This window comes from Pseudophryne corroboree, chromosome 2 (assembly GCF_028390025.1).
Source record: "Pseudophryne corroboree isolate aPseCor3 chromosome 2, aPseCor3.hap2, whole genome shotgun sequence".
In the NCBI taxonomy this organism is placed as follows: domain Eukaryota; kingdom Metazoa; phylum Chordata; class Amphibia; order Anura; family Myobatrachidae; genus Pseudophryne; species Pseudophryne corroboree.
Window position 1 is genome coordinate 656,001,231 of NC_086445.1, and position 576,716 is coordinate 656,577,946.

At 47.3% G+C, this 576,716-nt stretch overlaps 1 protein-coding gene and 2 pseudogenes across 2 annotated transcripts; 1 reads left to right on the forward strand and 2 right to left on the reverse strand.

Moving 5' to 3' along the window:
- Positions 1-29,545: 29,545 nt before the first annotated feature.
- On the reverse strand, positions 29,546-483,839 carry STRIP1 (striatin interacting protein 1). Of its 2 annotated transcripts, XM_063955026.1 has the most exons (21): positions 483,591-483,839; positions 416,013-416,082; positions 365,387-365,461; positions 365,094-365,228; positions 364,830-364,950; positions 310,365-310,433; positions 310,153-310,259; positions 254,202-254,329; positions 253,945-254,127; positions 253,243-253,460; positions 233,025-233,090; positions 232,842-232,905; positions 232,303-232,374; positions 226,744-226,818; positions 167,698-167,795; positions 167,387-167,513; positions 114,494-114,594; positions 114,343-114,409; positions 67,612-67,716; positions 40,564-40,768; positions 29,546-40,478 (listed from the first exon to the last, which is right to left on the reverse strand). In XM_063955026.1, the coding sequence occupies exons 1-21, from the start codon at positions 483,714-483,716 to the stop codon at positions 40,231-40,233; spliced, it is 2,460 nt and encodes an 819-aa protein (XP_063811096.1). In that variant the 5' UTR covers positions 483,717-483,839; the 3' UTR covers positions 29,546-40,230. The 2 variants fall into 2 exon arrangements, with proteins under 2 accessions (XP_063811096.1, XP_063811097.1); XM_063955027.1 differs by lacking the exon at positions 416,013-416,082 and having other exon boundaries at positions 483,591-483,680.
- A 54,284-nt stretch (positions 483,840-538,123) lies between these two features.
- LOC135052543 (5S ribosomal RNA) lies at positions 538,124-538,243 on the reverse strand (annotated as a pseudogene).
- Positions 538,244-548,092: 9,849 nt separating this feature from the next.
- On the forward strand, positions 548,093-548,212 carry LOC135052544 (5S ribosomal RNA; annotated as a pseudogene).
- Positions 548,213-576,716: the final 28,504 nt, after the last annotated feature.

Genomic DNA, 576,716 nt, shown 5'->3' on the forward strand with positions numbered 1-576,716 from the left:
AGTTTGTTATCATTGTCACAAAGAGGGACATTTTGCAAGAGATTGTAGCTCAAGAAATATACAAAAGTCATATCAACCCCCTAGACAACGACATGACCATGATATCCAAAGAAACAGGGAAGCACAGGGAGGTAAGAAGCCTCAGATCCCTGTGGGTAAGTCAAAGGTGATAAGATGTTATAATTGCCTGAAGGAAGGTCATTTTGCACGAAGTTGTAGGTTTAAAGATCCACAAAAGGTATATCAACCTCCTAGACAAAAAACATGAGCAAAGTCATGATACACGAAATTGTAATCAGGAATCACCTAGGAAGAAGTTTGGGCCGCACCTGTAATATGCAGTCAGGAAAGTTGATCATTAGGACTGGTAGTAAACCTGAGGTTACAGTTAATGATATTGGGAGGTCAGTTCCTTGTAGACACAGGAACGGCCGGGTAAACTTTGTAATTTATCTGTAAATGTTTATTTTTCCCCATCTCTGACGTTCATCGGCAGAACTCAAACATCACATAGCTACTTGGTCTTTGCAGAAGTCTACCTAACCCCAGTGTGACCTACCGACATCGGTGTGTCCTGGCCAGGCACAAAAGGGTGGAGTGTGGAAATACTGGTGGGGGAGACTGCGCAAAGATACCAATGGATGTGATGGTGTGACAGCCTGATGGTGAACGGAAGATCTGACAATGTTTTTTTGTTTGTTGTTTTATGTAACATATATATGAATTGTTCTCTCTCTCGTTTTTTTTTTTTTTTCCTCTTCTCTCTCATGTTCTCATGCTTTACAGATGGTATGTCACACATCAGTTAGACAAATGGTAATGCAAGATTTTTGCTCCTTACAGAAAGATCGCAGATTTGGAAGGAATATTGTATCACCGGAATGTTCGTTTGGAAGATTGAGAGACAGCACCTTTAAGATGACAACAGAGCAAGAAGAACAACAAGACTAGAGGACAAAAGCATCGTAACATTTTTCTTTCCCCTCAAATTATTTTTTGTACCCCCATAACAAATTTCTCCTTCTCCTCCTGTAAGATGGACTTGCCCCAAGAGACTGTGATCCGGATTTTCCTGTTGACCATGATGTTGACCAGAGCAGTCTGTTTCGGTGAGAGTACCATGGAGGTCGAGAAAGGATCTGGAATGGGTTCTGATGACCAGGATGGAGGCATAAATTTTCAAGAGCAACATAATCACCGAGTAAAGGCGAGTATCAGAAAACGATCTGGTAGCATTGACAATAGAAGGAATTGTGAAGGATTGTTAGCTGAAGAGAACTGCATCTGTAGGCATTGTGACAATATAGTTGAGGATGGATGCATCAAGAAATGTCAGTCCAGTTTTAATATCCACATGGACCGGCATCCATTGAGTGACTATCACTCATTAGTGGGTAAAGTGTTAAACCAGACAGACTGTTGGGTGTGCTCTCAAGTACCTCAAGGTCATAGCAAATCAGGACTAGTACCATTCCCTTTAACTGTAGGAGAGGTACTTGAGTTAAGTGGTGGGAGGCCGGTGGACAAGAGGTTTAATATCTCTAGTCCTCCTAGTTTGAAGCTCCACCAATATCATGTGGATAGGTCCTTAGTATGCTTTAACATTTCCAGTCCCCGAAAGCCGGGAAATTGGGAAGTGTCATGGAGCAATCAAACCATGACCTTTTCACACAGAGCCGACAGAATGCCCATAGACACAGAACTTATACACCAGATAGCCAACAGTGGAAGATATTTCCGGTATAGGTACACTCTAGGAAGTAGGACCATGCGAGTTGGAGAAGTATCACCAGGATACTGTGCACATATCGTACAACCAGATACGTGTACTAGACAGATGGGAGAATTAGGGTTAGGAGATTTCACATGGAAAGTTTGTAACATGGTTATGTCATACTCCGTCCCATATGTTCTCCCCGATGATGCATATTTCATATGTGGGAGAAAGGCGTATAAGTGGCTTGCCCCAAACTCAGAGGGATTGTGTTACATTGGAAAAGTACTGCCTGAAGTAATGACTGTATCCCATATCAAAATGAAAGACATTCACCGCGGTGCCCAAGCTCCTTATACTCACACTCATTACGAGCACGTCGTTAAACGGCACCTGATAGAGAGGACAGAGCATCCAGCCTCTGATTTGATCCATGAATCCACCGGGATTCAATTCCTACTCGCGTTAGACATCACTCGTACCGCCAGAGGAGTGATAAATTATAGATATATATCTGCGCTAGCAAACTTATTAGACAATATCACCGAAATGTATGACGACACGTTCAGGTATACTAGGAGAGAGTTACAAGCCTACAAAACAGAGCTGGTTCAGCATAGGATGATTCTCAATTATCTCACAGCAGTGACAGGCGGGTATTGTGTCACCTTAGCAACTCAGTATGGTGTAAAGTGCTGCACGTATATTACAAACAGCACTGAGGACCCGGCCGAGGTCATAGACCAAAAGATGGATGACATTTTGCAATTAAAGTGGGAGTTCCGAAGGAGACATAATCTCACACTCGCTGCTGTGGGTAATGAGCTGACCAGTTGGGTGTCATGGTTGAACCCACGAAATTGGTTCTCTGGTTTAGGAGAATGGGCCCAAGGCATTATAATGGATGTAGGGAAATTTCTCTTGTGTATTCTGGGAGTCGTCATATTGGTTGGTCTGATATTTAGATGCGTTCGGACTTTAACGAAGTGTAAAGGTAGTACCAGAGTGATGAGTCTGAGGAGCGAGGACACTGTAATAACAACAACTAATTTAATTTATGACCCAACGATAGAGACAATGTTGTGATGAAAATGTGATTCCACGGTCCGTTTCTTTCACCCGTTTCTCCTTTGTTTTCCTCCAAGGTACAAAGACATCCGCTTGGAAGAAGAATTTGACAACCTCTTTTATACAGACCATTGATGAACTATGTCACAGACCCCCAATATCCCTAGTGACTTTAACTATCTACTGGAAACCCAAAACTTTAGAGACTGTAATTTTATGGACACTGGAACAGCTTTTGCTCGCCACTTACAGCAAAAGCACCGAGAGACATCAGACAACATGTACATCAAGACAAGACATCAGACAAGACCTCAATCGGCGACTGTCTATTAAAACTCACATAGTTTTACGACTGCATTTATAACGATTGTTTCTTATCTTCATCTCTACAACCTCCAGGTAGTATCTCACATAGTCGACAGTTTATTCTCACATATTAGCATCCACATATTCTCCCCATTCATGTATCAACTAAATGTGCTCCCCCATTTGTTGCAACCAAAAGCCGAAAAGAGCTTGGTAGAGTTTGACAGCCCATCCACAGACCCTTAATACGGGATAAGAAGGATTCAAATGTATACTTCGCAATACCTCGAAGCTTGATTTAGAACACGTACGGCACGATGACACATGACCCCTCAGACATGGATTTCATACACACATGCTTTTACTATCTCACTAGGTCATATCTTTCCCACCTTCTCCTCTCCTCCCTTTACCCAATCATAAAAAAGTATTTACATGATGACATATATTTTTCTGTTTGAATTGTTTAGGAAGTGGCAGTTATTGGTGACTGCCAAAGGGTAGACTGTCAAAGTCGGAAAAATATCATGCTACACATTGCCTTGTACTAACCCCAATGCACGTGCCCGCTGCTCGCGCACCGACTCCCCGTGCGTACGCATCCCCTCAGGTTGCGTAAGGGACGCTCTGACGTCGCCTGCGCATGGAGATGGGTATTTACGGCGGTGTTTGTGTGCGACTAGCGAGCGACTCAATCGCTACATATTTAACCAATATAATGCGTTTTATAGTTAATATTCCCCTTAACAATGTCAGCAAGTATGGTAAGTTTAAAACTTCTTGGACAGAGAGATTGCTCTTTGCATGCTGGGAGGGCTCAGACAAAGGTTGGAGGGTAGTGTTTGGTGTCAAGCTGTGGGGTATTGAAGGGGTGTTGTGCCTATGATAGTTGGGAGGGATTCGCATAGTTCCTGCTCATGGTTATGCACAGAAGTAGAAAATAAGATTAATTGCATTCCGAATAAATTACACATAAGTGCAGGGTAGGTGAATGGAATTCAGTCATTTCTTTCCCACAGACTGAATACAATAGCCTTATTTACACTAAGCTTTGAGATTCTATGAAGAGGGCTTACACCTTTGTTTATGAATAGAACCAGGTTTCTCTCCAGAATAATGAGTGCTGAGTAGTCAATTGAATTGTCTCAACTGAAGGTGGGGTAAACAAAGCCCAGAGACAGAGTTTGTTTGGAAGATCCAAAACAATAGCTTTCCTCAATATAATCAGACAAAGAGGAATTTAGAATACTAACAAGTCCTAGCCATCGCCCACTTCTTGAACTAACCAATGATCCCAGGTGCAGTACATGTCCCACCCCCTAACCAATGGAAAGAGAGCACACAGTATCTATTGTAGTATGTCTTGAGTTAGTAAATAAATATAGCTTGCAATAGGCTTGGTCACACAAGACTCTGCAAGGTTTTCACACTGAAGGCTAGAGCCCTGGTCCAGGTTGCGCCGGCGAAGTCATTCCCACGTGTGTAAGTTCTCTGTAACCAACTTATTCTCTGTCTGTATTTGCCATACTCTCTCACTGTTATTGTTTAGGATTAAGAGGCTATTGTATATTTATGTCTAGTATTCTGTTTAGGTGTTTTATGTTAGTGCTGTAGTGTATAAGCTGTTAACTGTATTTTCCCTTTTTACATAGCTAAATCTCGTTAGTAAAGGTGTTGGAACCTCAGCAAGGTGTCTGTGTTTCTCTAGCTAGTACAAAGGGTTTCTGAGTATCTCAATCACTCAAACAGCTTGCTTAAAAATCCAGGTTAACCAGTGGTATATCATTACAGTATCTCAATACTAAGACTTACAGTATAATCATACTCTGTGTTTAAGGTTTAAAAGGTTATTATCTGTGTGTACGCTCGCTGTGTGTATTCCGTACACTCAGCGCAGCGTGTGTACGTAACTTGCGTACCACGTGCGAGGTCTTTGTACGCCAATAGCGTACGGAGTGCGTAGCACGTGCACGTGGTTTAGCGGCCATTACGGCTTGAAGGTATTAGTAAATAGCTTGTGTTAAAAGGTAGAAAACTGACTATCAGTACGTATAAGACGCTTTTTAGAAAGATCACTCAAAAAATATTGAGACTATAAAAACAGGATTTTAATACCTACCGGTAAATCCTTTTTTCCTAGTCCGTAGAGGATGCTGGGGTCCACTTCAGTACTATGGGGTTTAGACGGTTCCGCAGGAGCCATGGGCACTTTGAAAAAGTCTTAGAGTGTGAACTGGCTCCTCCCTCTATGCCCCTCCTCCAGACCTCAGTATAGGAACTGTGCCCAGGGATACGGACATTTCGAGGAAAGGATTTACTTTTAAGTTAATGGTGAGATTCATACCAGCTCACACTTCAACCATGCCGCACACATGGCATTCAACAAAGTACATGCCAATGAACATTACAGCAACCATGCTGAAAGATTTTTAACAAAATAACAACGGCAGGTAAAGTACACACTGGGTGAGGAACCCAGCATCCTCTACGGACTAGGAGAAAAGGATTTACCGGTAGGTATTAAAATCCTGTTTTCTCATACGTCCTAGAGGATGCTGGGGTCCACTTCAGTACCATGGGGTTATACCAAAGCTCCAGTACGGGCGGGAGAGTGCGTATGACCCTGCAGCACCGATTGACCAAACTGTAGGTCCTCATTGGTCAAGGTGTCAAACTTGTAAAACTTAGCAAACGTGCTTGCCCCTGACCAAGTAGCTGCTCGGCAAAGCTGTAATGCCGAGACCCGCCGGGCAGCCGCCCAGGATGAGCCCACCTTCCTAGTAGAATGGGCAGTCCCCGAATTCGGTACCGGCAGTCCTGCCGTAGAATGAGCGTGCTGAATCATACCTCTGATCCAGTGCGCAATAGTCAGCTTAGAAGCAGGACACCCAATCTTGTTGGGCGCATACAGCACAAACAGAGGCTCTGTTTTCCGTATCCGAGCTGTTCTTGTGACATAGCTTCTCAAAGCCCTGACCACATCCAGAGACTTTGAAGCAGCAAAGGTGTCAGTAGCCACTGGCACCACAATAGGTTGGTTTATATGGAAAGAAGAAACCACCTTTGGAAGAAATTGCTGACGAGTCCTTAACTCAGCCATATCTTCATGGAAAACCAAGTAAGGGCTCTTTGGCGATAAGGCCCCCAACTCAGACACCCGCCTTGCGGATGCCAAGGCCAACAGCATGACCACTCCAAGTGAGAAAGTTCAACTCTATCTCCTGTAGAGGTTCAAACCAATCCGATTGAAGGAATTGCAACACCACGTTAAGATCCCATGGTGCCACAGGAGGCACAAATGGAGGTTGGATGTGCAGAACCCCTTTCACGAACGTCTGAGCTTCTGGAAGGGTGGCCAATTGTTTCTGAAAGAAAATGGACAAGGCTGATATCTGGACCTTGATTGAACCCAATCGTAGGCCCGCATCCACACACGCCTGGAGAAAATTGAGAAAACGTCCTAACTGAAACTCTTCCGTTGGAGCCTTCTTGGTTTCACACAAAGACACATATTTTCTCCAAATACAGTGGTAATGTTTAGACGTTACTCCCTTTCCTGGCCTGAATAAGAGTGGGAATGACTTCTTTGGGAATACCCTTTCGGGCTAGGATCCGGCGCTCAACAGCCATGCCGTCAAACGTAGCCGTGGTAAGTCTTGATACACGCACGGCCCCTGCTGCAACAGGTCCTCACAAAGAGGAAGAGGCCGAGGATCTTCTATGAGTAACTCCTGAAGATCTGGATACCAAGCCCTCCTTGGCCAGTCTGTGACAATGAGGATCGCTCGAACGCCTGCTTCTTATGAGCTTGAGAACTTTCGGAATGAGGGGAAGTGGAGGGAAGACATATACCGACCGAAACACCCACTGGGTCACTAGTGCATACACTGCTATTGCTTGAGGGTCTCTCGACTTGGAACAATATCTCTGAAGCTTCTTGTTGAGATGAGATGCCATCATGTCTACTTGAGGAACTCCCCAAAGACCTGTCACCTCTGCGAAGACTTCTTGGTGGAGGCCCCATTCTCCTGGATGGAGATTGTGTCTGCTGAGGAAGTCTGCTTCCCAGTTGTCCAAACCCAGAATGGAAATTGCCGACAGAGCTTTTGCATGTCTTTCTTCTCAGAGGATCTTTGTCACCTCTGCCATTGCCGCTTTGCTTTTCGTTCTGCCCTGACGGTTTATGTACGTGACTGCTGTTACATTGTCCGACTGGATCTGTACGGGTTGATCTTGAAGAAGATGGACCGCTTGTAGAAGGCCGTTGTAAATGGCTCTCAATTCCAGAATGTTCGTGTGGAGACAAGCTTCTTGACTTGACCACGTTCCTTCGAAGCTTTCCCCCTGTGTGACTGCTCCCCAGCCTCGGAGACTTACATCCGTGGTCACCAGGATCCAGTCTTGAATCCCGAACCTGCGTCCCTCTAGGAGGTGAGAACTTTGTAGCCACCACAGGAGCAAAATTCTGGCTTTGGATGACAGGATTATCCTCTGATGCATGTGTAGATTGAACCCGGATCACTTGTCCAATAGGTCCCACTGGAATACTCTGGCATGGAATCGGCCAAACTGTATGGCCTCATAGGCCGCAACCATCTTTCCCAACAACCGAATGCATTGATGAATCGACACTCTTGTTGGTTTCAGAATTTGTTTGACCATTCTCTGGATTTCCAGAGCCTTTTCTACTGGAAGAAATACCCTCTATACTTCTGTGTCCAGTATCATCCCCAAAAAGGACAGTCTTGTCGTCGGTTCCAATTGTGACTTTGGAAAATTTATGATCCAACCGTGATGTTGAAGTACTGTCAGGGAGAGTGCAATGTTCTGCACCAACCTTGCCCTGGACCTTGCCTTTACCAGAAGATCGTCCAGGTAAGGAATTATATTGACTTCTTGCTGTCGAAGGAGGACCATCATCTCTGCCATCACCTTGGTGAACACCCTCGGTGCCGTGGAGAGTCCGAACGGCAACGTCTGAAATTGGTAATGACAATCCTGTACTGCGAATCTCAGATAAGCTTGATGCGGAGGATAAATGGAAACATGTAAGTAGGCATCTTTTATGTCCACTGACACCATGAATTCCCCCTCCTCCAGACTGGAACTCACTGCCCTCAGAGATTCCATCTTGATCTTGAAACTTTGCAGGTAGAGATTCAGATTTTTCATCAGGTTTAGAAATGGTCTGACCGAGCCGTCCGGCTTCAGAACTACAAATAGGCTTGAATAAAACCCTTCTCCTTGTTGTAACAAGGGAACCAGGACAATGACTTGATCCTGACACAATTTTTGTATTGCTGCTGCAACCACTTCCCTGTCCGGGATAGAAGCTGGTAAGGCTGATTTGAAAAATCGGCATGGCATGGGGAAATGTCTTGAAACTCGTTTGTACCCTTGGGACACTATTTGTACGACTCACCTGAGCGGACTCCCGCAAGGGAGCCCCAGAGTCATGCTGAAGCTTTGGCAGGAACAGAGGTTGATTTCTGCTCCTGTGATGCTGGAGACACTGTGGACTTTTTTCCTTTTCCCCTTCCTCTACCCGCAAAGAAAGGGGAACCTTTGCCCTTTTTGTATTTATTGGGCCGAAAGGACTGCATCTGAGAGTGATGTGTCTTTTTCGCAGGTGCAGGAGCATAAGGCAAGAATGTCGACTTACCTGCGGTAGCTGCAGAAACTAAAGCATCCAGCCCATCTCCAAACAAGGCCTCACCTTTGTACGGGAGAGCCTCCATATTCCTTTTGGAATCTGCGTCAGCATTCCATTGGCGAATCCACAACACCCTCCGTGCTGAGATTGACATGGTAGCGGTTCTTGATCCCAAGAGACCAATATCTTTCATGGCTTCTAGCATATACGCAGAAGCGTCTTTAATATGACCTAATGTTAGGAGTATCTCGTCTCTATCTATTGTGTAAATTTCTGATAAGTTTTCTGACCACTTTTCAATAGCACTACTCACCCACGCACAGGCAATGGTAGGTCTGAGTAGTGTCCCATTGTCCACATAAATAGATTTCACCGTAGTCTCCAACTTGTGGTCTGTCGACTCCTTAAGTGAAGCCATCCCAGGCGCAGGGAGAATCACCTTTTTTGTTAAATGTGACAGGGCACTGTCCAAAACGACTCCCACCTTTTCTTTTTCATCCACTAGGGGTCACTGGAGTACTCTTGGGATATGGACGGCTTCCGCAGGAAACAGGGCACTGAATATTTAAATTTAGAACTCTCCACCCCTCCATATCCCCGAGTACCTCAGTGTTTTTTCTGTGCTCATGCACTAACAGAGGCTTGTGTGGGTTCCCACACTTATCTTTGAATATTTTTGATTTTAATTTTTACCTTTTTATTACTATTTCAAGCACATCCCTTCCCAGTTTCTCCTAAAAACATGGGTCCGGGATAGTGCCGCTGCACAGAAGCAGCGCATGGCGTGTCGGTCCTCACAAAGAGCACCCTCACAGCCACACGCAGCTCACTGATTGCTGCTACAAGAAAGAAGCCCCGTCACAGCCATGAACAAGAGCTGGACGGAGCTTACAGGAGAAGCCCCGTCACAGCCATGACCTGATGCAACAGCTGGACGGAGCTTACAGACAGAAGCCCCGTCGCAGTCCTCCCTACAGGAGACAAGGTATGCTGGGGGGGACGGGGCGGTCAGCGCACGCTGCCGCCCCGCAGTGTGGGGTCCGTGTTTAACCGCAGCCCGCACCCGCCGCTAATAAACCAGCCGCTCTGTCCGCCCGCCCAGCCGCTCCGTCCGCCCGCCCCAGCCGCTCTGTCCGCGCTGTATCCAGCGCTAAGAGGGGGACAACCGCCGCAGCTGAGGATGCTCAGCGCTCACACTAGCACCGCCGGAAGCCGCTAGCTCCAGCCAGCCGAACTCCGTTCGCTCAGCGGCTCTCCTCACAAGCGTCCCCCGCCTCCCTGCAATGAAGGTCAGCTTCCCGGCACCCGCTCCCCGCTAAGCTACACGGAGCACAGGGGGAGGGGGGGGGAGACAAGGTCTGATCACAGACAGCGCTGCTGCAGGGAGAGAAACTTATAAGGCTGCATGACAAGATTTCATATTCAGGCACCATAGGTATATTAATAGACTATTGAGCCTATATTATACACAGGAGTATTGTACCCTAACCTGTGATTATCAGTGTAAGCATGGCATGGGGGCCATTTTAACCATGCTTCCTGTTTTCTTCCTGTTTGTAATTCCAGAACGTTCCTGTCCTACATCTCTAACTCCACCGGAGGCGCAGGGGTGTTAGTGGGAATTTTGGTTCAGGTTTCACATAGGCTGGCCATGTGAACTGCAATTCGGCCATATATATATATATATATATATATATATTACACACCTTAAGTAATAATTTTACTGAGTCGTGCAAGTGTCTGTCTTTGTCTATTGTGTTGTCTGTCTGCATAATGAGTAAGGCACCAGCAAAGACTAAAAAGAAGTTTTACTGCAATGTCTGTACATAAATTTACCACATGTTCAGTATGTTTTGTAGGGGCCGCCGCTCGACAGAAGCGGCAAGATCGGAGGCTCGGGTGACACCGCCAGCTCTAACGGAGGAGTCTCAGCCTTTGCAAAGGTCCAACTTCACTTTGGGTAACAGGGTGTTAATTTAATTGGTCTTATAATTTAACCATTTCTGCTATGTTGCAGTCTGACAATTCTATGCCAATCCTCACGGCGCTAAATAAGGGTGAGGAGGGCACATTAGACCAGCAGTCAGATAGTGCGGTTTTTGACAACCAGACATTGATAATGACCAGGGCGTCAGTCTCTGAAGTTTACAGAGACTAAGGAGCCTCTAACATATAATCAGTCGTATTTACTAAACGACAGAGATCTCCAATGGGGTTCTTATTTAGGATATCTTACTAAGATGTTAGTAGAAAGCGAATAACCCGTTCTATACCTCACAGATTTAAGTCTATTTACCCGTTTCCACACAGTGACATCTACATTGGAGAATCCACCATTGGTGAATTCGTCTGTGTCAAACCTTATAAAGACCCAAGATACATTTGGGTCACTAAGGCGCTCTATGTATGGAAACAATGACGATCACGTTATACTTATCGTTAATCAAATCTGAGAAGCTGCTGAGTATCTATGTACAGCTTCTGCTGCCGGCTGTTAGCTCGCTTCTCGCTTTTCATCGTCGCTAGTTACACAGAAGTTGTTTGGTCCTAAATTTGACAAATGCATTTCTCAGGCCAAGGCGGTGGGGGGGGGGAAAGTCTAGTTTCCTGCCATTGCCTCCTCCGGTACCAAGACGGAAATACTCTGGTCCGGTGTTTAAATCCTTTAGACTTCAGTCTTTTCAAGGCTGTGGTACAGAAATTGTAACGCCAGGGCGCTAAAGTCACCAATAAGCCAGTGGCTTGACGGGCTCCCAGGTCATCTCGGATTTCCAATTGTGGGAGCGGGCCTTTAGACGTTACATTAGCCGGGATTCCAGACATCCACTGATGGATGTATCCGCAATTTAGGGTTAAAAGAAAGCTGTCTCCCGCCACTGCGCTTTTTCAAGACAGGACTGCCTCTGTCGGATGACAAGAAGGCGTTTTGGCAGATTGCCATTCAGTCTCTGCTGGATTCAGCAGTTTTTAATTCCAGGCCTGGTACACCAACAAGGTCAGGGTTATTATTCCCGTCTGTTTGTGGTACCGAAGCCGGAGGGCTCCGTCACAGTCTCAATCAGTAAGTCACTTACTACAGATTGAAGATGGAATTTCTGCGGTCAGTATTTGCAGATTTGGAGCCACAAGATTGCATGATTGCACTTGATTTCCAGGATGCGTACTTACACATTCCGATTTGGTCACCTCATCAGAGGTTCTTGCGTTTTGCAATACGCCACACCATTAACAGTGTCAGGCTCTACCGTTTGGCCTCTCGTCAGCGCCACGGATATTCACCAAGTGATGTTTGTGATGATAGCTCATCTCAGATCCCTGGCAGTGACAATCGTTCCGTACTTAGACGATCTGCTCATAAGAGCTCCGTCTCAACAGATGCTCCTCCAACTTGCGCTGCTAACGTACACCACGGTTGCAGTGTCAACTTAAAGAAATCGCATCTCATTCCGTCTCAACGACTTCAATTCCTAGGTATGATTCGAGATACGGTAAATCATAGAATTTACCTACTACATCTGGTACAATTAGTGTTCAAGCCACGCACACTCTCGGTACATTTGTGTATTCACCTATTAGGAACTGGTGGCTCCGTGGTGGCTTTCGAAACGCTTCAGTTCGGAGGTTTGCACTCGCGTCCATTTCCACAGCATGTGCTCGCACAGTGGTTGCCCTCGCATCGGCAGATTCCCCACAGGGTGAGGTTGTCCCCAAGGGCGAGGGTGTCTCTACTCGGGGTGAGAGTCTCAGAAGTTGGGGAGCTGTAGTTTAAAATGGTCAGCGACAGGGTCTCTAGGCGGATCACGACAGATTGCAGTCTTTAAATGTCCTGAAACTCCGCGCAATTTACAAAGCACTACATGCTTCGCTCTCAGACTGGCCAAGTGCAATCAGACAACGCGACGGCAGTCGCAGACATCAACAACCAGGGAGGAACGAGCAGCTGCATGGCAATGCGGGAAGTAGCTCGAATCCTCAATTGGCCAGAATACCACCAGGTGATATTGTCGGCAGGGTTCATTCTGGGAGTGGACAACTGCGAGGCGGATTATCTCAGCAGTCGGAATTTTCATCCAAGAGGTGTTTCACATGTTGGTCCACAGGTGGGGTTACCCTCAGGTGGATCTGATGGCACCTCGCCACAATTACCAAACGCCCCAGTATGTGTCCAGAACCAGAGATCCAAAGGCAGTGGCGGTGGATGCTCTCACAATCGCGTGGCCGTACAGCCTCGTGTATCTGTTTCCACCGTTTCCGCTACTCTCTCGGTTGCTAAAACGGATCAAAAGAGAGTCCGTCACAGTCATACTAGTGGTGCCTCATTGGTCTCGGAGAGCTTGGTTCTCGGATCTCCGCGGACTACTCGCATAAGATCCTTGGTCGCTCCTACTACGTCCAGACCTGTTACAACAGGGTCCATTCTTTTACCCCGGTTTAGCGCGGCTGCGTTTGACGGGGTGGCTGTTGAGACTGCCCTCTTAAGAAGAGAGGGCATTCCAGTATCGGTTATAACAACCATGTTACGTGCTAGGAAGCCGGTTACGGCAGCTCATTATTACAGAATTTGGCGTGCCTATATAGGTTGGTGTGAAGCTCGGAAGTTTCCGACATCATCTTTCAAGTTATCCCGTCTTTTGTTATTTCTACAGACGTGGTTAGATGGAGGACTGCGTTTATCTACACTAAAGGTGCAGGTATCTGCGTTGTCAATTTATTTTCAAAGACGATTGGCTCTATTGCCGTCGCTACACTTTTCTACAAGGTGTTCTCAGAGTACAGCCTCCATTCATTCCACCTACAGCGCCATGGGACTTGAATCTGGTTTTAGATTTCTTACAGTCTTCATATTTTGAACCCTCACAGCAAGTGGATATAAAGTTTCTCACTTGGAAAACAATTTTTCTTCTAGCCTTAGCTTCGGCAAGGCGTGTTTCACATTTGGGTGCCTTGTCATGCAAGCCACCGTATTTGGTGTTTCATGATGACAGAGCGGAACTTCGGACGAATCCAGCTTTCTTACCAAAGGTAGTGTCATTTTTTTACATCATTCAACCAATAGTAGTTCCTGTGTTAACAACACATTCGGGAACTCTGAATGTGGTACGCGCATTACGCGTTTATGTATCCCGAACGTCTACAGTTCGTAATACGGATACGTTGGTTGTTCTCTATGATGCTGCCAAGTTGGGTTGGCCAGCTTCTCAGCAGACCTTATCCAGATGGATAAAACTGACTATACGTCAGGCTTACCTTAATGCTAGGTTACAGCCGCCTACATCAGTAACAGCTCATCCCACACGTTCTGTGGGAACTTCATGGGCAGCTGGTCGTGGAGCTTCTATGACGCAGCTTTGCCGTGCGGCTACATGGTCTTCAGTGCACACGTTTGTGCGCTTTTACAAGTTTGATACGTTTTGCGGCATCAGCATCTAGCTTTGGCCGTCTAGTGTTACAGGTGTCAAACAGCTCTCCTGCCCACGGGGGAAGCTTTGGTACGTCCCAAGAGTACTCCAGTGACCCCTAATGGATAAAAAAGAAAATAGGATTTTGGTACTTACCAGGTAAATCCTTTTCTTTGAATCCATAGGGGGCACTGGACGCCCACCCAGAGCAGTTTTACCTGGTTTGTATTAAGCTCAGGGGATCTTATGGTAACAAATTTTCACCGAATGGTTCAAATTATAAGGTTCTATCGGTTATGGTGTCAACTGTTTAGTTGTCAGTAACGTTATGTGTCAACTTTGTTGTTGTCCGTTATGTTATATGTAATTCTCCATTGTTAACCTCTCTATAGTTCCTGTTCGGCTCAGTAAAAAACACTGAGGTACTCGGGGATATGGAGGGGTGGAGAGTTCTAAATTTAAATATTCAGTGCCCTGTTTCCTGCGGAAGCCGTCCATATCCCAAGAGTACTCCAGTGCCCCCTATGGATTCAAAGAAAATGATTTACCTGGTAAGTACCAAAATCCTATTTTCCTGTCCTCTGCAGGGAAAGGATAAGCTACCTAAATTCTTTTGGGAATCTGGAATTTCTTTTCGGGATTTGCCCAGACACCTGTTCATCTCATGAGAAGGAGGAAAAGTTACATTAATCTTCTTTTCTTTATAAAAGTAAGCCTTCTGTGGTGAAGGAGGGGGCTCTGTAACTTCTAATACCTCCTTTATAGCAATAATCATATATTGTATGTTTTTTGCTAACTTTGGATCTATTCCCCTGGAATCACTAGTGTCGACACAGGAGTCAGAGTCCGTGTCGGTATCAGTATGCATTACTTGTGCAAATGACCTTTTATGTGACCCAGAGGGGTCCCCTGTGGATGCAAAAGCAGAACTCTGAAAAATCACATCGTCGACAGATTTTCTCCAACTTTCTGCATGAGACTCAGACTTATCCAATCTCTTACTGATATGATTTACACTATCACGTAATTCTTTCACCCATTCAGGCTCATGGTGTGCCGGCAGCACCACCACATTAAAACTCTGTGTCCCTAAAATGGCTCCCTCAGGGGAAGAGCTCCCTGCCTCAGACATGTCACACGCGTGCACAATCACACCACAGACACTCCGGGGCTTATAGGGGACAGACCCACAATAAATCTGTCAGAAGGACACAGAAGGGACTTGCCAGTTTACAACTCAGTGCCAATGTAAAAAATCGCTGTGTATCTACAGAGACCTTTAGCGCTTTTATATGCCAATTTAAGCACCACTTTTCACTCTGCCCCCCTTAATATACACCCTGATATTTGATTCAGATGTGGAGGAGGGCCAGCATGTCTTCTCCCTGCAGCTTGCCTGGAGAAAATGGAGCTGAGCAGCGCCGGCTGACTGAGGAGGAAGCCCCGCCCACTGCAATGGCGCATTTGCCCTCAGAAAACATGAGGTAATATTTATACTGGCGGAGGTGTAGGATTGTGCCACGGCCCAAAATGCTACCTTTTTGCCAGAGTAGGTTTTCATGCTGCCCAGGGCGACCCCCTGCTGTGCGCTGTGTATGGATAGCATGTCCGCGCAGCGTTTCTGCTCGCTGCGCGGTACCTTGAGCCGTCATGATGACTGGAGGTCCCTCTTGCAGACCTCCGGTAATACTCACGCGTCTTCTGACTTCTGGCTCTGTTAGGGGGGTGACGGCGTGCTGTGGGAGTGAGCGCATAACCGCAGCTAGTGTTCAGTACCCTTCAGGAGCTAAAGGGTGTCCTGTCAGCAAGAAGTAGAGCCATGAAACTCTTTAGGAAATGGTTCCTACTTCTTCCCCCTAAGTCCCACGAAGCAGGGAGACTGTTGCCAGCAGTCTCTCTGAAAATAAAAAACCTAACAAAGTCTTTTGGTGAAACTCAGTAGAGCTCCACTAGAGTGCGACCAGTCTGCCTGGGCATATTTTCTAAACTGAGGTCTGGAGGAGGGGCATAGAGGGAGGAGCCAGTTCACACTCTGAAAAAGTCTTAAAGTGCCCATGGCTCCTGCGGAACCATCTATACCCCATAGTACTAAAGTGGACCCCAGCATCCTCTAGGACGTATGAGAAAATAAAATAAGAAAGCTTATGACTGCTAAAAACCAGCAGCCCATTGACCATGGTCCGGCTCCTGATATATGGACGGGACCATGCTGGGAGGCCGAAAAGCTTTGACAGATTGGTGCAAATCTGCTGTCGCTTCATCATATCCCAATCTTATCCTGTGGATAACCTGTGGACCCTGCCGGAGAAACCCTTGCTTCCTGTGAAGCTGGTAAGCCTGACCTGAACAATCTGGGAGGAGGGAGTTCCTGGAATTCCAGCCGGTATCCTTGGGATACAAGGTCCCTCACCCAATGATCCCAGCAGGACTCTGCCCCCATGCAGGCAAAGTGTTGAATGCGAGCACCTACCTGAAAGTCACCTTGCTGCTGGGGCCAGCAGTCAGGCAGAGGGCTTCGTGGAAGAGAATCCTGACGCCTGGTCTGCAGCTCCAGCAGCAACTGGTTTACGGTACTTACCGCAAGATCCTCTGGCAGCACTGGAGGCACCTCTGGCTTTGACTCTGAATCAGAAAGGACTTTAGGGAGGGTCCAGGATAGGGACGCCTGGCAGGTGGCGGGCAGACATGTAGATTTACCTGCAGTTGCCTGAGATATCCACTTGTTCAGTTCTTCTCCAAACAGGGCATCACCTGTAAAAGGAAGGTTTTCAACCCCTTTTTTAGAATCAGCATGTGCTATTGACGTAGTCACAGGGCTCTGCGAGCCGAGACTGCCATAGCAGTAGTACGCCCATTAATGATACTTAGTTCCTTAACAGTCTCGCTCATAAAGTTAGCAGCATCCTGGATGTGTTGCAGTAATGTAACTCTCTCTTCCTGAGGTAGTGTGAGTAACCCTTTCAAAATGTCATCAGACCATTTTACCATGGCCCTGGAAATCCAGCCGCATACTATGGTAGGGCGTTGGGTAACACTCACTGCACCGCGGTAACCTCAGTCTTCAGCATCTGTTAAGGGGTGGCGGCATGCTGCCGGCGTGGGCTCACCCTCTGGGAGCGTGAGAACAGCACCTCAGTGTCCTGTCAGCTGGGATGACGGGCTATTAACTCAAAGGAAGTTGGTCCAGTCCCCCCCATTAAGTGCCACGATACAGGCAGACTGGATGCCAACCAGTGTGCCTGAATATAATGATCTAAAACAAATTTCTGAAGAAAACTCTCTGGCGAGCAAATAGAATGCACCCGGCTTCTTAGGCACATTTTCTAAACTGAGTCTGCTAGGAGGAACATAGAGGGGAGGAGCCAGCACACAGTGAATGATTTCTTAAAGTGCCAGGCTCCAGTGAAACAGATTTATACCCCATGGTAATCTAGACTTCCCCAGTATCCACTAGCATGTAAGAGAAATATCCCAGGATACAGCATTTAATTAATATAAAAACTATAATACAGGTTGAACTCGATGGACATTGGTCTTTTTTCAACATCAACAACTATGTAACTATATCCCAGTGTTTATCCTGTGGATAATCTGTGGATCCTGCAGGACAAAGTCTATTTGCATACCACTAAAAATAAGAATTTACTCACCGGTAATTCTATTTCTCGTAGTCCGTAGTGGATGCTGGGAACTCCGTAAGGACCATGGGGAATAGACGGGCTCCGCAGGAGACTGGGCACTCTAAAAGAAAGATTAGGTACTATCTGGTGTGCACTGGCTCCTCCCTCTATGCCCCTCCTCCAGACCTCAGTTAGGGAAACTGTGCCCGGAAGAGCTGACAAACAAGGAAAGGATTTGGAATCCAGGGTAAGACTCATACCAGCCACACCAATCACACTGTACAACTTGTGATAACCATACCCAGTTAACAGTATGAACAACAACTGAGCCTCATTTAACGGATGGCTCATAACAATAACCCTTTAGTTAAGCAATAACTATATACATGTATTGCAGAGAGTCTGCACTTGGGACGGGCGCCCAGCATCCACTACGGACTACGAGAAATAGAATTACCGGTGAGTAAATTCTTATTTTCTCTGACGTCCTAGTGGATGCTGGGAACTCCGTAAGGACCATGGGGATTATACCAAAGCTCCCAAACGGGCGGGAGAGTGCGGATGACTCTGCAGCACCGCATGAGCAAACTCAAGGTCCTCCTCAGCCAGGGTATCAAACTTGTAGAACTTAGCCAACGTGTTTTGAACCCGACCAAGTAGCAGCTCGGCAAAGCTGTAAAGCCGAGACCCCTCGGGCAGCCGCCCAAGAAGAGCCCACCTTCCTTGTGGAATGGGCTTTTACTGATTTTGGATGCGGCAATCCAGCCGCAGAGTGAGCCAGCTGAATCGTGCTACAGATCCAGCGAGCAATAGTCTGCTTCGAAGCAGGAGCGCCAACCTTGTTGGCTACATACAGAATAAACAGCGAGTCAGACTTTCTGACTCCCGCCGTTCTGGAAACATAAATGTTCAAAGCCCGGACTACGTCCAGCAACTTGGAATCCTCCAAGTCCCTAGTAGCCGCAGGCACCACAATAGGTTGGTTCAAATGAAACGATGATACCACCTTAGGGAGAAATTGGGGACGAGTCCTCAATTCTGCCCTTTCCATATGGAAGATCAGATAGGGGCTTTTACATGACAAAGCTGCCAATTCTGACACACGCCTAGCCGAAGCTAAGGCCAAAAGCATGACCACTTTCCACGTGAGATATTTTAGCTCCACGGTCTTAAGTGGCTCAAACCAGTGGGATTTCAGGAATCCAACACAACGTTAAGATCCCAAGGTGCCACTGGTGGCACAAAAGGAGGCTGAATATGCAGCACCCCCGTAACAACGTCTGAACTTCAGGCAGTGAAGCCAGTTCTTTTTGAGAGAAAATGGATAGGGCCGAAATCTTGACCTTTATGGATCCTAAGTTTAGGCCCATAATCACTCCTGACTGTAGGAAGTGCAGGAATCGACCCCGCTGGAATTCCTCTGTAGGGTCTTCCCGGCCTCACACCAAGCAACCTATTTTCGCCATATACAGTGAAAAAGTCTTGCTGTCACGTCTTTCCAAGCCTTTATCAGCGTAGGAACAACTGCATCCGGAATGCCCTTTTCCGATAGGATCCGGCGTTCAACCGCCATGCCGTCAAATGCAGCCGCGGTAAGTCTTGGAACAGACAGGGCCCCTGTTGCAACATGTCCTGTCTGAGAGGCAGAGGCCATGGGTCCTCTGAGAGCATTTCTTGCAGTTCCGGGTACCGAGTCCTTCTTGGCCAATCCGGAGCAAAGAATATTGTTCTCACTCCTCCTTTTATTACAATTCTCAGCCCTTGGGTATGAGAGGAAGAGGAGGGAATACATAGACCGACTGGAACACCCACGGTGTTACTAGTGCGACCACAGCTATCGCCTGAGGGTCCCTTGACCCGGCGTAAAACCTTTTTTTAGCTTTTTATTGGAGGTGGGACACCATCTAGTCCACCTGAGGCAGTTCCCATCAATTTGCAAACTGCGTGAAGACTTTCTGATGAAGTCCCCACTCTCCCGGGTGGAGGTCGTGCCTGCTGAGGAAGTCTGCTTCCCAGTTGTCCACTCCCGGAATGAACACTGCTGACAGTGCGCTTACTTGATTATCCGCCCAGCGAAGAATTCTGGTGGCTTCTACCCTCGCCACCCTGCTCCTTGTGCCGCCTTGGCGGTTTACATGAGCCCCTGCGGTCTGACTGGATCAGAACCGGTTGGTCGCGAAGCAGGATCTCCGCTTGACTTAGGGCGTTGTATATGGCCCTTAGTTCCAGGATATTGATGTGAAGGCAAGTCTGTTGACTTGACCACAGACCTTGGAAATTTCTTCCCTGTGTAACTGCCCCCCACCCTCGGAGGCTTGCATCCGTGGTCACCAGGACCCAGTCCTGAATGCCAAATCTGCGGCACTCGAGAAGGTGAGCACTCTGCAGCCACCACAGGAGAGACACCCTGGCCCTGGGGGATAGGGTGATTAACCGATGCATCTGAAGATGTGATCCGGACCACTTGTCCAGTAAGTCCCATTGGAAGGTCCTCGCATGGAACCTGCCTAAGGGGATAGCCTCGTATGATGCCACCATCCTTCCCAGGACTCGAGTGCAGTGATGCACTGACACCTGTTTTGGTTTTAATAGTTCCTGACCAGTGTCATGAGCTCCTGAGCGCTTTCTATCGGGAGATAAACCCTTTTCTGGTCTGTGTCTAGGATCATGCCTAGGAGAGGCAGATGAGCTGTAGGAACCAACTGCGACTTTGGAATATATAGAATCCAGCCGTGTTGCCGTTACACTTCCAGAGAAAGTGATACGCTGTTCAGCAACTGCTCTCTTGATCTCGCTTTTATGAGGAGATCGTCCAAGTACGTGATAATAGTGACACCTTGCTTCCGCAGGAGCACCATCATATCCGCCATTACCTTGGTGAATAATCTCGGGGCCGTGGAGAGACCAAACGGCAACGTCTGAAATTGGTAATGACAATCCCGTACCGCAATTCTGAGGTACACCTAATGAGGTGGATAAATGGGGACATGAAGGTATGCATCCCTTATGTCCAGATTCACGATAAAGTCTCCCCCTTTTCAGGCTTGCAATGACCGCTCTTAGCGATTCTATCTTGAACTTGAACCTTCTCAGGTATATGTTCAGGGATTTTAAATCAATATGGGTCTGACCGAACCGTCTGGTTTCAGGATTACAACATGGTCGAATAATAACACCCTCTTGTTGAAGGAGGGGACCCTTGACCACCACCTGTTGAAGATACAATTTGTGAATTGCAGCTAACACTGGCTCCCTCTCTTGGGGGGAAGCCCGCAGGGCCGTCGGTGAGGGAGCATCTTCTCACAGTCCAGCTTGTATCCCTGAGACACAATATCTATTGCCCAGGGATCTAACAGGGAGTGAACCCACTTGTGGCTGAATTTACGAAGGCGTGTCCCCACCGGGCCTAGCTCCGCCTGTGGAGCCCCAGCGACATGCAGTGGATTTTTGTAGAGGCCGGGGCGGACTTCTGTTCCTGGGAACTAGCTGTGTTGTGCAGCTTCTTTCCTCTGCCCCCGGCTCTGACAAGAAAGGACGCACCTCAGACTTTCTTGTTTCTTTATTCGAAAAGCTGCATTTAATAATGTCGTGCTTTCCTATGCTGTGCAGGAATATAAGGCAAACTAGCAGAATTACCAGCTATAGCTGTGGAGACCAGGCCCGAGAACCCTTCTCCACACAATCCTCAGCCTTCCATATGCCTCTTAAATCGGCATGATCTGTCCAATGCATATTCTACAGGACACGTCAAGCAGAAATCGACATAGCTTTGACTCTAGGACCCAGTATACTCATGTCTCTTTGAGCATGCTTTATAATTATATATCTATCACTTAAGACAGCATCTTTAATATATTTATATCTATATGCATACTAGGGTCTCAATCTCTGCTGATAAGGTACCTGTCTACGCTGCCACAGCGCTATAAACCCATGCCGACACAATCGCCGGTCTGGGTAGTATACCAGAATGTGCACACTATCTGCAGGATCCCTGAGAATAGCTAGTGCAACCGTCTGTGCAAACAGGACACCCTAGGGGAAGATTCTCAACACATCCTGGCCCTAGTGGGGAAGGATACAGCCTGAGAATTCTCTTGTGGGAAGCTGCCGTCTCTTGTCTGGAGATTCCCGCTCTTTTTCCTCATGAGAGGAGGGAAATTTACCTCAGCATTCTTCCCCTTAACATGTGTACTCTCGTGTCAGGGACAGATGAGTCATCAGTGATATGCAAATCATCTTTTATTCCAATAATCATATATTGAATATCTTTTAGCCCTCTTGGCTGTAACTTTGCATTATCGTAGTCGACAGTGGAGTTAAACTCCGTGTCGATACCAGTGTTTGTTATTTTGGATAGTGAGCATTGAGAGACTCTGAAGGTCTCTGTGACATAGGGACAGACAAGGGTAGATTTCCTTTCTGTTCTCTAACCTTTTGTGCAATAAATTCACCTTAGCACTTACACATATCCAAACAGGTGTCGGCGTTGTGGACGGAGACACCCTCCCACACATATCCGCTCTATCACCTCCTTAGAGGTGCCTTTTACCTCAGACATGTTGACACACGCGTACCGACACACCACACACACAGGGGATGCTCTATTTGAAGACAGTTCCCCCACAAGGCCCTTTGGAGAGACAGAGAGAGAGTATGCCAGCACACACCCCAGCGCTATATAACCCCGGGATTACACTACAACTCAGTGTTTACCCAGTAGCTGCTGTATATACAAATTTTGCGCCTAAATTTATGTGCCCCCCCCCTCTCTTTTCACCCTTTGTGTACCAGGATACTGCAGGGGAGAGCCTGGGGAGCCTCCTTCCAGCGGAGCTGTGAAGAAAAAATGGTGCCGGAGGCCCCGCCCCCACAGCGGCAGGCTTCTGTCCCGCGTTTTATGTACTTTAATGGCGGGGTTTTTTACACATATACAGTCCGGAGACTGTATTATGTATATTTTTGCCAAAAGGTATTTATAATTGCTGCCCAGGGCGGCGCCCCCCCCCCCCCCCCCACCCCAGCGCCCTGCACCCTACAGTGACCGGAGTGTGTGGTGTGCTGTGGGAGCAATGGCGCACAGCTGCAGTGCTGTGCGCTACCTTAATGAAGACAGGAGTCTTCAGCCACCGATTTTGTCGTTCTCTTCTGTCTTCTGGCTCTGCAAGGGGGACGGCGGCGCGGCTCCGGGAACGGACGATCGAGGTCAGGCCCTGCGTTCGAACCCTCTGGAGCTAATGGTGTCCAGTAGCCTAAGAAGCACAAGCTAGCTGCAAGCAGGTAGGTTTGCTTCTCTCCCCTCAGTCCCACGTAGCAGTGAGTCTGTTGCCAGCAGATCTCACTAAAAATAAAAAACCTAACAAATACTTTCTTTTCTAGCAAGCTCAGGAGGCTAGTGGGCTAGGTGCATCCAGCTCTGGCCGGGCACAGATTCTAACTGAGGTCTGGAGGAGGGGCATAGAGGGAGGAGCCAGTGCACACCAGATAGTACCTAATCTTTCTTTTAGAGTGCCCAGTCTCCTGCGGAGCCCGTCTATTCCCCATGGTCCTTACGGAGTTCCCAGCATCCACTAGGACGTCAGAGAAAAGGACAGGACAGAAGGCACTTTGTTAAAATAAGAATTTACTTACCGATAATTCTATTTCTCGGAGTCCGTAGTGGATGCTGGGGTTCCTGAAAGGACCATGGGGAATAGCGGCTCCGCAGGAGACAGGGCACAAAAGTAAAGCTTTTCCGATCAGGTGGTGTGCACTGGCTCCTCCCCCTATGACCCTCCTCCAGACTCCAGTTAGGTACTGTGCCCGGACGAGCGTACACAATAAGGGAGGAATTTTGAATCCCGGGTAAGACTCATACCAGCCACACCAATCACACCGTACAACTTGTGATCTAAACCCAGTTAACAGTATGATAACAAAAGGAGCCTCTGAAAGACGGCTTCCTACAACAATAACCCGATTTTTGTAACAATAACTATGTACAAGTATTGCAGAATAATCCGCACTTGGGATGGGCGCCCAGCATCCACTACGGACTCCGAGAAATAGAATTATCGGTAAGTAAATTCTTATTTTCTCTATCGTCCTAGTGGATGCTGGGGTTCCTGAATGGACCATGGGGATTATACCAAAGCTCCCAAACGGGCGGGAGAGTGCGGATGACTCTGCAGCACCGAATGAGAGAACTCCAGGTCCTCTTTTTGCCAGGGTATCAAATTTGTAGAATTTTACAAACGTGTTCTCCCCCGACCACGTAGCTGCTCGGCAGAGTTGTAATGCCGAGACCCCTCGGGCAGCCGCCCAAGATGAGCCCACCTTCCTTGTGGAATGGGCATTTACATATTTTTTGCTGTGGCAAGCCTGCCACAGAATGTGCAAGCTGAATTGTACTACAAATCCAACGAGCAATAGTCTGCTTAGAAGCAGGAGCACCCAGCTTGTTGGGTGCATACAGGATAAACAGCAAGTCAGATTTCCTGACTCCAGCCGACCTGGAAACTATATTTTCAGGGCCCTGACAACATCCAGCAACTTGGAGTCCTCCAAGTCCCTAGTAGCCGCAGGTACCACAATAAGCTGGTTCAGGTGAAACGCTGACACCACCTTAGGGAGAAACTGGGGACGAGTCCACAGCTTTGCTCTGTCCGAATGGACAATCAGATATGGCTTTGTGAGATAACGCCGCCAATTCTGACACTCGCCTGGCCGAGGCCAGGACCAACAGCATGGTCGCTTTCCATGTGAGTTATATCAAATCCACAGATTTGAGTTGTTTAAACCAATGTGATTTTAGGAATCCCAAACTACGTTGAGATCGCCCAGTGCCACTGGAGACATCAAAAGGGGGTTGTATATGCAGTACTCCCTTAACAACTTCTGGACTTCAGGAACTGAAGCCAATTTCTTTCTGGAAGAAAATCGACCGGTCGAAATTTGAACCTTAATGGACCCCAATTTGAGACCCATATACACTCCTGTTTGCAGGAAATGTAGGAATTAACCTAGTTGAAATTCTTCCGTGGAGCCTTCCTGGCCTCACACCATGGAACACATTTTCACCTAAGCAGTGATAATGTTGTGCGGTCACCTCCTTCCTGGCTCTGACCAGGGTAGGGATGACCTCTTCCGGAATGCCTTTTTCCCTTAGGATCCGGCGTTCACCCGTCAACGCGGCTGCGGTAAGTCATGGAACAGACATGATTCTTGCTGAATCAAGATCCTTTCTAGTATCTCTTGAAGTTCCGGGTACCAAGTTCTTCTTGGCCAAACCGGAGCCACGAGTATAGTTCTTACTCCTCTCCTTCCTATCATTCTCCATACACTGGGTATGAAAGGCAGAGGAGGGAACACATACACCGACTGGTACACCCACGGTGTTACCAGAGCGTCCCAGCTATTGCCTGAGGGTCTCTAGACCTGGCGCTTCATGTGGGACGCCATCATAACCACCTTTGGTCTTTCCCAACGGTTTACAAACATGTGGAAACTTCCAGATGAAGTTCCCACTTTTCCGGGTGGAATTCATTCATGCTGAGGAAATCTTCCTAATTGTCCACTCCCGGAATGAACACTGCTGACAGTGTTATCACATGATTTTTCGCCCAGCGAAGAATCCTTGCTGTCATTGCCCTCCTGCTTCTTGTGCCGCCCCGTCTGTTTACGTGGGCGACTGCCATGATGATGTCCTACTGGATCAGCACCGGTTGACTTTGAAGCAGAGGTCTTCCTAGGCTCAGAGCATCGTAAATTGCCCTTAGCTCCAGTATATTCATGTGGAGAGAAATCTCCAGACTTGACCACACTTCCTTGGAAATTTCTTCCCTGTGTGACTGTTCCCCAGCCTCTCAGACTGGCATCCGTGGTCACCAGAACACAGTCCTGAATGCTGAATGTGCTGCCCTCTAGAAGATGAGCACTCTGCAGCCCCCACAGAAGAGACACCCTTGTCCTTGGAGACAGGGTTATCCGCTGATGCATCTGAAGATGCGATCCGGACCATTCGTCCCGCAAATCCCCCTGAAAAGTTTTTGCGTGAGATCTGCCTAATGGAATCGCTTCGTAAGAAGCCACCATTTTTCCCAGGACTCATGTGCATTGATGCACTGATACTTGGCCTGGTTTTAGGAGGTTTCTGACTAGGTCGGATAACTCCCTGGCTTTCCCCTCCAGGAGAAATACCTCTTTCTGGACTATGCCCAGAATCATTCCTAGGAACAGCAGACGTATCATCGGAAAACAGCTGCGATTTTTGGAATATTTAGAATCCACTCGTGCTGTCGTAGAACTACTTTAGATAGTTCTTTTCCGACCTCCAACTGTTCTCTGGAAACTTGCCCCTTTCAGGATATCATCCAAGTAAGGGATAATTAAGATGCCTTTCTTCTTTTAAGAATCATCTTTTCGGCCATTACCTTGGTAAAGGCCCGGGGTGCCGTGGATAATTCAACGGCAGCGTCTGAAACTGATATTGACAGTTCTGTATCACGAACCAGAGGTACCCTTGTTGAGAAGGGCAAATTTGGACATGGAGGTAATCCTTGATGTCCAGGGACACCATATAGTCCCCTTTTTTCCGGTTCTCTATCACTGCTCTGAGTGACTCCATCTTGATTTGAACCTTTTTATGTAAGTGTTCAAAGATTTCAGATTTAGACTATGTCTCACCAAGCCGTCTGGCTTCAGTACCACAATATAGTGTGGAAGACTAATACCCTTTTCCTTGTTGTAGGAGGGGTACTTTGATTATCACCTGCTGGAAATACAGCTTGTGAATTTTTTCCCAATACTGCCTCCCTGTCGGAGGGAGCCGTTGGTAAAGCAGGCTTCAGGAACCTGCGAGGAAAAAATGTCTCGACTCTCCAATCTGTACCCCTGGGATAATACTTGTACGATCTAGGGGTCAACTTGCGAGTGATCCCACTGCGCGCTGAGACTCTTGAGACTACCCCCCCACCTCACCTGAGTCCGCTTGCACGGCCCCAGCGTCACGCTGAGGACTTGGCAGACGCGGTGGAGGGCTTCTTTTCCTGGGAAGGGGCTGCCTGCTGCAGTCTACTTCCCTTTCCTCTATGTCTGGGCAGATATGACTGGCCTTTTGCCCGCTTGCCCACATGGGAAACGGAAGGATTGAGGCTGAAAAGACAGTGTCTTTTTCTGCTGAGATGTAACTTGGGGTAAAAAGGTTGGATTTCCCAGCTGTAGCCGTGGCCCCCAGGTCCGATGGACCGACCCCAAATAACTCCTTCCCTTTATACGGCAATACTTCCATGTGCCGTATGGGATCTGTATCACCTGACCACTGTCGTGTCCATGACATCTTCTGGGAGATATGGACAACGCACTTATCTTGATGCCAGAGTGCAAATATCCCTCTGTGCATCTCGCATACATATATATAGAATGCATCCTATTAAATGCTCTATATCAATAAAATATTTTTAGTCAGGGAATTCGACCAAGCCAACCCAGCACTGCATCTCCAGGCTGATGGCGATCGCTGGTCGCAGTATAACCACCGTATGTGTGTATATACTTTTTAGGATATTTTTCCAGCTGCCTATCAGCTGGCTCCTTGAGGGCGGCCGTATCTGGAGACGGTAATGCCACTTGATAAGCGTGTGAGCGCCTTATCCACCCTAAGGGGTGTTTCCCAACGCGCCCTAACTTCTGGCGGGAAAGGGTATAACGCCAATATTTGCTATCGGGGTAAACCCACGCATCATCACACACTTCATTTTATTTTATCTGATTCAGGAAAAACTACAGGTAGTTTTTTCACTCCCACATAATACCCTTTTTTGTGGTACTTGTAGTATCAGAAATATGTAACACCTCCTTCATTGCCCTTAACGTGTGGCCCTAATGAGGAATACGTTTGTTTATTCACCGTCGACACTGGATTCAGTGTCCGTGTCTGTGTCTGTGTCGACCGACTGAGGTAAATGGGCGTTTTTTTAAAAACCCCTGACGGTGTTTCTGAGACGCCTGGACCGGTACTAATTGTTTGTCGGCCGTCTCATGTCGTCAACCGACCTTGCAGCGTGTTGACATTTTCACGTAATTCCCTAAATAAGCCATCCATTCCGGTGTCGACTCCCTAGAGAGTGACATCACCATTACAGGCAATTTCTCCGCCTCCTCCAACATCGTCCTCATACATGTCGACACACACGTACCGACACACAGCACACACACCTGGAATGCTCTGACAGAGGACAGGACCCCACTAGCCCTTTGGAGAGACAGAGGGAGAGTTTGCCAGCACACACCAAAAAACGCTATAATTACATAGGGACAACCTTATATAAGTGTTTCTCCCTAATAGCATCTTTATATATATATTTATATCGCCAATTAGTGCCCCCCTCTCTGTTTAAACCCTGTTTCTGTAGTGCAGTGCAGGGGAGAGCCTGGGAGCCTTCTCTCCAGCCTTTCTGTGAGAGAAAAAATGGCGCTGTGTGCTGAGGAGATAGGCCCCGCCCCTTTTCCGGCGGGCTCGTCTCCCGCTCTTTAGTGAAGTTTGGCAGGGGTTAAATATCTCCATATAGCCTCTGGGGGCTATATGTGAGGTATTTTTAGCCAGTATATAGGTTTACATTTGCCTCCCAGGGCGCCCCCCCCCAGCGCCCTGCACCCTCAGTGACAGCGTGTGAAGTGTGCTGAGAGGAAAATGGCGCACAGCTGCAGTGCTGTGCGCTACCTTTAGAAGACTGTCAGAGTCTTCAGCCGCCGATTCTGGACCTCTTCTAACTTCAGCATCTGCAAGGGGGCCGGCGGCGCGGCTCCGGTGACCATCCAGGCTGTACCTGTGATCGTCCCTCTGGAGCTGATGTCCAGTAGCCAAGAAGCCAATCCATCCTGCACGCAGGTGAGTTCACTTCTTCTCCCCTCAGTCCCTCGTTGCAGTGATCCTGTTGCCAGCAGGACTCACTGTAAAATAAAAAACCTAAGCTAAACTTTCTCTAAGCAGCTCTTTAGGAGAGCCACCTAGAATTGCACCCTTCTCGGCCGGGCACAAAAATCTAACTGGAGTCTGGAGGAGGGTCATAGGGGGAGGAGCCAGTGCACACCACCTGATCGGAAAAGCTTTACTTTTGTGCCCTGTCTCCTGCGGAGCCGCTATTCCCCATGGTCCTTTCAGGAACCCCAGCATCCACTAGGACGATAGAGAAAAATTGTAATATATTTCTCACACTGGCCCTGATTATGAGTCGCATACACTTGCTCATGTGTCTAAGTTGCACTGCACATGCATCCCGATTGTTAGGACAGAGTCACAGTACTGATTCAGATGTACGGTCTATGAAATATATTAGAAATGTATTGGACATTGCCAGGTGGTATAGGGAAATGACTAATCAGATGCATGAAGAAAGTGGTTGCATACAAAGACACTCCGCTGTTCACATTGGCGACCATACTTGCTCAAACGGAGAATGTTCACCTAGCACAGAGTTGGTGCAAGTTTCTAAAGACGCACCAAGTCGTATTTGAGAATCCACAGACACTCAAAGTGAGCGTATCAGTAGTTGCATATTCGGACGCATGGCTGTACAGCAGGGAAGGAGTTTTGTAGCGGCATCAGCATCAACTCTCATGTGCTACAGCAGCTAAAGACACAGCCAGCTGTGTCTGAGTCAGAATCAGCCTCATCATAATTGTCCAATGAAAGCAGCAGCAGCAGCAGCTCCACCATCCAATAAAGCCACATATAGTATAGCTTTCTTCTTTTTGATTAGTAAAGGCTGCCGCAAAGTTATTCAAAAAAAAAAAAAGGACATAATGGTCTTATACAGTATATCATTTATTTATGTAGAGCCAGCATATTCCATATCACTTTACAGTTAAATTAATTCGCCAAACATATGCCAGTGTTTATATTAAATTTATATGCACTTGTTTATTTACCAAACAGACGCCAGGTGCAATTACTATTCATATCCACCAAAGAAAAACTTCAGAAATAACCAAATAAAGGTTCTTCTTTTAAAGTTTTCAAAACCTTTACCACACTGACCGCCTCCCTATTCTACTCCTGCCCAATTATAATTGTTCGGCGCTGCCCTTACTGTAACAAAAGGAAATCTATATGTCTGTGAATATATGATCACCAGAGGCATCATTAGTGGTTGCGGACTGCACCTGAATGCAGACTCCTCCGCAGTGACAGATAGCTGGGTAGTGCACTGTGACATTTTCGTATAGTGCTAGGCTCCTGTCACCGAGCAGAAGCAGACTGTGCAGGGACAGTGTCCGGGAGCAGCCTAGCATCTCCAGGAATGCTGGGCACCCCTCCGAAGTGATGTAAACGTGGCACGCTTGGACCACCATTTACATCGGGTGTCAGACTTTGGTGCAACCACCGAACAGTAGAAATTGCTTCTTCTTTCTCTTTCGGAATAACAGACCAGGTACCCTGATTGGAGTGCAATGCAGCAATCTCAAACACATAATTATATTCTGACCAGTCATAACAATTAGCTGCTCCCGGCTGAAAGAGACAACACCATAATAGAATGCTAGATGTAGTACTATACAGGGAAACATAAAATACTAAGCTGCAATTTGGGTTGCACCTTGCACTGGATGAAATAATAGGATTTTGGTTACCTACCAGTAACGTAGTCTGTAGAGGATGCTGGGGTCCATATCAGTACCATGGGGTATAGACGGATCCACCAGGAGCCATTGGCACTTTAAGAGTTTGAGAGTGTGGGCTGGCTCCTCCCTCTATGCCCCTCCTACCAGACTCAGTGTACAAACTGTGCCCGAGGAGACGGATATCTTCGAGAGAAGGATTTAATACAGATAGTGGCGAGATTCATACCAGCTCACACATACTAGGCACATCAATCTAACTTAGCTTGAAAACTCAGCAACCGCTGAAAACATAACTCACCAAGTAAACATAGTACTTAACTAAAAACAAAGTTGTACTGAACAAGATAACAATTGCAGGAAAACGAAGTGCTGGGCGGGCGCCCAGCACCCTCTACGGCAGGCATTCCCAATCACGGTCCTCAAGGCACACCAACAGTGCAGGTTTTAGTGATATCCAGGCTGCAGCACAGATGGTTAAACCCCACCTTACGTGTAGAGTAGGCCTTGGGATCGTACAGGACAAACAAAGAGTCCGATTTCCTGTGACAAGCAGTCCTTTTCACATATATCCTCAGGGTCCTTACCACATTCAAGGACTTTGATGAAATTGAGGGGTCAGTAGCCACTGGCATTTCAATAGGTTGGTTGATATGAAATGCCGACACAACCTTTGGAAGAAACTGCTGACGCGTCCGGAGCTCAGCTCTATCTTTGTGGAAGATCAAGTATGGGCTTTTACATGATAAAGCCCCAAACTCCGACACACGTCTAGCAGAAGCTAAAGCCAACAAAGTGACAGATTTCCATAGAAGAAACTTGACGTCAACCTCCTGTAGAGGCTCGAACCAGTCCGACTGGAGGAATTGCAACACCACGTTAAGGTCCCAAGGCGCCGTAGGTGGTACAAAGGGAGGTTGGATGTGCAGAACTCCCTTCAAAAAGGTCTGAACCTCAGGGAGGGCAGCCAATTGGTTTTGGAAGAAAACGGATAGGGCCGAAATCTGGACCTTCACAGATCCCAACTTTAGGCCCAAATCCACACCAGCTTGTAGGAAAAGGAGAAACCGTCCCAGTTGAAACTCCACCGCAGGAAATTTCTAGGACTCACACCAAGATACATATTTTTTCCAAATGCAATGGTAATGTTTAGATGTTACTCCTTTCCTAGCCTGTATCAGGGTAGGAATAACCTTATTCGGAATGCCCTTCTGAGCTAATATCAGGCGTTCAACTTCCATGCTGTCAAACGTAGCCGAGGTAAGTCTTGATAGGCGAACGGCCCCTGCTGCAGCAGATCCTCCCGAAGAAGAAGAGGCCTCGGCTCTTCTTGCAGTAGATCCGCGTACCAAGCCCTTCTTGGCCAGTCTGGATCAATGAGGATCGCTTGAACCTTTGTTCTCCTTATGAGCTTTAGAATCTTGGGATGAGTGGAAGTGGAGGAAACGCATACACTGACTGGAACACCCACGGAGTCACTAGGGCGTCCACTTCCACTGTTTGCGGGTCCCTCGACCTGGAACAATACCGCCAAAGCTTCTTGTTGAGATGAGAGGCCATCATGTCAATCTGGGGTACGCCCCAAAGATCTGTTACCTCCTTGAACACCTCCGGATGGAGACCCCACTCCCCTGGATGGAGATCGTGTCTGCTGAGGAAGTCTGCTGCCCAGTTGTCTACTACCGGAATGAAGAATGCTGACAGCTCCAACACGTGTTTTTCCGCCCAGAGGATGATTCTTCGTTCCGCCCTGTCGGTTTATGTAAGCCACTGTTGTCACATTGTCCGACTGCACTTGAATGGCCCGATTTCTCAGAAGATGGGCCGCTTGGAGGAGTAGACGGCTTTTAGTTCCACAATGTTCTCGGCAGGCCGGCTTCCAGACTTGACCACCTTCCTTGGAAGGTTTCCCCTCGAGTGACTGCGCCCCAGCCCCGGAGACTTGCATCCATGGTTAGAAGGATCCAGTCCTGAATCCTGAACCTGCTGCCCTCCAGAAGGTGAGATAATTGCAGCCACCAGAGGAGTGAAATCCTGGCCTTTGGCGACAGGCGTATTATCTGGTGTGTAGATGGGATCCCGACCACTTGCCCATGAGATCCAGTTGGAAGGACCGAGCGTGAAACCTCCGGTACTGCAGAGCCTCGTAAGAGGCCACCATCTTCCCCAGAAGGCAAATGCACTAATAAGTTGACACCCGGGCTGGCTTCAGGACCTCCCGGACCATCGTTTGAATCAGCAACGCCTTTTCCTCTAGGAGAAACACCCTCTGCACCTCCGTGTCGAGGATCATTCCCAGAAAGGACAACCTTCTGGATGGTTCCAAATGTGACTTTGGAAGATTCAGGATCCAACCATGTTTCCTGAGAAGCTGAGTCGTGAGTGTTATGGACCGTAACTGCTTCTCCTTGGATGATGCTTTTATCAGCAGATCGTTTAGATACGGAATTATGTTCACCCCCTGTCTGCGGAGGAGAATCATCATTTACGCCATCACCTTGGTGAAAACCCTCGGTGCTGTGGAGAGACCGAATGGGAGAGCCTGTTACTGAAAGTGACAGTCTAATAGTGCAAATCGCAGATAAGCTTTATGCAGCAGCCAAATCGGGATGTGGAGGTACGCATCCTTGATATCCAGGGATACTAGAAATTCCCCCTCCTCCAGACCTGATATCACTGCCCTTAGGGACTCCATTTTGAACTTGAACTCCCTCAGAATGGGGTTCAGTGATTTTAAGCTCAGATTGGGCCTGACCGAACCATCCACTTTCGGTACCACGAAAAGGTTCGAATAGTAACCTTTGTTCTGCATGCGAGGTGGTACTGGCACAATGACCTGTGCCTCCACCAACTTCTGGATGGGTTCTTACAGGACCGTCCTTTATTCCAGCAGAGCTGGCAAGCCTGATCTGAAAAATCGGTGAGGGAGATTTTGAAATTCCAGCCTGTACCCCTGGGACACAATATCTTACACCCAGTGGTCCAGGCCGGATGACACCCAGACATGACTGAAATGTCTGAATCTCGCTCCCACCTGCCCCACATCCGGGACGTGCAGTCCACTGTCATGTGGAGGACTTTGGTGTGCCTGAAGCAGGTTTCTGTTCCTGGGAACCTGCAGCCGCAGGTTTCTTGAACTTGGCCCGACCTCCCCGAAAGAAGGTGTTGGACGGCTTTGCTTTACTGAGCTTGTTAGACCGAAAGGACTGTGACGTAACTTAAGAAAAAGGTTTCTTAGGAGCAGGTGTAGCTGAGGGAAGAAAGGGTGACTTACCAGCCACAGCCGTGGAGATCCACGCATCTAACGCTTCCCCAAAGAGAGCCTGACCTGTGTAGGGTAGGGTCTCCACACTTCTCTTGGATTCCGCGTCGGCAGACCACTGGCGCAACCACAGTCCTCAACGAGCTGATACGGACATGGATGAAATCCCCGCAGCCATGGAACCCAGGTCATTCATGGATTCTACCAGAAATCCTGCCGAATCCTGAATGTTACGTAAAAACAATTCAACATCACATTTCTCCATAGTATCCAAGTCCTGAAGTAACGTGCCTGACCACTTTACTATAGCTTTGGCAATCCAAGCACTGGCAATAGTGGGACGTAGGATTGCCCCAGAAGCCGTGTACATGGATTTGAACTTATTATCAATTTTACGATGAGCCGACTCTTTCAAGATCAACAATAGGCGGGTTTTCCCATTTTTTCCTATCCTCTACCGGGAAAGGAAAAGCTACCAGAACCCTTTTAGGTATCTTGAAATTTTTTATCTGGGTTTTCCCAAGCCTTTCCAAATATAGCATTAAATTCCTTTAAGCAGGGAAGGCTTTCTTATTTTCAGTGAAGTAAGCCTCCTCAACTTGCTCGGGTGTTGTACCAGCAATATTCAACACAGGATGCTGGGATTTATTTTAGTACCATGGGGATATACCAAAACTCCTAGTACAGGTGGGAAAGTGCTAATGTTCCTGCAGAACTGACTGACCAAATTGAAGGTCGACAGCAGTCAAGGTGTCAAACTTATAAATGTGTTTGCACCCAACCAAGTAGCAGCTCGGCAGATTTGCAATGCCGAGACACCCAGGGCAGCCGTCCAGGATGAACCCACTTTCCTTGTAGAGTGGGCTTTTACCGAAGTCTGTAACGGCAATCCTGCCGTGGAATGAGCGTGCTGAATGGTACCCCTGATCCAGCGCGCAATAGTCTGCTTAGAAGCAGGACCCCCCATCTTGTTGGGGTCATAGAGGACAAACAGAGATTCTGTTTTCCTTATCTGAGCCGTTCTTGCAACATAAGTCCTCAGCGCTCTGACAACATCCAAGGACTTTGAGACGGCTAAGGTGTCAGAAGCTACTGGCATCACCACTGGATGGTTGATATAAAAAGAAGACACAACCTTTGGAAGAAAGTGCTGACGTGTTCTCAATTCAGCCCTATCTTCATGAAATATCAAATAAGGACTCCGTGACAGAGCTCCTAACTCAGACACTCGTCTGCCTGAAGCCAAGGCCAACAGAATGACCACTTTTCAAGTGAGAACTTTAACGCCACCTCTTGCAGAGGCTCAAAACAGTCCGATTTCAGGAACTGCCACACCACATTAAGATCCCATGGCGCCGCAGGAGGTACAAAGGGAGCTTGGATGCGCAGAAACCCTTTCACGAACGTCTGGACCTCAGGAAGAGAAACCAATTGTTTCTGAAAGAAAACTAACAAGGCCGAAATCTGAACTTTGATAGATCCTAATCTCAATCCAGCATCCACACCTGCCTGTAGAAATAGGAGAAGTCGTCCTAATTGAAACTCCACCGCAGGAGACTTCTTGGATACACACCAAGATACATATTTTCTCCAAATACGATGGTAATGTTTGGACGTTACCCCTTTCCTGGCCAGAATAAGTGTGGGAATGTTCATTGGGAATACCCTTACGGGGTAGGATCTGGCGCTCAACAGCCATGCCGTCAAATGCAACCGTGGTAAATCCTGATAAACTCGGCCCCTGCTGAAACAGGTCCTCGCAAAGAGGAAGAGGCCGAGGATCTTCCATTAATAACTCATGAAGATCTGGATACCAAGCCCTCTGAGTATTGCTCGAACTCCTGTTCTTCTGATGATCTTGAGAACTTTTGGAATAAGTGGAAGTGTCGAGAACAGATACACTGACCGAAACATCCACTGCGTCACCAGTGCATCTATCGCTATTGCTTGTGGGTCTCTTGACCTGGAACAATATTTCTGAAGCTTCTTGTTGAGGCGTGATGCCATCATATTCACTTGAGGAACACCCCAACGATCTGCTACCTCTGCAAAGACTTCTGGGTGGAGGCCCCATTCTCCTGGATGAAGATCATGTCTGCTGAGGAAGTCTGCTTCCCAGCTGTCCACTCCCGGAATGAAAATTGCCAACAGAGCTTTTGCATGTCTTTCTGCCCAGAGGAGTATCTTTGTCACCTCTGCCATTGTTGCTATACTTTTTGTTCCGCCTCGACGGTTTATATAAGTTACTGCCGTTACATTGTCTGACTAGATCTGTATGGGACGACCTTGAAGAAGGTGTGCCGCTTGATGAAGACTGTTGTACACAGCTCTCAACTCCAGAATGTTTATGTGAAGGCAAGTTTCTTAACTTGACCATCTTCCTTGGAAACTTTCACCCTGCGTGACTGCTCCCCATCCTCGGAGACTTGCATCCGTGGTCACCAGGATCCAGGCCTGAATCCCGAACCTGCGTCCCTCCAGGAGGTGAGAAATTTGTAGCCACCACAGGAGCGAAATTCTGGCTTTCGCTTTAAAGGTTATCCTTTGATGCATGTGGAGATGCGACCCGGATCACTTGTCCAGTAGGTCCCACTGGAAAACCCTGGCATGGAATCGGCCATATTGTAGCACCTCGTAAGCCGCTACCATTTTCCCCAACAGGCGAATGCACTGATGAATTGATACTGTTCTTGGTCTCAAACGTTGGGTGACCATGCTCTGGACCCCCTGAGCCTTTTCCACCGGTAGAAATACTCTCTGTATCTCGATGTCTAGTATCATTCCCAAAAATGATAATCTCATTGTCTGTTCCAACTGCGATTTTGTTAAGTTGATGATCCAACCGTGCTGTTGAAGCACCTTCGGGGACAATGCTATGTTCTGGAGTAGCTTGTCCCTGGATCTCCCTTTTATGAGGAGATCGTCCAAGTATGGCATTATGTTGACTCCTTGATATACTCTTTTTTTTTTTTTTTAGCCAGTGTAGCTGCTGATGGCAGAAATGCTGACTTGCCAGATGTAGTAGTTGATGTCATGGCATCTAGTTTCCAAAGAGGGCCTCACCATTGTAGGGGAGCGCCCAATATTTCTTTTTGATTCAGCGTCAGCATTCCATTGGCAGATCCAGAGTGCCCTGCGGCTGAAATCGCCATAGTAGAGGCCCAGTAAGCCTATGTCCTTCATAGCCTCAACCAAGTAACCTGCAGAATCTTTGATATGACCTAGAATTTGCGGCATGTCATCTTTATCGACTGTGTCAATATTAACAATTAAACTGTCTGCCCACTTTTCCACTGCGTTACCTTCCCAAGCAGAAGCAATCGCGGGCCTGAGTAACGTACCCGTAGCAATATAGATGGACTTTAAAGTCGTCTCTAATTTGCAGTCAGCAGGTTCTTTTAATGAAGCTAATCCTGGGGCAGGTAAAATTATTTTCTTTGACAACCAAGAGACTGAGGTGTCTATCATTGGGGGTGCCTCCCACTTATGCCTATCCTCTTCAGGGAAAGGGTACGCTATCCTTAGACGAAGGTAAAGTCACCACCTTTTTTTATTTAATTTAAAATAATCTTTTTCCTCAGGTGGAGGTGTTGTGTCAAGAAATTCCAACACCTCTTTTATAGTGACTATCATACATTGAATGCTCTTATCCAGTTTGGGATCTACCCCCCTCAAATGTCCAGTATCGACTTCAGTGTTGGAAATTGTGTCAGTGTCCCTTGCATAATTTGGGTCAGAGACCTTTTCTGGGAACAGGAAGGGCCCTGAGTGGGTGACGTGGAGGAATCAGCAAACAGAGCATCCTCCACAGACTGTCTTGCTTTGTCTGTTGTTCAGACTTAAAGAATTTACATATTACTCTGCAGCTTTCTCACCCACACAGGCTCAGAACACTCTTGTGCCTCCAAAATGGTTTCTTCTGGGGAAGAACTTTCTCTAGACATATTACACACGTGTACAGTCACACCACTCACACACACGGGAGCTATTGGGGACAGATCTACCTAAAGTCAGTCAGAGAGACCAAGAGGGGATTGCCAGTCCACACCACGCGCCCTATATGTATTACATACAATGAATATACATATATACCAAAACAGCGCTTTTTATCCAGTGTGAAGCCCGCAGACTTCAATAAATTATGTGCTCCCCTCCCCTTCTATAACACTCTGGTACTTGTATCAGCGATGTATGAGGAGAAGCAGCCTGTAGGATCAGCGCTCCGGCGTCTCTGTGAGGAGAAAATGTCGCCAAATGAGTGTTACAAGCAATTCTGAGGTGAAGCCCCGCCTCCTGTAATGGCGCGGTTCAGCCACAGTAATATTTATACTGGCGGGGGTAGTGTACATCAGCGGCTCACATGTATGTACATTTTGCCAGTGAGAGTAAGGATTTATCATGTCTCTCAGAGCGCGCCCTGTGCTGAGAGACATGTTGCTGTGCACCGTCCCGCGTTGTGCTGGCACATTTATGCCGCCATGATGACCGGAGGGCGCCCCTCTGCAGGTCTCCGGTTCATACTCACCAGCCTTCTGGCTCTGTTAGGGGGTGGCGGCTGTGCTGTGGGAGTGAGCAGCAGCCAGGCCAGGGCTGTGTTCAGTACCCTTCAGGAGCTAATGGTGTCCTGTCAGCGAAAGCAGAGCCATTAACCTGAGAAGTTGGTTCCTACTCCCCCCCCCCTAAGTCCCACGAAGCAGGGAAACTGTTGCCAGCAGCTTCCCTGTAAAATAAAAAACCTAACATAGTCTTTTTCAGCAAAACTCAGTAGAGCTTCACTGATGTGCAGCCAGTCTCCCGAGCACATTTTCTAAACTGAGGTCTGGAGAAGGGTCATAGAGGGAGGAGCCAGTTCACACTGTTGAAAAGTCTTAAAGTGCCGAAGGCTCTTCAAGAACAGTCTATACCCCATGGTACTAAAATGGACACCAGCATCCTCTAGGACGTAAGAGAAATCTTAGCTTTGATAGAGGACAACCACTCAGGCTCCCTTGCTGGAATTTGTGCTAAACCAGTGCAATCCTGATTACATGGAATGGGATCATCCTGAGAGGACATATCTGCAGCATATGACACAAGAGTCCATGGACATTGCTTAATGGAGACCACGGACACTCCACACACACACACACAGGGGAGGGCAGACAGAGTTTCACCCTCAAGAATAGCAAGAGAGAGACAGAAACTGGAGCCAACCCACACACAGCGCTTTTAGTATAAAGGGAGACCCCCGATCAGTGCTGACTGTGCACCTTAATAGGCTACAGTCGTTTTGCAGCCTCCCCCCCTTCTACAACCCTCTGGTACCATGATAGATAGCTGGAGTTGCTGTGGAGGGACTTGCTCTTCACTGACAGCGTTGTGCAGGCAGGAAAATGGCGCTGAACGCTGCTGGGTCCGCTGACAAGCTCCGCCCCCAAAATGGCGCTTCCCGCTCTTCATAGGATTATATTGGCCTGAGGATTGATGCTGGCTGAGATCCAGGGACCCCGACAGATTGTGTGACCAGTGTAGGCGCTGGCTCAGGGCGCCCCCCACAGCGCCGCACTATGTACCGCTGAGCCTCCGGAGCGCAGTTAATACTGCGTTCCTACCCTATTGCCGCCATCTTCACACCGACCCCCCGCTTGCTAGGGGGGTCGGTGACTCACTCGCCACGAATCTTCAGCTCTGTAAGGGGGTGGCGGCATGCTGCTGGGGTGAGCGATCCCCTGCGGCGGGGAACGATCTATCCCTTCTGGAGCTCAGTGTTCAGTCAGCGGAGACCGTGGCTCAGACCCCGCAGGGCGGACACTGCTCCCCCCCTCAGTCCCTCGATGCGGGGAGGCTGTTGCCAGCAGCCTTCCTGTAAAATAACAAACTCTAAAACTAAACTTTACTAAGGAAACTCTGGAGAGCTCCCCTAGCTGTGACCGACTCCTCTGGGCACATTTAGGGCACATTTACTAAACTGAGTCTGGTAGGAGGGGCATAGAGGGAGGAACCAGCCCACACTCTCAAACTCTTAAAGTACCAATGGCTCCTGGTGGACCTGTCTATTCCCCATGGTACTAATATGGACCCCAGCATCCTCTAGGACGTAACAGAAATTACATTTAAACTTTAATATACAAACACAATTATAAAAGCACACTTCAATTGTTAATAACAAGATACACAAGAGGAATGTGACCTTATTACAGAGCCTATAGTTGAATGCCTATATGAACTCTGGGTCAGGTATTTTACTTTTACTAGATGGCAGGTCCCTGCCAAAGCAATACACAACAGCCTAACCAATGTAATTGATCTATAGTAGGAATAATCTTTATTGTTGCATCTATGCTTAGGGTATTGAAGTGCTTGCCTCAAACCACAATGTTGATGCTACAATTAAGACCAAATGCAAAGTAAGTTAGGTTGGAGAGTGGTTGACGTTGTAGCACAAAAAGCATAAAACTGTTATTTCATTCCTGGATTCCTTGATTTTAAAAGGGGATATATCCATATAGGTTTCTGGCATGAAACCTAGCAAAAGAAGGTTCTTTATAGTATTATCAGATGCCTACAATAGGATAGGAACATTTGGGATAGTAAATAGTGTTATACGCAGTGGTGGAGAGATGCTTGATTGACTATTGCAGCAACTCTTCCCAAGATATTGGCTTAGAAAACACTTCTCTCTCAAGCCAAAGGTCATAGTTCATCTGAAAGTCCTCTGGCAGCTCCACATGTTGACCTAGTACACTCTGAAGACAGTTATCCACAGGAAGGAAGTCATGGTTCCTATGCGTCCGATCATATCGCCGAGAGTTAAAACGTTCAATGTTCGCTCGAAGCGCACATTCCTCTGCTTGAAAATCCCATGGACGAGCATCAAGATCTATGACAAAAATAGCATCAATGTAATATATTCTGTGAGTGTGCACATGAAATGAACTTAAAACTCTAGCTTCCCAAAGACATACCATTCCCATATGCCCAGTCATCATTGAGGCGATGCCTGACTTTCTGATAAATAGCAGACATCGTTTTCATGTTGCTCTTCCTCCACTGTCGTCCAAGGTACTTTGTCTGGACTTTCAGCAACTTAAGTACATACAGCTGCATCATTGCTTGTTTAACTTTAAGAGCCCTTTTTAGGATGGGGGCAGACTTAAAAACCACAAGCATCTATTAAAAGACACAAATAAACATTCAATTTAAATAAAATACAAACACTTTGTGTTTACTAAAAAAACACTTTATGAATATTAATAAATTAATATTTATTATCTGAAAAGCTGATTCATTGAAGCGGTTTTCATTGGCTGTGTTTAAAAATCAAAATTTCAGATGGGTAACATATTGTTTGTGCTCATTTAGAGCAGTGGTTCCCAAGGACCCCTAACAGTTCATGTTTTCCAGGTCAACTGGAAAATGTGAAATGTGACAGATGGTGAGTGTGTGCAACTGTCAAGATACATAGAAAACGAGAACTGTTGGGGTCCTTAAAGGACAGCGTTTGGGAACAACTGATTTAAAAGTACAGTAAACATTATATGCGAGTATAACAGAAGAGAAAAATGGCTAAAGAACAAACAAAAAAACAACAACTGTATTTAAGCCTAAACTCCTCCTCTCAGCAACTCCCAACAGGCCAGAGCAACATTAAAAGTGCCCGGTAAGGAGAAGCAGTAACCCAGTGAAACTATTATAAACAGCAAAACATAACTAGGGTAAGAACAAAACACCACACGACTGAGGGATTTCATGACTCAGAGAACATGGTAAGTAACCAAAAAAAGGAGCTTTTTGGTAGACTTTCCATAATTAAATCTCTTTCTGCGAGGTACACTGGGATCCACAGGGAATACATTGGGGGTGTAGAGTTGGATCTTGATCCAGAGGCACCAACAGGCTAAAGCTTTGACTGTTCCCAGGATGCATTGCATCCGGACACTGGAGCTCAGTTTCGTTAACCAGTCCAATGCAGTAGCAGGTAAAAGAGAAGGCAGATGTTAGTCACATAGAATCACATTCTCACAACAGGAGAAGGGACCAGTGGCTAATGTCATACAAACCCAAAGAATCTAAGTGCGTCAGGGTGGGTGCCCTGTGGAACCCAGTGTACCTCGCAGAAAGAGATTGCACTATGGTAAGTCTACCATAAATCTCCTTTTCTGCAGCGGGGTACACTGTGTTCCACAGGGAATACATTGGGGATGTCCTAAAGCAGTTCCTCATGGGAGGACCGTAGCGGGCACAAGAACCCGGCATCCAAAAGAAGCATCCTGGGAGGCGAAAGTATCAAAGGCATAAAACCTAATGAACGTGTTCACTGAGGACCACGTAGACGCGTTGCACAATTGTTCAGTGCACGTGCCTCGGCGGGCCGCCCAAGAAGGTCCAACAGACTGAGTAGAATGGGCTTTGATAGCAGCAGGAGCTGGAAGACCAGACTATGCATATGCTTGTGCAATCACCATTCTAATCCATCTGGCCAAGGTTTGCTTATTCGCAGGCCAGCCATGTTTGTGAAAACCAAAAAGTACAAAAAGGGTATCGGACCTCCTGAGAGAGGCAGTCCTCTCCATGTAAATACGGAGAGCCCGTACCACATCCAAAGACCGCTCTTTGGAGGACAAACCAGAAGAGATAAAAGCCGGAACCACAATCTCTTAGTTAAGATGGAAAGATGACACCACCTTAGGTAGATAACCGGGACGAGTTCTAAAACAACAGGACAAAGCACCTAAGTCTGACACCCTACTAGCAGAGGAAATAGCCAGCAGAAACACGACCTTAATCGTAAGATATTTAAGGTCCACAGACTCAAGAGGTTCAAATGGAGACTCTTGTAGGGCATTCTAGACAACAGACAGATTCCCATGGAGCCATAGGGAGGCTGAATCCGTAAAATGCATTGAGTGAAAGTATGAACGCCAGGAAGAGATGCAATCTTCCTCTAAAACCATACCGACAAGGCAGAAATATGAACCTTGAGGGAGGCTAGACAAAGGCCTAAGTCTAGGCCTTCTTGCAGAAAAGCCAAAAGTCTAAGTTCTGAAATTGTACGCATCGTAATTCTTAACAGCACACCTGGTGAAGTAAGAATTCCAGATCCTGTAATAAATCTGTGCAGAAGCCGGTTAGCATAGTTTGGATAAATCCTTTTGCCCTCAGGAGTGATGCTTCAAGAGCCACACCGTCAAAGCCAGGATGGCCAGATCCGGGTAGACACAAGCGCCCTGAACGAGGAGGTCTGGGCGTTGAGGAAATAGAAGAGGACGCTCGATCAATACACTCTGCAGGTCTGAGAACCAATGCCGTCTGGGCCACGCTGGAGCGACTAGAAGTAGTATTCCTCCTTCTTGCTTGAACTTTCGTAGTACGCTGGGCAGGAGTAACACCGGAGGGAACACGTATGGCAGCTGAAAGTTCCATTGAATTGCCAGTGCGTCCACGAACGCTGCTTGAGGATCCGAAGACCGGAACCTTGTGATTGTGTCAAGACGCCTTCAGGTCTAAATCTGGTAGGCCCCACTTGTCCACTAGGAGTTGAAAGACTTCTGAATAAAGACTCCACTCTCCGGCGTATACGTCCTTGCGACTGAGGAAATCCGCTTCCCAGTTGAGGACTCCGGGAATGAACACTGCCGATATTGCTGGCAGATGGCGCTCTGCGCAACTAAGGATTTTTGACACTTCCATCATTGCCATGCGGCTTCGAGTACCGCCTTGATGATTTATGTATGCCACTGTGGTGGCGTTGTCTGATTGTACTTGATCAGGCCTGTTCTGTATTAGAGGCAGTGCAAGAGTCAAAGCATTTAACACTGCCCACAATTCCAGAATGTTTACCGCGAGGAGAGATTCCTCCATGGTCCACCGACCCTGGATAGAGTGTTGCTCTAGAACCGCGCCCCAACCCCGCAAACTGGCGCCCATAGTCAGTAGAACCCAGTTGGGGATCTAGAAGGGACGGCCCCTGCTCAACTGTTGGTCCTATAACCACCAGCTCAGTGACAGACGACCCTCCGGAGTCAATAAAATCATTTGAGACATGATCCGATGAGGCATGCCAACCCACTTTAAAAGGATAAACCTCTGCAGAGGGCGGGAATGAAACTGAGCGTACGCTACCATGTCGAAAGCCGACCATGAGGCCGAGTACTGGCATCGCCAAGTGTCTCGGCACTCTTGGGCGAGAAAGGAAGTATCTGATCCTGTCCTGAAGTTTCAGGACTCTCTCTGGAGACAGAAACAGTCTTTGGCTGTGTGTGTCCAGCAGTGCCCCCAGGTGCACCATGCTCCGAGCAGGGACCAGCGAGGACTTTTTCCAGCTGATGAGTCACCCGTGAGCTTGTAGAAATTGGACCGTCAGTTCCAGATGACTGAGGAGAACATCTTGGGAGATCGCCAGGATCAGCAAGTCATCCAGAGACGGCAGGATCCTGATTCTCCGACGGTGGAGAGGGGCCGTCATCATGGCTATGACCTTGGTGAAGATCCGAAGGGTCATGGCCAGTCCAAATGGCAGAGCCTGGAATTGATAAAGTAGGTTGCCAATAGCAAACCACAGATATTGCTGATGCGATATGGCAATAGGTATATGCAGGTAAGCATCCTGTATGTCCAGGGATACCAGATAGTTTTCTGGTTCCATGGCCAGTAATACCATATAGTCTTCGGGTTCCATGGCCAGTACAATAGAGCGCAGAGTTTCCATACGGAATTTGGACACACTCGCAAATTTGTTCAATGACTTGAGATTGAGTATAGGCCGGGAGGACCTATTGGGTTTCGGGACCAGAAACAGGGTCGAATAGTACATCTGGGACAGAGGTACCAGCACTATCAATTCTGTATCAAGGAGGGATCGCACAACCAGGTGTAGAGCTTGCGCTTTCAACGGATCCAATGGAATAACCGTCGTGCAAAACTGGAGAGGGGGACGTCTCTTGAAAGAGACAGTGTACTACCCGTGAGAGACAACTTCCTGCATCCAGGCGTCTGAAGTGGTCCTTAACCAGACCTGGGCGAATTGCAGAAGCCGGCCTCCCACCCTGGGATCCCAGGATTGTTTAAGTTTGGGCTTAATGGTTTTGGAAGCATGAGCCTGTCTCGGGTACACCTAACCCTTTGCTTTCCCTGGAGGTCAAATGGTACTCTTTGCCTTCGGTGCAGAAGGATTAGTACTTGGGAGAAACGCACTCTTAGCAGTCGCCAAGTCAGTCACAATCTTATTCATATCTTCCCCAAATAGGACGTCTCCCTTAAAGGGGAGCACCCCCAAGGTCTTTTTGGAGTCCAGGTCCATCTTCCTCAACCGCGTAATTCGGCGAGCCAGTATAGACGTAGTGGACGCCTTGGCCGCCATTACACCTGCCTCAGAGGACGCCTCCTGAATATAGTGGGAGGCGGTGGTAATATGAGACAGATATTGTCTGGCAGTGTCAGAAATATCCTGAGGCAGCTCTTCCTCTAATGCCTGAACCCATGCTTCAATTCCTTTTGCAGCCCAGGAGGCTGCTATAGTGGGTCTATGTACAGCACCTGTAAGGGAGTAAAAAGACTTCAGGCATCCCTCCACACGCTTATCCGTCGGTTCCTTCAGTGAGGTGACAGTGGTGACAGGCAGAGTAGATGACATCACAAGACCGGTAACATGAGAGTCCACCGGCAGTGGATTTTCCCACTTGTTACTCAACTCCGCAGAGATAGGATAACGAGCTAGCATCTTCTTAGACAGGGAGAATTTCTTTACCGGAGAAGACCAGGGTTCCCGACGTATGTCTATTAAATGGTTAGAATGTGGCAAGACTACTTTAGCAACCTTCTGACATTTGAACTTATCATGTTTCTTAGGCGCAGTAGTGGGATCTACCCCATCATCAATTTGTAGAATCAGCTTAATAGCCTCCACTAGGTCAGGAACATCAACCTGAGTTGTAGGTTCCTCGTCAGAAGCAACTGTATCAGTGTCTAACGGATCAGTATATTCCCTATCCTCATCAGAATTATCTGAAATATTAGTGGTTTAAGGAGGAAGCGGCCCGCTTAGATGACCCCTTGACCTCAGAGGGATGTGGGGTAGACTTTTGTCTAACCAAAGATTGATTTAATTGTTGTATCTGTGTAGACAGTGTCCGCCCAGGGCGGATTAACTACAGGGACAAATATGTGGCTGTAATAGCACAGGAGGTACCAAAGGGGGTGTAAGACGTGTTACAAGCGTATTCAGCATACTTGAGAATGTTGCCAAAGGTGGCTCCTGATTGGCTACAGGGGCTGCGGGGCTGACTGGGAGATGTATGACACCCAGTACACAAACCATCAGTTAAAACTTCACCCTCAGGTAAATCCTTGGCGCAAGCACTACATGATGCAGGAGCGCCCGCGGGTTTCCCACCCTTCGTGGAAGACATTATAGTGAATGTAGCCGTAGAGCAGTACAATACAGCCAGACCAATACAATACCTGCAAAACACTCCCTTATTTATGTGACAGTAAATACAGAACATAAACAGAGAATAAATGCGGTATGAGGTGACTGAAGAGCGCAGTAAAATACACTTAACAGTATATACTGTGCAGCACTATATATTTGACCCTGACCCCCCTAGGGTACAGAATACAGTGATAGCTGTGATACACTGAAAGTGAATTACATACAGCAGAAGCAGGCACACAGTCACAGTGACAATGCAGAAATTATTTTAGACACAATAAAACTGCACTGGACTAGTAAATATATATATATATATATATATATATATATATATATATATATATATATATATATGTATATAAATGTCGTGCAGGACCGGCACTCACCTCTCATGAATACTTTGCTCAGGTGCCTTCTGCGAATGATCGATATCCAACTGTCCCAAATATACAGCGGCACTCAGAGACTCATGGTAGGTGAAAAAAAAAAACGTGCAAAATTTATTCCATGTTACAAATTGTTCAGGCCAACGTTTCGGGGCACATCCGTCCCTTTGTCAAGGTGAACCACAAGGACTTGTGGTTCACCTTGACAAAGGGGCGGATGTGCCCCGAAACGTTGGCCTGAACAATTTGTAACATGGAATAAATTTTGCACGTTTTTTTTTTTTTTTTCACCTACCATGAGTCTCTGAGTGCCGCTGTATATTTGGGACAGTTATATATGTATATATATATATATATATATATATATATACACACACACCCCAATGCACAGCCAGAGACTGGATGTATATATCAGAACACTTGAACCTAATATTCTGGTAGAGATACACTTGTTCTTAACTAACACTTTCTTTAGAATGACATTAAGTGACTGTACAATCACAGCGCTGATGAGGCAGGCAGATTTACAGAGGATACTTTGCCCTGCAGTCCCGGAGACCAGACTCAGCTACTTGAGAAGATGGCGCCAAAATCTCAGTCAGGGAGTGAGGGAGAGTGATAAGCAGGTCCAGGGCGGGAACACCAGTAGTAGATCGCGCCTGGTGCTGGGAGAGAGGCTACAGGTCAGCGCCTTATCCCCTATGCTGGTCCTCCCCACCGGGTACTGTGAAGCCTTATGAAAACGGATTTTACACAATCCGACCTGTGCTCCCTGCCCTGGTGGACATAGTGGGGTACCTGTACTGACACAGTGTCCACGCCAGCAATTTAGCGGCGGGTCCCGTCTGGGGGACCCTCTTACCTCCTCCCTAAGAAGCAGCCACGCAATCCACAAGAGCATCTGCGGTGGTGTGCCTGGGAACTACAGCGCCTCCGCCGCAAGTATCCAAGAACTCGGCCAGCGAGAGTATGCAGCGCTGCTCGGGCGGTGATGGGGCAGTATGTCACAATGACATATAAAGTGCTGCAGCCCTTGAAGTCTTCTAATAGCTCTTTTCAGGGCTGCCTAGCGCAGCCCCCGTTAAGTGACCTGCTCTACAGGCACCAACTTACAAACTGAGCTCCAGTGTCCGGAGGCAGTGTTATAGAGGAGGCCATGTAATGCATCCTTGGAACAGTCAAAGCATTAGCCTGTTAGTGCCTCTGGATCAAGATCCAACTTTACACCCCCAATGTATTCCCTGTGGAACAGTGTACCCCACTGCAGAAATCCTCTTTTCTCTTACATCGCTGCTGGGAGACACTGGACAATGGGACGTTCAACAGCCGCCTCCAGGGGAGGGAACGCTCGGGCTGCCTGACTGGAGAACTGTACGCCCAAAGAGGCAAAATAGGCACTTTATGAGCAACAAACAACTAAAATTCAGAAGTAGAGCCAGGTATGCAGCCGCACATGAGTAGCAGAGAAGAGGAGCTGAAGCTGGTCCTAAAACCTGTAGCCGGCCCAGAGTGACAGAACGCACAGGAAAGGCGTCGGTGGATGTGGTGTGCAGTTACAAAGCAGACTGCACACCACATCCACCGGGGAGATCAGCCATTTACAAGCTCCACCACACCCCTTCACAGCACCTGCTAAACTCCACACCCCAGTGTACTAACCCCCCAACCTCCCCACGCGTTGGGAAAAATAAGAGTTATGGTATAACTTCCCTTCGTTAACTCTTTATCTTTGAGATCCATAGAGGCACAGGGACATTGGAGTATAGGTTGCAGATAGGATCCGGGGAACCAGAAAGAATAGGCTTTGAAACTCCCAGAATGCTCCGGTCCTCTGTCCCTATACACCGCACCACGGCCAAGGGACTGTCAAGTTTTGTTAGCAAGCCCAAGGCGGAAGCAGGATCAGAGAGGAGAAAGATCGGTACATACAAGAAACACTTTCTTACTGAAAAAAAGAGGGAACTTGATGACCAACAATAAAAACCCTTTGGAGCCAGGTGCGTCAGGGTGGGTGCTCTGTGAGAAGGTAAGTTATACCATAACTCTTATTTTCTTCTTCAGGGTCCATAGCTATTCACAGGAACATCAGGGATGTCCTAAAGCAGTTCATTTACAGGGTGGGAACACTCCAGAGCTGAGTTTAGAGGAGTACCCGACATCCTAATGAAGACTCCTGGGAAAAAAGTGTCCAAGGCATAGAACGTTAGGAAGGTGTGGACATATAACCATGTGGCCGCCTTGCAAAGCTGTTCTGCAGACGATCCACGGCGGGCTGCCCACGACAGACCCACAGACCTAGTGGAAGGTGCAGAGACTGCGTCTGGCACAGGAAGGTCTGCTTGCTGGTAAGCATGTGATATGGTTGTACAAATCCATCTGGCCATGGTTTGTTTATTAGCTGGCCAGCCTGTCTTGTGGAATCCATAAAGGACAAAGGGTGAGCCTGTTTACCTGATGGAGCTTGTTCTCTTTACATAAATCTGTAAAGCTCAGACTACATCCGGAGAGGCCTCACCTGATGAGGGCCGGAAACCTAAATGCTGGAACAACAATCTCCTCATTCAGATGGAAGCTAAAACACACTTTTGGAGGTAGCCTGGTCTGGTTCTGAGCACAGCTCTGTCCTTGTGAAAAATTTGAAATGGGGATTTACATGTAAGAACACCTAAATTCGACAACCTTTTAGCTGAAGCAATTGCCAGAAGAAAAAGTGTCTTTGTGATAAGCCGTTTAAGATCCACGGAGTCCAGAGGCTTATATGGGAACTCCTGCAAAGCCCTGAGTACCATGGATAGGTCCCAAGGGGCTACTGATGGACTAAATGGAGACTGAATTCTAAGTACCCCCTTCGTTGAAACCAAACAGAAAAGGCTGAAACCTGCACCTTTAGTGAAGCCAATCGTAGTCCACGATCTAGTCCTGCCTGAAGGCGAGAGGGTCATAGTTTTTAGGAGCATATCATTAGAAATAGGTGTGCCACACTATGTAGTAAATTCTTGCTGAAGCTGGTTTCCTTGCTTTAAGCATTGTCTGTATTATTTGGCTAGAGAATCCTTTAGCTCTCAAGAGGAATGTCTCAAGAGCCACGTCGTCAAAGACAGGCGAGTTAGATACGGATTCAGGCAGAGACCTTGAGACAATAGATCTAGCCACAGAGGAAGTGGCAGAAGGTCGTCCTCTGAGAGACTGAGGATGTCTATGTACCAATGCCGTCTGGGCCACGCTGGGGCTATTAGTATTACCATGTCCCCTTCCTGTTTCAATTTGCGAATGACCCTTGGTAGAACAGGTATGCTAGCCTGAACCTCCACTTTACCGATAGAGCATCCAAGAATGCTGCCTGGGGGTCTCTTGTGCAGGGGTACATTGTAAGTCATTTGTTGTCACGAGAAGCATGAGGTATACTTCTGGAAGGCCCCACTTGCCCACCAGTATCGGGAATATCTGTGGGTGTAGTGCCCATTCTCCTAAATGACTTTCTTGTGGCTGATAAGGCTGATAAAATCAGCTTCCCAATTTAGGACTCCCGAGATTGCTGGGAGATGGCGATGCAGGAAGTAGCACACATCATCAGGTGGGCCAAACGCCAACTGACTGCAGGTTCCTCCTTGACGGTTTAGAAAGGCAACTGCTGTGGCGCTGTCGAACTGAACCTGTACCCGCTTGCCCTGAACAATAGTTTTTGCCCGCTGAGGGCTCTGAGGATCGCCCGTAGCTCTAGGACAGTGGTTCTCAAACTCGGTCCTCAGTCCAACAGTGCATGTTTTGTAGGTAACCTAGCAGGTGCACAGATGTATTTATTACTCCTTGACACATTGTAAAAGGTCCACAGGTGGAGCTAATTATTTAACTTGTGATTCTGCGAGGAGATCTGCAAAACATGCACCGTGTGGGGTCCTGAGGACCGAGTTTGAGAACCTATGCTCTAGGATATTGATTGGCAGAAGGCTTTCTGAGTGGGTCCACATTCCCTGAAAGGAGTGAGTGCCTGTTACCACCCACCAGCCTCTTAGGCTGGCTCCCATTGTCAGGAGTACTCAGTCTGATATCCAGAACAGATGTCCCTTCTCCAGGAGTGCCTCTTGCAGCCACCAGAATAGGGATATGCACCCCTCTGGGGAGAGGACCATCGTCTGAGCTCTGATGGGCTGTAGTTGATCATTCCATCTGGACAAGATAAGATGCTGAAGGGGTCTGAGTGGAACTGGACATATTCCACCATGTTGAATGTTGATACCATGGACCCCAGAACATGCATTTCCGAGTGTACCGAGACTCTGCGGTTGTCCAACAGTCTGCGTACTTGTCCCTGTAAGGTCGTTATCTTTTCCAGTGGTAGAAAGATTGTATGGGCCTGTGTATCAAACAGGGATCTGAGATGCATCATCCGTTGAGAAGTTGTCAGTGGTGACTTCTTCTGATTGATAATCCATCCGTGTTTCTGAAGAAACGTTATAGTCACCTGTAGATGACTGCGCATGATGTCCAGGGATTGTGCTAGTATCAGTAAATCATCCAGATAGGGTATTATTTTGATTCCCTGGTGAAGAAGATGTGCTGCCATGACCACCATTACTGTGGTAAAGACTCGAGGAGCCGTGGAGAGGTTAAAAGGCAGTGCTTGAAACTGGTAATGCTGTTTCAATACGGCAAATCTGAGATACTGCTGATGAGCAGGAAAAATAAGCACAGAGTCATGCATCCTCGATATCCAGTGATGCCATGAAATCCCCTGGTTCCAAAGCTAGTACTATAGACCGGAGGGTTTACATATAAAACCTGGGCACCCGAAAAAATTTGCTCAGGGTCCTGATATTTAAAATAGGACAGTATGATACATTGGACTTCTGAACCAAGAAGAGGGTGGAGTAAAACCCTTTTCCTCTGTTTACGGAGGGAACTGAGATAATTACTCCTGCCTCTAGGAGTGATAGCATTGCTTCTTGAAGGGCCCTCGCCTTGGTTGTATCTTTTGAGGGGGGTTGCTGCAAGAATTGCAGAGCGTACCAGTGGGACACTACTACTACAACAAAGGCAACCGTGGTTGTATGAAAGCAAGTGCTTGCGTACTGAAAAAGTCGGCCTCCCACCCTGGGGTTCCCCAGGAGGAGGCCCATCCCATCAAGCTGTGGGCTTGTCGGAGGACAAGCCCACATTTGCTTTTGTGATGTGACAGGCCTGTTTGAGGGCGCCTGGCGTGTGAAGGGCTGTCCCTTAACATTTCCTTGAGGGCGAAAGGACCTGGAAGGATTGGCTCTTTGTTTCAGGGTAGCTGACGAGGGAACAATGGCTGTCTTCGATGCTGCCATAGTGGCTACTATTTCATCCAATTTTTTACCAAACAGAATATCACATGTGAACAGCAGAGTTTCCAGAGCCTTTTTAGACTCATTGTCTGCCTTCCACGTACGAAGCAAAATAATACGTCTTCCTGCAACAGAAGTAGCTGATTCTTTAGAGGTTAACAACCCTGTGTCTAAAGTCACTTCCCCTAGGTAAGATGCTGCCTCTCTAATAAACAACTGCTCTAAGGGTCGCACCACGGTGGGCCACCCAAGACGGTCCAACCAACCGAGTAGAATGGGCTTTGATGGTAACAGGAGCTGGAAGACCAGCCCGTACATAAGCTTGTGCAATCACCATTCTAATCCATCTGGCCAGGGCCTGCTTATTTGCAGGCCAGCCAAGTATGTGAAAACCAAAAAATACAAAGAGAATCAGACATCCTAACGGAGGCTTTCCTCTTCACATAGATACGGAGAGCCCGTACCACATCCAAAGACCGCTCTTTGGAGGACAAATCAGGAGAGATGAAGGCCAGTACCACAATCTCTTGGTTAAGGTGGAAAGAAGACACCAACTTAGGTAAATAACCAGGGCGTGTCCGAAGAACCGCCCGGTAACGTGAAAAATCAGAAAAGGTGACCAACAGGATAAGGCACCCAAATCTGAAACCAGTCTAGCAGAGGCAATAGCCAGCAGAAACAAAACCTTAAGAGTAAGCCACTTAAGGTCCGCAGACTCAAGAGGTTCAAATGGAGACTCTTGCAAGGCCTCCAGAACCACCGACAAATCCCAAGGGGCCACAGGCGGGACATAGGGAGGTTGAATCCGTAAAAACACCCTGAGTGAATGTATGAACATCAGGCAGAGTTGCAATTTTTCTCTGAAACCATACAGACAAGGCAGAGATGTGAACCTTGATGGAGGCCAGACGAAGGCTTAAGTCCAGGCCCCGTTGCAGGAAGAGAAAAAAGTAGGTTAATACCGCGCTAGAAAGTATATAGCTGGTCCGATTTGAAATTGGTTAGAAAAAGTGCGTCTAGTTTAGGCTGCAGTGGGTCTCCGGTGAAGAAGCACTGCTTCTTCACCGGAGACCCACTGCAGCTTAAACTAGACGCACGTCCAGGCTGAGCCCTTGGGTATATTTAATACTCACTAGCGCTCCCATATCACTTTTTCTTCCGTTGCAGGAAGGCCAAAAGTTTGGCCGTACTAAACTTGTAAGCGTCATGATTGTTAGATGTGCACCAAGCAAAGTAAGAATTCCAGACCCTATGATAAATCTAAGTCGAAGCCGGCTTACAGGCCTTCATCATGGTTTAAATGACCGCCTCAGAAAAACCTTTGGCCTTAAGTACTAAAGCTTCAAGAGCCACGCCGTCAAAGCCAGCCGGACCAAATACTGGTATACACAAGGGCCCTGAACGAGGAGGTCTGGGCGTTGCGGAAGTAGAAGAGGACGCTCTATCCAGAGACCCTGCAGGTCTGAGAACCAATGCCGTCTGGGCCACGCTGGAGCGATCAGAAGTAGGAGTCCTCCTTCTTGCTTGAACTTCCTTATTACCCTGGGCAGAAGTGACCAGAGCGAACACGTACGGCAGCCGAAAGTTCCATGGAATTGCCAGTGCGTCCACGAACACTACTTGAGGATCCCTTGCCCTTGCTCCGAAGACTGGAACCTTGTGATTGTGTTGAGATGCCATCAGGTCTACATCTGGTAGGCCCCACTTGTCCACTAGGAGTTTAAATACTTCTGGATAGAGGCTCCACTCTCCGGCATGTACGTCCTGACGACTGAGAAAGTCCGCTTCCCAGTTGAGGACCCCCGGAATGAACACTGCCGATATGGCCGGCAGATGGCGTTCCGCCCATTGAAGAATCCTGGACACTTCCATCATTGCCATGAGGCTTCGAGTGCCGCCTTGATGATTTATGTATGCCACCGTGGTCACGTTGTATGACTGTACTTGAACAGGCCTGTTCTGTATGAGATGCTGGGCCAGGTTTAGAGAATTGAACACCGCCCGCAATTCCAGAATGTTTATCGGGAGGAGAGACTCCTCCATGGTCCACTGACCCTGAAGAGAATGTTGCTCAAACACCGCGTCCCAACCCCGCAGGCTGGCATCTGTCGTCAGAAGGACCCAGTTGGAGATCCAGAAGGGACGAACCCTGCTCAATCGATAGTCCTGTAGCCTCCAGCACAGTGACCGACGAACCTCCGGAGACAAGGAGATCATGTGAGACCTGATCCGGTGAGGTAAGAAGTCCCACTTGGCAAGAATCAGCTTCTGCAGAGGGCAGGAATGCAATTGAGCGTACTCTACCATGTCGAAAGCCAACACGACGATGCTTAGTACTTGCATCACCGAGTGTATCGGCACTCTCGGGGGCGAGAGAGGAAGCATCGAATTCTGTCCTGAGGTTCAGGACTTTCTCCTGAGACAAGAACAACCGCTGGCTTTGAGTGTCCAACAATGCCCCCAGGTGCACCATGCTCTGAGCAAGGACCAGGGAAGATTTCTTCTAGTTGATGAGCCACCCGTGGGTTTGCAGAAACTAGAACGTCAGATCCAGATGACGGAGGAGAATATCTGGGGAATTCGCCAGGATCAGCAAGTTGTCCAGATAAGGTAGGATCCTGACACCCTGACGGCGGAGTAGGGCCGCCATTACCGCCATGACCTTTGTGAATACTCGTGGAGCCGTGGCAAATCCAAAAGGTAAGGCCCAAAATTGATAATGGAGGTTGCCAATAGCAAACCGCAGGTATGCTGATGCGACATGGCAAAAGGAATATGGAGGTAAGCATCCTGTACGTCTAGGGAGACCATATAGTCCCCGGGCTCCAAAGCCAGAATAATAGAGCGAAGAATTTTCATACAAAACAAATTTGTTCAAGGACTTGAGGTTGAGAATGGGCCGGGAGGAACCATTCGATTTCGGGACTAGGAACAGCGGTGAATAGTACCCCCTTGCCTCTCTGAGCTAGAGGCACCGGCACTACCACTCCTGTGTACAGGAGGGACTATACCACCAAATTAAGAGTTGTTGCCTTCACCTGATCCGAAGGGATGTTTGTCAGGCAGAATTGATGAGGAGGATGATTCTTGAAGGATATGGTGTATACGTGAGTGACGACTTCCCTTACCCAGGCATCGGAAGTGGTCTTCAACCATACCTGGGTAAATCATAGAAGTCGGCCTCCCACCCTGGGATACCCCAGGGGGAGGCCCGCCTCGTCATGCAGTAGGGTCGTCTGATTTGGAAGCAGGCTTACGGGTAGCCCAGGCACGTTTAGGTTTGGGCTTAGTAGTTTTGGAAGTGCGAGCCTGTTTCGGGTACGCCTGACCCTTTGCTTTACCTGGAGGTCGAAAGGAACGAAAGGAAGTACTCTTAACCTTCGGGACCGAAGGAGCAGGTACTAGGGAGACATGCCGTCTCAGCTGAAGCTAAGTCAGCAACAATCTTGTTGAGATCCTCACCAAAAAGGATGTTCCCCTTAAAAGGGAGCACCTCTAGGGTTTTGTTAGAGTCCAGATCCACAGACCAGGACTGTAACCAGAGAATCCGGCGAAACAGAATGGACGTAGTAGAGGCCTTGGCCACCAGAACACCGGCATCAGAAGCCGCCTCCCTAATGTAATGAGATGCTGTGACAATATACGAAAGACATTGTCTAGCATTATCAGAAAAATTGGACTGCAGCTCTGCTTCCACCTCCTGAGCCCACGCTTCAATAGCTTCTGCAGCCCAAGTAGCCGCAATAGTGGCCCGATGCACAGCTCCCGTAAGGGTATAAATAGCCTTTAAGCAACCGTCCTCATGCTTATCAGTCGGTTCTTTTAGAGAGGTGACGGTAGTTACAGGCAGAGCAGAAGACACCACCAGCCGAGCTACTTGCGAATCCACTGGCGGTGGCATTTCCAAATTTTTACTTAACTCCGCAGCGAGGTGATAGCGAGCCAGCATCTTTTTGTGAGGTGTGAATTTCTTTCCTAAACATTCCCAGGATTCCTGACGTATGTCAACCAAGTGGTCAGAATGAGGTAAAACTAATTTAGTAACCTTCTGACGTTTGACTCTATCAGGTTTCTTAGAGGTAACAGGTTCTGGGTCAGCAGCCTGATAGCCTCTAATAGGTCACGAACATCCACCTGTGAAACTGATTCCCCATTAGAAGCATCTGGAACAGTCAGTATACACGCCATCCTCATCAGACGACGTGTCTGAAACATGGGTGGACTGTGAGGAAGTAATGGCCCGCTTAGAGGATCCCTTGGTCTTAGGTGGACGAGGGTTAGGTTTCTGTTTGTTCAATGAGTGATTCAATTGATGTAACCGAGTGGACAGGAGATCTGCCCATGGCGGATTAACCACAGGGACAATATGTGGCTGTATAGGCACGTGAGGTCCCATAGGGGGCCTAAGTCTAGATACCAGCATATTTCGTAAAGCAGAGAAAGAAGTCCAAGGCGGGTCGTTATGTACCCCCGTTGCTAAAGACCTACTGGGGGGTAGGGAACTTCCAGAACCTGAACCCTCCGCTGCTATGTTTTCCTCTAATGTGTCTGTGACATCACCACCGTGTATTGCGGGATCAGCCACAGAACCGTGGCCCCTTGAAGCGGACATAATATGAAAGCGTGAACCACGGGCAACATAGTACAATATCAGCAGTATAATACCTAACCAAGAACCCCCTGTGCAGCGTGATAGCACAAACAGAGGATTCAGGAGGTATACAGTGACTGAAAATCACAGAGATAGATACACAAGAAGTATATCCTGTGAATACCTATATCAAACAATAACCCTGATGCACTTAGCCCCCCTCAGGGTACAGAATATAGGGATAGTAGTCTGAGTGAGAAATCACACAGCAGTTACAGTATATGCACTCACACAGTCACATGTATAATGCAGAAATTATGACAAGCAATAAAACTGCACTGGACTAGCAATACTAAGTAAAGCTATGTAGACATATCAATGCACAGTAAAGACTAGATGTATATCACAGGGTACTTGTACTACATAACCCTGAAGTAATGCACTGTTTCTTAACTAACACAGTCAAAAGGCATGTAGAATAATTAAGTGTCCTGTAAAATGCAAAGCGCTGATAATGCAGGCGGCTTTACAAAGGAGACTTTGCCCATGCAGTCCCAGGATCAGCTCAGCATGCAGTGATGGCGCCTAAAAGCTGACAGGGAGTGAGGGAGAGAGAGAGATACAGCTCCAGGGTGGGAACATTTACTCTAAATGGCGCCCTGGAGCTGGGGGAGGGGCTACAGGTCAGAGCCTTATCCCCTTGCTGGACTTCACCACCGGGTACTGTGGGCAAAAATAAAACGGTTTGTACAGAAAACGGACCTGTGCCCCTACCCTGGTGGTCTAGTGGGGTCCCTGTAACAACAGTGTCCACTGCAGCGCGCGCAGCCGCATCCTAATGGCCACACCGGATCGCGATTTACAGCGCATCCCACCTGGGGGACCCTCTTATTTCCTCCCTAGATGCGGCCACGCGATCCCGGAGAGCTGCGGTGAGTGTGTGTGCCTGACCAGAAGAACCGGAGCCCTCCGCTGTATGTACCCGCCAACCAGGGCACGGGAGTATACAGCGCTGCCGGGGGAGGTGATGGAGCTGCATCATGAGATGTCAGAATGACTGCCTATGCTGCAGCTCTTGAAGTCTTCTATCTTCTTTAAAAAAGCTCTTTTCAGGGCTGCTGCCTGTTAGTGTCCTGCACTGCAGGCACCAACTTACAAACTGAGCTCCTGTGCACGGAGACAGAATTATAGAGGAGGCAGCGCTGAGCAACTTGGGAACAGTCAAAGCTTTTAGCCTGTTGGCGCCTCGGATCAAGTTCCTACTCTACACCCCGATGTTATCCCTGTAAAATGAGATTTGTGGTAAGAACTTACCGTTGTTAAATCTCTTTCTGTGAGGTACACTGGGCTCCACAAGGAATAACATCAGGGTGTAGAGTAGGATCTTGATGCAAGGCACCAACAGGCTCAAAGCTTTGACCTTCTTCCCAAGATGCATAGTGCCGCCTCCTATATCACCCCGCCTCCATGCACAGGAGCTCAGTTTGGTTAACCAGCCCAATGCAGTAGCAGGTATCAGAGACGACAATCGCTCGTAGCCAATTACACCACATACACTCACCGCAGGAGAGGGTGTCAGCGGTTATGCCAATAGCAACCCAAAGAAGCTAAGTGCGTCAGGGTGGTCGCCTTGTGGAGCCCAGTGTACCTCGCAGAAAGATTTAACAACGGTAAGTTCTTACCATAAATCTAATTTTCTGCTGGTGGGTACACTGGGCTCCACAAGGATTAACATTGGGGATGTCCTAAAGCAGTTCCTTATGGGAGGGGACGCACTGTAGCGGGCACAAGAACCCGGCGTCCAAAGGAAACATCCTGGGAAGCGGCGGTATAGAAGGCATAGAACCTAATAAACGTTGTCCCTGAGGACCACGTAGCCGCCTTGCACAAATGTTCAAGGGTCGCACCACGGTGGGCCGCCCAAGAAGGTCCAACCGACCGAGTAGAATGGGCTTTAATGGTAGCAGGAATCGGACGACAAGCCTGTACATAAGCATGTGCAATCACCATTCTAATGCAGCTGGCCAAAGTCTGCTTGAAAGCAGGCCAGCTACGTTTGTGAAAACCAAACATAAAAAGAGATTCAGATTTCCTAATGGAGGAAGTTCTCTTCACATAGATACGGAGAGCCGGTACCACATTCAAAGACTACCCTTTGGAAGACAACTCAGGAGAATTAAAGGCCGGAACCACAATTTCCTGGTTAAGGTGGAAGGAAGACACCACCATAGGTAAACAACCTGGCCGCGTTCTAAAAACCTCCTGGTCACGGTACAAAATCAAATAGGGAGACTTACAGGATAAGGCACCCAAGTCTAAGACCCTTCTAGCTGAATCGCCAGCAAGAAAAGGACCTTAAGGGAAAGCCACTTAAGATCAGCAGAGGCAAGAGGCTCAAACGGAGACTCTTGCAAGGCCTCCAAAACCACCAAGTCCTAAGGGGCCACAGGTGGTACCTAAGGACAGGGCCGTTTCTTGGGGCAGGCGAGCAGTGCAACCGCACTGGGTGCCGGCCGCGGCACTTACTGTGGCTCCCTGCTTCCCCCTCCTATTTCTCCCCGAGTAATCCGCTCGGGGGCGGAGTTTCACGGAATGACGCGGTTGCGTCATTACGTCACGACGCAACCCCGTCACTCCGCAGAACCCCCCCCCCCCTCCCCCCGAGCGGAGTACAGAGGGGGATCCAAGTTAGGAAGAGGGAAAGGCCGGCGCGAGGAGCGACTGGTGAGGCGGGCCAAAGAGCGGTAATCGCCTCTGTAAGTATTCTCTCTCTATCTTTCTCTCTCAATGTGTAAAATGGGGACACCTGCCGTAATGTGTGAAATGGGGACTCTTGCCTGCCGTAGTGTGGGGATTTAATGTATCAAGGGCATTGCGGTGTGTGGCATAATATGGTGCAGGGGGCATTACTGTGTGGGGCTTAATATGGTAGAATTTTTTTTTCCTGTGGTGGTCGTGATCTGTTGGAGCAGGGTCAAAAACTGGATTGTGAGGTAGTCTTTTCAGACGAGGCCACACCCATTTAGATGAGCCCACGCCCCCTTGCCGGGTGCGTACGCAAGTTTTTTTTTTTTTTTATCTAGGTGTGTGTGTGTGGGGTGGGGGCACATTCCTCTCGTAGTATAAGAGGCACCTCTGGCTTTGCTTCTGAATCTGGCCACCCGAAAGGACTGCAGAAAGGGCCCAGGATAGGGACGTCTAGCAGGTGGCGGGGCAGATGGCAGATATGTAGATTAACCTGCATTTGCTTGAGATATACACTTGTTCAGTTCTTCCCCAAACAAGGCATCACCTGTAAAAGGAAGGTTCTCAACCTCTTTTTTTTGAATCAGCATTTGCTGACCACTGCCGCAGCCATAGGGCTCTACGAGCCGATACTGCCATAGCTATGCCCGTTGCAGAGGACGGAAATGAAATTGCACATACTCCACCATGCCGAACGTTGACACCATCAGGCCAAGTACATGCATCGCCGAGTGTAGACACACTCTGGGGTGACGGATGAAGTGTTTTATCCTGTTCTGGATTCTCAGGACCTTGTCTGGAGACAGGAACAGTCTTTGACTGTGTGTGTCCAGAAGCGCCCCTAGGTGCACCATGCTCTGAGCTGGGACCAGCGAGGACTTCTTCCAATTGATCAGCCATCTGTAGGTTTGTAAGCATTTCTCCGTCAGTTGTAGATGACTTAAGAGGACATCGTGGGAACTTGCCAGAATTAACAGTTCGTCCAAGTACGGCAGGATTCTGGCCCACTGGCGACGTAGGTGCGCCGTCATCACGGCTATAACCTTGGTGAAGATCTGAGGAGCCGTGGCCAGTACGAACGGCAGAGCATGGAATTGGTAGTGACTGTCGCGAATAGCAAACCACAGGAACTGCTGACGCGATATGCTGGGCCTCACCGCCGCTACTATGGAGCATTATCAAAAAGGACGTTATTACACCCAACCTGTGCTCCTATGCCCTGGCGGATATAGTGGGGTCCCTGCTCGGTAGCAGTGTCCATGCCAGGATCACAGTACGTCTCCCTAGACTGAGACAGGAATGTGATTTAGTGGCGGGTCCCGTCTGTGGGACCCTCTCACCAGCCACGCGAACAAGGAGAGCATCTGTGACCGTGTGATTAAGCCTGAGTGTCACCACCGCAAGTACCCGGGATCTGAGCCGCGGGAGTATGCGACGCCGCTTGGGAGGTGACGGAGACGCATCGCTGAATGTCACCCTGACATAACAGTGCTGCGTCCCTTGAAGTCTTCAGCTTTTTTCAGGGCTGCCCAGTGCAGCCTGCCTGTTAGGTGACCTGCTGCCTGCAGGCACTACTCGAAACTGAGCTCTCAGTGCCTGGAGGCAGGGTTATAGAGGAGGCCCCAATGCATCCTGGGACAGTCAAGGCTTTGCCTGATGGTGCCACTGGATCCAAGATCACGATCTACATACCGATGTATTCCCTGTGGAACACAGTGTACCAGGCTGCAGAAACACTGGTTTAGCGCACTACTCAGGACTGCTTGCATGTGCTCTCCCTCACAGGGAAACTGATACTGAGACCCAGTACAATGGCGGCAGCCTGTACCCTCTAAAAGGTTGAGTGTGAGCACTTATCCCCGGGTCAAGGTGGTCTCAGTGAGACTGGAGTGCCAGCAGAGAAGAAAGGCCCTTCAGCTCCCTACCGCTGCAAGACCTTCAGCTCCCCACCGCTGCAAGACCTTCAGCTCCCCACCGCTACAAGACACAAGCTCCTGACAGCCACAGCACTTCCCACTGTTCACCTAAGCTGAAACAAATAAATATTAAATGACAAAAAGAAATAAATGTAAGAAGCAGGGCTGCAACAGCAGCCCCAAGAAACATGCCCAACTCCAGAGACCACTTTAACTGGCTTAAAAGCATAGTTTCACTTGAAGCGACAGCTCCTACTGCACACAAGCAATCCAATTATTCAGTGTCCTCAGCAGTGGCGTAAGAGAAATAAGGATTATAACGCTGAAGATAAAGGAAAAATAGGGGAACTAAAGTAATGTACATTTATTTTACAGGCAGAAATACGAAGCTAAATCTTCAACAAAATTAAAGCTGGGAGAACTGGACTGGGGAGAAAAATAGGATTTTAATACCTACCGGTAAATCCTTTTCTCCTAGTCCATAGAGGATGCTGGGAACTCCAAAAGAGAAGTTATCACTTCTCTTTCTGGAAAAGAAGCTGGCAAGGCCGACTTGAAAAAGCGGTGGGGGGGGGGGGGGGGGCATCTCCTGAAACTCCAGTTTGTACCCTTGGGACACTATGTCCAAGACCCAAGGCCGATTGAAACCAGACCTGACTGAAGAATCTGAGACGGACCACCACCGGTACGGACTCCCGCAGGGGAGCCCCAGCGCCATGCGGTGGATTTGGTAGAGGCGGGGGATGACTTCTGGTCCTGGTAGCCTGACACGGCGGGCGACTTCTTTCCCCTTCCTCTACCTTTTGAAGCGAGGAAGGACGACACCAGGTCAGCAAGGCCGTTACCAAACAAGACATTACCTTTAAAAGGGAGAGCTTCCATATTCTTCTTGGAGTTGGCATCAGCATTCCATTGATGAGTCCACAGCGCCCTCCTAGCCGAGACCGCCATGGCATTCTCTCTTGATCTCAAGAGGCCCACATCCCTCGCCGCATCTTTCAGGTAATCTGCGGCGTCCTTGATATAACCAAGAGTCAAATTAATGTTATCCCTATCAAGGGTATCCATATCAGAATCCGAATTCTCAGCCCACTTAGCAATAGCACTACTCACCCATACAGACGCCACCGTAGGCCTGAGTAATGCACCAGTATTAACGAAAATGGACTTCAATGTCGTCTCCAGCTTGCGATACGCTGGATCCTTAAGTGAAGCCGTGTCAGGGGACGGAAGCGCCATCTTTTTGGACAATAAGGATAAAGCCTTGCCCACATTTGGAGACGACTCCCATTTTTCCCTGTTATCAGAGGGGAAAGGATACGCCATGAAAATTCTCTTGGAATCTGCCACCTCTTGTCTGGCGACTCCCAAGCCTTTTCACAAAGAGCATTCATTTCATGAGAGGGGGGAAACTTCACCTCAGGTTTTTTCCCTTTAAATAAGCAAATCCTTGTGTCCTGCACAGCAGGTTCGTCAGAGATATGTAAAACATCTTTAATAGCCACAATCATGTACTGAATACTCTTAACTACCCTTGGGTGTAAAGTAGCCTAATTGAAATCGACATCGGAATCAGAGTCCGTGTCGGTATCCGTATCTACCATCTGGGTAAACAAACGTTTTTGTGACCCTGAAGGGGTCTGCACCTGAGCCAAAGCATCCTCCATGGATTTCCTCCATACTTCTGTCTGAGATTCAGATTTATCCAGCCTCTTAGACAATAAGGCCACATTTGCATTAAGTGTACTTAACATAGTAACCAAATCAGGCGTCGGCTGTGCCGACAGTCATATCCAACTCCTTTTCTGTGCCCCCAGTACCTTCCTCCGGGGAGGAACACACAGCCTCAGACATGCAGACATGTAGTACCTACACACCCACACTGGCCAAATCAAGGGGACAGACCCACAGGGAAGCCTGGAGAGAGAAACACAGAGGGAGTATGCCAGCTCACACTCCAGCGCCCATATATCACACAACAATAACATATGATAGCGCTGCCCTTAATGATAAAAAAGCACCAATTTGTCCCCCCCCCTCCCCAGTAGCCGTGGATGAGAGCAAATGGCGCTGGTGAGCTGTGCGGCTAAGCCCTGCCCCTTCCCGGCACGCTGTAGTCCCGGCTAAAATTCTAATTTTTATGCTGGCGGGGGTATGAAATACGGTGCACCGAATATGCCTGTTTGCCAGCCTCAAATGACCCCAGTAACGTGCTGCCCAGGGCGCTCCCCCCCCAGCGCCCTGCACCCTGTGAGTGCCGTTGGTGAAGTGTGTGGGAGCATGGAGCACAGTGCTACCGCCGTGCTGTACCTCGTTACTGAAGTCTTCTTCCGTCTGATGTCTTCAGATCTTCTCATACTCACCCGGCTTCTTTCTTCTGGCTTCTGTGAGGGGGGTGACGGCGCGGCTCCGGGAACAAGCAGCTAGGCGAACCAAGTGATCGAACCCTCTGGAGCTAATGGTGTCCAGTAGCCTAAGAAGCAGAGCCTTTAACTAAGAAGAAGTAGGTCTGACTTCTCTCCCCTCAGTCCCACGATGCAGGGAGCCTGTAGCCAGCAGGTCTCCCTGAAAATAAAAGAACCTAACAAAAGTCATTTCTAGAGAAACTCAGTAGAGCTCCCCTAGTGTGTGTCCAGTCACTCCTGGGCACAGAGTCTAACTGAGGTATGGGGGAGGGGCATAGAGGGAGGAGCCAGTTCACACCCAGTCAAAGTCTTTTTAGTGTGCCCAAGCTCCTGCGGATCCCGGCTATACCCCATGGTCCTTTTGGAGTCCCCAGCATTCTTTAGGACATAAGAGAAAAAAGGATGTGAACCAAACAAAGCAGTGAAGAAATGTGAATGAAGTCAAAGACTCTTGAGCTGATTTACACACTGGAGAAATTGGTATATAAATTGAAAACTTGAGGGAATTGGTATATGCATTAAATGAAAGGTATATACAGTGCATCCGAAAAGTATTCACAGTGCTTCACTTTTTCCAAATTTTGTTATGTTACAGCCGTATTCCAAAATGGAATAAATTTATTTTTCCCCTCAAAATTCTACACACAACACGCCATAATGACAGCGTGAAAAAGTTTTTTGTTTTTTTTTAAGATTTTTGCAAGTTTATTAAAAATAAAAAACTAAGAAATCACATGTACATAAGTATTCACAGCCTTTGCCATGAAGCTCAAAATTGAGCTCAGGTGCATCCCGTTTCCACTGATCATCCTTGAGATGTTCCTACAGCTTAATCTTCACCTATGGTGAATTCAGTTGATTGGACATGATTTGGAAAGGCACACACCTGCCCATGCATGTCGGAGCACAAACCAAGCATAAAGTCAATGGAAATGTCTGTAGACCTCCGAGACAGGATTGTCTCTAGGCACAAATCTGGGGAAGGGTACAGAAAAATAGCTGCTGCTTTGAAGGTCCCAATGAGCAGTGGCCTCCATCATCCGTAAATGGAAGAAGTTCGGAACCACCAGGACTCTTCCTAGAGCTTGCTGGATGTGTAAACTGAGCGATCGGGGGAGAAGGGCCCAAGTGAGGGAGGTGACCAAGAACCCGATGGCCCCTCTGTCAGAGATACAGCATTCGTCTGTAAAGAGGGGAGAACCTTCCAAAAAGACAACCATCTCTGCAGCAATACACCAATCAGGCATGTATGGTACAGTGGCCATACGGAAGCCACTCCTTAGTAAAAAGCACATGGCAGCCAGCCTGGAGTTTGCCAAAATGCACCTAAAGGACTCTCAGACCATGAGAAGCAAAATTCTCTGGTCTGATGAGACAAAGATTTAACTATTTGGCGTGAAAGCCAGGCATCATGTTTGGAGGAAACCAGGCACCGCTCATCACAAGGCCAATACCATCACTAAATTGAAGCATGGTATTGGCAGCATCATGCTGTGGGGATGTTTTTCAGCAACACGAACTGGGAGACTAGTCAGGATAGATGGAAAGATGAATGCAGCAATGTACAGAGACATCCTGTATGAAAACCTGCTACAGAGCACTCTTGACCTCAGACTGGGGTGACGGTTCATCTTTCAGCAGGACAACGACCCTAAGCACACAGCCAAGATATCAAAGGAGTGGCTTAAGGACAACTCTGTGAATGTCCTGGAGTGGCCCAGCCAGAGCCCAGACTTGAATCCAGTTGTAAATCTCTGGAGAGATCTGAAAATGGCTGTGCACCAATGCTTCCCATCCAACCTGATGGAGCTTGAGAGGTACTGCGAAGAGGAATGGGCGAAACTGGCCAAAGATATGTGTGCCAAGCTTGTGGCATCGTATTCAAAAATACTTGAGGCTGTAATTGCTGCCAAAGGTGCATCAACAAAGTATTGAGCAAAGGCTGTAAATACTTATGTGCATGTGATTTCTTTTATTATTTTTGATACATTAGCAAAAATCTAAAAAAACCTACTTTTTTCACATTGTCATTATGGGGTATTGTGTGTAGAATTTTGAGGGAAAAATAAATTTATTCCATTTTGGAATAAGACTAACAACAACAAAATGTGGAAAAAGTGAAGCACTGTGAATACTTTCTGGATGCACATGGTAATACCAGTCATTGTGGATGTGGAGCCAGGTAATAGGTTTTGCAGTTTGTATAGACCAGTGATAGAAGAGATTGACACTTTGTTGGGCCTGTGTTGAATCAAGTCCAGAAGCTTCTGTTGTGGAATGGGTTTGCTTGGTCGACGTTATTTAGGTTGACAGTCATTGGGTCGACCACTATTGGTCGACAGGCACTAGGTCAACACATGGGAAATATCGACAAGTTTGTCAGGTTGACATGGAAAAAAGGTCGACATGAGGGTTTTTGTTATAAAAGTTTTTTTTGTAACGTTTTCTTTGTAAAGTGACCAGGAACCCCAATTAGTGCACCGTGTCCCTGCGCATGGCTCGTGAGCTTCGGGCAAGGAGTACTATTCTCAATCATAGTCCACGTGGATCGTAAAGTATGAAAAAGTTTTTTAAAAAGTTTAAAAAAAACAACAACAACAACTGTCGGCCTTTGTAATGTCAACCTAATGGCCCTTTACAGGTGTCGACCTAGTGTGTGTCAACCTATAGGTCGACCTAATGACTGTCAACCTAAGTAAGGTCGACTTAAGGACAGTATACCCTTTTGTTGCAAGGACTTTTTGAGATAGCTGTATCTTAGCATGAGAATGCTGAAGCTTTGAGAGTCACCTGACCAATCAACAGGTGAATGCAAGGCTGGTTATAAGATCAGCAGCATGGTAGGTCTTTTTTTTTTTTTTTTGTATATGGAACACGGGAGGCCAAAAGGCTATGGAGTGCCTGGAGCAAAAAAGTCATAAATGTTCTAAGCTCATCAGTGGGAGGAGTTTCTCCTGTGGTGGATGCATCAAGGTCATGAATGGTCTGGCGAAGAGAAGGCAAAAATGCATGGGTCGGGAAGGTCATGAAGTCTCCAGGAAGTATTGGGTAGATTAAGGCGGACTATCGTGCAGCCAGGAGAGCAATGGTGGGGTGGATGAGGAAAGGCCATGGATGGACTCCTTCTCATACTTGCCAACATTCTGGCTGCTCCATCCGGGAGGGGGGCAGCCAGGATGGCACAGCGGGGAGTGTGTCACGACATAAGGGGGTGTGGTGGGGAAAATTACGCTCTATAAGGGTGGAACAGGGGGTGTGCAGCGTGATTAAGGTTGTGGCCCCGCACCGCAACATTATCGGCATTGTGAGTTAAGGGGTGGGGCTACAATAACGTGATTCAGCACAAACTGAGTCATCGGACTTCTCGTACAGCAGCGTGGTTGCTGGACGATGAGGACAGACGGCACCTGGCTGGGAAACTTACCCACTCTTACAGGAGGACCACCAAATTTTTGGAAGCCTCACAGCAGTTTCGGGAGAGTAGGCAAGTATGCTCCATCTTTCAATATAATGTTCACACTATATTATCCTATACGGTTTCCGAATAATGGATTTCCCAAAAAACATTTGATTTTGTGTCTCCAGTTCACATAGTACTCTTGAACGCTACAAACTGTACTCTGTAGGTTTACATGTACTGGTCTATTGCATATACATATGTTTACCATGAGTGAAATTGTTTGTCATTAGATTATGAGGTCTTGTAAGCAGAGGCGTCACTCACCTCTGACACCCGGTGCGGCAGCGAGGATAAAGGGGGTGGGGCTTCACGGGAATGGGCGTGGCTTAGAGGGGCGGGGCTTCACAGGCAAAACCCGTTTTAGACGATTGCAGGCACGCAAAGGAGGCGGGGCTTTGCGGAGGGGCGGGGCTTCGCGTCCTGACACCCGTTTTGTTTTTTTCACTGGGGGGTGTGGGAGGTGAGGGCTGACTCCCAGGAGGTGCTGTCCCTGCAGTGCTGGCTCCTACACAGTGACAGGAGCCGAGTGCTGCACATAATATAACAGTGCAGCACTCGGCTTCTGTCACTCTGCAGGAGCCGGCATTTTGGTGTCACCCCTCGGCGGGTGACACCCGGGGCGGGCCGCACCCCCCTTGTGACGCTAATGCTTGTAAGCAGGGATTTCACTATAACATTAACTCTAAATCTATAATAATACGTCCACTTTAAATAATATTTTGTTTAAATAATTTATACATTTATTAATAAGCAATATCCCAATGATTTACTAACCATAGTCCTGGAGTGTTTCCATTTTGTCAGCTTGTTTAAGATACGCAGGAGATTTATGCAGGAGAACAAATTTCTCCAACAAAACCGATTATTATCTCCAGCCTCCTGCAAGAATATTGTACACGTAAAAGACTGATTTATTAATAAAGTTAAACAATTTTTCTCCACAAATCAATTCACCTTTAGAGAGACCAGTGATGGCTGGTTTAAACAAACTGTTTTTCTTTTTTTTTCTTTTTATTAAAAAAACTATTTTTTTTCTTTATTATGTTGTGACTACAGGCTTGGTGCAGTGTCTTCTAAAAAACCCAAATTAAGAGTTATGGTAAAACTTACCCATTTTAATGCTTTTTCTTCAAGGTCCATGGGATCCACAGGTTTGGGGTATGCTTGACGTAGACCAGGATCAGGCACTGAACAGCAAAGCTTTTCGGTCTCCCAGGATGCACTGTGTCCCTCTCTCCTCATACTCTGCCCACAGCTCAGGCTCTTCAGTTTTAGTTAACAAGCCCAAAGCAGGAGCTGGAGAGGAGAGAAGGAAACACAGGAACACACTTTCCCATTATGGGAGAAGGGAACCGGTGACCAAGAAAGCAACCCATTGAAGCTAGGTATGTCGGATGGGCGCCTTGGGGATACCATTGAAATCAAAGAAAAAGGGTTAACAAGGGTAAGTTTTACCATAACTCTTATTTTCTTCTTCAGGGTTCAAGGTCTCTACAGGGTTAGCCTTGGGGATGTCTGGAAGCAGTTGTAACAGGGAGGGAACGCTCCTAAGCTGAAAGGAGGACATTGCGGCCAAAGGTTGCATCCTGAAAGGCAAAAATATCAAAGGCATAAAAGCTATGAAACGTGTGGGCAGAAGACCTTGTATCGCCCATGCATAGTTGTTCAGCAGATGCAGTGGACTGCCCACAAAGGACACACAGAGTGAGTAGAGGGAGCAGAGACTGTACTTGGAACAGGAAGATCAGCCTGCGTATTAGCCTGTGAGATGGTCATGCGGCGACAACAAGCCAACGTTTGATTACTGGCTGGCCAGCTCTGCTTGTGGAATCCATAGAGAACAAATAAGGAATCTGTTTTCCTAATGGAACTGGTACAGTCCACATAGATCTTCAGAGCACGGACCATGTCCAACAAAGCTTCCGCTTGTAAAATGTCAAGTTCACGTAAGGCCGGTACAACAATAGGTTAGTTGATATGGAACTTGAATACTACTTTAGATAGGGATGTCGTTCGGACTAAGCAGGAATACCTGTCATTATGAAAAATAAAAAAGGGGGCGCTGCAGAGACCCTGCGTGCTGAGGTTCAAAGGGAGGCTGTTGCAAAGCCTGAAGAACCAAGAACAAATCCCAAGGAGCCACTGGAGAAACAAAAGGAGGTTGTTTCCGGAATACCCCTTGCATGAAGGTACATACATCTGGCAAAGGAGCAAGTCTCTTCTGGAACCAGACATTCAGAGCAGAGATCTGAACTCTAAGGGAGGCCAGGTGGAGACCCATTGTGAGGTCCGCATGTAGAAATGCCAAAAGTCTACTAATTATAAATACCAGAGGATCATAGAGGCGATGAGCACACCACTGAAAGTAAGAGTGCCAGACATGGTAATAAATTCTAGCTGATGCCAGTTTGCAAACATGAAGCATGTCTTGTATAACCGCACTGGAAAAAGAAGATTTATGGTAGACTTACCATTGTTAAATCTCTTTCTGCGAGGTACACTGGATTCCACATGGAATAACATTGGGGTGTAGATTTGGATCTTGATCCAAGGCACCAACAGGCTAAAGATTTGACTGTTCCCAAGATGCACTGCACCGCCTCCAGGCACTGGAGCTCAGTTTTGTTAAGCAGTCCAATGCAGTAGCAGGTAAGATAGACGGTAGATGTTAGTCACATAGAACCACATTCTTACAACAGGAGAAGGGACTAGTGGCTAATGCCATACAAACCCAAAGAACTAAGTGCGTCAGGGTGGGCACCCTGTGGAATCCAGCTTACCTCGCAGAAAGAGATTTAACAATGGTAAGTCTACCATAAATCTCCTTTTCTGCAGTGGGGTACACTGGTATTCCACAGGGAATAACATTGGGGATATCCTAATGCAGTTCCTTATGGGAGGGGATGTACTGTTGCGGGCACAAGAACTCGGCGTCCAAAGAAAGCATCCTGGCAGGCCGAATTATCAAAGGACCTGATGAACGTGTTCACAGAGAACCACGTAGCCGCCTTCCACAACTGTTCAGCAGACGCGCCATGGCGGGCCGTCCAAGAAGGTCCAACTGACCAAATAGAATGGGCCTTGATAGCAGCAGGAGCTGGGAGCCCGCCCTGCGCATAAGCTTGTGCAATCACCATTCTAATCCATCTGGCCAAGGTCTGCTTATTCGCAGGCCAGCCACATTTGTGAAAACTACAAAATACAAAAAGGGAATCTGACCTCCTCATGGAGGCAGTCCTCTCCACATAAACATGGAGAGCCTGTACCACATCCAAAGATTTTTCTTTGGAAGATAGACCAGAAGAGTTGAAGGTCGGAAACACAAACTCCTGGTTAAAGTGAAAAGAGGATAGCACCTTAGGCAAATAACCAGGGCGAGTTCGAAGAACAGCCCAGTCACGGGGAAAAAATAAGATTTTAAACCTACCGGTAAATCTTTTTCTTCTAGTCCGTAGAGGATGCTGGGGACTCCGTAAGGACCATGGGGGTATAGACGGGCTCTGCAGGAGACATGGGCACTCTAAGACTTTAGATGGGTGTGAACTGGCTCCTCCCTCTATGCCCCTCCTCCAGACCTCAGTTATAGAGCTGTGACCAGAGGAGACGGACAGTACGAGGAAAGGATTTTTGTTAATCTAAGGGCGAGATACATACTAGCCAACACCATACATACCGTACAACATGGTATATACTAAACCAGTTAACAGTATGAACAAAACAGCATCAGCCAGAGACTGATCTCAACTGTAACATAACCCTTATGTAAGCAACAACTATATACAAGCCTTGCAGAATTTGTCCGCACTGGGACGGGCGCCCAGCATCCTCTACGGACTAGGAGAAAAAGATTTACCGGTAGGTTTAATATCTTATTTTCTCTTACGTCCTAGAGGATGCTGGGGACTCCGTAAGGACCATGGGGTTTATACCAAAGATCCAGACCGGGCGGGAGAGTGCGGATGACTCTGCAGCACCGATTGAGCAAACATGAGGTCTTTATCAGCCAGGGTATCAAACTTGTAGAATTTTGCAAAAGTGTTTGAACCCGACCAAGTAGCTGCTCAGCAAAGCTGTAATGCCGAGACGCCTCGGGCAGCCGCCCAAGAAGAGCCCACCTTCCTAGTGGAATGGGCCTTTAACGAATTTTTATCTGAAACCACACCGACAAGGCAGCTATATGAACCTTGAGTGAGGCCAGACGAAGGCCCAAGTCTAGGCCTTGTTGAAGAAGAGCCAAAAGCCTGGAAGTTTTGAAAGCATATGCATAATAATTCTTAGCGGCAACACCATGTGAAGTAAGAATTCCAAACCCTGTAATAAATCCGAGCTGAAGCTGGTTTACAGGCTTTCAACATAGTTTGAATGACCGACTCAGAAAATCCTTTAGCTTTCAGGAGTGATGCTTCAAGAGCCACACCGTCAAAGCCAGTCTGGCCAGGTCCGGGAAGACTCAGGGCCCCTGAACGAGGAGGTCTGGGCGTTGAGGAAGTAGAAGAGGACGCTCTATCGAGAGACCCTGCAGGTCTGAAAAACAATGCTGTCTGGGCCACGCTGGAGCGATTAGAAGCATTATGCCTAGTTCTTGCTTGAACTTACATATTACCCTGGGCAGGAGTGACACTGGAGGGAACATGCATGGCAGCCGAAAGTTCCATGGAATTGCCAGGTTGTCCACGAACGCTGCTTGAGGATCCCTTGTCCTTGCTCTGAAGACCGGAACCTTGTGATTGTGTTGAGATGCCATCAGGTTCACTAGGCATTGAAAGACTTCTGGATGAAGGCTCCACTCTCCGGCATGCATGTCCCGACGAATGAGGAAATCCGCTTCCCAGTTTGAGGACTCCCGGAATGAACACTGCTGATATAGCTGGCAGATGGCGTTTCGCCCATTGGAGGATTTTTGACACTTCCATCATAGCCATGCGGCTTCGAGTGCCGCCTTGATTTATGTATGCCACCGTGGTGGCGTTGCCTGATTGTACTTGAACAGGCCTGTTCTCTACCAGAGGCAGGGCCAGTGTCAACGCACTGAACAATGCCCGCAATTACAGAAAGTTGATCGGGATCCAACACCGCGCCCAACCTTGCAGACTGGCGTTCGTTGTCAGGAGGACCCAGTTGGAGATCCAGAAGGGACGGCCCCTGCTCAACTGTTGGTCCAGCTCAGTGACAGACGAACCTCCGGAGTCAAGGAGATCATTTGAGACCTGATTCGGTGAGGCAAGCCGCCCCACTTTGAAAGGATTAACCTCTGCAGAGGACGGGAATGAAATTGAGCGTCCTCCACCATGTTGAGTGCACCAACACACTCTGGTGAGAGAGGATCATATCCTGAAGCTTCAGGACCTTCTCTGGAGACAAGAACAATCGTTGCTTGTGTGTGTCCAACAATGCCCTCAGGTGCACCATGCCCTGAGCAGGGACCACCGAGGACTTCTTCCAGCTGATGAGCCACCCGTGTGCTTGTAGTAATTGGACAGTCAGTTCCAGATGACTGAGGAGAACCTCTGGGGATTTCGCCAGAATCAGCAAGTTGTCCAGATATGGGAGGATCCTGACACCCTGACAGCGGAGAAGAGCCGTCATGACTGCCATGACCTTGGTGAAGATCCAAGGAGCCGTGGTCAGTCTGAAAGGCAAGGCCTGGAATTGATAATGTAGGTTGCCAATAGCAAACCGAAGATATTGCTGATGCGACATGGCAATAGGAATGTGTAGGTAAGCATCCTCTATGTCCAGGGATTCCATTTAGTCCTTGGGGTCCATGGCCAGTACAAAGGAAAGCAGAGTTTCCATACGGAATTTGGATACCCTCACAAATCTGTTCTAAGATTTGAGGTTGAGTATAGACCGGGAGGACTCATTTGGTTTTGGGACTAGAAACAGAGTGGAATAGTAGCCCCTGCCTCTTTGAGACAGAGGTACCGGCACAATCACTCTAGTATCTAGGAGAGATTGCATAACCAAGTGCAAAGTCTGTGCTTTCAGCAGATTCGAAGGGATAACCGTCGAGCAGAACTGGCGAGGGGGACGTCTCTTGAAGGAGATTGTGTACCCGTGAGAGAGAACTTCCCGCATCCAGGCATCTGAAGTGGTTTTTAACCAGGCTTGGGAGAACTGCAGAAGTCGGCCTCCCACCCCTGGGGTCCCCCAGGGGGAGGCCCACCTCGTCATGCCGCAGGCTTGTCCTGTTTGGAAGCAGTCTGATGGGCGGCCCAAGATTGCTTAGACTTGGGATTGGTGGTTTAGGAAGTACGAGCCTGTCTCGGGAACGCCTGACCCTTTGCTTTACATGGAGGTCGAAAGGAACGAAAAGTGGTACTCAGCCTTTGGAGCAGAAGGATTAGTACAGGATGAGTATCCCATATCCAAATATTCCGAAATACGGAATATTACGAAATACGGACTTTTTTGAGTGAGAGTGAGATAGTGAAACCTTTGTTTTCTGATGGCTCAATGTAAACAAACTTTGTTTAATACACAAAGTTATTAAAAATATTGTATTAAATGACCTTTAGGCTGTGTGTATAAGGTGTATATGAAACATAAATGATTTGTGTGAATGTACACACACTTTGTTTAATGCACAAAGTTATAAAAAAATAAGAATTTACTCACCGGTAATTCTATTTCTCGTAGTCCGTAGTGGATACTGGGAACTCCGTAAGGACCATGGGGGATAGCGGGCGCCGAAGGAGGCTGGGCACTCTAGAAAGATTTAGGACTACCTGGTGTGCACTGGCTCCTCCCACTATGACCCTCCTCCAAGCCTCAGTTAGGACACCGTGCCCGGACGAGCAGACATAATAAGGAAGGATTTAGAATCCCGGGTAAGACTCTTACCAGCCACACCAATCACACCGTACAACTCGTGATACTATATCCAGTTTGACAGTATGAAAACAACTGAGCCTCTCAACAGATGGCTCAACAATAACCCTTTTGTTAACAATAACTATTTACAAGTATTGCAGACAATCCGCACTTGGGATGGGCGCCCAGCATCCACTACGGACTACGAGAAATAGAATTACCGGTGAGTAAATTCTTATTTTCTCTAACGTCCTAGTGGATGCTGGGAACTCCGTAAGGACCATGGGGATTATACCAAAGCTCCCAAACGGGCGGGAGAGTGCGGATGACTCTGTAGCACCGAATGAGAGAACTCCAGGTCCTCCTCAGCCAGGGTATCAAATTTGTAGAATTTTGCAAATGTGTTTGCCCCTGACCAAGTAGCTGCTCGGCAAAGTTGTAAAGCCGAGACCCCTCAGGCAGCCGCCCAAGATGAGCCCACCTTCCTTGTGGAATGGGCATTTACAGATTTTGGCTGTGGCATGCCTGCCACAGAATGTGCAAGCTGAATTGTACTACAAATCCAGCGAGCAATAGACTGCTTAGAAGCAGGAGCACCCAGCTTGTTGGGTGCATACAGGATAAACAGCGAGTCAGATTTTCTGACTCCAGCCGTCCTGGAAACATATTTTCAGGGCCCTGACAACGTCTAGCAACTTGGAGTCCTCCAAATCCTTAGTAGCCGCAGGCACCACAATAGGCTGGTTCAGGTGAAACGCTGACACCACCTTAGGGAGAAACTGGGGACGAGTCCTCAATTCTGCCCTATCCATATGGAAAATCAGATAAGGGCTTTTACATGATAAAGCCGCCAATTCTGACACTCGCCTGGCTGAAGCCAAGGCCAATAACATGACCACTTTCCACGTGAGATATTTCAGATCCACGGTTTTTAGTGGCTCAAACCAATGTGATTTTAAGAAACTCAACATCACGTTGAGATCCCAAGGTGCCACAGGAGGCACAAATGGGGGCTGAATATGCAGCACTCCTTTCACAAATGTCTGAACTTCAGGTACTGAAGCTAGTTCTTTTTGAAAGAAAATCGACAGAGCCGAGATCTGTACTTTAATGGAGCCTAGTTTTAGGCCCATATTCACTCCTGCTTGCAGGAAATGCAGAAATCGACCTAGTTGAAATTCCTCTGTCGGGGCCTTTTTGGCCTCGCACCATGCAACATATTTCCGCCATATGCGGTGATAATGCTTTGCCGTAACATCTTTCCTGGCCTTAATAAGCGTAGGAATGACTTCTTCCGGAATACCCTTTTCCTTTAGGATCCGGTGTTCAACCGCCATGCCGTCAAACGCAGTCGCGGTAAGTCTTGGAACAGACAGGGCCCCTGTTGTAGCGGGTCCTGTCTGAGCGGTAGAGGCCACGGGTCCTCTGAGAGCATCTCTTGAAGTTCCGGGTACCACGTTCGTCTTGGCCAATCCGGAACCACGAGAATGGTGTTTACTCCTCGCTTTCTTATTATTCTCAATACCTTTGGTATGAGAGGCAGAGGAGGGAACACATAAACCGACTGGTACACCCACGGTGACACTAGAGTGTCCACAGCTATCGCCTGAGGGTCCCTTGACCTGGCGCAATATCTTTTTAACTTTTTGTTGAGGCGGGACGCCATCATGTCCACCTGTGGTTTTTCCCAACGGTTTACCAGCATCTGGAAGACTTCTGGATGAAGTCCCCACTCTCCCGGGTGGAGGTCGTGTCTGCTGAGGAAGTCTGCTTCCCAGTTGTCCACTCCCGGAATGAACACTGCTGACAGTGCTAGTACATGATTCTCCGCCCATCGGAGAATTCTTGTGGCTTCCGCCATCGCCATCCTGCTTCTTGTGCCGCCCTGTCGATTTACATGGGCGACTGCCGTGATGTTGTCTGACTGGATCAGCACCGGCTGGTGTAGGAGCAGGGATTTTGCTTGACTTAGGGCATTGTAGATGGCCCTTAGTTCCAGAATATTTATGTGAAGGGAAGTCTCTTGACTCGACCATAGTCCTTGGAAGTTTCTTCCCTGTGTGACTGCCCCCCAGCCTCGAAGGCTGGCATCCGTGGTCACCAGGACCCAGTCCTGTATGCCGAACCTGCGGCCCTCTAGAAGATGGGCACTCTGCAGCCACCACAGTAGTGACACCCTGGTTCTTGGAGACAGGGTTATCAAGCGATGCATCTGAAGATGCGATCCGGACCACTGGTCCAACAGGTCCCACTGAAAGATTCTGGCATGGAACCTGCCGAAGGGAATTGCTTCGTAAGAAGCCACCATCTTTCCCAGGACCCGCGTGCAGCGATGCACTGATACCTGTTTTGGTTTCAGGAGGTCTCTGACTAGAGATGACAACTCCCTGGCTTTCTCCTCCGGGAGAAACACCTTTTTCTGGACTGTATCCAGAATCATACCCAGGAACAGTAGTCGTGTCGTCGGAACCAGCTGTGACTTTGGGATATTCAGAATCCAGCCGTGCTGGTGCAGCACCTCCTGAGATAGTGCTACTCCCACCAACAACTGTTCCTTGGACCTCGCTTTTATTAGGAGATCGTCCAAGTACGGGATAATTAAAACTCCCTTTCTTCGAAGGAGTATCATCATTTCCGCCATAACCTTGGTAAATACCCTCGGTGCCATGGACAGTCCAAACGGCAGCGTCTGGAATTGGTAATGGCAATCCTGTACCACAAATCTGAGGTACTCCTGGTGAGGATGGTAAATGGGGACATGCAAGTAAGCATCCTTGATGTCCAGGGATACCATGTAATCCCCCTCGTCCAGGCTTGCAATAACCGCCCTGAGCGATTCCATCTTGAACTTGAATTTCTTTATGTATGTGTTCAAGGATTTCAAATTTAGAATGGGTCTCACCGAACCGTCCGGTTTCGGTACCACAAATAGTGTGGAATAATAACCCCGGCCTTGTTGAAGTAGGGGTACCTTGATTATCACCTGCTGAGAATACAGCTTGTGAATTGCCGTTAGCACCGCCTCCCTGTCTGAGGGAGCAATTGGCAAGGCAGATTTTAGGAATCGGTGGGGTGGGGACGCCTCGAATTCCAGCTTGTACCCCTGAGATACTATATGCAGGATCCAGGGATCCACCTGTGAGCGAACCCACTGATCGCTGAAATTTTTGAGGCGACCCCCCACCGTACCTGGCTCCGCCTGTGGAGCCCCACCGTCATGCGGCGGACTTGGAAGAAGAAGCGGGGGAGGACTTTTGCTCCTGGGAACCTGCTGTTTGTTGCAGCCTTTTTCCCCTACCTCTGGACAGAAAAGACCCGCCTTTTCCACGCCTGTTTTTCTGGGTCCGAAAGGACTGAACCTGATAAAACGGCGCCTTCTTAGGCTGTGAGGGGACATGGGGTAAAAATGCTGACTTCCCAGATGTTGCTGTGGAAACTAGGTCCGAGAGACCATCCCCAAATAATTCCTCACCCTTATAAGGCAACACTTCCATGTGCTTTTTAGAATCTGCATCTCCTGTCCACTGGCGAGTCCATAAGCCTCTCCTAGCAGAAATGGACAATGCACTTACTTTAGATGCCAGTCGGCAGATTTCCCTCTGTGCATCTCTCATATATAAGACTAAGTCTTTTATATGGTCTATGGTTAACAGGATCGTGTCTCTGTCTAATGTGTCAATATTTTCTGACAGTTTATCTGACCAAGCAGCGGCAGCACTGCACATCCAAGCTGACTCAATAGCTGGCCTAAGTATAATGCCTGTGTGTGTATATACAGACTTCAGTATCGCCTCCTGCTTTCTATCAGCAGGTTCCTTGAGGGCGGCCGTATCCTGAGACGGTAGTGCCACCTTTTTAGACAAACGTGTGAGCGCTTTATCCACTCTAGGGGGTGTTTCCCAACGTGACCTATCCTCTGGCGGGAAAGGGAACGCCATTAGTACCTTCTTAGGAATTACCAATTTTTTATCAGGGAAAGCCCACGCTTCTTCACACACTTCATTTAATTCATCTGATGGGGGAAAAACTACGGGTAGTTTTTTCTCTCCAAACATAATACCCTTTTTAGTGGTACCAGTAGTTATATCAGAAATGTTTAACACCTCTTTCATTGCCTCAATCATACAGTGAATGGCCTTAGTGGGCATCAGGTTTGACTCATCGTCGTCGACACTGGCGTCAGTATCAGTGTCGACATCTGGGTCTGCTTGAGGTAGCGGGCGTTTTAGAGCCCCTGACGACCCATGCGACGCCTGGGCAGGCACGAGCTGAGAAGACGGCTGTCCCACATTTGGCATGTCGTCGATTTTCTTATATAGGGAGTCTATACGTGCACTCATTACTTTCCATAAGCCCATCCACTCAGGTGTCTGCCCCGCAGGGGGTGACATCCCTTCTAAAGGCATCTGCTCCGCCTCCACATCATTATCCTCATCAAACATGTCGACACAGCCGTACCGACACACCGCACACACACAAGGAATGCTCCGAATGAGGACAGGACCCACAAAAGCCCTTTGGGGGGACAGAGTGAGAGTATGCCAGCACACACCAGAGCGCTATATAATGCAGGGACTAACTGAGTTATGTCCCCTATAGCTGCTTTTTATATTATATATGTATTGCGCCCAAATTTAGTGCCCCCCCTCTCTGTTTTTACCCTGTTCTGACGTGTAGACTGCAGGGGAGAGCCAGGGAGCTTCCTTCCAGCGGATCTGTGAAGGAGAAATGGCGCCAGTGTGTCTGAGGGAGATAGCTCCGCCCCTTTTCTGCGGCCTATTCTCCCGCTTTTTTCAGGATTCTGGCAGGGGTATTTACCACATATATAGCCTCTAGGGCTATATATTGTGGTATTTTTGCCAGCCAAGGTGTTTTTATTGCAGCTCAGGGCCCCCCCCCCCCAAGCGCCCTGCACCCTCAGTGACCGTAGTGTGAAGTGTGCATGAGAAGCAATGACGCACAGCTGCAGTGCTGTGCGCTACCTTGGTGAAGACTGATGTCTTCTGCCGCCGTTTTTCCGGACCTCTTCTTGCTTCTGGCTCTGTAAGGGGGACGGCGGCGCGGCTCCGGGACCGAACACCAAGGACTGGGCCTGCGGTCGATCCCTCTGGAGCTAATGGTGTCCAGTAGCCTAAGAAGCCCAATCCGGCTGCAAGCAGGCGAGTTCGCTTCTTCTCCCCTTAGTCCCTCGCTGCAGTGAGCCTATTGCGAGCAGGTCTCACTGAAAATAAAAAACCTAAAACTATACTTTCTTTCTAAGGGCTCAGGAGAGCCCCTAGTGTGCATCCAACCTCGGCCGGGCACGAAATCTAACTGAGGCTTGGAGGAGGGTCATAGTGGGAGGAGCCAGTGCACACCAGGTAGTCCTAAATCTTTCTAGAGTGCCCAGCCTCCTTCGGAGGCCGCTATCCCCCATGGTCCTTACGGAGTTCCCAGCATCCACTAGGACGTTAGAGAAATATTGTCTAAAATAACCTTCAGGCTGTGTTTATAAGGTGTATATGTAACATAAATGCATTCTGTGCTTATATTTAGGTCCCATCACCATGATATCTCATTATGGTATGCAATTATTCCAAAATACGGAAAAATCCGATATCCAAAATACCTCTGGTCCCAAGCATTTTGGATAAGGGATACTCAACCTGTACTTGGGAGAAATGCAGTCTTAGCTGTTGCAAAGTCAGTCACGATCTTGTTCAGATCCTCTCCAAATAGTATGTCAACTTTCCAGGACCTTAACCACAAAATCCGGCGAGCCAAGATAGCAGACGCCTTGGCCGCCATTACGCCTGCATCACAGGCCGTCTCCTAAATATAGTGAGAGGCTGTGGTAATATACGACAGATTTTGTCTGGCAGTGTTTGAAAAATGTAGAGGTAGCTCTTCCTCAATTGCCTGAACCCATGCTTCAATAGCTTTAGCAGCTCAAGAGGCTGCCATAGTGGGTCTATGCACAGCACTGGTAAGTGTGTAAACAGACATCAGGCATCCCTCCACACGCTTATCCGTCGGTTCCTTCAGTGAGGTGACAGTGGTGACAGGCAGAGTAGAAGATACCACTAGACAGGCAACATGAGAGTCCACCGGTGGTGGAGTTTCCCACTTGTTACTCAACTCTGCAGGGATAGGATAACGAGCTAGCATCTTCCCTGGAGATGACCAGGATTCCTGACGTGTTAATTAAAAGGTAAAATGTGGTAAAACTACTTTAGCAACCTTCTGACGTTTAAACTTGTCAGGTTTCTTAGACATAGCAGGGCGCTCAATATCATCATCTATCTGGAGAATCAGCTTGATAGCCTCCACTAGGTCAGGAACATCAACTTGAGTTGTAGATTCCTCATCAGAACCAACTGTGTCAGTGTCAGACGGATCAGTATAATCCCCATCGGAAGAATCATCCGAATTGTTAGTGGATTGTGAGGAAGAAATGGCCCTTTTAGATAACCCCTTGGCCCCAACAGGGCAAGGGGTAGGTTTCTGTCTAACCAAATATACGTTATGGTAAGAACTTACTGTTGATAACAGTATTTCTCCTAAATCCACAGGTATCCACAGGATAACATTGGGATATGATGGAGCGACAGCGGATTGGCACCAAACAATCACAAGCTTTCAGGCCTTCCAGAATGCAGAAGGCTGGTCCATATAATCCCGCCCACTGACTCAGTCAAATCAGTTGTTTCCAAAGCATGTAGGCAGCAGCATTATGTAGAACCCTATTCAGGCGAAAAACCCACATGCACACTCTTCCATGCAAGAGGGAAGAGTTTAGTGAGTATACAGATTCTCAAATCAGGTGCGTCAGGGTGGGATCCCTGTGGATACCTGTGGACTTAGAAGAAATACTGTTATCAACGGTAAGTTCTTACAATAACGTATATTTTTCCAGCAGGGTCCACAGGTTATCCAATAACACTCGTTATTAGGCGCAAACTTCCTTCAAGTATAAACTGAACACTTAAGAATAAAATAATAAGATTTTACTCACCGGTAAAGCTATTTCTCGTAGTCCGTAGTGGATGCTGGGACTCCGTAAGGACCATGGGGAATAGCGGCTCCGCAGGAGACTGGGCACAACTAAAGAATGCTTTAGGACTACCTGGTGTGCACTGGCTCCTCCCTCTATGACCCTCCTCCAGACCTCAGTTAGGATACTGTGCCCGGAAGAGCTGACACAATAAGGAAGGATTTTGAATCCCGGGTAAGACTCATACCAGCTACACCAATCACACCGTATAACTCGTGATACTATACCCAGTTAACAGTATGAACAATAACTGAGCCTCTCAACAGATGGCTCAACAATAACCCTTTAGTTAAACAATAACTATATACAAGTATTGCAGACAATCCGCACTTGGGATGGGCGCCCAGCATCCACTACGGACTACGAGAAATAGATTTACCGGTGAGTAAAATCTTATTTTCTCTGACGTCCTAAGTGGATGCTGGGACTCCGTAAGGACCATGGGGATTATACCAAAGCTCCCAAACGGGCGGGAGAGTGCGGATGACTCTGCAGCACCGAATGGGCAAACTCTAGGTCCTCCTCAGCCAGGGTGTCAAACTTGTAGAATTTAGCAAATGTGTTTGACCCCGACCAAGTAGCTGCTCGGCAAAGTTGTAGAGCCGAGACCCCTCGGGCAGCCGCCCAAGAAGAGCCCACCTTCCTCGTGGAATGGGCTTTCACTGATTTAGGATGCGGCAGTCCAGCCGCAGAATGTGCAAGCTGAATCGTACTACAGATCCAGCGAGCAATAGTCTGCTTTGAAGCAGGAGCACCCAGCTTGTTGGGTGCATACAGGATAAACAACGAGTCAGTTTCCTGACACTAGCTGTCCTGGAAACATATTTTCAGGGCCCTGACTACGTCCAACAACTTGGAAGCCTCCAAGTCTTTAGTAGCCGCAGGCACCACGATAGGTTGGTTCAAATGAAAGGCTGATACCACCTTAGGGAGAAACTGGGGACGAGTCCTCAATTCTGCCCTATCCATATGGAAAATTAGATAAGGGCTTTTACATGACAAAGCCGCCAATTCTGACACACGCCTGGCCGAAGCCAAGGCTAACAGCATGACCACTTTCCACGTGAGATATTTTAATTCCACGGTTTTAAGTGGCTCAAACCAATGTGACTTTAGGAAATCCAACACCACGTTGATATCCCAAGGTGCCACTGGAGGCACAAAAGGGGGCTGAATATGCAGCACTCCCTTAACAAAAGTCTGAACTTCAGGTAGTGAAGCCAGTTCTCTCTGGAAGAAAATCGATAGAGCCGAAATCTGGACCTTAATGGAACCCAATTTTAGGCCCATAGTCACCCCTGACTGTAGGAAGTGCAGAAAACGGCCCAGCTGAAATTCCTCCGTTGGGGCCTTCCTGGCCTCACACCACGCAACATATTTTCGCCAAATGCGGTGATAATGGTTTGCGGTCACTTCTTTCCTAGCTTTAATCAGCGTAGGAATGACTTCCTCCGGAATGCCCTTTTCCTTCAGGATCCGGTGTTCAACCGCCATGCCGTCAAACGCAGCCGCGGTAAGTCTTGGAACAGACAGGGCCCCTGCTGCAGCAGATCCTGTCTGAGCGGCAGAGGCCATGGGTCCTCTGAGATCATTTCTTGAAGTTCCGGGTACCAAGCTCTTCTTGGCCAATCCGGAACAATGAGTATAGTTCTTACTCCTCTTCTCCTTATTATCCTCAATACCTTGGGTATGAGAGGAAGAGGAGGGAACACATAAACCGACCGGTACACCCACGGTGTCACTAGAGCGTCCACAGCTATCGCCTGAGGGTCTCTTGACCTGGCGCAATATCTTTCTAGCATTTTGTTTAGGCGGGACGCCATCATGTCCACTTGTGGCCTTTCCCAACGGTTTACAATCAGTTGGAAGACTTCTGGATGAAGTCCCCACTCTCCCGGGTGGAGGTCGTGCCTGCTGAGGAAGTCTGCTTCCCATTTGTCCACTCCCGGAATGAGCACTGCTGACAGTGCTAACACGTGATTCTCCGCCCATCGGAGAATCCTTGTGGCTTCTGCCATCGCCGTCCTGCTTCTTGTGCCGCCCTGTCGGTTTACATGGGCGACTGCCGTGATGTTGTCTGACTGGATCAGTACCGGCTGGTTTTGAAGCAGGGGTTTTGCCTGACTTAGGGCATTGTAAATGGCTCTCAGTTCCAGAATATTTATGTGTAGGGAAGTCTCCTGACTTGACCATAGTCCTTGGAAGTTTCTTCCCTGTGTGACTGCCCCCAGCCTCGAAGGCTGGCATCTGTGGTCACCAGGACCCAGTCCTGTATGCCGAATCTGCGGCCCTCTTGAAGATGAGCACTTTGCAGCCACCACAGCAGAGATACCCTGGTCCTTGGAGACAGGGTTATCAACCGATGCATCTGAAGATGCAATCCGGACCACTTGTCCAACAGGTCCCACTGAAAAGTTCTTGCATGGAACCTGCCGAATGGAATTGCCTCGTAAGAAGCTACCATTTTTCCTAGGACTCGCGTGCAGTGATGCACCGACACCTGTTTTGGTTTCAGGAGGCCTCTGACTAGAGATGACAGCTCCTTGGCTTTCTCCTCCGGGAGAAACACTTTTTTCTGTTCTGTGTCCAGAACCATCCCCAGGAACAGTAGATGTGTCGTAGGGACCAGCTGTGACTTTGGAATATTTAGAATCCAACCGTGCTGTTGTAGCACCTCCCGAGATAGTGCTACCCCGACCAACAACTGCTCCCTGGACCTCGCCTTTATCAGGAGATCGTCCAAGTAAGGGATAATTAAAACTCCCTTTTTTCGAAGGAGTATCATCATTTCGGCCATTACCTTGGTAAATACCCTTGGTGCCGTGGACAGACCAAACGGCAACGTCTGGAATTGGTAATGACAATCCTGTACCACAAATCTGAGGTACTCCTGGTGATGATGGTAAATGGGGACATGCAGGTAAGCATCCTTGATGTCCAGTCATACCATGTAATCCCCCTCGTCCAGGCTTGAAATAACCGCCCTGAGCGATTCCATCTTGAACTTGAATTTTTTTATATATGTGTTCAAGGATTTCAAATTTAAAATGGGTCTCACCGAACCGTCCGGTTTCGGTACCACAAACATTGTGGAATAGTAACCCCGTCCTTGTTGAAGGAGGGGCACCTTGACTTTCACCTGCTGGGAATACAGCTTGTGTATTGCCTCTAGCACTGCCTCCCTGCCTGAGGGAGTTGTTGGCAAGGCAGATTTGAGGAAACGGCGGGGGGGAGACGTCTCGAATTCCAGCTTGTACCCCTGAGATACTACTTGAAGGATCCAGGGATCCACCCGTGAGCGAGCCCACTGATTGCTGAAGTTTTTAAGACGGGCCCCCACCGTACCTGGCTCCGCCTGTGGAGCCCCAGCGTCATGCGGTGGACTTGGAGGAAGCGGGGGAGGACTTTTGCTCTGGGAACTGGCTGTATGCTGCAGCTTTTTCCCTCTACCACTGCCTCTGGGCAGAAAGGACGCGCCTTTAACCCACTTGCCCTTATGTGGCCGAAAGGACTGTACCTGATAATACGGTGCTTTCTTTGGCTGTGAGGGAACATGGGGTAAAAACGCTGACTTCCCAGCTGTTGCTGTGGAAACGAGGTCCGAGAGACCATCCCCGAACAACTCCTCACCCTTATAAGGCAAAACTTCCATGTGCCTTTTAGAACCTGCATCACCCGTCCACTGCCGAGTCCATAATCCTCTCCTGGCAGAAATGGACATTGCACTTATTTTAGATGCCAGCCGGCAAATATCCCTCTGTGCATCTCATGTATAAGACTGCGTCTTTTATATGCTCTATGGATAGCAATATAATGTCCCTGTCTAGGGTATCAATATTTTCCGACAGGGAATCTGACCACGCAGCTGCAGCACTGCACATCCATGCTGAAGCAATAGCTGGTCTCAGTATAATACCTGAGTGTGTATATACAGACTTCAGGATAGCCTCCTGCTTCCTATCAGCAGGCTCCTTTAGGGCGGCCGTATCCGGAGATGGTAGTGCCACCTTCTTTGACAGGCGTGTGAGCGCTTTATCCACCCTAGGGGATGTTTCCCAACGTGACCTATCCTCTGGTGGGAAAGGGTACGCCATTAGTAACCTTTTAGAAATGACCAGTTTCTTATCGGGGGAAGTCCACGCTTCTTCACACACTTAATTTAATTCCTCAGATGGGGGAAAAACCACTGGTAGTTTTTTCTCCCCAAACATAATACCCTTTTTTGTGGTACCTGGGGTAACATCAGAAATGTGCAACACAATTTTCATTGCCTCAACCATGTAACGTGTGGCCCTATTGGAAGTTACATTAGTCTCATCGTCGTCGACACTGGATTCAGTATCCGTGTCGACATCTGTGTCTGCCATCTGAGGTAGCGGGCGTTTTAGAGCCCCTGATGGCTTTTGAGACAGTTGGGCAGGCACGAGCTGAGAAGCCAGCTGTCCCACATCTGCTATGTCGTCAAACCTTTTATGTAAGGAGTTGACACTTTCACGTAATTCCTTCCACAAGTCCATCCACTCAGGTGTTGGCCCCGCAGGGGGTGACATCACATTTATCGGCATCTGCTCCGCCTCCACATAAGCCTCCTCATCAAACATGTCGACACAGCCGTACCGACACACCGCACACACACAGGGAATGCTCTGACTGAGGACAGGACCCCACAAAGCCCTTTGGGGAGACAGAGTATGCCAGCACACACCAGAGCGCTATATAACACAGGGATTAACACTGTAACTGAGTGATTTTCCCAATAACACAATATTGCGCCTAAATTTAGTGCCCCCCCTCTCTTTTTTACCCTATGTAGTCTGGAAACTGCAGGGGAGAGCCTGGGAGCGATCCTTCCAGCGGAGCTGTGAGGGAAAATGGCGCCAGTGTGCTGAGGGAGATAGCCCAGCCCCTTTTTCGGCGGACTTCTCCCGCTTTTTTGTAGGTATATCTGGCAGGGGATTTTACACATATATAGTCTCTATGACTGTATTATGTGTAGTTTTGCCAGCCAAGGTACTTAATATTGCAGCCCAGGGCGCCCCCCCCAGCGCCCTGCACCCATCAGTGACCGGAGTGTGAGGTGTGCATGGGAAGCAATGGCGCACAGCTGCAGTGCTGTGCGCTACCTTGATGAAGACCGAAGTCTTCTGCCGCCGATTTCCAGGACTGTCTTCTTGCTTCTGGCTCTGTAAGGGGGACGGTGGCGTGGCTCCGTGAACGGACGATCGAGGTCGGGCCCTGTGTTCGATCCCTCTGGAGCTAATGGTGTCCAGTAGCCTAGAAGCCCAAGCTAGCTGCAAGCAGGTAGGTTCGCTTCTCTCCCCTTAGTCCCTCGTAGCAGTGAGTCTGTTGCCAGCAGATCTCACTGAAAATAAAAAACCTAAAATAATTTTTTTTCTAGGAGCTCAGGAGAGCCCCTAGTGTGCATCCAGCTCAGCCGGGCACAAGATTCTAACTGAGGTCTGGAGGAGGGTCATAGAGGGAGGAGCCAGTGCACACCAGGTAGTCCTAAAGCTTTCTTTAGTTGTGCCCAGTCTCCTGCGGAGCCGCTATTCCCCATGGTCCTTACGGAGTCCCAGCATCCACTTAGGACGTCAGAGAAAATTGTAATTGCAGCTCCCAACAGGTGATTTGGATTATCACCTAATTAAAGACAATATGGTTTGGGATAAATGAGAGCGCAAATGCAATTAATAAAATTGTATATACTTTAATAAATGCACATCATATTATAAAACAAAATATAAAACAAAATTATTCTGAAAAATAATAGTGCTCGACACAACCCCAGAGGATTCCACAGGATGTAAATGATCCGGTAATTGCCTGTAAATCAATTGCTGTCTCATATATTGGTAGCTTTTTCCACTGTGTTTAAATAAAGTTCCACAGAGTAATATACGATGTTTTAAGGATAATGTCTAATGCTCACCGCTGCTGGAGTTAAATAGCAATAAACTTCCCAATGTCTGGTGCAGCGGGGGGAGGAAGAGCATACACCTCTCTGGATCCAAATGCCGTATGAAGAGAGGGAGAGCGGCTGTCAGCAGCACCGCTCGCAGTGTCCCTGTCAGCCCGTACTCCGGGCTCCACAAACGGGGGCGGGCTGGTACGATGTTTCCCAGGGTACACGCAAGAAGGAGCGCGGCTGTAGACTGGCAGTGGAACAGTGGAGACAGAGACCGGAACAATGATGTGGTCCTCACAGGGGTAGCCTTTACGCGTTTCTCCGCTGTCACAGTGTAGCGGTTTTCTCAGAAGGTATAATTAAGTGTCAAGCTGGTCTGATATTTAAGTGTGCAGTTGGCCAATCCACAGAGACCATTTAGCAGCAAACAGGTGTACACGATAATCTTAAAACAAGTGTTCAGTATAATAAAGTTTATCTTTAACTACATTTCTTTTAAAAATCATTATTATGAAGCATCAACAGTCTTTATTTATACAAACTATCAGTTTTTTAAGGTTTGTTACAAAAAATTGATGTTTTATTTGATATAAGAAGGCATCACCGCAATTTGTGTTTATAGTAATATACTTCAACTAATAGAAAACATCCGATATAGATACTAAAAGGTCAGTGGCGCAGCAGGATAATGCCGGAGTCACGCATACTGCGGACCCAAGTTCAATTCCCATCTAAAACCAGATCACATCACCGATATATATATATTTTTTCTCTCTCTCTTTATATAACTTTTACTTTAGTACTCTTAATTATAAAACATAATCATATACACATACAGTTATACATAAAAAAGAGAGAGGAAATAAAGGATTATATTTAGTCATCCCAACAAAATATATATAATCATAAAAAAAAGGTGATTTATCGGAGCTTAGCTTAGTACTATCCTCGAACTGATTCAATCATAATTTTTGGTCCAGCCTATCGGTTTATCAATTTTTATGTTTCATAAATAAGTATAATTCTATTTTTTCATAAGTACATATATATACACACATACTGATGATCAGTTCGTAGCTATAAATTCCTATCCAAATAACCAGTGTAAAATATAAAAAATATATAAACAGAGATCTTCCTAGAACCAATACAGCTAACATATCATAAATATAGCTCCTTAAAGTAGCTATAGGCACACTAGAGGATGGACACACAAATCATAAATCACATCCTCCAGTGGGCCATCTTATGTTAAAGAGACATTAGAGGCTATTTAATTCAACTGACTCATTTAATCCTGCAGGGAACAATGATCCTAAAGAGAAGATCCAATACGCTTCTCTTCTACACAGAAGATTGAAGCGATCTCCACCTCTGGTCGTGTTCCCAATGTGTTCGATACCTTGCACCTGTAGTACACTAATATTACCCTTGTGTTTTGTTTGTACATGGCGGGATAGGCTATGCATACATAGCCCTTTCAAAACATTCCGCCTATGTTCCAGGAATCTTGTATTCAAGGAACGAGTTGTCCTTCCTACATATTGTGCTCCACATTGGCATGTTATCAAATATACAACATATGTGGAGTTACAATTAATGTGATGATTGATATTGAAAGTAGTTCCTAATGCAGTAGAATTAATTGTGGTACTTTTGTTTATTAAAAAGTTACAAGTAATGCAACCTATCCTACCGCATTTGTAGCATCCCTTGATGTTGGATATCTTACCTAGCCAAGTTATAACAGTATTTTCCGTTTTCTTTTCAGTTTTGAAATGACTGGGGGCTAAAAAACTCTGCAGATTTCAGTTTTTTCTATAGACTATTTTAGGTTCCTCCTTCAGACATGTGGATAAAACCCTGTCTGTTTTTAGGAGTCCATAATTCTTCTTAATAATTCTCTTAATATCTTTAGAGCAAGAATTATATTTAGACACAAAGATCAATTCATGATCAAATCCTTCCATCATAGATTCATGTTTATCCGTAATTGTTTTACCCAACAACAGCATTTCTCTTTCTTTAGAGCTAGCTTCTTCAAGTGCAGAGTTGAGTAGATTTGCTGGATATCCTTGCTCCGATAGAGCATTAGTAAGATCTTTAGCTTGTAATTCAAATTTCTCGTATTTAGAGCAATTCCTCCTTAGTCTAAAGTATTGGCTTTTTGGTATATTGTCCAACCAAGGCCTATAGTGACAACTAGAATAATTTAAATAATTATTAGAGTCCACTTCTTTCTTATGTGTGGAGGTCACAATGCTATCTTTTTCTGCTTCTAGGGCAATATCCAGGAAAGTGATGTGACTAGCGTGGATAGTGCTCGTAAATTTTAAACCAAAAGTGTTATGATTTAGATAAGTGACAAACTGTGAAGCTGAAAGGTGATCCCCATCCCAAATAAAGAATAAATCATCTATGTACCGGTTCGCCCCAAGCTTTGCCAACTTATATATGGGCCGCTTTGAAGAAAAATATATTTGGGGCGGCCCATTTGGGGCGAACCTTGTGCTCTATGGGCGGTACATAGATGATTTATTCTTTATTTGGGATGGGGATCACCTTTCAGCTTCACAGTTTGTCACTTATCTAAATCATAACACTTTTGGTTTAAAATTTACGAGCACTATCCACGCTAGTCACATCACTTTCCTGGATATTGACCTAGAAGCAGAAAAAGATAGCATTGTGACCTCCACACATAAGAAAGAAGTGGACTCTAATAATAAGAATTTACTTACCGATAATTCTATTTCTCGGAGTCCGTAGTGGATGCTGGGGTTCCTGAAAGGACCATGGGGAATAGCGGCTCCGCAGGAGACAGGGCACAAAAAGTAAAGCTTCAGGATCAGGTGGTGTGCACTGGCTCCTCCCCCTATGACCCTCCTCCAAGCCTCAGTTAGGATACTGTGCCCGGACGAGCGTACACAATAAGGAAGGATTTATGAATCCCGGGTAAGACTCATACCAGCCACACCAATCACACTGTACAACCTGTGATCTGAACCCAGTTAACAGTATGATAACAGCGGAGCCTCTGAAAAGATGGCTCACAACAAATAATAACCCGATTTTTGTAACTATGTACAAGTAATGCAGATAATCCGCACTTGGGATGGGCGCCCAGCATCCACTACGGACTCCGAGAAATAGAATTATCGGTAAGTAAATTCTTATTTTCTCTATCGTCCTAGTGGATGCTGGGGTTCCTGAAAGGACCATGGGGATTATACCAAAGCTCCCAAACGGGCGGGAGAGTGCAGATGACTCTGCAGCACCGAATGAGAGAACTCCAGGTCCTCCTTAGCCAGGGTATCAAATTTGTAGGATTTTACAAACGTGTTTGCCCCTGACTAAATAGCCGCTCGGCAAAGTTGTAAAGCCGAGACCCCTCGGGCAGCCGCCCAAGATGAGCCCACCTTCCTTGTGGAATGGGCATTTACATATTTTGGCTGTGGCAGGCCTGCCACAGAATGTGCAAGCTGAATTGTATTACACATCCAACTAGCAAAAGTCTGCTTAGAAGCAAGAGCAACCAGTTTGTTGGGTGCATACAGGATAACAGCAAGTCAGTTTTCCTGACTCCAGCCGTCCTGGAACCTATATTTTCAGGGCCCTGACCACATCTAGCAACTTGGAGTCCTCCAAGTCCCTAGTAGGCGCAAGACACCACAATAAGCTGGTTCAGGTGAAACACTGACACCACCTTAGGGAGAGAACTGGGGACGAGTCCGCAGCTCTGCCCTGTCCGAATGGACAAACAGATATGGGCTTTTTTGAGAAAAAAACCACCAATTTGACACTCGCCTGGTCCAGGCCAGGTCCAAGAGCATGTTCACTTTTCATGTGAGATGCTTCAAATCCACAGATTTGACTGGTTTTAAACCAATGTGTTTTGAGGAATCCCAGAACTACGTTGAGATCCCACAGTGCCACTGGAGGCACAAAAGGGGGTTGTATATGCAATACTCCCTTGACAAACTTCTGGACTTCAGGAACTGAAGCCAATTCTTTCTGGAAGAAAAATCGACAGGGCCGAAATTTGAACCTTAATGGACCCCAATTTGAGGCCCATAGACACTCCTGTTTGCAGGAAATGCAGGAATCGACCGAGTTGAAATTTCTTCGTGGGGCCTTCCTGGCCTCACACCACGCAACATATTTTCGCCACATGTGGTGATAATGTTGTGCGGTCACCTCCTTTCTGGCTTTGACCAGGGTAGGAATGACCTCTTCCTGAATGCCTTTTCCCTTAGGATCCGGCGTTCCACCGCCATGCCGTCAAACGCAGCCGCGGTAAGTCTTGGAACAGACATGGTACTTGCTGAAACAAGTCCCTTCTTAGCGGCAGAGGCCATAAGTCCTCTGTGAGCATCTCTTGAAGTTCCGGGTACCAAGTCCTTCTTGGCCAATCCGGAGCCATGAGTATAGTTCTTACTCCTCTACGTCTTATAATTCTCAGTACCTTAGGTATGAAAAGCAGAGGATGGAACACATACACCGACTGGTACACCCACGGTGTTACCAGAACGTCCACAGCTATTGCCTGAGGGTCTCTTAACCTGGCGCAATACCTGTCCCGTTTTTTGTTCAGACGGGACGCCATCATGTCCACCTTTGGTAATTCCCAACGGTTTACAATCATGTGGAAAACTTCCCCATGAAGTTCCCACTCTGCCGGGTGGAGGTCGTGCCTACTGAGGAAGTCTGCTTCCCAGTTTCCATTCCCGGAATGAAACACTGCTGACAGTGCTATCACATGATTTTCCGCCCAGCGAAAAGTCCTTGCAGTTTTTGCCACTGCCCTCCTGCTTCTTGTGCCGCCCTGTCTATTTACGTGGGCGACTGCCGTGATGTTTTATCCCACTGGATCAATACCGGCTGACCTTGAAGCAGAGGTCTTGCTAAGCTTAGAGCATTGTAAATTGCCCTTAGCTCCAGTATATTTATGTGGAGAAAAATCTCCAGACTTGATCACACTCCCTGGAAATTTTTTCCTTGTGTGACTGCTCCCCAGCCTCTCGGGCTGGCCTCCGTGGTCACCAACATCCAAAACTGAATGCCGAATCTGCGGCCCTCTAGAAGATGAGCACTCTGTAACCACCACAGGAGAGACACCCTTGTCCTTGGATATAGGGTTATCCGCTGATGCATCTGAAGATGCGATCCGGACCATTTGTCCAGCAGATCCCACTGAAAAGTTCTTGCATGAAATCTGCCGACTGGAATTGCTTCGAAGGAAGTCACCATTTTTTTTTTTTTTTTTTTTTTACCATGGCCCTTGTGCAATGATGCACTGATTTTAGGAGGTTCCTGACTAGCTCGGATAACTCCCTGGCTTTCTCTTCCGGGAGAAACACCTTTTTCTGGACTGTGTCCAGAATCATCCCTAAGCACAGGAGACTTGTTGTCGGGATCAGCTGCGATTTTGGAATATTTAGAATCCACCCCTGCTGTTGTAACAGTATCCGAGATAGTGCTACTCCGACCTCCAACTGTTCCCTGGACTTTGCCCTTATCAGGAGATCGTCCAAGTAAGGGATAATTAAGACGCCTTTTCTTCGAAGAAGAACCATCATTTCGGCCATTACCTTGGTAAAGACCCGGGGTGCCGTGGACAATCCAAACGGCAGCGTCTGAAACTGATAGTGACAGTTCTGTACCACGAACCTGAGGTACCCTTAGTGATAAGGGCAAATTTGGGACATGGAGGTAAGCATCCCTGATGTCTCGGGACACCATATAGTCCCCTTCTTCCCGGTTCGTTATCACTGCTCTGAGTGACTCCATCTTGATTTGAACCTTTGTAAGTGTTCAAATTTTTTTAGATTTAGAATAGGTCTCACCTAGCCTTCTGGCTTCAGTACCACAATATAGTGTGGAATAATACCCCTTTTCTTGTTGTAGGAGGGGTAATTTAATTATCACCTGCTGGGAATACAGCTCGTGAATTGTTTCCCATACTGCCTCCTTGTCGGAGGGAGACCTTGGTAAAGCAGACTTCAGGAGCCTGCGCAGGGGAAACGTCTCGACATTCCAATCTGTACCCCTGGGATACTACTTGTAGGATCCAGGGGTCCTGTACGGTCTCAGCGTCATGCTGAGAGCTTGTCAGAAGCGGTGGAACGCTTCTGTTCCTGGGAATGGGCTGCCTGCTGCAGTCTTCTTCCCTTTCCTCTATCCCTGGGCAGATATGACTCTTATAGGGACGAAAGGACTGAAGCTGAAAAGACGGTGTCTTTTTCTGCAGAGATGTGACTTAGGGTAAAAACGGTGGATTTTCCAGCAGTTGCCGTGGCCACCAGGTCCGATGGACCGACCCCAAATAACTCCTCTTCCTTTATACGGCAATACACCTTTGTGCCGTTTGGAATCTGCATCACCTGACCACTGTCGTGTCCATAAACATCTTCTGGCAGATATGGACATCGCACTTACTCTTGATGCCAGAGTGCAAATATCCCTCTGTGCATCTCGCATATATAGAAATGCATCCTTAAATGCTCTATAGTCAATAAAATACTGTCCCTGTCAAGGGTATCAATATTTTTAGTCAGGGAATCCGACCAAGCCACCCCAGCTCTGCACATCCAGGCTGAGGCGATCGCTGGTCGCAGTATAACACCAGTATGTGTGTATATACTTTTTATGATATTTTTCAGCCTCCTGTCAGCTGGCTCCTTGAGGACGGCCCTATCTATAGACGGTACCGCCACTTGTTCTGATAAGCGTGTGAGCGCCTTATCCACCCTAAGGGGTGTTTCCCAACGCGCCCTAACTTCTGGCGGGAAAGGGTATACCGCCCATATTTTCTATCGGGGGGAACCCACGCATCATCACACACTTCATTTAATTTATCTGATTCAGGAAAAACTACAGTAGTTTTTTCACATCCCACATAATACCCTCTTTTGTGGTACTTGTAGTATCAGAAATATGTAACACCTCCTTCATTGCCCTTAACGTGTGGCCCTAATAAGGAATACGTTTGTTTATTCACCGTCGACACTGGATTCAGTGTCCCTGTCTGTGTCTGTGTCGACCGACTAAAGTAAACGGGCGTTTTAAAACCCCTGACGGTGTTTTTGAGACGTCTGGACCGGTACTAATTGTTTGTCGGCCGTCTCATGTCGTCAACCGACCTTGGCGCGTGTTGACATTATCACGTAATTCCCTAAATAAGCCATCCATTCCGGTGTCGACTCCCTAGAGAGTGACATCACCATTACAGGCAATTGCTCCGCCTCCTCACCAACATCGTTCTCATACATGTCGACACACACGTACCGACACACAGCACACACACAGGGAATGCTCTGATAGAGGACAGGACCTACTAGCCCTTTGGAGAGACAGAGGGAGAGTTTGCCAGCACACACCAAAAACGCTATAATTATATAGGGACAACCTTATATAAGTGTTTTCCCTTATAGCATCTTTTTTATATATTTCTAACGCCAAATTAGTGCCCCCCCTCTCTGTTTTAACCCTGTTTCTGTAGTGCAGTGCAGGGGAGAGCCTGGGAGCCTTCCCTCCAGCCTTTCTGTGAGGGAAAATGGCGCTGTGTGCTGAGGAGATAGGCCCCGCCCCTTTTTCGGCGGCCTCGTCTCCCGCTCTTAACGGATTCTGGCAGGGGTTAAATATCTCCATATAGCCCCCGGAGGCTATATGTGAGGTATTTTTAGCCAAAAATAGGTTTTCATTGCCTCCCAGGGCGCCCCCCTCCCAGCGCCCTGCACCCTCAGTGACTGCCGTGTGAAGTGTGCTGAGAGGAAATGGCGCACAGCTGCAGTGCTGTGCGCTACCTTAAGAAGACTGAGGAGTCTTCATGCCGCCGATTCTGGACCTTCTTCTTGTTTCAGCATCTGCAAGGGGGCCGGCGGCGAGGCTCCGGTGACCATCCAGGCTGTACCTGTGATCGTCCCTCTGGAGCTAATGTCCAGTAGCCAAAGAAGCCAATCCATCCTGCACGCAGGTGAGTTCACTTCTTCTCCCCTAAGTCCCTCGTTGCAGTGATCCTGTTGCCAGCAGGACTCACTGTAAAATAAAAAACCTAAGCTAAACTTTTCTAAGCAGCTCTTTAGGAGAGCCACCTAGATTGCACCCTTCTCGGCCGGGCACAAAAATCTAACTGAGGCTTGGAGGAGGGTCATAGGGGGAGGAGCCAGTGCACACCACCTGATCCTAAAGCTTTACTTTTTGTGCCCTGTCTCCTGCGGAGCCGCTATTCCCCATGGTCCTTTCAGGAACCCCAGCATCCACTAGGACGATAGAGAAAATTATTTAAATTATTCTAGTTGTCACTATAGGCCTTGGTTGGACAATACACCAAAAAGCCAATACTTTAGACTAAGGAGGAATTGCTCTAAATACGAGAAATTTGAATTACAAGCTAAAGATCTTACTAATGCTCTATCAGGACAAGGATATCCAGCAAATCTACTCAACTCTGCACTTGAAGAAGCTAGCTCTAAAGAAAGAGAAATGCTGTTGTTGGGTAAAACAATTACGGATAAACATGAATCTATGATGGAAGGATTTGATCATGAATTGATCTTTGTGTCTAAATATAATTCTTGCTCTAAAGATATTAAGAGAATTATTAAGAAGAATTATGGACTCCTAAAAACAGACAGGGTTTTATCCACATGTCTGAAGGAGGAACCTAAAATGGTCTATAGAAAAACCGAAATCTGCAGAGTTTTTTAGCCCCCAGTCATTTCAAAACTGAAAAGAAAACGGAAAATACTGTTATAACTTGGCTAGGTAAGATATCCAACATCAAGGGATGCTACAAATGCGGTAGGATAGGTTGCATTACTTGTAACTTTTTAAGAAACATAAGTACCACAATTAATTCTACTGCATTAGGAACTACTTTCAATATCAATCATCACATTAATTGTAACTCCACATATGTTGTATATTTGATAACATGTTAATGTGGAGCACAATATGTAGGAAGGACAACTCGTTCCTTGAATACAAGATTCCTGGAACATAGGCGGAATGTTTTGAAAGGGCTATGTATGCATAGCCTATCCAGCCATGTACAAACAAAACACAAGGGTAATATTAGTGTACTACAGGTGCAAGGAATCGAACACATTGGGAACACGACCAGAGGTGGAGATCGCTTCAATCTTCTGTGTAGAAGAGAAGCGTATTGGATCTTCTCTTTAGGATCATTGTTCCCTGCAGGATTAAATGAGTCAGTTGAATTAAATAGCCTCTAATGTCTCTTTAACATAAGATGGCCCACTGGAGGATGTGATTTATGATTTGTGTGTCCATCCTCTAGTGTGCCTATAGCTACTTTAAGGAGCTATATTTATGATATGTTAGCTGTATTGGTTCTAGGAAGATCTCTGTTATATATTTTATATATTTTACACTGGTTATTTGGATAGGAATTTATCTATAGCTACGAACTGATCATCAGTATGTGTGTATATATATATGTACTTATGAAAAAATAGAATTATACTTATTTATGAAACATAAAAATTGATAAACCGATAGGCTGGACCAAAAATTATGATTGAATCAGTTCGAGGATAGTACTAAGCTAAGCTCCGATAAATCACCTTTTTTTTATGATTATATATATTTTGTTGGGATGACTAAATATAATCCTTTATTTCCTCTCTCTTTTTTATGTATAACTGTATGTGTATATGATTATGTTTTAGAATTAAGAGTACTAAAGTAAAAGTTATATAAAGAGAGAGAGAAAAAAATAAGAATTTACTTACCGATAATTCTATTTCTCGGAGTCCGTAGTGGATGCTGGGGTTCCTGAAAGGACCATGGGGAATAGCGGCTCCGCAGGAGACAGGGCACAAAAAGTAAAGCTTTAGGATCAGGTGGTGTGCACTGGCTCCTCCCCCTATGACCCTCCTCCAAGCCAGTTAGGTACTGTGCCCGGACGAGCGTACACAATAAGGGAGGAATTTTGAATCCCGGGTAAGACTCATACCAGCCACACCAATCACACCGTACAACTTGTGATCTAAACCCAGTTAACAGTATGATAACAGCGGAGCCTCTAAAAAGATGGCTCACAACAATAATAACCCGATTTTTGTAACTATGTACAAGTATTGCAGATAATCCGCACTTGGGATGGGCGCCCAGCATCCACTACGGACTCCGAGAAATAGAATTATCGGTAAGTAAATTCTTATTTTCTCTATCGTCCTAGTGGATGCTGGGGTTCCTGAAAGGACCATGGGGATTATACCAAAGCTCCCAAACGGGCGGGAGAGTGCGGATGACTCTGCAGCACCGAATGAGAGAACTCCAGGTCCTCTTTTGCCAGGATATCAAATTTGTAGAATTTTACAAACGTGTTCTCCCCTGACCACGTAGCTGCTCGGCAGAGTTGTAATGCCGAGACCTCTCGGGCAGCCGCCCAAGATGAGCCCACCTTCCTTGTGGAATGGGCCTTAACCGATTTAGACTGTGGCAGGCCTGCCTCAGAATGTGCAAGTTGAATTGTGTTACAAATCCAACGAGCAATCGCCTGCTTAGAAGCAGGCGCACCCAACTTGTCGGGTGCATACAGTATAAACAGCGAGTCAGATTTTCTGACTCCAGCTGTCCTGGAACATATTTTCAGGGCCCTGACAACTCCTAGCAACTTGGAGTCCTCCAAGTCCCTAGTAGGTGCAAGGCACCACAATAAGCTGGTTCAGGTGAAACACTGACACCACCTTAGGGAGAGAACTGGGGACGAGTCCGCAGCTCTGCCCTGTCCGAATGGACAAACAGATATGGGCTTTTTTGAGAAAAAACCACCAATTTGACACTCGCCTGGTCCAGGCCAGGGCCAAGAGCATGGTCACTTTTTATGTGAGATGCTTCAAATCCACATATTTGACTGGTTTTAAACCAATGTGATTTGAGGAATCCCAGAACTACGTTGAGATCCCACAGTGCCACTGGAGGCACAAAAAAGGGGTTTGTATATGCAATACTCCCTTGACAAACTTCTGGACTTCAGGAACTGAAACCAATTCTTTCTGGAAGAAAATTTACAGGGCCGAATTTGAACCTTAATGGACCCCAATTTGAGGCCCATAGACACTCCTGTTTGCAGGAAATGCAGGAAACGACCGAGTTGAAATTTCTTTGTGGGGCCTTCCTGGCCTCACACCACGCAACATATTTTCGCCACACGTGGTGATAATGTTGTGCGGTCACCTCCTTTCTGGCTTTGACCAGGGTAGGAATGACCTCTTCCGGAATGCCTTTTTTCCCTTAGGATCCGGCTTTCCATCGCCATGCCGACAAACGCAGCTGCGGTAAGTCTTGGAACAGACATGGTACTTGCTGAAGCAAGTCCCTTCTTAGCGGCAGAGGCCATAAGACCTCTGTAAGCATCTCTTGAAGTTCCGGGTACCAAGTCTTTCTTGGCCAATCCGGAGCCATGAGTATAGTTCTTACTCCTCTACGTCTTATAATTCTCAGCACCTTAGGTATGAGAAGCAGAGGAGGGAACACATACACCGACTGGTACACCCACGGTGTTACCAGAACGTCCACATCTATTGCCTGAGGGTCTCTTGACCTGGCGCAATACCTGTCCCGTTTTTTGTTCAGACGGGACGCCATCATGTCCACCTTTGGTATTTCCCAACGGTTTACAATCATGTGGAAAAAACTTCTCAATGAAGTTTCCACTCTCCCGGGTGGAGGTCGTGCTGAGGAAGTCTGCTTCCCAGTTTCCATTCCCGGGATGAAAAACTGCTGACAGTGTTATCACATGATTTTCCGCCCAGCGAAAAGTCCTTGCAGTTTCTGCCATTGCCCTCCTGCTTCTTGTGTCGCCCTGTCTGTTTACGTGGGCGACTGCCGTGATGTTTTTCCCACTGGATCAATACCGGCTGACCTTGAAGCAGAGGTCTTGCTAAGCTTAGAGCATTATAAATTTACCCTTAGCTCCAGTATATTTATGTGGAGAAAAGTCTCCATACTTGATCACACTCCCTGGAAATTTTTTCCTTGTGTGACTGCTCCCCAGCCTCTCAGGCTGGGCTCCGTGGTTACCAGCATCCAATCCTGAATGCCGAATCTGCTGCCCTCTAGAAGATGAGCACTCTATAACCACCACAGGAGAGACACCCTTGTCCTTGGATATTGGGTTATCCGCTGATGCATCTGAAGATGCGATCCGGACCATTTGTCCAGCAGATCCCACTGAAAAGTTCTTACGTGAAATCTGCCGAATGGAATTGCTTCGTAGGAAGCCACCATTTTTACCAGGACCCTTGTGCAATGATGCACTGTTTTTAGGAGGTTCCTGACTTGCTCGGATAACTCCCTGGCTTTCTCTTCCGGGAGAAACACCTTTTTTCTGGACTGTGTCCAGAATCATCCCTAGGCACAGCAGACGTGTCGTCGGGATCAGCTGCGATTTTGGAATATTTAGAATCCACCCGTGCTGATTGTAGCAGTATCCGAGATAGTGCTACTCCGACCTCCAACTGTTCCCTGGACTATGCCCCTATCAGGAGATCGTCCAAGTAAGGGATAATTAAGACGCCTTTTCTTCGAAGAAGAATCATCAATTCGGCCATTACCTTGGTAAAGACCCCAGGGTGCCGTGGACAATCCAAACGGCAGCGTCTGAAACTGATAGTGACAGTTCTGCACCACGAACCTGAGGTACCCTTAGTGAGAAGGGCAAATTTGGGACATAGAGGTAAGCATCCCTGATGTCCCGGGACACTATATAGTCCCCTTATTCCTGGTTCGTTATCACTGCTCTGAGTGACTTCATCTTAATTTGAACCTTTGTAAGTGTTCAAAAAAAATTTTTTAGAATAAGTCTCACCTAGCCTTCTGGCTTCAGTACCACAATATAGTGTGGAATAATACCCCTTTTCTGTAGTAGGAGGGGTAATTTAATTATCACCTGCTGGGAATACAGCTTGTGAATTTTTTCCCATACTGCCTCCTTGTCGGAGGGAGACCTTGGTAAAGCAGACTTCAGGAGCCTGCGAAGGGGAAACTTCTCGACATTCCAATCTGTACCCCTGGGATACTACTTGTAGGATCCAGGGGTCCTGTACGGTCTCAGCGCCATGCTGAGAACTTGTCAGACGCGGTGGAACGCTTCTGTTCCTGGGAATGGGCTGCCTGCTGCAGTCTTCTTCCCTTTCCTCTATCCCTGGGCAGATATGTTCTTATAGGGACGAGAGGACTGAGGCTGAAAAGACGGTGTCTTTTTCTGCAGAGATGTGACTTAGGGTAAAAAACGGTGGATTTTCCAGCAGTTGCCGTGACCACCAGGTCCGATGGACCGACCCCAAACAAGTCCTCTTCCTGTATACGGCCATACTGTGCCGTTTGGAATCTGCATCACCTGACCACTGTCGTGTCCATAACATCTTCTGGCAGTTATGGACATCGCGTTTATTCATGATGCCAGAGTGCAAATATCCCTCTGTGCATCTCGCATATATAGAAATGCTCTATAGTCAATAAAATACTGTCCCTGTCAAGGGTATCAATATTTTTAGTCAGGGAATCCGACCAAGCCACCCTAGCTCTGCACATCCAGGCTGAGGCGATCGCTGGCCGCAGTATAACACCAGTATGTGTGTATATACTTTTTATTATATTTTCCAGCCTTGTCAGCTGGTCCTTGAGGACGGCCCTATCTATAGACGGTACCGCCACTTGTTTTGATAAGCGTGTGAGCGCCTTATCCACCTTAAAGGGTGTTTCCCAACGCGCCCTAACTTCTGGCGGGAAAGGGTATACCGCCCATAATTTTCTATCGGGGGGAACCCACGCATCATCACACACTTTATTTAATTTATCTGATTCAGGAAAAACTATGGTAGTTTTTTCACATCCCACATAATACCCTCTTTTGTGGTACTTGTAGTATCAGAAATACGTAACACCTCCTTCATTGCCTTTAACGTGTGGCCCTAATAAGGAATACGTTTGTTTATTCACCGTCGACACTGGATTCAGTGTCCCTGTCTGTGTCTGTGTCGACCGACTAAAGTAAACGGGCGTTTTAAAACCCTTGACGGTGTTTTTGAGACGTCTGGACCGTACTAATTGTTTGTCGGCCGTCTCATGTCGTCAACCGACCTTGCAGCGTGTTGACATTATCACGTAATTTACTAAATAAGCCATCCATTCCGGTGTCGACTCCCTAGAGAGTGACATCACCATTACAGGCAATTGCTCCGCCTCCTCACCAACATCGTCCTCCTACCTGTCGACACACACGTACCGACACACAGCACACACACAGGGAATGCTCTGATAGAGGACAGGACCCACTAGCCCTTTGGAGAGACAGAGGGAGAGTTTGCCAGCACACACCAAAAACGCTATAATTATATAGGGACAACCTTATATAAGTGTTTTCCCTTATAGCATCTTAATATATATATAAGCATATCGCCAAATTAGTGCCCCCCCTCTCTGTTTTAACCCTGTTTCTGTAGTGCAGTGCAGGGGAGAGCCTGGGAGCCTTCCCTCCAGCCTTTCTGTGAGGGAAAATGGCGCTGTGTGCTGAGGAGATAGGCCCCGCCCCTTTTTCGGCGGCCTCGTCTCCCGCTCTTAACGGATTCTGGCAGGGGTTAAATATCTCCATATAGCCTCCGGAGGCTATATGTGAGGTATTTTTAGCCAAAATAGGTATTCATTTGCCTCCCAGGGCGCCCCCCTCCCAGCGCCCTGCACCCTCAGTGACTGCCGTGTGAAGTGTGCTGAGAGGAAAATGGCGCACAGCTGCAGTGCTGTGCGCTACCTTTAGAAGACTGAGGAGTCTTCTGCCGCCGATTCTGGACCTCTTCTTACTTCAGCATCTGCAAGGGGGCCGGCGGCAAGGCTCCGGTGACCATCCAGGCTGTACCTGTGATCGTCCCTCTGGAGCTGATGTCCAGTAGCCAAGAAGCCAATCCATCCTGCACGCAGGTGAGTTCACTTCTTCTCCCCTAAGTCCCTCGTTGCAGTGATCCTGTTGCCAGCAGGACTCACTGTAAAATAAAAAACCTAAGCTAAACTTTCCTAAGCAGCTCTTTAGGAGAGCCACCTAGATTGCACCCTTCTCGGCCGGGCACAAAAATCTAACTGGCTTGGAGGAGGGTCATAGGGGGAGGAGCCAGTGCACACCACCTGATCCTAAAGCTTTACTTTTTGTGCCCTGTCTCCTGCGGAGCCGCTATTCCCCATGGTCCTTTCAGGAACCCCAGCATCCACTAGGACGATAGAGAAATATATATATCGGTGATGTGATCTGGTTTTAGATGGGAATTGAACTTGGGTCCGGCAGTATGCGTGACTCCGGCATTAGCCTGCTGCGCCACTGACCTTTTAGTATCTATATTGGATGTTTTCTATTAGTTGAAGTATATTACTATAAACACAAATTGCGGTGATGCCTTCTTATATCAAATAAAACATCAATTTTTTTGTAACAAACCTTAAAAAACTGATAGTTTGTATAAATAAAGACTGTTGATGCTTCATAATAATGATTTTTAAAAGAAATGTAGTTAAAGATAAACTTTATTATACTGAACACTTGTTTTAAGATTATCGTGTACACCCGTTTGCTGCTAAATGGTCTCTGTGGATTGGCCAACTGCACACTTAAATATCAGACCAGCTTGACACTTAATTATACCTTCTGAGGAAACCGCTACACTGTGACAGCGGAGAAACGGTAAAGGCTACCCCTGTGAGGACCACATCATTGTTCCGGTCTCTGTCTCCACTGTTCCACTGCCAGTCTACAGCTGCGCTCCTTCTTGCGTGTACCCTGGGAAACATCGTACCAGCCCGCCCCCGTTTGTGGAGCCCGGAGTACGGGCTGACAGGGACACTGCGAGCGGTGCTGCTGACAGCCGCTCTCCCTCTCTTCATACGGCATTTGGATCCAGAGAGGTGTATGCTCTTCCTCCCCCCGCTGCACCAGACATTGGGAAGTTTATTGCTATTGAACTCCAGCAGCGGTGAGCATTAGACATTATCCTTAAAACATTGTATATTACTCTGTGGAACTTTATTTAAACACAGTGGAAAAAGATACCAATATATGAGACAGCAGTTGATTTACAGGCAATTACCGGATCATTTACATCCTGTGGAATCCTCTGGGGTTGTGTCAAGCACTATTATTTTTCAGAATAATTTTGTTTTAGATTTTGTTTTATAATATGATGTGCATTTATTAAAGTATATACAATTTTATTAATTGCATTTGCGCTCTCATTTATCCCAATCCACAGGTTATCCACAGGATAACATTGGGAATTCTCAAAGCAATTTTTAGTGGTGGGGACGCTACTGATTAATAGGAGAACCTTACACCCGAATTGAGCATCATGAGAGGCAAAGATATCCCAGGAATAATGTCTGATTGAATGTGTTTATTGGAAGCCATGTGGCTACCTTACATATCTGTTTTGCTGAAGCACAATATTGTGCTACCCATGTAAGACCTTCCTTACATGTAAAGTAAGCAGAGACATTAGCTGGGACAGGGAGATCAGCTTAAGAATATGCTTCTGAAATAGTCATTCGAAGCCATCTTGCTAGCGTCTGTTTAGTAACAGGCCACCTCCTCTTGTGAAAACCGTAGAGGATGAAAAGAGAATTTGTCTTTCTAATGGCACTGGTACAATCCATGTAGGTACTTAATGCCCGGACTACGTCCAGCGACTCATCTCCCGCAGAAAATCCCGATTCCTGAAAAACCGGGACCATATCTTCATTAAGGTGGACTATAGATCACCCCTTAGGAAGATACCCAGACCCAGTTCTGAGAACTACTTTATCTGGATATTATCAGAAAAGGAGATTAACATGAAAGTGCTCCTAAATCTGACTCTCTTCTACCTGATGCCATAGTCAGCTGAACGAGCACTTTAGCTGTCAACCATTTAAAATCCACTTCTCTTATTGGTTTAAACAGAGCAACTTGACAGGCTTTTGAGGACTAGATTTAGATTCCCTGACCCTTTAGTAGGAAAAGGGAAAGATTGAACGCGCAGCATTCCCTGGGAAAAAGTGCACACATTGTGCAATTTGGCATTTTTCTTTTCGGAACCATACAGTCAAATGCTGACACTTGTATTTACAAGGAAGCCACTGCTAAACCTTTATCTATTCCTGTTTGAAGGAATGGCAAAAACCCTGGAAACTCTGCAAGATTTCGGGTCCATGACGCTTTTACTGCACCAATGCATATAAGCTTGTCACATTTGGTGATAAATACGAGTTAAGAAAGTTTTTCCTTGCTCTGAGCCTTTGTGAGAATCCTCTGGACCTCAGTATTTAGATTTCAAAAGCCACGCCATTAAAACAGTTGATCCAGATATTTGTGATAATCAAGGACCCTGTCTTAGTCTGGGTGTAGAGGAAACAGAAAAGGTATTCACCATTGTCTGCGGATCTGTGTACCAACACCTTCTGGGCCAAGCCGGGGCTTATTAAGATCCTGGCATCTTTATTGTGTTTTCCTCACTATCATGAGTAAGAGGATGATTTGAGAAACACATAAGAGAAATAAATTCCCATTAAAAAGATATCCACAAAGATCACTTTTTTGTTCCTGACCCGATTATGGCTTTTGTTGTTCAGATGGGACTTCATGAGAATTATCTCTGGCCAAGCCCATTTGTCTACCAGAGTCTAAAATGACTTTAGGGTGCAAAGCCCATTCATTTACCTGAATGGTGTGTCGACTTGAGAAATCAGCTCTTTAGTTTAGGAATCTCAGAACAAACCCTGAGGACAAGGCTGGAAGATGGAGTTCTGCACATTTTAGTATGCGATTTACCTCCTTCCTCGCTATTTATCTGCGTGTTCCTGTCTGAAAGTTAAGGTACACTACTGTCCTTTCCTTGTCCTTGCGGATCTGGACCGATCTTCCTTTAGGAATGTCTCGTGCCTGAATCAGGACCCAGTATATGGCTTGAAGTGCTAACAGATTTTTTCTGTGGTCCATAATCCCCAGAATCATAATTTTCCAGAAAAATGGCATCCATAGTCGAGAAGACTTGTATTTGTTGTCAGGATTTTTCCACCCGATACCAAAAAGAAAAAGGTCTCCCTCTCATCTAGATGGAATGTCTGTAGCCCCCAGGCTACTTCTTACCTTTTTTTTGCCAGTACCACATACTTGTTTGTGTACTGTCCATCTGGCCCATCTACACCACCTGGTAATCACAGACGGTCTTACGCTCGGAGAATTTAACAAGGTACAACACTGCTTAACTTCCAACACCATTGAGATTGGACATATTCAGTGTGATGCGGCCTTAGATGGAGGAGATACTGGAAAAGTCTTGAGTGGAATTATGCCCACTCCATCATGTGTATTGTTAACACCATCAAACCCATCATTTGCATTGCTGCGTGAATAGATATTGTTCGACATTGTAACCACTCTCCTAGCTTTGCCTTGGATATCTTGTTCAGAGGTAACTACTTTCTGCAAACTCGAATTCAGTATAGCTCCACCGTGAGTTATGTTACGGAACCAGAGATGATCCCATTCACGAGCCACCCGTGCCTCTGCAGATCAGTTATTTGTATGTTGTAGATGACACAGAACCTTTCCTGTATTTGTGTCAGGATAGGAAGGTGGTCAAGGTATGGCAATTTTTCTTAACCTCTACTAACGGAGATACATTGCCATAATCATTTTGGCACTCTGGGGCTGTGGCTAACCCAAAGGGTAAGGCCTACCTGAATTTTTGCTTAAACGATGGTAAACCTTGAGATAACACTGATGGACAGTGTTATAGGAGCCTGAAGGTAAAATTCCTGACTTATCCAGGAATACCATGTATCATATTGGCTCCTCACCCAACTATGGAGTTGCCTCCACGTGAACAGTGTTACCCAAATTTCTCTGTTTTTGAAATTGATAATGGGGCGAGGGATTGTTTTTGACCCAGGTGGGAATAAACCCTCCATTGTGCATGGGTTACTGGAATGACAATTCCCGACAAAACATTTTCTGAATTGCTTCATGCAAAACCCTCGCCTACGCCTCTACCAGAGACGGGCTGAAACCGATTACCTTTAGGAGAATGGTTCCAGAAGGGAAAATATAACCTTAGAGATACTGCTTCTTGCACCCAGGCATCTATTTGTAGACTGCAAACGGTATCCTTCTGGAATCAGCCAGAAGGAGACCTGCGCCATCATACTGATGGCCTTTGGTTTGGAAGCTGGCCTCTGGTTGCCTTTGCTTCTTTGCCTTACCAAACTTATTGTATTAAGGCTGTTACGTTCCTTTATTACCGACAAGGCCGAACCAGACCCCATTTTGGGGTTATATGTGGAAGGGAACGTGACCTTCTTGGGCTCTGGAATAACTGTTAAAACAGAAACTTCCATCCAAGGCAAAAAATTTCCAGAACCTGAATCGGCGTCCCATGTACAGATGAAGGATTTATACTATAAGTCATGTTGTGCCTAGGCACAAAAACTAGTCAAGATAACAGAGGACCCATCTGTACGTGAACCAAGCTGTTCTTGAACAGCGATTGTTATGCTGATGCCCTAGAACATTAGTGTCCATATGAGCTATATGGGATTCTTAATCCCTTGCAGGCGCTGAAACCTGGCTTCCAGTACCTCAGCTTAATGTACCTACAGCACCTGGTATTTCAAGGTGGCCCCCCTCCAAGAACTAACCAGGTTGAACACTGCTTAGCTTCCAAAATCTATTGAGATTGGGCCTATCCAGTGTGGTGTAGCTGTAGACTACAAGGTGAAGCCCTGGCTGGCCTTATCACTGCCCCAGACAAAGACAATATTGTCTTATTCTTTTGATGACAGAGGCCCTATAGATTTATGCATTATCAAATGATATGCATATCTATTTTGGGAGGCAATTCCCTATTTAAAACAGTCCCTATCCTGAAAAAGATATTGGAATCCCATTTACTGTGCTTCTACTTTATTGGGTGTAACCCAGACCTTTTTCCCGAATTCTGCCCTTGTGCTGCCTCTATTGACAGCTAGCCTATTTTTGCTCTAATTTATTCAGCTTTTTTATTTAGATGATATCTTTTACCTGTTCTTCGTATGCTGAAGTAGAGTATATGGAGCTTTCATCATCTGATGATTTCATGTGTAGCCTGTGATAGTTGATGATTTATTTACATTCAGTTCATCAGCTTGTCTTATTGAAGACGCTGTTGGGGATATACCACAATCAGTGAGCAGCATGTGTTAATATTGTAAGATTTAACATTTCAGCTAAACTGTACAAGGTCTGTGCAACATTGCCCATCTATACCTGATGAATTCAGGAAATGTATTATGCTAAACAGCAAATAATTTTTACATATAACCATCCTGTACCAATCATAGAGGATAATACAGTTTTTGCCAAAAAAACAACATAAGTGTTTTGCTGCCCTTAGACATGATAAATACTCAGCACTTTCAGTGTACTACACAATTTTGTGACTGTAATCACTTTTCCTCTAAAGTGATATATGTGACCCTTCCCATGCACCTGTATTAAGGATCAAAAATATCAACTGACAATGTATTATTAAGTCAGCATCACACTAGCAAGTCAGTCACATATTATACATACTTTATATATATATATATATATATATATATACACACACACACACAGATTATATATATATATATATATATATATATATATATATATATATATATATATATACATATATATATATATATATATATATATATATACATACACACACACACACACACATATCATATGAGCAGATTATCAACTACGAACACATCTTGAAGCATGTAGGAGTACATATTACTGAATTATGTCTTACACAGATATTTAAAGTAATCAGACGCATTGCGAAGAAAACCACAGTATTGTACATAAATCTCATATGCAATAGGCACTAAAGTTAACTATTCATACTACAAAGGTAGATAGCATTTTAGTGCTGTATAACCCGTACTCAGTAGAGTGGGCTACAGGGAGACTTACCCTACTTCCAGTATCGATCAATACATTGAGTGGATCTAGACGCTACTAGTGTACACTACCGCTCCGGTCATATTTTATGGACAGAGACGCTCAGTGAACGTTAGTGCATGCAGACGTTCCTGTCTGCGACCCCGTCTCTTAGCGGTAAACTTTAGTGTATACAGATGCAGCGGCCTAGGCTGCGACAGAGTCCCCTCGTGGTGGCGTCTGAGACGGAAATGAGGCAATCAGGTCATGGTGGGAGACGCCCGTAACAGGTCATGAACTGGGGGAGGGTTGACCAGGAGAGGGTCTGACTCCCCACTGCTGACATCAACCCTAGGGATCGGGATCGCAGCCTCAAACTAATCCGGGCGCCTTATGATCCCTAAAGCCTAGCGCTAGAGCACCCGTGGTGGTAGCGCGCCAGCTACTGTTTGGTAGTCTCCTCCCAAAACAGTGCGGCTGTGTCCGTATTCCCCTTCTAAGCAGAACCGATGCCTTACCTTCTCCCCGCGCTCCGGCCACAGCCTGGTAACGTCTGCTGGACCTGCTAGTGACATCCGACACAGACGCCCGTCGAGACAGCACTTGTACCGTGGGTAAGCGTTGTTGTGACACGGCGGAGAGTTGTTGGAGCAACTCTTTCCAATATGCGTGTAAGATGCTGTTAGGAAAGATCACTCAAAAAACATAGTAAGACTATAAAAATAACTCAAATAAAGCTTAGGGCTGCCAAACACAGCAGCCCTGTGACCATGGACCGGCTCCTGCCGCACCAAACAAAAAACTGATTTGACTGAGTCAGTGGGCGGGATTATATGGATGAGCCCGATGCATTCTGGGAGGCTTGAAAGCTTATGATAGTCTGGTGCCAATCCGCTGTCGCTCCATCATATCCCAAGGTTATCCTGTGGATAACCTGTGGACCCTGCCGGAGAAATACTAATTTAATTGTTGTAACTGGGTAGACAGAGCATCCGCCCAAGGTGGGTTGACTACAGGGACAATATGTGGCTGCAATGGCACAGGAGGTCCCACAGGGGGCGCAAGTCGCGTTACAAGCGTCAACAACATATTTGAAAAAGCAGCCCAAGGTGGGTCTTGATTTGCCACAGGAGCTGCAAACTGACTGGAAGGTGCAGGGTATGCAGTACCTGAACCCTGAGCTGAAACCTTTTGCTCAGATAAATCCGTAGCGCCAGCAATGCATGATGCAGGTGCATCTGCAAATTTCCCACCCTGAGTAGCTGATATTATTGGGAATGTAGCCTTAGGGCGCAGCAGTACAATATAGCCAAACACAATACCCGCAAAAAAAACTCCGTTATGTGATCGCAAATGCAAAGCACAAAACAGAGGATTTAAGCAGGGTGAGGTGAATGAAACACAGTGAAAAATACAAAACAGTATATCCTGTGGAACACTATATTTGAAATGAGACCCTGATGCACTTAGACCCCCAGGGTACAGAATATAGTGATAGCAATACGTGTGATACATGGAATAGAAACCACACAGCAGCTATAGGCACACACAGTCACAGGTACAATGCAGAAATTATTACATATAAACAATAAGACTGCACTGGACTAGTAAATCTACATATAGCTATGTATGTATACAGATATAAATGCACAGTAAACACTGGACGTATATCATAGAATACTTGTACTAAATATTCAGATAGCAGTACACTTGTTCTTAACTAACACGGTCTAAAATGACATGTAGAATACTTAAGTGTCTGTAAATACACAGCACCAACGAGACAGGCGGCTTTACAGAGGAGACCGTGCCCAGCAGTCCCGGAGATCAGCCCAGCTATGTAATGGTGCCAAAAACTCTTCAGGGAGTGAGGGAGAGATGGGGGAGGGGCTAGAGGTCAGCACCTAATCCCCTCTGCAGGACTTCACCATCGGGCAGTATGGAGCCTATATTAAACGGATTTTAGTAAATCCGACCTGTGCTCCCTACCCTAGTGGATATGGTGGGATCCCTGCACGGCCATAGTGTCCACATCAGCGGCCCGGTCCGTGTCCTGGGACCACGATTTACCGGTGGGTCCCACCTGAGTGACCCTCTTACATTCTCCATGTCGTGCAGCCACGTGATCCAGGAGAGCAGCAGCGGTGGTGTGCATAGATACCGGTGCAAGGCTGCGGGAGTATGAAGCGCCACTGAGGGAGGTGATGGAGCCACAGCACAGCATGTCTGAATGACATAAAAGTGCTGCGTCCCTTGAAGTCTTCTTAAAAAGCTCTTTTCAGGGCTGCCTAATGCAGCCCCCCTGTTAGTGACCTGCGCTGCTGACACTAACTTACAAACGGAGCTTCAGTGCTTGGGGGTGGGGCTATAGAGGAGGCGGTGCAGCGCATCCTGGGAACAGTCAAAGTTTTAGCCTGTTGGTGCCTCGAATCAAGATCCAACTCTACACCCCGATGTTATTCTCTATGGAATACCAGTGTACCCCGCTGCAGAAATACCTTATCTCTTAGGATGGATGACTCAAGAGCCACACCGTCAGAGGCAAGCAAGCTAGGTCCGGGTGCAGATAAGGACCCTGTGATAAAAGATCTAGTTGAAGTGAAAAGGTCTTGCCTGTGAACCAATGGCGCCTGAGCCATGCCGAAGCCACTAGGATGAGCCTTCCTCTTTGAATTTGAGCAGTACTCTGGGTAGAAAAGAGACTGGAGGGCAGAGATAAGCCAGACGAAAGGTTCACAGGACGGTTAGAGCGTCCACTAAGGTTGAGTATGGATTTCATATCCATGCTCCGTAAATAAGTACCTTATGGTTGTTTCTGGAGGCTATGAGGGCCACATCTGGAATACCCCGTTTGTTCACCAGAAGCTAAAAGACTTCTTCAGTGTGCACATTCTGTCGACTGAGAAAGTCTGCTTCCCAGTTGAGGACTCCCGGGATAAAGATCCCGGAGATGGGCCGAAGATGCTTTTCTGCCCATGGAAGAATCTGTGCTACTTCCTGCATTGCTGCCGATTGATATAAGCCACTGTTGTTGCGTTATCAGTCTGTACTTGTACAGGAGAGCCGTGAAGGTCTTGAGCCATCTGAAGGGCCCAGTAAACTATCCAAAGTTCTAGGATGTTGATCGGAAAATCCATTTCTATGGGGACCAGCGGCCCTGAAAGGGTGGCATATGTGGTAAGAAGAACCCAGTGTGGAATCCAGAATGGTTGCACCATGTCCAGGTTGAGAGTGCAGTCACCAGGAGAGGGACGTTCGGACTTCCTGATGCAGAGCCATTTTCTGAGACTTGATATGCTGGGGTTGTCCATTCCGTCTGGCGAGTATTAGGCGTTGTAGAGGCCTGCAGTGGAATCAGCGATATTCCACCATGTCGAAGACAGATACCATGGAGCCCATGGTCTGCATTGCCAAGTGAAAAGAAACCCTGCGACTCTGGAGTAGGATGCGTATGTGCAATTGTTGTGCTGCAATCTTTTCTGGAGGAAGAAAGATGCGTTGCATGTCAGCATCCAGCAGAACTCCAAGATGGAGCATCCCCTGAGATGGGATGTGAGAGGACTTGGCCCAGCTGAAGGGCCAACCGTGACTCTGAAGAAATGACATGGTCACTTGTAGATGGATGGTGGAGGACCTCTGCAGAATGATCCGGAAGAAGAAGGTTGTCCAGGTAAGAGACTATACACATCTCCTGTCGTCGAAGATGAGCCGCCATCACTACCATCAGTTTGGTGAACACCCCTGGGGCTGTGGAAAAACCGAAGGGTAGGGCCAGGAACTGCAAATGCTGATGGAGGACAGCAAATCAAAGATATTATTCATGACAGGGTGCTATAGGTACATGGAGGTATGCATTCTGAATATCCACGGAGACCATAACATCCCCAGGCCGCATAGCCAGGACAATGGAACGAAGAGTTTCCATTCGAAACCTGGGCACCTTGAAGTATTTGTTCAGTAACTTTAGATTTAGGTTGGTACGGTGAGACCCATTAGGTTTCGGAACCCCCAAAAACAGCATAGAATAGAACCCCTGGCCTTGTTGAGACAGTGGGACAGTTATAATCACACCTGATTGCAGTAAGTAGTGAATGACAGTCTTCAGAGCCTTGGCCTTGTTGAGGTCTGCTGGCGGACTGATAGGAAAGTATTGTCTGGTGGGATGCTTCAGGAATGAGACAGCGTACCCGTGAGATACCACTTCTTTAACCTAGGAATTTGTTGTGATCTGACGCCATGCATGGGTTAACTGAAGAAGTTGGCCTCCCACCCTGTGGTTCCCTAGGGGGAAGCCCACCCCATCAGGCAGAGGGTTTATCCTCTGGTTTGGTAGTTTGGCGCATAGCTACCCAGGCTTGCTTGGGTTGGGCTTAGCAGCCTTTGCGGAGTGAGACTGCCAAGGGAAGGTTTGACCTCTTGTCTTGCCCTAAAGGGGGAAAGGACGAAGTCCGAGGCTGCGTAGAGGAGGCTAAGGGCAGGCAACCTGTTTTAGGAGTTGCAGATTGTTAACAATCTTGTCCAATCCTGGCGCAAACAGAAATTTGCCTGTGTATGGAAGTGCTTCCAGGGCTTTCTTAGTGTCAGAGTCTGCCATCCATGAACGAAGCCACACAATACGGCATGCTGATACAGAAGCAGCCAAAGCAATAGAGGACAGTAAAGCAGTATCTAGAGGGGTGTGGTATAATAGACAGACAGACAGAATCTAGTTAGACAGTCAATAGACGCCACATTTTAGACCAGGGGAGGGGAACCATTGGCACGCCAGCTGTTGAACTACAAATACCAGCATGCCTTGCTACAGTTTTGCTATTTGGCCATGCTAAAACTGTTGCAAGGCATGCTGGGATGTGTAGTTCAACAGCTGGAGAGCCGAAGGTTCCCCATCCCTGCATGAGACAGTCAAACGGTAGAGAGAGTCAAAAGGTAAAAATAAAAATGGTCGATATAAAAATCGTAGACACCATTTTTTGCATTTTTGGGGTTTGTGTGGATATTTTTGTCATTTGTGACCCCTAGTAGTAGAAAGGCATCCCCTTACAGGGCTCGCTTTCCTTGCCACGCTTCGGGCTCGGTGGTTCGCCACAAGGTTTATACCAAACTCCATGCCGACATGGATAGAGAAGGTATGAAAAAGTCCAAACACATGTAAAATAAAAAACCTGTCTACATTTTCTATGTCGACAATTTGACCCTGTCGACTTTTTGTACTGTTTACCTTTTTCATGTTGGTCTTTTGACCCTGTCAACCCAATGTCTGTCTAACATGTGGTGTTTATCTATTAACGGTCTAACTAGACACTGTCTATCATCCGGATACCTATCTAGCGCTGCTTCCCCAGTGTAATAGACAGCATATCTGATGTTGGTAGCTTCAGACGTGAAGTTGTTTTCAAGGACATGCAGCCAATTTTCAATGGCTTCAGCCACCAAGGCTGTAGCACCTGTAAGTGAATATAAAGATTGAAGACAAGCGTCCAGTTGTCTATCCGGAAGGTCCTTTAGTGAGGATGCTGTTGGAAACTCAATTACTACCACCTTCTGTTGTATGGGTCCGATTCAGTATCTTCTAGCTGTAACGAGAATTTATTCGCCCTAACTAAAGCAGCCACATTAAATTTGGATTGCACCGCTTCCTCCCCAGAGATCTTGAAATTACTGCCCAGTGTCTCACCCTGGGCTGGGGGCTTCTGGGGAAGCGCTGATCTCCCCTTTGCGGACATCCACCATCTGATCCCTGGCCAGTAATATAGTCCCCAGTGGCAGTAACGTTAAGCTCTGGTGGTCTAGTGGATCCCAAAGTCACGCAAACGTCTGGGCGCGCGCCAGCGCCGCCTATCAGTCTCCCGGAGCCCGCAGCATAGGACTACTGCGATCGTGGGTACAACAAGCAGGAACCCAACTTACCTGTCCTCCATAGTGCCCCTGTGCGCCTCTGCTAGCGTAAGGTGCCAGGGTCCCACCAAAATAATCAAACCGTGGCTGGTGTCGCGGCGCTGGTGGGGGTGATGTAGCACCAGTGGACTGCCAAGCGCTGTTTGCTCAGTAAAAAGTAAGAGTAAAAAAGCCAATATAAAAGCTTGAGTTGCATAAGGCTCACTGGGTTGCATGATGTTCACCAGCTCATGCTGGTACCAAACAAAAACTGAAGAGCCTTAGCTGTGGGAGGTGTATGAAGGGAGAGGGACCCAGGGCATCATGGGAGACTGTTCGGTACGTGATCCTGCTCTCCACCAAGCATACTTCAAGATTAACCATGCGGAGACCATGGACCCAGAAAAAGAAAGCCTATCACACTAAACAAAAACTACAGTAGTGTTATTATTCAAAAAAGTTTAATGCCAGTGGCATACAAAGTGCTAATGCTCAATTCCCCCGTTTTTGAGTGTGTGGGTATGTTTATCTGAAAAGTGCTTTTAAGCATTAACTTGTTATTCTTATTTTCAATTTCTTACTTTGAATGTTTTAATGTGTTTGGTACAGCTGCATATATTAAAATGTAAAAAAAATATTAAAAGCAGTAAAAAAAAATTTTTATTGAAAGATGTAAATTAAAGGCTAATAACTTTGGACTGTTAATGTTAGAAAGCATTAAAACATGGTTGATCAAAGATTGTAATACATAACAACTCACAGTATAAATATAATAAGCAGGATTCATTTTTTTTTCTCATTAAAACATTAATGCAAAAAATAATAATTTTTTACCAAAAAAAACCCGGCTTAATCAAAAATAACTTTTTGTTTTGTTTTGTTTTTTTTAAACCTGTTTTTTTTTTCACCCTGATAGAGACTTACCAGACTCTCTGCTGTTAGCTCTGGCAGTTCATGGACCACACAGTATGGGTAATCAAGAACTGAAATACTATGGAAATAGAAACTCAGAAAACATTGCACACAAGCAAAAAGATGTAATTATATTTGCTACTTACTTTCAGATATGTATTACCTGTTTTTGGCTGTGATATAAGACATAATATTTTGATTAAAAAACTTTAATATCAAAGGAATACAATTTGCAAACACCAGGTGTTGAGCCATATACTCCATCTGGAAAGAGAGAAAAAAAATATTAATATACACATTTCAAGTATAATACAGACGTAAGCATTATATAAATGAGATGTGCAAGACTGGAGGACAGAAGTAGAGAAAATCATATGCACCAACACAAACAATAAAACTGTTTAGGCATGTTTATACTATTATTTACCCTTCTGTACTTAACCATGGGGGTTATTAAAGTACATATAAACAGTTTAAACATTCAGCAGATCTTTAAATGGAATAAAAAATAAGATTTTACTCACCGGTAAATCTATTTCTCGTAGTCCGTAGTGGATGCTGGGAACTCCGAAAGGACCATGGGGAATAGCGGGCTCCGAAGGAGGCTGGGCACTCTAGAAAGATTTATGACTACCTGGTGTGCACTGGCTCCTCCCACTATGACCCTCCTCCAAGCCTCAGTTAGGACACTGTGCCCGGACGAGCTGACATAATAAGGAAGGATTTTGAATCCCGGGTAAGACTCATACCAGCCACACCAATCACACCGTACAACTCGTGATACTATATCCAGTTTGACAGTATGAAAACAACTGAGCCTCTCAACAGATGGCTCAACAATAACCCTTTAGTTAGCAATAACTATTTACAAGTATTGCAGACAATCCGCACTTGGGATGGGTGCCCAGCATCCACTACGGACTACGAGAAATAGATTTACCGGTGAGTAAAATCTTATTTTCTCTAACGTCCTAGTGGATGCTGGGAACTCCGAAAGGACCATGGGGATTATACCAAAGCTCCCAAACGGGCGGGAGAGTGCGGATGACTCTGCAGCACCGAATGAGAGAACTCAAGGTCCTCCTCAGCCAGGGTATCAAATTTGTAGAATTTTGCAAACGTGTTTGCCCCTGACCAAGTAACAGCTCGGCAAAGTTGTAAAGCCGAGACCTCTCGGGCAGCCGCCCAAGATGAGCCCACCTTCCCTGTGGAATGGGCTTTCACTGATTTAGGATGCGGCAGTCCAGCCGCAGAATGCGCCTGCTGAATCGTGTCACAGATCCAGCGAGCGATAGTCTGCTTAGAAGCAGGAGCACCCAGCCTGTTGGGTGCATACAGGACAAATAGCGAGTCAATTTTCTTGACTCTAGCCGTCCTGGAAACATAATTTTTCAAGGCCCTGACCACGTCCAGCAACTTTTAATCCTCCAAGTCCCTAGTAGCCGCAGGCACCACAATAGGTTGGTTCAAGTGAAAAACTGACACCACCTTAGGGAGAAACTGGGGACGAGTCCTCAACTCTGCCCTCTCCATATGGAAAAACAGATAAGGACTTTTATATGACAAAGCCGCCAATTCTGATACACGCCTGGCTGAAGCCAAGGTCAATATTTTTAGTGGTTCAAACCAATGTGATTTTAAGAAACTCAACACCACGTTGAGATCCCAAGGTGCCACTGGAGGCACAACCGGGGGCTGAATATGCAGCACTCCTTTTACAATGTCTGAACTTCAGGTACTGAAGTTAATTCTTTCTGGAAGAAAATCGACAGAGCCGAGATCTGTATCTTAATGGAGCCTAATTTTAGGCCCATAGACACTCCTGCTTGTAGGAAATGCAGAAATCGACCTAGTTGAAATTCCTCTGTTGGGGCCTTTTGTGGCCTCACACCAAGCAACATATTTCCGCCATATGCGGTGATAATGTTTTGCAGTTACATCTTTCCTGGCTTGAATCAGCGTAGGAATGACTTCCTCCGGAATGCCCTTTTCCTTTAGGATCCGGCGTTCAACCGCCATGCCATCAAAACGTACCTGCGGTAAGTCTTGGAACAGACAGGGCCCCTGCTGCAGCAGGTCCTGTCTGAGCGACAGAGGCCATGGGTCCTCTGATATAAATTCTTGAAGTTCTGGGTACCAGGCTCTTCTTGGCCAATCCGGAACCACAAATATCGTTCTTACTCCTCGCCTTCTTATTATTCTCAGTACCTTTGGTATGAGAGGCAGAGGGGGGAACACATAAACCGACTGGTACACCCACGGTGTTACCAGAGCGTCCACAGCTATCGCCTGAAGGTCCCTTGACCTGGCGCAATATCTTTTATAGCTTTTTGTTGAGGCGGGACGCCTTCATGTCCACCTGTGGCCTTTCCCAATGGTGTACAATCCTTAGGAAGACTTCTGGATGAAGTCCCACTCTCTCGGGTGGAAGTTGTGTCTGCTGAGAAGATCTGCTTCCCAGTTGTCCACTCCGGGAATGAACACTGCTGACAGTGCTAACACATGATTTTCCGCCCATCGGAGAATCCTTGTGGCTTCTGCCATCGCCATCCTGCTTCTTGTGCCGCCCTGTTGGTTTACATGGGCGACTGCCGTGATGTTGTCTGATTGGATCAGGACCGGCCTTTTGAAGCAGAGGCCCTGCCTGACTCAGGGCATTGTAAATGGCCCTCAGTTCCAGAATATTTATGTAGGGAAGTCACCTGACTTGACCAAAGTCCCTGGAAGCTTCTTCCCTGTGTGACTGCCCCCCAGCCTCAAAGGCTGGCATCCATGGTCACTAGGACCTAGTCCTGTATGTCGAACCTGCGGCCCTCTTGAAGATGGGCACTCTGCAGCCACTACAGTAGAGATACCCTGGTCCTTGGAGACAGGGTTATCAGCCGATGCATCTGAAGATGTGATCCGGACCACTTGTCTAACAGGTCCCCCTGAAAAGTTCTTGCATGGAACCTGCCGAATGGGATTGCTTCGTAGGAAGCTATCATTTTTCCCAGGACTCGCGTGCAATGATGCACCGATAACTGTTTTGGCTTCAGGAGGTCTCTGACTAGAGATGACAGCTCCTTGGCTTTCTCCTCCGGGAGAAACACTTATTTCTGGTCTGTGTCCAGAACCATCCCCAGGAACAGTAGACGTGTCGTAGGAAACAGCTGTGTCTTTGGACTGTTTAGAATCCAACCGTGCTGTTGTAGCACTTTCCAAAATAGTGCTACCCCGACTAGCAACTGCTCCTTGGACCTCGCCCTTGTAAGGAGATTGTCCAAGTACGGGATCATTAAAAACTCCCCTTTTTCGAAGGAGTATCATCATTCCGGCCATTACCTTGGTAACACCCTCGGTGCCATGTACAGTCCAAACGGCAGAGTCTGGACTTGGTAATGGTAATCCTGTACCACAAATCTGAGGTACTCCTGGCGAGGATAGTAAATGGGGACATGCAGGTAAGCATCCTTGATGTCCCGGGATACCATGTAATCCCCCTCGTCCAGGCTTGCAATAACCGCCCTGAGCGATTCCATCTTGAACTTGAATTTTTTTATGTATGTGTTCAAGGATTTTAAATATAAAAAAGGGTCACACCGAACCATGCGGTTTCGGTACCCCAAACCGTGTGGAATAGTAACCCCGTCCTTGTTGAAGTAGGGGCACCTTAAGTATTACCTGATGGGAATACAGCTTATTAATTGCCTCTAGCACAGCCTCCCTGCCTGAGGGAGTTGTCGGCAAGGCATATTTGAGGAAACGGCGGGGGGAAGACATCTCGAATTCCAGCTTGTACCCTTGAAATACTACTTGAATGAAAACAGGGATCCACCTGTGAGCGAGCCCACTGATCGCTGAAATTTTTGAGACGGCCCCCCACCGTACCTGGCTACACCTGTGGAGCCCCCGCGTCATGCTGTGGACTCAGAGGAAGCGAGAGAAGAATTATGATTCTGGGAACAAGCTGACTGGTGCAGCTTTTTCCCTCTTCCCTTGTCTCTGTACAGAAAGGAAGCGCCTTTGACCCGCTTGCTTTTCTGAAGCCGAAAGGACTGTACCTGATAATACAGTGCTTTCTTAGTCTGTGAGGAAAACTGAGGTAAAAATATTTCTTCCCAGCTGTTGCTGCGGATACGAGGTCCCAGAGACCATCCCCAAATAATTCCTCACCCTTATAAGGCAGAATCTCTATGCGCCTTTTAAAGACAGCATCACTTGTCCAGTGACAGGTCTCTAATACCCTCCTGACAGAATGGACATTACATTCATTTTGGATGCCAGCCGGCAAAATATCCCTCTGTGCATCCCTCATATATAAGACGACGTCTTTAATATGTTCTCATGTTAGCAAACTAGTATGTTTGACAGGGTCACCGACCACGCTGCAGCAGCACGCTCTGCAGGTTTCAGTCTAGTACCTGAGTGTGTAAAAACAGACTTCAGGATAGCCTCCTGCTTTTTATCAACAGGTACCTTCAAAGTGGCCGTTCCTAAAACGGCAGTGCCACCTATTTTGACAACCGTGTGAGCGTCTTATCCACCCTAGGGGATATCTCCCAGCGTAACTTATCCTCTGGCGGGAAAAGGTACGCCATCAGTAACTTTTTAGAAATTACCAGTTTCTTATCAGGGGGAACCCACGCTTCTCACACATTTCATTCATTCATCTGATGGGGGAACAAAACACTGCCTGCTTTTTCTCCCCAAACATAAAAACCCATTTTTAGAGGTTAATGTCAGAAATGTGTAACACATTTTTTATTGCCGGGATCAAGTCACGGATGTTCCCAGTGGATTGTGTATATGTCTCAACCTTGTTGACACTGGAGTCAGACTCCGTGTCGACATCTGTGTCTGCCATCTGAATGAGCGGGCGTTTTTGAGCCCCTGATGGCCTTTGAGACGCCTGGGCAGGCGCGGGCTGAGAAGCCGGCTGTCCCACAGCTGTCACGTCATCCACCCTTTTATGTAAGGAGTTGACACTGTCGGTTAATACCTTTCACTTAACCATCCACTCTGGTGTCGGCCCCACAGGGGGCGACATCACATTTATCAGCATCTGCTCCGTCACTATATAAGCCTCCTCCTCAAACATGTCGACACAGCTGTACCGACACACCGCACACACACAGGGAATGCTCTGACTGAGGACAGGACCCCACAAAGCCCTTTGGGGAGACAGAGAGAGAGTATGCCAGCACACACCAGAGCGCTATATAATGTGGGGATTAACACTATAATCGAGTGAATTTTCCCCCATAGCTGCTTGCATATACAATATTGCGCCTAAATTTAGTGCCCCCCCTCTCTTTTTAACCCTTTGAGCCTGAAAACTACAGGGGAGAGCCAGGGAGCTTTCTTCCAGCTGCACTGTGAAGAGAAAATGGCGCCAGTGTGTCTGAGGGAGATAGCTCCGCCCCTTTTCCGCTGCCTATTCTCCCGCTTTTTCCTGGATTCTGGCAGGGGTATTTACCACATATATAGCCTCTGGGGCTATATATTGTGGTATTTTTGCCAGCCAAGGTGTTTTTATTGCTGCTCAGGGCGCCACCCCAAGCGCCCTGCACCCTCAGTGACCGGAGTGTGAAGTGTGCATGAGGAGCAATGGCGCACAGCTGCAGTGCTGTGCGCTACCTTGGTGAAGACTGATGTCTTCTGCCGCCGATTTTCCGGACCTCTTCTTGCTTCTGGCTCTGTGAGGGGGACGGCGGCGCGGCTCCGGGACCGAACACCAAGGACTGGGCCTGCGGTCGATCCCTCTGGAGCTAATGGTGTCCAGTAGCCTAAGAAGCCCAATCCGGCTGCAAGCAGGCGAGTTCGCTTCTTCTCCCCTTAGTCCCTCGCTGCAGTGAGCCTGTTGCCAGCAGGTCTCACTGAAAATAAAAAACCTAATTCTATACTTTCTTTCTAGAGGCTCAGGAGAGCCCCTAGTGTGCATCCAACCTCGGCCGGGCACAAGATCTAACTGAGGCTTGGAGGAGGGTCATAGTGGGAGGAGCCAGTGCACACCAGGTAGTCATAAATCTTTCTAGAGTGCCCAGCCTCCTTCGGAGCCCGCTATTCCCCATGGTCCTTTCGGAGTTCCCAGCATCCACTAGGACGTTAGAGAAAACAATTTTGGTACTTACCAGTAAATCCCTTTCTCCGATTCCACAAGGGACACTTGAGTGCGCTTTACAATGAGGTATAGTGTGTGCACTAACCGGGAGCTAGCACTTTAAGAATTTAGAAGACAATCTTCCTAAACCATGCACAAGGACAGCTGAAAGAACAAACTTCAGAGGAGGAGTGAAACAAGTACACAAAACGAACAAAAACACACAACAGATGTGAAGCATAAAGGAAGTAAAAACAACTAAAAACAGTTAAACACATCATGACAATAACCATGGCAGAACAGAACAGCAGGATGGACGTCCAGTGTCCTCTGTGGAATCGGAGAAAGGGATTTATCGGCAAGTACCAAAATTCTGTTTTCTCCTTCATCCACTAGGGGACACTGGAGTGCTCTTTACAATGGGGACGTCCCAGAGCTCCCATCACAGGCAGTAGGGCGCTGACAACCCTGCAAAACAGCACGGCCATATTGCAAAAAGGAGATTTATGGTAGACTTATTGTTAAATCTCTTTCTGCGAGGTACATTGGTTCCACAGGGAAACATCTGGGTGTAGAGATGGATCTTGCTCAAAGCAGCAACAGGCTAAAGCTTTAGACTGTCCCAGGATGCATTGGGGCCTCCTCTATAACCCATCCTCCAGGCACTATGAGCTCAGTTTCCTTGCAGTGTGAGATTTAACAATGGTAAGTCTACCATAAATCTCCTTTTATGCAGCGGGGTACATTGGTTTCCACAGGGAAACATCGGGGATGTCCGAAAGCAGTTCCTCATGGGAAGGGACGCGCTGTAGCGGGTGTGAGAACCCGGAGTCCAAAGGAAGAATCTTGGGAGGCGGAAGTATCGAAGGCATAAAACCTGTGTTCACTGAGGACCACATAGCCTCCTTGCACAATTGTTCAGCGGACGCGCCTCAGCGAGCCACCCAAGAAGATCCAACAGACCGAGTAGAATGGGCTTTAATAGCAGCATCTGGCCAAGGTTTGCTTATTTGCAGGCTAGCCACAAATGTGAAAAACAAAAAGTACAAAAAGGGTATCTGACCACCTGATAGAGGCAGTCCTCTTTAGCCCGTACCACATCCAAAGACTGCTATTTAGAGGACAATCCAGACAAGATGAAAACCGGAACCACAATCTCTTGGTTAAGGTGAAAAGATGACACCACCTTAGGTAAATAACCAGGGTGAGTTCTAAGAACTGCCCGGTCACTGTGAAATATCAGGAAGGGTGGACGACAGGACAAAGCGCCTAAGTCTGACACCCACCTGGCAGAGGCAATAGCAAGTAGGAACAGGACATTGACCGTAAGCCATTTAAGGTCCACTGGCTTAAGAGGTTCAAATGGAGACTCTTGCAGGGCATTCAGAACGACAGATCCCATGGAGCCACAGGAGGGACATAGGGAGGCTGAATCCGTAACACACCCTGAGTGAAAGTATGAATGTCAGGAATAGATGAAATTTTTCTCTGTAACCACACTGACAAGGCAGAAATATGAACCTTGAGGAAGGCCAAACAAAGGCCTAAGTCAAGGCCTTGTTGCAGAAAAGACAGAAGTCTGGAAATTCTGAATGTGTATGCATCGTAATTCTTTGCAGCATACCAGATGAAGTAAGAATTCCAAACCCTATAATAAATCCATGCAGATGCCGGTTTGCGGGCCTTCAGCATAGTTTGGATAACCGCCTCGGAGAATACTTTTGCCCTCGGGAGTGACGCTTCAAGAGCCACGCCGTCAAAACCAGTCTGGCCAAGTCCGGGTAGACACAAGGGCCCTGAACAAGGAGGTCTGGGCATTGAGGAAGTAGAAGAGGACGCTCTATCGATAGACCCTGTAGGTCTGAGAACCAATGCCTTCTGGGCCACGCTGGAGCGTCTAGAAGTAGAATTCCTCCCTCTCGTTTGAACTTCCGCAGTACCCTGGGCAGAAATGACACTGGAGGGAACAAGTATGGCAGCTGAAAGTTCCATGGATTTGCTAGTGCGTCCACAAACGCTGCTTGAGTATCCCTGGTTCTTGATCAGAAGACCGGAACTTTGTGATTGTGTTGCGACACGATCATGTCTACATCTGGTAGGCCCCACTTGTCCACTAGGAGTTGAAAGACTTCCTGATGAAGACTCTACTATCCGGCGTGCACGTCCTGACGAATGAGGAAATCGCCTTCCCAGTTGAGGACTCCCGGAATGTACACTGTCCATATTGTTGGCAGATGGCGTTTCGCCCAAAGAAGGATTTTTGATACTTTATCATTGCCATGCTGCTTTGAGTGCCTCCTTGATGGTTTATGTATGCCACCGTGGTGGCGTTGTCTGACTGTACTTGAACTGGCCTGTTCTGTAACAGAGGCAGGGTGAGAGACAAAGCATTGAACACCGCCCGCAATTCCAGAATGTTATCGGGAAGAGTGATTCCTTTTTGGTCCAATGACCCTGGAAGGAGTGTTGCTCCAACACTGCGCCCCTACCCCTCAGACTGGCATCCATAGTCAGCAGGACCCAGCTGGGGATCCAGAAGGGACTGCCGCTGCTTAACCGCAGGTCCTGTAGCCACCAGGTCAGCGACAGACAAACCTCCGAAGTCAAGGAGATCATGTGAGACCTGATCCGATGAGGTAGGCCGTCCTAGTACTTGCATCACTGAGTATCGACACTCTTGGGCAAGAGAGGAAGTATCTGATCCTGTCCTGAAGTTTCAGGAACTTCTCTGGAGACAGAAACAGCCGCTGACTGTGTGTCCCCAGAAGTCCCCCCAGGTGCACCATGTTCAGAGCAGGGACCAGCAAGTACTTCTTCCAGTTGATTAGCCCCACGTGGGCTTGTAGGAAGTTTATCGTCAGTTGTAGATGACTGAGGACATCTTGGGAGTTTGCCAGAATCAGCAAGTCATCCAGATATGGCAGGATTCTGACTCCCTGGCGACAGGGATGAGCAGTAATCACGGCCATAACCTTGGTGAAGATCCAAGGGGCCAGTCCAAACGGCAGAGCCTGGAATCTATAGTGAAAGTTGCCAATAGGAAACCGCATATATTGCCGATGCGCTATGGCAATAGGAATATGCATCTAGTATATCCAGGGATACCATATAGGGGGTAATTCCAAGTTGATCGCAGCAGGAAAATTTTTTTTAGCAGTTGGGCAAAACCATGTGCACTGCAGGGGAGGCAGATATAACATGTGCAGAGAGAGTTAGATTTGGGTGTGGTGAGATCAATCTGCATCTAAATTGCAGTGTAAAAATAAAGCAGCCAGTATTTACCCTGCACAGAAACAAAATAACCCACCCAAATCTAACTCTCTCTGCAAATGTTATGGGGTACATGCAATTAGCGGCGAATCGCGGCAATTTTTCGGCCGTTTTTTAATTTGACACAATTCGACCGTCGAATTCCGGCAAGTGGGTGCCGGAATTCAACATATTCAATAAAAAACGGATTCGACAGTCCCGCTGTCGAAAAACAGCCGATTTGACGGATTTTGATCCGATTTTGAAAAAAAAAACGGAAAAAACCCGGAAAAAAAAATTGCGTGGGGTCCCCCCTCCAAAGCATAACCAGCCTCGGGCTCTCCGAGCCGGTCGTGGTTCTAAAAATCCGGGGGGAAAAATGACAGGGGATCACCCGTATTTTTAAAACCAGCACCGGGCTCTGCGCCTGGTGCAAAAATATACGGGGGACAAAAAGAGTAGGGGTCCCCCGTATTTTTTACACCAGCATCGGGCTCCACTAGCTGGACAGATAATGCCACAGCCGGGGGTCACTTTTATACAGCGCCCTGCGGCCGTGGCATTAAATATCCAACTAGTCACCCCTGGCCGGGATACCCTGGGGGAGTGGGGACTCCTTCAATCAAAGGGTCCCCCCCCAGCCACCCAAGGGCCAGGGGTGAAGCCCGAGGCTGTCCCCCCCCATCCAAGGGCTGCAGATGGGGGGCTGATAGCCTTGAGAAAATTGAAAGAATATTGTTTTTTCCAGTAGTACTACAAGTCCCAGCAAGCCTCCCCCGCAAGCTGGTACTTGGAGAACCACAAGTACCAGCATGCGGGAGAAAAACGGGCCCACTGGTACCTGTAGTTCTACTGGAAAAAAAATACCCAAATAAAAACAGGACACGCACACCGTGAGAGTAAAAGTTTATTTCACACATGTTGACACACACATACTTACCTATGTTCACACGCCGACCTCTGTCCACTTGTCCAAGTGGAATCCACGTGTACCTGTGAATAAAATTATACTCACCTCAATCCAGTGTCCAGATTATAATCCACGTACTTGGCAAAAAAAAAAAAATTAACACCCGAACCAGGCGGACTGAAAGGAGTCCCATGTTTACACATGGTCGGCGTGTGAACATAGGTAAGTATGTCTGTGTCGACATGTGTGAAAATAAGAATGGTCCGTAGTGGATGCTGGGGACTCCGTAAGGACCATGGGGAATAGACGGGCTCCGCAGGAGACTGGGCACTCTAAAGAAAGATTAGGTACTATCTGGTGTGCACTGGCTCCTCCCTCTATGCCACTCCTCCAGACCTCAGTTAAGGAACTGTGCCCGGAAGAGCTGACATTACAAGAAAAGGATTTGGAATCCAGGGTAAGACTCATACCAGCCACACCAATCACACCGTACAACTTGTGATAACCTTACCCAGTTGACAGTATGAACAACAACAGAGCATCACTCAAAAGGATGCAACATAACAATAACCCTTTATTAAGCAATAACTATATACATGTATTGCAGAAAGTCCGCACTTGGGACGGGCGCCCAGCATCCACTACGGACTACGAGAAATAGAATTACCGGTGAGTAAATTCTTATTTTCTCTGACGTCCTAGTGGATGCTGGGAACTCCGTAAGGAACATGGGGATTATACCAAAGCTCCCAAACGGGCGGGAGAGTGCGGATGACTCTGCAGCACCGCATGGGCAACACAAAGGTCCTCCTCAGCCAGGGTATCAAACTTGTAGAATTTTGCAAATGTGTTTGAACCCGACCAAGTAGCAGCTCGGAAAAGCTGTAATGCAGAGACCCCTCGGGCAGCCGCCCAAGAAGAACCCACCTTCCTTGTGGAATGGGCTTTTACCGATTTTGGATGCGGCAACCCAGCCGCAGAATGAGCCTGCTGAATCGTGTTACAGAGCCAGCTAGCAATAGTTTGCTTTGAAGCCGGAGCACCCAGCTTGTTGGATGCACACAGGATAAACAGCGAGTCAGTTTTCCTGACTCCAGCCGTTCTGGATACATAAATCTTCAAAGCCCGGACTACGTCCAGCCACTTGGAGTCCTCCAAGTCACGAGTAGCCGCAGGCACCACAATAGGTTGGTTCAAATGAAAAGATGATACCACCTTTTGCAGGAATTTCGGACGAGTCAGCAATTCTGCCCTGTCCATATGGAAAACCAGGTAGGGGCTTTTACACGACAAAGCCGCCAATTCTGACACACGCCTAGACGAGGCTAAGGCCAACAGCATGACCACTTTCCACGTGAGATACTTGAGCACCACGGTCTTCAGTGGCTCAAACCAGTGGGATTTCAGGAAACTCAACACCACGTTAAGATCCCAAGGTGCCACTGGTGGCACAAAAGGGGGCTGAATATGCAGCACTCCCTTAACAAACGTCTCAACCTCAGGCAGTGAAGCCAGTTCTTTTCGAAAGAAAATGGATAGGGACGAAATCTGGACCTTTATGGACCCTAATTTTAGGCCCATAGTCACTCCTGACTGTAGGAAGTGCAGGAATCGACCCAGCTGGAAATCCTCTGTAGGGGCCTTCCTGGTCTCACAGCAAGCAACATATTTTTGCCATATACGGTGATAATGCTTCGCTGTCACGCCCTTCCTAGCCTTTATCAGCGTAGGAATAACTGCATCCAGAATGCCTTTTTCCGCTAGGATCCGGCGTTCAACCGCCATGCCGTTAAACGCAGCCGCTGTAAGTCTTGGAACAGACAGGGCCCCTGTTGTAACAGGTCCTGTCAGAGGCAGAGGCCATGGGTCCTATGTGAGCATTTCAGGCAGGTCCGGGTACCAAGTCCTTCTTGGCCAATCCGGAGCAATGAATATTGTTCTCACTCCTCTTTCTTACAATTCTCAGCACCTTTGGTATGAGAGGAAGAGGAGGAAACACACAGACCGACTGGAACACCCACGGTGTTACTAGTGCTTCCACAGCTATCGCCTGAGGGTCCCTTCACCTGGCGTAATACCCTTTTAGCTTTTTGTTGAGGCGGGACGCCATCATGTCCACCTGTGGCGGTTCCCACCAATTTGCAATCTGCGTGAAGACTTCCTGATGAAGTCCCCACTCTCCCGGGTGGAGGTCGTGCCTGCTGAGGAAGTCTGCTTCCCAGTAGTCCACTCCCGGAATGAACACTGCTGACAGTGCGCTTACGTGATTCTCCGCCCAGCGAAGAATTCTGGTGGCTTCTACCATCGCCACCCTGCTCCTTGTGCCGCCTTGGCGGTTTACATGAGCCGCTGCGGTCTGACTGGATCAGAACCGGTTGGTCGCGAAGCAGGATCTCCGCTTGACTTAGGGCGTTGTATATGGCCCTTAGTTGATGTGAAGGCAAGTCACCGGACTTGACCACAGCCCTTGGAAATTTCTTCCCTGTGTGACTGCCCCCCACCCTCGGAGGCTTGCATCCGTGGTCACCAGGACCCAGTCCTGAATGCCGAATCTGCGACCTTCGAGAAGGTGAGCACTCTGCAGCCACCACAGGAGAGACACCCTGGCTCTGGGGGATAGGGTGATTAACCGATGCATCTGAAGATGTGATCCGGACCACTTGTCCAGTAAGTCCAATTGGAAGGTCCTCGTATGGAACCTGCCGAAGGGAATGGCCTCGTATGATGCCACCTTCCTTCCCAGGACTCGAGTGCAGTGATGCACTGACCCCTGTTTTGGTTTTAATAGATTCCTGACCAGTGTCCCGAGCTCCTGAGCTCTCTCTATCTGGTCTGTATCTAGGATCATGCCTAGGAGAGGCAGATGAGTTGTAAGAACCAACTGCGACTTTGGAATATATAGAATCCAGCCGTGTTGCCGTTACACTTCCAGAGAAAGTGATACGCTGTTCAGCAACTGCTCTCTTGATCTTGCTTTTATGAGGAGATCGTCCAAGTACGTGATAATAGTGACACCTTGCTTCCGCAGGAGCACCATCATTTCCGCCATTACCTTGGTGAACATTCTCAAGGCCGTGGAGAGACCAAACGGCAACCTCTGAGATTGGTAAAGATAATCCCGTACCGTAATTCTGAGGTACGCCCAATGAGGTGGATAAATGGGGACATGAAGGTATGCATCCTTTATGTCCCGAGTCACCATAAAAACTCCCCCTTTCAGGCTTGTAATAACCGCTCTTAGCGATTCCATCTTGAACTTGAACCTTTTCAGGTATATGTTCAGGGATTTTAAATTCAATATGGGTCCGACCGAACCGTCTGGTTACGGGACTACAACATGGTCGAATAGTAACCCCCTCCTTGTTGAAGGAGGGGAACCTTGACCACCACCTGTTGAAGATACAATTTGTGAATTGCAGTTAACACTGTTTCCCTCTCGTGGGGGGAAGCCGGCAAGGCCGTCGGTGAGGGGGCATCTTCTCAAAATCCAGCTTATATCCCTGAGACACAATATCTATTGCCCAGGGATCTAACAGGGAGTGAACCCACTTGTGGCTGAACTTACGAAGGCGTGCCCCCACCGGGCCTAGCTCCGCCTGTGGAGCCCCAGCGACATGCGGTGGATTTTCGTAGAGGCTGGGGAGGACTTCTGTTCCTGGGAACTAGCTGTGTTGTCTGCCGCCGCCTCTGGCAAGAAAGGACGCACCTCGGACTTTCTTGTTTCTTTATTCGAAAGGCTGCATTTGATAATGTCGTGCTTTCCTAGGCTGTGCAGGAATAGAAGGCAAAATATCAGAATTTACCAGCTAAAGCTGTGGAGACCAGGTCCGAGAACCCTTCTCCACACAATCCTCAGCCTACCATATGCCTCTTAAGTCGGCATCTTCTGTCCATTGCATATTCTACAGGACACGTCAAGCAGAAATCGACATAGCTTTGACTCTAGGACCCAGTATACTCATGTCTCTTTGGGCATGTTAGATAGATAGATAGATATATATATATAGATATATATATATATATATCTATCTATCTCTTAAGACAGCATCTTCAATATATATCTATATATCTATATATATACATATATATCTATATCTATATGCTTACTAGGGTCTCAATCTCTGCCGATAAGGTACCTGTCCACGCTGCCACAGCGCTATAAACCCATACCGACACAATCGCCGGTCTGAGTAGTGTACTAGAATGTGCACGCTATCTGCAGGATCCCTGAGAACAGCTAGTGCTACCGTCTGGGCAAACGTGATACCCTAGGGGAAGATTCCCATCACATCCTGGCCCTAGTGGGGAAAGGATACTGCCTGAGAATTCCTTGTGGGAAGCTGCAGTTTCTTGTCTGGAGATTCACGCTCTTTTTCCTCATGAGAGGAGGGAAATTTACCTCAGCTTTCTTCCCCTTAACATGTGTACCCTTGTGTCAGGGACAGATGAGTCATCAGTGATATGCAAATCATCTTTTATTACAATAATCATATATTGAATGTCTTTCAGCCATTTTGGCTGTAACTTTGCATTATCGTAGTCGACACTGGAGTCAAACTCCATGTCGATATCAGTGTTTATTATTTTGGATAGTGAGCATTGTGAGACTCTGAAGATCTCTGTGACATAGGGACAAACATAGGTAGATTTCCTGTCTGTTCTCTAATATTTTGTGCAATAAATTCACCTTAGCACTTACACATATCCAAACAGGTGTCGGCGTTGTCGACGGAGACACCCTCTCACACACACATTTTCCTTAGGGGAGCCTTTTACCTCAGACATGTCGACACATGCGTACCGACACCACACACACAGGGCATGTTCTATTTGAAGACCGTTCCCCCACAAGGCCCTTTGGAGAGACAGAGAGAGAGAGAGTATGCCAGCACACACCCCAGCGCTATATAACCCAGGGATTACACTACAACTCAGTGTTTACCCAGTAGCTGCTGTATATACAAATTTGCGCCTAAATTTATGTGCCCCCCCCCCTCTTTTCACCCTTTGTGTATCTGGATACTGCAGGGGAGAGCCTGGGGAGCTTCTTTCCAGCAGAGCTGTGAAGAGAAAATGGCGCTGGTGTGCTGAGGAAGAAGGCCCCGCCCCCTCAGCGGCGGGCTTCTGTCCCGCTTTCTGTGTGAAAAAATGGCGGGGGTTTTTACATATATACAGTGCCTGACTGTATATATATATATATATATATTTTATGTTAAAAGGTACTTCAATTGCTGCCCAGGGCGCCCCCCCCCCCCAGCGCCCTGCACCCTACAGTGACCTGAGTGTGAAAGTGTGCTGGGAGCAATGGCGCACAGCTGCGGTGCTGTGCGCTACCTTAAATGAAGACAGGAGTCTTCTGCCGCCGATTTCGCCGTCTTCAAGCTTCTGTTCTTCTGGCTCTGCGAGGGGGACGGCGGCGCGGCTCCGGACGATTGAGGACAGGTGCCTGTGTTCGAACCCTCTGGAGCTAATGGTGTCCAGTAGCCTAAGAAGCGCAATCTAGCTGCAGTAGGTAGGTTTGCTTCTCTCCCCTCAGTCCCTCGTAGCAGTGAGTCTGTTGACAGCAGAAGCTCACTGAAAATAAAAAACCTAACAAATACTTTCTTTTACTAGCAGGCTCAGGAGAGCCCACTAGGAGCACCCAGCTCTGGCCGGGCACAGATTCTAACTGAGGTCTGGAGGAGGGGCATAGAGGGAGGAGCCAGTGCACACCAGATAGTACCTAATCTTTCTTTAGAGTGCCCAGTCTCCTGCGGAGCCCGTCTATTCCCCATGGTCCTTACGGAGTCCCCAGCATCCACTAGGACGTCAGAGAAATAAACTTTTACTCTCACGGTGTGCGTGTCCTGTTTTTATTTGGGTATTTTTTTCCCAGTAGAACTACAGGTAACAGCGGCCCGTTTTTCTCCCGCATGCTGGTACTTGTGGTTCTCCAAGTACCAGCTTGCGGGGGAGGCTTGCTGGGACTTGTAGTACTACTGGAAAAAACAATATTCTTTCAATTTTCTCAAGGCTATCAGCCCCCCATCCGCAGCCCTTGGATGGGGGGGGGGGGGGACACAGCCTCGGGCTTCACCCCTGGCCCTTGGGTGGCGGGGACCCCTTGATTGAAGGGGTCCCCACTCCCCCAGGGTACCCCGGCCAGGGGTGACTAGTTGGATATTTAATGCCCTGGCCGCAGGGCACTGTATAAAAGAGACCCCCGGCTGTGGCATTATCTGTCCAGCTAGTGGAGCCCGATGCTGGTGTAAAAAATACGGGGGACCCCTACTCTTTTTGTCCCTCGTATTTTTTGCACCAGCACCAGGCATAGAGCCCGGTGCTGGTTTTAAAAATACGGGGGATCCCCTGTCATTTTCCCCCCGGATTTTTAGAACCAGGACCGGCTCGAAGAGCCCGAGGCTGGTTATGCTTAGGAGGGGGGACCCCACGCAATTTTTTTTTCGGATTTTTACCATTCCATTTAAAAAATAATAATAATAATAATATTTTTAAAAATATATAGATAATACTTGTGCCTCCAAAATAGACAAACCAAGTACCTAATCCCTTCTAATATAAATAGATATGCGATTACCAAAAAAACAAAAAAAACATGTTTTACATTTTTTTTTATAAGATTCCGCCACCAAAGTGTGGCGGATTGAAAATGACGAATTTACTGTCTAAAAGCACTGTTGTCGAATTTCCAAACTTCAATTGAATATACTTTTGGCGAATTGCCGTATTTGTACCATTGCAGAAATGTCGAATTTGACAAATGTCGAATTTCAAAAAGTCGAATTTGGAAAGACCATTTTTTTGACGGAAAGTACTGAATTGCATTGTCCATTTTTTATTGCGGCGAAAATGTCCCGTTTTTCGACATTTTCGGGAATTCAACCGCAATTGCATATACCCCTATATCTGCCCCCCCTGCAGTGCACATGGTTTTGCCCAACTGCTAAAAAGTTTCCTGCTGCGATCAACTTGGAATTACCCCCATAGTCTCCGGGTTCCATGGCCAGAACAACTGAGCGCAGTGTTTCCATACGGAACTTGGACACTCTCACAAACTTGTTCAGTGATTTGAGGTTGAGTATAGGCCCGAAAGACCCATTGTGTTTTGGGACTAGAAACAGGGTCGAGTAGTATCCTCTGCCGCTCTGGGACAGAGATACCAGCACTACTACGCCTGTATCCAGGAGTGAACGCACAACCAGTTGTAGAGCTTGCGCCTTCAGCGGATCCGAAGGGATAACCATTGTGCAGAACTGGCGAGAGGGACGTCTCTTGAAAGGGACTGCGTACCTGTAAGAGACAACTTCTCGCACCCATACATCTGAAGTGGTCTTCAACCAGACCTGGGTGAATTGCAGAAGTCGGCCTCCCACCCTGAAGACCCGCCCCGTCATGCAGCAGGCTCGTCATGTTTAGAAGCAGGCTGACGGGTGGTCCAGGAATGTTTTGCCTTGGGCTTGGTGGTTTTGGGAGCACGAGATTGTCTCGGGAATGCCTGACCTTGTGCCTTCTGTGCAGAAGGATTAGTATTTACAAGAAATGCAGTCTTAGCAGCCGCTAAGTCAGTCACAATCTTATTGAGATCTTCCTCAAGTAGGAGGTCTCCCTTAAAAGGGAGTACCTCCAAGGTTCTTTTGGAGTCCAGGTTCACCTTTCACGACCTCAACCCAAGAATACGGCGAGCCAGGATGGACGTAGTCAATGCCTTGGCCGCCAACACACCTGCCTCTGAAGACGCCTCCTAAATGTAATAGGCATGTAATAGGCGGTGGTAATGTAAGACAGGTATTGCTTGGCAGTGTCAGATATATCTTGAGGCAGCTCTTCCTCTAATGCCTGAACCCATGCTTCAATTCCTTATAGTGGGTCTATGTACAGCATCTGTAAGGGAGTAAACAGACTTCAGGCAACCCTCCACACGCTTATCTGTCGGTTCCTTCAGTGAGGTGACAGTGGTGACAGGCAGAGTAGATGACACCACGAGATGGGTGACATGGGAATCTACCAATGGAGAATTTTCCCACTTGTTACACAATTCAAAAGGGAGAGGATAACGAGCTACCATCTTTTTAGATAGGGAGAATTTCTTTCCTGGTGAAGACCAGGGTTCTTGACGTATGTCTACGAAATGGTCAGAATGCGGTAATAATGTTTTAGTTACCTTCTGACGTTTAAACTTATCAGGTTTCTTAGAAACTGTAGTGGAATCCTCATCATCAGTGATCTGTAGGATCTGCTTAATAGCAACCACTAAATGAGGGATATCAACCTGAATAGTAGATTCCTTGTCAGAAGCAGCTGTATCAGTGTCTGACGGGTCAGTATACTCCCCATCCTCATCAGAAGAATCTTCTGAGAGATTAGTGGATTGTGAAGAGGAAGTTGCCCGCTTAGTTGACACCTTCACACGAGAGTGACTTGGGGTAGGTTTATGTCTAACCAAAGATTGATTCAACTGCTGCAACTGGGTAGACAAATTATCCACCCAAGGCGGATTTACCATAGGGACAATATGTGGCTGCAATGGCACAGGAGGTCCCATAGAGGTAAGGCGTATCACAAACGTATTGAGTATAGTTGAGAACGCCACCCAAGAAAGCTCCTGATAGTTTACAGGAGCTGTGGACTGACTGGGAGATGTATGGCACATAGTACACAGACCATCATACAAGCTTCCACCTCAGGCAAATCCTTGGCGCATACGTTGCATGATACAGGAGCGTCTGTGGATTTCCGGAATTTTCTCTCCTCTAGCCTCAGTGAGTGCCCACGTGTCCTATACAGAGTTCTTTTAATAAACAGATCCCCTGCTAACTCCTTGTAATGACCCTTTACATATTTGAAGATATTAATGTCTCCTCTTAGACGCCTCTTTTCTAGTGTATACATATTATCCTAGTAAGCCTTTCCTCGTACTCGTGTCTCTAACCCTTTAATCAATTTAGCAGCTCGCCTATGAACTCTTTCTAGTTCACTGATATCTTTTTTATAATATGGTGCCCAAAACTGAACACAATATTCAAGGTGTGGACATACCAATGATTTGTACAGTGGCAGGATTACATCCTCATCCCTCGTCTCATTGCCCCGTTTTATGCACGCAAGCATTTTTTTTTCCTTTTTTGCTGCATTTTGACATTGTGTACTGTTACTAAGCCTATTCTCTATGAGCAGCCCCAAAACTTTTTCCACCACAGTTTCCCCTTTATTTTCCCAATTTAGAGTGTAGGATGCATGTGTGTTTTTTGTCCCAAAATGCATAACTTTGCATTTTTTTACAATGAACCTCATTCCCCATTTAGACGCCGAAGTTTCAAGTTTAAATAAGTCATTCTGTAGAGACTCCACATAGCTTTCTGAATTAATTACCTTAAACAGTTTAGTATCATCTGAAAAGATTGACACTATGCTTTCCAGGCCTATTCCTAGATCATTGATAAATATATTGAACAGTAGCCGGCCAAGTACGGACTCTTGTGGTATTCCGCTGTCTACTGGTGCCCAGCTGGAGAACATCCCATTGACCACTACTCGTTGTACTCTGTTACCCAGCCAATTACCTATCCATGTGCAGATAGTACATCCTAGGCCAAGATCCCTTAACTTGATGATCAGTCTCCTGTGAGGCACTGTATCGAAGGCTTTTGCAAAATCTAAATACACCACATCCACTGCTTTTCCCTGGTCAAGATTCTCGCTTACTTCCTTGTAGAAGCTGACTAAGTTAGTTTGACATGATCTGTCCCTTACAAACCCATGCTGACTTTTGCTAGTAATCTTATTAACCTGCAGATAATCCTGTATGCTATCCCTCAAAATACCTTCCAAATATTTTACGCACTATAGGAGGTTAAACTAACTGGTCTATAGTTACAAGAATTATTTTTAGTTCCCTTTTTAAATAAAGGCACTACCTCAGCTATGCGCCAATCCTTTGGTACCATGCCTGATGCAATTAAACTATGGAAAATAATGTATTGGGGTTTTGCTAGCTGCGACCTAAGCTCCACAATAACCCTCGGATGAAACCATCTGGGCCTGGTGATTTATTAATCTTTATGTTGCTTAGTCTCTCCAGGACTACTTCATCACGTAAACAAGCAAGCATCAAGCCAAGAGTCATTACCTTCACTATCATTATGCACTACTCTCACAGTCTGATACTCCCTGGTGAATCCGGAGGAAAAAAATTTGTTCAGTATTTCAGCTTTTATTTTATCGTTTATCAAAGTTCCGAATTCAGCTTTTAGTGGTCCTACGTTCTCCTTCTTTAACCTTTCACTGTTTATGTATTTATAAAACTTTTTAGGATTGGTTAACTCTATAGCAATTTGTTTTTCGTTTACAATTTTAGCTGCCCTTATTACTTTTTTGCATTTTTTATTGCATTCCTTATTATGCTTGAATGATTCCTCCCCTTTATTAGATTTAAATGTTTTGAAAGCAGGCCTCTTTTTAGCCATTGCTTTTTTGACCTCCTTATTGAGCCAGATTGGCTTGTGTTTAGTACTCCTGCATTTACTACTCATGAGAATGAATTTGTGAACATTGCTATCAAGCAACCCACATTTCCATTGTGTCTTTACCATGAAACAAAACTTCACAGTCAATGTTGTTTAGTGCCTGTCTCAGCATATTGAAGTTAGCATTTCTAAAGTTCAACGTTTTAGTTGTTCCCTTATAGCTATGTTTCTTGAAACTGATGTCGAATGTGATCCTACAGTGGTCACTGTTTCCCAAGGTCTCCCCAACTTTAGTTTTTGATATACTGTAATGTCAACATTATTGGTAATAACTAGGTCCAGAATAGTTTACCTCTAGTTGGGTCCTCGACTAATTGAGTCAAGTATTGATCCTTCAGTGTATTTAAGAACCTGCTGCTCCTAGTTTTTACACATGAATCATTACTCCAATTTATATCCGGATAGTTAAAATCCGCATAGCATGTCCCTGCACACCAACCAGATTATGCTTAAATCAATCTTAATATTGTTAATATCTGCAATTGTGTTATCTGTTAAGGGGGGTACACACGGAGAGATCCGTGCTTAAAATCTAAGCAATCTGACTAGATTGTTTAGAACTTAAGCACGGATCTCTCATGTGTATGCACCCCAGCGATAGCGCTATTGCCGGTGCTAGATTGAGCCTGCATGCAGGCTCAATGTAACAGGTCACTCACTTCAGCACTGTGTGAAGTGAGCGCCCCCCCTCGCTCAGCACACATCACACTGTGGAAGAGATGTGTGCTAAGCATTCTGTAATAGATCGCTCAACACACATCTCTTTAGTGTGTATCCCCTTTACACTTTAGTTAATGTATTCATGTTAGACCAGGTTTCCTATTTGTTTACTAACACCACAGTGGACTCTCATAGGGTGCTTCATACAAGGTACCATTGTCCTTCTTGTTTACTTCCTATTCTCCAACAGTGAGCTGACCAAACAGGGTGACTCACTGACTGATGTAATCACCTTGATTAAAATGTATATTGTATTCCAATGCTATAACATCATATAACAAAGAAATCAAACACACCCCTGCAATGTGAAGCTTCTGGGGGTATAAGTAGAGCTACCCAGAGAGCCGAGAAAGATTTTCTGCTCCCAGACTAAGAAGTAATGTTCTGTCAGAAGTTTGTGGTGGGAATTGTCATGTGGCATTGGATTATAGAGCTGTGCTGAGCAGTTTATAATCCATTCTGTTCAATAAACCACTGTTGGGTTTTCATCTACCACCGTGCCTGAGTGATTTGGAACCGGTATCTTCACATTTGGTGGCAAGCAGAGGGATCACTCAGGTTACAAACATGGGAGCAAGATATTACAGAAGAATGGAGGTAGCAGCACAATCCTACAAACACAAGAAGGGAGTCCTGCTAGAACTGAGTCATGCAAGAAAAATTGGAATCAACACAGTGGATACTAATCGAAAAATTGGTGCAATGGGACTTAGAACACCCGGCTGGAGAGGAGGAGGAGGAGGATATTGTCTAGGACTCAGTGGAGGGGATTAGTAATGGAACCAGGGCACTGGCCACCCATGCAGCTGTAATAACTGTCGGCAACATAGAACAGCTGAAGATTTGGCTTGACATCCTGGGACCAGGAGCTGCTGCACATGAGAGGGCAGCAGTATTGGGAGAGGCGCTGGGGAGACCTGTCATAGTACCATCGATGGATTCAGCACCAGTGTTGGAAGAAAGACAGATGATGCGACTGGCCTACAACGATATACCGCGCTTTGTGGAATCGGCCACGGATACGGACACGCACCTTCAGGTATTTGAGTCCACGATGAATATGAATGATATACCTGGGAGGGAGTGTTCAAAATATTTACTGCCAAGATAGATGGGTCGAACTCAGTAAGCATATTATGCCCTGAGCAAGGAGGAGATTACCAGGAGATTCAGAGAGTGTTGTTGGCTCGGTATGCAGTAACCCCGAATCCAACCGCACTAAGTTCCGATCCATGGCACAAAAACAAGATTTTACTCACCGGTAAATCTATTTCTCGTAGTCCGTAGTGGATGCTGGGAACTCCGTAAGGACCATGGGGAATAGGGCACTCTAAAAGAAAGATTAGGTACTATCTGGTGTGCACTGGCTCCTCCCTCTATGCCCCTCCTCCAGACCTCAGTTAGGATACTGTGCCCGGAAGAGCTGACACAATAAGGAAGGATTTTGAATCCCGGGTAAGACTCATACCAGCCACACCAATCACACCGTATAACTCGTGATACTATACCCAGTTAACAGTATGAAATATAACTGAGCCTCTCAACAGATGGCTCAACAATAACCCTTTAGTTAGGCAATAACTATATACAAGTATTGCAGACAATCCGCACTTGGGATGGGCGCCCAGCATCCACTACGGACTACGAGAAATAGATTTACCGGTGAGTAAAATCTTATTTTCTCTGACGTCCTAGTGGATGCTGGGAACTCCGAAAGGACCATGGGGATTATACCAAAGCTCCCAAACGGGCGGGAGAGTGCGGATGACTCTGCAGCACCGAATGAGAGAACTCAAGGTCCTCCTCAGCCAGGGTATCAAATTTGTAGAATTTAGCAAACGTGTTTGCCCCTGACCAAGTTGCAGCTCGGCAAAGTTGTAAAGCCGAGACCCCTCGGGCAGCCGCCCAAGATGAGCCCACTTTCCTCGTGGAATGGGCTGTTACTGATTTAGGATGCGGCAATCCAGCCGCAGAATGCTCCAGCTGAATTGTGCTACAAATTCAGCGAGCAATAGTCTGCTTAGAAGCAGGAGCACCTATTTTGTTGGGTGCCTACAGGATAAAAAACGAGTCAGTTTTCCTGACTCCAGCCGTCCTGGAAATATAAATTTTTAAGGCCCTGACTACGTCCAGTAACTTGGAATCTTCCAAGTCCCTAGTAGCCGCAGGCACTACAATAGGTTGGTTCAAGTGAAAAGCTGATACCACCTTAGGGAGAAACTGGGGACGAGTCCTCAATTCTGCCCTATCCATATGGAAAATCAGATAAGGGCTTTTACATGACAAAGCCGCCAATTCTGACACACGCCTGGCCGAAGCCAAGGCCAATAACATGACCACTTTCCACGTGAGATATTTCAAATCCACAGTTTTAAGTGGCTCAAACCAATGTGATTTTAAGAAACTCAACACCACGTTGAGATCCCAAGGTGCCACACAGAAGGCACAAAAAAGGGGCTGAATATGTAGCACTCGCTTTACAAATGTCTGAACTCCAGGCAGTGAAGCCAGTTCTTTCTGGAAGAAAATCGACAGAGCCGAAATCTGGACCTTAATGGAACCCAAATTTAGGCCCATAGTCACTCCCGACTGTAGGAAGCGCAGAAAACGACCCAGCTGAAATTCCTCTGTTGGGGCCTTCCTGGCCTCACACCACGCAACATATTTTCGCCAAATACGGTGATAATGGTTTGCGGTTACTTCTTTCCTGGCTTTTATCAGCGTAGGAATGACTTCCTCCGGAATGCCCTTTTGCTTTAGGATCCGGAATTCAACCGCCATGCCGTCCAACGCAGCCGCGGTAAGTCTTGGAACAGACAGGGCCCCTGCTGTAGCAGATCCTGTCTGATCGGTAGAGGCCATGGGTCCTCTGATATTATTTCTTGAAGTTCTGGGTACCAAGCTCTTCTTGGCCCATCCGGAACCACGAGTATCGTTCTTACTCCTCGTTTTCTTATTATTCTCAGTACCTTTGGAGAGTCAGAGGAGGGAATACATAAACCGACTGGTACACCACGGTGTCACTAGAGCGTCCACAGCTATTGCCTGAGGGTCCCTTGACCTGGCGCAATATCTAGTTTTTTGTTTAGGCGGGACGCCATCATGTCCACCTGTGGCCTTTCCCAACGGTTTACCAACAGTTGGAAGACTTCTGGATGAAGTCCCCACTCTCCCGGGTGTCGGTCGTGTCTGCTGAGGAAGTCTGCTTCCCAGTTGTCCACTCCCGGAATGAACACTGCTGACAGTGCTAAGACGTGATTTTCCGCCCATCGGAGAATCCTTGTGGCTTCTGCCATCGCCATCCTGCTTTTTGTGCCGCCCTGTCGGTTTACATGGGCGACTGCCGTGATGTTGTCTGATTGGATCAGTACCGGCTGGTTTTGAAGCAGAGGCCTTGCCAGACTTAGGGCATTGTAAATGGCCCTCAGTTCCAGAATATTTATGTGTAGGGACGACTCCTGACTTGACCAAAGTCCTTGGAAATTTCTTCCCTGTGTGACTGCCCCCCAGCCTTGAAGGCTGGCATCCGTGGTTACCAGGACCCAGTCCTGTATGCCGAATCTGCGGCCCTCTTGAAGATGAGCACTCTGCAGCCACCACAGTAGAGATAACCCTGTCTCCAAGGACCAGGGTATCAGCCGATGCATCTGAAGATGCGATTCTGACCACTTGTCCAAGAGGTCCCACTGAAAGGTTCTTGCATGGAACCTGCCGAATGGAATTTTGCTTCGTAAGAAGCTACCATTTTTCCCTGGACTCGTGTGCAGTGATGCACCGATACCTGTTTTGGTTTCAGGAGGTCTCTGACTAGAGATGACAGCTCCTTGGCTTTCTCCTGCGGGAGAAACACTTTTTTTTTTTCTGTTCTGTGTCCAGAACCATCCCCAGGAACAGCAGGCGTGTGGTAGGAACCAGCTGTGACTTTGGAATGTATAGAATCCATCCGTGCTGTTGTAGCACTTTCCGAGATAGTGCTACTCCGACCAACAACTGCTCCATGGACCTCGCCTTTATAAGGAGATCGTCCAAGTACGGGATAATTAAAAACTCCCTTTTTTCGAAGGAGTATCATCATTTCTGCCATTACCTTGGTAAAGACCCTCGGTGTCGTGGATAGTCCAAACGGCAGTGTTTGGAATTGGTAATGGCAATCCTGTACCACAAATCTGAGGTACTCCTGGTGAGGATGGTAAATGGGGACATGTAGGTAAGCATCCTTGATGTCCAGGGATACCATGTAATCCCCCTCCTCCAGGCTTGCAATAACCGCCCTGAGCGATTCCATCTTGAACTTGAATTTTTTTATGTATGTGTTCAAGGACTTCAAATTTAAAATGGGTCTCACTGAACCGTCCGGTTTCGGTACCACAAACAGTGTGGAATAGTAACCCCGTCCTTGTCGAAGTAGGGGCACCTTGACTATCACCTGCTGGGAATACAGCTTGTGAATTGCCTCTAGCACAGCCTCCCTGCCTGAGGGAGTTGTCGGCAAGGCAGATTTGAGGAAACGGCGGGGGGGGGAGACGCCTCGAATTCCAGCCTGTACCCCTGAGATACTACTTGAAGGATCCAGGGATCCACCTGTGAGCGAGCCCACTGATCGCTGAAATTTTTGAGGCGACCCCCCACCGTACCTGGCTACGCCTGTGGAGCCCCCGCGTCATGCGGTGGACTCAGAGGAAGCGGCGGAATAATTTTGATTCTGGGAACTGGCTGACTGGTGCAGCTTTTTCCCTCTTCCCTCGTCTCTGTGCAGAAAGGAAGCGCCTTTGACCCGCTTGCTTTTCTGAAGCCGAAGGGACTGTACCTGATAATACAGTGCTTTCTTAGGCTGTGAGGAAACCTGAGGTAAAAATTTTTCTTCCCAGCTGTTGCTGTGGATACGAGGTCCCAGAGACCATCCCCAAACAATTCCTCACCCTTATAAGGCTCTATGTGCCTTTTAAAGTCAGCATCACCTGTCCAGTGTCGGGTCTCTAATACCCTCCTGACAGAATGGACATTGCATTAATTCTGGATGCCAGCCGGCAAAATATCCCTCTGTGCATCCCTCATATATAAGACGACTTATGTTCGCAAAATAGTATCCCTGTTTGACAGGGTTACAGACCACGCTGCAGCAGCACTATCTGCAGGTCTCAGTCTAGTACCCGAGTGTGTAAATACAGACTTCAGGATAGCCTCCTGCTTTTTATCAGCAGGTACCTTCAAAGTGGCCGTATCCTAAGACGGCAGTGCCACCTTTTTTGACAAACGTGTGAGCGCCTTATCCACCCTAGGGGATATCTCCCAGCGTAACTTATCCTCTGGCGGGAAAAGGTACGCCATCAGTAACTTTTTAGAAATTACCAGTTTCTTATCGGGGGAACCCACGCTTTTTCACACTTCATTCACTCATTTGATGGGGGAACACAAAACTGCCTGCTTTTTCTCCCCAAACATAAAACCCTTTTTTTTTTTAGTGGTACTTGGGTTAATGTCAGAATGTGTAACACATTTTTTATTGCCGGGATCATGTAACGGATGTTCCTAGTGGATTGTGTATATGTCTCAACCTCGTCGACACTGGAGTCAGACTCCGTGTCGACATCTGTGTCTGCCATCTGAGGGAGCGGGCGTTTTTGAGCCCCTGATGGCCTTCGAGACGCCTGGGCAGGCGCGGGCTGAGAAGCCGGCTGTCCCATAGCTGTTACGTCATCCAGCCTTTTATGTAAGGAGTTGACACTGTCGGTTAATACCTTCCACCTACCCATCCACTCTGGTGTCGGCCCACAGGGGGCGGCATCCCATTTATCGGCATCTGCTCCGCCTCCACATAAGCCTCCTCATCAAACATGTCGACACAGCCGTACCGACACACTGCACACACACAGGGAATGCTCTGACTGAGGACAGGACCCCACACAGCCCTTTGGGGAGACAGAGAGAGAGTATGCCAGCACACACCAGAGCGCTATATAATGTAGGGATAAACACTATCACTGAGTGAATTTTCCCCAATAGCTGCTTGTATAAACAATATTGCGCCTAAATTTAGTGCCCCCCCTCTCTTTTTAACCCTTTGAGCCTGAAAACTACAGGGGAGAGCCTGGGGAGCTGTCTTCCAACTACACTGCGAAGAGAAAATGGTGCCAGTGTGCCGAGGGAGATCGCTCCGCCCCTTTTTCGCGGACTTTTCTCCCGCTTTTTTATGGATTCTGGCAGGGGTAATTATCACATATATAGCCTCTGGGGCTATATATTGTGATTATTTTGCCAGCCAAGGTGTTTTTATTGCTGCTCAGGGCGCCCCCCCCCCCAGCGCCCTGCACCCTCAGTGACCGGAGTGTGAAGTGTGTATGAGGAGCAATGGCGCACAGCTGCAGTGCTGTGCGCTACCTTGGTGAAGACTGAAGTCTTCTGCCGCCGATTTTCCGGACCATCTTCATGCTTCTGGCTCTGTAAGGGGGACGGCGGCGCGGCTCCGGGAACGAACACCAAGGACGGGTCCTGCGGTCGATCCCTCTGGAGCTAATGGTGTCCAGTAGCCTAAGAAGCCCAAGCTAGCTGCAAGCAGGTAGGTTCGCTTCTTCTCCCCTTAGTCCCTCGTTGCAGTGAGCCTGTTGCCAGCAGGTCTCACTGTAAAATAAAAAACCTAACATATACTTTCTTTCTAGGAGCTCAGGAGAGCCCCTAGTGTGCATCCAGCTCGGCCGGGCACATAAATCTAACAGAGGTCTAGAGGAGGGGCATAGAGGGAGGAGCCAGTGCACACCAGATAGTACCTAATCTTTCTTTTAGAGTGCCCAGTCTCCTGCGGAGCCCGTCTATTCCCCATGGTCCTTACGGAGTTCCCAGCATCCACTAGGACGTCAGAGAAATGGAAATTCTTCAGACACGGAATTTAATAGTTTATGGCGAAGGAACTGTGATCGGTGGCTAGAAGGCAATCAAGCCACAACTGCAAAGGACCTTAAAAATCTCTTCATATTGGAGCAACTAATGAACAAAATGGCTCCAGAAGTCAGAGAGTGGGTGGTGGACAGAAAACCCATAGACTCAGAAGCAGTAGCAGCACTTGCGGATGAATTTCTGGATAACCGTCCCCGATGGATGGGGACTAGCAGAGAAGAATGGGCGCCTGTCTGACTGCCCCCAACTGATCGAGATATAATCTTGGCTACATCATGCCCAATGTCACCCTAGTGCACCCAGACCTTGCAGTCCAAGGCTAACTGATTCCAGAAGAGGTTACATTTTCCAACAGCCCGGGCACATACAGAGAGATTGCTCACAAGGAAGAAGGCCATTGTTGGTAGCGAGACCAGCAATGCCCCGAGTGGCAGTGTGTCAGGAGACATTAGTTGGGGGTGGGGAGCGATACTACTATCCCGATGCTATAGAGGCGGAGGAAGTAGTTCATCAGGTAGAGGTAGTGGCAGTACTCGGGAAGGCTACCCCAGCAAATATGGAGGGTCACCTACAGTTCGTCAGAGTTAATGGCGAGAACCTACAGGGCCTCCCGGGACTCAGGCACCTCTATTTCCCTGGATAGGTTCATTTTAGTTCCATCAGACCAATGGCTAAAAAAACGCAAAATAGGCCAGATGATGGTTATACCCATGGCTCGAGTTCATTTGGATTGGGGTCAGGGTTCGGGGGAGATGAATGTGGGGATTGCTAGAGGGATTACCAACCTCTGTGATTTTAGGTAACAATTTAGGCCAAGGGTTGCTTAGTTACTTTGTGGGAGCTGTCACTCACAGCCAGGCCTGTGCTACCAAAGCAGGAACCTCCAACACTTCATACAAACCACTTGATGTCCTGGATGAATCGGCCACTACAGACCCTGAAGTTTTGGCAATGAGTACTACTGAACATGACAGGCATGCAAAAAGGAGATTTATGGTAAGAACTTACCCTTGTTAAATCGCTTTCTGCGAGGTACACTGGATTCCACAGGGAATAACATTGGGGCGTAGATTAGGATCTTGATCCGAGGCACCAACAGGCTCCAAGCTTTGACTTTTCCCAAGATGCTCAGCGCCGCCTCCTCTATAACCCCACCTCCATGCACAGGAGCTCAGTTTTGTTAACCAGTTCAATGCAGTAGCAGGTAAGAGACGACAATACTTAGTAGCCACAGACACCACATTCTCATGACAGGAGAAGGTATCAGCGGCTAATACCATACCAACCCAAAGAAGCTAAGTGCGTCAGAGTAGGTGTCCTGTGGAATCCAGTGTACCTCGCAGAAAGAGATTTAAAAAGGGTAAGTTCTTAGCATAAATCTCCTTTTCTGCAGTGGGGTACACAGGTATTCCACAGGGAATAACATCGGGGATGTCCTAAAGCAGTTTGTGAAAACCAAACAGTACAAAGAGAATCAGACTTCCTAACGGAGGCTCTCACTCTTCACATAGATACGGAGAGCCCGTACCACATCCAAAGGCCGCTCTTTGGAGGATAAATCCAGAGAGACAAAGGCTGAAACCATGATTTCTTGATTATGGTGGAAAGAAGACACCACCTTAGGTAGATAACCAGGGCGCGTTCGAAGAACCACCTGGTCACGGTGAAAAATCAGATAAGGGGACCTACAAGACAAGGCACCCAAATCTGATACCCGTCTAGCAGAGGCAATAGCCAGCAGAAACAAGACCTTGAGGGAAAGCCACTTAAGGTCCGCAGATTCAAGAGGTTCAAACAGAGACTCTTGCAAAGCCTCCAGAACCACTGAAAAATCCCATGGAGCCACAGGTGGGACATAGGGAGGTTGAATCCATAAAACACCCTGAGTGAATATGTGATCATCAGGCAGAGTTGCAATTTTCCTCTGAAACTATACCGACAAGGCAGAAATAAGAAATAAGAACCTTGAGGAAGGCCAGCCGAAGGCCCAAGTCAGGCCCTGTAGTAGAAAGGACAAAAGTTTGGTCGTACTAAACGTCATGATTGATAGATGCGCACCAAGCAAAGTAAGCACTTCAGACCCTATGGTAAATCTGAGCAGAAGCTGGCTTACGGGCCTTCAACATAGTGTGAATGACCACCTCAGAAAATCCTTTGGCCCTCAGTACGGAAGCTTCAAGAGCCACGCCGTCAAAACCAGTCAGGCCAAATCCTGGTAAAAACAGGGGCACTGAACGAGGAGGTCTTGAGGAAGTAGAAGGGGATGCTCTCTCGAGAGACCCTGTATGTCTGAGAACCAATGCCGTCTGGGCCACGATGGAGCGATCAGAAGTAGGATTCCTCCTCCTTGCTTGAACTTCCTTATTACCCTGGGCAGGAGTGACACCGGAGGGAACACGTATGGCAGCTAAAACTTCCATGGAATTGCCAGTGCATCCACGAACGTTGCTTGAGGATCCCTTGTCCTTGCTCCGAAGACCGGAACCTTGTTATTGTGTCGAGATGCCATCAGGTCTACATTTGGTAGGCCCCACTTGTCCAATAGGAGTTGAAATACTTCGGGATGAAGGCTCCACTCTCTGGCGTGTACGTCCTGAGGACTGAGGAAGTCCGCTTCTCAGTTGAGGACCTCCGGAATAAACACCGCCAATATGACTGGCAGATGGCGTTCCGCCCATTGACGAATCTTTGACACTTCCATCATTGTCATGAGGCCTTGAGTGCCGCCTTGATGATTTATGTATGCCACCGTGGTGGCGTTGTCTGAATGTACTTGAACAGGCCTGTTCAGTACCAGATGCTGGGCCAGTTTCAGAGCATTGAACACTGGACACAATTCCAGAATGTTATTCGGGAGAAGAGACTCCTCCCTGGTCCACCGACCCTGAAGAGAGTGTTGCTCCAACACCGCACCCCAACCCCTCAGACTGGCATCCGATTATTGGTCCTGCAGCCACCAGGTCAGTGACAGACAGACCTCCGGAGACAAGGAGAGACCTGATCCGATGAGGCAGGCCGTCCCACTTGGCAATAATCAGTTTCTGCAGAGGGCGAGAATGAAATTGAGCATACTCCACCATGTTGAAAGCCGACACCATGAGGCCTAGTACTTGCACCAGTGAAAAAAACAACTTTTGGTTGTGCATGTCCAACAGTGCTTCCAGATGCACCATGCTCTGGGCAGGGACCAGGGATGATTTCTTTCAGTTGATGAGCCACCCATGGGCTTGCAGAAACTGGACCGTCAGATCCAAATGACGGAGAACTTCTGGGGAATTGGACAGGATCAGCAGGTCGTCCAGATACGGCAGGATCCTGATGCCCCGACTGCGGAGTGAAGCCGTCATAACTGCTATGACCTTGGTGAAAACTTGCTGAGCCGTGGTCATTCCAAACGGCAAGGCCCGGAATTGGTAATGGAGATTGCCAATTGCAAACCGCAGTTATTGCTGATGTGACATGGCAATAGTGATGTGCAGGTAAGCATCCTGTATATCCAGGGATACCATATAGACCCCTGGTTCCAAAGCCAGGACAATAGAGAGAAGGGTCTCCATATGAAACTTGGAGACCCTCACAAACTTGTTCAAAGATTTGAGGTTGAGAATGAGCCGGGAGGAACCATTCAGATTGGGGACTAGGAACAGCGGTGAATAGTACCCCCTGCCCCTCTGAGCCAGAGGCACTGGCACTACCATTCCAGTGATCAGGAGGGATTGTACCACTAAACGGAGAGTTGTTGCCTGCACCTGATCCGAAGGGATGTCCGCCAGGCAACAGCGAGGAGGGGGACGTCTCTTGAAGGATATAGCGTATCTGTGAGTGACGACTTCCCGTACCCAAGCATTCGAAGTGGTCTTCAACCATACCTGGGTGAACTGTAGAAGTCTGCCTCCCATCCTGGGATCCCCCAGGGGTAGGCCCGCCCCATCATGCCGCAGGCTATTCAGATTTGGAAGCCATTGACAGGCAGCCCAGGCACGTTTAGGCTTGGTGGTTTTGGAAGTGCGAGACTGTTTCGGGTACGACTGACCCTTTACTTTACCCAGAGGGTGAAAGGAACAAAAGGAAGTACTCTTAGCCTTCGGGGCTGAAGGAGTACTACTAGATAGACATGCAGTCTTAGCAGACGCCAAGTCAGCGACAATCTTGTTGAGATCCTCACCAAAGAGGATGTTTCCTTTAAACAGGAGCACCTCCAGGGTTTTCTTAGAGTCCAAGTCCACCACCCAGGACCGCAACCAGAGAATACGGCGAGCCAAAATGTATGTCGTAGCAGCCTTGGCCGCCAGAACACTTGCATCTGAAGCTGCTTCTTTAATGTAATGAGTGACAATATAAGAGAGACATTGTCTGGCATGTTTAGAAAAATTGGACGGAAATTCAGCCTCTTTTTCCTGAGCCCACGCCTCAATAGCCTCTGCAGGCCCAAGTAGCCGCAATGGTGGGCCTATGCACAGCCCCTGCAAGGGTATAGATAGCTTTTAAGCAGCCCTCCACACAATTATCCGTCGGCTCCTTTGGAGAAGTGACGGTAGTGACAGGCAGAGCAGATGACACCACCAGCCTACCAATTTGCGAATCCACCGGCGGTGGCGTTTCCCAATTTTGACTCAATTCTGCAGCAAGGGGATAGCGGGCTAGCATCTTCTTGTGCGGGGTGAATTTCTTTCCTGGGTTCTCCCAGGATTCCGGACGTATGTCAACCAAATGGTCAGAATGAAGTAAAACCAATTTAGTAACCTTCTGACGTTTGAACCTGTCTGGTTTCTTAGATGTAGTAGCAGGCTTAGGATCATTATCAATATGAAGAATGAGCCTGATAGCCTCTAAGAGATCAGGAACATCCACCTGTGAAACAGATTCCCCATCAGAAACGTCATAATCAGTATGTGGGGTCAGCATACACGCCATCTTCATCGGAAGAAGTATCCGAAACACGCGTGGATTGAGAGGAAGTAGAAGGCCCGCTTAGAGTACTTCTTAGGTTTAGTCTTAGGCGGGCGAGGGTCAGGAATACGTTTATCCAAAGAGTTATTCAAGAGCTGTAATTGAGTGGACAGAGCTTCTGTCCATGGCGGAATCACCGCAGGGACCATATAAAGCTGATAAGGCACAGTAGGTCCCATAGGGGGTGCAAGTCTAGTTACCAGCATAGTCAGTAAATTAGAAAATGCAGACCAATACCCCCGTTGTTACAAACTGACTGGGGGGTACAGAACCCCCAGAACCTGAACCCTCCGCAGCCATGTTATTCTCAAATGCATCTGGGACATCATAACCGCGCACGGCGGAATCAGCCCCAGACCCATCGCCCCCCGTAGCTGACACGATATGAAAGCATAAACCACGGGCGACACAGTACAATATCAGGAGATAGAATACCTAACACAAAGCCCATGTGCAGTGTAACAGCACAAACAGAGGATTTCGGAGGTAAAATTTGACTGAAAAACACAGAGAAAAATACAAAATACGTATATCCTATGAAACACCTATATTATATAATAATCCTGACGCACGGAGCTCCCTCAGGTTACAGAATATAGGGATAGCAGTAGGAGTGAGATACACGGAGTAGAAATCACCCAGCAGCTATATGCACACACGCACACAGTCACATGTACAATGCAGGAATTATGACAAATAATAAAAATGGAAGCTATGTATATAAACAGATATCAATGCACAGTAAAAACTGGATGAATATCACAGGGTACTTGTACTAAATAACCCTGAAGTATGTACTTGTTCTTAACTAACACTGTCTAAACGACATGTAGAATACTTAAGTGTCCTGTAAATGCACCGCGCTGATGATGCAGGCGGCTTTACATAGGAGGCATCACCCAGCAGTCCCAGAATCAGCACAGCTGTGTGTAATGGCGCCCAAACGCTGACAGGGAGTGAGGGAGACAGAGAGATGCAGCTCCCGGGCGGGAACATTTACACTAAATGGCGCCCAGGGGCAGGGGGAGGGGCTACAGGCCAGAGCCTTATCCCCTTGCTGGACTTCACCACCGGGTGCTGCGGGCCTTAATAAAGTGGATTATAGCCTAATTCGACCTGTGGTCTAGTGGGGTCTGTCAGGTCCGGGTGTTTTTGTGAATCCGTTAACCTGGAACCAACCTCAGGTGTAGGTGCTGGGGTATGAAGAAAACAGGGAGGACGAAGGAAGTTCCGTTTCATATATTTATTAAAGTAACAATTCGGTAAGGAGTAAAATGACTAGTTGTTAATCATCATTATACTGAAGTATTGCAGGAATGACAGAAATAATATGCAAGAGAAAACTCAGAAATAAATAAAAGAAATGTTCATGGAAACATATGCAAAAACAAGCTGAAGAATAAATGTTGAATTGTCCAAATATAAACAGGCTTTGATGCTGAACTGCAGATTGTGTTTAACTGGTTAATGCAGACATGGAGAATTAACTGTAAGAATTTGCAATTGAGTTTTAAGAGTTAACTGAGAAACTGTGAAGAATTATCCTTGTAATGACAACATAGAAAAAGTACTGAATTGGGTTACTTGCGGGTTCCGGAGATCACTGTGAAACTGTAGTAGATGGCAAGGTGATGAATGGGTTAAATGCAGAGTTGAACAAACGAACAGCTGAGGGAATTGGAATCCTCCAGACTTTGTATGATAGGCAGACAGACAGGGTAACCTCATGCAGGACACTGGGAATCCAAGTATTTCCAATAGGTGTGCAATTGACTGATAGCACAATGGAGAGCCGGTAGATCTTTGGCAGTGAAGGCTGCAAAACGGACCTCTGGGAACGGAGGCGATATCTGGACCACGGGAATCACACAGGAATGCACGGAGAGAGTTCAGAGCTAGAGCACAGCTTTGATACAACAAAGCACTGGCCCAGAGTGACATAATCCCAGCCTACTTAAAGGCAGCACAAGCACGGGATTGGCTTACACCTGCCCACAGGTGTTTTCACAAGTGCTCAGTATTAGCTATTTGGTCTCCAACATGGCCACCTCCTATACAGCAGACACACCGCAGTGCCTTAGGCCATTTGGTCCCCGCACTCACAGTTCCCAGACTCTGCATTACCTGTGCCATTGATCACGCCGTGTCCCCACACGGGCGCACAGCACCGCGAGCAACCGCACTGGCAACGGATGAACCCCAGAACCCGCAAAGGTGAGAGACCGGTTCGTGACAGTACCCCCTCTTCTACGGGTGGTCTCCGAACACCTTTGAACCTTGTCAGGATTTTTGGAGAAGTATTTCTGTACCAGTCTTGGAGCATGAACATCTTCAGAGAAAACCCAGGATCTCTCCTCCGGGCCGTAACCCTTCCAGTCGACCAGAAACTGTAAACGTCCATATCGGGAACGTGAGTCCACAATCTCTTTAACTTCAAATTCCTCATTCTGCAAAGAGTGAACTTTAGGAGATTTGGACTGGGTAGTACGGAACTTATTGAGAATCAAAGGCTTCAGTAAAGATGTATGAAAGGCGTTAGGAATTCTCAAAGACGGTGGCAGCTTGACTTTGTATGACACAGGGTTGAGTACCTTTACAATGGGAAATGGACCAAAAAACCTGGGAGCAAATTTCTTAGAAGGAACTTTGAACTTGAGATTGCGCGTAGAAATCCAAACTTGGTCTCCCACTTTGTAATTCGGTACAGCTTTACGTTTTCTATCTGCAAAAGATTTATAACGAGCGGAAGTTTTGACCAAGGACTTACGTACACAACTCCAGATGCTAGATAGACGTTGAAGCTCTTGATCTGCCGCTGGGACCTCTAGGGCTGGCAATGGATGAAACTCTGGCACACGAGGATGAAAGCCGAAGTTAATATAAAAGGGCGTAGATTCTGAAGATGAATGGAAGAGATTATTATGAGCAAATTCTGCCAATGGAAGGTAGTCAACCCAGTCATCCTGTGAGGACGATATATATAGCCGGAGAAATGTTTCAAGGTCTTGGTTGACTCTCTCAGTTTGTCCATCTGTCTGAGGATGATATGCAGAAGAAAAGTTCAACTTGACATTTAAAGATGAACAAAGCGACCTCCAAAACTTGGCCACAAACTGTGTTCCCCGATCAGAAACAATTTCTCGAGGAAGGCCATGCAACTTGAAGATTTCAGAGATGAACAATCTGGCTAGTAAAGGGTCTGATGGTAACCCAGTTAATGGAATGAAATGTGCCATTTTCGAAAATCGATCCACTATCACCCAAATGGAATTTCGCCCTTTTGATGGAGGTAGATCGGTCACGAAATCCATTGAGATATGAGTCCATGGTTGTTTGGGTATGGATAGTGGATGTAACAAACCTGGTGGAGAACTTCTTGGACTCTTATGTTGGGCACATTTAGGACATGCTGCTATAAACTCTTGGACATCGGCTTTGAGACGTGGCCACCAATAAGACTGTTGAATAAACTTGAGAGTCTTTAGAACCCCAGGATGACCCATGAAGGAAGAGGAGTGAGCCCAGGTAAGCAGCCGTTTTCGAAGACTTGTGGCGACAAAGGTCTTGCCAGGCGGAGGAACTGGAGAGGTTCGAGTCATTAAAAAGGACCTAGGATTCACAATGGCTTGATTCGTGGTAGCATCATTTAATTCAGAAGAAGCAAAGGACCGGGAAAGGGCATCTGCCTTTTTGTTCTGAGACCCTGGACGATAGGTGAGTTTGAAATCAAATCGTGAGAAGAAAAGCGCCCATCGAGCTTGTCGTGGATTCAAACACTGAGCTGACTGCAGATACAGAAGATTCTTATGATCAGTATAAACTGTAATGCGATGTTGAGTTCCTTCTAGAAGGTATCTCCACTCCTCAAATGCCAACTTGATGGCAAGTAACTCTTGCTCACCGATTGCATAATTACGTTCTGCCGGGAGGAACTTACGGGAGAAATATCCGCAGGGATGGACCTTTTTATCTTCAAAGACTTGTGACAACACAGGTCCTACTGCTTCTGTAGATGCATCCACCTCTAGTAGAAAGGGACGATTCAGATCAGGCTGTCGAAGAATGGGGGCTGACACAAAGGCTTGCTTTAAATCAGAGAAGGCTTTGATTGCTTCTGAAGACCAGTTCGTAGGATTTGCTCCCTTACGAGTTAGGGCTGTGATGGGAGCAGCTAACGTAGAATAATTCTTAATGAATCTCCTATAGAAATTAGCAAAGCCGAGAAATCGCTGAATCCCCTTGAGAGTTGTAGGAGTGGACCAATCTCGGATAGCTTGTACCTTACCGGGATCCATACATAGCTCTGATCCAGAAATGATGTAACCAAGGAACGGTATGGAAGATACTTCAAAAGTGCACTTCTCTAACTTACAATAAAGTTGATTTTTCCTCAGACGTGTCAGTACCTCTTTAACTTGGTGACGGTGAGACTTTATATCCCTAGAGAATATTAGGATATCATCCAGGTACACTACTAGACACTTGTAGAGAAGATCACGAAAAAGTTCATTCACATAGCTTTGAAAAACTGCAGGTGCATTACAAAGACCGAAAGGCATTACAAGGTATTCGTAATGCCCATCCCGGGTATTAAAAGCAGTTTTCCACTCGTCCCCTTCTCGGATGCGGATTAAATTGTAGGCCCCTCGGAGATCCAGTTTTGTAAACACAGTAGCTCCTTTTACCCGGTCAAATAATTCTGGAATTAAGGGTAATGGATACTTGTTTTTCACAGTGATCTCATTGAGTCCACGGTAATCTATGCATGGTCGTAACCCACCGTCCTTCTTAACGAAAAAGAATCCGGCTCCTGCAGGTGAAGAAGATGGTCTGATAAATCCTTTGGTTAGATTTTCTTGTATATAATCAGACATAGCTTGCGTCTCTGGGATGGATAGCGGATAAATTCGTCCCCTAGGAGGTGTTTTACCCGGGACCAGGACAATTGGGCAGTCCCATTCGCGATGAGGAGGTAGAGAGTCCGTTGCTTGTTTACTGAAAACATCCGCAAAGGATTGATACACCGGAGGTAGGTCGGGAAGGCTGATTGACCGGAGAGGTACAATTGAGGCTAAACAGTCCTTGGTACAAGATTTACCCCATGAAAGGACTTCCATGGTTTGCCAATTAAGTTGAGGGTTATGTTTCTGCAGCCAAGGTAAACCAAGTATCACATCTTGAGAGGCTTTGGGAATCACGTAGAAGGAGAGGTATTCGGAATGGAGCACACCAACTTTCATCTTGAGACATACGGTTCGATGAGTAATTATACCATCTGGAATTCGACTTCCATCCACTGCTGTAACGGCAACTGCTGCTTCCAGAGGCATGGTTTGAACTTTAGACCGCATGACAAAGGCTGAGGAGATGAAGTTCTCGGCTGCCCCAGAATCTAGGAGAGCTGAAACTTTCACTGTAGAACTTGGAACTTCTAATTGAATAGACAAAGTCGGCTCTTCCCCAGAACGTGATTCTAGAGTAACTCCTAGCTTAACCTCTCTTGAATAAGCTAGGAGCGAGAGTTTCCCGGTCGGAGTTTGCAGAATTTAACTAAGTGTTCAGAGGACCCACAGTACATGCAGAGGTTACCCTGTCGACGACGAAGTCGTTCCTCTTCTGTGAGGCGAGAGCGCCCAATCTGCATAGGTTCGTCTGTCGTTACCGGAGACTGTGATGAAGAATCTTGTCGAGGCCTAGGATGATAACGTGGACTGGATCGCTCTGCCCTGGATTTCTCTAAACATCGCTCCCTGTAGCGTAGGTCAAGTTTGTTACAGAGAGAAATCAATTCATCCAGTTTAGTTGGCACATCCCGGATAGTTAAATCGTCCTTGATTCTCTCAGAAAGTCCATTCCAAAACGCGTCGATCAGGGCCTCCTCATTCCAGTTTAACTCTGAAGACAACGTGCGAAACTGAACAATATATTGATTGACAGGACGTAAACCTTGACGTAGACGGAGAATCTCCAAAGATGCTGAGGTGGTCCTGCCGGGTTCGTCAAAGATTCTCCGGAAAGAAGATACAAACTCTTTGTAATTAGAGAGGATAGGATCACCTCTCTCCCATAATGGTGATGCCCACTCCAGAGCCTGACCGGAGAGGAGGGCAATAATATATGCGACCTTAGAACGAGCTGATGGGAAACTGGCGGACATCAGTTCGAACTGGATCTCGCATTGATTCAGGAATCCCCTGCAAAGTTTTGGAGTTCCGTCAAACTTACTCGGAGAGGGTAACTGCAAGCGGGACGTAGGCAGCATCACAGGAGAAGCTGTAGTGGTAACTGGGACAACCGGAGTTGGAATCTGGACTTGAGACGTTTTAATTGCTGTATGAAGAGTCTCTAAACGGTCTGCCATAGTTTGCATAAACTGCACTATTTGTGTCTGTATAGACTCCTGGTTTTCCAGACGGGAAAGGATATTTGACGTAGCACCGCCTCCTGCGAATTGGTCACTTGACGGATCCATGTGGCCAGTGCTTACTGTCAGGTCCGGGTGTTTTTGTGAATCCGTTAACCTGGAACCAACCTCAGGTGTAGGTGCTGGGGTATGAAGAAAACAGGGAGGACGAAGGAAGTTCCGTTTCATATATTTATTAAAGTAACAATTCGGTAAGGAGTAAAATGACTAGTTGTTAATCATCATTATACTGAAGTATTGCAGGAATGACAGAAATAATATGCAAGAGAAAACTCAGAAATAAATAAAAGAAATGTTCATGGAAACATATGCAAAAACAAGCTGAAGAATAAATGTTGAATTGTCCAAATATAAACAGGCTTTGATGCTGAACTGCAGATTGTGTTTAACTGGTTAATGCAGACATGGAGAATTAACTGTAAGAATTTGCAATTGAGTTTTAAGAGTTAACTGAGAAACTGTGAAGAATTATCCTTGTAATGACAACATAGAAAAAGTACTGAATTGGGTTACTTGCGGGTTCCGGAGATCACTGTGAAACTGTAGTAGATGGCAAGGTGATGAATGGGTTAAATGCAGAGTTGAACAAACGAACAGCTGAGGGAATTGGAATCCTCCAGACTTTGTATGATAGGCAGACAGACAGGGTAACCTCATGCAGGACACTGGGAATCCAAGTATTTCCAATAGGTGTGCAATTGACTGATAGCACAATGGAGAGCCGGTAGATCTTTGGCAGTGAAGGCTGCAAAACGGACCTCTGGGAACGGAGGCGATATCTGGACCACGGGAATCACACAGGAATGCACGGAGAGAGTTCAGAGCTAGAGCACAGCTTTGATACAACAAAGCACTGGCCCAGAGTGACATAATCCCAGCCTACTTAAAGGCAGCACAAGCACGGGATGGGCTTACACCTGCCCACAGGTGTTTTCACAAGTGCTCAGTATTAGCTATTTGGTCTCCAACATGGCCACCTCCTATACAGCAGACACACCGCAGTGCCTTAGGCCATTTGGTCCCCGCACTCACAGTTCCCAGACTCTGCATTACCTGTGCCATTGATCACGCCGTGTCCCCACACGGGCGCACAGCACCGCGAGCAACCGCACTGGCAACGGATGAACCCCAGAACCCGCAAAGGTGAGAGACCGGTTCGTGACAGGGTCCCTGTACTGCCACAGTGTCCACGCCAGTGCGCGCAGCCCGCCTCCTAATGACCGCAGCGGATCGCGATTTCCAGCTGGTCCCGCCTGTGGGACCCTCTTACCTCCTCCCTGTGTGCGGCCACACGATCCTGGAGAACTTCGGTTAGTGTGTGCGCCCTAGGTGAAGAACCGGAGCCTCCGCTGTAAGTACCCGGCAACAAGGGACGCGGGACTATACAGCGCCGCTGGGGAAGGTGATGGAGTTGCAGCAGGAGATATCAGAATGATATCTAGCATTTAGAGTGCCTCTGCTGCAGCCCTTAAAGTCTTCTATCGTCTTTAAAATAGCTCTTCTTAGGGCTGCTGGAGCAGCCCAGCAAGTAAGCTGCCTGCACTGCAGGCACCAACTTACAAACTGAGGTCCTGAGCAAGGAGACAGGGTTATAGAGGAGGCAGCGCTGAGCATCTTGGGAACAGTCAAAGCTTTTAGCCTGTTAGTGCCTCGGATCGAGATCTTAGTGTACACCCCGATGTTATTCCCTGTGGAATACCAGTGTACCTCGCTGCAGAAACTCTACATAACTGGGTGTGTAGCATGTCAGCAGAGGAAAGGACATGACTATGTAGAAGCTGGAAAGCGACAGGAGATTGGTAGACAGTGAAGGGAGAGAAAAGTGAATGACAGCTTGCCAGTCCCGTCAGTGAGCCCAACTAGTGAGCAAAGACCACAGTATCCCCGCAGATGGCAGTCCTGGAGAAGGGAGCAGGCTGGGGAGGTTGACTCAGCTAGTAAGAAAGGGATGGCAGGAAGATGGTGGCAGAAGACACAGACGGCCACCAACACATCTAGTGAAAGAATGACAGCACATAGCTGCTATAAGCGAAAGAGGGATAGTTACTGGTGTAGGGGATGGCGACTTTCCACAGAGGAAAGAATGATTGACCAAAACTGGCGGTTCAGGACTGGGAGTCCAACTGGACAAGCTGGCAAAGTCTCCTACCCATTCTGCAATGTTGGCTGCTAATGGTACTTTAAGCAGCTTTCAGCAAAACATTGACACTGCACGGACCGAGGAAGTTCCAAATCAATACATGAGGGCACCGTAGATACAGGAACTGTTGATTTGGGGATCCAACAAACTGCCGATTACCCTCTCACCAAACCCAAGGAAAGACATACTGGATTGTGCCAACAGACTCTCTTGGCCATTGAGGACTGTACAGTACCTACAATATGTCGGGACATTGGGTCTACAAAGTGGGAGAGGAACGTGAGGAAATGAGGTCTGTGACAATGAATACAGTTTTGCCTCATTTCCCATGGTAAATATGTACTTTTTATCCCCATAGCATGTTCCTGCTCACCACCAGATTGTGCTTAAATTAACCTTAATATTGTTAATACAGATGGAGCCATCTTCATCTTGGCCTTTAATAGGATTAATTTAGCCAGGGCAGTCGGACTTAAACCCTTGCTGTAATGACTCAATACCCTGCTGTATTGTTCTCTGTATTGTATTGCAGCTGAGAACAATAGATGAAAGGCTTATGATAATAAACCATGGTGCACCTAGGTGCAGCAGAGCAGCCAAGATGAGCGAGGCTCCATCTGTATCTGCAATTGTGTTATATGTTACACTTTAGTTAATGTATTCATGTTAGACCTGGTTTCCTATTGTTTACTAACACCACAGTGGACACTTAAAGGGTGAGTCATACAAGGTACCACTGTCCCTTCTTGTTAACTCCCTATTGTCCAACAGTGAGCTGACCAAACAGGGTGACTCACTGACGTAATCACCTTGATTAAAATATATACTGTATTCCAATGCTGTAACATCTTAAGACAAAAATCAAACACACCCCTGCAATGCGAAGCTTCTGGGGGTATAAGTAGAGCTACCCAGAGCAGAGAAAGATTCTCTGCTCCCAGTCTAAGTAATGTTCGGTCAGGAGTTTGTGGTAGGAATTTTCGTGTGGAATTGGATTACAGAGGTTTGCTGAGCTGTTCATAACCCATACTGTTCAAGAAACCACTGTTGGGTTTTCATCTACCACTGTGTATAAGTGATTTGGAACCTGGTATCTTCACAGTGGCTGTTGTGGCTAGAGGGACTAATACGCGCGCCGCATGCAGAGGCATCCTGTGCTACCCCAGAGACGGTGGTCTCTGAGCAGGTTACCCCTCTGCAAACTGCGAGCAGTTGCGGAGGGGCCCCCAGCTGCTCCATTGTCGCAGACCGGCAGAGGAAGTCACTACCTGTCATCTCCACTTGCTTGGCTGCAGAATCTCTGACTAACATTAAAAAAAAACTTTTTACCTTTGAGAAAACCACGATGTGACCAGCTCCCTCGGGCATAAAAGTAAGACTGGCTTGTAGAAGCAGAAAAGAGGGGCAGGAGCTAGTCACACCCCAGGGAATCCCTCCAATATTATGACCTGCATATGTGGAGTGATCACACTGAGGTAAGACTACTACATTTGTTTACTATGGCAGTCAATATTGGGGGGATTCTCTGGGGCGTGGGGTCCCTGGACCTGCCGTGGCTGGACGTCCCTGGGGCATCGCAATCTAACAATTATTTCAATATACTATGGTACCTATAGATTGTTTTATATATATGTAACATTTTCACATCATTTTCTTTCACTCCTCACATCACTCACACATGCAGCAGTAGCTGCTCCTACCTATTCAACCCTTTACTTGTATCACTCATGTGATGCCCTGGGGTTCTCTGGCTGGATGGCTCTGGGGTATCCTGCCCCCCCCGGACCTGAAGCCCAGTGTTAGGGACTTACCCAATGAGAGGTTACCTTGGCGTGGTGGGTAAGCCCATAGCCAGGGCCAGAATTATGCTAAATGCCTTTGCTTAGTGTAGCCCTGGGAAACAATAGAATTTTAATTACCTACCGGTAAGTCCTTTTCTCGTAGTTCGTAGAGGATGCTGGGGTCCACATTAGTACCATGGGGTATACACAGGTCCTTTGGGAGCCATGGGTACGTTAAGAGTTTAATAGTGTGGGCTGGCTCATCCCTCAATGCTATCCTACCAGACTCAGTCTAGAAACTGTGCCCGAGGAGACGGACATACTTCCGAGAGAAGGAAATACACAAATAGTGGTGAGATGCACACCAGCTCACACATCAGAAAGCCAAGCTAACCAGCTTGAAACAATTCAGCAACAGCTGAACAACAGTACTTAACCAGGTAACAATGCAGTACTTAACCAAGTAACAATGCAGTACTTAACCAAGTAACAAATGCAGGAAAACGAAGCGCTGGGCGCCCAGCATCCTCTACGGCAGGCATTCCCAACCGCGGTCCTCAAGGCACACCAACAGTGCAGGTTTTAGTGATATCCAGGCTTCAGCACAGATGGTTAAATCAAAATAACTGAGCTACTAATTAAGTCACCTGTGTTCAAGCCTGTATATCACTAATACCAGGACTGTTAGTGTGCCTTGAGGACCGTGGTTGGGAAACACTGCTCTACGGACTACGAGAAAAGGATTTACTGGTAGATAATTAAAATCCTATTTTCTCTTACATCCTAGAGGATGCTGGGGTCCACATTAGCACCATGGGGATGTACCAAAGCTAACCAGGACAGGAGGGAGCGCGCGGAGGCTCCTGCAGAACCGATTGACGAAACTTTAGGTCCTCAGAGGCCAAAGTATTGAACTTGTAAAACTTGGCAAACGTGTTTGATCCTGACCAAGCAGCCGCTCAGCAAAGTTGTAAAGACGAGACACCCCGGGCAGCCGCCCAGGAAGAACCCACTTTACGAGTAGAGTGGGCCTTAACAGATTTTGGACACAGCAAGCCTGCCGTAGAATGAGCATGCTGGATAGTAAACCTGATCCAGCGAGAAATCGTCTGCTTAAAAGCTGGACACCCAACCTTGTTGGGTTCATAAAGGACAAACAGAGCGTCCAACTTTCTAAATCTTCAAAGCCCTTACAACATTCAAGGACTTTGAAGTAACTGAGGAGTCAGTAGCCACTGGCACCACAATAGGTTGGTTGATATGAAAAGCCGACACAACATTCGGAAAAAATTGCTAACGTGTCCTGAGCTCAGCTCTATCTTCATGGAAAATCAAGTAGGGGCTCTTGCAGGACAATGCCCCCAATTCCGACACACACCTAGCAGATGCCAATGCCAATAGTGTGACCGCCTTCCAAGTAAAAAACTTGAGATCAACCTCCTGTAAAGTTTCGAACCAATCCGACTGCAGGAACTGCAGCACCACATTAAGATCCCAAGGTAACGTAGGATGCACAAAGGGAGAATGGATGTGCAGAACCCCTTTCAAGGAAGTCTGAATCTCAGGGAGGACAGCCAATTGTTTCTGGAAGAGAATGGACAAGGCCAAAATCTGGACTTTTATGGAGCACAAACGCAGGCCCACATCCACATCTGCTTGCAGAAAGAGGAGAAACCGCCCTAGTTGAAACTCCACCATAGGAAACTTCTTAGATTCACACCAAGACACGTACTTTTTCCAAATTCGATGGTAGCGTTTAGACGTTACTCCTTTCCTAGCCTGTATCAGGGTAGGAATAACTGTTCGGAATGCCCATCCGAGCTAAAATCTGGCGTTCAACCTCCATGCTGTCAAACATAGCCGTGGTAAGTCTTGATATGCTAACGGCCCCTGTTGCAGAAGGTCCTCTAGAAGAGGAAGAGGCCTCGGATCTTCCAGCAGTAACTCCAGAAGATCCGCGTACCAAACCCTTCTTGGCCAGTCCGGAGCAATGAGGATCGCCTGAACTCTTGTTCTTTTGATTAGTTTGAGAATACTTGGAATGAGTGAAAGTGCAGCGAACACATACACTGACTTGAACACGCACGGAGTTACCAGGGCTTCCACTGCCACTGCCTGTGGGTTTCTCGACCTGGAACAGTACCTCCGAAGCTTCTTGTTGAGGTGGGAGGCCATCATGTCTATTTGAGGCACGCCCCAAAGACTTGTCACCTCCACGTACACATCCGGGTGGAAGCACCACTCTCCTGGATGGAGATCGTGTCTGATGAGGAAGTCCGCTTCCAAGTTGTCCACTCCCGGAATGAAGACTGCTGACAGCGCCACCGCGTGCTTTTCCGCCCAGAGGATGATTCTCGTTACCTCTGACATTGCAGCTCTGCTCTTCGTTCCGCCTTGTCGGTTTATGTAGGACAATGTGGTTACATTGTCCGACTGAACCTGAATGGCCTGATCTTTCAGAAGATGTGCCGCTTGTATTAGACCGTTGTACACGGCCCTTAGTTCCAGAATGTTTATCGGAAGGATGGATTCCAGACTCTACCACCTTCCTTGGAAGTTTTTCCCCTTGGGTGACTGCACCCCAACCTCTGAGACTTGAATCCGTGGTTAGGAGGATCCAATTCTGAATCCCAAACCAGCGGCCCTCTAGTAGGTGAGAAGTTTGCAGCCACCAGAGGAGCGAGATTCTGGCTTTCGGTGACAGACGTATCCTCTGGTGTATGTGAATATGAGATCCCGACCATTTGTTCAGGAGATCCAGTTGGAAAGACCGTATATGAAATCTTCCGTACTGTAGAGCCTCGTAGGAGGCAACCATCTTCCCCAGAAGGCGAATGCACATATGGACCAATACCCGGGCTGGCTTCAGGGCATCCCGGACCATTGTTTGCATCATCAACGCTTTCTCCGCCGGCAGAAACACCCTCTGTACTTCCGTGTCGAGGATCATACCCAGGAAGGACAGTCTCTTGTCGGCTCCAAATGCGACTTTGGAAGATTCAGGATCCATCCATGACCCTGGAGCAGTTGAGAGAGCAATGCTCTAACAGCTTCTCCCTGGAAGACGCTTTTATCAGCAGATCGTCAGGATAAGGAATTATCTTCACACCCTGCTTGCGGAGGAGTGGCATCATCTCCGCAATGACCTTGGTGAACACCTGGAACGGATAGGGACAGTCCAGCAGCGCAAATCTTAGATAAGCCTGGCGAGGCGGCCAAATCAGAATGTGAAGGTACGCATCCTTGATATCTAAGGATACTAGAAATTCCCCCTCCTCCAGACCTGAGATCACCGCTCTTAGAGACTCCATCTTGAATTTGAATTCCCTCAAATAATGGTTCAATAACTTTAGGTTCAATATTGGGCTGACCGAACCATCCGGTTTCGGTACCACAAACAGGTTTGAGTAATAACCCTGGTTTGTTAGGTGAGGTGGAACTGGAACTATGACATTTGACTTAAGCAATTTTTGAATGGCTTCCTGTAGCATAGAACTTTCTGTCAGCAAAGCTGGTAAAAGCCTGATTTAAAGAATCTGTGAGGTGGGAGCTCAAAAAACTCCAGTCTGTACCCCTGGGTAACAATATCTTGTACCCAGGGGTCCAGGCCTGATGACGCTGAGACATGACTGAAATTTCTTAGTCTTGCTCCCACCCGCCTGATCTACAGGCTGGAAGGTCCACAGTCATGCCGAGGACTTTGAGGAAGCAGAACCAGGTTTCTGTTCCTGTGAACCGGTTGGTGCAGGTTTTCTGGATTTCCGCCGACCTCCTCTAAAGAAAGTCGAAGGGGGTTTGGACTGTTTAACTTTCACGGTCTGAAAGGACTGCATTGTAGATGTAGGATAAGATTTCCTGGTCGACGAGTGTTGCTGAGGTAAGAAATGTTGACTTACCCGCAGTTACCGTGGAGACCCACGCACCTAACGCTTCCCCAAACAGAGCCTGACCTGTGAAGGGTAGGTTCTCCACACACTTCTTGGATTCTGCATCCGCAGACCATTGGCACAGCCAGAGTCCCCTGCGTGCCGAGACAGCCATGGAAGAAGCCCTCGCATTAAGATGGCCAAGGTCCTTCATGGCCTTCACCATGAAACCTGCAGAACCCCTGTATGTGACGTAAAAACAATTCAATGTCACGTCTATCCATAGACTTTAATTCCTCTAGTAATGTGCCTGACCACTTTACTATGGCTTTAGAAATCCATGCACAAGCAATAGTGGGTCTTAAAGCTACACCAGTAGCTGTGTATAGTGATTTGAGTGTAGTCTCAATCTTACGGTCTGCCGGCTCTTTTAAAGCGGTGGACCCAGGGACCGGTAAAATCACTTTTTTAGTCAACCTAGATACAGAAGGGTCTACTACAGGCGGGATTTCCTACTTTTTCCTGTCCTCTTCAGGAAAAGGAAAAGCAATGAGAACCTTTTTTGGGATCTGAAATATTTTCTATGGGTTTTCCAAGGATTTTTCAAACAATGCGTTTAATTCCTTAGACGCAGGGAATGTAATGGAGGATTGCTTATTGTCAGTAAAGTAAGCGTCCTCTGAGTAAGCATCTCCCCATCACCATCCCCTGTATCAGAGTCGGTATCCGCGTCAGCTTGCATTATCTGGGCAAGAGCATGCTTCTTAGGGTATACAATTGGGGTCTTTGATGAGGTAGTGGGAGCTGAATACAACAAAACATCAACAGATTTTCTCAAAACCTGTGTTTCAGTCTTATTTTTAGCTAACCGAGATGAAATCTGGGATATCATTCCCCTAATAGAATCCACCCATGGAGGTTTGGATTCAGAAGGCTGAGACAGTATATTACAGTCCTGAGTACATGGAATAGACTCTTCAGGAGTAGATACACAGCACAAGATACGGAGTTCCTAGATATGTTTATGTGAGCTATACAAACACACACACAGGAAAATGAAGACACAATTTCTCCCAGAGTGACACAGAGTATATGGAGCCAGCCACACAGCGCCCCAGTAGGCAGTTTATACACTAAACGGCCGGAGCTGACTGAATAACCTTAATAGATTAAACAGTGATTATTACACTCTCCCCCCCCAGTCAATAACACCCTGGTACCGCAGAGGTATGCTGGAGTTACGTGGAGGGCAGCACTCCCTGTCAGCGTCTCTTCAGTGTGATCTGCAGAGAGGGAGAAAATGGCGCTGGTGAGTGCCGGATCCGCTCTGAAGAGAAGCCCCACTCCCTGTAAATGGCGCATCTTCCCGCTTTCACTGATTATATTGGCCTGAGGTGATTTAGCTGCCAACAGTGGGATTAGCCCCTGTTAGCATATGTGACCAGTGTAGAGTATTTGCGCTGCCCCAGGGCACACCTCACAGCGCCACACATCAAGTAAAGCTGAACCCTCCGAAGCACAGCCTGTCAGAGCTGCGCTCCCACCCTTGTTCCGCCATTCACGCTTACCGGCGTCATACTCACCATTCTTCTATCTTCTGGCTCAGTTAGGGGGTGGCTGCCGTGCTGCGGGAGTGAGAGGTCACCCCGTGGGCTTGCGATCAGCACCCTCAGGAGCTCAGTGTCCTGTCAGCGGAGTTAGAGAACAATTAATTTCTAGAGTTGCTTCCTACTCCCCCCCCTAAGTCCCATGAAGCAAGGAGGATGTTGCCAGCAGCCTTCCTGTACCTAACACTCTTAGAAAAATAATAAAACTAGAACAACTACTAGGAGCTCCCCTAGCTGTGACTGGCTCCACTGGGCACATTTTCTAAACTGAGTCTGATAGGACGGGCATAGAGGGAGGAGCCAGCCCACACTATTAAACTCTCAAAGTTCCCAAGGGACCCATCTATACGCCATGGTACTAACGTGGACCCCAACATCCTCTAGGACGTAAGAGAAAAGATCTATGATCCAGGGATCCTGGAACGAACCTGTCCAGATGTGACTGAAAAATTTTAGTCGGACTCCCACTCGCCAGTCGTCCAGGAATCACGGTCCACCGTCATGCCAAAGGCTTTGAGGAAGCAGAGCTTGAGCTCTGTTCCTGAGAACTGGCAGTTGCTGGTTTGCGTGGTTTACCTCTAGCGCCTCTGGTGGCTGTAGAAGAACCTCTGGTTTTGCCCTTAAACTTGGCAGTCCGAAAGGACAGTAGATTAGGTCCTGAGTAGGCCTTCCTGGTTGGGGGGGAGCTACAGAAGGAAGATATGTAGACTTAAGGCCCATATTCACGGGCAGTTGTGGGGAGAGATATGTGCTGAGTGAACCGCTGAGCACAAATATCTCCCCCCTCTCAGCACAGCAAGATGTGTACTGAGCATGCAGGGAGGACAGCTGGGGGGACTACTCAGTTCACCTGATGGGTGAAATGAGCGACCTGCTAGATCAGTGATTTTCAACCTTTTTTTTTACTCGCGGCACACCGAACAATATTTTAAAATTGCCAAGGCACACCATCAGTTCCCCACAAAAAAAAAAAAAAAAAAATCACACACATTGGCCCTCACAGTAAAAAAATATATAAAAAAAATCCACACATAAATTGGCCTACACAGAAAAAACAATCACATTGCTCCCCACATAAATCCTGTTGCCCTACATAAATCCTATTGCTCCACATATAAATCAATCACATTTCTCCCCACATAAATCCTATTGCTCCCCACATAAATCCTTATTCTCCCCACATAAATTCTATTGAAATCCTGTTGTTCCCCACAGGAGAAATAAAATAACAAATATTATCAGCAGTCCTCCTCTCTGTCCCTCAGTGGCGGGGGTTGTTCATTGTGGAGTTCTGCAAATACTGAGCAGCAGGCGGTCGGGCAGGTGTGGATGTGGGTGGGCAAGGAAGGCTGTGTATGCAGGTGGGAAATGGAAGATGTGTATGCAGGCGGGTGGGCTGGCTTGGTGGTGAGACGCGGCGGCCGTGACCTATGATATCACATCATTTTCAAGGCATAGGTCATGGCCAGAACACGACTGATCCTCTAAGAAGAGCCCGAGCCAACAGTTCACTCTGAAGGTGCAGGAATCTGCTCTGGCTCCGTGGCACACCTTGCAACTGGTCGCGGCACACTAGTGTGTCGCGGCACACTAGTGTGCCACGGCACACTGGTTGAAAAAGCCTGTGCTAGATTGAGCCTGCATGCAGGCCAATCACCAGCGATAGCGACGTGCGGGGCCGCGCATCGCTATCGCTGTGGGGGGTACACACGGACAGATCATACTTAAAATCTAAATCTAGTCAGTTTGCTTAGATTACCGCTCCGTGAGTAACCCCCTATACCCGCAGTAGCTTTGGAGACCCATTTGTCTAGTTCATCTCCAAATAAGGCCTCTCCTGTGTAGCGTAAGCCTTTCTCGTCAGCAGTCCACTGGCGTAGCCATAAGCCTCTGCGTGCTGACACTGCCATAGTAGTGGTGAGTGCATTAAGCAAGCCTATTTCTTTTATGGCTGTATATGTTGCAGGAGTAAAATAATCTCCCCCTGGGGCAAGGTATCTAACCCCTCAAGTAGGTTACCCGACCATTTGGCGATGGCCTTAGTAATCCACCCACATGCGATAGTGGGTCTCTGGGCCACCCCAGCAGCCGTATACAAGGATTAAGTGTAGTCGCAATTCTACGATCAGCCGTCTCTTTTATGGAGGCTGCACCCGGGACAGGCAATACTATTTTTCGTGACAGCCTGGATACTGATGCATACACTATTGGTGGATTTTCCCATTTTTCCTATCCTCAGGAGGAAAAGGAAAAGATAGCAACCTTTTAGGGATTTGAAATTTCCTATCAGGACTAACCCACGTTTCTTCAAACAGGGTATTTAGTTCCTTTGACACAGGAAAAGTGGCTGAGGATTTCTTTTTTTATATTAAAATAAGATTCCTCACTCTCCTCTGTCACCTTATCAGTGATATGCAGAACTTCTCTGATAGCCTCTATGAGAGCCTCTATTCCCTGTGACAGAGTAGCCTCCTCCATCTCTGAATCCACCTAACCTTCCTCCATGTCTGACCCTTCATCATCAGATTCAGACTGTAGGATATGGGCCAAAGTACGTTTTTGCGTACAAATAGCGGGGAACCGAGACGCTGGTTTGGGTACTGAGCCTCTTTTCATAGACTCAGTCATCGATTTTCTTAAGTATTGCGTCTCTTTCTCATTGCGGGACAATTTAGTAGAAATATTGGAAATAATTCCCTTAATGGAGTCCAACCAAGCTGGCTCTGCACTACTAGCCTGGGAAGGTACACTGCACTGAGCACACAGTAGTGAACCCCCTGGAGAAGAGGAACACTGTTCCTTATATGAAACACACTCTTGTCTAACATACTGTAACACACACAAACAGAAACAGGTTAAATGCACAATTAACCCACAAAGAGCCCTTCCAGGGATACACAAAGAAAGTATGGAGCCAGCACATGGTCACATACTAAGTACCTAGTTTAGAGGCTCGGTACACTAATAATCGCTCCCCCCCCCCCCCCCCCCCACTAGGACCCCCTGGTACCGCTGAGTTAAATCTAGAGTCTCTCCGGAGGAGCTGCGCGTCCCTGTCAGTAAGTGTCTGTGTCCACTGCAGAGGGTAAAATGGCACTGGTGAGCGGCGAATCTGCTCATAGTGAAGCCCGGCCCCTTCAATAGTGCACACTTTTTTTATACTGGCTGAAATAATTTTGTGCCTACAGTGTACTGAGACTCAGTTCGCCCCCTCAGAAGCTGTGCATCTGCACTGTATACTGAGTCTGGAGACCCTGCCGCCCATGTAGAATTAGTGCATCTCCGTACCCTCATGCCACCATAATGGCCGGCGACCCTCTAACCGGGACACCAGCTTAGTACTCACCACTCTTCTTTCTTCTGGTTCTATTAGGGGTGGCAGTGTGCTGCGGGAATGTACGCTTGCCGTGGTGGGACTTGCAAACAGCTCCCTCAGGAACTAGTGTCCTGTCAGCGGGGAACAGGACCAGTAACCCTTCAAGAGGTTGGGCCGTTCTCTCCCTCCCCCTTCCCATCCCAAGTCCCATGAAGCAGGCAGGCTGGTGCCATCCAGTCCTGCCTGAAAATAACAAACAGATAAAATAAATGCAGAAAACTCTTCAGGAGCTTCCAGCGATGTGACCGGAGGGGCATAGAGGGAGGAGCCAGCGCACACTATCAAATTCTTAAAGTGCCCAAGGCTCCTAGTGGACCCGTCTATACCCCCCCATGGTACTAATTGGATTCCCAGTATAACCAAGGACATAAGAGAAATCTTGCTTTTTATGGCAAGTCGGCATATATACTCGACTGTAATGACTTTGAACAGTACACAGCGCACAATGTAATCAGCTTACAATTATACACAGCACATTAATCTGCAGAGATGCATATTGGGTAACACCATGGAAAGATCCTCCAAAGACTAACAAACCTGATAAATGTGATTTAGCTTGAAGTGTTTCAGTAATAATAGCAGCACAGCAGAAATGGCTTTGACAATAATCTCTTTGTGTCGATTCACATCTACTCCAAGTTTCATACTTTGTAGAACGGTGGTTCTAGAACAAAAAAGTGGAATGTAAATCAGAAGAAAAAAAATAGCATAAAACAATATTTAATGAAAAGTAACTGTGCCACAAATACATAAGAAAATACCTTGCTAAATTACAAAAGTACAGATTTCCATTCTGCACCCAATCTCTAAAACATCCTACACACACTCTCCCATAGGGTATAACTTACGGCATCTCCTCCGGAAGAACATCGGCAAGAATGTTAATAGAGTCTGTCTTGGCTTTTGAAGTAGGAGCAGCAGCAAGCAGGATCTTCAGTAACGCAATCTGATTAGATTACAACCAAGTTATAAACAGAACAAATACATTTATATTTTCAGATATATTTATTTTTGTTATGAGGCAAAATAATGAGAATAAAAAGAGTCAAATATCAAAAGCAAATATCCGTCCTTTGAATAGCAAATTGAGCATTTTTTTTTTATATACATTATATTGCGTGCCAGCCTTCATTGAAAAAAAATAAATAAAAAAAAATTGTAACAATAAATGTTAAATACTTTAATTTAAATCCCCCTCCCTGATTGCTAACACTGCTGCAAAGGGACCAAGCCATTGCTGAAGAAACATGGATTAAATAAGCTGTGTCCATTCCTGGGGAAACAACTGTCTATCCTCACTGCTCATTCCTCTTTTGATCTATAGACTTCAGGGTGTTAGGGAAATAACCAATGTGGGACATTTATCAAGATATCATGCAGAAGTATAGCAGCTATACAAAAAGTGGAAAGGTAGGGAAATCTTGGCGCTTCAGAACATGCCTCTTTCCAAGCACCTGGGGATCTATCCCAAGAAGATCTTGAAAGAAAGGGTGGTGGGGAAGGTGGTGCTAAAATGAGAGGTGAGGTGAGGATATAGGCTGTGTTTAGGAATGAACTTTACTTATCCTAAAATGATGACGGATCGAGTTTCTGTCTTCTTGATTGGTATTCTTATAAACGCGGTTGTTAATACAATGGCAGTACGGATGGTGTAATGGTTAGCATTACTGCCTCACAGCACTAAGGTTATGGGTTCAATTCCCACCATGGCCCTATGTGAAGTTTGTATATTCTACCCATCCTTGCTTGGGTTTCCTCCCACAATCCAAAAATATACTGGTAGGTTAATTGGATCCCACCAATATTAACCCTAGCGTGAATGTGTCTGTGTGTACATGTGATTGGGAATATAGATTGTAAGCTCCACTAGGGCAGGGACTGATGTAAATGGCCAATTATTCTCTGTAAAGTGCTGCGGAATGTGTGCGCTCAATATAAATAACTGGCAGTAAATAATAATACATGTAAAAGAGGTGACATTGGTAGTAACAATGTGTAGTATTGTTAAAATATGAATTGAGTCAAAAGGGCAATCTTGATGCATAACTTTGCTGGCGTACCAAACTCACTTAGGAGCAATGCATATAACAAATAATACATTTTAAAATAACAGTTGAACAAACATTGAAAAACATTGGAGACCAGGTAATTTCACCATTTAACTTGCTTTTTCCTTATGCACTTACTATCTATACTTTTATTTAAAAAATACCATGTACCACAAACTGTTTTTCCTAATAGCACTTAATGGTATCCTCTATAAAATAACATCCTTCACTATTCCTGTTATTCATTGCTCTGTACACATTGCATTAACTCATTAACTCACTCCCTCTTATTAACACTCATGAGCTTTTAACCTATGTACACTAACTGTAACATTCTCAACCGTTCACCATAAGAAACTATCACACACCTCCCCCAACTATAACTATCTCTTTCTTCTTCTGCTTCTACTAGCTGGTGACATATCCCCAAATCCAGGTCCCATCCACATACCACGCTCCACATTCAGCTGATTCACAACGGACTATAAATCCAACAAACCTTATAAACATCACATGTCTCAAATCTCCCTCCAAGTCACTAAAATTGATTATGGAATGCACGCTCTGTTTGCAACAAATTAACATTTATTCATGACCTTTTCATTTAAAAAAAAACTCAATATGCTAGCTATAACAGAAACATGGCTCAAAAAATCAGACACTGCCTCCCCTGCAGCACTGTCACATGGTGGCCTCCACTACTCTCTCCCCCCACCCCCACCCCAGGCCTGGTAACAGTAAAGGAGGTGGGGTTGGAATATTACTGTTCAAATCTTACACACACAGTTTTACCACCTGTTCCCTCACTCGCATTACCATAGTTTGAAGTACATTCTATCAGGATTTTCACCCCTTTCTCTCTGTGTTGCAGCTATCTATCGCCCACCAACCCTAAAAGTTTCTGGAAGAATTTTCTGCTTGGCTCCCTCAATTTTTATCCTCTGACCTCTCCACCATCATTATGGGTGATTTCAATATCTCTATTGACAGTCCACAATCTCCCCATGCCTCCAAACTACACTCTCTAACCTCCTCTCTTGGCCTCTCCCAATGGACTGACTCCCCTACTCATCAGGAGGGCAACTGCCTTGATCTTGTATTCACCTGACTATGCTCTGTTTCTGAACTCACTAACACTCCTTTCCCTCTCTCAGATCATAACCTTATCACCTTCATGCTCTCCTCCATTACTTCAAACTCAATGTCCCTGAAGTCTACCAAGCTGCCTCTAACCTGCAGAAATATTAACACTATTAATTTTCAACAACTATCTACCTCACTGCAACCACTGGTCTCACCAATTTCTACATTCACCTCTCCTGAGACTGCTGTATCACACCTTAACCAAACTCTTAGAAACAGCAATCGAAGTGACTCCGGCTACCCATCACACTCCACGTAGACTTAGATGTCAACTGTGGCACTCTAAATACACAAGACACCTACAAAAACGCTCACATAAAGTAGAACACCAGTGGTGTAAATCTCGAAGTTCAAGTGACTTTCTCACATATAAGACCATGTACCACTCTTATCGTAATGCTCTGGACACTGCCAAACAAACTTATTTCCAATCTCTCATTTCTGCTCAAGCCTCTAACCCCAGGTGACCTTTAAATACATTTAAATCACTTCTTGTCACTCCCTCACCCAACCCACCAGCCACTATCCGTGCACAAGATTTTGCTTCCTATTTCAAGTACAATAGTGATTAAGATCCAAAATGAAATGGTATGCTCTTCCACAGCCTGTGACCTGCTCAATTCCCTTCCTGTACCCTCTAACACCTTCTCTTCATTTGATCCTACAAATGAAGATGGAGTATCTGCACTCTTCTCATCTGCCTACTCTACTACATCTCCCCTTGACTATATACAGTACCCTCACAAAGTAGTAAAGCTCTGTCTGCTGTGCTCATCCCAACCTTAACTAACATCTGTAATCTCTCTGTCTACTGGTATCTTTCCTTCTCTGTACAAGCATGCCGTGATTACTCCCATTCTGAAAAAAGAAAACTCTGACCCTAACTCTCACTCAAACTACCGTCCCATCTCTCAGCTCCCATGCCCCTCCAAGCTACTTGAGAGACTTGCCTACATTCGCCTCACATACTTTCTTAAATCACACAGCTTACTAGACACACTTCAGTCAGGATTTCGCGCCCAACACTCCACAGAAACAGCATTGACTAAGGTACAGCAGTGAATGATTTGGTCACTGCTAAATCTAAAGGCCATTACCTACTACTTATTCTCCTTGATCTCTCTGCTGCTTTTGACACTGTTGACCACTCTTCTCATACAAACACTACAATCCCTAGGTCTTCAGGATACAGCCCTTTCTTGGTTCTCATACTACTTATCTAATTGCTCCTTCAGTGTTCATTTCTCTGATTCCACCTCCTCCTCACTACCTCTATCAGTTGGAGTACCACAAGGTTCAATCTTAGGTCCTCTGCTTTTCTCTATCTATACCACATCTCTTGGCAAACTAATCAACTCTTTCTGATTTCAGTACCATCTGTATGCAGATGATACTCAAATCTACAGTATGTATCCTCCCCATATTTGTCACCATCTGTATTGAGCCGTGTCATTGAAGGCCTTTCTGCCATTTCATCTTGGATGACATCTCGACACCTCAAACTTAATATTTCCATAACAGAATTACATTTCCACCGGCCAATAGTAGTTACCAACCTGATATCTCTATCACTGTTGATAACTCAGCAATCATCCCTATTCCACAAGCTCGCTGCTTAGGTTTCATTCTTCACTCTGAACTGTCCTTTGTTCTTCACATTCAATCTGTCTTAAGATCATGTGACATACATATAAGAAACATAACCAAAATACGACCATATCTTACACAAGACACAGCAAAAACTCTAATCTATGCTCTCATTATCTCCGGCATTGATTATTGTAATAGTCTACTGACTGGTCTTCCCAAACATGGGCTCTCACCACTACAATCCATTTTGAATGCAGCTGCAAGGCTAATTTGCAGACGTTCATCTGCAGATCAGCTCTGTCAGTCCCTCCATTGGTTCCCAGTATTCTACAGTCTTAAATATAAAATACTTTTAACTTACATACAGGGCTATTAACCAAACTACACCAACATACATCTCTTCACTCATCTCAAAATATACATGTTCACACTGACAATTACAGGACTTTATCTGGGCTTCACCCATTCTGTGGAATGCCCTCCCATGCACAACACGACTCACCTCTAGTTTCCAAACCTTTAAAACGTTCCCTGAAAACTCACCTCTTCAGACAAGCCCATCAAATTCAATACTCACCCACATAACCTTCATTTCTTCCCTATCTAATTACATCCTCTCTGTACAGTACACATAACATCACATATCTGGTCTTTCTTTACTCTCACACCCTCCTGACGCTTGGCCAACATTGCTGGGAGATCATATATACAATCCATTAAAAACCTAGCAATCTGGCGGACCATTATGTAATAGGTAGCATCTATCCTTGTGTATTGATGACTATTTCCCTATAGATTGTAAGCTTGTGAGCAGGGCCTTCCTACCTCTATGTCTGTGTGTTTTAACCCAGTTTTGTTCTATTACGGTTGTGCTAATTGTAAAGCGCAATGGAGTATGCTGCACTATATAAGAAACTGTTAAATAATAATAATAATAATTAAAAAAAAAGAATCTTTTGACTGTCAAACAAATCTGGACTTTTTTTTTTGACTGGGTGACTGAAGTAATAGATAAAGGGGGGCCATAGATGTAGCTTATCTAGGCTTTAGTAAGGCTTTTGACACTGTCCCACATTGCAGTCTACTAAATAAACTGAAAAGCATGGGGGTCATTGCATGTCAGTTCAACCAAGGGTGTCCACCACCCATCTCAGATGTCTACGAAATTTTTTAGTTGAGAGGATTTAAAAACAACTGTTTCCACCAAATATCTTATTAAGGAGTCACCATGAAATTTGGACCCCATAGCTAACTTAACTCCCCCCAAATCCAAACCAATTTTTTTTTTTATATTTCCCATGTTTTGAGTTATGGCAAAAATACACGTTTTTCAAATAGAATTAAAAACGCTAGTTTAAATCGACATTAGGGATCCCATTTTTTGGGGGGTGCTTAAAAAAGGTATACATTACTACCACCCAAAATATCAGCATAGTACTCTGTTTAATAGAAGATTAAAAAAAAAATAAAGAAGTTGATGTTAGATTACTGTTTTACCACATAAATAATTAACACAAGAAACCATGAAATTGAAAACCTTTAACATAACTTGAGTTTGGAATCTGTTGTAACGGTCTGTAATTTTCCTAAAAGTGTCAGCAAAAAGTGTATACTGCCTTCCAGTGCTTCCTTGGATAGTAGGCATTTCTCCGGCAGGGTCCACAGGTTATCCACAGGATAACAATGGGATATGATGAAGCGACAGCGGATTGGTACAAAACGATCACAAGCTTTCAGTCCTCCCATGATGCAACGGGCCCGTTCATATATCCCGCCCACTGGCTCAGGCAAATCAGTTGTATTCCAAAGCATTTAGGCAGGAGCATTATGTAGAACCCTATTCAGGTGAGAAGAACACAGATGCACACCCTTCCATGCAAGAGGGAACAGTTTAGTGAGTATAAAGATTCTCAAATCAGGTGCGTCAGAATGGGATCCCTGTGGAAATCTGTGGACATAGGAGAAATACCGTTATCAATGGTAAGTTCTTACCATAACGTATATTTCTCCGGCAGGGTCAACAGGATAACAATGGGATTTCCCAAAGCAATTTTTAGTGGTGTGGATGCTCCTGAATGGACAGAAGAACCTTACGCCAGAATTCAGCGTCATGAGAGGCAAAAGTATCCAAGGCAGAATGTCTAATGAATGTGTTAATGGAAGACCATGTGGCTGCCTCACATATCTGTTCTGCTGAAGGACCTACCTTACATGTAGAGTGAGCAGAGACATTAGCTGGAACCGGGAGATCAGCTTGAGAATATGCTTCTGAAATCGTCATTCGAAGTCATCTTGCTAGCGTCCGTAGAGAATGAAGAGAGAATCTGTCTTTCTGATGGCACTGGTACAATCCACGTAGATTTTTAATGCACGGACTACATCCAGCGACGCTTCTCCCGCAGAAAGTCCCGATACCTGAAAAGCCGGGACTACAATTTCTTCGTTAAGGTGAAACTTAGACACCATCTTAGGAAGACAAACATATCTAGTTCTGAGAACTGCTTTATCTGGATAAAAAAATCAGAAAAGGAGATTTACATGACAGCGCTCCTAAATGTGACACTCTTCTAGCTTAGGCCATAGTCTGTAGAAAGAGGACTTTAGCTGTCAACCATTTAAGATCCACTTTATTAAGTGGTTCAAACGGAGCAACTTGAAGGGCTTTGAGAACCAGACTTAAATCCCAAGGCACTGCAGGAGGAACAAAAGGCAATTGAATGCACAGCATTCCCTAGAAAAAAAGTACGCACATCCTGTAAATTGGCAATTTTCTTTTGAAACCATACAGTCAATTCTGATCCTTGCACTCTCAAGGAAGCCACCTTCAAACCCTTATCCATTCCTGCCTGAAGGAAATCTAAGATTCTGGATACTCTGAAAGATTTTGGGTCCATACTTCTTTCACTGCACCAATGAATATAAGCTTGCCATATGCAGTGATAAAGGCGAGCTGAGGAGGGTTTCCTTGCTCTGAGCACAGTTTGATTTACCTGTTGTGTGACTAATACTACTTTCTCTAACGTCCTAGAGGATGCTGGAGACTCCGTAAGGACCATGGGGATAGACGGGCTCCGCAGGAGACATGGGCACTTTAAGAAAGAATTTAGTTCCTGGTGTGCACTGGCTCCTCCCTCTATGCCCCTCCTCCAGACCTCAGTTTGATACTGTGCCCAGACGAGCTGGGTGCTTTTCAGTGTGCTCTCCTGAGTTTACTGATAGAATGTATTTTGTTAGGTTTTTTATTTTCAGGGAGCTCTGCTGGCAACAGACTCCCTGCTTCGAGGGACTGAGGGGAGAGAAGGAGCCCTACTTTCTGAAGCTAGGTCCTGCTTCTTAGGCTACTGGACACCATTAGCTCCAGAGGGATTGGTACGCAGGATCTCACCCTCGCCGTCCGTCCCAGAGCTGCGCCGCCGTCCCCCTCGCAGAGCCGGAAGAAAGAAGCCGGGTGAGTATGAGAAGAAAAGAAGACTTCACAGGCGGCAGAAGACTTCATGATCTTCACTAGAGGTAACGCACAGCACTGCAGCTGTGCGCCATTGCTCCACACACCTCACATACTCTGGTCACTGTAAGGGTGCAGGGCGCAGGGGGGGGGGCATCCTGGGCAGCATTTGGGACCTCATATTGGCAAAAAGATAACATATATACAGCTGGGCACTGTATATATGTATGAGCCCCCGCCAAAATTACAGTTTAAGCGGGACAGAAGCCCGCCGCCGAGGGGGCGGGGCTTCTCCCTCAGCACTCACCAGCGCCATTTTTTCTCCACAGCACCGCTGAGAGGAAGCTCCCCGGGTTCTCCCCTGCTGATACACGGTAAAAGAGGGTTGAAAAGAGAGGGGGGGGCACATAATTAGTAGTGATGAGCGGATTCGGTTTTACTCGGTTTTACTCGGTTCTCAAAACGGCATCTTATTGGCTCACGGATGTCACGTGTTTTGGATAGCCAATAAGATGCCGTTTTGAGAACCGAGTAAAACCGAGTAAAACCGAGTAAAACCGAACCTCGCTCATCACTAATAATTAGGCGCAAAAACTATAACATACAGCAGCTACCTGGTTAACATTAAGTTACTGTGTTATTCCTGGGGTATTATAGCGCTGGGGTGTGTGCTGGCATACTCTCTCTGTCTCTCTCCAAAGAGCCTGGTGGGGGAACGGTCTTCAGAAAGGACATTCCCTGTGTGTGTGTGTGTGTGGTGTGTCGGTACGCTTGTGTCGACATGTCTAATGAGGAAGGCTATGTGGGAGAGGAGCGGGAGCAAATGAATGTGGTGTCTCTGCCGACGGCGCCGACACCTGATTGGATGGATATGTGGAAGGTTTTAAATGATAATGTTAATTCCTTGCATAAAAGATTGGACAAGGCTGATGCATTGGGGCAGTCAGGGTCTCAACCCATGCCTGACCCTATGTAGCAGGGACCGTCCGGGTCTCATAAGCGCCCACTATCCCATATTGTTGACACAGATACCGACAAGAAAAGTTACACCCAAAATTGGCTAAATCCCTTCGATATATGATTATAGCAATAAAGGATGTTTTGCACATCACAGAGGAAACTCCTGTCCCTGACACATGTATATATGTTTTTACAGCCTTGAAAAAGGGACTTTGATGTCCCGAAACGCATCGGACCTGCTTTCCAGTACTTTCCTGTGCTTCTGGACATCCTTGACTGTGAAAGGCACCACTGGGGAACACGCCTGACGGAGCCACATGCAGGGTATTGTTCCCGGGAAATACCTTGCATTCATAACACCTGCGGCTCCGATTATCATCTTGGTAGGACTCTTTCCCATGTTGGGTTCTGTTTTTGTCTCACTTTTAATCATTGTGTAGTATTAAATTCATATTTTATTCACATCAAGCCGGTACATTACATTTTATTGAGAAAAATAAGAATTTACTTACCGATAATTCTATTTCTCATAGTCCGTAGTGGATGCTGGGAACTCCGTAAGGACCATGGGGAATAGCGGCTCCGCAGGAGACTGGGCACAAAAGTAAAGCTTTAGGACTACCTGGTGTGCACTGGCTCCTCCCCCTATGACCCGCCTCCAAGCCTCAGTTAGGATACTGTGCCCGGACGAGCGTACACAATAAGGAAGGATTTATGAATCCCGGGTAAGACTCATACCAGCCACACCGATCACACCGTACAACCTGTGATCTGAATCCAGTTAATAGCATGATAACAGAGGAGCCTCTGGAAAGATGGCTCACAACCACAATAACCCGATTTTTGTAACAATAACTATGTACAAGTATTGCAGACAATCCGCACTTGGGATGGGCGCCCAGCATCCACTACGGACTATGAGAAATAGAATGATCGGTAAGTAAATTCTTATTTTCTCTGACGTCCTAGTGGATGCTGGGAACTCCGTAAGGACCATGGGGATTATACCAAAGCTCCCAAACGGGCGGGAGAGTGCGGATGACTCTACAGCACCGAATGAGAGAACTCCAGGTCCTCCTCAGCCAGGGTATCAAATTTGTAGAATTTAGCAAACGTGTTTGCCCCTGACCAAGTAGCTGCTCGGCAAAGTTGTAAAGCCGAGACCCCTCGGGCAGCCGCCCCAAGATGAGCCCACTTTCCGTGTGAAATGGGCTTTTACAGATTTTGGCTGTGGCAGGCCTGCCACAGAATGTGCAAGCTGAATTGTGCTACAAATCCAACGAGCAATAGTCTGCTTAGAAGCAGGAGCACCCAGCTTGTTGGGTGCATACAGGATAAACAGCGAGTCAGATTTTCTGACTCCAGCCGTCCTGGAAACATATATTTTCAGGGCCCTGACTACGTCCAGCAACTTGGGAGTCCTCCAAGTCCCTAGTAGCCGCAGGTACCACAATAGGCTGGTTCAAGTGAAACGCTGAAAACACCTTAGGGAGAAATTGAGGATGAGTCCTCAATTCCGCCCTGTCTGGAAGATCAGATAAGGGCCTTTACAGGATAAAGCCCGCCAATTCTGACACGCGCCTGGCCGAGGCCAGGGCCAACAACATGACCACTTTTCATGTGAGATATTTTAACTCCACAGATTCAAGTGGTTCAAACCAATGTGACTTTAGGAACCCCAAAACTACATTGAGATCCCAAGGTGCCACTGGAGGCACAAAAGGAGGCTGTATATGCAGTACCCCTTTTACAAAACGTCTGAACTTCAGGAACTGAAGTTAGTTCTTTCTGGAAGAGAATTGACAGGGCCGAAATTTGAACCTTAATGGACCCCAATTTTAGGCACATAGACACTCCTGTTTACAGGAAATGCAGGAATCGACCTAGTTGAAAATTCCTCCATCGGGGCCTTACTGGCCTCGCACCCCGCAACATATTTTCGCCAAATGCGGTGATAATGCTTTGCGGTTACATCCTTCCTGGCTTGATCAGGGTAGGGATGACTTCATCCGGAATGCCTTTTTCCTTCAGGATCCGGCGTTCAACCGCCCTGCCGTTAAACGCAGCCGCGGTAAGTCTTGGAATAGACAGGGTCCTTGCTGGAGCAGGTCCCTTCTTAGAGGTAGAGGCCACGGGTCCTCCGTGAGCATCTCTTGAAGTTCCGGGTACCAAGTCCTTCTTGGCCAATCCGGAGCCACGAGTATAGTTCTTACTCCCCTCCGTCTTATAATTCTCAGTACTTTTGGTATGAGAGGAAGAGGAGGGAACACATACACTGACTGGTACACCCACGGTGTTACCAGAGCGTCCACAGCTATTGCCTGAGGGTCCCTTGACCTGGCGCAATACCTGTCCAATTTTTTGTTTAGGCGGGACGCCATCATGTCCACCTTTGGTTTTTCCCAATGGTTTACAATCATGTGGAAGACTTCTGGGTGAAGTCCCCACTCTCCCGGGTGGAGGCCGTGCCTGCTGAGGAAGTCTGCTTCCCAGTTGTCCACTCCCGGAATGAATACTGCTGACAGTGCTATCCCATGATTTTCCGCCCAGCGAAGAATCCTTGCAGCTTCTGCCATTGACTGCTTCTTGTGCCACCCTGTCTGTTTACGTGGGTGACTGCCGTGATGTTGTCCGACTGGAGCAACACCGGCTGACCTTGAAGCAGAGGTCTTGCTAAGCTGAGATCATTGTAAATGGCCCTTAGCTCCAGGATATTTATGTGAAATGATGTCTCCAGGCTTGACCATAAGCCCTGGAAATTTCTTCCCTGTGTGACTGCTCCCCAGCCTCGCAGGCTGGCATCCGTGGTCACCAGGACCCAGTCCTGAATGCCGACTCTGCGGCCCTCTAGAAGATGAGCACTCTGCAACCACCACAGGAGGGACACCCTTGTCCTTCGTGACCGGGTTATCCGCTGATGCATCTTAAGATGCGACCCGGACCATTTGTCCAGCAGGTCCCACTGGAAAGTTCTTGCGTGGAATCTGCCGAATGGCTTTGCTTCGTAGGAAGCTACCATTTTTCCCAGAACCCTTGTGCATTGATGCACTGAGACTTGGCTCGGTTTTAGGAGGTTCCTGACTAGCTCGGATAACTCCCTGGCTCTCTCCTCCGGGAGAAACACCTTTTTCTGAACTGTGTCCAGAATCATCCCTAGGAACAGAAGACGAGTCGTCGGAACCAGCTGCGATTTTGGAATATTGAGAATCCAATCGTGCTGTCGCAACACTACCTGAGATAGTGCTACACCTCCAACTGTTCCCAGGATCTTACCCTTATCAGGAGATCGTCCAAGTAAGGGATAACTAAAACTCCCTTCCTTCGAAGGAGTATCATCATTTCGGCCATTACCTTGGTAAAGACCCGGGGTGCCGTGGACCATCCAAACGGCAGCGTCTGAAACTGATAGTGACAGTTCTGTACCACAAACCTGAGGTACCCTTGGTGAGAAGGGTAAATTTGGACATGAAGGTAAGCATCCTTGATGTCCAGAGACACCATGTAGTCCCCTTCTCTTGAATTTGAACCTCTGTATGTAAGTGTTCAAAGATTTTAGATTTAAAATCGGTCTCACCGAGCCGTCCGGCTTCGGTACCACAACAGTGTGGAGTAATACCCCTTTCCCTGTTGCAGGAGGGGTACCTTAATTATCACCTGCTGGGAATACAGCTTGTGAATGGCTTCCAAAACTGCCTCCCTGTCAGCTTGTAAAGCCCCAGCGTCATGCTGAGGGCTTGGCAGAGGCGGGAGAGGGCTTCTGTTCCTGGGAACTGGCTGATTTCTGCAGCCGTTTCCCTCTCCCTCTGTCACGGGGCAGAAATGAGGAACCTTTTGCCCACGTGCCCTTATGGGAACGAAAGGACTGCGCCTGATAATACGGCGTCTTCTTATGTTGAGAGGCGACCTGGGGTAAAAACGTGGATTTCCCAGCTGTTGCCGTGGCCACCAGGTCTGAAAGACCGACCCCAAATAACTCCTCCCCTTTATAAGGCAATACTTCCATATGCCATTTGGAATCCGCATCACCTGACCACTGTCGTGTCCATAACCCTCTTCTGGCAGAAATGGACAGCGCACTTACTCTTGATGCCAGTCGGCAAATATCCAGCTGTGCATCACACATATATAGAAATGCATCTTTTAAATGCTCTACAGGCAATAATATACTGTCCCTATCTAGGGTATCAATATTTTCAGTCAGGGAATCCGACCACGCCAACCCAGCACTGCACATCCAGGCTGAGGCGATTGCTGGTCGCAGTATAACACCAGTATGTGTGTAAATACATTTTAGGATACCCTCCTGCTTTCTATCAGCAGGATCCTTAAGGGCGGCCATCTCAGGAGAGGGTAGAGCCCTTGTTTTGACAAGCGTGTGAGCGCTTTATCCCCCCTAGGGGGTGTTTCCCAACGCACCCTAACCTCTGGTGGGAAAGGATATATGCCAATAACTTTTTAGAAATTATCAGTTTTTTATCGGGGGAAACCCACGCTTCATCACACACCTCATTTAATTTCTCAGATTCAGGAAAACTACAGGTAGTTTTTCCTCACCGAACATAATACCCCTATTGGTGGTACTCGTATTATCAGAAATGTGTAAAACATTTTCCATTGCCTCAATCGTGTAACGTGTGGCCCTACTGGAAGTCATATTTGTCTCTTCACCGTCGACACTGGAGTCAGTATCCGTGTCGGCGTCTGTATTTGCCATCTGAGGTAACGGGCGCTTTAGAGCCCCTGACGGCCTATGAGACGTCTGGACAGGCACAAGCTGAGTAGCCGGCTGTCTCATGTCAATCACTGTCTTTTGTAAAGAGCTGACACTGTCATGTAATTCCTTCCAGCAGTTCATCCACTCAGGTGTTGACCCCCTAGGGGGTGACATCCCTATTACAGGCAATTTGCTCCGCCTCCACATCATTTTCCTCCTCATACATGTCGACACAAACGTACCGACACACAGCACACACACAGGGAATGCTCTGATAGAGGACAGGACCCCACTAGCCCTTTGGGGAGACAGAGGGAGAGTTTGCCAGCACACACCAGAGCGCTATATATATACAGGGATAACCTTATATAAGTGTTTTTCCCCTTATAGCTGCTGTATTGTTTATACTGCGCCTAATTAGTGCCCCCATCTCTTTTTTAACCCTTTCTGTAGTGTAGTGACTGCAGGGGAGAGCCAGGGAGCTTCCCTCCAACGGAGCTGTGAGGGAAAATGGCGCCAGTGTGCTGAGGAGATAGGCTCCGCCCCCTTCTCGGCGGCCTTTTCTCCCGTTTTTCAGTGTAATCTGGCAGGGGTTAAAATTCATCCATATAGCCCTGGGGGCTATATGTGATGTATTTTCGCCAGCCAAGGTGTTTTTATTGCTGCTCAGGGCGCCCCCCCCTAGCGCCCTGCACCCTCAGTGACCGAAGTGTGAAGTGTGCTGAGGAGCAATGGCGCACAGATGCAGTGCTGTGCGCTACCTTGGTGAAGACAGGATGTCTTCTGCCGCCGATTTTCCGGACCTCTTCTTGCTTCTGGCTCTGTAAGGGGGCCGGCGGCGCGGCTCTGGGACCGGACTCCATGGCTGGGCCTGTGTTCGATCCCTCTGGAGCTAATGGTGTCCAGTAGCCTAAGAAGCCCAATCCACTCTGCACGCAGGTGAGTTCGCTTTTTCTCCCCTTAGTCCCTCGATGCAGTGAGCCTGTTGCCAGCAGGTCTCACTGAAAATAAAAAACCTAAAACTAAACTTTTCACTAAGCAGCTCAGGAGAGCCCCTAGTGTGCACCCTTCTCGTTCGGGCACAAAAATCTAACTGAGGCTTGGAGGAGGGTCATAGGGGGAGGAGCCAGTGCACACCAGGTAGTCCTTAAGCTTTACTTTTGTGCCCAGTCTCCTGCGGAGCAGCTATTCCCCATGGTCCTTACGGAGTTCCCAGCATCCACTAGGACGTCAGAGAAATAGAAGTTCCTGCAAGAAGTGGAGCATTGGATTAGCGCCAAAGTGGGAGGAGTCACTTTACCATTTTCAGTGCAAGGATACTGTATTATTGACCCTGGGGCATATAAAAGACGCTGTCCTATATATGAGAGATGCTCAAAGAGACATTAGTTTACTGGGTTCTAGAATAAACGCTATGTCGATTTCTGCCAGAAGGGTACTGTGGATTCGGCAATGGACAGGTGATGCCGACTCAAAAAGGCATATGGAGGTTTTACCTTACAGGGGTGAGGAATCGTTCGGGGAAGGTCTCTCGGACCTGGTCTCCACAGATACAACTGGAAAGTAAATTTTTTTGCCTTATGTTCCCTCACAGCCTAAGAGCGCCGCATTATCAAATGCAGTCCTTTCGGTCACAAAGAAACATGAAAGTCTGAGGTGCGTCCTTTCTTGCCAGAGGTAGGGGCAGAGGAAAGAAGCTGCACAACGCAGCTAGTTCCCAGGAACAGAAATCCTCACCGGCCTCTACAAAATCCACCGCATGACGCTGGGGCTCCAACTGGCGGAGCCGGGCCCTGTGGGGGCACGTCTTCGGAATTTCAGCCACATGTGGGTTCACTCCCAGGTGGATCCTTGGGCAATAGAAATTGTGTCTCAGGGTTACAAGCTGGAATACGAAGAGGTGCCTCCTCGCCAGTATTTCAAATCGGCCCTACCAGCTTCCCCCCAAGAGAGGGAAAAACGCAATACAAAAATTGTATCTTCAGCAGGTGGTGGTCAAGGTTCCCCTCCTTCAACAGGGCACAAATATTGGAAAGCTGCTCAGATGTAATATCAGTCAGGTGCTAAAAGGGAGGGGTAATTCTGTGTAAGAAAAAAACAATTTGTGTTCCCTAATGCACACTGAGTGAGTAATAATACTACATAATAAATCAGATAATACGGAGATCTTAGTTGCGTATATCTGCAGATATAGGGTTAAGCCCCCAGGACGATCGACAAGGCTTCTCAGTCACTGGGGGTCCCTAATACTAGGTATGGGTCCGAGGTGCAGGACCCCTTCATGCCGGCACAGGTCGGCTACCCCAGGTCAGCACACAGGTGAAAGTTAATAAGGGTTAATAAGAAGCACAGAAGTGCTATATAAGTGAAGTGTGATTAAAATACAAAAATATATACAAAGTGATAGGGAAAATCATGAGTGTTAATAAAGTGTTAGGGTGTGCCGACCTGAAGCCACCCAGCCATACCGACACAGGGGCCACCGCACTCCACACCCACCCCATAAATAATTACATACATGTCTGGGTCTAAATGCCCAGTGTAAGGCCACATGATAATGGCTCCTACAGCATCTGAGAGCCAGCTTACCTGGAGACACCCCTGGCTTCCCCAATGGCACTCTGGAGTCAGCAATCCCTCCTAATGCTGACCCATCCATGCAACAGGGAAAGGGTTATTATTCGACCATGTTTGTAGTTCCGAAACCAGACTGTTCGGTCAGACCCATATTGAATTTAAAATCTCTGAACCTATACTTAAGGTTCAAGTTCAAGATGGAATCGCTAAGAGCGGTCATCGCAAGCCTGGAAGGGGGGGATTTTATGGTGTCACTGGACATAAAGGATGCGTACCTTCATGTCCCCATTTATCCACCTCATCAGGCGTACCTAAGATTTGTGGTATAGAATTGTCATTACCAATTTCAGACGTTGCAGTTTGGTCTCTCCACGGCCCCGAGGATTTTCACCAAGGTAATGGTGGAAATGATGGTGCTCCTGCGGAAGCAAGGTGTCACAATTATTCCGTACTTGGACGATCTCCTCATAAAAGCGAGATCAAGAGAGCAGTTGCTAAACAGTGTATATCTGTCACTGAAAGTGTTACAGCAACACAGCTGGATTCTCAATATTTTAAAGTCACAGTTGGTTCCAACGACTCGTCTGCCCTTCTTGGGCATGATTCTGGACACGGACCAGAAGACGGTTTATCTTCCACTAGAGAAGGCCCAGGAACTCATGACTCTGGTCAAGGATCTATTGAAACCGAAACAGGTGTCAGTGCATCATTGCTCTCGAGTCCTGGGAAAGATGGTGGCGTCATACAAGGCCATTCCCTTCGGCAGGTTCCATGCCAGGACTTTCCAATGGGACCTACTGGACAAGTGGTCCGGGTCACATCTTCAGATGCATCGGTTGATCACCCTATCCCCCAGGGCCAGGGTGTCACTACTGTGGTGGCTGCAGAATGCTCACCTTCTCGAGGGCCGCAGATTCGGCATTCAGGACTGGATCCTGGTGACCACGGATGCAAGCCTCCGAGGTTGGGGAGCAGTCATACAGGGAAGAAATTTCCAGTGTCTTTGGTCAAGTCAGGAGACTTGTCTTCACATCAACATCCTGGAGCTAAGGGCCATATACAACACCCTACATCAAGCGGAGACCTTACTTCGCGACCGACCAGTTCTGGTCCAGTCAGACAACATCACCGCAGTGGCTCATGTAAACCGCCAAGGCGGGACAAGGAGCAGAGTGGCAATGGCAGAAGCCACCAGAATTCTTCGCTGGGCGGAGAATCATGTAAGCGCACTGTCAGCAGTGTTCATTCCGGGAGTGGACAACTGGGAAGCAGACTTCCTCAGCAGACACGACCTACACCCGGGAGAGTGGGGACTTCATCCAGAAGTCTTCACACAGATTGCGAGTCGGTGGGAACTGCCACAGATAGACATTATGGCGTCCCGCCTCAACAAATAACTACAGAGGTATTGCGCCAGGTCAAGAGAAACTCAGGCAGTAGCGGCAGACGCCCTAGTGACACCGTGGGTGTTCCGGTCAGTCTATGTATTTCCTCCTCTTCCTCTCATACCAAAGGTGTTGAGGATAGTAAGAAGAAAAGGAGTGAGAACAATCCTCATTGTTCCAGATTGGCCAAGACGGACCTGGTATCCAGATCTGCAGGAACTGATCACAGAAGATCCGTGGCCTCTTCCTCTAAGATAGGACCTGTTGCAACAGGGACCCTTGTCTGTTCCAAGACTTACCGCGGCTGCGTTTGACGGCATGGCGGTTTAACGCCGGATCCTAGCAGAAAAAGGCATTCCGGTTGAGGTTATCCCTACGCTGATAAAGGCTAGGAAGGAAGTAACAGCAAAACATTATCACCGTATATGGCGAAAATAAACGTTATGGTAAGAACTTACCGTTGATAACGTGATTTCTCTTATGTCCACAGGTATCCACAGGATAACATTGGGATATTGTCGAGCGACAGCGAAAATGGCACCAACACGGTCACGAGCTTTCTGGCCTCCCAGGATGCATTGGGGCCTCCACTATATAGTCCCGCCCACTGACTCAGTCAGATCAGTTCTTTCCACAGCGATTATAGGCAGGAACATTAGGTAGAGACCTGTACAGGCGATAAGAACACACATGCACACCCTTCCATACAAGAAGGAAGAGGTTTTTAGTGTTTGTCTAGATCCTCAAATCAGATGCGTCCGGGTGGGATCCCTGTGGATACCTGTGGACATAAGAGAAATCACGTTATCAACGGTAAGTTCTTACCATAACGTTTATTTCTCTGGCTGGGTCCACAGGATTATCCACAGGATAACATTGGGATTCCCAAAGCCATTTTAGTGGTGGGGACGCTCCTGATTGCACAGGAGGACCTTTCGCCCGAAGTCTGCGTCATGAGAGGCAAAAGTATCCAAGGCATAATGTCTGATGAATGTGTTTATGGAAGACCATGTTGCTGCCTTACATATCTGTTCTGCTGATGCACCCTGTTGTGCTGCCCAAGAAGGACCTACCTTACGTGTAGAGTGTGCAGAGACATTAGCCGGAATAGGGAGATCTGCATGAGAATAAGCTTCAGATATTACCACTCGGAGCCATCACGCCAGCGTCTGTTTACTAGCAGGCCAACCTCTCCTATGGAATCCGTAGAGGATGAAGAGGGAATCTGTTTTCCTGATGGCACTAGTACGATCTATATAGATTTTTAAAGACCGGACCACGTCCAGTGACGCTTCTCCCGCAGATAGTCCCGATACCTGAAAAGCTGGGACTACAATCTCTTCATTCAGGTGAAACTTTGACACCACCTTTGGAAGATAACTAGATCTCGTTCTGAGAACTGCTCTGTCTGGAAAAAAACTTAGGAAAGGAGACTTACATGATAATGCTCCTAAATCTGACACTCTTCTGGCTGACGCCATTGCCAGTAAAAAAAAGAACTTTAATCGTTAACCACTTAAGATCCGCTCTCTCAAGTGGTTCAAACAAAGGACCCTGGAGAAATTTAAGAACTAAATTCAAATCCCAGGGAGCTGCAGGAGGAACAAATGGAGGTTGAATATGTACTACTCCTTGGAAAAACGTACGTACATCCTGTAGGTCAGCAATCTTCTGCTGAAACCATACAGTCAACGCTGAGACTTGCACCCTCAAGGAAGCAACCTTCAACCCCTTATCCAATCCTGCCTGCAGAAAATCCAAAATTCTAGCTACTTTAAAGGCTCTTGGATTGTAATTTTTTCCAGAACACCAATGAATATAGGCTTGCCATATTCTATGATATACACGGGCCGAAGGCGGCTTTCTTGCTCTAAGCATGGTTTGGATTACTTGCTTTGAAAATCCTTTAGCCTCTAAGATAGAGGTTTCAACAGCCACGCCGTCAAAGACAGGCGATCCAGATGACTGTGACAACAAGGACCCTGCATTAACAGATCTGGACGTTGAGGGAGCAGTATCGGTGCTTCCACGGACATTCTCCACAGATCTGTGTACCAATGCCTTCTTGGCCAAGCTGGAGCTATTAGAATGATTGCTCCTTTTGCCTGTTTTATCTTTCTCACTACTCTGGGTAACAGAGATATTGGAGGGAACAGATATGCCAGCTGATACCTCCATTCTACTGACAGTGCGTCTACCAGGACTGCTCCTGGGTCCCTTGTTCTTGATCCGTACCTCGGAACTTTGTTGTTTAGACGAGACGCCATAAGGTCTATCTCCGGTAGACCCCATCTGTTCACCAGTGTCTGAAACACTTCTGGGTGTAGTGCCCATTCGGTTTCCTGAATGGTGTGCCGACTGAGAAAATCCGCTTCCCAATTTAGTACACCCGGGACAAATACTGCTGACAATGCTGGGAGATGGAGTTCTGCCCACTTTAGAATGGGAGTTACTTCCTCCATCAGACTCTTGCTGTGAGTCCCTCCTTGATGATTTAGGTATGCTACTGCCGTCGCATTGTCTGAGCGGATCTGGACTGGTCTTCCTTGTAGATTGTCCTTTGCCTGAACTAGGGCCAAGTAAATGGCTCTTATTTCTAACAGATTTATCGGCAGGCGACTTTCCCTTGCGGTCCATTTTCCCTGGAACCATAGGCTTCCGAGTACCGCCCCCCAACCTTGCAGGCTGGCATGTCGTCAGGACTTGCCACTCTTTTATCCAAAAGGGTCTCCCCTTGTTTAAATGGTCTGTCTGTAGCCACCATGCTAGAGACCTTTTTACATTTACTGGAATCTTTATCATCTGCTTCTTTATTGTTTGATGATTTCCGTTCCATTTTGTCAAAATGAGATGCTGCAATGGTCTGGAGTGGAATTGCGCATATTCCACCATGTCGAACGTTGATACCATCAGACCCAACAGTCGCATTGCTGCATGGACTGACATTGTCTGGGCTTGCAACGCTTCCTGAGCCATGACCTGCACCTTGACTATTTTCTTCTCTGGTAAGAGAACTCTCTGTAGGTCTGAATCCAATATGGCTCCCAAATGAACCATCCGCTGTGATGGATTCAGGGACGACTTCTCCCAATTTATGAGCCACCCGTGTCTCTGTAAACAAACTATCGTCTGTTGGAGATGGCTCAACAGTAAATCTTGCGACTGTGCTAAGATTAATAGGTCGTCTAGGTATGGGAATATCCTTATCCCTTGTTTGCGCAGACAAGCTGCCATAACCACCATGATCTTGGTAAACACCCTGGGTGCTGTAGCTAGCCCAAAGGGCAGAGCTTGGAACTGGAAGTGTTCCTTGAGGATGGCAAACCTGAGGTAACACTGATGTGATAGTGCTATAAGCACATGTAGGTAAGCATCCCGCACATCCAGAGATACCATATAGTCTCCCGGTTCCATAGCCAACATTATGGAGCGTAACGTCTCCATGTGGAACTTCGGGATCCATATGCAATTGTTCAACATCTTCAGATTTAGAATTGGTCGATATGACCCATTTGGTTTCTGGATTAGAAACAGATTGGAGTAATACCCCTGTCCCTTTTGTGATGGAGGTACTGGGACAGTCACACCTGACTGCAGTAATTTTTGGACTGCTTCTTGCAGGGCATTGGCCTTCGACTCTATACGAGACGGGCTGGTGCAAAAAAATCTTTGAGGAGGCTGCCTCCTGAATGGGAACCCATACCCCTGAGATACTACCTTCTGCACCCAGGTATCTGTTGTTGACTGTTGCCATGTGGGTGCAAATTGCAGGAGTCGGCCCCCAACCCTGGAATCCTCCAGGCGGAGGCCCGTCTCTTCAGGCTGAGGGCTTTTGTTCAGGTTTGGAAGCTGGCTTTTTGCTAGCCCACTGCTTCCTACCCCTGGATTTAAACTGGGGTTGTTTAGGCTCCTCTTTACCTTTCGCTTTGCTTTGCCAGCGAAATGAGCGAAATTTTAAACCCTTGGACTTAGGGTTGTAGGTAGCCGGAAATCTGACCTTCTTCGATTCAGCCTCTGACTCTAGGATATCTGATAAAGGTTTTCCAAATAATATATTACCCACGAAAGGCAATGCTTCCAATTCCTTCTTGGACTCCGCATCTGCCTTCCAGGTCCGTAGCCAGACAGCTCTGCGAGCGACTACTGCCAGGGCTGAAGCTTTAGAAGCAACAGTGCCTACATCAATGGCTGCTTCTTCTAAATACTGGGCAGATTGTCTTAAACGGCAAAGACGATCCTCTTGCTCCCTAGTAGGAGAGGGGATGTCATTCTCTAGTTCCTCTATCCATTCGCCCATTGCCTTTGCTACCCAGGCCGAAGCCATAGCAGGTCTTACCACTGCACCAACAAGAGAAAAAATATTTTTCAATAGGCTCTCTACCCTTCTGTCTATGACATCATTCAAAGAGGTAGATGACCGTGGCAAAGCAGATTTGTGCACTAGTCGCAGAACATGTGCATCTACTTTTGGAGGAACTTCTCTCTTCGAACAATCTCCAGCAGGAAATGGATAATAAGAATCCCATCTCCTAGGAATCTTATACTTTTTACCGGGCGCTGCCCAAGACTCATCCATCATTTCCGTCAACTCCTCTGACGCTGGAAATTCAGCTTTCACTGACTTTGTTCGTTTGAATACAGGTGCTTTTGCTTTTAACGCTGTCTTGGCTGGTTCTTCCAGAGAAAGCACAGCCTTTACTGCATTAATGAGTTCAGCTACATCATCTGAACTAAAGCTCTGCGACTGATCATCATACGGAGTTGAATCTATTGTTTCCGCATCATCATCCGATGTATCCTCTTGTGTAGTCTGCCATACAGACGTATCTGTCTTAGTCTTACCTACCCCTTGGTTGCTTGTAGAGGCTACTGGAACCAAACCATAGGAAGGGAGCTGCATGTATGGGTTCATAGTGTAACCTAACCCTTGAGGTGGTGCTACTGGAGCTAACCTGTCCGCTATTGAAGACAGAGTCTTTGCGAACATATTCCATGGTGGCTCTACTGGAGGTTGAACTAACTCCTGTTTTTTACTTCGCTGAAAAGCTAAACAGTTTGCACACAAACCCTCATAAGTGACCAATTGAATCATATCAATTACCCCTGACTTACAAGATAAGCATGTTAGGGCTGTAGGAGTGCTTGACAAATTCTCCTCATCACTTTTGCCGCTCACAGACATTTTTTCTGATATTGACTACACAATTTTGTGACTGAACCACACCCTATAATCAGTATATAGAGGTGAAATCAATCTGACCACAGTGCACCTGATTTGAGGGTCAGAACAGGACTGACATTACACAGAAAGGTCAGCACACATACTAGCAGTCAGTCACATGTTAAAGCATTAGACATTGTCATATGAGAATACAACCTCCATAATAACTTATACATAAGTAGGAAAATGGTACTTCTGTTTAACTGGTTCTTTTTCAACATAACATGCAGAAAACACAGTAATATACAGGTCTCATATGCAATAGGTACTAAAAATTAACAGTGCACACTAAGAAGTAGAAGGAATTTTTAGTACTGTATACCCTGCCTCCAGGGAGCGGGATACAGGGAGACTCACCACACTTCCATATCCAAGCAAAGACGCTCGAAAGACACTGAGTGGATTCAGACGCTACTGGTGTACACTGCCGCTCTTGGTAACTGATAACGGACACGGACGCTCATCAACGGACACGGACGCTGAGCGACTCCACGTGCATGCAGACACTAAAGGCCTGCGACTCGGTCTGGGCGGGTTTATATCCAGTGTACACAACCGCAGCGTCTAAGCTGCGACCGAGTACCCTCGTGGTAGCGTCTGAGCCGGAAGTGAGGTCATTCAGTTCATGAAACGAGAGACCCGCGGGAACTGGCCATGAACTCGGAGGAGGGACGGCCAGGAGAGCGTCTGAAACCCCCTGTTGACTTAAACTCCCAGGATCGCGGCCTCACCTAGTCCTGGCGCCTATGATCCCCGGAGCGTAGCGCTGTCACACTCGAGATGTTCGGCGCATCAACACGCTGTTTGTAGTCTCCACCAAATCAGCGTAGCTGTGTCCTGACCCCTCTAGTAAGAGGAAGTCCATATACTCACTGTCTCCCCATGCTCCGGCCACAGCCTGGTAACGTCTGCTGGACCTGCTAGAACATCCGACACAGACGCCCGTCGAGACAGCACTGTACCGCGAAGGTAAGCGTTGTTGCGACCCGGTGGGGAGTTGTTGGAGCGACTCTTTCTAATACACGTTTAAGACGCTGTTAAGAGAAGTCGCTCAAACCAAAACAGTAAGTCTATAAAAATAAAGTAATGAAAACTTGAGGCTGCTTTCACAGCAGCCCTGTGACCATGCGGCTTCCTACCGCACCAAGCAAAAAACTGATCTGACTGAGTCAGTGGGCGGGACTATATAGTGGAGGCCCCAATGCATCCTGGGAGGCCAGAAAGCTCGTGACCGTGTTGGTGCCATTTTCGCTGTCGCTCGACAATATCCCAATGTTATCCTGTGGATAATCCTGTGGACCCAGCCAGAGAAATATGTTTCTTGGTGTAAAACCAAGAATGCTCCTACGGAAGAACTCCATCTGGGTCGTTTCCTTCACTTCCTACAAACTGGAGTGAATTTGGGCCTTAAATTAGGTTCCATTAAGGTCCAGATTTCGGCCCTATCCATTTTCTTTCAAAAAGAATTGGCTTCTCTCCCAGAAGTTCAGACTTTTGTAAAGGGAGAGCTGCATATTCAGCATCCTTTTGTGCCTCCGGTGGCACCTTGGGATCTTAACGTGGTGTTAAGTTTCCTAAAGTCACACTGGTTTGAACCACTTAAAACGGTGGAGTTGAAATATCTCACGTGGAAGGTGGTCATGTTATTAGCCTTGGCTAGGCGAGTGTCTGAATTAGCGGCTTTGTCATATAAAAGCCCCTATTTTTGGTTTTCCATATGGATAGAGCAGAATTGCGGACCCGTTCGCAATTTCTGCCAAAAGTGGATTCATCTTTTCATATGAACCAACCTATTGTGGTGCCTGTGGCTACACGTGACTTGGAGGATTCCGAGTTACTTGATGTGGTCAGGACTTTGAAAATTTACGTAGCCAGTACGGCTAGAGTCAGGAAAACTGAAGCGCTGTTTGTCCTGTATGCATCCAACAAGATTGGTGCCCCTGCTTCAAAGCAAACTATTGCTCGCTGGATTTGTAACCCGATTCAGCAAGCGCATTCTACGGCTGGTTTGCCGTTACCAAAATCGGTCAAGGCCCATTCCACTAGGAAGGTGGGCTCTTCTTGGGTGGCTGCCCGGGGGGTCTCGGCACTACAGCTGTGTCGAGCTGCTACTTGGTCGGGTTCAAACACTTTTGCAAAATTCTACAAGTTTGATACCCTGGCTGAGGAGGACCTCATGTTTGCTCAATCGGTGCTGCAGAGTCATCCGCACTCTCCCGCCCGTTTGGGAGCTTTGGTATAATCCCCATGGTCCTTACGGAGTCCCCAGCATCCTCTAGCACGTTAGAGAAAATAAGATTTCACTTACCGGTAAATCTATTTCTCGTAGTCCGTAAAGGATGCTGGGCGCCCGTTCCAAGTGCGGACTTCTTCTGCAATACTTGATTATAGTTATTGCTTCAATAAGGGTTATGTTATAGTTGCATCGGTATTGACCTGATGATATTTTGTTTTCATACTGTTAACTGGGTAGTTATCACAAGTTATACGGTGTGATTGGTGTGGCTAGTATGAATCTTGCCCTTGGATTAACAAAATCCTTTCCTCATACTGTCCATCTCATCTGGGCACAGTTTCTCTAACTGAGGTCTGGAGAAGGGGCATAGAGGGAGGAGCCAGTGCACACCAGGAACTAAATTCTTTCTTAAAGTGCCCATGTCTCCTACAGAGCCTGTCTATCCCCATGTTCCTTACGGAGTCCCCAGCATCCTCTACGTACTACGAGAAATAGATTTACCGTTAAGTAAAATCTTATTTTAACCATGTTGTTGTTGTTGTTTGAGTTAATGTTAAGTAAATGACTGTATGGAAGTCAGATTTAGAAAAGCAATTGATTTATTGTAAGGACCACGCCCGTATACAGTTTGAGAGACCACATTCTCTCCGCCTGGGTCAAAATGCATCAACCCAGAAACATGTCAATACAATGATTTTTATAACATCCAGTTACGCCCCATTTTTATAACCCTCCCATATGATTTCATGCATTTTGAGTACAGTGTTATGCAATATTAGGACAATTGGCAAATACAACCAAGAGATATTTAGCCAACACACTGTGATGATGCTGACTAGTGCTTTTCAACTATGAGTCCATGTTAGGAATTAAACTGGACTCCAGGAGCTTTTAGGATGTGTGTACGTGGCTCTTCAGCTGACTAATTTGTTTTTGTGCTTTTAGTCTGTATAAAGTTAATTTGAATATACTTTCCTCTATCAGATAGAAACAAAATGGAGTCTGTTATGCTTTTAGACTGTAATGGTGAATATGAGGTCACCTTTGATATTGTGATTATTATGTGTATGCATAATATATGTAATATCCCATAGTACATATATATAGCTGTTAGGCCTTTATAATGTTGCCTCCGTCACAGTATTTGACATGTGAGAAACCTCTTGACTTCAGAATAGAGGTTTCAATAGCCACGCCGTCAAAAGACAGTCGATCCAGATGCCCGTGATAACAAGGACCCTGTATCAGTAGATCTGGACGTTGAGGGAGCAGAATTGGAGCATCCATCGACATCCTCTGCAGATCTATGTACCAATGCCTTCTGGGCCAATCCGGTGCTATTAGAATCACAGCACCCTCTGCTTGCTTTATTTTCCTCACCACCCTGGGTAACAGGGAGATCGAAGGAAACCAATATGCCAGATAAAAGTGCCATTTCACTGAAAGTGCGCTCCGGGATCCTTTGTTCTTGACCCGTATGCTGGTACCTTGTTGTTCAGATGGGACGCCATGAGATCTACCTCTGGCAAACCCCACTTGTCTACCAGAGTCTGAAATACTTCCGGGTGTAGAGCCCATTCGCTAGTTTGAATGGCGTGTCGACTGAGAAAGTCCGCTTCCCAGTTTAGGAATCCCGGAACGAATACTGCGGACAATGCTGGGAGATGGCGTTCTGCCCACTTTAGTATGTGTCTTACCTCCTTCATTGCTTTTTGGCTGCGAGTTCCTCCCTGATGCTCGAGGTACGCGATTGCCGTTGCATTGTCCGAGCGGATCTGGACTGGTTTTCCTTGCAGAGTGTCCTTTGCCTGAATCATTGCATTGTATATGGCCCGAAGTTCCAACAAGTTTATTGGTAGGCAACTTTCTTCTGTGGTCCACGGTCCCTGGAACCATATTTTTCCAGACACTGCACCCAAACCCTGAAGACTGGCATCTGTCAGGACCTCCCAATCTGATATCCAAAAAGGGTCTCCCCTTGTCTATATGGGATGTCTGCAGCCACCAGGCTAATGACCTTTTTACCTTTACTGGAAGTATTATCGTCTGTTTCTTTATTGTGTGATGTACTCCATTCAATCTGGCCAGAATCAGACGCTGCAGAGGTCTTGAGTGGAATTGTGCATACTCCACCATGTCGAATGTTAACACCATCAAACCCATCACTCGCATTGCTGCGTGAATTGATATCGTTTGACTGAATCATTAACTGCAACTTGGATATCTTGTTCCGAGGTAAAAATATTTTCTGCAGACTTGAATCCAATACAGTCCCCAAGTGGATGACCCATTGTGACGGAATCAGAGAGGACTTTGCCCAATTTATGAGCCATCCGTGGTTCTGTAAACAAGTTATTGTCTGTTGGAGATGGCTCAAGAGCAATTCCTGGGATCGTGCCAGGATTAAAAGATAGTCGAGGTATGGAAATATTCTTATCCCCTGCTTGCGGAGATAAGCTGCCATAACCACCATAATCTTGGTAAATACTCTGGGGGCTGTGGCTAAATCAAAGGGTAAGGCCTGGAACTGAAAATATTGCTGGAGGATAGCAAACCTGAGGTAACACTGATGAGACAATGACATAGAAACATGCAGGTAAGCATCTTGTATATCCAGAGATACCATGTAATCCCCTGGTTCCATGGCCAAAACTATGGAGCCTCTCCATGTGGAACCGTGGTACCCAAATGTATTTTGAGATTGAGAATTGGCCGGAATGACCCATTTGGCTTCTGAACCAAAAACAGGTAGGAGTAAAAACCCTGTTCCCATTGTGCAGGGGGTACTGTAATAATTACTCCTGACTGAAGCAATTTCTGAACTGCTTCTTGCAGGGCTCTGGCCTTCACCTCTATATGAGACGGACTGGTGCAGAAGAACCTTCGAGGAGGCTGCTTCTTGAAAGGGAAAACAATCCAGAGATACCGCTTCTTGCACCCAAGCATCTGTTGTCGACTGCTGCCATATGTGTGCAAACTGAAGAAGTCGGCACCCTACCCTGGGGTCCCACAGGCTGATGGCTTATGTTCTGGTTTGGAATCTGGCCCTCTGGTGGATCATAGCTTCTTTGCTTTATCAAACTTATTTTATTGGGGCTGCTTAGAATCACTTTTACCTTTTGTTTTTCCTAGCCGCCAAAATGGCCGAAAACCCGAACCCCTAGGCCTGGGGTTATAATTGGCAGGAAACCTGACCTTTTTGGATTCTGCTTCTGACTTCAGAATATCGGTCAATTCCTTACCAAACAGGATATTCCCAACAAAAGGCAAAGATTCCAGAACCTTCTTAGATTCTGAATCGACTTTCCATGTACGTATCCAAATTGCTCTGCGAGCAGCTACCATTAAGCCTGACGTTCTGGAAGCAATAGTACCGATATCTATTGCCGCTTCTTCTAAGAATACTGCAGCCTGTTTCATTTGAGTTATATGGGATTCCTGCTCCCTAGTCGATGCCTGAGCCAGTGGGCAGGGATATATGGACGGGCCCGTTGCATCCTGGGAGGACTGAAAGCTTGTGATCGTTTGGTGCCAATCTGCTGTCGCTCTATCATATCCCATTGTTATCCTGTGGATAACCTGTGGACCCTGCCGGAGAAAGGTAAAAGGGTCAAGCAATTCTCTTTGCTCCGGACTGGCCAAGAAGGGCCTGGTACGCAGATCTACTGGGGATGCTCCTAGAGGACCCGTGGCCTCTGCCTCTTCACGAGGATCTTTTACAACAGGGGCTGTTCGTCTATCAAGACTTACCACGGCTACGTTTGACAGCATGGAGGTTGAGCATCAAATTCTAGCCCGGAAAGGGTTATTCCAGCCTCGATCCAAGCCAGGAAAGGTGCAACGTCTAAACCAGGCTTTCCCAACCACGGTCCTCAAGGCACACCAACAGTGCATGTTTTAGTGATATCCAGGCTTCAGCACAGGTGACTTAATTAGTAGCTCAGTTATTTTGATTTAACCATCTGTGCTGCAGCCTGGATATCACTAAAACCTGCACTGTTGGTGTGCCTTGAGGACCGTGGTTGGGAAAGCCTGGTCTAAACATTACCACCGTATTTGGAAAAAAATATGTCTTCGTGTGAAACAGGAAATTCTCTGCAGTGGAATTTAAACTGGGACGTTTTCTCCTTTTTCTGCAGTCAGGTGTGGATGTGGGCCTACGTTTGGGTTCCTTAAAAGTCCTGATTTCGGCTTTATCCATTTTCTTCCAGAAACAACTGGCTTCCCTCCATGAGCTTGATACATTTTAGAAGGGTGTTCTCCACACCTTGGGATCTCAACGTGGTGCTGCAGTTGCAGCGGGCGTACGCCCAGCATCCTCTACGGACTACGAGAAAAAGATTTACCGGTAGCTAATTAAAATCCTATATTTCTTACGTCCTAGAGGATGCTGGGGTCCACATTAGTACCATGGGGATGTACCAAAGCTCCCAGAACGGGATGTAGAGCGAGGAAGCTCCTGCAGAACCACTGACCAAACTTAAGGTCCTCAGAGGCCAAAGTATCGAACCTGTAGAACTTTGCAAACGTGTTCGACCCTGACCAAGTAGCTGCTCGGCAGAACTGTAATGCCGAGACACCCCAAGCAGCCGCCCAGGAAGAACCCACCTTATGAGTAGCGTGGGCCTTAACAGACATAGGACACGGCAAGCCTGCTGTAGAATACGCATGCTGGATAGTGAACTTGATGCAGCGAGAGATCGTCTGCTTAGAAGCAGGACACCAAATTTTCTTGGGATCATACAGGACAGAGAGTCTGATTTTCTGTGACGAGCAGTCCTCCTCACATAGATGTTGTAAGGGCTCTAAAAATCTAAGTACTTTGATGAAATTGAGGAGTCAGTCGCAACTGGCACCACAATAGATTGGTTGATATGCCGACACAACCTTCGGAAGAAACTGATGTGTCCGAAGCTCAGCTCTATCTTCATGGAAGATCAAGTATGGGCTTTTACATGACAAAGCCCACAACTCCGACACACGTCTAGCAGAAGCTAAGGCCAACAAAGTGACAGCCTTCCACGTGAGAAACTTGACCTCAACCTCCTGTAGAGGTTCAAACCAGTCCGACTGGAGGAACTGCAACACCACATTAAGATCCCAGGGCGCCGTAGGCGGTACAAAGGGAGGTTGGATGTGCAGAACTCCCTTCAAAAAAAGTCTGAACCTCAAGGAGGGCAGCCAACGGTTTCTGGAAAAAAATGGATAGGGACGAAATCTGGACCTTTATAGATCCCAACCTCAGCCCATATCCACACCATCCACAACCTCCTCATATCCGGTAGAGAAACCGTCCCAGTTGAAACTCCACCGTAGGAAACGTCTTGGACTCACACCAAGATACATATTTTTTCCAAATACGATGGAAACGTTTAGACTTTACTACTTTCCTAGCCTGTATCAGGGTAGGAATAACCTTCTTCAGAATGCCCTTCCGAGCTAGCATCTGGCGTTCAACCTCCATGCCGTCAAACGTAGCTGTGGTAAGTCTTGATAGGCGAATGGCCCCTGCTGCAGCAGATCCTCCCAAAGAGGAAGAGGCATCAGCTCTTCTAGCAGTAGATCCAGAAGATCGGCGTACCAAGCCCTAGTTGGCCAGTCCGGAGCAATGAGGTTTGCCTGAACTCCTGTTCTCCTTATGAGTTTGAGAACTCCTGGAATGAGTGGAAGTGGAGGAAACACGTACACCAACTGGAACACCCACGGAGTCACTAGGGCGTCCACCGCCCACCGCCACTGCTTGCGGGTCCCTCGACCTGGAACAATACCGCCGAAACTTCTTGTTGAGACGAGAGGCCATCATGTCAATTTGGGCTACGTCCCAAAGATATGTTACCTCCTTGGATGGAAATCGTATCTGCTGAGGTAGTCCGCTTCCCAGTTGTCTACTCCCGGAATGAAGATTGCTGACAACGCCAACATGTGTTTTTCTGCCCAGAGGATGATTCTTGTTACCTCTGACATTGCAGCTCTGCACTTCGTTCCGCCTTGTCAGTTTATGTAAGCCACTGTCGTTACGTTGTCAGACTGTACCTGAACGGCCCGATTTGTCAGAAGATGGGTCGCTTAGAGAAGACCGTTGTATACGGCTCTTAGTTCCAGAATGTTTATCAGCAGGCCGGCTATCAGACTTGACCACCTTCCTTGGAAGGTTTCATCTTGAGTGACTGCGCCCCAGCCCCGGAAACTTGCAAATGTGGTTAGAAGGATCCAGTCCTGAATCTTGAACTTGCGGCCCTCCAGGTGGTGAGGTAATTGCAACCAACAGAGGAGTGAAATCCTGGCCTCTGGCGACAGACGTATACTCTGGTGCATGTGAAGATGGGATCCCAACCACTTGTACTGGAGATCCAGTTGGAAGGACAGAGAGTGAAACCTCCCATACTGCAAAGCCTCATAAGAGGCCACCATCTTCACCAGAAGGTGAATGCACTGATGAACCGACACCCGGGCTGGCTTCAGGACATCCCGGACCATTGTTTGTATCACCAACGCCTTTTCCTCTGGGAGAAACACCCTCTGCACCTCCGTGTCGAGGATCATTCCCAGAAAGGACAACCTCCTGGTTGGTTCCAAATGTGATTTTGGGATTTTCAGGATCCAACCATGTTCCTTGAGAAGCTGGGTCGTGAGAGCTATTGACTGAAACAGCTTCTCCTTGGACGATGCCTTTATCAGCAGATCGTCCAGATATGGAATGATGTTCAGCCCCTGATTGCAGAGGAGAACCATCATTTAATGAAAACCCTTGGTGCTGTGGAGAGGCCGAATGGTAGGGCCTGGAACTGAAAATGACAGTCCAACAGAGCGAATAGGAGATAAGCTTGATGCAGCAGCCAAATCGGAATGTGGAGGTACGCATCCTTGATATCCAGGGATACCAGGAATTCCCCCTCTTCCAGACCTGATATCACTGTCCTTAGAGACTCCATTTTGAACTTGAACTCCCTCAGAAAGGGGTTTAGTGATTATAAGTTCAGAATGGGCCTGACCGAACCATCCGGTTTCGGTACCATGACAAGGTTCGAATAGTAACCTGTGTTCTGCATTTGAGGAGGAACTGGTACAATGACCTGTGCCTCCACAACTTCTGGATGGCTTCCTGTAGGGTAGCTCTGTCTGCCGGCAAAGCTGGAAAGCCCGATGTGAAGAACCGATGAGGAGGGAGAGCTTGAAATTCCAGTCAGTACCCCTGGGACACAATATCTAGTACCCAGGGTTCCAGGCTGGACAACACCCAGACGTTACTGAAATGTCTGAGTCTCGCGCCCGCCGGCCCTACCTCCAGGCTGCGCTGTCCACCGTCATGCGGAGGACTTTGGCGCACCTGAAGCAGGCTTCTGTTCTTGGGAACCTGCCGCAGCAGGTTTCTTGGATTTTTGTTGGCCCCCTCTAAAGAAGGTGTTGGCCGCTTTGGTCTTTCTTGGTTTAGAAACCCGAAAGGACTGTGATGCAGGTGCAAAAATAAGGTTCTTCGTAGCAGGAGCTGCTGAGGGGAAAAAAGGAGACTTACCCGCTTTAGCCGTGGAGATCCACATTCAATGCTTCCCCAAAGAAAGCCTGACCTGTGTAGGGTTGGGTCTCCACACCTCTCCTGGATTCCGCGTCGGACTGTCGCGCAGCCACAGTCCTCGACGAGTTGAGACGGACATGGAAGAAATTCCTGCAGCCATTGAACCCAAGACTTTCATGGATTCCACCATAAAACCTGCAGAATCCTGAATATTACTCTTACAGTATCGAACGTACCCAAATATACGTTATGGTAAGAACATACAGTTGATAATGGTATTTCTCTTATGTCCACAGGTATCCACAGGATAACATTGGGATATGCTTGAGCGTCAGCGGATTGGCACCAAATCGGTCACGAGCTTTGTGGCCTCCCAGGATGCACCGGGCTCGTCAATATAATCCCGCCCATAGACTCAGTCAAATCAGTTGTTTCCAAAGCATTTAGGCAGAAGTATTATGTAGAGCCCTATTCAGGCGAGAAGAACACACATGCACACCCTTCCACGCAAGAGGAAAGAAGTTACTGAGTATATAGATTCTCAAATCAGGTGCGTCAGGGTGGGATCCCTGTGGAAACCTGTGGACATAGAAGAAATACCGTTATCAATGGTAAGTTCTTACCATAACGTATATTTTTGCAGCTGGGTCCACAGGTTATCCACAGGATAACAATGGGATTTTCCAAAGCCATTTTTAGTGGTGTGGACGCTCCTAATTGGACAGAAGAACCTTACGCCCGAAATCAGCGGTATGAGAGGCAAAAGTATCCAAGGCATATCTAATGAATGTGTTAATGGAAGACCATGTGGCTGCCTAACACATCTGTTCTGCTGAAGCACCATGTTGTGCTGCCCATGAAGGAACTACCTTACATGTAGAGTGAGCAGAGACATTAGCCGGAACAGGGAGATGATTTCGGAAGCATAATCTCGAGCTGGTCATTCGAAGCCATCTTGCTAGCATCTGTTTAGTAGCAGGCCATCCCCTCTTATGAAATCCGTAAAGAATGAAGAGAGAATCTGTCTTTCTGATGGCACTGGTATGATCTATGTAGATTTTTAATGCACGGACAAAGTCCTGCGACGCTTCTCCCGCAGACAGTCCAGATACCTAAAAGCCGGGACTACAATTTCTTCATTAAGATGAAACTTCGACACCACCTTTGGAAGATAACCAGACATAGTTCTGAGAACTGCTTTATCTGGATAAAAACTCAGAAAAGGAGGCTTACACGATAGTGCTCCAAAATCCGATACTCTTCTAGCTGATGCCATAGTCAGTAGGAAGAGTACTTTAGCTGTTAACCATTTAAGATCCCCTTTTTTAAGTGGTTCAAACGGAGCCCCTTGAAGGGCTTTGAGAACCAGACTTAAATCCTACGGCACTGCAGGAGGAACAATAGGTGGTTGAATGTGCAGCATTCCCTGGAACAAAGTACGCACATCCTGTAAAGTAGCAATTTTCTTTAGAAACCATACAGTCAATGCCGAAACTTGAACTCTCAAGGAAGCCACCTTCAAACCCTTATCCATTCCTGGCTGAAGGAAATCTAAGATTCTGGATACTATGAAAGAGTATGGATCCATATTTCTTTCACTGCACCAATGAATATAGGTTCGCCATATTCGGTGATAAACGCGAGCAGAGGAGGATTTCCTTGCTCTAAGCATTGTTTGAATTACCTGTTGTGAAAAACCTCTTGATTTAAGGATAGAGGTTTCAATAGCCACACCGTCAAAGACAGCTGATCCAGATGCCTGTGACAACAAGGACCTTGCATTAGTATATCTGGATGTTGAGGGAGCAGAATCAGAGCATCCAACGACATCCTCTGCAGATCTATGTACCAATGCCTTCTAGGCCATGCCGGAGCTATTAGAAACACGGCACCCTTTTCTTGCTTTATTTTCCTCACCACCCTGGGTAGCAGGGAGATTGGAGGAAATATATGCCAGATGAAAGTCCCATTTAACTGACAGTGCGTCCACCAGGATCGCTCCGGGGTCTTTTGTTCTTGACCCGTATGCCGGAACTTTGTGGTTCAGACGGGACGCCATGAGGTCTATCTCTGGAAACCCCCACTTGTCTACTAGCGCTCGAAATACTTCCGGGTGTAGAGCCCATTCGGTTTCTTGAATGGTGTGCCGACTGAGAAAGTCCGCTTCCCAGTTTAGGACTCCTGGAACGAACACTGCAGACAATGCTGGAAGATGGAGGTCTGCCCATTTTAGTATGTGATTTACCTCCTTCATTGCTATTTGGCTGTGAGTTACTCCCTGATGGTTGAGGTACACTACTGCCGTTGCATTGTCCGAGCGGATCTGAACTGGTTTTCCTTGCAGGATGTCCTTTGCCTGAATCAGTGCCATCTATATGGCTCGTAGTTCCAACAAATTTATTGGCAGGCAACTTTCCTCTTTGGTCCATTGTCCCTGGAACCATAATTTTCCGGACACTGCTCCCCAGCCCTGAAGACTGGCATACGTTGTCAGGACCTCCTATTCGGATATCCATTCCATTGTATCTGATAACTAATCCAATGTATCGGAATCAGAGATGACTTTGCCCAATTTATGAGCCATCCATGCTTCTGTAGACAAGTTATTGTCTGTTGGATGGCTCAAGAGCAACTCCTGGGATTGTGCCAGGATAAAAGATCGTCGAGGTATGGAAAAATCCTTATCCCCTTTTTGCGGAGATAAGCTGCCATAACCACCATGATCTTGGTAAATACTCTGGGGGCTGTGGCCAACCCAAAGGGCAAGGCCTGGAACTGAAAATGTTGCTGGAGGATAGCGAATTTGAGGTAACCCTGACGAGACAAGGCTATCGGCACATGCAGGCAAGCATCCTGTATATCCAGAGATACCATGTAATCCCCTGGTTCCATTGCCAAAATTATGGAACGTAATGTTATCATATGGAACCTTGGTACCCACATGTATTTGTTTAACATTTTTAGACTGAGGATAGGTCGAAACGACCCATTTGGCAATTACTCCTGACTGCAGCAATTTGTGAACTGCTTCTTGCAGTGCCCTGGCCCTCGTCTCTATGCGAGACGGGCTGGTAAAAAAAACCTTCGAGGAGGCTGCTTTTTGAATGGGAAAACATAACCCCGAGATGCCACTTCTCTCACCCAAGCATCTGTTGTCGACTGCTGCCATATCTGTGCAAACTGAAGAAGACGGCCCTCTACCTTGGAGCCCCCCAAGTGGAGGCCCGCACCCTCAGGCTGATGGTTTCTGTTCTAGTTTGGAAGTTGGCACTCTAGTTGCCCACTGCTTCCTTGTATTACCAGGCTTATTGTGCTGGGTTTGCTTAAACTAATTTTTACCTTTTGTTTTACCTTGCCACCAAAATGGCCTAAATCCTGAACCCTTAGGCTTAGGAGTATAACTGGCAGGAAATTTGACTCCAGAATGTCTGTCAATTCCTTACCAAAAAGAATGTTCCCAACAAAAGGCAAAGCTTCCAACACCTTTTTGGATTCTGAATCAGCTTTCCATGTACGTAGCCAAATTGCTCTGCGAGCAGCTACCATTAAGGCTGATGCTTTGGAAGCAATCGTACCCATATCCATTGCTGCTTCTTCTATACATAGCGCTGCATGTTTCATATGAGTAATATGGGACTCCTGCTCCCTAGTAGGTGCTAAAAGCCCAATCTCTAATTCTTCAGCTCATTCAACTACCGCTTTTGCCATCCAGGCTGAGGCCATAGCTGGCCTTATGACTGCCCCTGACCAGAAAATATGTTTTTCTAAAAACCATCCACTCTTCTGTCTGTGACATCATTTAGTGATGTTGATGGCAAGGGTAAAAATAGATTTTCGCACAAGTCAAATGACGTGCGTATCTACTTTAGGAGGCACTTCTCTTTTTAAACAGTCCCCAGTTGGAAAAGGGTAGTACGAATCCAATTTTCTTGGGATTCTATATTTCTTATTGGGCATAGCCCAAGGTTCCTCCATAATTTCCGTCAGTTCTTCTGACCCTGGAAACTCAACCCTTACTGTTTTGGGACGTTTAAACACAGGTGCTTTAGTTTTAACTACTGGCTCAACTGAATCTTCTAGAAACAGAATAGCTTTCATTGCTCCAATTAACTCAGCTATATCTTCTGAGCTAAAACCCTCTATTTGTTCTTCATAAGGAGAAGTAGAGTATATGGAGTCATCATCTGTTGTATCATCCTGTGTAGCCTGTGCATTAGATTATATATTTACTCTTGGTTTATCAGCTTGTTGACTTGTAGAAGCTGTAGGGACTATACCATAAAATGGGAACTGCATGTATGGGTTAAGAGTGTACCCTATTCCTGCGGTTGGAGCTGCCGGGGCCAACCTGTCAAGCTATACTGGATCGAGTCTGTGCAAATATGGCCCAAGGTGGATCTATTTGTTGTTGAACAGGGATCTGCCTTGCAGTCTGCTGAAATGAAAAACAATTTGCACACAACCCATTATTTCCCAAAGATTGAGTTATTAACCCCGCCTTGCAGGATAAACATGTTTTGAGTGTTGGTGTTACTGTTGTAACCTCGTCACCTTTGCCGCTCTTAGACATGATAAATATCAACTCTTCCACAGTATACTACACAATCTGTGACTGAAAACACTTTATATTGAATAAAAAGTGATATCAATCCGACCCCAACCCAACCACCAGCTTTGAGGTTCAGAAAAAACACTGTCAAACATATATAGAGTCAGCAATCACACTAGCAGTCAGCCGCATGATATTATTAGTCATATGAGCATATTATCAACTACAAACATTTCAAGTATGTAGGCGGACATTTACTGTTTTCTGTACTATACAGTTATTTTAATGTATTCAGACGCAATTGCTGAGAAAAACCACAGTATTGTACAAAACTCATATGCAATAGACACTAAAATTAACTATTCATACTAACACAGTAGATAGAAATTTTGTGCTGTATAACCCTTACTCTGTAGAGTGGGATACAGGGAGACTCACCCCACTTCCAGGATCGATCAATACATTAGCAAACCGCTGAGTGGATCCAGACGCTACTAGTGTACACTGCCGCTCCGGTATTTTTATTGGACACAGACGCTCAGTGAACATTTAGTGCATGCAGACGCCCATGTCTGCGACCCAGTCTCTTAGCGATAAACCTTAGTGTATACAGACGCAGCGGCCTATGATGCGACAGAGTCCCCTCGTGGTAGCGTCTGAGACGGAAGTGAGGCAATCAGTTCATGGCGGGAGACGCACAGTAACTGGTCATGAAATGGGGGGAGGGGCGACCAGGAGAGAGTCTGACTCCCCACTGCTGACATCAACCCTAGGATCGCGGCCTCAAACTAACGCCCTAACGCTAGAGCACCCGTGGTGATGGCGCGCCAGCTACTGTTTGGTAATCTCCTCCCAAATCAGTGCGGCTGTGTCCGTATTCCCCCTCTAAATGGAACCGATGCCTTACCTTCTCCCCATGCTCCGGCCACAGCCTGGTAACGTCTGCTGGACCTGCTAGTAACATCCGACACAGACGCCCGTCGAGACAGCACTTGTACCGTGGGTAAGCGTTGTTGCGACCCGGCGGAGAGTTGTTGGAGCGACTCTTTCCAATATGCATGTAAGACGCTATTAGGAAAGCTCACTCAAAGAGACTATAAAAATAAATCAAAATTAAAGCTTAGGGCTGCCAAACAGCAGCCCTGTGACCATGGTCCGACTCCTGCCGCACCAAACAAAAAACTGATTTGACTGAGTCGGTGGGCGGGATTATATGGACGAGCCCGGTGCATCCTGGGAGGCCACAAAGCTCGTGATCGATTTGGTGCCAATCCGCTGACGCTCCAGCATATCCCAATGTTATCCTGTGGATAACCTGTGGACCCAGCCGGAGAAATCCTCAAGTAAAGTGCCTGACAACTTTACTATAGCTTTGGAAATCCATGCAGAGGCAATAGTAGGACGGAGTATCGCCCCTGAAGCCGTGTATATGGATTTGAGCGTAGTATCAATTTTGCGATCAGCCGGCTCCTTTAAGTCGGTTGATCATGGGACAGGTAAAACCACCTTTTTTAGAGTCTGGATACAGACGCGTCCACTATGGGTGGGTTTTCCCATTTCTTTATATCCTCCTCAGGGAAGGAGAAAGCAATCAGAACCCTCCTAGGGATCTGGAATTTCTCAGGATTCTTTCATGCTTTTTCAAAAATAGCTTTTAATTCTTTGGACGTAGGGAAGGTTAGCGAGGCTTTCTTATTGTCAGTGAAGTAAGCCTCCTCAACCTTTTCAGGTGTTGTGTCAGTAATTTTCCACACATCAACTGCACCCCTTTTGGAAGAGAAGCGGCCCTCCCTGAGCACGTCCCCATCACCGTCTGCCCTGTCAGAGTCGGTATCCGTGTCTTCTTGCACGATCTGGGCAAGAGCACATTTGTGGGAACCTACAGAGGGGGGTCCTGAGGTAACAGAACCGGACCAAACTGCAATAGAATTCTGTAAATTGAGTTGCAGATACATTCTGAGTAACCCTAGCAGAAATCTGAGAAAATAAGAATTTACTCACCGGTAATTCTATTTCTCGTAGTCCGTAGTGGATGCTGGGTACTCCGTAAGGACCATGGGGAATAGCGGGCTCCGCAGGAGACTGGGCACTCTAAAAGAAAGATTAGGTACTATCTGGTGTGCACTGGCTCCTCCCTCTATGCCCCTCCTCCAGACCTCAGTTAGGGAAACTGTGCCCGGAAGAGCTGACATTACTAGGAAAGGATTTGGAATCCAGGGTAAGACTCATACCAGCCACACCAATCACACCGTACAACTTGTGATAACTATGCCCAGTTAACAGTATGAAACAATAATGAGCCTCATTAACAGATGGCTCATAACAAAACCCTTTAGTTACGCAATAACTATATACATGTATTGCAGAGAGTCCGCACTTGGGACGGGCTCCCAGCATCCACTACGGACTACGAGAAATAGAATTACCGGTGAGTAAATTCTTATTTTCTCTGACGTCCTAGTGGATGCTGGGTACTCCGTAAGGACCATGGGGATTATACCAAAGCTCCCAAACGGGCGGGAGAGTGCGGATGACTCTGCAGCACCGAATGAGCAAACTCAAGGTCCTCCTCAGCCAGGGTATCAAACTTGTAGAATTTTGCAAATGTGTTTGAACCCGACCAAGTAGCAGCTCGGCAAAGTTGTAAAGCCGAGATCCCTCGGGCAGCCGCCCAATTAGAGCCCACCTTCCTCGTGGAATGGGCTTTTACAGATTTAGGATGCGGCAGTCCAGCCGCAGAATGTGCAAGTTGAATCGTGCTACAAATCCAGCGAGCAATAGTCTGCTTTGAAGCAGGAGCACCCAGCTTGTTGGGTGCATACAGGATAAATAGCGAGTCAGAAATCGACCCAGCTGAAATTCCTCCGTTGGGGCCTTCCTGGCCTCACACCAAGCAACATATTTCTGCCATATGCGGTGATAATGTTTTGCGGTCACAAAGCTTTAATCAGCGTAGGAATGACTTCCTCCGGAATGCCCTTTTCCTTTAGGATCCGGTGTTCAACCGCCATGCCGTCAAACGCAGCCGCGGTAAGTCTTGGAACAGATAGGGCCCCTGCTGCAGCAGGTCCTGTCTGAGCGGCAGAGGCCATGGGTCCTCTGAGATCATTTCTTGAAGTTCTGGGTAGAGGAAGAGGAGGGAACACAAACAATACTGGTACACCCACGGTGTCACTAGAGCGTCCACAGCTATCGCCTGAGGGTCCCTTGACCTGGCGCAATATCTTTTTAGCTTTTTGTTGAGGCGGGACGCCATCATGTCCACCTGTGGCCATTCCCAACGGTTTACAATCAGCTGGAAGACTTCTGGATGAAGTCCCCACTTTCCCGGGTGGAGGTCGTGCCTGCTGAGGAAGTCTGCTTCCCAGTTGTCCACTCCCGGAATGAACACTGCTGACAGTGCTATCACGTGATTCTCCGCCCATCGAAGAATCCTTGTGGCTTCTGCCATTGCCACCCTGATTCTTGTGCCGCCCTGGCGGTTTACATGGGCGACCGCTGTGATGTTGTCTGACTGAATCAGAACCGGTTGGTTTTGAAGCAGGGGTTCTGCTTGACTCAGGGCGTTGTAAATGGCCCTTAGTTCTAGAATATTTATGTGTAGGGAAGTTTCCTGACTCGACCATTGTCCTTGGAAGTTTCTTCCCTGGGTGACTGCCCCCCAACCTCGGAGGCTTGCATCCGTGGTCACCAGGACCCAGTCCTGTATGCCGAATCTGCGGCCTTCGAGCAGATGAGCACTCTGCAGCCACCACAGCAGAGACACCCTGGCCCTCGGGGACAGGGTGATTAACCGATGCATCTGGAGATGCGATCCGGACCACTTGTCCAACAGATCCCACTGGAAGATCCTTGCATGGAACCTGCCGAAGGGAATTGCTTCGTAAGAAGCTACCATCTTTCCCAGGACTCGCGTGCAGTGATGCACCGACACCTGCTTTGGTTTCAGGAGGTCCCTGACCAGAGATGATGATTCCTGGGCCTTCTCCTCCGGGAGAATGATCTTCTTCTGTTCTGTGTCCAGAATCATGCCCAAGAACAGCAGACGCGTCGCAGGAATCAGCTGCGACTTTGGGATATTCAGAATCCAGCCGTGCTGATGCAGCACTTCCTGAGATAGTGCTACGCTGACTAGCAACTGCTCTTTGGACCTCGCCATTATAAGGAGATCGTCCAAGTACGGAATAATCATGACTCCCTTCTTTCGGAGGAGCATCATCATTTCGGCCATTACCTTGGTAAATACCAGCGGTGCCGTGGACAGACCAAACGGCAACGTCTGGAATTGGTAATGACAGTCCTGTACCACAAACCTGAGGTACTCCTGGTGGGGTGGATAAATGGGGACATGCAGGTAAGCATCCTTGATGTCCAATGACACCATAAAATCCCCCTCTTCCAGGCTTGCAATAACCGCCCTGAGCGATTCCATCTTGAACTTGAACTTTTTTATATAAATGTTCAAGGATTTTAAATTTAGAATGGGTCTCACCGAACCGTCTGGTTTTGGTACCACAAACATTGTGGAATAGTAACCCCGTCCCTGTTGAAGGAGGGGTACCTTGATTATCACCTGCTGAAGATACAGCTTGTGAATTGCCGCCGGTACTACCTCCCTTTCTCTGAGGGCAGCAGGCAAGGCTGATTTGAGGTAACGGCGAGGGGGAGTCGCCTCGAACTCCAACTTGTATCCCTGTGATACTACTTGCAGAACCCAGGGATCCACCTGTGAGCGAGCCCACTGGTCGCTGAAGTTCCGGAGACGCGCCCCCACCGCACCTGGCTCCGCCTGTGGAGCCCCAGCGCTATGCGGTGGACTTAGAGGAAGCGGGGGAAGATTTTTGATCCTGGGAACTGGCTGTCTGGTGCAGCTTTTTCCCTCTTCCCTTGCCTCTGGGCAGAAAGGAAGCGCCTTTGACCCGCTTGCTTTTCTGAGGCCGAAAGGACTGTACCTGATAATACGGTGCTTTCTTAGGCTGTGAGGGAACCTGAGGTAAAAATGTCGACTTCCCAGCTGTTGCTGTGGATACGAGGTCCGAGAGACCATCCCCAAACAATTCCTCACCCTTATAAGGCAGAACCTCCATGTGCCTTTTAGAATCAGCATCACCTGTCCACTGCCGGGTCCATAATACCCTCCTGGCAGAAATGGACATTGCATTAATTCTGGATGCCAGCCGGCAAATATCCCTCTGTGCATCCCTCATATATAAGACGACGTCTTTAATATACTCTATGGTTAGCAAAAATAAGAATTTACTTACCGATAATTCTATTTCTCATAGTCCGTAGTGGATGCTGGGAACTCCGTAAGGACCATGGGGAATAGCGGCTCCGCAGGAGACTGGGCACAAAAGTAAAGCTTTAGGACTACCTGGTGTGCACTGGCTCCTCCCCCTATGACCCTCCTCCAAGCCTCAGTTAGGATACTGTGCCCGGACGAGCGTACACAATAAGGAAGGATTTATGAATCCCGGGTAAGACTCATACCAGCCACACCGATCACACCGTACAACCTGTGATCTGAATCCAGTTAACAGCATGATAACAGAGGAGCCTCTGGAAAGATGGCTCACAACCACAATAACCCGATTTTTGTAACAATAACTATGTACAAGTATTGCAGACAATCCGCACTTGGGATGGGCGCCCAGCATCCACTACGGACTATGAGAAATAGAATGATCGGTAAGTAAATTCTTATTTTCTCTGACGTCCTAGTGGATGCTGGGAACTCCGTAAGGACCATGGGGATTATACCAAAGCTCCCAAACGGGCGGGAGAGTGCGGATGACTCTGCAGCACCGAATGAGAGAACTCCAGGTCCTCCTCAGCCAGGGTATCAAATTTGTAGAATTTAGCAAACGTGTTTGCCCCTGACCAAGTAGCTGCTCGGCAAAGTTGTAAAGCCGAGACCCCTCGGGCAGTCGCCCAAGATGAGCCCACTTTCCGTGTGGAATGGGCTTTTACAGATTTTGGCTGTGGCAGGCCTGCCACAGAATGTGCAAGCTGAATTGTGCTACAAATCCAACGAGCAATAGTCTGCTTAGAAGCAGGAGCACCCAGCTTGTTGGGTGCATACAGGATAAACAGCGAGTCAGATTTTCTGACTCCAGACGTCCTGGAAACATATATTTTCAGGGCCCTGACTACGTCCTGCAACTTGGAGTCCTCCAAGTCCCTAGTAGCCGCAGGTACCACAATAGGCTGGTTCACGTGAAACGCTGAAAACACCTTAGGGAGAAATTGAGGATGAGTCCTCAATTCCGCCCTGTCTGGAAGATCAGATAAGGGCCTTTACAGGATAAAGCCCCCAATTTTGACACGCGCCTGGCCGAGGCCAGGGCCAACAACATGACCACTTTCCATGTGAGAGATTTTAACTCCACAGATTCAAGTGGTTCAAACCAATGTGACTTTAGGAACCCCAAAACTACATTGAGATCCCAAGGTGCCACTGGAGGCACAAAAGGAGGCTGTATATGCAGTACCCCTTTTACAAAACGTCTGAACTTCAGGAACTGAAGTTAGTTCTTGCTGGAAGAAAATTGACAGGGCCGAAATTTGAACCTTAATGGACCCCAATTTTAGGCACATAGACACTCCTGTTTACAGGAAATGCAGGAATCGACCTAGTTGAAAATTCCTCCATCGGGGCCTTACTGGCCTCGCACCCCGCAACATATTTTCGCCCAATGCGGTGATAATGCTTTGCGGTTACATCCTTCCTGGCTTGATCAGGGTAGGGATGACTTCATCCGGAATGCCTTTTTCCTTCAGGATCCGGCGTTCAACCGCCCTGCCGTCAAACGCAGCCGCGGTAAGTCTTGGAATAGACAGGGTCCTTGCTGGAGCAGGTCCCTTCTTAGAGGTAGAGGCCACGGGTCCTCCGTGAGCATCTCTTGAAGTTCCGGGTACCAAGTCCTTCTTGGCCAATCCGGAGCCACGAGTATAGTTCTTACTCCCCTCCGTCCTATAATTCTCAGTACTTTTGGCATGAGAGGAAGAGGAGGGAACACATACACTGACTGGTACACCACATGGTGTTATCAGAGCGTCCACAGCTATTGCCTGAGGGTCCCTCGACCTGGCGCAATACCTGTCCAATTTGTTTGTTTAGGCGGGACGCCATCATGTCCATCTTTGGTTTTTCCCAATGGTTTACAATCATGTGGAAGACTTCTGGGTGAAGTCCACACTCTCCCGGGTGGAGGCCGTGCCTGCTGAGGAAGTCTGCTTCCCAGTTGTCCACTCCCGGAATGAATACTGCTGACAGTGCTATCCCATGATTTTCCGCCCAGCAGAAAATCACTGTCAATCACTGTCTTTTGTAAAGAGCCGACACTGTCATGTAATTCCTTCCAGCAGTTCATCCACTCAGGTGTCGACCCCCTAGGGGGTGACATCCCTATTACAGGCAATTTGCTCCGCCTCCACATCATTTTCCTCCTCATACATGTCGACACAAACGTACCGACACACAGCACACACACAGGGAATGCTCTGATAGAGGACAGGACCCCACTAGCCCTTTGGGGAGACAGAGGGAGAGTTTGCCAGCACACACCAGAGCGCTATATATATACAGGGATAACCTTATATAAGTGTTTTTCCCCTTATAGCTGCTGTATTTTTTATACTGCGCCTAATTAGTGCCCCCCTCTCTTTTTTAACCCTTTCTGTAGTGTAGTGACTGCAGGGGAGAGCCAGGGAGCTTCCCTCCAACGGAGCTGTGAGGGAAAATGGCGCCAGTGTGCTGAGGAGATAGGCTCCGCCCCTTTCTCGGCGGCCTTTTCTCCCGTTTTTCAGTGTAATCTGGCAGGGGTTAAAATTCATCCATATAGCCCTGGGGGCTATATGTGATGTATTTTCGCCAGCCAAGGTGTTTTTATTGCTGCTCAGGGCGCCCCCCCCTAGCGCCCTGCACCCTCAGTGACCGAAGTGTGAAGTGTGCTGAGGAGCAATGGCGCACAGCTGCAGTGCTGTGCGCTACCTTGGTGAAGACAGGATGTCTTCTGCCGACGATTTTCCGGACCTCTTCTTGCTTCTGGCTCTGTAAGGGGGCCGGCGGCGCGGCTCTGGGACCGGACTCCATGGCTGGGCCTGTGTTCGATCCCTCTGGAGCTAATGGTGTCCAGTAGCCTAAGAAGCCCAATCCACTCTGCACGCAGGTGAGTTCGCTTCTTCTCCCCTTAGTCCCTCGATGCAGTGAGCCTGTTGCCAGCAGTTCTCACTGAAAATAAAAAACCTAAAACTAAACTTTTCACTAAGCAGCTCAGGAGAGCCCCTAGTGTGCACCCTTCTCGTTCGGGCACAAAAATCTAACTGGGGCTTGGAGGAGGGTCATAGGGGGAGGAGCCAGTGCACACCAGGTAGTCCTAAAGCTTTACTTTTGTGCCCAGTCTCCTGCGGAGCCGCTATTCCCCATGGTCCTTACGGAGTTCCCAGCATCCACTAGGACGTCAGAGAAATAGTATCCCTGTCGAGGGTATCAATATTATCTGACAGGGTATCAGACCACGCTGCAGCAGCACTACACATCCATGCTGAGGCAATTGCGGGTCTCAGTATAGTAACTGAGTGTGTGTATATACAGACTTCAGGATCGCCTCCTGCTTTCTATCAGCAGGCTCCTTCAAGGCGGCAGTATCCTGAGACGGCAGTGCCACCTTTTTTGACAAACGTGTGAGCGCCTTATCCACCCTAGGGGATATCTCCCAACGTGACCTATCCTCTGGCGGGAAAGGGTACGCCATCAGTAACTTTTTAGAAATTACCAGTTTCTTATCGGGGGAAGCCCACGCTTCTTCACACACTTCATTCAACTCATCTGATGGGGGAAAAAACACTGGCTGCTTTTTCTCCCCAAACATAATACCCTTTTTAGTGGTACTTGGGTTAATGTCAGAAATGTGTAACACATTTTTCATTGCCGTAAACATGCAACGGATGCCCCTAGTGGATTGTGTATATATGTCTCATCCTCGTCGACACTGGAGTCAGACTCCGTGTCGACATCTGTGTCTGCCATCTGAGGTAGCGGGCGTTTTTGAGCCCCTGATGGCCTTTGAGACGCCTGGGCAGGCGCGGGGTGAGAAGCCGGCTGTCCCACGGCTGTTACGTCATCCAGCCTTTTATGTAAGGAGTTGACACTGTCGGTTAATACCTTCCACATTTCCACCCACTCTGGTGTCGGCCCCGCAGGGGGTGACATCACATTTATCGGCACCTGCTCCGCCTCCACATAAGCCTCCTCATCAAACATGTCGACACAGCCGTACCGACACACCGCACACACACAGGGAATGCTCTGACTGAGGACAGGACCCCACAAAGTCCTTTGGGGAGACAGAGAGAGAGTATGCCAGCACACACCACAGCGCTATTTAATCAGGGATTTACACTAACAGAAAGTGATTTTCCCTATAGCTGCTTTTCATATACAGTTTGCGCCTAAATTTAGTGCCCCCCTCTCTTTTTTACCCTTTGAGCCTGGAAACTGCAGGGGAGAGCCTGGGGAGCTGTCTTCCAGCGGAGCTGTGAAGAGAAAATGGCGCCAGTGTGCTGAGGGAGATAGCCCCGCCCCTTTTTCGACGGGCTTCTCCAGCTCTTATATTTATATTATGGCAGTGGATTTTTGCACATATATAGCTTATTAGGCTATATTATGTGTTGTTTGCCAATGTAAGGTACTCTAATTGCAGCCCAGGGCGCCCCCCAGCGCCCTGCACCCATCAGTGACCGGAGTATGTGGTGTGCATAGGGAGCAATGGCGCACAGCTGCAGTGCTGTGCGCTACCTTAATGAAGACCGAAGTCTTCAGCCGCCAATTTCCAGGATGTTCTTCTTGCTTCTGGCTCTGTAAGGGGGACGGCGGCGCGGCTCCGGGACCAGACGACCGAGGCTGGGCCTGTGTTCGATCCCTCTGGAGCTAATGGTATCCAGTAGCCTAAGAAGCCCAAGCTAGCTGCAAGCAGGTAGGTTCGCTTCTCTCCCCTTAGTCCCTCGTAGCAGTGAGTCTGTTGCCAGCAGATCTCACTGAAAATAAAAAACCTAACAAATAATAAGATTTTACTTACCGATAAATCTATTTCTCGTAGTCCGTAGTGGATGCTGGGACTCCGTCAGGACCATGGGGAATAGCGGCTCCGCAGGAGACAGGGCACAAAATTTAAAAGTTTGACCACTAGGTGGTGTGTACTGGCTCCTCCCCCTATGACCCTCCTCCAAGCCTCAGTTAGGATACTGTGCCCGGACGAGCGTACACAATAAGGAAGGATTTTGAATCCCGGGTAAGACTCATACCAGCCACACCAATCACACCGTACAACTTGTGATCTGAACCCAGTTAACAGTATGACAAACGTAGGAGCCTCTGAACAGACGGCTCACAACAATAACAACCCGATTTTTTTGTAACAATAACTATGTACAAATATTGCAGACAATCCGCACTTGGGATGGGCGCCCAGCATCCACTACGGACTACGAGAAATAGATTTATCGGTAAGTAAAATCTTATTTTCTCTGACGTCCTAGTGGATGCTGGGACTCCGTCAGGACCATGGGGATTATACCAAAGCTCCCAAACGGGCGGGAGAGTGCGGATGACTCTGCAGCACCGAATGAGAGAACTCCAGGTCCTCCTTAGCCAGGGTATCAAATTTGTAGAATTTTACAAACGTGTTCTCCCCTGACCACGTAGCTGCTCGGCAGAGTTGTAATGCCGAGACCCCTCGGGCAGCCGCCCAAGATGAGCCCACCTTCCTTGTGGAATGGGCCTTGACAGATTTAGGCTGTGGCAGGCCTGCCACAGAATGTGCAAGTTGAATTGTGCTACAAATCCAACGAGCAATCGTCTGCTTAGAAGCAGGAGCACCCAGCTTGTTGGGTGCATACAGTATAAACAGCGAGTCAGATTTTCTGACTCCAGCCGTCCTTGAAATATATATTTTCAATGCTCTGACAACGTCCAGCAACTTGGAATCCTCCAAATCGCTAGTAGCCGCAGGCACCACAATAGGCTGGTTCAGGTGAAACGCTGAAACCACCTTAGGCAGAAACTGAGGACGCGTCCGCAGTTCTGCCCTGTCCGAATGGAAAATCAGATATGGGCTTTTATACGATAAAGCCGCCAATTCTGACACTCTCCTGGCTGAAGCCAGGGCCAGTAGCATGGTTACTTTCCATGTAAGATATTTCAAATCCACCGATTTGAGTGGCTCAAACCAATGGGATTTGAGAAAATCCAAAACTACATTAAGATCCCACGGTGCCACTGGGGGCACAACCGGGGGCTGTATATGTAGTACTCCTTTTACAAAAGTCTGGACTTCAGGAACTGAAGCCAATTCTTTCTGGAAGAAAATCGACAGGGCCGAAATTTGAACCTTAATGGACCCTAATTTGAGGCCCATAGACAATCCTGTTTGCAGGAAATGTAGGAATCGACCCAGTTGAAATTCCTCCGTCGGGGCCTTCCTGGCCTCACACCACGCAACATATTTTCTCCAAATGCGGTGATAATGTTGTGCAGTCACCTCCTTCCTGGCTTTTACCAGGGTAGGGATGACCTCTTCCGGAATGCCTTTTTCCCTTAGGATTCGGCGTTCAACCGCCATGCCGTCAAACGCAGCCGCGGTAAGTCTTGGAATAGACACGGTCCCTGCTGAAGCAGGTCCCGTCTTAGAGGTAGAGGCCACGGATCTTCCGTGAGCATCTCCTGAAGTTCCGGGTACCAAGTTCTTCTTGGCCAATCCGGAGCCACGAGTATCGTTCTTACTCCCCTTTGCCGTATAATTCTCAGTACTTTTGGTATGAGAGGCAGAGGAGGAAACACATACACTGACTGGTACACCCATGGTGTTACCAGAGCGTCTACAGCTATTGCCTGAGGGTTTCTTGACCTGGCGCAATACCTGTCCAGTTTTTTGTTGAGGCGGGACGCCATCATGTCCACCATTGGTCTTTCCCAATGGACCACAATCATGTGGAAGACTTCTGGATGAAGTCCCCACTCTCCCGGGTGCAGATCGTGTCTGCTGAGGAAGTCTGCTTCCCAGTTGTCCACTCCCGGGATGAACACAGCTGACAGTGCTAACACATGATTTTCTGCCCAGCGAAGAATCCTTGCAGCTTCTGCCATTGCCCTCCTGCTTCTTGTGCCGCCCTGTCTGTTTACGTGGGCGACTGCCGTGATGTTGTCCGACTGAATCAACACCGGCTGACCCTGAAGCAGAGGTTTTGCCAGGCTTAGAGCATTGTAGATTGCTCTTAGCTCCAGTATATTTATGTGAAGAGACGTCTCCAGGCTTGACCACACGCCCTGGAAGTTTCTTCCCTGTGTGACCGCTCCCCAGCCTCTCAGGCTGGCATCCGTGGTCACTAGGACCCAGTTCTGTATGCCGAATCTGCGGCCCTCTAACAGATGAGCACTCTGCAACCACCATAGCAGAGACACTCTTGTCCTTGTGGACAATTTTATCCGCTGATGCATCTGCAGATGCGATCCGGACCATTTGTCCAGCAGATCCCACTGAAAAGTTCGTGCATGGAATCTGCCGAATGGAATCGCTTCGTAAGAAGCTACCATTTTTCCCAGGACTCTTGTGCATTGATGCACAGATACTTTTCCTGGTTTTAGGAGGTTCCTGACTAGATCGATTAACTCCCTGGCTTTCTCCTTCGAAGAAGGATCATCATTTCGGCCATTACCTTGGTAAAGACCCGGGGTGCCGTGGACAATCCAAACGGCAGCGTCTGAAACTGATAATGACAGTTTTGTACCACGAACCTGAGGTACCCTTGGTGTGAAGGGCAAATTGGAACATGAAGGTAAGCATCCTTGATGTCCAAGGACACCATAAAATCCCCTTCTTCCAGATTCGCTATCACTGCTCTGAGTGACTCCATCTTGAACTTGAATTTTTGTATGTACAGGTTCAGAGATTTTAGATTTAGAATCGGTCTTACCGAACCGTCCGGCTTCGGTACCACAAATAGCGTGGAGTAATACCCCTGTCCTGTTGTAGGAGGGGTACCTTGACTATCACCTGCTGAGAATACAGCTTGTGAATGGCCTCCAATACCGTTGCCCTGTCGGAGGGAGACGTTGGCAAAGCAGACTTTAGGAAACGGCGAGGAGGAGACTTCTCGAATTCCAACCTGTAACCCTGAGATACTACCTGCAGGATCCAGGGGTCCACCTGCGAGTGAGCCCACTGTGCGCTGAAATGTTTGAGGCGACCCCCCACCGCCCCTGAGTCTGCTTGTAAGGTCCCAGCGTCATGCTGAAGCCTTTGTAGAAGCCGGGGAGGGCTTCTGCTCCTAGGAAGGAGCTGCTTGTTGCAGTCTCTTACCCTTTCCTTTGCCTCGGGGCAAATAGGAATGTCCTTTTGCTCGTTTGTTCTTATAGGAACGAAAGGACTGCGGCTGAAAAGCCTGCGGCTTTTTCTGCTGGGAGGTGACCTGGGGTAAAAAGGTGGATTTTCCGGCCGTTGCCGTGGCCACCAGATCCGATAGACCGACCCCAAATAATTCCTCCCCCTTATACGGCAATACTTCCATATGTCGTTTGGAATCCGCATCACCTGACCACTGGCGCGTACATAAACTTCTTCTGGCAGATATGGACATCGCACTTACTCTTGATGCCAGAGTGCAAATATCTCTCTGTGCATCTCGCATATAAAGAAATGCATCCTTTAACTGCTCTATAGTCAGTAAAATACTGTCCCTATCCAGGGTGTCAATATTTTCAGACAGTGACTCCGACCAAGCCACGCCAGCACTGCACATCCAGGCTGAGGCGATTGCTGGTCTCAGTATAACACCAGTATGTGTGTATATACTTTTTAATGTATTCTCCAGCCTCCTATCAGCTGGATCCTTGAGGGCGGCCGTATCAGGAGACGGTAACGCCACTTGCTTTGATAAGCGTGTGTGCGCCTTATCCACCCTAGGAGGTGTTTCCCAGCGCGCCCTAACCTCTGGCGGGAAAGGGTATAATGCCAATAACTTCTTTGAAATTAGCAGTTTTCTATCTGGAGTAACCAACGCTTCATCACACACTTCATTCAGTTCCACTGATTCAGGAAAAACTATCGGTAGTTTTTTCACACCCCACATAATACCCCTTTTTTTGGTACTTGCAGTATCAGAGATATGCAAAGCCTCCTTCATTGCCGTGATCATATAACGTGTGGCCCTACTGGAAAATACGTTTGTTTCTTCACCGTCGACACTGGATTCAGTGTCAGTGTCGACCGACTGAGGTAAAGGGCGTTTTACAGCCCCTGACGGTGTCTGAGACGCCTGGACAGGTACTAACTGGTTTGCCGGCTGTCTCATGTCGTCAACCGACTTTTGTAGCGTGCTGACACTATCCCGTAATTCCATAAACAAAGCCATCCATTCTGGTGTCGACTCCCTAGGGGGTGACATCACCATTACAGGCAATTGCTCCGCCTCCACGCCAACATCGTCCTCATACATGTCGACACACACGTACCGACACACAGCAGACACACAGGGAATGCTCTGATAGAAGACAGGACCCCACTAGCCCTTTGGGGAGACAGAGGGAGAGTTTGCCAGCACACACCCAAGCGCTATAAATATATATAGGGACAACCTTAATAAGTGTGTTCCCTTTATAGCAGCTCAAATATTATAAATATCGCCAATAAGTGCCCCCCCTCTCTGTTTTTACCCTGTTTCTGTAGTGCAGTGCAGGGGAGAGTCCTGGGAGCCTTCCTCGCAGCGGAGCTGGGCAGGAAAATGGCGCTGTGTGCTGAGGAGAATAGGCCCCGCCCCCTTTTCGGCGGGCTTCTTCTCCCGGTTTTTTTGGAACCTGGCAGGGGTTAAATACATCCATATAGCCCCAGGGGCTATATGTGATATATTTTAGCCAGAATAGGTATATTACATTGCTGCCCAGGGCGCCCCCCCCAGCGCCCTGCACCCTCAGTGACCGCTGGTGTGAAGTGTGCGGAGAGCAATGGCGCACAGCTGCAGTGCTGTGCGCTACCTCATGAAGACTGAGACGTCTTCTGCCGCCGGTTTCTGGACCTCTTCTCTATTCGGCATCTGCAAGGGGGTCGGCGGCGCGGCTCCGGTGACCCATCCAGGCTGTACCTGTGATCGTCCCTCTGGAGCTAGTGTCCAGTAGCCTAAGAAGCAAATCCATCCTGCACGCAGGTGTGTTCACTTCTTCTCCCCTAAGTCCCTCGTTGCAGTGAGCCTGTTGCCAGCAGGACTCACTGAAAATAAAAAACCTAACAAACTTTTTCTAAGCAGCTCTTTAGGAGAGCCACCTAGATTGCACCCTGCTCGGACGGGCACAAAAACCTAACTGAGGCTTGGAGGAGGGTCATAGGGGGAGGAGCCAGTACACACCACCTAGTGGTCAAACTTTTAAATTTTGTGCCCTGTCTCCTGCGGAGCCGCTATTCCCCATGGTCCTGACGGAGTCCCAGCATCCACTAGGACGTCAGAGAAAATAAGAATTTACTTACCGATAATTCTATTTCTCGGAGTCCGTAGTGGATGCTGGGGTTCCTGAAAGGACCATGGGGAATAGCGGCTCCGCAGGAGACAGGGCACAAAAAAGTAAAGCTTTACTAGGTCAGGTGGTGTGCACTGGCTCCTCCCCCCATGACCCTCCTCCAGACTCCAGTTAGGTACTGTGCCCGGACGAGCATACACAATAAGGGAGGCATTTTGAATCCCGGGTAAGACTCATACCAGCCACACCAATCACACCGTACAACTTGTGATCTAAACCCAGTTAACAGTATGACAACAGAAAGGGCCTCTTAAAGATGGCTCCTTAACAATAACCCGAATTAGTTAACAATAACTATGTACAAGTATTGCAGATAATCCGCACTTGGGATGGGCGCCCAGCATCCACTACGGACTCCGAGAAATAGAATTATCGGTAAGTAAATTCTTATTTTCTCTATCGTCCTAAGTGGATGCTGGGGTTCCTGAAAGGACCATGGGGATTATACCAAAGCTCCCAAACGGGCGGGAGAGTGCGGATGACTCTGCAGCACCGAATGAGAGAACTCCAGGTCCTCCTTTGCCAGGGTATCAAATTTGTAAAATTTTACAAACGTGTTCTCCCCCGACCACGTAGCTGCTCGGCAGAGTTGTAATGCCGAGACCCCTCGGGCAGCCGCCCAAGATGAGCCCACCTTCCTTGTGGAGTGGGCTTTTACAGTTTTAGGCTGTGGCAGGCCTGCCACAGAATGTGCAAGTTGAATTGTGTTACAAATCCAACGAGCAATCGACTGCTTAGAAGCAGGTGCGCCCAACTTGTTGGGTGCATACAATATAAACAGCGAGTCAGATTTTCTGACTCCAGCCGTCCTTGCAATGTATATTTTTAAGGCTCTGACAACGTCCAACAACTTGGAGTCCTCCAAGTCGCTAGTGGCCGCAGGCACCACAATAGGTTGGTTCAGATGAAATGCTGATACCACTTTAGGGAGAAAATGCGGACGAGTCCGCAGTTCTGCCCTATCCGAATGGAAGATTAGATAAGGACTTTTATAAGATAAAGCCGCCAATTCAGATACTCTCCTGGCAGAGGCCAGGGCTAGTAACATAGTCACTTTCAATGTGAGATATTTCAAATCCACCTTTTTCAATGGTTCAAACCAATGGGATTTGAGGAAATCTAAAACTACATTTAGATCCCACGGTGCCACCGGAGGCACCACAGGAGGCTGTATATGCAGTACTCCCTTGACAAAAGTCTGGACCTCAGGGACAGAGGCCAATTCTTTTTGGAAGAATATTGACAGGGCCGAAATTTGAACCTTAATGGATCCCAATTTGAGACCCATAGATAATCCTGATTGCAGGAAATGTAGGAAACGACCCAGTTGGAATTCCTCCGTCGGAACCCTCCGATCCTCGCACCACGCTACATATTTTCGCCAAATGCGGTGATAATGTTTCACGGTGACTTCCTTCCGTGCCTTAATCAAGGTAGGAATGACTTCTTCTGGAATGCCTTTCCCTTTTAGGATCTGGCGTTCAACCGCCATGCCGTCAAACGCAGCCGCGGTAAGTCTTGAAAAAGACAGGGACCCTGCTGTAGCAGGTCCCTTCTCAGAGGTAGAGGCCACGGTTCGTCCGTGAGCATCTCTAGAAGTTCCGGATACCAAGTCCTTCTCGGCCAATCCGGAACCACTAGTATTGTTCTTACTCTTCTTTGCCGTATGATCTTCAATACCTTTGGTATGAGCGGCAGAGGAGGAAACACATACACTGACTGGTACACCCAAGGAGTTACCAGTGCGTCCACAGCTATTGCCTGTGGATCTCTTGACCTGGCGCAATATTTGTCCAGTTTCTTGTTGAGGCGAGACGCCATCATGTCTACAATTGGTCTTTCCCAACGGTCTATTAACATGTTGAAGACTTCTGGATGTAGACCCCACTCTCCCGGATGAAGATCGTGTCTGCTGAGGAAGTCTGCTTCCCAGTTGTCCACGCCCGGGATGAACACTGCTGACAGTGCTATCACGTGATTCTCCGCCCAGCGAAGAATCTTGGCAGCTTCTGCCATTGCACTCCTGCTTCTTGTGCCGCCCTGCCTGTTTACATGGGCGACCGCCGTGATGTTGTCCGACTGAATCAACACCGGCTTTCCTTGCAGGAGAAGTTCCGCCTGGCTTAGAGCATTGTAGATTGCTCTTAGTTCCAGAATGTTTATGTGAAGAGACTTTCCCAGACTCGTCCATACTCCCTGGAAGTTTCTTCCTTGTGTGACTGCTCCCCAGCCTCTCAGGCTGGCGTCCGTGGTCACCAGGATCCAATCCTGAATGCCGAATCTGCGGCCTTCTAATAGGTGAGCCTTCTGCAACCACCACAGAAGTGACACCCTTGTCTTTGGTGACAGGGTTATTCGCAGGTGCATCTGCAGATGCGACCCTGACCATTTGTCCAACAGATCCCTTTGGAATATTCTTGCATGGAATCTGCCGAATGGAATTGCTTCGTAAGAAGCCACCATTTTTCCCAGGACTCTTGTGCATTGATGTACTGACACTTTTCCTGGTTTTAGGAGGTTCCTGACCAGATCGGATAACTCCTTGGCTTTTTCCTCTGGAAGGAAAACCTTTTTCTGAACCGTGTCCAGAATCATTCCTAGGAACAGCAGACGAGTTGTCGGGATTAAATGGGATTTTGGAATATTCAGAATCCACCCGTGTTGTCTTAGCACCTCTTGAGATAGTGCTAAAGCTGTCTCCAGCTGTTCTCTGGACCTTGCCCTTATTAGGAGATCGTCCAAGTATGGGATAACTAATACGCCTTTTCTTCGAAGAAGAATCATCATCTCGGCCATTACCTTGGTAAAGACCCGAGGCGCCGTGGACAATCCGAACGGCAGCGTCTGAAACTGATAGTGACAGTTTTGAACAATGAACCTGAGGTACCCCTGGTGTGCGGGGTAAATCGGAACGTGTAGATACGCATCCTTGATGTCCAAGGATACCATAAAGTCCCCTTCTTCCAGGTTCGCTATCACTGCTCTGAGTGACTCCATCTTGAACTTGAACTTTTTTATGTAGAGGTTCAAGGACTTCAGATTTAGAATAGGCCTTACCGAGCCATCCGGCTTCGGTACCACAAATAGAGTGGAATAATACCCCTTTCCTTGTTGTAATAGGGGTACTTTGACTATCACCTGCTGAGCGTACAGCTTGTGAATGGCTTCCAACACCCTCTCCCTTTCGGAAGAGACGGTTGGTAAGGCAGACTTCAGGAAACGATGAGGAGGATCCGTCTCTAATTCCAACCTGTACCCCTGAGATATTATCTGCAGGATCCAGGGGTCTACCTGCGAGTGAGCCCACTGCGCGCTGTAATTTTTGAGACGGCCCCCCACTGTCCCCGAGTCCGCTTGAGAGGCCCCAGCATCGTGCTGAGGTTTTTGCAGGAGCCGGGGAGGGCTTCTGTTCCTGGGAAGGAGCTGCCTGTTGGTGTCTCTTCCCTCTTCCTCTGCCTCGTGGCAGGTACGACAAGCCCTTTGCTCTCTTATTTTTGTAGGAGCGAAAAGGCTGCGGTTGAAAGGTCGGTGCCTTTCTCTGTTGGGGAGTGACTTGAGGTAAAAAAGTGGATTTCCCGGCAGTAGCCGTGGCCACCAAGTCTGATAGACCAACTCCAAATAACTCCTCCCCTTTATACGGCAAAACCTCCATGTGACGTTTTGAATCCGCATCGCCTGTCCACTGTCGTGTCCATAAGGCTCTTCTGGCTGAAATGGACATAGCACTCACCCGAGATGCCAGTGTGCAAATATCCCTCTGTGCATCACGCATATAGATAAATGCATCCTTTATTTGTTCTAACGACAGTAAAACATTGTCCCTATCTAGGGTATCAATATTTTCAATCAGGGATTCTGACCAAACTACTCCAGCACTGCACATCCAGGCAGTTGCTATAGCTGGTCGTAGTATAACACCTGCATGTGTGTATATATTCTTTTGAATAACTTCCATCTTTCTATCTGATGGATCCTTAAGTGCGGCCGTCTCAGGAGAGGGTAACGCCACTTGTTTGGATAAGCGTGTGAGCGCCTTGTCCACCTTAGGGGGTGTTTCCCAGCGCGCCCTAACCTCTGGCGGGAAAGGGTATAATGCCAATAACTTTTTTGAAATTATCAACTTTTTATCAGGAGCAACCCACGCTTCATCACACACGTCATTTAATTCTTCTGATTCAGGAAAAACTGTTTGTAGTTTTTTCACACCATACATAATACCCTGTTTTACGGTATCTGTAGTATCAGCTAAATGTAACGTCTCCTTCATTGCCAAAATCATATAACGTGTGGCCCTACTGGAAAATACGTTTGAATTTCTACCGTCGTCACTGGAATCAGTGCCCGTGTCTGGGTCTGTGTCGACCGACTGAGGCAAAGGGCGTTTTACAGCCCCTGACGGTGTTTGAGGCGCCTGGACAGGCATTAATTGATTGTCCGGCCGCCTCATGTCCTCAACTGACTGTTTAAGGGAAGATAAACCATCACGTAATTCCACAAATAAAGGCATCCATTCTGGTGTCGACCCCCTGGGGGGTGACATCTGCATATTTGGCAATTGCTCCGCCTCCACACCAATATCGTCCTCATACATGTCGACACCACGTACCGACACACACCGCAAACTCACAGGGAATGCTCTAATGAAGACAGGACCCACTAGCCCTTTTGGGGAGACAGAGGGAGAGTCTGCCAGCACACACCACAAAGCGCTATATATACAAGGGATATCCTTATATTAAGTGCTCCCTTATAGCTGCTTTAATATATATATATATAGCCATTAATGTGCCCCCCCTCTCTGTTTTACCCTGTTTCTGTAGTGCAGTGCAGGGGAGAGACCTGGGAGCCGTTCTGACCAGCGGAGCTGTGACAGAAAATGGCGCCGTGTGCTGAGGAGATAGGCCCCGCCCCTTTTTCGGCGGGTTCTTCTCCCGCTATTTTTCCAGTCAGGCAGGGGTTAAATATCTCCATATAGCCCCTATGGGCTATATGTGAGGTATTTTTAGCCTTGTATAAGGTTTATATTTGCCTCTCAGAGCGCCCCCCCCCAGCGCTCTGCACCCTCAGTGACTGCCCAGTGAAGTGTGCTGAGAGGAAAATGGCGCACAGCTGCAGTGCTGTGCGCTACCTTATGAAGACTGAGGAGTCTTCAGCCGCCGGTTTCCGGACCTCTTCACGCTTCAGCATCTGCAAGGGGGTCGGCGGCGCGGCTCCGGGACCGGACTCCACGGCTGGGCCTGTGTTCGATCCCTCTGGAGCTAATGGTGTCCAGTAGCCAAGCAGCAAATTCACTCTGCATGCAGGTGAGTTTACTACTTTCCCCCTAAGTCCCACGTTGCAGTGATCCTGTTGCCAGCAGGACTCACTGTAAAGAAAAAAACCTAAACTAAACTTTCTCTAAGCAGCTCTTTAGGAGAGCCACCTAGATTGCACCCTTCTCGTTCGGGCACAAAATCTAACTGGAGTCTGGAGGAGGGTCATGGGGGGAGGAGCCAGTGCACACCACCTGACCTAGTAAAGCTTTACTTTTTTGTGCCCTGTCTCCTGCGGAGCCGCTATTCCCCATGGTCCTTTCAGGAACCCCAGCATCCACTTAGGACGATAGAGAAACTTTCTTTACTAGGAGCTCAGGAGAGCCCCTAGTGTGCAACCAGCTCGGGCCGGGCACAGATTCTAACTGAGGTCTGGAGGAGGGGCATAGAGGGAGGAGCCAGTGCACACCAGATAGTACCTAATCTTTCTTTTAGAGTGCCCAGTCTCCTGCGGAGCCCGCTATTCCCCATGGTCCTTACGGAGTACCCAGCATCCACTAGGACGTCAGAGAAATCATAGTTTTGATAGAGGATAACCACTCCGGCTCCCTTGCTGGTATCTGCGCTAACAGTGCAATCCTGATTACATGGAATGAGATCATCCTGAGAGGACCTGTCCTCAACTGCATATGACACAGAGTCCCTGGACATAGCTAACTGGAGACCCCAAACACTCCACACACACACATAGGGTAGGTTAGACAGAGTTCCCCGAGAATGGCGATAGAGACACAGAGATCAGAGCCAACCCACTCACAGTGCTGTTATATATAAAGGGCACCCCTTATCAGTGCCCACTGTGTACAGATCAGTTGCACAGATCTAATTCACCGCCTCCCCCCCCCTTCTACAACCCCCTGGTCGCACAGGATAGCTGGAGTTGCTTGGAGGGACTGCTCTGTCAGCCTCTGTGTACAGGAACTGCAGGCTGAAAAATGGCACTGAACGCTGCTGGGTCCGCTGAGAAGCTCCGCCCCTTGAAGATGGCGCGTCTTCCCCCACAAATTCTTTATACTGGCCTGAGGACTCCGTCGCAAGGCGGGGGATTCCGTCCCCTATTGAGCGTCAGAGTACAGAGGATTGTGACACTAGCCTGGGGATTCAGTCTCCAGTTAGCGTCTGTGACCAGTGTAGGGTATTAAGTCGCTGGCTCAGGACGCCCCACAAAGCGCCGCTGAGCCTTCCCGGAGCGCAGCTGCACAGAGCTGCGCTCCTACCCTTGTGCCGCCATATCTCGCCTCTTCTGAAAATCTGGCTCTGTAAGGGGGTGGCGGAATGCTGCTGGGGTGAGCGATCCCTTGTGGCGGGGAACGTTCGATCCCCTCAGGAGCTCAGTGTCCTGTCAGCGGAGAGATAGTGGCTCAGACCCCGCAGGGGGTCACTATTCCCCCCCTTAGTCCCTCGAAGCAGGGAGGCTGTTGCCAGCAGCCTCCCTGTAAAATAACAAAACTCTAAAAAAAAAAAAAAAAAAACAGCTGTGACCGGCTCCTCCGGGCACATTTTCTAAACTGAGTCTGGTAGTAGGGGCATAGAGGGAGGAGCCAGCCCACACTCTCAAACTCTTAAAGTGCCAATGGCTCCTGGTGGACCAGTCTATACCCCATGGTACTAATGTGGACTCCAGCATCATACTGACCATGTACTGAGGTAGACTGGATAGAAGTCCCAGGTATAGGATCTCCGCAGGCACTTGTTCAACCTCCTCTTCCCCCTAATATTGACAAAAAACAAAAAACAAACATAAAATTTAAAGTGGGGGAAAAAGAAAATAAGAATTTACTTACCGATAATTCTATTTCTCGTAGTCCGTAGTGGATGCTGGGAACTCCGTAAGGACCATGGGGAATTGCGGCTCCGCAGGAGACTGGGCACAAAAGTAAAGCTTTAGGACTACCTGGTGTGCACTGGCTCCTCCCCCTATGACCCTCCTCCAAGCCTCAGTTAGGATACTGTGCCCGGACGAGCGTACACAATAAGGAAGGATTTTGAATCCCGGGTAAGACTCATACCAGCCACACCAATCACACCGTATAACCTGTGATCTGAACCCAGTTAACAGCATGATAACAGAGGAGCCTCTGGAAAGATGGCTCACAACAATAATAACCCGATTTTTGTAACAATAACTATGTACAAGTATTGCAGACAATCCGCACTTGGGATGGGCGCCCAGCATCCACTACGGACTACGAGAAATAGAATTATCGGTAAGTAAATTCTTATTTTCTCTGACGTCCTAGTGGATGCTGGGAACTCCGTAAGGACCATGGGGATTATACCAAAGCTCCCAAACGGGCGGGAGAGTGCGGATGACTCTGCAGCACCGAATGAGAGAACTCCAGGTCCTCCTCAGCCAGGGTATCAAATTTGTAGAATTTAGCAAACGTGTTTGCCCCTGACCAAGTAGCTGCTCGGCAAAGTTGTAACGCCGAGACCCCTCGGGCAGCCGCCCAAGATGAGCCCACCTTCCTTGTGGAATGGGCTTTCACAGATTTTGGCTGTGGCAGGCCTGCCACAGAATGTGCAAGCTGAATTGTACTACAAATCCAACGAGCAATAGTCTGCTTAGAAGCAGGAGCACCCAGCTTGTTGGGTGCATACAGGATAAACAGCGAGTCAGATTTCCTGACTCCAGCTGTCCTGGAAACATATTTTCAGGGCCCTGACTACGTCCAGCAACTTGGAGTCCTCCAAGTCCCTAGTAGCCGCAGGTACCACAATAGGCTGGTTCAGGTGAAACGCTGAAACCACCTTAGGGAGAAATTGAGGACGAGTCCTCAATTCTGCCCTGTCCGTATGAAAAATTAGGTAAGGGCTTTTAAAGGATAAAGCCGCCAATTCTGAGACACGCCTGGCTGAAGCCAGGGCCAACAGCATTACCACTTTCCATGTGAGATATTTTAAGTCCACAGTAGTGAGTGGTTCAAACCAATATGATTTTAGGAACCCCAAAACTACATTGAGATCCCAAGGTGCCACTGGAGGCACAAAAGGAGGTTGTATATGCAGTACCCCCTTGACAAACGTCTGAACTTCAGGAACTGAAGCCAGTTCTTTCTGGAAGAAAATCGACAGGGCCGAAATTTGAACCTTAATGGACCCTAATTTTAGGCCCATAGAGAGTCCTGTTTGCAGGAAATGCAGGAAACGACCCAGTTGAAATTCCTCTGTAGGGGCCTTCCTGGCCTCGCACCACGCAACATATTTACGCCAAATACGGTGATAATGTTGTGCGGTTACATCCTTCCTGGCTTTGATCAGGGTAGGGATGACTTCATCCGGAATGCCTTTTTCCTTTAGGATCCGGCGTTCAACCGCCATGCCGTCAAACGCAGCCGCGGTAAGTCTTGGAACAGACAGGGTCCCTGCTGGAGCAGATCCCTTCTTAGAGGTAGAGGCCACGGTTCCTCTGTGAGCATCTCTTGAAGTCCTTCTTGGCCAATCCGGAGCCACGAGTATAGTCCTTACTCCTCTCCTTCTTATGATTCTCAGTACCTTGGGTATAAGAGGCAGAGGAGGGAACACATACACTGACTGGTACACCCACGGTGTTACCAGAGCGTCCATAGCTATTGCCTGAGGGTCCCTTGACCTGGCGCAATACCTGTCTAGTTTTTTGTTGAGGCGGGACGCCATCATGTCCACCTTTGGTTTTTCCCAACGGTTCACAATCATGTGGAAGACTTCTGGGTGAAGTCCCCACTCTCCCGGGTGGAGGTCGTGTCTGCTGAGGAAGTCTGCTTCCCAGTTGTCCACTCCCGGAATGAACACTGCTGACAGTGCTATCACATGATTTTCCGCCCAGCGAAGAATCCTTGCAGCTTCTGCCATTGCCCTCCTGCTTCTTGTGCCGCCCTGTCTGTTTACGTGGGCGACTGCTGTGATGTTGTCTGACTGGATCAGCACCGGCTGACCTTGAAGCAGAGGTCTTGCTAGGCTTAGAGCATTGTAGATGGCCCTTAGCTCCAGGATATTTATGTGAAGTGATGTCTCCAGGCTTGACCACAAGCCCTGGAAATTTCTTCCCTGTGTGACTGCTCCCCAGCCTCTCAGGCTGGCATCCGTGGTCACCAGGACCCAGTCCTGAATGCCGAATCTGCGGCCCTCTAGAAGATGAGCACTCTGCAACCACCACAGGAGAGACACCCTTGTCCTTGGTGACAAGATTATCCGCTGATGCATCTGAAGATGCGACCCGGACCATTTGTCTAGCAGATCCCACTGGAAGGTTCTTGCGTGGAATCTGCCAAATGGGATTGCTTCGTAAGAAGCCACCATCTTTCCCAGGACCCTTGTGCATTGATGCACTGAGACTTGGCCTGGTTTTAGGAGATTTCTGACTAGCTCGGATAACTCCCTGGCTTTCTCCTCCGGGAGAAACACCTTTTTCTGGACTGTGTCCAGGATCATCCCTAGGAATAGAAGGCGTGTCGTCGGGATCAGCTGCGATTTTGGAATATTGAGAATCCAACCGTGCTGCCGCAGCACTATCTGAGATAGTGCTACCCCGACTTCCAACTGTTCCCTGGATCTTGCCCTTATCAGGAGATCGTCCAAGTAAGGGATAACTAAAACTCCCTTCTTTCGAAGGAGTATCATCATTTCGGCCATTACCTTGGTAAAGACCCGGGGTGCCGTGGACAATCCAAACGGCAGCGTCTGAAACTGATAGTGACAGTTCTGTACCCCAAACCTGAGGTACCCTTGGTGAGAAGGGTAAATTGGGACATGTAGGTAAGCATCTTTGATGTCCAGAGAGACCATATAGTCCCCTTCTTCCAGGTTTGCAATCACTGCTCTGAGTGACTCCATCTTGAATTTGAACCTTTGTATGTAAGTGTTCAAGGATTTTAGATTTAAAATTGGTCTCACCGAGCCGTCCGGCTTCGGTACCACAAATAGTGTGGAATAGTACCCCTTTCCCTGTTGTAGGAGGGGTACCTTGATTATCACCTGCTGGGAATACAGCTTGTGAATGGCTTCTGCTGCAGCCTTTTTCCTCTCCCTCTGCCACGGGGCAGAAATGAGGAGTCTTTTGCCCGCTTGCCCTTATGGGGCCTAAAGGACTGCGCCTGATAATACGGCGTCTTCTTATGTTGAGAGGCTACCTGGGGTAAAAATGTGGATTTCCCAGCCGTTGCCGTGGCCACCAGGTCTGTTAGACCTACCCCAAATAACTCCTCCCTTTTATAAGGCAATACTTCCATATGCCTTTTGGAATCAGCATCACCTGACCACTGTCTTGTCCATAACCCTCTTCTGGCAGAAATGGACAGCGCACTTACTCTTGATGCCAGTCGGCAAATATCCCTCTGTGCATCACGCATATATAGAAATGCATCTTTTAAATGCTCTATAGTCAGTAATATACTGTCCCTATCTAGGGTATCAATATTGTCAGTCAGGGAATCCGACCACGCCACCCCAGCACTGCACATCCAGGCTGAGGCGATTGCTGGTCGCAGTATCACACCCGTGTGAGTGTATATACATTTTTAGGATATTTTCCTGCTTTCTGTCAGCAGGTTCCTTAAGGGCGGCCGTATCCAGGGACGGTAGTGCCACCTGTTTAGACAAGCGTGTGAGCGCTTTATCCACCCTAGGGGGTGTTTCCCAACGTGCCCTATCCTCTGGCGGGAAGGGGTATGATGCTAATAACTTTTTAGGAATTAACAGTTTTTATCGGGGGAAACCCACGCATCATCACACACTTCATTTAATTCCTCAGATGCAGGAAAAACTACCGGCAGTTTTTTCTCACCCAACATAATACCCTTTTTAGTGGTACTGGTATTATCAGAAATATGTAAAACATTTTCCATAGCCTCAATCATGTAACGTGTGGCCCTACTGGAAGTCACATTCGTCTCTTAATCGTCGACACTGGAGTCAGTATCCGTGTCAGCGTCTGTATCTGCCATCTGAGGTAACGGGCGTTTTAGAGCCCCTGATGGCTTTTGAGACACCTGGACAGGCACAGGCTGAGTAGCCGGCTGTCTCAGGTCATCAATCTTTTGTAAAGAGCTGACACTGTCACGTAATTCCTTCCATAAGCTCAGCCACTCAGGTGTCGACTCCCTAGGGGGTGACATCTCCATTACAGGCAATTGCTCCGCCTCCACACCATTTTCCTCCTCATACATGTCGACACAATCGTACCGACACACAGCACACACACAGGGAATGCTCTGATAGAGGACAGGACCCCACTAGCCCTTTGGGGAGACAGAGGGAGAGTATGCCAGCACACACCAGAGCGCTATATATATACACAGAGATAACCTTATAGAAGTGTTTTTCCCCTTATAGCTGCTGTTTTATTAATACTGCGCCTAATTAGTGCCCCCCTCTCTTTTTTAACCCCTTTCTGTAGTGTAGTAACTGCAGGGGAGAGCCAGGGAGCTTCCCTCCAACGGAGCTGTGAGAGAAAATGGCGCCAGTGTGCTGAGGAGATAGGCTCCGCCCCTTTTTCGCTGACTTTTCTCCCGCATTTTTATGGATTCTGGCAGGGGCTAAAATACATCCATATAGCCCTGGGGGTTATATGTGATGTATGTTTGCCAGCCAAGGTGTTTTTATTGCTGCTCAGGGCGCCCCCCCCCCAGCGCCCTACACCCTCAGTGACTGCAGTGTGAGGTGTGTATGTGGAGCAATGGCGCACAGCTGCAGTGCTGTGCGCTACCTTGGTGAAGACTGATGTCTTCTGCCGCCGATTTTCCGGACCTCTTCTTGCTTCTGGGTCTGTAAGGGGGCCGGCGGCGCGGCTCTGGGACCGGACTCCGAGGCTGGGCCTGTGTTCGGTCCCTCTGGAGCTAATGGTGTCCAGTAGCCTAAGAAGCCCAAGCTGGCTGCAAGCAGGCAGGTTCGCTTCTTCTCCCCTTAGTCCCTCGATGCAGTGAGCCTGTTGCCAGCAGGTCTCACTGAAAATAAAAAACCTAAAACTAAACTTTCACTAAGAAGCTCAGGAGAGCCCCTAGTGTGCACCCTTCTCGGCCAGGCACAAAAATCTAACTGGAGGAGGGTCATAGGGGGAGGAGCCAGTGCACACCAGGTAGTCCTAAAGCTTTACTTTTGTGCCCAGTCTCCTGCGGAGCCGCTATTCCCCATGGTCCTTACGGAGTTCCCAGCATCCACTAGGACGTCAGAGAAAAACCCATAATAAAACACACAATAAAGAGGTTGCATTATTACATACCCCAGACAGCGGACATCTCAAAAACTCTTCTTCCAGGTGGATTTGTACCTCAGCAATAGAAGTGTACTTGTGCTATTTGAGGAAAAACAAAATGTGATACTTTAATTTAAATTCTGCATGCAGTAATTAAACTATAAACACACACACAAAAAAACAAAAATCATAACTGGAGAAATCCTAAGCATCATATCATATTACGTAGGAGGATTCTTGAGTTTACACTATTTTAATAGAAGTATACAAATGTTGACTGACTGGTGCATTTTAAACCAAATCAACATATTTCTAAAACAAAAGGATCTTGTGGCTATGACAATAATTTCAACTAAATACATGCCATAACACCAGTTCATGCCATAACACCAGTTCATTTTAGTTTAACGAAAGATATGATCGCTAATTAAGAACTTCCTGAACATACATGTACTGTGAATTCCAAAACAAAAACATGCAATATTATAACATACTGCATACTAATGTGGATTATCCTAAATGCATTTGTTAGACTTTTCAAGTGAACACAGTTACCCAATTCTTACCAGTTTTAGAGTTCGTATACTCTCATGGATGGGACGTGGTAAACCAACTACTGTGTCAGTGTCACTGTCAGAATTGAGAGAGGACATAGATAAATAAAGTAACATAAGAAGAAAGAAAAACGTCAAACTAGAAAATGAAAAGCAATATAAAAATTAAGGCATACAGAATTTTTTTTCTCTTACCTTCCAAGAGTATATCCTATGAATTTACTCCGACTTGATTCCAAGAATATCTCAATATCTTTTTCCCTGTTTCAGAGAGAAAGAAGCCTTTAGAACAGTCATTATTATATAGAAATAATAAGAATTTACTCACCGGTAATTCTATTTCTCGTAGTTCGTAGTGGATGCTGGGTACTCCGTAAGGACCATGGGGAATAGACGGGCTCCGCAGGAGACTGGGCACTCTTAAAAGAAAGATTAGGTACTATATCTGGTGTGCACTGGCTTCTCCCTCTATGCCCCTCCTCCAGACCTCAGTTAAGGAAACTGTGCCCGGAAGAGCTGACATTACTAGGAAAGGATTTGGAATCCAGGGTAAGACTCATACCAGCCACACCGTACAACTTGTGATAACTATACCCAGTTAACAGTATGAATAACAACTGAGCCTCATGTAATAGATGGCTCATAACAATAACCCTTTAGTTAAGCAATAACTATATACACGTATTGCAGAAAGTCCGCACTTGGGACGGGCTCCCAGCATCCACTACGGACTACGAGAAATAGAATTACCGGTGAGTAAATTCTTATTTTCTCTGACGTCCTAGTGGATGCTGGGTACTCCGTAAGGACCATGGGGATTATACCAAAGCTCCCAAACGGGCGGGAGAGTGCGGATGACTCTGCAGCACCGAATGAGCAAACTCAAGGTCCTCCTCAGCCAGGGTATCAAACTTGTAGAATTTGCAAAAGTGTTTGAACCTGACCAAGTAGCAGCTCGGCAAAGTTGTAAAGCCGAGACCCCTCGGGCAGCCGCCCAAGAAGAGCCCACCTTCCTTGTGGAATGGGCTTTCACTGATTTAGGATGCGGCAGTCCAGCCGCAGAATGCGCAAGCTGAATCGTGCTACAGATCCAGCGAGCAATAGTCTGCTTTGAAGCAGGAGCACCCAGCTTGTTGGGTGCATGCAGGATAAACAGCGAGTCAGTTTTTCTGACTCTAGCCGTCCTGGAAACATAGATTTTCAGGGCCCGGACTACGTCCAGCAACTTGGAATCCTCCAAGTCCCTAGTAGCCGCAGGCACCACAATAGGTTGGTTCAAATGAAACGATGATACCACCTTAGGGAGAAATTGGGGACGAGTCCTCAATTCTGCCCTTTCCATATGGAAGATCAGATATGGGCTTTTACATGACAAAGCCGCCAATTCTGACACACGCCTAGTCCAAGCTAAGGCCAAAAGCATGACCACTTTCCACGTGAGATATTTTAGCTCCACGGTCTTAAGTGGCTCAAACCAGTGGGATTTTAGGAATCCAACACAACGTTAAGATCCCAAGGTGCCACTGGAGGCACAAAAGGGGTTGAATATGCAGCACCCCTGTAACAACGTCCGAACTTCAGGCAGTGAAGCCAGTTCTTTTTGAGAGAAAAAGGGATAGGGCCGAAATCTTGGCCTTTATGGATCCTAATTTTAGGCCCATAGTCACTCCTGACTGTAGGAAGTGCCGGAATCGACCCCGCTGGAATTCCTCTGTAGGGCCTTCCTGGCCACACACCAAGCAACCTATTTTCGCCATATACAGTGAAAAAGTCTTGCTGTCACGTCTTTCCTAGCCTTTATCAGCGTAGGAATAACTGCATCCGGAATGCCCTTTTCCGCTAGGATCCGGCGTTCAACCGCCATGCCGTCCAACACAGCCGCGGTAAGTCTTGGAACAGACAGGGCCCCTGTTGCAACATGTCCTGTCTGAGAGGCAGAGGCCATGGGTCCTCCGAGAGCATTTCTTGCAGTTCCGGGTACCGAGTCCTTCTTGGCCAATCCGGAGCAAAGAATATTGTTCACACTCCTCCTTTTATTACAATTCTCAGCCCTTGGGTCTGAGAGGAAGATTAGGGAATATATAGACCGACTGGAACACCCACGGTGTTACTAGTGCGACCACAGCTATCGCCTGAGAGTCCCTTGACCCAGCGTAAAACCTTTTTTATCTTTTTATTGAGGTGGGACGCCATGTAGTCCACCTGAGGCAGTTCCCATCAATTTGCAAAACTGCGTGAAGACTTCCTGATGAAGTCACCACTTTCCCGGGTGGAGGTCGTGCCTGCTGAGGAAGTATGCTTCCCAGTTGTCCACTCCCGGAATGAACACTGCTGACAGTGCGCTTACTTGATTCTCCGCCCAGCGAAGAATTCTGGTGGCTTCTACCCTCGCCACCCTGCTCCTTGTGCTGCCTTGGCGGTTTACATGAGCCCCTGCGGTCTGACTGGATCAGAACCGGTTGGTCGCGAAGCAGGAACTCCGCTTGACTTAGGGCGTTGTATATGGCCCTTAGTTCCAGGATATTGATGTGAAGGCAAGTCTGTTGGCTTGACCACAAACCTTGGAATTTTCTTCCCTGTGTAACTGCCCCCCACCCTCGGAGGCTTGCATCCGTGGTCACCAGGACCCAGTCCTGAATGCCGAATCTGCGGCCCTCGAAAAGGTGAGCACTCCGCAGCCACCACAGGAGAGACACCCTGGCCCTGGGGGATAGGGTGATTAACCGATGCATATGAAGATGTGATCCGGACCACTTGTCCAGTAAGTTCAATTGTCCTTGCATGGAACCAGCCGAAGGGGATGGCCTCGTATGATGCCACCATCCTTCCCAGGACTTGAGTGCAGTGATGCACTGACGCCTGTTTTGGTTTTCAATAGATTCCTGACCAGTGTCATGAGCTCCTGAGCTCTCTCTATTGGGAGATAAACCCTTTTCTGGTCTGTGTCTAGGATCATGCCTAGGCGAGGCAGATGAGCTGTAGGAACCAACTGCGACTTCGGAATATATAGAATCCAGTCGTGTTGCAGTTTCACTTCCAGAGAAGGCGATACGCTGTCCAGCAACTGCTCTCGAGTATGAGTAAGTATGTGATAATAGTGACACCTTGCTTCCGCAGGAGCACCATCATATCCGCCATTACCTTGGTGAAATTGGTAATGACAATCCCGTACCGCAATTCTGAGGTACGCCTGATGAGGTGGATAAATGGGGACATGAAGGTATGCATCCCTTATGTCCCGATTCACGATAAAGTCTCCCCCTTTTCAGGCTTGCAATGACCGCTCTTAGCGATTCCATCTTGAACTTGAACCTTTTCAGGTATATGTTCAGGGATTTTAATTCAATATGGGTCTAACCGAACCGTCTGGTTTCGGGATTATAACATGGTCGAATAATAACACCCTCTTGTTGAAGGAGGGGACCCTTGACCACCACCTGTTGAAGATACAATTTACGAATTGCAGTTAACACTGGCTCCCTCTCTTGGGGTGAAGCCCGCCGGGTCCTCGGTGAGGGGGCATCTTCTCACAGTCCAGCCTGTATCCCTGCGACACAATTTCTATTGCCCAGGGATCTAACAGGGAGTGAACCCACTTGTGGCTGAACTTACGAAGGCGTGTCCCCACCGGGCCTAGCTCAGCCTGTGGAGCCCCAGCGACATGCGGTGGATTTTTGTAGAGGCCGTTGGAGGACTTCTGTTCCTGGGGACTAGCTGTGTTGTACAGCTTCTTTCCTCTGCCCCCGGCTCTGACAAGAAAGGACGCACCTCAAACTTTCTTGTTTCTTTATTCGAAAAGCTGCATTTAATAATGTTGTGCTTTCCAAGGCTGTGCAGGAATATAGGGCAAACTAGCAGAATTACCAACTATAGCTGTGGAGACCAGGCCCGAGAACCTTTCTCCACACAATCCTCAGCCTTCCATATGCCTCTTAAGTCGGCATCATCTGTCCAATGTATATTCTACAGGACACGTCAAGCAGAAATCGACATAGCTTTTGACTCTAGGACCCAGTATACTCATGTCCCTTTGGGCATGCTTTATAATTATATATCTATCACTTAAGACAGCATCTTAAAATATTTATATGCATACTAGGGTCTCAATCTCTGCTGATAAGGTACCTGTCCACGCTGCCACAGCGCTATAAACCCATGCCGACACAATCGCCGGTCTGGGTAGTATACTAGAATGTGCACACTATCTGCAGGATCCCTGAGACTAGCTAGTGCAAACAGGACACCCAAGGGGAAGATTCTCAACACATCCTGGCCCTAGTGGGGAAAGGATACAGCCTGAGAATTCTCTTGTGGGAAGCTGCCGTCTCTTGTCTGGAGATTCCCGCTCTTTCTCCTCATGAGAGGAGGGAAATTCACCTCAGCATTCTTCCCCTTAACATGTGTACTCTCGTGTCAGGGACAGATGAGTCATCAGTGATATGCAAATCATCTTTTATTCCAATAATCATATATTGAATATCTTTTAGCCCTCTTGGCTGTAACTTTGCATTATCGTAGTCGACAGTGGAGTTAAACTCTGTGTCGATACCAGTGTTTGTTATTTTGGATAGTGAGCATAGAGAGACTCTGAAGGACTCTGTGACATAGGAACAGACCAGGGTAGATTTCCTTTCTGTTCCCTAACCTTTTGTGCAATAATTTTACCTCAGCACTTACACATATCCAAACAGGTGTCGGCGTTGTCGACGGAGACACCCTAACACACACATATCCGCTCTATCACCTCCTTAGAGGAGCCTTTTACCTCAGACATGTCGACACACGCGTACCGACACACCACACACACAGGGGATGCTCTATTTGAAGACAGTTCCCCCACCAGGCCCTTTGGAGAGAGAGAGAGAGAGTATGCCAGCACACACCACAGCGCTATATAATACAGGGATGTACACTATACTGAGTGATTTTTCCCCTATAGCAGCTTATATACACCGTTTTGCGCCTAAATTTATGTGCCCCCCCCTCTCTTTTTTACCCTTTGTGTACCAGGATACTGCAGGGGAGAGCCTGAGGAGCTTCCTTCCAGCTGAGCTGTAAAGAGAAAATGGTGCCGGTGTGCTGAGGAAGAAGGCCCGGCCCCCTCAGCGGCGGGCTTCTGTCCTTTTATGTACTTTAATGGCGGGGGTTTTTACACATATACAGTACTAGACTGTATTATGTGTGTTTTTATTGCCAAAAGGTAATCTAATTGCTTCGGTTCTTCTGGCTCTGCAAGGGGTACGGCGGCGCGGCTCTGGGACCGGACGACCGAGGACTGGGCCTGTGTTCGATCCCTCTGGAGCTAATGGTGTCCAGTAGCCTTAGAAGCCCAAGCTAGCTGCAAGCAGGTAGGTTCGCTTCTCTCCCCTCAGTCCCACGTAGCAGTGAGTCTGTTGCCAGCAGATCTCACTGAAAATAAAAAACCTAACAAATACTTTCTTTTCTAGGAAGCTCAGGAGAGCCCCTAGGGTGCATCCAGCTCTGGCCGGGCACAGATTCTAACTGAGGTCTGGAGGAGGGGCAGAGAGGGAGGAGCCAGTGCACACCAGATATAGTACCTAATCTTTCTTTTAAGAGTGCCCAGTCTCCTGCGGAGCCCGTCTATTCCCCATGGTCCTTACGGAGTACCCAGCATCCACTAGGACGTCAGAGAAAATAGGATTTTAATACCTACCGGTAAATCCTTTTCTCCTAGTCCGTAGAGGATGCTGGGGTCTCCAAAAGGACCATGGGGTATAGACCGGATCCATGGGCACCATAAGACTTTAAATGGGTGTGAACTGGCTCCTCCCTCTATGCCCCTCCTCCAGACCTCAGTTATAGGAACTGTGCCCAGGGAGACGGACATTTCGAGGAAAAGGATTTTTGTTAAACTAAGGGTGAGATACATACCAGCTCACACCACAACACACCGTACAACATGGCTTTTAAGAAAATACCAGTTAACAGCATGAACCAAAACCAGCAACAGGCTGAACATAACCGAAACACAACCTCTGTGTAACAAAAGCAATAACTATCAACAAGTACTGCAGATATAGTCTGCACAGGGACGGGCGCCCAGCATCCTTTACGGACTAGGAGAAAAGGATTTACCGGTAGGTATTAAAAGTAGGATTTTGGTACTTACCAGGTAAATCCTTTTCTTTGAATCCATAGGGGGCACTGGAGTACTCTTGGGATATGGACGGGGCGTAGCCGGAAATGGCACATTTAAATATTTAAATTAGTAACTGGTCACCCCCTCCATACTGCCATAGAGACTTCAGTATTTTTACTGAGCCGAACAGGAGCGATAGAGAGGATGAACCTATAACGGTCAACACTAAAGTTGACACATAACGTAAATAATAACGGTCAACACTAAAGTTGACACATAACGTAACTGACAACCAAGCATTTGACACCACAATAGATATCACCATAACATCGTATCCATTGGTGATAATGGGTTTTCATAAGATCCACTGAGCTTTCCACAAGCCAGGTAAAACTGCTCTGGGTGGGCGTCCAGTGCCCCCTATGGATTCAAAGAAAAGGATTTACCTGGTAAGTACCAAAATCCTACTTTCTTTTTCATCCACTAGGGGTTACTGGAGTACTCTTGGGACGTACCAAAGTTACCCCCTTGGGCGGGAGAGCTGTTTGGCACCTGTGACACTAGACGGCCAAAGCTATATGCTGATGCCGTAAACGTAGCAAACTTGTAAAAGCGCACAAACGTGTGCACTGATGCTCATGCACCGATGACCGTGTAGCAGCTTGTCTAAGTTGTTTTTTAGAAGGTTAATGACCTGCTGCCTATGACGTTCACAAGGAACGTGTGGAATGGTCTGACACTTATGCAGGCGGTTGTAGTAATACTGGATTACAGTGGATCTCGTATTTACACGAATCACGCCTACTTATGGTTTGCTGTAAAAATCCATTCTTACTTTCAAATGCAACCGTTTGGCTACTTATCGGCGCCTCGGGTAGTCACAAGTAAAAGCTGGCATGATAGCTCATCTCAGATCCCTAAGAAGGATAACAGTTCCGTACTTTGAAAATCTGCTCTCAACGCTTAATCCTGCAACATGCATTACTAACGTACACTGGCGTCGTTAAGCGCGGTTAGATTGTCAACCTCAAGAAATCAACCCTCATTCCGTTACAAATGATTCATGCATAACACTGATTCCGTGGATAAACGGATTTCCCAGCCTGAACACAACACAAAGTGTTCGTCATCAAGTACAGTTAGTACGCAATCCACGTAGTACAGTTAGTACGCAATCTTGGTGCATTTGGGGCATTCGACTACTAGGAAGGAGGGTGGCGTCTTTCGACGCACTCCAGTTCGCAGGAGTTCACTCAGGTCATTTTCACCTGAATGTTCCAGTGGTCTGCGAAAAGCAGGTGTCCAAGACAGGACCAAACCTCTAGCCAGCGCGAGGTAATGTCTCTATTCTCGTTCAAAATCCGTCCTCGCCTGGTAAGAACGTAGCCAAAGTGGACGTTGTGCCGCCACTAGTGAAGCTGAAAAGCGAGAACAAACTGGCTGACGTCCGCAGAAGCAGTAATCAGCGGGAAGTGTAAAGCGTTCTTCTTGTAGGGCAAACGTGACTTGAGTGCCATGCCCCTACAGCCTTGTTAACCGAAACTCCCACCAAAGCAGGGGAAAACAACACCCCTACTGCTGTATACTGTAGGATCTGGTCCGACGGGTAAATAAACGTTGTATGCTGAAACTGACAAGGGATAACAGTTGAGAACCGGATATACTGGCCTGTTCATATGAAGGCTGGCGGTGAATCGACCGCAAACAATCCCTGAAACAGTCAATTTATAAGACAAATAATAAGAATTTACTAACCGGTAATTCTATTTCTCGTAGTCCGTAGTGGATGCTGGGTACTCCGTAAGGACCATGGGGAATAGCGGGCTCCGCAGGAGACTGGGCACTCTAAAAGAAAGATTAGGTACTATCTGGTGTACACTGGCTCCTCCAGACCTCAGTTAGGGAAACTGTGCCCGGAAGAGCTGACATCACTAGGAAAGGATTTGGAATCCAGGGTAAGACTCATACCAGCCACACCAATCACACCGTACAACTTGTGATAACTATACCCAGTTAACAGTATGAAACAATAATGAGCCTCATTAACAGATGGCTCATAACAAAACCCTTTAGTTACGCAATAACTATATACATGTATTGCAGAGAGTCCGCACTTGGGACGGGCTCCCAGCATCCACTACGGACTACGAGAAATAGAATTACCGGTGAGTAAATTCTTATTTTCTCTGACGTCCTAGTGGATGCTGGGTACTCCGTAAGGACCATGGGGATTATACCAAAGCTCCCAAACGGGCGGGAGAGTGCGGATGACTCTGCAGCACCGAATGAGCAAACTCAAGGTCCTCCTCAGCCGGGGTATCAAACTTGTAGAATTTAGCAAATGTGTTTGAACCCGACCAAGTAGCAGCTCGGCAAAGTTGTAAAGCCGAGACCCCTCGGGCAGCCGCCCAAGAAGAGCCCACCTTCCTCGTGGAATGGGCTTTTACAGATTTAGGATGCGGCAGTCCAGCCGCAGAATGTGCAAGTTGAATCGTGCTACAGATCCAGCGAGCAATAGTCTGCTTTGAAGCAGGAGCACCCAGCTTGTTGGGTGCATACAGGATAAATAGCGAGTCAGTTTTCCTGACTCTAGCCGTCCTGGAAACATAGATTTTCAAGGCCCTGACTACGTCCAGGAACTTGGAATCCTCCAAGTCCCGAGTAGCCGCAGGCACCACAATAGGTTGGTTCAAATGAAACGCTGTTACCACCTTAGGAAGAAATTGGGGACGAGTCCTCAATTCTGCCCTATACATATGGAAAATCAGACAAGGGCTTTTACATGACAAACCCGCCAATTCTGATACACGCCTGGCCGAAGCCAAGGCCAGCAGCATGACCACTTTCCACGTGAGATATTTTAGCTCCACGGTTTTAAGTGGCTCAAACCAATGCGACTTTAGGAAATCCAACACCACGTTGAGATCCCAAGGTGCCACTGGAGGCACAAAAGGGGGCTGAATATGCAGCACTCCTTTAACAAAAGTCTGAACTTCAGGCCTTGAAACCAGTTCTTTTTTGGAAGAAAATCGACAGAGCCGAAATCTGGACCTTAATGGAACCCAATTTTAGGCCCATAGTCACCCCTGACTGTAGGAAGTGCAGAAATCGACCCAGCTGAAATTCCTCCGTTGGGGCCTTCCTGGCCTCACACCAAGCAACATATTTCCGCCATATGCGGTGATAATGTTTTGCGGTCACATCCTTCCTAGCTTTAATCAGCGTAGGAATGACTTCCTCCGGAATGCCCTTTCTTTTAGGATCCGGTGTTCAGCCGCCATGCCGTCAAACGCAGCCGCGGTAAGTCTTGGAACAGACAGGGCCCCTGCAGTAGCAGGTCCTGTCTGAGCGGCAGAGGCCATGGGTCCTCTGAGATCATTTCTTAAAGTTCTGGGTACCAAGCTCTTCTTGGCCAATCCGGAACAATGAGAATAGTTCATACTCCTCTCCTTCTTATTATCCTCAGTACCTTGGGTATGAGAGGAAGAGGAGGGAACACATCAACCGACTGGTACACCCACGTTGTCATTAGAGCGTCCACAGCTATCGCCTGAGGGTCCCTTGACCTGGCGCAATATCTTTTTAGCTTTTTGTTGAGGCGGGACGCCATCATGTCCACCTGTGGCCGTTCCCAACGGTTCGCAATCAGTTGGAAGACTTCTGGATGAAGTCCCCACTCTCCCGGGTGGAGGACGTGCCTGCTGAGGAAGTCTGCTTCCCAGTTGTCCACTCCCGGAATGAACACTGCTGACAGTGCCATCACGTGATTCTCCGCCCATCGAAGAATCCTTGTGGCTTCTGCCATTGCCACCCTGCTTCTTGTGCCGCCCTGGCGGTTTACATGGGCGACCGCTGCAATGTTGTCTGACTGAATCAGAACCGGTTGGTTTTGAAGCAGGGGTTCTGCTTGACTCAGGGCATTGTAAATGGCCCTGAGTTCCAGAATATTTATGTGTAGGGAAGTTTCCTGACTTGACCATTGTCCTTGGAAGTTTCTTCCCTGGGTGACTGCCCCCCAACCTCGGAGGCTTGCATCCGTGGTCACCAGGACCCAGTCCTGTATGCCGAATCTGCGGCCTTCGAGCAGATGAGCACTCTGCAGCCACCACAGCAGAGACACCCTGGCCCTCGGGGACAGGGTGATTAACCGATGCATCAGGAGATGCGATCCGGACCACTTGTCCAACAGATCCCACTGGAAGTTCCTTGCATGGAATCTGCCGAAGGGAATTGCTTCGTAAGAAGCTACCATCTTTCCCAGGACTCGCGTGCAGTGATGCACCGACACCTGCTTTGGTTTCAGGAGGTCCCTGACCAGAGATGATAATTCCTGGGCCTTCTCCTCATGGAGAAAGATCTTCTTCTGTTCTGTGTCCAGAATCCTGCCCAAGAACAGCAGACGCGTCGCAGGAATCAGCTACGACTTTGGGATATTCAGAATCCAGCCGTGCTGATGCAGCACTTCCTGAGATAGTGCTACGCTGACTAGCAACTGCTCTTTGGACCTCGCCTTTATAAGGAGATCGTCCAAGTACGGAATAATCATGACTCCCTTCTTTCGGAGGAGCATCATCATTTCGGCCATTACCTTGGTAAATACCCGCGGTGCCGTGGACAGACCAAACGGCAACGTCTGGAATTGGTAATGACAGTCCTGTACCACAAACCTGAGGTACTTTGAACTTGAACTTTTTTATATAAATGTTCAAGGATTTTAAATTTAGAATGGGTCTCACCGAACAGTCTGGTTTCGGTACCACAAACATTGTGGAATAGTAACCCCGTCCCTGTTGAAGGAGGGATACCTTGATTATCACCTGCTGAAGATACAGCTTGTGAATTGCCGCCAGTACTACCTCCCTTTCTCTGATGGTAGCAGGCAAGGCTGATTTGAGGTAATGGCGAGGGGGAATCGCCTCGAACTCCAGCTTGTATCCCCGTGATACTACTTGCAGAACCCAGGGATCCATCTGTGAGCGAGCCCACTGGTCGCTGAAGTTCCGGAGACGCACCCCCACCGCACCTAGCTCAGCCTGTGGAGCCCCAGCGTCATGCGGTGGACTTAGAGGAAGCGGGGGAAGATTTTGATCCTGGGAACTGGCTGTCTGGTGCAGCCTTTTCCCTCTTCCCTTGCCTCTGGCAGAAAGCGCCTTTGACCCGCTTGCTTTTCTGAGGCCGAAAGGACTGTACCTGATAATACGGTGCTTTCTTAGGCTGTGAGGGAACCTGAGGTAAAAATTTGACTTCCCAGCTGTTGCTGTGGATACGAGGTCCGAGAGACCATCCCCAAACAATTCCTCACCCTTATAAGGCAGAATCTCCATGTGCCTTTTAAAGTCAGCATCACCTGTCCACTGCCGGGTCCATAATACCCTCCTGGCAGAAATGGACATTGCATTAATTCTGGATGCCAGCCGGCAAATATCCCTCTGTGCATCCCTCATATATAAGACGACGTCTTTAATATGCTCTATGGTTAGCAAAATAGTATCCCTGTCGAGGGTAACAATATTATGTGACAGGGCATCAGACCACGCTGCAGCAGCACTACACCTCCATGCTGAGGCAATTGCAGGTCTCAGTATAGTACCTGAGTGTGTATATATAGACTTCAGGATTTCCTCCTGCTTTCTATCAGCAGGCTCCTTCAAGGTGGCCGTATCCTGAGACGGCAGCGCCACCTTTTTTGACGAACGTGTGAGCGCCTTATCCACCCTAGGGGATATCTCCCAACGTGACCTATCCTCTGGCGGGAAAGGGTATGCCATCAGTAACTTTTTAGAAATTACCAGTTTCTTATCGGGGGAAACCCACGCTTCTTCACACACTTCATTCAACTCATCTGATGGGGGAACAAAACACAGGCTGCTTTTTCTCCCCAAACATAAAACCCCTTTCTAGTGGTACTTGGGTTAATGTCAGAAATGTGTAACACATTTTTCATTGCCGAAATCATGCAACGGATGCCCCTAGTGGATTATGTATATGTCTCAACCTCGTCGACACTGGAGTCAGACTCCGTGTCGACATCTGTGTCTGCCATCTGAGGTAGCAGGCGTTTTTGAGCCCCTGATGGCCTTTGAGACGCCTGGGCAGGCGCGGGCTGAGAAGCCGGCTGTCCCACGGCTGTTACGTCATCCAGCCTTTTATGTAAGGAGTTGACACTGTCGGTTAATACCTTCCACATATCCACCCACTCTGGTGTCGACCCCGCAGGGGGTGACATCACATTTATCGGCACCTGCTCCGCCTCCACATAAGCCTCCTCATCAAACATGTTGACACAGCCGTACCGACACACCGCACACACACAGGGAATGCTCTGACTGAGGACAGGACCCCACAAAGTCCTTTGGGGAGACAGAGAGAGAGTATGCCAGCACACACCACAGCGCTATTTAATCAGGGATTTACACTAACAGAAAGTGATTTATCCCTATAGCTGCTTTTTATATACAGTTTTGCGCCTAAATTTTGTGCCCCCCCTCTCTTTTTAACCCTTTGAGCCTGGAAACTGCAGGGGAGAGCCTGGGGAGCTGTCTTCCAGCTGCACTGTGAAGAGAAAATGGCGCCAGTGTGCTGAGGGAGATAGCCCCGCCCCTTTTTCGGCGGACTTCTCCCGCTCTTATAATTGTATTATGGCAGGGGATTATTACACATATATGGCTTATTAGGCTATATTATGTGTTGTTTGCCAAAGTTAAGGTACTCTAATTGCAGCCCAGGGCGCCCCCCCCCAGCGCCCTGCACCCATCAGTGACCGGAGTATGTGGTATGCATAGGGAGCAATGGCGCACAGCTGCAGTGCTGTGCGCTACCTTAATGAAGACCGAAGTCTTCAGCAGCCGATTTCCAGGATGCTCTTCTTGCTTCTGGCTCTGTAAGGGAGACGGCGGCGCGGCTTCCGGGACCAGACGACCGAGGCTGGGCCTGTGTTCGATCCCTCTGGAGCTAATGGTGTCCAGTAGCCTAAGAAGCCCAAGCTAGCTGCAAGCAGGTAGGTTCGCTTCTTCTCCCCTTAGTCCCTCGTAGCAGTGAGTCTGTTGCCAGCAGATCTCACTGAAAATAAAAAACCTAACAAATACTTTCTTTACTAGGAGCTCAGGAGAGCCCCTAGTGTGCAACCAGCTCGGGCCGGGCACAGATTCTAACTGAGGTCTGGAGGAGGGGCATAGAGGGAGGAGCCAGTGCAAACCAGATAGTACCTAATCTTTCTTTTAGAGTGCCCAGTCTCCTGCGGAGCCCGCTATTCCCCATGGTCCTTACGGAGTACCCAGTATCCACTAGGACGTCAGAGAAAATCCCAATTTCTCCCCCCAGGCAGTACATGCGCCCGCATTCCTCCAAAGAGGATCGGCAAGAGTCCGTTTGTGCAGCCGACACACTGTCTAACAGACTTTGCAGCGAAGCTGCTAGTTTGACTTTGCATTAAACTTATTATGTACACCGACCAGCAACAATGGAAGGACAGACCCGTACCGTGACGTAGGACCACATTAGTAAAATGTGTATAAATCAGTATTACAGTGCACGTGAAAACTACTGCTGTACAAAACAACTAAACATTCCTAACAACACCCCAGCTCCTCCAGAGGCTGAGTGTTGTAGGGCAGCAACTTCCGGGGAAGAACCAGGAAGTAACGTCAAAATGGTGTCCGCCATGTGCTTGCTATGACAAGAATAGATTTCAATGTTAGCCGATACACCAATCTCTATATATATATTATATTCCATATACACACACATATATATGTACTCATATACACACACACATTATATATATATATATATATATATATATATATATATATATATATATGTACTCATATACACACACAGCAAGATACATATATATTTCTATAATCATATATACATCTATATACACATTGTACACTGTACAGGAAACAGAGGCTGTTATAGTGCCCTACTTTAACCCCCTCATAGGCTTAAAAGCCTGAGCGGTCTGCTGCATAAAACGCAGCTTAGCTATTGGGGCCTCCCTGCGGGCATTCCCCCACCCCCCCCCCCCTCTCTCTCTCCAATCTCCTCTGTAGCTTCGGACCGCGGCAGCAAGAAGAGCTGTCCGCGGTCATCTGTGTAAGCGGCAGACTTCCCTCCACTGCCTCCCCCCCTCGAGCTCCATTTATTTCAGCGGACGGGAGCCAGAAAGCGGCGGGAGCAGGGAGCAGAGAGGTCACGGTGCAGGGAGCGGCTTGAGCGCTGAGACTGGAGAGCGGATCAAAGAGCGTGCCGCGGCAGCAGGGAGAGCTGTCCGCGGCCGCTCCCCCCTCCAGAGGCGCTGGTAACGGCGGGAGGGAGGAGGGATGTCTGCCCCCTTGTGCGGCGTCTGAGAGCTGGGGAGCGGCAAGCGGCCCTCCGGCAGTGCCGGGGGCCGCTCGCTGGCTCCCTCTGCAAGCGCCCAGCCCACCGGATACTCACACTGGGCGGCGGGTAGGGAGCGCGGCTAGAGCGAGCGGCGAGGGAGCGACGTGTGGCAGGCAGCAGGGGTTGTATAAACACATAATACATTGTATAAATAAAATACAGTCCCGACATAGAGGGCGGCAGCGTGAGCTGACCACCCGCAATAAACAGTAATAGAAAGTAAGTAAGTGAGCGGCGGCAGTGAGAGCTGCCTAACCGCTCAGTACCTGCACCACCTGTGGAGGCCATGACGGGACTTCTCTGCTAAGCTCCGTCCTGCTTCCTTGTGCAGCCTGAGGCTGCCATCAGCTCTGCTGATTTTTGTCAATGGCGGGGCTCCTTTTATGAGCACCGGCAGACCATCTGCTGCCTTCTGCAGCACCAACGATCCCGGACCCACGCTTTTTGATAAGCTGGGAAGGGATCGGGTAGAAAAAATTTAAAATAATCTTGTTTGAAGAGTCTAAAGACATTCTGTCCACTTGTACCTTCCGACTAGAGGCACAGAAAAATATTGAAGTCTCTATGGGAGTATGGAGGGGGTGACCAGTTACTAATTTAAATATTTAAATGTGCCATTTCCGGCTACGCCCCGTCCATATCCCAAGAGTACTCCAGTGCCCCCTATGGATGAAAAAGAAATCCTATTTTCGTATACGTCCTAGAGGATGCTGGGGACTCCAAAAGGACCATGGGGTTTATACCAAAGCTCCAGACCGGGCAGGAGAGTGAGGATGACTCTGCAGCACCGACTGAGCAAACATGAGGTCCTCATCAGCCAGGGTATCAAACTTGTAGAACTTAGCAAAAGTGTTTGAACCCGACCAAGTAGCTGTTCGGCAAAGTTGAAGCGCCAAGACTCTTTGGGCAGCCGCCCAAGATGGGCCCACATTCCTGGTAGAATGGGCCTTCACCGACTTCGGTAACGGCAATCCAGAAGTAGAATGAGCATGCCGAATCGTATTACAGATCCAGCGTGCAATAGTCTGCTTAGAAGCAGGAGTCTCAATTTTGCTGGGAGCATACAGGACAAATTAGAGCCTCTGATTTCCTAATCTGAGCCGTTCTGGCGACATAAATTTTCAAAGCTCTGACTACATCGAGAGACTTTGAATCAGCCAAGGCTTCAGTAGCCACAGGCACCATAATAGTTTGGTTCATGTGAAACGAAGAAACCACCTTTGGCAGATGTTGTTTACGAGTTCTCAATTTCGCTCTGTCCACATGGAAGATCAAATAGGGGCTCTTGTAAAACAAAGCGGCTAATTCTGACACCCGCCTTGCGGACGCCAAGGCCAAAAGCATGACCACTTTCCAAGTGAGACATTTTAACTCAACCTTTCGTAAAGGTTCAAACCAGTGTGACATAAGAAACTGCAACACCACGTTAAGGTCCCATGGTGCCACTGGGGGGCACAAATGGAGGCTGGATGTGCAGCACTCCTTTCACGAAAAACTGAACCTCTGGAAGGGCGGCCAATTCTATTTGAAAGAAAATTGCTAAAGGCTGAAATCTGCACTTTAATGGAGCCTAATTTTAGGCCCGCATCCACTCCTGCCTGCAAAAAATGGAGACATTTACCCAGCTGAAATTCTTCCGTAGGAGCCTTCTTGGATTCACACCAAGACACATACTTTCTCCAAATACGGTGATAATACTTCGCCGTAACCTTCTTTCTAACTTAAAGCAGAGTGGGGATGACTTCACCGGGAATACCATTTTGAGCAAGGATTTGGCGTTCAACCGCCACGCCGTCAAACGCAACCGCAGTAAGTCCTGGGACACACACGGCCATTGCAGTAACAGATCCTCTCTTAGAGGAAGTGGCCAGGGATCTCCTATGAGTAATTCCTGAAGATCAGGATACCAGGCACTCCGTGGCCAATCTGGAACAATGAGTATCGCCTGAAACCTTGTTCTTCTTATGATCCTTATCACTTTTGGAATGAGTGGAAGTGGAGGGAACACATATACCGACTGAAACACCCACGGTGTTACCAGGGCGTCTACTGCACTGGCTTGAGGGTCCCTCGACCTGGAACAATATCTCTAAAGCTTCTTGTTGAGGCGAGACGCCATCATGTCTATTTGAGGAATTCCCCCAATGACTTGTCACTTCTGCAAAGACCTCTTGATGAAGACCCCACTCACCTGGATGGAGATCGTGTCTGCTGAGGAAGTCTGCTTCCCGGTTGTCCACGCCCGGAATGAAGACCGCTGACAGAGCGCTTACATGTTTTTCCGCCCAGCAGAGAACTTCAGTGGCATCCGCCATCGCCGCTCTGCTCTTTGTTCCATCCTGGTGGTTTATGTACGCCACTGCTGTTATGTTGTCCGACTGAATCAGGACAGGCAGACCGCGAAGATGTTCCGCTTGTAGAAGGCCGTTGTAGATTGCTCTTAATTCCAGAATGTTTATGTGCAGACAAGATTCCTGGCTTGACCATTTTCCCTGGAAATTTTTCCCCTGTGTGACTGCCCCCCAGCCTCGGAGGCTTGCCTCCATGGTCACCAGGACCCAATCCTGGACCCCAAACCTGCGTCCCTCTAGAAGGTGAGAACTTTGAAGCCACCACAGGAGAGATATTCTGGTCCAGGAAGATTAGCTTATTTTCCGGTGCAGCTGCAGGTGAGACCCGGACCACTTGTCCAACAGGTCCCACTGAAACACCCTGGAATGGAACCTGCCAACGGAATGGCTTCGTAGGCTGCCACCATCTTTCCCAGCACCCGAGTGCATTGATGAATCGACACTTGCCGGTTTCAGAATCTCCTTGACCATGTTCTGGATTTCCAGAGCTTTTTCCCCTGGGAGAAACACTCTCTGCAGTTCCGTGTCCAGGATCATGCCCAAGAAAGACTGCCGTGTTGTCGGAATCAACTGTGACTTTGGCAAATTTAGGATCCAACCATGTTGTTGCAGAACTGTCAGGGAGAGCGCAACGTTTCTTAGTAACTGCTCCTTTGATCTCGCCTTTATCAGGAGATCGTCCAAGTACGGGATAATGGTGACACCCTGCTTGCGTAGGAGCACCATAATTTCCGCCATTACTTTGGTGAAAATCCTTGGAGCAGTGGAAAGACCAAACGGCAACGTCTGAAATTGGTAATGACAATCCTGAACAGCAAATCTCAGGAAAGCTTGATGTGGAGGATATATTAGGACATGTAAGTAGGCATCTTTGATGTCAACTGACACCATAAAATCCCCCCCTTCCAGACTGGAGATCACTGCTCGAAGAGAATCCATCTTAAATTTTAAACTTTTCAGATATAAATTGAGGGATTTTAGGTTCAGGATCGGTCTGACCGAGCATTCCGGCTTTGGGACGACGAACAGGCTCGAATAAAATCCTTCTCCCAGCTGTGACGGGGATACCGTGACAATGACTCGCTGTTGACACAGCTTTTGTATCGCAGCGCACATTACTTCCCTTTCTGGCAGAGAAACTGGCAAGGCTGATTTGAGAAATCTTGGGGGGGGGGGGGGGGGGGGGGCACGTCTCGAAACTCCAGTTTGTACCCTTAAGACACTATTTCTAACACCCAAGGATCCAGGCCCAAGTGAAACCAGACCTAAGTGAAGAGTCGGAGACATGCCCCCACCGGTGCGGACTCTTGGAGAGAAGCCCCAGCGTCATGCGGTGGATTTGGCAGAAGCCGGGGAGGACTTCTGCTCCTGGGAACCTGCCACAACAGGCTACCTTTTTCCCCTTCCTCTACCTTTAGAGACAAGGAAGGACGACCTCTTCCTTTTTTGTATGTATTGGGCTGAAAGGACTGCATCTGATAGTGAGGCATCTTTTTCTGTTGTGCACGGACATAAGGAAGAAATGACCGCGGTAGCCGTAGACACCAGATCAGCGAGGCCGTCGCCAAATAAGACACCACCCTTATACGGGAGAGCCTCCATAGCTTTAGAGTCGGCATCAGAATTCCATTGATGAATCCACAGTCTCTCCTGGCCGAGACTGCCATGGCATTGGCCCTTGATCCCAACAGGCCAATATCCCTCGCCGCATCCTTTAGGTAAGCTGCAGCGTCCCTGATATAACCGAGAGTCAAAAGAATGTTATCCCTATACAGGGTATCTATGTCAGATGCCAAGTTATCTGCCCACTTTCCAATAGCGCTACTCACCCATGCCGACCCAACGGCAGGTCTGAGCAGCGTACCCGTAGTGACATAAATGGATTTTAAGGTAGTTTCCTGCTTACGATCCGCAGGGTCCTTTAGGGCACCCGTGTCAGGAGACAGAAGCGCCACCTTTTTGGACAGCCGTGACAGAGCTTTGTCCACATTGGGGGTTGACTCCCACTTTTCCCTGTCCTCAGAGGGGAATGGATATGCCATTAGAATTCTTTTGGGAATCTGCAACCTTTTGTCAGGAGATTCCCAAGCTTTTTCAAAAAGTGTTCAGCTCATGAGAGGGGGGGAAACGTCACCTCAAGTTTTTTACCCTTACACAAACAGACCCTTGTATCAGGAATAGTATGGACTTCTGTGATATGTGATACGTCTTTAATTGCCACAATCATGTACTGAATACTCAACCAGTTTCGGATATAAACTGGCATCACTATAGTCGACACTGGAGTCAGAGTCCGTGTCGGTATCAGTATCTGCTATCTGGGTAAATGAATGCTTTTGTGACCCTGAGGGGGTCTGGACCGGAGACCAGGCGTCCTCCATGGATTTTCTCCATGTTTGGGTCTGAGAATCAGATTTATCCAGCCTTTTAGTCAATAACGCCATATTTGCATTCAACGTACTCAACATATCTACCCAATCAGCTGTCGGCGGTGCCGACAGGGTCACTCCCAGCGCCTTATCTGCCCCCACTGCAACTTCCTCTGGGGAGAAGCACTCAGCCTCAGACATGTCGACACACACGTACCGACACGCACAATCACACTGGGCTATAGGGGACAGACCCACAGGAAAGCCTGTTAGAGAAACACAGAGGGAGTTTACCAGCTCACACCCCAGCGCCGATCCCGGTACTGAGACTTTATACACACTGCTTCAGACCTGTTAGCACTTTTATATAAACTGATAATAGCACCAAATTACTGTGCCCCCCACCCCCTGTTTTGCACCCTGTTACTTGTACAGAAGTGTGGAGGTCAGGGCCAGCGTCTCTGCATCTCCTGTGAAGAGAAAATGGTGCTGATTAGCTGTGAGGGCTAAGCCACGCCCCCTCACCGGCGCGCTTCAGTCCCGCTCATATACAACATTTTTATACTGGCTGGGGATATATTTAGTGCCTAGGCACTTCTAATATATATTCTTGCCAGTAATCATGCTGCCCAGGGCGCCCCCCCTGCGCCCTGCTAGTGCCACCGTATGTGAAGTCTTATGCCGTCACTGAAGTCTTCTTTTCTTCGTAATACTCACCCGGCTTCTATCTTCTGGCTCTGTGAGGGGGTTGATGGCGCGGCTCCGGGAACGAGCAGCTAGGTGCAGCAAGTGATCGGACCCTCTGGAGCTTTTGGTGTCCAGTAGCCTAAGAAGCAGAGCCTTTAACTCACAGAAGTAGGTCTGCTTCTCTCCCCTCAGTTCCACGATGCAGGGAGCCTGTTGCCAGCAGTGCTCCCTGAACATAAAAAACCTAACAAAAGTCTTTTTTACAGAGAAACTCAGGAGAGCTCGAGTGTCCAGTATCTCTGGGCACAGAATCTAACTGAGGTCTGGAGGAGGGTCATAGAGGGAGGAGCCAGTACACACCCATTTAAAGCCAAAGTGCCCATGTCTCCTGCGGATCCCGTCTATACCCCATGGTCCTTTTGGAGTCCCCAGCATCCTCTAGGACGTATGAGAAAATAAAAATATGGGCAGCTCACCAAGTAGCATCTTTCCCTTAGTCCCATACACCTTTTTGGTCTCACCTAACTTTTGGTGCCCAAGGCAAACCTTTAGGGAAGGACAAACGATCTGCAGGCGGTTGGGTCACTGACGGTGGCATCACCTCTTCCCGTTCCAAAGAGAAAGGTTCTCCTTCTAGGCTGTTATCTTCATCATTTTCCTCCTCTTCGTCACGCGAATCATCTGTTTTGTAGGGGTCACGCTCATTAAAAGCATCAAGATTATCTTGTTTAATCAAGGCCTGGAAAATAAACAAACATTCCATCAAAATCTATTCATATTATATTCACATCAGTAGGTTTACACCTACTGTCCTTCATAATTACCGTTTACTAGTGTATCCTAAATAATATTTCACTAGAATTTTTTTTACGTGGGATGTAGTCAAGATCCCGACCGCAAGAATGCCGGCAGTGCCACCACAGCTATTCCCACTACTGGGTGTCCACGACATCCATGGAGTGGGAATAGAACCTGTGTCGAGCACAGCGAGCCACCGAGCACACAGCATGGCGAGCGCAGCAAGACTGTAGGGGGCTTCGTTGCGCTCACCCCCCTGACGACATTCTGGCAGTAGGGACCCTGGTGTTGGTATTATGACCACAGAGATCGCGACCACTGTAACCCGTACCCAACACTTTTCAGCAATGTATCTTTTTACACTATGTACTTCTCATTTAGTAAACCTCTGTACAGCGCAAGTCAACAAAATCTGCAACCCTTACCTTGTGCTCCCGACGACCTCTTCTCTGCTGCTGTTCAATGAGATCAGATGCTGATGCTGGTGGAGAAGCAGCTCTCATATTTCGAATAACTTTAATGCTATCTTCAGGGAGAGGTGGTAGCCTCAAGATCTCCCGCTTTTCAGCTTTCGTTTTCTGCAGTTCTTCAAATCCTCCCAGAGTGCACTGTTAAGATAAAAATCATATAAGGGCAATTGTATGGGCAATGAAAGCCAAACACAAAAAGGTGATAGACTTACCAACACAGTCTTCCACAACAGCAACAGCACCTTTTTCATAGGAAAATGTGGCGCATGACCACTGCAGAACTTTGTGACCATTCCAAAGAGCATCACAGCAAATGGTTCATTGTTATATAAAGGAGATCCTGCATTGAAACATCATTATTCACAATATATCTGGCACCTTCACTTATTCTTTTTTACCAGTTATTTATATAGCGTGCACATATTCCGCAGCACTTTAAAGAGAAATACACTTATAAAACCAAAAGTTTCTCTGTGACCTCTGAATTGGTAAATGGAGTTGAAAAATACATATTACACAATTCAATCCAATGCTCAGTTGCACCATGCTCAGCATATCGTACATGATGGAATTATTCTAGAAAGATATTCAGTAAATTTATGGCAGGTCCACTAGGCATCTGCATGCAGACCACTTTAGAATTCATATTCTGTATATCATTGGATGTAGCCAAGTATGACTGTAATGCAAATATTGTGTATAAATTATTAGAAATAATACTAAGATAGTCATCAAGTTCAGATGTCCTGATTAGTGTGTATCAAGGAATAATTCTACTGTAAAGTGTATGGCTATTAGAAGTCACCAAAGATAAAGCTCAACGGGATTTGATGCGCTATATAAGACACTGTTGTTAATAGTAATATTAATAATAACGAGATTAATGGTAAGAACTTACCGTTGTTAAATCTTTCTGCGAGGTACACTGGGCTCCACAAGGATTAACATCGGGGTGCAGAGTAGGATCTTGATCCGAGGCACCAACAGGCTCAAAGCTTTGACTGTTCCCAAGATGCACAGCGCCGCCTCCTCTATAACCCTGCCTCCGTGCACAGGAGCTCAGTTTCGTTAACCAGTCCAATGCAGTAGAAGGTACCAGAGACGACAGTCGCTCGTAGCCAAATACACCACACCCTCACTACAGGTGAGGGTGTCAGCGGCTAATGCCATACCAACCCAAAGAAGCCAAGTGCGTCAGGGTGGGAGCCTTGTGGAGCCCACTGTACCTCACAGAAAGATTTAACAACGGTAAGTTCTTACCATAAATCTCGTTTTCTGCTGCGGGATATACTGGGCTTTACAAGGATTAACATCGGGGATGTCCTAAAGCAGTTCCTTATGGGAGGGGACACACTGTAGCGGGCACAAGAACCCGGCGTCCAAAGGAAGCATCCTGGGAGGCAGAAGTTTTGAAGGCATAGAATGAACGTGTTCACTGAGGACCACGTAGCCGCCTTGCACAATTGATCACGGGTCGCACCACGGCGGGCCGCCCAAGAAGGGCCTACAGACCGAGTAGATATAGCGGTGAATAGAACCCTTTGACTCGCTGAGCCAGAGGCACCCTTACTACCACTCCTATGGTCAGGAGGGAATGTACCACCGAATGAAGAGTGTTTGCCTTCGTCGGGTCCAAAGGAACATCTGTCCGGCAAAATCGATGAGGGGGACGGTTCTTGAAGGGTACGGCGTAAACTCGAGTGACAACTTCCCTTACCCAGGTATCGGAAGTGGTCTTCAACCATTCCTGGGCAAAACCTAGAAGTCGGCCCCCGACCATGGGATCCCTCAGAGGAAGGCCCGCCCGATCATGCGGCAGGCTTGTCAGTTTTGGAAGCAGGCTGACGGGCAGCCCAGGCCCGCTTCGGTCTGGGCTTGGAAGGTTTGGAAGCACGGGTACGCCTCACCTTTTGCTTCACCTAAAGGACGAAAGGGCCGAGGGAAAGTACTTTTAGCCTTCTGCGCGGAAGGAGCCGTAGTAGGTAGGCAAGCTGTTTTAGCAGTAGCCAGATCAGCCACAATCTTATTTAGGTCTTTGCCATAAAGAAGGTCTCCTTTAAAAGGAAGCACCTCCAGGGTTTTCTTAGAATCCATACCCACCGACCAGGATCTCACCCAAAGGTTACGGCAAGCCAAGATGGACGTAGTGGCAGCTTTGGCCGCCAGCACCCCGGCATCAGAAGCCGCCTCCTTAAGCTACAGAGAAGCCGTGGCAATATATGAGAGATATTGTCTAGCATGGTCAGAAGTGTTGGAAGGCAGCTCCGCCTCCAGCTCCTGAGCCCATGCTTCAACAGCTTCAGCAGCCCAAGTTGCTGCAATGGTTGGTATATGCACAGCCCCCGTTAGGGTGTAAATCACTTTCAAACAACCCTCCACACGTCTATCCGTCGGTTCCCACAGAGAGGTGACGGTAGTTACTGGCAGAGCTGAGGAAACTACCATGCGTGCCACATGAGAATCTACAGGCTGAGGAGTTTCCCAATTTTTACATAGCTCCGTAGAGAGAAGATAGCGAACCAACAGTCTCTTAAGTGGTGTGAATTTCGTTCCCGGATTTTCTCAGGACCCCTGACGTATGTCAGCCAGGTGTTGAGAATGAGGTAAAACTTGTTTAACCACCTTCTTAACCTTCTTACGTTTAAATCTGTCCGGATTTTTAGAGACAGCCGCAGGCTCAGGATCATCAGAGACCTGAAGAATGAGCCTGATGGCCTCAATCAAATCAGGGACATCCACCAGTGACTTCCCTTCCCCATCAGAAGCATCAGAGTCAGTGTCAGTATATGTACCATCCTCCTCAAAGGAGGTGTCCGGGACAGCGGTGGATTGTGAGGATGTAGTGGCCCGTTTAGTAGACGTCTTAGGTGGGAAAGAGTGAGACTTAGTTTTAGTCAGCTATCGGTTCAAGTGCTATAACTTTGTTGAGATTGAATCCGCCCACGGCGGATTGACTGTAGGGACCATAAATTGCTGCAGTGGCATAGGAGGTCCCACAGGGGGCGTAAGTTTAGTTACCAGCGTATTTAACAACGTGAAGGAGGTAGCACAAGGTGGGTCAGTAGTTACCCCCGGTGCTACAGACCCACTGGGGGGGTGAGGAACCCCCTGTACCTAAACTCTCTGCTGCCATGTTATCCTCAAAAGTGACTACAGCATCACCACCACGCAATGTGGGAGAAGCCCCAGTTCCGTTGCCTCGTGTAGCTGACATAATGATAAGCACAATATCAGGCAACCTAGTACAATCTTAGCAGCATTATACCTTAGCAAGAACCCCCAGTGCAGTGTGACTTTCCTGTCAGCACAAACCGGGAATCCAAATGATACATGGTGACTATAAATCACAAAGAAAAATACACAACAAGTATATCTTGTGAAATACCTATATCAGTTAATAAACCTGACGCACTTAGCCCCCTCAGGTTACAGAATATAGGAGTAGCAAGCTGAGTGAAATACACGAGATGGCAGCCACGCAGCAGCTACATACACACACATATATAGTCACAAGCATACAATACAGAAATTATATTAAACCATAAAACTGCACTGGACTAGCAATACAAAGTAATACTCAGTGTAGCTATATACCGTATTTTTCGGACCATAAGACGCACTTTTTCTCCCCAAAAATGTGGGGGGAAAAGTATGTGCGTCTTATGGAGCGAATAAGACGTTTGCGGGTAGCGGGTAGTGGCGGCGGCCGGCGGGTAACAGAGGCTGGCGGGTAGCGGCGGGTCCTGGATGCTACTGCTGTGCCGTCATCAGCAGAGCGTCATGTAACTCCCCCGCTCCCTCATACCTCCTCCCTCCTGTCGGGTAGCGGCGGCCGGCGGGTAGCGGCGGGTCCTGGATGCTGCTGCTGCTTCTGTGCCGTCATAAGCAGAGCGGCCACATCTCAGCAGCAGAGCCAGCGTCAGGTGACTCCCCCACTCGCCCCCACCTCCTCCCTACCTCCTCCCTTCTCAGGAGACGCAGGGAACCACTGGTACTGTCAGTGTGTGTGTGTATGCTGGCTCTGATGTGTGTGTGTCTGTGTGTTCTGGCTCTGACAGAAGGCTGCACTGTATTGAGTCTGAGAAATCACAGAAATATCTCTTAGAAGTCAGAATATTTTTTTTTCCAGTTTTCCTACTCTAAAAACTAGGTGCGTCTTATGGTCCGGTGCGTCTAATGGTCCGAAAAATACGGTATGTAAATAGTAGATACACTACAAAAAAATACAGTAGATACTGGATGTATATCACAGGGTGTTTGTACCACACAACCCCGACTGTATGCAATTTTTCTTAACTAACACTGTCCCTTGACAGGTAGAATACTTAAGTGACCTGTAATTTGCACAGCGCTGGCAAGCAGGCGGCTTTACAGAGGAGGATTTGCCCCAGCAGTCCCAGGATCAGTGTATTTCTGTGTGATGGCGGCTGACAGGGAGTGAGGGAGAGATACGCAGCTCCAGGGTGGGAACATTTACCCAAATGGCGCCCTGGGGCTGGGGGAGGGGCTACAGTTTAGGCCTTATCCCCCTGCTCAAAAAAGGAAGTTGATAAAATACAGTGCGCCAAATATAAGCAGCCTTCTGGTTTCAAAATGGAAAGGAAAGTGTCACCAACACTTCATAAATCGTGCAGTCAAAAGAGAATACCATTTGAATCCACTGGCGCTCATAAAAAAAAAAAACAATCATAGTGTATTAAGTACATGAACAAATGATAAAAACATAGGGAATCTTTTGGTAGGTCTTATAACCTAAATTGTATGTCTACCGTTTTAAGAGTAGACAAACATGTTTTCATAGGGGCTGGAATCTCACCAGTCTGGATTCTGTCTCCTTATAATCCTCTCCTCGGTGATAGGCCCGAAAAAAGAGAAGGACAGAAACCTCCAATAGTGCAACACTATTTATTTTACAACAAACATAACTTTAAAAACACTTGGGGATAAGGGTGGTCTCTCACTAGAGGAAATGGTCCACTAAATAAGCAGACAAAACCGCGAAATTAAAGATGGTAACACCAGGCGTCCCCGGGATTCGCCGTCCAGATCCTATGTTGATATCCCAGACGTCTCCCCAAAGACACTGAAGTGTCGAAACGCGTTGGCAGGAGGATCTGTTTGCTTTGGGGAGACGTCTGCTTATTTAGTGGACCATTTCCTCTGGTGAGAGACCTTATCCCACTGCTGGCTTCCCCACCGGGCACTGAGGGCAATAATAAAAAACGGGGTTTAATACAGAGAAAAAACCCTACCTGTGCCCCGATGGCTGCCCTTTACAGTGTCCACACCAGTGCACGCATCCTGCCTCCCACGGCCGCACCGGATCGCGATAACAGCAGGCCAAAGAGACCCCTTACCTTCCCTTGTACCTACGGCCATGCGATCCCGGAAAGCAGCGGTGAGTGTGTTTGACTGACCAGAAGTACACCGGAGCCTCCGCTGTAGTTACCCGTCAACAAGGTTGTAGGAGTGTACAGCGCCGCTGGGGGAGTGATGGAGCTGCAGCAAAGGATGTCTGACTGACATTCATTAAAGCTGCAGCCATTGAAGTCTTCAAATATCTTCTTTTCTTCTGAAATTAGCTTATAATATGGGCTGCAGGAGCAGCCCTCCTGTTGATTTGCTACTTACTGCATGGCACCAACTTACAAACTGAGCTCCTGTGCACGGAGGCGGGGTTATAGAGGAGGCGGTGCTGTGTATCTTTGGAACAGTCAAAGCTTTGAGCCTGTTGGTGCCTCGGATCAAGATCCTACTCTACACCCCGATGTTCATCCTTGTGGAAACCGCAGCAGAAAATAGGATTTTAATTACCTACCGGTAAATCCTTTTCTCGTAGTCCATAAGGGATACTGGGGACACTTAGTAGGATTAGTATAGATGGGGTCCAAAGGAGCCGTGCACTTTAAATTCTTCAAACAGGGTGTGCTGGCTCCAGAGGCGGGCTGGCCCGGGGAGAAGGGTGCCATGTGCCCCCCGAGCCACGCTACTGCCAAGGGTCATGGGCCGGCCGCCACCTTCCACTTCACCATTGGTGGCCAACCCGCAGCTCTCGACCCGCATGCATTTCTATCTCCGCATGTGGCTCATAAGCTCCCGTGTCGCCTCTTGCTGCCCTAGTCTGCACTGCCCGGCGCCAGCCTGTGAGCCAATCAGAACTCGCGGACCGGCAGCCAATCAGGAGTCTTAGCTGTCGGTCCGCAAACTCTGGCTCACAGAGCGGCGCCTAATTAGAGAGAATCAACTCCGCCGGTGAGTGGAGACCGATGGGCAGTAGAGGCGCACGCTGCGCTCTCCTCCCCTCACAAGCAGCTGAGCAGCAGCGCGGCGGTGAGCAGCACTTGGGGGCCGCAGTGTGGGGACATGTTTATCTGGCACTGGTGGGGGGGATATCTGGCCCTTGGGGAACATGTGTTTCTGGCACTGGGGGCATATCTGGCACTGGGGGGACGGGACACACGTGTATCTGGCACTGCAGAGACATGTAGCTGGCAGCAGGAGCATATCTGGCACTGGGGAGACGTGTAGCTGACAGTGGGGGCATATTTGGCACTGGGGAGACATGTAGCTGACAGTGGGGGCATATCTGGCAGTGGGGGGACGTGTATCTGGCAGTGGGGGGAGGGGGGGGGGGGGGGGGAGACAAATCTGGCAGTGGGGGGGGGGGGGAGATGTAAATCTGGCACTGGGGGGAGATGTAAATCTGGCACTGGGGGGAGATGTAAATCTGGCATTGGGGAGATGTATATCTGGCACTGGGGAGATGTAGATCTGCCACTGTGGGGGACATATGTATCTGGCACTGTGGGGGACATACACGTATCTGGCACTGGGGGGGAATATACACGTATCTGGCACTGGGGGGGAACATACACGTATCTGGCACTGGGGGGGAACATACACGTATCTGGCACTGGGGGACATACACGTATCTGGCACTGGGGGGGACATACACGTATCTGGCACGGGGGGGACATACACGTATCTGGCACTGGGGGAACATACATGTATCTGGCACTGGGGGAACATACACTTATCTGGCACTGGGGGAACATACACTTATCTGGCACTGGGGGGACATACACGTATCTGGCACTGGGGGGACATACACGTATCTGGCACTGGGGGGGACATGCACGTATCTGGCACTGGGGGAAAATACATGTATCTGGCACTGGGGGGGGCATAAATGTATCTGGCACTGGGGGGGCATATATGTATTTGGCACTGTGGAGGCACCCATTTTTTGGTGTTTTTATATGTATGTGGCACTGTACAGGGGCTTTATTTGTACGTGGCACTGTACAACATGACTAAAAATGGGATTATGACACAAGGTCATACTCCTACAAACGTCAAACCGAAAAGTGGGAGCATAAAAATGGGGTGTGGCTTTGTGACAACTATGCCACGCCCCCATTTTTGCACACACACGCATGATATGGCTCTTACTCTTGACTACAGATCTTTTCTGACTCTTTGCCACTGACTGGTTGGACACCCCTGCACTACACAGCTCTGCTGAAGCCGCGGCCGCACTGACAAATTTATAATAAAGTATCTTTGGGATAATTTACACCAGGTCTAATTTTTTTTATTAGTAAATATTTTTTAAACAAAAAAACTGCATTTAAGATGGTGCCATTACTTATGGGCCAGTGCTCTGGACTTGCCACACAGGCTAAAAGTTGCCAGCCAGTCCCTGGTTGGCTCCTCCCCTCTACGCCCTCCCCCACTGCACAGTCTAGGAAAACTGTGCCCGAAGGAGATGGACATACTTGAGAGAAGGAAAAGTTACAAGACAACAAGTGCTGAGATTAACGAACCAGCACACAGCAGAACCAAACAAACAAACTAGCAACAGCCAGAGAAAACAAACGTCAACAGCTGAATCAAATAACGTCACACAAGAACAAAACTTGCACGAAAGGTCGAAGCACAGATGCGGTTGCCCGGTATCCTTTATGGACTACGAGAAAGGATTTACTGGTAGGTAATTAAAATCCTATTTTCTCTATCATCCATAAGGGATAATGGGGACACTTCGTACGATGGGAACGTTTCCAAAGCTCCCAGAACGAGTGGGAACATGCTGAGACGCCTGCACCACCATACATCTGAATTGGACATCTTCTGTAGCCAGGGAATCAAAGCTGTAGAACTTGACAAACGTGTTTGTCTCTGACCAGGTAGTGGGCCGGCATAATTGCAAGGCCGAGACGTCACGCGCAGCCGCCCAGGAAGAACCCACCGGCCTAGTAGAATGGGCCTTGATAGGCCGAGGAACAAGCAAGGCCACCCAAGCGTAGGCCTGTTGAATAGTAAGCCTAATCCAATGGGCAATCGACTGCTTTGAAGCAGGACAACCCTTCTTGTGAGCATCATACAGCACAAAGAGGGAATCCGATTTACGGACAGCAGCTGTCCTCTTAACATAGATCTTCAGGGCTCGCACCGCATCCAAGGACTCAGGAATTGAGGAAGTGTCCGAAGCCGTCAGAACCACAATAGACTGATACAGGTGGAATGCAGAAACCACCTTAGGCAGGAACTGCTGATGAGTCCTGAGCTTCCCTCTGTCCTCATGAAAGACCAGGTAGGGACTTTTGCAGGACAAAGCTCCGAGTTCCAAAACGCGCCTAGCTGAAGCTAATGCTAAGAGCATAACAGTCTTCCACGTAAAGGAACTTGTCCTCAAGTGACATCAGTGGTTCAAACCAAGAGGATTGCAGAAAGGTCAAAACCACGTTCAAATCCTAAGGTGCCGTGGGCGGAACAAAAGGAGGCTGGATGCGAAGGACACCCTGTAGGAACGTTTGGATCTCAGGAAAAGCAGCCAATTTCTTCTTAAAGAAAATGGACAAGGCCTGAACTTTTATGGAGCCCAACCTTAGGCCCATATCGACACCAGCCTGCAAAAAAATGCCCAATTGAAATGCGCGGCCGGATACTTTCGGCCTTTACACCAGGATACGTAATGTTTCCAGATATAGGGGTATATTCAATTAGGGTCGGATCGATTCCGACATGCACTTGTCGGAATGGATCAGACAACCCCTATTCATCCTCATCTCAATTCAACTTTTTCAAGTCGAATGGAGATGAGGGACCCGGAGGAGGAGGGGGGAGCCGCGGGGAGACCAGCGGGGACAGCCGCGGGCAGACGGAGATCAGCGCTACATTAGTGCTGCAGGAGGATGTCACGTAGCTGCCAGACGGCAGACGTGAGGGCAGTGTCCACCCGGCTCCAGCAAGCATGACATCACTTGCTGGAGCCGGGTGGAAGCTGCCGTGAGTGGCGCGGCTGTGTGACATCATGCTGCAGTGCTATGCTGTAGCGCTGTCTGCCTGCGGCTCCCCCCTTCCCTCCTCCTCTGGGTCCCACATCTCAGTACGACATTTATTTTTGTCAGACTGAGATGGTCGGAAACGGGGCCAAATCCTGTTGAATTTGGCCCCGTTTCCCTCAAAAGTACGTGAATCGGCAGCTATACCGCCGATTCACGTACTATTCAACAAGTCGAATTCTCAGACTTGTTGGAAAAAAAAACTGCTGGGACTGAATAGGTCGAATCACTATTCGACCTTAAAAAGTCAAAAACTGACGTCTTTTCGACAGACGCCAGTTTTCGACCCTAATTGAATATACCCCATAGCGGTAATGCTTTGATGTGACAGCTTTTCTGGCCCGAATCATGGTTGTAATTACCTTACCCGGAATACCCTTCTCAGCTAGAAGGTTCCGCTCAACCGCCATGCCGTTAAACGAAGCCGCCGTAAGTCAAGGTAGACGAACAGCCCTTGCTGAAGAAGATCCTCCCACAGTGGTAGAGACCAGGGGTCTTTTATTGCATGGATAGAAGATACACGTACCAAACTCTTCGAGACCAAACCGGGGGCAATGAGAATTGGCTGAACTTCCTCTCTTCCGATTCTTTTTAGAACCCTGGGGAGCAATGGAATCGGAGGAAACAGGTACACCAGCCAGTAAACCCATGGTGTTGTTAGCACGTCCACTGCCGCCGCCTGGAACAGTAGCACCAAAACTGGTGTTGAGTCGAGAGGCCATCAGATCGATCTGCGGACAGCCCCACTGATCTGTAATTTGTCTAAATACCTGCGGATGGAGACTGTACTCTCCTGGGTGTAGGTCGTGATGACTTGGGAATTCCGCCTCTCAGTTGTCCACTTTCTACCCAGAGAAGTATTTTGGATACCTCCCGCATGCAGGCCCTGCTTTTTGGCCCTGCCGATTGACGTATGCCACAGCTGTGGCGTTGTCCGACTGAACCTGAATGGCTTGATCTTGAAGCAGAGAAGACGCCTGTAGCAGGGCACTGCATATCACCCTAAGTTCCAGTATGTTTGCTGGAAGAATGGCTTCGTGCCTTGACCACCGGCCCTGAAACGGTGCATCCTGGGTGACAGCTTCCCAACCTCAAAGGCTAGCATCCAAGAGAATCCAATCATGGATCCTGAAGCTACAACCATTCAGGAGGTTGGAGGGATGCAACCACCACAGGCGAGAAATCTTGGCCTACGGTGAGAGACGTATGACCGGTGCATCTGCAGATGCGAACCCGACCATTTCTTCAGGAGATCCAGTTGGAATGTCCTCACAAGGAATCTGCCAAATTAAATGGCCTCGTAGGAGGCCACCATCTTTCCCAACAGGCAGGTGCAAAGATGTACCGAGATCCGGTTTGGCTGCAGAACCGCTGAAGCGTCCTTGCCTTGTCCACAGTAAGGAAGACCTTCTGAGCCACAGTGTCCAAGATCATCCTGAGGAACTGGAGACGCTGGGTCGGCTCGAGGCGGGATTTTTAGAAGTTTAGAATCCGTCACGTGACAACAGGGATGTCGTGCGGCAGATGCTGTACAGCAATTATTCCTTTGCTCTCACTTTTATCAATAGATCGTCCAGGTAGGGGACAATTATCACGCCCTGAATCCTGAGTTAGAACATCATTTCCGCCATCACTTTTGTGAAGAGCCGTGGATAAGCCGAAGAGTAGCGCCTGAAACTGGTAGTGTTCATCCAGCAGAGCAAACCTGAGGTAGGCTTGATGAGGCAGCCATATCGGAATATGGAGGTACATGTCCTTTATGTCCATAGAGAATTAAGGTGGGTACACACTAGTAGATATATCTGCAGATCAATTGATCTGCAGATATATCTATGGACGGATCGGGCAGTGTGTTGAGCATACACACTGCCCGATCCGTCGGGGACTGACGCAATGAACTGGGCGGGCGTGTACACACGCCCGCCCAGTTCAGTTGTCAATCACCGCCGGCCGCCACAGCGACGCGCCAATATATCGGTAGATATATTGGGCGTCGGCTGTGCTGCGGGGCCGACGCGATACGTCTGTGAACGACTGAGTTCACAGACGTATCGGCCATACACACTGGCCGACGGACCCGCGATATATCGGCCGTTCAAGAGAATGGCCGATATATCGGCCAGTGTGTACGGGCCTTTACAATTCCCCTTCTCCAAACCTGAGATCACTGCCCTCAGAGACTCCATCTTGAACCGGAAAACCTGCAGATATGGGTAAAGTGATTTGAGGTTCAAAATGGGCCTCACTGAACCATCCGGTTTTGGAACAACAAAAATGCTGGAATAATATTCCTTGCCCGGCTGTTGTGGCCAAGTGGCACTGGAACAATGACCTGGGTCTGAAACAATTTTTGAATGGCCTCCTGTAGCATAAGGCGCATGCCCCCTGAAGACAGCAAGCCCGATTTGAAAAACCTGTGAGGCGGAGAACCTTTTGAACTCCAGTTTGTAGCCCTGGGAGATCAGGTCTTTTACCCAAGCTTCTCCAAATGAGGCTGAAGAATCTCAGACGAGCTCCCACCCTGAGATCCCCCATGGGCAGAGGGACACCTTCATGCTGAGGGTTTTGAGCAGACAGAGCTGACGGCCTGGTGATGAGATCCTGTGGTGGCAGGCTCACGTGACTTGCCTCTCGAGCCCCTTGCCACATTTGAGGAACCTCTGGCTCTTCCTTAAACCTTGCATTCTGAAAGGACTGCAGTGAAGGTCCCGTGTAAGAGCATCTAGCCAGTGGAGCTGCAGACGGGAGCTACATGGATTCGAAATTCTTTGAAATTCGAAAGCCTTCGAAATTCATGTGTCTAACTCACCTGCAAACAGCCAATCTCCTGTGAAGGGTAAGGCCTTCATAATCCTTTTTGACTCTGCGTCCGCCACCCACTGATGAAGCCACAACGCTCTGCGTGCAGAAACCGCCATGGTAGAAGTACGAGCATTTATAATGCCAATGCATTTTACTGTTTCACAGAGGAAATGGGCAAATTCCTGATTATGCTGAATCAGCGTCACCATTTCAGCCAGGGACTTATCCTCAGTTAGGCCATCCACTTCATTCCCCGGAATATGCAAAACATCCCTTAAAGCAAAGATAAGTGACACTACGCCCCACCTCAGTAGTAGATTCCAGCTGCTCCCCCTCTTCCACTTCTGGTACATACTCCTCATGTTTTCCGAGAGGATATCAGGTAACCCCTGTTTTCGGGGTAATGGATGCGATAGAGGGGTTACACGTCTGCCCTCTGCCTTATCTTTAGTCAGAGCAGCCATAGACTGTTGTAAATGCTGCCTTTCCTGTCTAGCAGTAGTTAACTCACTGGACGTGTCAGCCATCATAGTTTTAACAGAACTCAGCCAAGCTGGTTCCTGTAAATCTCTCCCAGAAGACCCACTATCCTGTGAAGGCTGACTGCATTTCTCACACGAGAGAATCTGCAGGGGGGGGGAGAAAACCTGGAGGGACAGACATTACACACAGCTTTCTTCAACATGCTGACAGAGAACATTAACACACACAGGTACAAGCATGCCTGCCCAGCTCAGTATGTGTGGAGAGACTCAGGGAGGAGGGACCAGCACCAGCCTGTAACTAACAATTTAGAATATAGAAGTCAGGCAAAATGGTTGTATAATGTGTGAGGAGCACAATAAAATGTCTACACAGCAGGCTCTCCTGTACCAGTCTGGTCGTGGCTCTGGAGGAGCTGGCTGTCCGGCTGCAGCGCTGATAGTGCAGGAAATGGCACCAGGAAGCCGCTGGTCCCGCTCTGAAGTAGCTCCGCCCCCTGTAATGGCGCTGAAGCTACATGCTTATTTACACTGGCAATGTCCAATATACTGTGTAAAAAGAGTTCCTAACACTTAATTAAACTGCAACTGCCAGTCTGCATGTGGGCGCTATGGGATCACACCAGAAGGAGACCATATGCTCGCCCCATGTCGCACCAAGAACCTTGGGGACTCAGCTAGCGGAACCCCCGGCAACACTCACCACACTCTGGTTTTCAGGCTCTGTGCTGGGTGTGTGCGCGCGAGCGTGCAATGCCTGCGGTTCACTGACCCTCAGGACCGTTGTCCTGTCAGCGGGATCCGAGGCCAGTATCGGTCCCCATCAGCGTCCTTCAGTGCAGGTAGACTGTTTCCCAACAATAAAAAACGTTTAAAAGAAACTGAAGAAAAAATCCTCTGGAGCTCCAGAGTGTGCATTCTCTCATGAGGGCACATTTTTCTAAACTGTGCTGTGAGGGAGGGCATAGAGGGAAGGAGCCAGCACAATCTGTTTGAAGAATTGAAAGTGCACCGACTCCTTTGGACCCCACCTATACCCATCGTACTAATTGTCCTCAGTATCCCTTATGGATGATATAGAAAATAATAACAGTAACCAATTTAAAAAAATATTCCTCCTGTAATATTCTTATAATTTCCATATGTACATGCAAAATAATTTGACAAGTGTCAAAATTCACTATTTCAATAACTTGTATATTCGTTTTATAAGTACTTAATGAAGCAACAAAACTCACAGAGAAGACTTTACAAAAACATAACAATAACCCTTCCTCTTGCATCCTATGGGGGATACTGTTAAACTTTGGTATTAGAGTGGAGGCTCAATATTCGGCACTAAATAGTTAACCAAACTGAAGCCCTGTCCCTTCCAAGCCCTACCACCTCCACTTGACCTTCAGGTTGTTATTTCTTTGCTTTCAGAGGAGGCATGAAGATTCGGTTTTCTTTCTGACCATTTTAATTTTTAATTTATAATGATTGCACCTCAGTCACCCTGAGTGGGGACTCAGTAGCCACAGACCGTGAGACATCTTCAGTAGCCGTCTGTTTAATGACTCAGTCGTGCTCTCCAGAGGCCCTAGGAGGTGACAGTAAAATACCTACATGAAAGTGCTGGGTTCTTCTATACTGCTTTCTGGGAGCATGTGGCATCAGGTAAGGAGAAAGATGCAGCCTATACCTGGTCAGCATTGCACTGAGCGCGGATTCCTTGGTCACAAAGTCTGTTTGACAAGCTTCCACGGTTATGGTCCACTGCAAAAGGAGTAGACCTCTCTCCACGAAGCAACCTATCAGCTTCTCTCATTTACCTCTGTGTTTCATTGTTTTGCAGAATTTTGGTGTGGGAGACAGTTCCCTGGAAGACAATGAGTACTGCGGCTGACCTGTGCCCGTCATCACCTAGGACAACATTGCAGCAGTGCGGGCCATAGTTAAGGTGAATGCCAGGGTGACCATAGCCCAATTAGAGGAGGAGATAGGCAACTCATCAGGTTCCAACTGCTTCATACTCCACAAAAAACTTGGCCTGAGCAAAGTTTCTTCATACTAGGACAGATGTTCTGTCGTTAGCACAGGGTGGCCAAGCAGATGGTGTCTGGTTTTGTGGCCAAGACTGGTCATGTAGCTAACATATAACTTGTGCAGGATCAGTATGAAATACCTACAATCAAAATACCGACAACAATTGACAGGCGGTCTAAACACAGACAACGGCAAAATATCGATATTTAAAATGTCGACAGGTCAAAAAGTCGACACAAGTTTTCATTGTTTTTGGGTGTGTATGTTGACGCAGGTTGACATGGACACCGTATAAGTGTACCGTGTCCCCTCGCATGGCTCAAGTTTCGGGCACAGTGCCTCACTGCGCTTGGCACACTATTAATGTTCCGCCTCCAGGTCCACTAGGATAGTAAAGTATGAACAAGTCATTTTCAATAAAAAAAGAATCATGAAAAACTCATGTCGACTTTTTGACCTGTCGACATTTTAAATGTTATTTTTAACTTGTCTGTATTGTAAATGTCGAGATTTTGACCGTCGGCCAATGAGTGTCAGGATATTGGTTGTAGGTAAATTGACCGCATCCCATTTGTGCAGCAGCACACCGTCACTGGGACTAGTATACCAAACAATGCCTGCAGCAAGTGCTTGAAGCCATTTCTAGGTGCCATCCAAGAACTCGTGCTCATGGTGCACTTTTCCATCATGACAATGCACCCGCCCACAAGTCCAGGAAAGTGGTGGATTTTCTGGCCTATGAACACATCCAAGAGCTTGGTCATCTGCTGTAAAGTCCAGACCTGGCCCCTCGCATCTTTTGTGTTTCCACAAAACAAGCAGATGATGTGTGGTATTCGTATTGAATCACCGAAAGCTGCAGCGGAGTCCTTCATCCTGCATGTAGAAGACATACCTGCTTATGACTGGTCCATGTGTTTCACCAAGTGGTTTCAGCGCATGCAACTTTGCATAGACTTCTCTGGCGGGTGTAGTATGGTATGCCAGTGGCCGGGCTCCCGACTCCGGAAGCCCGACCGCCGGCATACCGACAGCGTGGCGAGCGCAAAGGAGCCCCTTGCGGGCACGCTGCGCTCGCCAAGCTGCGGGCATGGTGGCTCGCTATTTATTCTCCCTCCAGGGGGGTCGTGGACCCCCACGAGGGAGAATATCTGTCGGTATGCCGGGTGTCGGGATTCTGGCGCTGGTATACTGTGCGTTCAGCATACAGAAGACCACCTCCTCTGGCAAATATTTAGAAAAAATGTAATGTTCACTTTGAAAATACTTACTTTTTGTGCACCCAGAAACTTATTGCACACACCTTGTATATAATCCTTCTGATTTTGCATGTTCTCTCCTTACATGAGTGTAGACATTATCCAATACACAAAAAAGTTATATCTGTAATAATGATGGTGCTCTGTCTCTCATTACTAGAGAGTTATATGCATTATTTGTTTGTAATATAGTTAGAATATATGGTCATTTCAACAAATGTGCATGGTCTCTCTTTATTGTGGATGTAGGTACTATATATTAGGTCTTATAGCAGGATTTTGATACCTACCAGTAAATCCTTTTCTCCTAGTCCGTAGAGGATGCTGGGGTCCACTTCATGACCATGGGGTATAGACTGTTCCGCAGGAGCCATGGGCACTCTTAATGGGTGTGAACTGGCTCCTCCCTCTATGCCCCTCCTCCAGACTTCAGTTATAGGAACTGTGCCCAGGGAGACGGACATTTCGAGGAAAGGATTTACTTTAATACTAGTGGTGAAATACAGTACATACCAGCTCACACCTCAACCATGCCGCACACATGGCATTCAACATAACACATGCCAACAGGCATGAACCAATTGCAGTAACATGCTGAAACTAAGATATCACAACTTGTGTAACTCAAAAACTAAACTGCAGGTAAAGTACGCACTGGGACGGGCGCCCAGCATCCTCTACGGACAAGGAGAAAAGGATTTATCGGTAGGTATCAAAATCCTGTTTTCTCATACGTCCTAGAGGATGCTGCGGTCCACTTCATGACCATGGGGTTTATACCAAAGCTCCAGTACGGGTGGGAGAGTGCGGATGACCCTGCAGCACCGATTGACCGAACTTGAGGTCTTCATCGGCCAAGGTGTCAAACTTGTCGAACTTAGCAAATGTGTTTGACCCTGACCAAGTACCTGCTCGGCAAAGTTGTAATGCAGAGACCCCCGGGCAGCTGCTCAGGATGAGCCCACCTTCCTAGTGGAATGGGCCTTCACCGACGTCGGTAACGGCAATCCAGCCGTAGTATGAGCGTGCTGAATCGTACCTCTGATCCAACGCGCAATAGTCTGCTTGGAAGCAGGACACCCAATCTTGTTGGGAGCAAACAGGACAAAGACTCTGTTTTCCGTATTCGAGCTGTTCTAGCGACATAAATCTTCAAAGCCATAACCACATTTATAGACTTTGACTCAGTGAACGTGTCAGTAACTACTGGCACCACAATAGGTTGGTTTATGTGGAAAGATGAAACCACCTTTGGAAGAAAATGTTGACAAGTTCTCAACTCTGCGCTATCTTCATGGAAGATGAGGTAAGGGCTCTTGTGAGACAAGGCCCCCAAATTCAGATATCCGCCGTGCAGATGCCAATGCCAAAAGCATCACCACTTTCCAAGTGAGAAACTTCAACTCTATCTCTTGTAGAGGCTCAAACCAATCCGATTAAAGAAACTGCAACACCACATTAAGGTCCTATGGTGACACTGGAGGCACAAATGGAGGCTGGATGTGCAGAACCCATTTCACGAAGGTCTGAACCTCTGGAAGAGACAGGCCAATTGTTTTTGGAAGAACACTGACAAGGACGAAATCTGGACCTTGATTGACCCCAATCGGAGCCCCGCCTTCACACCAGCCTGCAGAAAATGGAGAAAACGTCCCAACTCAAACTCTTCCGTAGGAGCCTTCTTGGATTCACACAAAGACACATTTTCTCCAAATACAGTGGTAATGTTTCGACATTACTCCTTTCCTGGCCTGAATAAGGATGGGGATGACTTCCTTGGGAATACCCTTTCGGGCTAGGATCCGGCGCTCAACAGCCATGCCTTCAAACGTAGCCGCGGTAAGTCTTGATATACGCACGGCCCCTGCTGCTGCAGGTCCTCGCGAAGAGGAAGAGGCCGAGGATCTTCAATGAGCAACTCCTGAAGATCTGGGTACCAAGCCCTCCATGGCCAGTCTGGGGCAATGAAGATTGCTCGAACCCTTGTTCTTCTTATGATCCTGAGCACTTTTGGGATCAGCGGAAGTGGAGGGAAGACATACACCGACCAGAACACCCACTGGGCAACCAGCGCATCTACTGCTATTGCTTGAGGGTCTCTCGACCTGGAACAATATTTCTGAAGCTTCTTGTTGAGAAGAGATGCCATCATGTCTACTTGAGGAACTCCCCAAAGACTTGTCACCTCTGCGAAGACTTCTTGGTGGAGGCCCCACTCTCTTGGATGGAGATCGTGTCTGCTGATGAAGTCTGCTTCCCAGTTGTCTACTCCCGGAATGAAAATTGCAGACAGAGCCTTTACATGTCTTTGTGCCCAGAGGAGGATCTTCGTCACCTCTGCCATTGCCGCTCTACTGTTCATTCCGCCCTGCCTGTTTATGTACGCGACTGCTGTTACATTGTCCGACTGGATCTGCACGGGATGATCTTGAAGATGTACTGCTTGCTGAAGGCAGTTATAAATGGCTCTCAATTCCAGCACGTTTATGTGAAGGCAGGCTTCCTGACTTGAACATTTTCCCTGGAAGCTTTCTCCCTGAGTGACAGCTTCCCAGCCTCGGAGACTTGCATCCGTGGTTACCAGGAGCCAGTAATGAATCCAGAACCTGCATCACTCTAGTAGGTGAGAACTGTGTAGCCACGACAGGAGCGAAATCCTGGCTTTTGATGACAGGATTATCTTCCGGTGCATGTGTAGGTGGGATCCCGACCACTTGTCCAACAGGACCCGCTGGAATACTCTGGCATGGAACCTGCCAAACTGTATGGCTTCGTAGGCCGCCACCATCTTCCCCAACAAACGAATGCACTGATGGATCGACACACATGATGGTTTCAATATTTGCTTTACCATTTTCTGGATTACCAGAGCCTTTTCCACCAGAAGAAATACTCTCTGAACTTCTGTGTCCAAAATCATACCGAGAAAAGACAATCTTGTCAACGTTTCCAACTGTGACTTTGAATAATTTATGATCCAACCGTGTTGTTGGGAGTATTGACAGGGAGAGTGTGATGTTTTGTAACAACTGCTCCCTGGATCTCGCCTTTATCAGGAGATCCTCTAGATTAGAAATTATATTGACTCTTTTTGACGCAGGAGAACCATCATCTCTGCCATCACCTTGGCGCCGTGGAGAGAACAAAAGGTAACATCTGGAATTGGTAATGGCAATTCTGAACCGCAAATCTCAGATAAGCCTGGTGAGGAGGATAAATGGGAACATGCAGGTAAGCATCCTTTATGCCTACAGACACCATGTAGTCCTCCCCCTCCAGACTGGAAATCACTGCCCTCAGTGATTCCATTTTGAACTTGAATCGTTTCAAGTAGAGATTCAGATTTTTTAGGTTTAGGATCGGCCTGACCGAGCCGTCCGGCTTCGGAACTACAAAAAGGCTTGAATAAAACCCCTCCCCTTGTTGTGACAAAGGTACCAGGACTATGACCTGATCCTGACATAATTTTTGGATTGCCGCTGTTACTGCTTCCCTTTCTGGAAGAGAAGCTGACAAGGTCGATTTAAAAAATCGGCATGTGGGAACGTCCTGAAACTCCAGTTTGTATACCTTGGACACTATTTGTAACACCCAGGGATCCAGGCCAGATAGAATCCAACCTTGGCTGAACAGTTTGAGACGTACCCCCAGACCCGAGCGGCCTCCCGCAAAGGAGCTCCAGCATCATGCTGAAGATTTGGCAGAAGTAGGGGTAGACTTCTGCTCCTGGGAACCTGAAGCGGCTGTGGACTTCTTTCCGCTTCCCCTACCTGCAAAGAAGGGGGAACCTCTCGCTTTTTTGTATTTATTGGATCGAAAGGACTGCATGTGTGGGTGATGTGTCTTTTTTGCCGGTGCAGGCGCAGAAGGCAAAAATGTCGAATCCATTTTTTAATAGCGCGACTCACCCACGTGCAAGCAATTGTGGGCCTGAGCAGCGTACCATTGGCAACATAAATGGATTTCAATGTAGTTTCTATCTTTCGGTCTGCCGGCTCCTTTAGTGAAGCCGTTCCAGGTGCAGGGAGAATTACCTTCTATGTCAGCCTGGACAGTGCAGTGTCTAACACAGGGGGTGACTCCCATTTTTTCCTGTCCTCCACCGGGAAAGGATAATTCCCTTGGGAATACCCTGGGCAATACCCTGGGAATACAAAATGTATTTTCGTGATTCACCCACATCCCTTCAAAGAGAGTATTAAGCTAGTGGGAAGGAGGGAAAGTGACCTTGGATTTCTTTTCTTTACAGAAATAAGCCTTCTCCTGAGGTACAGGAGTGGCTTCCGTGACTTCCAGTACTTTCCTTATAGCTACAATTATATATTGTATGTTTTTTGCCAATTTATGATCTATTTCTCTGGAGTCACTATCGTCGACACAAGAATCAGTGTCTGTGTCGGTATCAGTATTCACAATATTTGCAAATGGTCTCTTATGTGACCCAGAGGGATCGCCTGCGGATGGAAGAACAGAGCCCTGAAAAAGCACATCCTCCACAGATTTTCTCCAGCACTCAGCATGAGATTCAGACTTATCTAATCTCCTATTGATATGATACATACTATCACGTATTTCTTTCACCCATGCAGGCTCTGGTGTGCCGGCAGCAACACCACATTACACTTCTATGTCCCTAAAATGGTTTCCTCCGGGGAGGAACTCCCTGCCTCTGACATGTCTTACACACGTGTACAACACACACACAGACACACTGGGACTTATAGGGAACAGACCCACAGTAAAATCTGTCAGAGGGACACAGTGTAGGAGCAGCCAGTTCACAACCCCAGCGCCAGTATCAAATGCCTGTGAACACAGAATTCCCACTGACATGCAGCGCTTTTTACACAGTAAAACAAGCTTGTAATGCACCAAATTCGCTTGTGCCCCCCTGTTTTGCACCCTGAATACTTGTAGTCAGAAGTGAAGGAGGACCAGCGTTGTCTCTGCAGCCTGAGGAGAGAGAAAATGGCGCTGAGCAGTGTGCTGGCTGCCTGAGGAAGAAGCTCCGCCCCCGCAATGGCGCGTTTTTACCTCAGAGACTTAGTGTAATATTTATACTGGCGGGGGTAGGGCTGTGCCTGGGCATCTTATGCCCCTTTTTTGCCAGTTTATAGAGGTCTTTTTGCTGCCAGGGTGCCCCCCCCCCCCCCCCCATACCCTGCACTTTGCAGTGCCTGTGTGTGTGGGCAGCAATGGCGCGCTGCGCTCCCGCCAGCCGCGCTGTACCTCAGCCGTCACTTTTCTTGATAGAAGATCTGTCTTCTTCTACTCACCTGTCTTCTGACTTCTGGCTCTGTGAGGGGGGTGACGGAGTGCTGTGGGAGTGAGCATCTAGACACGGCTAGCGTTCAGTACCCTTCAGGAGCTAATGGTGTCCTGTCAGCCAGAAGCAGAGCCATGAAACTCTTCAGAAAGTTGGTTCCTACTTCTGCCCCCTCAGTCCCACGAAGCAGGGAGACTGTAGCCAGCAGTTCTCCCTGAAAATAAAAAACCTAACATAAGTCTTTTCAGAGAAACTCAGTAGAGCTCCTCAGAGTGCATCCAGTCTGCCTGGGCACATTTCTAAAACTGAGGTCTGGAGAAGGGGCATAGAGGGAGGAGCCAGTTCACACCCATTGAAAAGTCTTAAGAGTGCCCATGGCTCCTGCGGAACAGTCTATACCCCATGGTCATGTAGTGGACCCCAGCATCCTCTAGGACGTATGAGAAATTTTGTGTACTGATATTTATTATGCTCTCGCTCCTTGCTGTAAAAGTATTTTCAGATACAGAAACTGTGAAGTTAAGGTTTATAGAATATTGATGGTACACTCTCTCTCCTTACTGGAGCATACAGGTTCTGTACTCTGTTTACTATAAATTTCTAACATAGGGCCTAATTCATGTCTGGTCACTCTAGTGGTAATGTCGCAATGAAGCAATGTTTGGTACATTGCACATGCGTCGGATGCAGGAAGGCTGCAGACATCAGTTGACAGCCCGCAGCCATATGGGGCAGGTTGAGTCTCCCATATGCAGCTACTATGCTGGATCTTTATTCCCTGACTATAGGTGAATGGAGTGTTTTATGCCAGCCTCAACTAACCATATCTGATTTGCAAGTAACAGGACTATAGTATAGGCATTCGAGGGATCCTGCCCTATGAGGTTACTCAGATGGGAAAATCCCTACTGTAACCTCTGTCCCCTGCAGAAGGGCATCTAGTTCTCCCACCAAGGGGAAGACAGGGGTTGCCTTATCACTTTCTAGGTGACCCAACCTGGTGCTTGCCTACAATTCACTCCCTTCTGTTAGGTTCAAGGATCTTGCACTTTCTCAGACACTAGAATCACCCTGCAGTTGCTGAACACCAGCTTCCCTGGGGTGTTCATGAAGGGACAATAAGGTCATTCATAGGTGCAGAGTAGGTACAGAGATATGTCCTCATACATCTTTGCTGCAGTCGTGCAAAACAGCCAGATAACACGAGAAACTTCTAGTGTCGGACGTCTTTTTTACCGAAAATGTGTCTTAGTCGGAACAGAAATACTGTGCCGATTAATTTGATAAGAGGATTTTTGGTCACTTACAGTTGACTCTTATTCTCTGAAGCAGGATGTGGGACATTGGTTGGGACGGGATTCTGGAATTTAATGTGAACTGTAGCTTAAAACCCAAGCTCCTCCCCCCTGCATCCCCATGATTCCAGTAATTCTTCAAAAGAGTCCAGAAAGGAGTAGCAGTTACCCAGTGAAACTGTTATAATAATCAAACAAACCAGTAGGGAAAAGAGGATCAAGTATCCAACTCTAGATGACTGAGTGTGAGGGAGGGAACGCAGTGTCCCACAGCCTGCTTCAGAGAAAGGGATTCAATGGTAAATGACCAAAAATCCGCTTTTCACTTTCAGCAAGGCTTGTGGGACACTGGACCATGGGAAGTTTAACAGCTGCCCCTAGGGGAGGGAATGCTCAAGGCTGACTGAACATAGAACTGCACTTCCAAAGTAGGTGCCACTGGAGGCAAAACCTCAAATATGCGATTGTTAACGGAGCAGAGAAACATGCAATGGCCTGAGTAACAGCTATCTAACTGCCATTAAGCATTATAAAGGAACAGCAGAGAATCTGTGAGGTGGACAGAAAGTCTTGCACAAGCAAGAATATTTTGGTGTTGAGAAATCGTCAAAGGAAAAGAAACTCAAAAAAACGTTTCCCGGATGAAGTGAAAGACCGAAACAAGTTGCAGCTGGAAAATAGCATGGAGAACCACTTTGTTCTCCTGCAGAAAAAAGGTGTTTGGAAGACCAAACTCCTAACTCGGAATACACTTAGAAGGCAATAGTCATAAGAAAATATACGTTCTGGTAAGAACTTACCATTGATAATAGGATTTCGGTTACCTACTGGAAAATCCTTTTCTCGTAGTCCGTAGCTGATGCTGGGGTCCACATTAGTACCGTAGGGTATAGAGGGGTCCACCAGGAGCCATCGGCACTTTAAGAGTTTGAGAGTGTGGGCTGCCTCCTTCCTCTATGCCCCTCATACCAGACTCAGTTTAGAAACTATGCCCGAGGAGACGAATATCTTCGAGAGAACGTAGCTTGAACATTCAGCAACAGCTGAAACATCACTTACCAAGTAACAATGCAGCACTCAACTAAAACGAAGTGGTACTGAACCAAATAACATTTGCAAAAAAACGAAGCACTGGGCGGGTGCCCAGCATCCTCTACGGACTACGAGAAAATAAGAATTTACTCACCGGTAATTCTATTTCTCGTAGTCCATAGTGGATGCTGGGTACTCCGTAAGGACCATGGGGAATAGCGGGCTCCGCAGGAGACTGGGCACTCTAAAAGAAAAATTAGGTACTATCTGGTGTGCACTGGCTCCTCCCTCTATGCCCCTCCTCCAGACCTCAGTTAGGGAAACTGTGCCCGGAAGAGCTGACAATACTAGGAAAGGATTTGGAATCCAGGGTAAGACTCATACCAGCCACACCAATCACACCGTACAACTTGTGATAACTATACCCAGTTAACAGTATGAAACAATGAGCCTCATTAACAGATGGCTCATAACAAAACCCTTTAGTTACGCAATAACTATATACATGTATTGCAGAGAGTCCGCACTTGGGACGGGCTCCCAGCATCCACTACGGACTACGAGAAATAGAATTACCGGTGAGTAAATTCTTATTTTCTCTGACGTCCTAGTGGATGCTGGGTACTCCGTAAGGACCATGGGGATTATACCAAAGCTCCCAAACGGGCGGGAGAGTGCGGATGACTCTGCAGCACCGAATGAGCAAACTCAAGGTCCTCCTCAGCCAGGGTATCAAACTTGTAGAATTTTGCAAATGTGTTTGTACCCGACCAAGTAGCAGCTCGGCAAAGTTGTAAAGCCGAGACCCCTCGGGCAGCCGCCCAAGAAGAGCCCACCTTCCTCGTGGAATGGGCTTTTACAGATTTAGGATGCGGCAGTCCAGCCGCAGAATGTGCAAGTTGAATCGTGCTACAGATCCAGCGAGCAATAGTCTGCTTTGAAGCAGGAGCACCCAGCTTGTTGGGTGCATACAGGATAAATAGCGAGTCAGTTTTCCTGACTCTAGCTGTCCTGGAAACATAGATTTTCAGGGCCCTGACTACGTCCAGGAACTTGGAATCCTCCAAGTCCCGAGTAGCCGCAGGCACCACAATAGGTTGGTTCAAATGAAACGCTGATACCACCTTAGGAAGAAATTGGGGACGAGTCCTCAATTCCGCCCTATCCATATGGAAAATCAGATAAGGGCTTTTACATGACAAAGCTGCCAATTCTGACCCACACCTGGCCGAAGCCAAGGCCAACAGCATGACCACTTTCCACGTGAGATATTTTAGCTCCACGGTTTTAAGTGGCTCAAACCAATGCGACTTTAGGAAATCCAACACCACGTTGAGATCCCAAGGTGCCACTGGAGGCACAAAAGGGGGCTGAATATGCAGCACTCCTTTAACAAGTGTCTGAACTTCAGGCAGTGAAGCCAGTTCTTTTTGGAAGAAAATCGACAGAGCCGAAATCTGGACCTTAATGGAACCCAATTTGAGGCCCATAGTCACCCCTGACTGTAGGAAGTGCAGAAATCGACCCAGCTGAAATTCCTCCGTTGGGGCCTTCCTGGTCTCACACCAAGCAACATATTTCCGCCATATGCGGTGATAATGTTTTGCGGTCACATCCTTCCTAGCTTTAATCAGCGTAGGAATGACTTCCTCCGGAATGCCCTTTTCCTTTTGTCAAAGTCAGAAAAATGTCTCAATGCACGTTGCCATATTTGCACCGCACACTGGTCCGTGCTGCGCATGCGTACGCTCTCCCGTGGAAGCGCATACCCGCAATAGCGTGCACTCGCACGCGCAGTATGCGCATTTACGGTAGAGTTTATGTGATCGTAGCGTGCGACTCATTAGTTACAAATGTTCACAATTAATGTAGTTTATAGATCATGATCCCTTTGATAGTTTCTGTAAGTTTGGTTAAAGTATAATGTCCCAGAGCTGAGGAATCCCTCTTTGCATCGTACGAAGGGTTTAACAGGAATCATACTGCAGTGTTTGGTACCCATCGGAAGAGTATTTAATTAGCAATATTCCGGTGTTGGTTTGGAGCAGATTAATCGCTCGTGCGAATAGTTATGGACATAAGAAGTTATGTCCATTTATTTATTTGTCCTTACTTAGTCATGCATCTGAACAGTTGGAGACAGGCATCAGTAGGTCTCAAATGTCTCTTTGACCTCAGGAATCCCCCAAACAATAGTTTGCATGTTAAGAGGGCCTCATACCTACACATGCATAAGGTAAACACAGGAATAGTAATTGAAGATCAATTGTACTCCAAATCAGTATCTTTCCCGCAGACGGAGTACAATAGTCTTTAATTACACTGAGCTTTGAGACTCAATGAGGAAGGCCAACACCTGTGTTTACAAATGGGGCTGGATTTGTATACAGGAGAATGAGGGCTGAGATGTCATTGTCTCAACTGAAAGTGGACATCATGAATATAGAACAAAACCCAGACAGGATTCTGGGTTTGTATTCGCCAAACAATACCCCCTCCAGAAGACAGGAATGTGTTAGTTATCACCCATTGTTTTGCATAACCAGGGCCACTGATATGAATCAACCTATGACCTTTGTTATAATGCGAAGCCGAGTTCCTGCGTCCAATGGACAGTGAGACTGTAGGGACCAATAGATTGCATTGTGTGAGTAGCATAAAAGACGGGTCAGTGACATCCAGCCTGCACTTCTCTTCAAACTGTTATCATTGCTGATAATCGGGAAGCTGGCTGTCCAGAGGCGCTTGCGATCGTTACCCTTTGTGCGTAAGTTCTCTCCATAATCATTGTCTTTCTGTGAGCCAAATTCTCTCTCTCTCTCTCTCTCTCTCTCTCTCTCTCTCTATCTCTCTCTCTCCTCTTTTCTCTTAAATACCTCATAGTATTATAGTATTGTATTGTATTGTATTTAGGTCAGCGTAGTATTGTCTTTTTGTATTTATTGTTTAGTTCTGTGGTTAGGAGGTCTCTGTTATATTGTAGCGTATCATATGTACTGTTATCCCCTTTTACAAGTATATTAGATATAATACAGTTAATAGGCTTTGGAAACCTAAACCAGTATCTGTGTATTTACTATAGTGTTAAGTGTTCACTTGAGCTTCGGTGACGCTCAAGCAGCTTTGTAGGTAGTCAGGTTACACAAGGTTGCACTTACACCCTGTACTCACATTAAGGTATTCTGTGTATTTCATCGGTATAAGGTTTTAACATAAAGGTATAGTGTTGTGAGCGTCTGCACCGCTGGTGACCTCCTCATGGTCTCTAGCGTATGCTACGTTACAGCGAATCTTTTCCCCTAGACATAACCAATAACGTGTCCTGTGATCACTGGGCCGTGAGCGAACGTGACGCTTGAGCGTCTCGCCTACGGCTGAGCGATCGTTACGCAAATAGCGTATCATTACGGTATTTCTTAAGTAAACAGCGTACAGTGTTCTTAGCTTCATAAAGGGTTGATTATACGACAAAGGAATTTAGCATTGTCAATTGCGGGCTCGTCCGGTCCTTTTCACATCTGCACTAGGTAGATCAGCAGACATTATCCCCCAGCAAAGGGTGGGAGGTTGTCTCGCAGTTGCTGACGGGATAAGCGTCTGCTTCGCTTAGGTAAAGAGTGCTGAAGGAATCCGGTAACCGGAAGTAAGAACAAAACGCTTGTGTCTTTTTAAAACTGTTTATTTTTCTTTTGTCTTGCGTACGCACGCATATATCTGCATTTCTGTTTCATTTTCGTATATCACTATTCCTGTCTGCCAAATTTTATAGTTGATAGAAAGGGCTAAAAGGAGATTTGCTGTTATTTAATAAGTAGAGGTAATAGTTAAAGTATAGAACAACACACGGCTTGTCCGAGAGACGAGGCAGCCAGTGTGCAGTGTGGATTGCGGTAGATGATCAGGGATCATCTACATTGATAAAATATATATTGTGTTACGGTGGATCCTTTGCATTGCGTACACGTGTCACTAACAAAGACTAGCGTACGCAATCCGAAAGGCAGACGCACGCAGCGTACATTACGCAACGTAGCGTCTGGTTACGCCCACGTAGCTCAAGTTGTGATAAAGTTGAATTAGCGCAAAAGCGATAAGTAGCGCAAAAGTGAAGTAACGCAAGGCGATAAATAACACAAATTGATTTCAGCTTTCCAAAACTTAGTTTAAATACCTTGTTTTACTGTAGTACCTCTGGGGAGAGCTATCAGACTACGGGAAATGATTTTTCTGATCAGAAAACTATAAGAATGATAGTGGGTTGAAAACGGTATGAGTGTATTGAATCCCGCTTTGTGGACTTTGTGATCTATGTGATAATCCCGCTTTGTGGACTTTGTGATCTATGTGATAATCCCGCTTTGTGGACTTTGTGATCTATGTGATAATTTGTGATCTATGTGGAATGTGATGAGCACGATCTGAGTGAAAACGTGCAACAGAGTGTGATAAAGTTTTCGTTGTATTACGCTCTGGCTGTTTTGGAGCACAGTAGGGAGACTCCAATGATCCTACCATTTATGGGCAACAAGTGTCTATAAGTGGTACGATTGGACCGCACGGTTGTATGTGTGACCAATAACGCAACGTGATATGAGGTCGTATATCCATGCGTAAATCTTGCCCTCATACGTGTTGTAGGGAGCACATGCAAGCGTGATTTGTGTAAAAGAAAAAGGAAGGGAATTTTCTCAGGAAAATCTCTAGAGATAGGGCCTGCAACGGCTACACGTGTCTGCTAGAAGGCAGACCGGAGATACCCGGAGCAGAAGAAGTTCAGTGGAAGAGCTTTAAGGATTTCCAACGAAGTTCTGTGTTTGGTGCATTTTAGGAAGTTTTTCTGTGTTAAAAAGGTCCACAATGGCAGCCAAGTGCACAACACAGAGACGGTCGGAGGTCAGGATTCAGACTCCAGAGGCTTGCAGACCCCGAGGGTCTGCTCGGTTAGTAATGTGGGGGAAATATGGTCCCCACTCTGAGACCTTTTGTGATGAATGGACACGAATGACTGCGGGGGATAAGGCACCATTTCCCGGGATAGGTAGTTTTGACTCAGAGGTGTTGCATAATTTAAGGCGAAGGATATGTCTCGTCAAATCAGCAAAGAGACGAATCAAGCATTATGATTGTTTACAAATATGGCAACAGGAGAGTGAAATGCAAAGAAATATAACTTACTTACCTAACTTTCATCTTGAGAGAGGAGAGGTGGCAATGGAGGGGATTGTGGTTGCGGAGAGAAGCACAAGGGTGAACAATAAAAATGCTCTTAGCAACAGTAGTACAGATAATAAGAATAAGTGTAATAAATGTAACCAAGATAATTGTAATACTGTTGAATGTACAACTATTAACCCATGCAAGTCGCACCCCATGTTAAACTTTCCTCAGGAACACCAACCAGAAAGTGAACCAAGAACGATGTCGGCACCTCTTTCAGAAGCCATCACACAAGACGTCCAGGTGGACACGACCCAGTCGGTAAAAACTGTAATCAAACCCCCTAATGGAGGGTCAGGTGAGGTCGTGTTCACAGGTATGTATGGTAATATACATCACGCACAAACAAATGTACCTTATATCCTAGAACCAATTCAGAATGACATTACTGGACTTAATCCTGTTAGGGTAATTGCAGTACCAAATGGGGAAACTGACTCTTCAGGAATCACTCCTGTCAGGAACATCGCCATGTACTGCCCTTTTTCCCGAACAGAATTAAGAGCAATTCTGTCTGAATTTCCTGATCCCAGGAAAGACTTAGTTGCTTGTCAAAGGTACATTAGAGTGCTAGGACAGACTGCAGAGCCAAGTAACAAAGATTGGAGGACAGTGTTGAGGGCATGTTTACCCCCCGATGTTGATTCATTGAAATTTATCACTGATTGTAAGCTAGATGAGGAAGTGCCACTAACAAACAAGTATAACCAAGACAATATAAAAAGAATCAATCTACAGTTAAAAGAATATTTTCCTACAGTAGCGAAGTGGAATACAATCTATACAATAAGACAAAAAGAAGGTGAATCCGCAGAAGAGTATTTTCACCGGGCTCTGCAGGATATGGCTAGGTACACTGGTATAGATGACATTGAAACTAATGTACACCACAGAGAGGTAGCTGTGTCTGTATTAGCGAGCAACTTGAAAGACACACTAAAAATTAGGGTACAAACTTCAATACCTCATTGGAGAGGTATCTCGGTGGCGGCATTAAGAGAGTCCGCTATCGAGCATGACCGAAATATCCAAAGAACCAGGGAAGCGCAGGGAGAGCGGTTGATGACACTGAACATCCAAGCACTAGAGGATGCATCAAGTCGACCGGAACCCCAGGCCCCTAGTACATGGAGAAGGCCAAGGATTTGTTACCATTGTAGAAGAGAAGGGCATTATGCCAGTAACTGTAATAACCCACATAAAGTTAGACCCCCTAGACATGAAAATGAGCAAAATTACAACACACACCAAATTACAAGCAGGGATCATATAGGAAGAATTTTGGGCCACACCCATAATATATAGTCAGGAAAGGTGATTATTAGGAATGGAGGCAAGCCTGAGGTAACGGTTAATAAATTGGGAGGTCATTCACTGAAGACACAGGAATGACCAGGTTAAACGTTGTAAATGTATTTGTGAAAAATGTTTTTTCTTTCTCTCTCTATCCCCATCTCTGACGATTATTGGTAAGAATTCAAACATTGCATATTCGCTTGGTCCTTGCAGAAGTCTACCAAACCCCAGCATGACCTATCCACCACAATGTATTCTGGCCAGATACAGACAGTGGAATAATGCAAGTGCTGGTGGGGAGGGACTGCTCAAGGAGACCATTAGACACGTAGATACGACAGCCTGATAGTCTGACAATGTTTTTCTAATACTAACAATGTTTTCTTACAAATGTTTAAAAATGCTTTGTTTCTCTTCTCTTATTGGTGGTTATTGTCGGGTTATGTAATGTATATATGCACATGAATTGTTCTCTATCTCTTGTTTTTTTTATTTTCTCTCTCTTCTCACTCATGTTTCCATGGTTTAAAGATGCCATGTCACCCCTCAGTTGGACCAATGGTAATGCCAGATTTTTGCTCCTTACAGAAAGATCGTCGGTTAGGAAGGAATATTGCATCACCAGAATGATCGTTTTTGAAGACTGAGAGACAACACCTTTGAGAGGACAGCAGAACAAGAAGAACAACAAGACGAGAGAACTTATTATCGTAACGAGTTCTCTCCCCCTCAAATTGATTTTTTTGTACCCCATTACAAATTTCTTCTTTTCTCCTCCTGTAAGATGGACTTGCCCCAAGAGACTGTGATATGGATTTTTCCCGTTAACCATGATGTTGACCAGAGCAGTCTGTTTCGGTGAGAGTACCAGTGAGGTCGAGAAAGGATCCAGAAAGGTCCTGATGACTGAGACGGAGGTGTAAATTTCCAATAGCCACCCAATCACCAAGCAAAGGCGAGTACCGGGCACGATCTAACAACCATGTTATTTGTAAACAACTGTGAAGGAATGTTAGTTCAAAAAGAAAGTTGTATCTGTAGGCTCTGTAACAAAGAAATGCCAATCTAGTTTTAATATCCATATGGACCGGCATCCATTGAGTGACTATCACTCCTTAGTGGGTAACGTGTTAAACCAAACAGATTGTTGGGTATGCTCTCAAGTACCTCAGGGTCACAGTAAATCAGGGCTAGTACCATTTCCTTTAACGTTAGGGGAGGTACTTGAGCTAAGTGGTGGGAGACCGGTGGACCGGAGGTTTAACATCTCCAGCCCTCCTAGTTTGAAGCTCCACCAATACCATGTGGATAGGTCCCTCATATGTTTTAACATCTCCAATCCCAGAAAACCGGGAAATTGGGAAGTGTCATGGAGCAACCTTACCATGACCTTTTCACACAGAGCAGATAGAATGCCTACAGATACAGAGCTCGTACGCCACATAGCCAGTAGAGGAAAATCATTCCGGTATCGATATACCTTAGGAAATAGGATTACTAAAGTTGGAGAGGTATCACCAGGATACTGTGCACATATCGTACAAACTGATACGTGCATTAGACAGATGGAAGAATTAGGGTCAGGAGATTTCACCTGGAAGGTTTGTAACATGGTCATGTCCTTCTCCGTCCCTTATGTTCTCCCCGATGATGCATATTTCATATGCGGGAGAAAGGCGTACAAGTGGCTTGCCCCAAACTCTGAAGGATTGTGTTATATTGGAAAAGTATTGCCTGAAGTAATGACTGTTACACATGACAAAATGAAGGACATACACCGTGGTGCCCAAACTCCTTATACTCACACTCACTACGAGCACCTTGTTAAAAGACAACTGTCAGAAAGGTTAGAGCATCCGGCCTCTGATCTTATCCATGAATCCACCGGGATTCAGGTTCTGGTAGCGTTAGATTTCACTCGCACCGCTCGAGGTGTGATGAATTATAGATACATTTCCGCACTCGCCAATTTGTTAGATAATATCACTGAAATGTATGATGACACGTTTAGATACACTGGAAGAGAACTTCAAGCTTACAAAACAGAACTAGTTCAGCATAGGATGGTTCTTAATTACCTTACAGCAGTAACAGGCGGATATTGTGTTACATTGGCAACACAGTACGGCATAAAGTGTTGCACGTATATTACCAATAGCACCGAGGATCCGGTAGAGGTCATAGACCAAAAGATGGACGATATTCTGCAATTAAAGTGGGAATTTCGTCGAAAACACAATCTCACCCTTGCTGCTGTAGGTAATGAGCTGACTGGTTGGGTGTCATGGTTGAACCCGCGAAATTGGTTCTCCGGTTTGGGAGAGTGGGCTCAAGGAGTCATAATGGATGTTGGAAAGTTTCTCCTATGTATTTTGGGTGTCGTTATATCTATTGGATTGATATTTAGATGCGGGCAGGCTTTGATGAGGTGCAAGCAAAGTACGAAAGTGATGAGCTTAAGGAGTGAGGAAACTGTAATTAACCTGGATTTGATTTATGACCCAATGCTAGAAACCATGACGTAATGAGTATACGGTCCGCCTTTCACCCATTTCTATGTTTTCCTCCGAGGTACAAAGACCCACGTAGACGAAGGATTTGATGAGCCAAGGGGCCGACAACGGAAAGATGGAAAGAAGAAGAGCAGTCGACCTGATATACAAGATTTTGATGGACAATGCCATGGGTACCCCAGTTTCCCTAGGAACTTTAAAACCACGCTAGCCCAACATTTTTTGTAAATCCATGGACGTTGTATGCTTTACTCACGATTTATGAGCAAAAGCACAAAGAAGAAGACTCCAATCAACCGACACCAATCAAGACCTCAATCGACGAATGTACATTTCCCTGACATAGAATATCATTGCATTTTCCATAAGTGTTCTTTATCTTCATCTCTACAACCCTCAGGTAATGACACACATAGTCGATAGGGAATACAGGCACAGATATCAGCAACCACATACCTCCCCCATTCATGTATCATCAACTAAAATGTGCATCCCCATTTTGTTACAACTGAAAGCCGAAATGAGCTCGGTAGAGTTTGACAGCCCATCCACAGACCCTTAGTACGGGATAAGAAGGAATTCAAATGTATACTTCGCAATACCTCGAAGCTTGATGTACAACACGTACGGCACGATGATACATGACCCCCCAAACATGGACTCATACACACATGCTCCTGCTTTCTCACTAGGTCATACCCTCTTCACACCTTCTCCTCTCTCCTCCCCTACCCAACCATGGAAATCAATTAACCCCTGACTTACATTTTTCTCCTTAAATGTTTTGTGGCAGTTATTATTGACTGCCAAAGGGTGGACTGTCAAAGTCAGAAAAATGTCTCAATGCACGTTGCCATATTTGCACCGCACACTGGTCCGTGCTGCGCATGCGTACGCTCTCCCGTGGAAGCGCATACCCGCAATAGCGTGCACTCGCACGCGCAGTATGCGCATTTACGGTAGAGTTTATGTGATCGTAGCGTGCGACTCATTAGTTACAAATGTTCACAATTAATGTAGTTTATAGATCATGATCCCTTTGATAGTTTCTGTAAGTTTGGTTAAAGTATAATGTCCCAGAGCTGAGGAATCCCTCTTTGCATCGTACGAAGGGTTTAACAGGAATCATACTGCAGTGTTTGGTACCCATCGGAAGAGTATTTAATTAGCAATATTCCGGTGTTGGTTTGGAGCAGATTAATCGCTCGTGCGAATAGTTATGGACATAAGAAGTTATGTCCATTTATTTATTTGTCCTTACTTAGTCATGCATCTGAACAGTTGGAGACAGGCATCAGTAGGTCTCAAATGTCTCTTTGACCTCAGGAATCCCCCAAACAATAGTTTGCATGTTAAGAGGGCCTCATACCTACACATGCATAAGGTAAACACAGGAATAGTAATTGAAGATCAATTGTACTCCAAATCAGTATCTTTCCCGCAGACGGAGTACAATAGTCTTTAATTACACTGAGCTTTGAGACTCAATGAGGAAGGCCAACACCTGTGTTTACAAATGGGGCTGGATTTGTATACAGGAGAATGAGGGCTGAGATGTCATTGTCTCAACTGAAAGTGGACATCATGAATATAGAACAAAACCCAGACAGGATTCTGGGTTTGTATTCGCCAAACAATACCCCCTCCAGAAGACAGGAATGTGTTAGTTATCACCCATTGTTTTGCATAACCAGGGCCACTGATATGAATCAACCTATGACCTTTGTTATAATGCGAAGCCGAGTTCCTGCGTCCAATGGACAGTGAGACTGTAGGGACCAATAGATTGCATTGTGTGAGTAGCATAAAAGACGGGTCAGTGACATCCAGCCTGCACTTCTCTTCAAACTGTTATCATTGCTGATAATCGGGAAGCTGGCTGTCCAGAGGCGCTTGCGATCGTTACCCTTTGTGCGTAAGTTCTCTCCATAATCATTGTCTTTCTGTGAGCCAAATTCTCTCTCTCTCTCTCTCTCTCTCTCTCTCTCTCTCTCTCTATCTCTCTCTCTCCTCTTTTCTCTTAAATACCTCATAGTATTATAGTATTGTATTGTATTGTATTTAGGTCAGCGTAGTATTGTCTTTTTGTATTTATTGTTTAGTTCTGTGGTTAGGAGGTCTCTGTTATATTGTAGCGTATCATATGTACTGTTATCCCCTTTTACAAGTATATTAGATATAATACAGTTAATAGGCTTTGGAAACCTAAACCAGTATCTGTGTATTTACTATAGTGTTAAGTGTTCACTTGAGCTTCGGTGACGCTCAAGCAGCTTTGTAGGTAGTCAGGTTACACAAGGTTGCACTTACACCCTGTACTCACATTAAGGTATTCTGTGTATTTCATCGGTATAAGGTTTTAACATAAAGGTATAGTGTTGTGAGCGTCTGCACCGCTGGTGACCTCCTCATGGTCTCTAGCGTATGCTACGTTACAGCGAATCTTTTCCCCTAGACATAACCAATAACGTGTCCTGTGATCACTGGGCCGTGAGCGAACGTGACGCTTGAGCGTCTCGCCTACGGCTGAGCGATCGTTACGCAAATAGCGTATCATTACGGTATTTCTTAAGTAAACAGCGTACAGTGTTCTTAGCTTCATAAAGGGTTGATTATACGACAAAGGAATTTAGCATTGTCACTTTAGGATCCGGTGTTCAACCGCCATGCCGTCAAACGCAGCCGTGGTAAGTCTTGGAACAGACAGGGCCCCTGCTGCAGCAGGTCCTGTCTGAGCGGCAGAGGCCATGGGTCCTCTGAGATAATTTCTTGAAGTTCTGGGTACCAAGCTCTTCTTGGCCAATCCGGAACAATGAGAACAGTTCTTACTCCTCTCCTTCTTATTATCCTCAGTACCTTGGGTATGAGAGGAAGAGGAGGGAACACATAAACCGACTGGTACACCCACGGTGTCCCTAGAGCGTCCACAGCTATCGCCTGAGGTCCCTTGACCTGGCGCAATATCTTTTTAGCTTTTTGTTGAGGCGGGACACCATCATGTCCACCTGTGGCCGTTCCCAACGGTTTACTATCAGCTGGAAGACTTCTGGATGAAGTCCCCACTCTCCCGGGTGGAGGTCGTGCCTGCTGAGGAAGTCTGCTTCCCAGTTGTCCACTCCCGGAATGAACACTGCTGACAGTGCTATCACGTGATTCTCCGCCCATCGAAGAATCCTTGTGGCTTCTGCCATTGCCACCCTGCTTCTTGTGCCGCCCTGGCGGTTTACATGGGCGACCGCTGTGATGTTGTCTGACTGAATCAGAACCGGTTGGTTTTGAAGCAGGGGTTCTGCTTGACTCAGGGCATTGTAAATGGCCCTTAGTTCCAGAATATTTATGTGTAGGGAAGTTTCCTGACTCGACCATTGTCCTTGGAAGTTTCTTCCCTGGGTGACTGCCCCCCAACCACGGAGGCTTGCATCCGTGGTCACCAGGACCCAGTCCTGTATGCCGAATCTGCGGCCTTCGAGCAGATGAGCACTCTGTAGCCACCACAGCAGAGACACCCTGGCCCTCGGGGACAGGGTGATTAACCGATGCATCTGGAGATGCGATCCGGACCACTTGTCCAACAGATCCCACTGGAAGATCCTTGCATGGAATCTGCCGAAGGGAATTGCTTCGTAAGACGCTACCATCTTTCCCAGGACTCGCGTGCAGTGATGCACCGACACCTGCTTTGGTTTCAGGAAGTCCCTGACCAGTGATGATAATTCCTGGGCCTTCTCCTCCGGGAGAAAGATCTTCTTCTGTTCTGTGTCCAGAATCATGCCCAAGAACAGCAGACGCGTCGCAGGAATCAGCTGCGACTTTGGGATATTCAGAATCCAGCCGTGCTGATGCAGCACTTCCTGAGATAGTGCTACGCTGACTAGCAACTGCTCTTTGGACCTCGCCTTTATAAGGAGATCGTCCAAGTACGGAATAATCATGACTCCCTTCTTTCGGAGGAGCATCATCATTTCGGCCATTACCTTGGTAAATACCCACAGTGCCGTGGACAGACCAAACGGCAACGTCTGGAATTGGTAATGACAGTCCTGTACCACAAACCTGAGGTACTCCTGGTGGGGTGGATAAATGGGGACATGCAGGTAAGCATCCTTGATGTCCAATGACACCATAAAATCCCCCTCTTCCAGGCTTGCAATGACCGCCCTGAGCGATTCCATCTTGAACTTGAACTTTTTTATATAAATGTTCAAGGATTTTAAATTTAGAATGGGTCTCACCGAACCGTCTGGTTTCGGTAGCACAAACATTGTGGAATAGTCACCCCGTCCCTGTTGAAGGAGGGGTACCTTGATTATCACCTGCTGAAGATACAGCTTGTGAATTGCCGCCAGTACTACCTCCCTTTCTCTGAGGGTAGCAGGCAAGGCTGATTTGAGGTAACGGCGAGGGGGAGTCGCCTCGAACTCCAGCTTGTATCCCTGTGATACTACTTGCAGAACCCAGGGATCCACCTGTGAGCGAGCCCACTGGTCGCTGAAGTTCCGGAGACGCGCCCCCACCGCACCTGGCTCCGCCTGTGGAGCCCCAGCATCATGCGGTGGACTTAGAGGAAGCGGAGGAAGATTTTTGATCCTGGGAACTGGCTGTCTGGTGCAGCTTTTTCCCTCTTCCCTTGCCTCTGGGCAGAAAGGAAGCGCCTTTGACCCACTTGCTTTTCTGAGGCCGTAAGGACTGTACCTGATAATACGGTGCTTTCTTAGGCTGTGAGGGAGCCTGAGGTAAAAATGTCGACTTCCCAGCTGTTGCTGTGGATACGAGGTCCGAGAGACCATCCCCAAACAATTCCTCACCCTTATAAGGCAGAACCTCCATGTGCCTTTTAGAATCGGCATCACCTATCCACTGTCGGGTCCATAATACCCTCCTGGCAGAAATGGACATTGCATTAATTCTGGATGCCAGCCGGCAAATATCCCTCTGTGCATCCCTCATATATAAGACGACGTCTTTAATATGCTCTATGGTTAGCAAAATAGTATCCCTGTCGAGGGTATCAATATTATCTGACAGGGTATCAGACCACGCTGCAGCAGCACTACACATCCATGCTGAGGCAATTGCAGGTCTCAGTATAGTACCTGAGTGTGTGTATATACAGACTTCAGGATCGCCTCCTGCTTTCTATCAGCAGGCTCCTTCAAGGCGGTCGTATCCTGAGACGGCAGTGCCACCTTTTTTGACAAACGTGTGAGCGCCTTATCCACCCTAGGGGATATCTCCCAACGTGACCTATCCTCTGGCGGGAAAGGGTACGCCATCAGTAACTTTTTAGAAATTACCAGTTTCTTCTCGGGGGAAGCCTACGCTTCTTCACACATTTCATTCAACTCATCTGATGGGGGAAAGAACACTGGCTGCTTTTTCTCCCCAAACATAATACCCTTTTTAGTGGTACTTGGGTTAATGTCAGAAATGTGTAACACATTTTTCATTGCCGTAATCATGCAACGGATGCCCCTAGTGGATTGTGTATATGTCTCAACCTCGTCGACACTGGAGTCAGACTCCGTGTCGACATCTGTGTCTGCCATCTGAGGTAGCGGGCGTTTTTGAGCCCCTGATGGCCTTTGAGACGCCTGGGCAGGCGCGGGCTGAGAAGCCGGCTGTCCCACGGCTGTTACGTCATCCAACCTTTTATGTAAGGAGTTGCCACTGTCGGTTAATACCTTCCACATATCCACCCACTCTGGTGTCGGCCCCGCAGGAGTTGACATCACATTTATCGGCACCTGCTCCGCCTCCACATAAGCCTCCTCATCAAACATGTCGACACAGCCGTACCGACACACCGCACACACACAGGGAATGCTCTGACTGAGGACAGGACCCCACAAAGTCCTTTGGGGAGACAGAGAGAGAGTATGCCAGCACACACCACAGCGCTATCTACACTAACAGATACACGCTATCTACACTAACAGAAAGTGATTTATCCCTATAGCTGCTTTTCATATACAGTTTGCGCCTAAATTTAGTGCCCCCCCTCTCTTTTTTACCCTTTGAGCCTGGAAACTGCAGGGGAGAGCCTGGGGAGCTGTCTTCCAGCGGAGCTGTGAAGAGGAAATGGCGCCAGTGTGCTGAGGGAGATAGCCACGCCCCTTTTTCGGCGGACTTCTCCCGCTCTTATATTTATATTACGGCAGGGGATTTTTGCACATATATAGCTTATTAGGCTATATTACGTGCCATTTGCCAATGTAAGGTACTCTAATTGCAGCCCAGGGCCCCCCCCCCCCCCCCCCTTCAGTGACCGGAGTATGTGGTGTGCATAGGGAGCAATGGCGCACAGCTGCAGTGCTGTGCACTACCTTAATGAAGACCGAAGTCTTCAGCTGCCGATTTTCAGGATGTTCTTCTTGCTTCTGGCTCTGTAAGGGGGACGGCGGCGCGGCTCCGGGACCAGACGACCGAGGCTGGCCTGTGTTCGATCCCTCTGGAGCTAATGGTGTCCAGTAGCCTAAGATGCCCAAGCTAGCTGCAAGCAGGTAGGTTCGCTTCTCTCCCCTTAGTCCCTCGTAGCAGTGAGTCTGTTGCCAGCAGATCTCACTGAAAATAAAAAACCTAACAAATACTTTCTTTACTAGGAGCTCAGGAGAGCCCCTAGTGTGCAACCAGTTCGGGCCGGGCACAGATTCTAACTGAGGTCTGGAGGAGGGGCATAGAGGGAGGAGCCAGTGCACACCAGATAGTACCTAATCTTTCTTTTAGAGTGCCCAGTCTCCTGCAGAGCCCGCTATTCCCCATGGTCCTTACGGAGTACCCAGCATCCACTAGGACGTCAGAGAAAAGGATTTACCTGTAGGTAACCAAAATCCTATTTTCTCTTACGTCCTAGAGGATGCTGGGGTACACATTAGTACCATGGGGATGTACCAAAGCTCCCAGAACGGGAGGGAGAGCGCGGAGGCTCCTGCAGAACTGAATGAGTGAACTTCAGATCAGAGGCCAAAGTATCGAACTTGTAAAACTTTGCAAACGTGTTCGACCCAGATCAAGATGCAGCTCGAGTAGAGTGGGCCTTAACAGATTTTGGACACAGCAGTCCTGCCATAGAATAAACGTGCTGGATAGTGAACCTGATCCAGCGAGAGATCGTCTGTTTAGAAGCAGAACACCCAATTTTCTTGGGATCATATAGTACAAACAGAGAGTCCGATTTTCTGTGAGCAGAAGTTCTCTTCACATTTATCTTCAGAGCCCTTACGACATCCAAGGACTTTGATGTAATTGAGGCGTCAGTAGCAACTGGCACCACAATAGGTTGGTTGATATGAAATGCCGACACAACCTTAGGAAGAAACTGCTGATGTGTCCTGAGCTCAGCTCTATTTTCGTGGAAGATCAAGTAAGGGCTTTTACAGGATAAAGCCCCCAGCTCGGACACATGACGTGACCGCCTTCCATGTAAGAAACTTGGTCTCTACCTCCTGTAGGGGCTCAAACCAATCCAACTGGAGGAACTGCAACACCACGTTAAGGTCCCAGGGCGCCGTAGGCGGTTCAAAGGGAAGTTGGATATGCAGAACTCCCTTCAAAAAGTTCTGAACCTCAGGGAGGGCAGCCAACTGTTTCTGAAAGAAAATGGATAGGGCCAAAATCTGGACCTTTACAGAACCCAACCTCAGGCCCATATCCACTCCTGCTTGCAGGAATAGGAGGACACGTTCCAGTTGAAACTCGACCATAGGAAACTTCTTGGATTCACTCCATGGGGTAAATTTACTAAGATGAGAGTTCTATTTAAGATGGGATGTTGCCTGTAGCAACCAATCAGATTCCAGGTATTATCTTCTAGAAGGTGCTAAATAAATGAGAAGTAGAATCTGATTTGTTGCTATGGGCAACATCCCATCTTAAATAGAACTCCCATCTTAGTAAACTTACCCCTAAGAGACATATTTCTTCCAAATATGATGGTAATGTTTAGACGTTACCCCTTTCCTAGCCTGTATGAGGGTAGGGATAACATTCTTCAGAAAACCCTTCCGAGCAAGTATCAGGAGCTCAACTTCCATGCCGTCAAACGTAGCCGCGGTAAGTCTTGATAGGCGAACGGCCCCTGCTGCAGCAGGTCCTCCCGAATAGAAAGAGGCCTTGACTCTTCTTGCAGTAGATTCAGAAGGTCCGCGTACCAAGCCCTTCATGGCCAGTCTGGGGCAATGAGGATCGCTTGAACCCTTGTTCTCCTTATGATCTTTAAGATTCTTGGGATGAGTGGGAGTGGTGGAAACACGTACACTGACCAGAACACCCACAGAGACACCAGGGCATTCTGGGATCATTCCCAGAAAGGACAACCTCTGGGTTGGTTCCAAATGTGACTTTGGAAGGTTCAGAATCCAACCATGACTCCTGAGGAGGCGTGCTGTGAGAACAATGAATTGCAGTAGCTTCTCCTTGGACGGTGCCTTTATCAGCAGATCGTCCGGATATGGAATGATGTTCACACCCTGTTTGCGGAGGAGAATCATAATTTCTGCCATCACCTTGGTAAACACCCTTGGTGCTGTGGAAAGGCCGAATGGCAGGGCCTGGAACTGACAGGCCAGCAATGAGAAACGGAGATGGGCCTGATGCGGCAGCCATATCGGAAGGTGGAGGTACGCATCCTTGATATCCAGGGATACCAGGAATTCCCCCTCTTCCATACATGATATCACCGCCCTGAGAGACTCCATCTTGAACTTGAACTCCTTTAGAAAGGGGTTCAATGATTTTAGGTTCAGAATGGGCCTTACCGAACCATCCGGTTTCGGTACCACGAAAAGGTCAGAATAACCACCTTTGTTCTGCATGTGAGGTGGTACAGGTACAATGACCTGTGCCTCCACCAGTTTTTGGACAGCGTCTTGTAGCACAGTGCTGTCTGTCAACAGAGTCGGCAAGCCTGATTTGAAAAAGCGATGAGGAGGGAGACTTTGAAACTCCCGCCTGTATCCCTGGGATACAAAATCTATCACCCAGGGACTCAGGCCGGACGATACCTAGACATGACTGAAGTGTCTGAGTCTGGCTCCCACTGACCCCATCTCCAGGCCGCGTGGTCCACCGTCATGCGGAGGACTTTGGCGTACCTGAAGAAGGCTTTTGTTCCTGGGGACCTGCAGCGGCAGGTTTCTTGGACTTAACTCGACCTCCCCTAAAGAAGGTATTGGACGCTCTGGCCTTTCTAGGCCTGTTAGGCCGAAAAGGACTGCGTTGCAGGTGAAGAGAAGGACTTCTTCGGAGCAGGTGCTGCTGAGGTAAGAAAGGGAGACTTACCCGCTGTAGCCGTGGATATCCACGCATCTAGAGCTTCCCCAAAGAGAGCCTGACCTGTATAGGATAGGGCCTCCACACTTTTCCTGGATTCCGCGTGGGCCGACCTCTGGGCAGCCAGAGTCTCCGACGAGCTGAAACTGACATGGAAGATATTCTCACAGCCATGGAACCCAGGTCTTTCATGGATTCTACCATAAAACCTGCGGAATCATGTATGTTGCGTAAATATAAAGCAACGTCATCCCTTTCCATCGTATCCAAATCCTCAAGTAAGGTAGCCGACCACTTTACTCTAGCCTTTGCAATCCATGCAGTAGCAATTGTGGGACGTAATATGGCCCCCTGAAGCAGTGTACATTGATTTAAGTGTGTTATAACATTTTCTAGCAGCCGACTCCTTTAAGGCGGTAGATCCAGGAACAGGCAAAACCACCTTCTTTGAGAGTCTGGACACAGATGTGTCAACAATCAGCGGGTTTTCCCATTCTTTCCTGTCCTCCTCAGGGAAAGGAAACGCCACCAGCACCCTTTTAGGGACCTGGAATTTTTTCTCAGGGTTTACCCATGCCTTTTCAAATACAGCATTTATTTCTTTGAAGCAGGGAAGGTTAGCAAGGCTTTTTTATTTTCAGTGAAAAAAGCCTCCTCAACCTGCTCAGGTGTGGTATCATTAACATTCAACACATCCGTTTAGCCTCTATCAACAATTGCACCCCCTTTGCAAGAGATGCGGATCCCCACAACAGATCCCCATCACAGTCTGTGGTGTCAGAATCGCTATCCGTATCGCACAAGCGCACGTTTGTGCGGGTATTCAGTGGGGCGTCCTGAGGTACCAGAAACCAGCCAGACAGCCATAGAGCTCTGTAATACCTGGGTTGCAGATTCAGTACTTGCAACCCTGTCAGATATCTGAGAAATCCAAGATTTGATAGAGGAAAACCACTCTGGTTTCCTTGCGGGTATCTGTGCTAAACCAGTGCTATCCTGATTACATGGAATGGGCTCATCCTGGGAGGATAAATCCTCTGCAGCATATGACACAGTGTCCCTGGACATAGCTAAAGGAGACCACCAAACACTCCACACACACACTGGGGAGGCCAGACAGAGTTTCCCCCCCCAGAATGGCAAGAGAGACACAGAGATTGGAGCCAACCCACACACAGTGCTTTTAGCAAAGGGAGACCCCTTGTCAGCACTGACTGTGCACATTAATAAGATACACAGTCGCTTTACAGCCTCCCCTCCCTTGTACAACCCCCTGGTACCGTGTACTGATAGCTGGAGTTGCTGTGGAGGGACCTGTTCTTCCTCTCAGTGCTGTGCAGGCACGAAAATGGAGCTGAAACACTACTGGGTCCGCTTTGAGGAGAAGCTCGCCCCCTTAATGGCGCTGTCTTCCCGCTCTTCAAGGATTATACTGGCCTAAGTAAAATGTGCTGGCTGAGATCCGCGGACCCCGACAGACTTCTGGACCAGTGTGGGGGGTAAGCGCTGGCCCAGGGAGCGCCGCACCATGTGCCTCTGAGCCTCCTGCGCTCCCTCCCCGTTGCCGCCATCATCACACCGCCCCCCCCCGCTTGCTAGGGGGGGTCAGTGTCTCACTCACCACTCACTTCAGCTCTGTAAGGGGTTGGCGGCATGCTGCTGGGGCGAGAGGTCCCCTGTGGCAGAGAACGATCTGACCCCTCTGGAGCTCAGTGTCCAGTCAGCGGAGACAGTGGCTCAGACCCCGCAGGGCGGACACTGCTTTCCCCCTTAGCCCCTTGCTGCAGGCAGGCTGTTGCCAGCAGCCTCCTGTAAATAAATTAACTCTAAAAATAAACTTTACTAGAAAAGCTCTGTAGAGCTCCCCTAGCTGTGACCGGCTCCTCCGGGCACATTTTCTAAACAGAGTCTGGTAGGAGGGGCATAGAGGGAGGAGCCAGCCCACACTCTCAAACTCTTAAAGTGCCAATGGCTCCTGGTGGACCCGTCTATACCCCATGGTACTAATTTGGACCCCAGCATCCTCTTGGACGTAAGAGAAAACGGAATTTCTCCTAAGTACACAGGATAACATTGGGATAGGATGACGCGACAGCGGATTTGCACCAACCGGTCAAAGCTTTTCGGCCTCCCAGCATGCAACGGGCCCGTACATATACCCCCGCCTACTGGCTCGGGCAAATCAGTTGTTTTCCCAAAGCTCAAGCCAGGAGCATCAGATAGCCCTAATCAGGCGAGAAGAACAGACATACACACCCTTCCGTACAAGAAGGAAGAGGTTAGTGAGAGTAAAAGGATCCTCAAAACAGGTGCGTCAGGGTGGGATCCCTGTGGAACCTGTGGACTTAGGCAAAATACCGTTATCAACAGTAAGTTCTTACCATAACATATATTTCTCTGGCAGGGTCCACAAGTTATCCACAGGATAACATTGGTATGTCCCAAAGCAATTTAGTGGTGGGGACGCTCCTAATTGGACAGGAGAATCCTTCGCCCAAATTCAGCGTCATGAGAGGCAAAGGTATCCATGGCATAATGTCTAATGAATGTGTTAATGGAAGACCATGTGGCTGCCTTACATATCTGTACTGCTGAAGAACCACGTTGTGTTGCCCATGATGGACCTTCCTTAGGAGTAGAGTGAGCAGAGACATTAGCCGGAACAGGGAGATCATCCAAAGCCACCTTGCCAGTGTGTGCTTATCAGCAGGCCATCCTCTCTTGTGAAATCTGTAGAGAATGAAAAGAGAATCTGTCTTTCTGATGGCACGGGTATGATCCACGTAGATCCTTAAGGCACGGACCATGTCCAGCGATGCATCTCCCGCAGAAAGGCCCGGTACCTGGTAAGCCGGGACTACAAATTCTTCATTAAGGTGGAATTTAGACACCACCTTGGGAAGATACCCAGATCTAGTTCTGAGATTGGCTTATCTGGATACAAAATTAGAAAATAGGATTTTAATTACCTACCAGTAAAAACTTTTCCTCGTAGTCCGTAGAGGATGCTGGGGTCCACATTAGTACCATGGGGTATAGACTGAGCCACTGGCACTTTAAGAGTTTGAGAGTGTGGGCTGGCTACTCCCTCCTCCTCCCTCTATGCCCCTCCTACCAGACTCAGACTAGAAACGGTGCACGAGGAGACGGACAACTTCGTGAGAAGGATTTTACACAGATAGTGGCGAGATTCACACCAGCTCACACATACAAGGCAAACCAAGCTAACTAGCTTGAAACATCAACGGCTGAACAATATTACTTAACCAAGTAACTAATCAGTACTAAACCAAGAACTAAGCAGTACTGAAAAAATTAACCACTGCAGGATCACGAAGCGCTGGGCGTACGCCCAGCATCCTTTACGTACTACAAGAAAAAAGGATTTACCGGTAGGTAATTAAAATCCTATTTTCTTTTACGTCCTAGAGCACAGGTTCTCAAACTCGGTCCTCAGGACCCTACACGGTGCATGTTTTGCAGGTCTCCTCACAGAATCGCAAGTGGCATAATTAGCTTTACCTGCAGACATTTTAAAATGTGTCAGTGAGTAATTAATACACCTGTGCACCTGCTGGGTTACCTGCAAAACATGCACTGTGTGGGGTCCTGAGGACCGAGTTTGAGAACCACTGTCCTAGAGGATGCTGGGGTCCCACTTTAGTACCATGGGGATGTACCAAAGCTCCCAGAACGGGAGGGAGAGCGCAGAGGCTCCTGCAGAACTGATTGACCAAACTTCAGGTCCTCAGCTACCAAAGTATCGAACTTGTAGAACTTTGTAAACATGTTCTACCCAGACCAAGTAGCCGCTCGGCTGTATTTATTGGGCCGAAAGGACTGCATGTGCGGGTGATATGTCTTTTTTGCCGGTGCAGGAGCAGAGGGCAAAAATGTCGACTTACCTGCGGTAGCCGCCGAGACTAACGCATCCAGTCCATCACCAAATAAGGCCTCAACTTTATATGGGAGAGTCTCCATATTTCTTTTGGAATCTGCATCCGCGTTCCACTGGCGAACCCACAACGCCCGCCGAGCCGATACTGCCATGGTAGCGGCTTGTGAACTCAAGAGTCCAATATCTTTCATCGCTTCTAGCATGTATGCGGCAGTGTCTTTGATATTCCCTAACTTAAGGAGTATCTCATCTTTATCAATCGTGTCAATTTCTGATGACACGCTTTCTGACCATTTTTCAATAGCGCGACTTACCCACGCGCAAGCAATTGTGGGCCTGAGCAGCGTACCATTGGCAACATAAATGGATTTCAATGTAGTTTCCATCTTTTGGTCTGCCGGCTCTTTTAGTGAAGCCGTGCCAGGTGCAGGGAGAATTACCTTCTTTGTCAACCTGGACAGTGCACTGCCTAACACAGGGGGTGACTCCCATTTTTTTCCTGTCCTCCACCGGGAAAGGATAAGCTATCTGAATTCTCTTGGGAATACGAAATTTATTTTCAGGATTCACCCTCATCCCTTTAAAGAGTGTAATAAGCTCGTAGGAAGGAGGGAAAGTGACCTTAGATTTCTTTTCTTTATAGAAATAAGCCTTCTCCTGAGGTATCGTGACTTCCTTTACAGCCACAATCATATTGTATATTTTTTGCCAATTTATGATCTATTTCTCTGGAGTCACTATTGTTGACACAAGAATCAGTGTCCGTGTCGGCATCAGTATTCACAATATTCGCAAATGGTCTCTTATGTGACCCAGAGGGGTCGCCTGCGGATGGAAGAACAGAGCCCTGAAAAATCACATGCTCCACAGATTTTCTCCAGCACTCAGCATGAGATTCAGACTTATCTAATCTCCTATTGATATGATACATACTATCACATATTTCTGTCACCCATGCAGGCTCTTGGTGTGCCGGCAGCGCCACCACATTACACTTCTGTGTCCCTAAAATGGTTTCCTCCGGGGAGGAACTCCCTGCATCTGGCATGTCTTACACACACATGTACAACACACACACACAGGCTTATAGGGGACAGACCCACAGTAAAATCTGTCAGAGGGACATAGTTTAAGAGCAGCCAGTTCACAACCCCAGCGCCAGTATCTAATGCCTGTGAACACAGAATGCCCACTGACATGCAGTGCTTTCTACACAGTAACACACACTTGTAAAGCACCAAATTCGCTTGGTAGTCAGAAGTGAAGGAGGACCAGCGATGTCTCTGCAGCCTGAGGAGAGAGAAAATGGCACTGAGCAGTGTGCTGGCTGCCTGAGGAAGAAGCTCCGCCGTTTTTACCTCAGAAACTTTTCATAATATTTATACTGGCGGGGGTAGGGCTGTGCCTGGGCATCTTATGCCCCCTTTTTGCCAGTTTATAGAGGTGTTTTTGCTGCCAGGGTGCCTCCGACCTGCACCTTGCAGTGCCTGTGTGTGTGGGCAGCAATGGCGCGCTGCGCTCCCGCCAGCCGCGCTGTATCTCAGCCGTCACTTTTCTTGATAGAAGATCTGTCTTCTTCTACTCACCTGTCTTCTGACTTCTGGCTCTCTGAGGGGGGTGTCGGCGGAAGCCCACACCATCAGGCTGATGGCTTATCTCTTTTGCCACCCGATCCTCTGGTAGCACAATGCTTTTTAGTCTTACCAGACTTGTTGTATTGGGGCTGCTTGCCATCACTTTTCCCTTAGCTATTCCTTGAGACCGAAAGGGCTGAAAAGTTGGAACTTTAGGTTTGAAATTGTATGTGGAAGGAAACTTTACTTTCTTGGAGTCTGCTGCTGACTCCAAAATATCTGTCAATTCTTTACCAAACAGAATATCGAGAAAAAGGCAAAGATTCCAAAACCTTCTAAGATTCTGAATCCGCTTTCCACGTACGTAGTCAAACTGCTCTGCAAGCAGCTATTGTTGAAGCCGATGCCCTGGAGGCAATAGTACCCATATCCAATTCCGCTTCTTCCAAGAACATTGCAGCCTGTTTTATATGTGCTATATGGGATTTTTGCTCTCTAGATGCTATTGAAAAATCAACCTCCAATGGATCAGCCCAGGCAGCTACTGCCTTTGCCATCCAAGTGGAAGCCATGGCTGTCCTTATGACTGCCCCAGACAGGGAAAAAGTGTTTTATGAAAAAACCATCCACTCTCCTATCCATGACATCATTTAATGATGTTGAAGGCAAAGGTAATGTAGATTTTCGCACTAATCGAATCACATGCATATCAACTTTAGGAGCCACCTCCCTTTTTAAACAATCCCCTGCTGGAAGAGGATAATTGGAATTCCATTTCATAGGAATTCTAAACATCTTATTGGGCGTAGCCGAAGCCTCTTCCATGATTTCAGTCATCTGATCTGACCCTGGAAACTCAGTCTTAGTTGTTTTGGGACATTTAAACACAGGTGCCTTGCTGAATCCTCGAAGGATAGAATGCTTTCATTGCTTAATTAACTCCGCTATATCCACTGAGCTGAGACTTTCCTCCTCCTCTTCATATGCCAAAGCAGAGTTTATTGAGCTTTCATCCTCAGATAAATCCTCATCTGAAACATGTGTAGCCTGTGAGGATGAAGATTTACTTACCACTGTCTTATCAGCCGGTTTCTTTTGAGAGGCTGCGGCTGGAAGTGATAAACCGCAGGTGGTAAGCTGCATGTAAGGGTTAATTGTGTAACCTATCCCTGGTACAGGAGTTTGAGGAATTATCCATTCAGTTATACTGGATTAGGTATGTGCAAACATAGCCCAAGGTGGATCAACCAGCAACTGAATCTGCCTTGTATTTTTCAAAAGACCCTGGTGAAAGCTAAAACAATTTGCACACAAACCATCCTTAACCAGATCCTGAGTGGTTAACCCAGCTTTTCGAGTGATGGTGTTGCTGTGAGTGTGTGCACCTTCCTCACCTTTGCCGCTCTTAGACATGATAAATAATCAACACTTCCAAAGTGTACTACAAGACTTGTGACTGTAATCACTAAGTTTTTTTTAAAGTGACCTACAATCCGACCCTACCCATGCACCAGCACTGAGGATCGGAATAGAAATACATAGCAAAGTCAGCATCCTACTAGCAGTCAGTCACGTTATACATTAGTATAATAAGTAATATGAGCACATCAACTACATTTCAAGTATATAGGAGAAAATATTACTGAATCATGTTTAAACAGATCTACCATATTAAGACGCATAACTAAAGAAACAGTAATAGTATACAGACTCATATGCAATAGGCAATTATCTGATTATTCATACACAAAAAAGGTAGAGACTTGGAGCTGTATTACCCGTACTCAGTATGAGTGGGATACAGAGAGAAACTCACCTCGCTTCCAGGGCCGAATAATAGGTTAGCGAACGCTGAGCGGATCAAGACGCTACTAGTGTACACTGCTGCTCCATGAACCTATAGTGAACACAGACGCACAAGTCACACAGCCACCTACGCTGCGACTGTGTCCCCTTCGTGTACAGCATCTGAGACGGAAGCGGGAAACAGTTCATGGTGGGAGACTTGGAGGAAACTGGTCATGAACCGGGGGAAATGGCAACCAGGAGACTGTCCGAATTCCCAACATCAACCCTAGGGATCGCGGCCTCATATTACTCCTAGAGCCTCTGATCCCTAAGGCCTAGCACTGTTGCATCCGAGGTGGCAGCCGCGTTAGCGACTGTCTGGTAGTCTCCTCTCAAAACAGTGCGGCTGTATCCATATTCCCCTTCTAAGTGGAACAGATGCCTTACCTTCTCCCCATGCTCCGGCCACAGCCTAGTAATGTCTGCTGGACCTGCTAGTATATCCAACACAGACGCCCGCCAAAACAGCACTGTACTCGTGGGTAAGCATTGTCGCGACCCGGCGGAGAGTTGTTGGAGCGAATCTTTTTAAGGTACATATAAGACGCTTTTTAGAAAGATCACTCAAGAAAAAATAGTAAGACTATAAAAATAAAATAAGAAAGCTTAGGGCTGCTAAAAACCAGCAGCCCTCTGACCATGGTGCGGCTCCTGCGGCAGCAAACAAAAAACTGATTTGCCTGAGCCAGGAATCTATGGACAGGCCCGTTGCATGCTGGGAGTCCGAAAAGCTTTGACCGATTGGTGTAAATCCGCTGTCGCTTCATCATATCCCAATGTTATCCTGTGGATAACCTGTGGACCCTGCCGGAGAAAAAAAAAAAGGTCCTAAGTAACAAATGGAAGTTCCGCTGAAGAAAAGCCTGCTTCAGAGTAAAATTCTCTTTTCTCTTTCAACAAGGCTTGTGGGACACTGGACCATTTGACATTCAGCAGCCACCACTAGGTAAGGGAATGCTCAGGCTGACTGACTGGAGAACTGTACACCCAAAAATGGGTGCAGCCAGACGCAAAAACCTGAAATGTGTTGAAAGAGAACCAGGTAGCTGCACAACAGACTTGTACTGCCGAAACCCCTGGTTACACTGCCTAGGAGTTGGTCACCACCCAAGCAGAATGCGCTGACCTTCGGTGTGGTGTCTGTCGACCAACACTAGAATAAGCTTGAGTGATACCTGAGCGGAGAAACACGCAATGGCCTGCATAGCAGGTGTGCAATCACCTTTATAAAGGAACAGCAGAAAATCTGTGTTGTGGACAGAGGTAGTGTTCTATAAGAAAACCAGCAGAGCTTGGCTACGAAGAGAATAGTTCAGTTTTAGGAAATCACCAACAGAGGAGAAACTGGAAAATAGGATTTTAATTACTTACCGGTTCTTTTTCTCGTAGTCCGTCGAGGATACTGGGGTCCACATTAGTACCATGGGGTATAGACTGGTCCACTAGGAGCCTTGGGCACTTTAAGAAATCAATAGTGTGCACTGGCTCCCCCCTCTATGCCCCTCCTACCAGACTCAGTCTAGAAACTGTGCCCGAGGAGACAGACATACCTTGAGAGATGGATTGAAAGACTCGTGGTAAGTTTTGAACCAGCACATACAAACCAAGAAGATAGCCATGCTAACCAAACTTGACCAGGAGCAGCAACAGCTGAACCAACAACAATACTTCAAGTAACAGTGCAGGAAACACGAAGCACTAGGCGGGCACCCAGTATCCTCTACAGACTACGAGAAAAAGATTTACTATAGGTAATTAAAAAACTATTTTCTCTTACGTCCTAGAGGATACTGGGGTCCATATTAGTACCATGGGGATGTACCAAAGCTCCCAAACCGGGCAGGAGAGTGCTGAGGTTCCTGCAGAGCTGATTGACCAAATTGAAGGTCCTCAGACCTCAGAGGCCAAAGTATCAAACTTGTAGAACTTAGCAAATGTGTTCGAACCCGACCAAGTAGCTGTTCGGCAGAGCTGTAAAGTCGCCCAGGAAGAACCCAATGACCTAGTAGAGTGGGCCTGTCCTTTAGGAACCGGCAATCCTGCCGATGAATAAGCCTGCTGGATAGTTAGCCTGATCCAGCGAGCAATAGATTGCTTTGAAGCAGTACACCCAATTTTCTTGGGATCGTAGAGAACAAACAGCGAGTCAGATTTTCTGTGACGAGCTGTCCGCTTCACATAGATCTTCAAAGCCCTCACCAAGGACTTTGAGGTAGCAGAGGTGTCCGTAAGCACTGGAACCACAATATGTTGGTTGATATGAAACGCAGACAGCACCTTAGGAAGTAATTGCTAACAAGTTCTGAGTTCAGCTCTATCTTCATGAAAAATCAAATGAGACAACGCCCCCAGTTTCGACACATGCCTTGCGGAAGCTAAGGCCAACAGTGTAACGGTCTTCCAAATAAGAAACTTCCCGTCAACCTCCTGTAAAGGCTCAAATCATTCCAATTGTAGAAACTGCAACACCACGTTGAGATACCAAGGTGCCATGGGAGGCACAAAGGGCGGATGGATGTGCAGAACACCCTTCAAGAACTTAAGGAGCCGAAATGTAGGCCCACACCCACACCTGACTGCAGAAAAAGAAGGAAACGGCCCAGTTGAAATTCTACTGTGGGAAATTTTCTGTTTTCACACCACGAGACATATTTTTTCCAGATACGGTGGTAGTGTTTAGACGTTACCCTTTCATGGCTTGGATCAAGGTTGGAATAACCCTGTCCGGGATTCCATTCCGGGCTAGAATGTTATGCTCAACCTCCATGCCGTCAAACATAGCTGTGTTAAGTCTTGATAGACAAACAGCCCCTGTTGTAGAAGATCCTCGCAAAGAGCCACGGGTCCTCTAGGAGCATCTCCAGTACATCCGCGTACCAGGCCCTTCTTGGCCACTTGAACCTTTTCCCTTTTTATTTTTTTGAGAATACTTGGTATCAATGGAAGGGGTGGAAACACGTAAACCATCTGGTAGACCCATGGAGATACCAGAGCGTCCACCGCCACTGCTTGTGGGTCCCTCGACCTGGAACAATACCGCATGAGCTTCTTGTTGAGACTAGAGGCCATCACGTCTATTTGTGGAGTCCCACACAGACGTGTCAAGGACTCGAACACCTGCGGGTGAAGTCCCCACTCTCCTGGGTTGAGGTCGTGTCTGTTGAGGAAGTCCACTTCCCAGTTGTCTACTCTTGGAATGAAGATTGCCGACAGTGCCATTGCGTGTCTTTCTGCCCAGAAGAGAATCCTTGGCACCTCTGAATGTACATCGGAAGGATGGTTTTCTGACTTGACCATTTTCCTTGGAACTGTTCCCCCTGGGTGACTGCTCCCCAACCGCTGAGGCTTGTGTCTGTGGGTAGAAGATTCCAATTTTGAATCCCGAACCTTCGACCCTCGGTCAGGTGCGAAGTCTGAAGCCACCACAGAAGAGAAATCCTGGCTTTTGCCGACAGGCGTATCTTCTGGTGCATGTGAAGATGCGATCCGGACCATTTGTCCAACAGATCCAACCGGAAGGGCCTTGCATGAAACCTTCCGTACTTCAGAGCCTTGTAAGAGGATACCATCTTCCCCAGAAGACGAATGCATAGATGCAATGATATCCGGGTTGGTTTTAGAACATCCCACACCATTGATTGGATTACCAATACCTTTTCCAATGGAAGGAATACCTTCTTGTTCCTCCGTATCCAGTATCATCCCCAGGAATGGAAACCTCCGTTTTGGTTCCAGGTGGGATTTTGGTAGGTTCAGAATCCACCCGTGATCCTGGAGTAGTTGGGTTGAGAGGACAATGCTGTCCAATAACCTCTCCCGGGATGGTGCTTTTATCATCAGGTCATTCAGGTAGGGTATTATGTTCACTCCCTGCTTGACGAGGAGAAACATCTCTGCCATCACCTTGGTGCCGTGAAGAGGCCAAATGGCAGGGCCTGGAACTGGTAGTGACAGTCCTGTAGTGCAAACCGTAGATAAGCCTGATGAGGCGGCCAAATCGGAATATGAAGGTACGCATCCTTGATGTCCAGGAACATCAGAAATTCCAACTCCTCCAGACCTGAGATCACCGCTCTCAGAGACTCCATCTTGAATTTGAACACTCGTGAGTACTGGTTCAAAGACTTGAGATTCAGAATCGGTCTTACCGACCCATCCGGCTTTGGTACTACGAACAAGCTGGAATAGTACCCCTTGTTTAGTAGAGGAGGTGGAACTGGAACAATGACCCGAGTCTGTACCAGTTTTTGGATGGCATGCTATAAAGTCATACTTTCCTCTTGTGAAACTGGCAAGCCTTATTTGAAGAATCTGTGAGGTGGGAGATCTTGAAACTTCAGTCTGTAGCCCTGGGAAATAAGATCTATGACCCAGGGATCCTGGCACGAATTTGACCAGATCTGACTGAAGAATTGTAGGCGGGCTCCCACCTGACAGCCTTCCAGGCATTGCGTTTCACAGTCATGCTGAAGTCTTTAAGGAAGCAGAGCCTGAGCTCTGTTCCTGAGCACTTGCAGTTGCTGGTTTGCGTGCTTTACCTCTTGCACCCCTTGAGGATGTAGAAGCACCACTGGATTTGCCCCTGAACTTGGCCATCTGAAAGGACTGTAAATTAGGGGGGCAGACGATGGAAGATACGTAGACCTACCCGCAGAAGATGTGGAGATCCATTTGTCTAGTTCATCTCTAAAAAGAGCCTCTCCTGTGAATGGTAGGCCTTCCATGCATTTCCTGGAGTCCGCGCCAGCAGTCCACTGGTGTAGCCACAAGCACCTGCGTGCCAACACTGCCATAGCGGTGGTACGTGCGTTTAGCACGCCTATTTCCTTTATGGCTTCCACCATAAAGTTTGCAGAGTCCTGTATATGCTGCAGGAGTAAAACAACAGCCCCCCTAGATAAGTAATCTAATCCCTCAATTAGGTTACCTGACCATTTCGCAATGGCTTTAGTGATCCACGCACATGCAATAGTGGGTCTCTGGGCCACCCCAGCAGCTGTGTACAATGATTTGATTGTAGTCTCTATTTTACGAACAGCCGTGTCTTTTAGGGAGGTTGCACCAGGAACAGGCAAAACAATTTAACGTGACAGCCTAGAGACTGATGCGTCCACTATCGGTGGATTTTCCCATTATTTCCTATCCTCCAGAGGAAAAGGAAGAGATGAGAGCAACCTTTTAGGGATCTGAAACTTCTTATCAGGATTAACCCACGGTTCTTCAAACAGGGTATTCAATTCCTTTGACACAGGAAAAGTAACCGAGGACTTCTTCTTTACATTAAAATAAGATTCCTCACACTCCTCTGACACCTTATCAGGAATATGCAGAACATCTCTGATAGCCTCTATAAGAGCCTCTATACCCCATGACGGAGCCACATCCCTCCCTACACGTCTACCTCACCCTGGTCCAAGTCTGACCCATCAGTGTCAGTCAGATTGCAGGATATGGGCCAGAAATCGCTTTTGCAGACAAATGGGAGGGGACTGAGTATCTGTTCGTAAACTTATCCACAGTCTGTTTTAAATATTGCGTCTCTCTCTCATTGCGGGATAGCTTTGTAGAAAGAGTGGAAATCATTCCTTTGAGAGAATTAACCCACTCCCGTTCAGCCCTGCTAGCTTGTGAACCCTGAGTACCCAGTAGTGAGCCCCCTGGTGAAGAGGAACACTCCGCTGTACAAGAAACACACTCTTTGCCTGACATAATGCAAATGTGACAACGCACACACACACACAGTAAAAGATTAAGCACAATTAACCCACAAAGAGCCCTTCAGGGAGACAGAGTTGATTGGAGCTAGCCCATTCCGTGCCCTTATCGCTAATGTCAAGCTTAGCAGACTAAGTACCATGTCGCTCTCCCCCCCTGCTATGACCCCCCCTGGTACCGCTGAGGTAATCTGGAGTCACACCAGAGGAGCTGCGCGTCCCTATGCTGTCAGCGTCTGTGTCCACTGCAGAGGGAAAATGGCGCTGGTGAGCTGCTGGATCCTCTCGTAGTGAGGCCCTGCCCCTTCAATAGGACGCAGTCTTCCCGCTTTTTTTAAACTGGCTGAGGAATCTGGTATTTAAAATGGAGAGAAACCGTTTTAAGGCTGCGTTGCCAGTCGGAGTACTGTGTACAGTGTACTGAGACGAAGTTGTGTATTGTGTCTGGAGATGCATTCCCCCCGCTTAGTAGGTGTGCGTCTCTGTACCCTCGTGCCGCCATAATGGCCGGCGCCCCGCTAACCGGGACGCCTGCTCAGTACCCACCACTCTTCATTCTTCTGGCTCTGTTAGGGGTGGCAGCATGCTGAGGGAATGTACGCTTGCCGTGGTGGGGCTTGCGAATAGTTTCCTCAGGAGCTCAGTGTCCTGTCAGCGGGGAACAGGAACATTGGGGGTAATTCCAAGTTGATCGCAGCAGGAATTTAGTTAGCAATTGGGCAAAACCATGTGCACTGCAGGGGAGGCAGATTATATTGCAGATTGAACACACCCCACCCAAATCTAACTCTCTCTGCACATGTTATATCTGCTATCCCCTGCAGTGCACATGGTTTTGCCCAATTGCTAACTAAATTCCTGCTGCGATCAACTTGGAATTACCCCCATTGACCCTTCAAGAGGTTGGGCCTTTTCCCACTCTAAGTCCCACAAAGCAGGCAGGCTGGTGCCACCCAGCCCTGCCTGAAAATAACAAACATAGAAAATAAATTAAGAAAACTCTTCAGGAGCTTCCTTCAGTGTGACCGGCTGCTCCAGGCACATTTTCTAAACTGACTGTGGTAGGAGGGGCATAGAGGGAGGAGTCAGTCCACACTATCAAATTCTTAAAGTGCCCAATGGTCCTAGTGGACCCGTCTATACCCCATGGTACTAAATGGACCCCAGAATCCTCAAGGCGCAAGGGAAATTCTGAACATGGATATTTTGTACTACACCCATTTCTTTAACATGTAACTTTAATAACAATTTTAGCATTAAAAGAAATAATGTATAACGTACTGTTTAGATTATAAGGACATTAGAGGCCATTCAGATAAAATTACCTAGCTCTGCACGGAATGTCTGCCTAACAGTTTTCCACTCCTCACTGTCAGCTTCTCCTTCCTCTCGCAATGTTTCCACCATCAGATACATTATGTTCAACAGAACACTGAAACAAAACATAGAGCAACAGTCATCCTAATATAGGGGTGAAAAAATTAAACGAATAAGCTTTCAAAGTTTTATACAACGTCCAGTAAAAGTTTCCACTCACCGAAGATCTGTACTGTCAGCAAGAGAGATGGCAGGCTTCCTTACAGCATTGCTGCAAGCTGCACTGTTTCTAAAACATGAGATGTTGTGTAAATGTTACTTACATAAGGCACCTTGTTTTTGGAAAAGTACTTTGCAAATGACATTAATGTTAACAAGTCAAAAGAACAACAATAATAATAAAAACAGGATTTTGGTACTTACAGATAAATCCCTTTCACTGAGTCCATGCGGGACGCTGGATTTCAGTACCATGGGGTATAGATGGGGTGATCAGGCGAGCCAGCTCTTAAATTTTTTTCAATGTGTGTGACTGGCTCCTTCCCCTTTATACCCCTCCCCAGACCAGTTAAGAAACTGTGCCCGAGGAGAGACGGTAACCCGACCAACAGAGGTGGAGGTAAGCAAGACAGCCAAGAGAATACGTAAAAGAGGAACCTCAGAAAACACACATATATCCAGAACCATACAAAAAGGTCAAATTGACAGTAACACAAGGAATCCTTGCAAACAGGACCTACACCTCTCCTGGATTCCGCGTCGGCAGACCATTGGCGTAGCCAGAGTCCTCTGCGAGCAGAGACAGACATGGAAGAGATCCCTGCAGCCATCGAACCCAGGTCTTTCATGGATTCCACCATAAATCCTGCAGAATTCTGTATGTTACGTAAAAACAGCTTTAGAGATCCATAAAAAAGGAAATAGTAGGTCGCAATATCGCCCCTGAAGCAGTGTATATGGATTTGAGCGTAGTGACAATTTTGCGATCAGCCATTTCTTTTAAAGCGGTAGATCCCAGGGCAGGTAAAACCACCTTCTTTGACAGTCTGGAAACAGATGCGTCAACTATGGGTGGGTTTTCCCATTTCTTTCTATACTCCTCAGGAAAGGGAAAAGCAACTAGAAACTTTCTGGGGATCTGGAATTTTTTCTCTGGGTTTTCCGAGGATTTTTCAAATATAGCCTTTAATTCTTTAGACGCAGGGAAGGTTAGCGAGGCTTTCTTATTATCCGTGAAGTAAGCCTCCTCAAACTGCTTAGGTGTTGCGCCAGTAATATTCAACACATCTCTAATGGCTTCAATTATTAACTGCACCCCTTTTGCAAGAGATGTCGCTCCCCTCAGCACATCCCCCTCACCATCTGCCGTGTCAGAATCGGTATCAGTGTCATCTTGCATAATCTGGGCAAGACCACGTTTTTGAGAGTGTATGCTAGGGGGCCCTGAAGGAACAGAACCGGACCATACAGCCATAGAGTTTTGTAAAACCCGAGTTGCTGTCTCAGTTTACGCTACCCTAACAGAAATCTGAGAGATCATACCCTTAAGAGAGGCTAAACTCCTTAGCAGGAAATCTGTGCTAAACCAGTGCAATCCTAATTACATGGAACGGCGTCATCCTGAGAGGACATATCCTCTGCAGCATATGACACAGAGTCCTTAGACATGGCCAGTTGGGGACAACAAACACTCCACACACACACACACACACTGAAAAGGCAGACAGTTTAATCCCCAAAAATTCCAAGAGAGCCACAGAGATTGGAGCCAACCACCACACAGCGCTTTTAGATACCCTAAAAGGTTACACAGTATATACACCGCCTCCCCCCTCTTCTACAACCCCCTGGTACTGTACAAGAAAGCTGGAGTTGATGAGGAGGAACAGCTCTCCCTGTCAGCGTCTCTGCATGCAAGAAAAATGGCGCTGAACGCTGCTGGGTTTGCTCTGAGAAGCTCCGCCCCCTTCCATGGCACTGCTTCCAGCTCTCTGGTTCTTTATACTGGCCTGAGGAATATCTGCTGGCAGTGATCTGGGGTCCCCGACAGGCCTCTGACCAGTGTAGGGTGTAGGCGCTGGCTCAGGGCGCCCCTCACAGCGCCGCACAATGTACCATTGAGCACCAGAGCGCAGTTAGTAATGCGCTCCCTACCTTGTTGCCGCCATCTTCACACTGGCTCCCCGCTTGCCAGGGGACCGGTAACTCACTCGTCTTCTGGCTCTGTAAGAGGGTAGCGGCATGCTGCGGGGGTGAGCGATCACTTGTGGCGGCGAACGTTCATTCCCCTCAGGAGCTCAGTGTCCTGTCAGCGGAGATAGTGGCTCAGACGCCGCAGGGCGGACACTACTCCCCCCCCCCCCCCCCCCCCCCTTAGTCCCACGAAGCAGGGAGGCTGTTGCCAGCAGCCTCCCTGTGCCTAAACTCTATTAAAATAAAATAAAAAAACAGAGAAACTCCTATGGAGCTCCCCTAGCTGTGACCAGCTCCTCCAAGCACATTTTCTAAACTGAGTCTAGTAGGAGGGGCATAGAGGGAGGAGCCAGCCCACACTCTCAAACTCTTAAAGTGCCAATGGCTCATGGTGGACCAGTCTATACCCCATGGTACTAAAGTGGACGCCAGCATCCTCTAGGGCGTAAGAGAAATACAACTGTACTTTTACGTACTTTTGTATAACTCTAAAATGTCTCTGCATGAAACAAGGCTGTTAGACTTTACATTTCTGGATTAGATCTCTCTTTTTAAAGCATTTTTTCAATTAACAGTAGTAAGAGGGTTAAAAATCTCCCGTTGACCAACCGATGCTGAATAACTGTTGAGAATTACAGTAACACAACCCGGGCATGTTGTTAAACATGCTGGCTAACCATTAAATTATCAATGCCATAGTTTAATAGAACACTTTACTTATAGTTGTTGTACACCTTCTGACGGGTGCACACAGTTGCCAAGATATCCATCCTAAAGTCCTGCGTTGTAATGCCATGCCAGGGTTCTGATATAGTTTATGATCAAATAGTTATTCCGGCTTCTGTGCAAGCTAGACTGAAACGTTAAACTAAGCATGCAGCAATGCTCTGAAAGGTCCTGCAGAATTTTACTCTTCTTTCTCTGAGAAATGTGGTCATATAGGGGGTAATTCAGACCTGATCGTAGCAGCAAAATTGATAGCAGTTGGGCAAAACCCTGTGCACTCCAGGGGGGCAGAAATAACATGTGAAGAGAGTGTTAGATTTGGGTGGGGTGTGTTCAAACTGAAATCGAAATTGCAGTGTAAAAATAAAGCAGCCAGTATTTAACTCTGCACAGAAAAGAGGATTTTGGTACTTACCAGATAAATCCTTTTCTTTGAATCCATAGGGGTCACTGGAGTACTCTTGGGATATGGACTGGGCATTAGCAGGGACAGGCCCATTTAAATTAGTAACCCTCCACCCCCTCCATACTCCCAAAGGTACCTCAGTGTTTTTTACTGAGCCGAACAGGAGCGAAAGAGAGCATGAACAATAGAAAATTACATATAACCTTATAACATAACGGACAACACTAAAGCTGACACATAAAGTAACGGACAACTAAACAGTTGACACGACAACAGATAACAATCACCTTAACATTTGAACAAGACGGTGAGAATGTGTTACCATAAGATCCACTGAACTTAAGCCAGTGACCCTTATGGATTCAAATAAAAGGATTTATCTGGTAAGTACCAAAATCCTCTTTTCTTTTTCAGCCACTAGTGGTCACTGGAGTACTCGAGACGTACCAAAGTTTCCCCATTGGGCGGGAGAGCTGTTTGGCACCTGTAACACCTGACAGCCAAAGCTAGAAGCTGATGCTGCAAACGTATGAAACTTGTAAAAGCGCACAAACGTGTGCACTGATGACCATGTAGCCGCACGGCAAAGTTGCGTCGTAGAAGCTCCATGACCTGCTGCCCATGAAGTTCCCACAGAACGTGTGGAATGAGCTGAAACTGATGTAGACGGTTGTAGCCTAGCATGAAGGTAAGCTTGACGAATGGTCAGCTTAATCCATCTGGCCAAGGTCTGCTTGGAAGCTGGCCAACCCATCTTGACTGCATCATAGAGAACAAACAATGTATCTGTTTAACGTACTGTTGATGTTCGGGCTACATAAAAGCAGAGTGCGCGTACCACATCCAAATTAGCTGGAGTTTTTGCACCTTCTGATAATACAGGAATTAGGATTGGTTGATTGATTTGAAAAGAAGACACCACCTTTGGTAGGAAAGCAGGATTCCTCCGAAATTCTGCTCTATCATCATAAAACACCAAATACAGTGGCTTGCATGACAAGGCACCCAATTCTGAAACACGCTTTACTGAAGTTAAGGCTAGTAGAAAAACTGTTTTCCAAGTTAGAAACTTATCCTCCACTTGTTGTAAGGGTTAAAAAAATTGAAGACTGTAAAAAATCTAAAACCAGATTCAAGTCCCATGGCGTTGTAGGTGATATAAATGGAGGTTAAACTCTACGGACACCTTGCAAGAAAGTGTGAACTGTTGGCAAAAGGGCCAAATGCCTTTAAAAAGAAAATTGACAAGGCAGAGACCTGCACCTTTAGTGTAGATAACCGTAGTCCTCCATCTAACCCTGTCTGTAAAAGTAACAAAAAAGACGGGATAACTTGAAAGAAGATGTCGGAAACTTCCGAGCTTCACACCACCCTATATAAGCTCGCCAAATCCTGTGATAATGAGCTGCTGTAACTGGCTGCCTAGCACGCAACGTGGTTGGTATAACCGACTCTGGAATGCCCTCTCGTCTTAAGAGGGCGGTTTCAACAGCCACCCCGTCAAACGCAGCCGTGCTAAATCAGGGTAAAGGAACGTACCCTGTTGTAGCAGGAATGGACGTAGCGGGAGAGGCCATGGAACGTCGAGTAACCGGCGGAGATCCGAGAACCACGCTTTCCGAGGCCAATGAGGCGCCACTAGTATGACTGTCATGGACTCTCTTGAGCCGCTTTAGCAACCAAGGAAGTAGCGGAAATGGTGGAAACAGATACATGAGGCTGTACGGCCACGCGATTGTGAGAGCATCCACTGCCACTGCCTTTGGATCTCTTGTTCTGGACACATACTGGGGTGTTTGATGATTTTGGCGAGATGCCATTTGATCCACCTGTGGGTAACCCCACCGCTGGACCAATATCTGCAACACCTCTGGATTTAACAACCATTCTCCTGGATGAAAATCCTGACTGCTGAGATAATCCGCTTCCCAGTTGTCCACTCCTGGAATGAATACCGCCGACAATGTCACCTGGTGATGCTCGGCCCAATTCAGGATTCGAGCAACATCTCGCATGGCCATGCAACTTAGAGTTCCTCCTTGTTTGTTGACGTATGCGACTGCCGTTGCGTTGTCTGACTGAACATGGACAGGTTGAGACTGGAGCATGTGCACTGTTTTTTGCCCTGAGTTCCAGGACATTTATGGACAGTAATCTTTCTCGGTCTGACCACAGACCCTGAAGCTGACAATTGAGGACCACTGCTCCCCAACCTATGAGACTTGCTTTCTTTGTCAGAATTATCCATGTCCAGACTCCGAACCTTCTTCCTGCAGTGAGATTGTGTATGTGGAACCACCAAAGTAGGGATACTCTGGCTCTTGGAGACAACTGCACCAACTGATGTATTTGTAGATGCGAGCCTGACCACTGTGCGAGAAGACCCAGTTGAAACGGACGTGAGTGAAACCTTCCAAACTGGAGTGCTTCGAAAGACGCCACCATCTTGCCTAACAGTCGAATGCACAGATGCACGAGACTGTCCGTGGTTTAAGCACCAGCTGCAGCAGATGACGAATACTTTGCTTTCTGTTCTGGCAGGTAAATTCGTTGATCCACCGTATCCAGAATCATTCCCAGGAATTGAAGTCTTTGAGACGGGACCAGGCTTGATTTCTTGAAGTTGACAATCCAACCGTGCTGAACTAGTACATTGTACATTAGTAAGGCATGTTGAAGGAGTACTTGTTGAGACGGAGCCTTGATGAGAAGATCGTCTAAGTACGGAACCGACATCACTCCCAGGGATCTGGGATGAGCTATCATCACAGACATCACCTTCGTGAACACCCGAGGTGCTGATGAGAGGCCGAACGGTACTGCCTGAAATTCATAATGGTTTTGTTGTAATGCAAACCTTAAGTACACCTGATGCGGTGGCCAAATCGGAATGTGTAAGTACGCATCCTTAAGATCCAGCGAAATCATGAATTCCTGTGGTTCTAGACCTGCAATCACTGACCGCAGGGATTCCATCTTGAATCTGTAATAAGGAACGTACTGATTGAGCCCCTTCAGGTTCAATAATGGTCTGACAGAGCCGTCCAGCTTTGGTACTACAAAAAGAGTGGAACAACAACCTTGACCCTGTTGGTGAACTGGAAACAAAACTGCTGAATACACGAGAGACTGAATCGCGGTCTGCAGAACTGCCTTCTTGGCTCCTGACACAGGCAGGCCTGTTTTGAAAAACCGCATTGGTGGTAGACAATCCAACTCTATTTTGTAACCTTTGAACACTAAATTGCTGATCCACTCATCAGTGGATGTCTGAAACATCGCCAAGTGAAACATCTGAAGGCGTGCTCCCACAACAGAAGATCCAAGATGGGCTGGAAGCCAGTCATGTCACTAGCTTTTCAGCAGCCTGTGTCCCCTGATGACATATAGCAGTTTGTTGAAAACGATGTCCTCTAACATGTGTACTCTGTATGGTTGTTCCTCTAGTACGGGCTCGAAATGAACGTTATGGTAAGAACTTACCGTTGATAACGTCATTTCTTTTATGTCCACAGGTATCCACAGGATAACATTAGGGATATTGTCGAGCGACAGCGAAAATGGCACCAACACGGTCACAAGCTTTCTGGCCTCCCAGGATGCATTGGGGCCTCCACTATATAGTCCCGCCCACTGACTCAGTCAGATCAGTTCTTTCCACAGCGATTTTAGGCAGGAACATTTAGGTAGAGACCTGTACAGGCGATAAGAACACACATGCACACCCTTCCATACAAGAAGGAAGAGGTTTAGTGATTGTCTAGATCCTCAAATCAGATGCGTCAGGATGGGATCCCTGTGGATACCTGTGGACATAAGAGAAATCACGTTATCAACGGTAAGTTCTTACCAGAACGTTCATTTCTCTAGCTGGGTCCACAGGATTATCCACAGGATAACATTGGGATTCCCAAAGCCATTTTAGTGGTGGGGACGCTCCTGATTGCACAGGAGGACCTTCCGCCCGAAGTCTGCGCCATGAGAGGCAAAAGTATCCAAGGCATAATGTCTGATGAATGTGTTTATGGAAGACCATGTGGCTGCCCTACATATCTGTTCTGCTGATGCACCCTGTTGTGCTGCCCAAGAAGGACCTACCTTACGTGTAGAGTGTGCAGAGACATTAGCCGGAATAGGGAGATCTGCATGAGAATAAACTTCAGAAATTACCATTCGGAGCCATCTCGCCAGCATCTGTTTACTAGCAGGCCATACTCTCCTATGGAATCCGTAGAGGATGAAGAGTGAATCTGTTTTCCTGATGGCACTAGTACGATCTATGTAGATTTTTAAAGCCCGGACCACGACCAGCGACGCTTCTCCCGCAGATAGTCCCGATACCTGAAAAGCGGGGACTACAATCTCTTCATTCAGGTGAAATTTTAATACCACCTTTGGAAGATAGCTAGATCTCGTTCTGAGAACTGCTCTGTCTGGAAAAAACTTAGGAAAGGAGACTTACATGATAATGCTCCCAAATCTGACACTCTTCTGGCTGACGCCATTGCCAGTAAAAAAAGAATTTTAACCGTTAACCACTTAAGATCCGCTCTCTCAAGTGGTTCAAACAAAGGACCCTGGAGAAATGTAAGAACTAAATTCAAATCCCAGGGAGCTGCAGGAGGAACAAATGGAGGTTGAATATGTACTACTCATTGTAAAAACGTACGTACATCCTGTAGGTCAGCAATCTTCTGCTGAAACCATACAGTCAACGCTGAGACTTGCACCCTCAAGGAAGCAACCTTCAACCCTTTATCCAATCCTGCCTGCAGGAAATCCAAAATCCTAGCTACTTTAAAAGATCTCGGATTGTAATTTTTTCCAGAACACCAATGAATATAGGCTTGCCATATTCTATGATACACACGGGCCGAAGAAGGCTTTCTTTCTCTAAGCATGGTTTGGATTACTTGCTTTGAAAATCCTTTAGCCTCTAAGAAAGAGGTTTCAACAGCCACGCCGTCAAAGACAGGCGATCCAGATGACTGTGACAACAAGGACCCTGCATTAATAGATCTGGACGTTGAGGGAGCAGTATCGGTGCTTCCACAGACATTCTCAACAGATCTGTGTACCAATGCCTTCTTGGCCAAGCTGGAGCTATTAGAATGATTGCTCCTTTTGCCTGTTTTATCTTTCTCACTACTCTGGGTAACAGAGATATTGGAGGGAACAGATATGCCAGCTGAAACCTCCATTCTACCGACAGTGCGTCTACCAGGACCGCTCCTGGGTCCCTTGTTCTTGATCCGTACCTCGGAACCTAGTTGTTTAGACGAGACGCCATAAGGTCTATCTCCGGTAGACCCCATCTGTTCACCAGTGTCTGAAACACTTCTGGGTGTAGTGCTCATTCGATTTCCTGAATGGTGTGCCGACTGAGAAAATCCGCTTCCCAATTTAGTACACCCGGGACAAATACTGCTGACAATGCTGGGAGATGGAGTTCCGCCCATTTTAGAATGGGAGTTACTTCCTCCATCAGACTCTTGCTGTGAGTTCCTCCTTGATGATTGAGGTATGCTACTGCCGTCGCATTGTCTGAGCGGATCTGGACTGGTCTTCCTTGTAGGTTGTCCTTTGCCTGAACTAGGGCCAAGTAAATAGCTCTTATTTCTAACAGATTTATCGGCAGGCGACTTTCCCTTGCGGTCCATTTTCCCTGGAACCATAGGCTTCCGAGTAACGCCCCCCAGCCTTGCAGGCTGGCATCTGTCGTCAGGACTTGCCACTCTTTTATCCAAAAGGGTCTCCCCTTGTTTAAATGGTCTGTCTGTAGCCACCACGCTAGAGACCTTTTTACATTCACTGGAATCTTTATCATCTGCTTATTTATTGTTTGATGATTTCCGTTCCATTTGGTCAAAATGAGATGCTGCAACGGTCTGGAGTGGAATTGCGCATATTCCACCATGTCGAACGTTGATACCATCAGACCCAACAGTCGCATTGCTGCATGGACTGACATTGTATGGGCTTTCAACGCTTCCTGAGCCATGACCTGCACCTTGACTATTTTCTTCTCTGGTAAGAGAACTCTCTGTAGGTCTGAATCCAATATGGCTCAAAAATGAACCATCCGCTGTGATGGATTCAGGGACGACTTCTCCCAATTTATGAGCCACCCGTGTCTCTGTAAACAAACTATCGTCTGTTGGAGATGGCTCAACAGTAAATCTTGCGACTGTGCTAAGATTAATAGGTCGTCTACGTATGGGAATATTCTTATCCACTGTTTGCGCAGACAAGCTGCTATAACTACCATGATCTTGGTAAACACCCTGGGTGCTGTAGCTAGCCTAAAGGGCAGAGCTTGGAACTGGAAGTGTTCCTTGAGGATGGCAAACCTGAGGTAACACTGATGTGATAGTGCTATAGGCACGTGTAGGTAAGCATCCCATACATCCAGAGATACCATATAGTCTCCCGGTTCCATAGACAACATTATGGAGCGTCACGTCTCCATGTGGAACTTAGGGATCCATATGTAGTTGTTCAACATCTTCAGATTTAGAATTGGTCGATATGACCCATTTGGTTTCTGGATTAGAAACAGTTTGGAGTAATACCCCTGTCCCCTTTGTGATGGAGGTACTGGGACAATCACACCTGACTGCAGTCATTTTTGGACTGCTTCTTGCAGGGCATTGGCCTTTGACTCTATACGAGACGGGCTGGTGCAAAAAAATCTTTGAGGAGGCTGCCTCCTGAATGGGAACCCATACCCCTGAGATACTACCTTCTGCACCCAATCATCTGCTGTTGACTGTTGCCATATGTGTGCAAAAAGAAGGAGTCGGCCCCCAACCCTGGAATCCTCCAGGCGGACGCCCGTCTCTTCAGGCTGATGGTTTCTGTTCAGGTTTGGAAGCTGGCTTTTTGCTAGCCCACGGCTTCCTACCCCTGGATTTAAACTGGGGTTGCTTAGGCTCCTCTTTAGCTTTCGCTTTGCTTTGCCAGCGAAATGAGCGAAATTTTAAACCCTTGGATTTAGGGTTATAGGTAGCCGGAAATCTGACCTTTTTCGATTCAGCCTCTGACTCTAGACTATCCGATAAAGGTTTTCCAAATAATATATTACCCGCGAAAGGCAATGCTTCCAATTCTTTCTTGGACTCCGCATATGCCTTCCAGGTCCGTAGCCAAACTGCTCGGCGAGCGACTACTGCCAGGGCTGAAGCTTTAGAAGCAACAGTGCCTACATCATTAGCTGCTTCTTCTAAATACTGGGCAGATTGTCTTAAACGGCAAAGACGATCCTCTTGCTCCCTAGTAGGAGAGGGGATGTCATTCTCTAGTTCCTCTATCCATTCGCCCATTGACTTTGCTACCCAGGCCGAAGCCATAGCAGGTCTTACCACTGCACCCACAAGAGAAAAAAATTTTTTCAATAGGCTCTCTACCCTTCTGTCTGTGACATCATTCAAAGAGGTAGATGACAGTGGTAAAGCAGATTTATGCAGGAGTCGCAGAACATGTGCATCTACTACTTTTGGAGGAACTTCTCTCTTCGAACAAACTCCAGCAGGAAATGGATAATAAGAATCCCATCTCTTAGGAATCTTATACTTTTTACTGGGCGCTGCCCAAGACTCATCCATTATTTCCGTCAATTCATCTGACGCTGGAAATTCAGCTTTCACTGACTTTGTTCGTTTGAATACAGGTGCTTTTGCTTTTAACGCTGTCTTGGCTGGTTCTTCCAGAGAAAGCACAGCCTTCACTGCATTAATGAGTTCAGCTACACCTTCTGAACTAAAGCTCTGCGACTGATCATCATACGGAGTTGAATCTATTATTTCCGCATCATCATCCGATGTATCATCTTGTGTAGTCCGCCATACAGACGTATCTGTCTTAGTCTTACCTGCCCCTTGGTTGCTTGTAGAAGCTACTGGAACCAAACCATAGGAAGGGAGCTGCATGTATGGGTTCATAGTGTAACCTAACCCTTGAGGTGGTGCTACCGGAGCTAACCTGTCCGCTATTGAAGACAGAGTCTTTGCGAACATATTCCATGGTGGCTCTACTGGAGGTTGAACTAACTCCTGTTTCTTACTTCGCTGAAAAGCGTAACAGTTTGCACACAAACCCTCATAAGTAACCAATTGATTCATCTCAATTACCCCTGACTTACAAGATAAGCATGTTAGGGCTATGGGAGTGCTTGACAAATTCTCCTCATCACTTTTGCCGCTCACAGACATTTTTTCTGATATTGACTACACAATTTTGTGACTGAAAAACACCCTATAATCAGTATAGAGGTGAAATCAATCTGACCACAGTGCACCTGATTTGAGGGTCAGAACAGGACTGACATTACACAGAAAAGTCAGCACGCATACTAGCAGTCAGTCACATGTTAAAGCATTAGACATTGTCATATGAGAATACAACCTCCATAATAACTTATACATAAGTAGAAAAATTGTACTTCTGTTTAACTGGTTCTCTTTTCAACATAACATGCAGAAAACACAGAAATATACAGGTCTCATATGCAATAGGTACTAAAAATTAACAATGCAAACTAAGAAGTAGAAGGAATTTTTAGTACTGTATACCCTGCCTCCAGAGAGCGGGATACAGGGAGACTCACCAAACTTCCATATCCAAGCAAAGACGCTCGTAAGACGCTGAGTGGATTCAGACGCTACTGGTGTACACTGTCGCTCTTGGTAACTGATAACGGACACGGACGCTCACCAACGGACACGGACGCTGAGTGACTCCACGTGCATGCAGACGCTAAAGGCCTGCGACTCGGTCTGGGCGGCTTTATAACCAGTGTACACAATCGCAGCGTCTAAGCTGCGACCGAGTACCCTCGTGGTAGCGTCTGAGCCGGAAGTGAGGTCATTCAGTTCATGAAACGAGAGACACGCGGGAACTGGCCATGAACTCGGAGGAGGGGCGGCCAGGAGAGAGTCTGAATCCCCCTGTTGACTTAAACTCCCAGGATCGCGGCCTCTACCTAGTCCTGGCGCCTATGATCCCCGGAGCGTAGCGCTGTCACACTCGAGATGTTCGGCGCATCAACACACTGTTTGTAGTCTCCACCAAATCAGTGTAGCTGTGTCCTGACCCCTCTAGTAAGAGGAAGTCCATAGACTCACCGTCTCCCCATGCTCAGGCCACAGCCTGGTAACGTCTGCTGGACCTGCTAGAACATCCGACACAGACGCCCGTCGAGACAGCACTGTACCGCAGAGGTAAGCGTTGTTGCGACCCGGTGGGGAGTTGTTGGAGCGACTCTTTCTAATACACGTTTAAGACGCTGTTAAGAGAAGTCGCTCAAAACAAAACAGTAAGTCTATAAAAATAAATTAATGAAAACTTAAGGCTGCTTTCACAGCGGCCCTGTGACCATGCGGCTTCCTGCCGCACCAAGCAAAAAACTGATCTGACTGAGTCAGTGGGCGGGACTATATAGTGGAGGCCCCAATGCATCCTGGGAGGCCAGAAAGCTCGTGACCGTGTTGGTGCCATTTTCGCTGTCGCTCGACAATATCCCTAATGTTATCCTGTGGATAATCCTGTGGACCCAGCCAGAGAAAGGACTGAGTTCTAAAGGATTTGAATGCTGGTCCTGCATATTTCCGTTTTGGAACTGGTGTGGGCAATGGCAGGAAAACAGACTTTCCTCCAGTAGCCTGAGAAATCCATTTGTCTGATTCAGGACCAAATAACATATCGCCAGTGTAAGGCATGCTTCTATTTCTTGTTTAAACTATGCCTCCGCCTGCCAAGAACGTAGCCAAAGGGCCCGGCAGGCCGCATTTAGAGACGCCGAAAGTCGAGAACTAACTTGGCCAACATCCACAGAAGCTGTACCTAAATACTCAGTAGATTCACAAAAGTGATCAGCAAGAAGTATAAGCTGGTCTAAGGGGAGATCCTGTTGTAGGCCCAACTTGAGCTGTGTTGCACACGCAACTACAGCCTTGTTAACCCAAACACCAACTAAAGCAGGTCTAAGCAACACTCCTACTGCTGTATACATTGACTTTAGCATAGCTACCAGTTTACGCTCTGACGGGTCCTTAAGCGTCGTAGCAGCCGGTACTGGAATGGTTAACTTCTTGGAAAGTCTGGACACCGAGGAATCCACCGTCGGTGGAGTATCCCATTTCGTAGTCAGACTCTGGGAACAGGTAGTTAGACAGAAAACGTCTAAGCATAGAGAACCGTTTATCCGGATTCTTCCATGCTTCCGTTAACTGCTTAGGTCAGAAATGGGGTGGCTCCTGGGGTACGGGGCCTCCTGGACTGCAGTGGCTGGGCGACAACAGGGCATCGCAGCATTACATTTAATTTGGCACTTTCACCGTTTGTTTATTATACATGTTACACATTTTTTTCACTTATATTAATTCACCCTATAACACCCTTTTGTTCTCACCTATCCCTTAATCCTTCTCACTACACATAATTATTCACTGCGATGCCCTGGGGTTGCTTGGCTGTGGTTTTTTGGGGGGTCCCGTGCCCTAGGTTTGAACCCCTATAGTGTTAGGTACTGCAGCAGAGTGGAGTCCCTTGCCGCGGGGCTGCAGCTTCATGCATTGATCAATTCATAACTAAACTCCACTATTTATTATATGCTAAGCTGTAAGATATCAGTAATGCTAGAGACAGTGCACCTACAACACCCCCCTTTTTTCTTCTGTTAATAGAATCTGAATAAGGAAAATATACAGGTGATCTGTTTCTTTGCAAATAAAATCTCATCACTTGAAAGAGGTTCTTCAGTCTCAGTAAAATTTAAAACCTGATGTACTGCCCTGATGAGATTATCAATGGCCGGGCTATCTGACTACCTCACTATCTGATTCCTGGCCCAATTCACCTTCCTCATGTTCCTCCTGAGATAACAGGTGTGGCATGGAATAGACAGCATGCAACACAGCTGACACCGGTAGGTTATGAGACTACCAATGACTACTTGTCGGATTTGAACTAGACCTGGACCGTTGTAAACCCTGCAGAGCCCTTGACATCTCCTGAGCGCACTCCGGCAGCTCAGATGGTAGCAACCTAGCATCAGTTCTAGCCATCTCACGCTCCTTACGCGCAGCAGCCAACTCTGATTGTAAGCCAGTCATCACACCTGCCATCACGGCCCAAGGCGGATCAGGGGAAATGGTCGTATTTCCACCCGTACTTGCAAGACACACTGCAAGTGGTAGTTCCCTCAGGCAACACACTGACAGACCTCGCAGCCAAGCTGCTTTTTTGCTTTTGCATGGGCTTTACTCATTATGTACGCAGACAAACAAGTATACAAAGAAAGACAGACACACTAAGTCAGTTAAAAATGTGTAATTGTAAAGCACAACAGAATATGCTGCGCTATATAAGAATCTGCGAATAAATAAATGTGCTGTTCAGAAAATTCCTACTAACACCCCTGCTCGTCCAGTGGCTGAGTGCTGTAGTACCGGCACCAAACTTCCTGCAAGAATCACCAGGAAGTAAGGTTATATATATATATATATATATATATATGTGGCCGCCCCTTCGTGGCTTGCTGCAGCTGTGGAGAGAATGGGGTCAGGGGGTAAGTGTTTGTCTTGTCCATTTAAACTTTCACTTTTGGCACTGTGTGTTATCCTGAAGAAGGGGACTAGGTCCCCGAAACGTTGATATGACTTGCACCATTTGCACAAATATATGATTGCAGTTACAAGCCTCTGAGTGCCGCCTCGTCTTTTTGCTACATACCACCGGTTCCCGGTTGGGGAGGGCACCAGAGCAGTACCAGTCCAGCATTGGACTAAGTGGAGTGCCGGAGCAGTTGTTCACTTTATATATTTATATATATATATATATATATATATATATATATATATATATATATATATATATATATATATATATATATAATATATATATATATATATATATATATATATATATATATAATATATTAGGATTTTGGTTACCTACCGGTAAATCCTTTTCTCGTAGTCCGTAGAGGATGCTGGGGTCCATATTAGTAGAATGGGGTATAGCACTTTAAGAGTTTAATAGTGTGGTCTGGCTCCTCCCTCTATGTCCCTCCTACCAGATGGAATTACACCGATAGTGGAGAGATTCATACCAGCTCACACAACAGGCAAATCCGGCCAACATGCCGGAACAACTCAGCAACAGCTGGAAAATTAAATAAAGAGGAACTTACCTAGGAACCGGGCAGTACTGAACTATAAAAACCAATGCAGGAAAACGCAGCGCTGGGCGGGCGCCCAGCATCCTCTACGGACTACGAGAAAAGGATTTACCGGTAGGTAACCAAAATCCTATTTTCTCTAACGTCCTAGAGGATGTTGGGGTCCATATTAGTACCATGGGGATGTACCAAAGCTCACAGTATGGGAGGGAGAGCGCGGAGGCTCCTGCAAAACTGCTTGACCAAACTTTAGGTCATCAGAGGCCAAAGTATCGAACTTGTAAAACTTGGCAAACGTGTTCGACCCAGACCAAAGTAGCCGCTCGGCAGAGTTGTACAGCGGAGACACCCCGGGCAGCCGCCCAGAAAGAGCCCACTTTACGAGTAGAGTGTAGAGTGGGCCTTTACAGATTTTGGACACGGCAATTCTGCCGTGGAATAAGCATGCTGGATAGTGAGCCTGATCCAGCGTGAAATAGACTGCTTAAAAGCAGGATACCCAATTTACTTGGGATCATAGAGGACAAACAGAGCGTCACTTTTCCTATGACGAGCCGTCCTCTTCACATAAACCTTCAAACTCCTCAATACATCCAAGGCCTTTGAAGCAATCGAGGAGTCCATAGCCACTGGCACTACCATAGGTTGGTTGATATGGAAAGCCAATACAAACTTAGGCAGGAACTGTGGACGAGTCCTAAGTTCCGCCCTGTCTTCATGAAAGATCAGATAAGGGCTTTTACAAGATAAAGCCCCCAATTCCGACACGCGTCGTTCAGAAGCAAAGGCCAACAAAGTGAACGCCTTCCACGTGAGAAACTTGAGATCAGCCTCCTGTAGAGGCTCAAACCAAGCAGATTGCAGGAACTGCAACATCACATCAAGATCCTAGGCGCCACAAAGGGAGGCTGATGTGCAGAACCCCTTTCAAAAAGGTCTGAACCTCAGGGAGGACAGACAAATGTTTTTGGAAGAAGATGGACAAAGCAGAGGTCAGGACCTTAATGGAGCCCAATCTCAGTCCCATATCCACCTCTGCTTGCAGGAAAAGGAGAAAACGTCCAAGTTGAAACTCCACTGCAGGAAACTTCTTGTACTCACACCAAGAAACATATTTTTTCCAAATGTGATGGTAATGTTTGGACGTTACCCCCTTCCTAGCCTGTATCAGGGTAGGAATTACCTCACTCGGGATACCCTTCCGAGCTAAGATCTGGCGTTCAACCGCCATGCCATCAAACGTAGCCATGGTAAGTCTTGATAAGCGAACGGCCCCTGCTGTAGCAGATCCTCCCGATGAGGTAACGGCCTTGGATCTTCTAGCAGAAGATCCAGTAGATCGGCGTACCAAGCCCTCCTTGGCCAGTCCGGAGAAATGAGGATTGCCAGAACCTTTGTTCTTCTTACCAGTTGAAGAACTTTTGGTATCAGAGGAAGTGGAGGGGACATATACACTGACGTGAACACCCACGGTGTTACCAATGCGTCCACCGCCACTGCCTGTGAGTCTCTCGACCTGGAACAGTACCTCCGCAGCTTCTTGTTGAGGCGTGAGGCCATCATGTCTATGTCAGGAACCCCCCCACCAACCGGTTACCTCTTGGTACACCTCCGGGTGGAGGCCCCACTCTCCCGGATGGAGATCGTGGCGGCTGAGTAAGTCTGCTTCCCAGTTGTCTACTCCCGGAATGAAGACTGCCGACATCGCCACCGCGTGTCTTTCTGTCCAGAGGAGTATTCTTGACACCTCTGCTCTTCGTTCTGCCTTGTTGGTTTATGTAGGGCCACCGTGGTCACGTTGTCAGACTGCACCTGAACAGCTCGATCCTGTAGAAGGTGTCCTGCTTGCAGAAAGGCGTTGTACACGGGCCATAGCTCCAGGATGATTATTGGGAGAAGGGATTCTTGATTCGACCACCTTCCCTGAAAGGTTTCCCTTAGAGCGACTGCTCCCCAAGCTCTTAGACTTGCATCTGTGGTTTAAAGAATCCAGTCCTGACTTCCGAACCTTTGGCCTTCTAGAAGGTGCGGAAGTTGTAGCCACCAGAAGAGTGAAATCCTGGCTTTCGGAGACAGGCATATCCTCTTGTGCATGTGCAGGAGAGAGCCCGACCACTGGTCCAATAGGTCCAGCTGAAAAGGTCGAGCATGAAACCTGCCGTACTGCAGAGCCTCGTAGGTGGCAACCATCTTCCCCAGAAGGCGGAGGCATTGATGAACAGATACCCGGGTAGGCTTTAAGACATCCCGGACCATTGTTTGAATCATCAATGCTTTCTCCACCGTGAGAAAAACCCTCTGTACTTCAGTGTTGAGGATCATTCCCAGGAAAGACAGCCTCCTTCGTGAGCGCGATGGATCGCAATAACCTCTCACTGGACGACGCCCTGATCAGGAGATCTTCCAGATACGCAATTAAGTTCACCCCATGCTTGCGGAGGAAAACCATCATCTCCGCCATCACCTTGGTGAAGATCCTTGGTGCTGTGGAGAGGCCAAACGGCAGCGCCTGGAACGGATAGTGATCGTCCAACAGTGCAAACCCTGATGCGGCGACCAAATGGGAATGTGGAGGCAAGCATCCTTGATGTCCAGCGACACCAGGAACTCCCCCTCCGTTAGACCTGAGATGACAGCTCTCAGAGAATCCATCTTGAATTTGAACTCCCTGAGATAAGGGTTCAAAGACTAAGTTTAGAATAGGTCGTACCAAACCATCCGGTTTCAGTACCACGAAAAGGTTCGAATAATAACCCTTGTTCACTGCTGAGGTGGAACTGGGACAATGACCTCTGACACCATCAATTTTCTGATGGCATCCAGAAGAATTGTTCTGTCCGCCAGCAGAGCTGGCAAGCCTGACTTGAAAAAACGGTGATGTGGGGGATCCTGAAACTCCAGTCTGTACCCCCTGGACACTATATCCAGGACCCAGGGTTTCAGGCCAGACGACACCCAGACATGGCTGAACTGCCGGAGTCTTGCCCCCACCTGACCTTCCTCCAGGCCAGGCTGTCCACCGTCATGCGGAGGACTTAGGGGTATCAGAAGCGGGCTTCTGGGCTTGTGAACCTGCGGGGGCAGGTTTCTTTCCTTTGGCACGACCACCTCTGAAGAAGGTGTTCGAAGGCTTGTTCTTTCTAGAGCTCGCGAGCCGAAAGGACTGTGACGTGGCTGATGAAAAGGGCTTCTTCGTAGCCGGTGCAGCTGAGGGGAGAAAAGGAGACTTACCCGCGGTAGCAGTGGCAATCCACGCTTCCAGCGCCTCCCCAAAGAGAACCTGACCTTTGTATGGTAGCCCCTCCGCACACTTCCTGTATTCCGCGTCCGCAGACCAGTTGCGCAGCCAGAGACCCCTGCGAGCCGAGACGGACATGGAGTAGATCCCCGCAGCCATGGAACCCAGACCCTTCATCGAATCCACCAGGAACCCTGCAGAATCCTGAACATTACGTAAAAATAAATCAACGTCACCTTTATCCAGCGTAGTCGATTTCTCCTGCAGAGTGATTGTCCACCTGGCAATAGCTTTAGCAATCCAAGCACAGGCTATAGTAGGCCGCAATAAAGCTCCTGAAGCCGTGTAAATGGATTTCAGCGTAGTATCCACCTTGCGATCTGCCAGGTCCTTCAACGCAGTAGATCCCGGGACCGGTAACACCACCTGTTTGGACAGCCTGGAGACAGAAGCGACGACAATTGGTGGGGGACTCCCATTTCTTCCTATCTTCCTCTGGGAAGGGAAAAGCAACCAAGACTCTCATGGGAATCTGGAATTTCTTTTTCGGAGTGTCCCATGCCTTTTCAAAGATAGCATTTAATTCTTCGGATGCCGGGAAGGTGAGGGGAGGCTTCTTAGTATCTGTAAAGAAGGCCTCCTCCTCCTGTTCTGGAGTTGTGTCCGAAATGTGTAAAACATCCCTAACAGCCTCAATCAACTGACTGCACCCCCTTGGCAAGAGATGCTGACCCCCTCAACACATCCCCGTCACCGTCTGCAGTGTCAAGAGTCGGTGTCCGTGTCATCCTGCATAATTGCAAGTGCACGTTTGTGAGAATGTACCGCAGGGGACCCCAAGGAGGCAGTATCAGATTATACAACCATAGAGGACTGGAGGACCTGAGTGGCATGCTCAGTCCTAGCAACTCTATCAGAAATCTGAGAAATAGTCCCCCTCAGAGAGACTAACCATTTTGGCTCTCTAGCTGGGATCTGTGCTAAAACAGTGCAATCCTGATTAGAATGGTATGGAGTCTTCCTGGGAAGACAAATCCTCTGCAGCATATGAAACAGTGTCCCTAGACATGTTGTCACACACCCACCAAACACCCCACAAACACACAGGGTACTGGCAGACAGTTTCTTCCCCCAAGAATGGCAGAGAGACACAGAGATTGGAGCCAACCCACACACAGCGCTATTAGAGTATAGGGAGACCCTTAACCAGCGCTGTGTCCCTTAATAGGCGACAGTCTTCACACAGCCTGCCCTCCCTTCTACAACCCCCTGGTACCATACAGATAGCTGGAGTCGCTTTGGAAGGACCTGTGTATCAACTGGCAGTGAGCTGCAGGCAGGAAAATGGCGCTGAACGCTGCTGGGTCCGCTCTGAGGAGAAGCTCCGCCCCGTCAATGGCGCTGTATTCCCGCTCCTTGAAAGATTAAACTAGCAGCAGGATTTTGTGCTGGCCTGGATCCGCAGACCCCGACAGGCTTGTTGTGGTCAGTGGAGGGTCCGGAGCTGGCCCAGGGCGCCCCTCCCAGCGCCGCACCGTAGTACCACTGAGCCTTCCTGGAGCCCCTACCCTCTAGCTGCCCTCTTCACACTGTCCCCCTGCTTGCAAGGGGGGGACAGTGACTCACTCGCCACACTTCAGCTCCCTGAGGAGGTGGCGGCTGGCTGCCGGGGCGAGCGTTCCCCTGTGGCGGGGCGCGATCTGACCCCTCTGGAGCTAAACGTCCAGTCTGCGGGAGCAGTGGCTCAAGACCCCGCTTGGCGGACACTGCTCCCCCCCTCTCAGTCCCTCGCTGCAGGCAGGCTGTCGCCAGCAGCCTCCTTGTAAAATAACAAACTCTGAAAAAAGAAAGAAAAAACTTTTTCTAAGAGAACTCTGTAGAGGTCCCCTAGCTGTGACCGGCTCCTCCGGGCACATTTTCTAAACTGAGTCTGGTAGGAGGGGTATAGAGGGAGGAGCCAGCCCACACTATTAAACTCTTAAAGTGGCAATGGCTCCTGGTGGACCCGTCTATACACCATGGTACTAATATGGACCCCAGCATCCTCTAGGACGTAAGAGAAATATATATTATATATTATTTATTATGGATGGATGGTGCAAGTAGTGCTAACCCTTATATTCAAAGGAACTCTGATGCCTAAAACCAATAAATAAGTAAATAAATAAATGAATGAATATATGAATAAATAGTCCCTATCATGCTGATATCCAGACGGATATGAGAGGAGGAGGTGAATAAGGAGGAATACAGTCGATATAAAGAAGACTTTGAAAAGCGAACATTCCATGTTTGTCTGGTATGCATATTAAGTAACTGTAACTGATATTTTAGAACACTGAAGGAGCAGCTGATTTACCACCTAACACTATATATATATATATATATATATATATATATATATATATATATATATATATATACACACATATACATCCATACATACATATACACACACACACACACACACACACACCTCCATCTGCAACACAGGGAGCCTGATAGTGTACTTGCCCAGCAGACATTAAAATAACGGAGACCCCCATAATTAACACAAGCTGATTAGTCTTGCAATACAATGCAGCTTAGTTATGGGGCCTCCCGCTGCTATGCGTGCATAATCCTATCCTCTCCCCCGAGATCTCCCCCTTCGCTGACGGACCGCGGCAGCAGCGAGAGCTGTCCGTGGTCAGCGGGACTCCCCCCTTTCGCCCATCTGAAGACAGAGCCACGGTATCCACCGTTCGCGGCTCCGGAGCTCTGGTGGGTAGCGGTTAGCAGAAGCTAACCGTGGGAGGGAGGGGGGGGGGGGAGCGGCAGTGGGCAGGGAGGCTAGGGAGCAGCGGCGGCTGTTGGGTAGGCCGCAGCTGGGCAGGGCAGCAGGGGGACACAAATGTAAAAATAAGATTTTACTCACCGGTAAATCTATTTCTCGTAGTCCGTAGTGGATGCTGGGACTCCGTAAGGACCATGGGGAATAGCGGCTCCGCAGGAGACTGGGCACAACTAAAGAAAGCTTTAGGACTACCTGGTGTGCACTGGCTCCTCCCACTATGACCCTCCTCCAGACCTCGTTAGGATACTGTGCCCGGAAGAGCTGACACAATAAGGAAGGATTTTGAATCCCGGGTAAGACTCATACCAGCCACACCAATCATACCGTATAACTCGTGATACTATACCCAGTTAACAGTATGAAATATATAACTGAGCCTCTCAACAGATGGCTCAACAATAACCCTTTAGTTAGGCAATAACTATATACAAGTATTGCAGACAATCCGCACTTGGGATGGGCGCCCAGCATCCACTACGGACTACGAGAAATAGATTTACCAGTGAGTAAAATCTTATTTTCTCTGACGTCCTAAGTGGATGCTGGGACTCCGTAAGGACCATGGGGATTATACCAAAGCTCCCAAACGGGCGGGAGAGTGCGGATGACTCTGCAGCACCAAATGAGCAAACTCTAGGTCCTCCTCAGCCAGGGTATCAAACTTGTAGACTCTTGCAAAAGTGTTTGAACCCGACCAAGTAACAGCTCGGCAAATTTGTAAAGCCGAGACCCCTCGGGCAGCCGCCCAAGAAGAGACCACTTTCCTCGTGGAATGGGCTTTTACAGATTTAGGGTGCGGCAGTCCAGCCGCAGAATGTGCAAGTTGAATCGTGCTACAGATCCAGCGATCAATAGTCTGCTTAGAAGCAGGAGCACCCAGCTTGTTGGGTGCATACAGGATAAATAGCGAGTCAGTTTTCCTGACTCCAGCCTTCCTGGAAACATATTTTTCAGGGCCCTGACTACGTCCAGTAACTTGGAATCCTCCAAGTCCCAAGTAGCCGCAGGCACCACAATAGGTTGGTTCACATGAAAAACTGATACCACCTAAGGAAGGAATTGGGAACGAGTCCTCAATTCCGCCCTATCCATATAAAAAAAATTAGATAAGGGCTTTGGCATGATAAAGCCGCTAATTCTGATACACGCCTGGCCGACACCAAGGCCAACAGCATGACCACTTTCCACGTGAGGTATTTTAGCTCCACGGATTTCAGTGGCTCAACCCAATGCGACTTCAGGAAATCCAACACCACGTTGAGATCCCACGGTGCCACTGGAGGCACAAACGGGGGCTGACTATGCAGCACTCCCTTAACAAAAGTCTGAACTTCAGGCAGTGAAGTTAGTTCTATTTTTGAAGAAAATCGATAGAGCCGAAATCTGGACCTTAATGGAACCCAATTTTAGGCCCATAGTCACCCCTGACTGTAGGAAGTGCAGAAATCGACCTAGCTGAAATTCCTCCGTTGGGGCCTTCCTGGCCTCACAGTACGCAACATATTTCCGCCATATGCGGTGATAATGGTTTGCGTTCACTTCTTTCCTAGCTTTAATTAGCGTAGGAATAACTTCCTCCGGAATGCCCTTTTCCTTCAGGATCCGGTGTTCAACCGCCCTGCCGTCAAACGCAGCCGCGGTACGTCTTGGAACAGACAGGCCCCCCTGCTGCAGCAGGTCCTGTCTGAGCGGCAGAGGCCATGGGTCCTCTGAGATCATTTCTTGGAGTTCTGGGTACCAAGCTCATCTTGGCCAATCCGGAACAATGAGTATAGTTCTTACTCCTCTCCTTCTTATTATTCTCATTACCCTGGGTATGAGAGGCAGAGAAGGGAACACATACACCGACTGGTACACCCACGGTGTTACCAGAGCGTCCACAGCTATCGCCTGAGGGTCCCTAGACCTGGCGCAATATCTTTTTAACTTTTTGTTGAGGCGGGACGCCATCATGTCCACCTGTGGCCTTTCCCAACGGTGTACAATCATTTGGAAGACTTCTGGATGAAGTCCCCACTCTACCGGGTGGAGGTCGTGTTTGCTGAGAAAGTTTGCTTCCCAGTTATCCACTCCGGGAACGAACACTGCTGACAGTGCTAACACATGATATTCCGCCCATCGGAGAATCCTTGTGGCTTCTGCCATCGCCATCCTGCTTCTTGTGCCGCCCTGTCGGTTTACATGAGCGACCGCCGTGATGTTGTCTGACTGGATCAGCACCGGCCGGTGTTGAAGCAGGGGTCTAGCCTGACTTAGGGCATTGTAAATGGCCCTTAGTTCCAGAATATTTTTGTGTAGAGAAGTCTCCTGACTTGTCCATAGTCCTTGGAAGTTTCTTCCCTGTGTGACTGCCCCCCAGCCTCGAAGGCTGGCATCCGTGGTCACCAGGACCCAGTCCTGTATGCCGAATCTGCGGCCCTCTAGAAGATGAGCACTCTGCAGCCACCACAACAGCGACACCCTGGCCCTTGGAGACAGGGTTATCCGCCGATGCATCTGAAGATGCGACCCGGACCACTTGTCCAACAGATCCCACTGGAAGATCCTTGCATGGGACCTGGCGAATGGAATTTCTTCGTAAGAAGCTACCATCTTTCCCAGGGCTCGCGTGCGTTGATGCACCGACACCTGTATTTGTATTAGGAGGTCTCTGTCTAGAGACGACAACTCCTTGGACTTCCCCTCCGGGAGAAACCCTTTTTTCTTGTTCTGTGTCCAGAACCATACCCAGGAACAGTAGACGCGTCGTAGGAACCAGCTGCGACTTTGGAATATTCAGAATCCAGCCGTGCTGTTGTAGCACTTCCCGAGATAGTGCTACTCAGACGAACAACTGCTCCCTGGACCTCGCCTTTATAAGGAGATCGTCCAAGTACGGGATAATTATTTCGGCCATTACCTTGGTAAATACCCTCGGTGCCGGGGACAGACCAACGGCAACGTCTGGAATTGGTAATTACAATCCTGGTGAGGATGGTAAATAGGGACATGCAGGTAAGCATCCTTGATGTCCAGTGATACCATGAAATTCTCCAGGCTTGCAATAATCGCCCTGAGCGATTCCATTTTGAACTTGAACCTTCGTATATAAGTGTTCAAGGATTTCAATTTTAGAATGGGTCTCACCGAATCGTCTGGTTTCGGTACCACAAACATTTTGGAATAGTAACCCCGGCCTTGTTGAAGGAGGGGTACCTTGATTTCACCTGCTGGAAGTACAGCTTGTGAATTGCCGCCAGTACTACCTCCCTTTCTCCGAGGGCAGCCGGCAAGGCTGATGTGAGGTAACGGCGAGGGGGAGTCGCCTCGAACTCCAGCTTGTATCCCTGTGATACTACTTGCAGAACCTAGGGATCCACCTGTGGGCAAGCCCACTGGTCCCTGAAGTTCCCGAGACGCGCCCCCACCGCACCTGTCTCCACCTGTGAAGCCCCAGCGTCATGCGGTGGACTCAGAGAAAGCGGGGGAAGATTTTTGATCCTGGGAACTGGCTGTCTGGTGCAGCTTTTTCCTTCTTCCCTTGTCTCTGTGCAGAAAGGAAGCGCCTTTGACACGCTTGCTTTTCTGAAGCCGAAAGGACTGTACCTGAAAATACGGTGCTTTCTTAGGCTGTGAGGAAACCCGAGGTAAATTTTTTTCTTCCCAGCTGTTGCTGTGGATACGAGGTCCCAGAGACCATCACCAAACAATTCCTCACCCTTATAAGGCAGAATCTCCATGTGCCTTTTAAAGTCAGCATCACCTGTCCACTGCCGGGTCTCTAATACCCTCCTGGCAGAATGGACATTGCATTAATTCTGGATGCCAGCCGGCAAATATCCCTCTGTGCATCCCTCATATATAAGACGACGTCTTTAAAATGCTCTATGTTAGCAAAATATTATCCCTGTCTAGGGTATTAATATTATCTGACAGGGTATCAGACCACGCTGCAGCAGCACTATTCATGCTGAGGCAATTGCAGGTCTCAGTATAGTACCTGAGTGTGTATATACAGACTTCAGGATAGCCTCCTGCTTTTTATCAGCAGGCTCCTTCAAAGTGGCCGTATCCTAAGACGGCAGTGCCACCTTTTTTGACAAACGTGTGAGCGCCTTATCCACCCTAGGGGATATCTCCCAACGTGACCTATCCTCTGGCGGGAAAGGGTACGCCAGCAGTAACTTTTTAGAAATTACCAGTTTCTTATCGGGGGAACCCACGCTTCTTTACACACTTCATTCATTCATCTGATGGGGGAACAAAACACTGGCTGCTTTTTCTCCCCAAACATAAAACCCCTTTTATGTGGTACTTGGGTTAATGTCAGAAATGTGTAACACATTTTTCATTGCCGAGATCATGCAACGGATGTTCCTAGTGGATTGTGTATATGTCTCAACCTCGTCGACACTGGAGTCAGACTCCGTGTCGACATCTGTGTCTGCCATCTGAGGTAACGGGCGTTTTTTGAGCCCCTGATGGCCTTTGAGACGCCTGGGCAGGCGCGGGCTGAGAAGCCGGCTGTCCCACAGCTGTTACGTCATCCAGCCTTTTATGTAAGGAGTTGACATTGTCAGTTAATACCTTCCACCTATCCATCCACTCTGGTGTCGGCCCCACAGGGGGCGACATCCCATTTATCGGCCTCTGCTCCGCCTCCACGTAACCTTCCTCATCCAACATGTCGACACAGCCGTACCGACACACCGCACACACACAGGGAATGCTCTGACTGAGGACAGGACCCCACAAATTCCTTTGGGGAGACAGAGAGAGTATGCCAGCACACACCAGAGCGCTATATAATGCAGGGATTAACACTATAACTGAGTGATTTTTTCCCCCAATAGCTGCTTGTATACACATATTGCGCCTAAATTTGGTGCCCCCCCTCTCTTTTTAACCCTTTGAGCCTGAAAACTACAGGGGAGAGCCTGGGGAGCTGTCTTCCAGCTGCACTGTGAAGAAAAAATGGCGCCAGTGTGCTGAGGGAGATAGCCCCGCCCCTTTTTCGGCTGACTTTTCTCCCACTTTTTTCATGGATTCTGGCAGGGGTAATTTATCACATATATAGCCCTGGGACTATATATTGTGATGATTTGCCAGCCAAGGTGTTTATATTGCCCTCAGGGCGACCCCCCGACCCCCCCCCCCCAGCGCCCTGCACCCATCAGTGACCGGAGTGTGAGGTGTGCATGAGGAGCAATGGCGCACAGCTGCAGTGCTGTGCGCTACCTTGTTGAAGACAGAAGTCTTCTGCCGCCGATTTTCCGGAACACTTCTTGCTTCTGGCTCTGTAAGGGGGCCGGCGGCGCGGCACCGAACATCGAGGTCGGGTCCTGTGGTCGATCCCTCTGGAGCTAATGGTGTCCATTAGCCTAAGAAGCCCAAGCTACCACCAGTTAGGTAGGTTCGCTTCTTCTCCCCTTAGTCCCTCGCTGCAGTGAGTCTGTTGCCAGCAGATCTCACTGTAAAATAAAAAACCTAAAATATACTTTCTTTCTAGGAGCTCAGAAGAGCCCCTAGTGTGCATCCAGCTCAGCCGGGCACAAGATTCTAACTGAGGTCTGGAGGAGGGTCATAGTGGGAGGAGCCAGTGCACACCAGGTAGTCGTAAAGCTTTCTTTAGTTGTGCCCAGTCTCCTGCGGAGCCGCTATTCCCCATGGTCCTTACGGAGTCCCAGCATCCACTTAGGACGTCAGAGAAATTATCAATGGAAATCAAATTTATTAACCCATGGAGGTATGGATTTGGAGTCACACTCAAAATTAAAGTGGAAAAACACACTACAGGCTGATCCAACTTTGATGTAATGTCCTTAAAACAAGTCAAAATGAGGCTTAGTAGTGTGTGTGGCCTCCACGTGCCTGTATAACCTCCCTACAATGCCTGGGCATGTTCCTGATGAGGTGGTGGATGGTCTCCTGAGGGATCTCCTCCCAGACCTGGACTAAAGCATCTGCCAACTCCTGGACAGTCCGTGGTGCAACGTGGCGTTGGTGGATGGAGCGAGACATGATGTCCCAGATGTGCTCAATTGGATTCAGGTCTGGGGAACGGGCGGGCCAGTCCATAGCATCAATGCCTTTGTCTTGCAGGAACTGCTGACACATTCCAGCCACGTGAGGTCTAGCATTGTCTTGCATTAGGAGGATCCCAGGGCCAACCGCACCAGCATATGGTCTCACAAGGGGTCTGAGGATCTCATCTCGGTACCTAATGGCAGTCAGGCTACCTCTCGCGAGCACATGGAGGGCTGTGCGGCCCCTCAAAGAAATGCCGCCCCACACCATTACTGACCCACTGCCAAACCGGTCATGCTGGAGGATGTTGCAGGCAGCAGAACGTTCTCCTTGGCGTCTCGAGACTCTGTCACATGTGCTCAGTGAGAACACAGGGCACCAGTGGCGTATTTGCCAATCTTGGTGTTCTCTGGCAAATGCCAAACGACCTGCACGGTGTTGGGCTGTAAGCACAACCCCCACCTGTGGACGTCGGGCCCTCATACCACCCTCATGGAGTCTGTTTTTGATCGTTTGAGTAGACACATGCACATTTGTGGCTTGCTGGAGGTCATTTTGCATGGCTCTGACAGTGCTCCTCATGTTCCTCTTTGCACAAAGGCGGAGGTAGCGGTCCTGCTGCTGGGTTGTTGCCCTCCTACGGCCTCCTCCACGTCTCCTGATGTACTGGCCTGTCTCCTGGTAGCGCCTCCACGCTCTGGACACTACGCTGACAGACACAGCAAACCTTCTTGCCACAGCTCGCATTGATGTGCCATCCTGGATGAGCTGCACTACCTGAGCCACTTGTGTGGGTTGTAGGGAGGTCATACAGGCACGTGGAGGCCACACACACTACTGAGCCTCATTTTGACTTGTTTTAAGGACATTACATCAAAGTTGGATCAGCCTGTAGTGTGTTTTTCCACTTTAATTTTAAGTGTGACTCCAAATCCAGACCTCCATGGGTTAAATACATTTGATTTCCATTGATAAGTTTTGTGTGATTCTGTTGTCAGCACATTCAATTATGTAAAGAACAAAGTCTTTAACAAGAATTTTTCATTCATTCAGATTTATGATGTTATTTTAGTGTTCCCTTTATTTTTTTGAGCAGTGTATATACATCATCTTATGCATTCTGTACAAAACATCAGGCTAGAGATATTATTCCCTGATAAACACAAACACATATAACAAGAGGGATTATGTTTCACAATAATATGTGATGTCCAGTTCTACAGTTCTATTGGGAATTCCGGCAGCATGCTGTGTATGTGATAAGAGAGTTCTTTCCTGCCCCTTTGCACTTATGCACTGAATCCAGAAACAGGCTGGTAAAAAGTACTCCTCATGAGCCAGCTGGGACTGAGTCCGTTACAAACCTCCCCTACTTTTCCCAGCCACTGCGATTCAGTGACAATAGTAACCCATTTGGGATAGGCAGACATCACATCTGGACCGCTTGGGTCAAACAAGTGTGGGCTTACGTTTCCATCTGGCGGTGGAGGGTCTAGACTTAGCAGTTCACAGTTTTTACGACTCCCTCCAGTATACCAGGCACTGGGTTTAAACAGCCTGATTGGTGGTGGGTAACCCCCATCACCAGAGGGGCTTCCCTCATCACCCTCCTTTTTGGATGACAACACTCCCTTTATCTTTGGTGCATCAGAGAGGAGAGTGATCTGCATCAACAAGATCTGGTCTCTGGGGTCCTCACTCTTCCTCCCCAACACTATATTCCCTGGGAACTCCACCTCCATCACCTCAGGTGCATCTGGACAGTGGCTTACCCCCCACCCCCTCCCCCCATTTTGAGTGACATAACTCCCTCTACTTCTGAGATATCACAGGGTAGCACAATCTGCATCACCAGGCTTGCATCAGGAAACCTGGCAGGGATAGTCAGTAGCTGGGGCTCTTCTACACTTAACCACTGGGCCGAATTTGGCTGCAGGGGAGCAGTGAGTATTTGTAATTCTTCTCCATGTGCTCCCCCCACAAAAGCCTCTACCCCCTCCCTTGGGTCTGAAATGTCTTCTACACCCTCAATTGATAATTGCTGGGCTTCCCCTAGCCTAGCAAACTGGACAGCTGGTTCAGGTGCCACTGGCAGGCTAGACCTCACCTGCAGCAGTGAGTCCTCGGCCCTTATCAGCTCCTTGGTACCCTTGACACAAACATCTTCTTGGATCTGGCTTTCATTCACCAATATCTCATCTTCCATCTCTGAAAAAGGAAAGCTTGGAAGCTGCCCTTCTCCCAGGTCTATTGCTGTATCAAGCAGATGACGACTCTGGGTCTTGTCCTCTGTGTGGGGCATTGAGCCCTCCCACCACAGGCACCTTAGCTGGCTGGTTAGTCTTTTGTAAAGGAATGCTATAATTCAGCTGTTCCTGATATATTCCTTGCATAGGGTAGCATTCACTGCACTTACCTGCACTGTATGGTCCAGACTCCATGTACTGCCTCCTGGAGTGATCCAAAACACCTTGCTCCCTGGTCTGTTCATGCCACCTTAGAGTGGATGCCATCAGCCGACTGCTCGAGCTCTCCATCCTATGACCCAGTCGCTGGCTTGGCAAATCTCCTCCATGCAAAACTTCAGACACCAGGATGCATTGCTGGCCCATTTCCTTGGGCACATCCTGATAGGACAGGGGAGTCTGTAGAGTATTAGACACTGTAGGACTGTTGTCTGGTAGTCCCAGCACCTCCTTTATTACCCACATCCGATCCTCGGGTGTCGCGCCATCTCCCAGCGCTTCTAGACGGGCCTGTAATACTTCCGGTGTCCTTTCAAACGTTTCTCCAACTTTCCCCTCTCCAAGGGCTTTCAGACGGGGTTGTACTAACCCTCGAGATCCCACCTCCGATCCTCCGCTCTCCCTGTGGTTACTGGCATCGAAATGTCCCGGCTGAAGGTCTCAACTATTCCGTCACTTGTTCCCCCTCATCTGACTCCTCAGAATCCTCCTCCTCATCACAAGGGTGTTCTTGATCCCATTGCAGCAATTTCGCAATTAGGGATTCCTTTACATCTGTTGCGGTCACCTTAATACCTCGCACTCGACAGACCATATGCAGGAATCTCTTGTTGAGGTTTTTGTACACCTCTGTTTTTGCCTCCATACTGCTGACTTTCCAAACGTACTAACAACTTTTCAGCAAGATACTTGGCTACTGTGTGCCAAACTGTTTACAAGGCTCTTAGGTGCCATCCGCTGACACCTCTCGCAGCCTTACCCAGGGTAAACTGGGACTGAGTGACCCCACTGCTTGCCACCAATTATGAGGATATGGATTCTCAGATCACTCAGGTAAACAGTTTATTAAAAGTGGCAAATGCCCTTTATTGTAAATATACACACACAGTACACTAAAACAGTAACTATTACATGCCAGGATGGTATCTCACTTACTAGGTCCCCACAATAGTATAGGATTACAGATGTATGAGGGAGTATTTATATAGCAGAGCCACCAAGTCTGCACTCCCAGGAAAAGCTTGTCATCCAGTGTCCACAATGCGTCCATAGACAATCCTCACTCAGCACACTGGCAGCCTCATCCTCAGTGCACGTCAAGTAGCCTTTTTGGAATGAGAGGATAACAACAATGCTTCTAGGCCTCAGCACACTGGAAGCGCTATCCTACCAGTAGTTTTAGAAGCAATACACCTCATTCCTCTCACACCGTTTGCTATTATAAGACCTTTGTCTTTTCTACCATAAGGCGACACCCCCAGAACAGTTTCAGATCAGACCTACTTTCACATGTCCAGGCATGTCCCCTGGGCCACAATAGATGTTAATTAAATTAACCTTGCTTAATTAATCTGATTGTGTGGCCTGGAATCCATTGTGTGGGGAGTTTATGGACTGACATCTGAGACTGGCTGTATCTACCCTAAAGCAAACACACGGGTTATCTGAGCAGTCACATGTGGGGGGGACGACACATTATTTTACAAACTATAAACACAATAACCATTACATTCATATATATATATATATATATATATATATATACACATCGTCTTATGCATTCTGTACAAAACATCAGGCTAGAGATATTATTCCCTGATAAGCACAAACACATATAACAAGAGGGATTATGTTTCACAATAATATGTGATGTCCAGTTCTACAGTTCTATTGGGAATCCAGGCAGCATGCTGTGTAGGTGATAAGAGAGTTATTTCCTGCCCCTTTGCACTTACGCACTGAATCCAGAAACAGGCTGACAAAAAGTACTCCTCATGAGCCAGCTGGGACTGAGTCCGTTACAGCAGTGCTCCTCTCCTGAGCTAGGACAAGCCAATTGCTGCAGGCAGCAGCACCAACAATCCCGCACCCAAGCTTCTTAATAAGCTGGGAAGGGAATGAGTGTAGAAAAAAAAAAAAAAATCTTTCAAAAATAGAAGAAACTTGTGGAGAATCCTCCATGTGTGCCGTTCCCTGTGAGGCCTAAAAACACTGGGGTACCTTTGGGAGAATGGAGAGGGTGGAGGGTTACTAATTTAAATATTTAAATGCGCCTGTCCCTGCTAACGCCCCGTCCATATGCCAAGAGTACTCAGGTGACCCCTAGTGGATGAAAAAGAAACAATATAACCAACCTAAATCTAAATCTCTCTGCAAATGTTTTATCTGCCACACTTGCAGTACACATGGTTTTTCCCAACTGTTAAGAAATTTGCTGCTACGATCAGGTCTGAATTACCCCATAGTACGGCAGAAACTAGCTTTACATTAGGAGTTTTGGAGTAAATGGGGAAAATTTGCAAATTACGGGAGTAGAAATGAATAATGTGAACCTTGCAAAACACTATCATTGAATTGAATAGTAATTTCTAATTGTATTTTAGCAGTGAAACACTAAATCTAATAATCCAAAGAATAAATATTTGCTAACTTTTAAGCGTGACCCTATCAAAAGTTATTACAGGTTGAGTTTCCCATATCCATATATTCCGAAATACGGATTTTTTTGAGTGAGAGCTAGATAGTGAAACCTTTGTTTTTTGATGACTCAATGAACACAAACTTTGTTTAATACACAAAGTTATTAAAAATATTGTATTAAATGACCTTCAGGCTGTGTGTATAAGGTGTATATGAAACAAAAATTAATTGTGTGAATGTACACACACTTTGTTTAATGTACAAAGTTATAAAAAAATATTGTCTAAAATGACCTTCAGGCTGTGTGTAAAAGGTGTATATGAAACATAAATGCATTCTGTGCTTAGATTTAGGTCCCCGCACCATGATATCACAATTATGGTATGCAATTTTCTCCTACGTCCTAGAGGATGCTGGGGTTCCAAAAGGACCATGGGGTATAGACGGGATCTGCAGGAGACATGGGCACACTATAAGACTTTGAATGGATGTGAACTGGCTCCTCCCTCTATGCCCCTCCTCCAGACTTCAGTTAGACTCTGTGCCCAGAGGTGACTGGACACACACTAGGGGAGCTCTACAGAGTTTCTCTAAAGACTATGGGGCAGATGTATTAACCTGGAGAAGGCATAAGGAAGTGATAAACCAGTGATATGTGCAAGGTGATATAGGCAACAGACAATCAGATCCTAACTGTTAATTTACATATTGGAGCTGATTGGCTGGTGCCTTTATCACCTTGCACATATCACTGGTTTATCACTTCCTTATGCCTTCTCCAGGTTAATACATCTGCCCCACTGTTAGGTTTTTTATTTCAGGCAGACCTGCTGGCTACAGGCTACCTGCATCGTGGGACTGAGGGGAGAGAAGTCAGACCTATTTCTTCTTAGTTCAAGGGCTCTGCTTCTCGGCTACTGGACACCATTAGCTCCAGAGGGTTCGATCACTTGGTGCGCCTAGCTGCTTGTTCCCGAAGCCGCACCGTCAACCCCCTCACAGAAGCCAGAAGAAAGAAGCCGGGTGAGTATTGGAAGAAAAAAAGACTTCAGTGACGGCAGAAGACTTCAGTAATGGAGGTAACAGCAGCGGTAGCGCTGCGCTCCATGCTCCCACACACATCATCAACGGCACTTGCAGGGTGCAGGGCGCTGGGGGGGAGCACCCTGGGCAGCATGTTACTGAGGTTCTTTGTTTTACACAGGCATTCTCGGGGCCCGACACCTGGTACGATACCCCCGCCGAACAGCAGCGGTAGCGCTGCGAGACATTGATCCCGCACTCGCCAGCGGTCACTTGGGTGCAGGGCGCTGGGGGGGCGCCCTGGACAGCAATATATATGTGTTTTGTGAAGGTATATAGTGCCTAGACACTATATACGGTCCCCTGCCTGTATGTTACACTTTATTATAATGAGTCTGAAGCGCGCCGAATAGGGGGGCGGGGCTTAGCCTTCACAGCAGTGTTGAGCGCCATTTGTCTCTCTGTCCCCACCAAAGAGGTGATGCAGTACAAACGAGGGGGGGCACAGAGTTTTTAGTGGTATATAACACTTTGTTTAGAAATGGCCATATAATCATTGTTGTGCATATTTCTGTGTGAGTTCCCTGTCAGTTATACCCACTATAGTCCACGTGTCTACATGAGGGAGTGATCGGTCACAAACCGATATGGGGTCACTGTCGACATCGCCGACACATGTTGGTATTTGCTAGAGTCAACAGGTCAGTAGTGGTATGCTTGTTATAAGTACACACTGTATGGGAAACACAGTAGTATGTGGGTGACCCTGTCGGCACCAACTATGATGACTGGGTGTAAAAATATATGAGAAACCTATACATGTAGGTGTATATATGTATGGTACGTTGCAGTGGGCTGTAGCTCGAGCACAGACGTGATAGTATTTTGTGGGGGCGTCCTAGTGAAATTAGGAATGTGTTTCCCTCAGATCCCTCGGGGTCACAAAAATTTTATTTTGCCCAGTCACTACTCCCTGTCGTCGACACGAATACTATGTTCTATGTAGCCATAATGTTTCCTGATTAGATCCGTAACATTGGCATTCAGTACATGTTCATACACATTCAGAACACATTAATGTCACTAGGGGCCCTGATGTTCCTGACAGATTATATGAGATGTATATATGTGTATTTAAATGTGTACAGTTATATTACAATTTATTATGAATGCTGAAGTAAAGTTATTCTCTCTCATGTGCTGGTCGCTCTGTTGATGAAGCTATAGGTCAGCCGTGAAAAGATGGTCTCGAATCCTCACAAGGTGTCCGAGTGTTTATTCTTTTCCTGCCGTCGATAGAATAAAGTGAATGTCTACCCCTGGTCTACACGGGGGCCCGTCAACAAGGATCATATACGGGAAGCTAAGTTATAATTTTAATTATATGCTTTGATGATATTGGCATTACATGCGCATGGAGGTGTACTTGTATTCAAAGATGGTCGGTTACCTTGTTATCAGATATAATTATTTCCTTGGGTCTTATCTAGAACATTGCAGCATGCTGTCGTGCGACTACAAGAGGTATGCCCTGACTCAGAGAAATACTGGAGCATTTTCCCTATGAAGGGATAATCTGGTTTGGGGATGGCTTGGTTAAGTGGATCTCGGCAGATACCACTGGTATGTCTACCGTCCTGAGCTATGTTCCCTCACAACGGTTGCCGACGCATTTTTTTTGTGGGATGCAGTCATTTTGACCGGTTGGATACCGTTTTGTTTCCCCTTCTTTGCAGGTACAGGAAGGTGAAAAGGAAAGATGTCTGCGGCCTTTTCAAGTTCGCAGAGCAAGATATCGTCCTCTGTTTCTACCACGTCCACCGCAGATCGCTGGGTTTATCTTGCTGGAGCCCTCACTGGTGGGAACTCGTCTAATACTCCTCAGTCAGTCCTGGAATGGACTTGACACAGTGGGTAAGAATACAGTCCATAGGGGGACATACGAGTCCAGATGATTCCCCTCGCCGATTTTTTAAATAGATTTTACCGATTCTCCTATGGACGGGGAGGTAGTAGGCGACGCCATACAAGGTTTGGTTCAGAATCAGGACATTGTCCTGCTGTCCCTGTAAAAAAAAAAAGGGGAATAAGCTGGCTTTTTTCGTGCTTCTGAGACCAGACAGCTCGGTCAGAACAATCTCAAGAAGTTAGAACTACAAGTTGGAATCTCTCAGGGCAGGGATTTCCGACCTGTAAAAGAAGGAAGAGGTTTTAAGTGCGGTGTCATCCGCATTAAACTTACCTATTTTTGCTATTCAGGATTGTCATTGCCAGTTCAGCAGACTGATGGTGGTATGATGGTTTCCTTCTATAGTAAAAGCCATTATTTTTCTGTACGGGGACGATCTCCTGACTACGGCGAGGTCAAGAAACAAATGGTAAAATTTGTTTTTTCTCTCTGACAGTTCTTCGTCACAAAGAATCGCTGTTGATCCCAACGACTCTGAGGTCGGAGTTGGGAATAAGTTTGGATACTGATCGGTTAAGAGTTGTTTTTTCCTGTGGAACGAGATCTGATGATCCAGAGTCGGATCAGGTTTGCAACAGTGTAAACCCGACGATACCTTTCGTTGATGCGGAAGATGGTTACGGCCTACAAGGCCATTCGGTGAGCAGGTCAACTGTCAGAGTGGTTTTGCGGGACCAGTTGAACATCCGGGTCCGGGTCTTACCTGCACATGCACCGGTGAATATTCCTATTTTACAGGACCAGGATATCTCTCCTGTGGTGGCTTCACAGTTCTCACCTCCTACAGGGACGATGGTTCGGGATCCAGGATTAGATCCTGGTGTCCATGGATACAAGTCTCCAAGGCTGGAGAGCAGTTTTTCCAAGGGAAGAATTCTCAAGTGGAAAGGTCAAGCCGAAAAGCTTGCCGGCAATAAGCATTTTTGGATTAAGAACTATTTACAACGGAACATCTTCTTCGTGTTATGCCAGTCTTAATTCTGTTGGACGACTATACAGCAGTGGCGTAAGAAAGCCACTAGGGCGGAATAAGGAGCAGAGCGGAAACGGTGGAAGCCACAAAAGTTTCCGATGAGTGGAAAGGCAGATAAACGCTCTATTAGAGGTCGTTGTTCCGGGTGAAGACAACGGAGAAATAGACTTCCTCAGCACAATCTTCATCCAGGAGAGTAGGGTCTTCATCAAGAAGTTCACAGAAATGACGAGTCTTTGGGGAATTCCTTGATTAGATGTGAGGGCGTTTTCGCCTCAACAGGATACTTCAGGGATGTTGGTCCAGGTCAAGGGACACTCAAGCTATAGCAGTGGACCCCCTTGTGACACCTTGGGTGTTTCAGTTGATCTATGTGTTCTCTCCACTTTCACTCTTTCCGAAGGTGATAACCATAAGAAAAACAGATTCCGGCGATCCTCATTGTTCCGGTCTAGCCAAAGAGGGCTTGGTATCCAGATCTTCAAGACTTACTCATAGAAGATCCCTGGCCTCTTCCTCTAAGAGTGGTCCTGTTACAGCAAGGACAGGGCGTGTACCAAGATTTACCGGGGCTGTGTTTGACGGCTTGGCGGTTGAATGCCATATCATGGACCAAAAGGGTATTGCCGGTAAAGTCATTTCCACATTGCTTAAGGCTAGTAAAGGAGTAACGGCGAAGATTTACCACGTATTTGGAGGAAGTATGTGTCTTGGTGTGAATCCAAGAAGGCTCCTATGGAAGAATTTCGGCTGGGTCGTTTGCATGCAGGTGTGGATGCAGGCCTAAGGCTAGGCTCCATTAAAGTGCAGATTTCGGCCTTATCAATTTAAAAAAAATAAATAAAAAAAAACTGGGCCACCTTTCCAGAAGTTCGGATTTTCTGAAAGGAGTGCTGCACTTCCAACCTCCATTTGTGCCCCGGTGGCACCATGGGACCTTAATGTGGTGTTGCAGTTTCTTATGTCACACTTTGGAACCTTTACGCAAGGTAAGAAATTTCTCTCTTGAAAAGTGGTCATGCTATTGGCATTGGCGTCCGCAAGGCGGGTGTCGGAATTGGCGGCTTTGCCTCACAAGAGCCCTCTTTGATCTTCCTTGTGGATAGAGAGGAATTGAGAAATTGGCAACAGTTTCTGAATAAAGTGCTTTCTACATTTTCACAGGAACCAACCTATTGTGGTGCCTGGGACTGCTTAAGCCTTGGCTGATTCGAAGTCTCTTGTGGTAGTCAGAGCTTGAATTTTTGAGTCGCCAGGACGGCTCAGATTGGGGAAACAGAGGCTCTGTTTATCCTGTATGCTCCCAACAAAATTGGGGCTCCTGCTTCTGAGCAGACTATTGCACGCTGGATCTGTGATACAATGCGGCAGGCTCATTCTACGGCTGGATTGCCGTTACCAAAGTCAGTGAAGTCCCATTCTACCAGGAAGGTGGGCTCTTCTTGGGCGGATGCCCGTGGAGTCTTGGCGGTTCAACTTTGCCGAGCGGCTACTTGGTCGGGTTCAAACATTTTTCCTAAGTTCTACAAGTTTGATACCCTGGCAGCTGAGGACCTCAGGTGGCTCAATCGGTGCTGCAGAGTTGTCCGCACTCTCCCACCCGGTCTGGAGCTTTGGTATAAACCCCATGGTCCTTATGGAACCCCAGTATCCTCTAAGACGTAGGAGAAAATAGGATTTTAATACCTACCGGTAAATCCTTTTCTCTTAGTCCGTAGAGGATGCTGGGCGCCCGTCCCAGTGCGTACTGTATCTGCAGCTATTGGTTGTCGCTGCACTCATGTGGTGTTTCTTGCAGTCATGTCTGTTGCTGCAGTTATTCGTGCCATGACATGCGATATCCGATTATCGTTCATGATGTACATAAGTCGTGTTACGTTTTCGGTCAGGATTTTGCTGTATGGTTTTTCTATGCCGTCAGCTGGTGTTCTATTGAATGCCACGTTCTGCAGCATGTTTGAGGTGTGAGCTGGTAGGACACTCACCGTGTTTAAACATTAAATTCTTTCCTCAAAATGTCCGTCTCTCTGGGCACAGTTTTCTAACTGAAGTCTGGAGGAGGGGCATAGAGGGAGGAGCCAGTTCACACCAATTCAAAGTCTTATAGTGTGCCCATGTCTCCTGCGGATCCAGTCTATACCACATGGTCCTTCTGGAACCCCAGCATCCTCTACGGACTAAGAGAAAAGGATTTACCGGTAGGTATTAAAATCCTATTATTCCAAAATACGGAAAAATACGATATCCAAAATACCTCTGGTCCCAGGCATTTTGGATAAGGGATACTCAACCTGTATTATTACCAGTTATTTATATAGCGCACATATATTCAGAAGCACTTTACAGAGAATATTTGGCCATTCACATCAGTCCCTGTCCCAGTGAAGCTTACAATCTATATTCCCTACCACACATTCACACTAGGGTTAAATTTGTTGGGAGCCAAATAACCTATGTTTGGACTGTGGGAGGAAACCGGAGTACCCGGAGGAAACTCATGCAAGCACGGGGAGAACATACAAACTCTGCACAGTTAGGGCCATGGTGGGAATTGAACCCATGACCTTAGTGCTGTGAAGCAGTAATGAGAACCATTACACTGTCCGTGCTGCCGTGCTTGGACCTCACAATATTGAAGACACTATACACCTGTTTCTTCTCATTGCTCTGCATACAATTAAAATAAACACGTTATCACTGATCCAGGAACTCTAGGGCTGATTTAGAACACGCTATGCTGATATTTACATTGATTACCAACCAGCTACACATACGTCATGTTCGCACTGCTCACAAGCAAAGGAACCTTAGCGATGTCACTCGCAGTGAGGATTTATATTCACCTAGTTATAAATAAAGACAGGGTTTCCAACTGACTTTCAGACTGTAATTAAATTTGGTATATTAATTGATGCATTGGGTGTGAAAATAACTTCAAAATAATAAGATTTTACTTACCGATAAATCTATTTCTCGTAGTCCGTAGTGGATGCTGGGACTCCGTAAGGACCATGGGGAATAGCGGCTCCGCAGGAGACAGGGCACAAAATAAAAGCTTAAGGATCAGGTGGTGTGCACTGGCTCCTCCCCCTATGACCCTCCTCCAAGCCTCAGTTAGGATACTGTGCCCGGACGAGCGTACATAATAAGGAAGGATATTGAATCCCGGGTAAGACTCATACCAGCCACACCAATCACACCGTACAACTCGTGATCTGAACCCAGTTAACAGTATGATAAACGCAAAGGAGCCTCTGAAAAGATGGCTCACAACAATAATAACCCGAATTTTTGTAACAATAACTATATACAAGTATTGCAGACAATCCGCACTAGGGATGGGCGCCCAGCATCCACTACGGACTACGAGAAATAGATTTATCGGTAAGTAAAATCTTATTTTCTCTGACGTCCTAGTGGATGCTGGGACTCCGTAAGGACCATGGGGATTATACCAAAGCTCCCAAACGGGCGGGAGAGTGCGGATGACTCTGCAGCACCGAATGAGAGAACTCCAGGTCCTCCTCAGCCAGGGTATCAAATTTGTAGAATTTAGCAAACGTGTTTGCCCCTGACCAAGTAGCTGCTCGGCAAAGTTGTAAAGCCGAGACCCCCTCGGGCAGCCGCCCAAGATGAGCCCACTTTCCTTGTGGAATGGGCTTTTACAGATTTTGGTTGTGGCAATCCTGCCACAGAATGTGCAAGCTGAATTGTACTACAAATCCAACGAGCAATCGTCTGCTTTGAAGCAGGAGCACCCAGCTTGTTGGGTGCATACAGGATAAACAGCGAGTCAGATTTTCTGACTCCAGCCGTCCTGGAAACATATATTTTCAAGGCCCTGACAACGTCAAGCAACTTAGAGTCCTCTAAGTCCCTGGTAGCCGCAGGTACCACAATAGGTTGGTTCATGTGAAATGCAGAAACCACCTTAGGTAGAAATTGAGGACGAGTCCTCAATTCCGCCCTGTCAGAATGAAAAATTAAGTAAGGGCTTTTATATGATAAAGCCGCCAATTCTGACACACGCCTGGCTGAAGCCAAGGCTAACAGCATCGACACCTTCCATGTGAGATATTTTAAGTCCACAGTGGAAAGTGGTTCAAACCAATGTGACTTTAGAAAACTCAACACAACATTGAGATCCCAAGGTGCCACTGGAGGCACAAAAGGAGGCTGTATGTGCAGCACCCCTTTTACAAATGTCTGAACTTCAGGTACTGAAGCCAGTTCTTTCTGGAAGAAAATCGACAGGGCCGAAATTTGAACCTTAATGGACCCCAATTTTAGGCCCATAGACAGTCCTGTTTGCAGGAAATGAAGGAAACGACCCAGTTGAAATTCCTCTGTAGGGGCCTTCTTGGCCTCACACCACGCAACATATTTACGCCAAATGCGGTGATAATGTTTTGCGGTTACGTCCTTCCTGGCTTTGACCAGAGTAGGGATGACTTCTTCTGGAATGCCTTTTTCCCTCAGGATCCGGCGTTCAACCGCCATGCCGTCAAACGCAGCCGCGGTAAGTCTTGGAACAGACAAGGCCCCTGCAGTAGCAGGTCCTTTCTTAGAGGTAGAGGCCACGGTTCGTCCGTGAGCATCTCTTGAAGTTCCGGGTACCAAGTTCTTCTTGGCCAATCCGGAACCACGAGTATAGATCTTACTCCTCTCCTTCTTATGATTCTCAGTACTTTTGGTATGAGAGGCAGAGGAGGGAACACATACACTGACTGGTACACCCACGGCGTTACCAGAGCGTCCACTGCTATTGCCTGAGGGTCCCTTGACCTGGCGCAATATCTGTCCAGTTTTTTGTTTAGACGTGACGCCATCATGTCCACCTTTGGTTTTTCCCAACGGTTTACAATCAGGTGGAAGACTTCTGGGTGAAGTCCCCACTCTCCCGGGTGAAGGTCGTGTCTGCTGAGGAAGTCTGCTTCCCAGTTGTCCACTCCCGGAATGAACACTGCTGACAGTGCTATCACATGATTTTCCGCCCAGCGAAGAATCCTTGCAGCTTCTGCCATTGCCCTCCTGCTTCTCGTGCCGCCCTGTCTGTTTACGTGGGCGACTGACGTGATGTTGTCCGATTGGATCAACACCGCCTGACCCTGAAGCAGAGGTTTTGCTTGACTTAGGGCATTGTAAATGGCCCTTAGTTCCAGAATGTTTATATGAAGAGATGTTGCCATGCTTGACCACAAGCCCTGGAAATTCCTTCCCTGTGTGACTGCTCCCCAGCCTCTCAGGCTGGCATCCGTGGTTACCAGGATCCAATCCTGAATGCCAAATCTGCGGCCCTCTAGTAGATGAGCACTCTGCAGCCACCACAGGAGAGACACCCTTGTCCTTGGCGACAGGGTTATCCGCTGATGCATCTGCAGATGCGATCCGGACCATTTGTCCAGTAGATCCCACTGAAACGTTCTTGCATGGAATCTTCCGAATGGAATCGCTTCGTAAGAAGCCACCATTTTTCCCAGGACCCTCGTGCACTGATGCACTGAGACCTGTCCTGGTTTTAGGAGGTTCCTGACTAGCTCGGATAACTCCCTGGCCTTCTCCTCCGGGAGAAACACCTTCTTCTGGACTGTGTCCAGAATCATTCCTAGGAACAGTAGACGTGTCGTTGGAATCAGCTGCGATTTTGGAATATTTAGAATCCACCCGTGCTGACGTAACACTACCTGAGATAGTGCTACTCCGACTTCTAACTGTTCCCTGGATCTTGCCCTTATCAGGAGATCGTCCAAGTAAGGGATAATTAAAATGCCTTTTCTTCGTAGAAGAATCATCATTTCGGCCATTACCTTGGTAAAGACCCGAGGTGCCGTGGACAATCCAAACGGCAGCGTCTGAAACTGATAATGACAGTTTTGTACTACAAACCTGAGGTACCCTTGGTGAGAAGGGTATATTGGGACGTGGAGATAAGCATCTTTGATGTCCAGAGACACCATATAGTCCCCTTCTTCCAGGTTCGCTATCACTGCTCTGAGTGACTCCATCTTGAATTTGAACCTTTTTATGTAAGTGTTCAAGGATTTCAGATTTAAAATTGGTCTCACCGAGCCGTCCGGCTTCGGTACCACAAACAGCGTGGAATAATACCCCTTTCCCTGTTGCAGGAGGGGTACCTTGATTATCACCTGCTGGGAATACAGCTTGTGAATGGCTTCCAAAACTGCCTCCCTGTCGGAGGGAGACTTTGGTAAAGCAGACTTCAGGAACCGATGAGGGGGAAACGCCTCGAATTCCAGTTTGTACCCCTGCGATACTACCTGTAGAATCCAGGGATCCACTTGCGAGTGAGCCCACTGCGCGTTGAAATTCTTGAGACGGGCCCCCACCATATCGGAGTCTGCTTGTAAAGCCCCAGCGTCATGCTGAAGACTTGGCAGAAGCAGGGGAGGGCTTCTGCTCCTGGGAAGCGGCTGCATGGTGCAGTCTTTTTCCTCTTCCTCTGCCCCGGGGCAGAAAGGAGTGGCCTTTTGCTCGCTTGTACTTATGGGAACGAAAGGACTGAGTTTGAAAAGACGGTGTCTTTTTCTGCTGATGTGAAGTGACCTGGGGTAAAAAGGTGGATTTCCCAGCCGTTGCCGTGGCCACCAGGTCCGATAGACCAGCCCCAAATAACTCCTCCCCTTTATACGGCAATACTTCCATGTGCCGTTTGGAATCCGCATCCCCTGACCACTGTCGCGTCCATAACGCTCTTCTGGCAGAGATGGACATAGCACTTACTCTTGATGCCAGGGTGCAAATATCCCTCTGTGCATCACGCATATATAGCAATGCATCCTTTAAATGTTCTATAGTTAACAAAATATTGTCCCTATCCAGGGTATCAATATTCTCAGTCAGGGAATCCGACCATGCGACTCCAGCACTGCACATCCAGGCTGAGGCGATTGCTGGTCGCAGTATAACACCAGTATGTGTGTATATACTTTTTAGGATATTTTCCAGCCTTCTATCAGCTGGTTCTTTGAGGGTAGCCGTATCAGGAGACGGTAACGCTACTTGTTTTGATAAACGTGTGAGCGCCTTATCTACCCTAGGGGGTGTTTCCCAACGCGCCCTAACCTCTGGCGGGAAAGGATATAATGCTAATAATTTTTTAGAAATTAGCTGTTTTTTATCGGGGGAAACCCACGCTTTTTCACACACCTCATTTATTTCCTCTGACTCAGGAAAAAATATTGGTAGTTTTTTCTCACCCCACATAATACCCTTCTTTGTGGTACTTGTAGTGTCAGAAAGGTTCAATGCCTCTTTCATTGCCGTGATCATGTAACGTGTGGCCCTACTGGACATTACGTTTGTCTCGTCACCGTCGACACTAGACTCAGTATCTGTGTCAGGGTCTGTGTCGACCCACTGAGGTAACGGGCGTTTTAGCGCCCCTGACGGTGTCTGAGACGCCTGGACAGGCACTAATTGATTTGCCGGCTGTCTCATGTCGTCAACAGTTTTTTGCAAATTGCTGACATTATCACTTAATTGTTTAAATACAATCATCCAGTCAGGTGTCGACTCCCTAGGGGGTGACATCACCAACACAGGCAACTGCTCCGCCTCCACATAATTTTCCTCCTCATACATGTCGACACACGCGTACCGACACACAGCACACACACCGGGAATGCTCTGATAGAGGACAGGACCCCACTTAGCCCTTTGGAGAGACAGAGGGAGAGTCTGCCAGCACACACCCAGCGCTATATATATATATATATATATATATATATATATATATATATATATATATATATATATATATACAGGGATAACCTTATATAAGTGTTACTCCCTTATAGCTGCTGTTAATATATTTATTTGCTGCCAAACGTGCCCCCCCTTCTCTTTTTTACCCTGATTCTGAAGCAGGACTGCAGGGGAGAGTCAGGGAGCCGTCCTTCCAGCGGAGCTGTGAGGGAAAATGGCGCTTGTGTGCTGAGGAGATAGGCTCCGCCCCTTCACGACGTCCTTATCTCCCGCTTTTTTGTGTAAAATGGCAGGGGATTAAAATACATCCATATAGCCCAGGAGCTATATGTGATGTATTCTGTTTTGCCACCTAAGGTATTCTGTTATATTGCGTCTCAGGGCGCTCCCCCCCCAGCGCCCTGCACCCTCAGTGACCGGAGTGTGAAGTGTGCTGAGAGCAATGGCGCACAGCTGCGGTGCTGTGCGCTACCTTAGTCTGAAGACAGGATGTCTTCTGCCGCCGATTTCACCGGACCTCTTCGTCTCTTCTGGCTCTGTAAGGGGGACGGCGGCGCGGCTCCGGTGACCCATCCAGGCTGAACCTGTGATCGTCCCTCTGGAGCTAGTGTCCAGTAGCCTAAGAAACCCGATCCACTCTGCACTCAGGTGAGTCCGTTTCTTCTCCCCTTAGTCCCACGATGCAGTGAGCCTGTTGCCAGCAGGACTCACTGAAAATAAAAAAACCTAACTAAACTTTTATTCTAAGCAGCTCAGGAGAGCCACCTAGATTGCACCCTTCTCGGCCGGGCACAAAAATCTAACTGAGGCTTGGAGGAGGGTCATAGGGGGAGGAGCCAGTGCACACCACCTGATCCTTAAGCTTTTATTTTGTGCCCTGTCTCCTGCGGAGCCGCTATTCCCCATGGTCCTTACGGAGTCCCAGCATCCACTAGGACGTCAGAGAAATTAGGCTGATATGTACACTGGTTTTTAAGCTGTTTGCCTTTCAATATGCAATTTAACAAAAAATGTACTATCAACATTTTTTTCAACTGTATCTGCAGCTCACCTAATTAAGCAAGAGAGGCAAAGTTTAATTTTAAACCTCTTATCACATGTAATACAGCAGTTTCTCTAAATAGTATAAAATAAAGTCCACGGTTGGCGTCCGTCTGTTTGATCGGGCTAATATTAAGAACCAATGGATGGATTTTGATACAATTTCCACAATTCTATTGAGCAGTTGTCGAGGAAGGTTTAGGTGTATGAAAATAGGATTTTAATTACCTACCGGTAAACCCTTTTCTCTTAGTCCGTAGAGGATGCTGGGGTCCATTTAGTACCATGGGGTATAGACTGGTCCTTTGAGAGCCACTGGCACTTTAAGAGTTTAATAGTGTGGACTGGCTCCTCCCTCTATGCCCCTCCTACTAGACTCAGTCTAGAAACTGTGCCCGAGGAGACGGACATACTTCGAGAGAAGGAAAAACAGATAGTGGCGAGATTCACACCAGCTCACATATAACAAAAAGGAAAGCCAAGCTAACCAACTTGGAATAATTAAGCAACGGCTGAAACAACAATACTGAACCAAGTAACAATGCAGGAATACGAAGCGCTGGGCGGGCACGCAGCATCCTCTACAGACTACAAGAAAAGGATTTACCTGTAGGTAATTAAAATCCTATTTTCTCTTACGTCCTAGAGGATGCTGGGGTCCACTTAGTACCATGGGGATGTACCGAAGCTCCCAATACAGGAAGGAGAGCGCTGAGGATCATGCAGAACAGACTGACCAAACTTTAGGTCCTCAGAAACCAGAGCATCGAACTTGTAGTACGTAGCAAACGTATTCGACCAAGACCAAGTAGCCGCTCGACAAAGCTGTAAAGTCGAGACACCCTGGGAAGCCACCCAGGCAGAACCCACATCACCAGTAGAGTGGGCCTTAAAAGATTTTGGACACGGCAAGCCTGCCGTAGAATAAGCATGCTGGATAGAGAACCTAATCCAGCAAGAAATAGTCTGCTTAGAAGCAGGACACCCAACCTTGTTGGGATCATAAAGAACAAACAAAGCGTCTGAATTCCTGGGCCGAGAAGTTCTCTTCACATAAATCTTCAGAGCCCTTACAACATCCAAGGACTTTGAGGTAATTGAAGAGTCAGTAGCCACTAGTACCACAATAGGTAGGTTGATATGAAAAGTCGACACAACCTTTGGAAGAAATTGCTGACGTGTCCGGAGCTCTGCTCTGTCGTCATGGAAGATCAAGTATTAGCTTTTACAGGACAAAGTCCCTCCGACACACGTCTAGCAGAAGCTAAAGCAAACAAAGTGACAGCCTTCCACTTAAGAAATTTGACCTGAACCTCCTGTAGGAGGCTCAAACCAGTCCGATTGAAGAACCTGCAACACCACGTTAAGATCCCATGGAGCCATAGGCGGTACAAAGGGAGGATTGAGGTGCTGCCCTACCTGAGGTTCAGACTCCCTTCAAAAAAGTCTGAACCTAAGGGAGGGCAGCCAACTGTTTCTGGAAGAAAATGGATAGGACCGAAAATTTAACTTTTATGGATCTTAACGTCAGGCCCATATAAACACCTGTTTGCAGGAAGAGGAGAAAACATCCCAGTTGAAATTCCACCGCAGGAAACTTCTTGGACTCACACCAAGATACATATTTGTTTCCAAATACAATGGTAATGTTTTGACGTTACTCCTTTCCTAGTCTGTATCAGGGTAGGAATAACCTTGTTCGGAATACCCTTCCGAGCTAGTATCTGGCGTTCAACCTCCATGCCGTCAAACATAGCCGTGGTAAGTCTTGATAGGTGAACGGCCCCTGCTGCAGCAGGTCCACCCGAAGAGGAAGAGGTCTCGGCTCTTCTAGCAGTAGATCCAGAAAATCCGCGTACCAAGCCCTTCTTGGCCAGTCTGGAGCAATGAGGATTGCCTGAACTCTTGTTCTCCTTATGAGTTTGAGAACTCTTGGAATGAGTGGAAGTGGAGGAAACACAGAATGGAACACCCACGGAGTCACTAGGGGGTCCACCGCCACTGCTTGCGGGTCCCTCGACCTGGAACAATACCGTTGAAGCTTCTTGTTGAGACGAGAGGCCATCATGCCGATTTGGGGTACGCCCCAAAGATCTATTACCTCCTTGAACACCTCCGGATGGAGACCCCACTCCCCAGGGGGTAAATTTACTAAGATGGGAGTTCTATTTCAGATGGGATGTTGCCCATAACAACCAAACAGATTTCAGGTATTATATTCTAGAAGGTGCTAGATAAATGAGAAGTAGGATCTGATTGGTTGCCATGGGCAACATCCCATCTGAAATAGAACTCCCATCTTAGTAAATTTACCCCCTGGATGGAGATCGTGTCTACTAGGGAAGTCCGCTTCCCAGTTGTCTACTCCCGGAATGAAGATTGCCGACAGCGCCAACACGAGTTTTTCTGCCCAGAGGATGATTCTCGTTACCTCTGACATTGCAGCTCTGCTCTACGTTCCGCCTTGTCGGTTTATGTAAGCCACTGTCACATTGTACGACAGCACTTGAATGGCCCGATTTCTCAGAAGATGGGCCACTTCGAGAAGACCGTTAGAAAAACGGCTCTTAGTTCCAGAATGTTGATCGGCAGGCCGGCTTCCAGACTTGACCACCTTCCTTGGAAAGTTTCCCCTTGAGTGTCTGCGCCCTAGCCCCGGAGACTTGCATCCATGGTTAGAAGGATCCAGTCCTGAATCCCGAACCTGTGGCCCTCCAGAAGGTGAGGTAAATGCAGCCACCAGAGGAGTGAAATCCTGGCCTTTGGCGACAGACGTATTCTCTGGTGCATGTGTAGATGGGATCCTGACCACTTGTCCAGGAGATCCAGTTGGAAGGACCGAGCGGGAAACCTCTCGTACTGCAGAGCCTCGTAATAGGCCACCATCTTTCCCAGAAGACAAATGCACTGATTAACAGACACCCGGGTTGGCTTCAGGACATCGTGGACCATCGTTTGAATCACCAACGCTTTTTTCTCTGGAAGAAACACCCTCTGCACTTCCGTGTTCAGGATCATTCCCAGAAAGGACAACATCCTGGTTGGTTCCAAATGTGATTTTGGAAGATTCAGGCTCTAACCATATTCCCTGAGAAACTAAGTTGTGAGAGCTATGGACCTTAACCGTTTTTCCTTGGACGATGCTTTTAACAGCAGATCGTCCAGATATGGAATGATGTTCAGCCCTTCAATGCGGAGGAGAACCATCATCTCCGCCATCACCTTGGTGAATACCCTCGGTGCTGTGGAGAGGCCGAATGGCAGGGCCTGGAACTGGAAATGACAGTCCAACAATGCGAAGCGGAGATAAGCCTGATGCGGCAGCCAAATCGGAATGTGGAGGTACGCATCCTTGATATCCAGGGATACCAGGAAATCCCCCTCTTCCAGACATGATATCACCGCCCTTAGGGACTCCATTTTGAACTTGAACTACTTCAGAAAGGGGTTTAGCAATTTTAGGTTCAGAATGTGTCTGACCGAACCATCCGGTTTCGGTACCATGAAAAGGTTCAAATAGTAACCTTTGTTTTGCATATGAGGTGGTACTGACACAATGACCTGTGCCTCCACCAACATCTGGACGGCTTCTTGCAGGACAAGCCTGATTTGAAAAATCGGTGAGGAGGGAGATTTGGAATTCCAGCCTGTACCCGTGGACACAATATCTTGCACGCAGGGGTCCAGTCCGGATGACACCCATACGTGACTGAAATGCCTGAGTCTCGCTCCCATTTGCCCCATTTCCGGGGCGTGCAGTCCAAAGTCATGTGGAGGACTTTGGTGTACCTGAAGCAGGTTTCTGTTCCTGGGAACCTGCAGCAGAAGGTTTCTTGGACTTGGGCCGACCTCCCCAAAAGAAGGTGTTGGACGGCTTGGCCTTTCTGGGCTTTGTCAGAGTCGAAAAATATCATGATTCATATGCCTTGTATTAACCCCTAATGTGTGCGCATGCTGCTCGTCGCCTGGTCCCCCGTGCGTACACATCCCCGCAGATTTTGTAAGGGACGCTCCAGCGTCTCGTGCGCATGGGATGTGTAAATACGGCGGAGTTTGTGAGCTTGTAGCGTGCGACTCGATCGTGACATATTTAACCCAAATAGCGTAATAATATATTATAGTTAATATTCCCCTTAACAATGTCAGCAAGTATGGCGAGTTTAAAACTTCTTGGACAGAGAGATTCCTCTTTGCATGCTGGGAGGGCTCAGACAAAGGTTGGAGGGTAGTTTTGGTGTCCAGCTGTGGGGTATTGAAGGGGTGTTGTGCCTATGATAGTTGGGAGGGATTCACATGTTCTTACGCATAGTTATGCACAGAAGTAGAAAATAAGATTAATTGTATTCCGAATAAATTACACATAAGTGCAGGGTAGGTGAATGGAATTCAGTCATTTCTTTCCCACAGACTGAATACAATAGCCTTATTTACACTAAGCTTTGAGATTCTATGAAGAGGGCTTACACCTTTGTTTATGAATAGAACCAGGTTTCTCTCCAGAATAATGAGGGCTGAGTTGTCAATTGTCTCAACTGAAGGAGGGGACAGTGGGGTGAACAAAGCCCAGATACAGAGTTTGTTTGGAAGATCCAGAACAATAGCTTTCCTCAATATAACCAAAGAGGAATTTAGAATACTAACAAGTCCTAGCCATCGCCCACTCCTTGAACTAACCAATGATCCCCGGTGCAGTACATGTCCCACCCCCTAACCAATGGAAAGAGAGCACACAGTATCTATTGTAGTATGTCTTGAGTTAGTAAATAAATATAGCTTGCAATAGGCTTGGTCACACAAGACTCTGCAAGGTTTTCACACTGAAGGCTGGGTCCCTGGTCCAGGTTGCGCCGGCGAAGTCATTCCCACGTGTGTAAGTTCTCTGTGGCCATTTCGTTACTCTGTATGTATGCAATTGTGACCATCTTGTTCTCCTTCTGTGTTAGCCATTTACTCTTTCTCTCTGTTATTGTTTGCGATTGTGCCGCTATTGTATATTCATGTTTAGATATTAATGTTAGTTTTGTAGTGTATAAGCTGTTAACTGTACTTTTTCCCTTTTTACTTACTAATATCATCTAGTAAAGGTGTTGGAACCTTAGCAAGGAGTGTGTGTTTTACTAGTTATTATATAGGGTTTCTGAGCGTCTTAATCGCTCCAACAGCTTTCATATGATAATGGTTAATCAGCGTTGCATTGTGGTAATATTACAGTAATAAGGTTTACAGCATAAGCATATCCTTTCAGTGTGTTGCTAGCAAGGTTTACTGAGTGTCATTCTGTGAGCGTCTGCGCCGCTCGTGTTCTCGTGGGCACAGCGTCTGCTACGCTATAAGCGTACCATTACGGTACTTCATACGCCAATTGCGTACTGAGTCTGGTACAAGTATATAGTGAATGTTATAAGGTAAAGAATAGGCTTTATCAGCTTGGTAGGCCGAAAGGGCTGTGATGCAGTTGAAAAAAAGGGTTTCTTCGGAGCAGGTGTAGCTGAGGGATGAAAAGGTGACTTACCCGCAGTAGCCGTGGAGATCCACGCATCGAACGCTTCCCCAAAGAGAGCCTGACCTGTGTAGGGTAGGGTCTCCACACTTCTCCTGGATTCCACATCAGCAGACCACTGGCGCAACCACAGTCCTCGACGAGCTGAGAGAGACATGGAAGAAATTCCCACAGCCATGGAACCCAGGTCTTTCATGGATTCTACCAGAAATCCTGCCGAATCCTGAATGTTACGTAAAAACAATTCAACATCACAATTCCCCATAGTATCCAAATCTTCAAGTAACGTGCCTGACCACTTTACTATAGCTTTGGCAACCCAAGCACTGGCAATAGTGAGACGAAGTATTGCCCCAAAACCCATGTACATGCATTTGAGCGTATTATCAATTTTACGATCAGCCGGCTCTTTCAAGGCGGTAGATCCTGGAACAGGTAAAAATCACTTTTTTTGAGAGTCTGGATACTGACGCTTCAACAATAGGCGTGTTTTCCCATTTTTCTATCCTCTACCGGGAAAGGAAATGCCACCAGAACCTTTTTAGGTATCTGGAATTTTTTTATCCGGGTTTTCCCAAGCCTTTTTTAAAAATAGCATATCATTCATTTGACGCAGGGAAGGTTAGCAAAGCTTTCTTAGTGTCAGTGAAGTAAGCCTCCTCAACCTGCTCGGGTGTTGTTTTAGCAATATTCAACACATCTCTAATAGCCTCTATCATCAACTGGACCCCTTTAGCAAGAGATGCTGCCCCCCACAACACATCCCCATCACTGTCTGCAATGTCAGAATCGGTATCCGTGTCATCCTGCATGATCTGTGCAAGAGCACGTTTATGTGAATATATAGCGGGGAGCCCTGAGGTACCAGAACTGGGCCAGACTGCCATAGAGTTCTGTAAAGCCTGAGTTGCAGATTCATTTTGTGCAACCCTATTTGAAATCTGAGAAATCATAGATTTGATAGAGGATAACCACTCAGGCTCCCTTGCTGGTATCTGTGCTAAACCAGTGCAATCCTGATTACATGAGATGGGATCATCCTGAGAGGACATATCCTCTGCAGCATATGACACAGAGTCCCTGGACATAGCTAAATGGAGACCACAGACAGTACCCCACACACACACAGGGGAGGACAGACACAGTTTCACCCCCAAGAATGGCAAAAGAGAGACAGAGATCGGAGCCAACCCACACACAGCGCTTTTAATGTAAACCTACCAGCGCTGACTGTGCACCTTAATAGGATACACAGTCAGTTTGCAGCCTTCCCCCTCCCCTTCTACAACCCCCTGGTACCGTGAGAGATAGCTGGAGTTGCTGTGGAGGGACTTGCTCTTCCTGGACAGCGCTGTGCAGGCAGGAAAATGGCGCAGAACGCTGCTGGATCCGCTCTGAGAAGCTCCACCCCCAAAATGGCGCAGTCTTCCCGCTCTTCACAAGGATTATACTGGCCTGAGGTAAAATGCTGGCTGAGATCCATGGACCCCGACAGGCTTGCTGACCAGTGCAGGGTTCAGGCGCTGGATCAGGGCGCCCCTCAGGCCCCGCACTAAGTACTGCTGAGCCTCCGGAGCGCATATAGTACTTCGCTCCCACCCTGTTGCCGCCATCTTCACTCCGGCTCCCCGCTTGCTAGGGGGGTCGGTGACTCACTCGCCACTGATCTTCTGGCTCTGTAAGGGGTGGCGGCATGCTGCTGGGGTGAGCGATCCCCTGTGGCGGGGAACGACCTATCCCCTCAGGAGCTCAGTGTCCTAGATCCCGCAGGGCGGACACTACTCCCCCCCCTTAGTCCCAAGAAGCAGGGAGGCTGTTGCCAGCAGCCTCCCTGTAAAATAATAAACTCTAAAAAAAAAAAAAAAACTTTACAAAAACAAGCTCAGCAGTGCTCCCCTAGCTGTGACCGGCTCCTCCGGGCACATTTTCTAAACAGAGTCTGGTAGGAGGGGCTATAGAGTGAGGAGCCAGCCCACACTCTCAAACTCTTAAAGTGCCAATGGCTCCTGGTGGACCAGTCTATACCCCATGGTACTAATGTGGACCCCAGCATCCTCTAGGAGGTAAGAGAAACATTACAATCCCTGAATAAACTGACTTTATTTTATACTATGTAGAGATGAAGGCAGGCTGGACTTGTTGCCCCACCCCTACATAGCCCCACCCCCTCCTTCAGCCACTCCCCCTATCGACGATTTGCAGGGTAAGGACACTGGGGGGAAAGAGCAGGAGCTGCGGGCACAGTGATCCTTGCACATCTCGAGATACTGAGCACAGGACTCTCCCCCACCGGGTGCACACACTGCGCTGCCCTCAGACACCCACAACGCAGGGTGCAGGTGGCTCTGGAGGCTCGGCTGAGACTGCTGTATAATGTCCCTGTTGTAGGGTGTGCTGCTGGGGGCGAGGTCAGATAAGATGTCCAGGTTTCTGTACATAGAGGACATTATTTCTCTCTATGCGAAGGGATCAGTGAATGCAGAGACAGAAGGATTTGAGCACGCCTAAATCCACAGAATATCTGAGGTTATTTCTAAAAGATGTTTGAAACAACCTCCCTGCCGAGTTCCTTCAAAAACTGTGTGCAAGTATACCTAGATGAATTTATGCTGTGCTGTTGTTTTGAAGGGCGGTCACACCAAATATTGATTTGATTTAGATTTCTCTTTTGTTCGTTCACTTTGCATTTTGTTACTTGATAAAATTAAACTATTAACACTGTTTGGTGCCAGTCCTGGCCTCCACCAGCCATACCCAAGGTTAAACCTGAGGAGACCATGGACACCGAAGAAGTGAAAAGAAACTATTACCACTTCTATTTTTAAAAGGATTCTAACTTTGCAGCATTTTTTCCACATCTGACTAGAACGTTTGCACAACACTGTACTATGGGCCTAATTCAGATCTGATCGCAGCAGCAAATTTGTTAGCTAATGGGCAAAACCATGTGCAGTGCAGATGGGGCAGATATAACATGTGCAGAGAGAGTTAGATTTGGGTGGGTTATTTTGTTTCTGTGCAGAGGAAATACTGGCTGTTATTTTTTTTTTTTTACACTGCAACTTAGATTTCAGTTTGAACGCACCCCACCCAAATCTAACTCTCTCTGCACATGTTATAATTGCCTCCCCTGCAGTACACATGGTTTTGCCCATTAGCTAACAAATTTGCTGCTGCGATTAGATCTGAATTAGGCCCTATATTTCTACATATATATTACCACACTCATTCTGCACAACCATAGGGGTATTCTGAATGGTCTGTAACTGCTGTTGTGTATTTATACACAGTTGCTTGGATCAGCAAATCTACCACAGTGAGCATCTCAATAGAAATCCAGGCATCTGTGTCATTTGCATGTCCGCTGTGCACAGGATCACAGCTGTGAATGCATTAGCGTACAATTCTAAACGGGTGTAGTATGGTATGCCGGCGGCCGGGCTCCCGGCGACCAGCATACCAGTGCCGGGATCCCGACCACTGGCATATTGACAGCGTGGCGAGCGCAAATGAGCCCCTTGCTTTTTATTCTCCCTCCAGGGGGGTCGTGGACCCCCAAGAGGGAGAAAAAGTGTTGGTATGCCGGCTGTCGGGATTCCGGCGCCGGTATACTGTGCGCCGGGATGCCGACAGCCGGCAAACTGAAGACCACCCTTCTAAATTCGGTGCTCTGTTATTCATTAGACATGGTCTCTGGAAGGCACACAATAATATATAAAAACACCTCCGGCATCAAATCCATAGTACATGATTAACCTGCAAATGTTTATGCCAAAGACATCCATTAAAATAAAAAATAAAAATAGCCATGGTAAGGTAATTTGAGCATAAAATGCAAGTGTATTAAAGAAAAATGTACAAAAATAAACCAACATATTTGTCCTTTAATGACATATTACACTTAAGAGGCTATAGTGCGGCACTTCAAGTATTAATAAGACCAAGTCTGCAGCCAGCTTTCCATAAAACTTAAGTTGCTACTCACTCAACTTCCATGTTTAGAAGTTCCACCAGGGCATTAAATGCACCTGCTTCTAGGAGCAGAAAGATGTTATGCCGTTGCCAGGTCTGGACCTCCGCCTCAGAACTACACTGCCCAAAAGTACCTGACAAAATGAAGCAGTGTCAGAATGACCACAAAAGGAGATGTAAATATAAATAAAATAAACAGCAATAGAAGAATGACAAAATTAAACCAGCTCATGAAATGATATAAAGAAACCGAGAATATAAAGCATATCCTACTCACCCTGAGCTACATATAGAATAGCTCGAGCCACCTTGAGCCTTTTTTCCCTGGCTGTGACCTCTAAAGCATCCAGGAGCCGCATGGTATGAGCACGCTGCTGGGTAACATCCAACTCTGTCCATGATTTATCAGGCACTAAAACCAACAAAAAAATATATATATATTAAATATATATTTATTATCTACAAACAGAATGCAATAACTTTAATTACTACTTAAGACACATATTCAATGGCCTGAATATGGTAATGAATGACAGCATAAGACACAGAGAGGTTGCAGTAAAGACCTACCATGTAACCGTAAGTCCTCTTCAAAACACTTCCTATTTAGCTGGAATTCTGGTCCCTCTGTGTAACTGTACAGTTCTAGAATGAGAAAACACAATACGAGCAATGCCATGAACGGAAAAATAAATTACAAATAAGAAATTCACCATCTCAGTTGATTTACTGAGATACATCAGTATTAGTATTTATTTCTGAAGGAAATGGAAGGGCTTTTTAATGGTTAGTAAAAGCATGCTTTATCACACGAAATGTTAGACAGCATGGATGGTGTAATGGTTAGCATTACTGACTCACAGCACCGAGGTGATGGGTTTACCTCCCACCATGGGCCTAACTGTGTAAAGTTTGTACATTCTCCACGTACTTGCGTGGGTTTCCTGTAAGTACTCCGGTTTTCACTCACAAACCAAAAATATACAGGTAGGTTTGTTGACTCCCAGTAAAAAAAAAAAAAAAAAGTTATGGTAAAACTTACCCTTGTTAACTCTTTTCCTTCGAGGTCCATAGGATCTACAGGGTTACTTTGGGGTATTCTGGTACAGACCAGGACAGGCACCAAACAGATAAGCTTTTACAAGCTCCCATGATGCACTGGACCCATTATACCCCACCCAGAGCTCAGGCTCTTCAGTTTTAGTTAACAAGGAGGAGCTAGAGGCGAGAGAAGGAAGGATGGCACACACAGAAAACACTCACAATTAGGAGAAGGGAACTGGTTACCGAGAAGAGTAACCCATTGAAGCTAGGTGCATCAGGATGGGCGCCCTGTGGAAGAAGTAAAAGGAGATTTATGGTAGACTTACCATGGTTAAATCTCTTTCTGTGAGGTACACTGGTTTCCACAGGGAATAACATCACCAACAGGCTAAAGCTTTGACTGTTCCGAGGATGCACTGCACCTCCCCCTCTATAGCCCCGTCTCCAGGCACTGGAGCTCAGTTTTGTTAACCAGTCCAATGCAGTAGCAGGTAAGAGACAGTAGATGTTAATCACATAGAACCACGTTCTCACGACAAGAAAAGGTACCAGCGGCTAATGCCATACAAACCAAAGAAGCTAAGTGCGTCAGGGTGTGCGACCTGTGGAAACCAGTGTACCTCGCAGAAAGATTTAACCATGGTAAGTCTACCATAAATCTCCTTTTCTGCAGCGGAGTATACTGGTATTCCACAGGGAATATCATCGGGGATGTCCTAAAGCAGTTCCTCATGGGAGGGGATGCACTGTAGGGGGTACAAGAACCCGGTGTCCAAAGGAAGCATCCTGGGTGGCGAAAGTATCAAAGGCATAGAACCTGATGAACTTGTTCACTGAGGACTACATAGCCGACTTGCACAAATGTTCTGCGGACGGGACGCACCACGGCGGGCCGCCCAAGAAGGTCCAACAGACAGAGTAGAATGGGCTTTGATAGCTGCAGGAGCTGGGAGGCCAGCCTGCGCATAGGCTTGTGCAATCACCATTCTAATCCACCTGGCCAAGATTTGCTTATATGCAGGCCAGCCACGTTTGTGAAAACCAAAAAGTACATAAAGAGAATCTGACCTCCTGATAGAGGCAGTCCTTTCCACATAAATACAGAGAACCCGTACCACATCCAAAGATCCTTCTTTGGAGGACACACCAGAACAGATGAAGGCCGGAACCACAGTCTCCTGGTTAAGGTGAAAAGATGATACAAACTTAGGCAAATAACAAGGGCGAGTTCGCAGAACTGCCCGGTCATGGTGAAAAATCAGAAAGGGTGGATGACAGGACAAAGTGCCTAAATCTGATACCCTCCTAGCAGAGGCAATAGCCAACATAAACATGACCTTATGCGTAAGGCATTTAAGGTCCACAGACTCAAGAGGTTCAAATGGAGACTCTTGTAGGGCATTCAGAACAGACAGATAGATCCCACGGTGCCACAGGAGGGACACGGGGAGGCTGAATCCGTAGAACACCCTGAGTGAAAGTGTTAACGTCAGGAATAGATGCAATTTTCCCTGAAACCGCACCGACAAGGCAGATATATGGACCTTAAGGGAGGCCAGACGAAGGCCCAAGTCTAGGCCCTGTTGTAGAAAAGCCAAAAGTCTGGAAGTTTTGAAAGTATATGCATCATAGTTCTTAGCCGCACAAAAGGTGAAGTAAGAATTCCAGACCCTGTAATAAATCCGAGTCAAAGCTGGTTTACGGGCGTTCAACATAGTTTGAATGACCACCTTAGAGAACCCTTTTGCTTTCAGAAGAGATGCTTCAAGAGCCATGCCATCAAAGCCAGTCTAGCAAGGTCCAGGTAGATACAAGGGCCCTGAACGAGGTGGTCTGGGCATTGAGGAAGTAGAAGAGGACGCTCTATCGAGAGACCCTGCAGGTCTGAGAACCAATGCCGTCTGGGCCACGCTAAAGCGACTAGATGTAGTATTCCTCCTTCTTGCTTGAACTTCCGTATTACACTGAGAAGGAGTGACACTGGAATTGCCAGAGCATCCACGAACACTGCTTGAGGATCCCTTGTCCTTGCTCTGAAGACCGGAACCTTGTGATTGTGTCGAAATGCCATCAGGTCTACATCTGGTAGGCCCCACTTGTCCACTAGGGTGGTCTTCAGTATGCCGACTGACGGGATCCCGACAGCCGGCATACCGACACTTATTCTCCCTCGTGGGGGCCCGTAGCGTGGCGAGCGCAGCGAGCCCGCAAGGGGCTCATTTGCGCTCGTCACACTGTCGGTAAGCCGGCGGCCGTCTCCCGGCGTCGGAATGCTGGTCGCCGGGAGCCCGACCGCCGGCATACCGTAGTGAACCCGTCCACTAGGAGTTGAAAGACTTCTGGAAGAAGACACCACTCTCTGGCGTGCACGTCCTGACGACTTAGGAAATCTGCTTCTCAGTTGAGGACTCCCGGAATGAACACTTCCGATAAGGCTGGTAGATGGCGTTCCGCTCATTGGAGGAACTTTTGGCACTTCCATCATTACCATGCGGCCTCGAGTGCCGTCTTGATTTATGTACGCCATTGTGGTGGCGTTGTCCGATTGTAATTGAACAGGCCTGTTCTGTACCAGATGCAGGGCCAGTGTCAATGCATTGAACACTGCCCGCAATTCCAGAATGTTGATCGGGAGGAGAGATGCCTCATTAGTCCACCGACCCCGGAGAGAGAGTGTTGCTCTAGCACCGCGCCCCAACCCCACAGACTTGTGCCCGTAGTCAGTAGGACCCAGTTGGGGATCCAGAAGGGACGGCCCCTGCTCAACTGTTGGTCCTGTAGCCACCAGCTCAGTGACCGGCAAACCTAGTCAAGGAGATCATTTGAGACCTGATCCGATAAGGCAGGCCGTTCCACTTGGAAATGATTAACCTCTGCAGAGGGCGGGAATTAAATTAAGCGCACTCCACCATGAGGCCTAGTACTTGCATCGCCGTGTGTATCGACACTCTTCGGCGAGAGAGGAAGTATCTGATCATGCCTTGAAGCTTCAGGACTTTTCTCTGTGTGTGTCCAGCAGTGCCCCCAGGTGCACCACGTTCAGAACAGGGACCAGCGAGGAAGTCTTCCAGTTGATGAGCCACCCACAACCTTGTAGGAAGTTTACAGTCAGTCATAGATGACTGAGTAGGACATTGTGGGAGTTTGCCAGGATCAGTAAGTCATCCAGATATGGCAGGATCCTTACTCCCTGGCGACGGAGATGAGCTGTCATCACGGCCATAATCTTGGTGAAGACCTGAGGATCCGTGGCCAGTCCAAACGACAGAGCCGGGAACTGATAGTGAAGGTTGCCAACAGCAAACCGCAAATAGTGGTGATGCGATATTCCAATAGGTATATGCAGGTTAGCATCTTGTATAACCAGGGATACCATATCATCTCCGGGTTCCACGGTCAGTACAATTGAACGCAGTGTTTCCAGAGGGAACTTGGATACTCACAACTTTTCAGTGATTTGAGGTTAAGTATAAGCCGGAAAGACTCATTCAGTTTCGGTACTAGAAACAGAGTCGAATAGTATCCTCTGCCTCTTTGGGATAGAGGTACCGGCAGTCTCGGACTGGGGCATGAAGGGCCCACCGGGGGGAATGCAGTAATTGGGGCCAATACTTAGGGGTATGGTCAGCCTTAAAAGGGGGTGTGGCGAGCCTCCACATAGGCTTGAAATACACAATAGTTTAGTGCAGTGTAATGCAACATATCTACCATGTAAAATACAAGTGCACAGTGTGGAACCTGATCCCTAGAGGAAGGAGTGGGCCCTCAGGCAGTGGGGCCTACCGGTGGTTTCCCTGGTACCCCTGTGGGCCAATCCAACCCTGGGTACCGGCACCACAACTCCTGTATCCAGGAGGGAACTCACAACCAATGTTAGAGCTTGCGCCTTTAACGGATCCGAAGGGGTAACCATTGTGAAAAACTGGCGATGGGGACGCCTCTTGAAAGAGATTGCATACCCGTGAGAGACCGCTTCCCGCACCCAGGCATCTGAAATGGCCTATAACCAGACATGGGTGAATCCCAGAAGTCGGCCTCCTACCCCCCCCTGGGGACCCCCAAGGGGAGGCCTGTCCCATTATGCAGCAGTCATGTGTAGAAGCAGGCTGACGGACTGCCCAGGATTATTAGGCCGTGGGCTTAGTGGTTTTAGGGAGCACGAGACATGACCTTCGCTTTCCCATGAGGCCGAAAGCAAGTAAAGGTGGTACCTTTTTCCCTCTGTGCAGAAGAATTAGCATTTGAGAGAAAATCAGACATAGAAGTCAAGCCAGACCCAAATTTTAATTAGGTCTTCCCCAAAGAGGATGTCTCCAGTAAAGGGGAATACCTCCAAGGACTTTTGGAGTCCAGTTCCACTTTCCATGACCTCAACCACAGAATACGGCGATCCAGGACAGATGTATTCGACGCCTTGGCAGCCGACACAGCCACCTCAGGGGACGCCTCCTGGTGTAAAGAACAGGTGGCGGTAGCATTGTGAGACAGGGAATGTCTGGGATTGAAAATATACCCTCGGGTAGCACATCCTCTAATGCCTGAACCAACCATCAATATATTTTGCGGCCTCAAGAGGATCCAATCGTGAGCTATGTACAACACCTGTAAGGGAGTAATAGACAGGCATTCCTGCACACGCTTATCTGTCGGTTCCTACAGTGAGGGGACAGTGGTGACAGGCAGAGTGGACGACACCCGATGGGTGACACATTAGTTCACTAGCAGTGAATTATCTGTGTGTTATATAACTCTGCAGGGGGAGGATATCAAGCTAATGCTCGTTGTAGACAGGAGGAATGTCTTCCCTGGATTAGACCAGGGGTACATCAGTACACTAAATGGTCAGAATGTGGTAACAGAATTTTATTTACCCTCTGTCGTTTGAACATATCAGTTTGCTTAACCACAGCAGGGGAATCCTCCTATCATCGCTGTCTTAATAGTGACATGTAGAATACTTAAGTGTTTGTAAAACCATGGTGCTGATGTACAGGCGGGTTAACAAAGGAGACCTTGCCCTACAGTCCCGGAGCCGAGACACATTTAGTTTAGAAAATGGCGTCCAGCGTTTCAGTCAGAGAGAGAGTGAGGCAGCTCCAGATCGGGAACACCAGCAGTAGATGGCGCCTGGAGCTGGGGGAGGGGCTACAGGTCAAGCGCCTTATATGCTGGTGCTCATCACCTGGTACTACGGAGCCTTATTAAAATGGATATATAGGTATCCGACCTGTGCTCCCCATGCCCTGGTGGATATAGTGGGGTCCCTGCATGGCCAGTGTCCATGCCAACATCTCGTCCGTCTCCTCAGACCACGATTTACCGGCGGGTTCCACCCGGGGGACCCTCTTACCTCCTCCCTGATGTGCAGCCACGCGATCCAGGAGAGCGGCAGTGTGCCTAAAAACCGGTGTGTCTCCGCTGCAAGTACCCGGGTACCAGGCCGCGGGAGTATGCAGCGCCGCTAAGGGAGGTGATGGAGCCGCAGCACAGCATGTCAGGATGACATAGAAAGTGCTGCGGCCCTTGAAGACTTCTAAAAAAAAAAGCTCTTTTCAGGGCTGCCCGTTAGTTAACAGGCACCAACTTACAAACTGAGCTCCAGTGCCTGGAGGCGGGGCTGTAGAGGAGGCGGTGCAGTGCATCCTGGGAACAGTCAAAGCTTTAGCCTGTTGGTGCCTCAGATCAAGACCCAACTCTACACCCCGATGTTATTTCCTGTGGAATACCAGCTGCAGAAAAAGAGAGTTAACGAAGTTATGATGAAACCTAACTCTTGTTTTCTTCTGTATTCGGTACTGGAAGATCAGCTTTCGTGTAAGCCTGTGAGATGGTCATGCGGAGCCAACAAACCAAGGTCTGCTTATTGGCTGGATAGCCAGGCTTGTTGAATTCAGAGAATGAACAAGCAATCAGTTTTCCTAATGGAACTAGTAGATCTTTAGAGCACGGACCACATCCAATTAAGCTTCCTCGGGTGAAAGGACAGGTGTGTAGAAGGCCAGTACCACAATTTCCTTTCTGATATGGAACTTGGATACTACCTTGGGGAGGTATCCCAGCTTAGTCCTACGGACAGCCATATTGTGATGAAAAATAAAAAAGCGGGGTTGGCAGGAGAGTGTCCCTAAGTCAGAGGCTCTGCGGGCTGAGGAGATGGCCATGAGGAAGAGTCTTCGCGGTCAACAGCATCCAATGGTTCAAAGGGAGGCTGTTGTAAGGCCGGAAGAACCAAGGACAAATTCCAAGGAGTCACTGGAGGGACAAAGGGAGGTTGAGTCCGGAGTACCCCCTGAAGTAAGGTACGTACATCTGGCCAGGGAGCAAGCCTTTTCTGGAACAAGACAGAGCTGAGACCTGAATTTTAAGAGAAGCAAGGAGGAGACCCATTGTAAGGCCAGCCTGTAGAAATGCCAGGTATCTAGAAGAAAGTGTTTCATATACGGTATATATGCGAGCAGATGCCGGATTCCAAGCATGAAACATAGTTTGAATGAACTGGATAAACGCTGTCCAAGACAAGCGAGCAAGGTCTGGGTGTAGACAGAGACCTTGCGATAAGAGGTATGATCGAAGAGGTAGTGGGAAGGGCACATCTATGGAGAGAGATTAGAGATCTGTGAACCAATGGCATCTGTGGCATGCCGGAGCCACCAGGATAAATTGTTCTGTCTTCCTCTTTGCATTTGCATAGAATTCCAGGGGGAAAAAAAAAGATACCAGAGTAAAGAGATATACTAGACGAAAAATCCGTGGGACTGATAGAGCGTCCACAAAGGTTGCGGTCTGGATCTCTCATCCTGGACCCGTACACGGCTACCTTGTGGTTGTGTCTGGAGGCCATGAGGTCCACGTCTGTAAGATCCAATTTGTTCACCAGAAGCTGAAAGACGTCTGGGTGTAGAAACTACTCTCCAGGGTGCACAACCTGGCGACTGAGGAAGTCTACTTCCCAGTTGAGAACACACGGGATGAAGATCGCGGAGATAACTGGAATATGGTGTTCTGCCCAGGCACGAATATGAGCTACTTCCTGCATTGGGTCAGCGCTGCAAGTAACGCCCTGACGATTTATACGAGCCACTGCTGTGGCTTTGTCTGACTGTACTTGCACGGGAGAGCCGTGAAGAAGGTCCTGAGCCATCTGGAGTGCCCAGTGACCAGCCCGAAGTTCCAGGACGTTGATCGGAAGCTCTCTCTGTTGGGGTCTAACGGCCCTGAAATGAATTACCTCCTGTGACAGCAGCCCAACCCCAGAGGCTAGCATCTGTGGTGAGAAGAATCCAGTGTGGAATCCTGAATGTTCAAATCTTATCCAGGTTGGAAGTTTGTAACCACCATGAAAGGCACATCCAGACATCTGAAGGCAGTACCATAGTCTGATATTTGATCTGCTTGGGCTGCCCATTGCACCTGGCAAGTATCAGGAGTTAGAGAGGTCTGTAGTGGAATTGGGTATACTCCACCATGTCAAAGGCAGATACCATGGATCCCACGGTCTGCATTGCAAAGTAAATAGAGACCTTGCGACTATGGAGTAAGTTGTGGTTGTGCAATTGTAGTGTTGTAATCTTGTCTGGAGGAAGTAAGACGAGTTGCACTTGAGTATCCAACAGAGCTCCAAGATGGACCATCCTCTGAAACGGGATGAGAGAAGACTTGGCCCAGTTGATCAGCCAACCGTGACTCTGAAGGAATGACTGTCACCTAGAGATGATGGTTAAGGACCTCCGTAAAATGTGCAAGGAGTAGGTTGTCATCCAGGTAAGAGTAACCAAATTCCCTGCTGCCGAAGGTAAGCAGCCGTCGCCACCACAAGCTTAGTGAACACCCTGGGGGCTGTGGAAAGGCCAAAGGGTAGGGCCTGAAACTGGAAATTCTGAAATAGGGCAACAAACTGGAAGTATTGTTGATGATACACCACTATCTAAGGGTTACTGTGAAATGAAAGGCACAGGGAAGGTGATATAATGTACAGTCAGAAAAGCATAGACAGCAGAACTAACACAAGTCACATACAATGCAGGAAATACAATTTAACTACAGTTGGCACTAATCTCAACTACATAGCTATTAGAGCTGGTAGGAAGCAGCGCTGTGTATAACCTGACTCCAAGGAGAGGTAAACAGGGAGACCAAACCCAGAATTCTTGGAGACCTGCACAGCTCTTGTAGAACTCCTGTGTGCGCCTGCTAGAGGAAGGCTGCAGGGTCCCGCCGAAATTCCCAAGGTGTGACTGGTGTTGAGGCACCTGTGAAGGTTATGGAGCAGCAGTGCTGGCGTCCAAGGTACTGCCTAGCGCGGCTTGCTCAGTGAAAATAGTATTTTGGTTACCTACCAGTAAATCCTTTTCTCGTAGTCCGTAGAGGATGCTGGGGTCCATATTAGCACCATGGGGTATAGACAGGTCCAACAGGAGCCATTGGCACTTTAAGAGTTTAATAGTGTGGGCTGGCTCCTTCCTCTATGCCCCTCCTACCAGACTCAGTCTAGAACCTGTGCCTGAGGAGACGACATACTTCGAGAGACGGAATTACACAGATACTGGCAAGATTCATACTGGCTCACACAAACATGAAAATCCGGCCAACATGCCGGAACAACTCAGCAACAGCTGAAACAGTAAATAACGCAGAACTTACCTAGGAACCAGGTAACACCATACTTGCCTACCTGACCCTCTCCATGAGGGAGAAAATGCTCTGTTCCTGGACTTTCCTGGTAATGTATGATTGACATCACCTGTGGTGAAACACCTTTCTTATCAATTAACTAGCTCACCACAGGTGATGGCAATCATACATTACCAGGAAAGTCCAAGAAGAGAGCATTTTCTCCCTCATGGAGAGGGTCAGGTAGGCAAGTATGGGTAACACTGAACTAACCAATGCAGGAAACGAAGCGCTGGGCGGGCGCCCAGCATCCTCTAAGGACTACGAGACAAGGATTTACCGGTAGGTAACCAAAATCCCATTTTCTCTAACATCCTAGAGCAGTGATTTTCAACCTTTTGAAATTTGTGGCACACTAAACAAAAGTTTTAGATTGCCAAGGCACACCATCAATTTTTTTGGCCCCGCAGTAATAAAACAAATGATTTGACCCCCACAGCAATAAAACACATTGTCTCCCACTGTAATAAAATAGATTTATATTAATGCCACACACCTACCCAAGAGTAATTCCACTCATTACCCCCCACCCCAGTAATGCCACACCTGCCCCCCATGGTAATTATATACACATGCCCCATTCTAATTTCACACACCTGCCCCCCATCCCCATAGTCAAGCCACACACATGCCCCCATTGTAATTCCTTACACCTGTCCAACCCATAGTAAATATACATACCTGCCCCCCATTGTCATTACACACACCCTGACTCCACATAGTAATCATGCACACATGCCCCCTTATAGTAATTCCACACACTGGTCCCCCCACCACCATAGTGTGTATGTAATATATATATATATATATATATATATATATATATATACATACATACATATACATACATACATACAGCGAGAACAGATATTCGGCACTCCTATATTAAAAATCAATCAACATGCCATGTGCCTTCCGAGCAGGAGCAGGCATATACAATGGAAGTAGGCGACACTCACGGACTTTTCGTGGAACAAAACTCGAGCGGACTCAAGGATAAGAGTTGTGTAATGTTATTTTTATTTCTGAGGACGGTTATATTAAAACCGAAACGTTAAGTTACAATCCTTGAGTCCACTCGAGATTTGTTCCACGAAAAGTCTGAGTGCCGCCTACTTCCATTGTATATGCCTGCTCCTGCTCAGAAGGCACCCGGCATGTTGATTGATTTTAGTATATCTGTTCTTTCTACATTACTTGGCACGTTCGCAGTAACGTTAGCCTAATCATTAAGGTACCCAGCAGCATTGTTTTACACTGCCAGTCTTTCAGTGAGACATTTGTACGTTAAGTCCCCGACACGGAATTTCAGAATGGAGACATTGCAAGAAGGGGTCTCGGGATTCCGGTATGCTAATATACCACAAGGTGAGCTGTTGTCGCACTCGGACGCAGATGCCGAGAGAATACTCATCAAGGACAAATTATCTTCCACTATGGCTGCAGACTCGCCAGAGAAATTATATTTGCATTTGTTAAAGATGAAAAACAAAGAGACTGACTTATCTTCACGGGGTCTGTTTGTCGGACTATTACCGGGAGCGGGTGCTACCCAGGGGTTTTCGCATCCGGAACACCCCCACCATAGGCCGGTATAACCCCGAGTTTTGCCGTAAATGGGCCGCGGTGCTCAATAAAGCTTCCTTCGACTTGGTACTTCTAGTGGTAGAAGAGGCAACGAGGGAGTTAGGAGGAATACGGGCAAAGATACAAGACCTGAAACTTACCACGCTGCCTATTCTAAGTGTGGACAGCAGCTGTGATTGGGCTGCCAAGCTGGCTTTACAAGTTGAGAAATATAAATCTGATTTGGTAAAATTTAAAGCTAAGAAATTTGCCACCGTCAAAAAAGATTATGCAGAAAATAAAATGTATTTTTGGGTGAATAACACTGCTAAACCCAATGCATATCGGGCAAGGACCAATAGAAGACCACGCCGCTTTCAATTAGAGACAGATACCTCTAGCGGCACCTCGAACAGTGAATCGGATCGTGCCATTTCCAGACGACGTCCTACCGCACCATCAGCCCCTTTGGGGGTCCAAACCAGGGCCCAGAGGGATTTACCCGCTGAGTCAGAACCCGACATGGCGGGCAGTGTGAAAGGGAAGGGAAGGGCGCAAAAGGCGCAAAACCAAAGAAGTGATTTATAATCTATCTTCAAAGTCCTTCACAGATGAGACCAGCGTGCTGTCTAAAGGTTTGAATTTTGTACCTACCAATGGACATAATGATCTGGACAGTAGGATTGACCTTAGTAGATTTAATAGACAGCTGCGTTTGAAAGTTCTTCAACAACAAATCCGATATGACTTTCAATTCTGCTGATTGCCCCATTAGATCTAGATCTTCCTTTGATCCATGGGGGGGTGGCATTGTGATTCAGGATTTGACGGACTATAAGTCAGAGGCTTATCGCCAGCTTGATGATCAGTCTGTGTAAAACAGATTGGTGGTTGACCCTACCTCTGAATACACCTGTGAAATAAATACAATTTTACAACAGGCGGAGGAAAATTTAATTATTTCCAGTGCCACCAGAAAGGCTCTGGTAGTCACGTCTCCGTATGTGCCGGTTTTTTACACGATCCCTAAGTTACATAAAAACCCCATCCAGCCACCGGGGCGCCCTATAACTGCGGCGAGGGATTCGTTGTTTTCCAATATTGCAAATTATGTAGATCACTTTTTGCAACCGGTCATTCAGAGTCAGGCTACCTACCTGAAGGACACAACCACCTTTCTGCAAAAACTTCGAGACATTGATATAGCCACTGGGGAATGCTGGTTGTGCACAGCTGACGTGGTCAGCCTGTAAACCAGCATTCCCCATGAACGAGGTTTGGCTGCTGTTGAAACATTGATGGAGGGTAAGCCCCATTATTCAGGTCCAGATATCACTTTCTTTATGTCGTTACTGTATTTAACCTTACACAGGAATTTTTTTCTATTTAACAATGAGTTTTTCAAACAAGTGCAAGGTTGTGCCATGGGTTCCTGCGCCGCACCGGCATATGCAAATTAGTTTATGTTCGGTGTGGAGCAGACCCTTTTTTCTCTAGCGAAGAGTTAAAATCATGCATAGATATGTACACACGTTACATAGATTATATTTTTATTCTATGGATGGGTACTCGTGACAGCTTCATTGAAATGATGAGAGAAGCTAATTTAAAAGATGAGTTTATTAAATTCATCTATAATATTCAGCCAGTCAGCATTAACTTTTTAGATGTTAAAATTACGTTGGCCGAAGGTAAATTTAAGACCTCAGTCTATAGTAAACCCACTGATGTGAACAGTCTTTTAATGTCTTCGAGCCACCATCCCCAGTCGTTGAGGAATGGACTGCCGTATTCTCAATTTTTGAGAGTTCATCGCATTTGTAGCGACTTGAATGATGAAAAAATTCAGATGGACCTCATGACCAAGAGATTCTTGGAAAGAGGCTACAAGAGCAAATTGCTTCAGTCAGCTAGGGCTAAAGCCATGTTACAGCCCAAAATTCCAGCACCCAAGACCAGTGACACTGACAGCTTATCTAAAGTAGTAGCATGTGTAACTAATTTTACTACCACCAGTCATCTTCTTACTAAAACAGCTAAGAGGATCTGGCCGGTCATCCAATCGGATGCTGACCTTAATAGTTTGAAATCAAGTAGGTTTATGCCTTGTTATAGGAGAGGGAATAACATTAGGGACATGATAGTACACAATGACATTTCCCAATTATCTATGACTGACACAGGCACTTTTTTGTCCAGGAAACCTGGCAATTACAAGTGCACAGGGTGCACTACCTGTCTATATCTTGAGACAGGAGACTATGTGGTTCATCCCCACACGGGGAAAATAATTAAAATTAAACAGGTTTTGACGTGCACTAACAAGTTCGTTGTGTACTGTATCAGGTGTCCATGTGGCCTATTTTATATAGGTAAGACTAGCTGTCAATTTAAAGAGCGTATGTCACAGCACAGAAGTGCTATTAAACAAATCTTGGAAGGCAAAAATATTGACCAGCCGGTGGCTAAGCATTTTAAATTACACCAACATGGATTAGCCACTCTACGCTACAAAATGTTAGAGCAGGTACCCTTCTCTAAACGGGGTGGTGACAGGCATAGGATACTATTGCAAAAAGAAGCCAGGTGGATACACCGGTTAAATACGGTGTCGCCTAATGGCTTAAATGAAACCTTACCGTTAACATGTTTTCTATGAGAGAGATAGTTTTACACTGCATCTATGTTATGACGTTTCATTTCCACTATAGATTATTAAGAGTATCTTTGTGTGGATATAGGATAATGTGTAGATTTGTATATGTTTTTGTACAGTGGTAAAGTCATTCCGGTCCCAGAGTTCTCTTTGTATATATGGCTTTTAAGTTGTCATGGTGATGGGTTAGTCACGATAGCCGGAAGTGTGCCGTCGTCAGGACAACAGTGTCCGTTGATGATGACGCAACCGGATGTAGGCCCCGGCGAGGACGCGACACTGGTGGTGTTTCTTAGAGTGTATAAAGGTAAGAGTTGTGTAATGTTGTATTTTTACTTCTGAGGATGGTTATATTAAAACCGAAACGTTAAGTTAAAAGCCTTGAGTCCTCTCGAGTTTTGTTCCACGAAAAGTCCGTGAGTGCCGCCTACTTCTATTGTGTATGTATATATATATAGATATATATATATAGATATATATATATATATATATATATATATATATATATATTTCTAACCTTAAATCTTTCCCTCTCAGTGGGAGGAAGTGAGGAGAGCTGGGGCAAGGTAGCATGGAGGAGGATGAGCAGCAGCGTGTGAGCGAGCTCTGCAGGTGGGGAGATCGGGCCGGGTGATGTGGAAGTGCAGCGCTGCCCGGAGAACACAGGTACATCTGGCTGGTGGCAGCGGCGGGTCTGTGACACAGACCCGCCGCTGCCACCAGCCAGATGTACCTGTGCTCGCCGGGCAGCGCTGCTCTGAGTGCGGGAGCTGCTGCAGCGGGTCAGTGTGCGGGCGGCGGCGCCGGGTCAGTGTGCGGGTGGCGGCGCCGGGTCAGTGTGCGGGCGGCGGCAGAACTGTGTGGCGGCAGGTAGCGGGCATCTCTGGTTGGCATCGGTGGCGGCACACCTGGAACTGCCTGCGGCACACTAGTGTGCCGCGGCACACCTGTTGAAAATGGCTGTCCTAGAGGATGCTGGGGTCCATATTAGTACCATGGGGATGTACCAAAGCTCCCAGTATGGGAGAGAGAGCGCGGAGGCTCCTGCAACACTGCTTGACCAAACTTCAGGTCATCAGAGGCCAAGTATCGAACTTGTAAAACTTGGCAAACGTGTTCGAGCCGGACCAAGTAGCTCCTCGGCAGAGTTGCATCGCCGAGACACCCCGGGCAGCTGCCCAGGAAGAACCCACTTTACGAGTATAGTGGGCCTTTACGGATTTCGGACACGGCAGTCCTGCCGTGGAATAAGCATGCTGGATAGTGAACCTGATCCAGCGCGAAATCGACTGCTTAGCAGCAGGACACCCAATTTACTTGGGATCTTAGAGGACAAACAGAGAGTCACTTTTCCTATGACGAGCCGTCCTCTTCAGCTAAATCTTCAAAGACCTCACTACATCCAAGGCCTTTGAATTAATTGAGGAGTCAGTAGCCACTGGTACCACAATAGGCTGGTTGATGTGGAAAGCCGACACAGCCTTAGGCAGGTACCGTGGACGAGTCCTAAGTTCCGCCCTGTCTTCATGGAAGATCAGATAGGGGCTTTTACAAGATAAAGCCCCCAAATCCAACACGCGTCGCGCAGAAGCCAAAGCCAACAAGGTGACTGCCTTCCACGTGAGAAACTTGAGATCAGCCTCTTGCAGAGGCTCAAACCAAGCAGATTGTAGGAACTGCAACACCACATCCAAATCCCATGGAATCGTAGGTGCCACAAAGGGAGGCTGAATTCAAAAAGGTCTGAACCTCAGGAAGAACAGCCAATTGTTTTTGGAAGAAAATGGACAAAACAGATATCTGGACCTTGATGGAGCCCAGTCTCAGCCCCATATCCATCCCTGCTTGCAGAAAAAGGAGAAAACGACCAAGTTGAAACTCCACCGCCGGAAACTTCTTGGCCTCACACCAAGAAACATTTCTTCCAAATGCGATGGTAATGCTTAGCCGTTATCCCCTTCCTGGCCTGTATCAGGGTAGGAATGACCTCACTCGGGATACCATTTCGAGCTAAGATCTGGCGTTCAACAGTCATGCAGTCAATCGAAGCCGCGGTATAAGCGAACAGCCCCTGCAGAAGCAGATCCTCCAGAAGAGGTAAAAGTCGGGGATCTTCTAGCAGAAGATCCAGCAGGTCCGCGTACCAAGCCCTCCTTGGCCAGACCGGAGCAATGAGGATTGCCAGAACCTTCGTTCTTCTCACGAGTTGAAGAACTCTTAGTATCAGAGGAAGTGGAGGGAACACATACACTGACTTGAACACCCAAGGTGTCACCAGTGCGTCCACTGCCACTGCCTGTGGGTCTCTTGACCTGGAACAGTACCTCCGTAGCTTCTTGTTGAGGCGGGAGGCCATCATGTCTATGTGAGGAACCCCCCACCAACCGGTTACCTCCTAGAACACCTCCGGATGGAGGCCCCACTCCCCTGGATGGAGATAGTGTCTGCTGAGGAAGTCTGCTTCCCAGTTGTCTACACTCGGAATGAAGATTGCCGACATCGCCACAGCGTGCCTTTCTGCCCAGATGAGGATCTTTGACACCTCTGCCATGGCAGATCTGCTCTTCGTTCCACCTTGTCGGTTTATGTAGACCACTGTGGTCACGTTGTCCGACTGCACCTGAACATCCCGATCCTGTAGAAGGTGTGCTGCTTGTAGAAGGGTGTTGTAAACGGCCCTGAGTTCCAGGATGTTTATTGGGAGAAGTGACTCTTGAGCCGACCATCGTCCTTGAAAGGTTTCCCCCCCAGAGCGACCGCTCCCCAACCTCTTAGACTTGCATCTGTGGTCAACAGGATCCAGTCTTGAATTCCGAACCTTCTCCCTTCCAGAAGGTGTGGAAGTTGCAGCCACCAGAGGAGTGAAATCCTGGCTTTCGAAGACACGCGTATCCTCTTGTGCATGTGTAGGTGAGAGCCCGACCACTTGTCCAAGAGGTCCAGTTGAAAAGGTGCAGCGTGAAACCTGCCGTACTGCAGAGCCTCGTAGGCAGCAACCATCTTCCCCAGAAGGCGTATGCATTGATGAACCGATACCCGGGTAGGCTGTAGGACATCCCGGACCATTGTTTAAATCACCAACGCTTTCTCCGCCGGGAGAAAAACCCTCTGCACTTCCGTGTCAAAGATCATTCCCAGGAAAGACAGCCACCCTGTCGGCTCCAGATGAGACTTTGGAAGATTCAGGATCCAACCGTGCTTCCTGAGCAGCTGCGTCGTGAGTGCGATGTACCGCAACAACCTCTCCCTGGATGATGCCTTGATCAGGAGATCGTCCAGATATGGAATTATGTTCACCCCGTTTGCTGCGGAGAACTATCATCTCTGCCATCACCTTGGTGAAGATCCTTGGTGCTGTTGAGAGGCCGAACGGCAGCGCCTGGAACTGATAGTGATCGTCCATCAGCGCAAACCTGAGATAAGCTTGATGCGGCGCCCAAAGTGGAATGTGGAGGTAAACATCCTTGATGTCCAGGGACACTAGGAACTCCCCCTCAGACAGCCCTGAGATGACAGCTCTCAGAGATTCCATCTTGAATTTGAACTCCCTGAGATAAGGGTTCAAAGATTTTAAATTTAGAATAGGCCGTACCGAACCACCCGGTTTCGGTACCACAAAAAGGCTTATTCTTTTTAGGCCTCGCGGCCCAAAAGGACTGTAACATGTTAGATGAAAAGGGCTTCTTCGTAGCCGGTGCAGCTGAGGGGAGAAAAGGAGACTTACCCGCGGTAGCAGTGGCAATCCACGCATCCAGCGCCTCCCCAAATAGAGCTTGACCTTTGTACGGAAGGCCTTCCACACATTCCTGGATTCCGCATCTGCAAACCAGTTGCGCAGCCAGAGAACTCTGCGAGTCGAGACTGACATGGAGGAGATCCCTGCAGCCATGGAACCCAGACCCTTCATGGAATCCACCAGAAACCCTGCAGAATCCTGAATATTACGCAAAAACAAATCAACGTCACCTTTGTCCAGCGTAGACTATTCCTCCTGCAGAGTGATCGACCACCTGGCAATAGCTTTAGCAATCCAAGCACAGGCTATAGTAGGCCGCAATATAGCCTCCGAAGCCGTGTAAATGGATTTCAGCGTAGCATCCACCTTGCGATCTGCCGGGTCCTTTAACGCGGTAGATCCTGGGACCGGTAAAACTACCTGTTTGGACAGCCTGGATAGAGAGGCGTCTACTATCGGCGGGGACTCCCACCTCTTCCTATCTTCCTCTGGGAAGGGAAAAGCCACCAACACCTGCTTGGGAATCTGGAATTTCTTTTCCGGAGTTTCCAATGCCTTTTCAAAGATAGCATTCAATTCCTTGGATGCCGGGAAGGGGTGTGGGAGCTTCTTATTATCTGTAAAGAAGGCCTCCTCCCCCAGTTCTGGAGCTGTGTCTGAAATGTGTAAAACATTCCTAACAGCCTCAATCATCAACTGCACCCCCTTGGCAAGTGATGCCGTCGCCCACAACACCTCCCCATCACCGCCTGCAGCGTCAGAGTCCGTGTCATCCTGCATAATTGCAAGCGCACGTTTATGAGAATGTACCGCTGGGGACCCCGAGGAGGCAGAATCAGACCATACCACCATAGAGGATTGGAGGACCTGAGTGGCGTGCTCAGTCCTAGCAACTCTATCAGAAATCTGGGAAATAGTCGCCCTCAGAGAGACTAACCATTCTGGTTCTCTAGCTGGGATCTGCTCTAAAACTGTGCAATCCTGATTACATGGTATGGAGTCCTCCTGGGAGGACAAATCCTCTGCAGCAGGGCTGGCCAAACCAGTCCTCGAGATCTACGAACAGTTCACATTTTCCAGACCACCTAGCTGGTGCACAGGTGTAGTCATTACTGATTAAGATGTGCTGCATTCATTCCTAACTGACAATTCTACAGATCTCCAGGAGGCCTGGAAAACATGAACTGTTGGTAGATCTCGAGGACCGGTTTGGCCAGCCCTGCTCTGCAGCATATGACACATTGTCCCTAGACATGTTAACACACACAACACCCCACAAACACACAGGGTATTATGCAGGCAGAGTTTCCCCCCCCCCCCAAGAAAGGCAGGGACACACAGAGATTGGAGCCAACCCACACACAGCGCTTTGTAGGCAAAGGGAGTCCCTTCCAAGCGCTAACTGTGCCCCTTAATAGGTGACACAGCCTATTATGAAGCCTCCCCTCCCTTCTACAGCCCCCTGGTACCGTACAGACTGCTGGCGAAAACTCTGGCGGGACCTGTATCCAGTGGATAGCGACTGCAGGCAGAGAAAATGGCGCTAAACACTGCTGGGTCCGCTCTGAGGAGAAGCTCCGCCCCCTTCAATGGCGCCAGCTTCCCGCTTTCAAGAAGATTATACTGGCCTGGAGGATTTGGCTGACCTAGATCCGCAGACCCCGACATGCAGGAAACGACCAGTGCAGGGTACGGTGATGGCCCAGGGAGCTCACCCCCAGCGCCGCACAAGGTACCGCTGAGCCTTCCAGGAGCGCGGTTAAGACCACGCTCCTAACCCTCTAGCCGCCCAATTCACACTGTCCCCCCCGATTGCTAGGGGGGACAGTGACTCACTCGCCATCTTCAGCTCCTGAGGGGGTGGCGGCCGGCTGCCGGGGCGAGCGTTCCCCTGCGGCGGAGCACGATCGGACCCCTCTGGAGCTAGTGCCCTGTCAGCGGGAGCAGTGGCTCAAGACCACGCGGGGCGGACACTGCTCCCCCCCCCCAGTCCCATGCTGCAGGGAGGCTGTCGCCAACAGCCTCCCTGTAAAATAAAAAAAACTGAAAAAGAAGAAATAAACTCTTTTACTAAGAACTCTGTAGAGCTCCCCTAGCTGGACCGGCTCCTCCGGGCACATTTTCTGAACGGAGTCTGATAGGAGGTGCATAGTGGGAGGAGCCAGCCCACACTATTAAACTCTTAAAGTGCCAGTGGCTCCTGGTGGACCCGTCTATACACCATGGTACTAATATGGACCCTAGCATCCTCTAGGACGTTAGAGGAAGAAAAAAAAATGTTTAAAAATAAGATTTTACTTACCGATAAATCTATTTCTCATAGTCCGTAGTGGATGCTGGGGACTCCGTCAGGACCATGGGGAATAGCGGCTCCGCAGGAGACAGGGCACAAAAGCAAGCTTTTAGGATCACATGGTGTGTACTGGCTCCTCCCCCTATGACCCTCCTCCAAGCCTCAGTTAGGTACTGTGCCCGGACGAGCGTACACAATAAGGAAGGATCTTGAATCCCGGGTAAGACTCATACCAGCCACACCAATCACACCGTACAACTTGTGATTTGAACCCAGTTAACAGTATGATAACAATGAAGTAGCCTCTAAAAAAGAAGGCTCACAACAATAATAACCCGATTTTTTTGTAACAATAACTATGTACAAGTAATGCAGACAATCCGCACTTGGGATGGGCGCCCAGCATCCACTACGGACTATGAGAAATAGATTTATCGGTAAGTAAGATCTTATTTTCTCTAACGTCCTAGTGGATGCTGGGGACTCCGTCAGGACCATGGGGATTATACCAAAGCTCCCAAACGGGCGGGAGAGTGCGGATGACTCTGCAGCACCGAATGAGAGAACTCCAGGTCCTCCTCAGCCAGGGTATCAAATTTGTAGAATTTAGCAAACGTGTTTGCCCCTGACCAAGTAGCTGCTCGGCAAAGTTGTAAAGCCGAGACCCCTCGGGCAGCCGCCCAAGATGAGCCCACCTTCCTTGTGGAATGGGCATTTACAGATTTTGGCTGTGGCAGGCCTGCCACAGAATGTGCAAGCTGAATTGTACTACAAATCCAACGAGCAATAGTCTGCTTAGAAGCAGGAGCACCCAGCTTTTTGGGTGCCTACAATATAAACAGCAAGTCAGACTTTCTGACTCCAGCCGTCCTGGAATTATATATATATATATATATATTTTCAGGGCCCTGACAACGTCTAGCAACTTGGAGTCCTCCAAGTCCCTAGTAGCCGCAGGCACCACAATAGGTTGTTTTAGGTGAAACGCTGACACCACCTTAGGAAGAAACTGGGGACGAGTCCGCAGTTCTGCCCTGTCCGAATGGAAAATCAAATATGGGCTTTTGTAAGACAAAGCCGCCAATTTTGACAATCGCCTGGCCGAGGCCAGGGCCAACAGCATGGTCACTTTCCATGTGAGATGCTTCAAATCCACAGATTTGAGTGGTTCAAACCAATATGATTTGAGGAATCCCAACACTACGTTGAGATCCCACGGTGCCACTGGAGGCACACAAGGGCTGTATATGCAATACTCCCTTGACAAACGTCTGGACTTCAGGAACTGAAGCCAATTCTTTTTGGAAGAAAAACTATAGGGCCGAAACTTGAACCTTAATGGACCCCAATTTGAGGCTCATAGACACTCCTGTTTGCAGGAAGTGCAGAAATCGACCTAGTTGAAATTTTTTCGTGGGGCCTTCCTGGCCTCACCCACGCAACATATTTTTACCACATGTGGTGATAACGTTGTGCGGTCACCTCCTTCCTGGCTTTGACCAGGGTAGGTATGACCTCTTCCGGAATGCCTTTTCCCTTAGGATCCGGCGTTCAAACCGCCATGCCGTCAAACGCAGTCGCGGTAAGTCTTGGAACAGACAAGGTCCCTGCTGGAGCAGGTCCTTTCTTAAAGGCCGATGCCACGGTTCCTCTTGGAACAGACATGGTACTTGCTGAAAGCAAATCCCTTCTTAGCTCCCGAGGCCATTAGTCCTCTGTGAGCATCTCTTGAAGTTCCGGTTACCAAGTCCCTCTTGGCCAATCCGGAGCCACGAGTATAGTTCTTACTCCTCTATGTCTTATAATTCTCAATACCTTGGTTATGAGAAGCAGAGGAGGGAACACATACACCGACTGATACACCCACGGTGTTACCAGGACGTCCACAGCTATCGCCTGAAGGTCTCGTGACCTGGCGCAATACCTGTCCCATTTTTTGTTCGGGCGGGACGCCATCATGTCCACCTTTGGTCTTTCCCAACGGTTCACAATCATGCGGAAAACTTCCCGATGAAGTTCCCACTCTCCCGGGTGGAGGTCGTGCCTGCTGAGGAAGTCTGCTTCCCAGTCGTCCACTCCCGGAATGAACACTGCTGACAGTGCCATCACATGATTTTCCGCCTAGCGAAAAATCCTTGCAGTTTTGCCACTGCCCTCCTGCTTCTTGTGCCGCCCTTTCTGTTTACGTGGGCGACTGCCGTGATGTTATCCCACTGGATCAATACCGGCTGACCTTGAAGCAGAGGTCTTGCTAAGCTTAGAGCATTATAAATTTGCTCTTAGCTCCAGTATATTTATGTGGAGAGAATTCTCCAGACTTGATCACACTCCTTGTGTGACTGCTCCCCAGCCTCTCAGGCTGGCCTCCGTGGTCACGAGCATCCAATCCTGAATGCCGAATCTGCGGCCCTCTAGAAGATGAGCACTCTGTAATCACCACAGGAGAGACACCCTTGTCCTTGGATATAGGGTTATCCGCTGATGCATCTGAAGATGCGATCCGGACCATTTGTCCAGCAGATCCCACTGAAGAGTTCTTGCGTGAAATCTGCCGAATGGAAGCGCTTCGTAATAAGCCACCATTTTTACCAGGACTCTTGTGCAATGATGCACTGACACTTTTCCTGGTTTTAGGAGGATCCCGATTAGCTCGGATAACTCCCTGGCTTTCTCCTCTGGGAGAAACACCTTTTCCTGGACTGTGTCCAGAATCATCCCTAGGACCAGCAGACGTGTCGTCGGAACAACTGCGGTTTTGGAATATTTAGAATCCACCCGTGCTGTCGTAGAACTACTTGAGATAGTGCTACTCCGACCTCCAACTGTTCTCTGGACCTTGTTCTTATCAGGAGGTCGTCCATTTTCTTTGAAGACGAATCCTCCTTTCGGTCATTACCTTGGTAAGGACCCGGGGTGCCTTGGACAATCCAACGGCATCGTCTTGAAACTGATAGTGACAGTTCTGTACCACGAACCTGAGGTACCCTTGATGAGAAAAGGTAAATTTTGGGACATGGAGGTAAGCATCCCTGATGTCCCGGGACACCATATAGTCCCCTTGTTCTTTGCTATCACTGCTCTGAGTGACTCCATCTGGATTTGAACCCTTGTAAGTGTTCAAATTTTTCAGATTTAGAATAGGTCTCACCTAGCCTTCAGTACCACCATATAGTGTGGAGTAATACCCCTTTCCTTGTTGTCGGAGGGGTAATTTTATTATCACCTGCTGGGAATACAGCTTGTGAATTGTTTTCAATACTGCCTCCCTGTCGGAGGGAGACATTGGTACAGCAGACTACAGGAACCTGCGAGGGGGGAAACCTCTCGACATTCCAATCTGTACCCCTTGGATACTACTTGTAGGATCCAGGGGTCCTGTACGGTCCCAGCGTCATGCTGAGAACTTGGTAGAAGCGGTGGAGGGCTTCTGTTCCTGGGAATGGGCTGCCTGCTGCAGTCTTCTTCCCTTTCCTCTATCCCTGGGCAGATATGACTCTTATAGGGACGAAAGGACTGAGGCTGAAAAGACGGTGTCTTTTTCTGCAGAGATGTGACTTAGGGTAAAAAACGGTGGATTTTCCAGCAGTTGCCCTGGCCACCAGGTCCCATGGACCGACCCCAAATAACTCCTCCCCTTTATACGGCAATACATCTTTGTGCCGTTTGGAATCTGCATCACCTGACCACTGTCGTGTCCATAAACATCTTCTTGCAGATATGGACATCGCATTTACTCTTGATGCCAGAGTGCAAATATCCCTCTGCGCATCTCGCATATATAGAAATGCATCCTTTAAATGCTCTATAGTCAATAAAATACTGTCCCTGTCAAAGGTATCAATATTTTTAGTCAGGGAATCCGACCAAGCCACCTCAGCTCTGCACATCCAGGCTGAGGCGATCGCTGGTCGCAGTATAACACCAGCATGTGTGTGTATACTTTTTAGGATATTTTTCAGCCTCCTATCAGCTGGCTCCTTAAGTACGGCCCTATCCGTAGATGGTACCGCTACTTGTTCTGATAAGCGTGTGAGCGCCTTATCCCCCCTGAGGGGTGTTTCCCACCGCGCCTTAACTTCTGGCGGGAAAGGGTATACCGCCAATAATTTTCTATCGGGGGAAACCCATGCATCATCACACACTTCATTTAATTTATCTGATTCAGGAAAAACTACAGGTAGTTTTTTCACCTCACACATAATACCCTTTTTTGTGGTACTTGGAGTATCAGAAATATGTAACACCTCCTTCATTGCCCTTAACGTGTGGCCCTAAAAGAAAATACGTTTGTTTCTTCACCGTCGACACTGAAATCAGTGTCCGTGTCTGGGTCTGTGTCGACCGACTGAGGTAAATGGGCATTTTACAGCCCCTGACGGTGTTTGAGACGCCTGGACAGATACTAATTTGTTCGCCGGCCCTCTCATGTCGTCAACCGGCTTGCAGCGTGTTGACATTGTCACGTAATTTCCATAAATAAGCCATCCATTCCGGTGTCGACTCCCTAGAGAGTGACATCACCATTACAGGCAATTTGCTCCGCCTCCTCACCAATATTTTCCTCATACATGTCGACACACACGTACCGACATACAGCACACACATAGGGAATGCTCTGATAGAGGACAGGACCCACTAGCCCTTTGGGGAGACAGAGGGAGAGTTTGCCAGCACACACCAAAACGCTATAATTATCCAGGGACAACCTTTATATAAGTGTTCCTCCCTTATAGCATTTTAATATATATACATATCGCCAAATCAGTGCCCCCCCTCTCTGTTTTAACCCTGTTTCTGTAGTGCAGTGCAGGGGAGAGCATGGGAGCCTTCCCACCAGCCTTTCTGTGAGGGAAAATGGCGCTGTGTGCTGAGGAGAATAGGCCCCGCCCCCTTTTCGGCGGGCTTCTTCTTCGGAGTTTTAGATATCTGGCAGGGGTTAAATACATCCATATAGCCTCAAGGGCTATATGTGATGTATTTTTCGCCATACAGGTATTATACATTGCTGCCCAGGGCGCCCCCCTCCAGCGCCCTGCACCCTCCGTGACCGCTGTGTGAAGTGTGCTGACAACAATGGCGCACAGCTGCAGTGCTGTGCGCTACCTGATGAAGACTGAGAGCCTTCTGCCGCCTGGTTCCGGACCTCTTCATCTTCAGCGTCTGCAAGGGGGGTCGGCGGCGCGGCTCCGGGACGAACCCCAGGGCGAGCCCTATGTTCCGACTCCCTCTGGAGCTATGTCCAGTAGCCTAAGAATCCAATCCATCCTGCACGCAGGTGAGTTGAAAATCTCTCCCCTAAGTCCCTCGATGCAGTGAGCCTGTTGCCAGCAGGACTCACTGAAAATAAAGAACCTAAAAACTTTTTCTAAGTAACTCTTTAAGAGAGCCACCTAGATTGCACCCTTCTCGGCCGGGCACAAAAACCTAACTGAGGCTTGGAGGAGGGTCATAGGGGGAGGAGCCAGTACACACCATGTGATCCTAAAAGCTTGCTTTTGTGCCCTGTCTCCTGCGGAGCCGCTATTCCCCATGGTCCTGACGGAGTCCCCAGCATCCACTAGGACGTTAGAGAAAAGTAAAAAGCTTGGCCTACAAAATGCAGCCCCACTGTAAACTGTTGACCAGCCCCTGCTGGCACCAAACTAAAACTGAAAAGCCTGAACTGTGGGCAAGGGGAGATGGGTCCAGTGCGTCCTGGGAGTCTGTAAAAGCTTAGCTGTTCGGTGCCTGTCCTCATCTCCACCAGCATACCGCATGGTAACCCTGAAGAAACAACAAACGTGCAGTGGTTCCCAAACATTTTTGAATCACAGCGCCCGAGAGTATCAGAATTTATTTCACTGCTCCCCTAGGCCGAAAGATTCTTATTGATTTAGAAAGAAATATTAAATTAAGCAAATTGTGTTTAGATGTAATCCTTTGTTTTAATTGCGTGATGAGGAACAGGATTTGCTTCTGTTTGTCACCATATTTTATGACTGACAGCCAGCAGAACTGCTTTTGCTTATTGCATTGACATAAATAATTAAGAATTGGTCTGGTTCACCAACGCAGTGCACCCCTGCAAGTATCCTGAGGCACCACAGGGTGCCACAGCACACAGTTTGAGACCACTGCCCAAGGGTGAATGTGCGTGTACTTGTGGTAAGGAATATAGATTGTAAGCTCCACTGGAGCATGGACTGACTTCTGTAATGTGCTGCAAAATGTGTGTGCACTATATAAATAACTGGTAATAATAAATAAATGTAGACAAAGTGGGATTATAGTTCAGCTTTTATTAATTATAATGGTCCTTGCCATCACCAAAATCTTTACATTAGAAAATAACTGAAATAAAGCACAAAGGACTCTATTCAGCAAAAATCTCTGTCATTATCATTCGTGCGCTAAAAAATATATTTCACAGCTATTCAGCAAATATCTTTAAAAGAAACTGCGGTTGCACAGTAACACGCTGTTCCTCCGAGGTTCTGGGAGGCTTTGTTTTTGGCAATCTGAAAACAAAACCTTCTATTTTTGATTCTGCGCATGCTTTTACTTAACAATTCGAATAGTCTCCTATTTGCATTGTTAACTCTACAGTGTGACGAGCGGCAAGTGTATGCCCAGCTCCAGCCTCATACAAGCGTCTAAATCAGGGGTGGGCAATTATTTCAGCTGGTGGGCTACTTAACACTTTCAGTGAATATTCGAGGGCTGCACACAAAATATCTTGTATATACAATACCTACCACATTGGAAAATCATTTGAAATGGGGACCAGCTCCTGCAGGTCTTGGGCACACTTAAGGGCCCTACACACTGCACAACTGGCTGCCGAGCTGCCCGATGGCTGATACGGCCTTCAGACGACCCAGCGGCGGCGGGGGGAAGTGGGTGGTGATGGGGAGGTGAAGTTTCTGCGCTCCCCCCGTCACCCGGCCCCATAGCACTGCATGCTAATATAGACAATATTGTCCATATTGGCTTGCAGGCATAAACAAGCCGGCACCAATGAGGAACAAGCGCGGGGCCGTGCATCGTTCATCGTTGGTGCATACACACTGAAAGATATGAACGATATCTCGTTCATTAATGAACGAGATCGTTCCTATCGCTCAGTGTAATCGGCCAGTGTGTAGGGCCCCTAATACAGAAGTTACACTTCTATAAAATCACACTTCTAAAAGGTAAATGTGTCACAAAATCACCAGGTCTCCATAGGAATAGATCTCAGAGCTTAACACAGCATGATATTATGCTGCATCATACACACATACGCCCTATACTCGGCACCCCTGCACCCCTTGCCAGCTATTTGTGTGCTACCAGGGGCGTAACTAGACCTTTGCGGGCCCCACAGCAAGATTTTGAAAAGGCCCCCCCGTGTGCGCTCCGTAGAGAGTGAGGGGGGAGTGGGTGGTGGGCTGATCGTGTTGGGGGACAGAACAGCAAAGAGGGGGTGGGTCCCACAAAGGTACATACAGTGTGTGTGTGTGTGTATATATATATATATATATATATATATATATATATATATATTCATATTCCAAAAGCGGCACTCTGAATATGAAGTACGGACCACCATTATTACATCAACTATTTATTCAGTTCTTATATCAGGATACATATCCTGACGAAAGAACTGAATAAATAATTCGGAAATGGTAATGTAACAAAAGTAGTTTCATACTTCATCACAGACGATATAGAAAATAAATATAAACAGTATATACATATATAAAAAATAAATATATATATATATATATATATATATATACATATATACACATATATACACACACATATATACATATATATACACACATTTACATATACAGTCTCTGGAGATTATGGACCTTGCTCGGCAGGGAGCTCCGTTTTTCTGTGCCCAGATCACCCAGGCTGGGCTTGGCTAGGCAGCATCGTGAGCGAGTGTCAGCGACGGGAGTGCGGCCAGGAACTCACAGCTGCGGCGGAAGTGCGGGCGGGGACATAGAGTGGCAGCGGCGGAGAAGCTACTTGTGTGCTGTAACCTAACGTGACGGTGCAGGGGAGCAGCAGCCGGCAGGCCCCACGCGTCTAGGAGCGAGCTGCTGTAGAGCAATGACAAGCAGCTCAGCTGCTCGGGCCGCTTGTCATTGCGCATTGGAGGGGGGCAGTGGGCCAGACAGGATCGGATCGCGGGCCGCATCCGGCTTGCGGGCCGCATGTTGCCCACCCCTAGTCTAAACTGATCAAAATGTGTATATATAGGCTTGATGCTAGTCTGTATACATTTATATTTATGTGGTTTATATATTAACCACATAAATGCCACTTGCCACTCATTTCAAGATCCTGCAGGGACTGTTGGGAAAATGTCCCTCTGTCCCTGCATTTTTCAAATTTATGGATTTTCTTTATATAACACCATTCTGAAATGGCATTATACAAATATACGTTATGGTAAGAATTTACCATTGGTAACGGTATTTATCCTAAGTCCACAGGATAACATTGGGATAGGATGACACGACAGCGGATTTGCACCAAACGGTCAAAGCATTCAGCCTCCCAGCATGCAAAGGGCCCGTCCATATACCCCCGCCTCCTGGCTCAGGCAAATCAGTTATTTTTCCAAAGCTCAAGGAAGGAGCATCATAGAGAGCCCTAATCAGGCAAGTAGAACACACATGCACACCCTTCCGTCCAGGAAGGAAGAGGTTAGTGAGTAAAAGGATCCTCAAATCAGGTGCGTCAGGGTGGGATTCATGTGGACTTACCAACGGTAAGTTCTTACCATAACGTATATTTCTTCGGCAGGGTCTACAGGTTATCCACAGGATAACAATGGGATATGATGGAGCGACAGCGGATTGGCACCAAACGATCACAAGCTTTCAGTCCTCCCAGGATGCAACGGGCCCATCCATATATCCTTCGCCCGAATTCAGCGTCCTGAAAGGCAAAGGTGTCAACGGCATAATGTCTAATGAATGTGTTAATGGAAGACCATGTGGCTGCCTTACATATCTGTTGTGCTTCCCATGAAGGACCTACCTTTCAAGTAGAGTGAGCAGAGACATTAGCCGGAACAGGGAGATCAGTTTGAGAATATGCTTCTAAAATAGTCATTCGAAGCCACCTCGCCAGTGTCTGCTTATCAGCAGGCCATCCTCTCTTGTGAAATACGGAGAGAATGAAGAGAGAATCTGTCTTTCTGATGGCACTGGTACGATCTACGTAGACCCTTAAGGCACGGACTACATCCAACGATGCATCTACCCGCAGAAAGGTCCAGCACCTGGAAAGCTGGGACTACAATTTCTTTGTTAAGGTGGAATTTAGACACCACCTTAGGAAGATACCCAGATTTAGTTCTGAGAACAGCTCTATCTGGATAAAAAATAAGAATTTACTTACCGATAATTCTATTTCTCATAGTCCGTAGTGGATGCTGGGGACTCCGTAAGGACCATGGGGAATAGCGGCTCCGCAGGAGACTGGGCACATCTAAAGAAAGCTTTAGGACTATCTGGTGTGCACTGGCTCCTCCCCCTATGACCCTCCTCCAGGCCTCAGTTAGGATACTGTGCCCGGACGAGCGTACACAATAAGGAAGGATTTTGAATCCCGGGTAAGACTCATACCAGCCACACCAATCACACCGTATAACCTGTGATCTGAACCCAGTTAACAGCATGATAACAGAGGAGCCTCTAAAAAAGATGGCTCACAACAATAATAACCCGATTTTTGTAACAATAACTATGTACAAGTATTGCAGACAATCCGCACTTGGGATGGGCGCCCAGCATCCACTACGGACTATGAGAAAATAAGATTTTACTTACCGATAAATCTATTTCTCGTAGTCCGTAGTGGATGCTGGGACTCCGTCAGGACCATGGGATTAGCGGCTCCGCAGGAGACAGGGCACAAAAATAAAAGCTTTAGGACTAGGTGGTGTGCACAGGCTCCTCCCCCTATGACCCTCCTCCAAGCCTCAGTTAGGATACTGTGCCCGGACGAGCGTACACAATAAGGAAGGATTTTGAATCCCGGGTAAGACTCATACCAGCCACACCAATCACACCGTACAAGCTGTGATCTGAACCCAGTTAACAGTATGACAAACGTAGGAGCCTCTGAACAGACGGCTCACAACAATAACAACCCGATTTTTTTGTAACAATAACTATGTACAAGTATTGCAGACAATCCGCACTTGGGATGGGCGCCCAGCATCCACTACGGACTACGAGAAATAGATTTATCGGTAAGTAAAATCTTATTTTCTCTGACGTCCTAGTGGATGCTGGGACTCCGTCAGGACCATGGGGATTATACCAAAGCTCCCAAACGGGCGGGAGAGTGTGGATGACTCTGCAGCACCGAATGAGAGAACTCCAGGTCCTCTTTAGCCAGGGAATCAAATTTGTAGAATTTTACAAACGTGTTCTCCCCCGACCACGTAGCTGCTCGGCAGAGTTGTAATGCCGAGACCCCTCGGGCAGCCGCCCAAGATAAGCCCACCTTCCTTGTGGAATGGGCCTTGATAGATTTAGGCTGTGGCAGGCCTGCCACAGAATGTGCAAGTTGAATTGTGCTACAAATCCAACGAGCAATCGTCTGCTTAGAAGCAGGAGCACCCAGCTTGTTGGGTGCATACAGTATAAACAGCGAGTCAGATTTTCTGACTCCAGCCGTCCTTGAAATATATATTTTCAATGCCCTGACAACGTCCAGCAACTTGGAATCCTCCAAATCGCTAGTAGCCGCAGGCACCACAATAGGCTGGTTCAGGTGAAACGCTGAAACCACCTTAGGCAGAAACTGAGGACGCGTCCGCAGTTCTGCCCTGTCCGAATGGAAAATCAGATATGGGCTTTTATATGATAAAGCCGCCAATTCTGACACTCTCCTGGCTGAAGCCAGGGCCAGTAGCATGGTTACTTTCCATGTAAGATATTTCAAATCCACCGATTTGAGTGGCTCAAACCAATGGGATTTGAGAAAATCCAAAACTACATTAAGATCCCACGGAGCCACTGGGGGCACAACCGGGGGCTGTATATGTAGTACTCCTTTTACAAAAGTCTGGACTTCAGGAACTGAAGCCAATTCTTTCTGGAAGAAAATCGACAGGGCCGAAATTTGAACCTTAATGGACCCTAATTTGAGGCCCATAGACAATCCTGTTTGCAGGAAATGTAGGAATCGACCCAGTTGAAATTCCTCCGTCGGGGCCTTCCTGGCCTCACACCACGCAACATATTTTCTCCAAATGCGGTGATAATGTTGTGCAGTCACCTCCTTCCTGGCTTTTACAAGGGTAGGGATGACCTCTTCCGGAATGCCTTTTTCCCTTAGAATTCGGCGTTCAACCGCCATGCCGTCAAACGCAGCCGCGGTAAGTCTTGGAATAGACACGGTCCCTGCTGAAGCAGGTCCCGTCTTAGAGTTAGAGGCCACGGATCTTCCGTGAGCATCTCCTGAAGTTCCGGGTACCAAGTTCTTCTTGGCCAATCCGGAGCCACGAGTATCGTTCTTACTCCCCTTTGCCGTATGATTCTCAGTACTTTTGGTATGAGAGGCAGAGGAGGAAACACATACACTGACTGGAACACCCACGGTGTTACCAGAGCGTCCACAGCTATTGCCTGAGGGTCTCTTGACCTGGCGCAATACCTGTCCAGTTTTTTGTTGAGGCGGGACGCCATCATATCCACCTTTGGTTTTTCCCAACGGTTCACAATCATGTGGAAGACTTCTGGATGAAGTCCCCACTCTCCCGGGTGTAGATCGTGTCTGCTGAGGAAGTCCACTTCCCAGTTGTCCACTCCCGGAATGAACACTGCTGACAGTGCTATCACATGATCTTCCGCCCAGCGAAGAATCCTTGCAGCTTCTGCCATTGCCCTTCTGCTTCTTGTGCCACCCTGTCTGTTTACGTGGGTGACTGCCGTGATGTTGTCCGACTGGATCAACACCGGCTGACCTTGAAGCAGAGGTCTTGCTAAGCTTAGAGCATTGTAAATGGCCCTTAGCTTCAGGATATTTATGTGAAGTGATGTCTCCAGGCTTGACCATAAGCCCTGGATATTCCTTCCCTGTGTGACTGCTCCCCAGCCTCGCAGGCTGGCATCCGTGGTCACCAGGACCCAGTCCTGAATGCCTAATCTGCGGCCCTCTAGAAGATGAGCACTCTGCAACCACCACAGGAGGGACACCCTTGTCCTTGGTGACAGGGTTATCCGCTGATGCATCTGAAGATGCGACCCGGACCATTTGTCCAGCAGGTCCCACTGGTGCGTGGAATCTGTCGAATGGGATTGCTTCGTAGGAAGCCACCATTTTACCCAGAACCCTTGTGCATTGATGCACTGAGACTTGGCTCGGTTTTAGGAGGTTCCTGACTAGCTCGGATAACTCCCTGGCTTTCTCCTCCGGGAGAAACACCTTTTTCTGGACTGTGTCCAGGATCATCCCTAGGAACAGAAGACACGTCGTCGGAACCAGGTGCGATTTTGGAATATTGAGAATCCAATCGTGCTGCCGCAACACTACCTGAGATAGTGCTACACCGACCTCCAACTGTTCCCTGGATCTTACCCTTATCAGGGAATTGTCCAAGTAAGGGATAACTAAAATTCACTTCCTTCGAAGGAATATCATCATTTCGGCCATTACCTTGGTAAAGACCCGGGGTGCCGTGGACCATCCATACGGCAGCGTCTGAACTGATAGTGACAGTTCTGTACCATAAACCTGAGGTACCCTTGGTGAGAAGGGTAAATTTTGACATGAAGGTAAGCATCCTTGATGTCCCGAGACATCATGTAGTCCCCTTCTTCCAGGTTCGCAATCACTGCTCTGAGTGACTCAATCTTGAATTTGAACCTCTGTACATAAGTGTTCAAAGATTTTAGATTTAGAATCGGTCTCACCGAGCCGTCCGGCTTCGGTACCACAACAGTGTGGAATAATACCCCGTTCCCTGTTGCAGGAGGGGTATCTTGATTATCACCTGCTGGGAATACAGCTTGTGAATGGCTTCCAAAACTGTCTCCCTGTCAGAAGGAGACATCGGTAAAGCCGACTTTAGGAAACGGCGAGGGGGACACGTCTCGAATTCTAATTTGTACCCCTGAGATATCACCTGAAGGATCCAGGGGTCTACTTGCGAGTGAGCCCACTGCGCGCTGAAATTCATTGAGACGGGCCCCCCCACCGTGCCTGATTCTGCTTGTAAAGCCCCAGCGTATACTGAGGGCTTGGCATAGGCGGGAGAGGGTTTCTGTTCCTGGGAACTGGCTGATTTCTGCAGCCTTTTTCCTCTCCCTCTGTCACGGGGCAGAAATGAGGAACCTTGTCCACGAAAAGACTGCGCCTGATAATACGGCGTCTTCTCATGTTGAGAGGCGACCTGGGGTACAAACGTGGAATTCCCAGCTGTTGCCATGGCCACCAGGTCTGAAAGACCGACCCCAAATAACTCCTCCCCTTAATAAAGCAATACTTCCAAATGCCGTTTGTAATACGCATCACCTGACCACTGACGTGTCCATAACCCTCTACTGGTAGAAATGGACAACGCGCTTAGACTTGATGCCAGACGGCAAATATTCCGCTGTGCATCACGCATATATAGAAATGCATCTTTTAAATGCTCTATAGCAGTGGTTCTCAAACTCGGTCCTCAGGACCCCACACGGTTCACGTTTTCCATGTCACCCAGCAGCTGCACTGTGTATCACCAACTGTCACATTTTAAAAACCTACAGGTGACCTGCAAAACATGAACCGTGTGGGGTCCTGAGGATCGAGTTTGAGAACCTGTGCTCTATAGGCAAAAATATACTGTCCCTATCTAGGGTATCAATATTTTCAGTCAGGGAATCCGACCACGCCAACCCAGCACTGCACATCCAGGCTGAGGCGATTGCTGGTCGCAGTATAACACCAGTATGTGTGTAAATACCTTTTAGGATACCCTCCTGCTTTCTATCAGCAGGATCCTTAAGGGCGGCCATCTCAGGCGAAGGTAGAGCCCTTACAAGCGTGTGAGCGCTTTATCCACCCTAGGGGGTGTTTCCCAATGCACCCTAACCTCTGGCGGGAAAGGATATAATGCCAATAACATTTTAGAAATTATCAGTTGTTATCGGGGGAAACCCACGCATCATCACACACCTCATTTAATTTCTCAGATTCAGGAAAACTACAGGTAGTTTTTCCTCACCGAACATAATACCCCTTTTTTGGTGGTACTCGTATTATCAGAAATGTGTAAAACATTTTTCATTGCCTCAATCATGTAACGTGTGGCCCTACTGGAAGTCACATTCGTCTCTTCACCGTCGACACTGGAGTCAGTATCCGTGTCGGCGTCTATATCTGCCATCTGAGGTAACGGGCGCTTTAGAGCCCCTGACGGCCTATGAGACGTCTGGACAGGCACAAGCTGAGTAGCCGGCTGTCTCATGTCAACCACTGTCTTTTATACAGAGCTGACACTGTCACGTAATTCCTTCCAACAGTTCATCCACTCAGGTGTCGACCCCCTAGGGGGTGACATCACTATTACAGGCAATCTGCTCCGTCTCCACATCATTTTTCTCCTCATACATGTCGACACAAAAGTACCGACATACAGCACACACACAGGGAATGCTCTGATAGAGGACAGGACCCCACTAGCCCTTTGGGGAGACAGAGGGAGAGTTTGCCAGCACACACCAGAGCGCTATATATATATACAGGGATAACCTTATATAAGTGTTTTTCCCCTTATAGCTGCTGTATAGTTAATACTGCGCCTAATTAGTGCCCCCCTCTCTTTTTTTAACCCTTTCTGTAGTGTAGTGACTGCAGGGGAGAGACAGGGAGCTTCCCTCCAACGGAGCTGTGAGGGAAAATGGCGCCAGTGTGCTGAGGAGATAGGCTCTGCCCCTTTTTCGCGGACTTTACTCCTGCTTTTTTATGGATTCTGGCAGGGGTTAAATGCATCCATATAGCCCAGGAGCTATATGTGATGCATTTTTTTGCCATCCAAGGTGTTTTTATTGCGTCTCAGGGCGCCCCCCCCCCCAGCGCCCTGCACCCTCAGTGACCGAAGTGTGAAGTGTGCTGAGAGCAATGGCGCACAGCTGCAGTGCTGTGCGCTACCTTGTTGAAGACAGGACGTCTTCTGCCGCCGATTTTCCGGACCTCTTCTGCCTTCTGGCTCTGTAAGGTGGCCGGCGGCGCGGCTCTGGGACCCATCCAAGCTGGGCCTGTGATCGTCCCTCTGGAGCTAATGTCCAGTAGCCTAAGAAGCCCAATCCACTCTGCACGCAGGTGAGTTCGCTTCTTCTCCCCTTAGTCCCTCGATGCAGTGAGCCTGTTGCCAGCAGGTCTCACTGAAAATAAAAAACCTAATCTAAAACTTTCACTAAGAAGCTCAGGAGAGCCCCTAGTGTGCACCCTTCTCGTTCGGGCACAGAGATCTAACTGAGGCTTGGAGGAGGGTCATAGGGGGAGGAGCCAGTGCACACCAGATAGTCCTAAAGCTTTCTTTAGATGTGCCCAGTCTCCTGCGGAGCCGCTATTCCCCATGGTCCTTACGGAGTCCCCAGCATCCACTTAGGACGTTAGAGGGGGAAAAAAATCAGAAATGGAGAGACATAATGCCCCTAAATCTGAAACTCTTCTGGCTGAAGCCATGGCCAGTAGAAAGAAAACTTTAGCTGTCAACCATTTAAGATCCACTCTTTTAAGTGGTTGAAATGGGGCAACTTGAAGGGCCTTTAGGACTAACCTTAAATCCAAAGGCACTATAGGAGGAACAAAAGGAGGCTGAATGTGCAGCTTTCCCTGGAAAAAAGTGTGCACATCCTGTAGGTTAGCAGTTTTCTTTTGGAACCATACAGTAAATGCTGACTCTTGCACTCTCAAGGGAGCCACCCTTAAACCTTTATCCATTCCTGCTTGAAGGAATGCTAAGACCCCGGAAACTCTGACAGACTTAGGGTCAAATTTTCGTTCACTGCACCACTGAATATAGACTTGCCATATTCGGCGATAAATGTGAGCTAAGGAAGATTTCCTTGCTCTGAGCATTGTTTGAATTACCTGTTGTGAGAATCCTCTTGACTTCAGGATGGAAGTTTCAAGAGACACGTCGTTAAAGACAGTCGATCCTGGTGTCTGTGATAACAAGGACCTTGAGACAGTAGATCTGGACGTTGAGGGAGTAGGAATGGAGTATCCATCGACATCCTCTGCAGATCTGTGTACCAAGATCTTCTGGGCCAAGCCAGAGCTATTAGTATTAGCACCTCTTCCTTGTTTTACCTTTCTCATTACCCTGGGTAAGAGAGTGATTGGTGGAAACACATAGGCCCAATGAAAGTCCCATCTCACTGACAGAGCATCCACAAAGATCGCTTTGGTATCCTTTGACCCGTATGTGGAAACTTTGTTGTTCTGACAGAACACCCTGAGATCTATCTATGGCAACCCCTACCTGTCGACCAGGGTCTGGAAGACCTCGGGGTGAAGAGCCCATTCGTTTGCATAAATGGCGTGTCAACTGAGAAAATCCGCTTCCCAGTTTAACACTCCAGGAACGAAAACTTTGGACAAGGCTGGATGGTGAAGCTCTGCCCACTTTAATGTGAGACTTACCGCCTTCATTGCTTTCTGGCTGCGAGTTCCTTCCTGATGGTTAAGGTACGCTACTGCCATCGCATTGTCCGAGCGGATCTGAACTGGTTTCCCCTGAAGGATGTTCTTTGCCTGAATCAGTGCCATGTATATGGCCCGGAGTTCCAAAATATTTACTGACAGGTAACTTTCTTCCTTGGTCCACTGCCCCTGGAAACAAATCCTTCCTGATACTGCCCTGACAAATCCTTACTGACATAGCGTGATGTGCCACCGTGCCCGCAGCGTGGCGAGCACGTAAGGGGCTCATTTGCACTCGCCCACCTGCCGACCTGACAGCAGGCGGGATCCCGGCGCCGGTGTGCTGGGCGCAAGGATACCAGATGCCAGCATAACATACTATACCCCTTTCGACTTTATAGCAGCTCCTGAATCCTTGACTGAACCTTGGCTATTTTGTTCAGAGGTAAAGGTACTCTCTGAAGGCTCGAATACAATACAGCCCGCAAGTGAGTCCTCCGCTGTGATGGAACCAGACACTATTTTACCCAATTAATGAGACAACCATGCTATTGTCTGTTGCAGATGACACAGGAGCAATTCCTGCGACTGGGCCAGGATTAAAAGATCGTCGAGGTATGGGAAAATTCTTATCCCCTGCTGGCGAAGATAAGCTGCCACCACCATAATCTTGGTGAATACTCTGGGGGCTGTGGCCAATCCAAATGGAAGGGCCTGGAACTGAAAATGCTGTTGGAGGATAGGGAACCTGAGAGATAGCACTGATGGAACAGTGCTATAGGAACATGTAGGTAAGCATCCTGGAAATCCAGGGATACCATAAAATCTCCTAGCTCTATAGCCAAAATGATCGAACGTAAAGTCTCCATATGAAACCAAGGCACCTAAATTAACTTGTTCAGCACTTTGAGATTGAGTAAGGGCCGGAACGACCCATTTGGCTTCTGGGCTAGAAACAGGTTGGAGTAAAAACCCTATCCTCGTTGCCCAGGTGGAACTGAAATGATTACTCCTGACTGAAGCAGTTTCTGAACTGCCTCTTGCAAAGCCCTGGCCTTCGTCTCTACTAAAGACGGGCTGGTACAAACAAACCTTTGAGGAGGGTGTTTCTTGAAAGCAAATGCATAACCGAGAAATGCATCTGTGGTAGACTGCTGCCAGATCTATGCAAACTGAAGAAGTTGGCCTCCCACCCTGGGATCCTCCAGGTGGAGGCCTGTACCATCAGGCTGATGGTTTATCTTCTGTTTTAGAAGTCGGTCCTCTGGTAGCCCAATGCTTTTTAGTCTTACCAGACTTCTTGTATTCGGACTGCCTGCCATCACTTTTTCCTTTCCCTTGAGACCGAAAGGGACAAAAAGCTGGAATTTTAGGCTTGAATTTGTATGTGGAAGGAAGCTTTACTTTCTTGAAGTCTGCTTCTGACTCCAAAATACTGTTTAAGTCTTTACCAAAAAGAATATCTCCAGTAAAAGGTAAAGACTACAAAACCTTTTTGGATTCTGAAACGGCTTTCCATCTACGTAGCCAAACTGCTCTACGAGTGGCTACTGCTGAAGCTGATGCCTGAGAGGCAATTGTACCCATATCCAAGGCTGCTTCTTCCAAAAACATTGCAGCCTGTTTGATATGTGCAACATGGGAGTTTTGCCCTCAAGATGCCATTGAAAGATCCCCTTCCAATGCATCAGCCCAGGCATCCACTGCTTTTGCCATCCAGGTTGAAGCCATGGCTAGTCTAATGATTGCCCCAGACAGGGAAAAAATGGTTTTTAGAAAACCACTTCTATCTGTGACATCATTTAATGATGTAGAAGGCAGAGGTAATGTAGCTTTTCGCACTAATCGAATAACAATCGAATTAAACAATCCCCAGCCGAAAGAGGATAATTGGAATTCCATTTCCATGGAATTCTAAGTTTCTTACTTGGCGTAGCCCAAGCCTCTTCCATAATTTCCGTCAGCTGTTCTGACCCAGGATACTCAGTCCTGTTTTGGGACTGTTAAACACAGGTGCCTTGGATTTTAACACAGGCTCTGCTGATTCTTCTAAGGATAGAATGGCTTACATCGCATTAATTATTTCAGATATGTCCACTGAGCTGAGAACTTCCTCCTCATCTTCGAATGCAGAACCGGAGTGTAATGAGTCTTCATCCTCTGACGAATCCTCATCTAAAACATGTGTAGACTGTGAAGATGTTTCATGTCTATGTGATTTTCTTACCACTGGCCTTTCAGCCTGTTTTTGTTGAGAGGCTGCTGATTTCACATCCAGCAGGGAAAAACCCCAGGTGGAATGCTGCATGTAAGGGTTAATAGTATAACCTATGCCTGGTACAGAATTTGGAATTATCCACTCAGCTATACTGAATAATGGGGCTAATTCAGCTTAGATCACAAATCGTGATCCAACCAGAATATTTACCTCAGTGCCCATCCTGCGCATGCACTTTCTGGGGGAAAAGCACAGAAAAAGCAATCGCCTCTGCCTGTCAATCAGGCAGAGGTGGTTGCGGGGCATGGGAGGGAAGCAATGTTCCGTTTCCAGGGAGGAGACGGAGCGGGGCGGCACGAACAGGGGCGTGTCGTGGCCGTGATCGCGGCAGCTGCGTGACTTCACACGCAGCAGCAGCAATGGGTAAGATGGCGCCGGGCGCAGCTAAGCATCAAGAATTTTTACGATGAAGCAGAAATTGCTTCCTCAAGGGGGATGGGGAGACGCCGATCAGCATGCTGGGTGGCCTTTCCCAGCGATGGGACAGCCACCAGCATGCGATCCAAAGGATAGCTGATTCTGCTGATTAGCAGAATTTGCTATCCTTACTGAATTAGCCCCAATGTCTGTGCAAACGTAGCCCATGGGGGTTCTTTCACCTGTGTCTGCCTTGGATTTTTCAAGAGACTTTGGTGAAAGCTTAAACAATTTACACACAAACCATTCTGAACCAGATCCTGAGAGGTTAACCCAGCTTTGCATGACAAACACGACATGAGTGTTGGTGCTGCTGTGAGTGTATTTTCCTCACCCTTGCCACTCTTAGACATAATAAATATTTCACACAGTGTGTACTACACAATTTGTAACTGTATCACTTTAAATTTTGTTAAAGTGACATACAATCCAACCCTACACTGCTTTGCACCAGCATTGAGGATCGGAATAGACAGAAAAATGTGACAGAATTATAGTAAAGTCAGCAATCACACTAGCAATCAGTCACAGGTTATACATTAGTATAATAAGCAATATGAGCACATAATCTACTACAAATACATTTCAAGTATGTAGGAGAAACATATTACTGCATTACCTTGTAAGATTTAACCGTATTCAGACGCATAGCGAAAGAAAACAACAGTAATAATTATCAGACTCATATGCATTAGGCACTTATCCAACTTTTCTTACTCAAAAGGTAGATAGAGACTTAGGGGCTAATTCAGTCCTGATCGCTGCTGTGCGTTTTCGCACAGCGGACGATAAGGTCTGAACTGCGCAGACGCGATCGACATCTCTGCCCAGCGATCAGCTCTGCCTGATTGAAAGGCAGAGGCGTTCGCTGAGCAATAAAGGGTGGGCCGGTGGCGTTGGGTCATCATTTTGGGGGCGCGGTCCGGGTAACACAGGCGTACCTGGACCGTGCGGGGGGTGGGCCGAGGCGGCTGCGTGACGTCACACGCAACCGCTGTGACCTGGAAAGCGATGGGAAGCTCCCTGCCAGCGTGCAGGAGCTGCGCTGGTATGGAGCTACTCTTCAGATACAAAAGCATCGTCACCGTGTAATGCTTTTGTACCTGTGCGGCCGGAGGACCAGACATTCGGGGCGGAATAGCCCTGTGCTGGGCGTCCCCCGGCATGTCAGAGTGGCTGATCGTAGCCGTGCAAAATTTTGCACGGCTACGATCAGGTCTGAATTAGCCCCTTAGTGCTGTATTACCCATGCTCAGTATAGTGGGATACAGGAAGACTCACCCCGCTTCCAGGACCGATCAATATGTTTGCAAACGCTGAGTGGACCCAGACGCTAATAGTGTACACAAACGCTTCGTGAACCTACAGTGAACACAGACGCCCAAGTGAACACTGACGCACCAGCCACACAGCCGCCTATGCTACGACTGGGTCCCCTTAGATACACAGCGTCTCAGACGGAAGCGAGAAAACAGTTTATGGCAGGAGACTCGGAGTCATGAACCGAGGAAAGGAGGGGGGTGATCAGGGGAGCGTCTGACTAAACACTGCTGACATCAACCCTAGGGATTGCGGCCACATACTACTGGACTCTATGAAGCCTAAGTCCTAGGTGGCAGCTGCGTCAGCGACTGTTTGAGTAGTCAGTGTCAGCATCAGCGACTGTTTGGGTAGTCTCCTCCCAAAACAGTGAGGTTGTGTCCACGTTCCCCCTCTAAGTGAAATCGATGCCTTACCTTCTCCCCATGCTTCGGCCATATCCTTGTAACGTCTGCTGGACTGCTAGTATATCAGACAAAGACGCACCTCCGAAACAGCACTATACTCGTGGGTAAGCGTTGTCGCAACACGGCGGGGAGTTGTTGGAGCGACTCTTTCTAAGGTACGGATAAGACGCTTTTTAGAAAGATCACTCAAGAAAAACAGTAAGACTATAAAAATAAAATAAGAAAGCTTATTGCTGCTAAAAAAAGGAGCCCTCTTTCACCTTTTCCCCGACCATGGTCCGGCTCCTACCGCACCAAACAAAACACTGATGTGCCCATCCTGGGTTATAACAACTACGAGACTGCTTTATAGTGCAAGTCATTGAGCAAATTAATATCCCATTCTGAGTATCACACAAACCAACTTTGGATTAAACATATTCACTGGACTTCCAGATATGTCCGCATGTAAAGGATTTGCCACCAGCGGACGGGAAGTGTGACTCCAATCAAGAAGTTGGACACTTATACGTATTATAAGTATCTTGATACGTGTTTATCATAAAGGATACTCTGGAGTGTAGCTTTTCAGATATAGGAATGCACTTGTTTTAAATTGTCTTGTTTTAAGGATTGCACAAATCTGATTATCTCTACCGGCCGGTACTATATATATATATATATATAAATACTTTTATAGCTTAAATAAATTATTAACCATATATATTGTTACATTGTGTGTTTGTTTACCATATTTTCATATCAGCGCCTCAATCCTTTTTCCCATTCGTGGGGAAAAAAACTTTTTACTTCTCTTTTGTTTTATAGTGGGACGAGCATACCCACTTTTAGAGGCTGCAGATATCAAAATATTATCAGCTTGCGCTGGGTTATCTTTCTTTAAACTTTTATATATGGACGGGCCCGTTACATGCTGGGAGGCCGAAAGCTTTGACCGTTTGGTGCAAATCTGCTGTCGCGCCATGGTATCCCAATGTTATCCTGTGAATAACCTGTGGACCCTGCAGGAGAAAGTAATTTTTTATCAGGAATTTTAACGTTTTGATGCTGAATAGCATAAAATGTTAAACCACAATAGAGATCAATAGAGTCATCTCTATTGCGCGATATTCAGCAAGATGTGTATGAACAGGTAATTGCGTTATTTTCTCTGTGAAACCTTTCTGAATAGTGGGCCTATGTTAAAAATGTGGAAGTACTCGCGTCTGCATTTTTTATGTTACAGAGTCATCCTGAATACAGTCTAAATACCTTGGTATTGAAAAACTGTTGGAAAAACATTATTTGAATATATGCTACATCTTAACACGAATAAATAAAAGCTAATATGCAATACAATTTCATGTTTGTATATATTATATATACTTATTTTGCAATGATGTAGTTTTGCTTCATCATATATATATAATAAGAATTTACTTACCGATAATTCTATTTCTCGGAGTCCGTAGTGGATGCTGGGGTTCCTGAAAGGACCATGGGGAATAGCGGCTCCGCAGGAGACAGGGCACAAAAAAGTAAAGCTTTTACCAGATCAGGTGGTGTGCACTGGCTCCTCCCCCTATGACCCTCCTCCAGACTCCAGTTAGGTACTGTGCCCGGACGAGCGTACACAATAAGGGAGGCAATTTGAATCCCGGGTAAGACTCATACCAGCCACACCAATCACACCGTACAACTTGTGATCTAAACCCAGTTAACAGTATGATAACAGAAAGAGCCTCTTAAAGATGGCTCCTTAACAATATAACCCGAATTTGTTAACAATAACTATGTACAGTATTGCAGATAATCCGCACTTGGGATGGGCGCCCAGCATCCACTACGGACTCCGAGAAATAGAATTATCGGTAAGTAAATTCTTATTTTCTCTATCGTCCTAAGTGGATGCTGGGGTTCCTGAAAGGACCATGGGGATTATACCAAAGCTCCCAAACGGGCGGGAGAGTGCGGATGACTCTGCAGCACCGAATGAGAGAATTCCAAGTCCTCTTTTGCCAGGGTATCAAATTTGTAGAATTTTACAAACGTGTTTTCCCCCGACCACGTAGCTGCTCGGCAGAATTGTAATGCCGAGACCCCTCGGGCAGCCGCCCAAGATGAGCCCACCTTCCTTGTGGAATGGGCCTTAACAGATTTAGGCTGTGGCAGGCCTGCCACAGAATGAGCAAGTTGAATTGTGTTACAAATCCAACGAGCAATCGTCTGCTTAGAAGCAGGGGCACCCAACTTGTTGGGTGCATATAGTATCAACAGCGAGTCAGATTTTCTGACTTCAGCCGTCCTTGAAATGTATATTTTTAAGGCTCTGACAACGTCCAACAACTTGGAGTCCTCCAAGTCGCCAGTGGCCGCAGGCACCACAATAGGTTGGTTCAGGTGAAACGCTGATACCACCTTAGGGAGAAAATGCGGACGAGTCCTCAGTTCTGCCCTATCCGAATGGAAGATTAGATAAGGGCTTTTATAAGATAAAGCCGCCAATTCAGATACTCTCCTGGCGGAAGCCAGGGCCAGTAACATAGTCACTTTCCATGTGAGATATTTAAAATCCACCTTTTTCAATGGTTCAAACCAATGGGATTTGAGGAAATCTAAAACTACATTTAGATCCCACGGTGCCACCGGAGGCACCACAGGAGGCTGTATATGCAGTACTCCTTTAACAAAAGTCTGTACCTCAGGAACTGAGGCCAATTCTTTTTGGAAGAATATTGACAGGGCCGAAATTTGAACCTTAATAGATCTCAATTTGAGACCCATAGACAATCCTGATTGTAGGAAATGTAGGAAACGACCCAGTTGAAATTCCTCCGTCGGAACACTCCGATCCTCGCACCACGCGACATATTTTCGCCAAATGCGGTGATAATGTTTCGCGGTGACTTCCTTCCTTGCCTTAATCAAGGTAGGAATGACTTCTTCTGGAATGCCTTTCCCTTTTAGGATCTGGCGTTCAACCGCCATGCCGTCAAACGCAGCCGCGGTAAGTCTTGAAAGAGACAGGGACCCTGTTGTAGCAGGTCCCTTCTCAGAAGTAGAGGGCACGGGTCGTCCGTGACCAACTCTTGAAGTTCCGGGTACCAAGTCCTTCTTGGCCAATCCGGAGCCACTAGTATTGTTCTTACTCCTCCTCACCGTATAATCTTCAATACCTTTGGTATGAGAGGCAGAGGAGGAAACACATATACTGATTTGTACACCCAAGGTGTTACCAGTGCGTCCACAGCTATTGCCTGTGGATCTCTTGACCTGGCGCAATACTTGTCCAGTTTCTTGTTGAGGCGAGACGCCATCATGTCTACCATTGGTCTTTCCCAACAGTTTACTAGCATGTGGAAGACTTCTGGATGAAGACCCCCCTCTCCCGGGTGAATATCGTGTCTGCTGAGGAAGTCTGCTTCCCAGTTGTCCACGCCCGGGAAGAACACTGCTGACAGTGCTATTACGTGATTCTCCGCCCAGCGAAGAATCTTGGTAGCTTCTGCCATTGCACTCCTGCTTCTTGTGCCGCCCTGTCTGTTTACATGGGCGACCGCCGTGATGTTGTCCGACTGAATCAACACCGGTTTTCCTTGCAGGAGTGGTTCCGCCTGGCTTAGAGCATTTTAGATTGCTCTTAGTACCAGAATGTTTATGTGAAGAGACTTTTCCAGGTTCGTCCATACCCCCTGGAAGTTTCTTCCTTGTGTGACTGCTCCCCAACCTCTCAGGCTGGCGTCCGTGGTCACCAGGATCAAATCCTGTATGCCGAATCTGCGGCCCTCCAATAGATGAGCCTTTTGCAACCACCACAGAAGATATACCCTTGTCCTTGGCGACAGGGTTATTCGCAGGTGCATCTGAGGATGCGACCCTGACCATTTGTCCAACAGATCCCTTTGGAAAATTCTTGCATGGAATCTGCCGAATGGAATTGCTTCGTAAAAAGCCACCATTTTTCCCAGGACTCTTGTGCATTGATGTACAGACACCTTTCCTGGTTTTAGGAGGTTCCTGACAGGTCGGATAACTCCTTGGCTTTTTCCTCGGGAAGAAAAACCTTTTTCTGAACCGTGTCCAGAATCATCCCTAGGAACAGCAGACGTATCGTCGGAAAACAGCTGCGATTCTTGGAATATTTAGAATCCAGTCGTGCCGTCGAAGAACTACTTTAGATAGTGCTCTTCCGACCTCCAACTGTTCTCTGGAACTTGCCCTTTTTAGGTCGTGCAAGTAAGGGATAATTTAGATGCCTTTTTTCTTTGAAGAAACATCTTTTCGGCCATTACCTTGGTAAAAAGGCCCGGGGTGCCGTGGATAATTCAAACGGCATCGTCTGAAACTGATATTGACAGTTCTGTACCACGAACCAGAGGTACCCTTGATGAGAAGGACAAAATTTGGACATGGAGGTAATCCTTGATGTCCAGGGACACCATATAGTCCCCTTTTTTCCGGTTCGCTATCACTGCTCTGAGTGACTTTATCTCGATTTGAACCTTTTATGTAAGTGTTCAAAACATTTTAGATTTAGACTATGTGTCACCAAGCCGTCTGGCTTCAGTACCACAATATAGTGTGGAAAAATAATACCCTTTTCCTTGTCGTAGGAGGGGTACTTTGATTATCACCTGCTGGATATACAGCTTGTGAATTGTTTCCAATGCTGCCTCCCTGTCGGAGGGAGCCGTTGGTAAAGCAGACTTCAGGAACCTGCGAGGAGAAGATGTCTCGACTCTCCAATCTTTACCCCTGGGATAATACTCGTACGATCTAGGGGTCAACTTGCGAGTGATCCCACTGCGCCCTGAGACTCTTGAGACTACCCCCCCACCTTGAGTCCGCTTGCACGGCCCCAGCGTCATGCTGAGGACTTGGCAGACGCGGTGGAGGGCTTCTTTTCCTGGGAAAGGGCTGCCTGCTGCAGTCTACTTCCCTTACCTCTATGTCTGGGCAGATATGACTGGCCTTTTGCCTGCATGCCCTCATGGGAAAGGAAAGATTGAGGCTGAAAAGACGGTGTCTTTTTTAGCTGAGATGTAACTTGGGGTAAAAAAGGTTGGATTTCCCAGCTGTTGCTGTGGTCCCCAGGTCCGATGGACCGACCCCCAAATAACTCCTTCCCTTTATACAGCAATACTTCCATCTGCCGTATGGGATCTGTATCACCTGACCACTGTCGTGTCCCTGACATCTTCTGGGAGATATGGACAACGCACTTATCTTGATGCCAGAGAGCAAATATCCCTCTGTGCATCTCACATACATATATATAGAATGCATCCTATTAAATGCTGTACATGAATAAAATATTTTCAGTCAGGGAATCCGACCAAGCCAACCCAGCACTGCATCTCCAGGCTGATGGCGATCGCTGGTCGCAGTATAACCACCGTATGTGTGTATATACTTTTTAGGATATTTTTCCAGCTTCCTATCAGCTGGCTCCTTGAGGGCGGCCGTATCTGGAGACGGTAACGCCACTTGATAAGCGTGTGAGCGCCTTATCACCCTAAGGGGTGTTTCCCAACGTACCCTAATTTCTGGCGGGAAAGGGTATAACGCCAATATTTGCTATCGGGGTAACCCTACGCATAATCACACACTTCATTTTATTTTATCTGATTCAGGAAAAACTACAGGTAGTTTTTTCACTCCCACATAATACCCTTTCTTGTGGTACTTGTAGTATCAGAAACACGTAACACCTCCTTCATTGCCCTTAACGTGTGGCCCTAATGAGAAATACGTTTGTTTATTCACCGTCGACACTGTATTCAGTGTCCGTGTCTGTGTCTGTGTCGACCGACTGAGGTAAATGGGCGTTTTTTTAAAAACCCCTGACGGTGTTTCTGAGACGCCTGGACCGGTCCTAATAGATTGTCGGCCGTCTCATGTCGTCAACCGACCTTGCAGCGTGTTGACATTCTCACGTAATTCTCTAAATAAGCCATCCATTCCGGTGTCGACTCCCTAGAGAGTGACATCACCATTACAGGCAATTTCTCCGCCTCCTCACCAACATCGTCCTCATACATGTCGACACACACGTACCGACACACAGCACACACACCGGGAATGCTCTGACAGAGGACAGGACCCACTAGCCCTTTGGGGAGACAGAGGGAGAGTCTGCCAGCACACACCAAAAACGCTATAATTATATAGGGACAACCTTATATAAGTGTTTCTCCCTTATAGCATCTTTTATATATATACAATATCGCCAAAATCAGTGCCCCCCCTCTCTGTTTTAACCCTGTTTCTGTAGTGCAGTGCAGGGGAGAGCCTGGGAGCCTTCTCTCCAGCTTTTCTGTGAGAGAAAATGGCGCTGTGTGCTGAGGAGATAGGCCCCGCCCCTTTTTCGGCGGGCTCGTCTCCCGCTATTTTTGAAGTTAGGCAGGGGTTAAATATCTCCATATAGCCTCTGTGGGCTATATGTGAGGTATTTTTTGCCTCTAATAAGGTTTTTATTTGCCTCTCAGAGCGCCCCCCCCAGCGCTCTGCACCCTCAGTGACTGTTGTGTGAAGTGTGCTGAGAGGAAAATGGCGCACAGCTGCAGTGCTGTGCGCTACCTTTATGAAGACTCAGGAGTCTTCAGCCGCCGATTTTGGACCTCTTCTCTCTTCAGCGTCTGCAAGGGGGCCGGCGGCGCGGCTCCGGTGACCATCCAGGCTGTACCTGTGATCGTCCCTCTGGAGCTAGTGTCCAGTAGCCAAGCAGCAAATCCACTCTGCACGCAGGTGAGTTCACTACTTCTCCCCTAAGTCCCTCGTTGCAGTGATCCTGTTGCCAGCAGGACTCACTGTAAAGTAAAAAACCTAAGCTAAACTTTCTCTAAGCAGCTCTTTAGGAGAGCCACCTAGATTGCACCCTTCTCGTTCGGGCACAAAATCTAACTGGAGTCTGGAGGAGGGTCATAGGGGGAGGAGCCAGTGCACACCACCTGATCTGGTAAAAGCTTTACTTTTTTGTGCCCTGTCTCCTGCGGAGCCGCTATTCCCCATGGTCCTTTCAGGAACCCCAGCATCCACTTAGGACGATAGAGAAATATATATTCATGTAAGTTTTCTCAAAGATCATAGGGGGAGATGTATGAGGGTGAAAAAAGGGGAGAAGTGTGCCAGTGGCGAAGTTGCCCATGGCAAGCAATTAGCTTTGAAGTAACATTTATCAAGTGGGGTTCACTACGGCTGGCCGGCGGTCGGGTTCCCGGCGCCAAGCATACCGGCGCCGGGAGCCCGACCGCCGGCTGACCGACAGTGTGGCGAACGCAAATGAGCCCCTTGCGGGCTCGCTGCGCTCGCCACGCTACGGGCACGGTGGCGCGCTACGTGCGCCACACTATTTTATTCTCCCTCTATGGGGGTCGTGGACCCCCACGAGGGAAAATAAGTGTCGGTATGCCGGCGGTCGGGCTCCCGGCGCCGGTATACTGAGCGCCGGGAGCCCGACCGCCGGTATACAGAAGACCACCCTATCAAGTGCATTCTATAAAATTATATGTAGCAGCTGATTGGTTGCCATGGACAACTTCTCCACTGGCACACTACTTCTCTCTTTTCACTACTTCATACCCCACTATCTGCAAACTGCCACATTTCCATTATATTCTTATTTTATGGGTGATTTGGGGGGGATGTGTCAAGCCTTTTAACCACTCTGGCCTTTCCCTGACATGCATCTGATGCAACCAGTCAGAAGCACCCATTGTGCGGCTGCTGGAAGATAATCTACCAGTAGACACCATTCTCATGGGGAACTCCCGGCCCCTCTGCTTCCTAGTTCCATCCCTAAGTGCCTGCCGCGCTGCCGATCGGGCAGGACAGGGCAGCGGCACCTCCCACCAAGCGGATAAAAAGATTAGAAGGCCTTACCTTGCTGTGTACACCTGGCGGTTCCTGGGAGGAGCAGCCGGCAGAAAAGGGAGTGTGATGGTTTTATCATCGATGGTCCAATATCTCGACCATCAATATTTTAACTGATGATTCCCCCCCAAAAAAATGTACCTTTATTTTTTTATAAAACTGCGTTGGATAAAGTTTTAAATATACAGAAATGGGTTCTCTGCGCACTGAGGTGTTAATCTGAGGCGGGGTGTGCTGCTGGTAATGAGGGGTGTCCCACCCCCCCTTAAATGGTAAGTATACAGATGTGGATAAATCCACAGGGAACCAGCGCTCAAACCCTATTTGTAGTGGTGAATGTACGGTTATAAAGTGAAACTAAAATCAATAATGAAAAAGCAGGTAATATACTTAAGGTTGTTTATTCTAAGATGCTGAGATACTTTCTTTCCCAACAGGTATAAATTCGGTTTAAAAGTCAATCAGTGATTGGGGCACGCTCCTGGTTTGAGCTTAAATTCTGAAGTGCAAGGTTCAATTGAAAGAACAAATGCTGTAATCTTTGTAAAGTCGAAAAAAAAAAAAAAATGCCACAAAAAAATATTAATGATAATATGTACTAAAGTCCAAACGGTTTACAAGTCTATACAGACAGCGGCGTCCCGCTAATCTGTGCTCTGAAGTGAAGGATTCTCTTGTGAAGTGATGAACAGTTGACAGCGGTAGTGTATGCTTTGGTTAGAGTGGAGAATAAGGACCCTGGACTGGCGCTATTCCTCCTGCAGCACGTCCCACAGTAGAGCGCCCGAATCAGGCCCGCTCTGTGGGGCCGCTGACCTGGGGTGTGCGCCTGTCACAGAGGCGAAGTGGACCCGGCCGGAGCTCTCCGAGCGGCTGGCTGCGCCTCTCCTCCTCCTACAGGGACTTACCTTCTCCCTTCCCCTCCGCCTTCCACTCTCCGCTGTCTCGGGCTTCTTCCGTCGCCTGGCAACCGGTTGCTTCCGGAACTCAGGATCACGTGACCGGATGGTTTGCGGAAAGGATAAGCAGTACTGTCCTTTTTTGTAGTGAATATTCGTCCTCAGTCCAATGTAGTATAGATGGGTAGCTCCAACGCGTTTCGACCTGTTAGGGTCTTCCTCTGGGAGTCCCAGAGGAAGACCCTAACAGGTCGAAACGCGTTGGAGCTACCCATCTATACTACATTGGACTGAGGACGAATATTCACTACAAAGAAGGACAGTACTGCTTATCCTTTCCGCAAACCATCCGGTCACGTGATCCTGAGTTCCGGAAGCAACCGGTTGCCAGGCGACGGAAGAAGCCCGAGACAGCGGAGAGTGGAAGGCGGAGGGGAAGGGAGAAGGTAAGTCCCTGTAGGAGGAGGAGAGGCGCAGCCAGCCGCTCGGAGAGCTCCGGCCGGGTCCACTTCGCCTCTGTGACAGGCGCACACCCCAGGTCAGCGGCCCCACAGAGCGGGCCTGATTCGGGCGCTCTACTGTGGGACGTGCTGCAGGAGGAATAGCGCCAGTCCAGGGTCCTTATTCTCCACTCTAACCAAAGCATACACTACCGCTGTCAACTGTTCATCACTTCACAAGAGAATCCTTCACTTCAGAGCACAGATTAGCGGGACGCCGCTGTCTGTATAGACTTGTAAACCGTTTGGACTTTAGTACATATTATCATTAATATTTTTTTGTGGCATTTTTTTTTTTTTTTTCGACTTTACAAAGATTACAGCATTTGTTCTTTCAATTGAACCTTGCACTTCAGAATTTAAGCTCAAACCAGGAGCGTGCCCCAATCACTGATTGACTTTTAAACCGAATTTATACCTGTTGGGAAAGAAAGTATCTCAGCATCTTAGAATAAACAACCTTAAGTATATTACCTGCTTTTTCATTATTGATTTTAGTTTCACTTTATAACCGTACATTCACCACTACAAATAGGGTTTGAGCGCTGGTTCCCTGTGGATTTATCCACATCTGTATACTTAAAGTTTTAAATAGATGTTCTTAACCGAATTCAATTATTTAAAAAAAAATTACAATTACTGATCGGTTTTTAAAAATATTAGCCAGTTAGGTGATTACAGTGGCGTAGTGGACAAGTGGAGAAGCTGCCCACAGCAACCAATTAGCTTCTACCTATCATTTTATAGAACATAGTTGATAAATGCTAGCTAGAAGCTGTTTGGCTGCTATGGACAACATCTGCACTCTTTAGTATGCTTGATACATCTCCCTGATATAATTGCACATTAGGTTAGGCTAGGTACAAGCATAATGCACATGCACGCCTAATGACAGCAGCAAATAATTTATTTGCCATACAGTACCTGACAGCTCAGCAGCCCACCGGTCTGAATCAGCATATACAAACTCCAGGTCTGGGGACTCCGAGTAACCCTGTAATAACATTGTATATAAATACCATTTGAACAAGTTACCAATCAAATACCACAAGAAAAAAACAGGAATTTAATACCTTTTCTCATAGTCCGTAGTCGATACTGGGGTGAATTTAGTACCATGGGGTATAGATCGGGTCCATTGGAGCCTGGGCACTTTAAGAAATCAATCGTGTGTGCTGGCTCCTCCCCTCTATGTCCCTCCTGCAGATTAAGGGTGTGTACACACAGTGAGATCCTTGCTATGCCCAATTTTCACTTGCGATTTCGCTTGAACTCCCCAGAACCCAGCACCACCGATTTTGACTAACTTTTCTTGAGATATGGACTATGTGTGCTTACGATTTTGGCTTATGTGAGAGGTCATTGACATGTGAGATGAACTAGATAATACACCGATCTAGCAAGGATTGACTTGCCTGCACAGTTTTTCTTTTCTTGCGATGCCGACCTGGCGGGAGCGCGCATTGGTATCGAATCGGGTCACCTTGCGATCTGCACTAACTTTTCTTGCGATTTTGACTATATAGTCAAAATCGAAAGAAAATATCTCACCGCGTGTACACACCCTAAGTCTAGGAACACTAGAGGAGACAGACATACCATGACAGAAGGAATAACAGTAAAGCGGTGAGGTAACGAACAAACACACAACAGTAAGAAGAATAGCAGAGCACACCAGAACAGAGGTTAGCAATGCTAACCATACAAGGATAACAACGTTAACAAAACATTGAACTGGGACAGCAACAGCAGACCCAACCAAGAACACTTACAACCAAGTAAGCAGGAAAACAAAGCACTGAAGCGGGCGCCCAGTATCCACTACGGACTAAGAGAAAAGGAATTACCGGTAGGTATTAAATTCCTATTTTCTCTAACGTCCTAGTGGATACTGGGGAGACTTTAGTACCATGGGGAAGTCCCAAAGCTCCCGGAATGAGTGGGAGAGTGCAGAGACCCCTACAAAACCGCCTGACCAAACTGAAGGTCATCTCTGGCCAAGGTGTCGAACCTATAGTACTTAACGAACGTGTTCGACCCAGACCAAGTAGCTGCACTGCACAACTGTAAGGCCAAGACGCCCCGGGCAGCCGCCCATGAAGAACCCACCGACCTTGTGGCGTGGGCCTGAATAGAACTCGGCAGCGGCAATGCTGCCAAAGAATAAGCTTGTTGAATGGTTAACCTGAGCCAACGAGCAATGGACTGCCTAGAAGCAGGACATCCAATTTTGGTAGCGTCATAAAGGACAAACAGCGAGTCGGACTTCCTATGAAAAGCCGTCCTTTTGACGTAAATCCTTAAAGCCCTCATCACGTACAAGGACTTTGGAGCAACCGACGGATCAGACAGTACTGGAACCACTATCGGTTGATTAATGTGAGAGGCCGAAACCACCTTCAGCAAAATCTGCAGGCGAGTCCTGAGTTCTGCTCTGTTCTCATGAAATATCAAATATGGGCTCTTACAAGATAGGGCCCCCAATTCTGACACACATCTAGCAGAGGCCAGAGCCAGCAGCATGACAGTCTTCCAGGTAAGATATTTCAAGTCCACCTTGTGTAAAGGTTCAAACCAGTCTGACTGGAGAAAATTCAAGACCAGAGAGAGATCCCACGGAGCAGTAGGAGAGATCAAGGATGGTTGAATGCAAAGAACACCCTTTATTCTTAACTTCCGGTAGGACCGCCAAATTGTTTCTGAAAGAAGATGGCAAGAGCCGAGATCTGAACTTTGATAGAGCCTAACCGTAGGCCCAAATCCATGCCTGCATGCAGGAAGAGCAGACACCGGCCAAGTTGAAACTCCACAGGAGGATATTTTCTACCCTCACACCAAGAAACAGATGCGGTGGTAATGTTTTTACATAACCACCTTACAAACCTGGACCATAGTGGATGTGAGGATACGGATTCTCTGAACACTCAGGTGAACAGTTTAGTAAAGTGGCAAATGCCCTTTATTGTAAATATACACCTGTAACATGTCTATACATGCCTACTAGAGAACAATAGATGCTCATTAAGTTAGCCTTCCTCTAAATATCAGATAGTGTCCAGTCACCACCAGAATTATCCCCTTTGTAGCAGACAAGAGATTCCAGCTGCTATTGGTCTGTAAAATCTTCTGGTAGAGAACTATTCCTATTAACTACACACATTGAACACAATATAACCAAATAAACTACATAGTCAAAATATAACTGTACAATATAATAACACAATACGGCCTAGCATATAACTAATAACATATCAGCAATTAGTGGAGTCCATGGGTAGGACCAGGGCTAGGAAAGTAACCGCATGTCTTTTACCACTGTGCAACACGATGTGCCGGCTGAGTCGTCACAGTGGAAACAACCTTAGGTGGGAGACCTTTTCTGGCTACAATCTCCCTCTCAACTTCCAAGCCATCAAACGTAGCCGCAGTAAGTCTGAAGAGACGAATGGTCCTTGTGTCATGATCAGTGTCATATCTCCTTTCTGCCTCTAGATGTCACTCTCTGCCTCCTGGTCTGTCTAGCAGTTTCCACTCTGTGACCTTGCAAGGTTGATTACCTAGTTATGTGCATCTGTGGTTGCACCTGGTAAGCTGCTATTTATCCCCTGTTCACAAGCACTCCTGTGCCAGTTCATCAAGTCTACCTTTGAGTCCGCAAAGCTGCAATCTCTCAGCTCATCGTTAATAGACTACTGAGTAGCTGGCCTGCATTCTCCCAGTACTCAGGTATCCTGCATAGCTGACCTGCATTCTCCCAGTACTCAGGTAACCTGCATAGCTGACCTGCATTCTCCCAGTACTCTGGTAACCTGCATTCTCTCAGCTCATCGTTAATGGACTACTGAGTAGCTGGCCTGCCTTCTCCCAGTACTCAGGTAACCTGCATAGCTGATCTGTATTCTCCCAGTACTCTGCTATCCTGCATAGCTGACCTGCATTCTCTCAGCTCATTGTTAATGGACTACTGAGTAGCTGGCCTACATTCTCCAAAGTACTCGGGTAACCTGCATAGCTGACCTGCATTCCCCCAGTACTCTGCTATCCTGCAAAGCTGACCTGCATTTTCTCAGCTCATCATTAATGGACTACTGAGTCGCTGGCCTGCATTCTCCCAGTACTCAGGTATCCCGCATAGCTGGCCTGCATTCTCCCAGTACACAGGTAACCTGTATAGCGGACCTGCATTATCCCAGTACCCTGCTATCCTGCTTAGCTGACCTACTTTTTTCCAGTTCTTCACTAATGGTCTACGCATGGTAACTACAAGTAACAGAGTAGCTGGCCTGCATTCTCCCAGCACTCTGGTATCCTGCATGTTCACAGCTACTTGCTTACATACCTGGTCTCTTATCTGTTGATAACACAGTTTCTGCCTATAGATTCTGTTATTTTGCATTTATAAATCTATATACATTCCTTTCGTCTCCGTATACCTCATTTCATGTCCCTCCTGCGTGCGCACGCACACACAGAGAAGCCTAGTATCCGTGACACCTTGTAGCAGAAGGTCCTTGCGAAGCGGCAGAGGCCAGGGTTCCTCCAGAGACAGTGTCAGGAGTTCTGCGTACCAGGCCCGTCGAGGCCAATTCGGGGCAATTAGAATTGCTTGAAGTCTTTCCTTTTTAAGTCTTTTTAGAACTCTTGGAATGAGAGGGATTGGAGGAAACAGATCTACAAACTGGTAAGACCACGGCGCCGTCAGAACGTCTACTGCTGCAGCCTGCTGATCCCTCGTTCTGGAACAGTAACTGCAAAGCTTCTTGTTGAGACCAGAAGCCATGAGGTCTATCTGCTAACAGCCCCACTGGTGAACCAGTTGTTGAAACACCTGAGGGTGAAGGCCCCATTCTCCCAGAAGGCCTGCTGAGGAAGTCCGCCTCCCAATTGTCCACTCCTGGAATGAATATGGCTGAGATGGCCCTTGCTTTTGACTCAGCCCAGAGGAGTATCAGTGACCCCTCTAGCATTACGGTCCTGCTTTTTGTTCCTCCTTGCCGGTTTTTGTACGCCACAGCCGTGGTGTTGTCCGACTACTTGGATGGCTTGTTTTCGGAGAAGATAGGAAGCCTGTAGAAGAGCATTGTAAATCACCCTGAGTTCCAGAACATTGATCAGAAGTGTAGATTCCTGACTCAACCACTTTCCCTGGAACTGAACGACCTGGGTCACACCGCCCCAACCTCGGAGGCTGGCTTCAGTAGAGTCGAGGAATGAGTACTTAAACTCCGACCCTCCACAAGGTGAGAGACTTGTAGCTACCATAACAGGGATATCCGTGCTTTTGGCGATAGAGCTATACTCTGGTACTCATGTGCAGTTGAGACCCTGACCACTTGTCCAGTAGGTCCAGCTGGAATGGACGGGCATGAAATCTGCCTTAATGGATTGCCTTGTATGAGGCTACCATCTTGCCCAGTAGGCGGATGCAGAGATGAATTAAGACCAAAGCCTGAATAGTCAAGGCCTTGTCCATTGAGAGGAATACCTTCTGAGACACTGTGTTCACTATCATTCCCAGGAACTGAATTCTTTGCGATGGTTCCAGGTGAGACTTCTTGAAATTTAGGATCCACCCACGGTCCGTAGCAGGCGAGTAGTCAAGTTGATGCTGTGTAGCAGACATTCCCTGGACACCGCCTTTATCAGATCGTTCAAATAGGGAACTATGTTGAACCCCATATTGCGTAACTGCAGCATCATCTCCACCATAACTTTTGTGAATACCAATGGGGCAGTGGAGAGACCAAAGGGTAAGGCCTGAAACTGGAAGTGGTGGTCCAGTATAGCGAACCGGAGTTAAGCCTGATGAGGAGGCCACATGGGGATACGTAGATAAGCATCCTTGACATCCAGGGAAACTAGGAACTCCCCCTCCTCCAGACCGCAGACCACTGCCCTCAAGCACTCCATTGTGAATTTGAACACTCATAGATACGGGTTCAAAGATTTCAGGTTTAAGATTGGCTGTACCGAATCGTCCGGTTTCGGTACAACAAAAGGGCTGGAGTAAAAACCCCTGATGTGCAACGTAAGGTAACCCTTGCTACGGGTGAAGCTAGCAAGCTGGACTTGAGGAATCTGAGAGGAGGTTGTGCTTGAAATTCTAACCGGTACCCTTGAGATAAGAGGTCCCTCACCCAAAGATCCCAGCAGGACTGTGCCCACACGTGAGCAAAGTGGTGGAGACGAGCACCTACCTGAAAGGTATGACACTCACCGTGTTTAAACAATAAATTCTTTCCTCGAAATGTCCGTCTCCCTGGGCACAGTTCTATAACTGGAGTCTGGAGGAGGGGCATAGATGGAGGAGCCAGTTCACACCCATTCAAAGTCTTATAGTGTGCCCATGTCTCCTGCGGATCCCGTCTATACCCCATGGTCCTTTTGGAGTCCCCAGCATCCTCTAGGACGTATGAGAAAACACAAATAGTGAGAAAGCACAGTAACCCCAGACAGCGTGTATGGAGTGACACAGAGGATTGGGACCAGCACATAAATACCCAGGAAAAGCAGCACTCCACTGGGTATATTCAATATATAAGGAGATTTACGGTAGACTTACCATAGTTAAATCTTTTTCTACGAGGTACACTGGGCTACACAGGGAATACATTGGGGTGTAGAGCTGGATCTTGATCCAGAGGCACCAAACAGGCTAAAGCTTTGACTGTTCCCAGGATGGATTGCATGGCCTCCTCTATAACCCCGCCTCCGGACACTGGAGCTCAGTTTCATTAACCAGTCCAATGCAGCAGGTAAAAGAGAAGGCAGATGTTAGTCACCAGTGATCTCAAAAACGCGCTATAGCGCGTATTTTACCCCAAAACTGCCACCTAGGACCCACTTTTAGAAGATGAGCGGGTCCTACAGGATGCGCTCATTCTAGATCTGTGCGTCAGTGCCCTAGCCAATCAGCAGTACGCAGGAGGTGACTGGCTGCTTCCCCAGCCAGTCACCTCCTGTATTCTCCAGCAAATCATAGCCTGCGGTGTCACCCTCTCATTGACCGCCAGTCCGGCACGCTGCGGCTTTAAATCCTCCTCCGGTTGCCTGCTGACCCTAGGCTCCGCTGCCAGCACCATGTATCTGTGCTGCAGCACTGGCAGAGACTGGCCCCACTCACCCAGCACAGTATCACCAGCGCCCTCCTCCTATGCAAAGGTGAGCACCATTCGTGTCAGTCACTGCTCCATGCTGTGCTGTGTCCAGGCTGAGAGACAGCATTATACCCTGTGCCCTTGCACTGTCCTGGCCGGCATGTCTCACCTATAGACTGTGCCCCTGCATGGTAAGATAGGAGAACTGGTGACGATGTGCTGGGGGGGGGTTGCGCCGGAGACTATATGTGCTCTTCCGGCAGGGGATGTCAGGCCTGAGAGCTGGTGCTTATGTATGTGCTGCGAGGAAGGGGGGAGTGAGCGCCAGTGACTGTTTGTGTGTTGTGCGGGGGGAGAGATGAGAGCTGGTTGCTTTATACGTGTTGGGTGGGGGGGTTAGAGCGGGCCCCTACATCCGTCACACTGGGCTCAGTGGCCATCGCTGCAACACCAGAGCAGGAAGAGGACCAGAGCTGCTGCACTACGTCAGTCATCACTCCTCCCCTCGGCACCCGTGATGACTATGGGCACCCCCTTCCCTCGCCGACACCCCCTCCACTGACACATGCGATGACTATGGACAACCTCTTCCCGCACAATCATTGTGGACAACCCCGCTGACTGTGCTGTACCTGGGGCAAAGTGTATAACGTGCTGTACCTGGAGCAAAGTGTATAACGTGCTGTACCTGGCTCAGTGTGCATAGGAGTTTCTACCTGGTGCAAGCACTACTGTGTGGTGTAATGTGAATTGGCACTATTATGTGGTCACACCCAGTCCCCATGAAGCCATGCCCCTAAAATTTTGCGACACGCCGCCAGCGCGCACTGCCTATGCTTTTCAGTCTTGGAGGTGGAACACCAATTCACTTTCTGCCTAAGGGCACCAAAATGTCTAGTTACACCTCTGGTGCAGGGTGTCCTGCATGCTACACAGCCCAGCAGCATTGTCACCCCACCCCCCCACCTTGCAACACTAAGATTAATACGAACCTTCATTCCGATGGGACCCAGAAAAGGAAAGGTAGGACCCCAATTTTTAAAAGTGAGGGGTCACTGGGACCCACTTTTTTTGGGGGCTCAGCGCGATCACTGAGTAACATAGAAACACATTCTCACGACAGGAGAAGGGACCAGCAGCTAAAGCAATACAGACCCAAAGAAGCGAAGTGTATCAGGGTGGGCGCCCTGTGGAAACCAGTGTACCTAGCAGAAAGAGATATCACTATGGTAAGTCTACCATAAATCTCCTTTTCTGCAGCGTGGTACACTGTGTTCCACAGGAAATACCTCGGGGGATGTCCTGTGGAGAGGCCAAACAGCAGAGCCTGGAACTGGAAATGACAGTTCAGCAATGCAAAGCTGAGATAAGCCTGATGCGGCAGCCAGATCAGAATGTGGAGGTACGCATCCTTGATATCCAGTGATACCAGGAATTCCCCTTCATCCAAACCTGATTTCACCGGCCTGAGAGACTCCATCTTGAACTCCTTTAGAAAGGGGTTCAATGATTTTAGGTTCAGAATGGGCCTGTTCGAACCATCCAGTTTCGGTACCACAAAAATGTTCGAATAGGAACCCTTGGTCAGCATGTGAGGTGGCACTGGCACAACGACCTGTAGCGTTCCCTCTAGAATCCCAGCAAAGCGCCGGATCTAGAGGGGCACTAGCGCACCAAAAAGGGGGAGCGGTCATGCTAAACAGGGGGCGGGGTCATCACGGCTAATAAAAGGGGGCGTGGGCGGCCGGCGGCGTCACTGTTGGGGTGTGCTCAGCGCTTCTCCCAAGCGCTCTCCCATTCGCGCGACATCTTTACACGCTGTGAGGGCAGGAAGCGGGCGGCAGTTTTAGCTAGGCGCCGCAGAAAGGGCAGGGCGGGTTTTGCCCTTAAAAAAAAAATACGATTTTAAACCTACCGGTAAATCTTTTTCTCGTAGTCCGTAGAGGATGCTGGGGACTCCGTAAGGACCATGGGGATAGACGGGCACTTTAAGAAAGACTTTAGTTCTGGGTGTGATCCTCTGATGAAACCGCCATCTTTGTGGGCGGAGAAACGCGTCAGATGACTCATCTTTGGTGAACCGCAAGTGGAACGCAAAAAACCGGAAGCCCGAAACCGGAAGTCGCGGCACGCGACATACACTAGCGTCTCCACTCTTCCACAGCCGCTGCGGTTATACTAACCCGTGGAAACAGCTACAAAGCCCTCCATCCCCTGCAATTGACATCAGGACCCCAATGAGTGGGGACCAGGCAGGAGGAACCAAAAGGAGGACACACGGGTGTTACGCAACACGGGAGCGCTCCTGAGATTACTAATGGGTATAAACCACACCATTACAACAGCTAGCACCCACTTCTTAAGTGGCACGTGTTCATACTAACTCTTGTGACCATCATACTAATCAGTATTCAGCCGGTCTAGAGATATACTGTGTTCTTATGTGCACATAAAATTCAACTCATCAGCTGAAAGAGAATTATCCTGTAACTTCCACTAATCATCAGTGCATGCAATTAAGGTTCCTTTGTGATCTATTTTCTGCACGACTAACAGTTAATGGTTGGGACTAAAACTATTCATATTTTGTTCACACATGTGCATGGACTTTGAGTATATCAGCTGAAGGAGTTTTATGCATATTCGGTCTAGTTTAGATGGGTGCATGCATTAAGCCATCTTCAAAAGGAGTAATTTACTAACCAAAGCATCAGTCTGTGTGGAGCGAATTCTAATATATGTTGTATTAACCTTATGAATGTTTGTTGGTCTTATGGTAATTACCTTTGTTTTATTGTGTGGTTTTTTTTAAGATTTTAAATTTCATTAAGAATAAATTACCAATTTGCATCAAAACAGCAGTCGGTTACTATACATTTGTGCACCTAAACCTATTTTTTTCTTGTCTGCATTAGTATACTGGGTGGATTTCCAGGTCCACTTTGGGAAGGCAGCCGATTATAGACTGTCCTCTCTTCTCTATAGAGATTAGAACATATAAATCTAGCGCCAGACACATTGGTTTTTGTTGTCTCAGTTCTGGGTGTGCACTGGCTCCTCCCTCTATGCCCCTCCTCCAGACCTCGGTTAGAGAAACTGTGCCCAGAGGAGACGGACAGTACGAGGAAAGGATTTTGTTAATCCAGGGCAAGATTCATATCAGCCACACCAATCACACCGTATAACTTGTGATAAACTACCCAGTTAACAGTATGAAAAAACAACATAGCATCAGTGCAGGACCGATGCAACTATAACATAACCCTTATTGAAGCAATAACTATATACAAGTATTGCAGAAGTAGACCGCACGTGGGATGGGCGCCCAGCATCCTCTATGGACTACGAGAAAAAGATTTACCGGTAGGTTTAAAATCTTATTTTCTCTAAAGTCCTAGAGGATGCTGGGGACTCCGTAAGGACCATGGGGATTATACCAAAGCTCCCAAACGGGCGGGAGAGTGCGGATGACTCTGCAGCACCGATTGAGCAAACATGAGGTCCTCCTCAGCCAGGGTATCAAACTTATAGTATTTTGCAAAGGTGTTTGAAGCCGACCAAGTAGCAGTACGACACAGCTGTAGTGCCGAGACCCCTCGGGTAGCCGCCCAAGAAGATCCCACTTTCCTGGTGGAATGGGCCTTGACCGATTTCGGTAAAGGCAATCCAGCCGTAGAATGCGCTTGCTGAATCGTGTTACAAATCCAGCGAGCAATAGTCTGCGTTGAAGCAGGGGCACCAATCTTGTTGGTTGCATACAGGACAAACAGCGCTTCAGTTTTTCTGACTCTAGCCGTCCTGGCCACGTAAATTTTCAAAGCCCTGACTGCATCAAGTAACTCGGAATCCTCCAAGTCACGCGTAGCCACAGGCACCACAATAGGTTGGTTCATATGAAAGGATGAGACCACCTTACGTAGGAATTGAGGATGGGTCCGCAACTTCGCTCTATCCATCTGGAAAACCAGATATGGGCTTTTATGTGATAAAGCCGCCAATTCCGAAACTCGCCTAGCCGAAGCCAAGGCGAACAACATGACCACCTTTCACGTGAGATATTTCAACTCCACCGTTTTAAGTGGTTCAAACCAGTGTGATTTTAGAAAACGTAACACCACGTTAAGGTCCCAAGGTGCCACCGGAGGCACAAAAGGAGGCTGAATATGCAGCACTCCTTTTACAAAAGTCTGAACTTCTGGAAGAGAAGCCAATTCTTTTTGAAAGAAAATGGATAAGGCCGAAATCTGGACCTTAATAGAGCCTAATTTTAAGCCCAAATTCACTCCAGTTTGTAGGAAGTGAAGGAAACGGTCCAGATGGAATTCTTCCGTAGGAGCATTCCTGGCCTCACACCAAGAAACATATTTTCACCATATACGGTGATAATGTTTTGATGTTACATCCTTCCTAGCCTTTATCAGCGTAGGGATGACCTCAACCGGAATGCCTTTCTCTGCTAGGATCCGGCGTTCAACCGCCATGCCATCAAACGCAGCCGCAGTAAGTCTTGGAATAGACAGGGCCCCTGCTGCAACAGGTCCTGTCTTAGAGGAAGAGGCCACGGATCTTCGGTGAGCATTTCCTGCAGATCCGGATACCAGGTCCTCCGTGGCCAATCTGGAACAATGACGATTGTTCTCACTCCTCTTTGTATTATTATCCCCAACACCTTTGGTATGAGAGGAAAAGACTGGAACACCCACGGTGTCACTATGGCGTCTACAGCTACTGCCTGAGGGTCTCTTGATCTTGCACAATACCTCTGTAGCTTTTTGTTGAGGCGGGACGCCATCGTGTCTATCTGTGGCAGTTCCCACCAAATTGTAATCTGTGCGAAGACTTCCTGATGAAGTCCCCACTCTCCCGGATGTAGGTCGTGTCTGTTGAGGAAGTTTGCTTCCCAGTTGTCCACTCCCGGAATGAATACTGCCGACAGTGCGCTTACGTGATTCTCCGCCCAGCAAAGAATTCTGGTGGCTTCTGCCATCGCCACTCTGCTCCTTGTGCCACCTTGGCGGTTTACATGAGCCACTGCGGTGACGTTGTCTGACTGGATCAGAACCGGTTGGTCGCGAAGTAAGGTCTCCGCTTGACGTAGGACGTTGTATATGGCCCTTAGTTCCAGGATGTTGATGTGAAGACAAGTCTCTTGACTTAACCAAAGACCTTGGAAATTTCTTCCCTGTGTGACTGCTTCCCAACCTCGGAGGCTTGCATCTGTGTTCACCAGGATCCAGCCCTGTATGCCGAATCTGCAGCCCTCTAGAAGGTGAGCACTCTGCAGCCACCACAGGAGTGATACCCTGGCCCTGGGGGACAGGGTGATCAACCGATGCATCTGTAAATGTGACCCGGACCACTTGTCCAGTGGGTCCCATTGGAAAGTCCTCGCATGGAACCTGCCGAAGGGAATAGCCTCGTATGATGCCACCATATTTCCCAGGACTCGAGTGCAGTGATGCACTGACACCTGTTTTGGTTTCAATAGGTTCCTGACAAGAGTCATGAGTTCTTGGGCCTTTTCTATCGGGAGATAAACCCTCTTCTGGTGCGTGTCCAGAATCATGCCCAAGAAGGTCAGACGAGTCGTAGGAACTAACTGTGACTTCGGGATATTGAGAATCCAGCCGTGTTGCTGTAACACTTTCAGTGAAAGTGATACGCTGTTCAGCAACTGCTCTCTTGATCTCGCTTTTATGAGGAGATCGTCCAAGTACGGGATAATTGTGACACCTTGCTTGCGCAGGAGCACCATCATTTCTGCCATTACCTTGGTGAAAATTCTCGGGGCCGTGGAGAGACCAAACGGCAACATTTGAAATTGGTAATAACAGTCCTGTACCGCTAATCTGAGGTACGCCTGATGAGGTGGATAAATGGGGACATGAAGGTATGCATCCTTTATGTCCAGGGACACCATAAAATTCCCCCCTTCCAGGCTGGCGATGACCACTCTTAGCGATTCCATCTTGAACTTGAACCTTTTCAAGTATAGGTTCAGGGATTTCAAATTTAATATGGGTCTGACCGAACCGTCCGGTTTCGGGACTACAAACATGGTCGAGTAATATCCCTTTCCTTCTTGGAGGAGGGGAACCTAGACCACCACCTGTTGAAGATACAATTTTTGTATTGCATATAACACTATATCCCTTTCCAGGGGAGAAGTTGGTAGGTCAGATTTGAAAAATCGGCGAGGAGGCACCTCTTCGAATTCCAGCTTGTAACCCTGAGAAACAATTTCTAGTGCCCAGGGATCCACCTGGGAGTGAACCCAGATGTGGCTGAAACTCCGAAGACATACACCCACTGGGCCGGACTCCGCCAGTGGAGCCCCAGCGTCATGCGGTAGATTTTGTAGAGGCCGGGGAGGACTTCTGTTCCTGAGAACTAGCTGTGTAGTGCAGCTTTTTTTCTCTGCCCCTACCTCTGGCAAGAAAGGACGCACCTCGCACTTTCTTGTTTCTTTGTGACCGAAGAAATTTGATAATGCGTAAAAAATTTGATTTTCCAGCTGTAGCTGTGGAGACTAGGTCCGAGAGACCTTCCCCAAACAATTCCTCACCCCTGTAAGGTAAAACCTCCACATGCCTTTCTGAGTCGGCATCACCTGTCCATTGCCGTGTCCATAGGACTCTTCTGGCAGAAATCGACATAGCATTTATTCTAGAACCCAGTAGACTAATGTCTCTGAGCATCTATCATATATAAGACAGCATCTCTTATATGCCCCAGGGTCAATAAGATAGTATCCTTATCTAGGTTATCCATCCCCTCAGATAAGGTATCCGTCCATGCCGCTACAGCACTACACACCCAGGCCGACGCAATTGCCGGTCTGAGTAAGGTACCTGAATGTGTATAAATGGACTTCAGGGTAATCTCCTGTTCGCGGTCAGCAGAATCTTTGAGGGTAGCCGAATCCTGGGACGGGGGGACTACCTTCTTGGATAAGCGAGTTAATGCTTTGTCCACCCTAGGGGAGGATTCCCATCGTAACCTATCCTTTGACGGGAAAGGATACGCCATAAGAATCCTTTTGGAAATCTGCAGTCTTTTATCTGGAGATTCCCAAGCTTTTTCACATAATTCGTTCAGCTCGTGTGAAGGGGGAAAGGTTACCTCAGGCTTCTTTCCCTTGTACATATGTACCCTCTTGTCAGGGACAGGGGGTTCCTCTGTGATGTGCAAAACATCTTTTATTGCCATAATCATATATCGAATGGATTTTGCCAATTTTGGCTATAATTTTGCATCATCGTAATAGACACTGGAGTCAGAATCCGTGTCGGTATCTGTGTCAATAATCTGGGATAGTGGGTGCTTATGAGACCCTGACGGTCGCTGCGACATAGGATCAGGCATGGGTTGAGACCCTGACTGTCCCAAAGCTTCAGCCTTGTCTAATCTTTTGTGCAATGAGTTTACACTAGCATTTAAAACATTCCACATATCCATCCAGTCAGGTGTCGGAGCTGTCGGCAGAGACAACATTAATTTGCTCCCGCTCCTCTCTAACATAGCCTTCTTCCTCAGACATGTCGACACACGCGTACCGACACACCACACACACAGGGAATGCTCTTTCTGAAGACAGTTCCCCCACAAGGCCCTTTGGAGAGACAGAGAGAGAGTATGCCAGCACACACCCCAACGCTATATAACCCAGGAATAACACAGTAACTTAATGTTTACCCAGTAGCGCTGCTGTATGTAATTTGCGCCGAATTATGTGCCACCCCCCCCCCCTCTCTCTTTTCAACCCTCTTGTCTACCGTGGTATAAGCAGGGGAGAGTCCGGGGAGCTTCCTCTCAGCGGTGCTGTGGAGAAAAAATGGCGCTGGTGAGTGCTGAGGGAGAAGCCTCGACCCTTGGCGCCGGGCTTTTGTCCCGCTTAAACTGTAAAATTGGCGGGGGCTCATACATATATACGGTGCCCAGCTGTATATATGTTATATTTTTGCCAAAAAGAGGATTATATTGCTGCCCAGGGGGCCCCCCCTGCGCCCTTCACCCTTACAGTGACCGGAGTATGTGAGGTGTATGGGAACAATGGCGCACAGCTGCAGTGCTGTGCGTTACCTCAGTGAAGATCATGAAGTCTTCTGACGCCCCTGAAGTCTTCTTTTCTTCTCAAACTCACCCGGCTTCTATCTTCCGGTTCTGCGAGGGGGACGGCGGCGCGGCTCTGGGACGGACGGCGAGGGTGAGATCCTGCGTACCAATCCCTTTGGAGCTAATGGTGTCCAGTAGCCTAAGAAGCAGGACCTTGCAACTCAGAGAGTAGGTCTGCTTCTCTCCCCTCAGTCCCTCGATGCAGGGAGTCTGTTGCCAGCAGTGCTCCCTGAAAATAAAAAACCTAACAAAATACTTTGGGTGCTTTTCAGGAGCTCTCCTGAGCTTTCTGACAGACTCCACTGGGCACAGTATCAAACGGAGGTCTGGAGGAGGGGCATAGAGGGAGGAGCCAGTGCACACCCAGAACTAAAGTCTTTCTTAAAGTGCCCATGTCTCCTGCGGAGCCTGTCTATCCCCATGGTCCTTACGGAGTCCCCAGCATCCTCTAGGACGTTAGAGAAAGAAAAAAAAATCGGGCAGGGTGCGGCGCCCTGCTAAAACTGCCTAGCGGGAACACTAGACCTGTGCCTCCACCAGCTTTTGGACAGCGTCTTGTAGTACTGTGCTGTCCTCCAACAGAGTTGGTAATCCTGACTTGAAAAAGCGATGAGGAGGGAGACTTTGAAATTCCAGCCTGTATCCCTGAGACACAATATCTATCACCCAGGGATCCAGGACGCACGATACCCAGACATGACTGAAGTGTCTGAGTCTTGCTCCCAACTGGCCCCACCACCGGGATGTGCAGTCCACCGTCATGTGGAGGACTTAGGCGTACCCGAAGTAGGCTTTTGTTCCCAGGAAACTGCAGCGGCAGGTTTCTTGGACTTAACCCGACCTCCCCTAAAGAAGGTAATAGGTGTTCTGGCCATTCTAGGCTTGTTAGGCCGAAAGGACTGCGTTGCAGCTGGAGAGAAAGATTTCTTCAAAGCAGGTTCTGCTGAGGGAAGAAACGGAGACTTACCCGCTGTAGCGGTAGATATCCACGCGTCTGGGGCTTCCCCAAAGAGAGCCTGACCTGTATAAAGTAGGGACTCCACGCTTCTTCTGGATTCCACGTCGGCCGACCAATGGCACAGCAACAGTCCCCGACGAGCTGAAACAGACATGGAAAATATTCCTGCAGCCATGGAACCCAGGTATTTCATGGATTCTACCATAAAACCTGCAGAATCATGTACGTTATGTAAATACAATGCAACGTCATCCCTATCCATCGTATCCAAATCCTCAAGTAAGGTAGCCGACCACTTTATTATTGCCTTTGCAATCCATGCACTAGCAATAGTGGGACGTAATATGGCCCCAGAAGCAGTATACATTGATTTAAACGTATTATCAATTTTATCTATCAGCTGGCTCCTTTTAGGCGGTAGATCCAGGAACAGGTAAAACCACCTTCTTTGAGAGTCTGGACACAGATGCATCAACAATCGGCGGGTTTTCCCATTTTTTCCTATCCTCCTCAGGGAAAGAAAAAGCCACCTGGACCCTTTTAGGGACCTGGAATTTTTTCTCAGTGCTCCCACGCTTTTTCAAATATAGCATTCAATTCCTTTGACGCAGGGAAGGTTAGCGAGGCTTTTTTATTTTCAGTGAAAAAAAGCCTCCTCAACCTGCTCAGGTGTGGTATCATTAACATTTAACACATCCCTTATAGCCTCTATCAACAATTGCACCCCACTTGCAAAGATGCGGACCCCCGCAACACATCCCCATCTGTAGTGTCAGAGTCGGTAATAGTGTCGTCTTGTGTTACCAGCACAAGCGCACGTTTGTGGGGGTATATAGCGGGGAGTTCCGAGGTACCAGACGAGGGCCATACAGCCATAGAGGTCTGCAATTCCTGGGTTGCAGATTCAGTACTGGCAACAATGTTAGAAATCTGAGAAATGCAAGTCTTGATAGAGGAAAACAACTCTGGTTCCCTTGCGGAATCTGTGCTAATTCAGTGCTAACCTGATTACATGGAATGGGATCATCCTGGGAGGATAAATCCTCTGCAGCATATGACACTGTGTCCCTGGACATTGCTACAGGTGACCAACAAACACTCCACACACACACACACACACAGGTGGGGGTAGACAGTGTGTCGTCGTCCCCCCCAAGAATGGCAAGAGAGAGACAGAGATTGGAGCCAACCCACACCAGCGCTTTTAGTAAGGAGAAAACACCTTATCAGCGCTGACTTGTGCTCCTTAATAGGACACACAGTCAAATAACAGCCTCCCCTCCCTTCTACAACCCCTTGGTACCGTATACGGTAAGCTGGAGTTGCTGCGGAGGGACCAGTATCTTCCTTTCAGCTTTGCATGCAGGAAAATGGTGCTGGAACGCTGCAGAGTCCGCTCTGAGGAGAAGCTCCGCCCCCTTAATGGCGCTGTCTTCCCGCTCTTCAGAAGTTTAAACTGGCCTGATTAGTTTTGCTGGCTGAGATCCCTGGACCCCGACAGGCTTGCTGACAAGTGTGGGAGGTAAGCGCTGGCCCAGGGCGCCCCTCACAGCGCCGCACAATGACCCTCATTCAGAGCTGATCGCTAGCTGCCATTCGCAATGCAGCGATCAGGCAAAAAAGCGGCACTTCTGCGCATGGTATGCACGCGCGACATACTTTCACAAAAGCCGATGCAGTTTCACACAAGGTCTAGCAACGCTTTTCAGTCGCACTGCTGGCCGCAGAGTGATTGACAGGAAATGGGTGTTTCTGGGTGGTAACTGACCTTTTTCGGGGAGTGTGTGTAGAAAAGCAGGCGTGCCAGATAAAAACAAAGGAGTGGCTAGTGAAACTTAGGCGTGGCTGGACGAACGCAGGGCGTGTTTGTGACGTCAAAACAGGAACTAAACAGACTGAAGCGATCGCTAGCTAGAAGTAAGTCTCGAGCTACTCAGAAACTGCACAATCTTTTTTTGGAGCAGCACTGCGATCCTTTCATTCGCACTTCTGCTAAGCAAAGATACACTCCCAGAGGGCTGCGGCTTAGTGTTTGCACTGCTGCTAAAAGCAGCTAGCGAGCGATCAACTCGGAATGAGGGCCCATGTGCCTCTGGTACCGTCCCGGAGCGCGGTTAATACCGCGCTCCGTCCCCATTGCCGCCATCTTCACACCGGCCCCCCGCTTGCTAGGGGGGTCGGTGACTAACTCACCACTCACTTCTGTAAGGGATTGGCTGCTGGGGCTAGCGGTTCCCATTGTGGTGGAGACCGATAAGACCCCTCTGCAGCTTAGTGTCCAGTCAGCAGAGTCAGTGCCTTAGTCTCACGCTGCAGGCCGGCTGTTGCCAACAGCCTCCTGTAAAAAAATAAACTTTTCCAGGAAAGCACAGGAGAGCTCCCCTAGCTGTGACCGGCTCCTCCGAGCACATTTTCTAAACCGAGTCTGGTAGGAGGGGCATAGAGGGAGGAGCCAGCCGACACTCTCAAACTCTTAAAGTGCCAATGGCTCCTGGTGGACCCGTCTATACCCCATGGTACTAATTTGGACCCCAGCATCCTCTAGGACATAAGAGAAACAGGGTCGATTAGTATCCCCTGCCTCTCTGGGACAGAGGTACCGACACTACCACTCCTGTGTCCAGGAGGGATCGTACAAACCAGGTGAAGAGATTGCGCTTTCAACGGATCCGAAGGAATAACAGTCATGCAGAACTGGTGAGGGGGACGTCCCTTGAAAGAGACAGTGTACCCGTGAGAGACAACTTCCCGCATCCAGGCGTCTGAAGTGGTCCTTAACCAGACCTGGGCGAATTGCAGAAGCTGGCCTCCCACACTGGGATCCCCCAGCGGAAGGCCCGGCCCGTTGTGCAGCAGGCTTGTCTTGTTTGGAAGCAGGCTGACGGGCGGCCAAGGATTGTTTAGGTTTGGGCTTAGTGGTTTTGGAAGCTAAAGCCTGTCTCTGGTACGCCTGACCCTTTGCTTTCCCTGGAGGTCGAAAGGAACGAAAAATGGTACTCTTTGCCTTCGGTGCAGAAGGATTGGGTACTTGGAAGAAACGCAGTCTTAGCAGTCGCCAAGTCAGTCACAATCTTATTGAGATCTTCCCCAAATAGGATGTCTCCCTTAAAGGGGAGCACCTCCAAGGTCATTTTGGAGTCCAGGTCCATCTTCCAGGATCTCAACCACATAATTCGGACTTTTTTTTAATGAGAGTGAGATAGTGAAACCTTTGTTTTTTGATGACTTAATGTACACAAACTTTGTTTAATACACAGTTATTAAAAATATTGTATTAAATGACCTTTAGGCTGTGTGTATAAGGTGTATATGAAACATAAATGAATTGTGTGAATGTAGACACACTTTGTTTAATGCACAAAGTTACAAAAAATATTGGCTAAAATGGTCTTCAGGCTGTGTTTATAAGGTGTATATGTAACATAAATGCCTTCTGTGCTTAGATTTAGGTCCCATCACCATAATATCTCGTTATGGTATGCAATTATTCCAAAATACAGAAAAATCCCATATCCAAAATACTGCTGGTCCCAAGCATTTTGGATAAGGGATACTCAACCTGTATTACTAAATAGCACAACTTCCTTTCTCTTACGTCCTAGAGGATGCTGGGGACTTCGTAAGGACCATGGGGATAGACGGGCTCCGCAGGAGACATGGGCACTTTAAGAAAGACTTTAGGTATGGGTGTGCACTAGCTCCTCCCTCTATGCCCCTCCTCCAGACCTCAGTTTACTACAGTGCCCAGAGGAGACTGGGTGCATTACAGGGAGCTCTCCTGAGTTTCCTGTCAGAAAGTATATTTGTTAGGTTTTTTATTTTCAGGGAGCCTGCTGGTAACAGACTCCCTGCATCGAGGGACTGAGGGGAGAGAAACAGACCTACTTTAATGCTAGGCTCTGTTTCTTTGGCTACTGGACACCATTAGCTCCAGAGGGATCGGTACGCAGGTCTCACCCTCGCCGTCCGTCCCAGAGCCGCGCCGCTGTCCTACTCGTAGAGCCAGAAGACAGAAGCCGGGTGAGTATGAGAAGAAAAGAAGACTTCAGAGGCGGCAGAAGACTTCATGATCTTCACTGAGGTAACGCACAGCAGTAAAGCTGTGCGCCATTGCTCCCATACACCTCACACACGGCAGTCACTGTAAGGGTGCAGGGCGCAGGGAGAGGGGGCGCTCTGGGCAGCATATGAACCTCTCTTTGGCAAAATATATATATATATATATATATATATATATATATAGTGGAACAAACGAGGCGGCACTCAGAGGCTGTCACTCCAAAACTATAATTGGTGGAAGCAGTGCAAAAAAGGTCACATCAACGTTTCGGGGACCTAGTCCCCTTCTTCAGGATAACAACAGTGCAAAACAGAAGTGTTTAAATAAGGCAGGAAACACTTACCCCCCTGACCCCATCCAATCACATGCTGCAGCGCTGCCCGCCCGTACATGACTTCCACCTGGCTCACTGGCGTCCCAGCGACCACGGAGATGACGTCGCAGAAAGCGACCCCGTCGCCATGGAGACCGCTCTCGGCATATACACAGCCTGAGTGTCTCCTTGCGGCCGCAAGTGACGTGTCAGTTGGAACCTCTCGGAGTCTCGCGGGATCCGGAGCCCTCTCACGGAAGTCAGCTGCGTTACCATGGCAATGCTGTGAGCTGTGAAAAAACGAATACCTGCATTCCCCATCTACAGGGGTTGCAGGCGGTGAGACGTCTTATCACGGGTAACACGCTGTACACAGGGCCTGACATTGATTTTTTTATTGAGTCGCTACAGTTTACCCTCACACATAATTTTTTTATCTTTGATGGCAGATTCTTCAGGCAGCGAACGGGGTGTGCCATGGGGTCATCAGTGGCACCCTCGTTCGCTAATGCCTTCATGTGGGAGACTGAGCGCGAATTATTTTTGGCTAACAAGGCCGTTGCCGACAGATTGTTTATATACTACCGCTATATAGAGGACGTATTAATTTTTTGGCGGGGTGAGATCCATGATCTGAGTGCTTTGATCAAATCTCACAACCAGTCTGATAGTCCAGCCAAACTCACCATGAATAACAGTCCCGTTGAAATCTGTTTCCTCGACATTTCCATCAAAATAGATGACGGTAAAATTAACACGTGCCTTTACAGAAAACCCACTGACCGCAATACGATTTTGCGTTATGACAGTTTTCATCCCCGATCCACCATCAGGGGTTTGCCATACTGTCAGTTTTTGAGAGTATGTAGGGCAAATAACAGCGAGTCCAGTAAAGCAAGTCAACTAGATGAGATGGAAAACAGATTTTTAACGAGAGGGTATCCCATGCCTTTGGTGCGATCAGCTCGCCTCAAAGCAGAAGCCACGCAACAAGACAGCGTGGCCAACCCTAAACGCACCAAAGACATGACAAAAATCATCCCCTGGGTGTGCGAGTACGATGCAGCCAGCCAGGAGACGCAACATCAACTTAGGCAGCTATGGCCCATAGTGACATCAGACCCTGAGTTGCAGATGTTACACGATAAGCACATCATGCCCAGCTATAGGAAGGGTAGGAGCATTAAGGACATTTTAGTCAAAACCGATATGTCCAAACTGAAAGTGAACCCTACACATTTTTTAACCAGACGTAATGGCTGTTTTAAATGTACGGGTTGCACAACATGCTCCCACATGTCACCAGGCACCACCATAGCCCACCCTTTTTCAGGTAAACAGTACAAAATTAAATGGCCACTTACATGTAGCACAAAGTTTGTTATTTATGCCATCATCTGCCCCTGTGGGCGGTATTATATTGGCAAAACAGAGTGCCAGTTCAAAATTAGAATGGCCCAGCATAGACAGGCCATCCGTAACGCTTTGGCATCAGGCCACGGTGATCAACCGGTGGCTAAACATTTCGTGGCACACCGACATTCCATGGCCACATTTAAACATCGTTAATTTAATCATCATTGATCACGTTCCCGATTCAATACGAGGTGGCGACAGGGGGCGCAAACTGTTACAATTAGAGTCCAGGTGGATCCACAGGTTAAACACCCTGAAACCTGGGGGGCTAAATGAAAATTTGGGGCTCATTAACTTCTTATGATTATTCCTGAGGTGCACAGCAGTTTCTGTGAGCATACGTTGCTTTTAGGCATGCATTATGGGTGCTATAAATTGTTAAATTATGCATAGGACATCATGTTTATACTATCCAAGCATCCAGGAAGCCTTGGCAACGCATGACTGTTATCACATTCTATTTTCAATACTGCAAGGTGTTTCCATGCACTTTTAGATTATATATGTCCATATTTTTATATGTGTATTTTCATATGTGTATGTATCACTGTATATAACTGTTATGCAGCTCGCACTTGCACTTTATTTTAATAATCACTGCCATATTGACCCAGTGAGGTCATCCTAATGTTTTATCACTGTCATTTACATATGTCCACATTTGTTCGTTTTTTCACAGCTCACAGCGTTGCCATGGTAACGCAGCTGACTTCCGTGAGAGGGCTCCGGATCCCGCGAGACTCCGAGAGGTTCTAACTGACACGTCACTTGCGGCCGCAAGGAGACGCTCAGGCTGTGTATATGCCGAGAGCGGTCTCCATGGCGACGGGGTCGCTTTCTGTGACGTCATCTCCGTGGGCGCTGGGACGCCAGTGAGCCAGGCGGAAGTCATGTACGGGCGGCCGGCGGGCAGCGCTGCAGCATGTGATTGGATGGGGTCAGGGGGGTAAGTGTTTCCTGCCTTATTTAAACACTTCTGTTTTGCACTGTTGTTATCCTGAAGAAGGGGACTAGGTCCCCGAAACGTTGATGTGACCTTTTTTGCACAGCTTCCACCAATTATAGTTTTGGAGTGACAGCCTCTGAGTGCCGCCTCGTTTGTTCCACTACATACCACCGGATCCCGGTTGGGGAGGGCACCTGAGCAATACGAGTCCAGCACAGGACTCTGTGGAGTGCCGGAGCAGCCACACTTATATATATATATATATATTTATATATTTCCACTTTTGGATCTCTGTGTATGAGGACACACAAGGAGAGCTGCTGGGAAATAAAAGAAGCTTAATATTATTTATCCCATTGCCGGATCCTCATATATATTTTTTGGACATATGAAAGTATTCTAGGTAAATTAAATAAAAATTTGGACAAATTAATTACAAGCCTTTGGAAGATTAATATTAACCATCAGATGGTCGCAAATAGGAAGATTCATTAAATACTACAAAACTATGGAAGTTAATTATACATAATAATTCTTAGTAAAATATGGATTATAATTTTGTGAAAATACAGCTGTTTCAAACTAATTAATTGCCTTTTCATAAAAAACACTCCTGAAGAAGTCGACATACGACGAAACGCACTGAGTGTAAAAATCTTATTGTTTGGATAAGTTGTTATTCAATTTTTTGGCTGTAATGAACAATAACACATTGTAAAAGTGTACATCATTTTTTATCAGTATTGAAATTTAATTATTTTAGCAATAAAAAGCAATAGATGTTTTAAAGTTTAAAGGGTGTTTGTGTGATGTCATCCTCTTTTTGTCAGAAACCAATATAACCATATTAAATTGTATTATACATAAATACATTTATTTCAGTCATTAAGTGCGCCCCACAGAGATATACTATTTCTTGATAGATAGATATATATATATATATATATATATATATATATATATATATACATACACATACATACATACATACACACACACATACACATATATACACAGCTGGGCACTGTATATATAAAGAGCCCCCGCCAGTTTTTTAGTATATTTGAGCGGGACAGAAGCCCGCAGCCGAGGGGGCGGGGCTTCTCCCTCAGCACTCACCAGCGCCATTTTCTCCACAGCACTGCGCTGAGGAAGCTCCCCAGACACTCCCCTGCTTATTCCACGGCGAAAGAGGGTTTTAAAGAAGGGGGGGGGGCACATATATATATATATATATATATATATATATATATATATATAAACAGCGCTACTGGGTAAACATATTTATTGTGTTTTTTTTCGGGTCATACAGCGCTGGGTGTGTGCTGGCATACTCTCTCTCTGTCTGTCTCTCCAAAGGGCCTTGTGGGGGAACGGTCTTCAGATAACAGGATTCCCTGAGTGTGTGGTGTGTCGGTACGCGTGTGTCGACATGTCTGAGGTAGAAGGCTCGCCTAGGGAGGAGGGGGAGCAAATGAATGTGGTGTCTCCATTGACAATGCAGACACCTGACTGGATGGATATGTGGAACGTTTTAAGTGCTAATGTAAATTTATTGCACAAAAGATTAGACAAAGCTGAAGCTAGGGAACAGCCAGGGAGTCAACCAATGTCTGTCCCTATGTCGCAGGGTCCTTCGGGGCCTCAAAAGCGCCCACTATCCCAAATAGTAGACACAGATACCGACACGGAATCTGACTCCACTGTCGACTACGATGATGCAAAGTTACAGCCAAAAGTGGCTAAATGATTTGATATATGATTATTGCAATAAAATATGTTTTGCATATCACAGAGGAACCCCCTGTCCCTGACACGAGGGTACATATGTATAAGGGAAAGAAACCTGAAGTAACCTTTCCCCCCTCACGAGTTGAACGAATTATGTGAAAAAGCTTGGGAATCTCCAGACAAAAAACTTCATATTCCCAAAAGGATTCTTATGGCGTATCCTTTCCCGCCAACGGACAGGATACGGTGGGAATCCTCCCCTAGGGTAGACAAAGCATTGACACGCTTATCCAAAAAGGTAGCGCTGCCATCCCAAGATACGGCTACCCTCAGGGATCCTGCTGACCGCAAGCAGGAGGTTACCTTGAAGTCCATTTACACACATTCTGGTACCTTACTCAGACCTGCAGTTGCGTCGGCCTGGGTTTGTAGCGCTGTAGCAGCATGGACAGATACCTTATCAGCGGAAATTGAGACCCTAGATAAGGTTACCATTTTATTGACCCTAGGGCATATAAAAGATGCTGTCTTATATATGAGAGATGATCAAAAAGACATTAGTCTACTGGGTTCTAGAATCAACGTTATGTCGATTTCTGCTAGACAAGTCCTATGGACCCGGCAATGGACAGGTGATGCCGACTCAAAGAGGCATATGGAGGTTTTACCTTACAAGGGTGAGGAATTGTTTGGGGAAGGTCTCTCGGACCTGGTCTCCACAGGTACAGCTGGTAAATCAAATTTTTTGCCTTATATTCCCTCACAGTCTAAGAAAGCGCAACATTATCAAATGCAGTCCTTTCGATCACAAAGAAACAAGAAAGTACGAGGCGCGTCCTTTCTTGCCAGAGGTAAGGGCAGAGGAAAAAAGCTGCACAACACAGCTAGTTCCCAGGAACTGGAGTCCTCCCCGGCCTCTACAAAATCCAACGAATGGCGCTGGGGCTCCGCTAAAGGAGTCCGGCCCAGTGGGGGCACATCTTCGAGTTTTCAGCCACATCTGGGTTCACTCACAGGTGGATCCCTGGGCAATGGAAATTGTTTCTCAGGGTTACAAGCTGGAATTCGAAGAGGTGCCTCCTCGCCGGTTTTTCAAATCGGCCCTACCAGCTTCTCCCCCGGAAAGGGAGATAGTGTTAAATGCAATTCACAAATTGTATCTTCAACAGGTGGTGGTCAAGGTTCCCCTGCTTCAACAAGGGAAGGGATATTACTCAACCCTGTTTGCAGTCCCGAAACCGGACGGTTCGGTCAGACCCATTTTAAATTTAAAATCCCTGAACCTATACTTGAAAAGGTTCAAGTTCAAGATGGAATCGCTAAGAGCGGTCATCGCCAGCCTGGAAGGGGTTGATTTTATGGTATATCTGGACATAAAGGATGCATACCTTCATGTTCCCATTTATCCACCTCATCAGGTGTGCAAAAAACTGTAACCAGGCGCTAATATATCATTACCATATTTAGATGGTTGTATTGCTGGTAATGAATTTCCTATACAAAAAATGTTACAATATGTGTATAAACCAGCTGCAGGAGAAAACTTGACTTGGGGTAAGTCAAGTCAAAAAGAACCGGCACTTTACAGTCCCCGGTAACACTAGAACAACAAACTAATCCCCTCCTGCGCTATAAATGTTATGATATGGCTCAGAGTTCAATGAAAAACAAATAAATAATTTATTATATTATGTATATTTTTTATTATTTAATAATATATATGTAGAATACACTTCAGACCGGTCAAATAAAAATCATTTACAAATATCTTGCCTAACTATAGGAGGTGGATCTTAGATAAACTTCTGTGCACAGAATAGAATAAAAAATATATAAAAATAAAAATAAAAAATTAATGAAAAATCAGTCCATATATTGGATAAAAAATGACCAGCTAAATTCACACCCATGTAGTAGGTAGCATATTCATATGTTGTTATGTATTTTTCTTTTTCCATTTCCATTTCTATTTTATAGTTATGATCATGAATAACACATGAGATTAATTGTAAAAACCAGTCTAGCGAGGATGGGAACTTCACCCTTTGCGCTTAATTATGTAATTATATACATGTGATTAATGTTGTATGCTTTAAATTACTTATACCATTGAGATCGAATAGGTCTATAGAGGTTAAGGATGGACTAGCGGTAGTACTTCGGATTACGAGAGATAGGGTACTCGGTTCAATTCACACGTTGGATGGCTAATATAAGTGCAAGTTCTGTGTGTATACATATTTATATATTCGGCTTCTATATTTTGACTTTACAATTTGTTTAAGAATTAATTAAGTATATAGTATATATATAAAAAACATTAGATGGACGAGCGGGCATATATGTATATGTATGTATAAATTTATTTATATTTCATTCATATTTGCATATATTATTATTTATTGTTTTGTATTTTTATGGTAGAACGGTAATTATAAACTCTTGCCACAGATTAGATGATACTTACAAGGAGGTTGGATCAGGAGGTGGAATTAGGTAAACGTTGAAACAGGTGTTCTATATACTCATTAATGGAAACACCAATAGGAGCTAAGATCTCTCCTTTAAAAAGGGTCCTGGACTATTGGGAGCTTATTCTATGAGGAAGCCCCCATAAGAGGAGCGAAACGCGTCAGAAGCAGATCTTTGGACCCGTATACCAGCTCAATTACACCCCTACAACAGACCTCCATTCAGCAGTATTTTCTGTGGAGATAACGGAGAACGGGACATCACAACCGTGACTGAGGTGTCTGCATACGGCACTTGGAGACGTGAACTCACAGAGCCTGAAAGTCGGGTAAAATATCAGCATAGCAGGCGCCAGCGAAGCGCCGTTCCCGCAGCCCGAGACCGTCTCACATGTCATTGAACTTTCCCGTATGACAACCATCGGTGCAAGCTACACGTAAGGCTCCAGCGTGGAGCTGTTTTCTTGCACAACATTGTCTTCTTTGCCAAGTGGTAACGTATTGAGGATATCCAATACATAACATATGAATATGCTACCTACTACATGGGTGTGAATTTAGCTGGTAATTTTTTATCCAATATATGGACTGATTTTTCATTAATTTTTTATTTTTATTTTTATATATTTTTTATTCTATTCTGTGCACAGAAGTTTATCTAAGATCCACCTCCTATAGTTAGGCAAGATATTTGTAAATTATTTTTATTTGACCGGTCTGAAGTGTATTCTACATATATATTATTAAATAATAAAAAATATACATAATATAATAAATTATTTATTTGTTTTTCATTGAACTCTGAGCCATATCATAACATTTATAGCGCAGGAGGGGATTAGTTTGTTGTTCTAGTGTTACCGGGGACTGTAAAGTGCCGGTTCTTTTTGACTTGACTTACCCCAAGTCAAGTTTTCTCCTGCAGCTGGTTTATACACATATTGTAACATTTTTTGTATAGGAAATTCATTACCAGCAATACAACCATCTAAATATGGTAATGATATATTAGCGCCTGGTTACAGTTTTTTGCATTGTTGTAGTGTGGGTATTCCAGCAGGAACTAGTTCCAGCTGGTCGTATCAATCAGGCAGCTGGTTTATATTGACTAAAGCAAATTGCATGAGAATTTTATGATATGGCTGAGTTTACATGTTTTAATGCCCGCTTGTCCAGAAGGGAATTATACGCACAAAAAGAAAAAGATAGATTAGAGCCTATTGAGATTTCCACAAATGGTAATGATGGTGAAATTATAAAAGGTTTTTTCAAATTAGAACAATTGTTGAAAGATGAAATGAGACACTGGTGGGACAGTGTCTCTTTAAGAAAATATTTAGCTGCTAAACAGATACCACGAGGCTTAAGAATATTTAAGTCTTTATCGATTCAGGATGATCCCACGTTGATCTCAAAAATAAGAATTTACTTACCGATAATTCTATTTCTCGGAGTCCGTAGTGGATGCTGGGGTTCCTGAAAGGACCATGGGGAATAGCGGCTCCGCAGGAGACAGGGCACAAAAGTAAAGCTTTCCGATCAGGTGGTGTGCACTGGCTCCTCCCCCTATGACCCTCCTCCAAGCCAGTTAGGTACTGTGCCCGGACGAGCGTACACAATAAGGGAGGAATTTTGAATCCCGGGTAAGACTCACACCAGCCACACCAATCACACCGTACAACTTGTGATCTAAACCCAGTTAACAGTATGATAACAGCGGAGCCTCTGAAAAGATGGCTCACAACAATAATAACCCGATTTTTGTAACTATGTACAAGTATTGCAGATAATCCGCACTTGGGATGGGCGCCCAGCATCCACTACGGACTCCGAGAAATAGAATTATCGGTAAGTAAATTCTTATTTTCTCTATCGTCCTAGTGGATGCTGGGGTTCCTGAAAGGACCATGGGGATTATACCAAAGCTCCCAAACGGGCGGGAGAGTGCGGATGACTCTGCAGCACCGAATGAGAGAACTCCAGGTCCTCCTTAGCCAGGGTATCAAATTTGTAGAATTTAGCAAACGTGTTTGCCCCTGACCAAGTAGCTGCTCGGCAAAGTTGTAAAGCCGAGACCCCTCGGGCAGCCGCCCAAGATGAGCCCACCTTCCTTGTGGAATGGGCATTTACATATTTTGGCTGTGGCAGGCCTGCCACAGAATGTGCAAGCTGAATTGTATTACACATCCAACTAGCAATAGTCTGCTTAGAAGCAAGAGCACCCAGTTTGTTGGGTGCATACAGGATAACAGCAAGTCAGTTTTCCTGACTCCAGCCGTCCTGGAACATATTTTCAGGGCCCTGACAACATCTAGCAACTTGGAGTCCTCCAAGTCCCTAGTAGGTGCAAGGCACCACAATAAGCTGGTTCAGGTGAAACACTGACACCACCTTAGGGAGAGAACTGGGGACGAGTCCGCAGCTCTGCCCTGTCCGAATGGACAAACAGATATGGGCTTTTTTGAGAAAAAACCACCAATTTGACACTCGCCTGGTCCAGGCCAGGGCCAAGAGCATGGTCACTTTTCATGTGAGATGCTTCAAATCCACAGATTTGACTGGTTTTAAACCAATGTGATTTGAGGAATCCCAGAACTACGTTGAGATCCCACAGTGCCACTGGAGGCACAAAAGGGGGTTGTATATGCAATACTCCCTTGACAAACTTCTGGACTTCAGGAACTGAAGCCAATTCTTTCTGGAAGAAAATCGACAGGGCCGAAATTTGAACCTTAATGGACCCCAATTTGAGGCCCATAGACACTCCTGTTTGCAGGAAATGCAGGAAACGACCGAGTTGAAATTTCTTTGTGGGGCCTTCCTGGCCTCACACCACGCAACATATTTTCGCCACATGTGGTGATAATGTTGTGCGGTCACCTCCTTTCTGGCTTTGACCAGGGTAGGAATGACCTCTTCCGGAATGCCTTTTTCCCTTAGGATCCGGCTTTCCACCGCCATGCCGACAAACGCAGCTGCGGTAAGTCTTGGAACAGACATGGTACTTGCTGAAGCAAGTCCCTTCTTAGCGGCAGAGGCCATAAGACCTCTGTAAGCATCTCTTGAAGTTCCGGGTACCAAGTCCTTCTTGGCCAATCCGGAGCCCTGAGTATAGTTCTTACTCCTCTACGTCTTATAATTCTCAGCACCTTAGGTATGAGAAGCAGAGGAGGGAACACATACACCGACTGGTACACCCACGGTGTTACCAGAACGTCCACAGCTATTGCCTGAGGGTCTCTTGACCTGGCGCAATACCTGTCCCGTTTTTTGTTCAGACGGGACGCCATCATGTCCACCTTTGGTATTTCCCAACGGTTTACAATCATGTGGAAAAAACTTCCCGATGAAGTTTCCACTCTCCCGGGTGGAGGTCGTGCCTGCTGAGGAAGTCTGCTTCCCAGTTTCCATTCCCGGGATGAAACACTGCTGACAGTGCTATCACATGAATTTCCGCCCAGCGAAAAGTCCTTGCAGTTTTTGCCATTGCCCTCCTGCTTCTTGTGTCGCCCTGTCTGTTTACGTGGGCGACTGCCGTGATGTTTTTCCCACTGGATCAATACCGGCTGACCTTGAAGCAGAGGTCTTGCTAAGCTTAGAGCATTATAAATTTACCCTTAGCTCCAGTATATTTATGTGGAGAAAAGTCTCCAGACTTGATCACACTCCCTGGAAATTTATTCCTTGTGTGACTGCTCCCCAGCCTCTCGGGCTGGGCTCCGTGGTCACCAGCATCCAATCCTGAATGCCGAATCTGCGGCCCTCTAGAAGATGAGCACTCTATAACCACCACAGGAGAGACACCTTTGTCCTTGGATATAGGGTTATCCGCTGATGCATCTGAAGATGCGTTCCGGACCATTTGTCCAGCAGATCCCACTGAAAAGTTCTTGCGTGAAATCTGCCGAATGGAATTGCTTCGTAGGAAGCCACCATTTTTACCAGGACCCTTGTGCAATGATGCACTGTTTTTAGGAGGTTCCTGACTAGCTCGGATAACTCCCTGGCTTTCTCTTCCGGGAGAAACACCTTTTTCTGGACTGTGTCCAGAATCATCCCTAGGCACAGCAGACGTGTCGTCGGGATCAGCTGCGATTTTGGAATATTTAGAATCCACCCGTGCTGTTGTAGCAGTATCCTAGATAGTGCTACTCCGACCTCCAACTGTTCCCTGGACTATGCCCTTATCAGGAGATCGTCCAAGTAAGGGATAATTAAGACGCCTTTTCTTCGAAGAAGAATCATCATTTCGGCCATTACCTTGGTAAAGACCCGACGGCAGCGTCTGAAACTGATAGTGACAGTTCTGCACCACGAACCTGAGGTACCCTTAGTGAGAAGGGCAAATTTGGGACATAGAGGTAAGGATCCCTGATGTCCCGGGACACTATATAGTCCCCTTCTTCCTGGTTCGTTATCACTGCTCTGAGCGACTCCATCTTGATTTGAACCTTTGTAAGTGTTCAAAAAATTTTTTTAGAATAAGTCTCACCTAGCCTTCTGGCTTCAGTACCACAATATAGTGTGGAATAATACCCCTTTTCTTGTAGTAGGAGGGGTAATTTAATTATCACCTGCTGGGAATACAGCTTGTGAATTTTTTCCCATACTGCCTCCTTGTCGGAGGGAGACCTTGGTAAAGCAGACTTCAGGAGCCTGCGAAGGGGAAACTTCTCGACATTCCAATCTGTACCCCTGGGATACTACTTGTAGGATCCAGGGGTCCTGTACGGTCTCAGTGCCATGCTGAGAACTTGTCAGAAGCGGTGGAACGCTTCTGTTCCTGGGAATGGGCTGCCTGCTGCAGTCTTCTTCCCTTTCCTCTATCCCTGGGCAGATATGATCTTATAGGGACGAAAGGACTGAGGCTGAAAAGACGGTGTCTTTTTCTGCAGAGATGTGACTTAGGGTAAAAACGGTGGATTTTCCAGCAGTTGCCGTGGCCACCAGGTCCGATGGACCGACCCCAAATAACTCCTCTTCCTTTATACGGCAATACACCTTTGTGCCGTTTGGAATCTGCATCACCTGACCCCTGTCGTGTCCATGACATCTTCTGGCAGTTATGGACATCGCATTTACTCTTGATGCCAGAGTGCAAATATCCCTCTGTGCATCTCGCATATATAGAAATGCATCCTTTAAATGCTCTATAGTCAATAAAATACTGTCCCTGTCAAGGGTATCAATATTTTTAGTCAGGGAATCCGACCAAGCCACCCCAGCTCTGCACATCCAGGCTGAGGCGATCGCTGGTCGCAGTATAACACCAGTATGTGTGTATATACTTTTTATGATATTTTCCAACCTCCTGTCAGCTGGACCTTGAGGACGGCCCTATCTATAGACGGTACCGCCACTTGTTTTGATAAGCGTGAGCGCCTTATCCACCCTAAGGGGTGTTTCCCAACGCGCCCTAACTTCTGGCGGGAAAGGGTATACCGCCCATAATTTTCTATCGGGGGGAACCCACGCATCATCACACACTTTATTTAATTTATCTGATTCAGGAAAAACTATGGTAGTTTTTTCACATCCCACATAATACCCTCTTTTGTGGTACTTGTAGTATCAGAAATATGTAACACCTCCTTCATTGCCTTTAACGTGTGGCCCTAATAAGGAATACGTTTGTTTATTCACCGTCGACACTGGATTCAGTGTCCCTGTCTGTGTCTGTGTCGACCGACTAAAGTAAACGGGCGTTTTAAAACCCCTGACGGTGTTTTTGAGACGTCTGGACCGGTACTAATTGTTTGTCGGCCGTCTCATGTCGTCAACCGACCTTGCAGCGTGTTGACATTATCACGTAATTCCCTAAATAAGCCATCCATTCCGGTGTCGACTCCCTAGAGAGTGACATCACCATTACAGGCAATTGCTCCGCCTCCTCACCAACATCGTCCTCCTACATGTCGACACACACGTACCGACACACAGCACACACACAGGGAATGCTCTGATAGAGGACAGGACCCACTAGCCCTTTGGAGAGACAGAGGGAGAGTTTGCCAGCACACACCAAAAACGCTATAATTATATAGGGACAACCTTATATAAGTGTTTTCCCTTATAGCATCTTTTTTATATATTTCTAACGCCAAATTAGTGCCCCCCCTCTCTGTTTTAACCCTGTTTCTGTAGTGCAGTGCAGGTGAGAGCCTGGGAGCCTTCCCTCCAGCCTTTCTGTGAGGGAAAATGGCGCTGTGTGCTGAGGAGATAGGCCCCGCCCCTTTTTCGGCGGCCTCGTCTCCCGCTCTTAACGGATTCTGGCAGGGGTTAAATATCTCCATATAGCCTCCGGAGGCTATATGTGAGGTATTTTTAGCCAAAATAGGTATTCATTTTGCCTCCCAGGGCGCCCCCCTCCCAGCGCCCTGCACCCTCAGTGACTGCCGTGTGAAGTGTGCTGAGAGGAAAATGGCGCACAGCTGCAGTGCTGTGCGCTACCTTTAGAAGACTGAGGAGTCTTCTGCCGCCGATTCTGGACCTCTTCTTACTTCAGCATCTGCAAGGGGGCCGGCGGCAAGGCTCCGGTGACCATCCAGGCTGTACCTGTGATCGTCCCTCTGGAGCTGATGTCCAGTAGCCAAGAAGCCAATCCATCCTGCACGCAGGTGAGTTCACTTCTTCTCCCCTAAGTCCCTCGTTGCAGTGATCCTGTTGCCAGCAGGACTCACTGTAAAATAAAAAACCTAAGCTAAACTTTTCTAAGCAGCTCTTTAGGAGAGCCACCTAGATTGCACCCTTCTCGGCCGGGCACAAAAATCTAACTGGCTTGGAGGAGGGTCATAGGGGGAGGAGCCAGTGCACACCACCTGATCGGAAAGCTTTACTTTTGTGCCCTGTCTCCTGCGGAGCCGCTATTCCCCATGGTCCTTTCAGGAACCCCAGCATCCACTAGGACGATAGAGAAATGGGATTGCACTTTGGATGAATGTTCTTTTAAACTTATAGAACTACTCATCTCTTATAGAGAAACTAAGGTGAAAGAGATAGGACAGAAAATAGAGGAGGTCAAAGAGTCATTGATAAAATATAAAGACTTTCCCCTATTTTCCGAAAGGGATAGAAACACCAATTTACGGGTTGAAAACTTTGAGAAAGAATTGGTGGAAGCGAAAAACAAAAAATTATTGAGAGATGACAATGATTATAGGGATGGCCAAGTAAGAACATATCGCAAACAATTCACACGCAATCAACAAAGGACTGATGTCCGTACACAACAGGCTACACCCCAATATTTCAGGAGCCCCTATGAGAATAGGAGGCCCTTGCCCAGTAAACACCTTCCACGTAGGTCTCCATATAAAGAATGGAGCAAGCAGCCTAGGAACGAAAATAAGAATTATCATTCAAGTTACACTCCCACATACAGTCAAAAGAGATCTAGACGGAACAGTACAGATCAACAAAACAATACCCCCACTAGTGATTTTTTAGAGGTGGGTCCAAAGTTGGGGAAAATCGACACTTACAATCGGTTTGCCCCCTTGACCAGAGACATGTCCAAAAGGCCAAGAGAGCAAGAGGGAGAAGAGGAGGGAGGAAATTACGTAAGAAAAGCCAGATTGTATTAGATCAAAAGGGCATTTTCAATTTAACAGACAGATCTCTCAGTAACGAACAAGTAACTCTTTTAAAGAAGGGACTAAATTTTGCTCCCACACGAGGTCCAAATATGTTCGATCTGTTTGTAGAATTGAACTATTTCACACGTGATTTGTGCCGCAAGAGATACTTTGCTTCAAAAAAATTGAGGAATGACGAAGTAACCCCAATAATATTAGACAATACTGATATGGGGGCTTTATTGGAGTTAGAAAGCCTATGGGAGGAGAATCATATTGATTCCCAACAGAAAAGACCGGTATCTCTTTATAATGTTAATAATTCAACAAAAAATGAAGAAGTAGCCAGTTCTTTTAAGAGGAAGTCACAGTTCAATCCTGTTTATCATAAATCCAATACCATCTTATATTTCTACAAAAAAACGATGGATGATTTTCAGAAGATCTGTGACAAAAAATCTGGCTGGTCTAATCTCAATTTAAGAGAACGTAGAGCACTGAAGACTCTAGAACAGGATCAGTCCCTGGTGATTAGATGTGCAGATAAGGGGGGGAGGGTAGTATTAATGACCAGAGAGTATTATTTAAATGAAGCATTCAACCAGTTACATGATACCAGTTTCTATAAAAAGTTGGATAAAGATCCCACATTGCTTTTTCAGAATCAATTTAGGGAATTGTTGAGGGAAGCTCTTATAGGGGAAGTTATTTCCAAGGATGAATATTATTTTTTGTTCATTGATCACCCCATCACACCTATTTTTTATCACATTCCTAAAATACACAAATCCCTCACATCACCTCCCGGGCGTCCTATTATTTCGGGTATTGGGTCCCTCACGTCTAATTTGTCACAATTTATTGATTATCATTTGCAAAAATTTGTGGTCTCTCTGAAATCCTATATAAGGGACACTACTAGTCTGATTAACTCTTTGAAAAATATAAAATGGAATTCAAAATATGCATTCCTTTCATTAGATGTACAGGCTCTGTACACTCACATTCCCCATGATAAAGGAGTGAAATCTATTGAAAATTATTTTGTAAATAGTCCAGACATTTCAGAGGGATTGGAACAATTTTTGCTTTCTGCTATTAAATTTATTTTGGAACACAATTATTTTGTTTTTGAGGGGGATTTCTTTTTACAAGTGCTAGGGACGGCCATGGGTACCAGGTTCGCGCCGAGTTTTGCCAACTTATATATGGGAAGGTTCGAGGATCAATATATTTGGGATGGACCTTTCGGCGCGAGCCTGGTATTCTATGGCCGTTATATAGACGACCTGTTTTTTGTTTGGGATGGGGATTTGGATTCGGCACTTGATTTTGTCACTTATTTGAACACTAATGATTTTAATTTGAAATTTACACATACCTTTAGTAAAACCACGATTAATTATTTGGATTTAGCTATCTCCTTTAGTGAAGAGAGTATAACTACAAAGAATTATAAAAAGGAAGTTGATACCAACAACTTCCTTCATTATTCCAGCAATCATTATAAACCTTGGTTACGTAATGTACCTTATAGTCAATTTGGTAGGCTACGTAGAAACTGTTCCAGCATTGAAGATTACAGGGAGCAGGCCAATGGGATGACACAGGATTTTGTTACGAGAGGTTATCCGAAAGATATGGTATTGGCAGCTTGTGATAAAGTAAAAAGGAGTGATAGGAGTACACTATTGACTAAAAAGAAAAAAGCTACATCACATGAGGTAATGAATAGAGAAACTCCAGTCAAAATGAGGTTTATAACTAAATTTAACAGTCAATCTATAGAAATAAAAAGGGTAGTGAAGGAAAATTTTAAAATCCTATTGCAGGACAACTTGTTACAATCTGCCATCCTACCTGACCCTCAAATTATATTTAAAAAGAATCGCAATTTGAAAAGTTTACTAGCACCCAGCATGCTGAAAAAGATCCCTAAGGAAGTAATTCATTCTACCCCTTCACCATGGTTAGGGAAACCCATTGTGGGTTGCTTCAGGTGTGGAAAAGGCAAATGTCTCACTTGTGGCCATGTATTAAACAGGTCTAGTGAAATAGAATCTTTTATCACGAAAGAGAGATTTACTATACAAGAATTTATCAATTGTGACACTACATATTGCATTTACGTACTGCAGTGCCCATGTGGCCTGCAGTACGTGGGTAGGACTACTCGTTCATTAAAAACCAGGTTCTGGGAACACCGTCTTAATATCATGAAGGGTTTCAATAAACACAGTGTTTCCCGTCACTTTTGTTTGGTACATCAATCAAATCCAACAGGTCTGAGAGTCATAGGAGTTCATCATGTGAAGGGGACCATCAGAGGGGGAGACCGTTTTCGGAAACTTTGCAGGAAGGAATCGTTGTGGATTTTTCAGTTGAGAACTTTATCACCCCAAGGACTCAATGAGAGTATTGAGTTTGAATCGTTTGCATGAAGTTACAGTGGGACATGGTCCAGTATACAATTTGCCAGTGGGTGGGTATGTAGGGGTGGGAGGGAATATTCCTGATACAGCCCTCGCTTGTGGGGTGGTGGTGGTGGGGGGGGGGGGGGGGGTGGTGTGGGGGGGAGGGGGGGGGATGTGAAATTCGATTAGTTTAACATATGTAGTCAGTATTCTTATTTCAGTTAAAAACTTATATATAGGAATATCACTAATAATAACATTAATAATAAGAAATTGGTACTAAATATTAATAAGATATGAGAATATATAAAACCATTCAAAAATAATTAATAGTTAAATATTGTATTAATATTTATTATAAATACAATTCACTTGAAAAAGAAACAGATGGGGAAATTAAATGTAATATATAAACTGAATACTTGGGAGATAAGAGTTGCTGATAGGGGAACGGTAGACTAACCGCTTGGGGAGGGTGTTAATATAAGTTCGATTCATGGATTATAAAATTAGAGTCCTATGATGGTACCCGTGGATTAATGCTAATAGGTAATGCGGTAATGGATATATTTCTTTTTTTCTTTTTCTTTTTCCATTTCCATTTCTATTTTATAGTTATGATCATGAATAACACATGAGATTAATTGTAAAAACCAGTCTAGCGAGGATGGGAACTTCACCCTTTGCGCTTAATTATGTAATTATATACATGTGATTAATGTTGTATGCTTTAAATTACTTATACCATTGAGATCGAATAGGTCTATAGAGGTTAAGGATGGACTAGCGGTAGTACTTCGGATTACGAGAGATAGGGTACTCGGTTCAATTCACACGTTGGATGGCTAATATAAGTGCAAGTTCTGTGTGTATACATATTTATATATTCGGCTTCTATATTTTGACTTTACAATTTGTTTAAGAATTAATTAAGTATATAGTATATATATAAAAAACATTAGATGGACGAGCGGGCATATATGTATATGTATGTATAAATTTATTTATATTTCATTCATATTTGCATATATTATTATTTATTGTTTTGTATTTTTATGGTAGAACGGTAATTATAAACTCTTGCCACAGATTAGATGATACTTACAAGGAGGTTGGATCAGGAGGTGGAATTAGGTAAACGTTGAAACAGGTGTTCTATATACTCATTAATGGAAACACCAATAGGAGCTAAGATCTCTCCTTTAAAAAGGGTCCTGGACTATTGGGAGCTTAATTCTATGAGGAAGCCCCCATAAGAGGAGCGAAACGCGTCAGAAGCAGATCTTTGGACCCGTATACCAGCTCAATTACACCCCTACAACAGACCTCCATTCAGCAGTATTTTCTGTGGAGATAACGGAGAACGGGACATCACAACCGTGACTGAGGTGTCTGCATACGGCACTTGGAGACGTGAACTCACAGAGCCTGAAAGTCGGGTAAAATATCAGCATAGCAGGCGCCAGCGAAGCGCCGTTCCCGCAGCCCGAGACCGTCTCACATGTCATTGAACTTTCCCGTATGACAACCATCGGTGCAAGCTACACGTAAGGCTCCAGCGTGGAGCTGTTTTCTTGCACAACATTGTCTTCTTTGCCAAGTGGTAACGTATTGAGGATATCCAATACATAACAACATATGAATATGCTACCTACTACATGGGTGTGAATTTAGCTGGTAATTTTTTATCCAATATATGGACTGATTTTTCATTAATTTTTTATTTTTATTTTTATATATTTTTTATTCTATTCTGTGCACAGAAGTTTATCTAAGATCCACCTCCTATAGTTAGGCAAGATATTTGTAAATGATTTTTATTTGACCGGTCTGAAGTGTATTCTACATATATATTATTAAATAATAAAAAATATACATAATATAATAAATTATTTATTTGTTTTTCATTGAACTCTGAGCCATATCATAACATTTATAGCGCAGGAGGGGATTAGTTTGTACCTCATCAGGTGTACCTGAGACTTGCGGTACAGAATTGTCATTACCAATTTCAGACGTTGCCGTTTGGGCTTTCCACGGCCCCGAGGATTTTCACCAAGGTAATGGCGGAAATGATTGTGCTCCTGCGCAAGCAAGGTGTCACAATTATCCCGTACTTGGACGATCTCCTCATAAAAGCGAGATCAAGAGAGCAGTTGCTGAACAGCGTCTTACCTTCACTGAAGGTGTTATAGCAACACGGCTGGATTCTCAATATCCCGAAGTCGCAGTTGGTTCCTACGACTAGTCTGACCTTCTCGGGCATGATTCTGGATACAGACCAGAAAAGGGTTTATCTTCCAATAGAAAAAGCTCAGGAACTCATGACTCTGTCAGGAACCTATTGAAGCCAAAACAGATGTCAGTGCATCACTGCACTCGAGTCCTGGGAAAGATGGTGGCATCATACGAAGCCATTCCCTTCGGCAGGTTCCATGCGAGGACTTTCCAATGGGACCTACTGGACAAGTGGTCTGGGTCACATCAACAAATTCATCAGTTGATCACCCTGTCCCCCAGAGCCAGGGTATCTCTCCTGTGGTGGCTGCAGAGTGCTCACCTTCCAGAAGGCCGCAGGTTCAGCATTCAGGACTGGATCCTGGTGACCACGGACGTGAGCCTGGGTAGCAGTCACACAGGGAAGAAACTTCCAAGGTCTTTGGTCAAGTCAAGAGACTTGTCTTCACATCAACATCCTGAAACTGAGGGCCATATACAACGGCCTACGTCAAGCGGAGACCTTACTTCGCGACCAACCAGTTCTGATCCAGTCAGACAACATCACCGTAGTGGCTCATGTAAACCGCCAAGGCGGCACAAGGAGCAGAGTGGCAATGGCGGAAGCCACAAGGATTCTTCGCTGGGCGGAAAATCATGTAAGCGCACTGTCAGCAGTGTTCATTCCGGGAGTGGACAACTGGGAAGCAGACTTCATCAGCAGACACGACCTGCATCCAGGAGAGTGGGGACTTCATCAGGAAGTCTTCGCACAGATTGCAAGTCAGTGGGGACTGCCCCAGATAGACATGATGGCGTCCCGCCTCAACAAAAAGCTACAGAGGTATTGCGCCAGATCAAAAGACCCTCAGGCGGTAGCTGTAGACGCCCTAGTGACACCGTGGGTGTTCCAGTCGGTCTACGTGTTTCCTCCTCTTCCTCTCATACCCAAGGTGTTGAGAATAATAAGAAAAAGAGGAATGAGAACAATTCTAATTGTTCCAGATTGGCCACGAAGGACCTGGTATCCGCATCTGCTGGAAATGCTCACAGAAGATCCGTGGCCTCTTCCTCTACGACAGGACCTGTTGCAACAGGGGCCCTGTCTGTTCCAAGACTTACCGCGGCTGCGTTTGACGGTGTGGCGGTTGAACGCAGGATCCTAGCGGAAAAAGGCATTCCGGATGAGGTCATTCCTACGCTGATAAAGGCTAGGAAGGACGTGACAGCTAAACATTATCAGCGTATATGGCGAAAATTTGTTTCTTGGTGTGAGGCCAGGAATGCTCCTACGGAAGAATTCCATCTGGGCCGTTTCCTTCACTTCCTACAGACTGGAGTGAATTTGGACCTAAAATTAGGCTCCATTAAGGTTCAGATTTCGGCCTTATCCATTTTCTTTCAAAAAGAATTGGCTTCTCTCCCAGAAGTACAGACTTTAGTGAAGGGAGTGCTGCATATTCAGCCTCCTTTTATACCTCCGGTGGCGCCTTGGGACCTTAACGTGGTGTTGAGTTTCCTTAAGTCGCACTGGTTTGAACCACTTCAAACGGTGGAGTTAAAATATCTCACTTGGAAGGTGGTCATGTTATTAGCCTTGGCTTCGGCTAGGCAAGTGTCGGAATTGGCGGCTTTGTCTCAAAAAAGCCCCTATCTGGTTTTCCATATGGATAGAGCGGAAATGCGGACCCGTCCCAAATTCTTGCCTAAGGTGGTGTCATCTTTTCATATGAACCAACCTATTGTGGTGCCTGTGGCTACGCGAGACTTGGAGGATTCCGAGTCCCCTGATGTAGTCAGGGCTTTGAAAATTTACATGGCCAGACTGGCTAGAGTCAGAAAAAACAGAAGCACTGATTGTCCTATATGCAGCCAACAAGGTTGGCGACCCTGCTTCAAAGCAGACTATTGCTCGCTGGATCTGTAACACGATTCAGCAAGCACATTCTACGGCTGGATTGCCGTTACCAAAATCGGTCAAGGCCCATTCCACTAGGAAGGTGGGCTCATCTTGGGAGGCTGCCCGAGGGGTCTCGCCGCTACAACTATGCCGAGCTGCTACTTGGACTGGTTCAAACACCTTTGCAAAGTTCTATAAGTTTGATACCCTGGCTGAGGAGGACCTCCTGTTTGCTCAATCGGTGCTGCAGAGTCATCCGCACTCTACCGCCCGTTTGGGAGCTTTGGTATAATCCCCATGGTCCTTACGGAGTCCCCAGCATCCTCTAGGACGTTAGAGAGAATAAGATTTTAAACCTACCGGTAAATCTTTTTCTCTTAGTCCGTAGAGGATGCTGGGCGCCCGTCCCAAGTACGGACTACTTCTGCAAGACTTGTATATAGTTTTGCTTACATAAGGGTTATGTTATAGTTTTCATCGGTTTTGGACTGATGCTACGTTGTTTTCATACTGTTAACTGGTTAGTATATACACAAGTTATACGGTGTGATTGGTGTGGCTGGTATGAATCTTGCCCTTGGATTAACAAAAATCCTTTCCTCGTACTGTCCGTCTCCTCTGGGCACAGTTTCTCTAACTGAGGTCTGGAGGAGGGGCATAGAGGGAGGAGCCAGTGCACACCCATACCTAAAGTCTTTCTTAAAATGCCCATGTCTCCTGCGGAGCCCGTCTATCCCCATGGTCCTTACGGAGTCCCCAGCATCCTCTACGGACTACGAGAAAAAGATTTACCGGTAGGTTTCAAATCTTATTTTTAAGATGTGTGGGTCATTGGGCCGACCAGAATTAGGTTGACAGTCAATAGGCCGACAGAGTCAAAAGGTCAACATGTGAAAGGTAGAAAGTAGAAAAGTTACCAAAGGTCGACAAGGAAATGGTTGACAAGTTTTTCTCCTGTAGGGTCCACAGGTTATCCACAGGATAACAATGGGATATGATGGAGCGACAGCGGATTGGCACCAAACGATCACAAGCTTTCAGTCCTCCCAGGATGCAACGGGCCCGTTCATATAACCCCGCCAACTGGCTCAGGCAAATCAGTTTTTTGTTTGGTGCGGCAGGAGCCGGACCATGGTCACAGGGCTGCTGTTTTTGGCAGCCCTAAGCTTTCTTATATTATTTTTTTAGTCTTACAACATTTCTGAGTGATCTTTCCTAACAGCGTCTTATATGCATATTGGAAAGAGTCGCTCCAACAACTCTCCGCCGGGTCGCAACAACGCTTACCCATGGAACAAGTGCAGTCTCGATAGGTGTCTGTGTCGGATGTAACTAGCAGGTCTAGCAGACGTTACCAGGCTGTGGCCGGAGCACGGGGAGAAGGTAAGGCATCGGTTCCACTTAGTACGGGAATATGGACACAGCCGCCTAGCTCCAGCGCTAGGCCTTAGGGATCATAAGGCACAGGGATTAGTACGAGGCTGCGATCCCTAGGGTTGATGTCAGTGGTGCGGAGTCAGATGCTCTCCTGGTCACCCCTCCCCCCAGTTCATGACCAGTTTCCGTCGGTCTCCCGCCATGAACTGAATGCCTCACTTCCGTCTCAGACGCTACCACGAGGGGTCTCGGTCGCAGCATAGGCCGCTGACACTAAAGCTGCTGTGAGGAGATCGGGTCGCAGTACAGGCATCCAGATGCCGGTGCGTCTGCATGTACAGTGCGTCTGTGTTCAATAAAAGTTCCCGGAGCGGCAGTGTACACTAGTAGCGTCTGGATCCACTCAGCGTTTGCCAACGTATTGATCGATCTTGGAACTGGGGTGAGTCTCCCTGTATCCCACTCTACTGAGTACGGGTTATACAGCACTAAATTTCTATCTACTTTTGTTAGTATGAATAGTTAACTTTAGTGCCTATTGCATACGAGTCTGTGTACATTACTGTGGTTTTCTTCGCAATGCGTCTTGACTACGTTAAAGAACTGTATAGAACAGAGTTCAGTAATATGTACTCCTACATACTTTGAAATAAGTTTGTAGTTGATAATATACTCATATGTCTAATATATAACATGTGACTGACTGCTAGTGTGATTGCTGACTTTATATATGTTGGTCAATGGTTTCTTCTGAGCCTCAACGCTGGTGCACGGGTTGGGGTCAGATTGATATCACTTTAAATATAGTAAAGTAATTACAGTCACACAAATTGTGTAGTACACTGTGAAAGCTGTTTATTTATCATGTCTAAGAGAGTTAAAGGAGACAAAGTTACATTTACAGTAACACCAACACTCATAACATGTTTGTCATGTAAAGTGGATCTGGCACATGATGGGTTATGTACAAATTGTTTAACGTTTCAGCAGATTGCAAGGCAGATTCCTGTTCAACGGCAGGTAGATCCACCTTGGGCTATGTTTGCACACACCGTATCCAGTATAGCTGAACGGGCAGTCCCTACAGCTTCAGGAGTAGCGTACACTATTAACCCATACATGCAGCTCCCTTCTTACGGTATAGCCCCTACAGCTTCTACAAGTAAACAAGCTGATAAACCGAGGGAAAATGAGAGAGAAGTGCCTCCTAAGGCAGATACGCACGTCATTCGATTAGTGCGAAAATCTATATACCCTTTACAATCAACATCATTAAATGATGTCACAGACAGAAGAGTGGATGGGTTTTTGAAAACCATATTTTCTCTGTCAGAGGCAGTCATAAGGCCAGCTATGTCTTCAGCTTGGATGTCAAAGGTGGTAGCTGAATGGGCTGACGTACTGGAAAACGGGCTTGCGGCACCGACTAGGGAGCAGGAATCCCATATAGCTCACATGAAACAGGCTGCGGTATTCTTAGAAGAAGCGGCAATAGATATGGGTACCATTGCTTCCAAAGTGTCAGCCTTAACGGTAGCTGCTCGCAGAGCATTTTGGCTACGTACATGGAAAGCTGATTCAGAATCTAAGAAGGTTCTGGAATCTTTGCCTTTTGTTGGGAATAATCTGTTTGGTACGGAACTGACAGATATTCTGGAGTCAGAAGCAGAATCCAAAAAGGTCAGGTTTACTACCAATTATAACCCCAGGCCTAGGGGTTCGGGGTTTCTGCCATTTCGGTGGAAAGGAAAAACAAAAAGATAAAAGTGATTCTAAGCAGCCCTAATACAATAAAGTTTGGTAAAGCAAAGAAGCAATGGGCCACCAGAGGGCCAGCTTCCAAACCAGAAATTAAGCCATCAGCCTGATGGTACGGGCCTCCGCCTGGGGGACCCCAGGGTAGGGGTCGACTTCTTCAATTTGCACACATATGGCAGCAGCCGACAACAGATGCTTGGGTGCAAGAAGCGGTATCTCTGGGTTATGTTTTCCCTTTCAAGAAGCAGCCTCCTCGAAGGTTCTTCTGCACCAGTCCGTCTCGTATAGCGGTGAAGGCCAGAACCCTGCAAGAAGCAGTTCAGAAATTGCTTCAGTCAGGAGAAATTATTCCAGTACCCCATGCACGACGGGTACAGGGTTTTTACTCCAACCTGTTTTGGGTTCAGAAGCCAAATGGGTCATTCTGGCCAATTCTCAATCTCAAAATGTTAAACAAAATAAGAATTTACTTACCGATAATTCTATTTCTCGTAGTCCGTAGTGGATGCTGGGAACTCCGTAAGGACCAAGGGGAATAGCGGCTCCGCAGGAGACTGGGCACAAAAGTAAAGCTTTAGGACTACCTGGTGTGCACTGGCTCCTCCCCCTATGACCCTCCTCCAAGCCTCAGTTAGGATACTGTGCCCGGACGAGCGTACACAATAAGGAAGGATTTTGAATCCCGGGTAAGACTCATACCAGCCACACCAATCACACCGTACAACCTGTGATCTGAACCCAGTTAACAGCATGATAACAGAGGAGCCTCTGAAAAGATGGCTCACAACAATAATAACCCGATTTTTGTAACAATAACTATGTACAAGTATTGCAGACAATCCGCACTTGGGATGGGCGCCCAGCATCCACTACGGACTACGAGAAATAGAATTATCGGTAAGTAAATTCTTATTTTCTCTGACGTCCTAGTGGATGTTGGGAACTCCGTAAGGACCATGGGGATTATACCAAAGCTCCCAAACGGGCGGGAGAATGCGGATGACTCTGCAGCACCGAATGAGAGAACTCCAGGTCCTCCTCAGCCAGGGTATCAAATTTGTAGAATTTAGCAAACGTGTTTGCCCCTGACCAAGTAGCTGCTCGGCAAAGTTGTAAAGCCGAGACCCCTCGGGCAGCCGCCCAAGATGAGCCCACCTTCCTTGTGGAATGGGCTTTTACAGATTTTGGCTGTGGCAGGCCTGCCACAGAATGTGCAAGCTGAATTGTACTACAAATCCAACGAGCAATAGTCTGCTTAGAAGCAGGAGCACCCAGTTTGTTGGGTGCATACAGGATAAACAGCGAGTCAGATTTTCTGACTGCAGCCGTCCTGGAAACATATTTTCAGGGCCCTGACTACGTCCAGCAACTTGGAGTCCTCCAAGTCCCTAGTAGCCGCAGGTACCACAATAGGCTGGTTCAAGTGAAACGCTGAAACCACCTTAGGGAGAAATTGAGGACGAGTCCTCAATTCTGCCCTGTCTGTATGAAAAATTAGGTAAGGGCTTTTATAGGATAAAGCCGCCAATTCTGAGACACGCCTGGCTGAGGCCAGGGCCAACAGCATTACCACTTTCCATGTGAGATATTTTAAGTCCACAGTGGTGAGTGGTTCAAACCAATGTGATTTTAGGAACCCCAAAACTACATTGAGATCCCAAGGTGCCACTGGAGGCACAAAAGGAGGCTGTATATGCAGTACTCCCTTGACAAACGTCTGAACTTCAGGAACTGAAGCCAGTTCTTTCTGGAAGAAAATCGACAGGGCCGAAATTTGAACCTTAATGGACCCTAATTTTAGGCCCATAAACAGTCCTGTTTGCAGGAAATGCAGGAAACGACCCAGTTGAAATTCCTCTGTAGGGGCCTTCCTGGCCTCGCACCACGCAACATATTTACGCCAAATACGGTGATAATGCTGTACAGTTACATCCTTCCTGGCTTTGATCAGGGTAGGGATGACTTCATCCGGAATGCCTTTTTCCTTCAGGATCCGGCGTTCAACCGCCATGCCGTCAAACGCAGCCGCGGTAAGTCTTGGAACAGACAGGGTCCCTGCTGGAGCAGGTCCCTTCTTAGAGGTAGAGGCCACGGGTCCTCTGTGAGCATCTCTTGAAGTTCCGGGTACCAAGTCCTTCTTGGCCAATCCGGAGCCACGAGTATAGTCCTTACTCCTCTCCTTCTTATGATTCTCAGTACCTTGGGTATGAGAGGCAGAGGAGGGAACACATACACTGACTGGTACACCCACGGTGTTACCAGAGCGTCCACAGCTATCGCCTGAGGGTCCCTTGACCTGGCGCAATACCTGTCTAGTTTTTTGTTGAGGCGGGACGCCATCATGTCCACCTTTGGTTTTTCCCAACAGTTCACAATCATGTGGAAGACTTCTGGGTGAAGTCCCCACTCTCCCGGGTGGAGGTCGTGTCTGCTGAGGAAGTCTGCTTCCCAGTTGTCCACTCCCGGAATGAACACTGCTGACAGTGCTATCACATGATTTTCCGCCCAGCGAAAAAAATCCTTGCAGCTTCTGCCATTGCCCTCCTGCTTCTTGTGCCGCCCTGTCTGTTTACGTGGGCGACTGCCGTGATGTTGTCTGACTGGATCAGCACCGGCTGACCTTGAAGCAGAGGTCTTGCTAGGCTTAGAGCATTGTAGATGGCCCTTAGCTCCAGGATATTTATGTGAAGTGATGTCTCCAGGCTTGACCACAAGCCCTGGAAATTTCTTCCCTGTGTGACTGCTCCCCAGCCTCTCAGGCTGGCATCCGTGGTCACCAGGACCCAGTCCTGAATGCCAAATCTGCGGCCCCCTAGAAGATGAGCACGCTGCAACCACCACAGGAGAGACACCCTTGTCCTTGGTGACAAGATTATCCGCTGATGCATCTGAAGATGCGACCCGGACCATTTGTCTAGCAGATCCCACTGGAAGGTTCTTGCGTGGAATCTGCCGAATGGGATTGCTTCGTAAGAAGCCACCATCTTTCCCAGGACCCTTGTGCATTGATGCACTGAGACTTGGCCTGGTTTTAGGAGATTTCTGACTAGTTCGGATAACTCCCTGGCTTTCTCCTCCGGGAGAAACACCTTTTTCTGGACTGTGTCCAGGATCATCCCTAGGAATAGAAGTCGTGTCGTCGGGATCAGCTGCGATTTTGGAATATTGAGAATCCAACCGTGCTGGCGCAGCACTATCTGAGATAGTGCTACCCCGACTTCCAACTGTTCCCTGGATCTTGCCCTTATCAGGAGATCGTCCAAGTAAGGGTTAACTAAAACTCCCTTCTTTCGAAGGAGTATCATCATTTCGGCCATTACCTTGGTAAAGACCCGGGGTGCCGTGGACAATCCAAACGGCAGCGTCTGAAACTGATAGTGACAGTTCTGTACCACAAACCTGAGGTACCCTTGGTGAGAAGGGTAAATTGGGACATGTAGGTAAGAATCTTTGATGTCCAGAGACACCATATAGTCCCCTTCTTCCAGGTTTGCAATCACTGCTCTGAGTGACTCCATCTTGAATTTGAACCTTTGTATGTAAGTGTTCAAGGATTTTAAATTTAAAATTGGTCTCACCGAGCCGTCCGGCTTCGGTACCACAAATAGTGTGGAATAGTACCCCTTTCCCTGTTGTAGGAGGGGTACCTTGATTATCACCTGCTGGGAATACAGCTTGTGAATGGCTTCCAATACTGCCTCCCTGTCTGAGGGAGACGGCGGTAAAGCAGACTTTGGAAAACGGCGAGGGGGAGACGTCTCGAATTCCAATTTGTACCCCTGAGATACCACCTGAAGGATCCAGGAGTCCACTTGCGAGTGAGCCCACTGCGCACTGAACTTCTTGAGACGGGCCCCCACCGTGCCTGAGTCCGCTTGTAAAGCCCCAGCGTCATGCTGAGGACTTTGCGGAGGCGGGAGAGGGCTTTTGTTCCTGGGAACTGGCGGTTTGCTGCAGCCTTTTTCCTCTCCCTCTGCCACGGGGCAGAAATGAGGCGCCTTTTGCCCGCTTGCCCTTATGGGGCCGAAAGGAATGCGCCTGATAATACGGCGTCTTCTTAGGTTGAGAAGCTACCTGGGGTAAAAATGTGGATTTTCCAGCAGTTGCCGTGGCTACCAGGTCTGATAGACCTACCCCAAATAACTCCTCCCCCTTATAAGGCAATACTTCCATGTGCCTTTTAGAATCCGCATCACCTGACCACTGCCACGTCCATAAACTTCTTCTTGCAGAAATGGACAACGCGCTGACTCTTGATGCCAGTCGGCAAATATCCCTCTGTGCATCACGCATATATAGAAATGCATCCTTCAAATGCTCTATAGTCAGTAATATACTGTCCCTATCTAGGGTATCAATATTTTCAGTCAGGGAATCCGACCACGCCACGCCCGCACTGCACATCCAGGCTGAGGCGATTGCTGGTCGCAGTATAACACCCGTGTGAGTGTATATACATTTTAGGATATTCTCCAGCTTTCTATCGGCAGGTTCCTTTAGGGCGGCCGTATCAGGAGAGGGTAGTGATACCTGTTTAGACAAGCGTGTGAGCGCTTTATCCACCCTAGGGGGTGTTTCCCAACGTACCCTATCCTCTGGCGGGAAAGGGTATGATGCCAATAACCTTTTAGGAATTATCAGTTTTTTATCGGGGGAAACCCACGCCTCATCACACACTTCATTTAATTCCTCGGATACAGGAAAAACTACAGGCAGTTTTTTCTCACCAAACATAATACCCTTTTTAGTGGTACTTGTATTATCAGAAATATGCAATACATTTTTCATTGCTTCAATCATGTAACGTGTGGCCCTACTGGAAGTCACGTTTGTCTCCTCATCATCGACACTGGAGTCAGTATCCGTGTCTGTGTCTGCCATTTGAGGTAACGGGCGTTTTAAAGCCCCTGATGGCGTTTGAGACCCCTGGACAGGCACAAGCTGAGTAGCCGGTTGTCTCATGTCGTCAACTGTCTTTCGTAAAGAGATGACACTGTCACGCAATTCCTTCCATAAGCTCATCCACTCAGGTGTCGACTCCCTAGGGGGTGACAACTCTATAATAGGCAATTGCTCCGCCTCCATCTCATTTTCCTCCTCAAACATGTCGACACAATCGTACCGACACACCGCACACACACAGGGAATGCTCAGATAGAGGACAGGACCCCACTAGCCCTTTGGGGAGACAGAGGGAGAGTATGCCAGCACACACCAGAGCGCTATATATATACAGGAATACCACTATAAAATGTGCTTTTCCCTTATAGCTGCTGTTATTATTAAAACTGCGCCAAATTAGTGCCCCCCTCTCTTTTTTACCCTTTTCTGTAGTGCAGGACTGCAGGGGAGAGTCAGGGAGACGTCCTTCCAGCGGAGCTGTGATGGAAAATGGCGCCCGTGTGCTGAGGAGATAGGCTCCGCCCCCTTCTCGGCTGCCTTTTCTCCCGCTTTTGGTGAGTTCTGGCAGGGGTTAAAATACATCAATATAGCCCTGGGGGTTATATGTGGTGTATTTTTGCCAGCCAAGGTGTTTTACATTGCTGCTCAGGGCGCCCCCCCCTAGCGCCCTGCACCCTCAGTGACCGAAGTGTGAAGTGTGCCTGAGTAACAATGGCGCACAGCTGCAGTGCTGTGCGCTACCTTGTTGAAGACTGATGTCTTCTGCCGCCGATTTTTCGGACCTTGCTTCTGGCTCTGTAAGGGGGTCGGCTGCGCGGCTCTGGGACCGAGCTCCGAGGCTGGGCCTGTGTTCGGTCCCTCTGGAGCTAATGGTGTCCAGTAGCCTAAGAAGCCCAATCCACTCTGCACGCAGGTGAGTTCGCTTCTTCTCCCCTTAGTCCCTCGATGCAGTGAGCCTGTTGCCAGCAGGTCTCACTGAAAATAAAAAACCTAAAACTAAACTTTCACTAAGAAGCTCAGGAGAGCCCCTAGTGTGCACCCTTCTCGGCCGGGCACAAAAATCTAACTGAGGCTTGGAGGAGGGTCATAGGGGGAGGAGCCAGTGCACACCAGGTAGTCCTAAAGCTTTACTTTTGCGCCCAGTCTCCTGCGGAGCCGCTATTCCCCTTGGTCCTTACGGAGTTCCCAGCATCCACTAGGACGTCAGAGAAATACATTTGGGTACCACGGTTCCACATAGAGACGTTACGCTCCCTAGTTTTGGCCATGGAACCAGGAGATTACATGGTATCTCTGGATATACAAGATGCTTACCTGCATGTTCCTATAGCATTGTCTCATCAGTGTTACCTCAGGTTCGCTATCCTCCAGCAACATTTTCACTTCCAGGCCTTACCCTTTGGGTTAGCCAGAGACCCCAGAGTATTTACCAAGATTATGGTGGTTATGGCAGCTTATCTCTGCAAGCAGGGGATAAGAATTTTTCCATACCTCCACGATCTTTTAATCCTGGCAAAATCGCAGGATTTGCTCGAGTCATCTCCAACAGACAATAACTTGTCTACAGAAACACGGATGGCTCATAAACTGGGCAAAGTTATCTCTGATTCCGTCACAACGGATGATCCACTTGGGGGCTGTACTGGATTCAAGTCTGCAGAAAATATTTTTACCTCGGAAACAAGATATCCATGGTGGAGTATGCACAATTCCACTCAAGACCTCTGCAGCGCCCGATTCTGGCCAGATGGAATGAAGCACATCAGACAATAAAGAAACAGACTATAATACTTCCAGTAAAGGTAAAAAGGTCATTAGCCTGGTGGCTTCAGACATCCCATCTAGACAAGGGGAGACCTTTTTGGATATCAGATTGGAAGGTCCCGACAACAGATGCCAGTCTTCAGGGCTGGGGAGCAGTGTCCGGAAAATTATGGTTTCAGGAACAGTGGACCACAGAAGAAAGTTGCCTGCCAATTTACCTGTTGGAACTTCGGGCCATATACATGGCACCGATTCAGGCGAAAGACACTCTGCAAGGAAAACCAGTCGAGATCCGCTCGGACACTGCAATGGCAGTAGTGTACCTCAACCATCAGGGAGGTACTCACAGCCAAAAAGCAATGAAGGAGGTAAGTCACATACTAAAGTGGGCAGAACGCCATCTTCCAGCCTTGTCCGCAGTGTTCGTTCCGGGAGTCCCAAACTGGGAAGCGGACTTTCTCAGTCGTCACCATTCAAGCAAGCGAATGGGCTCTACACCCGGAAGTATTTCAGACTCTAGTAGACAAGTGGGGTTTGCCAGAGGTAGATCTCATGGCGTCCCGTCTGAACAACAAGGTACCAGCATACGGGTCAAGAACAAAGGATCCCGGAGCGATCCTTGTGGACGTCAGTGAAATGGGACTTTCATCTGGCATATCTGTTTCCTCCGATCTCCCTGTTACCCAGGGTGATGAGGAAAATAAAGCAAGCAAAGGGTGCCGTGATTCTAATAGCACCGGCTTGGCCCAGAAGGCATTGGTACATAGATCTGCAGAGGATGTCGATGGATGCTCCAATTCTGCTCCATCAACGTCCAGATCTACTGATGCAGGGTCCTTGTTATCACAGGTATCTGGATCGACTGTCTTTGACGGCGTGGCTGTTGAAACCTCTATCCTGAAGTCAAGAGGTTTCTCACAACAGGTAATTCAAACTATGCTCAGAGCAAGGAAACCCTCCACAGCTCGCATTTATCACCGAATATGGCAAACCTATTTTCATTGGTGCAGTACAAGAAGTATGGACTCAAAATCTTTCAGAGTATCCAGAATCTTAGACTTCCTTCAGGCAGGAATGGATAAGGGTTTGAAGGTGGCTTCCTTGAGAGTTCAAGTATCAGCATTGACTGTATGGTTTCGAAAGAAAATTGCCAATTTACAGGATGTGCGTACTTTTTCCAGGGAATGCTGCGCATTCAACCGCCTTTTGTTCCTCCTGCAGTGCCTTGGGATTTAAGTCTGGTTCTCAAAGACCTTCAAGGTGCTCCGTTTGAACCACTTAATAAAGTGGATCTTAAATGGTTGACATCTAAAGTTCTCTTTCTACCGACTATAGCATCAGCTAGAAGAGTATCAGATTTATGAGCACTGTCATGTAAATCTCCTTTTCTGATTTTTTTATCAAGATAAAGCAGTTCTCAGAACTAGGTCTGGTTATCTTCCTGAGGTGGTATCTAAGTATCAACTTAACGAAGAAATTGTAGTCCCGGCTTTTCAGGTATCGGGACTTTCTGCGGGAGAAGAGTCGCTGGACGTAGTCCGTGCATTAAGAATCTACGTGGATCGTACCAGTGCCATCAGAAAGACAGATTCTCTCTTCATTCTCTATGGATTTCACAAGAGGGGATGGCCTGCTACTAAACAGACGCTAGCAAGATGGCTTCGAATGACGTTCTCAGAAGCATATGCTCAAGCTGATCTCCTTGTTCCGGCTAATGTCTCTGATCACTCTACACATAAGGTAGGTCCTTCATGGGTAGCACAACATGGTGCTTCAGCAGTACATATATGTAAGGCAGCCACATGGCCTTCCATTAACACATTAATTAGACATTATGCCTTGGATACTTTTGCCTCTCATGACGCTGAATTCGGGCGTAAGGTTCTCCTATCAATCAGGAGCATCCCCACCACTAAAATTGCTTTGGGAAATCCCATTGTTATTCTGTGGATAACCTGTGGACCCTGCCGGAGAAATATACGTTATGGTAAGAACTTACCATTGATAACGGTATTTCTCCTATGTCCACAGGTTTCCACAGGGATCCCACCCTGATGCACCTGATTCCAGGATCTTTATACTCACTAAACTCCTCCCTCTTACATGGAAGGGTGTGCATGTGTGTTCTTCTCGTCTGAATAGGGTTCTACATAATGCTCCTGCCTAAATGCTTTGGAATACAACGGATTTGCCTGAACCAGTGGGTGAGGATATTTGGACGGGCCCATTGCATCCTGGGAGGACTGAAAGCTTGTGATCGTTTGATACCAATCCGCTGTCGCTCCATCACATCCCATTGTTATCCTGTGGACATAGGAGAAATACCGTTATCAACGGTAAGTTCTTACCATAACGTATATATTTTTGTGGGTGTCATTTGCTATGTTAAACCACATGTGACCCCTTTAAGTGTACCGCTTTGATCACCTCTCTTTGGACAAGGAGCCTCGCTCCACTACTGATACAGTTGGCAAATTTCCAATCGTAGTCTACGTAGATAGCAAATGATTAAAGAGTTTTAAAAAAGACCTTCTGTCAACTATATGCTTGTAGACCATTGTCATGTCGACCATACGGGGTCAGCCTACTGACTGTCGACCTATCATGTAAAGCCCCTTTCAATTATGCCAAATAAATCCAAAGAATAAAAGGGTTCTGGGCTTAAAATAATAGTATTTTAATACCTACCGGTAAATCCTTTTCTCCTAGTCCGTAGAGGATGCTGGGGACTCCAAAAAGGACCATGGGGTATACACGGATCCGCAGGAGACATGGGCACACTAAAAAGACTTTTACTGGGTGTGAACTGGTGCCTCCCTCTATGCCCCTCCCCCAGACCTCAGTTATAGGAACTGTGCCCAGGAGAGACGGACATTTCGAGGAAAGGATTTTTGTTAACTAAGGGCGAGAAAACTACCAGCCCACACCACAAACATACCGTACAACTGGAGCAACAGGAAATCAGATAACAGTATGAACTAACAATAGCAACAAGTTGAATACACAGATACACAAACCTCGTGTAACCAGTATCAAAACAACTGCAAGGACAGTCCGCACTGGGATGGGCGCCCAGCATCCTCTACGGACTAGGAGAAAAGGATTTACCGGTAGGTATTAAAATCCTATTTTCTCTTACGTCCTAGAGGATGCTGGGGACTCCAAAAGGAACATGGGGTCTATACCAAAGCTTCAGACCGGCGGGAGAGTGCGGACGACTCTGCAGCACCGATTGAGCAAACATGAGGTCCTCATCAGCCAGGGTATCAAACTTGTAGAATCTAGCAAAAGTGTTTGAACCCAACCATGTAGCTGCTCGGCAAAGTTGAAGCGCCGAGACCCCTCCAGCAACCGCCCAAGATGAGCCCACCTTCCTGGTAGAATGGGCCTTTACTGACTTCAGCAACGGCAATCCAGCCGTAGAATGAGCATGCCGAATCGTATTAAAGATCCAGCGTGCAATCGTCTGCTTGGAAGCAGGAGCCCCAATCTTGTTGGAAGCATACAGAACAAACAGAGCCTCTGGTTTTCTAGTAAGAGCCGTTCTGGCGACATACAAAGCTCTTACAACATCAAGAGATTTTGGGACTGCCACAGCATCTGTAGCCACAGGTACCACAATAGGTTGATTTATGTGAAACGAAGACACCACCTTCGGCAGAAATTGTTGACGAGTCCTCAATTCCGCTCTATCCACATGAAAAATCAAATATGGACTCTTGTGAGACAAAGCCGCCAACTTGGACACTCGTCTGGCAGACGCCAAAGCATGACCACTTTCCAAGTGAGAAACTTCAACTCAACCTTACGCAAAGGTTCCAACCAGTGAGACATAAGAAACTGCAACACCACTTCAAGATCCCACGGTGCCACGGGAGGCACAAATGGAGGATGGATATGCAGCATTTCCTTCACAAAAGTCTGAACCTCAGGAAGGACGGCCAATTCCTTTTGAAAAAAGATAGATAAAGCCGAAATCTGCACTTTGATGGTACCCAATTTCAGGCCTGCATCCACGTCTGCCTGTAAAAAATGGAGGAAACGACCCAAGTGAAACTCCTCCGCAGGAGCGGCTTTGGTTTCACACCACGACACATACCTTCTCCAAATACGGTGATAATGGTTCGCCGTGACCTCCTTCCTAGCCTTAAGGAGAGTGGGGATAACCTGCCCGGGAATACCCTTCCGGGCTAGGATCTGGCATTCAACTTCCACGCCGTCAAACGCAGCCGCGGTAAGTCCAGGAACACACGACCCCTGAAGTAACAGGTCCTCTCTTAGAGGAAGCGGCCAGGGATCTTCCACTAGTAATTACTGAAGATCCGGATACCAGGCCCTCCGAGGCCAATCTGGAGCGACGAGTATAGCCTGAACCCTTGTTCGTCTTATGATCCTCAACACCTTTGAAATGAGAGGAAGCGGAGGGAACATATACACCGACCGAAACACCTACGGAGTTACCAGGGCGTCCACCGCACAGGCTTGGGGATTCCCTTGACCTGGAACAATACTTTGGAAGCTTCTTGTTGAGGCGAGACGCCATCATGTCTATCAGAGGAATGCCCCAACGCCTTGTCACTTCTGCAAATACCTCTTGATGAAGAGCCCACTCTCCTGGATGGAGATCGTGTCTGCTGAGGAAGTCTGCTTCCCAGTTGTCCACGCCCGAGAGGAAGACTGCTGACAGAGCGATCACGTGCTGTTCTGCCCAGCGGAGAATACTTGTGGCTTCTGCCATCGCCGCCCTGCTCCTTGTTCCGCCTTGGCGGTTTACATACGCCACCGCTGTTATGTTGTCCGACTGGATCAGGACAGGGAGACCCTGAAGGTTTCTCGCTTGCAGGAGGCCGTTGTAAATGGCTCTTAACTCGAGAACATTCATGTGGAGACAAGACTCCTGGCTTGACCATTTTCCCTGAAAACTTCTTCCTTGCGTGACGGCCCCCCAGCCTCGGAGACTTGCATCTGTGGTCAGCAGAACCCAGTCCTGGATTCCGAATCAGCGTCCCTCTTGAAGGTGAGAGCCTTGTAGCCACCACAGGAGAGAAATCCTGGCCCTGGAAGATAGACTTATTTTCCGGTGCAAGTGCAGGTGAGACCCGGACCATATGTTCAACAAATCCCACTGAAACACCCGAGCATGAAACCTGCCAAACGGAATGGCTTCGTAAGCCGCAACCATCTTCCCTAGCACTTGAGTGCATTGATGAATCGACACTCTTGCCGGTCTCAGAAGTTCCTTGACTATGGTCTGGATTTCCAGAGCTTTGTCCGCCGGAAGAAACACTCTGTAGTTACGTGTCTAGGATCATGCCCAAGTGCAGCCGATTTGTCGGGATCAACTGAGACTTCAGCAAATTTAGAATCCAACCGTGATGTCGCAGAACCGACAGGGAGAGTTCCACATTTCTTAGCAACTTTTCCTTTGATCTCGCCTTTATCAGGAGATTGTCCAAGTACGGGATAATTGTGACCCCTTGCTTGCGAAGGAGTACCATCATTTCCGCCATAACCTTGGTGAAAACCCTCGGGCCGTGGAAAGCCCAAACGGCAATGTCTGAAATTGGTAATGACAATCCTGTACCGCAAATCTCAAGAATGGATTGAGGGATTTTAGGTTCAGAATCGGTCTGACCGAGCCTTCCGGCTTCGGCACGACAAAGAGGCTTGAATAGAACCCTTTCCCCCTCATTGGAACAGGGGCACCAGCACCACGACTCTCTGTTGACACAGCTTTTATATCGCAGCATTTACTACTGCTCTTTCTGGAAAAGAAACTGGAAGGGCCGACTTGAAAAAGCGGCGGGGGGTGGCATCTCCTGAAACTCCAGTTTGTACCCTTGGGACACTACGTCTAAAACCCAAGGATCCAGGGCCGATTGAAACCAGGCCTGACTGAAGACTCGGAGACGGCTCCCCACCGGCACAGACTCCCGCAGGGGAGCCCCAGCGTCATGCGGTGGACTTGGTAGAGGCGGGGGAGGACTTTTGGTCCTGGGCGCCTGACACTGCAGGCGACCTCTTTCCCCTTCCTCTACCCTTTGAAGCGAGGGAGGATGAACCCCTACCTCTTTTGTATTTATTAGGCCGAAAGGACTGCATCTGCTGATGGGGCACCTTTTTCTGTTTTTCTGTTTCTATTGTGTGGGAACATAAGGAAGAAAAGATGACTTACCCGCAGTAGTGGTAGACAGCAGTTCAGCAAGGCCATCACCAAACAAGACACTACCTTTAAAGGGGAGAGTTTCCATATTTTTCTTGGAGTCGGCATCAGCATTCCATTGATGAGTCCACAGCGCCCTCCTGGCCGAGACCGCCATGGCATTAGCTCTTGATCCCAAGAGGCCAACATCCCTCGCCGCATCCTTTAGATAATCAGCAGCGTCCTTGATATAACCAAGAGTCAAAAGAATGTTATCCTTATCAAGGGTATCCATATCAGAAGCCAAATTGTCAGCCCATTTAGCAATAGCACTACTCACCCATACCGACGCCACAGCAGGTCTGAGCAATGCACCAGTATTAACGAAAATGGCCTTCAATGTTGTCTCCAGCATGTGATCTACCACCCCTTCAGTGCAGCCGTGTCAGGAGACGGCAGCGCCACCTTCTTGGACAATAGGGATAGAGCCTTGTCGATATTGGGATACGACTCCCATTTCTCCCTGTCATCAGAGGGAAAAGGATACGCCATAAATATTCTCTTGGGAATCTGCCACCTCTTATCCGGCGACTCCCAAGCCTTTTCACAAAGAGCGTTCATGTCATGAGAGGGGGGAAACTTCACCTCAGGTTTTTTCCCTTTAAATAAGCAAACCCTCGTGTCTGGAACAGCAGGGTCCTCAAAGATATGTAAAACATCTTTAATAGCCACAATCATGTACTGAATACTCTTAACTACCCTTGGGTGTAAAGTAGCTTCATTGAAATCGACATCGGAATCAGAGTCTGTGTCGGCATCTGTATCTAACATCTGGGTAGTGTCAGAATCGGTAGCCGCGTCGTCGTCCTGTGTGACATGTAAAAGCGCACGTTTGTGGGGGTACATAACGGGGCGTCCTGAGATACCAGAACCAGGCCATACTGCCATAGAGCTCTGTAATACCTGGGTTGCAGATTCATTACTTGCAACCCTGTCAGAAATCTGAGAAATCCAAGATTTGATAGAGGAAAACCACTCTGGTTCCCTTGCAGGTATCTGTGCTAAACCAGTGCTATCCTGATTACATGGAATGGGCTCATCCTGGGAGGATAAATCCTCTACAGCATATGACACTGTGTCCCTGGACATAGCTAAAGGAGACCACCAAACACTCCACACACAGGTGGGGGCAGACAGAGTTTCCCCCCCAAGAATGTCGAGAGACACAGAGATTGGAGCCAACCCACACCAGCGCTTTTAGCAAAGGGAGACCCCTTGTCAGTGCTGACTGTGCACCTTAATAGAATACACAGTCGTTTTATAGCCTCCCCTCCCTTCTACAACCCCCTGGTACCGTGTACAGAAAGCTGGAGTTGCTGTGGAGGGACCTGTTCTTCCTCTCAGTGCTGTGCAGGCAGGAAAATGGCGCTGGAACGCTGCTGTGTCCGCTGAGGAGAAGCTCCGCCCCCTTAATGGCGCTGTCTTCCCGCTCTTCAAGGATTATACTGGCCTGAGGTAAAATGTGCTGGCTGAGATCCGTGGACACCGACAGACTTCTGGACCAGTGTGGGGGTAAGCGCTGGCCCAGGGCGCCCCTCACAGCGCCGCACCATGTGCCTCTGAGCCTCCCACTGCGCTCCCTCCCCGTTGCCGCCATCTTCACACCGGCCCCCCACTTGCTAGGGGGTTCGGTGTCTCACTCACCACTCTTCAGCTCTGTAAGGGGTTGGCAGCATTCTGCTGGGGCGACCGGTCCCCTGTGGTGGTGAACGATCCGATCCCTCTGGAACTCAGTGTCCAGTCAGCAGAGACAGTGGCTCAGACCCCGCAGGGCGGACACTGCTCCCCCCCTTAGTACCTTGCTGCAGGCAGGCTGTTGCCAACAGCCTCCTGTAAAGAAATAAACTCTAAAAATAAACTTTACTAGAAAAGCTCTGTAGAGCTCCCCTAGCTGTGACCGGCTCCTCCGGGCACATTTTCTAAACAGAGTCTGGTAGGAGGGGCATAGAGGGAGGAGCCAGCCCACACTCTCAAACTCTTAAAGTGCCAATGGCTCCAGGTGGACCTGTCTATACTCCATGGTACTAATGTGGACCCCAGCATCCTCTAGGGAGTAAGAGAAAATCATTTGGCCCTCAGAACGGAAGCTTCAAGAGCCAAGCCGTCAAAGCCAGCGGGTAGCACAAGCAGAGGATTCACGAGGTATATAGTGAATGAAAATCACAGAGAAAAATACACAATGAGTATATCCTGTGAAATACCTATATCAAATAACCCTGATGCACTCAGCGCCCCTCAGGGTACAGAATATAGGGATAGCAATCTGAGTGAGATACACGGAATAGAAATCACGCAGCAGCTATATGCACGCACACACACACACACACATTTACATGTACAATGCAGAAATTCTGACAAGCAATAAAACCGCACTGGACTAGCAATACTAAATAAAGCTATACAAATCAACAGATATATCAATGCACAGTAAAGACCGGATGTAGGGTACTTGTACTACATAATCCTGAAGCAATGCACTGTTTCTTAACTAACACTGTCACCAGTCATGTAGAACTCTTAAGTGTCCTGTAAAAATAAGAATTTACTCACCGGTAATTCTATTTCTCGTAGTCCGTAGTGGATGCTGGGAACTCCGTAAGGACCATGGGGAATAGCGGGCTCCGAAGGAGGCTGGGCACTCTAGAAAGATTTATGACTACCTGGTGTGCACTGGCTCCTCCCACTATGACCCTCCTCCAAGCTTCAGTTAGGACACTGTGCCCGGACGAGCTGACATAATAAGGAAGGATTTTGAATCCCGGGTAAGACTCTTACCAGCTACACCAATCACACCGTATAACTCGTGATACTATACCCAGTTTAACAGTATGAAAACAACTGAGCCTCTCAACAGATGGCTCAACAATAACCCTTTAGTTATCAATAACTATTTACAAGTATTGCAGGCAATCCGCACTTGGGATGGGCGCCCAGCATCCACTACGGACTACGAGAAATAGAATTACCGGTGAGTAAATTCTTATTTTCTCTGATGTCCTAGTGGATGCTGGGAACTCCGTAAGGACCATGGGGATTATACCAAAGCTCCCAAACGGGCGGGAGAGTGCGGATGACTCTGCAGCACCGAATGAGAGAACTCCAGGTCCTCCTCAGCCAGGGTATCAAATTTGTAGAATTTTGCAAACGTGTTTGTCCCTGACCAAGTAGCTGCTCGGCAAAGTTGTAAAGCCGAGACCCCTCGGGCAGCCGCCCAAGATGAGCCCACCTTCCTTGTGGAATGGGCATTTACAGATTTTGGCTGTGGCAGGCCTGCCACAGAATGTGCAAGCTGAATTGTACTACAAATCCAGCGAGCAATAGTCTGCTTAGAAGCAGGAACACCCAGCTTGTTGGGTGCATACAGGATAAACAGCGAGTCAGATTTCCTAACTCCAGCCGTCCTGGAAACATATATTTTCAGGGCCCTGACAACGTCTAGCAACTTGGAGTCCTCCAAGTCCCTAGTAGCCGCAGGTACCACAATAGGCTGGTTCAGGTGAAACGCTGACACCACCTTAGGGAGAAACTGGGGACGAGTCCTCAATTCTGCCCTATCCATATGGAAAATCAGATAAGGGCTTTTACATGATAAAGCCGCCAATTCTGACACTCGCCTGGCTGAAGCCAAGGCCAATAACATGACCACTTTCCACGTGAGATATTTCAGATCCACAGTTTTTAGTGGCTCAAACCAATGTGATTTTAAGAAACTCAACACCACGTTGAGATCCCAAGGTGCCACAGGAGGCACAAACGGGGGCTGAATATGCAGCACTCCTTTCACAAATGTCTGAACTTCAGGTACTGAAGCTAGTTCTTTTTGAAAGAAAATCGACAGAGCCGAGATCTGTACTTTAATGGAGCCTAGTTTTAGGCCCATATTCACTCCTGCTTGCAGGAAATGCAGAAATAGACCTAGTTGAAATTCCTCTGTTGGGGCCTTTTCGGCCTCACACCATGCAACATATTTCCGCCATATGCGGTGATAATGATTTGCCGTAACATCTTTCCTGGCTTTAATAAGCGTAGGAATGACTTCCTCCGGAATGCCCTTTTCCTTCAGGATCCGGCGTTCAACCGCCATGCCGTCAAACGCAGCCGCGGTAAGTCTTGGAACAGACAGGGCCCCTGCTGTAGCAGGTCTTGTCTGAGCGGCAGAGGCCACGGGTCCTCTGAGATCATCTCTTGAAGTTCCGGGTACCACGCTCGTCTTGGCCAATCCGGAACCACGAGAATTGTGTTTACTCCTCGCTTTCTTATTATTCTCAATACCTTTGGTATGAGAGGCAGAGGAGGGAACACATAAACCGACTGGTACACCCACGGTGTCACTAGAGCGTCCACAGCTATCGCCTGAGGGTCCCTCGACCTGGCGCAATATCTTTTTAACTTTTTGTTGAGGCGGGACGCCATCATGTCCACCTGTGGTTTTTCCCAACGGTTTACCAGCATCTGGAAGACTTCTGGATGAAGTCCCCACTCTCCCGGGTGGAGGTCGTGTCTGCTGAGGAAGTCTGCTTCCCAGTTGTCCACTCCCGGAATGAACACTGCTGACAGTGCTAGTACATGATTCTCCGCCCATCGGAGAATTCTTGTGGCTTCTGCCATTGCCATCCTGCTTCTTGTGCCGCCCTGTCGATTTACATGGGCGACTGCCGTGATGTTGTCTGACTGGATCAGCACCGGCTGGTGTAGGAGCAGGGATTTTGCTTGACTTAGGGCATTGTAAATGGCCCTTAGTTCCAGAATATTTATGTGAAGGGAAGTCTCCCGACTCGACCATAGTCCTTGGAAGTTTCTTCCCCGTGTGACTGCCCCCCAGCCTCGAAGGCTGGCATCCGTGGTCACCAGGACCCAGTCCTGTATGCCGAACCTGCGGCCCTCTAGAAGATGGGCACTCTGCAGCCACCACAGTAGAGACACCCTGGTTCTTGGAGACAGGGTTATTAAGCGATGCATCTGAAGATGCGATCCGGACCATTTGTCCAACAGGTCCCACTGAAAGATTCTGGCATGGAACCTGCCGAAGGGAATTGCTTCGTAAGAAGCTACCATCTTTCCCAGGACCCGCGTGCAGTGATGCACCGATACCTGTTTTGGTTTCAGGAGGTCTCTGACTAGAGATGACAACTCCCTGGCTTTCTCCTCCGGGAGAAACACTTTTTTCTGGACTGTATCCAGAATCATACCCAGGAACAATAGACGTGTCGTCGGAACCAGCTGTGACTTTAGGATATTCAGAATCCAGCCGTGCTGGTGCAGCACTTCCTGAGATAGTGCTACTCCCACCAACAACTGTTCCTTGGACCTCGCCTTTATTAGGAGATCGTCCAAGTACGGGATAATTAAAACTCCCTTTTTTCGAAGGAGTATCATCATTTCCGCCATAACCTTGGTAAATACCCTCGGTGCCGTGGACAGTCCAAACGGCAGCGTCTGGAATTAGTAATGGCAATCCTGTACCACAAATCTGAGGTAATCCTGGTGAGGATGGTAAATGGGGACATGCAAGTAAGCATCCTTGATGTCCAGGGATACCATGTAATCCCCCTCGTCCAGGCTTGCAATAACCGCCCTGAGCGATTCCATCTTGAACTTGAATTTTTTTATGTATGTGTTCAAGGATTTCAAATTTAAAATGGGTCTCACCGAACCGTCCGGTTTCGGCACCACAAATAGTGTGGAGTAGTAACCCCGGCCTTGTTGAAGTAGGGGTACCTTGATTATCACCTGCTGGGAATACAGCTTGTGAATTGCCGCTAGTACCGCCTCCCTGTCTGAAGGAGCAAACGGCAAGGCAGACTTTAGGAAACGGTGGGGTGGAGACGCCTCGAATTCCAGTTTGTACCCCTGAGATACTATTTGAAGGATCCAGGGATCCACCTGTGAGCGAGCCCACTGATCGCTGAAATTCTTGAGGCGGCCCCCCACGGCACCTGGCTCCGCCTGTGGAGCCCCACCGTCATGCGGCGGACTTGGAAGAAGAAGCGGGGGAGGACTTTTGCTCCTGGGAACCTGCTGTTTGTTGCAGCCTTTTTCCCCTACCTCTGCCTCTGGACAGAAAAGACCCGCCTTTTCCACGCCTGTTTTTCTGGGTCCGAAAGGACTGAACCTGATAAAACGGCGCCTTCTTAGGCTGTGAGGGGACATGGGGTAAAAATGCTGACTTCCCAGACGTTGCTGTGGAAACTAGGTCCGAGAGACCATCCCCAAATAATTCCTCACCCTTATAAGGCAAAACTTCCATGTGCCTTTTAGAATCTGCATCTCCTGTCCACTGGCGAGTCCATAAGCCTCTCCTAGCAGAAATGGACAATGCACTTACTTTAGATGCCAACCGGCAGATTTCCCTCTGTGCATCTCTCATATATAAGACTGAGTCTTTGATATGGTCTATGGTTAGCAGAATCGTGTCTCGGTCTAGTGTGTCAATATTTTCTGACAGTTTATCTGACCACGCAGCGGCAGCACTGCACATCCATGCTGACGCAATAGCTGGCCTAAGTATAATGCCTGAGTGTGTGTATACAGACTTCAGGATCGCCTCCTGCTTTCCATCAGCAGGTTCCTTGAGGGCGGCCGTATCCGGAGACGGTAGTGCCACCTTTTTAGACAAACGTGTGAGCGCTTTATCCACCCTAGGAGGTGTTTCCCAACGTGACCTATCCTCTGGCGGGAAAGGGAACGCCATTAGTACCTTCTTAGGAATTACCAATTTTTTATCAGGGAAAGCCCACGCTTCTTCACACACTTCATTTAATTCATCTGATGGGGGAAAAACTACGGGTAGTTTTTTCTCCCCAAACATAATACCCTTTTTAGTGGTACCTGTATTTATATCAGAAATGTGTAACACCTCTTTCATTGCCTCAATCATGTAGTGAATGGCCTTAGTGGGCATCAGATTAGACTCATCGTCGTCGACACTGGTGTCAGTATCAGTGTCGACATCTGCGCCTGCGATCTGAGGTAGCGGGCGTTTCAGAGCCCCTGATGACCTTTGAGACGCCTGGACAGGCACGAGCTGAGAAGTCGGCTGTCCCACATTTGGCATGTCGTCAAATTTCTTATGTAAGGAGTCTATACGTGCACTCATTTCTTTCCATAAGCTCATCCACTCAGGTGTCTGCCCCGCAGGGGGTGACATCCCTTCTAAAGGCATCTGCTCCGTCTCCACATCATTATCCTCATCAAACATGTCAACACAGCCGTACCGACACACCGCACACACACAGGGAATGCTCTAACAGAGGACAGGACCCACAAAAGCCCTTTGGGGGGACAGAGTGAGAGTATGCCAGCACACACCAGAGCGCTATATAATGCAGGGACTAACTGAGTTATGTCCCCTATAGCTGCTTTTTCTATATAAATGTATACTGCGCCTAAATTTAGTGCCCCCCCTCTCTTTTTTACCCTTTTCTGTAGTGTAGACTGCAGGGGAGAGCCAGGGAGCTTCCTTCCAGCGGAGCTGTGAGGGAAAATGGCGCCAGTGTGCTGAAGGAGATAGCTCCGCCCCTTTTCCGCGGACTATTCTCCCGCTTTTTCCTATATTCTGGCAGGGGTATTTTCCACATATATAGCCTCTGGGGCTATATATTGTGGTATTTTTGCCAGCCAAGGTGTTATTATTGCTTCTCAGGGCGCCCCCCCCCCCCCCCCAGCGCCCTGCACCCTCAGTGACCGGAGTGTGAAGTGTGTGTGAGGAGCAATGGCGCACAGCTGCAGTGCTGTGCGCTACCTTGGTGAAGACTGATGTCTTCTGCCGCCGTTTTTACGGACCTCTTCTTGCTCTGTAAGGGGGACGGCGGCGCGGCTCCGGGACCGAACACCAAGGCTGGGCCTGCGGTCGATCCCTCTGGAGCTAATGGTGTCCAGTAGCCTAAGAAGCCCAAGCTGGCTGCAAGCAGGCAGGTTCGCTTCTTCTCCCCTTAGTCCCTCGCTGCAGTGAGCCTGTTGCCAGCAGGTCTCACTGAAAATAAAAAACCTAATTTCTATACTTTCTTTCTAAAGGCTCAGGAGAGCCCCTAGTGTGCATCCAACCTCGGCCGGGCACAAAATCTAACTGAGGCTTGGAGGAGGGTCATAGTGGGAGGAGCCAGTGCACACCAGGTAGTCATAAATCTTTCTAGAGTGCCCAGCCTCCTTCGGAGCCCGCTATTCCCCATGGTCCTTACGGAGTTCCCAGCATCCACTAGGACGTCAGAGAAATACACAGTGCTGACATGCAGGTGGCTTTACAGAGGAGGTTTTGCCCAAACAGTCCCAGGATCAGCTCAGCATCCAGTAATGGTACCAAACACTAACAGGGAATGAGGGAGAGAGAGAGATGCAGCTCCAGGGCGGGAACATTTACTCTAAATGGCGCCCTGGGGGAGGGGCTACAGGTCAGAGCCTTATCCCCTTGCTGAACTTCACCACTGGGTACTGTGGGCCATATATAAACGTTTTTTAGTAAAACCAACCTGTGCCCCTGCCCTAGTGGTCTAGTGGGGTCCCTGTACTACCACAGCTTCCAGGCAAGCAAGCGCGGCCCGACTCTCACCGGATCGCGATTTCCAGCAGGTCCTGCCTGGGGGACCCTCTTACCTCCTCCTTAAGTGCGACCACGTGATCCCGGAGAGCTGAGGCTGGTGTGTGTGCCTGCTGTAGAGAACCGGAGCCTCCGCTGTAAGTACCCGGCAACCAGGGACACGTGAGTATACAGCGCCGCTAGGGGAGGTGATGGAGCTGCAGCAGGAGATGTCAGACTGACATCTAGCACATATGGTGTCTCTGCTGCAGCCCTTGAAGTCGTCAATCTTCACTTCTTTAAAGCTCTTTTAGGGATACTGGAGCAGCCCTGCCTGTTAGCTGTCTGCACTGCAGGCACCAACTTACAAACTGAGCTCCTGTGCATGGAGGCCGGGTTATAGAGGAGGCGGTGCAGTGCATCCTGAGAACAGTCAAAGCTTTAGCCTGTTGGTGCCTCGGATCAAGATCCTACTCTACACCCCCAATGTTATTCCCTGTGGAACCCAGTGTACCCCGCTGCAGAAATATGACTTGGATAATTTGTCATTTATTAAAAAATTCATTGTTTATTGCTCACTCACAATATAACTTTCAAGTATCTAAAGCTGGGTACACACTAGGCAATTTTTATTAACAATATGGATAACGACATTTCTGGACGATATCATCCAGTGTGTACGCACTATTTTGTCAACGATGCGCGCTCCCGCGGGCCACTGATGAGGTGTTCTGACGTCTGTACATGCACGTAGATTTTGACTATATAATCTGAAACTGCATTCGGAGTGGTGGCAGGATGACGTCACTTAGCGATATTGATATCGTTAGCGATCTCATTCTTGTTTGCCCGGGAGTCTTTTTTTTAATGCTCACATTTGCAATGTGATCTGTGTGCAATATCAGCGCCCAGGATCTCACTGCAGAATGCAATCATTTTGGGTGAACCTATCACCTGGCACAGGCAGGGACTGGGGCTCCGAAAAGGAGCAAATCTCTGTGATGTGCCGATTGTGGTGTCAAGGCTGCTGCGTATGCCGCTGACTACCATGCACATCGGCCATAGGCTAAAACGTGCTACCGCATTCTGGAGATCGTGGTAGCTTCTTGACATTCCAGATATTGGTAAATCTGGCAGCATCGCATCTCCCATAGAAACCTTTGGGGGATGTGGCTGCGGGCAGAAATGAGGGATCACAGCAGGTATTGGAGGGAATCCAGTCAAGATGCCGGCTGTCGGGATCCTGGCAGTCGGAATCCCGACACCTGTCAGAATACAGATGCCGGAATCCCAAAAGGATCAGGACATCTACCGTGAGTACAGCAGAAGGGTTAGGTTTAGGGCCGGAGGGTGGGTGGGTTAGTTTTAGCCTCCACCCCAGGAGGTAAGGGTAAGTCTGCAGGTGGGGGGAAATCAGGGTTAGCCTGCGGGTATGGAGGAGATTAGGGTTAGCCTGCGGGGAGGGGGGAAATCAGGGTTAGCTTGCAGGTATGGGGGAGATTAGGGTTAGCCTGCGTGGAAAGGGGATATTAGGGTTAGCCTGCGGGGAGAGGGGATATTAGGGTTAGGCACCGGGGAAGTAGGGGTTAGGTTTTGGCACCAACAGGGGGATGGTACAGTTAGGCACTAAAGGGGGAGGTTACGGTTAAGGTGCATACACACTGGGCGTTTTTGCCCAGCGATGATCGCTGACATTGCTGGGCTGAAAATGTACCCCCTGTCCAGTGATGTCAGCGGAGGTGAGCGGCTTTCCGTAGCAGGACACTATGGAAAGCCGCTCACCCCGCCGTTCATCTACTGGTAATACCAGTAGATGAACGGTGGCCGCCAGCGATGAAGCGAGAGAGCGCATCAGCGCTCACCGCTTGTCCATACACACTGGGCGGCTTGGAACTGAAAGCAGCTCAACACACCAAAAGTGAGCCGCTTTCACCTCAAAATCGCCCAGTGTGTATGGGTCTTTAGGCTACAGGAAGCGGGGTTAGGGGAGAACAGACCCTGCTCACACCTGCCGGGATTTCAATTGTCGGGATGCCCTCCTTCATACTGTACATCCAGGTGATACCTAATATTTGCAGTTAACCCCCGAAAACTGAAATGGAGGCTCAAAGCTACAATTTATATGATCTGCCACCATTAGCTCACAATCTCCATTCAGTATGAAAGGGCAATGCATTAGCTATTAAGCACCGTAGGAAAAAAAAAAAAAACAGCGCTGGTATTGTGTAGCACTTAGGAATGCAATAACAATGTATTCTATGCATTGAAAACAATTCCCTATACACCATTATGGGGCCTGATAACGTAATATTACATTCTGCAAAAAAGCAAATGGGTATTTATTATCCTTACTCAGTGCATTAAAAAAAGCAGATTGTGCATAACACAGGAAAATAAGGCGCTTCCTTCGCCACAGGTTATTATTCCAAACAGTTGGTAACTTGGACCCAGGTGCTTATGGGAAAGGTCCTCTTCACGGGTAACTAGACGCTCATTTAAATAACCCACGACGTCAGTATTTTATAATATAAATATTACATGTATCGCTGTAATTCATGGGATTCTAATAAATACAGAATGTGATACACGGTTATAGTGTCACTGCGCCGCTTGTGTTAAACATTTCCTCTGAAATCACATAACAAAGATCCCCCTAATCGCAGTTAGAGAAACCTGTCTGTGCCTGGACCTCGGTCAGGGAAAGCCAGTCATAGCCCCGGCTTCCGGGGCCCCGACAGTCGGCGGTCCTGTCGGTGACACAGGGCACATACCTACCTCTGAGTCCTTGCGCTGGTTCCGGTTATACTCTCGACCTTTTCCCTGCTGTGGGCTCGCAGGGCCAATTCCGCCCACCCCGGTTCTCATTTTGTTGTTGACAACCAGCGACCCGGAGGCCTCCATCTTCTCAGAGAGACACCTACCGCACAGCTGACCGGCACGGGGAACGTACTACCGCGATAGCTCATTACGTGACGTACGGCAGGTGGAACGCAAGCGTTTTCCTGTTAGTCATGTGATCGGATCATGTGATGACATGACTAGTTATAATACGTGCAACAATGTCACATCCAGGTCCTTTGCCCAAAAAACGTAGGTTGAGGCTAGATCCAAGTGGCCTAAGGGACCTTTTCCGTCAGGGGGAGGAGCCACGACACAAGGGGGAGGAGCTAGGCCAGCGGGACAGTTGCTCTACTATTTCCGCCACCAAGTATTACCTTTAGTAATTAGGTGGCGAGCGAAGCAAGCTATTAAGCCCGAAGCGTGGCGAGCGAAGCGAGCCTGCGAGGGTACTTTTCGGGTACCCTGTTCGGTCGTAGCTCCTCCCCCTGGTGACGTGTCTCCTCCCCTAGGTACATCACAAGGTCCCTTCTCCCACTCCGATATAGAACCAACCTTTGCACGAAGGCAACATAGACACAACAGCAACAGAAGAATGGGAGGAGCACTGTAAATTGGGTTGTGTCTATGTTACCTTGTGAAATAGGGGTGTCACCATGGATGGTTGCCATCAACAGCTATAGTGACCTCTCCCTCCAACACTAGCTAACTGAAAACCAGTACAAATAAGGGAAGGGTGCGTGGTCACGGGTTAAGGGGGCGTGGCTAAGCGGAGCTCCCAATAATGGTAGACGTATATCATAAAGCATACTTGCCTACCTGACCCTCTCCATGAGGGAGAAAATGCTCTGTTCCTGGGCTTTCCTGGTAATGTATGATTGCCATCACCTGTGGTGAAACACCTTTCTTATCAATGAACTAGCTCACCACAGGTGATGGCAATCATACATTACCAGGAAAGTCCAGGAACAGAGCATTTTCTCCCTCATGGAGAGGGTCAGGTAGGCAAGTATGTCATAAAGTAGTAGGCTAAAGGACCTCTGACGTCAGGGAGGAGCCATGACACCAGGGGGTGGAGCTAGGCCAGCGGGATAGTTCTACGTTTGTGTCTTTGTTACCTTCGTGCTCAGGACCTGGAAGTGACAAAACGAGAGGGCAGGAGAGAACTTCCGCTCTTACAGCACCTAAATGTTTTCTATTACGTCCTAGAGGATGCTGGAGTCCATTTTAGTATCATGGGGTATAGACGGTTCCGCAGGAGCCATCGGCACTTTAAGACTTTTTAACAGTGTGAACTGGCTCCTCCCTCTATGCCCCTTCTCCAGACCTCAGTTTAGAAAATGTGCGCGAGAGACTGGCTGCACATCAGTGAAGCGCTACTGAGTTTGGCTGAAAAAGACTTTGTTAGGTTTTTTATTTTATAGGGAAGCTGCTGGCAACAGCTTCCCTGCTTCGTGGGACTTTTGGGGGGGGAAGTAGGAACCAACTTCTCAGTTAGTTTAATGGCTCTGCTTCCACTGACAGGACACCATTAGCTCCTGAAGGGTACTGAACACAGCCCTTGCCTGGCTGCTGCTCACTCCCACAGCACTGCCGCCACCCCCTAACAGAGCCAGAAGTCAGAAGGCTGGTGAGTATTAACTGGAGACCTGCAGAGAGGGGCCCTCCGGTCATCATGGCGGCATAAATGTACCAGCGCAGTGCGGGACGCTGCACAGCAACATGTCTCTCAGCACAGGGTGCAGGGCGCGCTCTGAGGGACATGATAAATCCTTACTCTCACTGGCAAAATGTACATACATGTGAGCCGCTGATGTACACTACCCCCGCCAGTATAAATATTACTGTGGCTGAACTGCGCCATTAAAGGGGGCGGGGCTTCACCTCAGAATTGCTTGTAACACTCATTTGGCGCCATTTTCTCCTCACAGAGTCGCCGGAACGCTGATCCTACAGGCTGCTTCACTTCACACATCGCTGATACAAGTACCAGGGTGTTATAGAAGGGGAGGGGAGGGGAGCACATAATTTATTGAAGTCTGCGGGCTTCACATTGGATATAAAGCGCTGTTTTGGTATATATGTGTTACAATGCTGAGCACTCATGTTTTATTAGTTATTGTTATGATTTACCTTTGCTTCAGTTTGTAGAACTACAGGTCACAGCTAGCTCCTGCATAGTTGTCTCCCAGTGCCTCAGCTCCTGCACTCAGCTACTGACTTCACAGTTGTCTGGATTCTGTAATTACAGCTGGTTACCTGAAAACTACTATTCAGCTTGTCAGCCTGCTCAGTCTGCACTTCAGCTGCATGTTATATCAATTACTGGGGGCCTGTCTGGTGCTCACAGCTGATTGGTCCAGCCTGTTCTTTTAAGCCTCTCAATCCCAAGAGGCTTTGTAGTTATAGCTACTCCATGCTGTGTTCTGCTCTCTGGTCTCAATTAATCTGTCCAGTGGGTTTTGCCTTGTTCCTGCATTGAATTCCAGCTTCACCATCTTGCTGACGACCTTAGTTTGCCGACTGCCGTTTCCCTGTCTCCAAGTGTCTGCACCCCAGTCCGTCCGTGTGCCGCTACCTCCTGTGTGTCTCCTAGAGTTCCTGCTGCTGTTCCATCTCTACGGCCCCAGTGTACCATCTGGCCGTGTGCACCCTGCCACCTTCTCCAGTTCCTGTGTATCCCTGCGGTTTGTCATATAAAACACCTCTACCATAACTATAGTCCAGTTCAGGTATCAAGTGACCCAGACAGGGGGCCGCAACCTGCACGTCGGGAGCCGCAAAGCCCATATCCCCTTGCGGGGTTCCGTGGTGAAAACCTCCCGGCGTGTTAGACTCCGCGCCTCTGTTCTGGGTAACGTCAACCACTTGGTACCTGATCCCAAATTCCGGATTCTGCACCAGTTCCTGACAATATGTATATTCATTGTATGTAATACATATAGGGCGTGTGGTGTGGACTGGCAATTCCCTCTGACAGACATTAGTTTAGGTCTGTCCCCTTTAGCTCCCGTGTGTATGAGTGGTGTGACTGTACACGCGTGTATCATGTCTAGCGAAAGTAGTTACCCAGAGGAACCCATTTTGGAGGCACAAGAGTGTTCTGAGCCTGTGTGGGTGAGAAAGCTGCAGAGTAATATGGCTAAACTAGCAAGGAAATTCTCTGAGTCTGAAGAACAGACAAAGCATTGGAGACAGTCTGTGGAAGATGCTTTATTTGCTGATTCACCTACAACATCCACTTGGGACCCCTCCAGTTCCCAGAAAAGGTCCCTGGCCCAAATTATGCAAAGGGACACTGACACAGATTCCGACACTGACGTCGACACTGGGGATTTGAGGGGGGTAGATCCCAAACTGGCTAAGACAGTGGTTTCCAAACTTTTTTGAATCACGGTACCCTAGAATATCAGAATTTTTTTCACGGCACCCTAGGCCAAAAATTTCTTATTGAGAAATTTAGAAAGAAATATTACATTAAGTAGATCGCGTTTATATGTCATCCTTAGGGTCAGTTGTGTGTGAGGGACAAGATTTGCTTCTGTTTGGCCACATATTTTATGACTGGCAGCCACCAGCACTGGTTTTGCATATTATATTGACCATGAATAATTTGAATTGGTCCTGGACCACCAACCCAGGGCACCCCTGCAAGTGTCCCGAGGCACCCCAGGGAGCCACGGCACACAGTTTGGGAACCTCTGGGCTAAGAGCATTCAATGTATGATAGTCGCTATAAAAGAGGTGTTGGAATTTCCTGACACAACACCTCCACCTGAGGAAAAAGATTATTTTAAATGAAATAAAAAAACAGGTAGTGACTTTTTCTCTGTCTAAGGACTTAAATACCTTTTTTGAGGAATCCTGGGCTAACCCAGAGAAGAAATTTGCTATCCCTAAAAGGTTGCGGGTAGCATACCCTTTCCCTGAAGAGAATAGGCGTAAGTGAGAGCAGGGCCGGTTCTTAGCCTTGTGGCGCCCCGGGCAAAATATGGGGGCGTGGCTTCAAATGGGGGCGTGGTCACGACGCTGAAAGAAAAAAATAAATTTTAAAAAGTATACTTACCATCCCCGTTCCTGATCCAGAGCGCTGCAGACCCCCATCCGCCGGCGGCGCCGCTCTTCTCCTCTCTTCGATCCATGGGAGAGATTTACGTCTCTCCCATAGAACAGCATAGACACTAGAGGTCAATTATGACCCCTAGTGTCTGTGCCACTATGCTGTGCGCGATGACGTCATCGCGCATCGCACAGCAAAGGTCCTCTACATGAAGGGAAACTAGACTGTAGCGTCTAGTTTCCCTTCATGGAGAGGACCTTTGCTGTGCGGTGCGCGATGACGTCATCGCGTACCGCACAACTAAGGTCCTCTCCATGAAGGGAAACTAGACGCTACGCGTCTGGTTCCCTTCAAAGCGGGAGGGCACAGTGGCGGATCTTGCCCTGGTGCGGCGCCCTCCGGAAGGCGGCACCCCGGGCAAAAGTACCGCTTGCCCGTGGCAAGAACCGCCACTGAGTGGGAGTCAACCCCAATGATAGACACCTCAGTCTCTAGGTTGTCAAAGAAAATCATTTTACCTGCCCCGGGGTCAGCTTCATTAAAAGAACCTGCTTACCGCAAATTAGAGATGACTTTAAAGTCCATCTATAGGGGTAATTCCAAGTTGATCGTAGCAGGATATTTTTTAGCAATTGGGCAAAACCATGTGCGCTGCAGGAGGGGGCAGATATAACATTTGCAGAGAGAGTTAGATTTGGCTCGGTTATTTTGTTTCTGTGCAGGGTAAATACAGGCTGCTTTTTTTTTTTTTTTTTACGCTGCAATTTAGATTGCAGATTGAACTCACCACACCCAAATCTATCTCTCTCTGCACATGTTATATCTGCCCCCCCTGCAGTGCACATGGGGGGTCTTTCCGAGTTGTTCGCTCTGTAAATTTCTTCGCATCGCAGCGATTTTCCGCTTAGTGCGCATGCGCAATGTTCGCACTGCGACTGCGCCAAGTAAATTTGCTATACAGTTAGGTATTTTACTCACGGCTTTTTCTTCGTTGAGGCGATCGGAGTGTGATTGACAGGAAGTGGGTGTTTCTGGGCGGAAACAGGCCGTTTTATGGGCGTGAGGGAAAAAACGCTACAGTTTCTGGGAAAAACGCGTGAGTGGCTGGAGAAACGGAGGAGTGTCTAAGCGAACGCTGGGTGTGTTTATGACGTCAAACCAGGAACGACAAGCACTGAACTGATCGCAGATGCCGAGTAAGGTTGAAGCTACTCAGAAACTGCTAAGAGGTGTGTAATCGCAATTTTGAGAATTCTTTCGTTCGCAATTTTACTATGCTAAGATTCACTCCCAGTAGGCGGCGGCTTAGCGTGTGTAAAGCTGCTAAAAGCAGCTTGCGAGCGAACAACTCGGAATGAGGGCCATGGTTTTGCCCAACTGCTAAAAAATTTCCTGCTGCGATCAACTTGGAATTACCCTCTATGTTGCTACGGGTACATTACTCAGGCCCACAATTGCTTCTGCGTGGGTGGGTAGGTAACGCAGTTAAAAAGTGCATACAAAGAAGAAGAACTTTTTTTGGGCAGAGATCAGTTTATCTGGGTGCACTCCATCCCCTTCATGAATCTATGTCTATAATATTTTACAAATGTATTCATTTATTTTTAGATAAATCTTTGTACACAAAAAATACCAATACCCACATGGAATGTCATCCTAAATTCATGATCTCCCATGCGGTATTGTTATGGCCTAAATATTATTTATTATTAGACCATACAAAGCGAAGTATTAAAATTTAAATAGAATAGAAATAGAAAAACGTGAAAAGAAGTAATGTTTATTAGACAGATTTCTGTCTTGTGTAGAAAAAAAAAGTTGATTAAAACCAAATCGTGTGCCGCCTTTTATTCCTTATATGTCTATAACACTCTTATAACGAGTATAGGTGTTCTAGGCTCCAAATATATATGTATATACACACCTGTTAATATTAGTATACAGGTTGAGTATCCCTTATCCAAAATGCTTGGGATCAGAGGTATTTTGGATATCGGATTTTTCCGTATTTTGGAATAATTAGATACCATAATGAGATCTTATGATGATGGGACCTAAATCTAAGCACAGAATGCATTTATGTTACATGTACACCCTAAACACACAGCCTGAAGGTAATTTTAGCCAATATTTTTTATAACTTTGTGCATTAAACAAAGTGTGTGTACATTCACACATTTCATTTATGTTTCATATACACCTTATATACACAGCCGGAAGGTCATTTAATACAATATTATTAATAACTTTGTGTATTAAACAAAGTTTGTGTACATTGAGCCATCAAAAAACAAAGGTTTCACTATCTCACTCTCACTCAAAAAAGTCTGTATTTCGGAATATTCCATATTTCGGAATATTTGGATATGGGATACTCAACCTGTATTATTCTTATAACTAAATGTTCAATTACATAGTGTGTAACTGTACTATACTTATGTATTAGTTCTAAATGTAATATAGCTTTATTGCATCAAGCAGTGTGAAAGGAGTAAATGAAAAATTGCTATTTCTGTCCAGATTTTAAAGTTGACACTGTATCAATTTGTTTTATTTTTTTTTGACAGTAATTAGTTTAAATTTCACAATGCTCTATGTGCAGAGACTGGCAACAAATGTTGCTATATATACACCAGTAAGGGCTGTAACACACTGGCCGGCTTCTCCCGGATGGCAAAAAGCCGGACAAACTTTGTCCGGCTTTTTGCCATCCGGGAGAAACCGGCAGAGTCTCGCACACAGGACGGCTTTGAGCCGTGTGTAATGCTGTGCGCATGCGCAGCATCAGACACGGCTTCAGAAAAAAAACGTTGTTTGTGCAAGCTCCCCTTCACACACACGGTTCACTGGCTGCAAAGACGGCCCGGCGGTCGCCCGGCCGCCGGACCTTCCAGTGGTGAGACCCAGCTGCAACCCGGCAGCCGCGCCGGGGCCGTGCAGTGTGAAGGGACCCTAGCCCTCACATTGTTAACTACAATGCCGGCACGGGAAAAAGCCGTCCGGCTTTTTCCCGGCCAGCAAAAGCCGGGTAGTGTGTTTTAGCCCTAAGGATTCTTGGCAGTCTGCCAATCTTTCTATGCTGCACATATTTAAGAGCTGTGATTGCTTCTTATTCTGTAACCACAAGTGTTACTAGAGTATCCTCAGTTTCAAACTGCACTATGGGGGTGATTCCGAGTTGTTTGCTCGCCAGCTGCTTTTAGCAGCATTGAACACGCTAATCCACCGCCCTCTGGGAGTGTATCTTAGCTTAGCAGAAGTGCGAACGAAAGATTAGCAGAATTGCGAACAGAAATTTCTTAGCAGTTTCTTACTCAGACTTACTCAGCCATTGCGACCAGCTCAGTCCTTTTCGTTCCTGGTTTGACGTCACAAACACACCCAGCGTTTGCCCAACCACCCCCCGTTTCTCCAGCCACTCCTGCGTTTTTCCGCACACTCCCATAAAACGGCCAGTTTCCGCCCAGAAACACTCACTTCCTGTCAATCACACTACGATCAGCACAGCGATGAAAAAGCTTTGTTATGCCGTGAGTAAAATACCTAACTTTTGTGTAAAATAACTAAGCGCATGCGCTCTGCGAACCTTGCGCATGCGCAGTAAGCGACTAATCGCAGTATAGCGAAAATCAGCAACGAGCGAACAACTCGGAATGACCCCCCTATATAGCCATATATTTCTTATCTAAATGATGGATGTAATGTTAATAGCAAGAATTGCTACCTCCCATACTTAGGAAAAATAATATGGAATTAAATCACCAGTTCCCTTATCTCACATCATTTACATTAACTTCATTAATTCTATTGTGCGGTTATGATAAAATGCATGCACATGTAGGAATGTGGGCTATGATAGGCTGTCCATCGATACTACACCACTCCAGCAATCATAGGTTATAAGATGACGGACTGTGTCAGAAAGTATAACAATATTAATGTTGAGATATACTAGTTTCCTTATATATAGAAACCAGAAGATGGCATACACTGCATGATTTAATATAATATTTAGCCAAGGAAATACAGGTTTCTGACAATCTGAATATGATCAGATGATCCTATTGCCCTACCTCCAATGGTTGCGTGCTATTGTGCATAACAGTGTGTCTAAGAGTAACACTTTATTAGATATACATGAGCGGGTCTGGGACTCAGGGTCGACAACAAAAAGGTCGACACACCTTAGGTCGATGCCAATTTGTCGACACACCTTAGGTCGACAGGAACAAGGTCGACAGGGAAAAAGGTCGACATGAGTTTTTTATGTTTTTTTTGTGTAATTTTCTTCGTAGAGTGACCGGGAACCCCAATTAGGGCACCGCTTTGCTCGCCATGCTTTGGGCATGGTGCCTTCGCTCGGCACAGATTACCGTTCCAATCGTAGTCCATGTGGATCGTTAAGTATGAAAAGGTTCAAAAAAAGAAACAAATCGTGAAAAACTCATGTCGTCCTTTTTCCATGTCGGTCTTGGTCCTGTTGACCTTTTGTCCATGTCGACCTAAGGTGTGTCGACCAATCGGCGTCGACCTAAGGTGTGTCGACCTTTTTGTTGTCGACCTGGAGTCCGGATACCACATGAGCATAAGGTTGTTTCTCACTATGTTATCTTTAAGTAATAGGCAATCATATAGGTGTACAGTACATAAATAAATCAATTAGGAGCTATTAGAACAACATTGGTATTAGCGGCGCACGGCTACACCAATGCGCATTTCGCTCTTTATTAGAGCTTCTTCTGGGCCCAATAGGAATAGTTCTCTGCCAGAGGATTTCACAGACAAATAGCAGCTGGAATCCATTGTCTGCTAAAAAGGGGATAAACCTGGTGGTGAGTGGACACTGGGGTAATTCCAAGTTGATCGCAGCAGGAAATTTTTTAGCAGTTGGGCAAAACCATGTGCACTGCTGGGGAGGCAGATATAATATTTGCAGAGAGAGATAGATTTGGGTGGGTTATTTTGTTTCTGTGCAGGCAGGGCCGGTGCTAGGGTGTTCGGCGCCCCCCTGCAAACTATAAATTTGCGCCCTCCCATATTCCTTTGGCGCGCGCCGGGAAAAGGGGTGTGGTCTCACAAGTAAGGGGCATGGCCACACAGTAGTACCCCCATTTAAAATTACGCCACAATGTAGCACAATCTTATTAATCTTATACGTAATACCCCACCCGTAGTAGTAGCGTCCTTATACGTAATGCCCCACCCGTAGTAGTGGCGTCCTTATATGTAATGCACCCCAGTAGTAGTAGCATCCTTATACATAATGCCCCCCCAGTAGTAGTTACATCCTTATACATAATGCCCCCCCAGTAGTAGTAGCATCCTTATACATAATGCCCCCCTGTAGTAGTAGTGTCCTTATACATAATGCACCCCCGTAGTAGTAGTGTCCTTATACATAATGCCCCCCCAGTAGTAGACGCATCCTTATACATAATACCCCCCAGTAGTAGTAGCGTCCTTATACGTAGTGCACCCCCAGTAGTATTAGCGTCCTTATACGTAGTGCACCCCCAGTAGTATTAACGTCCTTATACATAATGCCATCCCAGTAGTAGTAGCGTTCTTATACGTAATGCGCCCCCAGTAGTAGCACCGTCCTTATACATAATGCCCCCCGCAGTAGTAGCATCCTTATACGTAATGCCCTCCCCCCAGTGGTAGTAGCATTGTTATACGTAATGCCCTCCCGGCAATAGTAGCGTCCTTATACATAATGCCCCCCAAGTAGTAGTATCGTCCTTATACGTAATGCCCTCCCAGTAATAGTAGCGTCCTTATACATAATGCCCCCAAGTAGTAGTATCGTCCTTATACGTAATGCCCCCCAGTAGTAGTAGCGTTCTTATACGTAGTGCACCCCAGTAGTAGTATCGTCCTTTTACGTAATGCCCCCAGCCCCAGTAGTAGTAGCATCCTTACACGTAATGGCCCCCCAGTAGTAGCGTTGTTACACGTAATGCCCCCCTGTAGTAATAGCGTCCTTATACGTAATGCCCCCCCAGTAGTGGCGTCCATAGAGTGCGCGCACAGACATACCACACACACACAATTCACACATATATACACACACACACACACACTTCTCTTTCACCCTCCACTTACCTAATCCAGTCTCTCTCTGTACAGCAGCCAGGTCCATGTAGCTCCGCCCCCTTATGAACGTTTAGCCACGCCCCTGCCGCCCCGTGTAGCTCCGCCCCCTTCTGTCCCGTACTCGCCGCTTTCACACAGATGAGATGAGATGAGGTGAGGGGAGGGAGGAGGCGTTTCATGCTGCAGGTGCCCGCTGCCAGTGCCTGTCATACAGTGCAGTGGCGGCAGCAGCAGCAGCAGGGGGGACAGGACGGCGCAGCAGGGAAGGGATGCAGAGCAGTGAAGGCGCCTATCCGTCCCAGCGCCTCCCTGCACTGCATCCCTTCGCTGAGCGGGTAACGTCAGGCCTGCGTGCAGGGTAAATACTGACTGCTTTATTTTTACATTGCAATTTAGATTTCAGATTGAACTCACCACACCCAAATCTATCTCTCTCTGCACATGTTATATCTGCCCCCCCTGCAGTGCACATGGTTTTGCCCAACTGCTAAAAAATGCTCCTGAGGAAGCTGGATCTTACCAGTGAAACGCGTTGAGCTTTCTTTCATTGGACCTGAGTATATTTGCTTTTTCTGGACTCCGTGCTCCACAGCGGCCTGCAAAAGCCGTGTCCTCCTTGGCACAATTTGGACGCATCTCCCACCACTGGATCTTATCTCCACCTGGATTCACCCCTACAGCTATATAAAGGACTTGTTCCAAGGCTGATGCTTACCAATGAGGGGATCTGGTAAATACATATTAAGTACAGTGAATGCGCAGAGGGAGGCTGTCCTAGCCTATAGGAATGGACAATTCTAATATTGGAGACCATAACATTAACTCATTATTGTCCAGATAAGCTAATCCAAGTTTTTACTACCACCTAGTGGCAAGAGGAATTTCCTATTTTTTAATAATTGTTTCATGTGATATGTTATGATTAAATTGTTACTTTTTTATATAGAACAAACCATCCATTTTCATTATTATTATTATTGTTATTCTTACTATTTATCATTATTATTGTCTTTATTTAATGTATTAATTTAATACATACAGCCAGCGCAGGTACACATCCTTTCTCCTTTACTGTTTAATCTTGAGGAACTGACCTTCCTCCTACCTGCTGCTGTTGGCCGCGCACCTGTATACTCCTTATTGCACTGCTAAAAAATGTCCTGCTGCGATCAACTTGGAATTACCCCCACTATCTGATACTTGGAGGAGGGATAACCTAATTAGCATCTATTGTTCTCTAGTAGGCATGTATAGACATGTTACAGGACAACAGCAGGTTTTAACCTGCAATGCACCTGGCCTTTCTCCCAGCCATCTCCACCCCTTACTCTACAGCTCTAATAAGCAGAGAGCACCACGTCTTGGATAGCACTGGAAGGCAGGTCTACACCTGGAGGAATTGGTGGGACTTTTGAAAGAGAGAGATCTACACAGAAGGTCAGAGAGAGTGGATGTACCTCTGGAGTAGAGACACTGACTAGGCATTGCGGTGCCGTCAGTGGTGAGAATCCGTGGCAAAGGGCACTGTGTGAGCTGGTATTCCAGACCAAGGGACACAGAACTATTGCTGGCATGTGACATCAGAAGACTGTAACCCTATACTACTGTGGCACTTAGTAAGTGAGATATCATCCTGGCTTGCAATTGTTAATGTTATTGTGTACTGTGTGTGTATATTTACAATAAAGAGCATTTGCCACTTTACTAAACTGTTTACCTGAGTGATCAGAGAATCCGTATCCTCACACTTGACATGTTTAATTTATGTGTGGTATGAAATGTGTGTTGAATATATCCTTGTGGCTTGTCTGTGTGAATACGTATGCTACCATATATCGCTGTGCACGCTGCGTGTATTCGCACACACAGCAACTCATCAGTGTGGAGTTTACATGTGCTGTGTATGTAATATTTTTGACTTCGACACCTCCTACACCGATCGCTGACAAGGTGACCGGCTGCACTAAACACTCTTTTGGAGTACAGACTTGAGGGAGGGCAACTTAGGTAAAATAAAGGCAGTTTGTGAAAGGGCCTCCAAATTGCCTCTTTTTCCTGTCAGTATACATACGGACTGTCTGACATGCCTACTTGGATGCTGTCACTCATATAATCCTCCACCATTCTTTCAATGGTGACAGAATCATATGCAGTGACAGTGGACATGTCAATAATCGTTGGCAGGTTATTCAGTCCGGATCAGATGTCAGCACTTGCGCCTGACTGCCCTGCATCAAGTGGGTGGGCTCGGAAATTTTATCCTTTTCCTCACAGCCCTAGTTGTGGGAGAAAATGAAGGAGGAGCTGTTGACGGGTCACGTTCCGCTTCAGTTGAAAATTTTCTCACCAGCAGGTCTCTGCAGACTTGTGTCTGAAGAAAGAGAGATACAACGTAGGCTTTAAACCTAGGATCGAGCACGGTGGCCAAAATGTAGTGCTCTGATTTCAACAGATTGACCCACGCTTGAATCCTGGCAAAGCGAATGAAAGGCTCCATCCACAATTCCCACATACTTAGCGGAATTGTTCCATCTTAGTTCCTCCTTCAATGTCTCCAGCTGCTTTTGCAAAAGCCTTATGAGGGGATTGACCTGACTCAAGCTGGCAGTATCTGAACTGACTTCACGTGTGGCAAATTCAAAGGGTTGAAGAACCTTGCACAAGATGGAAATCATTCTCCACTGCGCTTGAGTCACGTGCCATCCCCCTCCTTTGCCTATATCATACGTAGTTGTATAGGCTTGAATGGCCTTTTGCTGCTCCATCCTCTGAAGCATATAGAGTGTTGAATTCCACCTCGTTACCACCTCTTGCTTAAGGTGGTGTTTGATGGCGCTCCAGTCTTCGGCATGTGGTGGCTGAATGCTGAAAGTGGCCCGCAATTTTTCATGCCACCGACAGCTACTCCTGCATGGCCCTGTCATTTTTTTTATTAAATTCTGCACCACCAAATTAATTGTATGTGCAAAACATGGGACATGTTGGAATTTGCCCAGATGTAATGCATGCACAATATTGTTGGCATTGTACGATATCACAAATCCCCAGGAGAGTCTAAGTAGGGTAAGCTATTGTTCGATGATGTACCTCAGTTTCTGTAAGAGGTTGTCAGCGGTGTGCCTCTTACGGAAAGCGGTGATACACAGCGTAGCCTGCCTAGGCACGAGTTGGTGTTTGCGAGATGCTGCTACTGTTGCCACTGCTGTTGTTTCTATGGGAGCCAATACATCTACCCAGTGGGCTGTCACAGTCATATAGTCCTTAGTCTGCCCTGTTCCACTTGTCCACATGTCCGTGGTTAAGTGGGCAGTGGGTAAAACTGCATTTATAACTGCAGTTTTTAGGACAATGAGGACACTTTTTCTGACGTCTCTGTACATACTTGGTATAGCCTGCCTAGTGAAGCTGGAATCTAGATGGGATTTGGTACCAGGGACACACTACCTCCATCAATTCTCTAAGTCCCACTGAACTTATGGCACGTCTAACACCAACATAGCTGTCAAGGCCTCAGTTATCCGCTTTGCAACAGGATGACTGCTGTCATTTTTAATTTTCCTCGCACAAGCTGGCTTCCGTCTTGAAGTAGCACAAGCTGGCTTCCGACTTCCCCTCTGGGATGATAATCAACTCCCAGCAGCAATAACGGCAGCGGCAGCAACAGCAGCAGTAGGTGTACCACTCAAGGATCCTCCGGAGGAATACCAGTTAGGAGAAGGCTCCTCAGTCTTGCCTTTGACATGGTCTGCAGGACTACTGATGTTCCTGACTGAGGAGGAAGTTGACGTTGAGGGAGTTGGTGGTGTGGCTTGCAGGAGGTTGGGTACAACAGGAAGAAGGGATTTAGGTGTCATTGGACTGCTTACGCTCTTTCACAACTTGACACTGACTTCTGGTGAATGCGCAGCAGGTGACGTATAAGGGCATTGTTCGCAATTATGAGTGGGGGGAGTGCAGGGGGGTGCTTCCTAAAATCGACAATCATCTCAACTGTTTTTAGTGTATTTAGGTCTATATTGTTTGCTCTGCACCAGGTGGCCAGCCGCATAACCTCCTTCCTGTAAGCAAACTCATCACCATCCCTGATGAGTCCAATGAGCGTAGTGTTATCTGCAAATTTAAGGAGTTTTACAGATTTGTCATCAGAAATGCAGTCATTTGTGTACAATGAGAAGAGGAAGGGTGAGAGAACACAACCCTGCGGTGTGCCCGTGCTTGTCAACCGAACACCAGAGGTGAATTTACCCATCTTGACCCTCTGCTCTCTATCTGTTAGAAAATTCTCCACCCAGTCACACAACATTTCTGGAACTCCTGAGCTGCACAATTTAGTCTGAAGAATACCAGGAATAATGGTATTGAATGCAGAGCTGAAGTCCACAAGCAGGACTCTCGCATAGACATCTGGTGTATCCAAATGCTGCAAAATGAAGTGCAGACACAGATTTAGTGCATTCTTTGCTGATCTGTTCGACCTATAGGCGAACTGGAGAGGGTCTAGGAGGATGCCTGCTGTGGACTGCAGCTGAGCCAGTACCAGACACTCAGACGTCTTCATCACCACAGATGTTAGCGCTACTGGTCTGTTATTATTCAAGTTACCAGAGGAGGAAGATTTCTTCGGCACTGGAATAATGAGCGAGCGCTTGAAGCAAGCTGGGACCACACAATATTCAAGCGACTTGTGGAAAATGGCTGAGAAGACCGGGGCCAGCTGTTCAGAACATGATTTAAGGGCGGACGGAGACACACCATCTGGTACTGATGCCTTCCTTGGCTTCAGCCTTCTAAATAGCATTGCTACCTCTGCTGCCTCCACCTGAAGAGTGGGCATGGTGCCCTGTGGTCTAGGGGGTGCACCGTAACAACCAACGTTTCATCCGAATAAGCCAAAGCGTCGCTTGCATAAAGGGACTTTACAAATCTGCAGTAGAAAACATTCAGATCCTCTGCCAGCTGTTGGCTAGAGCCAGAGCAGGAAGTGGGGCCCTTGTAGTTGGTGGCAGCCTTCAGGCCCTTCCACACCGACCAAGGGTCGTTGGTTGAAAATTTGGTCACAAGCTTGTCAGAAGTGTTTTTTTTCCACCCTGATCTCCCTAGATAGAGTATTCCTGGCCTGTCTATACCTGATTTTATCACCACTCCTGTGCACCTCTTCCTTAGCAAGGCGTAACTGCTTAAGATTAGCAGTAAACCAAGGTTTGTTGTGAGCATAGATGCGGACAGTATTTGACGGTACACATAAATCCTCACAAAAGTTAACATATGATGTAACAATGTCTGCAAAATCGTTAAGGTCATTAGCGGCAGACTCAAAAACATTCCAGTCGGTGCAGTCAAAGCATGCCTGCAGTTTCAGTTTGGCCTCGCTGGACCACCTTCTTACAGACTTAACCACTGGCTTAGCGGATCTCACTCTTTGCTTATAGGTGGGAAGCAAGTGGACCAGGCAGTGGTCAGAAAGCCCCAGAGCCACCTGGGAAACATGGTGGTAGGCATCCTTAATGGTCGTGTAGCAATGGTCCAGGATATTTCCTCCGCACGTGGGGCATTTGACAAGCTGGCGGTATTTGGGTAATTCCTTGCTCAGGTTGGCCTTGTTGAAGTCTCCCAGTATGATAAACAGAGAGCCAGGGTGTTTACGCTCCATACCATATATGCACATTGAAAGTTGTTACAATGCTGCCTTAACACAGGCCTGCGGAGGGATGTATACGCCGACCAGGATGAATGAGGCAAACTCCCGAGGCGAGTAGAAGGATTTGCAGTTGATGAACAAGGACTCCAAGTGAGGGCTTCAGGATTGATGCAAGACCACCGTATCAGCACACCAGCCATTGTTGATGTAGAAGCAGATACCTCCCCCTTTCGTTTTTCCCGACAGCTATCCAACCGGTCTGCTCTGTACAAGCAAAAGCCTGGCAGGGACATGGACTCATTAGGCACACGCTCACTGAGCCAGGTTTCTGTAAAACACAGGGCTGCTGACCCAGAAATACTGGCCCTGGTGCTGCCTAGGAGCATCTGCAGCTCATCCATTTTATTTGCGAGTGATCATACATTGGCCAGAACCACTTCTGGAGAGCTGAACTGAACCCCCTCCGTCTCCATTTAACCAGGGTGCCTGCCTGGCTTCCTCTCTTACGCTTCCATTCAGTGGCCCCCCTATCCGCTAGCAGGGACCCCCATTACCCAGTAGCAGGAACTCCCTTATCCAGTAGCAGCTGGGACCCCTGTAGGTGAGTAGCAGAGACCCCCGTGTTGAGTAGCAGGGGCTCCCATATCTAGAGTCAGGACACTACCACTGGTCTGATGCAGGACAACACAGCGACACTGTAAGGGACTTATCATACAGCAGCACTGGTCATATGGCAGCAGAGGACACCACCACTGTGACTGATCACTGGACTGACTGATGCACAGGACACTACCACTGGTCTGATGCAGGACAACACATCAACACTGTAAGGTACTTATTATACAGCAGCACTGGATATATGGCAGCAGAGGACATCACTGTGATTGGTCACTGGACTGACTGATGCACAGGACACTATCACTGGTATGATGCAGGACAACACAGCAACACTGTAAGGGACTTATACAGCAGCACTGGACATATGGCAGCAGAAGACACCACCACTGTGACTGGTCACTGTACTGACTGATGCACAGGACACTACACTGGACTGAGCAGCACAAGACAGCACTATAATCGCCACCCCACTTTCCCGCCCGCACAGACACTGAGGATGGAGACGTGTCCTCTCACTATACTCTCCAGTACTGGAGTGAAAATGGCGTAGATGTGGGGCTTCCTATATGGTATCCAAACCCTGTGAGAATCTGACAGCAGGATAATGACGTTTTGCCTCGTTCTGGTTTCCGAGTCAGGCGGGAAAACCCGAGCAGGACTCAGATCCAGGCTCAAGATGTGACGTTCGGTAGGGTTCTCATCTCTAGGTACAAGTCAATGAGCAGCATAGCATGCAGTTTTCAGAAGTTAGTTCTACTTCTGTCTTCCCACACAGCAAGTAAGACTGTACTACTTGCTGCCTCTCTATACAGGGGAGACCATTAGCAATTGGCTCCACCTCACACTGTGAATCCAGTGTCCAGTGACAAGTGCTTCTCAACCCTATGAGGGGAAAACACTTGGTGGAGCCTGTGAGGGCACTCTTCCATAAATGGAGCCGCTCCTGTCAAAACCATGGAACGATGGCACTACCATCAAGGACAGCGCTGGCCGCCTGTTACCTTCTAACAGATTGCTGGCATGCACTGCCTCCAGGCCAGACCATCTCTACTGAGGCTGGAGCCACTGGCCAAGCTGGTCCCCACCATGGAGGCAAGTCCCTGCAGCCGTTGCACTGAAAATGTGCACTGCTACAAGGGTCTACTATGCTTGGCCAGCTGTCGGGATCCCGACCGCCGGAATGCCGGCTACGGGTGAGTGCAAAAGAGTCCCTTGCAGGCTTGCTGCGGGCACAGTGGCACGCTATGCAAGCCACACTATTTATTCTCCGTCCAGGAGCATTGTGGACACTCCAAGACGGAAACTAGTTTTCGGTATCCCGGCAACGGTATGCTGAGTGCCGGTATCCCAGCAGCCGAGATATCGAGTGCCACCCCTGCTACAAGCAGCACACAGACTTAATTAAAAATTTAAATAGGCACAAAGAAAAGAAAAAAACAATATTTACAAGGAGGGCTACCCTATCTTCTTAGGCACTTAATAGAAACTGGCATGATAGGGTTGCAGGGGGAGAAACGTAGAATTAAAGCTACAGTAGTTTAAGTGACAAACTCCAGTGCCCCACCAGCCTTGCTGAAAGAGAACTATATATTTAGCACAAAGTAACAGCTTTGCTGGTTCTAATAATTTATTGCATGTCCTATGATACTGTTATTAAGAAGTAATGCTGTAAATATAGTTTGAAGAAGCTGTCTGGATTTTGAAGATAATGGGTAGGCACAGGCACTACACATGAGTGTCTGTAGCTGTGAATGTTTGACACTTATAAAATTAGTGTTCATGTCTAGGTTTAAGTGGCCATCATGTAAGCCAGTGTTTTCCAACATCAGTAATTAAGGCACACTATGGGGTAAATTTACTAAACTCCATGTTTGCAGAGTTGGCAAACATGGGATTGTTTGCCCATTTTTTCAAACACAGAAATTTACCAAAGACGGGAGTGTTCAATCAAATGGAAGTACAAAATACTGGGGTACAGGAACGAACGATAAAATACACTTGGATGTGCTTTCCATAGACAACAATAAAACACAGGAATTTACCTTCAAACAGAGTCAAAACATGGTGGAAAATGGATGCAGTGTGTTATGCCGGCGGCCGGGATCCCAGCGCCCAGCATACCGGGGCTAGGATCCCGATCGCCGACATGCCGGCAGCTGGGCATGTGCAAATGAGCCCCTTGCGGACTCGCTGCACTTGCCACGTTGTGGGCACGGTGGCGCGCTACGCTATTTATACTCCCTCCAGTAGGGTCGTGGACCCCAAGAGGGAGAATAGTTGGTGGTATGCCAGGTGTCGGGATTCCGGCGCCGGTATACTGAGCGCCGGGATCCCAATAGCCGGCATACTGAATACCACCCATGGAAAATATGTCCAAAATAGAAGTTTGAAATATACCACCTTTCCACAAGTGAGTTTGACATGTATATGTACTTAACTGAGTACTCATGATGCCTATAAAAGGGAACATAGCACCTGTATCTATTTCTCTGATGTTAGAAAGGCTGAATATGTCTGTTTTGCTTACATGCAGCATGCTGTAGGATTACTGAGTCTCTACCAGGCTTTTTTTGGTCTTTTTTACACCTTCTCTATCCATGTCAACATAGAACTAGATATAAACCTTGTGGCGAGCGTAGCGAGACACCGAGCTCACAGCATGGCGAGCGAAGCGAGCTCCGTGAAGGGATGCCTTTCTACAATTAGGGGTCCCAGATGTCAAAACTATCCACATAAACCCCCAAAATGCCATAAAGCATGGTGTCTACATTTTATATGTCGACCATTTTCACGTTGACCTTTTGACTGTCTAACATGTGGTGACCACCTATTATACCACACCCTCATTGGCGTTTCTATAATGGGTGCAATGTGTGCGATGCATGCGGGCCCCTAGGTCCAGGGGGGCCCACACCACACACACACTACACCCAATTTAATACTTACCTTTTCTGGAGTCCAGCATGAGGAAATGCAGAAATCGCCACAGCGTATGCGCAGTAGCCAAATTGGTCTCTGGATCATGGTGGGCGACCTGCTTCTGGAGATCTGCGCATGCGCAGTAGACTCCCGCGCAATGCCAGAGTCTACATCGTCATACAAAGGAGGTGGCCCACCCTCTGTTGAAACGCCCCTGCACTCCCACTCGTGGGTGTCCACAACACCCTTAGAGGTGGAATAAAAACTGTGGCGAGCGCAGCGAGCCCGCAAGGGGACTGTTTGTGCTCACCCTGCTGCCGGCATACTGACGGCTGGGAAGCCGTCATCGGTATACTGACGGTCGGCATTTCGACCATCAGTAAATCATACTGAACCCGATAAAAGTGTGCAGTGATATGTGGAGATGTTGGAAGAAGTTGAATATACAGCGTTGATTGATACAGGATAATGATCGTAATAAAAATATATTTAATATTTATATAATTTTTTTTTTAACATATAGAAACAAGTCAATATTTAAAATAATAAGCACAATTTCTATGTCTCACAGATGAAATGCAACCCGGGGGACTTTGAGACCCTATTGATACTAGCACCGATAGATATATGCATGCAGGGCAGGTAAACAGTCATAGAGAAGGACCAACTGTAGAATGATTCATCCAAATGGATGTGATTACCAATTCTGTGTTCCAATTATAAGGCTCCTATAGATGCAAGTTCATATGGCAACGACAGCAGATGGTGGAGTTCTGGTTCACAGTGGATAGAATGTTCCATGTTCCAATATAAAGGATCCCAAGGCAAGATGATAGGTAGTAGCAATACCGTAGATGGAATCCTGGTCCACGGAAACACAAAGTGCAGGGTCCTGACTGTAAGTATTTCATGCAGTAGTGGTGCAGGTCAGCAAAGGTCCACCCAGGGTCTATACCTGACGCGTTTCGCTGCACCAGGCAGCTTTATCAAAGGTGGAGATGTTGCCCATATCAACCAAATGTTTTTTCCTTTTTTTTTTTTTATATAAGCAACATATTACTATATTTCAATCTGTTTGCCTGATTCGGTTTGTTTGCTTTGGTCAACATCTCCACTTTTCCATGCCCTCAATTTTATAATTGTAGGCAACATGTTTGTATATTTGGACATAATCACATCTAACATACTGTAATGTACTACAATCGGTAGTACACAAATATTTTGTTTTGATGTTTTTACTAGAGATGTGCGGCTGGCACTTTTCTTGTTTTGTGTTTTGGTTCTAATTCCACTTTCGTGTTTTGGTTTTGGCTTGGTTTTGCCAAAACCACCCTTTCGTGATCTGGTTTTGGTTTTGAATCTGGATAATTTTTTAAAAAAACATAAAAACAGCTAAAATCACAGAATTTGGGGGTAAATTTGATCCTCCAGTATTATTAACCACAATGACATTAATTTCCACTCATTTCCATTTCCAGTCTATTCTGAACACCTCACAATATTGTTTTTAGTCCAAAAGGTTGCACCACGGTGGCTGTATGACTAAGCTAAGTGACACAAGTGTGCGGCACAAACACCTGGCCCATCTAGGAGTGGCACTGCATTGGCAGACAGGATTGCAGATTTAAAAAAAAAGGCACCAAACAGCACATGAAGCAAAGAAGAAAAAGAGTTGCAATGAGGTAGCTGGATGACTAAGCTAAGTGACACTTGTGTGCGGCACAAACACCTGGCCCATCTAGGAGTGGCACTGCAGTTACAGGCAGGATCGCACTTAAAAAAAGCTAGTCCCCAAACAGCACATGATGCAAAAAAGAAAAAGAGGTGCAAGATGGAATTGTCCTTTGGCCCTCCCACCCTTATGTTGTATAAACAGGACATGCACACTTTAACAAACCAATCATTTCAGCGACAGGGTCTGCCACACAACTGTGGCTGAAATGACTGGTTTGTTTGGGCCCCCACCAAAAAAGAAGCAATCAATCTCTCCTTGCACAAACTGGCTCTACAGAGGCAAGATGTTGACCTCATCCTCATCCTCCGATTCCTCACCCCTTTCACGGTATACATCCTCCTCCTCACAGAGTATTAATTTGTCCCCACTGGAATCCACCACCACAGGTCCCTGTGTATTTTCTGGAGGCAATTGCTGGTAAAGGTCTTCCCGGAGGAATTTATAATTCATTTTGATGAACATCATCTTCTCCACATTTAGTGGAAGTAACTTCCTATGCCGATCGCTGACAAGGTTACCGGCTGCACTAAACACTCTTTCAGAGTACACACTGGAGGGGGAACAACTTAGGTAAAATAAAGCCAGTTTGTGAAAGGGCCTCCAAATTGCCTCTTTTTCCTGCCAGTATACATACGGACTATCTGACATGCCTACTTGCATGCTCTGATTTCAACAGATTGTCCACCCTTGAATCCTAGCAAACCAAATGAAAGGCTCCATCCACAAGTCCCACATACTTTGCGGAATCACTCCGTCTGAGCTCCTCCTTCAATTTCTCCAGCTGCTTCTGAAAAAACCTGATGAGGGGAATGACCTGACTCAAGCTGGCAGTGTCTGAACTGACTTCACATGTGACAAGTTCGAAGGGTTGGAGAACCTTGCATTTTCATTCTCCACTGTGCTTGAGTCAGGTGCATTACCCCTCCTTTGCCAATATCGCAGATGGAAGTATAGGCTTGAATGGCGTTTTGCTGCTCCCCCATCCTCTTTTCGGGCCACAGACAGCATCTCCTGCACACCCGTCATTTAAAATAAAATTCTGCACCACCAAATGAATTGGATGTGCAAAACATGGGACGTGCTAGAATTTGCACAGATGTAATGCACGCACAATATTGGTGGCGTTGTCCGATATCACAAATCCCCAGGAGAGTTCAATTGGGGTAAGCCATTCTGCAATGATGTTCCTCAGTTTCTGTAAGAAGTTGTCAGCTGTGTGCCTCTTACAGAAAGCGGTGATACATAGCATAGGAACGAGTTGGCGTTTGTGAGATGCTGCTACTGGTGCCGCTGCTGTTGTTGCTGCCGGAGGCCATACATCTGCCCAATGGCTGTTACTGTCATATAGTCTTTATTAGGGTTGGGGGATGAGTGAGCAATAGGAGAAGCTGGCTCTAAGAAGGCTTCCTTTGTGGTGCACTCTTTTAATACTGTATGATTTGTTAGTTATTTAAAACATAGCTTTTAATTAATAATCGCTTAAAATAGTATAACAAATTTTAAACTGTGAAAGTATAGAACAAAAAACTATTCAAAAATTGCAAGATACATATATTAGGAGCAAAATGGTAAATCACAAAAATCTATGCTCCAGTGTCTTAGTAATTTACAGTAATCGATCCATGTAATAATAATAAGTTATGTTGAATTTTGTATGATTTTTTGCGAAAATACATCAGCTATTCTTCCATTAAATTATGGACAGTGGGGGTCATTCCGAGTTGATCGCTAGCTGAAAATATCCGCTGCACAGCGATGATGCAAAAAAAGGCACTTCTGCGCATGCGTATGCGGCACAATGCGCACGCGCGATGTACTTTCACAACGAACGATGTAGTTTCACACAAGGTCTAGCGAAGCTTTTCAGTCGCACTGCTGGCCGCAGAGTGATTGACATGAATTGTCCATTTCTGGGTGTCAATTGACCGTTTTCAGGGAGTGTTCGAAAAACGCAGGCGTGCCAGGAAAAATGCAGGCATGGCTGGCCGAACGCAGGGCGTGTTTGTGACATCAAAACAGGAACTGAACAGTCTGAAGTCATCGCAAGCGCTGAGTAGGTATTGAGCTACTCTAAAACTGCACAAAAAAACTTTGCCGCCGCTCTGCGATCCTTTCGTTTGCACTTCTGCTAAGCTAAAATACACTCCAAGTGGGAGGCGGCATAGCATTTGCACAGCTGATAAAAACTGCTAGCGAGCGAACAACTCGGAATGACCACCAATGTACCCTAGCATGGTATTATAATAGAAAATGTATACCATTAATTGGTAGATAGCAACCCTGTTTGCAGTACACTAATATTTGCGGCAGCAGCATAGGCGTGCGCAGCACATTTTATTAGGGGGTGCACTTTTGGAAGGGTGTGTCTAGCACCGCCTTTTGGGCGTGTCTAGCACCATCTATTGATGGTCAACGCAATATAAAATTTCCATCCTTGTACCAATCCTAATAATGCAGATGCATTGTCAGATTTTGTGGTGTGCACCAAACAAACACCCCTAATGGCACTCACTGCAATTACACTGCTCCTCCTCAGCCTGGTCTGGCTCCCCCTCTCTTTCCCCTGCAAGCTGCAGTCACTCACTGACACTGACAGTCGCAGACTAGTTACTGCTGCTGCTGGAAAAAGCGTTATGTGTCAATCCTGCTGCCGACTGCCTGCCAGTATTGAATTTGTCTTCCTAAAAGAAACACTAGCTGCATGCTGCTCCTCATCAGTGGCTGGTGTTGGCATAGAATAGAAGGAGAGAGGTGGGCTTATGACGGGTGTGACAGGTGGGCGTGCAAGCAGCATGATGTCATCACGTCACATCACGCTGTTTTTGTACATTGAGGTGGAGTCGGGAGTTTGAAAGCCAGTGGCAGTGGCACCCTTGATTAACCCAGGCCTCCATTCAGCAATGCAGTCCTGACAGAGTGCAACGCAGAGGGGACAGTAATCAGCCTGCTCTGCGATCGCTGCATCAGGCATGTGAGATCGGGGTGCCAGACATTAGGTTGTGACTGTGCGTACCAGGCACCCCCCCTGTGCACGCCTATGGGCAGCAGTCACAAACGGCATGGGAGGCAGAGGTAGATTAAATACAGAGTAACACTTTTTTTCTCTCATTCACTGATACAATTTAGTACATCTTTAAAGCTGTCAAAGGAACAATCATCCAGCATATTAACTGTGTGAAAAGGTTGTCACATTGTAACATAATAGAAAAATTTGGGTAATGTCTGGTAACAATTATCCGTTATTAACTGCAGCTTCACAGAAAGACATTTAAAGTTCAATACTAGTACTCGTGTTTCCAATAATAGAAAGCAAGAAATAGACCTCTATGGATAGTAATATTAACAGAGGGCCTAAATATACTTGTGCAATCAAATTTATCAGATGATGAAGCAGCAACTATCACACAGTGCTGAAAAGTAGATAAACACATATTCCTGGTATTTAACAGCAGTCAAGTAAGTCACAGCAATCAAATAAATAGATTAGACCATTTATATTCCAATATATCTATATATATTAGCTGTGTACTGAAAGAAGGTTTAACTTAAGTAATATGATGACCTTAATAGGATAGTGTAATGGTCTAATAGGCCCTACACACTGGGCGATATCACTCAAAGATATGAACGAACTCGCTCATTAATGAACGAGATACCGTTCATATCGTGCAGTGTGGATGCAGCAGCGATGAACGATGTGCGGCCCCGCGCTCGTTGATCACTGGTGCCCCATCGGCTGTGCATGCAGGCCAATATGACTTATGTTTCACAATAAGCTTGTTCACAGTCGGACTGTGAACAAGCTTTTTGCGAAACATACGTCTATTATCAGTGTGGGAGTCCCGGGTACATGCAGCGCACACATGACCCGCCGCCCGGCAGCAGGCATTAGCGGCTGGGAGAGAGCCGCAGTGCTCACAGTTATACACAGTACTCTCACCGCTCCAAAGGTCAGCGGTTAGAATTATAGCGCTGGACGGCAACAGCAGGGCAGGCTATTTAAACTTACAAGGACTGGGAAACATCCACATTATATCCCATTAAGGATTCAGGTACTTTCAATCAGCTCTCTCATCTCCCGTATTTTTCAGTCTCTCCCTGCAATGTATTTAACACCAGGGAGGTGATTGATTATATCGGAAGTCAGCAGAAGTTGATGCTACTTTTCATTCATTCTGTCTTATAGGCCCTACACACTGGCCGATTTTCTGAAAGATATGAACGATCTCGTTCATAAATGAACGAGAACTCGTTCATATCTTTCAGTGTGGAGACTCCAGCGATGAACGATGCGTGGCCCCGCGCTCGTTCATCGCTGGTCTCCCGTTGGCTGTGCATGCAGGCCAATATGGACGTTCTCGTCCGTATTTGCCTGCACTTCAATGCAGCCGCGTGACGGGGGGAGTGAAGAAACTTCACTCCCCCCGTCACTGCCCCCCCGCCGCCGGGTCGCTCGTCGGCGGGTCGGCCAGTGAGTAGGGCCCAGTGTTTGGATTGCACCCCACTCCCATTACACCCATTCACTGCCTCCGGCACATGGGGTAACAGTAGAAGGGATTCCCCACATATACACTAAGACCCTTACACTATCCTATTAAGGTCATCATATTACTTAAGTTAAACCTTCTTTCAGTACACAGCTAATATATATAGATATATTGGAATATAAATGGTCTAATCTATTTATTTGATTGCTGTGACTTATTTGAGTGCTGTTAAATACCAGGAATATGTGTTTATCTACTTTTCAGCACTGTGTGATATTTGCTGCTTCATCATCTGATAAATTTGATTGCACAAGTATATTTAGGCCCTCTGTTAATATTACTATCCATAGAGGTCTATTTCTTGCTTTCTATTATTGGAAACACGAGTACTAGTATTGAACTTTAAATGTCTTTCTGTGAAGCTGCAGTTAATAACGGATAATTGTTACAATTGTTGCCAGACATTACCCAAATTTTTCTATTATGTTACAATGTGACAACCTTTTTCACACAGTTAATATGCTGGATGATTGTTCCTTTGACAGCTTTAAAGATGTACTAAATTGTATCAGTGAATGAGAGAAAAAAAAGTGTTACTCTGTATTTAATCTACCTCTGCCTCCCATGCCGTTTGTGACTGCTGCCACAAATATTAGTGTACTGCAAACAGGGTTGCTATCTACTGTACCAATTAAAGCAGGGGTGGGGAACCTTTTTTCTACCAAGGGCCACTTGGATATTGAGAATGCTGATTTATATACAGGAATGAAAAGCTATACCTTATATACACTTTAAATACACTTTACCATGGAGCCGCTGTGGCCGCTAAACTTAATACACACTCTACGCACCTTTTACGCTGTTAGCGTACAAAGTCCCGTACTGTGTACGGACTTTGCGTACAAACGCCGCACTGACGGTACAAAGTACACACAGCGCGTACACACAGCGAATACACTTTATACCTTATGCAGCAATGCAGTGCGATGCTATTACACTTTAAACCTTAGCAGGGAAAGAAAGACACGACACCAGTCTGTAGTTAAACCACTGGGTTCTGACACCACAGCGTATTATTGCTGAAAGGGGTTTACAATATAAACAATACAATACAACAGAATAATGGCTACATTCAATGGTACATACGTGATTGGATTCGCCGCGCTACCCGGTCCGGTCCTCTGTCATCTAATAGGTAACTTTGTGAGTCTTGTGTCTGACCATGCCTGCTGCAAGCTCTCTTTATACAATTCATCCAAAACATAACATAATGGATACTGTAATCTCTTTGTCCATTGGACACCGGGATGGTCATTTACAATACAGGAGAGGTCATAGGTCGGTTTGAATAGGTGGGTGATGTCTGTTCCAACTGCTCTTGTGGGTGGTCTCCTCTGGATTCCCGCTGCATACATAATGTACAGTAAATACAGTTTACATCTATATTCTGCTCCTGCACATAACTATCCGCAGGAACATGCAATCTTTCTCAAACCAACACCGGAATGTTACCCTTAAAATACCCTTCAGCTGGATACCAAACACCACCTTATAACCTTTTTCTGTCCCCTCCTATCCTGTAAAGGTGAATCCCTTTGTTCTGTTACAATTTAAACTGCTGTTACTTTCTGATGTGGTGCAGGGAGACTATGTGTACATTGTGCACTATTTGGATTAAATATGTAATGTGTTTTGATAGTCTTCCATGCGTTCACAAACTCTACCATAAATACTCATACCACGCGCTAATGTGCAGGACCGCGGGAGCAACCATACGCAAATTGCGGATATGCGCACGCACAGCAGAGCAAGTACGCGCATGGAGGCCATTTGTGCGTAGTTTGTACGTGATGTGTGTACTGCAATATTTTTTTACTTTGACAGTCCACCCTTTGGCAGTCACCAATAACTGCCACTATCTAATCACTAAACAGAAAAATATCTATACAATATCTACAGAAGTTTTGGATGGTCGGGGGAGAGTTGTAGGTGGGAAATGTATGACCTAGTGGGATAGTAAAAAGCATGAATGTATGAATCCATGTCTGAGGGGCATGTATCATCGTACCGTATATGTTCTAAAAAAGCTTTGAGGTCTTGTGAAGTAAACATTAAATCCTTCTCATCCCATATTAAGGGTCTGTAAATGGGCCAACAAACACTACCGAGCTCTTTTTTCAGCTTCTTGTTAAAACAAATGGGGTGCACATTTAATTGATGATACATGGAGGGGGAACATATGTGAGTGCTAGTATATGTGAATATCACCTGTCGACTATGTGTGCTGTTAACTGGAGGTTGCAGAGATGAAGATAAGACACATATCTAAAATACATTCCCATAAGCATTTTGGGTAGGGCTGATGTCTTTTCCGGATGGATGTATCTGGGCAGAGGGGGAAACAAAAGAAAAACGGGTGAAAGAAGCAGGCCATGAAATTCATTTGCAATCCTTATCATAACACTGTCTCTATGGATGGGTCATAAATTAAATCTGCTGCTATAACAGCGCCCTTGCTCCTTAGACTCATCAACTTTGTGCCGTGCTTGCGCCGCATCAGAATTCGAACACACCTAAATATCGAACCAATAATTATGACGACTTCTAGGATACAAAGGAGAAGCTTCCCTACACTCATAATAACATTTTGAGCCCATTCTCCTAAACCTGAGAACCAATTTCGTGGGTTCAACCATGAGACCCAGCTGGTCAGTTCATTACTCACAGTCGCTAAGGTAAGGTTGTGCTTCCTCCTGAACTCCCACTTCAACTGCAAGATATCGTCCATCTTTTGATCGATGATCTCTGTTGGGTCGTCAGTGCTGTTCGTTATATATATATACAGCACTTCACACCATATTGAGTTGCCAGAGTAACACAGTACTCACCTGTCACGGCTGTGATATAATTAAGGACCATCCTGTGCTGAATCAGTTCCTGCTTGTAAGCTTGTAACTCCCTTCCCATATACCTGAAGGTGTCATCATACATCTCAGTGATATTATCTATCAAGTTCACTAGCGCATGGATATACCTATAATTTATAATTACTCTGGCAGTACGGGTGATGTCTAATGCGAGAAGGAATTGAATCCCAGTGGATTCGTGGATCAAATCAGAGGCTGCGTGCTCTGTCCTATCTATGAGGTGTCTTTTGATGATGTGTTCATAGTGAGTATGAGTATAAGGAGCCTGAGCACTGCGGTGAACGTCTTTCATCTTATCATGGTTTATGGTCATGACCTCTGGTAGTACTCTCCTAAAATAACACAATCCCTCTGAGCTCGGGGCAAGCCACTTGTACGCCTTCCTCCCACATATGAAATAGGCATCATCCGGGAGAAAATAGGGGACAAAATATAACATCACCATATTACAAACTTTCCAAGTGAAGAAACCAATCCCTAGTTCTCCCATCTGCTCAGTACAAGTATCGGGCTGGATGATATGAGCACAATACCCTGATGATACTTTTCCAACCCACATGGTGTTGCTTCCACGAGTATACCTATACCGCAAATACCTCCCACTGTTGGCTATTTGGCGTACAAGTTCAGAGTCTATGGGTATCCTATCAGCTCTGTGTGAAAAGGTCATTGTCTGGTTATTCCACGTCACTTCCCAATTTCCCGGTTTTCGGTAATTGGAAATATTAAAACACAATAAGGACCTGTCTACATGATACTGGTGGAGCTTCAAACTAGGGGGCCTAGAGATATTGAATTTCTTGTCCACCGGTCTCCCACCCCATAATTCGAGTACCTCATCTATTGCTAAAGGGCATGGTACTAATCCTGACTTGCTCTGACCTTGAGGTACCAGTGTGAGCACACCCAGTATTCTGTCTGGTTTAAGACCTTACCCACTAGTGAGTGGTAATCACTCAACGGATGACGGTCCATGTCGATATTAAGGTTGGACTGACATCTCTGGATGCACCCATCCTCAACTATATTCTCACAATTCCTACAAATACAGTATTCATCAGACAATAACCCCTCACAGTGCCTCCGAGCTCCCTGACTGCCAGAGCACTTACTGATGCCAGCCTTTACTAAAGTGATGCGCTGATCTTGAGATCCTACAAATTCATACTTGCCATCAGAACCCATTCCAGATCCCTGCTAGACCTCTCTGGGACCCTCACCAAAACATACTGTCCTTATCAAAACTAGAATTACTAACAGAACCTGAAACGCAGTCTCTTGTGATCAATCCATTTCGTTAGGAGAAAGGAGGAATGCAGAATGAGAAAAGAAAGGAAAAATGCAGGGGGAGGTGAAAAAAGAAAGTGGTACGACAACCGTTCTAGCTCTTGTTACTCTCTGTTATTGATTTATGGAATCATATTTCTGAATATTAATATTTAATATATCATATATGGTATTTAATATATGGATAAATTTTAATTAATATGCATTTATCATATATATCTGCAAATATATTATGTCAGGCTTACAAATTAATTGGCTGATAAATATATGCAGTCCTTATATATATGACTTATGAAATTATGAAGTTAAGATTCCTTAAAGAGAGTTCAAGCTTGAATATTACTGCTCCTTTTATATGATTATTTATTTACAGGCAGATCAAATCGTACAGAATAAGATATACACAGTAGTGATAGATATATATATATATATATATATATATATATACTAATATTTAGCTATGCTTCCTTAGTTATATAACATAAAACAACATGACATAAGTTTCACAGTTTCAATTACTAACATAAAGTGTATACTTGCAAGTTACATGATTGCCATCTCAAGGATCATTCTTTCTGCATCTTCATGACTTCTTCTCCTCCTGACTCTCCTTCCTTCCTTCTAACTTCTAGCTAAAACGTCTGCTCCTTTTATCCTATATTTTACCAATTCAAACTATCATATTCTCATAGTTCTCATTGCAAAAGAAAATTATAGGTTTGCCAGATTCCAAAGTGTAATAAAACAAACATTGAACTGGGCTGTCGTGTCCTGTTCACGGAGGCATGGTGTCATAAAAGTGTGGTGTCCACCCTGCCTTAAGCAAGTATTGTACTGTAAAATCTGGAATGTCTTTTCATCCAAAGTTCTGTTGTATTGACAAGTTTTCCTGGGGTGGGTTACACCATGTTTTATCAATGGTTGTGATCTCTTTTCGTAGTAGTTAATTTATGGTCCCTAGCTTTAACCTCTGCTGGACAATAGACAAACCAGTTTTATGATTGCCAAAGGTATTGCAAATCTTGATTCTAATCTACTGTAAGCACACCTGTGAATTCCAATGACCAACAGAGCTCTGTCACATACCTATTATCATTTATGGCCTAATACCTGGTCAGGCCACAATGACTCTTAAACTTACTGTAAAATACAAATATATACAGTATCTCCTATATAATAGCCCAGATCTGTGACTTTGTGACTCATTTGCTAATGCTGGGCGGAGTCACAACACTGGGCGGAGTTAGTCAACTGAGTCACAAATCTTGCCAAATCTATAGGAGACTAGGAGCAGAAGCAGATAGTATGGGCATGGCACAAGCAGGGGTGCTTACCTCACAGCTTTCTTCAGGAGCTTTCTTCAGGCAGAAGGAGGGACACATACTCGGCGAAAAGGGGGTGTGGCTTCACGGGAGGGCCCCCGTTTTCTTCAGTGAGGGGGCATGCCCAGCGCTCTGTGAGCTGCTGGCATGCCCCCAAGGGCTGATTATGAGTCCGGGGGGCCCAGGGCACTTGAGACAGGGGAGCCCTATCTCATTGCTGTGCCTGCTGTGGGATGGGGGCGTGGCCTAATCGCGGGACGCGAGGCCACGCCCCTTACACAAATTCCGGGATTTTTTTTTTTTTTATGGGATTTTGGCCCCTCAGCTAGGGGTAAATCCAGAGGAGGTGGTCGCTCCCCCCTACACACCTGCACAGGCAGAAGAAAGCAGGGAGACTGCTGCCTCCCTGCAACACCACAGACCTGCCAATACGCAGCAGCGTGTGCTGACAGTAGCACAATGCTGCCGTTGTTGCTGGCAGGATGGGGGAGCTTCTGAGCTGGGACAGAGCTACTCGAGCCGGGGGGACCCCTAAAACTGTGGGGCCAAAGGTACGTACCCCCTGCCCCCCCCCCCCTTAATCCGGCTCTGCTGCTGGAACCCCCCCTTAATCCGTACCCCCTGATGCCCCCTCTCCCTCTGTCTCCACTATTCACCGCTGCTCTGCTAAGCAGAACAGCGAGTACAGGAGCTTTCCAACTGACCCCCCCTTACCGCGGGACACTGCGACCCGCTGGTGGGACAGCGGGACAGACCCAAAAAAATGGGACTGTCCCGTGAAAATCGGGACATTTGGGAGGTATGGGGGTGTGTGAGGGGGTATGCCGTATAGACAGACGGGCACCGGCTCACTGTGTGCTTGACCCCCCCTCTCTGGCACACTCCACGCTTCTTAGCTGCAGTTTTGTGGGGCACCTGCCGCTGTGCAGGTTCCATACTGCCTCTGTTACCTCCAGCCCCGGCAACCTCACCGCTAACTGCAGCGCTGCCGCCCGTAGTGAGGCGCGCCCAGCTCCTTCACACACTTTAGCCGGCGGGTAGCGCTGCAGAAGTCCGAGCTGCTTGCAGGCTCCGACCCCCTCCTCCCTCCAGCTGCAGCATCTCCTGGGAGCTAACCAGTCACTCCCAGTCTCCCCTTACCACAGTGCCCAGCAGCCGCGAGGTCCGCGCCACATGCATGCTATGACCCCCTCCTCCCTCCAGCGTCTCCTGGGGGCTAACCAGTCACTCCCAGTCTCCCCTTACCACAGTGCCCGGCAGCTGCGCGAGGTCTGCGGTGTGTGACTGAGGAGTGGGGGGAGGGATGCGGACGGGCAGAGGAAGCAGGACTCTAGCCTAAGAGAGTCAGCCATGCCAAGTCTCCACCAGCAGCAGATCCCAACAGGTTGGAGTGGAACAGCAGCAGCCAGCAGCAGTGACTCCGGTAACACACATCTGTCTGTCACAACTGTTTTGTCCCTAATACCAATCTCTCCCGTGCCCTGTGTTCTGTGATGTCCCTGTCACCCCTGGCCTTGCCCTGCCACCCTTATCCTGGCCCTTTCACCCTTATCTTGGCCCTTTCACCCTTATCCTGGCCCTGTCACCCTTATGCTGGCCCTGTCACCCTTATGCTGGCCCTGTTACCCCTATCCTGTCCCTGTTACCCCTGTGCTTGCCCTGTCAACCCTATACTGGCCCTGTCACCCCTGTCCTGGTCCTGCCGCCCCTACCCTGGCCTGCCACCCCTATCCTGTCCCTGTCATTTCTGTCCTGGCCCCGTCGCCCCTGTCCTGGCCCCGTCACCCCTTTTCTGACCCTGTCACCCCTGTCCTGGCCCCGTCAACCCTGTTCTGACCCTGTCACCCCTGTCCTGGCCCTGTTACTGCACACCCTCCAACTACCTTTTTGGCAGGTACAGTACCCGCAGCGCCTCCAGACCTCTCCCCAATGCACCACACCTCCGCACCTTCCCCACCACCACTTGCGGCACTCCACCCCTCCCCCACACGCTGTGCCTCCAGACCCCCTACACCACCCGTGGCTCCCACTCCTCCTCCCCTTCACCACCCACAGCACCTCCAGGCCCCCTCCACCATCCACCCCCCTTATATGTCTCCACCCACACCTGCCCCCCTCCACCCGCAGCATCTGCAGACACCCTCCTCCATCCGCGGTCCCCCCCTCACCCACCCCTCCCCCACCAATGGCACCCCCGCACATGCAGCACCTCCGGACCTCCTTCCCTATCCGCCGCACCACCCGTACCTGCCCCTCCCCTACCCATGGCATTTCGGACCCCTACCCCACCCCCGGCACTCCCGCCCCTTCCCATCCCACAGCACCTCCAGAACCCGTCACCCATCCACAACATCCCCAAACCTGCCCCTCTCCCACCCGTGGCACCCCTGCCCCTCCCCCACCTGCAGTGCCTCCGGACCCCTCCCCAATCTGCATCCCCCACTCCTCTGCCCCTCCCCCACCCGCAGCACCTTCTGACCCTTCCCCATCCTGGCCCCACCCCCACTTCCGCCCCCCCTCCACCCGCAGCATCTACAGACACCATCCGCAGTCCCCCCCGCACCCGCTACATTCTGTACATCGTGCCCTGCAGGTGCTGTTCACGCCGTCGCAAGGGGCTGCGCCTCCTTCACCATTGCACGCCCTTTCATTGTGCAATATTTAACCACTAACAAAGGAATGCAGGTAATACTTTATATAATACAAATATTGAACCCCAGAAAGGCATGCAAGGGTTAAGGGTGCGTAGCCCCTTGCAACGGTGTGAAGAGCGCCCGTAGGGCGCGATGAAGCACCTAGTATCTATATAAACACATACACAAACCTAATCTCTTAAATCAGCTACACATTATCTCATACATTCAAACTTATTTCATATATATTCCTTACTATATATATATCCACTATACTATTCACTATGGTTACATCCCTTATTTATAATGAATTCTATTTTAATTCAGACAATATACATTGCCCTAATATTATACTGAGTGCGGACAATTACCTATATGGCAACACTGTGCTCAGATGCCTTTCAACATTCCTGCCTCTCAACTTTCCCGGAACAAACACTCCAGTGATACGAGATTCTCTACACTCTGCTCTTTGTCACGAGTTCTCTCCGGGTCAGCGACCTTCTTGCAGTGGGACGAGTGGATCCAAGTCTCTCTTTCAGCGACCTTCAATGCTGTTGTGCTGGTTAACAAGACTTGATACGGTCCTTCCCACCTGTCTATGAGGCAACCTGAGTGTAAGAAATTTCGAATCATCACATATTTCCCAGGTTCAATGTCATGACAATTACTGTTCGGCAGGTCAGAAATCACCAGCTTTAAATTTCTTTGTTGATTTCTCAGCTGCTGGCTCATCCCAACCAAATATTTCACAGTCACTTCATTATTACATTTCAAATCATCCTGGGGGTCTATCATTACATGAGGTTGTCGACCAAAAATAATTTCAAAGGGTGATAGGTTAAGGGGAGACCTGGGAGTGGTTCTGATGCTGCACAACAGTAGTGGCAAAGCTTCTGGCCACGACAATCCAGTTTCAGCCATTAATTTGCTCAGCTTGTTCTTTATAGTGCTATTCACTCTCTCCACCTTTGCACTCGCCTGTGGACGGTACGGAGTATGCAGTTTGCTATTAATTCCCATCAGCTTGCACATGACCTGAAAGGCTTCACCTGTAAAATGGGTACCCCTATTACTTTCAATTATTCTAGGGATACCATATCTACACACAAATTCCTGCACAATTTTCTTTGCAGTGAACGTAGCAGTATTTGTGGCCGCAGGGAACGCTTCTACCCATTTGGAAAATACATCAATACAAACTAACACATATTTTAAATTCCTACAGGGTGGTAACTGTATGAAATCGATTTGTATTACCTGAAAATGTCTGTCTGTCGGAGGGATATGGGATGGCTCTGTTGGTATTGACTTTCCAATATTCTTCCTCAAGCAGGTAAAACATGTCATTGCTCTCTTACCTGCATGAGAACAGAATCCTGGCGCACACCAGTAGGCTCTCACCAGCTTACACATACCCTCTTTACCCAGATGAGTGAGACTGTGTGCCGCCTCAGCTAAGCTTGGAAGATATGCTCTGGGGGCTACTGGCTTACCCTGTCCACCTGTCCATAGTCCTGAGGATTCCAGGCCATATCCCTTTGACCTCCAGACTGCCTTTTCCTGTAAAGAACACAAATCTTGCATTTTGTTTAACTGTTGTGTATTATCAGTTGTGTGAAGTAAACCATCTGTGGAAAGCAAAAAAAGAGAGGGGAAATAATAAAAAGAAAATTTGTCAGATTTGTGTACACCATCAGGCTTTCACACCATCATGCATATCGGTGTCTATGCACAGTCTCCCTTCACCGGTATTCTCATTCTCCACCCTTTGTGCATGACCAGGCACACTGCATAAATACTGGTGTCCTTATGTCCTTATACTGGTGAGATATACTGGTTTTGGGCAGAGCTCCGAAAGACCGAGTAGGCATGTGGCGTTCGAACTGTAATCCTGTCGGTAAACGTAAGAGATGAAGAGGAAACTTTGAAGACAAATCTCATAGAATTTAGTAACAGATAAGTTTGTAGAGGCAAATAATCTTTTACAAAATTTGACATCTGGATTGGGCACTACGGGGAATGATTCTCTACTCGGTCTGTTCTCTTAAAAAAAATTCTATGTGTGTTATATCTTTACTGGGACTATCCCAGCCATCAATCCATTGTCCTGTCCATTCAAAGTTCATAGGGAACCCGGTATCTTTGAGAAAATTTCCTCTACCTGTGATGGACATGCATCTAGAACAGTGAAATGCAACATTAGTCTTCGTGGGTATCCAACATACTTTGTGCTTCCTGGGCGGGAGCACTCTATATGTATACCATCTCTAACAAACTTTCTGTTAAGTTAATTAGAGGTCACTTCTGCTAGAGAAAGAAGCAAAAGTTTAGAGACCTCTTTCTAACCCCAGTAAGTTCTGTCAAAAGGGTAAAGTTGCATTTATTCCATTCTTTCCATTAACCGAATCTGTGTTTTCTATATGGCTCGTGACTCCTTACTATATGTCTCTTGATCCCGTCTATGTGTTTAATAACGTGGCTTGTTTTCTCTGTCTAGGGGTCTATATTGACTATGTGTTCTACTATATCTACAATCTTTGGCAAAATGCCCTTCCTTCCTACAAAGTGTAACATATCCTAGGTCTTTTCTTACTATCTGGGTTTTGGGGTTTAGGTTGATGAGGCTTTGGTGTAAGAGCCTGTGTACTTTCAATCCTCAGCTTCTCCTCCTGTTGTTTTCTACTCCTAACAATGGGGCAGATGTATTAACCTGGAGAAGGCATAAGGAAGTGATAAACCAGTGATATGTGTAAGGTGATAAAGGCACCAGCCAATCAGATCCTAACTGTTAATTTACATATTGGAACTGATTGGCTGGTGCCTTTATCACCTTACACATATCACTGGTTTATCACTTCTTTATGCCTTCTCCAAGTTAATACATCTGCTCCTATATTCTTATGATGTTCAATTGCACACGCTCTAACACAAGCTACTGTGGCCCCTCTCCAATTAGTCAAAGATGCTTGTACCCTGTCCCTAACTGCCTTTTTGAGTCCGTCCAATAGCACAGACACAGCCACTTCCCTGTAATTCGCATTGTTCCCTGTATCTGATACCCCAATGTATCTATCCATTATTTGCAGGGCCCGATGGAAATATTCAGATGTCGTTTTATTTTCCCTCTGTTTTATGGAGAAAATTCTTCTCCACTTAATGGGGAAACACAACTCTAGTTGCGTATTAGTTCGTTCTACATTTTCTTGATTGTTTCTGTCAGTCATAGGACTATCCGACTCTAATCTACAATCAGTGATACATTTTGTGGTGTCAATATTAGGGGGTAGGCACGCTTTCAAAAATATCGGCCAGTGTTTGTTTGTCGGTTCATACGCATTCCCCAGATCTCTGATAAACTTTTGACATCTGGCTACATGCTTCCGAGGGTCGGGGAATTCTGAAATGATTGATCGCAGCTCATCTCTGGGCCACGAGCAATACATTGCATTATTCCTGGTGAGGACTACTCCCTCACTATCGGTTCCCCCATTGGGAGTTACTATCTCCAAGACAGGGTGTAATTCTACCATTCCGTTCCTAATCTGTTTATTGTGAGGTGTTGTCTCTGTGCAATGAACTGTCTCATACATACCGGTAGCTGTGACCTCACTAGTTCTTTCATTGGGGAATATTGTTACTGCACTACCTGGTTAGACAGGCCCCACCTGAGTTTCTTGCAAAGTGACTGCTTGGAGGAGAGCTGCGATTTGGCTGGATCCTTCATCTTCCTGTGATCTATAACCTTGAAAAGACTTCAAAACAGGATACAACTTGCACAGGTTAGGGTTAATACATTGTTTTTGCATACTACAATCATTTACCGATATACCATTGACTGTAGCCATCTCTTCCCCTTTGACCTGTGTCGACAATGGTGTGTTTGTGTTCTCATTCCCACTAGGTTTTGAACCTACTTTGCGAATTTGTTCCCTTTGCATATCCCCCTCTTGTTGCCATAATTTGAAACAATCATTATGTCTAATCCTTTGCTTTCTGGATTTAAGAAGACATATTTTACTGCTTACATTCTGCAGTACCTCTGGTTCAAAGCTGCCCATCCTAGGGTATGGTTCCCTATCTTTGTTAGTCATACATACCCATTCATTGCAAAAAGCCTCCGTGTGTGAACCATGCTTTTCACACATAATAAACCTTGCTGACCCTCTCGGTCGCACTTCTTCAGCCTGAACCCTGGCTGCTGAACGCCCACTGCTTGTGCAATTGGATCCCATCGCGGACTCTTTGCCAATAAATGCAATCCCCAATGCACACCGCAGATAGATGGTGAAAGACACCTAGCGCTTTCACTCGCTCCTTCTCCACTGAGTACCACGACTCACTCCAATAGTGAACACCGCGTACCCAGCGAGGCCCTATTGGTTTCTATTTACTGGAAGTGTTTAGGAGTGACTTACCTATTTCAGTAAATATACACCGCTGGAGAATTTCCTGAGAGAGACCAGCGAAAACTCCCTATAACCTTATACACAAATCACACTTGCGTATGCTCTATACAGCACTAATGGTACCGCGATTTTACGCAAAAGCTCGTAAAGGGGTATCCAGTTGCACTATATATATCGCACCCACAAATGTGGGGTCCAATCGCACAGCATATAGGTACTTGTTACCTATCTGCCGTACAACCACGGGTCGTTGTACAAACTGCGACCCTCAGCCCGGAGCGTAATACAAAAACCTTTTTACTTCAATACTTTGCAATACAATGCACTATCACACTCCTCTGCAAATCACCTCACAATCTGCATATTTCAATCTATATTAACATGAGTCAGCCACTTCACGCCACCAAGCCTCTACTTACTCGGTGTACCACGAGACCCGACTTCCAGAGTTCAATACGTTCACTCTTATGTTTGCTCACTCAAATATACTTTGTTTTTCTGTACAGAAAATTTGGATTCATTCAGGTTGGCAGCTTTACCCCCAGAAGCAATTTAAATAAAAAATATTTATACTAAATTTTGTTTTTATACTAAATTTTTTTAGAAACCGGGTAGTTTTGTGCTATTGTAGCGTGGCTACTGTCCCACCTTTAAACTTAACAAACTATTGTGTAATTTTTACTTAGCGCCCGTACTCTTACGCAATTTGTGTAAACACGCGACCGTGCGTGTCTCTTACGCTGCGTGTGCAGTTCCGTACTTTGTCTGAGACATGTGTACAAAACCGTACATCCACAATAGCACAAATCATACAACTCTAGTTTTAACTTTAGTTTTAACTATATAGCAACAAATATCTCCGGTTTCACACAGGTCTAAATGAATCTAGCAATCTGAATGTTATGGCAACAATGTGAGGGTACACAAAGAGTATGGGTGCTGTGTACGCCTTTGGCGCCAAAAAAAACAAAAAGATTCACAGATTTTTTAATAGCTTTTTTTTCTGTTTACCTTATGGGTTCTACCAGCATCTCTACAAACCCTACAGAGCAGACGCCATCTAATCAGCAAATGAGAAGGGTTTTCAGTGTATCCATCGACCAGGAAAAGGATACATAGGATACTTTCTGTCCACCCTTTTGCTGATAGATTAAGTCTGCTGTGACCTGTTAGGCTGTGAGTATGTGGAAAACCGGACGGAGCCCCCAATTGAGAATGCTGATTTATATACAGGAATGAAAAGCTATACCTTGTATACACTTTAAATACACTTTACCATGGAGCCGCTGCAGATGCTAAACTTAATACACACTCTACGCACCTTTTATGCTGTTAGCGTACAAAGTCCCGTACCGTGTACGGACTTTGCGTACAAATGCCGCACTGACGGTACAAAGTACACACAACGCGTACACACAGCGAATACACTTTAAACCTTATGCAGCAATGCAGTGCAATGCTATTACACTTTAAACCTTAGCAGGGAAATAAAGACACGACACCAGTCTGTAGTTAAACCACTGGGTTCCGACACCACAGCGTATTATTGCTGAAAGGGGGTTACAATATAAACAATACAATACAACAGAATAATGGCTACATTCAATGGTACATACGTGATTGGATTCGCCGCGCTACCCGGTCCGGTCCTCGGTCATCTAATAGATAACTTTGTGAGTCTTGTGTCTGACCAGGCCTGCTGCAGGCTCTCTATATACAATTCATCCAAAACATTACACAATGGATACTGTAATCTCTTTGTCCATTGGACACAGGGATGGTCATTTACAGTACAGAAGAGGTCATAGGTCGGTTTGAATAGGTACTCAGTGGACACTCATTAGCAGCACATTTGAATTTTTTCTCAGCTCCATATATGCCCTATAATTTTATATGATTGTGTGAATTTTATATTTTATTCATGTTTTTATTTCACTAATTAGTGTCAGTTAATAAATACAAGTGTTTTTTAAATCATCCATAGTTGTTTTAATTATTGGAAAGACAGCCAGCGCCGGCTTAATTGCCTTTTGTTGTAAAAACTTTGTATTGGGACTGACAATCCCTTGCTGGCAGCTGTGACAGCGCGTCTGGAATTGTTCTTCTCTTGAATAGGTGGGCGATGCCTGTTCCAACTGCTCTTGTGGGTGGTCTCCTCTGGATTACCGCCGCATACATAATGTACAGTAAATACAGTTTATATCTATATCTGCTCCTGCACATAACTATCCGCAGGAACATGCGATCTTTCTCAAACCAACACCGGAATGTTACCCTTAAAATACCCTTCAGCTGGATACCAAACACCACCTTACAACCTTGTCCTGTCCCCTCCTATCCTGTAAAGGTGAATCCCTTTGTTCTGTTACCATTTAAACTTCTGTTACTTTCTGACGTGGTGCAGGGAGACTATGTGTACATTGTGCACTATTTGGATTAAATATGTAATGTGTTTTGATAGTCTTCCATGCATTCACAAATTCTACCATAAATACTCATACCACGCACTAATGCGCTGGACTGCGGGAGCGACCATATGCATATTGCGGATATGCGCACGCACAGCAGAGCAAGTACGCGCACGGAGGCCATCTGTGCGTAGTTTGTACGTGATGTGTGTACTGCAATATTTATAAAATCCTTCGGGAGCCATACAAAAATTATCAACTGAAAAATTAGCCCCCCCAATAGTTATGCCCCAGTAGATATGCCCCAAGTCAGTAGTTATGCCCCAGCAGAAATACCCCCAGTCTGTTGTTATGCCCCAGTAGATATGCCTCCAGTACATATGCCCCAAGTCACTTGTTTTGCCCCATAAGATATGCCCCCAGTCAGTTGTTACGCTCCATTAAATATGCCCCATTAGATATGCCCTCTAGTAGTGCCGCTTACAAACACACATTAAAAGAAACAAAAACACAATACTCACCAGCCCCGCTCCTGCTTCCAGACCATTGCCCTCTGCCTGGCCGCCTGCTCCTCAAAACTATGGGAGAGACAGCACCGCACAGCTGCACACGCACACTGCCAGAGCCAGAAGCCGGAGCTCAGGAGTGAGCTCCTGCCTCTGGCTGATGATGAGGGGAAGAAGCCAGGTGCCCACTAGTAATAAAATCTCAGTGGGCCCCCGGCAGCTCCACGTCTGGTGAGCCTGGCCGGACCGGATTAAGTGGCTCTGCGGGCTTCATATGGCCCGCGGGCCTGAGGTTCCCCACCCCTGAATTAAAAGTATACATTTTTGTGGGGTGTGGCTTAGCGGGCATACTGAGTGGAAGTGTGGAGTGGGGGCTCCAGCAAGAGAGGCCAAATTGAACCCCTTTTTGCAGTGCCGACAGCCAACCACCTACCACACGGCGAAATGGGTCACGGAGCCGGGGAGCTGTTTACTCAGTCCCCGCGGGTTGTTGTCTCCTCGACACCTGAAGCTGGGACCTTGATTGCCGGACCCATCCCGCGGCACCGGAAGTGTCGCTTCGGCGGCCGGACCCTCTGCTCCCTGACCGCAGCGCCGCTTGTGTGTCCCGACCCGACCAGTGCAGCTGCTCAGTGCGCCCGTGAGAGGGGCTCAGCGCCCCCGGGACAGCCGTCCGGCTGCAGCTACAGGTGACTGCGGCCATTTTCTCTCCCTCAGTGGGAGACCCGAGGAGAGACGCCATGCTGGGAGTGCTTGGGCGGCTGCAGGAGGCGACTCTCTGGCCCACACTTGCACAGTCTGGATCCCAGGTACTCTGCTCTGAGAGCTAAGGTGGGAGGTTTGAAAAAGGGGCAGTGGGACATACCTGGAGGCTTCCCACCCCCTCCTCCCCCACACTGTGCTCTGCATCACTGAATGAGGTGGTGTTACATACACCCTGTGCTCCTGCTGATCCTTGTTAAAGTCGAAAAATATTGTAGTACACACAGCACGTACTAACCACACACACACATGCCCGCTGCGCGTGCACTTGTTCCGCTGTGCGTGCACATATCCGCAATTTGCGTATGATCGCTCCCGCAGTCCTGCGCGTGGTATGGGTATTTACGGCGGAGTTTGTGAGCGCATAGAGGGTTATCAAAACATTACATATTTAATCCAAATAGTGCACATTGTACACATAACCCCCCTGCACCACATCAGCAAGTATCAACAGTTTAAATGATTCCAGGACTAAGGGATTCACCTTTGCATGATAGGAAGGGACAGTGCAAGGTTATAAGGTGATGTCTAGTATCCAGCTGTAGGGTATTTTAAGGGTAACATTCCGGTGTTGGTTAGAGGAAGATCGCATGTTCCTGCGTATAGTTATGTGCAGAAGTAGAATATAGATATAAACTGTATTTACTGTATATTATGTATGCGGCGGGAATCCAGAGGAGACCACCCACAAGAGCAGTTGAGAAAGACATTGCCCACCTTTTTAAATCAACCTATGACCTCTCCTGTAATGTAAAGATGCATCTCTGTGTCCAATGGACAAAGGGATTACAGTATCCATTGTATTGTTTTTGGAAGTAGTGTATGAAAAGGCTGTTGCTGCCTGGCCGGTCAGAAGACTCTTAACGCTATCTACCTGATTAGCGGAGGACTGGACCAGGTTGCGCAAGCGAATATTCACACGTATGTACATTGACTGTAGCCATTTACTCTGTTGTATATTGTAGTGTATACATTGTATTGTTATCCCCTTCCAGATATATATGCTGAGGTGTTGGAGCCCAGTGTTTAACTACACATCGGTGTTGTGTCCTCTTTTCCCTGCTAGGGTTTAAAGCATATTACATTACCTAACTGTATAAGGTTTTAAAAGTGTATTGATAAGGTGTGTACGCTCTGCGGGTACTTTGTACCGTCAGCGCTGCATAAGGATTTAGGTGTAACAGCATTGCAGTGCATTGCTGCATAAGGTTTAGAGTGTAATAACATCATTGCATTGCATTTCGAGTAAGGTTTAAAGTATATCAAGAGTGTGTGCGCGCTGTGCGTTTGTACGCTAAGTCCGTACAACGTACGGGACTCGGTACCCAAATAGCGTACAAAGTACGTAGCATGTGTATTAAGTCTAGCGGCCGCAGCGGCTCCATGGTAAAAGTGTATTTAGAGGTATAGCTTTATGGTTTAAGATCATATCGACATTATCATCTTCTATTTGCAACTGAACTATTCTGAGGAGCTTTATGTCCTACTCTATTGCTCCATAGATTAATCCATCAGAGTTTTATTTACCATCAAGTATCCCTGGGACATATGCAGTGATTATAGCCAGAAGCTAACCTTTCCTGTTTGATTTTTCACACTAGTGTCCTCAGAGCTCCCTCTTGTGGTCCTTCTGGACTTGACGCTTTAATTTGCAATTCCTAATTGTATATTTCTGTACTGCCTCCTGTCTCATATAGAAGTTATATAAAGTGGAGGCTTGCCATGATGACCACCTTCCTGGCTCCTGTCTTCCCAAAATAGAAGAAGTGTTGATTTGTCCTCCTGCGGCCTTACCCTATCGCTGCCCTGGTCACTGGCTGGTCCGTGGCCAGGCCTCACCTCTACTGAACCTGGACAGAGCTGGATAATTTGGAATCAATATTCCATCTCCTACCACCTCTGCCCCTGGCTGTTTGGCTCCCTCTTGGGGTCACATGGGCCTTTTTTCTGCCAAAGTCCCCCGGCCCTGTCTCACCCACGCTTTTTTGTTGACCACCTCATGACACTTCTCTAAAACTGCCGCCCTACCCCCCTTGGTCCTGAGCTATACTGCTGAAACGCCTTCTCTACCTCTTATTTTGCCGAATGCCCCCATTTCCGCCTGTCCAAGATGCCCAGAGGTGGTAAAAAAATCACAGGGGTCTGACCTCACACCATTCCTTACTAAAAAAAAAGCACCCCAGCCAAGAGCAGGTCCAACGCTTCTGAACACTCCCACGGCCTCTCCGACTCCGACCCTGAAGATGACGATCTCACACCCCTTACCCGCAAGGACTTTCTCTCCCTCCTCAAGGAGGTAAGGGATGTTAAGACCTCTGTCCAAGCTCTCCTCTCCCTGAAGTCCGATATTGTGGAAATTGGCTCCAGAATTGATCAACTTGAAAGGTAGAGGAGGTGGTGACGTTCCAACAATCGGTCCAGACCGACTTCCACCAGATCCGCCAAGATGTTGCCCAATTGTGGGAGGAGCATGAAGATCAGGACAATAGGGCAAGGAGAAATAATCTGAGGATTCGGTGTATTCCTGAAGAGATTGAAACGGCCCACCTTGATCTTTACCTTAAGCGCCTCTTTACCCAACTATCACCTGACACCCCTGAAGACCATCTCCTTCTGAACCGAGCACACCGAGCCCTCCGACCTCGCTCCCAAGATTCTTCCCAGCCCAGGGATGTCATTCTTCGGATGCATTATTTCACTGCGAAAGAGGCCATTATGAGAGAAGCCCGGCGACTGGGATCTGTGTCCTTTCAGAATGTCTCCCTACAAATCTTCAAGATTTATCCACGCTTACTCTGGCCAAACGTAGGGACTTTAAACCCGTCACTTCTCTGCTCTCCCAGCATAACGTCAACTATCGCTGGGGTTTCCCTTTCCGCATCTTGGTATGGCATCAAGGAAAGCTGCTCATGGCTAGGAACCCATCTGAGGCCCAATCATTGCTCTCCAAGCTAGGTATTCACACCGATGAACAGGACCTTTCTACTACACGCCTACCGCCGCGGACACAGCGGAAGCCACCTCAGCCTCCCCGTTTGGAGTGGTTTACGGTTCCAGCTTCTGCGGCTTCTCCAGCTCCACCTCCAGTCACCTGATTGAACTTCAAGTTTTCTGATTTATTATCTTGTATCTTCGTTTGTGTCGGCCTTTACCGGTCGTACTCCCTAGCCGGGGAGCTGTTTACCTTTAGATTTACCATGTTCTGATTTCCCGATCCCTTAGTCGATTTTCAACTGTTATGTTGCTAGCCTTTGTTGCAATGGGATACTCTGTTTTTTCCATGTTCTGCTTTTCTCTTCTTCTATTTCTCTCTGGTGCTAGCGCTCCATCTACACTTCGATCCTGTCTTCTCTCTAGCTTTTTCCCTCAGGTTTTTCCAGATGGGGTCTGCTTTCTACCCATTGATACGTGCCTTGTGATGCATCGTCTGGATGCTTTGCTGCACCCCCTTGGGGCTTATAGCCCTTTTGCTGACCTAGGTGCCTTTCCGACACCTAGTATCCCTTCCCTCTGTCAGCGACACCGGTCCTGGCCTCTACCACCGGATGACCAACTACCCTCTCCCCCTTCTGGTTTAGTTCCCTTCCTCCCTTCTTCCCGACCATGCTGTCTTACGCCTTGTATCTACTTTATCTACTTCCCTACTTCCTTATGCTACTTCCAGGGTTCTACACTTTAACTATCTTGCCTCCCTCTTAGCTGTTTGCCCATGGGTCTCCGGGTTCTTTCTTTTAATGCGAATGGGCTAAATAGCCCCAAAAAATGAGGAAAGCTTTTTGCGTCTCTTAAACCGCATAAGGGCGATCTGGTCTTCCTCCAGGAGACCCATTTCCCACATAAGTCCCACCCTACACTGCAATGTAAACCATACCCTGATTCTTTCCATGCTTGTGATCACTCGGCCAAAAAACGTGGTGTTGCGATCCTATTTGCCCGCCACCTCACCTTTGAGCTTATTGATTCCCACGTCGACAAAGAGGGATGGTTTCTTATCTTTGTGGGGAAACTTAACAATAAATTATGCACTTTAGCGAACATTTACGCCCCTATCCAGCATCAAGAGTTATTTTTTGCAAAATTGGAAACCCTCCTTACTCAAGTCTGACAAGGGTACCTCATACTCGCAGGGGATTTTAACTGTGTTCTAAACCCAACTTTAGACCACTCTCCTCCTCTGCCCTCTGCCTCCTCATCAGACTCTCTCCACTCTAGATCCCTCCTCCATCTCATCAGTGGCGCACACAGGGGGGGGGGGTTCGGAGTACCCAAAAAAAACCCTGTTGGGGCAAATTCTTGTTTTCAGAGACAGAGACAGCTTTGTCTCAATACAAACCGCGATCACAATCACAGCTTCAGTGCACCGCTAGTGTTGTGAAGTTTCCTGAACTTCCGGAAGTAGCCACATGTGCAGCGCACAGGAGGACCAGGCATCGTCATGCACGGTGCGGCTGCTTCCGGAAGATGGAAGGAGGCCCGCATCAGAGATCCCACCAGTGGAGAGAACGGACCGGCAGCCACACAGAGAGCTCCCTCCAGCCGGCACACTCACCCCTCGGCGGCCGGCGCAGAGCGCAGGACTGCAGTCAGTGACAGTGAGTCACTGTCACTCCTGCTGAAGAAATCCTCACTGGATATTACAGGCTCCTCTGATGGGAGCCTTCACGGACACTGCCTGAACTCCAGCAGCTCTGAAAACACAGCAGCCCTCCCCCCATGCTGGGAACAGGGGGAGGGACACAGTGCACAGTGCAGCAGCATCTAAATGAGGGAGAGCTGGCCTGTGATGATTGAGAAGGTATGCTCCCCTGTACAACATGTGTGTGTGTCACTGTGCATCTAGTCCCTATACAGTGTGTGTGTGTGTGTGTGTGTGTGTGTCAGTGTGCATCAGGTCCCTATACAGTGTATGTATGTGTGTGTCAGTGTGCATCTGGTCTCTATACAGTGTATGTATGTGTGTGTCAGTGTGCATCAGGTCCCTATACAGTGTATGTATGTGTGTGTCAGTGTGCATCTGGTCCCTATACAGTGTATGTATGTGTGTGTCAGTGTGCATCTGGTCCCTATACAGTGTGTGTATGTATGTGTGTGTCAGTGTGCATCTGGTCCCTATACAGTGTATGTATGTGTGTGTCAGTGTGCATCTGGTCCCTATACAGTGTATGTATGTGTGTGTCAGTGTGCATCTGGTCCCTATACAGTGTATGTATGTGTGTGTCAGTGTGCATCTGGTCCCTATACAGTGTATGTATGTGTGTGTCAGTGTGCATCTGGTCCCTATACAGTGTATGTGTGTGTGTCAGTGTGCATCTGGTCCCTATACAGTGTAAGTGTGTTTGTCAGTGTGCATATGGTCCCTATACAGTGTATGTGTATGTGTCAGTGTGCATCTGATCCCTATACAGTGCATGTGTGTGTGTGTGTGTGTGTGTGTGTGTGTGTGTGTGTGTGTGTGTGTGTGTGTCATACTGTGTATTGGTTATATTTTTTTATACACACACACACACACACACACACACACACACACACACACACACACTGTATGTGTATGTGTGTGTGTATGTATGTATATCCAATACATTTACTGGGCACACTTTATTTTAAAGACGCCACGTGTATTCTATACATGTGTGTATGTGGGTATATATATATATATATATATATATATATATATATATAAATGTCCAAAGGCGGAAATAAACGGCACTCACAGGGTATCTCATCTCAAAAAAACTGGTATATTGAAGTGACATTTCGGAGCACCAGCCCCTTCTTCCAGACAACACCAGAATAACCAAATAATTTGCATTGGAGAAACCCCTTTGCAAATAAAAAGGGGCGCTGACTGCACCAAGCAATGGAGACCACACAATTGTATCAATGATAAAATTACATAAAATTTATTTAAAAAAAAACGTAATTTTCACATACATGTGCTGCAGCACACAATTTTTTTTTTATATATATATTCAATCAAACAACCATGATTAATTAGGCATCAAACCAATTCATAGCTCATATAACCCTCAGGTCCAAAAACCATAGCTGCTGAAACAGCAGCAAACAATCGGTTGAAATTCAATTAATAGATGTTTTCAATTAATGTCCACTGAATCGTGAATTATATGGTATGGGCTGATCTTCAAACACTAGGTGTTCAAGTGTCCCCAAAAGAAGCATAAAATCTTTCTTAAGATTGTGTGTACACACTAGTTGATATATTGAAATATTGCTATATATGTTATATCACCTCCAACTGGTTTCAAACTGTATATTGATCCATGATTCTACTCCCTCTGCTGGTACTCGTTCCGTTCAATTGCAGACTGGCTGGAGTATATCTTTTTATAGGCATCCACAGTGCTCCGGCTCCCTCTGCTGGTGGTTAGCCATAATAGCGGGTACACTGATGGTTGTGCCGTGGATCTTAAGCTGGATTCCAAATAGTGTATGGAGGTGATACAACCTGACTCAGTCAACTCGAAGACACCAGAATAAACAAATACATGTAACTTACCCCATTAAATACCTCCGCTGCCCGTCCACGCCATCCTCGCCTCCCAGACGCGCCCAGAGCCGCAGGTCCGTTTCTGGTGACTCACTTCCAGGTGCGGGCTTCCGGGCGTTGTCATAGAAACGACGCTGCTTGCGCTCCACAGCCCGGAGATCACCATGGCAACCCGGCCACAAGGCGGCCTGCAGGGATAGGGGAGAATAGGGTGACTTAGCAACACACCCACAAATATACAACAATAAAAAAACATACATAAACCAAAGTATATATATACATAACTAGAAACACAATATGGATAACTACAAAAAAGCAAAATAGCAGCAATATCTAGTGCACAATCATAGAAATGTATATTTAAACATCACATAATACTATTCCAGCTAATTTTCTCGTTAAGCCCATAGGGCACCATAGTATTAAGCCTGAAGATCCATCGTGACTCAGCCAGAAGTAATGCCTTACCGCGGTCACCCCCCCCCGGAGGGATTCTGGTATATGATCTATGATAAAATATCTAAGATCAGATAACCGGTGACCTTTAGTTTTAAAGTGGCGCGCCACTGGCTGGTCTATGGATCTCCCCGCTATAGATAGATCAATACTAGAGCGGTGGAGGGCCATCCGGTCCCTGAATTTGCGTATTGTTTGTCCCACGTAGTACAAACCACAGGGGCAGTAAATGACATACACTACATGAGTAGTTTTACATGTAAGTACATGGCGGATATCAAATATTTTATTAGTGCTGGGGTGCTTAAAGCTTTTGCAAGGCGTTATATATTGACACGTGACACAATCGTGGCAACTGTAGCAACCAGGTGGCTTAGTATATAAATTGTGGGGTCTTGGGATTCCCCAAACAGAGATATCCGTTATCACGAGTCTGTCACGTAGATTACGGCCTCTTTTAAAGGCAGCCATGGGTCTATCTTCTTTAAAGCATATCAGCTCTTTATCAGATTTTACTATAGGCCAAAGTGCCTTGGTGGCCTGATTAATGATGGGACTAGCCACCGTATATGTACTTATCGAGGGTATAACGTGTTTGTTATCACGCCTAGATGATTCTAATAGTTGGGGTCTCGAGGTCTTAAGGACCTGCTCCTTCTGTGCTAGTAATGTCTTACGGTCATACCCCCTCGTAATAAATTTATCAATTAGGGCATCTAACCGTTCAGAGATCTTGGACTGCTCGCTTATAATTCTAGCCACCCTCATCATCTGTGAAAGCGGGAGACCCCGCTTCAAAGATGCGGGATGATGGCTGCTTGCCTGTAGAAATGTGTTACGGTCTACATATTTAAAAAAGATGTCTGTTTCGATCCGTCCATGATTGATGATCACTTTGACATCTAAAAACTGCACGATGTCACTACTGTACGAGTAGGTATATTTAATGGGAGTATCCCTCTCATTAACTTCACTCATCAAACTGGTCAGCACCCCCGGTCCATAGAATGAAAATATCATCTATGTACCGGGCATATGCCAGGATATTTTGGCTAATCTCTGACCTATCCAGGAACATGCGGTCCTCGAGTCCGAACATAAATATATTTGCATATGCCGGAGCCACTGCTGACCCCATGGCACAGCCACGCAATTGTAGAAAATATTGGCTATCATACAGAAAATAGTTTCTAAGTAATGTTAATTTAAGGAATTGCATAAACAAATTGTGATTGAACACTGATTTATCTAAAAACTGATCTAGAAAGTGTTTCATTGATGCCAATCCTTCCTCATGAGGCATTGACGTATATAGATTACATCTAACATCTAAGCAGCACATCAAAGTACCTTCCGGTACCTCTCCAATGTCCAGTAACAGTTTAATAAAACTAGTCATATCCTTAAGAAAATATTTTTTAAGTAACAGGAGAGGCTGCAAGATATAGTCCAACAGCTGGGCACTATTTTGATACAGTGAGTACCGGGCGGAGATAATAGGCAGTCCTGGCGGCCTCTCCACGCTCTTGTGCAACTTAGGGAGTGTATACAGCACAGGGATTTTAGGATATTCTTTGTATAATATCTTCTGTAGTACTGGAGAAATTACTCCATCTTTGACCGCTGTATCTAGAATGGAGCGCAGTTCCACTTGGTAACGTTTCGTAGGGTCGCCTGATAGTTTCTGGTAAACATTGACATCCGCAAGTTGTCTCTCAATTTCACTGCGATATTCACCTATACCTTGAATTACGATGGCCCCGCCCTTATCGGCGGGCCTGATGATGATATCTTCATATTGGGCCAGGTTTTTAAGAGCTGCAGCTTCACATCGCAACAAGTTTTTCTGAATCTTCCCCGGAGCTGATTGGAATCTTATAACTGACTCGTCTAGAAGACGGTTGAAGGTTTTTAACGAAGGGTTTAGGGACACAGGATCATATGTGGATCTTGAGACAGATTGAACAAATTTTTCAACTATAGTGGCCTCAATAGGAGCAGGTTGATGTTGAAAATGTTCCTTTAAACGTAATTTACGTGCAAATCTATGGTGCTCCCTTTTCCATTCGAAATCATTGTGTAAATTCGTAGAGACAAACAACAGGCCTTTCTGTAAAACATCCACCTCCTCCTTCGTCAAAATTCTTTGTGATAAATTAAAGATCACTGTTGGTTCTTTGCAGCTTTTCTTGTAGTTGTTCCTTTTGTTTTGTCCGCCCCTGCGGGTGGCCGCTCTTTTGTTTTTTGGAAGGCTCTATTACATACCCTAAAGGGGCAGCTGCAGAAATACCAGGCTCATCCGACTCGGATATCAGAAAATCACTGTCGCTATGACTATTGGATGTCTCTGCTTGATTACGATTAGCAGCTCTCGCTTTTTGCCAAGGTCTGCTTCTCCGTTCATTCCTATTGCTCCTGTCACTGTTGTCCCCTCCTGCCAGCCATCTATAAACTTTGTTCTCCTCGTAGTCATTGCCCACGGTAAATTTCTTATTTCTTTTAAATTTTAACAAATCTTTTCTATACTGGTCACATTTCTGTTCCAGCTTAGTGATCCACCCTGCATTGACAGGATCCTCTAGGAGTGTTTTGGCATCCCTTTGTAGTTTATCAATTTTTCCACGGGTTATTTCCAGTTCACGACGGGATTCTTTAATAACTAGAACCATTAGGTCTAGAGCGCATCTATTCAAGATGCCCACCCATTTCCGTACGAACTCAGGGTTGTTCCGTCCTATGGTAGGTGTATACCTACACCGGAATCTCCGCGGGATTTTTCTCTCCCTGTAATATTCAGACAGGGAGGAAGCATGTAGAAGATAGTCCGTCTCACGGCGTCTGAGTTTAAATAACTGGAAATGCACGTCCTCCATATTTTGTTTTGAATCTTTTTATATATGTTGAACAGAGATTAATATTGCGCCACTTGTGATAAAAACAGATGCGTTGTATAAAGAATATTGGTAAGCTAAAATGACACTCCCCTATGCTGCTACTGGGGCGTCTGCTGGATCCCTCAAATATGTACAGTGATGGCGATTCCCTGAATAGAATTTATGAAAAAAGGGGGGGATGAGGGATATATAGCGAACACGGTGTCAGTGCAATAAGTATAAAATTGCCAATTCTATACAGTAAAAGGTATTTATTAACGTACAATTGAGCATAAAAGAAACATTTAAAAAATGGGACAACAATAAAAACACAACTGAACTAAAAGCACTTAAATTAATTATATAAAACTATAGTAAAAACAAGTATTAAGGTTTTTTTCCTTATCTTAAATGAGGTAGGTGAAGGGTCCCAACGCGTTTTGTCTGATGAGACTTCTTCAAGGGGTAGGGGTACAATGGACCTACAAGTCTATTTATAGCAGTTATAGCATGGTGGGAGGGTCCCAGCTTAACAGGGAGTCATGTGATACAATTATATGTTCAGTACATTCAATCTAATACATAATACAGTTTCAAAGGTATCAGGTCATTAGGAGCTACTGGACAATGAAAACGAGTGATTCACAACATTTTAAAAGAAGTTAAAAGGTTTAAAATCATCTTAGGCATTGTAATCGCAGCACTTCCGCCACACTTCCGGTGACGGAAGACGCGAGATGTCACTTCCGCCCCACTTCCGCTGTCGTCTGTGCATGCGCCTGCGGCGGCGCGATGTTACAGTACAGTCCTCAGTGCCTGCTACAGGTGTCTGTGATCCAGGGGAAAGGAGGTAGTCTCGTGTTATGCCCTCTCCCGGCGGCCATATTTGATGGGACTTTGTCCATAGGATTTTAGGCAGCGGTGGCCATTTTTTAGTGTATCATACATAGCCTTGCTCCGGTATCCATGGTGACCGTTCCATATATAAAATAAAGATAGATGCATCAGGAATACATACTTTTATCAGTTCAAATTCATATATTTACAACTTCCAGATGGGTGGTGACATAATATAGTATTAAACTCATGATACTGGATAGAAATTAAACGTGCAGGTGAAGGTGTTTATTTATATTGTAATGGTGACTTGCAGTGCCGTTTCTAGCGGCGGGCGAGCCGTGCAACCACACGGGGCGCCCGCCGCGGCACTTTGTGACTCCTTTTCTCCTCTCCCCGAGCACTCCTGCTCGGGGGGCGGAGTTTCGCGGAATGACGCGTTTGCGTCGTGACGTCACGACGCAAACGTGTCATTCCGCGAAGCCCCGCCTCCCGAGCAGGAGCGCTCGGGGAGAGGAGATAAGGAGATAAGCATGGAAGGAGGAGGCGGCCGGCGCGAGGGACGTGAGTCGGCGGGACCGAAGAGCGGGAAGATGTAAGTATTCTCTCTCTCTTTCTCCCCCTCTCCCCCTTCCTTCCCCCCCACTTGAAACCTGCCTGCCGCACTGTGTAAAATGGGGACACCTGCCTATGGGGATACCTGCCTGCCGCACTGTGTAAAATGGGGACACCTGCCTATGGGGATACCTGCCTGCCGCACTGTGTAAAATGGGGACACCTGCCTGCCGCACTGTGTAAAATGGGGATACCTGCCTGCCACACTGTGTAAAATGGGGGCACCTGCCTGCGTACTGTGTAAAATGGGGATATCTGCCTGCCGTACTGTGTAAAATGGGGGCACCTGCCTGCGTACTGTGTAAAATGGGGATACCTGCCTGCCGCACTGTGTAAAATGGGGGCACGTGCCTGCCGCGCTGTGTAAAATGGGGATACCTGCCTGCCGCACTGTGTAAAATGGGGGCACGTGCCAGCCGCGCTGTGTAAAATGGGGATACCTGCCTGCCGCACTGTGTAAAATGGGGATACCTGCCTGCCGCACTTTGTAAAATGGGGGCACCTGCCTGCGTACTGTGTAAAATGGGGATATCTGCCTGCCGTACTGTGTAAAATGGGGATACCTGCCTGCTGCACTTTGTAAAATGGGGGCACCTGCCTGCGTACTATGTAAAATGGTGATATCTGCCTGCCGCACTGTGTAAAATGGGGATATCTGCCTACCGTACTGTGTAAAATGGGGATACCTGCCTGCCGCACTTTGTAAAATGGGGACACCTGCCTGCCGCGCTGTGTAAAATGGGGACACCTGCCTGCCGCGCTGTGTAATATGGGGACACGTGCCTGCTGTAATGTGTAAAAAGGGGACTTTTTTATTTTTATTTTTTTTCCCCTGTGGTGGGTGTGATGATATCAGACGAGGCCACGCCCACTTTAATGAGACCACGCCCATTTTAATCAGGCCACACACCCTTGTCGGGTGCGCGCGCGCATGCTTTTCCTTTTTACGCCGATATGGGGGGGGGGGGGGCACGCAAATTTTTTTTTTAGAGCAATGGGGGGGGGGGGGGGGGCGCATTTTTAAATCTCGCACTGGGAGCCAAATTGTCTAGAAACGGCCCTGGTGACTTGAGTTTAATAATAAAGTGCATGAAGAGACTCAGGATTAATTTATAACTAGAAATGCTAAGGTTCTCATATTGAAGTGCTTGTGCATTAAGCGTACAGGTGCAAGTGCTTATTTATGGTGACTAGGGATTAATTAACTAGCAATGCTAATATTTGCATTTAATATAAAGTGCCTATGCATTAGTGATATGAGTAGTAAATGCACAAGTGCAGTGTATATTGGTGTTTATATGACACGTGATATTTTTACTCAATACTCAGGGTAGATATAGTGTGTACCTTTCTCAGGCCACTAATAGTTACCATACCATACAGTACCTGATCTTCCCAGATGGTCTCCCCTACTGGTACTGATCAGGCCCAACGCTGCTTGGCTTCCAAGATCAGACGTGTTTGGGCATTTCCAGTGTGGTATGACTCACACTCCAACCTTTACATATTTACTAATTTGCTAATTTTATTCTGTAATGGTGAACATTAGTGATTGTGAACTGACTCGTGAAGAGGGGGAGTGAGGGGGGAAGGGGGAGGGAGAAGGGAGGGGGGTAGGGGAGGAAAGCCCGCATTTTGGAAGGGAATGATGGGGTAAGGGGTGGGAAATGGAATTGGGAATGAATGATTGAGGGTTTTGTACCGTTTTTTACAAGAAAGGAGCAATCTGTAGTGTCTGTAATTGAAATATCCAAAACATCTCTCTGCGTGACAGTTTGTTAGCGAGATCTCCTCCTCTTTCTCCCAATTTCACCAGTTCTATGGCTTTGAATGTCAAGGCTTCTGGATTGGAGTTATGTGTTGAGGTAAAGTTTTGGGAGACAGCGTGGCTCTTCACTTTGTTCCTGATATTCCTCACGTGTTCCTGTATCCTCAACTTTAACAGCCTCTTTGTCTTCCCAATATATTGTTTCCCACAGTCACACTCTAGGAGGTATATGACCGATTGAGTATTGCAATTCATGTATTCCTTAATTCTGTATTCCTTTTTCTTCTCCATGTCCGTGAAGGTTTTCCTGTTAGGGTGTAGGTATCTACATACATTGCATCGCCAGCACTTATAGGAGCCCACACATTTGGGCCAGGTGTGATCTTTGTCTTGGTCATTCCTCAGCATGCTTGGGGCTAAAATGTCCTTCAGGTTCCGTGATTTTTTAAAAACTATCTCAGGGTGAGGAGTGAGGATTTCCTTAAGAATAGGATCCATGAGCAGTATTCCCCAGTGATTCCTAAATGATTCTCTGATGGATTTTTCATGCCGGTTGAAGGTAGTTATGAAGGCCTCCACGGCCTTCATAACTACCTTCAACCGGCATGAAAAATCTCCCTTGTTTTATATTCCAGCAATTTTGGTCTTTCAACCATACTAGTTCTGGTGATGGCTTTTTTTTTAAATGGTATCCGGATATTCATTTTGCTTGAATCCGCTAGTGTACAATTCCAACTGTGCCTTACAGTCCTCTGGTTTGCTGCAATTCCTTTTATTTCAGCTAAATTGGGAAAAAGGGATGTTATTCTTCCAACTCTTCAGATGGTTGCTCTTGTAGTGGAGATAACTGTTAGTGTCCACGTGTTTGATGTAGTTTTTCGTGGTAATTGTTCCATTTTCCCCTGTGAGAATCAAATCCAGAAACTCTATGTGTTTTTTGTTCACATTGGATGTAAAAGCAAGATTCATTTCGTTGGTACAGATGTGTTTAAAAAATTGGTTAAAATTTTCAATGTCACCATCCCAGATTATTAAAATATCGTCAATATATCTCCGAAATAAAATTAAGTGACTTTTAAATTCCTTATGATCATATATAAAAGCTTTCTCCCAACATCCCATGAAAAGATTTGCAAAACTGGGCACGAAGATAGTACCCATTGCAGTGCCGCACTGCTGCAGATAAAACTGATCCAGGAATTTAAAATAATTATGTTGAAGAATAAAATGCATGATGTCGCAAATGAAATTTTTATGATTAGTTGTTTATGTATCATCTTTATCCAAGAATTCTTTGCAAGCTGTTACTCCCTTCTCATGTTCAATACATGTGTAAAGTGATTGTACATCTATTGTAACCCACATGTATGAATCCTTCCACTCAATATCCTTCAGAAGGCTCAATACCGATGTGGTGTCTTTGAGATATGATGGGAGATCCTTCACATATGGTTTTAAAAAGACATCAGCGTATTCAGATAAATTAGAAGTAAGTGAGTCTATACCCGCGACAATCGGTCTTCCGGGCGGGTTGTCCAAGCTCTTGTGAATTTTGGGTAAGAAGTAAAATATGGGGGTAGTGGGGTCTGATCTCATTAAGAATTGGTACTCTTCCTTAGTGATAATTTCTGTTCTTAAACCATGCAGTAAAAGTGTTCTCAATTCTTCAATGTAATCATCCTTTGGATCTTTAGAAAGCTTTTTATAAGACATTTCATTTGATAACAGTATTTCTGCCTCTGCAGTGTATTTTATCCGATCCATGATGACCAGCCCCCCCCCCCCCCCCCCCCTTTGTCAGCTTGTTTTATAATTATCCCTTTATTTTTCTGTAGATTTTTCATGGCCTCACTTTCTCTGTTGTTAAGATTCTTCTCTTTAATTTTTTCCTGGTCTATGTCACACAGGTCCTTTTTCACCAATTCGCAGAACATACTTATATTACTACCCTTTGACTCTAAAGGGTAGAACTTGGAGGTTGGTTTTAGGCCTGATTTAGAGCAGCTCTCGTAATTCGCTATGACTGCATCCTCTTTTTTTAGGAAGTGTCTTTTCAGCGTTAATTTCCTGACATATTTGTTCAGATCTATGAATGTGTCAAACTTGTTTAGGCCTTCTGTAGGTGCAAATGACAGTCCTTTAACTAGTAGGGATACTTCTGGTTCTGTTAGAACATGTTGGGAAAGGTTGAATATGCCCTTTTCACTTGGATTAGTTGTTCTACTGTTCTCTTTTTGTATTCCCTCCCTTCTGCCTCCTCGGGATCCTCTTCTTCTGTATACCTTCTTTTGAGGGGCGATGCATGATGTATGTCTTCCTTCATCGTATTTCTTATGTTGTGCTTTGGTCTTGCACCTGTTCTTTGGGATAAAAAATCCTGGTCGCTACTTAAACCATGTCTCTGTAAGATGGAAAATCTGTTGAATGTTTTCAGACTGCTATTAGGGGTGTTTTTGTTGTTGTTCTGTATGGCGTTGGTCCTCGAAGTGACGGATTTCCAACTTCCTCTGTTTGTCCTTTGGTCCAACTGCCTGTTGGAGTTGAACCTGCTCCAATTTTGAATCACTTGTAAAAATATCACTGTTAGGCGCCGTGGTCCGCGATGTCCTCGCGGCCCGGCGCCTAGCAACTAGGGACGCCGAGCGTGCTAGCCGCCGGGTCTCTAGCAACGCTGGGACGCCGTGCGCGCATAGCCGCCAGCTCCCTAGCAACGCAGGGACGCCGGGCGCGCTGAGCCGCCTGGACCCTAGCAACGGGGACGCCACGGGCGGACCGCGTTCCCCGTTGCAGGGTCAATCCAGTAACACACACACACTGGTCTTCTGGGCGTGCAGCAGGGCAGCTGCACGGCATTTAGGGTAATCAGGCTCTGAACATCTGATTGGAGGACTCCTTGATAAATACCTTCTCAGTGCTTCACACAGACGCCGGTAATAGCTTCCTGCATGCTGCTTAGGTTTGCTGAACGTCTGTTCCAGTCCTGCTGTGTCCGGTCATTCCTGTCCTCAGAGTTCCTGAATCTTGGAGTTGTCATCTCATCCCAAGAAGTCTCTGGTCCCCAATTGTCCGCAACCGTCGCCAGAGAATCTCGTGTGGTGTTCGTGAGTTGCGGCTCTGCCGTGTGCTGCGGCTCAGCCCGCTTAACTTTGTATTCTGTTTGGGAGCATTTGCGGAGGTTTCCGCTTCCACAAGTCCTCTCCGGAACTCGGCGGTGCCGGGTAGGAGAGTGGACAAGTGGGTATTTTGGTTGTCCTTTTCCCTGGCGGTTTTTCCCGCACATATTCTAGTTTTAGGTTAGCTTGTAGCCCCTGGCTTTGTTGCTTAGTTAGAGGGCCCCTTGTTATCACCCTGTCTCGGATTTCTCTTTGTCTCCCATTAAGACCTGAGGGGGCATCGGAGTTGGGCAGACGTAATCCGCCCTTCAAACGCGGCTGCCATGGGCTCAAGCAACCATAGTCTCGCAAGAGATTTCTGACAGCACGGGCGAGACAACGGACTTAGGGTGCCAGGGGCTATTTCCGTTCCCACTCCCTTTCCCATCATTATGTTCCAGTACTCAGGTCCTTGCTATAAGATCTCCCCAGACCAGAGTGCTGGAATCATAACATTATTACCGGCCATACCAAAACTTAAAATTAAGCGGGGTTTAATTTTTTCTCATTCTGTTTTTGTGAGAGTTTATCGGCCTCATGAATCCGACAGGTTTAGGGCCAAATCCCGGTCAGCTCTTAGTCAACCAGATTCAAGAACTTACTCAAATGGTTCAGGATCTTTCTCTTCGGGTGAGATCGCAGGAAGATCTTTTGCGAGCCTCCCCGAAGGTAGTCCCTGAACCAAAGATGCATTTGCCCGACCGTTTTTCCGGGGACAGAAAAGAATTTTTTAATTTTAAAGAAGCCTGTAAACTTTATTTATGTTTAAGACCTATAACCTCTGGTAATGAATCTCAGCGGGTTGGGATTATTATTTCTTTACTCCAGGGGGGTCCACAGACTTGGGCATTTGGTTTAAAAGCTGAGGATCCTGCGTTGTTATCTGTAGACACCTTTTTTAAGTCATTGGGGCTCTTAAATGATGACCCAGATAGAGAGGCGTCCGCTGAGAGTCATCTGCGCGCTCTCAAACAAGGTAGAAATCCTGCGGAGGTTTATTGTACCGAGTTTCGCCGTTGGTCGAACGACTGTGGCTGGAATGACTTGGCCCTGCGCAGTCAGTTTCGCCTCGGTTTATCTGAATTTATTAAAGACAGTCTCCTCCAGTACCCCGCTCCTGAGACTCTCGATAAACTCATGGAGCTTGCTATAAAGATTGATCGTCGTCTCCGAAAGCGGAGGACTGAAAGAGGAACAACTGTAAGGTCTAGTCCTTGTGTATATACCTTCCCAGAGGACGTCGAGGAGCCCATGCAGATGGGTCTCTCCCGGCTGTCTCCAGAGGAAAAAACCAGAAGACAAAAATCCGGTCTTTGTTTGTACTGTGGGGATAAGGGACATTTTGCTCGTAACTGCCCGAACAAGTTGGGAAACGCTCTGACCAGGTGAATTGTGAGGGGGTTCACTCTCCTCGAACAACTCTCTTTTAGTCCCTGTTAAGGTTTCCTTTAGCAGCCTCAGTTCTTTGGTGTCGGCTTTTGTCGACAGTGGAGCTGCAGGAAACTTTATGGATTTAACTTGGGCTAAGACCTTAGGTATTCCGCAGTTACCTTTAGATAGATGTATCACCATGCACGGCTTAGATGGGGGGTCCGCTTTCCAATGGGGTAATTACTCACCGTACACCTCCAGTAGTACTTACAGTAGGAGCCTTACATTCCGAAGATATTGAATTCTACCTTACACATTGCCCGGCAGTTCCTGTTGTTTTGGGTCACCCTTGGCTTGCCTTTCACAATCCCACCATTGATTGGCGGTCCGGGGAGATTTCCCAATGGGGTTCTTTTTGTGCTAAAGAATGTATTTCGTATCCAGTCAGAGTTGCAGCAGTCATCCCAGAGCTCATTCCTGTGGAATACCAGGAGTTTGCCGATGTCTTCTCCAAAGGCAATGCGGACATTCTACCTCCCCATCGGCCTTATGATTGTGCAATTGAGCTAGTTCCAGGTGCCACCTTGCCTAAGGGGAGATTATATGCCTTGTCCGGGCCGGAAACCACGGCCATGAATAATTATGTTCAGGAAAGCCTAAAGAAGGGATTTATTAGACCATCAAAATCCCCTTTCAGTGCAGGTTTTTTCTTTGTGGAGAAAAAAGATGGCTCGCTCAGGCCATGCATTGATTTTAGAGCCCTGAACAAGATCTTCGTTAAAAACACCTATCCTTTGCCGTTAATTTCTGTGCTTTTTGATCAGTTACGTTCTGCTGTGATTTTTTCTAAAATTGACCTTAGAGGAGCTTACAACCTCATCCGAATTAAATCTGGGGATGAGTGGAAGACGGCTTTCAGCACTCAGTCGGGTCACTACGAATACCTGGTGATGCCATTCGGCCTGTCTAATGCTCCGGCAGTTTTTCAAGACCTCATTAACGATGTTCTCCGTGACTTCCTAGGGAAATTCGTGGTCGTTTATTTAGACGACATCTTGATTTATTCTGAATCGATGGAACAACATGTTACCCAGGTGCGTCTGGTTCTTCAAAAGTTACGTGAGAATCACTTATATGCTAAGCTGGAAAAGTGTGATTTTCACATCACAGAAGTATCTTTTTTAGGGTACATAATTTCTCCTCAGGGATTTTCTATGGAACCAAAGAAGCTCCAGGCCATCCTTAATTGGGCGCAACCCACTAATTTAAAAGCAATTCAGCGCTTTTTAGGGTTTGCGAATTATTATAGGAGGTTCATTCATTCTTTTTCTGACCTGGTTGCTCCCATAGTAGCTCTGACAAAAAAAGGAGCGGATCCTACCAACTGGTCGCATGAAGCTGAGTTGTCCTTCCAGCCTTGAAACAAGCCTTTGTCTCGGCTCCAGTCCTCAGACATCCTAATCCGGAATTGCCCTTTGTTGTGGAGGTTGATGCCTCAGAGGTTGGAGTGGGGGCTGTCCTTTCTCAAGAAGATCCGGGGTCTCTGGAGTTACATCCTTGTGCCTTTATGTCCAGGAAATTCTCCTCCGCTGAATCCAACTATGACGTTGGTAATCGGGAGTTACTGGCGGTGAAATGGGCTTTCGAGGAGTGGAGGCATTGGCTGGAGGGAGCTAAACATACTATTTCGGTTTTGACTGACCATAAGAACCTGCAATATATTGAATCAGCTAATCAGCTTAATGCTCGGCAGGCACGTTGGGCATTATTTTTTACCCGTTTCAGGTTTATAATCACTTTCAAGCCTGGTTCCAAGAATACGAAAGCTGATGCCCTGTCACGTAGCTTTCTCCGGTTCACAATAGCACTCCTGTTGTTACCCCCATAGTTCCATCTTCGGTCATCCGGGCAGGCCTCACACAGGATTTATTTACCCAGTTAAACCAGCTTCAACACCAAGCTCCTAGACTTACTCCTGCTGGTCGTCTTTATGTCCCTGAATTTTTGAGAGCCACTGTTTTAACTGAATTTCATGACAACAAAGTCTCAGGGCATCCGGGAATCACTAAGACATTGGAGTTAGTCTCTCGCTCAGTGTGGTGGCCTAGTCTTTCTAAAGACGTTAAGGAATTTGTCCATTCCTGTCAGGTTTGTGCACAGCATAAGGTTCCTCGTTCGTTGCCTACCGGGCAACTCATGCCTTTAGCTGTTCCTCTCAGGCCATGGTCTCATATTTCCATGGATTTTGTGGTTGACCTTCCCTTTTAGCCGGATTCCGAGTCATTTGGGTGGTAGTGGACCGTTTTAGTAAAATGGCTCATTTCATTGCTCTTCCCCGATTGCCTTCTGCTCAAGGGTTGGCAGTTTTGTTCCTCCGCCATGTGTTCAGGCTTCATGGTTTGCCCACTGATATTGTTTCTGATCGGGGTCCACAATTCATCGCACAATTCTGGAAATGTTTTTGTGCTTCATTGAAGATGAAACTGTCTTTAACATCTGGTTACCACCCACAGTCTAACGGGCAAACCGAACAAGTTAACCAGTCATTAAAACAATATTTGCGTTTGTATTCAGCCAAACTCCAGAATGATTGGTCCGAGTTTCTCCCTTTGGCTGAATTTGCTTACAATAACTCTTGTCATTCCTCCACCAAAGAGTCTCCATTCTTTTCAGTTTTTGGTTTTCACCCCAGAGCCAATTCTTTTTTTCATCATTCTCCAGTCTCCTCGCTGGCATTGACCTCCCATCTCAGAGCAATTTGGAAAAAAGCGCACCTTGCTCTCAGAAAAGCGGCCTTCCGAGAGAAGAAATTTTCTGACAGGCTCCGACGTCCTTGCACTTTTAAGGTGGGAGATAAGGTGTGGTTGTCAACTCGCAACATCAGGCTTAGACAATCCTCGGCTAGACTGGGACCCAAATTTATTGGACCGTTTCTTATTATTAAGAAGGTCAACCCAGTTGCCTTTCGGCTACGTTTACCAAGATCTCTCAAGATTGGAAATACTTTTCACTGTTCCCTGTTGAAACAATACGTTTCTTCTAGTAGATTTCCTGGGAGGATCTTTCAGGGTAGATCTCCAGTGGATGTACAGGGACAACAGGAGTTCTTGGTAGAGAAAGTTCTTGATTCTAGATTGTCCCGGGGTCGGCTTTATTTTTTAGTTCACTGGAAAGGCTATGGTCCGGAGGAAAGGTCTTGGGTCCTGGATAATGATCTTCATGCCCCTAAGCTCAAGAGGGCATTTTTTCGGGAATTTCCTCAGAAACCTGGCGTTAGGGGTTCCTTGACCCCTCCTCAAGGAAGGGGTACTGTTAGGCGCCGTGATCCGCGATGTCCTCGCGGCCCGGTGCCTAGCAACTAGGGACGCCGAGCATGCTAGCCCCCGGGTCCCTAGCAACGCTGGGACGCCGTGCGCGCTTAGCCGCCAGCTCCCTAGCAACGCAGGGATGCCGGGCGCGCTGAGCCGCCTGGACCCTAGCAACGGGGACGCCACGGGCGGACCGCGTTCCCCGTTGCAGGGTCAATCCAGTAACACACACACACTGGTCTTCTGGGCGTGCAGCAGGGCAGCTGCACGGCATTTAGGGTAATCAGGCTCTGAACATCTGATTGGAGGACTCCTTGATAAATACCTTCTCAGTGCTTCACACAGACGCCGGTAATAGCTTCCTGCATGCTGCTTAGGTTTGCTGAACGTCTGTTCCAGTCCTGCTGTGTCCGGTCATTCCTGTCCTCAGAGTTCCTGAATCTTGGAGTTGTCATCTCATCCCAAGAAGTCTCTGGTCCCCAATTGTCCGCAACCGTCGCCAGAGAATCTCATGTGGTGTTCGTGAGTTGCGGCTCTGCCGTGTGCTGCGGCTCAGCCCGCTTAACTTTGTATTCTGTTTGGGAGCATTTGCGGAGGTTTCCGCTTCCACAAGTCCTCTCCGGAACTCGGCGGTGCCGGGTAGGAGAGTGGACAAGTGGGTATTTTGGTTGTCCTTTTCCCTGGCGGTTTTTCCGCACATATTCTAGTTTTAGGTTAGCTTGTAGCCCCTGGCTTTGTTGCTTAGTTAGAGGGCCCCTTGTTATCACCCTGTCTCGGATTTCTCTTTGTCTCCCATTAAGACCTGAGGGGGCATCGGAGTTGGGCAGACGTAATCCACCCTTCAAACGCGGCTGCCATGGGCTCAAGCAACCATAGTCTCGCAAGAGATTTCTGACAGCACGGGCGAGACAACGGAGTTAGGGCGCCAGGGACTATTTCCGTTCCCACTCCCTTTCCCAGCATTACGTTTCAGTACTCAGGTCCTTGCTATAAGATCTCCCCAGACCAGAGTGCTGGAATCATAACAATCACGTGTCATATAAACACCAATATACACTGCACTTGTACATTTACTACTCATATCACTAATGCATAGGCACTTTATATTAAATGCAAATATTAGCATTGCTAGTTAATTAATCCCTAGTCACCATAAATAAGCACTTGCACCTGTACGATTAAGGAATACATGAATTGCAATACTCAATCGGTCATATACCTCCTAGAGTGTGACTGTGGGAAACAATATATTGGGAAGACAAAGAGGCTGTTAAAGTTGAGGATACAGGAACACGTGAGGAATATCAGGAACAAAGTGGAGAGCCACGCTGTCTCCCAAAACTTTACCTCAACACATAACTCCAATCCAGAAGCCTTGACATTCAAAGCCATAGAACTGGTGAAATTGGGAGAAAGAGGAGGAGATCTCGCTAACAAACTGTCACGCAGAGAGATGTTTTGGATATTTCAATTACAGACACTACAGCCAAAAGGATTCAACGACAATTACGAGATCGCTCCTTTCTTGTAAAAAACGGTACAAAACCCTCAATCATTCATTCCCAATTCCATTTCCCACCCCTTACCACATCATTCCCTTCCAAAATGCGGGCTTTCCTCCCCTACCCCCTCCCTTCTCCCTCCCCCTTTCCCCCTCACTCCCCCTCTTCACGAGTCAGTTCACAATCACTAATGTTCACCATTTCAGAATAAAATTAGCAAATTAGTAAATATGTAAAGGTTGGAGTGTGAGTCATACCACACTGGAAATGCCCAAACACGTCTGATCTTGGAAGCCAAGCAGCGTTGGGCCTGATCAGTACCAGTAGGGGAGACCATCTGGGAAGATCAGGTACTGTATGGTATGGTAACTATTAGTGGCCTGAGAAAGGTACACACTATATCTACCCTGAGTATTGAGTAAAAATATCACGTGTCATATAAACACCAATATACACTGCACTTGTGCATTTACTACTCATATCACTAATGCATAGGCACTTTATATTAAATGCAAATATTAGCATTGCTAGTTAATTAATCCCTAGTCACCATAAATAAGCACTTGCACCTGTACGCTTAATGCACAAGCACTTTAATATGAGAACCTTAGCATTTCTAGTTATAAATTAATCCTGAGTCTCTTCATGCACTTTATTATTAAACTCAAGTCACCATTACAATATGAATAAACACCTGTACCTGCACGTTTATTTTTTATCCAGTATCATGAGTTTAATACTATATTATGTCACCACCCATCTGGAAGTTGTTAATATATGAATTTGAACTGATAAAAGTATGTATTCCTGATGCATCTATCTTTATTTTATATATGGAACGGTCACCATGGATACCGGAGCAAGGCTATGTATGATACACTAAAAAATGGCCACCGCTGCCTAAGTCCCATCAAATATGGCCGCCGGGAGAGGACATAACACGAGACTACCTCCTTTCCCCTGGATCACAGACACCTGTAGCAGGCACTGAGGACTGTACTGTAACATCGCGCCACCGCGGGCGCATGCACAGACGACAGCGGAAGTGGGGCGGAAGTGACATCTCGCGTCTTCCGTCACCGGAAGTGTGGCGGAAGTGCTGCGATTACAATGCCTAAGATGATTTTAAACCTTTTAACTTCTTTTAAAATGTTGTGAATCACTCGTTTTCATTGTCCAGTAGCTCCTAATGACCTGATACCTTTGAAACTGTATTATGTATTAGATTGAATGTACTGAACATATAATTGTATCAAATGACTCCCTGTTAAGCTGGAACCCTCCCACCATGCTATAACTGCTATAAATAGACTTGTAGGTCCATTGTACCCCTACCCCTTGAAGAAGTCTCATCAGACGAAACGCGTTGGTAAACCATCACCTACCTCATTTAAGATAAGGAAAAAAAACTTAATACTTGTTTTTACTGTAGTTTTATATAATTCATTTAAGTGCTTTTAGTTCAGTTGTGTTTTTATTGTTGTCCAATTTTTTTAAATGTTTCTTTAATGCTCAATTGTACGTTAATAAATACCTTTTACTGTATAGAATTGGCAATTTTATACTTATTGCACTGACTCCGTCGTCGCTATATATCCCTCATCCCCCCTTTTTTCATATATATATATATATATATATATATATATATAGTCTGGTATAAATCCGGCACTCAAATGGTCAAAGAGTTAACTGCCTGTGTGCCTTTGCTGAATAATACATGCATGCAATCGTTCAGAATGGTTTCCCTTCAGAACAGGCACGGCACTCCAGGACTTAGTGAAAAAATATATTTTTTTTCACTAAGTCCTGGAGTGCCGTGCCTGTTCTGAAGGGAAACCGTTCTGAACGATTGCATGCATATATATATATATATATATATATATATATATATATAAATATATATAATATATGGTAAACAAATGGAGAGCACACTTGTAAGTGGTTAAAAAGCACAATCTTTACTTAAAACATATGCTCACGTACATTCCAATTTAAAATGAACAGCATGAATGGATCGCTGCAACTTAGCTGCTCCGGTTGTAAAGCAGACTTGTCTCAGCGTCCGCTCTGGTCTCAGCAGATGACGTCACAGCGTCCACGTTTAGGCCACGCCCAACGCATTTCGTCCAATGGGGGACTTCGTCAGGGGGAATGTACGTGAGCATATGTTTTAAGTAAAGATTGTGCTTTTTAGCCACTTACAAGTGCGCTCTTCATTTGTTTACCAGTTGTTCTTGCGATACTCGGAGGGCTTGGAGGGATCAGAGTGACATTTTGGACATTTTAAACTCTGGAGCCTGAAGGATTTTGTGCGCAAGGACTGATTTGTGTGTGTGTGTGTGTGTGTGTGTGTGTGTGTGTGTGTATATATATATATATATATATATATATACACCCCTCAGGAATCACGGCACTGGAGACTGATTGTACAGAAAAGCATCGTTTGTATTATAGGTCTTTATATGTCTTTATGTGTTATGTTAATGTTTGTCACTGGTTCTTGTTATAGGTCCCTGCCAGGATCCAGCCGCAAGCACCATAGGGACCTGTGTCTGGAGCTGAAGCACCCAGGGCTTCCTGCTCCGTGGACAGTGAGGCTGGGGACGCGCAAGCCGTTCATCGCCATAGCAACATGACGTCAGGAGCGGAAGGAGAAGGGAGCGTGGCGGCTGTGAACGGGAACCAGGTGGAAGGCGGCGGTGATCGGCGGCGACCCTCACAGGTATTTAAATGTATGTTTGTGTTTGTGCTGTCATTCAATCTTGTATGGTATTGAGGACGGAGCGGTAGCTCCAAAACGTGCGTATACCTATAATACAAGCGATGCTTTTCTGTACAATCAGTCTCCAGTGCCGTGATTCCTGAGGGGTGTATGCTGTTTTGCACTGGTGCACGGAGACCCGCTGTTTCTTTGAGTAGGAGTGCCGGCTGCTATGGACTATGTATATATATATATATATATATATATACATATATATATAAAACACCAGAAGAAAATGATGAGGCGGCACTCGGAGTCTTGTGAAATATTAACAACTTATAATAGTGCAGAATCAACGTTTCGGGGTTTCCCCCTTCGTCAGGATAAGTGCAATACAAACAACAGTGGGTTTAAATACAACTTACCCCCTCCTACAGTTCATCCCCTTCTGGCCGGTGTCGCTGGCCACGCCGTCCCGGGCCTCAGACTGACGTCACCACCGTCTCACCGGAAGTGACGTGCCGGCGCCAGGAGGCGCGTCCATAGCAACGCAGTCTGGAAACTAAACAAAGTTCCATGGATACCATTGTAAACAAATGCCGTGAACACTACACAATACGACACGGCTTAGTGAAAACCAATACATAATTCATCATATATTAACTATTAAAACATTTGTGGGTATTAAAATATTAATAAGTGCTTCCCACATAAGTGCATTATTCAGTGCAAACCAATGATATATATTGCTCTATGAAAATATAAATATATCATACCGAGCCCCTGTCTGTTCTCAAGGTGCATCAATTTAACCTACAGCCTGGTCGTTTCTACCATATGCTTCTAACCTATTAAAATAACAACACAAATCCCTTCCATCTGCTTTGTTGTTCAAGTATATATTACCTCAAGTCATGGGTCCCTATATATACACTAAGGACCAATCGTTCTTGAATTATTTATAATCAGAAACTAAATAAAATTAATGAGACCTAAATTGTCATTCAGACCTGCTGGTCTGAGGGTATTCAACCTGTGAATCCACATGGATTCTAACTGCAAAAGTTTCTTACCCCTATTACCTCCCCGCATAGATTCTGGCACATGGTCAATGATTCTATGCTTAAACGTGGCCATCGTGTGTCTGTATTCCACAAAATGTTTAGCCACAGGTTGGTTCCCCCTTGCCTGAAGCAAAGGCATTTCTTATTGCCAACCTGTGCTGTGCCATCCTAATTTTGAAAGAACACTCGGTTTTACCGATGTAGTACCTGCCACAAGGGCAGATGATCGCATAGATGACGGACTTAGTGGTGCAGGTCAGGGGCCATCTGATTGGAAACTTTTTTCCTGAACACAGATGTACGATGTGATCTCCCACTGACATGTGCGAGCACGTCGTGCATCCTGTACACTTGAAATAACAGTTTTTACGTTTCAGAAAATGCTCAGGTGCCACTTTGAACTTGGCCATGTCAGTTTTGACTACCATATCTTTAATGCTTTGGCCTCTAACAAAGCTGGGCATGATCCGTTGGTGACGAAACACCGGTAATTCCGGATCAGTTGCCACCATGGGCCATAATCGTTTGACCTCCTTACATGTCTGGTTGCTGTGAACATCAAATTCACAGACCCAGGGAATTACTCCACCCAGTTCTTTCACCTTCTTGGTTTTGAGACTCTCGTCTCTGTTTGTTTTTTCAGCTTTCCCTCTTGCTTGGGTCAATAACTGTCGTGGGTAGCCCCTAGCACTCAATCTCAGCTCCATCTCATCTAATTGTATATCTCTCTGTTGTGTGCAACTGTTACTTTTACAAACTCTCAAAAATTGAGAATAGGGCACACTTCTCACTGTGGATGCTGGATGACAGCTGTCATACCTCAGTATGGTGTTGCGGTCAGTTGGTTTCCTAAACAAAGATGTCATCAACTGGCCTTCCTGGATTGTTATTTTGAGATCCAGGAAACAGATTTTCCTGGGACTGCTATTCATTGTTAATTTTACTGGACTGTCAGAGATGTTATGCTTCAAGATAATATCTTCCAGATCACCCACCTCTCCATGCCACATTAGGAGCAGGTCATCTATATATCTATAATATAAAAATAATCTGCTGGATATCTTACTGTCAATGAAGAACAGACTCCGCTCTACCTCCCACATGAACTCATTTGCAAACGAGGGTGCCATGGAAGATCCCATGGCACACCCCGTTAGCTGCCTATAAAATTGGCCATCAAAGCTGAAAAAATTATGTGTTAAAGTAAACTTCAGTAATGCCATGAAGAAATCTATGTCCGGACCCACATATGCAGAGTTACCTGTGATCAATTGCCTAACCACCTGCAGCCCTTGCCCATGGGGAATGCATGTGTACAAACTTGTGACGTCAATAGTGGCTAATGTGATCTGTCGGAACCTGGTCAAATGATGAAAATTTATGTAATGAAGTAGTTGAATCCTTAAGGTGAGTAAAAGTACCCTGTATACAGGGTTGCAAATAGCTATCCAGTAAGATCGCAATTGGCTCACACAGAGACCCCCAGCGGGGACACAGGATATTCAGCCACCAATTTCTGTAACACTTCAGCTGAAATAATTTCCTCATCCCTTGCTTGCTGCAAAATTATTTCAGCTGAAGTGTTACAGAAATTGGTGACTGAATATCCTGTGTCCCCACTGTTTTATACCATCCCTAAGGTCCATAAGGATGCGCAGAGACCACCAGGCAGACCAATCATATCGGCCCGGGGGTCTCTGTGTGAGCCAATTGCGATCCCCATAAGGAAGCTGAATCCCTCCGCACCAACTTCAACTTTAAATGGCAGCCTACAAAGATAAAATATTTGGGGATTTATTTGACCTCCCGCTATGACTCTCTCTTTCATGAAACTTTGCCACCTCTTCTCACCAAAACACATGTTGACTTAACGTCCTGGAACAATCTCTTCATTTCGTGGCTGGATAGGTAGCGGTTAAAATGAATATAGTCCACAAATGGCTCTATCTTTTCAGACCCTCCCTGTGGCTGTCCCTGCCTCCTTCCTTCGTATTATTCGTTCGTTTTATCTGGAATCACAGCCCCCCCTCCCCCTTCCCGAATCGCTGCCAACACCCTGAAAAGACCGACTTCCGCTGGCGGTAGGGGTCTTCCCGATATCAAACTCTACTACCTAGCCTCCCATTTCTCCCATATTGTCACCTCTTATGCTCCTCCTGGATCCGTCTCCTGGCTGGATATTGAATCAGCCTATGTCAACCTTCCCGACCTGACCCCTTTGTGGGGTTTGTCCTCTATCTCCCGGTCCCCAACATCCAAACTACTACCCACCATTAAATTGAATCTTAAAATTTGGGACTCTCACTCTCTGAAGAATGGCCTTACCACCACTCCCTCACCCTTGACCCCTATCTGGCAGAACCCTCTGTTTCCTCCTGGATTCTCGATTACGAGGTTCCGTGCATGGACACATTTGGGCTTTAAATTCCCGATTGATTTTGCCGATTGAGGCCAATGGTTGTCCCTATCTGAACTCCAACAGAAAACCCCTTCGCACATGCTTAATCCCTTTCAATTCCTACAAATTCTCCACTTTTTAGGTTCCTTGTCCTCCTCTGCTTTGCTCCGTGACCTTACCCCCTTTGAAAGTCTATGTAAAAACTCCCACCTCTCCAAAGGCTTAATATCCCAAGTTTACTCCCTCCAACTAGATTCTTTCCTTCCCTCATCCTGGTCCCACGAACTCGCTTGGGAGCATGATCTTGTGTTCCCCCCCCCCCCCCCCCCCCCCCCGGAGAATGAGGACTGGGAAAACATGCGAATGGAGATAGCTAAAAGCTCTATTGCCACTGCTTTCAAAGAGACGGCTTACAAGATTTACTATCGCTGGTACTATACCCCTGATAGACTCAGTAAACTCTTCCCATCTTCCTCCCTTAACTGCTGGAGGAACTGTGGATGTAGAGGCACTATGCTTCATATATGGTGGACCTGCCCAAGCATTGTTCGATTCTGGAACCTAGTTCATTCCCTCCTGAACTCCCTTCTGGAATCTCCCGTGTTGAAAGACCCCTGGATCTTTTTGCTGTGTTACCGTCCCCCGATCCCCGATAAATACTCCAAAAAATTGACTACACACATTCTAACTGTGGCAAAATCGCTGATTGCTCTCAATTGGAAAAATCCTTCTGCCCCCTCTCTTCCTTCCCTTAAAGCCAAAATCTGGCATATTGCATCAATGAAGAGGATTACATATTACCTCCATGTTCGAGGTCATGTTTTTGAGCAGGTCTGGGCCCCTTGCCTTGTTGCAGAACATAGATCACCGCCCCCCCCCCCCTCCACCTTATGCTTAGCTGCATCCGCAGGCCCATGGGCGTCAGCTACTGCTTCTACTCCATCCTTCTTTTTTTCTCTCTCTCTTCTTCCCTTTGCCTTTCTTTCTGAATCTAACTGTTCTCAAAATACTTACTGTGATTTGATTACACCGTGGTCCCCCCTTCCCCCCCACCTTTCTCTCACCCCCCACCCCCACATTTGATACCTTATTGCCAATGTTTTTTTTTATTGTTCTTGCTCCTTATTCTAAAAATATAGTTTTTGCTGGATGTTGTTTTTTTGACCGCTTGTCCTTTTTCTTATTGTATTGTTAACCACTTTGTTTGACCATACAAACATAAAGAATTTTAAAAAAAAAAGTATACATTTTCTATTATAATACCATGCTAGGGTACACTGTCCATAATTTAATGGAAAAATAGCTGTTATATTTTCGCAAAAAATCATACAGAATTCAACATAAAACTTATTATTATTACATGGATCGATTACTGTAAATTACATAGACACTGGATCATACATTTTTTTGAGTTACCATTTTGCTACTAATAAATGTATCTTGCAATTTTTGAATTGTTTTTTGTTCTATACTTTCACAGTTTAAAATTTGTTATACTATTTTAAGCGATTATTAATTAAAAGCTATGTTTTAAATAATTAACAAATCATATTAAAAGAGTGCACCACAAAGGAAGCCTTCTTATAGCCAGCTTCTCCTATTGCTCACTCATCCCGCAACACTAATATTGTATTTTCTGCTTTCAGGTGCACCTCCAGCCCGTTAAAAAATTATAACACAAATTATGTAAAATATTCATAGATTGGCTGTTTAGCCTGTTTACACTAGATTCACCGCTATTTTTTGTCCTGTGCATAATCACCTTAAGGGTGACCCTCTATCTGTACAACAGTCAAATAGTCCTTAGTCTGCCCTGTTCCACTTGTCCACATGTCCGTGGTTAAGTGGACACTGGATACAACCGCATTTTGTAGGACACAGATGACTCTTTTTCTGACGTCTGTATACATTCTCGGTATCGCCTGCCTAGAGAAGTGGAACCTAGATGGGATTTGATACCGGGGACACAGTACGTCAAACAATTGTCTAAGTCCCACTGAACTAATGGCGGATACCGGACGCACGTCTAACACCAACATAGTTATCCGCTTTGCAAAAGCATGACTGCTGTCATATTTCATCTTCCTCACAAAGGACTGTTGGACAGTCAGTTGCTTAGTTGAAGTAGTACAAGTGGTCTTCCAACTTCCCCTCTGGGATGACAATCAACTCCCAGCAGCAACAACAGCAGCGGCAGCAACAGCAGGCGTACCACACAAGGATCCTCCGGAGGAATCCCGGTTAGGAGAGGACTTCTCAGTCTTGACAGTGACATGGCCTGCAGGACTACTGATGTTCCTGACTGAGGAGGAAGTTGACGTTGAGGGAGTTGGTGGTGTGGCTTACAGGAGCTTGGGTACAGAAGGAAGAAGGGATTTAGGTGTCAGTGGACTGCTTACGCTCTTACCCAAAGTTTCACAACTTGACACTGACTTCTGATGAATGCGCAGCAGGTGACGTATAAGGGAGGATGTTCCTAGGTGGTTAACATCCTTTCACACACTTGGACTCTCCTTGGGGATTTGTGATACCATCTCAGAATGCACAGTTCTTTTCTGTGCTTTTTCCATTTTAACGCTTATAATTTTCCTAGCGGGAGGATGAGGGCTTCCATCGTCATGTGAAGCTGAACCACTAGTCATGAACATAGGCCAGGGCCTCAGCCATTCCTTGCCACTTCGTGTTATAAATGGCATATTGGCAAGTTTACGTTTCTCCTCAGACCATTTAAAAAATGTTTTTGGGTCTTTTTACTGAACTTTGGCTTTTTGGATTTTACATGCCCTCTACTATCACATTGGGCATCGGCCTTGGCAGACGACATTGATGGCATTTCACTGTCTATGTCATGGCTATTGGCAGCAGCTTCAGTACTAGTAGGAAGTGGTTCTTGATCTTTCCCTATTAACTCCTCCAAATGTTTGTTCTCCATTATTTTTCTGGAGTTATATAACACAATATGCGGCACAAGAGAGCGTACCCCTACACCTCACAGGGCAAACCCTGTAAAAATTATTTGGATTCAATATTAATAGCCCCTTTATTTGGAGTAAATAATATACAGCACAGGACAGCACTACTGAATTTACATGGCAGCACCACTGGACTGGATTTATATGGATTTATGTGGAATTATACGGCAGGATAACTGGAATTATATGCCAGTATTCTGAAAATTATACAGCAATATCACAGGATTTATACGTCAGTATCACAGGAATTATATGGCAGTATCACAGGAATTATACGGCAATGTCACAGGAATTATACGCCAGTATTCCGAGAATTATACGGCAATGTCACAGGCATTATACGCCAGTATTCCGAGAATTAAATGGCAATATCACAGGAATTATACGGTACTAACATAGGAATTATATGCCAGTATTCTGAGAATTATACAGCAATGTCACAGGAATTATACGCCAGTATTCCGAGAATAATACGACAATATCACAGGAATTATACGCTATTATCACGGGAATTATATGGCAGTATCACAGGAATTATACGCCAGTATTCCGAGAATTGTACGGCAATATCACAGGAATTATACGCCAGTATTCCGAGAACTATACGGCAATATCACAGGAATTATATGTCAGTATTCGAGAATTATATGGCAGTGTCACAGGAATTATATGCCAGTATCACAGGAATTATATGGCAGTATCACAGAAATTATGCACCAGTATTCCGAGAATTATACGGCAATGTCACAGGAATTATATGCCAGTATTCCGAGAATTATACGGCAATGTCACAGGAATTATATGGCAATATCATAGGAATTATACGTCAGTATGCCCAGAGCCCAACTGCCCAATGGTGGAATTCAAGTCCTGGCAAATAGTATTATGGGATTCCATGAACCTAATGACACCTTGGGTGGTGGGGTTTGATTCCAAAAGATAAATAAACAGCCTGTAGCTGTAGCTCTTGTAAAATCATATTTTTTTTTAAATATTTGTTTATTAGGCAGATGAGATACAAACAGGAAAAAGCAATAGTATTGTATCAGAAAATTCGTACAGAGTCATAAGGATATGAAATACAAATCCCCAAGGAAGGGGAAGGACAAAAGAAACCAGGTATAATTCAGGGTGCACTCTACCCAACTGACAATTGCGATTATAATTTAACGAAAGTGTATATCCACAACAATAGTTGCAAATATCGGTTCAAATGCCCATGACCTAAATTATTGCCTGAAATTATTTTTCTTGTGGGACTGAATATGTCCTTTATTAATAGAGGGAAATATTAAAATCAAAAGAAAAAGATGTGATAGAAAATAAACATAACGTGAATAAAGATTTAAAAACAAAGCTAATGTGTTATTCCCTTTATGTGCTTCCTTATAATTATTTCAAATGTACATACCCATGCATATACTTATACAGCACTGTATCAGTGCTAAGTTGATTAAAGACTTATAATTCCCACGTTAAGTGGAGCTGGTACCGTGTATTATAGAAGGAAATATATTACCCTGCTTTTGAGTCACGAACTAATATTCAGATATTGCAACAATGAAACTCTAATCCTATCATGCACACTTAAAGTGTAGTGAGATATTTCTTAATGTAATAAACTGGGATAGATGAAACACTGTTGCTAAGTATGTGACTCATGCAATGAATCCTGGAACTATGCACAGTACAGAAGCCTTGCAATGTAATATATACTACCCACACACAGAGGGAGCTGGTTGGGGATATATTTTAGAGTGATAACATATATAGAGTCATATGCAGACATATGAATTAATCTCTCATTAATAGTGTCAGTCCACAATAATAAATTGCCTTCTTACACTATATTGGATTATGTCTGCTCAGTGAGTCATGGTAATAATTAAAGCCCGCTGGTCATATTTATGACGTAATGCAGAAAGATATTCGGTAACGATGTGGAAAAGATAGATTAATATCTCCTGTATAATGTCATTAGACAGTAATGGTCCGTCTTGCTGCACTGTATTAAGTTAGAATCCCCGTGATACTTTATATCTGCTGTTCGTGCTGGTGATTCATCATTCTTAATACAGATAGATACTGGATAAATATACAGGGATGAATATTATAGAAAAAATATGTTAATATCTCCTGTATGATATTAATACGCAGTGGTTAGCTATCTAACTGTACTGTATTGGATAGTATCAATTTTAGTGGCACACGGCAGCGCTTTAAACCCGCTGTCCGTGCTTATAATATGTAGATCCTATTACACACAGATGTTAGAAAAGATATGCAGGAAGAGTAACTATAAATCTCTTATTCCTGTTATGTCTGTATGTATCGATGTTTCATGTGCAGTACAGATTAGCCACAATCAGCTCTCGTATTGGAGGATCTTAAATTGTGCTTGTATGTAACGATAGCAACTCTTAAAATAAGAATTTACTTACCGATAATTCTATTTCTCGGAGTCCGTAGTGGATGCTGGGGTTCCTGAAAGGACCATGGGGAATAGCGGCTCCGCAGGAGACAGGGCACAAAAAAGTAAAGCTTTACTAGGTCAGGTGGTGTGCACTGGCTCCTCCCCCTATGACCCTCCTCCAGACTCCAGTTAGGTACTGTGCCCGGACGAGCATACACAATAAGGGAGGCATTTTGAATCCCGGGTAAGACTCATACCAGCCACACCAATCACACCGTACAACTTGTGATCTAAACCCAGTTAACAGTATGACAACAGAAAGGGCCTCTTAAAGATGGCTCCTTAACAATAACCCGAATTAGTTAACAATAACTATGTACAAGTATTGCAGATAATCCGCACTTGGGATGGGCGCCCAGCATCCACTACGGACTCCGAGAAATAGAATTATCGGTAAGTAAATTCTTATTTTCTCTATCGTCCTAAGTGGATGCTGGGGTTCCTGAAAGGACCATGGGGATTATACCAAAGCTCCCAAACGGGCGGGAGAGTGCGGATGACTCTGCAGCACCGAATGAGAGAACTCCAGGTCCTCCTTTGCCAGGGTATCAAATTTGTAAAATTTTACAAACGTGTTCTCCCCCGACCACGTAGCTGCTCGGCAGAGTTGTAATGCCGAGACCCCTCGGGCAGCCGCCCAAGATGAGCCCACCTTCCTTGTGGAGTGGGCTTTTACAGTTTTAGGCTGTGGCAGGCCTGCCACAGAATGTGCAAGTTGAATTGTGTTACAAATCCAACGAGCAATCGACTGCTTAGAAGCAGGTGCGCCCAACTTGTTGGGTGCATACAATATAAACAGCGAGTCAGATTTTCTGACTCCAGCCGTCCTTGCAATGTATATTTTTAAGGCTCTGACAACGTCCAACAACTTGGAGTCCTCCAAGTCGCTAGTGGCCACAGGCACCACAATAGGTTGGTTCAGATGAAATGCTGATACCACTTTAGGGAGAAAATGCGGACGAGTCCGCAGTTCTGCCCTATCCGAATGGAAGATTAGATAAGGACTTTTATAAGATAAAGCCGCCAATTCAGATACTCTCCTGGCAGAGGCCAGGGCTAGTAACATAGTCACTTTCAATGTGAGATATTTCAAATCCACCTTTTTCAATGGTTCAAACCAATGGGATTTGAGGAAATCTAAAACTACATTTAGATCCCACGGTGCCACCGGAGGCACCACAGGAGGCTGTATATGCAGTACTCCCTTGACAAAAGTCTGGACCTCAGGGACAGAGGCCAATTCTTTTTGGAAGAATATTGACAGGGCCGAAATTTGAACCTTAATGGATCCCAATTTGAGACCCATAGATAATCCTGATTGCAGGAAATGTAGGAAACGACCCAGTTGGAATTCCTCCGTCGGAACCCTCCGATCCTCGCACCACGCTACATATTTTCGCCAAATGCGGTGATAATGTTTCACGGTGACTTCCTTCCGTGCCTTAATCAAGGTAGGAATGACTTCTTCTGGAATGCCTTTCCCTTTTAGGATCTGGCGTTCAACCGCCATGCCGTCAAACGCAGCCGCGGTAAGTCTTGAAAAAGACAGGGACCCTGCTGTAGCAGGTCCCTTCTCAGAGGTAGAGGCCACGGTTCGTCCGTGAGCATCTCTTGAAGTTCCGGATACCAAGTCCTTCTCGGCCAATCCGGAACCACTAGTATTGTTCTTACTCTTCTTTGCCGTATGATCTTCAATACCTTTGGTATGAGCGGCAGAGGAGGAAACACATACACTGACTGGTACACCCAAGGAGTTACCAGTGCGTCCACAGCTATTGCCTGTGGATCTCTTGACCTGGCGCAATATTTGTCCAGTTTTTTGTTGAGGCGAGACGCCATCATGTCTACAATTGGTCTTTCCCAACGGTCTATTAACATGTTGAAGACTTCTGGATGTAGACCCCACTCTCCCGGATGAAGATCGTGTCTGCTGAGGAAGTCTGCTTCCCAGTTGTCCACGCCCGGGATGAACACTGCTGACAGTGCTATCACGTGATTCTCCGCCCAGCGAAGAATCTTGGCAGCTTCTGCCATTGCACTCCTGCTTCTTGTGCCGCCCTGCCTGTTTACATGGGCGACCGCCGTGATGTTGTCCGACTGAATCAACACCGGCTTTCCTTGCAGGAGAAGTTCCGCCTGGCTTAGAGCATTGTAGATTGCTCTTAGTTCCAGAATGTTTATGTGAAGAGACTTTTCCAGACTCGTCCATACTCCCTGGAAGTTTCTTCCTTGTGTGACTGCTCCCCAGCCTCTCAGGCTGGCGTCCGTGGTCACCAGGATCCAATCCTGAATGCCGAATCTGCGGCCTTCTAATAGGTGAGCCTTCTGCAACCACCACAGAAGTGACACCCTTGTCTTTGGTGACAGGGTTATTCGCAGGTGCATCTGCAGATGCGACCCTGACCATTTGTCCAACAGATCCCTTTGGAATATTCTTGCATGGAATCTGCCGAATGGAATTGCTTCGTAAGAAGCCACCATTTTTCCCAGGACTCTTGTGCATTGATGTACTGACACTTTTCCTGGTTTTAGGAGGTTCCTGACCAGATCGGATAACTCCTTGGCTTTTTCCTCTGGAAGGAAAACCTTTTTCTGAACCGTGTCCAGAATCATTCCTAGGAACAGCAGACGAGTTGTCGGGATTAAATGGGATTTTGGAATATTCAGAATCCACCCGTGTTGTCTTAGCACCTCTTGAGATAGTGCTAAAGCTGTCTCCAGCTGTTCTCTGGACCTTGCCCTTATTAGGAGATCGTCCAAGTATGGGATAACTAATACGCCTTTTCTTCGAAGAAGAATCATCATCTCGGCCATTACCTTGGTAAAGACCCGAGGCGCCGTGGACAATCCGAACGGCAGCGTCTGAAACTGATAGTGACAGTTTTGAACAATGAACCTGAGGTACCCCTGGTGTGCGGGGTAAATCGGAACGTGTAGATACGCATCCTTGATGTCCAAGGATACCATAAAGTCCCCTTCTTCCAGGTTCGCTATCACTGCTCTGAGTGACTCCATCTTGAACTTGAACTTTTTTATGTAGAGGTTCAAGGACTTCAGATTTAGAATAGGCCTTACCGAGCCATCCGGCTTCGGTACCACAAATAGAGTGGAATAATACCCCTTTCCTTGTTGTAATAGGGGTACTTTGACTATCACCTGCTGAGCGTACAGCTTGTGAATGGCTTCCAACACCCTCTCCCTTTCGGAAGAGACGGTTGGTAAGGCAGACTTCAGGAAACGATGAGGAGGATCCGTCTCTAATTCCAACCTGTACCCCTGAGATATTATCTGCAGGATCCAGGGGTCTACCTGCGAGTGAGCCCACTGCGCGCTGTAATTTTTGAGACGGCCCCCCACTGTCCCCGAGTCCGCTTGAGAGGCCCCAGCGTCATGCTGAGGTTTTTGCAGGAGCCGGGGAGGGCTTCTGTTCCTGGGAAGGAGCTGCCTGTTGGTGTCTCTTCCCTCTTCCTCTGCCTCGTGGCAGGTACGACAAGCCCTTTGCTCTCTTATTTTTGTAGGAGCGAAAAGGCTGCGGTTGAAAGGTCGGTGCCTTTCTCTGTTGGGGAGTGACTTGAGGTAAAAAAGTGGATTTCCCGGCAGTAGCCGTGGCCACCAAGTCTGATAGACCAACTCCAAATAACTCCTCCCCTTTATACGGCAAAACCTCCATGTGACGTTTTGAATCCGCATCGCCTGTCCACTGTCGTGTCCATAAGGCTCTTCTGGCTGAAATGGACATAGCACTCACCCGAGATGCCAGTGTGCAAATATCCCTCTGTGCATCACGCATATAGATAAATGCATCCTTTATTTGTTCTAACGACAGTAAAACATTGTCCCTATCTAGGGTATCAATATTTTCAATCAGGGATTCTGACCAAACTACTCCAGCACTGCACATCCAGGCAGTTGCTATAGCTGGTCGTAGTATAACACCTGCATGTGTGTATATATTCTTTTGAATAACTTCCATCTTTCTATCTGATGGATCCTTAAGTGCGGCCGTCTCAGGAGAGGGTAACGCCACTTGTTTGGATAAGCGTGTGAGCGCCTTGTCCACCTTAGGGGGTGTTTCCCAGCGCGCCCTAACCTCTGGCGGGAAAGGGTATAATGCCAATAACTTTTTTGAAATTATCAACTTTTTATCAGGAGCAACCCACGCTTCATCACACACGTCATTTAATTCTTCTGATTCAGGAAAAACTGTTTGTAGTTTTTTCACACCATACATAATACCCTGTTTTACGGTATCTGTAGTATCAGCTAAATGTAACGTCTCCTTCATTGCCAAAATCATATAACGTGTGGCCCTACTGGAAAATACGTTTGAATTTCTACCGTCGTCACTGGAATCAGTGCCCGTGTCTGGGTCTGTGTCGACCGACTGAGGCAAAGGGCGTTTTACAGCCCCTGACGGTGTTTGAGGCGCCTGGACAGGCATTAATTGATTGTCCGGCCGCCTCATGTCCTCAACTGACTGTTTAAGGGAAGATAAACCATCACGTAATTCCACAAATAAAGGCATCCATTCTGGTGTCGACCCCCTGGGGGGTGACATCTGCATATTTGGCAATTGCTCCGCCTCCACACCAATATCGTCCTCATACATGTCGACACCACGTACCGACACACACCGCAAACTCACAGGGAATGCTCTAATGAAGACAGGACCCACTAGCCCTTTTGGGGAGACAGAGGGAGAGTCTGCCAGCACACACCACAAAGCGCTATATATACAAGGGATATCCTTATATTAAGTGCTCCCTTATAGCTGCTTTAATATATATATATATAGCCATTAATGTGCCCCCCCTCTCTGTTTTACCCTGTTTCTGTAGTGCAGTGCAGGGGAGAGACCTGGGAGCCGTTCTGACCAGCGGAGCTGTGACAGAAAATGGCGCCGTGTGCTGAGGAGATAGGCCCCGCCCCTTTTTCGGCGGGTTCTTCTCCCGCTATTTTTCCAGTCAGGCAGGGGTTAAATATCTCCATATAGCCCCTATGGGCTATATGTGAGGTATTTTTAGCCTTGTATAAGGTTTATATTTGCCTCTCAGAGCGCCCCCCCCCAGCGCTCTGCACCCTCAGTGACTGCCCAGTGAAGTGTGCTGAGAGGAAAATGGCGCACAGCTGCAGTGCTGTGCGCTACCTTATGAAGACTGAGGAGTCTTCAGCCGCCGGTTTCCGGACCTCTTCACGCTTCAGCATCTGCAAGGGGGTCGGCGGCGCGGCTCCGGGACCGGACTCCACGGCTGGGCCTGTGTTCGATCCCTCTGGAGCTAATGGTGTCCAGTAGCCAAGCAGCAAATCCACTCTGCATGCAGGTGAGTTTACTACTTTCCCCCTAAGTCCCACGTTGCAGTGATCCTGTTGCCAGCAGGACTCACTGTAAAGAAAAAAACCTAAACTAAACTTTCTCTAAGCAGCTCTTTAGGAGAGCCACCTAGATTGCACCCTTCTCGTTCGGGCACAAAATCTAACTGGAGTCTGGAGGAGGGTCATAGGGGGAGGAGCCAGTGCACACCACCTGACCTAGTAAAGCTTTACTTTTTTGTGCCCTGTCTCCTGCGGAGCCGCTATTCCCCATGGTCCTTTCAGGAACCCCAGCATCCACTTAGGACGATAGAGAAATAGCGTTAGCCACACTTGGTTGTATATGTGCAGGTGTATTACACCCTGCATGAATACATGGAGATAGTAAACCTGTATATGATTCAAAACAGTCAGTAAATCCGTATACGTGTATGTGCTACACTGTATATTATTAGTGTGCAGCTATAAATCAGTTAACAAAAACACTGAGTGTAAACTGAACATGAGGACAGTGTTACACACAAATTATATCTAAAAGAGGAGTCACTGGATTTCTCTCTATGTTAAATATAAATCCCCTGCTCTCTCGTGTTGAATCTAAATGGCAGCGTGATCCACAGCACTGAAATAACGTTCTGCTAATTGTAAAAGGCAACCATGCATGCGTTCTCTCTGTAACATTGGTACAATAGCTCCCAATTATGTGGTATAAGTCTCAGAGCATGTAGTGCAACATTTGTACATTTAACTATTAATAGTAATTCGGGAACACATAGCGCAAGCCCTATGCGCATTTCACTCCTATTGAGCTTCCTCAGGGCACTATAGTAAACGGCGCCCGCCGGACATGACATTTTTATAGGGAGGAGAAGGCAGTACTGTGACGTGTATAGGTCAGCCAGCCAATGCCCTTAAAATAGGGTCATTTGTACAACGGTCAGACTTTTTCAAATGACCCTATTTTAAGGGCATTGGCTGGCTGACCTATAATCGCAATTGTCAGTTGGGTAGAGTTCACCTTGAATTATACCTGGTTTCTTTTGTCCTCCCCCTTCCTTGGGGATTTGTATTTCATATCCTTATGACTCTGTACGAATATTCTGATACAATACTATTGCTTTTTCCTGTTTGTATCTCATCTGCCTAATAAACAAATATTTTAAAAAAATATATATGATTTTACAAGAGCTATATATGCCCTTAAAATAGGGTCATTTGAAAAAGTCTGACCGTTGTACAAATGACCCTATTTTAAGGGCATTGGCTGGCAGACCTATACACGTCACAGTACTGCCTTCTCCTCCCTTAAGGGGGAGAGGGTGGTCCGCTGCGCCCCTGCTAACCAACCCCCCTGTCGTCCCTACCGAAATAATACCCGGAGACAAGATCTGGGATTGAATCATTGGCCACAGTTCTTTATTAACCATTACCTTATTTACAACTTACACTTTTTTCCAGGGTAGGGGCAGAGAAACGGTGGGCAAGGCACAAAAAACCCTATCAATGCCGATCATTGATTTACGACGGGGCGTGCCACATACCTACGCCGTAGGCCCTCAGCAACGCCCCCGCTAGTGAGCCAGCCCCCGCAGATTCCTCTGGCCTGGTGAGCAGCCGTCGGCCCGCCGTCGACAGCTGGAGCCTGGCATGCGTCACGTCGCCGTCTGTGAATCTGCAACCTCAGCTGGCTCCCGTCCTCCACCTGCCTTGCGCACCGCTTCCTCCTGCCGTCCTCTTACCAACTGTGACAAAACAACATGCATAACCAAGACTTTGTCGACCACAAATTGCATTCGTAAAAACGTCCCATTTCCTTTCCAAGTTCTTATTTTTTATTTCTTATTTTTTTATTTTTTTATATATATATAACACGCAAAATGCTGACAGACATAGACACTCCAAATGCTGACAGGCATATACAAAACAATACAGTTCCTAACACAGGGGGTGGGTGGGTGGGATCTCCGTCCGGCTCCCTCTGTAGCAATGCCGCTTCCCCTCCTGCATCTGCTTTTTAACCCCTTCCTGCCCCCTCTTCCCTCCTGCTGCCCTACTGGCTGCCCTGTCCCCCCAGGTGTGAAAAGGAGGACGGCATACCTGCCCCCGTCCCCCCTTTCCCGCCGTTGGCCCGCGGTCGCGTGTGCCACCCCTCCCCCTATATCGCCGCAGCGCCATTTTGGCGCCTATGCTCCCTTAAGGGGGAGAGGGTGGTCCGCTGCGCCCCTGCTAACCAACCCCCCTGTCGTCCCTACCGAAATAATACCCGGAGACAAGATCTGGGATTGAATCATTGGCCACAGTTCTTTATTAACCATTACCTTATTTACAACTTACACTTTTTTCCAGGGTAGGGGCAGAGAAACGGTGGGCAAGGCACAAAAAACCCTATCAATGCCGATCATTGATTTACGACGGGGCGTGCCACATACCTACGCCGTAGGCCCTCAGCAACGCCCCCGCTAGTGAGCCAGCCCCCGCAGATTCCTCTGGCCTGGTGAGCAGCCGTCGGCCCGCCGTCGACAGCTGGAGCCTGGCATGCGTCACGTCGCCGTCGGTGAATCTGCAACCTCAGCTGGCTCCCGTCCTCCACCTGCCTTGCGCACCGCTTCCTCCCGCCACTGAGGTTTCGGGGTCTGCCCGATTACCGAAAACCCCCCCACCCTGCCATTCTCCCTAACCTCGACTTCCAAAGCCTCCTGCAAAGCGTTGTTGAACAAGTCAATGCCGACGTCCGACAAATGCACCCCGTCTGCCCTGCACAAGCCCTTGACCTTCTGACTGATGTCCGGGTGACGGATGACCTTTCCACCCATCGCCCTCACGCACTTACTCACTGCTACATTCACCTTTTTCCTGGTCCTTTCTATGGCAGCCCCTTTACGCGCCCCACGCCATGTGAGCCTAGGTATGATGCTGGACCACACGATGTTCGCTGCCTGCCAACGTGCTTTGGCCCATGCCAGGTCAGTGCCCATGCTTCTTACCATGTCAAGGGACTTCGTGTTCCCCAAATCGTTACCACCTAAATGAATGACTATTGTGTCTGGGCTGCCCGCCGTTTTTTCACCTCCCAGCAACGCCTCCCTGAGGCCGTGCCACCTCATCCCCCTCCGCCCGAACCAGAACCGCGCTCCTTGCCAGCCCCAGCTGCCTGCCGTAGGGCCTGCCGGCGGCCCTCTTTTCCGCCCAGTGAATGTAGGAATGGCCGACGATCCAAATGCGCTTCGCCTCTTTGCTCCCTGCGGAGGGGGGGGGGGGGGGAGATTTAATTAGATGTTAGATTGCTGGTAACCGGCCTGACGTAAACTTTATAGCGATCTGATTTCCACCGGCCCAGCGCTCTGATCTCCTCGCCAGCGCAGCCCTCGCTAGCTGCCGACGTGGCGGCACCGATTCTGAATGAATGAGTGCTAAACCTATCGGCCTGCCATCCGCTGGCCGTTACGCATTTTTTCAGGACCGCCGTAAACTGATATTTAGTTAGTGGTGACCCGTCCGTGTGTATGAGAAAATTATCCCCACCTCGCGGCCTGTGGTCTAGGAAGGCCTTGACCGCCGCCACCGGACATGCCACAATATCCGTGTGCTTGCGCAACTGAACCCATTTTCCCTTACCCTCCTGATCAGTCTTCGACTTCTGTATTTTGCATAACACAGCTTGCTCGGTTATGACGACGTTCTTGTACTGCAGCCCGTCGCCGCTTGTGAGCTTAGATCTCGCTACAAGCTCGCTAATCCTGAATGCTCCGCTAAAAGCCATCACGAATGCGGCCCCAAACAGCGCCGCTTCGCCCTGATCCCTGCACACTGATGGGATGCATGCCAGCAGCGTCTTCAATCTCTCCATTGTAATGGGTTCCCTTGCGTCTGGCCTCCTAACCTCTGCCCTGGCCCAGCCCCTCATGATTGTACGTACCGTAAACGACTTTGTCTCGTCATTTTTCCCTGCCAACTTATCGAAAAACGCGATACCTGCTAACATGGCGCTCGTCCTGGCCTTGGATGCCTGTTCGCGCCTGAGCTTAGCTATGAAAGCCAGCAGCTGCTGCTGCGCATTTTTTCCCCCGGTGCCTTCCGCAGCCTGAAACTCTTGCCACGATCTCCAGGCAGCCTTGTATGCCTTCCACGTCTTTGGCGCCAGCGACCGCTCCACCAGCCTGCCTAATTCGGCTTGACTATCTGCCAGAGACATGAGGGGCATGTTAGGCCAGTCGCGTTTGCCATTGGCGCAGCTGCCCTAAAAGCTTCCCAGTTCTGCCGAGACAGCGCATCTGCTATCACATTCTTCTCCCCCGGCACGTGTTTCGCCCTGAATGTAATATTATGACGCAAGCATGCTAGCACCAATTTTCTGATCAACCTGACCACTGGTGGCGATGAGGCCCTCTGGTTGTTCACCGCCTGAACCACCCCCATATTATCGCACCAGAATTGAATCTGCCTGTTGGCGAGTCTCTCCCCCCATATTGTCACTGCTACGACTATTGGGAACAACTCCAAGGCCGCCAAGTTCTTGGTGAGCCCCGCCTCCTCCCACGATGTGGGCCAAACCTGCGCGCACCATTCTCCCTGCCAGTATGCCCCGAAGCCTGTCCCCCCTGCGGCGTCCGTAAATAGATGCATTGCGTGATTGGACCGTACTACTTTGGGCCACATACGCACTCCATTGAAATGTAGGAGGAATTCCTCCCATACTCGCAGGTCCTCCCTCAAATCCCTGTTGATCCGCACAAAGTGATGTCTCTTTGCAACGCCCGCGGTGGCTTGCTCGAGCCGCCGTTTAAAAATCCTACCTATTGGGATCACCCTGCATGCAAAATTGAGGCTTCCCAATAATGATTGCAGCTTGCCCAACGTAACCTTTTTTGCCTTTACGCACAGCCCGATTTCCCTTTCCAGCCTCCGTATTTTTTCCTCGGGGAGCCTGCACTCCTGTCTATCTGTGTCAATCTCTATCCCCAGGTAGGATAGGACCGTTTTGGGCCCTTCCGTCTTCTCTGTTGCGATAGGCACGCCGAACTCCTCCAGCATGGCCTTCAGCTCGCTCAGAAGGTGGGCGCACCGTGTCGAATCTGGAGGCCCTGCCACCAGGAAATCGTCCAGGTAGTGTGCTATAGCTCTTGACCCCGTGCGCTCCTCCCAGCACCACTGCAGGAAAGAGCTAAAAGCCTCGAAATATGCGCACGAAATAGCGCAACCCATTGGCAAACATTTGTCAATGAAGAAAAACCCGTCAAAGCTTATCCCCATGAGCCTGAAACTCTCAGGATGTAGGGGGAGCAGTCTGAAGGCAGACTCGATGTCTAATTTTGCTATCAGGGCCCCCTTCCCCTGTGTCCGGATCGACATGACAGCCGAGTCGAAGGACTGGTACTGCACTGAGCATTCGTCCCTGTCCAAAGCGTCGTTTACCGACGCCCCTTCTGGATAGGACAAATGCTGAATGAGCCTGAATTTCCCCGGTGCTTTCTTGGGGACCAGCCCCAACGGCGATATAACTAGCCCCGCCACTGGGGGGGCTACGAAAGGCCCCGCCATTCTCCCTAAAGCTAGCTCCTTGATAATTTTTTCCCGCACCGCTCGTGGCTGCTCCCTGCTAGACTTTAAATTTCTGGAGCTGCCGGAGGGCGCGACTTCCTTAGTTATGGGTATCCTAAACCCGTCCCCGAACCCCGCCCGCAGCAAATTTGCTTCCTGGCTCTTGGGATACCTGGCCAGCCATGCCAGGATCCTGTTCGAGTTTACTGGACTAATTGCTTTTGTTAGGCCCTGCCGCTGCGGGTACCTTTTTCTGGTTATTTCCCCTCTGTCTGCTGCACTCTTTGGCTGCGTGATTCGCGCCGCAGATTGAACATGCGTGCTTGAATTTGCACTGCGCGCGAGTGCACCGCATCTCATTAAATGCCCAGCATTTATGATCTGGTTTCTGCGCGCTAGGCCTCCCTGCAAACGGCCTTTGTGTAGTTAAGACCTTTTCTGGGGCCCCTGCCGACTGGGCTTTCAACCATTCGTCAATGTCCCTGATGCCGAAATCAATGGGCTTCCCGCCCACCGCCCTTGCCCTAAAACGCTCGTCATATTTTCTCCATACCGTCCCCCCGTGTTCCTTATACACCGAGTAAATGAAGTTTGTGTACCTCAGCATGCCCGCGGCTGCTTCAGGGTACGCCTCCGTATAACAAGCTGTATAGGCAAACATACCACTCAGCCAATGCTCAATTGTCTTATAGCTTTCTGACTGCCTTTCTCCCTTTGGCTTCGCTGCCTCCTTGGCCTTCAGCCCTGCCTCCGTCAGTGAACATATATCTATAAAAGCCCCTTTTTCGATTTCCTTCCTAGTCAGCGCCGGCAAGTGGGCCGCTACTGAACCGAAGGCGCATACTAGGCCTGCGGTTCCCTGCACAAAAGCTGTTGCCTTATCATGCTCTACCACACCCATTTTTTCCCTGGTTGCGTCAGCCCCGGGGATGCTGCCCTTCTTACTCTTCCACTTCGCAACTGCTGCCAGCCATTGCTCCCTCAACACCCTGCATGCGTCGTCCTCGTCCGACTCCGCCGGGGTTAGCCCCAAATCTGCATCTGACTGCGCCTCTACCCCGCCCCTCTGCGCTCCTGTCATTTTATCGACATCAATACTGCTACGCTGTACCCCTTGCGCGCTTCCTGGCATAACACACATTCTATGGAAACTGCTATGACTCGACCCCCCTGCTGCGTTGCATAAATCGCTGCATATACTCTGCGCATTCTGACAAGTATTTTGGGTCATACAAACATTATGCAAGTCATTATTGTCGACATTGTTCTTACCGATCCCGAGCGCCGCGTCCTCGATCGCTGTCTCTACGGGTGCTGCGTGTCCTGCGCCAACCCTGGCGCAAGGAGATGACCCCGTCGCTGTCCCTCTGGGTGCTGCGTGTCCTGTGCCGATCCTGGCGCAAGGAGATGACCCCGTCGCTGTCCATCTGGGTGCTGCGTATCCTGCGCCGACCTTGGCGCAAGGAGATGACCCTGTCACCTGGGTATGTTCTGCGTGAACCGCTGGAAATGATGGCGCCACGCCGAACGAAGCGTAGGCCGTGCTCTCGCCTCCTTGCCTCTGATCCCGGCTGCTCGCGCGCCTCTCGCGATGCTCTCTCCGCGGCGTGCCAAACTGCTGCCCGCGGTTAGGGTAGCTCCTTTGCAGTGTTGAGTCTGTGCTAATGAAAACCCTTGCTTCCTGGTCCCACTGCCTCGTGCTCCCCAAACAAGATCGCTGCGGGCTGCGATGACGCCTGCTTGAGCCGCTGTATTCCTCCTGAAGAAATTGCTCCCTGTCGTGGTAAGGCTGCTCCCTCCGCTCTGATCGCCGTGCGCAGCTGCAGCCCCGGCAATCCCGGTGCAGCGTGCGGTAGCTCCTTGCTGGCGACACTTGGCCGCCGCTGGCCGTCGCCGGCGATGCCCTTCCATTCGACCTTGAGTAGTGGCGGATGCTTCTCGCGGGTGAAAGGTAACGGGTTGGGTGATGACGGTGACCGTGATCCCTCGCCGCGCGTCGTCTGCGTTGACTCTCACCCTTGCCGTGATGTGCTGACTCCCGCTCCCTTGATCTCCTTGGTGCGGCCGCTGGGAATTGCGCCTGCTCCTTAAATAGCTGCGTAGATGCCTGCTGTACCCATTCTGCTGGTGTGCCCGCGGATGAGCCCAGCGCTGCTGCCGCAATGCCGCTGTCCCTCTGTTGAGTTGAAATCCGTGGCGCGCCAGTTTGACTTGAGTGGGCCGTGACGCTCTGCGCCTCTGTGCCTGACTCCGCCCCGTCTGATTCTGCCGCTGCTGGAATGCTGTCGTACGCTGCCGGTGCTTGGATCTCCTCCCCATGCTGCTCTCCCTTCTGTCTGTATGATGCCTCTTTTTTTCTTCTGCTTTGGGCTGCCAGGGACCGCTCTTTCGCCCTCCGACCACTAGGGGGTGCTGCCTGTGCTCCTCCACGCTGCAAGTGCTGCTGCTTCCTCACTCTTCTGTTCCCCTTCTTCCGGATGCTCTCCTCTCCCTCTTCTCTGAAGCGACTGGGGGCTTTTTTGATTCTGCTTGACCGCGCTGCCAGTGGCTCCATAATGCCCTGCTGGCGCTACCCTGGGGCTTGCGGTACCTCGTCTGGCTGGATGTGTCCCGCTCCTGGGCGCTTTGCTGGTGCTCTTTCCCCGCTGTTTTTACCTCTTGGAGCTGATGGACGGCTGCTGCTGCCCTGAGCTGGAGGTGCTGCGACCCAGACCCGCTGGTTTAAAAGAGGTGACGTGTTCTTTAATGCTGCTCCCGCTGCTGCTCTCCCGTCTGCATCGAGCTCTGTCCGGCAACGAGGTAAGGCCTCTGTTAATATTGCTCCCGCTGCTGCTCTCCCGGCCGCATCTATCTCCGTCCGGCTCCCTCTGTAGCAATGCCGCTTCCCCTCCTGCATCTGCTTTTTAACCCCTTCCTGCCCCCTCTTCCCTCCTGCTGCCCTACTGGCTGCCCTGTCCCCCCAGGTGTGAAAAGGAGGACGGCATACCTGCCCCCGTCCCCCCTTTCCCGCCGTTGGCCCGCGGTCGCGTGTGCCACCCCTCCCCCTATATCGCCGCAGCGCCATTTTGGCGCCTATGCTCCCTATAAAAATGTCATGTCCGGCGGGCGCCGTTTACTATAGTGCCCTGAGGAAGCTCAATAGGCGTGAAATGCGCATAGGCTTGCGCTATGTGTTCCCGAATTACTATTAATAGTTAAATGTACAAATGTTGCACTACATGCTCTGAGACTTATACCACATAAGCTATTGTACTAATGTTACAGAGAGAACGCATGCATGGTTGCCTTTTACAATTAGCAGAACGTTATTTCAGTGCTGTGGATCACGCTGCCATTTAGATTCAACACGAGAGAGCAGGGGATTTATATTTAACATAGAGAGAAATCCAGTGACTCCTCTTTTAGATATAATTTGTGTGTAACACTGTCCTCATGTTCAGTTTACACTCAGTGTTTTTGTTAACTGATTTATAGCTGCACACTAATAATATACAGTGTAGCACATACACGTATACGGATTTACTGACTGTTTTGAATCATATACAGGTTTACTATCTCCATGTATTCATGCAGGGTGTAATACACCTGCACATATACAACCAAGTGTGGCTGACGCTATTTAAGAGTTGCTATCGTTACATACAAGCACAATTTAAGATCCTCCAATACGAGAGCTGATTGTGGCTAATCTGTACTGCACATGAAACATCGATACATACAGACATAACAGGAATAAGAGATTTATACTCTTCCTGCATATCTTATCTAACATCTGTGTGTAATAGGATCTACATATTATAAGCACGGACAGCGTGTTTAAAGCGCTGCCGTGTGCCACTAAAATTTATACTATCCAATACAGTACAGTTAGATAGCTAACCACTGCGTATTAATATCATACAGGAGATATTAACATATTTTTTCTATAATATTCATCCCTGTATATTTATCCAGTATCTATCTGTATTAAGAATGATGCATCACCAGCACGAACAGCAGATATAAAGTATCACGGGGATTCTAACTTAATACAGTGCAGCAAGACGGACCATTACTGTCTAATGACATTATACAGGAGATATTAATCTATCTTTTCCACATCGTTACCGAATATCTTTCTGCATTACGTCATAAATATGACCAGCGGGCTTTAATTATTACCGTGACTCACTGAGCAGACATAATCCAATATAGTGTAATAAGGCAATTTATTACTGTGGACTGACACTATTAATGAGAGATTAATTCATATGTCTGCATATGACTCTATATATGTTATCACTCTAAAATATATCCCCAACCAGCTCCCTCTGTGTGTGGGTAGTATATATTACATTGCAAGGCTTCTGTACTGTGCATAGTTCCAGGATTCATTGCATGAGTCACATACTTAGCAATAGTGTTTCATCTATCCCAGTTTATTACATTAAGAAATATCTCACTACACTTTAAGTGTGCATGATAGGATTAGAGTTTCATTGTTGCAATATCTGAATATTAGTTCATGACTCAAAAGCAGGGTAATATATTTCCTTCTATAATACACGGTACCAGCTCCACTTAACGTGGGAATTATAAGTCTTTACTCAACTTAGCACTGATACAGTGCTGTATAAGTATATGCATGGGTACATAGCCAGATTAAGGGGGGGATGCAGGGCATACTGTACCCCGGGCCCCCCTTTGCCAGGGGCACCCCTATCTAAGCCCACTGATATCGCTAGCTTTCCCTCTTAATGTGAGAGCCAGAATGTGAGCAGGACAGTATGCAGTGCAGGCAGAGACACCAGAATATCATGTTTCATGAGCTACAGATGGAGCTTTCTGACCAGAGGGTGGAGAGAGCTGTAAGTGACACAGGGATCCCAGCTTCTCATCCTCCTTGCCTGGGTGTCTGAGTCCTGTGTAAACTTTTATGCAACTATACAATTTGGGCTTAGAGATGGAGACACACACAGAGAGTCCTCCTGAGTTCTGTCCCAGTGTGTAAGTAGTACAGAGGATGCTGCTATTTTTGCATGTGACAAGATAAATTATTTTATTTTTCTATGTGTGTTTTAAGGTTGTTTACGTTGTCTTCGATCCACTACAAGAACATTTTATAAAACAGTTGTCTTTCAATTAGGTGGAGCTACTGTATAAACAGTACCCAGGCATTATTAAACTATTACTTTAAAACTAATATATATAATTGTTTTAAATTTAATATAAACAATCTATATCTCCCACCATGACCCATTCCAAGAGGGCCAATATGCTTTCTATCTGGTCTTCCTTCTTAAGGGGGGTACTCACGGGAGAGATGTGTGCTGAGCGATCTTAACACAGACCGCTCAGCACACATCTCTCACCCCGCTCAGCACAGCGCGATGTGCTGAGCGAGGGGGAAAGCCGACGGGGGGCCGCTCACTTCACACAACGGTGAAGTGAGCGACTCGCTAGAATGAGCCTGCATGCAGGCTCAATCTAGCATCGGCGATAGCGATGCGCGGGGCCGCGCATCGCTATCGCTGGAGGGCATACACATGGCAGATCCGTGCTTAAAATCTAAGCAATCTAGCAAGATTGCTTAGATTTTAAGCACGGATCTCTCCGTGTGTACCCCCCTTTAATTTATGATTGCAATCCCCTGTGTTTGAAATACCTTTCTTATCAATTAAATAGTTCAACACAGGTGACATCAATCATATATTAAGAGGAAAATCCAGGTAGAGAGCATTTTATCCCTCCTGAAATGGGACATGTTGGGAGGTATGCACAATCTTATAGGCCCTACACACATGCCGATTTGTTTGAAAGATATGAACGATCTCGTTCATAAATGAACGAGAACTCGTTCATATCTTTAAGTGTGGAGGCTCCAGCGATGAATGATTCGCGGCCCCGCGCTCATTCATCGCTGGTCCCCCGTCGGCTGTGCATGCAGGCCAATATGGACGATCTCGTCCATATTTGCCTGCACTTCAATGGAGTCGCGTGACGGGGGAGTGAAGAAGCTTCACTCCCCCGTCACTGACCCCCCCCCCCCCCCGCCGCTGGGTCGCTCATCGGCCATATCCGCCGTCGGGCAGCTCGGCGGCGGATTGGCCAGTGTGTAGGGCCCTTAATATACACCACCCACCTTCCACCGGGGCCACCCTGTCTTAAGTGTCCCGAGCACCCCCAAGGCTTAATCCGGCCCTGCATGGGTATGTACATTTGAAATAATTATAAGGAAGCACATAAAGGGAATAACACATTAGCTTTGTTTTTAAATCTTTATACACATTATGTTTATTTTCTATCACATCTTTTTCTTTTGATTTTAATATTTCCCTCTATTAATAAAGGACATATTCAGTCCCACAAGAAAAATAATTTCAGGCAATAATTTAGGTCATGGGCATTTGAACCGATATTTGCTACTATTG

Bases quoted from the DNA above. Each gene is read 5' to 3' on its own strand.
- STRIP1 (XM_063955026.1), bottom strand. From the start codon at position 483,716: ATGGAGGCCTCCGGGTCGCTGGTTGTCAACAACAAAATGAGAACCGGG. The intron at 254,128-254,201 runs GTAAGTCTATCA...TTATCTTAACAG, and splicing joins TGTTGTGGAAGACTGTGTTG to TGCACTCTGGGAGGATTTGA. The intron at 253,461-253,944 runs GTAAGGGTTGCA...TTTATTTTCCAG, and splicing joins GAGGTCGTCGGGAGCACAAG to GCCTTGATTAAACAAGATAA.